Source organism: Schistocerca gregaria, chromosome X, assembly GCF_023897955.1.
Source record: "Schistocerca gregaria isolate iqSchGreg1 chromosome X, iqSchGreg1.2, whole genome shotgun sequence".
Lineage (NCBI taxonomy): Eukaryota > Metazoa > Arthropoda > Insecta > Orthoptera > Acrididae > Schistocerca > Schistocerca gregaria.
In genome coordinates this window covers 658,497,670-659,014,724 of record NC_064931.1, presented here as the reverse complement: position 1 = coordinate 659,014,724, position 517,055 = coordinate 658,497,670, and the positions used below count along the sequence as shown (strand labels likewise).

The 517,055-nt window shown below is 43.2% G+C and overlaps 1 protein-coding gene and 1 pseudogene across 1 annotated transcript; one reads left to right on the top strand and one right to left on the bottom strand.

Annotated features, from left to right (window-relative positions):
* Positions 1-61,856: 61,856 nt before the first annotated feature.
* On the bottom strand, positions 61,857-471,450 carry LOC126298260 (protein artichoke-like). Its single transcript, XM_049989562.1, has 3 exons — positions 468,192-471,450; positions 201,520-201,812; positions 61,857-64,654 (listed from the first exon to the last, which is right to left on the bottom strand). Exons 1-3 carry the CDS (start codon positions 471,448-471,450, stop codon positions 64,217-64,219), a joined length of 3,990 nt encoding a protein of 1,329 aa, XP_049845519.1. The 3' UTR covers positions 61,857-64,216.
* Positions 260,068-260,184, top strand: LOC126299926 (5S ribosomal RNA; annotated as a pseudogene).
* Positions 471,451-517,055: the final 45,605 nt, after the last annotated feature.

Genomic DNA, 517,055 nt, shown 5'->3' with positions numbered 1-517,055 from the left:
TTGCTACACAATGAAGCTGATGTGCTACAAATGTGAAATTTGACCGAAAGTAAGAAGATGCTGTGATATGCAAATGATTAGCTTTTCAGAGCATTCACAATGGGTTGGCGCCAGTGGCGACACGTACAACATGCTGATATGAGGAAACTTTCAAACCAATTTCTCATACACAAACAGCAGTTGACCGACGTTGCCTGGTGAACCGTTGTTGTGATGCCTCGGGTAAGGAGCAGAAATGTGTACCATCACTTTTCCGACTTTGATAAAGGTTGGATTGTAGCCTATCGCAACTGTGGTTTATCATATTGCGACACTGCTGCTTGCGTTGGTCAAGATCCAGTGACTGTTAGCAGAATATTGAATTGATGGATTCAGGAGGGTAATACAGATCGCCGTGCTGGATCCCAACGGCCTCGTATCACTAGCAGTCGATATGACAGGCATCTTATCCCCATGGCTGTAATGGATCGTGCAGCCATGTCTCGATCCGTGAGTCAACAGATCGGGACGTTTGCAAGACAACAGCCATCTGCACGAACAGTTGACGACGGTTGCAGCAGCATGGACTATCAGCTCGGAGATCATGGCTGTGGTTACCCTTGACGCTGCATCACAGACAGGAGTGCCTGCGATGGTGTATTGAACGACGAACCTGGGTGCACGAATGGCAAAACGTCATTTTTTTTATGAATCCAGGTTCTGTTTACAGCATCGTGATGGTTGCAACCATGTTTGGCGACATCATGGTGAACACACATTGGAAGCCTGTGTTCATCATCGCCATACTGATGTATCACCCGGCGTGATGGTGTGGGGTGCCACTGGTTTCACGTCTCAGTCACTTCTTGTTCGCATTACCGCCACTTTGAACAGTGGATGTTACATTTCAGATGTGTTATGACCTATGGCTCTACCCTTCATTCGACCCCTGTGAATCCCTACATTTAAGCAGGATAATGCACGACCGAATGTTGCAGGTCCTGTACAGGCCTTTCTGGATACAGAAAATGTTTGAATGCTGCCCTGGCCAACACATTCCACAGATCCCTCACCAACTGAAAACATCTGGTCAATGGTGGCTGATGAACTGGCTAGTCACAATACGCAAGGCACTCCTCTTGTTGAACTGTCGTATTGTGTTGAAGCTGCATGAGCAGCTGTACCTGTACACGCCAACCACACTCTGTTTGACTCAATGCCCAGGTGTATCAAGGCCGTTATTATGGCCAGAGATGGTTGTTCTGGGTACTGATTACTCAGGATCTATGTACCCAAATTATAATCACATGTCAGTTATAGTGTAACATATTTGTCCAATGAATACCCGTTTATCATCTGCATTTCTTCTTGGTGTAGCAATTTTAATGGCCAGTAGTGTACATATTTTTAAAAATTGTAACTTGGCATAGATGGCAGAGAATCAAGTACAGCTCATACCATGTGATACAATCAGTATCTGGAGTAAGAAACGAGTGCCGATGTTGCAGAAGGCAGGACACCACTCATAACATATTGCCATACCAAGCTGACCTATAATAAAATTGTGCTAACTGCATGATATAGCAGCACCCAATATGTCACTGTGTGAGCCTTGCAGTACAGAGTAATAACATAACACATCCAAGCTCTGCTGTTCCATGGCATCCTTGCACAGACACAAAGGGTAAAGGCGAGGGAAGCTGACAATAGTTGAGACACCATGGAGGCGGCAAGCCTGCTGACACCTCCATGTAATGAGTACAAATGAATGCATCAACAGCCAAGATGATGTTATGTCCAGCTTATATACTACCATTTCAGGAACCTCAGCCTCACTGTCTGGTCATCCCATCTACATCTCTGATTCTGATGGAATGACAGTCGCTTGTTACAGGATAATTTGGTGGGGGAATTGTGATGTGCTACTTGCTGCCAGAGCAAACACTTCACCTCTGAGATGATGGCCAGCTGGCTGAAGTTGGACTTTGCAGCCACAAGCTGTCACTGCTGTTAGATCACCTCTGTGCCTGATGGAAAATATGGATGAACCTGGAGCTTCCCTTGGTGAACACCCTACCAAGTGATTGAAAACTACCACCTTCAACCTGTTGGGTAAGACACCTAAGTACTACCTTCCTCACTGTATGTCGTACTTCCTCCCTGTTTGTATGCTATGTTGCTGGGTCCTGGGCTTACACTTTCATGACACCCATTGTCTGCAATATGCTATTAGCATATGCCAAAGTGCACCTCTGTCTTTAAGAGCACTGAGGTGGGTCACATGAGTTGCTGGTGAGCTATGATAAGCTTACACCTGCAGACACTTTCATGACATTTCTGTGGGGTCCCGACCTGCCAAATGCCAGTGTGCTGCATCCAGATTCCTTGTCCCACTCGAGTGTGAGATTCAATGTGCAGCTGATAGCCAGAGAAGACAATCCATACTGTAAAATCGTGAGCAATAAATGTGTTTCCAGGCAATGCTGTTTAACTGAAGCCTTCAGGCATGTGACAACTACCCTCACCAGCTTCCAAGCTTGGCGTCTTCCACCTGTAGTGCCACCACCTCACCTGTTCAGCCTCAATTCCCACTACATATCCTGGCCTGAGGAGTGATCACTACAATTTGCATCCAGAAGTGAGACTTACACAGGTACTCCTACAACGGGTCATCAGAAGTGTGCCTCACAATCGTGCGGCTACAGCTGGCGTCAAAAGTGGCTGACTGCTGCCACACCCAGTTTCAGGTGTCATGGTCATCAACACAACAGCTTCATTCTTTGTTCAGTCAGTGCTTCACACAATGCATGACGGTGAGTGAGAAGTGTTTAGTTTATCTTGTAGGTGGCCATTTCCATTGTGTATTTCATTGGCCATGGTGGATGATAGAGACATTCATTTTAATTAGAGGGTAACTCTTGTACAACCTCCCTCAGACATGGGTGTGTGTGTGTGTTGTCCTTAGCGTAAGTTCGTTTAAGTTAGATCAAGTAATGTGTAAGCTTAGGGACCGATAACTTTAGCAGTTTGGTCCAATAAGACATTACGATCAATTTCTTGTACAACCATGTGAATCTCCTGAACTGTATAGTTTGGAGGATAATGGTCATGAGTCATATTTAACACCTGTCAGGTGTCCTTTTTGCAGTTTTCCTGGGTACGATCTGGCATGCACAGAGGCTGCGCCAGCCACATGTTTCACTTGTTGATGCTGGGGTCATTTTGCACGAGATTGTAGTGAATGCAGATGCGCTATGATATGCCATAAGAACCAGAGTAACTTGTGTATTGTAGCATAACAACCATATATGGGTATAGTAGTGTGAGCGATGTATTGCAGTAACGTTGACATCAGACGAGTGCGGGATGTTGTCATTGTAATAATTCAACAAGGTCAATGTAGTGTTGCAAGGCTGAAACAACAAACTCAGTGATATTGCACAGAGCAGTGCAGCAAGGTGTAAGACAGGCCCTACCAGGATGCAGGGCTGTGAGAGACCAGGATGCCCCATGGAGCTGCCTGTAAAAGTCATAGTTTTGAGGCCATGGCAAGGCAACAGCTCTGTGCACTAAGCTTGCCATCTCAGGTCATCTCTCAGCAGCATGTGTGACTTCTGCTCAGGGAGCAGCAGGTCGCACCACATGCCCACCAACTGTCACCTGCCATTGCTGGACAGACATCTCAATGCAATGGGTACCCGCTGCTGTGCCAAAGCTGGGCATTATCCAGGGCTATAGCAGATAAGCCATTGTTGAGTAACCGTATCGGTATTGTGGGGTGCGCAAGCAACCAGTCCAGCAGAATTCAGCAGCCACCCAGCCACTGACCTGGTGTACCAAGCAGTTACAGTCTCTGGAGCCTCCTGGGCTCCCACTTTGCCCCCACTCACTGACTCACACCATCCTGGCTCATGGCCACCCCATCGAGCACTGGGGATGCTGCAGTTTTGTGTCAGAATTTGCGCCGGCATCTTTACTCTACATGGCATTTGGACTGTGACCTACAACATCAACACTGTGGTGAGTGTTGAACCATTTGGTTATATTTTGAGTGGTCTAATAGACATGGAATAGAGGCGTGACTGTCATTGTAACTTTAAGATTACTTTATTTTTGCCAGAGGAGTGAACTAACTTACCTGAATTTAAGGGTAATTGGTGTCTGTAAAGTAACTTACTTGCGCATACTGATCCATGCATGGAGTTAGCGTCTCTAAGCTGTTATACAGGTCATCAATATTGTCATACTGCAAGGCTGTGTAGATAGTCCAGAATGCTCGTGATACAATGTGAAGACTATTTTGTGATGAACTTTTGGATCTGAAGTTTGTTTTTGTATTGTTGTGTAATGGAGAGTGTGTTGCAATGGTGGAGACAAAGAGACTAGATGTTTCAGAATCGGAAGTGGTACAGGTGTTGTTAGAAACAGTAGCGCAGCTGACAGCAAATACAATGCAACTACGTGGGCAGCTGACAGTTAAGGACGAACAGTTAGCATTGCTTCATTTATTGCAGCATCAGATGGATCCAGCTGCTGCAGGATACATTGTTCCCTTTTCTGAAAAATCATTTGAGGTTGTGCAGTCATTGTTAGAGGACCTTAAGACACTGGTAGTTGGACCGAGACTCAACTGTTGCGTGTAGGAAAAAGCAAAAATGTACTTCATGTGTACGAAAGCATTATAGAATGCAGCAACCTTTGAACAGTTTGTGAATGGGTTTTTGCAAAGATACAAAAAACAATAGTGCAAGGAATTTTTGGGAGCAGCTGAGCACTATTGTGAAGAGGCATGGAAAACTGACCAAAGTTTTGAGGACGAGATAAGGAAATGTAATGAACAAGTGTACGAATTGAAGCAAAGTGATGCAGCAAATGCAGTTTTGCTTTTCTGAGAGAGGATTGCTGTCAGACATGCCAATAAAGATGCATACAGTTGCACCAAAGGATTTGTATTCTGCTAGTAGGTTAGTGATGGAATGCAAAGAAATTGACATATCAACAGGTGTACGAGAGAGACATGGGATATTTTCTGTGAACATTGTTACAGGTATGGACAGAAGGAGCATTTACAGAATTGGTGTCACCAGCCACAGAAAAATGGAGGAGTGAAAGGTATCGGCGGCAGAATTTTGGTAATGGATGTACTGGTGTAGGAGGTAGTGGTAAGAAGCTATTAAACATAAGGGGTAACCCAAAGGCTACCTAAAGGCATATCCGTTGAAATTACACTGTAGAGCTAAAGAAAACTGGTACTCCTGCCTAATGTCGTGTAAGGCCCACACGAGAATGCAGAAGTGCCGCAACACGATATGGCTTGGACTTGACTAATGTCTGAAGTAGTGCCGGAGGGAATTGACATCATGAATCCTGCAGGGCTGTCCATAAATCCATAAGAGTACGAGAGGATGGCGATCTCTTCGGAACAGCGCCATCCCAGATATGCTCAATAATGTTCATGTCTGGCGAGTTTGGTGGCTAGCGGAAGTGTTTAAATTCAAAAAAGTGTTCCTGGAGCCATTCTGTAGCAATTATGGACCTGTAGGGTATTGCATTGTCATGCTGGAATTGCCCAAGTTCTTCGAAACGCACAATGGACATGAATGGATACAGGTGATCAGACAGGATTCTTATGTACGTGTCACCTGCCGAAGTCGTATCTAGACGTACCAGGGGTCCCATGTCACTCCAACTGCACACGCTCCACCTCATTACAGAGCCTCTGCCAGCATGAACAGTCCCCGACTGACATGCAGGGTCCATGGATTCATGAGGTTGTCTCCATATCTGCACACGTCCATACCCTCGATACAATTTGAAATGAGACTCGTCGGACCAGATAACGTGTTTGCAGTCATCAACAGTCCGATGTCGGTGTTGGCGGGCCCAGGCAAGGTGTGAAGCTTTTTGTCGTGCAGTCATGAATAGTACGTGAGCGGACCTTCGTCTCTGAATCCCCATATCAGTGATGTTTCGTTGAATGTTTCGCACACTGACACAAGTTGATGGTCTAACATTGAAATCTGCAGCAAATCGCGAAGGGCTGCGCTTCTGTCACGTTGAACGATTCTCTTCAGTCGTCTTTGGTCCCATTCTTGCAGGATCTTTTTTCGGTCCCAGCGATGTTAGAGATCTGATGTTTTACCGGATTCCTGATATTCACGGTACACTCGTGAAATGGTCGTCCGGGAAAATCCGCACTTCATCGCTGCCTCGGAGATGCTGTGCCCCATTGCTCGTGCGCCGACTATAATACCACGTTCAAACTCACTTCAATCATGATAACCTGCCATTGTAGCCTCAGCAACCGATCTAACAACTGCGGCTGACAGTTTGTGGCTTGTATAGGCGTTGCCGACCGCAGGGCCGTATTCTGGCTGTTTACATATCTGTGTATCTGAATACGCATGCCTATACCAGTTTCTTTGGCGCTTCGGTGTAGATGCAACGAATATGCATGCAGAGGTGGAGTGTGCAGTAATAGGTGTCGTATGAGGTAAAGAGCACAGGTTTTTGTTGGACATGAGGACACATGTGTGGGTTGCCAGTAGAAACTTAGTAGGTTGAACACAATGGAACTCGACACTCCATGGGTTAAGTGTGGTCAGGGATGAAGGTGTGAAATTGTTGGGGTCAGCGGACATAGATTTTTGTGTAAGGGCTGTTCGATTTAAGCCATGTGTAGAGGTAGTACCGCTTATAAGCCAGAACTACGGCATGTGCCGGAACTGGACTATTTTTATCAATATCAAAATTGAGTTTTGGCAACATAAAGTAGAACTTTGTGGAATTACATTCGAGCTAGGGGAAGGTGTTAACAGTGTGGAACTATCGTAAGGAGCATCTAACACTTTGGACAAACAAGTTGAACTGCATATAACTGCACTAAGGCTTCACTCACATGATTGTGTGCCAGGTGGCAGTGGAAACCTGCTTTGGCTAAATGTGGATCCTGATCTATCTGTGGGTATGTTGTGTGTTCTGGAGCCTCTGGAGCAGAATGGTGTACTGGATCCAGCAAATGGTTTTAGCAAGAGAACTGTTGTATGCTTGCTTGAGAGGTATGATAGGAAAGCACTCTATCATATGGAGGGAGTGAAATTAAGGAAGAGGATATAGATAGTTCAGACGTTCTGGAAGAGGAAGAACTGTGTGTGAGGAGTGTGAACTATAAGCAGCTGTGATATACCATTAAGATTACATTACATAGGAAAGTGGAGCATCTAAAGGGAGTAGAGAGAGATCAGATGGAAGAAATGCTGTTCGAATTTGATGATTTATTTTCCCCCCCAGGATCCACTACTAGAAACACCAATGACTCAACATCGAATAACGGCAGGGAACGAAGCACTGGTGTATCAGAAACCATATCGCATTCCTAGATATTTAAGATGATTATGGAAGATTTTATTAATCAGAAGTTAGTTGGTGGGGTGACAGAAGGGAGTAGTAATCCATGGGTTGCAGGTAGTATCGGAAGTTCCATGCGGCTTTTCGCGGATGATGCTGTAGTATACAGAGAAGTTGCAGCTTTAGAAAACTGCAGCGAAATGCAGGAAGATCTGCAGTGGAGAGGCACTTGGTGCAGGGAGTTGCAACTGATAATTAACATAGACATATGTAATGTATTGCGAATACACAGAAAGAAGGATCCTTTATTGTATGATTATATGATAGCGGAACAAACACTGGTAGCAGACACTTCTGTAAAATATCTGGGAGTACGCGTAATGAACGATTTAAAGTGGAATGATCATATAAAATTAATTGTTGATAAGGCGGGTGCCAAGTTGAGATTAATTGGGAGAGTCCTTAGAAAATGTAGTCCATCAACAAAGGAGGTGGCTTACAAACGATTCGTTAGACCTATACTTGAGTATTGCTCATCAGTGTGGGATCCGTACCAGGTTGGGTTGACTGCGTTTCGTCACAGGGTTATTTGGTCAGCGTGATAGCGTTACAGAGATGTTTAGCAAACTCAAGTGGCAGACTCTGCAAGAGAGGCGCTCTGCATCGCGGTGTAGCTTGCTGTCCAGGTTTCGAGAGGGTGCGTTTCTGGATGAGGTATCGAATATATTGCTTCCCTCTACTCGTACCTCCCGAGGAGATCACGAGTGTAAAATTAGAGAGATTCGAGCGCGTACGGAGGCTTTCCGGCAGTCGTTCTTCCCGCGAACCATACGCGATTGGAACAGGAAAGGGAGGTAATGACAGTGACACGTAAAGTGCCCTCCGCCACACACCGTTGGGTGGCTTGCGGAGTATAAATGTAGATGTAGACTCATCTCATGGTGGTACCAAAAATGTCCGTGGATGATTCTAGACAATTTGGGTTCTGCTGTGATTACTATCACCTTAACAGCAGGAATGTAATGAATGCATAACCCATCCCCACGAATAATAAATATGTTTTCAGGCAATGTTGTTTAACTGAGAACTTTAGGTGTATGACAACTACCTTCACAAGCTTCCATGCATGGCCTCTTCCGCCTGTAGTGCCAACATCTCACCTGCTCAGCCTACACGTCCGCTACAAACACCACAAATCCTGGTGTAAGGAGTGACCCTTACAATTGGAGTCCAGAAGTGGGACTTGTGCTGGCACTGCTACAACTGATGTTCAGAAATGGGCATCAACATCACGCGGCTATAAATAGCGTCAGAAGTGGTTGACGATTGATGAAGCTGGTGGTTAGGAATGGACCTCACATTGAAGCTGCTACAACCGGCATCAGAAGTGGCTGACCACTGCTACGACCAGTTCCTGACGTCGCCGTTATCACCACAGCAGCTTCACTAGTCATGCAGTCAGTGCTTCACACAATGCATGGTGGTGAATGAGAAGCATTTTGCGTTTTGCTTATCTCGTAACTGCCCATTTTCACTGCGTAATTCGATGACCATGGTGGATCACAGGAACGTTCATTTTAATCTGAGGATAACTCCTGTAGAGCCCTGTGAACCTCTTGATCTGTCTGGTTTTGAGGATAATCGTCGTGAATCGTATTTAACACCTATCAAGTGTACATTTTGCAGTCTTTCTAGGTACGAGCTGGCGTGCACAGAGGCTGCGCCAGCCTTGCGTTTCACTTGCCAACGTTGGCGTCATTTAGCACGAGATTGTAGTGAATGTAGATTGGGTATGATATACCACAAGAACCAGAATAACTTGTGTATTGTAGCGTAACAACCATACATAGATATAATAGTGTGAGCGATGTATTGCACCAATGTTGACATCAGGCGAGTGCGGGATGAATTCAACAAGGTCAATGCAGTGTTGCGAGGCAGGTTAGCTGGCTGAAACAACGAATTCAGCGATATACTGCACAGACTATTGCAGCATGTCATTCTCAATGGAGAGAAGTCTTCCGAAGTAAGAGTGATTTCAGGTGTGCCGCAGGGGAGTGTCATAGGACCGTTGCTATTCACAATATACATAAATGACCTGGTGGATGACATCGGAAGTTCACTGAGGCTTTTTGCAGATGATGCTGTGGTGTATCGAGAGGTTGCAACAATGGAAAATTGTACTGAAATGCAGGAGGATCTGCAGCGAATTGACGCATGGTGCACGGAATGGCAATTGAATCTCAATGTAGACAAGTGTAATGTGATGCGAATACATAGAAAGATAGGTCCCTTATCATTTAGCTACAAAATAGCAGCTCAGCAACTGCAAGCAGTTAATTCCATAAATTATCTGGGAGTACTCATTAGGAGTGATTTAAAATGGAATGATCATATAAAGTTGATCGTCGGTAAAGCAGATGCCAGACTGAGATTCATTGGAAGAATCCTAAGGAAATGCAATCTGATAACAAAGGAAGTAGGTTACAGTACGCTTGTTCGCCCAATGCTTGAATACTGCTCAGCAGTGTGGGATCCGCACCAGGTAGGGTTGATATAAGAGATAGAGAAGATCCAACGGAGAGCAGCGCGCTTCGTTACAGGATCATTTAGTAATTGCGAAAGCGTTACGGAGATGATAGATAAACTCCAGTGGAAGACTCTGCAGGAGAGACGCTCAGTAGCTCGGTACGGGCTTTTGTTAAAGTTTCGAGAACATACCTTCACCGAAGAGTCAAGCAGTATATTGCTCCCTCCTACGTATATCTCGTGAAGAGACCATGAGGATAAAATCAGAGAGATTAGAGCCCACACAGAAGCATACCGACAATCCTTGTTTCCACATACAATACGAGACTGGAATAGAAGGGAGAACCGATAGGGGTACCAAGGGTACCCTCCGCCACACACCGTCAGGTGGCTTGCGGAGTATGGATGTAGATGTAGATGTAGATGTAGATGTAGATGTAGAAGACAGGCTTCCACACTGACAGTGGCAATTGTGCTTTAGAATATGCCAGTGGTAGTGGCGTATGTCCACAACGACAGTGCGCCTGCCGATTATAAGTACTGGACATTTTTGTAATTGAGTTATTCTTAGTCTTGCAGGCCTACCAGGAAGCAGGGTTGTGCAAGCCTAGGACGCCACATGGACCTGCTAGCAGAAGTAATCGATTCGAAGCCACGGCAGGCAACAGCTCCATGCACTAACTCCCTCCCCGAACTTACTGCCATGACACAGCTAGCCATCCCAGGTCATCTCCTGCAGCACAGTCAACTGCTGCCCAGGATGCACTGTGTGCACACAGTCCGTCGTCTGCCATCGCTAGATGGGCGTGTCAGCGTGGTGGGCATCCACAGTCATGACGCAGATAAGCATCGCCGAGGGCGGAAGCTCTATGCCATCGTGGAGTACACACCGCTGCCGTGGGGACGAAGCGACCAGATCACGTAACGAGACGAATCGTGAGATAGTGGATCTCGGTGCAGTAACAGTATCAGCATCATAGGGTATGTAGGAAACCAATCCAGCAGTATCCAGAGACTATACGGCCATTGACCTGGTGTATCAAGCAGCATACATGCATCTATAAAGAACATGTTACATTTGCAGCTGCTTTTCTCTGAAGCCTTTCTTCCATCGCCCGCCTCCACTATCCTCGCTCATAGCCACCCCTCTCTGCACTGGAGGCTCTATAGTGCGGTGTACTCTGAAGTGTGAACTTGGTATTCATTTCCTTTTGTACTGTACATTCCTTTATTGTTTGGGCAGAAGCAGAATACACAAGATGCCGGTAGAAACATGCACCGTTAATATGGGTGATTCTTTTGCTGCTATGATACAGCAGATTGTTAACTTACTCGCGGTGCTTGAAGAGAAAACTGAGGAACTAGAACATTACAAGAACCATTTATAGGTACTAGCGAACAATGCGAATATGCTGAAAGTGGTACAGGCTACGAGGACACATAACGCACCTCTAGAGGAGATTAACAGGGTAAAAAACGAGACGAAATTTGATTGGGATTCTGCTACTCCAGAGGAAGAAATAGAGGAGACACAGCTGGGAGCAAAATGATGATAGGGTCAGCCCAGTAGTAGAAAACGCTGTCATTGTGAGCTAGTAAGAGGAATTACGATTGACGGTTCTTGTGCGAGACTAGACAGTATGAACAGTTGCGACGGGTCAGGCTCTTATCGCGCAGTTTCCTTTCCCTGAAAGAAAATCCACCTACCTCGTTTCTTAGGTAGTTGCTGCACTCGCCTCTCCTGATAGCAGCTACTGGAAAAATTGCAGAAAAGCAGTGTTGAAGAAACTGCAATTTAATAGCCGCTCACCGGAGGCCGCGATACATGTTTGCTGAAATACAATCTATGAGCAATCTTCCTAAATAAATTGAGTTATTGGAATGGTAGTAATTGTTTACTCAAACGAGAACGCGAAGTTGGTAATTCTATTTAAGCTCTTTATTGTCTTTAAGCCTGATCATCAGCCCGCTAATCTACGTTTGAAGAAAGTTCAGTTCACAATTCTATCCACACTCAAACCCCGCCAGAATTAGCTTTCAAAGTTACGGAATTTACTTAACTGCAACACAGACGATTTTCTAACATACACGTTTGCAGTCGATGTTCAATAATAGTTCGTTTTTTAACGTTAATGCTCGCCATAAGCACTTAGTAAAAGTTTACGAAGTACCGCCACGCTTTTAATTATTAAAGTTACTCGCGTCTTTCGCGGAACGAAAAGTCACAACTCGCTCAAACTCACACTACGCGTTACTGGACTCTTCCAGTCTCAAATCGCACAGTACCGAACCGATGAAGCCGTTTTATGACTTCATTTTACACATTATTCGCGAGGACACATCAAGCATGTCTCTTCTCGATCACAGTTCCTTCGCGACTCCCATCCACTCGCGACTCACTCTCCTAGTCTGCTAACCGTCCTCGCATCTCATTGGCTCACACATCACACAGCCAATCAGAATTAACTCTTTGGGTGCGCCTCGCGCCAAAATCTAGCACGCACCAGTCATGACTTCTGAATCATTTACGTCATGATTTCTTGTTACACAAAATTTACTGTATAATTTAACAAACCGAAAGGAAAACTAGACTTTACTTTATTTCCAGAAATTATTTAAATACTCGCGAACGTTCTGGCTGCTTGTACAATACCATACACTCTTGGACATCCGACATTCACTAAGATGGGGAACCACTGGCGACTCTGTTCCCACGGTTACATCGTCTGAACACTTGCGAGTTCCAACCTAGATTTTATACACTTGCAAAGAATGGCGAATGTCCCTCTTTCATTCACTCAGGCACACTCATTCACTCTCACCTACTCATATAAAATAACTGTTCACAAAAATTCAAAACATTTATGGTTTTAACAAAGTTATAGGTGAATTTCTAAAAGTAAAATTCTCAAAATAAATACAAAAGCACGGAAGGTGATTTTGTTTCATAGTTGGATGGTCACTGAAGGTGATCTATACATAATGGTATTTATTTAGACTCGAAAATTGTAGAAATTTGCGTTTTCTGTAAGATTTTTCTAATTTCCAAAATATGCAGGTTTCAAAGCTCAAATTTGGATGACTTATTTTTATTCATAACAGAAACTAGTATATTAACTTTTAATTTCCTCAGGTTCCTCAGTTAGAAGTTATTAAAGATGAAAGTTCCACGTTATACACGCGGCTAGTTAGCGCACAGGTCTTACATTCTCACGGTACAGACATGCCATATGGTCGTGACGTCAGACGAACGGACACCGGTAATCTGCCCGCTACAGCACATATGCTAATCTGATGGCTACTTTACAGTCTGTCTACATTTCACAGTAAATATTTGATAGAAAACTGTGCGCTCGCACTAGTTGCGACGCCACACACCTCCTGAGGAAACTAAATTTTTTCATTCATGACAAACTTTTAGTTTTCTAAAAAAATTTCTATTAAAGATTTACTCAAACAGCTATTTAACATTTATAGTTCCTGTACATCAATCATCCACTTATACCTAGGGCTGACGACCTACAAAACATCTTATATCTAAACATGCACTTTTATCATCATTAAAAAAAAAATTTTTCAGATTACAAAATTCTATTTACAAATTCCTGAAAGAGAAAACAAACCTAAATACTATCTTGATGTACGTCACACGCACACTAACACTACTATCGCTATGGTGAGCGTCACTTTTTTACCACTTACACTTAAGATTTTGATAGCACTCGTAGTTCGACCGGGTCCTGCTTGGGAGGTCCATTTCAAGTCTCGTGCTACCACCTCTGTTTACTTCGGCGCACCTGAAACATCAGCTGGCCTCAGTTCCCTTTCTAACTGCTACGTCTTAACCTACAGCAGCGATAAATGGCGCTATCTGCTTGACTCTAAAGTCTCATATTTTTGATAAAATTTACTTTACAGTATGTACAATTTTCAATTTTTTTTTTTTTTTTTTTTTTTTAAGTGAAAAGTGAATTGACTTTCCTAATGCAGTACCGAAGTGGCACATTTACTCTTTAATTACTTCTTCATCTCATAATCAAACAAGTTATGGTTACATAAGAAATACTAAGAAAAACAATTCCTACAAATAGTTCACAAATACATAATAAATCTCCGCCAGCACTGGTGACTCTCCAGTTCCTGTACAATACACAACAATATAAAATATACACAAAATTATCAATATTACAATTCTGTCTCCAGGCAATCTCCTGTAGTCCTGTATCATAAATTAAACACTGAAAAATACATATTTACTTATTCATTTATCAACACTACAATCCTTATACTAATCTCTACGACAAACTTGGGGAGCTTTGTGTGTCTCTGGTCAAAAATGGAATCGATGTCATGGGTACTTTCCTCATCTCACATATCTGGAGTTACTTCAATTTCTTGTCAACATCAGGTTTTCTCTAGTCACATTCGGGTTTAATTTACAACTCTCATACTCATACTTCACACACTCAGGTTAGTATTTGTTAAAGCGTTTCCTACTAATCTGCGAAACCTCGTTACCCATACTTTCTAACATACATCCACCTCCTGAGTTACCAACGTCGCCTCAGCTCTGTTTACATTCGTAGCCTCACTTCCTTTTGTTTACAAACATCTCCTCTGTTTACCAACAAACGCCACCTCTGGTTACCAACATTAAGCTTTTTATTTACTCACCTTCGTAGCCTCACTTTTTCCTAATATCGAGCTAGCCAAACACTATGCTCATTCTTTCTCCTTTTCTCACATATTTCTCTTCATTTGACAGTCAGTCCTGCTGCACTGTCCCTTTAACTTAACTTCCTTTACCCCTTTGACAGTCAACCTTGTTGCACTGTACCTTTACTCATTTTACCACTAAATCACCTCCTGAGGCTCTGACTTCATTGAACAGACAGTTTTGCTGTACTGCTCCATTTCCTTTCCTAAACATTAGCTTAATGCTACGTCTTAACATATCGTTCTGTTACTTAACAAACAGCTTCAATGTTCGTCACCATATTTTCTGAGGCTCTTACATTTCTTAGTTATTTTACCTTTCTAAGGGCATTACTCACACCTTAGGCCAAACATTTACTTTACTGAGACTTATTACTTATCTGAGGTATCTTAATCCTTTTTGATTTTCTCTTACACTCATTCCTTACGCTTAACCTATACTGCACTGAGGTTCTTTCCTACTCATTACTTAAACACTTTATCACTTAAAAACTACGATAGAGAAGAAGGAAAGACGATAGAATTTTAGTTCTGAATGAAAGAAGAGGTAGGTTGACAATACGGAAAAGAAAGTGGAAGAAATATTGTCAAACGACTCGAGACCTAGTGCTCGTCACGCACTTAGCTCTGCAAAGAGTGCAAAGCTCTCTGAGGTATCTTAATCCTTTTTGATTTTCTCTTACACTCATTCCTTACGCTTAACCTATACTGCACTGAGGTTCTTTCCTCATCTCCTTCTTTTTCCAACTGAAATAGTTCAACTCCTAACCCGTAACCACAAGCATCAGATCCCAGACAAAATGGTTTCGAAAAATCGGGATGGTTCAAAATCTTACTATTAATAAGAGCTTCTTTCAATTCTTCAAACGCCTTCTGACACTCAGAAGTCCATTTATAAACTACATTTTTCTTTAAGAGTTCTCGCAGGCACGGTGCATTGAATAATTGTCCAGACACAAATTTTCTATAAAACCCAAACAAACCAAACATCCCCTTTAATGCTTTACGTGTTGTAGGTGCAGCATAATCCCTTATTGCTCTAATCTTTTCTGGATCCGGCATGATACCATCGCCACTCACTATGTGCCCCAAGAATTTAATTTCTTTCTTCACAAATTCAGTTTTGTCTAGCTTCAATTTCATACCCCCCAATTTTATGGCCCTCAATACTTCATCCAATAACATACAGTGTTCCTCCCACGTTGGTGTCGATATCAAAACGTCGTCTACATACACTGTAATTCTTCTTAGTAGATGGTCCCCTAATACCTGCGACATAGCTCTTACAAAGGCACATACACTTATATTTAAACCAAACGGCACCACCTTATACTGATAACATCTACCTTCGAATAAGAATGCCGTGTACTTTCTTGATTCCTTTGCTAACGGTAGGTTCCAATATCCACAGGTCACATCCATGGATGTAAAGAACTTAGCACCTTTAAACTTTTGTAGCAGTTCTTCAATATTCTCCGGACGGTCACTCTCAGGTAGTACTATTTTGTTTAATGTTCGAGCATCCAACACTAGTCTAATTGAGCCATCCTTCTTAGGAACTATGACTAGCGGGTTATTGTACACACTAACAGCCCTTTCAATAATTCCCCACTCTAACATATTTTGAATTAAGTCACGTACTGCCTCCTTATGTACTTCTGGGATTGCAAATGGTTTTTTGAAGAAATGAGCGTCTTTCTGCACTGTCAAAAAACACTCATAATCCTTTACTAGCCCTGGTTGATCTGAGAAAACCTCGGCATGTTTGACTAGTATTTGTCTTAAATCGTTTTTCCTTGCTTCATCAATATCAATTAATTCTAGTAATTTCTCCTCGATCCTATTTCTGACACTCACAAGCTCAGACGGATCCTCTACTTTTTTGCCACCGTACTCATTATAGCCCTCCAAGAATTTCTCTGTTTTACAAATACATATAGGAAAATCATTCTGCTCAGGATCCTCACATAGCTGCTTACCGATGAAAGGTATAGTAATTAGTTTACCCTTAATTTTTACCATAACATCATTGGTAGAAAAATTCACCCATCCTTCATATTTATTCAAAAAGTCAGCCCCCACCAATATGTCTACACTCAGTCCATTTATAACTAAGAAGTTCTGTCTTATTTCTACTTCCTTAAATGCTATGGGTAGAAACACTTCCTGTTTTACTGTCTTCTTAGTCTTACCGGTTGCTACTACAATGTTCAAGCCACTTACTGGCATCTTAACAATCTGTTTACTGTTAGGGAGTTCATTTACCAAGTTCTGGGATACTGCACAGACTTCCGATCCAGTATCTATCAAACATTTAACTGGTTCATTTAATACTCTTAGCTCTACTATCGGTTGCCCTAAGTACTCTTTATTTATTTTGGGTTCTGCTTCCTCCAATAAATCTTGCACAATTTCTCTCCTTTCGAAGCCTGTCTTTTGGGTGGCAATCACATTCACACTTACAGGGTTTATTTCATGCTTATTATCACCCTCAATTCTAGTGGCAGCTCCTATTAGCCTATCCACTATTGCTAAGTCAAAACATTTTTCCAATGTTTCCCCCTCTTTCTCATTAACCTCCTTTTCTACGACCCTATCCAAGGCGTCGTCATTAACCTCTACCTCCTCCTCTAATCTATCCTCTTCTTCGTAACTATCTACAACATCAATTATCTTATCAAGCACAGTCACAACCCTGCCATTATTACTGTTCTCACCCCTATCCGACAGCTCTTCATTAGTTTTACTGTGCTTAATGTCTTTCTGATTATTACCCTTATAACTAGTACTTAGTTCTTCAATAAGTGGCTTCTTATGATTATTCTTACAGTTAATTGGTTCATTAACCTCCACTTGACTTAAAGCTACTATCTCTGTCTGTTTTACGTTATCCTCCCTAAATTTTGTAGCAACAACATTTATGTTAGGTGGTCGTTCAGGCTGCTTTCTTATGAATGGTTTTGCCAGCGGATTTAACTTTAAACGCTGTTGCCTACGATCGCCAGCACACTCGTAGACAATTAATGGTTTTCCGAGCGCGGTGCGTCATCACTATGCCTCCAGCTGACCGCCTCACCTCCTGACATCTGTCGGCCGCTGTCATACTGCTCGCGTTCATTGAACCTGTTAACATATGTTCTTCCTCTACCACGTGAACTGCCACGGTATCCGCCGCCTCTCTGAACACCCATCCTATTAATGTTTACATCCGCGCGATTGTCATTCTGCCTAGCAGGCGGGCGATGCTCCCTCCTCATGTTTTCTTCTTCTTTTTGGACGGATTCAACCCTTTCTAAATACTGTACGAACTTGTCAATGTTATCTCGGGGCGCAGATATGATTTTAGTTTTCCAGTTCCACGGTAGCTTATTTTCTACCCCTAATATGATCTGTTCTGTTTCTAACTTATTACTAAGGTAGGACATAGTTGTTACCCACCTTTGAACAAATCGTTTGATGCCCTCTCTTTTGGGGTCATACTTCTCTCCCGACCAGAACCGATTAAGAACATCCATCTGCTTTCTCTTTCCCCAGTATTCCTCAAAGAACGCTAATTTAAATTCTGACAATTTCGCGTATTTTTCAGAGGCTAAATTCCCCCATACTCTGGCCTCTCCCATCAAATTTGAAGTGATAAAGCCTATCTTTTGTTTATCGCTCCATACTTTCGGCAAAACGTCTTCAAAATCGTTCCAAAATTCTCTGGGGTGCATGTTCTTACTTGGGTCAAATTTTAAAAACTGTCTGTGGGTAACATACGCAACCTCGGTAGATTCAATTATTCCACTGGAAATTATACTACCACTATGGTTAGAAACACACTGTTCTACTTTGGTTAGTCTGCATTCATGCCCACAAAGTTGCTCATTCACACTTTCACTGATATGGCTTATGTGAGTCTCTAAATTATTGACCTTATTTACAACTTGCTCTCCAAGTTTCTCACACCGAATTTTGGTATCATTTACTTTACATTCTAAGGCGGCATGATTAATTTCATTGGAATTCTCTACCACTTTTATGTGCTCACATACTTTATCTAATTCTGCATCAACATGGGATTTAAATTGCTGTTGATCCTCAGTAACCTGTTCGATTCGTGTCGTCAATTCACTTTGCACTTGAACAATATTTTCTGTACATTCTAGTTTAACCTGCTGTATTTCAACATTTACTTTACTACTGAGCACTGCTAAATCTTGCTTCCAACAGTCTCTGAGATCGGATATTTTGGAATCTAAATCAGCGCCCATTTTAGTCATCTCATTACTTAAATCAGATCCTAATTTAGACATTTTTGAATCCATTTTACTTGACATATTAGTTTCCATTTGTGACATATTAGTTTCCAATTTTGATATACTGGAATCCATTTTTGACATACTGGAATCCATCTTACTTGACATATTGGAATCCAACGCGTTCATCTTAGTTAATAGATTCATCAGCATACTGGCGACATTATCCTTCGCCCCCTCATTTGCTGATACAATGTCCCTATTAACATTAACTACCGGCATGGGTAACTGTAACTCACTGGGCACTGACATATTTGGATCTGACTCCAAACTATAATTAACATAGGATGAATCAGTCAAACTACTACTGAAATTGGGTTGAGACACGTCTAAACTAAAATTCATGGGGTCATTTTCCCCTGTCTCCATCCCACTATCACAACTTAGTTCCGCCTTTTTGTCACTTGGTTGAAACTCAGCCATTTTTCTCAGTTTGACTCCACAAACACACAAAGTTTTCAAAAGCACTGTACTTAACTTTGTGCTTCGGCGTGCTGCGTTGCTGCTAGATGAAACTGCGGGTCCGTTCACCATACACTGCAATGCTGTACCAGTTTCCGGGCCCCCGCTCGAATCAGCGCTGCCAACTGCCACTGCTGTCGTCGCCTCTGCGTAGTCTCCGTAGCTCGTCGTCTGCCAGACGCCGTCGTAGACTGCTATTCCAATCGGCGCGTAGTCACCGAAAAATTCTTCCGTTCCGTACAACACATTACAGTTCACGGACACTTTCACTGTCCTTCCTATTCACGTGGCGATATCAATTTGTACGCTACACAGTTCCTACACATAGCGAGCACTTCTGTATTGTCCGGTAATTGTCACTACTGCTTTTTTTTGAAATTCACTGGAATTTACTATTTTTATTTCCCGGCCGATGCACCACTTGCGACGGGTCAGGCTCTTATCGCGCAGTTTCCTTTCCCTGAAAGAAAATCCACCTACCTCGTTTCTTAGGTAGTTGCTGCACTCGCCTCTCCTGATAGCAGCTACTGGAAAAATTGCAGAAAAGCAGTGTTGAAGAAACTGCAATTTAATAGCCGCTCACCGGAGGCCGCGATACATGTTTGCTGAAATACAATCTATGAGCAATCTTCCTAAATAAATTGAGTTATTGGAATGGTAGTAATTGTTTACTCAAACGAGAACGCGAAGTTGGTAATTCTATTTAAGCTCTTTATTGTCTTTAAGCCTGATCATCAGCCCGCTAATCTACGTTTGAAGAAAGTTCAGTTCACAATTCTATCCACACTCAAACCCCGCCAGAATTAGCTTTCAAAGTTACGGAATTTACTTAACTGCAACACAGACGATTTTCTAACATACACGTTTGCAGTCGATGTTCAATAATAGTTCGTTTTTTAACGTTAATGCTCGCCATAAGCACTTAGTAAAAGTTTACGAAGTACCGCCACGCTTTTAATTATTAAAGTTACTCGCGTCTTTCGCGGAACGAAAAGTCACAACTCGCTCAAACTCACACTACGCGTTACTGGACTCTTCCAGTCTCAAATCGCACAGTACCGAACCGATGAAGCCGTTTTATGACTTCATTTTACACATTATTCGCGAGGACACATCAAGCATGTCTCTTCTCGATCACAGTTCCTTCGCGACTCCCATCCACTCGCGACTCACTCTCCTAGTCTGCTAACCGTCCTCGCATCTCATTGGCTCACACATCACACAGCCAATCAGAATTAACTCTTTGGGTGCGCCTCGCGCCAAAATCTAGCACGCACCAGTCATGACTTCTGAATCATTTACGTCATGATTTCTTGTTACACAAAATTTACTGTATAATTTAACAAACCGAAAGGAAAACTAGACTTTACTTTATTTCCAGAAATTATTTAAATACTCGCGAACGTTCTGGCTGCTTGTACAATACCATACACTCTTGGACATCCGACATTCACTAAGATGGGGAACCACTGGCGACTCTGTTCCCACGGTTACATCGTCTGAACACTTGCGAGTTCCAACCTAGATTTTATACACTTGCAAAGAATGGCGAATGTCCCTCTTTCATTCACTCAGGCACACTCATTCACTCTCACCTACTCATATAAAATAACTGTTCACAAAAATTCAAAACATTTATGGTTTTAACAAAGTTATAGGTGAATTTCTAAAAGTAAAATTCTCAAAATAAATACAAAAGCACGGAAGGTGATTTTGTTTCATAGTTGGATGGTCACTGAAGGTGATCTATACATAATGGTATTTATTTAGACTCGAAAATTGTAGAAATTTGCGTTTTCTGTAAGATTTTTCTAATTTCCAAAATATGCAGGTTTCAAAGCTCAAATTTGGATGACTTATTTTTATTCATAACAGAAACTAGTATATTAACTTTTAATTTCCTCAGGTTCCTCAGTTAGAAGTTATTAAAGATGAAAGTTCCACGTTATACACGCGGCTAGTTAGCGCACAGGTCTTACATTCTCACGGTACAGACATGCCATATGGTCGTGACGTCAGACGAACGGACACCGGTAATCTGCCCGCTACAGCACATATGCTAATCTGATGGCTACTTTACAGTCTGTCTACATTTCACAGTAAATATTTGATAGAAAACTGTGCGCTCGCACTAGTTGCGACGCCACACACCTCCTGAGGAAACTAAATTTTTTCATTCATGACAAACTTTTAGTTTTCTAAAAAAATTTCTATTAAAGATTTACTCAAACAGCTATTTAACATTTATAGTTCCTGTACATCAATCATCCACTTATACCTAGGGCTGACGACCTACAAAACATCTTATATCTAAACATGCACTTTTATCATCATTAAAAAAAAAATTTTTCAGATTACAAAATTCTATTTACAAATTCCTGAAAGAGAAAACAAACCTAAATACTATCTTGATGTACGTCACACGCACACTAACACTACTATCGCTATGGTGAGCGTCACTTTTTTACCACTTACACTTAAGATTTTGATAGCACTCGTAGTTCGACCGGGTCCTGCTTGGGAGGTCCATTTCAAGTCTCGTGCTACCACCTCTGTTTACTTCGGCGCACCTGAAACATCAGCTGGCCTCAGTTCCCTTTCTAACTGCTACGTCTTAACCTACAGCAGCGATAAATGGCGCTATCTGCTTGACTCTAAAGTCTCATATTTTTGATAAAATTTACTTTACAGTATGTACAATTTTCAATTTTTTTTTTTTTTTTTTTTTTTTAAGTGAAAAGTGAATTGACTTTCCTAATGCAGTACCGAAGTGGCACATTTACTCTTTAATTACTTCTTCATCTCATAATCAAACAAGTTATGGTTACATAAGAAATACTAAGAAAAACAATTCCTACAAATAGTTCACAAATACATAATAAATCTCCGCCAGCACTGGTGACTCTCCAGTTCCTGTACAATACACAACAATATAAAATATACACAAAATTATCAATATTACAATTCTGTCTCCAGGCAATCTCCTGTAGTCCTGTATCATAAATTAAACACTGAAAAATACATATTTACTTATTCATTTATCAACACTACAATCCTTATACTAATCTCTACGACAAACTTGGGGAGCTTTGTGTGTCTCTGGTCAAAAATGGAATCGATGTCATGGGTACTTTCCTCATCTCACATATCTGGAGTTACTTCAATTTCTTGTCAACATCAGGTTTTCTCTAGTCACATTCGGGTTTAATTTACAACTCTCATACTCATACTTCACACACTCAGGTTAGTATTTGTTAAAGCGTTTCCTACTAATCTGCGAAACCTCGTTACCCATACTTTCTAACATACATCCACCTCCTGAGTTACCAACGTCGCCTCAGCTCTGTTTACATTCGTAGCCTCACTTCCTTTTGTTTACAAACATCTCCTCTGTTTACCAACAAACGCCACCTCTGGTTACCAACATTAAGCTTTTTATTTACTCACCTTCGTAGCCTCACTTTTTCCTAATATCGAGCTAGCCAAACACTATGCTCATTCTTTCTCCTTTTCTCACATATTTCTCTTCATTTGACAGTCAGTCCTGCTGCACTGTCCCTTTAACTTAACTTCCTTTACCCCTTTGACAGTCAACCTTGTTGCACTGTACCTTTACTCATTTTACCACTAAATCACCTCCTGAGGCTCTGACTTCATTGAACAGACAGTTTTGCTGTACTGCTCCATTTCCTTTCCTAAACATTAGCTTAATGCTACGTCTTAACATATCGTTCTGTTACTTAACAAACAGCTTCAATGTTCGTCACCATATTTTCTGAGGCTCTTACATTTCTTAGTTATTTTACCTTTCTAAGGGCATTACTCACACCTTAGGCCAAACATTTACTTTACTGAGACTTATTACTTATCTGAGGTATCTTAATCCTTTTTGATTTTCTCTTACACTCATTCCTTACGCTTAACCTATACTGCACTGAGGTTCTTTCCTACTCATTACTTAAACACTTTATCACTTAAAAACTACGATAGAGAAGAAGGAAAGACGATAGAATTTTAGTTCTGAATGAAAGAAGAGGTAGGTTGACAATACGGAAAAGAAAGTGGAAGAAATATTGTCAAACGACTCGAGACCTAGTGCTCGTCACGCACTTAGCTCTGCAAAGAGTGCAAAGCTCTCTGAGGTATCTTAATCCTTTTTGATTTTCTCTTACACTCATTCCTTACGCTTAACCTATACTGCACTGAGGTTCTTTCCTCATCTCCTTCTTTTTCCAACTGAAATAGTTCAACTCCTAACCCGTAACCACAAGCATCAGATCCCAGACAAAATGGTTTCGAAAAATCGGGATGGTTCAAAATCTTACTATTAATAAGAGCTTCTTTCAATTCTTCAAACGCCTTCTGACACTCAGAAGTCCATTTATAAACTACATTTTTCTTTAAGAGTTCTCGCAGGCACGGTGCATTGAATAATTGTCCAGACACAAATTTTCTATAAAACCCAAACAAACCAAACATCCCCTTTAATGCTTTACGTGTTGTAGGTGCAGCATAATCCCTTATTGCTCTAATCTTTTCTGGATCCGGCATGATACCATCGCCACTCACTATGTGCCCCAAGAATTTAATTTCTTTCTTCACAAATTCAGTTTTGTCTAGCTTCAATTTCATACCCCCCAATTTTATGGCCCTCAATACTTCATCCAATAACATACAGTGTTCCTCCCACGTTGGTGTCGATATCAAAACGTCGTCTACATACACTGTAATTCTTCTTAGTAGATGGTCCCCTAATACCTGCGACATAGCTCTTACAAAGGCACATACACTTATATTTAAACCAAACGGCACCACCTTATACTGATAACATCTACCTTCGAATAAGAATGCCGTGTACTTTCTTGATTCCTTTGCTAACGGTAGGTTCCAATATCCACAGGTCACATCCATGGATGTAAAGAACTTAGCACCTTTAAACTTTTGTAGCAGTTCTTCAATATTCTCCGGACGGTCACTCTCAGGTAGTACTATTTTGTTTAATGTTCGAGCATCCAACACTAGTCTAATTGAGCCATCCTTCTTAGGAACTATGACTAGCGGGTTATTGTACACACTAACAGCCCTTTCAATAATTCCCCACTCTAACATATTTTGAATTAAGTCACGTACTGCCTCCTTATGTACTTCTGGGATTGCAAATGGTTTTTTGAAGAAATGAGCGTCTTTCTGCACTGTCAAAAAACACTCATAATCCTTTACTAGCCCTGGTTGATCTGAGAAAACCTCGGCATGTTTGACTAGTATTTGTCTTAAATCGTTTTTCCTTGCTTCATCAATATCAATTAATTCTAGTAATTTCTCCTCGATCCTATTTCTGACACTCACAAGCTCAGACGGATCCTCTACTTTTTTGCCACCGTACTCATTATAGCCCTCCAAGAATTTCTCTGTTTTACAAATACATATAGGAAAATCATTCTGCTCAGGATCCTCACATAGCTGCTTACCGATGAAAGGTATAGTAATTAGTTTACCCTTAATTTTTACCATAACATCATTGGTAGAAAAATTCACCCATCCTTCATATTTATTCAAAAAGTCAGCCCCCACCAATATGTCTACACTCAGTCCATTTATAACTAAGAAGTTCTGTCTTATTTCTACTTCCTTAAATGCTATGGGTAGAAACACTTCCTGTTTTACTGTCTTCTTAGTCTTACCGGTTGCTACTACAATGTTCAAGCCACTTACTGGCATCTTAACAATCTGTTTACTGTTAGGGAGTTCATTTACCAAGTTCTGGGATACTGCACAGACTTCCGATCCAGTATCTATCAAACATTTAACTGGTTCATTTAATACTCTTAGCTCTACTATCGGTTGCCCTAAGTACTCTTTATTTATTTTGGGTTCTGCTTCCTCCAATAAATCTTGCACAATTTCTCTCCTTTCGAAGCCTGTCTTTTGGGTGGCAATCACATTCACACTTACAGGGTTTATTTCATGCTTATTATCACCCTCAATTCTAGTGGCAGCTCCTATTAGCCTATCCACTATTGCTAAGTCAAAACATTTTTCCAATGTTTCCCCCTCTTTCTCATTAACCTCCTTTTCTACGACCCTATCCAAGGCGTCGTCATTAACCTCTACCTCCTCCTCTAATCTATCCTCTTCTTCGTAACTATCTACAACATCAATTATCTTATCAAGCACAGTCACAACCCTGCCATTATTACTGTTCTCACCCCTATCCGACAGCTCTTCATTAGTTTTACTGTGCTTAATGTCTTTCTGATTATTACCCTTATAACTAGTACTTAGTTCTTCAATAAGTGGCTTCTTATGATTATTCTTACAGTTAATTGGTTCATTAACCTCCACTTGACTTAAAGCTACTATCTCTGTCTGTTTTACGTTATCCTCCCTAAATTTTGTAGCAACAACATTTATGTTAGGTGGTCGTTCAGGCTGCTTTCTTATGAATGGTTTTGCCAGCGGATTTAACTTTAAACGCTGTTGCCTACGATCGCCAGCACACTCGTAGACAATTAATGGTTTTCCGAGCGCGGTGCGTCATCACTATGCCTCCAGCTGACCGCCTCACCTCCTGACATCTGTCGGCCGCTGTCATACTGCTCGCGTTCATTGAACCTGTTAACATATGTTCTTCCTCTACCACGTGAACTGCCACGGTATCCGCCGCCTCTCTGAACACCCATCCTATTAATGTTTACATCCGCGCGATTGTCATTCTGCCTAGCAGGCGGGCGATGCTCCCTCCTCATGTTTTCTTCTTCTTTTTGGACGGATTCAACCCTTTCTAAATACTGTACGAACTTGTCAATGTTATCTCGGGGCGCAGATATGATTTTAGTTTTCCAGTTCCACGGTAGCTTATTTTCTACCCCTAATATGATCTGTTCTGTTTCTAACTTATTACTAAGGTAGGACATAGTTGTTACCCACCTTTGAACAAATCGTTTGATGCCCTCTCTTTTGGGGTCATACTTCTCTCCCGACCAGAACCGATTAAGAACATCCATCTGCTTTCTCTTTCCCCAGTATTCCTCAAAGAACGCTAATTTAAATTCTGACAATTTCGCGTATTTTTCAGAGGCTAAATTCCCCCATACTCTGGCCTCTCCCATCAAATTTGAAGTGATAAAGCCTATCTTTTGTTTATCGCTCCATACTTTCGGCAAAACGTCTTCAAAATCGTTCCAAAATTCTCTGGGGTGCATGTTCTTACTTGGGTCAAATTTTAAAAACTGTCTGTGGGTAACATACGCAACCTCGGTAGATTCAATTATTCCACTGGAAATTATACTACCACTATGGTTAGAAACACACTGTTCTACTTTGGTTAGTCTGCATTCATGCCCACAAAGTTGCTCATTCACACTTTCACTGATATGGCTTATGTGAGTCTCTAAATTATTGACCTTATTTACAACTTGCTCTCCAAGTTTCTCACACCGAATTTTGGTATCATTTACTTTACATTCTAAGGCGGCATGATTAATTTCATTGGAATTCTCTACCACTTTTATGTGCTCACATACTTTATCTAATTCTGCATCAACATGGGATTTAAATTGCTGTTGATCCTCAGTAACCTGTTCGATTCGTGTCGTCAATTCACTTTGCACTTGAACAATATTTTCTGTACATTCTAGTTTAACCTGCTGTATTTCAACATTTACTTTACTACTGAGCACTGCTAAATCTTGCTTCCAACAGTCTCTGAGATCGGATATTTTGGAATCTAAATCAGCGCCCATTTTAGTCATCTCATTACTTAAATCAGATCCTAATTTAGACATTTTTGAATCCATTTTACTTGACATATTAGTTTCCATTTGTGACATATTAGTTTCCAATTTTGATATACTGGAATCCATTTTTGACATACTGGAATCCATCTTACTTGACATATTGGAATCCAACGCGTTCATCTTAGTTAATAGATTCATCAGCATACTGGCGACATTATCCTTCGCCCCCTCATTTGCTGATACAATGTCCCTATTAACATTAACTACCGGCATGGGTAACTGTAACTCACTGGGCACTGACATATTTGGATCTGACTCCAAACTATAATTAACATAGGATGAATCAGTCAAACTACTACTGAAATTGGGTTGAGACACGTCTAAACTAAAATTCATGGGGTCATTTTCCCCTGTCTCCATCCCACTATCACAACTTAGTTCCGCCTTTTTGTCACTTGGTTGAAACTCAGCCATTTTTCTCAGTTTGACTCCACAAACACACAAAGTTTTCAAAAGCACTGTACTTAACTTTGTGCTTCGGCGTGCTGCGTTGCTGCTAGATGAAACTGCGGGTCCGTTCACCATACACTGCAATGCTGTACCAGTTTCCGGGCCCCCGCTCGAATCAGCGCTGCCAACTGCCACTGCTGTCGTCGCCTCTGCGTAGTCTCCGTAGCTCGTCGTCTGCCAGACGCCGTCGTAGACTGCTATTCCAATCGGCGCGTAGTCACCGAAAAATTCTTCCGTTCCGTACAACACATTACAGTTCACGGACACTTTCACTGTCCTTCCTATTCACGTGGCGATATCAATTTGTACGCTACACAGTTCCTACACATAGCGAGCACTTCTGTATTGTCCGGTAATTGTCACTACTGCTTTTTTTTGAAATTCACTGGAATTTACTATTTTTATTTCCCGGCCGATGCACCACTTGCGACGGGTCAGGCTCTTATCGCGCAGTTTCCTTTCCCTGAAAGAAAATCCACCTACCTCGTTTCTTAGGTAGTTGCTGCACTCGCCTCTCCTGATAGCAGCTACTGGAAAAATTGCAGAAAAGCAGTGTTGAAGAAACTGCAATTTAATAGCCGCTCACCGGAGGCCGCGATACATGTTTGCTGAAATACAATCTATGAGCAATCTTCCTAAATAAATTGAGTTATTGGAATGGTAGTAATTGTTTACTCAAACGAGAACGCGAAGTTGGTAATTCTATTTAAGCTCTTTATTGTCTTTAAGCCTGATCATCAGCCCGCTAATCTACGTTTGAAGAAAGTTCAGTTCACAATTCTATCCACACTCAAACCCCGCCAGAATTAGCTTTCAAAGTTACGGAATTTACTTAACTGCAACACAGACGATTTTCTAACATACACGTTTGCAGTCGATGTTCAATAATAGTTCGTTTTTTAACGTTAATGCTCGCCATAAGCACTTAGTAAAAGTTTACGAAGTACCGCCACGCTTTTAATTATTAAAGTTACTCGCGTCTTTCGCGGAACGAAAAGTCACAACTCGCTCAAACTCACACTACGCGTTACTGGACTCTTCCAGTCTCAAATCGCACAGTACCGAACCGATGAAGCCGTTTTATGACTTCATTTTACACATTATTCGCGAGGACACATCAAGCATGTCTCTTCTCGATCACAGTTCCTTCGCGACTCCCATCCACTCGCGACTCACTCTCCTAGTCTGCTAACCGTCCTCGCATCTCATTGGCTCACACATCACACAGCCAATCAGAATTAACTCTTTGGGTGCGCCTCGCGCCAAAATCTAGCACGCACCAGTCATGACTTCTGAATCATTTACGTCATGATTTCTTGTTACACAAAATTTACTGTATAATTTAACAAACCGAAAGGAAAACTAGACTTTACTTTATTTCCAGAAATTATTTAAATACTCGCGAACGTTCTGGCTGCTTGTACAATACCATACACTCTTGGACATCCGACATTCACTAAGATGGGGAACCACTGGCGACTCTGTTCCCACGGTTACATCGTCTGAACACTTGCGAGTTCCAACCTAGATTTTATACACTTGCAAAGAATGGCGAATGTCCCTCTTTCATTCACTCAGGCACACTCATTCACTCTCACCTACTCATATAAAATAACTGTTCACAAAAATTCAAAACATTTATGGTTTTAACAAAGTTATAGGTGAATTTCTAAAAGTAAAATTCTCAAAATAAATACAAAAGCACGGAAGGTGATTTTGTTTCATAGTTGGATGGTCACTGAAGGTGATCTATACATAATGGTATTTATTTAGACTCGAAAATTGTAGAAATTTGCGTTTTCTGTAAGATTTTTCTAATTTCCAAAATATGCAGGTTTCAAAGCTCAAATTTGGATGACTTATTTTTATTCATAACAGAAACTAGTATATTAACTTTTAATTTCCTCAGGTTCCTCAGTTAGAAGTTATTAAAGATGAAAGTTCCACGTTATACACGCGGCTAGTTAGCGCACAGGTCTTACATTCTCACGGTACAGACATGCCATATGGTCGTGACGTCAGACGAACGGACACCGGTAATCTGCCCGCTACAGCACATATGCTAATCTGATGGCTACTTTACAGTCTGTCTACATTTCACAGTAAATATTTGATAGAAAACTGTGCGCTCGCACTAGTTGCGACGCCACACAGTTGTCAAGAATCGAAGGTTGTGGAAATTCCTGAAAGTTTACTTGATACGCAAAATACTGGCCTTGTGGAAGTAACGGAAAATAATGTAAAGATATGAGTTCCAATATCTTGTGAAAATGCGGAATCTGAAGTATGTGAAGTTCTAAACGAAGTAAGTGTTTGCTGTACAGAAGCAAATTGGTGTTTGGGTAGCACCACGGTTGCTATTAAATTGCAGTAGTATCTACGCCATTGGGTAATAATGATTGTTGTCTTGAGGCCGTGGGCAAGGTGTACAGGGAAGTACATATGCCACTGATTTTTGCGACATGCGGAGTGTAACTGAAGATGGTACTTTGAAAGTAGATACTACGAAGAATGCACAGGAAGTTGTTAGTGATGTTAGTGTATTGCGAATGATCTGGGTAAGGTAGCAGTACAGATATTTATTTCCGAAGGATGCAGATTCGTCACCGCTTGGGCTCGCAACAACTTCTCAAAAGGAAGGAAGGACGAAGAGGAGGAGGAAAAATGCTTGGAAGGCTAAAGATAGAGCTGACAAAACTGAATCTGCTCTATGTGTGTGAGGTTCAGGGAAAATTTGACGATACTTGTAATGTTACAGGTAATGAGGATAAGAAAGAACGTCGCGTGATACTTCTTAAAAGGACAGTCAAACTTGGGAGACATTGTTTCAGCCGAAGCAGACGGAGGCAAGTGTTACATCGTCGGATGGGTTCGTTATCACGAAAGCAGAATCACCTAACCTGTACGGCATCACTAAGATCAAGGCGCACGGGAAAGATATAAGAAAGTATGTCATTGCAAGGTGCAGTCGACCTGTAAGTAACTGTGGAAGAAAAGAGTGAACTAGAGCTACCGAGCAGTATACTGTATATCGTGATACCGTGAGTAGTCTTAGTGTAAGCACAGTTTTAAGGATGTGTTTTTGAGAAAACTTAGGGGAAACTTCTGTTTCGAAGACAACGTTCCCGATTATGTATTAGATCAGTGGATAAAAAAACCACATGGCAGAATAAGGAAGAAAAATGTAAATTCGTAATAGTTTACAAAGAGAAAAACACAGATAGCGTAACCAGATTTCTTATAGCAAGTTTTATACTCTACTTGTGCCCGAGGCGTAAAGCAGACAATCCGCCGTTTGCACTATGCAAGCAGAACGAGAAAGATCTCGACCATATTAGAAAGTAAAACTTAGATTTAAGTGGGAATAAGTAATGTAACTTACTCTTGTGAGATGTTGACCAAGATCGTACTATAATTTATGTAAAATGGTGTTCTAGGGTGACACCAAATTAAAGGTCGGGACAAATTTTTTTGGAGAAGGGATGATTGTTATGCAGCAGAGCCATTTTCCAGGAGCATATATAAATTATTTAAATTGTTGCTTGGCGTAGACGACAGAGAACCAGATCCGGCTCATACCGGGTGTCAGAATCAGTATCTGAAGCACGCAAAACATGGTTCAAATGGCACTGAGCACTATGGGACTTAACATCTAAGGTCATCAGTCCCCTAGAACTTAGAACTACTGAAACCTAACTAACCTAAGGACATCACACACATCCATGCCCGAGGCAGGATTCGAACTTGCGACCGTAGCACTCTCGCGGTTCCGGACTGAAGCGCCTAGAACCGCTTGGTCACCGCGGGCGGCCGAAGCACGCAAAGAGTGCCAATGTTGCAGAAGGCAGGACGCCACTCGTAACACATTGCCACACCGAGCCGAGTGCAAACGGTGCAGTATGACTGCACCCAGTATATCATTCTGTGAGCCTTACAATACGAAGCAACAACATGCATCATCCGAGCTCAGTCGCTCCAGATGTTCTAGCACTGACGCAAATAGCAAAAGTGATGGGGACAACCCTACTGATACCTGCAGGTAATGAGGGCAAATGACCGCATCGCCGGCCATGATGACGGGATGTCCAACTTAAATATCCCATTACATTAGTCTCAGGCTCAGTGTCTAGTCATTCCCGTCTGCATCTCTGATTCCGACTCAATGACAGTCTTGTTACTTACAGGATAACTTGGTTGGTGAATCGTGATGTGCTGCATGCTACCTGAGTGAAGACACCACCTCTGAGACCACTGCAATCTGCCACTGTTGATTGGTGACCTCCGTGACTAACAGAAGGTGCAGATAAGCATGGAGCATTTCATAGTGAAGGACTGAAAATACCACCTTCAAACACTTGGGCGAAGCACCTGAGTCCCGCCTCCCTGGCTATAGGTGGAACTGCCTTTCTGGCTATACGCTTTATTATTGATTTGGGTCCTGGGCTTCTACCTCCATGATAGGCACAGACCGTGATATGCTGTTGGCAAACGCCTAAGCGCACGCCCGTCTTAGAGTGGGTTGAGAAGGGCCACGCGAGTTGATTGTGAACCGTGGTAGGCTCGCGCCTGCAGACTCCTGATCCAGATACCTGGAAGACATTGCTGTTGGATTCTGATTTGCGCAAGACCAGCATGATGCGTTCACTTTCCTCTCACTCGAGTGTGCCTTCTGCCACGCAGGAGAAGACATTCTGTACCGTAAAATCATGAGTAATAAATATGTTTGCGCACAACGCTGTTCAACTGACGCCTTCTGACATACGACAGCTACTCTCACCAGCTCCCAAGTTTGACCTCCTGCACCTGCAGCGCCACAACCTCTCCCGCTCGGCCTCCACGCCCACTACGAAACATGACGTAAGGCGTGACCGCTCCAGTACATAATCCAGACAATGCAAAAGTGGCGGTGTGAAAGATGTGAGTAGCAGCTGTTACTAGAGAATAGGCAAATAGCAAGGGACTGCATTATACGTTCAGAAGGACAACTTACACAGAATATACAGGATGTTTCACTAAAAGTGTTTGCCTCTATAAGTTGCAAAGTAATAGGCGACGGAAATATTTATTGCGGTAGGTCACCGTAAGAGACGTTACACTGTCTGCGGAGCTATGAACATAGTTTATTGTGTTATTATTCAAAGAGTTACAGCAAAACTATACAATTTCTTAAATGGAACAATAGTTGTCACATTCCATTCACTTTTAGTTTGGGAGCTACAACCCTTCAAAGTTTCAGGGGCAGATGCGACACACGCTGCGCTTAACGCAATGCGCCTTCTAAATGAGGTGCGGCTGAGTTGTAACGTCGCCGGTGTCACGGAGCGGGAAGCTTCCTCGATGCGCTGTTCGACTACCGACTGTCGCTGCCCACGGCCGTATACCCGACAGTTCGAGCCACACAAACAAACGGGGCTCAATATACCACACTTACTGACATCGGATTTTTTATTAATTTAACGTAAGGCTAATACAGACATATCATAAAATTACATATACATATGTACATATTGACACACAAGAAACTTAAGTTTGTCTTTACAACTGAATATCCAGTCCTTCAATCCAGCGCACTGCATCTGGAGTTGCTAGCAGGAAGTCCTCTTTGACGCCGTGATAGGCTAGAATCCTGCATTCACCGACAATGTGGTGAACAGTCTGATATGGAGCCCCGCAGTCAGAAGCTGGATCAGGTAGCTTCTTCCACTTAAAGAGAGCATCCCTGCATCGCCCATGGCTGGTACGGATTCTGTTGAGAGTAGACCAGGTCTTGCGTAGTAAGTCGAATCCACTTGGAAGTTTAGCACCTGAAAGATGTTATGCAGGTGCACATCTGTCACTGCTTCCCACCGACCTTTCCATTCTTGAAGAGTTTTGACATCGGATGAAGATGGCATACACGAACAACGAGTACGTTGCCATGTTACTGATGCTCGGCGAGTGCCGACACGATGCCACTGAAGCAGCCATTGCGTACGCCGTGGGATATCCTAGGTGAAGAGCTCCGGCAGCCATTACGTTCTTAAGTGCCGAACAACGACTTCGGGAAACAGGCAGCTTGGTAATGGGCCGCAGTAACAGACGAAGAACTGCAAGAAGTGAGGAGACGGAGGTGTTTGTTTTAGCTCAGTACACCACGATCCTCACGTCAGCTTACCAGCCGTTGCTGCAATCGCCGGTGTCAGTCACCCATCGGTGTGGCGTATAGTACACGGCTACAGGTTCCACCCGTACCGCCTGTCACTGACCCAGGAGCTGCATGGGAACGATTTCTGTGCGGGAGCTGCATTCTGTGAATGGGGCATGCGTAATTTAATGCTAGAGTCTTTACAAGGTGTTATGTTCTCTGATGAGTCCACGTTCACAAATTATGGTGCAGTGAATCGCAATAACGTGCACCACAGGGCCGCAGACAATACTCGGTGCGCACAACCTGTCGACCGCCAACGTAGGTGGGTTATTAATGTATGGTGTGGAATCCTTGGGGGTGAAATCATCGGTCCACACTACTTCCGAGGTACACTGACAGGTGAGTTGTATAGCGCGTTTATAGTCGGCAGTTTGGGTGGTTTCCTTGAACACACGAGAGTCGAGCACGATGGTCACCCAGCCCATTCTGCGGGTGCTGTTGCGGAAGAACTAAACAACAGGTTTGCAGGTGGTTGGAGCACCATGGTCCTCATTCATGGCCCGTAAGTACGCCCGATTTAACACCATCAGATTTATTTTTGTGGGGATATCTAAAGGATCGTGTTTATGTCACTGAGCCCACATCCCCAGATGATCTGAAACGACGCATCGAGAACGCATGTTGCTCCGTGACACCAGCGATGTTACATCTCGTCCGCAGATCCTTTAGAAGGCGCATTGCATTGTGCATCCAGGAACATGGACACACATTTGAACATCTCATTTAAATCAACTTTCCACCGCCAGAACATCCATCACCCACCACACAGCAGTGTATTATGTACAGCGCCTGGTATCTGCCCCCGAAGCATTGAAGGGTTGTAGCTCCCATACTAAAAGTGATATGAATGTAATTTAAATTGATGTATACAGATGTAGTGTTACTGATTCCAGTGAAAGATAGAAACAACTATTGTTCCATTTAAAAATTGTATCTTTTTGCTCTAACTCTTTGGATAACAACAATATTAACTATGTTCATAGCTCCGCAGACAGTGTAACGTTTCTTATGGTGACCTACTGCATTAAATATTTCCATCGCCAATTACTTCGTAACTTACAGAGGCAAACACATTTAGTGAAACACCCTGTATGTGCACCATTTCACCTAAAGGACTTCATCAATTAACAGAAAATGTTAAAAACACAAATTTATGTTGTGCCATAAGAACCAAGCGCAAAGGAAGTCACCACAGCAATAATGAAAGTTTCCGTCTGGAGAATTAAATATGAACCCCTTGGAAGATGAGAACAATGGTGGTGAGCAACAAAATGTTTATTAAACGGAATAAATTAAAGATCTGTAGCTACTAGCCTTGAAAAAAATTTCTTATTTGATACCACTCACCTAAAAGACTGTGGTTTTACCATTTTCTGTATCACCACCAGTGTAATAATCTTAATTTGTAAACATCCTGTCGTTTCTTGCTTCCTAACAGTTCTTCCATGTTAGCCTATATCGTATTTTGAGCCATATTACGAGGATATGCTGAAAAGTAAGCCCTCCGATTTTTTTAATGCGACAACTCATAAAGATTTGTAAATAAAACAAACTTTATTAACATTCTATATTTTTATTCTACATGTCTACATAACCAGTTTGTTGATGCCGCCACTTTAAAATGTTTGAGTTTGTTGATGGAGTCACAACCTCACATCTGTTTGTACCACTTCATCATTATCAAAGTGAAGTCGTCGAATGTGTTCTTTAAGCTTTGGAGACAGATACAAATCGAATAGGGCCAAGTCATAAATGTATGTAGCATGATGGACGACAGTGAAGCTAAGACTTCAGATTGGTGCAGATGTCGCAGTGTTCGTGTGTAGAATGGCAACGTCACACTGAAGAAGAGTGTGCTCTATGCGTGGAGAGTTAGAAACTCTATTACAGTACGGTGTTTTTCACGGAAAGACACAGTTACATTACACACTGCTGTGTTACAAGCTACAATACGCAACCCTTCAGCGGCAAAGGGTTGCAACTTGTCAGAAAGTGGGACAGTCGGCCGAATAAAACGCATGACATAAAATACCTCAACCGATTTTGAGAAGAAAAAAAAATTGAGCCATTAATTTTCAGCATGCTCTCGTAGATATTAGAATCCTTCAAGTATGGATCTACTTGGGATTTTACTGCAGGCGGTTTGTCCTAGCATAAGTACTGAAGCAGTCTTTGAATTTCCGTCTGCTTTGAGTTCAGGTTACTTGAAGAAGCTAGTCCTAATATAATATTCAAAGATGAATGGTCTATCCACAGCAGCATCCATTACATGAAATTGTGGAGCCATGCCACAAGTGTTGATTACCAGGTCTATGTCGCTCTTTGACTCGAGATACTGGTACAAAATCCATAGTGACATGATGACTGAAATAGTCGAGCACCAACATCTTCCTCCTATTAAGCAAACAGTTCTGTTTCAGCCAGCCGTCGACCAATTCAGCAAAAAAAAAATGGTTCAAATGGCTCTGAGCACTATGGGACTTAACATCTTAGGTCATTAGTCCCCTAGAACTTAGAACTACTTAAACCTAACTAACCTAAGGACATCACACAACAGCCAGCCATCACGAGGCAGAGAAAATCCCTGACCCCGCCGGGAATCGAACCCGGGAACCCGGGCGTGGGAAGCGGGAACGCTACCGCACGACCACGAGATGCTGGCCCAATTCAGCATCAGATCGTTTTTGCTCACATCTCTTTTTAGCGTCTAGTGATAATTCTGGCGAGCAGTTTCTCATTTTGCACAATTTTCCTATTGTTAAAAACATTTTAATTAGATTCATGTTAACCTTAATACTTGATGTCATATCAAAGTAAACAGGTGTTCTGTTATTGTTTCCCAGGTAGTCTAGAAAATAGTCATGTTGTTTCCTTAAATTAATTAATTAATGCTGAAATGAAAATAATTTTGTATCAAGTACAATAGGAAGTCACTGAGCTAGATATTTTCTATACCATAATACACTGAAGCGCCAAAGAAACTGGCATAGGCATCCGTATTCAAATACGGAGATATGTAAACAGGCAGAATACGGCGCTGCTTTCGGCAACGTCTATATTAGACAGAAAGTGTCAGGCGCAGTTATTAGATCGGTTACTGCTACTACAATGGAAGGTTATCAAGATTTAAGTGGTTTTAACGTGATGTTCTAGTAGGCGCACGGGCGATGGGACACAGCATCTCCGCGGTAGCGATGAAGTGCGGATTTTCCCGGACGACCATTTCACGAGTGTACCGTGAATATCAGGAATCCGGTAAAACATAAAATATCCAACATCGCTGCGGCCGGAAAAGATCCTGCAAGAAAGGGACCAACGACTACTGAGGAGAATCTTTCAGCGTGACAGAATTGCAACCCTACCGCAAATTGTTGCAGATTTCAATGCCAGGCCATCAACACGTGTCAGTGTGTGAACCATTCAACGAAATATCATTGATATGGGGATTCGGAGGCGAAGGTCCGTCCATTTATTGTTGATGACTGCACGACACAAAGCTTTACGCCTGTTGATGACCGCAAAAGTTTTACCCGGTCGGACGAGTCACGTTTAAAATTGTGTCGAACAGATGGACGTGAACGGGTATGGAGACAACCTCATGAATCTATGGACCCTACATGTCAGCTGGGGACTGTTCATACTGGTGGAGGCTCTGTAATGGTGTGGGGCGTTTTCAGTTGGAGTGATACGACTATGGCAGGAGACCCGTACATAAGCATCATGTCGTATTACCTCCATCCATTCACGTCCACTGTGCATTCCGACGTATTTAAACAATTTCAACAGGAGAATGCAACCCTACACGTCCACAATTGCTACAGAGTGGCTCCAGGATCACTCATCTGAGTTTAAACACTTCCGCTGGCCAGCAAACTCCCCAGACACGAATATTATTGAGCACATCTGGGGTGGCTTGCAACTTGCTGTCCAGAAGATACCTCTACTCTCTTTACTCTTACGGATTTATGGGCAGCCCTGCAGAATTCATGCTGGCAGTTCCCTCCGGCACTACTTCAGACATTAGACGAGTCCAAGCCACGTCGTGTTGCGGCACTTCTGCGTGCTCGCGGGGGCTGTACACGATATTAGGCAGGTGTACCAGTTTCTTTGGCTCTTCAGTGTATAAACGTGTTGCTCTTTGTAATCTTCAAGCACCAGCCCATATTTACTTTTAATAATATGCTATGTATTGATGGTATAATTCCTCTTTTCCGACAGTAGCTACGTTTTAATAACTTCTTGAGAGATGCAAAAGTCTTATTAGCGTTTCTCTGGCTCCTTTAATTTATCAGAGATTTCCTGGTGAAGTTTTCTGAGATCTTTGGCTGTATATTTTATGTTCTGTAATGTTTTCATCTGAAGCCGCCTAAGAATATTCAGATCTGTCGTACTAATTTTCTTGACATTGCACTGTTATTTAAATCCTATGCTTTGTTAATGACCATTTACTTGAAGTTAACATGATGTTGTCTTCGAGCCAAGCAAGATCACATAAAAGTATGACATTACACCTGTATTCAGATGGGTATTGGTTCAAATGTTGGGCAAGTCATCCGGAATTAGATTTCCTGTTGCTTCCCTTCCTAGATCACGTAAGATGATGCTGAGATGGTTGGTTTGAAAGGGACACTGCGTCATTAACGGGATGTCTTCGGTTATTCATTTCTTATATTGTCTTTGTAAACCAGTTATGAATCATGAATTATACATCCATGGATCTTAACCAGGTCTCATTGCAGTTACTTGAAAGAGCCTTTTCGCCATAAAATCCAAATGCTAACACACCAATGACAGAAAACGCAATTACAGTTAAAATCGAAATCATAGTCAATAATACGTTCAAAATTCGGCATACACCGTTATAAAATATAAAACAAACAACGGAAAGTCCAGATTGGAATATAAACGATTGTGGAAAGTATAGACTGCTACTCATCGTAAAGAAGACACACTGAGAAGGAGACAGTCACAACGAAAATATTTGCATGGTGTCTGTTCTTTCGGACATCTCCGAAAGATCAGACATGATGGTGGATTGTGACAGCCGAAAAAACGAAATTTCAGTAAATTACAAACATCAGCTGTGTACGAGACGTTGATAGAATCAATGGGGAGAGTTGAAAATGTGTGCCCGACCGGGATTCGAGCCCGGGATCTGCTGCTTACTAGGCAGGCGCTCTACCCCCCCCCCCCCCCCCTTTTTCCTTTTTTTTGCGTTTTGGCCGTTATTGTTCATTGAGTTTGGTCGTAGTGGACGTCACATGACATCCGTTGAAGTTCGTTGTTGATCCCTTCAGTTCGTCTGTTTTACACAGAGCAGCCACATCTCTGACCGAACACGCTGAGCTACCGTGCTGGCGGACCCCTAAACCACCGAGGACAGGAATCAGCGCGGCTGCGCGGACTTATCCCAAGCCCCCCCCCCCCCCCCCCCCCCAGCTGACTTAAATGCGCAACTTACTCCACACACTAAGAAAGTAATGTACCCTACCCATTAATCTCAATGCTCGTGGCAAGTCCTGAGTTCGAGCGTATATGTACATCCGCACAGAAATGTCACTTTGCTTGTGATTGCCGTAATTACGAGTGTATGGTGCCCGAAAGAATTTCGAAAATTGGATGTTGAAGGTTCCATCATGGACGACACGGTGGTCAAAATATGGCTATGAAATTGAAAATTTGTAATTTTTCAAGTTTATTAGTATTAGTGTGTTATTGTAAGGGAATTAGAATTAATGGAAGAAGGCTTACCAACTTGAGATTTGCTGATGATATTGCCTTACTGGCCAAAGACTTCGCAGAGCTCCAAAACTTTGTTACAGATCTTGAGATCTTGCACCGGAATGTTAGCAGGTTGGCTTGAACATGAACCTTTCCAAAACAAAAGTATTGCCCAACAAATGGATCCCAGCTGGAGATGTGAAAGTCAAGGACAGTCTACTAGAAGAGGTCAGTGAATATGTTTACCTAGGCCAGATTATAAATATGAAGGGCGACATAAGGCCAGAAATCTATCGACGCATCAAGCTTGGCTGGCAAGCATTTGGGAAGAATTCAGAAGTATTCAAATCAAAAATGCCAGTAAATCTGAAGAAAGCAGTATTTGATCAATGCATTCTTCCTGTGATGACGTATGGTTGAGAGACATGGACACTGAACTCATTTACAAAAGGGAAACTTAGGACAGCACAGAGAGCTATGGAGAGATCAATGCTGGGCTATACAAGAAAGGATAGGAAAAGGGCAGATGACATCCGGTCTGTGACGGAGGTTAATCACGTCTTAGAGACAGTAGGTTCCTTGAAAAGGCAGTGGGCTGGCCACGCCGCAAGAAGAAAAGACAACAGTTGGATGAAGCTAGTACTGGAGTGGAGTCTGAGAGAGCACCGGAGGCCTAGAGGAAGACCACAAGACAGATGGGACAAAGACATCAAGAAGATCGCTGGTAACACCTGGCACAGAACTGCCCAAGACCGTCCCACTTGGAGAAGACTGCTGAAAGCCTACCTGAATCGACGAGTCGAAGAGGCCACATCATTTAATGATTGAATTGGCTGATGATGATGATGATTAGTAAATGCTATTCAATAAAAATATGATTTACTTTCTTGTGAATGGAATGGAATGTAAAATACTTCTAAATAATACCAAGCCATATTGTAAAATATGCTAATGAACAGTTTTGTGTTATCACTTATTAATGCACTGGATGTGCTGTGCCTCGTTGCAGTAGCATTAGTCATAGTAGAAGGGTAAAGCTACCTAATCAATAATTTTTATATATAATTTGCTGGTTAGTTATACATACCTGCGGAAAATGCTTATGCAACTTAGGTGTACATGTGTAAAATATAATTATAGCGCTTTTGTAGCATTAGGATTCGTTTTGGTGGATTTAAGAATATTTAAATTAAAATACAACAATGGTACCTAAGTTGGTGATAAGTGTATCTAATTTGATGATACAGATTCTTAATTTGGTGATACATTAACATAGCTTTTAAATACGATGAAATTATTTATATATCTTTCAATCTTTTTTTACACATTCAAAAAGAACTCACGGAACTAAGGTGGTTAGCAAAAATTACATATTTGTATTAAAAATAACCTTTATAAATATAAATTCAGTTCAAATACCATGTAAATTGTTCAGGTTCAAAGTTACAGTGATTAAAAAAGAACTGAATGTCATTAATTGAACAGCACATTTTAAAAGACAATTTCTTTCTGTCTAAACAATACCACCTCACTCATAGGCGAAACTGCAGAAATCCCAAATGTAAGTATGTCCAGCAGCAGATTCGCTTTTGCAGATTTCATAATAGGCAATGTGGCAGAATTTAGCATTGTACCCATTTCTTCCCACTTTTTCTCTTTCGTCCGTTGAATATTGGCCTCCACATGTGCCACAAGTTCAGTGGTCATCACTGGAAATGTTTTTTTTTAACATTTATACCTTTTTCTTTTCTAGTTCCTGAAGCTGAATCCGGAGTGTGCTTCCTTTTCCTTCCACAGTACGTGGACTATTTAGTGCCAGAGCTAGAGATACATACCACCTGTGAACCTAGCCTTTGCGTCAACAGTCATTGCTCTTATGGTCTCCCTTCTATATTACCTGACGGTGTTCTTAGGATACTATTAACCTGAGATAATGAAGTTGCTGGAATATGTGCATTACAATAGCCGGCCGCGGTGGTCTCGCGGTTCTAGGCGCTCAGTCTGGAACCGCGCGACTGCTACGGTCGCAGGTTCGAATCCTGCCTCGGGCATGGATGTGTGTAATGTCCTTAGGTTAGTTAGGTTTAAGTAGTTCTAAGTTCTAGGGGACTTATGACCACAGATGTTGAGTCCAATAGTGCTCAGAGCCATTTGAACCATTTTTTTGGCATTACAATAGCATCTTTCTTCGAACTTTCATTTGACGATCTGCTGGCATAACGAACTGCTAAGCCCCCCTTTTGGATCAGGACGCTCAGTGAGTTTGGATGGAGCCAGCTTTACTTGGATAATGCCACTTCGATCCAAAGGTATTATTGCACAAGACTTGAAGGCGCTGTTTATGTTTTTCTCCGACAAAGCTTTTGAAATGGGCATCCTCGAGATAATGTGGAAGTTTCTTTTATTTGGTTTCTCTATAAGGTTTTTTGCCAAATAATCATGCAGTCCATCTCTTCAAGCACTCTTAAGTGCCTTGTGAATGCCAACATCCAGAGGCCGGAGCGCTTTTATAGTCTGAGAAGCGATTATAAGTAAATAGAGATAATTTTGAATAGCACGCTCAAGCACTTATGGAAAAATATGTATTCCATTCGAATCCATCAGTAACAGCGCAGGCCTTGCTCTATAAGATTCAAGAAAAAATTGAACCCGTTCTGAAGATAGTTCTTTAGTAATCCACTCCTTTTCATACAGACGTATGTGGGTGTTCTGTGGACAGACCATCTTGTAATCTTCCTTACACCAAGAAACTTTGAAAATTACAAATGAGAGTATCCAACTGACAAAACAGCCTACAAAGGCACAGTGTTTCACAGTTGTTCTGGGTAGGTTCGTCTACATACGAACTTCTTCCCAGTCTTAGTTACAATGTTATTGAGCCGGACGACAAACATCAAGCCGGTTTCCTCAACATCCCGCAAATGACCTTCCAACTCAACTTGCTTAGAGGAGACTAGCCTAGTTTCTTTATGGCATCTGAAAGTTTGTCAAAATAATTTTCGACCATAATAGGATTAGCCACTAAAGCCCGGTATGTAGATAACTTTTCCGGAATTCCCAATGTCAGCCCATATCGACGTTTATAACTGAACCACTATTTCTTAATTGCAGTTTGGTTTCCAATATTTAAAAAATTCTCACGATGCATTGCACCTGCCAGTTTACACGCATCAATCTCACTTATTTGGCAGTAAGCCAGAATCCCATCTCTTACATTATATGTACTTCAATGATTTCTGTTCCAATTCTGACTAATTTCTTGAAACTCAAACCCCCCCCCCCCCCCCCCCCTAGTATCGTGATTTACTGTCAGGAATCTTTCTAAAAGGCTCCAAGGCACTTCCTTGTCTTTTGCGGCCTAGTAAACGTTAATATGATTTTGATGAAGCATTCTTCCCGTCCCTATAACTGCTCCAGAGCAATAGATACGATAGATTCTGTTTCCTTCCGGCGATACCGCGTTTTTACGTTTACTATCCCTCGTTTCCACCTTAAAGTAAAAGATAAAATAAATCAGTCATCCCTAAGTTGGTTATAGACTGCAAGAAAATATTTTTAATAAAAAAAATCCTAGTTTTATGCACGTATTAACATATGACAGCTTGGAAACTGTAGATAATGATTATGATTTTTTGAATTTATGCCCGTACGATCACTTCATAAACAAGCTTAGAAGCCCTTTTTTCGTGAAATTGCTAGGTCGTTATATGTATATACCACCAAAAAAAGTTTTGCATCACCTCGGTTCGGAGAGTTCCTGAACCTGTACAGAAAACTGGAATACAGATCAACATAAACGTCATTTCCGTCCTTTTTATTGCTCATGAAAACCACACATTGCATGCTGTACCACAATACGGCGAGATCTTCAGAGGTGGTGGTCCAGACTGATGTACACACCGGTACCTCTAATAACCAGTAGAACGTCCCCTTGCATTGATGCATGCCTATATTCGTCGTGGCATATTATCCACAAGTTCATTAAGGCACTGTTGGTCCAGATTGTCCCACTCCTCAACGACGATTCGCCATACATCCCTCAGAGTGGTTGGTGGGTCACGTCGTCCATAAATAGCTCTTTTCAGTCTATCCCAGTCATGTTCGATATGGTTCATGTCTGTAGAACATGTTGGCCACTCTAGTCGAGCGATTTCGTTATCCTGAGGGAAGTCATTCGATGTATACGATGGCGCCGCGATATTTCGTCCATGAAGACGAATTCCTCACCAGTATGCTGCCGATATGGTTGCACTATCGGTCGGAGGATGTCATTCACGTATCTTACAGCGGTTACGGCACCTTCCATGACCACCCATGGCGTACGTCTGGCCCACATAATGCCATCCCAAAACAACAGGGAACTTTTACCATGCTACACTTGCTGGACAGTGTGTCTAAGGCGTTCAGCCTGACGGGGTTGCCTCCAAACACGTCTCCGGCGGTTGTCTGGTTCAAGGCATATGCGACACACATGAGTGAAGAGAACATAATGCCAATCCTGAACGGTCCATTCGGCATGTCATTAGGCCCATCTGTAAAGCGCTGCAAGATGTCGTGGTTGCAAAGATGGACCTCGCTATGGGCGTCGGAAGTGAAGTGGCGTATCATGCAGCCTATTGCGCACAGTTTCAGTCGTAACACGACCTCCTGCGGCTGCACGAAAAGCATTATTCGACATGGTGGCGTTGCTGTCAAGGTTCCTCAGAGCCATAATCCGTAGGAAACGGTCATCCACTGCAGTAGTAGCTCTTGAGCGACGCAAGTCATCGACGGTTCTTGCCTTTTAGTATCTCCTCCATGTCCGAACAACATCGCTTTGATTCACTCCGAGACACCTGGACACTTCCGTGGTTGAGAGCCCTTCCTGACACAAAGTCACAATACGGACGCAATCTAACCGCGGAATTGATCATCTAGGTATGGTTGAACTACAGACAACACTAGCCATGTACCTCCTGCCTGATGAAATGACTGGAACTGATCGGCTGTCGAACCCCCTCCGTCTAATAGGCACTGCTCATGCATGGTTGTTTACGTCTTTGGGAGGGTTTAGTAACATATATGAACAGTAGAAGGGACTGTGTATGTGATACAATATCCACAGTCAACGTTTATCTTCAGGAGTTCTGGGAACTGGGGTGATGGAGAAAATTTTTTGATGTGTGTGTATATACAGGGTGTTACAAAAAGGTATGGCCAAACTTTCAGGAAACATTCCTCACACACAAATAAAGAAAAGATGTTATGGGGACATGTGTCCGGATATGCTTAATTTCCATGTTAGAGCTCATTTTAGTTTCGTCAGTATGTACTGCACTTCCTCGATTCACTGCCAGTTGAGCCAATTGAAGGAAGGTAATGTTGACTTCGGTGCTTGTGTTCACATGCGACTCACTGCTCTACAGTACTAGCATCAAGCACATCAGTACGTAGCATCAACAGGTTAGTGTTCGTCACGAACGTGGTTTTGCAGTCAGTGCAATGTTTACAAATGCAGAGTTGGCAGATGCCCATTTGATGTATGGATTAGCACGAGGTAATAGCCGTGGCGCGGTACGTTTCTATCGAGACAGATTTCCAGAACGAAGGTGTCCCGACAGGAAGACGTTCGCAGCAATTGATCGGCGTCTTAGGGAGCACGTAACATTCCAGCCTATGACTCGAGACTGGGGAAGACCTGGAACGACGAGGACACCTGCAATGGACGAGGCAATTCTTCGTGCAGTTGACGGTAACCCTAATGTCAGCGTCAGAGAAGTTGCTGCTGTACAAGGTAACGTTGACCACGTCACTGTATGGAGAGTGCTACGGGAGAACCAGTTGTTTCCGTACCGTGTACAGCGTGTGCAGGCACTATCAGCAGCTGATTGTCCTCCACGGGTACACTTCTGCTAATGGTTCATCCCACAATGTGTCAATCCTCATTTCAGTGCAAATGTTCTCTTTAAGGATGAGGCTTCATTCCAACGTGATCAAATTGTAAAGTTTCACAATCAACATGTGTGGGCTGACAAGAATCCGCACGCAATTGTGCAATCACGTCGTCAACACAGATTTTCTGTGAACGTTTGGGCAGGCATTGTTGGTGATGTCTTGATTGGGCCCATGTTCTTCCACCTACGCTCAATGGAGCACGTTATCATGAGTTCATACGAGATACTCTACCTGTGCTGCTAGAACATGTGCCTTTACAAGTACGACACAATATGTGGTTCATGCTCGATGGAGCTCCTGCACATTTCAGTCGAAGTGTTCGTACGATTCTCAACGACAGATTCGGTGACCCATGGATTGGTAGAGGCGGACCAATTCCATGGCCTCCGCGCTCTCCTCACCTCAACCCTCTTGACTTTCATTTATGGGGGCATTTGAAAGCTCTTGTCTACGCAACCCCGGTAACAAATGTAAAGACTCTTCGTGCTCGTATTGTGGACTGCTGTGATACAATACGCCATTCTCCAGGGCTGCATCAGCGCATCAGGGATTCCATGCGACGGAGGGTGGATGCATGTATCCTCGCTAACGGAGGACATTTTGAACATTTCCTGTAATAAAGTGTTTGAAGTCACGCTGGTACGTTCTGTTGCTGTGTGTTTCCTTTCCATGATTAATGTGATTTGAAGAGAAGTAATAAAATGAGCTCTAACATGGAAAGTAAGCGTTTCCGGACACATGATCACATAACTTATTTTATTTCTCTGTGTGTGAGGAATGTTTCCTGAAAGTTTGGCCGTACCTTTTTGTAACACCCTGTATATTATGCGGTTTCTGTAAGATTTTGAGGAGAGAATGCACTTGACCGATTCTCTTTACATCAACATGTACTTAAGATATAATATAAAGCACCAGTTTAGTCCCAGACAAAGTAAAATTGTTACTGCGATAACTGTACGGTGCCGTTTCACATCTGCTACAATACTACAACAATGATAAAGCAGTGGTACTGTGTTGGCAGCACACACAAGACATTCTGCGCTATCCATGATGGGTGTCTCGAAGTATTTGGCCACTATTAAGTTCACGATAGACGAAATGCAATGTATCCTAAAGTCCAGTGTATCACCAGATACGGTTTCCTCTCGCTAGTTGTAGTAGTGTTACGAAGAAGAGGCGGAGGAGGCAGTCAATACAGGAAGCTCAGTATATGAATGACGTATATATTAATAAGATTGATTGTATTCTTAATGAAATCTACAGCATTATTTCAGGAAGAAATAGCCCTCTCAAAAAAAAAAAAAAAAAAAAAAAAAAAAAAAAAAAAAAAAAAAAAACTGTCTAAAAATTGATAATTTGTAGCAATGTAAAATCCGCCCAGAAGAACTGAGGAGAAAGAATATTTCATGAGATTACTCATAATGTTTTGAAAGGCATTGAAGAAAATAGAGGAGTTGAAACGCAAATTGGCCGAGCGCTTCAGTCCGTAACCGGGCTGCTGATACGGTCGCAGGTTCGAATCCTGCCTCGGGAATGGATGTGAGCGATGTCCTTAGGTTACATAGGTTTAATTAGTTCTAAGTCTAGGGGCTTATGACCTGAGATGTCAAGTCCCATAGTGCTCCGAGCCATTTGAACCATTTTGAAAGGCAAATGGCTTCTTATTCTCATTATCAGTTAGAAGAGTTTATTTTATATACCACCAATTAAACAATATGAAAGCCCACAGAGTCACTATACTTTAAGTGAATCAGAAATAGAAGATTTATTAATGAATTATGGAGAAGAGAGGGGAAAGAAAAAAGGAGAAGAATGTTAAAAAATAAATGTAAGTGAAAGAATGTTAGAATATATTAATCACAGTGAAGATAAAGTTTTTGGATTGAGACCTGTTAGTTCATTTAAATTCGTTGGTAAATTACTAGTAAAATTTGATGGAGATAAATTACCTATTAGTGATAGGACATATGAAGGTACAGACGAATTAATGAATCTTTTAACTAAAAAACAGAAAACTATGGAAGACATGAATACATTATTTACAGGTACTGATTTATCAAATTATGCATATATATTATACAATTCAGGAGCATTATATTCTGATAATAATCCAAATAAAATAAAATCGAGCAGAGGAAATAAATACAAATGTTTGACAAAGGAAATTGTTGACGACTTTTTTCCAGCACCGAGACAAAAAAAATTAGATGATTCATTACACAGTCAAGGAGAAAAAGTTGGTGAAGGGTTAGTAAAAAAATATTCAGAAAACCCAATCGAATACGTCTAGATTTGCATCAGCTGAGATCTTCATAGGGGAGAGAAAACTGAAGATTGTAACAGACTTCAAGTACATAGGTGTCACAACACAAAGAACTGCAAAATGTAACAAGAGAAAGCAATGCACGCAATAATGGTAGTCCATGAAATACAATCTACATCTACATCTACATTTATACTCCGCAAGCCACCCAACGGTGTGTGGCGGAGGGCACTTTACGTGACACTGTCATTACCTCCCTTTCCTGTTCCACTCGCGTATGGTTCGCGGGAAGAGCGACTGCCGGAAAGCCTCCGTGCGCTCTCGAATCTCTCTAATTTTACTTTCGTGATCTCCTCAGGAGGTATAAGTAGGGGGAAGCAATATATTCGATACCTCATCCAGAAACGCACCCTCTCTAAACCTGGACAGCAAGCTACACAGCGATGCAGAACGCCTCTCTTGCAGAGTCTGCCACTTGAGTTTGCTAAACGTCTCCGTGACGCTATCACGTTTTCCAAATAACCCTGTGACGAAACGCACCGCTCTTCTTTGGATCTTCTCTATCTCCTCTGTCAACCCGACCTGGTACGGATCCCACACTGATGAGCAATACTCAAGTATAGATCGAAAGAGTGTTTTGTAAGCCATCTCCTTTTTTGATGGACTACATTTTCTAAGGACTCTCCCAATGAATCTCAACATGGCACCCGCATTACCAACAATTAATTTTATATGATCATTTCACTTCAAAACTTTCCGTACGCATACTCCCAGATATTTTACAGAAGTAACTGCTACCAGTGTTTGTTCCGCTATCATATAATCATACAATAAAGATCCTTTTTGTATGTATTCGCAATACATTACATTTGTCTATGTTAAGGGTCAGTTGCCACTCCCTGCACCAAGTGCCTATCCGGTGCAGATCTTCCTGCATTTCGCTGCAATTTTCTAATGCTGCAACTTCTCTGTATACTACAGCATCATCCGTGAAAAGCCACATGGAACTTCCAACACTATCTACTAGCTGCTGTGGTCTTCAGTCCTGAGACTGGTTTGATGCAGCTCTCCATGCTACTCTATCCTGCACAAGCTTCTTCATCTCCCAGTATTTATTGCAACCTACATCCTTCTGAATCTGCGTAGTGTAGTCATCTCTTGGTCTCCCTCTACGATTTTTACCCTCCACGCTGCCCTAGGTCATTTATATATATATATATATATTGTGGAAAGCATGGGTCCATAACACTCCCCTGTGGCGCGCCAGAGGTTATTTTACTTCTATAGACGTCTCTCCATTGAGAACAACATGCTGTGTTCTGTTTGCTAAAAATTCTTCAATCCTGCCACACAGCTGGTCTGATATTCCGTAGGCTCTTACTTTGTTTATCAGGCGACAGTGCGGAAGTGTATCGAACGCCTTCCGGAAGTCAAGGAAAATAGCATCTACCTGGGAGCCTGTATCTAATATTTTCTGCGTCTCATGATCAAATGAAGCGAGTTGGGTCCCACACTATCGCTGTTTCCGGATTCCATGTTGATTCCTACAGAGTAGATTCTGGGTTTCCAGAAATGACGTGATACGCTAGCAAAAAACATGTTCTAAAATTCTACAAGAGATCGATGTCAGAGATATAGGCCTATAGTATTACTCATCTGCTCGACGACCCTTCTTGAAAACTGGGACTACCTGTGCTCTTTTCCAATTATTTGGAACCTTCCGTTCCTCTAGAGACTTGCGGTACACGGCTGTTAGAAGGGGGGGGGCAAGTTTTTTCACGTACTCTGTGTAGAATCGAATTGGTATCCCGTCAGGTCCAGTGGACTTCCCTCTGTCGAGTGATTTCATTTGCTTATCTGTTCCTTGGACACTTATTTCGATGTCAGCCACTTTTCGTTCACACGATGGTGCACCTGTTCATAATACACGGCCTGTAGCGGAGAGGTTACACGACAATAACATCCCTGTAATGGACTGGCCTGCACACAGTCCTGACCTGAATCCTATAGAACACGTCTGGGATGTTATGGAACGCTGACTTTATGCCAGGCCTCACCGACCGACATCGAAGCCTGCGATTGTGGAAGCTGTCATCGAGGCTAAGTGTGGGCCAGCGCCATATTGAATTCCAACTTTACCGATGGAGGGCGCGACGAACTTGTAAGTAATTTTCAGCCAGGTGTTCGGGTACTTTTGATCACAGTGTAATATTATGGTTTGTTTTTGTGCTAATGGAATCGGATATTTGATATGCTGTAAAGCCCATTGCAGCCTTGAGTTATAAACATCTCTGGTGTGTTCTTCCCACATCAAGAAGCACTTGTTAACATATGATGGTTATTGTGGAGACTCTAGTCTGACAATTCTATGTTTTGTCTATAAAATCATGATTCTTTAATACAGTTTCGAAGATGCTCAGATCACAGTGCAATCATAGCCATATAAATATTCCACTTATCTAGGCATTATCTGTCTCAATATAGAATATTGATGAGTTATGTCTCGGTAAAAAAAAAAAAAAAAGAAAAAGACAGCTGCATCCTTTGGTTGCATATAATTTTACAGCATAACTTCACCTTGGAGTTCCTATCTACATATCTTTAATTTAATGTATACTACGTAGAATATCCAAAACGACTACTTGTCTTATTTGTCTCACGACCTGTTTATGATATAAAGTAATGTACATGTAGTAAACACCCTCGAATTTATCATTTTTCTCCAAGCATGCCAATATGAAACCACGATCCAGAAGTATTTAGAGTAAACTGAGATATCCCGCTTCCTCCATTTGTATCCAGATAATTTCCATATTCTGTGTATGTGTAAATTGATATGCAATGATTAATAAAGATTTTTGTACAACATATTTTTTTCTCATTTACCACCGTATCAGGCACGATATCTACAAAGAGCTTGCAGGAGCACTTCCTCCTTTTCTTCTTTCAAATATTTATCAAGAAAAACTGCTGTGAACAAACACTATGCTAACTGTCAAAGTTGGCTGCACTAAAATACATGGACTGGTGGAGATCGTTACAGTGTTTAGTAGCTATCTTCAATATAACTTTACGCTTAATGATTCCTACAAAAATATCACTTCATAACCCTGCACACCCCCCCCCCCCCCCCATCAACTAAGGACAACACCCAGTCTCATTTTCTTGTTTGTTAATAACACTGAATACCGATCAACTGTAGCTGTTAAAACTTCGTAGATAATCTAGATATCAAAGATGTACGTAACAGAATGTTCGATGAACTGTCTGTCCAATTTTAAACACCTAGCTCAGTAGCACTATTTTTTGTATGTGCTGCTCACCTCACGTGCACGGCTCATTACCCTGAAGAAGACAGACGAATCACTCTGCTAAATCCTCATCAAAGTGGATCCGTGCGACGGTAAGTTCTCATTTGAGCTTAGAAATGGGTATGCTAAATGCGACCAACAACATTAACGACTTCAGTGAAGTTGTGGCTGTTTGTAACAGACAGAAATAACCCCTCCCTTCCTTCCTAGATTAGACTAAGCAATTGATAAGCAGTAGTCAAGATAATCTACAAAAATACGAAACGAATTGTTTAGAAGTTAAGACAAAACATATCGAGGAGACGAATTATTGGAACTTAATAGAGGAAGATGAAATGGGACATATGACACTGCGTGAAGAATTTGAGAGAGCACTGGAAGACCGAAGACATAACTCTTCCATCTGCTGAGCAAGATGTATGAGACAGGCGAAATACTCTCAGACTTCAATAAGAATATAATAATTTCAAATCCAAAGAAAGCAGGTGTTTACAGTTATGAAAATTACCGAACTATCAGTTTAATAAGTCATGGATGAAAAATACTAACCCGAATTCTTTACAGACGAATGGAAAAACTGAAAGAAACCGATCTCGGGGAAGATCAATTTGGATCCCGAAGAAATGCTGAAACATGCGAGGCGATACTGACCGTACGACTTATTTTATAATGTAGGTTATGGGAAGGTGAACCTAGGTTTCTAGCATTTGTAGACTTAAAGGAAGCTTTTGACAATGTTGACTGGAATATTATCTTTCAAATTCTGAAGGTGGCAGGGAGAAAATACAGGAACCGAAAGGCTATTTACAGTTTGTACAGAAACCAGATGGCTGTTGTAAGAGTCGAGAGGCACGAAAGACAAGCAGTGGTTGACGAGGGAGTGAGACACGGTTAATGTAACCTAACCCCGATGTTGTTCAATCCGTATATTGAGCAAGCAGTGAAGGAAACCAAAGAAAAATTTGGAGCAGAAATAAGAATTTTTGAGATTTGGAGACGACATTGTAATGGTACAGAGAGAGCAAAGGACCTGGAAGAGCAGTTGAACGGAATGCCCAATGTCTTGGAAGGGGGATATAAGATGAATATCAACAAAAGCAAGACTAGGATGATGGAATGTAGGAGAATTAGATCAGGTGACCGTGAGGGAATTAGATTAGGGAATGAGACACTTACAGTAGTAGATCACTTTTGCTGTTTGGGGAGCAAAATAACTGATGATGGTCGAAATAGAGAGGATATAAAATGTAGTCTGGCAATGGCAAGGAAAGCATTTGTGAAGAAGAGAAGCTTATTAACATCGGGTATAGATTTAAGTGTCAGGAAGCCGTTTCTGAAAGTATTTGTATGGAGTGTAGCCATGTATGGAAGTGAAACGTGAACGATAAATAGTTTAGACAAGAAGAGAATAGAAGCTTTCGAAATGTGGTGCTACAGAAGAATGCTGAATATTAGATGGGTACATCACCTAACTAATGAAAAGGTACTGAATAGAATTGGGGAGAAGAGGAGTTTGTGGCACAACTTGACTAGTAAAAGGGATCGATTGATGGGACACGTTCTGAGGCACCAAGGGATCACCAATATGGTATTGGAGGGAAGTGTGGAGGGTAAAAATCGTAGAGGGAGACCAAGAGGTGAATACACTAACCTGATTCAGAAGGATGTAGGCTTCAGTAGTTACTCGGTGAAGAATAGGCTTGCACAGAATAGAGTACCGTGGAGAGCTGCATCAAACAAGTCTCTGAATTCAGGATCACAGCGGCAAGCCATATTTAGTTTGTTATATATATAGTGTCTAGTGAGTCATCATGATGTTCTTTCCCTCGTAGTGATTGTGAGTGTATGATCACAATTATATGACTTCAATTCATTGTCTGTGAAAGACCATTTAGTTAAATGCAATGTCTTGTACCCGTTAAATTTAGTTGCAGTGAAAGTTTCTTTGTCATGATACATTACATCAGCCGAGAAGAGAGTTGGCTTCTAGGCAGACAAGAAGGAGGAAGAAAACTTTTTCCTCACTGATGTTCACTAAATGCAGTATCAGGTTCACTTTCTCTATGAAGTTTGAGGTAACTGGTATCCAGACACAAGTAGCAAATAGCGATTGAAGACAGTGGAGATTTCATTGAATTCGCGAGCTGCTTAGCGCTGAGTTTGAAAACAACTGCGTATTCAGGAGAAGGAAAATTCAAATACCCGTCCCGATTTATATTTTCTGTGGTACCTTTGAATTACCTCCAATTACTGCGAGGCAATTCAACAAAGCTGTGATCGATTCCTTCGAGTGATTAACGAGTAAAATGTAAAACCTAAATAAAGATGGACAGACAATTGTTTTGAGAATTTGCTGAATGAAGAAAATGTAAGAGTGAAAACTGAGGAAGGAGGGCCAAACGAAGGATTAACGATGGATATAAGTAGAGATGAAGTCGAACGGGCAGTTGAAAAGATGAAAAATCTGAAGGCAGTTGGTCCAGACCAGATCTCCGTTGAGGTATGGTAGTGTCTCGGTAAAAAATGAATTGAGCTCATTTGGGATTTAATGCAGAAGATTTGGCGGCAGGAGGAGTGCCAGACGAGAGGAGAACTAGTGTACGAATCCCAATATTTAAGGAGAAAGGTGATGTGCAGGACTGCAATAACTATAGAGGCACACACAATGAAAATTTGGGAAGAGTTATAGAAGTAAGATTACGCAAGGATACAATGGTGTGTGAAGAACAGATTGGGTTCATGCCTGGAAGAGGAACGACTGATGCAATACATGCTTTAAGGCGGATAGTGGAGAGACACGGGGAGCTACAAGCCGATCTACATATGGCTTTCATTGATTTGGAGAAAGCATATGACAGAGTCCCAAGGGAAGAAATATGGAGAAGCATGAGAGAGCAGTGCGTGCCAGAGAAGTATGTGAGGTTAATGAAGGAAATGTACAGAGGAGCAATGACACGGGTGAGAAGTAGTGTGGGCAGGACAAAGGAGTTGCCAGTTTAAAAAAAAAAATGTAAATGTCGTGTGACTAGGGCCTCCCGTCGGGTAGACCGTTCGTCGGGTGCAAGTCTTTCGATCTGATGCCACTTCGGCGACTTGCGCCTCGATGGGGATGAAATGATTAGGACACCTCAACATCCAGCCGGGAGTCGAACTCGGGCCCTTAGGATTGACGTTCTGTCGCTCGGACCACTCAGCTACCGGGGGCGGACACATTAGGGTTACATCAAGGGTCTGCGCTTAGTCCCTACCTCTTTGACCTGATTATGGATGTGCTGGTGAAAGATGTGAAGAAGGAAGCGCCGTGGAATATGATGTTTGCGGATGATGTGGTTCTTTGTGAGCAGAGCATCGACAGACTTGAGGAAAAGCTGAAGGATTGGAGGAAGGCACTAGAAGAAAGAGGGATGAAAATTAGCGGGACAAAGTCAGAATATTTAGCACTGAAGGATGTGCAGATGAGGTCTTGCAAGATCCGGGATGATGAGCTGAAATCGGTCTGCAAATTTAAATACCTGGGGCCGTACATACAGAGGGAAGGAGGACTGGAAAGCGAGATACAGTACCGAATAAATTGCGGTTGGAACAACTGGAGGAAAGTGAGTGGAGGGTTGTGTGACAAGAAGGTGAGCATAGGGTTGAAAGGAAAAGTGTACAAGTCGGTGGTAAGGCCTGCTATGATATACGGGGCAGAGACATGGCCAATCAAAGTAGCCCAGGAAAGGAAGATGGAAGTGGAGGAAACTAGGATGCTGAGGTGGTTGTATGGAGTAACAAGGAAGGACAAAATTAGAAATAAATTTGTTAGAGGAGCTGTGAAGGTGGGATCCATGGGGAAAAAGATGCAAGAGAGCAGACTAAGGTGGTACGGACACTTACAGAGAAAAGGGGAAGAGTACATCGGAAACAGAGTTGAGGATATAAAGATTGAAGGAGCGAGAAGGAGAGGAAGACCGAAGATGAGGTGGAAGGAGAAGATATCCAGGGACCTAAGGGAGAAATGATGGAAGAAGGAAGAGGCAATGGGTAGAGTACTATGGAGGAGAAGGATCCAGAAGAGCAACGCCGACCCTACGTGGGACAAGGCGACGATAAAGAAAAAGAAAGAGGAAGAAGGACGGACAGACAAGTATACTTGCTGCTCTCTACTACACGTCCAGTGCCTTAACTAGTGCACCATCTCTATCGGTTTCGCGAACTCAAATTATAGCGATAGTTCTTCCGTTAGGGATGTAAGGAATTGTAGATCTACATACACAGGGCAGACATGTAGACGGATCTGAGCACACAACATGTGGAATAGAAAACTTTGTTCAGAAATGTACCGTTTCCCTTCCACTATCATTCCAAACCATGCGTTTAAATTGTCCACTTATGTTCATGGAAAGAGCGATGTCTCGGACTTGTCTACTTCTACCTTGTTGCATACCGTAACAGGCAAATCTTAGACACTGCTCTTTTTCTCAGAAAAAGTGTAGTCGCTAAAGAGATTGCCGAAACCAACAGCTCAGTGCTTGAATGTCAATATCTTCCTGTTACTCGGGATGGAACCGCAATGTCAAGCTTCGACGGTGTAAGGTTCATACTAGGTTTGAAAACGGGCTGCCTGTGAAAGTGAGAGCTAATATGCCATGAATTAATAAACTGACGTCTCATATACAATGTTTAGACGCATTAAACAAATTAGTAACGCTACTGCACAAATGCTACAAAATATTACGGAGACGGAGAACATCTACTTCGAGCAACTATTTTAGTGGTCAGGAAAAGAAAATTGAATTTATGTGAATCTGTGTAAACGTAGAAAATCCAACCAAGCATAAAAGGATGTAATGCAACGTGGCTTTTAGCGCCTTGCAATGCTGTGGGCATGTGGACCCAGACTGTTAGAACAAATTCAAGGTATCGACTAAACACACTGCGGCTCTGCCTACTGGAGCAATGCCGACACTTACCTTTTACGGTGATAAATCTTGCAAGGAACGTGAAGTGTACTACTCACCGTAATTGATGTTAGTTTTGATGTTAATTGTAGTAAGAAATCTAAAGAATGTTACCCACTGTTGAAGGCTAGTAGCGCGTTTCACATTGAGTGATCGTATGCTGACTGTTGAGTGCAAGTCGGCACAAACTCATCTCTCTTGGAAACTGAATGACAAGGAAAAACTGATTTAAAGAATACTTGAGTGTAAATTTATATAATTGTCTCCAGAAAAGTAAATCACTCTAGGACGTGTAGTATTAGTGCCCAGCAAATAATTGACAATTTTTTACTGAAAGGGTTATGACGAAATTAACTACTGGATTTCCACATGTGAAATACGAGTCCAGATCATGAAAGTTTCAGTATCTTCGCCATGCGAATCGAGACGATTAGTAAGCGTGAGTAATATGTTCGCCGTGAATGATTCAGAAAAGCGTATTAGAGCATGTTCTTCCTAAATGTCCTACCACCACACCTTATAGTAACTCACACCACCAGGTGCCAGACCAGGTCTTACTCCAAGCACGCCAGATCACAAAATGCTTATTCATACTCGAGACCTATAATTACCATCGAGACTGGTCGTGAACTGATAGATCGGCTTAGCCAGATCTCAAAGAGTACTTCCTGAACATCTCATAGACTAATGCAAAGATAACTAAGTTGTTAGCAGTCGATAAACTTATTATGGAATTAAGTCTTTGTAGTAAGCCTGCCGTAAATAATAGCTGAAAATTCTGAACTGTGAAAGTAGCAAATAATCGGAACCAATGAGCGTAAACCGTCTGATGATATGGTAGTCTCCGCTGCATCGGAATGAAAGTCTAAAATTGTGAACAGGGATGAAAGAGATTTCTTCTTACCATAAATGTTTTGTTCGTAAAGTAGAAGCACGTTCAGAATTAGATTTAAATGAAATAGAGTGAGAGTAATGTTCTATAGACGTTATTTGAGTTGAATAAATTGTGATGTTGTTTGTGACGTCACTATTTCTGTCTTTCGATGTCGAAGATGAGAAGTTTTATTGAGTGAGTTCATGGATTATGCAAGAAAGGCGGGAATAGTGAGAGCCCTGTGCCTACAGCTGTTGTAGCAGCGGAGTTTATCTTCATTTGTGAAGCCATGCACATTTGGCCTGTGGATGATGCAAGCGTAAAATACTGTATATACTAAACTTCCTTGCAGATTGAAACTGTGCGCGGGACCGAGCCTCGAAGTCGGGACCTTTGCCTTGCGCGGACAAGTGTTCTACCGTCTTTTTTCTGATCTCATTTTGTTCGTAATTGTTCGTTGGATATGTTCGGGGCGGACGTCCCATGACACCTGTTACAGTTCATCGTTGATTCGTTAGCTCAGTTTTTTATTACAGAGGGCAGCTAACCCTCTGACCGAACACGCTGAGCTACCGTGCCGGCATCTGAGCTACCCAAGTACGACTACTCCCTGTACTCACAGCTTTACTCCCGCCGGTACGTCGGCAAAGGTCCCGAGTTCGAGTCTCGATCTGGCACACAGTTTTGATCTTCCAGGAAGTTTCATATGAGCACACAGTCCGTTGCAGAGTGAAAATCTCATTCTACTGTATATATTATTTGAAATAATGTTGCCAGACTTTAGACAGTTACATTACAGGATGTTTGATTTCTTGATATGTTGCCTAGTAGCGTAAATATGTTTTATCTATGTATGAACATCTGATAAAGTCAGATTAGTTAATTTTATCTCATTTTGTCATACATGGAAATTTTTCTGATTTCGTGTTTTCACAAACTAAACATGTGTAGGCACTATATTGTTTGGTTTTTATACTTCGTCTCCCGTTATTTGCATCACCATAAGTTGCAGTAAAATTTAGATAGACCTAAGATGTACCAGCGGAGGTTAAAAAGAGTTTACCAATAAAAAGTTTAACGATTTGGCGACATACATATTATTAGCTGACTTCAAGTCTTATGAAAGTATTGGTACTTTTCTTTGTGCTATAGAACGGCGTATTCCAGATGTGCAAGTTATTTCTTTGTAACTTGCTGATTGAATGGGTGCAGCTGTCCCATTTTAACAAGTGTATATTGTTAGCAGCAAATGTCAAGAGAGAACACATGTCTTGTGATTATACTACACAAAATTCCAACCCTTGAAATAGTGACCTACATGATATTTGCGAATAAACGCCACGTACTGCTGACATTAGTTGCTTTGAGACTAAAAATGTTCCTATGTCTGAAAGTATTGCCACAAATAACTCAAGAAAAGGAGATACGAAAAGTGAACCAACTTACAGTGTACTACATTCGATTGGAAGGGTAGCTGTAGTCAGTTTATGCCTTCCATGCTGCCACTGTAAGTACAATGTCACGTATCTCAGAATTATATGTATGTATTTCGTCAACGAAGGATTACGTTTTGAGAACTGTGACAAATGATTACATATGTTGTTGACGTAGTCTTCAGTCCAGAGACTGGTTTGATGCAGCTCTCCATGCTACTATATCCTGTACAAGATTCTTCATCTCCCAGTACTTAACGCAACCTACATTTTTCTGAATATGCTTAGTGTATTCATCTCTTGGTCTCCCTCTACGATTTTTACCCTCCACGCTGCCCTCCGATACTAAATTGGTGATCCCTTGGTGCCTCAGAACGTGTCCTACCAACCGATCCCTTCTTTTACTCAAGTTATGCCACAGATTTCTCTTCTCTCCAATTCTATTCAGTACCTCCTCATTAGTTAGGTGAACTAACCATCTAATCTACAGCATTCTTCTGTAGCACATTTCGAAAGCTTCTATTCTCTTCTTGTCTAAACTATTTATCGTCCATGTTTCACTTCCATACATGGCCACACTCCATACAAATACTTTCAAAAACGACTTCCTGACACTTAAATCTATACTCGATGGTAACAAATTTCTCTTCTTCAGAAACGCTTTCCTTGCCATTGCCAGTCTACATTTTATATCCTGTCTACTTCGACCATCATCAGTTATTTTGCTCCCCAAATAGTAAAACTCATCTACTACTTTAAGTGTCTTATTCCCTAACCTAATTCCCTCAGTATCACCCGATTTAATTCGACAAATTCCATTATCCTCGTTTTGCTTTTGTTGATATTCATATTATATTCTCTTTTCAAGACGCTTTCCATTTCGTTCAACTGCCCTTCCAGGTCCTTTGCTGTTTCTGACAGAATGACGATGTCATCGGCAAACCTCAAAGTTTTTATTTTTTCTCCATGGATTTTAAATCCTACTCCGAATTTTCTTTTGTTTCCTTTACTGGTTGCTCAATATACAGATTGAATAACATCGGCGATAGGCTACAACCCCGTCTCACTTCCTTCCCAACCACTGCTTCCCTTCCATGCCCCTCGACTCTTATAACTGGCATCTGGTTTCTGTACAAAATCTAAATAGCCTTTCGCTCGCTGTATTTGATCCCTGCCACCATCAGACTCCGAAAGAGAGTATTCCAATTAACATTGACAAAAGCTTTCTCTAAGTCTACCAATACTAGGAACGTAGGTTTCACATTCATTATTATTATAATACCAAAAAAAAGAAAGACCTACACTATCCTTTACTCAACCTATCTTTGGCACAGAAAGGGGTAAAATATGCTGCTATAAAAATTTTCAACGATTTACCAGATGAAATAAAACGTCTGACAGACAGTAGTAATAGCTTCAAAAATAAACTGAAATCATGTCTCCTTAACAACTCCTTATATATCTATCTTCTAAGATATGTCGTAGGGTGGTATTGCCTCACGTGTTCCATCATTTCTACGGAATCCAAAATGATCTTCCCAGAGGTCGGCTTCTATCACTTTTTCCATTCGCCTGAACAGGAGGGCGGTTTAGTTCACATATTTTTAGAATATTGCTCATTTTCTTTTGCTGTACTTGTATCGGTTTTAGAAAAAGAGCAAAACTCAGACATTAATAACTCAGCCTATACATACATACCAATACTCAGCTAGTGTCAGATGCACAAGGATGAGATATCTTCTCAGCCAGTTGTATTCCTTTATTTCTATAGTTTGCCCTCCTATTTGCATTCACATGAAATGGGTTGGTCAAACAGTTTAATCCGTTGGTAACACGCTTTATTGTTAAACAGTGTTATATTCTAACTAGACATAATTTTATTTATTTTTTCTATTGGGCTTGTGGACCATACAGTCATCAGCAGGAATAACTTGATCCGTTGGTATACAGACAGAGGAGAGACTTCGGCGCAACCACTGGGGTGTCACTCGTCCTAGTACCGGTATGATAGCATACTTCCACCTGATTCTGTGGTACATCTGTACCACTGACCGGCTAGGTCTATTATAATTCCCTATATACCATCTATTGCTGGAGAAGGAAGTCTTCCTTTCGTCTGTTTCAGTTTCCTCGATAACGTTGTCGAGGCACTGCTGCGTGTATTTCACATAGGTAGTTGCCTCTGAATTATGTGATCAAGTTAAGTTCATCAGAAGTCTACAATCATGGGCACCTTCTGCAGATTTCCACTCAGCTTCTGTAACTTCTCACCGAAATAACAGCAACCGAATTATTCAATGCTGAAGGCATATCGCCCATTCACAACCATGAACGTTTGTGGACATACTTGTGAATTTGAGTACTATTCGGTAACAGGCAATCAGCTGTGACCAAAATGGAATGAAAGAATGTTGATGCAAGTCTATAAATCCGGAAGGCTAAATGTGTTCAGTCTTTTCAGAAGTATAGGGAAAAATTCTGGACTATTTCGTGGGTCAGGGCGCAATAACGGAGTCGTAATGATATACTGACATCTTTAACAGGCTTACAGATCGTGCGTTATCAGTCCGCGATAGGAGAAACTGATTTTCCTTTTGTGCGTGACAAATGTTGAAGAGCTGTTTCATTGAGCCGCACAGAGCTAAATTTCAGTGACAGAACTGTCATCCAACCCACATTTCAGACGTAGACTCAACCTATCCAACTCCTCCCCAACCCATCCCCTTCTCTCCCACCTTTATGACACCTTAAGGCAGCCTGCCTGGAAAATCAGTTTCAGAATTACATGAACTGAGAGATGTTGATTGCCAATGCTCTACAGAGTGGGACCTGACTTTTTTTAGCGAAAGGGAATACGTAACCTAGTTCAAAACCTGTACAAAAACGAAATAACAGTGATTGCTGATTACTTTGAAGTATTACGCATTAAAGGGCAAGGTTACTACCGTATTCTGAGTAAATTTGGTCTAGTTTCCGGGTAATAAATGATACGAAAAATAAAAATACTTACTTTCTGACTGACAGCAGAATAATGTGAGGTTTGCCCGCGTCAGATAATCGGCACATTTATAAACGCAGAAATAAAATGAGAAGAAAAGCATTGGCGTAGAGTGTATTATAGATATTACAGACTACGTGAGGTTCGTCTAGAGGTTGTGAAATGGCGCGCTATGGATTTTTATGTCAAAAGAGTCCACCGACCTCAGTCGAACCCCACCGCACGAACGAGAGGCTGGCACGCCAACCACTCGTCTATCGGCGGAGTCATTAGAAGAAAGTAATTACGTAACTCTGCCGTATTGCTCAAAAGAAAAATCATCATCTTCTTGAGAATAAGGAAGAGCACGTTCACAAAAAATGTAGTTCTGGATAGCTCGAAGACAGTTACAGACAGGGTAATCATCTTTATTAATTTAGTGTCCTGACGCGAGTCACTCACACTCGTCAGAGTCATGATGATTCTATGGCTGTGTACAGGAAAACTAAACCAAGAAAACTAAAAAGGAAATGAGGCTGGTGCAAATCATGGCTTTATTACGCTTTTAAGCAAACGTTTAGCCAGTGAACAAATTTTGCAGCAAAGGAAAGTTTGAACAAAAACAAGTGCTTTTAATTAAATGCGTTTATTAGAAAAGACAACAATAAATACACTAATACCGTTTCCTTTAATTTTTTATCAATAATTTAGACTGAATTTAGACTGAATTGACATAACATAATATGAACAATGTATTCTGCATGTGATAGGGTTATGGATATTTCTTTATAAAATAAACCTTATATCCGACTATGTCAATTGTGGTGTTGGTTACATTAGGGTATATACATTTAGCACATAACGGTGTTTGCAATGGTTTCATTTTGGATTATCTCTACTATAACAGACATAAAGTTATGATGGTATATATATTTATATATATAACGGCATATTATGTAGTTTTCTCGTTTAACATAGCATTATAGGAAGGGGAAAAGCTTTCTAACATCTTAAAAAAGAGTTGGTGTGCACTCAGCTACATGGCAGCAACAAATAAATTCATGAGAGTCAACCTCGAAATCATTTTACTCGTTTTCTGTAGTTTCACTGCGTTTTAACGGAAAAGGTATTACAATGACGGTACCTGGTATGAAAAATTGCCTTTCGGAGGAAAAGTTAACAAATCAACTGATAATTAATTCGAGGTCTCATATCTACAAGGCAAATAAGTATTCCTCAACACTAATGCAAAAGGAAGTATTGGGAAAAAAGTGCTTTCGTTATATAAGATAATCTACATTTTGGCGGGAAATATTTCTTGTTCGATTAGGACGTATTCCGACACATGCGAACAGCATATCGATACACGAAGAACTTCCTTGTTGTATAGCGCATAAGAACAGTTTTGTCAGACATTCGTATTCAGAGCAATAAATGATTTTACACAGTACAAGAAGAAATGAGACCGGGTTCTCTACAGTAAATGGCTACATGTCTACTTAAGGTTGTACTACACGACGAATTCTCTCTACGTTCTTACCGTGACAAATTTTGGTTATTTGAAATAGGTACTGACATAATATTGCTTCTCCTTAACGCGTTAGCATAATCCGCGTTTTCTGAGCAATATTTCTTTCCCGCTCACTACTTTTGTGAACGTAAATATCTTAAACGTTCTCTATTTCGTGAAACGACCGCCATGTGGAAAGTTGTTTGTTTATGAATGCGGCCATCACGTTCTTAAGGGGTTATCCTGGTCTACAACTTCGCACAAGAGAACAGGGTAGGGTGCAATAATGAAATTCCATGAATCCGACGTAACACTTACGTTGATACGCAGAAGCGAATCTTGGGTAGTAACAAAGTAGTACCAAAGAGTGATACAGCTTCATCAGCAATTCTGCGATTGACTGCATTATCGTTACCTGTATGGACAACTAACATTGTCTCGTAACATGCCCGACCTAATCTGTCACAGTTCTTGTCAAAAATAACACGCAGGTTAAACACATGTTAAAAAATCTCATGTATTCATGGGAATTGAATAACGAGCGACACTTCCTTATCGCGTCGTTTATTTCGGATAAATTTTATCTCTTCTCAGTAGGTCGTGAATTTTGTTTACAAGACTGGTACCACAAATGTTAATCTCTAATTGGGTGCAAGTGTGTTTTCACTCTCTCGATGGTGGTGAAATTCATTTCCTCCTGCCTATATTGAATGGCTTTTTGACCAGCGGACCTCACGAAAAACGTCCCCTCAAAATGTGACTCGATTTACACAGTGCCATACTGTAATTCCAACAATTTACGTTCTCTAGCTACTTTCCAGAGGTTTCTCATATTGTTGATACGCTCATCTCTGGCCGCTACGTCGTATATTCGACTTTGGATGACGTCCCTTTTGCTCAAGGGAACTTCCGAAAGGCGAATTTACTATTATGGGTCTGATTAATGTTTCGTTACTTCATTAATGGAGTGAATGATAGGTGAATAGACAGGGGATTTCAATTAAGTACGTATTTTATTCAGAATCATAAGTCACTGGCAGTCTTTGGAAGATATTGGTTGGTTTTGGCTCGAAACCTTTTTGAAATCATCACACTAGGCTGGTTTCGACGCTGTGTTCTACGCTGAAATAGGGTGTAAAAATGTCTATTTATTCATCTCTTCTTGATTACTAGTGTCGAATCACGTTTAATATTTTACTCGGCATTCATCTTCCCGACGCCTGTAAGAACACGCATACGGACCTGCGACACAAATCCTCTACGTGAGTCTCGCCGGAACCGAACTTTTGCATTTCTTTTTCCGTACGGAATAAGCGCCTTCGCTCCTTTTGCCTATGGAACGCAATAAATTTCCCGCCCTAGTCGATAACTTTGTGGGAAGTGCAGGTGTATTTGGAGCTACGGGTAAAGTTCGAGTTACCAATGTTAACTGGAAGTACACGAGAATTTGTATTACGAGGTTCGAAAAGAATGCCGAGGTATTCGGGTGTCAGAGTCGCGAGCTGAGCGAGGCGTGCCCTAAGGACACGGTGCTCGGCAGCAGCTCGCCGCTGTGGATGGAGAAGTTGCGGTAGCCCACGTAGTCCTGTGGCGCGGCGTCGGCCGTGGCCTGCGCGCGCTGCTTCTTCAGCTTGAGGTAGCCCAGCACGAGCGTCAGCGTCAGGAAGACGACGCAGCCGGTGCACGTGCCGATGATGAGCCCGAGACGGCGCGTCAGCAGCGGCCACGGCAGCCCGCCGGCCGCCGCCGGCTCCCCGGCCCGCGAAGACGACGTGCGCGCCGATATGCAGCGCCGCGCCGCCTCCGTATCCTCGTCTGGCTCCGGCGGCGTCCGCAGCGCCAGCACACAGACCAGGTAGCGCGAGCCCGCCCACAGCCGCGACACCTGCAGCGACCGCGCCGCCGCCCCCACCTCCAGGCTGCGCTCCTGTCGGGACAACACACCGTCTCACTCACAGCTACATGCAACCAGTTTGTTTCATTGCTTTCACCATCTGCATTGCACCTGCAACACCAAGAAAGATTATGAATGTGCCTGTTTTATTCTGATGACGATGCACTGGGCCGACCACAGTCGTTATGACACACATCAGATAAATTCGCGAATGGAATAATGACTACCATCAACTATTGAATGGAATAACGACAATGAAAATTTGTGCCGGACTGGGACTCGAACCTGTATTTCCCGCTTATCGCGAGCGGTGGCCTTAACATTTGGCTATCCGTGCACAACTCACGGCCATCTGTATGGCCAGATCCAAACTTCCATATGTCGTCAACTATGCGTCAACGATCTGTACTTCCAAATGTCGTCAACCATGCGTCTACGATCTGTACTTACAATTGTCGTCAACAATGTGTCTACGACCTGTACTTCCATTTGTCGTCAAACATGTGTCTACGATCTGTACTTCCATATGTTGTCAAACATGCGTCAACGATCTGTACTTGCAAATGTCGTCAACCATGCATCTACGATCTGTACTTCAGTATGTCGTCAACCATGTGTCTACGATCTCTACTTTGATATGTTGTCAACCATGAGTCTACGATTGTACTTCCATATGTTGTCAACCATGCATCTACGATCTCTACTTACATATGTCGTCAACCATGTGTCTACGATCTGTACATACATATGTTGTCAAACATGCGTCTACGATCTGTACTTCCATATGTCGTCAACCATGTGTCTGCGATCTATACATCCATATGTTGTCAAACATGCGTCAATGATCTGTACTTCAAAAAAACGTCAACCATGCGTCTACGATCTGTACTTCGATATGTCGTCAACCACGTGTCTACGATTTGTACTTCCATATGTCGTCAACCATGTGTCTACGATCTGTACTTCCATATGTCGTCAACCATGCGTCTACGATCTGTACTTCCGTATGTCGTCAACCATGTGTCTACGATCTGTACTTCCGAAATTCCTTCACCAGGGAAGACGAATGGAATATTCCAGAATTTGAAACACGAACATCTGCTGGCATGAGTTTCTTAGAAGTAGATACCTTAGGGGTTGCGAAGCAACTCAAATCGCTTGATACGGGCAAGTCTTCAGGTCCAGATTGTATACCGATTAGGTTCCTTTCAGATTACGCTGATACTATAGCTCCCTACTTAGCACTCATATACAACCGCTCGCTCACCGATAGATCTGTACCTACAGATTGGAAAATTGCGCAGGTCGCACCAGTGTTCAAGAAGGGTAGTAGGAGTAATCCATTTAACTACAGACCTATATCATTGACGTCGGTTTGCAGTAGGGTTTTGGAGCATATACTGTATTCAAACATTATGAATCACCTCGAAGAGAACGATCTATTGACACGTAATCAGCATGGCTTCAGAAAACATCGCTCTTGTGCAACGCAGCTAGCTCTTTATTCGCACGAAGTAATGGCCGCTATCGACAGGGGATCTCAAGTTGATTCCGTATTTCTAGATTTCCGGAAAGCTTTTGACACCGTTCCTCACAAGCGACTTCTAAACAAGCTGCGGAGCTATGGGGTATCGTCTCAGTTGTGCGACTGGATTCGTGATTTCCTGTCAGGAAGGTCGCAGTTCGTAGTAATAGACGGCAAATCATCGAGTAAAACTGAAGTGATATCAGGTGTTCCCCAGGGAAGCGTCCTGGGACCTCTATTGTTCCTGATCTATATAAATGACCTGGGTGACAATCTGAGCAGTTCTCTTAGACTGTTCGCAGATGATGCTGTAATTTACCGTCTAGTAAGGTCATCCGAAGACCAGTATCAGCTGCAAAGCGATTTAGAAAAGATTGCTGTATGGTGTGTCAGGTGGCAGTTGACGCTAAATAACGAAAAGTGTGAGATGATCCACATGAGTTCCAAAAGAACTCCGTTGGAATTCGATTACTCGATAAATAGTACAATTCTCAAGGCTGTCAATTCAACTAAGTACCTGGGTGTTAAAATTACGAACAACTTCAGTTGGAAGGACCACATAGATAATATTGTCGGGAAGGCGAGCCAAAGGTTGCGTTTCATTGGCAGGACACTTAGAAGATGCAACAAGTCCACTAAAGAGACAGCTTACACTACACTCGTTCGTCCTCTGTTAGAATATTGCTGCGCGGTGTGGGATCCTTACCAGGTGGGATTGACGGAGGACATCGAGAGGGTGCAAAGAAGGGCAGCTCGTTTTGTATTATCGCGTTATAGAGGAGAGAGTGTGGCAGATATGATACACGAGTTGGGATGGAAGTCATTACAGCATAGACGTTTTTCGTCGCGGCGAGAGCTTTTTACGAAATTTCAGTCACCAACTTTCTCTTCCGAATGCGAAAATATTTTGTTGAGCCCAACCTACATAGGTAGGAATGATCATCAAAATAAAATAAGAGAAATCAGAGCTCGAACAGAAAGGTTTAGGTGTTCGTTTTTCCCGCTCGCTGTTCGGGAGTGGAATAGTAGAGAGATAGTATGATTGTGGTTCGATGAACCCTCTGCCAAGCACTTAAATGTGAATTGCAGAGTAGTCATGTAGATGTAGATATGTCGTCAACCATGTGCCTACGATCTGTACTTCCATATGTCGCCAACCATGCATATATGATCTGTACTTCCATATGTTGTCAACCATGCGTCTACGATCTGTACTTCCATACGGCGTCAACCATGCGACTACGAACTGTACTTCCATATGTGTTCGACCATGCGTCTACGATCTGTATCATGGTTAACGACATGTGAAAGTTTGGGTCTGGTCGTGGGTCGTGCACGGATAGCCAAAAGTAGGGCGACCACTCGCGCTAAGTGCGAAATCCGGTTTCGAGTCCCGGTCCGACATAAATTTCCATTGTCGTCATTTCATTCTACAGCTGATGGCAGTCATCATTTGCAATGCCGAATTCATCCGATGAGATTATGAATGTGTGGCGTCTATTCTTTCGGGAATGTCCGAAAGAGGCACACACCAACCGGAATCCGCAGCTGAGATAAATATTAAGTAAACTGAATTTGGAGGGGGAAAAGGAAGGAACTGCTGAAGTCAGGTGCATCGAGACATTATGCGGAATGGTGCAGTAGTTAACGCAACTGCGTAGTAAGCAGGATTTCCTGGGTTTGAATTCCACTCCGTACAATATTTCACTCGTCGCTGCTGATTCCGCATAAAGTCTCTATGCAGCTGACATCAATAGTTCCTTCGTTTTGCTTTCTGCCGGCCGCTGTGGCCTAGGGGTTCTAGGCGCTTCAGTCCGGAACCGCGCTGCTGCTACAGTCGCAGGTTCCAATCCTACCTCGGGCATGGATATATGTGATGTTCTTAGGTTAGTTAGGTTTAAGTAGTTCTAAGTCTAGGGGACTGATGACCTCAGATGTTAAGTCCCATAGTGCTTAGAGCCATTTGAACCTTTGCCTTCTTTTCTCCCTCCTCCACCTTCAATTTACATAACCAAGCAACATACTGCTACCAATATACTCCTAAACGCATAGAAACGGAATCTTTTCAGGGCTCATACCTCGGGTACTCTTGGTGATACAAAGGTGGGGATCAAGTGTGTTGGTTAGCCCTTAGACTAGGAACCGTATGTACACCCAACAGCAGGATAGTCTTACTGTAACTATCCTACAGTACAGGGTGAAAATTTGAATGTTACACCCTTGCTCGAGCTTAGGTGAATGGAGCTAATCCATTGGTTCTTTTTACAGTAGTTGTGGTCTACGGTGCACCTTAAGAGGCTCGTGGAGGCGCCATTACGTTCACTGCCGGCTCCTGACAAAACTAGAGAAAAGCGTTTTTAAGCATTTTTTTCGCACTCAACAGCCGATATTTAAATAACTGACGCAGCAAATTGCTCAAATTCTAACAGTTTACTTTTTAGGCATTTATATAGAAGTTCCGTCGTCCCATTTTCAAAACTACGTATCCATTATCGAGAAACACTCCAGAAAAATGGTTTTTGGGTACCAAAACCGAGCCGTGGACACTAAGACGGCTATGTACAGCAAATAGCTGAAATATTTACGATGTACAGTCTGTTAAGTAAGAGCGTGGATGGCATTACATACAGATGGAAGAAGATATCGCCTTAATTTTTTCATAGCTCAATAGAGGGAACCTTTTCCTGCATGCAGTGCCCATGAAGCATTAGTTTACTTTGAATTCTTGACTCACATACACGAGAAGAGACGTGAGTGCAGCACACTGTCAAAGTCATCCACGTTTTCAACCAGTTTATACTGTGTTACACACTTTTGTGCAAATGACTTTGATTTCCTCATGTATTTAGACTCCGCAGCATGACTCATTTCCGGACCCGTGGGGTGACTATGAGAAACACAGCCTCAAAACGCGACGCGTAAGCTGCACTCAAGTTTCTTCTTATATATCTCCGTCAACAATTCAAAGCAAACTAATGCATTATGGACACTGCATAAACGAGAAAGGTTCCCTTTATTAGGCCGTGAAAGAACTAAGGCGGTGTCTTTTACCATCGGTGTGTAATCCAGACCACAATTTGGAAAAATCTTGAAAATTTTCTTGATATATTTATCCGTTTCTGAGATACAGATAATCAAAATTACCATACATTTACACGTAAAATACGCACATAAAATCCGTTGTGAGACAAAATCGTAGTTTATAAAGTGATGTAGCACAGAAAAGTATGCTGTAAAATATCTCCGTTACCATCAAAAGGGTTCCGGGAACTCCTTGTTGTAGTACTGAAGCACATGCAAAATTTTGTGGACGTAAAATCCTCTCTTATCTGTAAAATCACATATTTTTCCGTTATTTCAATTTCACATAAGTAAACTATCAACATTTTACTGACCCATAAAGTTCTTTTCGTGTGAGTGAGGAGTGAACCAGCGGAATAATGATCCTATAGGAGCAGAAAAAGTCTAATGTGGTACCGTTTAAAAGGCTGAAAAGTTGGGTACCAGCTGCTTCATTCCACCTTCCTCAGCATCTTTAAAACTTTTCCCAAAAATTTTGGCGTGCGGACATATTCCACTTTCTTATGCTGAGAGGGAAGTATACAGTGCCAGTGGGAGAGAAATAAAGAGAATAAGGGAGTGAAAGTAGGAGAGAGCAAGTGATACAGAGACAGAGTCTGTGACAATGACGAGGAAGAGAGAGATAGTGACAGTGAGAAGAAACAGTAGAGTGGGAAGGAGTGAATGAGATAAATGCAGTAAGACAGAGCAAAATGGAGACAGTGACAGAGAGAGAAGACTGTAGTAGCAGGACAGAAAGAAGGAGACTGGCTGTGACGCAGTAGACAGTGAGAGTTAGATAGACACTATGAGATAATGACAGGTTGGGCTGAATGAGTGAGTGCGAATGGGCAGGTGGGCTTGGATGGGTATGGACGACATACAGCGATGGACTAGTAAGTGTGAGCGAGTTACTGTTAGGAGAGGTTGCGGAATTGACAGGTAAGTTGCATGTTAAAAAGAGCGCAAGTATATTCGCATGCCAAATTCTTGGGAAAATTTTTATAGGTGCTGAGGTGTCTCAAAAGATAGTTTATATTTGATGTGTCAAAATAAAATAGAGGTTGAAGTCTATCTACAAAATTTTTATTTATTGTTGAAATGTGCAGTTTAGGAACTTAATTCTTAAAAATAATATCATTTAAATGAATCCAGCATGCATACGGCATTCGTTTGAAGATGAACAAAATTTTGCATGACGGCTCGGCATGTAGACACTGGGATGGCTGGCACTTCGCTACGAATATTTTTCTTTCAATTGCTCCAGAGAAGTCAGGTTATTGACAAACGCTTTAGATTGGGCATATCCCACAAGAAAAAATCTATGGGGCTCAAATTTGGAATATGATTGGTCCAATATATGTCACCCCTCCTGGAAATCAATTTGCAAGGGAAAATTTCAGGAACTCGCAGTATAGACTGATTGGACGTGTGTGTTGTGACTCCAGACAGCTCTCGTCCTCGAGCCGAAATCACAGCCCATAGAGAAGCTTCTGGCGATTGAAAGTGTTTCTAATGCATCTGCTTAGAATTCATTGCACTCCTGCAGCAGCAAGTTTGCTGATTGATGTGACCATTCAGGTGAAGATTAGTCTCGTCAGAAAACGAGATGTTGTTAAATGGAGATCGCTCAGCCCCATCGTTAACGAACCACAATATTTGTCTGGCATCCTGAGGTTTTAATTCTTTAACCAATTGGATTTTTTAAAGATGCAGTTTAAGGTTTTTTTCGCAGGATTCGGTGCAATGGTGATCTATGCACATAGAAAGAACTTTCGAGCTTACAAATTGAGACGTTAGGATCGTCACTTCGCTGTGGCAGCGTGGTTATAGGCGCTTCAGTCTGGAACCGCTGCGCTGCTGCTACGGTCGCAGGTTCGAATCCTGCCTCGGTATGGATGTGTGTAATGTCCTTAGGTTATTTAGGTTTAAGTACTTATAAGTCTAGGGGACTGATGACCTCAGATGTTAAGTCCCATAGTGCCTAGAGCCATTTGAACTTTTTTGATCGTCACTTGAATGGGTGACCATTCTGTCTGCCGAGCGGTGTTGGCAAGCGGGGTGCACTCAGCCCTTGTGAGGCAAACTGAGTAGCTACTTGATTGAGAAGTAACGGCTCCGGTCTCGTAAACTGACATACGGCCGGGAGAGCAGTGTGCAGCCCGCATGCCCCTCCATATCCGTATCCAGTGACGCCTATTGGCTGAGGATGACACGACGGCCGGTCGGTACCATTCGGCCTTAATGGCCTGTTCGGGCTGAGTGTAATTTAAGTTTAGGATCGTCATGAATAGACCGATTTACACTCTCCACAGATGTGCTCGTTCTTGATGACTTTGGTAGCACGGATTTCTCTTTGGCCAGCTTTGAACCGGTCTCCTCAAACGGTTTTGATCCACTTCCGGATAAGAGGACCACTCTGAGCATCATTTACATCATGCAGTTCACGATCGCCGAATCACCGTTTTTATAAAATTCTAGCGCACAAAATGCACGGTCAGCTTCCGAGACGCGCTCCCTATAGACTGAATTCCTAAAGGCCAAGAAAGCGGTGAACGTACCCCTCGCTCTCCTCCAATTTATTCCACATGCCAGAGAGCTCTTCAAACTTCCTTTTGAGACACCCTGTAGAATGAGGCAGCAGGTTCACTACATTTCAGTCAGAGTCTTTTAGACAGTGACATATTGAACTTCTTTGTGCTGGTGAAATTTTACTTATTGTGAGTATACAGTACACTACACAACTGGCAATTAAAATTGCTACACCACGAAGATGACGTGCTACAGACGCGAAATTTAACCGACAGGAAGATGCTGTGATATGCAAATGATTAGCTTTTCAGAGCATTCACACAAGGTTGGCGCAGGTGGCGACACCTAGAACGTGCGGACATGAGGAAAGTTTCCAACCGATTTCTCATACACCAACAGCGATTGACCGCCGTGGTCTGTTGAAATGTTGTTGTGACGCCTCGCGTAAGGAGGAGAAATGCGTACCATAACGTTTCCGACTTTCATAAAGGTCGGATTGTAGCCTATAGCGATTGCGGTTTATGGCATCAGGACATTGCTGCTCGCGTTGGTCGAGATCAAATGACTTTTAGCAGAATATGGAATCGGTGGGTAAAGAGGGTAATACAGAACGCCGTGCTGTATCCCAACGGCTTCGTGTCATTAGCAGTCGAGATGACGGGCATCTTATCCGCATGGCTGTAACCGATCGTGAAGCCACGTCTCGATCACTGAGTCAGTAGATGGGGACGTTTGCAAGACAACAACCATCTGCACGAACAGTTCGACGACGTTTGCAACAGCATGGACTATGAGCTCGGAGACCATGGCTGCGGTTACCCTTGACGGTGCATCGCAGACAGGAGCGCCTGCGATGGTGTACTCAACGACGAACCTGGGATCGCAAATGGCAAAACGTCATTTTTTCGGAAGAATCGAGGTTCTGTTTACAGAATCATGATGGTCGCATCCGTGTTTGGCAACATCGCGGTGAAAGCACATTGGAAGGCTGTATTCGTCATCGCCACACTGGCGTATCACCCGGCGTGATGGTATGGGGTGCCATTCGTTACACGTTTCGGTCACCTCTTGTTCGCATTGACGGCACTTTGAACAGTGGACGTTACATTTCAGATGTGTTACGACCAGTGGCTCCACCCTTCATTCGATCCCTGCGAAACCCTACATTTTAACAGGATAATGCACAACCGCATGTTGAAGGTCCTGTACGGGCCTTTCTGGATACAGAAGATGTTCAACTGCTGCCCTGGCCAGCACATTCTCCAGATCTCTCATTAACTGAAAACGTCTGGTGGCCGAGAAACTGGCTCGTTCACAATACGCCAGTCACTGCTCTTGATTAACTGTGATATCGTGTTGAAGCTGCACGGGCAGCTGTATCTATACACGCCATCCAAGCTCTGTTTGACTCAATGCCCAGGCGTATCAAGGCCGTTATTACGGCCAGAGGTGGTTGTTCTGATTACTGATTTCTCAGGATCTATGCACCCAAATTGCGTGAAAATGTAACCACATGTCAGTTCTAGTATAATTGTCCAGTGAATACCCGTTTATCATCTGCGTTTCTTCTTGGTGTTGCAGTTTTAATGGCTAGTAGTGTATAATGAAACGTGATTAAATTTATGAATGCATGTTTTCTCGGCAGAATATACCGATAAAGTTCTCTCGGGCTTGCAGGAACGTCAAGTGGTTTAAAAACCATGAGGTTTCAACCGAGTACTCCTCGAGCATTGACAAGTGGGGACTGTCGTGTGATTGTTGCTGCCGTCCTTATATAGCGACGTTAACACTTGTAACGTCACTGGAGCCCAGTGGGGCCACGAAAAATTCGGGACTCGCAACGAACTTCTGACGTCACACTAGTCGGCTTGTCCGCCACATTTCGCGAACGCTCGGCTCCGATCAGGGCCCACGGAAAATCAATATTTGATAAAATGGTAACTTTGTCGTGTGCTATTGTCATCTTGCATGAATTTAAACGTTCAGTCAAGAATTATTAAACTCGTCTGAAGTAGTTATTCGCTCTCCGCCGGAGACGGCTGCTGGAACTCACGAGACCTGAAGTGTCACGTGCTGTGACATACGCGCATGGCCTGCGAGAAAGACAGGCCGCGGCGCGTACGTCACGAAGGTAGTCCTGAACTCGCTCGTTCGCTCAACTCAGCAGACAAAAGGCGTTTCTAAACCTGTGAACTCGCAGCCAGGCGTGTAAGTACTAATAACGAGAAGTGCATCTTCCACTGGAATCTGCTGTTATGAAGTCTTACTGATTAACAGTACTACAGCAAAACTTTAAGATCAATACTCTATATAAATGGTACTTCGACTTGTTTGTAGCATTTAGTCTCTTCTTTTTAACAGTACTCATTACATGCTGGAAGTGGTGCCTTATGCAACTGGTAATCATTTTGGCATGATTTTATTTTATTGTGCTCTAGTACAGCCATAACAAATAATAAGTGGGCCCATGGACTTCCCATAATTATAGGACTAATAACAGTAAGATTGCATAACAGAGGATTCCTGTAGAAGATTCAGTTTTCGTTTGTACGGACACGCCTAGTTACGAGTTAACAGGTGTAGAAACGTAGTTTGCTGATTTGAGTGAGCGAGCGCAGGACTACCTTCGTGGCGTACGTGCCGCTGCCTGTCTTTCTCGTAGGACTCGCATGGCCTGCCTCCATTGTGGTCCTCGTGGCCAGTCCAGCGCCATACAATCTAATGCTTTGGTTACAAGATCGTAGCGCCCACTTTAACCTTCCGGTGGACAGGTCCCAAGCTGAACTTAACTGCAGACCGCCATCTGTATTGTAAGTGTTCTTACAAGGGAACCTCCCCATCGCACCCCCCTCAGATTATAAGTTGGCACAGTGGATAGGCCTTGAAAAACTGAACACAGATCAATCGAGAAAACAGGAAGAAGTTGTGTGGAACTATGAAAAAAATAAGCAAAATATACTAACTGAGTAGTCCATGCGAAAGATATGAAACATCAAGGATAATGTCAGATCATGAGTCCCGTGGTCCCGTGGTTAGCGTGATCAGCTGCGAAACGAAAGGTCCTCGGTTCAGGTCTTCTCTTGAGTGAAAAGTTTACTTACTTTATTTTCGCAAAGTTATGATCTGTCCGTTCGTTCACTGACGTCTTTGTTCTCTGTAATAAGTTTAGTGTCTGTGTTTTGCGACCGCACCGCAAAACCGTACGATTAGTAGACGAAAGGACGTGCCTCTCCAATGGGAACCGAAAACATTTGCTCGAAAGGTCATAGGTCAACCGATTCCTCCACAGGAAAACACGTCTGATATATTCTATACGACACTGGTGACGGCATGTGCGTCACATGAAAGGAATATGTTGTCGACCTACCTAACTTGTACACTTGGCGAATGGATAAAAAGATTCTTCTAGCTTTCCCGATTTAGGGTTTCTTGTGGATATGATAATCACTCCGAAAAAGTGATGAAAACATAAGAGTTCGACACATAAACTCCAACAAATGAGTGCAACAGTTTCACAGTCGCACAGTTTTCCCTGTGCTCTGTCAAAACATATGTTTTAACGATTTCAAATTTTTTCCGTGTGTAGACCGTCAAACCCTGCATATGTTCAAGCAAATCTGAACCTGTCCTGCAATTTTGGAGAGCGAAGTAGATTATGTGTGAGTGCCTGTACTTTGATAATTGACACACGATCACGTAAACAATACTGCTCTATGTACCTATGCAGCTTCGCAAAATCATAGAATCTTTTCACAAAGTATTTCACTTGTCGTCCCCATACTACGGCGCAGTTACCTCTCATCGGACGGACAGATAACAATTGTCTGAAAATAAAAATTTAAACTTTTCACTCGAGGGAAGACTTGAACCAAGGACCTCTCACGCTAACCACGGGACCACGGCGCTCCTGAGCTCACATTATTTTCCGCATGGACAACTCTGTTTGTATATTTTGCTTATTTTTTTCATAGTTCCACACAATTTCTTCCTGTTTTCTCGATTGATCTGTGTTCAGTTTTTCAAGGCCTATCCACTGTGCCAACTTATAACTAAATCTGAGGGGGGTGAGATGGGGAGGTTCCCTTGTTAGAATTGTGCCGGCCGCGGTGGTCTAGCTGTTCTAGGCGCTCAGTCCGGAACCGCGCGACTGCTACGGTCACAGGTTCGAATCCTGCCTCGGGCATGGATGTGTGTGATGTCCTTAGGTTAGTTAGGTGTACGTAGTTCTAAGTTTTAGGGGACTGATGACCGCAGATGTTAAGCCCCATAGTGCTCAGAGCCATTAGAACCATTTGAGTCCTTGTTACAAATTATTACCTCGATCGCTTCTTTTATGATGACTGAGCGAGGTGGAGCAGTGGTTAGACACTGGACTCGCATTCGGGAGGACGACGGTTCAAACCGCGTCCGGCCATCCTGATTTAGGTTTCCGTGATTTCCCTAAATCACTCCAGTCAAATGCCGTGATGGTTCCTCTGAAAGGGCACGACCGACTTCCTACCCCATCCTTCCCTAATCCAATTAAAACGATGACCACGCTCTCTGGTCTCCTTCCCCAGACAACTAACCAATCTTTTATGATGCTATCTCACAAACCATTTGCCCATTTCACAAGAGATGATTCGTCGAACACAATTCGGTGTCCGTTTTCCACAGGATTCTCTACTACCGCCGATTTCTGAGGATACTGTACGCGGAAACATCTTTCATATTATATACAGTATATTTCAACAGTGCACGTAGTCTGATCAACATAAAACAGTCTACCCCAGCAATATATGGGACGCTTTGTGGGTGTGGATAGTTTTACGTGGGACAGACTGTGCGCACTAATAAACAGCTCACATATAACATGAGAGGTGTTTCCGACGACAGTATCCTGACAAATCAGCTGTAGCAAAGAATGCTCTGGAAAACGAACACCGAATCACATTCGACGAATCATCTATGAAACGGACAGATGGTTTCTGGGATAACATCGTAAAAGAAGATATCGAGGTGAAAATTTCTGAAAACACTATCAATGAAGACAGTGGTCTGCAGTTAAGCTTCGATCCTGGCCATGGGAGGTTTGAATCAGGTCCAGCAGACTTGAAACTAAAGCTTACCTTAGAAGGCGGTGGATTCGGCACCATCTACATCTACATCTACATTTATACTCCGCAAGCCACCCAACGGTGGGTCTCCCTTTCCTGTTCCAGTTGCGTATGGTTCGCGGGAAGAACGGCTGCCGGAAAGCCTCCGTGCGCGCCCGAATCTCTCTAATTTTACATTCGTGATCTCTCGAAACCTGGACAGCAAGCTACACCGCGATGCAGAGCGCCTCTCTTGCAGAGTCTGCCACTTGAGTTTGCTAAACAACTCCGTAACGCTATCACGCTTACCAAATGACCCTGTGACGAAACGCGCAGCTCTTCTTTGGATCTTCTCTATCTCCTCCGTCAACCCGATCTGGAACGGATCCCACACTGATGAGCCATACTAAAGTATAGGTCCAACGAGCGATTTGTAAGCCACCTCCTTTGTTGATGGACTACGAATTCTAAGGACTCTCCCAATGAATCTCAACCTTGCACCCGCCTTACCAACAATTAATTTTATATGATTATTCCACTTCAAGTCGTTCCGTACGCATACTCCCAGATATTTTACCGAAGTAACTGCTACCAGTGTTTGTTCCGCTATGATATAATCATACAATAAAGGATCCCTCTTTCTATGTATTCGCAATACATTACATTTGTCTATGATAAGGGTCAGTTGCCACTCCCTGCACTAAGTGCCCATCCGCTGCATTTCGCTGCAATTTTCTAATGCTGCAACTTCTCTGTATACTTCAGCATCATTCGAGAAAAGCCGCATGGAACTTCCGACACTATCTACTAGGTCATTTATATATATTGTGAAAAGCAATGGTCCCATAACACTCCCCTGTGGCACGCCAGAGGTTACTTTAACGTCTGTAGACGTCTCCCCATTGAGAACAACATGCTGTGTTCTGTTTGCTAAAAACTCTTCAATCCAGCCACACAGCTGGTCTGATATTCCGTAGGCTCTTACATTGTTTATCAGGCGCCAGTAAGGAACTGTATGGAACGCCTTCCGGAAGTCAAGGAAAATAGCATCTACCTGGTAGCCTGTTTCTAATATTTTCTGGGTCTCATGAACAAATAAAGCGAGTTGGGTCTCACACGATCGCTGTTTCCGGAATCCATGTTGATACCTACAGAGTAGATTCTGGGTTTCCAGAAATGACATGATACGCGTGACGACACAAGCGCTAGCGCGGCTGTATAAGGACGACAGCAGCATCTAGTCGGCGTTATCACATGACAACGGCCAAGGATAACTCGGTCGGAAGTTTTCGGGTATTAAACCTCTTGATGAGGCTGGAAGAACGAGAGAATTTTATCTTGACTAAATTTGTAGGAAATCTGGGGATCAAAGGGGGTTAGATATTTAGTGCACGGAGCTGCTGCATTTGGCAACTATAATGGCTCTATCACGGATGGCCTTCGAGCCAAACTGAGCTTCGATGACATATAAGCGTACATCATTGCGTGTTGTTTCCATTCTACCCCACAGACTATCAATGGCAGTGGCTGGAGAGTGCGGGCGCGGCGGACTCTCGGTAACTAGTGACCAGATGCTTTTATTGTATGAGAGAGTTGGAGAGCGTCCTTAGCAGGGCAACAGTCCAACACCCGCTGTATCGAGGTAGGTCAGGCCAACACGGGACACAAGCGGTCTTGCGTGTGCTGAAAGACGACGTCACGGAGACCTCGAAGATGGGGCACACGCCAGAAATGTAACGGCTGCAGCCCTAATTACCGGCTATGCAAACTAGACGTTATAACCGTACGTATCCAATGGCGCCCGTACCATCATGCAAGGTACTGGCCCGTCTGACGATGACAAATCCTATCAGGCCAAGTGCACTGTTCTTGGAGTCTGTGCACCATCGTGATGCTATACACAGCACTGGAACTCGCCTCAAAAGTCGACGTGGGACCACTTCTGTGTCCGGTGTTGTTGTTGAGCGAATCACTGTCAGTGCGCCTGTCTCTGCTGTCGAGTTAAGGGAAGCCACAACTAACATCATCGTACTGACCTTGCGCGGTGCTCCAAACGTCGTCGCCTTGTTCATGTGGACACTTCTCTTGATGCAAACAAGACCACTCACCGAATCAAGATAAGTTAGGTGAGTGTACCGTCCTGTACGGGCGAGCAAACACTATACCTGTCCTCTCAGGAACTAGTTACTGGGGCCGCTGAGATGCTGCATGACGTTGTCTATAGGCCTTTTGAACCAACGATTTTTTAATGTGTTTGTGTACATTCTCTCAGTTACACTGTAATTAATTTTTTGACGTAATTTCAAACTTGTATTATTTAGTTGTTCCATTTGTCACTTAAGCTTATCTGCTCTAGACGCAAACAATATATTGTTGCCAGCAAAATGTAGACGGTTCAGATATATTCCATGCATAGGAATTTCCCGTAATCTAATGGTGGCTGTGACATTGCCACATTTATTACTAAGTATACGAACGTAAGTCGAATTAATTCCATTTTCTGAAAGGTGTTGCAATTTGTGCTCACAGCAATTCTAAAACCATCTTGTTGCTTTTTATTTAAAATGGAATTATGAAGGTAAGAAAATAACAATTATTTCAGATCCTAGAAATGAAATTATATTTAAGATCTAAAATTATTTAGATTGGTTTTGTATCGTTATTTATACTTTAATGTGAACATTCTCCAAATGAGAAACAGCTCTGTTTCATACAAAGCAGAAACACGGGAGAAACATCTTCCCGCACGCAGGTAAGTGTTACGAGGCAACAAGAAAAAATAGAATTGCGTAAAACGATGTCAGCACTCTGAAAACTTTTCTCGAACGAAGCCAGCTCTCAGATTTATGGTCTTGTTTTCGCAACAGTTAAGCTCCGAGTCTCGCGTGGGCGGCCGCACACACAATCGTCTTTCGAGAGTTTCAGTGGGTTTGCAACTATTTCGCAAACACAGTGTAGCTACAGTCAAAGCTCTGATAATTTCGCGTGCCAAGTTTTCTACTATAACTGTACTTCATGAGCTTATCGATATTGAAAGTGTCTGTTGTCAAATACAGTTTTTCTCACCAAAAGTCGACTGATAACTGCGGTATGCGCAGAAGCTGAAGTATACAAACAGTCATCCTACTGTCTACCCTAAACTCATAATCATTATATTTAAAAAAAGGCGTGTGACAAGGGCTTCACATCGGTTGCAAGTCTTTCAATCTGACGCCGCTTCGACGACTTGCGAGTCGATGGGGATGAAATGATTATGATTAGGACAACACAACACACAGTCCCTGAGCGGAGAAAATCTCCGACATTCAGTGGCGCTGTCCACTCAGCTACCGGGGACGGATATCATTATATGCGGAATGGTAGAAAAAAAGCATTATTAGTTCAAAACAAGATTGTCGTACAGAATTATAGAAAATGCTTGGACATATAAAATTTCGCTGAATGATAACAAAGAAGTAAGAAAATGTAAGATAGAAATAAAATACATATGTAAATAATCATCTACCTTACGCAACAGAATTTGCGCAAAATAAGTATAGCTACTGTAAATTGTGCTTTACTAGACTCCACTGATGCACTCATATACGTGTTTTCATACATCTATAAACATCTGATACGTGCAATTACGCGCTGTAGCCGCAGTTTTTGTCTATTCTAATTTCGATCGAAATATGAATTTGGTGATGTTTTGTAGGAAAGGTTTCAACGAGCTCTTCATTAGTCCCCCACCTTATTTTCTACTGCCCGTTAGTCAATTTGTGATGTACAAATCACTAAAATACCATCCATAGGTGAAGTCTCTCTGAGTTACGGCGTTAAAACTGCCCTCGATAATTTCCATTACTCTTACATGAATTTCAGATGGTTGTCGACTTTTTTTATGTTTTCATTACGTTGGTTGGTGGACAAAACCGCGGTATCTCAATAATAAGCTCATTTTTCTTCCCAAAAGTCTTTGGGCCAGTCGCAAACACTTGTGGTCACAGCTTAAGTTCCGTACACTTGCATCAACATGAAATGTGGTCCCCTAGCCACTGCTCACAGTCTGTGTTAAAACTTGCTCAAGCGTTTATCCGTTTCACCATGAAACTGAATTTCATCTTCACTGGATAGAGCATCATGTATACTTCAGTGCAGTGTTCAGCGCTACACAGTGCCTGTCGGCAAATCTCTTCATTTACATGTGCATGGAAATATTTTTATCACATGGTTTCCATTTAGATAGCAGTCCCTGTATCGAACATGTTAGTATGCATTCGTGTAATGAATCAAAATACTGATATTTTTTAAGAAAGAATACTTAATCCATCAGTAAAATAGATATTTTTTCCAGTAATGAAGCGAAATCGTCACACAGTATTGCTGTATTAGCTGATAACAGCTAGTTTGAAAGCTTGAGACTGCGTGGCGAAACGTGACTTTTATCCAGATTTTTAGCTTTCTATCGAAGTGCTTTATTAACTGAGCTCCCAGACATAACTAGTAACAGAAATATAGATTTCTCATTACTTCCGTAAATCACTTCAGTGAACGCTAGGACAGTCCCATAAAATGATATTTTTCAGTTCCTCTTTTTTTTCAATTTCAATTTCTTGCCAAAATTTTTTATCTGTTATCTGGAAATTATAAACAGGTCGTACATATTCAATAATCATGGTGACATACAATGCATACAATGATTTATATAGTAATATATTATGTTAACAGCAACCATTGGTAATATTTTTGTAGAAATATGCACAAAACTGAAAACAAAAAATATAAAAATCTTAAGAAATCGACGGAATTAACTTAAGTTTCAAGCGAATAACTTCCAATATGTTACTGGCAGAGATTAGCCGATCTTCTGCCCCATCCTTCTTCTCACTAGGCTTGTGTTCTGTGTCTAAGGCTCGCGACGTCGATGAGACTTTAAAGCACAGCCCACACTGAAGTAGGCCGTATCATATCGTTTGATGTTTTCAGAATCTTTAAGAAATAAATGAGACACAATTGTTTTAGATGATGGTATTTGATGTGCATCAATCCAGATATAAACAATGTGTTGATCCGTACCGCAATATGTTAACATGCGTATGTTCTGTGCGGAACAGAATCAACGAATAGATTTAAAATTTAGGTTCAGGAATTCGAGATCAAACATAAAAAGCACTATAGTATCAACTCAGCGCCCCTACGTGCCACGACAATCCGATGGCATCAGGCGTTTGTACATTAACTTCTGTTTTATATGAGCAAAGGTTTTTTCAATGAATATGTGATTTAAATTCTTCCAATGTGTTCTGCCTGGTTGAAGCAATGACTGTGCACCTAGAATAAAGAAAAAAATGTACTTAATGCTGGCATAGCTTGATCAAACGTTTGTACATTAACTTCTGTTTCATACGAGCAAAGGTTTTTTCAATGAATACATGATTTAAATTCTTCCAACGTGTTCTGCCTGGTTGAAGCAATGGCTGCGCACCTCTAAAAAGGATTTAAAAAATTATGTACTTTATGTGCAGCTGTACATTAACTTCTGTTTCATACGAGCAAAGGTTTTTTCAATGAATACATGATTTAAATTCTTCCAATGTGTTCTGCCTGGTTGAAGCAATGACTGCGCACCTCTAAAAAGGATAAAAAAATTATGTACTTAATGTGCAGCTGCGTCATATCAGAGGCCAATAGTGAAACCTTTAACAACTGTGGCTACGGCTCCAACAGAGAACGTTAGAAATAGTGTTTCTGAGTCGCATGTGGCGCATGTGACTGCAGGTGAAAGGATGCAACAAATACCCAAATATTCCGAGTATAAATGTAGGTTTATCAGTCACACACTTCATTCACTTTCCCTGATGTCTAATGTTGGTACATACGAGGTGCGACAATAAAGTAATGAGACTTATTTTCTTTGCAAGATGTGGCAACCCTCCAGGCTTGAGTAGACACAATACCTTTGACCTTGGTCTATAAGCTGCTTCTAGTCCAAGCGCCACATCGATGCAACTGCTCAGTCGTGAGTGGTGCTGTAATAAGTTAAAATGTGCTTGTGTCTCTCACCACGGAAATGGAACAGCATAGTATTGCGCAATGGTATGCCATTTCTTTTTGCGTTAAATTGGGTGAAAATGCGACGACAACTATTGATAAGCTTCAGAAGGCTTTTGGAGAGCAGGTTATTGAAAGCGCTCAAGTTTTTCGTTGGCTTAAAATGTTTAGTGAAGGCAGAACGAATGTTGGTGATGAAGACCGCAGTGGACGACCATCCACCTCACGAGCGGATGTCAACTTGGCCAGGGTGTGTGAACTCATACGATCTGATCGACGATTATCCTTGAAAATGATTGCAGAAGAACTGAACATCAATCGAGAAACGGTTCATCTAATAATAACTGAACATCTTGGTATGATAAAGATTTGTGCTAAAATGGTCCCCAAAAATCTCACACCACAACAGCGAGAAACACAGAAAAATGTGGCAGCCGATCTGTTAGAGCAAACGGAAATCAAAACAGAATTGTTTAGTGTTATCGTTGGTGATGAAAGTTGGTTTTTACAGTACGATCCAGAGACAAAACGCCGAAGTTAGCAATGGCGCTCGAAGGGATCACCCAGACCAAAAAAAGCTCGCGTGTTGAAGTCAAAAGTGAAATGCATGCTTGTGTGCTTCTTTGATTCCAAGGGAATTGTTCATAAAGGGGGGTGCCTCCTGGACAAATAGTTAACCAATATAACTTTTTAGAAATTTTAGAAAGACTTCGTAAAAGAGTTCTTTGCAGATAATTGGATTCTGCATCACGATAATGCGCCTTCCAATACTGCTCTGTCAGTACAGCAATTTTTAACCTCAAAACTAATTTCAGTACTACCACAGCCACCTTATTGACCAGATATCGCTCCGTGCGACTTTTTTCTATTTCCAAGAGCCAAAACGGTGGTCAAGGGACACCATTTTCAAACAACACAAGCTGTTCAAAATGCTGTGACGAGGTTCTTGGAGAATATTACAGAAGATGAGTTCCGGAAATGTTACCATCAATGGCAGAAGCGCTGGAAAAAGTGTGCAATCAGAAGGGAACTACTTTGAAGGAGACAACACTAAACTTTACTGTCGCACCTCGTAGTCATACAGTCAGAGCGTATTTTTCCCTGTTGCTGATATCACTATATGGGACAGCACATAAGGGAACGACACAGTCTTACAGCACATTTTACTTTGTCACCATTAATGTCAGCCAAAATATCTAACTACACTGCCATAAATAAAAAGTGCATCACCCCTATGGACTGTGTTCAACGGCCACATGGTATAATACAGGGCGTTAAAAAGGAATTTACAGCTTTGAAAATTCATATAAATTAATTCATAGGCCTACAGATGTGACAGTAGTGTCAATTTGTAGGGAAATACGTCACATTTTGTGTCGCGTAGTTCGCTAGTACCGAATCGCACCGTAAGGAGCGCTAGCGGCAGTTGCGTTAAAGACTCACTCGACCTGAGCGTGATGTTGACTGACCGTGCTAGCTGTGCGTTTTGGATTGAAGAATCGAAGTCGGCGACACAGTTCAGCGTATAGGCCTACAATTTATGAGTGGCATAAATGTTTTGTAGAAATAGGGTGCTCGGTAAGACGTGGGAAATCATCAGCTACTCTAAGCACATCTGACGACGTTGAGCGAAGGAGAAAGCGTTCTGTCAAGAGGCCTATGAAATCGATTCGGCCTGCATCTCGCGAACTGCAAATGCCACTTACGACTGTTTGGCGTGTGTTGAAAAACAGTCTGCATTTGAAAATGTACCTACTGCCGATCGTACAAGCAATAAAAGACACTGATAAAATCGCTCTCAAGAACTACAGTGATGATATGTTGAATCGCTTACATGAGGATGAACATTTTTGGACAAAATCATCTTTTCTGACGCGTTGACTTTTCACTTAAGTGGCAAGGTTAACACACATGACTGTAGGATTCGGGGAAGGGAAAACCCACATCAAACATTGCAACATGTTTGTGATGGCCCTAAATTGAACATTTATTGTGCATTCGACAAGAGCAAAGTATAGTCTCTTTTGCCATGAGAGAACCATCAATGGGGTAGTGTACAGGGACATGGATTTTCTCAGTGACTGCTTTTCAGGTCAATGGATTGGCTGTGATGTGCTGAAGGCATGGGCCCCTCGTTCTCCAGACCTGACACAACTCGATTTTTTTTAAAATGGAGATTCATTAAGGATTGGGTCCCCTTCTGTTCTTAATATATGTGAATGACCTCCCTTCCTGTCTGAAACAGGAAGCTGAACTGACACTGTTTGCTGATGATACAAGCATCATTCTCAATCCAATAAAAGAAACTCCTATTGAAACTGATACAAGTAAGGTCTTTGGAAAAGTCATTAATTGGTTTTCTGCAAATGGGCTTGCTCTAAACTTTGAAAAAAAACACAGTAAATCTAATTTTCTGCTGCAAAAAGTACAATTCCATCAATAAATATAATACATCAACAGAGGTCAGTAGACAGGGTAGAGCGTATTAATTTTTTGGGTGTACAAATAGATGAGAATCTTAATAGCAAAATTCATATTTTGGATATTCTAAAGCGACTAGTTTCAGAAAGTTTTGCAATCAAAATAATTGCCAATTTTGAGGATATAGAAATTAGTAAACTAACATACTTTGCATACTTTCACTCTCTGAAGTCATACGGAATAATATTTTGGGGTAACGCAACATTTAGACAAAAAGTATTCACTGCTCAAAAGAAAGTCGTCAGAATAATGTGTGGGTTTCAAGTTGCACATCTTGTAGGCATCTTTTTAAAAGATTGACAATTCTTACAACAGCCTCACAGTACCTTTACTCACTAATCAAACTTGTTCTCAACAACATGGACCAGTTTAAAAACAACAGTGACATTCGTTATTATAATACCAGAAAAAAGAAAGACCTACACTATCCTTTACTCAACCTATCTTTGGCACAGAAAGGGGTAAAATATGCTGCTATAAAAATTTTCAATGAATTACCAGATGAAATAAAATGTCTGACAGACAGTAATAATAGCTTCAAAAATAAATTGAAATCATGTCTCCTTAACATCTCCTTCTATAGCATAGATGAATTGTGGAATAAGAATACATAAATCTATAAATATAGTATATGCATTGGGGTAAATAATAGAAATATTAATCTTTAACTCTGTATTGTAATATATAGGGTGGTCCATTGATAGTGACAGGGTCAAATATCTCACGATATAAGCATCAAACGAAAAAACTACAAAGAACGAAACTTGTCTAGCTTGAAGGGGGAAACCAGATGGCACTATGGTTGGCCCGCTAGATGTCGCTGCCATGGGTCAAACGGATATCAACTGTTTTTTTTTAAAAAGGAACCCTCATTTTTTATTACATACTAGTGTAGTACGTAAAGAAATATGAATCTTTTAGTTGGACCACTTTTTTCGCTTTGTGACAGATAACGCTGTAATATATATATACTACTGGCCACTAAAATTGCTACACCACGAAGATGACGTGCTACAGACGCGAAATTTAACCGACAGGAAGAAGATGGGGCAATATGCAAATGATTAGGTTTTCAGAGCATTCCCACACGGTTGGCGTCGGTGGCGACACCTACAACGTGCTGACGTAAGGAAAGTTTCCAACCGATTTCTCATACACAAAGAGCAGTTGAGCGGCGTTGCCTGGTGAAACGTTGTTGTGATGCCTCGTGTAACGAGGATTGTAGCCTATCGCAATTGCGGTTTTTCGTATCGCGACATTGCTCACGCTTTGGCCGAAATCCAGTGACTGTTAGCAGAATATGGAATCGGTGGGTTCAGGAGGGTAATACGGAACGCCGTGCTGGATCCCAACGGCCTCGTATCACTAACAGTCGAGATGACAGGTATCTTATCCGCATGGCTGTAACGGATCGTGCAGCCACATCTCGATCCCTGAGTCAACAGATGGGGACGTTTACAAGACAACAACCTTCTTCACGAACAGTTCGACGACGTTTGCAGCAGCATGGACTATCAGCTCGGAGACCATGACTGCGGTTACCCTTGACGCTGTATCACAGACAGGAGCGCCTGCGATGGTGTAATCAACGACGAACCTGGGTGCACAACGGGAAAACGGTATTTTTTCGGATGAATCCAGCTTCTGTTTACAGCATCATGAATCACATCTTTGTTTGGCGACATCGCGGTGAACGCACATTGGAAACGTGTATTCGTCATCGCCATACTGGGGTATCACCCGGCGTGATAGTATGCGGTGCCATTGGTTACACGTCTCGGTCATCTCTTGTTCGCACTGAAGACACTTTGAACAGTGGACGTTACATTTCAGATGTGTTACGACCCGTGGCTCTACCCTTCATTCGATCCCTGCGAAACCCTACATTTCAGCAGGATAATGCACGACCACATGTTGCAGGTCCCGTCACTATTCTTGATGAACTGTGGTATCGTGTTGAAGCTACATGGGCTGCTGTACCTGTACGCGTCACTCAAGCTCTGTTTGACTCAATGCCCAGGCGTAAAAAGACCGTTATTACGGCCAGAGGTGGTTGTTCTGGGTACTGGATTCTCAGGATCTATGCACCCAAATTGCGTGAAAATGTAATCACATGTCAGATCTAGTATAACATATTTGTCCAATGAATACCCGTTTATCATCTGCATTTCTTCTTGGTGTAGCAGTTTTAATGGACAGTAGTGTATACATATTAAAAAATCTTGTTTCATATGTGCATCTCTTGTGCACTTGACACGTTACACATGATAGCGGCTACCGTACCGTGCGATTGATCAATGGAACACACAATCTACAAAAAAAAAAAAAAAAAAAAAAAACCAGACATCAAGAAAGTTTTGCATCACGTCGGTTCCGAGAGCCGAGAGTTACGGAACCTGTACAGAAACTTGGAATAGAGATCAACATAAACATCATTGCCGCCCCTTTTACTGCTCGTGAAAACCACACATTGCATGTCGCACCACCATACAGTGAGATCTTCAGAGGTGGTGGTCCAGATTATTGTACACACTGGTACCTCTAATTCCGAGTAGCACGTCCTCTTGCATTGATGCATGACTGTATTCGTTGCGGCATACTATCCAGAAATTCTTCAAGGTACTGTTTGTCCTGATTGTCCCACTCCTCAACGGCAATTCGGCGTAGATCTCTCAAGGTAGTTGGTGGGTCAGGTCGTCCACAAACAGCCCTTTTCTATCTATTCCAGGCATGTTCGATAGGGTTCATGTCTGGAGAACATGCTGGTCACTCTAGCCGAGCGATAGTGTTATCCTGAAGGAAGTCATTCACAAGGTGTTCACGATGGTGGCATGGTTGAACTACAAACAATGCGAGACCTGTAGCTCCTTCCTGGTGGAATGACTGGAACTGATTGGCTGTCAGTCTCCCTCCGTCTAACAGGCGCTGCTCATGGATGGTTGTTTACATTTTTGGGCGGGTTTAGTGACATCTCTGAACAGTCAAATGGACTGTGCCTGTGATGCAATATCCACAGTCAACGTCTATCTTTAGGAGTTCTGGGAACTGGTGTGATGCAAAACTTTTTTTTTTAAGTGTGTATTTGTGGCTCCTGTGCTGGCTTCTCTACCCAGACTTAAAACAAGAATCTAGGTCGTCACTGAGCAAGTTACTCCTGCAATTCTTCAGCGAATTGGGAAAGAAACTGACTTCCGGTGGAATGTGTGCAGGAGAACCATCGGAAGCCATATACAACGTCTTTTGTTCAAGAAAAAAAAAAAAAAAAATGGTGAGTTTTCCTATAAAATAACACTGCACCTTATTTCTATAAATTTATATGAATTTTTAAAGTTGTTAAGTCCTTTTTTAAACACCCTGTGTATGCATACTGAAGGGTTGTAGAAGCAGTGATTCATTTGGCATAATTGGCTCCTTCTACCGACCCCCTGACTCCGATGATATAGTTGCTGAACAGTTCAGAGAAAATTTGAGTCTCGTAACAAATAAATACCCCACTCATACGATTATAGTTGGTGGGGACTTCAACCTTCCCTCGATATGTTAGCAAAAATACTTGTTCAAAACAGGTGGTAGGCAGAAAACATCTTCCGAGATTGTCCTAAATGCTTTCTCCGAAAATTATTTCGAGCAGTTAGTCCACGAACCCACGCGAATTGTAAATGGTTGCGAAAACACACTTGACCCCTTAACCACAAACAATCCAGTGCTGATAGAGAGCATCATGATTGATACAGGGATTAGTGATCACAAGTTCGTTGTAGCTAGGCTCAATACCGTTTCTTCCAAATCCACCAGAAACAAACGCAAAATAATTTTATTTAAAAAAGTGGATAAAGTGTCACTAGAAGCATTCCTAAGAGACAATCCCCATTCCTTCCGAACTGACTATGCAAATGTAGACGAGATGTGGCTCAAATTCAAAGATATAGTTGCAACAGCAATTGAAAGATTCATACCTCATAAATCGGTAAGAGATGGAACTGATCCCCCGTGGTACACAAAACAGGTCCGAACGCTGTTGCAGAGGCAACGGAAAAAGCATGCGAAGTTCAGAAGAACGCGAAATCCCGAAGATTGGCTAAAATTTACTGACGCGCGAAATTTGGCACGGACTTCAATGCGAGATGCCTTTAATAGGTTCCACAACGAAACATCGTCTCGAAATTTGGTAGAAAACCCTAAGAAATTCTGGTAGTATGTAAAGTACACAAGCAGCAAGACGCAGTCAATACCCTCCCTGCACAGTCCCGATGGTACTGTTACCGACGACTGTGCCGCTAAAGCGGAGTTATTGAACGCAGTTTTCCGAAATTCCTTCACCAGCGAAGACGAATGTAATGTTCCAGAATTTGAAACAAGAGCATCTGCTAGCATGCTTTTCGTAGAAGTAGATACCTTAGGGATTGGGAAGCAACTCAAATCGCTTGATACGGGCAAGTCTTCAGGTCCAGATTGTATACCGATTAGGTGCCTTTCAGATTACGCTGATACAATAGCTCCCTACTTGGCAATCATATACAACCGCTCGCTCACCGATAGATCTGTACCTACAGATTGGAAAATTGCGCAGGTCTCACCAGTGTTTAAAGAAGGGTAGTAGGAATAATCCATCGAACTACAGACCTATATCATTGACGTCGTTTTGCAGTAGGGTTTTGGAACATATACTGTATTCAAACATTATGAATCACCTCGACGGGAACGATCTATTGATACGTAATCAGCATGGTTTCAGAAAACATCGTTCTTGTGCGACGCAGCTAGCTCTTTATTCGCACGAAGTAATGACCGCTATCGACATGGGATCTCAAGTTGATTCCGTATTTCTAGATTTCCGGAAAGCTTTTAACACCGTTCCTCACAAGCGACTTCTAATCAAGCTGCGCGCCTATGGGATATCGTCTCAGTTGTGCGACTGGATTCATGATTTCCTGTCAGGAAGGTCGCAGTTCGTAGTAGTAGACGGCAAATCATCGAGTAAAACTGCAGTGATATCAGGTGTTCCCCAGGGAAGCGTCTTGGGAGATCTGCTGTTCCTGATCTATATAAATGACCTGGGTGACAATCTGAGCAGTTCTCTTAGGTTGTTCGCAGATGATGCTGTAATGTACCGTCTACTAAGGTCATCCGTAGACCAGTATCAGTTGCAAAGCGATTTAGAAAAGATTGCTGTATGGTGTGGCAGGTGGCAGTTGACGCTAAATAACGAAATGTGTGAGGTGATCCACATGAGTTCAAAAAGAAATCCGTTGGAATTCGATTACTCGACAAATAGTACAATTCTCAAGGCTGTCAGTTCAACTAAGTACCTGGATGTAAAATATACGAACAACTTCAGTTGGAAAGACCACATAGATAATATTGTGCGGAAGGCAAGCCAAAGGTTGGGTTTCATTGGCAGGACACTTAGGAGATTCAGCAAGTCCACTAAAGAGACAGCTTACACTACACTCGTTCGTCCTCTGTTAGAATACTGCTGCGCGGTGTGGGATCCTTACCAGGTGGGATTGACGGAGGACATCAAAAGGGTGCAAAAAAGGGCAGCTCGTTTTGTATTATCACGTAATAGGGGAGAGAGTGTGTCAGATATGATACGCGAGTTGGGATGGAAGTCATTAAAGCAAAGACGTTTTTCGTCGCGGCGAGATCTATTTACGAAATTTTAGTCATCAACTTTCTCTTCCGAATGCGAAAATATTTTGTTGAACCCAACCTACATAGGTAGGAATGATCATCAAAATAAAATAAGAGAAATCAGAGCTCGAACAGAAAGGTTTAGGTGTTAGTTTTTCCCGCACGCTGTTCGGGAGTGGAATGGTAGAGAGATAGTATGATTTTGGTTCGATGAACCCTCTGCCAAGCACTTAAATGCGAATTGCAGAGTAGTCATGTAGATATAGATGTAGATGTCATCGGCGATCAGATGGCGCTTAGGATGCCTTTTTGTTTCGACTCTGCAGGCAGTAACTGTGTAAAGTCTATGGGTGAACAGTGTTTGCAACATTCATTCTAGGGTACAGTTATGTCCAGCCGACGAGTACGTACTCCTATTGAACAACTTAACCCATTTGAAAGGAATCGCATTGTGGGCCCATCAGGAAGCCGGACGGACGTATCTACGGACTGCTGCACGTATTGAGGACAATGTATCGGTAGTGTGTCACTGCTTTCGGAAGTGGTCTGTGTAGCAATCCCACATGCGTAGACCAGGTTCTGTACGTCGGCGTAGTACAGATACATGTCTAGGTCGACGCATTTTGCGAGCAGTGGTGGTTGACCGAACATCATCCGTGGAAGAAATAGGGGCATATGCTAGATATTCTGTGTAACCGAGTAACATGGGAACCGTCTCCTTGCAGCAAAACTAGGATCACGTGGCCCTCTGGCCAGGCTACCACTGACATCACGACACCGGCTACTCTGCTGTCGTGGAAGAGTCGACTAGAGAATGGAATAGTGCTGCCTTGTCTTCAGGAATGAGAGTAGAACCTACTCTCATCACTGAAGACAAGAGAACGACAGTCTATTCTCTAGTCAACTCCTGTATGCGGGTGATGGATGTAAGCGTGTAAGGCGTAGGCGTGATGAGCGGCCTATTCCAGAGCGCATTCGCCCACCAAACACATGTCCGTCCCCAGGTTTCATGCTGGTTCAAATGGCTGTAAGCACCACCGGTATGGGACTTAACATGTGACGTCATCAGTCCCCTAGACTTAGAACTAAACCTAACAAACCTAAGGAGATCACACACATCCATGCCCGAAGCAGGATTCGAACCTGCGACAGTAGCAGCCGCGTGGTTCCGAACTGAAGCACCTAGTACCTCTCGGCCACAGCGGCCGCCCGCTTCATGCTGTTGGGGCCAACAGTTACAACTCGTAGTCATATTTGGTGTTTATTCAGGGCAAAATAACTCGAGCCAGCTGAGTTGCCCTGGTTGATATCCTCGTGCTACTGCCATTTCTTCAACAGAAAGCTGATGTGCTTTTTGAGTAGGACAATGCTCGTCCACATACTGCTACTGTTACGCTGCATGCTCTTCGTGGTGTTCAAGTACCGTGACCAGTAAGACTACTGGATATCTTGTCAATTGAACCCGTATGAGACATGATGAAGCAGGAACTTACTCGCTCTCCAGAGACAGCAAGAACCATTTCCGAATTGCAACAAAGGGGCAAGAGGCTTGGGACAATCTATCGCAGTATAGAATTTGGCACCTTTATGATCGTTTGCTTGTGGGAATAAACTTCTGCGTTGCCACCAGAGGGATAACACTGGGTGTTGATGCAACTGTTTGGTCACCCTTTGTTGTGACATGTGTGTTTCATTTGGCCTTACTTTGTTGGCGGCCTACTCCTACAAGAAGTCACTTGTCAACAAAATGACATTGTCTTTGAGGGTGCTGCATTTTTTTCTGGCAGTGTATATGTTCGCTGCACGATACCTCTCCAGAAATTTGTACAAATCATTTCCGTGGACTTCTTCTTGGAATATATGGGTTAATTGTTGTCCTAAGCCCAAATTTCGCCTCCAATTTCGGCAATACGTGAACCTCTAAATAACTTCTTGTGTCAAACTGGGTACAAACTACAGAGTATTACTCATTTTTTAACAATGGTGTCTCCATTATCAGCTACTGTGGGAGAAATTGAGGCTGGGATCAGTTGTCACTGACATTCTATTAAAAATGGCACAGTAACTGATACGCGTAAATTTTAAATATTCAGCGTACGGCAGATAAACTCTTGAAAGCCTTCGTTTTCCGGAGGGTTGCCGCATTACTAGGTTTCAGGCGCACTGATTCAGTCCCGTAAGCTGCTTTGCGAATGAAATGCAGCGACAGACGGAGCACAAATCTTAGTGGAATGAAAGCCATTGTTTACGTTAATTGGATTTTCGGCCAAGCGAATCTCGTGTGATGCTTATGCGGAAAACCAGAAAATGAGGTGATGGGCCAGAAGCTTGAATTTCTGGTACTTTATGGTGTGTTTAGTGTAAATTCAGTGATAGCCTACATGAGACGTGTATAATATTGTTAATCAACGTCAAGGTCTGCAACTATGCTTACCACAACTTCTGCAAAAATCAGGCCACATTCGAATGAGAACTTGTGTCTGCCCACACTACATAGACCATCATCGAGTTTTTCCATACTTCTTAGTTCTTGTATTGGAAAAAATGATTATTCTAAGCACAATAATGAAATTCACATAAAGAAAGTAAGTAAAGAGGTAGACGACATATTAGCGCTGTTTCTAAGTTACATGACACACCTTCATGTTGGAACAGGGAAAAACTACTAAAAATTAATGAGAGGAAGTAAACGGAATATTTTTTATTTCAATGTCTAACGAAATTTGAAAATATACACGGTTCATTGTATTAGGGGTTCGTCAGTTTTCACCAGAGTATCTAATAATTTTATGTAATTTCTGACCGAGTATGAACGACTTGAAATCACAGACGCAGCTTAATGTGTCTCAGTTAGCAGCGTGTGAACTTATAATTTTCATCCTTCTTAGTGCTAATGAATCAGAAAATCTGTAATGAGTAAGAACTCTCAGTTCTAATAAATGTAAGTGTGATATGGGGCTTAAATGCTCAATTAAACGAAAACCATCAAAAGTGAAAGTTACCAAACGGCCAATATTAATCAGTAAAAATATTACGTCACAAAGCAAATATATTGGGTGTGACATTTATGTTACAAATGAAAACAGAGAGATTGAAGCAATTCGGGAAAACTGTATACAAACGTAGGAGAAGAAGCTGAGAAGCGAACATACATTACCAGCTGGATGTGGTTAAACGAGACAAGAAATACACTGAGGTGACAAAAGTCGCGGGATATTTCCTAATATCGGGTCGGATTTCATTTCACATGGCGTAGTGCACCTACTCGACGTAGCATGGAGTCAACAATTCGTTGGAAGCCCCTGCACAAATACTGAGCCATGCTGCCTCCACAGCCGTCCATAACTGCGAAAGTGTTGACGGTGCAGTATTTTGAGCAGAAACTGACCTCTCTAATATGATCCATAAATGTTTGATGGGATTCATATCAGTTGATCTGGGTGGCCAAATCAGTCGCTCGAATTATACAGAATTTCATTATGGTGACACCACGAGCTTGGGTCCATGGATTCGTGGGGTCTGCGTCTCACTCGAAACCTACCATAAGCACTTATCAACTTAAATCTGAACTCGTCTGATCAGGTCACGGTTTACCAGACGTCTGGGGTGCAACCGATGTGGTCACGAGCCCAGGAGAGGCGCTGCAGGCGATGTCGTGCTGTTGGCAAGGCCACTCGAGTCGGTTCGTCTGCTGCTATAGCCCACTAACGCCAAATTTCAAAAATGTGTGTGAAATCTTATGAGACTTAACTGCTAAGGTCATCAGTCCCTAAGCTTACACACTACTTAACCTAAATTATCCTAAGGACAAACACACACACCCATGTCCGAGGGAGGACTCGAACCTCCGCCGGGACCCGCCAAATTTCGCCACACTGTCCCAACGGATACGTTCATCGTGCGTCCCACGTTGATTTCTGATGTTATTTCACACAGTGTTGCTAGGCTGTTAGCACTCACAACTCTACATAAACGTCGCTGCTGCCGGTCGTTAAGTGAAGGCCTTCGGCAACTGCGTTGTCCGTGGTGAGAGGTAACGCCTGAAATATGGTATTCTTGGCACACTCTTGATACTGTGGATCTCAGAATATTGAATTCCTTAATGATTTCAGAAATGGTATATCCCATGCGTCTAGCTCCAACTTCCATTCCGTGTCTAAAGTGTATTAATTCCCATCGTACGGCCATCACGCCGCGACCTTTGCACATGAATTACCTGAGTAAAAATGACAGATCCACCAATGTACTGCATTTTTATATCTTCTGTAGATGTTTCTACCGCCATCTGTATATATGCATATCGCTTACTCGCGACTTTTGTCACCTCAGTATAGACTAGTAGATGTGGTACACCGATAAAACTGCCGATATAACTTAATCTGAAAGCGACATAAAAATTCAAGGACAACCTTTTCAACGTATTTCCTTCATGAAAGCGTATGTAATTACCCAATAACTGTTAACAGTCGTGCAGTAGGTATTCTATATATGCCAAGTGGAAAGCGGAAACGTCGAAATTTCATACAGAATTGCAGTCGACTATCAGAACCCATTACGCCCTCAAAATCGATTAAAATAATTTATGCCTACGTGACACAGGACAGCAAAAGTTCCACTCTCCAAGTTGCATTTGTTACGTTGGTAATATCGACATAATCACTGTTCTGGTATTATTGACTATTACACTGCAAAACCAAGATCTCCATCTAGACTTCGAGATTGTGGAATTATAGTAGAGAGGAAGATCTGATAATGTTAATAATTGTCTAGTATACTCGTTCACACGCTAATGTGGTATGGTGTTTTCATATGCACTGAAGTCATAGCTCGCCCCAATTAATTAAGTCGGAAGTTCTAGCAAAAACTTCGCCAGTCTGTACTATACCAGGAAAAATATGACAAAGTAACAGCTCGCAGGATTGTAGCTGCACTGCATTGATGGAATACAACATTTCTCTGTATTTTTGTTTTCTCTGCGGTTTAAGTCTTCAGGAAAATCCATACAATGAAGGAACGTAATAACAGTATGCATTTAAGTAAATCTTAGCAGAGCTTCACTGTTCAGTCTTTTAAACTTCGATATTAGGGGCAATGATACGGTAGATGTGGACCTTTACTTTGCACTAGAAAATAGTAATTCCTACTTAACTATAACTGACACGGCCAAGCAAATTCGAGCAGGGAATTGCTAAGGTAGAGAGTGCAGAGGAATATACTAAATACACTTCTGGCCATTAAAACTGCTACACTACGAAGATGACGGGCTACAGACGCCAAATTTAACCGAAAGGAAGAAGATACTGTGATATATAAATGATTAGCTTTTCAGAGCATTCACACAAGGTTGGCGCCGGCGGCCACACCTACAACGTGCTGACATGAGGAAAGTTTCCAACCGATTTCTCAGACACAAACAGCAGTTGACCGGCGTTGCCTGGTAAAACGTTGTTGTGATGCCTCGTGTAAGGAGGAGAAATGCGTACCATCACGTTTCCGGCTTTGATAAAAGTCGGATTGCAGCCTATCGTGATTGCGGATTATTGTATCGCGTCATTGCTGCTCGAGTTGGTCGAGATCCAATGACTGTTAGAATATGGAATCGGTGGGTTCAGGAGCGTATTACGGACCGCCGTGCTGGCTCCCAACGGCCTCGCATCACTAGCAGTCGAGATGACAGACATCCGCATGGCTGTAACGGATCGTGCAGCCACGTCTCGATCCCTGAGTCAACAGATGGGGACGTTTGCAAGACAACAACTATCTGCACGAACAGTTCGACGACGTTTGCAACAGCATGGACTATCAGCTCGGAGACCACGGCTGCGGTTACCTTCGATTCTGTATCACAGACAGGAGCGCCTGCGATGGTGTACTCAACGACGAACCTGGGTGCTCAAATGGCAAAACGTCATTTTTTCGGATGAATCTAGGTTATGTTGACAGCATCATGATGGTCGCATCCGTGTTTGGCAACATCGCGGTGAACGCACATTGGAAGCGTGTATTCGTCATCGCCATACTGGCGTATCACCCGGCGTGATGGTATGGGGTGCCATTGCTTACACGTCTCGGTCACCTCTTGTTCGCATTGACGGCACTTTGAACAGTGGACGTTAAATTCCAGATGTTTTACGACCCGTGGCTTTTCCCTTCATTCGATTCCTGCGAAACCCTACATTTCAGCAGGATAATGCACGACCGCATGTTGAAGGTCCTGTACGGGCCTTTCTGGATACAGAACATGTTCGACTGCTGTCCTGGCCGGCACATTCTCCAGATCTCTCACCAACTGAAAACGTCTGGTGGCCGTGCAACTGGCTCGTTCACAATACGCCAGTCACTACTCTTGATGAACTGTAGTATCGTGTTTAAGCTGCATGACCAGCTGTATCTGTACACGTCATCCAAACTCTGGTTGACTCAATGCCCAGGCGTATCAAGGCCGTTATTACGGCCAGAGGGGTTGTTCTGGGTACAGATTTCTCAGGATCTGTGCACCCAAATTGCGTGAAAATGTAATCACATGTCAGTTCTAGTGTAATGTATTTGTCCAATGAATACCCTTTTATCATCTGCGTTTCTTCTTGGTGCATCAGTTTTAATGGCCAGTAGTGTAGTTGAAGCATCAAGCTCTTATCAGATAACCTCAGTGTTATTTTCAAACATCAGTACAGTGTTGTAACGTGGCAGTATTTTGGCACCTTACAAATATTACGCCCCACTGCTATACATGAGGTTAAATAGTGAATAGACGTGTTCTGGTAGGCCCGGAACCGATTATTAAAGTTAAAGAGTGTGAGTAACTTCGTCAAATACATCTATATACTGATACTTGTAGTTCACTTGCTTGTTGGGTGATGGGCTTATGAGACGGCTGCGTAAACTTCGTGGAACCGTGGGCCCGACGCCACACACTGCGGCTGAGACAAGGTAAGAGGTCCAGTGAGGTGTCTCAGAGCGGCAGTACTGCGAAAGCAAAGAGAGCTTCACTCCAAGTTTAAACGCAGCTAAAACCTCTCAGACAAACAGAAGCTAAACGATGTCAAAGTTAGCGTAAGGAGGGCTATGCGTGAAGCGTTCACTTAATTCGAAAGTAAAATTCGATGTATCGACTTCACAGAAAATCCTAGGATGTTCTGGTCTTACGTTAAAGCAGTAAATGGCTCGAAACAGCATATCCAGACACTCCGGGATGATCATGGCGTAGAAACAGAGGATGACACGCGTAAAGCTGAAATACTAAACACCTTTTTCCAAAACTGTTTCACAGAGGAAGACCGCACTGCAGTTCCTTCTCTAAATCCCCGCACAAACGAAAAAATGGCTGACATCGAAGTACGTGTCTAAGGAATGGAAAAGTAACTTGAATCACTCAACAGAGAAAAGTCCACTGGACCTGACGGGATACCGATTCTATTCTACACAGAGTACTCGAAAGAACTTGCCCCCCCTCTAACAGCCGTGTACCGCAAGTCTCTAGAGGAACGGAAGTTTCCAAATGATTGGAAAAGAGCACAGGTAGTCCCAGTCTTCAAGAAGGGTCGTCGAGCAGATGCGCAAAACTATAGGCCTATATCTCTGACGTCGATCTGTTGTAGAATTTATGAATGATTTTTGCTCGCGTATCATGTCATTTCTGGAAACCCAGAATCTACTCTGTAGGAATCCACATGGATTCCGGAAACAGCGATCGTGTGAGACCCAACTCGCTTTGTTTGTTCATGTGACCCAGAAAATATTAGATACAGGCTCCCAGGTAGATGCTATTTTCCTTGACTTCCGGAAGGCGTTCGATACATTTCCGCACTGGCGCCTGATAAACAAAGTAAGAGCCTACGGAATATCAGACCAGCTGTGTGGCTGGATTGAAGAGTTTTTAGCGAACAGAACACAGCATGTTATCAATGGAGAGACGTCTACAGACGTTAAAGTAACCTCTGGCGTGCCACAGGAGTGTTATGGGACCATTGCTTTTCACAATATATATATAAATCACCTAGTAGATAGTGTCGGGAGTTCCATTCGGATTTTCGCGGATGATGCTGTAGTATACAGAGAAGTTGCAGCATTAGAAAATTGCAGCGAAATGCAGGAGATCTGCAGCGGAGAGGCACTTGGTGCAGGGAGTTGCAACTAATAATTAACACAGACAAATGTAATGTATTGCGAATACACAGAAAGAAGGATCCTTTATTATGTGATTATGTGATTGCGAAACAAACACAGGTAGCAGTTACTTCTGTAAAATATCTGGGAGTATGAGTACGGAACGATTTGAAGTGGAATGATCATATAAAATTAATTGTTGGTAAGGCGGGTACCAGGTTGAGATTCATTGGGAGAGTCCTTAGAAAATATAGTCCATCAACAATGGAGGTGGCTTACAAAACACTCGTTCGACCTATACTTGAGTATTGCTCATCAGTGTGGGATCCGTACCAGATCGGGTTGACGGAGGAGATAGAGAAGATCCAATGAAGAGCGGCGCGTTTCGTCACAGAGTTATTTGGTAAGCGTGATAGCGTTACGGAGATGTTTAGCAAACTCAAGTGGCAGACTCTGCAAGAGGCGCTCTGCATCGCGGTGTAGCTTACTCGCCAGGTTTCGAGAGGGTTCCTTTTCTGGTTGAGGTATCGAATATATTGCTTCCCCCAACTTATACCTCCCGAGGAGATCATGAATGAGAATTAGAGAGATTCGAGCTCGCACCGAGACTTTCCGACAGTCGTTCTTCCCACGAACCATACGCGACTGGAACAGAAAAGGGAGGTAATGACAGTGGCACGTAAAGTGCCCTCCGCCACACACCGTTGGGTGGCTTGCGGAGTATAAATGTAGCTGTAGATGTAGCTGTTTCATGGAAGGACACTCGTTTTAGGCCATCGCCGAAACGCGAAATAATGTATAAATGCCCCCACCGTTCCGATTGAGGGCCTAGGCGCCGAGTTTTAAGTGGACAGGAGTTGTATGAATGGCGAAAACTGTTCCACAATGACCGGTGCCGGCTGACTGGCGTCGTGTAGTCGCGGACGCGAATCCTTTCAAACAATACTGTGGCGATTTCGAAGTGGTCTGGTGCCAGGTGGGCGCCTCGAGAAGTTAGTTGTTTTGGTACGTACCCTTGTTCCCGGGAATTTTTGAGTCGGACGGTCCGGATTGGCGCATTTGCTTAAAGCGTTGGTTGGTGGGTTGCCTTCTGGAAAATTCAATGAAAACTTGAGTGTGATTGGCCGGAGCCATTTAGTATGAGGAGAGAGGGAGTATGCACTGTGGTTTCTATGCCGGCAGTTTAGGCCGAGCGGTTCTAGGCGCTTCAGTCCGGAAGCGCGCTGCTGCTACGGTCGCAGGTTCGAATCCTGCCTCGGGCATGGATGTGTGTGATGTCCATAGGTTAGTTAGGTTTAAGTAGTTCTAAGTCTAGGGGACTGATGACTTCAGATGTTAAGTCCCATAGTGCTCAGAGCCATTTGAACAATTTGTGGTTTCTAAGCTATGATTCTCTAGCCTGTACCTGCGGGGGAGGTAAAGAGACTCGAGCGGGTGAGCCGGCAGTTTTAGCTGCGGCATTCCTTTGCGAACTCTGGAAGGAGCAGGACCTACTTCAGACCTCGAAAGCGCACAGTAGAATTCTATTTTAACCTCAGTGCGACGCAGAACTACTGTCTTAGAGATCAGTTAGAGTATTGTGTTTTACTGTACCTTTAAAGACGATAACGTACTCCGTCTTGTGTTGGGAGTCCTCGTCTTGCGTCTGGCATACAGTTATTGGTAGGGCATTGCTGTTATTCACTTGCGCTTAAGACGTTACTGAATTCCGCCTTGTGCTGGGAGTTCACATCTTACGTTTGTTGCTGGCACTAAAGTGACAAGATTCAGCTTTGCTTTAGCGGTTATAGACAACAGTATGCTGCCTAAGGTCTCAGGTTTCAGCTCTCATCACATTTGCGGGTCTGCAGCTTTGTCGCCAACGGCAGTTACATCGAGTATCTACATTGCATTCAACCAACACGCTTTTGCTACGGTGATATAGCCAACGGCACCGAATTCTTAGAGCAGATAGAAATTAAATTGTTGGGCTAACGTATAATTGTTACTCCACTGAGGTTACACGACAGTCACTCGATTCCAGTAGCTGGTACGACAGACGAAGTCAGTCATGTTGTATAGTATTTCTCAGATCGAGTTATCCACTTTGGGCAGAAGCAGGCTGAAATTTCCCAATATTAGTTAAGTCCATTTAGTTTACCATTGTTTGAGTCCACAAGACACGTATTGTTTCTTATTTTTGTCGGTAAATTTCTGGGCTTTTTAAAAAATAAATTGTATAGTGAACACTAACATTTGTTCTTCCAGTGGCGTTATAGTCTATCCTTGATCCTTCTTTTATTGACATGATTATTTATTTATTTTGTGCTCTAACATTAGCAACAGGGGATATTTATGAGTGACAGGGCCAGATTTCAAGATCGCCTTCATTTAAAGTTGCCGTTGCGCACATTAACACGGATAGGTCTCCCTTCCCGCTTACTTCGAAACTCTACAGCTGAGACGTAGGAAAGTACTCGCGAAAATCACACTTGCACAAAACACACACAATAAATGAGCGGGGCCGCGTTAGAGTTTTACTGCCTATAATTGAAACACATATGTTGGTTACTATTACTATAGGCAGATTAACTTGGTACCCAATAAGTTGTGGGCGTTTCAGAGCTTTCGTTGTTACTGTATATCATAAAACTTAACAACTGACTACCCTCTAGGGACACAGCATCTCGAATTCTGCTGAGCCCCACAAAATCACTGCGCTTCATTTAGGAAGTAGGAAATACAAATAAGCAGTATAGAGAGTGATGTTACTCGAGTTTTATTGAGGCTGGCGAAGAGAAAACAAGTGAAAGTGTATAGATAAATTACATGTTTATTTTTTGGTATTTAATTTTTTACTTCTAATCATCATCGTAATAGCTTCGAACCCAGTGTCACATTTTGCAGAAAACAAACCTGGGCTGTCAAAAAACGAGAAATTCTTAGAAAACTTCACACATGCGCAACGAAAAACGTGAAACTGAAATCCAGTTTTTGAGGAATACAGTCAGAATCTTCAACAATGCCATCAGCACGGAATTTGGCTAAGAGAAGATTGCTACACTGGCACTAAAGAAGGGCAGAATATCGGAAACTTTAAGGACGGTAATGCGAAATCGATAAGCAATTACGTGCCACAAGCCAGAAGCCTACAAATACATATGAATTTTTCAGTTTGAACCACCAAGAATGAGCATATAAAACGTGTTGGCAGTGAAGACTACACCCAAAGGGTTAGAAAAATTTTGAAAACTAAACTGAATGGCGGCAATAGCATTGATGCAGTCAATACATGGACCATATCTGTCATCAGATACACTGCAGACATCATGAACTGATCACATGTAGGATTGGATAATCAGGACGGGAAGAAAAGAAAACTATGAACGTCTTCGCACTGAGGCCGACAGGTCTGTACTTGTCCAGAAAAACAGGCGGTTGAGGATTCTTGCAAGTGAGGTTGCCAGTGGTAGAAAATAAATATGAATTGGCAGATTATGTGAAAGAGAGGCAGAATCAGTTGTGATTAAAGTAAAGAAAATGCTTCTCAAAGTACAGCGAACCAAAAACCGATAGCGCAGAGCTGCACTCCAGTGCTGGAATAACGGCTCGTAGAATAAAGAATTGCATGGACAATATTTTTGGAGAAGACTGAAGGCAAAATAGCTAATGAAAAGACCCTGTTTTGGCTGACCTCCGGATTTCTAAAGAAGGAAACTGGAGGAGTGATTTTTGCTGCACAGGATCAGAACATCAGTGCCAACGCGCCACCAAGGCCAGAATCGAGAAATCAACAGAAGACTCAAAACTCTGCAAAGTAGCTGAGGAAACAGTCGATCATATCTTGAGATGTTACAAAGAGATCGCTCACTCAGGCTGATTAGAAACAGAGGCACACTGCTGTGGCTCAAATGATCCACTGGAACCTATACCAAAATTACCATCTGCCGGTGGCAAAGAACTGGTGGGAAAACAATCCAGAAAAACTGTCGAAAACCAACATACCAAATTACTGCAACACTTACGAGTTCAGACAGATCGAACGTTGGAACAGAATACAACAGACATCACATTGGTGGAGAAAAAGTACGTGCGGATCTTTGATACTGCCATCGAAGGTGACTATGAAACCGACGAGAAACAACTGAAAAAAACATATCAGATACGGCTACCTGAAAGTAGAAGTACAGCGACTCTGGCGTAAACCAGTGAGACACTACAAACCGTTTATATTTACAAAACATGCATCTGCCAGCTACAAAACGCTGCATTACTGAGATATAAACAAGTTATCTGCCGATACATCACGAAGTTATAGACGTTTGGAAGTGTCCGACTCGTGGTGAAACACGAAATCTTGCATATTGATCTCATTTTCTGTGTTTCATCTACACTAATAATAAATCTATAAGACTGTCGAGTCTGTCTGTTTGTTTGAACACGCTTCTCCAAAACTACTAGATGAATTTTAGTGGGGTTTTCGCAGGTAGCTTCAGCGTAGCTTGGTGGACGGAATAGGATTTATTTAATTAAAATCGGATCACGGAAAAACTATAGTGAAACAGAAAGTTTTATCGATACTAATATTATAAATGTGAAAGTAAATCTGTTACGTTTTCACGACTTGCTGAACTGATTTCGATGAAAACTAATTTGGAGGCAGCTTGGACCCTGAGGAAAAGCACAGGCTAATCTAGAAAGTGTATAGTTCAAGATATTTATTGATTTGAAGAATGTTATGTGAATTAAGGAACATGTTTAGTTATTGAAAAAGTTATTTATTCTTCGACTTTTTAGCTTTGTCACACTCTGAAAATGCTTTTATTGGTTGATATGTGTTACGTGGTAGGATTCAAAGTAACGTATAAAATACTTATACAATCTTCAGTGAATTTAATCCATACTTCCACACTAGCTGCTGCATAATGTATGCGTTGTACAATGTAGGCCTATAGCACGAAGCGTGCATGTGCGCTCCTGCCCATGCCCCTCTGTATGCACAGCTTGGCAGCGACACACTGCGCATGCTGACGCTTCGTGCGTTGGGACAGTTTGGGAGGGGGGAGAGCAAGGTGCACATTACGAGCTATGCTTGCCTGAACAGGCAGGCACGTGAAGGGAGCTGATGTTATTGCACGTATAGTAGCGGCCTGTTTATTAATGTCCCACACATTACTGAGGGTAATCAATGAGTTCTGTACGCAAAGCAATTAGCAGGACTACGAGAGCTGAGGGCAAACATTTGTAAGCTGTCACAGTCATCTGAAGCTAAGCTTTTTCTAGAAAATCCCGCAGCTGAAGGGAACAGAGATGCGAAGGATCCACAGAGCAAACAGGAAAATGGATGTCCTAGTAAAGGAATTAGTAATGCAGAGAAATACTGAGATATATTCACCATACTTTTTCTGAATCACTACTGGCTATTTTAAGTGTGAGCTGTTCCACCGTAATGCGTTCAGCTAGTGATAAAATACGAAATCCAGCATACTGATTTCATTTTCCGTGTTTAATATAGTAATAATAATAATACTAATTATTATTATTATTAATGTGCGATAATTTTTAGATGTACAAGACTCATTATTACCACCACACTCATTACAGAGTGTAACAATTGAGTTCTGTACGTAAAGTTGTTAGGAGGGCTACGAGAGACGAAGTAGAACGTTTGTAATTTATCACGTGCTCCACGGGGCAATGAGGAAATTTGACGTCATTAGAGACGGAGTACAAGTTAGGATTAGGGAAGGATGGAGAAGGAAATCGGTCGTGCCCTTTCACAGGAACCATCCCGGCATTTGCCTGAAGCGGTTTACGGAAATCACGGAAAACCTAAATCAGGATGGCCGGACTTGAGTTTGAACAGTCGTCCTCCAGAATGCGAGTCCAATGTGCTAATTCCCTAAGAAGAACTAAGATCTATTCACCATGTTTTTTTTCTGAACCATTATTGGCTATTTTGAGGGTGTACTATCCCACTGTACGGTGTCAGACTAGTAATAAAATACGAAATCCAGCATAGTGATATCATTTCCTGTGTTTACTACAAATGGTTAAAATCGCTCTGAGCACTATGGGACTTAACATCTTTGGTCATCAGTCCCCTAGAACTTAGAACTACTTAAACCTAACTAACCTAAGGACATTACACAACACCCAGTCATTAAGAGGCAGAGAAAATCCCTGACCCCGCTGGGAATCGAACCCGGGAACCCGGGCGCGTTACTACAATAATAATAATAATAATAAAGTAGATACTCTGCAGTTCAAACGTCGGTTTTCCACAATGGTGCCTCTCATGATTACAGCACAGCAACACACAAAAGAACAAACACTGCATTGTTCAAAACATACAGAAACCAACAATTAATCCTTTCTGGATTTCCGAGATGACTTTTTTTGAACTGCAATCTGTAACGTAAACGGAAGTATCTTATCGCGGTTGTTAAATGAAGTGTCAAGGTTCATTTGCTGCGTTTCGAAACTGACAGACTAGATAAAAATATAAACTACTTCAAAATATATTAAATGCGTCATATTTCTTCTGCAGATTCTTGAAAGAAAGGATTCCTAACCTGAACATCTTCAAGGTGTGGGACTTCAAAACTCCGTACGCAGTTTTTGAGGGACGGCAAAAATCACAATTTGTGTGGCCACAAATTATGGCTTGGAGTTATGATAATGGTTGGTTGGGTGATTTGGGGAAGAGGACGAAACAGTTACGTACATCCGATTAGGGAAGAATGGGGAAGAAAATCAGCCGTACCTTTTCAAAGGAACCATCTCGGCATTTGCCTAAAGCGACTGAGGGAAATCACGGGAAACCTAAATCAGGAGGGCCGGACGTGAGCTTGAACCGTCGTCCTCACGAATGCGAGGGCAGTGTGCTAACCACTGCACCACCTCCCTCGGTAATTATGATTGTTTTATACGAATTGTCGACATATATCCTGGTAGCAGAAGAAGAAGTGATCGGATGTCTTATGCATTTAGACGCCCGTGTTATGAAACATTTAAATATTTTACACTGTAGTTCGATTAGCCAAGGAGAGTCAGTGCGACGGCCACAACGTTATCCTGACCTAAGAGCTATAGATTTCTGTGTTTTGGAGGACATGAGCCGCTGCGATGTACAAGACACTGAATACCACGTTGTTGAAACTACGGTAATTATTCAGAGGACTTCTGGTCGCTTTCAACATGTTAAAAAAATCATTAGACAGTTGTCACTTATGCATTTCCATGCACGGAAGACACTTTATACGACAGAACCAAAATGAAGATATTTTCAATAGTATCTCAGATACAGCTTACCTATCTCACAAGTAACGACTGCGATATATATGTCAAATGTAAAAGAGTATCTAGCTATCTAATCTACCAATCCCGAACCGTTCTACAGAAAATTTCTTGGCTTTTTTGCACTCGCAAGTACATTTTGGGATACGTAATGCACTGCATAACGAACTATTTGACGAAACCAAATATAAGTGGTGTTGATAATAATACGATTCAGTTGTGTAAATAGCAGTTCAGCGCAGCAATTACTGAAATGGCACTATCGAGGTGGTATAGTGGCTGAGTCAATAGCCTGTGTGCCGGATAACAAACCACGACTCGGCCACCCTGATTTTAGTTTCCCGTGACACCGGAAAATCGTTTCAGGCCTAGAATTTCTTCAACAGGGTGATTTCTTCCTCATTCTTTGTCTAACTAAGTGCTCCGAACTCTTATGGCCTCGACATAGTGAGAGTATTCATCTATAAAACGACTCGCAAACTAGCGCGCTGTCTTCTCCGTCCTTCATGACTAAGCAAGGCAACAGCCACATGCTGGTATTCGACCGTCTACGGCGTAGTGCCAGGCCATGTAGTGTCCGCGGCAACACGTGAAGTGTGTCTACTCCGATAGACAGCTCAGGCACTGCACGGTTCCTCTTAGTGCCGCGGCTACTCCATTATTACTCGGCAAAGCGAACTGAAAATTTTCGCGGCAACACCGTCGTATTTCCGCTCGATAAATATAAAGAGCAGGTAGCAATAGCGCTATAGTCTAGTATTTGCAAGTGATGTCCTGCCTTGAACGTGATTTTGGTTTGAAAATTGGACGCTGCCAACCTACCATCGTTAATTCACTATATAACACGAACGAATGTTTCGTCGGAATATATCACCAGTCACCTTGATTCGGATACTTAAATCTTTCGTAAAAATTGAATGTAATTTGATTTTTGCAAACTACATTGCTTCGTATACACACTATAACTCATTTGTTGTTCTTGCATTTTCTAAAACCATATCCCACAGACGAACAATGTTTCTCAGAGTCTCTTTGCTAGCCTCGAAGTCCACTTCCGCGAAACTAAGGCTGTGACTCTGGACGAAGGAGCCCAGAACCCAACTATCAGTATCATATGTTAACACCCTGGAATATTCAGTAGCCCAACATTAACATAAGTATTGGAGAGGATATGTGGTGTCTACATCTACATCTATATACATACTCCGCAAGCCACCATACGGTGCGAGGCGGAGGGTACCTCGTACCACAACTAGCATCTTCTCTCCCTGTTCCACTCCCAAACAGAACGAATGAAAAATGACTGCCGATATGCCTCTGTACGAGCCCTAATCTCTATTATCTTATCTTTGTGGTCTTTCCGCGAAATGTAAGTTGGCGGCAGTAAAATTGTACTGCAATCAGCCTCAAATACTGGTTCTCTAAATTTCCTTAGTACCGATTCACGAAAAGAACGCCTCCTTTCCTCTAGAGACTCCCACCCGAGTTCCTGAAGCATTTCCGTAACACTCGTGTGATGATCAAACCTACCAGTAACGAATCTGGCTGCCCGCCTCTGAATTGATTCTATGCTCTCCCTCAATCCGACCTGATAGGGATCCCAAACGCTCGAGCAGTACTCAAGAATAGGTCGTATTAGTGTTTTATAAGCGGTCTCTTTTACAGATGAACCACATCTTCCCAAAATTCTACCAATGAACCGAAGACGACTATCCGCCTTCCTCACAACTGCCATTACATGCTTGTCCGACACTGGACTCGCATTCAGGAGGACGACGGTTCAATCCCGCGTTCGGCCATCCTGATTTAGGTTTTCTTCGATTTCCCTAAATCGCTCCAGGCAAATCCTGGGATGCTTCCTTTCAAAGGGCACGGCCGACTTCCTTCCCCGTCCATCCCTAATCCGATGAGACCGATGACCTAGCTGTCTGGTCTCCTTCCCCAAACAACCCAACCCCCCCCCCCCCCCCCATGCTTGTCCTATTTCATGTCGCTCATCAATGTTACGCACAAATATTTAATCGACGTGACTGTGTCAAGCGCTACACTACTAATGAAGTCTTAAAACATTACAGGCTTCTACCAAACGAGATCTCTGAAAAAATTCACTGTGATGTATATGATACTCTCATGACTAAAGATTTCGTATCCTGGAGTGAGACGAGAACCTCTACACTGTCAAAATTGGAACACAGACAGGAAATGCTTTATTTGTGAGCAGACAGGTTTGCGACAATCCTCCTTGTTACTTCCAGAAGCGTCAGTATTAAGCGCGGTGTTGTTTGCCATTCATTTGGCCATTCTTTACATAATCGATGTACGAGTCGACAAAATCCTAACGTGTGGTGTGACTCGACGAGTCCCCAACAGTCTTTTACAAGGATAGCTGAAGAAAAAATTGTAACTCCACTGGAACACGATATACTAAGGAGTCCTAAGACAGCAATGGAGCTGTTTCCAGTGATTAATCTACAGTGGGTACGGGGATGTGTTCCCACCGATGTACCCCTACCACACAGTGATTCTCATAGTACACTCGCCAACCAAACAAAACCGGAATAGGCAATGTTAGTGGACATGGACAATAATATCAAAGGCATATAGTACGGGGCGATTCAGCAACAGATTTCACGTCAACCTTAGTTTCTCAATTCGGTGTTACATGAATACTAATAAAAACAAACATTTGTTAAAATTAATATCCTCTCCAAGGTTTGATTCCTGTCTCATTGAAGACGACATTGTACATATACTAATATAATGTGATAAATGGAATCTAATGGTTCAAATGGCTCTGAGCACTATGGGACTTAACATCTGAGGTCATCAGTCCCCTAGGCTTAGAACTACTTATACCTAAATAACTTAAGGACATCACACACATCCACGCCCGAGGCAGGATTCGAACCTGCGAATGGAACAGCAGCGTGGTTCCGGACTGACGCGCCTAGAACCGCTCGGGAACCGCGGCCCGCAAATGGAATCATCCAAGAATAATTACGCCATAAAGTATGTTAATAATTAAGGATTATTTTTATTTTAGAATAGCTCTTAGTTCTACGAACATGTTTGCCTTTTCATCCGTATTTGTGAAAGGGAGCTATAAAATTTGACGAGCTTCCCTGATGTTTTATTATGAATACTTTAGTGCATATACCGTCCGCCCCCGGTAGCTGAGTGGTTAGCCGGCACGGTACCTCAACGTGTTCGGTCAGAGGGTTAGCAGCCCTCTGTAATAATAATAAAAAAACTGAGCTAATAGATCAACGACGAACTTGAACGGATTTCTTACGACATCCGCCCCGAGCAGATGCAACGAACAAAAGCGAACAAAATGAGATTAAAAAGAAAAAGAAAAAAAGAAAAGTTGTCAGCGCGACAGACTGCCAATCCTAAGGACCCGGGTTCGATTACCGGCTTGGTCGGTGCTTTTCCTCCGCTCAGGATCTGGGTGTTGTGTTGTCCTAATCACCATCATTTCATCCACATCGACGCGCAAGTGGCCGAAGTGGCGTCAAATCGAAAGACTTGTACCAGGCGAACGGTCTGCCCGCCGGGAGGCCGTCGTCACACGACATTTAGTGTATATACCAAGTCAGATTTTATATTAAAGACTTGTATGGTGCAGTCAGACTAAAGCTATGTCTCTATTTTTTGTACAATTCGATTATGTAATACATTGTCAAATATGTTTTGTATTGAGGTCAGACAATTGTTCTGTTTGTATCATTGACATCACTGTAGCTTGTGAAGAGGCTTTGCCTGAAACCAATAAAAAACGCTGTGCAGTTTTCGCTAAGTTCGTACAGAAGATGGCCAAAAATATGGAAACACGGAGAAAAATGCATGCTTGAACATAAATGCAGATGCTCGCCAAGCCGGCTTGTTTCGCTGCTGCATTTGACAACGAACGTCATCTGTGTCAGGTCCTCAGTACGTTACTAGTGTTAGTAGTGGGCAGAACAGGGTTCTGTCTAGTTGTGAGTGCATCATGTCGTAGCTCAGTGAATTGGAACAAGGGCAAATTGTTGGTGGTCGTACGGTGGGTGCTTTAGTAACCAAGGCAACTGAAGTGTTCGGTGTTTCAAGAGGCACCGTATCGAAGGTTTATGCCGCATACAGGTAAAGTGGAAAACATCATCCGCTATGTCACAACGCGCATGAGAGTATGTTTGGGTGATTGTGAAGGGTGAAACATGGCGGTCGTTCGGTGATTGTTTGGGCAGCCTTAACGTGGCGTTCCATGTACCCCATGGTTACCCTGCAAGTTCGCATTACTGTCAAGCATTATGTGATCATTTTTAATGAACGGGTCAATCCGATGGTACAATGTTTGTTCCCGAATAGTGATACTGTGTTCCAAGACGACACAGTTCGTATCAACCAGGACTGCTCTTATGAACACGAGGACGAATTGTCCCACCTCCAATGGCCACCACAGTCACTAGACCACAATAAAGTTGAGCCCTTGTGGTTTACTTCGGAGAGAAACTTGTGTGATAGCTATCCTCTTCCATCATCGTTACCTGAACTTGCCACTAGTTTGCAGGAAGAATGATGTACCCTTATGTGACAAAAGTCATGGGATACATCGTAATATCGTGTTGGACCTCTTTTGCCCAGCAACTCGACGTGGCACGGTAGCTGCAGAAATATCGTGCCATATTGCGTCAATAGCCGTCCATAATTGCGGAAGTGTTTCCGGTGCAGGATTTTGTGCACGAATTGACCTCTCGGTTATGGCCCATAAATGTTCTATGGGCTTCATGTCAGGCTATCTAGGTGACTAAATCAGTCGCTGGAATTGTCCAGAATGTTCTCGAAACCAACTGCGAACAACTGTGGTCCGGTGACATGGCGCACTGTCATCGAGAAAAATTCCATTGCTGTTTGGGAACATGAAGTCCATGAGTGGATTCAAATGGACTCCAGGTAGCCAAACATAACCATTTCCAGCCAATGACCGGTTGAGTTGGACCAGAGGACCCAGTCCATTCGAAGTAAACACAGCCCACACCCTTATGAAGCCGCCACCAGCTTGCACAGTGCATTGTTAACAACTTGGGTCCTTGGTATCGTGGGGTCTGCGTCGTACTCGAACCCTACCATAAGCTCTTATCAACTTAAATTTGGACTCGTCTGATCAGGCCACGGTTTTCCACTCGTCTGGGGTCCAACGGATGAGGCATTTCCAGTCAATGATCGGTTCAGTTGGACCAGACGACCCAGTACATTCCATGTGAACATGTTCCATACCGTTATGGAGCCACCACCAGCTTGCACAGTGCCTTGTTGATAACTTGGGTTCTTGGCTTCGTGGGGTCTGCGTCGTACTCGAACCCTACCATAAGCTCTTATCAACTTAAGTCTGGACTCGTCTGATCAGGCCACGGTTTCCAGTCGTCTGTGGTACAACGGCTATGGTCACGAGCCCAAGAGAGGCGTTGCAGGCGATGTCATGCTGTTAGCAAAGACACTCGCTTCGTTCGGAAGCTGCCATAGCCCATTAACGCCAAATCTCGCCACACTGCCCTAACAGATACTTTTATCGTATGTCCCACATTATTTTATGATATTATTTCACGCAATGTTACGCCGCTGCTCTCGATAGTGGTGAGAGGTAATGCACACAGTTTGGTACTCTCGGCACACTGTTGACACTGTGGATCTCGGAATACAGAATTCCACAAAGATTATCGAAATGGAATGTCCCATGCGTCTAGCTCAAACTACCATTCCGCGTTCAAAGTCTATTAATTCTCGTCGTACAACCATAATCACGTTTGAAACCTTCTCACTTGAATCACCTGAGTAAAAATAACAGTTCCTCCATTACGGTGCTATTTTATACCTTGTGTACGCAATAGTGCTGCTATCTGTATATGCGCATATCGCTATACCACGACTTTTGTCACCTCAGATTCACTTGAAAACCGTACAGGAAATGTATTTATCCCTTCCGAGAGGACGGGAAATGTTTTGAAGGACAACGTGTTTCCTACGCCTTATTAGCCATTTCAATGTGTTGTGTTTTTGATCTTCCTATATTTTTATCCACCCCACCGAAGTTAAGCGACGTCGGGCGTGGCCGGCACTTGAATGGCTGACCATCCGGGCCGTCATACGCTGTTGCCATTTTTCGTGGTGCACTCAGCCTCGTGATGCCAATTGACGAGCTACTCGACCGAATAGTAGCGCCCCGGGTCAAAGAAAACCATCATAACGACCGGGAGAGCGGTGTGCTGACCACACGTCCCTCCTATCTGCATCCTCGGCTGAGGATGCTACGGCGGTCGGATGGTCCCGATGGGCCAGTTGTGGCCTGAAGACGGAGTGCTGTATTTCTTTGTGTTGTTCAAAATAGCGCAGAAAATTCTGTCTAATAACACATTTATCCATCTCGTCGATGTGACACTTATTAAGGGCACCTTGCTTCTTGTTCTTTGGGGGCACATACTTGAATTCCACTCCCCATGGTATCGTGTACCTCATTTCGTAATTTGCACACTACTGACTAGCTCAACATTAACTTATTGCTTGCTCGTTGCGTTACCTATTCTTCCTTCTTTCTCCATCTAGTCGGAAGTAAATGTAGTGACGTTAACAGCAAACCGCCGAGGCTGACCGCGAAGGCATGTTCCTCGATCATTTCCAGTGGCTACACTGCGAGGTTATAGAGCGCACTACTTGGATCTAGACCTTGGCATCTACTCATGCTTCCAAGTTAGCTCCTGATATGGAATGGTCCTCGGTTCGCTTTGTCTATCAATAACAGCCCGATAGTGTCACGTCATGTACGCAGAAATGCTAAGTACTTGCTGCTGGAAGGATTTCACGTGCAGCCACCTGAGAGGCGAGCAGCCGCCATCTCCTTAAAGTTGTTGTAAATCTGAACGGTTTCATCACAAGAAAATATGCCAGCATCCATACGAGTTATGGTGCTGGTGAACTCTAGAAATTGCTTTAATTTTCTAAAGTAAACAGTCACTTTAAACTGAATGCATGATGTTTCAGAGGAGGAACTGGGCTGAGAAATGGCATCCTGTAACAAAAAATCAAATCTACAGATTTTCATGTGTCGTGCTTTATTCGCTTGCTTGAATTTTTCTTCAGTACATTTCACCGTTTTCTGCCTTTTGCACGACGGAATTTCTACTCTCTTTGTTTCCATATCGGTTGCCACCACCGTTTTTTTCCGAGTGCTGAGTTCCTAACAAAACCACAAAAAACACAGTTAAAAAAATGTGTGTGAAATCTTATGGGACTTAACTGCGAAGGTCATCAGTCCCTAAGCTTACACACTACTTAACCTAAATTATCCTAAGGACAAACACACAGACATGCCCGAGGGAAGACTCGAACCTCCACCGGGACCAGCCGCACCGTCCATGTCTGCAGCGCCTTAGACCGCTTGGCTAATCCCGCGACTCAAAAAAGGTCACCTAGAGCAGGTGCGTAGAGGAAGTCAAGTAGTAATGACGGCAATCTACAGAGGCGGCCGTAGGGAAATGTGCATATGCACAGGAAAGATTTATTTTTTTATATGTTCGTGCGGCAAATATTCGAAAATGTGTCGCGAGATGCCTTCTTTTTATGTAGTGTGCATAGTACAAAAACAGGTCCTGTAACTACCATGACGTCGCATTATTGTGGTAAAATATTTACTACGAGGGTAACGAGGACCTTGCAACATGACAAGGTACAGATGAATATATATATATAGTTACAATTTTTTCGTTATACAGTCCTGTCACATTAATGTGACCACCTGCCAGAAGCCGGAATAACCATCTTTTGCACTGCGGTCGTTCAGAAAGAGAATCAGTGAGATTCACGAAAGTGCCGACAGGTATGTCGAGCCATGCTAACTCCACTAGTGCGAGCAGCTGCGTTAGGCTTCACGGTTACAGATCCATGGCATGAACAGCCCGCTCGAAGTGGTCCCACAGATTTTCGATTGGCTTTAAATCTAAGGATTATATTAGAACAAATAAGCTCTCGGTCACTAAAATTAAGTCAAAATTGACCAGGTTTCGACGCTGCTATGAGCGTCGTCTTCAGAATTTTACTAACTGTTCTAAAACATACTAGGTATATAAGACATTAATAAACTAACGTGTGTACTGACTGGAAACAGATGAAGTACGTACAAGTCACATTCTAAAAAAATCCAAGCCGGAAAGGCGACGTCATGAAAAGTTGTAAATAAGAAGAGATGGCGAGCCGCTAAGGGCTGCTCGTACCCGAGTGAACAAGGGTTGCCACAAAATAATAACACAGGGCATTTCGAAAATCATGAAAGAAATTGGCAAGGTGCACCGAATTTTGAGATGGAACCGCCGACACGAAGTAACAATGACCGATATGCTACTCGCCGACACGATGATTTTGACTATAAGCTGTTCATTACTGCACGTAAATTCAAAACATTTAAGAATTCTGGCAACGACATTCATCCACAAGCGTGGCTCCATCAATTCTCTCATTGTTTTCCTCCCAACTGGTCATTAGAGCACAGATTAGAAGACTTGGAGAATGAACCAGCTGTAAGAATGCGATCGGTCATTCACGATTGTCACAGTGAAGGAGAATTTTATCTTGCCTTCCTCTCAGCATATTGGTCTCAAGCTACACAAGACCGAGTAAAACATAGCATCATGATGATGAAACACTTTGAACAATCTGAATTTTCCAGTCTCGTCAAATATTTAGAAGATATGTTACATAAGAATCAATATCTTTCAAACCCATATAGCCCTTCAGAACTCATCCGTATTTGCATAATGAAATTGCCTGAACATTTAAGGAATATTATTTTGGCAGGGCGTTTCAAAGACGACATTGAAGCATTTCAGGGACTCTTACAAGAATTAGAAATTGACACAGACAGTCGTGGGATGCGAAAACAGGAAAACAATCACTACAGTTCACATCCGTCACAATTCCGTGACGACAGAAACAATAATTGGATTCGACAAGGCTATTCTCACAACACAAATCGTGACCAAAACAGACACCAGCCGTAGGACAACCGTTGGAATAATAATAATAACAGAGAAAGATCGTTTTTCCAAAGTAATGAATGTAACAGAGACAACCATAGAAACAAGCAATATGGAAACCAATATAATTATTATCAAGGGAGACAGAATAACTTAAGACGCAACGGTCCAGCGCGCAGTTACTATTCAGGGAGAAATTGTCCACCACTTAACCGACAAGAAAGAAACTACAGGAACTACCGACATGACGACAGACGATATAATCATAACGACCGACAGGAATTTCATCAGAACTGGCGGGATTCAAACAGAGCTGGGCCGTCTCGGCAAGGTGAATTTGTAGATGTTAGGTCTCCTAATCCCAATAACGGCGCGCGCCAACAAAGAGACAGACAATGACTCGCACCGCAGGCAGCCGCGTGCGCCGGCTGGCTCAGAGAAAAATAACATAGACGCTAACATCTACATCTACATCTACATGACTACACTGCAATTCACATTTAAGTGCTTGTCAGAGGATTCATCGAACCACAATCATACTTCTCTCTACAATTCCACTCCCGAACAGCGAGCGGGAAAAACGAACACCTAAACCTTTCTGTTCGAGCTCTGATTTCTCTTATTTTATTTTGATGATCATTCCTACCTATGTAGGTTGGGCTCAACAAAATATTTTCGCATTCGGAAGAGAAAGTTGGTGACTGAAATTTCGTAAAAAGGTCTCGCCGCGACGAAAAACGTCTATGCTGTAATGACTTCCATCCCAACTCGTGTATCATATCTGCCACACTCTCTCCCCTGTAACGCGATAATACAAAACGAGCTGCCCTTTTTGCACCCTTTCGATGTCCTCCGTCAATCCCACCTGGTAAGGATCCCACACCGCGCAGCAGTATTCTAACAGAGGACGAACGAGTGTAGTGTAAGCTGTCTCTTTAGTGGACTTGTTGCATCTTCTAAGTGTCCTGCCAATGAAACGCAACCTTTGGCTCGCCTTCCCGACAATATTATCTATGTGGTCCTTCCAACTGAAGTTGTTCGTAATTTTAACACCCAGGTACTTAGTTGAATTGATAGCCTTGAGAATTGTACTATTTATCGAGTAATCGAATTCCAACGGATTTCTTTTGGAACTCATGTGGATCATCTCACACTTTTCGTTATTTAGCGTCAGCTGCCACCTGACACACCATATAGCACTCTTTTCTAAATCGCTTTGCAGCTGATACTGGTCTTCGGATGACCTTACTAGACGGTAAATTACAGCATCATCTGCGAGGTCTAAGAGAACTGCTCAGATTGTCACCCAGGTCATTTATATAGATCAGGAACAGTAGAGGTCCCAGGACGCTTCCCTGGGGAACACCTGATATCACTTCAGTTTTACTCGATGATTTGCCGTCTATTATTACGAACTGCGACCTTCCTGACAGGAAATCACGAATCCAGTCGCACAACTGAGACGTTACCCCATAGCTCCGCAGCTTGATTAGAAGTCGCTTGTGAGGAACGGTGTCAAAAGCTTTCCGGAAATCTAGAAATACGGAATCAACTTGAGATCCCTTGAGAAAAATTTGAGCATTCCTTACCGATGTATACCACATGATAATTGCGTTGAAGTTGAAACTCTGCGTACTAGGAAGAGTAAAGGTTTACACCACATTTCACATGTAAAACCGTTTATTGAACGATAATCTGCTTTTTAACTTTGTCTTTGCCATAAAATTTTTCACTTCACGCTACTAGTACAATTTGTCAGACTTAGAATCTGTTAACATGCAACCATGTTTGAAGTTAAATATCCAGTCAAGAACCAAAAGAACTTATTTAAACAGAAATTACGAATGCATTGTTATAGTGAACAGACGTCACAGTGTTATTGTGCGTGTACATTCTTGCTTGTTAGTTGCACGATTACGTAACGACTATAAGGCTGACATACTTAGAACAGTTACCAGTAGTGCTAATGAGATTTTAATGCAACATTTTCGTTTACTTGAAAATAAATTCTGGATTTAAAGTACTTTCTGTGAGATACCAGATGACTCAGTGGTTAGTTTATGTGACAGCTACACGATTTTATCACGACGCTACTAATGAGTGACAATTTACAATGTTGCTTTTGCACTGTATCTGTTTTATATCTGCACATTTTTTCTGTATTATTCTGGAAAGTAAAACATGTTTTAGTAGTAACTCTGTGGTATATCTACAATGAGACAGCCTTTTCTGTAGCACAACAATACGTTACAGTACAGTACTTACTTCATCACGGCAATAAGCGTAGTAACTATGATATCTATACGCAAAGCATTTCACTTTTGTTTATCATGAGGTAAATACATTGACTTCTGTATAATTTAGCTTTCGGAGGACGATAACTACGACACTTCCACAGAGATTATCTTACAACACGACGCACAGTTTAGCGCAACAGTACGCGTATTTGAGTGACTAATTTTGTACTTAAAACATTTATTTTTAAAGATATTTGAAGAACAATGTTACAAAGAAAGTTTGCCGTGATACATTTCATTCCATTGCTGTAATCTGTAACATCTGAGGATATAATTACATTAATCCCCAGCGGGGTACACGCTTACTTTGTGTACCATGTGTATGGCAAGCACAAGGAGCCCTAGCTAATATGGTATTTGCTTATACAATTTTACACATCGGTACCATATTTCTCTAACACAGAATTACATGGCTATCTGATTATTTGACAGAGAAACAAACATCTTTTTACTACGCCAGTGACACATGTTTAAGCAATTACGCAGGTGGGATAACTTCACACTTATGAAATTGTATTTTGTCTGTAGTTTGTGAAATGTTCATATTTTGGAACCATTGTGATACTATGAGAGGTTTGAATGACGTATTTGGTATGGGATCATGATTTTTAAAGTACGTTTGAGGCAGATGACACATTTGACATGAGCAGAGAATTTTTTCGGGTTTTGAAATTATTGGAAGAAGCTACGACGATTTTGATATTTGACTGAGGTTTTATGATGTTATGATGACGATGTGTATTACGCTGTTGCGGTATGTTTATGATCAATAAGCTGATGCTATATGAGTTATTTGATTATGCTACACATCTGTTGTAATGAAATATTAAAGAAGTGTCGACGAATAAGGTAAGGAATAATGAGTAGTGGTTAGGGACTCTGGTTTGTGAAAAAGGTGGCTGGAAACCAAGAATCGTACTTTAAGAGCTATGAAATGTATGTAAATGCGTGAATGTATTACAATGCCGACGAAAATTTTTTGGACACTGTTATATCAATAGGATTTTGTTTCTACAGATGTGTAACGCAAATTCTTGACCTGTGAAATTTTTTATATGAGACTGCCACTGTAGCGGAAACTGGTGTCGTAAATATTTCGGTAAGACAGTTAAGTGACCACCTGCACGTAATACGTCGTGGGCACCCAGCTGCGCGACAGCCACCTGACAAAAAAAAGCCATTAGGTTAAAAAAAAGAGGCCATTATCCTCGCTATTGACAGTCCTTTGTAGAAAGCATCGCAAATACGACACGCTCATTACTTGGAAAGATACTTACATCTGCACTCTTGATTATGACAAGCGTCTTTCTACGAGAGTTAAGAGAATTTCTACTAACTTATGAAATGTCACATGACTATTGAATGATATTTTGCTATATTATCCCCAAGACTCTTCAATGGTGATTGTGCGCCTGCACAGTCAAACAGATGGCTGCTGGCCATCTCTACAAGGACTACAGTGGGTCTACACCTTGGATGACCCACCAATACCATTATTTCTACAAGGACTGCAGTGGTTCTGCACCTCTGGTGGCCCACCAATACCGTAATCTCTACCAGGACTACAATGGGCCTACTCTGTGACGACCTACCAACAAATATTCTTTAAAACTTCGACTGACTCTGCTGTGGGTTTGCTATGTTGTGGCCCATTACCTGTCTGCATGTCAAGAGTCAGCACTGTCTTTCCGTTGGAAGGACAACACTACTTCGTCAAGACTGCATGGAAATCCACTACTTCCGTGTGCATTTTCTTTTACTACTCAGACTTTGAGAAAAACACTGCAATTATAGTTTGATGAATGATCAGGACTGTCTTTATGGACTGTGAGAAGATTTTAGCTTTTGACCAACATTGTATCGATAAGTGTGTGCATTTCATTTCTTTGTTATTGTAATTATGAAAAAAATTTTCAAATCTGTATTGGCCACTGCCCAAAACAATTTGTAATTTTTTGTGGGGAGCATGGGGGCTATGTAAGTAGGCTGTTTAGGTTTTTTTATTGGTAACGCCGCCGCCACGTAGCGCTCTGTATGAAAATCACTGGCTGTGCCGTGGGCAGTCTGTGGGTGGCTGGCATTGTTGTAATACTCGCCATTGTAGTGTTGGGCAGCGGCAGCTGGATGCTAACAGCGCGTAGCGTTGCGCAGTTGGAGGTGAGTCGCCAACAGTGGTGGACGTGGCGAGAGAGATGGCGGAGTTTTGAAATTTGTAAGACTGGATGTCATGAACTGCTATATATATTATGACTATTAAGGAAAATACATTGTTTGTTCTCTATTAAAATCTTTCATTCGCTAACTATGCCTATCAGTAGTTAGTGCCTTCCGTAGTTTGAATCTTTTATGTAGCTGGCAGTGGCGGCGCTCGCTGTATTGCAGTAGTTCGAGTAACGAAGATTTTTGTGAGGTAAGTGATTTGTGAAACATATAGGTTAATGTTAGTCAGGGACATTCTCTTGTAGGGATTACTGAAAGTCAGATTGCGTTGCGCTAAAAACTATTGTGTGTCAGTTTAAGCACAGTCTTGTATAAATTTTTCTAAGGGGACGTTTCATATATAAAGCGTATCCCTTCAGTAACAGTTTTAATTTTAAAGTCATTGTGGTCTGTTGAGCTTCTAATGAACCGTGGAGCATTTAGTATTATTCAAAATGTCTTATTTTGGACAACTTCGTGTTCGTTGATATGAGTAGACCCATCTTTCCATATGGGGCAGGTGCATATGATTACTCGTTGTGTTTTTTCCTTGCTTTATTTAGTACGTCTGTGACACGTTTCTTGAAGATAAAGCGTTTGTCCAAGTGAACTACAAGATATTGGGTGGATTACTATTCACTGAATAACAGCAGTTTGTTTTGTAAATACTGTCTTTTTCTTGTACAAAAGGTTGCTTAAATTTCGCTCACAGTTCTTTTGACTCGCCATTCTGTAAACCATTTTTCAACCTGTAGCAGAGATCAATGGAGTTAGTCGTGAATGTGTGAATGTTCGTTTCGTTGTTGTCGGTGCAATATATCGCTGTATCATCAGCGAATGAAGCTATCTTGACTGGATGCAAGTTGGTATGTTAGATAGCGGGATGCCTACGACACGATATTTACGGAATGTACCTGGTGATTATAATTAACGCGCAGCTACACACAGCTAGTAATTATCGTTTAGTAGCGAATTTTGGTAAATATTCTAATGCGTTAATGCGGAACTGATTTAGTAAACTGGGAAAAAAATTAGTTCCATTTTGCCCACAAGATGCATGTCTGGCGCTGTTAATGCAAGAAAAACGTTTAGAGATGTTGTCATATGTAATGGATTAGGAACGGGACGTGGGCAGAAAAGGTCAAATAAGTACGAAAGACATAATATTGATTTTATTATTAACTGCCGCTTTCACAATTTGTTCAAGACTAGCGCCAGAGACGTCGACGAGATCTGCGTCCGTAAAATGACGTGATCGACGGTTGCTCGCAGCCGTTACTGTGGAATCTGGGCAATGTGTTCCTGTATACTGGCCTTCAGACCAGGGAAATGCCGAAAGTGTCACGGGTAAAGGTGTTGTTTTAGATATCCCCAAAGCCAAAAATCACATGAATTCAGATCAGGTGGGCTTGCAGGTCGCGCACCTGGAAAACCTCTGGGGTCAACACGTCCGTAGAAGGTTGCATTAAGCAGATATTTTACTGTGCGAGCGACATGAGGTGTTGCCTCGTCTTACATAAAAACAATTTTTTCCACACAGCTGCGCTCTTCCAAACCAGGAAACACCTGCTGTACGAGGGGGTCTCCGATAATAAAGGTGCTTGTAAATCCACACTACACAGTTACATACGGCGAGTGAAGTTGCTCTTCTTGCACAACAGTAGCCCAAATTCGGCAGTTCTGTGTATTCACTGCACCCTGTAGTGTAAAATGTGTCTTGTCATTCCACATAATGCCGCCCGACCACATGTCTTCAACTTCGATCAGTATCAGAAACCGAAGACCATCTTCAGAACATTGCTGCGGATCATGGAGTTCCAATTGCTGCACCTTCTGGATCTTTTACAAGTTCCAGTGTACAATAGACCTCAAAATTTCCCGTACGACGGCCGCGGTGGTCTAGCGGTTCTAGGCGCTCAGTCCGGAACCGCGCGACTGCTACGGTCGCAGGTTCGAATCCTGCCTCGGGCATGGATGTGTGTGATGTCCTTAGGTCAGTTAGGTTTAAGTAGTTCTAAGTTCTAGGGGACTGATGACCACAGCTGTTGAGTCCCACAGTGCTCAGAGCCATTTGAACCATTTTGAACTTCCCGTACTGTTGACCATGGGATGAACAATTCTCTTGACAGTGCACGAGTACAAGCACTACCCGTGGCACGTGCTGCATGGACGGTTATAGCAGCAGCAACTTTCAATAACTTCCATCGGGATAGGACGCCTTCCTCTTCCAGGTGTCACACCAAATTCTCCCATGTTTTAGAATTTCATTGTCTTCTTCTTAATGACATCGGGTCCCTCCTCAGACCTTTCAATCGGCGGTACTCTTTCAATGCAGCACTGTAATTGTTGCCGTTCATGTAAAACAGTTTCACAAACAGCGCACTTTTCTCTTCTCAACACCCGTACTGTTCATTCACATTATGGCTTGTCAAGTGAATGCGTGGATATCATACCTTCATAAAAACAGCGTACAGCGCCAGATTTGTACCTGATGGCCAAAACTGGAACTAATGTGTTCCAGCTTAAATCGGTTCCGCATTAACGCATCAGCATATCAAGATTCGTTCCCATACGGTAATTACAGCCCACACTGGACCTCCGTGAGTAGCTACACTTTAACTTCAGTCACCCGGTACTTCGTGAACACTGATGTGTGATTTCCGTGCCCCAAGCATTAACCATGTCGCCAATGTGCACTGGCCCACAGCATAAAAGAAGTAAAAATTGTCGTAAGACACATAAAAACGAGCTGCGAATGAAAGCATGGTTCAACAAAAAAATCAAAATTTTTTTTCACATCATTGAGTGAAACGAAACAATCATGTGAGAGCTGGTACTGAAGAAGGCAAGTTAATCGCAACAGGATACTTTCGAGATACAGGTAGAAGGTATAAATAACGTGCAATTGATCAAACTGATTCAACTGCAGTCTCCAGTCCTTGAATTTCCCTAAATTGAATTTCTCTTCTCAGGGCAGTTACTTTAGGCCCTCTATCCACTTTATTTCCCACAAACTCCCATAACTTTCTATCACAATCACACTATACTCTTGTCATCTTCAGAGCAGCCGTGGGTTCTCAGAGCGAGCAAGGAGTTCAACGCCAGGTTTAAACGATTCCGCAGGATGTAATAAATGTTTGTAAAACGGTGGAAAGCTAGTTATGTTGGGAACGTCTGTGAGTCATTTTCCGAAGAATTGAAAACTGGCATATTATTTTTGAACTGCTACGCTCGTGAGGGGCTTCTGGTCCCTCATCGAGCGCCTCCCCAGGTGGCGGATAGGGGAAAGCTCAGCCATACAGATGTCTGGTGGGTACCAGGGAAATTAAATAGTACGGGTGGATCAAAACCAGTGAAGAGGATGTCAATGGCTCGGGCGACGGAAGAGAATTCTTATGACGTTCCAATGGCAGAAGAAACGGACGACTTCTCTACAGGGCAGGCAGAGCTCGGAGCCAGGGAAAGGCAATCTGGATAAGAAATGGTAATCCAAAATATTACTCAGCAAGCTTGGAAGCTGTGAGATGGCAGCTCCATCACCAAGATTAACCTGTGCAGTTATCGTAACTGGCTCACATCAGAAATATGCCTCGGATAATGGATTTAAAGGAAACAGACCTAGGCTACGGAACAGGAATTCACGAGATGGAAACAAGAAACGGGATATCACATTCGGCGGATGAAACGTTCGTAGTTTTAATAAATCATCTGCGGCAGCGACTGTGATATCTGAGTTAAGAACATACGAGACAGACATTGTAGCTCTACAGGAAATTAGGTGTCTTGGAGAAGGGATACACACGGAGGATGATTGTGTCATAGTTTATGGCGGAGATGAAAAAAAACAGCACGAATTTGGTACTGGGTTTTTTGCTATGAACTAGGTTGTTAATATGGTTAAAAGATTCCATCCCATTAACAAAAGAATGTAATACATCACAATCAAACACGAGTGGTACGATATAACATTCATAAATGTTCATGAGAAATCTGGGTGCTATAAAGAATTAGATAGGGCAGCTGAAAGTTTTCCAACAAGAAATATGAGAATTATCCTAGGAGATTTTAATGCAAAAAGAGGATATGTTCACCCCCATAACAGGAAAACATCGTAAGCACTCCACCACAAACGAATATGGATTAAAAATGATCAACTTCGAATTGTCAAAGAATATGAGAATTTGTTCCAGGATGTTCCATCACAAAGAAATTCACAAAGGTACATGGTGCTCTCCAGATGGCAAAACTGTAAATCAGATTAACCATGTTATGACAGACCAAAAATGCAGTTCATTCATAAGCGTTATCAGAAATTAAAGAGGAGCAGATTGTAGCACAGATCACTTCGTAGTGGGAGGAAAGACGAAAATCAAGATGATTTGGAATCAACAACCAAAATTCATTCAAAAACCTAAGATCGATGTAGAAGTACTGAAGAAATTGCCTCTTGAAGAAACCTGTGTGATTGAAATTAATAATCTGTTTACAGCATTGCAAGAAGTTGAGGAGGAAAATAATGTTGGGAAGGCTTGGGGAAGGATAAAGATAGTAGTAACAAATCAGCAGAGAAAACATTGGACAAGATAAAGAAACTGAAGAAAAGGAAATGGTTCAACGAAAAGTGTCAGGGAGCAGCGGTAAAGAGGAAACAGTGAGGAGAGAGAAATTCAAAACAGTGAGAAGAGAGACAGAAAAAGTTCTGTGATCAGAGAAAAGGACACACGTAACTGGAGTTTTGGAATCTACAGGAGTGGAAAGCAGGATTGCAGACTTAACGAAGCTGTTTCTGTGTACAAAGAATAGTTAGAGAAGTTACCAAAGTTAAAATCTATTCATAAAAGATAAAAATCAAAACATACTAACACAGCTAGAAGATATTCAAGCAAGATGGAGACAGTATTTCTCAGACATGCTAAATAGCACTGACTCTCGCATAACAGCAGTAATACTGACGAATACAGCATCACAGAACAGAGAGTGGTACACATCATTCAAAAGCAGAAAAACAACAAGACTGCAGGCGGGGACCAGATATCAGTAGAGATGTTGAAAGAGAATGGAAACAAACTACACAAAGAAATTTATAACCTTATCACAATGATCTGGAAAATTGAAACACTACCAGAAGACTGGAAAACTGCAATAATTAGCCCCATACACAAGAAAGGGAACAAAATGGAATGTGAAAATTACAGTGGAATCAGTTTGCTGAACATAACATACAAAGTTCTGTCAATGATCATTCTCGATACAGAAAACATTATTCAAGACTACCAGGCTGATTTCGACCAAGCTGTTTCACAAATGATAATCTGTTTACTCTACGGTACATCTTTGAGAAATACAGGGCATTTAACAAAAACATCCACTGTGTGTAAATTGATTTTCGACGAGCATATGACAGCACCCACAATAGTAGCTTGTACAACGTACGAAGAGATGTTAGAATACTTAATAAAATCATTGTGATGATGCAACTGTGCATGGACGGCTCAAAGGCAGTAGTGAATTCAGAGGATCTCTATTCCCCAACTTCCCAACCAAAACTGGCTTACGACAGGGACATGCTCTTTCATGTGTTCTCTTCAACCTTGCATTAGGGAAAGTGGTCAGAGAGAGTAATTTACAGCTGTACAATGGTCTCCGATTCGAAAAAAGTGAAGTAAAGTTCCTGGTACACGCAGATGATATAGTGTTATTCAGTGAAACAGAAGATGAGCTGAACATTCAAAATGGTTCAAATGGCTCTGAGCACTATGGGACTTGACTTCTGATGTGATCAGTCCCCTAGAACTTAGAACTACTTAAACCTAACTAATCTAAGGACATCACACACATCCATGCCCGATGCAGGATTCGAACCTGCAACCGCAGCGGTTCCAGACTGTAGCGCCTACAGCCACTCGGCCACTCCGGCCGACTGAGCTGAAGGAAATGCACAGATATCTCAGGCACAGCGCCAGCAAAATGGGACTTTTGATAAACAAAAAAAAAAAAAAAAAAAAAAAAAAAAAAAAAAAAAAAAAAAAAATTGAATATGTGGAAATATGTCGAGTCATAAACCCAAACCCACACTTTGAAATTGACTACCATTCTATATTCAGAAAAATTCATCAGTTTAAACTCCTTGGATCGCGCTTCAGCAGTGAAAATATCATAGCTCTAGACATAACTGAGAGAACAGCCTCAGGATCAAGATGTCTGTACGCTCTAAGCAGCCCACTCAAAAGTAAAGCTTTGTCAGTGACCACTAAAATGAAGATATATAATCAAATGTGTGTGCATTCCTAAAGGACCATACTGCTCAGGTCATCGGTCCCTAGACTTACACACTACTTAAACTAACTTATGTTAAGAACAACACACAAACCCATGCCCGAGGGAGGACTCGAATCTCCGGCGGGAGGGACCGTGCAATCTGTGACATGGCGCCTCAAACATAGCTGCCACTCCGCGTGGCATTGAGATATATAACACCGTCATCTGGCCAGTAGTACTGTATGGTTCGGAAAGCTGGACGCTTACCACAAAGCAAGAGAAAAACTGAATGTATTCGAAAGAGAAGTGATGAGAAAAATCTGGAGACCTGCGTTGGAGAATGACAGATGGAGAGTTAGAAAGAATACAGAAATTTATCAGTTAACGAAGCAACCCACTACTATCCACAAATTAAAAAGTAGGAGACTGCAATCGGCTGGGCATGTGGCTTGAATGGAAACCAACAGAATTCCTAAGAACGCATTTGAGGGCACTGTCCAAGCAACAAAACTATTGGGCCGACCTCACGCACGGTGGGAAGATGGTATAGAGAAGAAAGTCGCAGCATTAGGAATCCCCACAGGGTGGAGAGAGACAGAGAGAGATAGAAGAAGATGGAAGCAGATTGTTGAATCAGCGCGCTGTCTACAGGGCCTGTGACCGCTGAAAAGAAAGAAAGTAAGTAGCTATGATACAAGTAGAGGTGTTCCACAGAGAAGTTAGGAACTGAAGAATGCAGCAAGTACAGTATGGCAGGAAATAGCTTTCCGGTTCGCAGGTGATAGGCTAACGTTCAATTACAAGAAACCCAATATCTTGTATCTCACATGTAATTATGGGAAGCTCTCTTCGAACACATAATCACAACCTAAAGTAAGAGACGATCAGAATATTATTTGCCATTCCCTCATTTGATACTGCTTTACTCTGATTTACTTCACGTCTTCCATTTCTGGTTGTTATATAGGGTGATAATGAGTTCACATGGTTATCTCTAACATTTGGAATCAACACCGTACGTTGTTTAGAAAGGTACAAGGCTTTGCTACGAGGCCACAGCAGCAGTCGTGTAGATTGATATAGGCATACCCATTAACTGTGTTCACTCGAACAATGATATTTAATGAGCAGTGCAGCGGGCTAGCGAGCTGTTAGCCAGGACACACGTGCAGCGACGGGATGACAGGCGAGAATACTGGAATTGTCGCACGACGGCCTCATGCAGCTGGCGTTGGAAGTTCACGTCCGTCTGACCGTGAAATAGCTTTAGACTTGTCAGCGGCCCTAAATCCGAGCCAGCGCAGTGGCAGTGTGTCCACATTTTTTTCGGTTTCCTTTTTTTCGGGGGGTGGGGGCGACTTTAATAGCCGTCAGTTGTGGCACTTTTCCCGATGCTGAGATGCTGCGCTGGCCACGCCACTGTTCCTGCGCTCCGTTATTGCCTCTTTTCTTGTGTGTCCCCCTCTCGTATGTTTCTCGCCTTCTTTTGTTATCAACTGTTTTCACTTAGAGGGTATTGTGCCTGCAGAGCCGTTTGTTCCTTGCATTACTCGTTATGTGCTTTAAGGTAAAGCACGTCACAATTCCTGAAACAAGAAACGAGTTTCTGTACTGGAGGCAATTCTGCTAGCAATAAAGTCATTTTCAGAGCTGTTAACCAGTTCGATATATCTTTAACTATTTGTAGAAGTTGCAGTTTTTCTACAAGTGTGAATTTCAATATATTTGTTCATTGAAAACTGTGAGAGTTTTCCTCCACCGTTCATTGTCTAGCAAGGTAAGGTTTAGTGTTTCATCAACATCAAGCTTTTCCGAAATGGAGCACAATCTGACATGGAGAAGGACAGAACAGGTATCAGCCACATCCTATTTGACAAACATATAATTATTTGCTAATACTCTGAAGCACCACAGAAACTGGTACAGGCATGCGTATTAAAATACAAAGATATGTAAACAACTAGTATACGGCGCTGCGGTCGGAAACGCCTATGTAAGGCAAGTGGTTTATTAGATCAGTTACTGCTGCTACTATGGTAGTTTATCAAGATTTAAGTGAGTCTGGGCGTGGTGTTACAGTCGGGGCACGAGCGATGGGACACAGTATCTCCGAGGTAGCGATGAAGTGGGGATTTTCCCATACGACCATTTCACGAGTGCACCCTGAATATCAGGAATCCGGTAAAACATCAAATCTTCGACATCGCTGCCGCCGGAAAAAGATCCTGCAACAGAGGTACCAACGACGACTAAAGAGAATCATTCAACGTGCCATAAGTGCAACCCTCCCACAAATTTCTGCAGATTTTAATACTGGGCCATCAACAAGTGTCAGCGTGCGAACCATTCAACGAACCACCATCGATTTGGGCTTTCGGAGCCGAAGTCCCACTTGTGTACCTTTGATGAATGTACGACACGAGTCTCATTTCAAATTGTATCGAGCGGATGGACTTGTACGGGTATGGAGACAACCTCATGAACCCATGTACCCTGCATGTCAGCAGGGGAATGTTGAAGCTGGTGGAGGCGCTGTAATGGTGTGAGGCGTACGCAGTTGGGGTGATATGGGACCCCTGAAATGTCTAGATATGGCTCTCACAGATGACACGAACGTAAACATCCTGTCTGATCACATGCATCCATTCATGTCCATTTTGCATTCCGACGGACTTGGGCAATTCCAACAGGACAATGCGACAGTCCATAATTGCTACACAGTGGCTAAAGGAACACTCTTCTGAGTTTAAATACTTCAACTGACATCAGAACTCCCCAGAAATGAACATTATTGAGCATATCTGGGACGCCTTGCAACGTGATGTTAAGAAGAGATCCCCACCCTCTCTTTCTCTTACGAATTAATGGACAGCTCTGCAAGAGTCATGGTGTAAATTCCCTCCAGCACTACTTCAGACATTAGTTGAGTCCATGGCACGTCGTGGTGCTGTACTTCTGCGTGCTCCAGGGGGCCCTATATGATATTAGGCAGGTGTACAGGTTCTTTCGCTCATGAGTGTATTATCTAGGGAAAATCTGAAAGTCCTTCTTACCGTTGCTATTACGATAGCCAGTACGAAGACTGGTTTGATGCAGCTGTCCTTGCTACTCTCTCCTGTGCAAGAGCTTTCATCTCTTAATAACTACTACAACCTACCTCTTTCTGATCCTTCTTACGTTACTGTACTGATCTCTTGGTCTGCCTCTACGATTCTTATCCCCCACACTTTCCTTCAGTACTAAACTGGTGGTCCCTTGATATCCCACATTGTGACGTATTAACCGATCTCTTCAATTATTCAAGTTATGTCACAAAATTCTCTTATTCCTGGTTCAATTCAGCAACTCCTTATTAGTTACGCTATCTACCCATCTAATCTTCAGAATTCTCCTGTAACACCACATTTTAAAAGCTTCGATTCTCTTCTCGTCCATTGGTATGCTCCATACAAATACTTTCAGAAGAGATTTCCTAATAGTTAAATCTAAATTCGATGTTAACAAATTTCTCTTCTTCAGAAACATTTTCCTTACCATAGCCAGTCTACATTTTATATACGCTCTGCTTCGTCCACCATCAGTTATTTTGCTGCCCAATTAGTTAAACTCATCTACTATTTTAAGTTTCTGGTTTCCCAATCGAATTCCTTCAGTATCATCTGATTTAATTCTATAACACTGCATTATGCTTGTTTTGCATTTGTTGATATTCATCTTACATCCTCCTTTCAAGACACTGTTCATTCCGTTCAACTGCTCTTCCAAATCCTTTACAGTCTCTGACAGAATTAAAATGTAATCGGCAAACCTCGTAGTTGTTTCGGTACCGTTATCAATAAGCTTACAAAGAATCGATATTAGCTGGTAATTTCTGGCGGCTGTGATATCGTTGATGCTCTATAAGGCTCTGGACGTTAGAGCTTCGCGCCAATGGTCGGGTATTCTCTAGTAAACGATACACGCTATTAATCGGTGGAGAGAGTCAGTCGTGGCCAGTGGTTAAGTGTGACGGTCGGGCTGCAGTATAGATGAAATGTTAATTTTGTTAAAGGAATAGTTTAAAGAAAATAAGAAGTGTTTCCAGTCGTGGAGATAGTAGAGACTTCGTGGAAAACATTTGTTTGAAAATAATTGAGAAGACTCGTGAGTTATTGTCAGTTGAAGACAGCTGAGTGATGTGTTTATGGCAGCCATTTGCAGTACATGGAAAATTAATTTCTTCATAGGCGACCTTGCATAAAATCTTTGACACGGGAAGAAGCCTTAAACAAATTAGTGTGAGTCAAAAGAATAATTAATATTTTCCCAATGCAAACTTACTTAAAGATACTGATTTAAGTGGCTGCGGTAATCAGCACCCGTACAAATTCCCAACCTTTGCTCAGTCCAAAGTTGCCACTTCCATGAATGATGATGAAATGTTGTGGCCAACACAAACACCCAGTCATCTCGAGGAAGGAGAGAATCCCTAACCCCGCGGGAATGGAACCCGGAACTCCACGCTCGGGAAGCGAGAACGCGACCGTTAGACCACGAACTGCGACAAGTGGCTAAGAGGCAAGTGTGTTGTTGAACTGAGTGAGATCATTTAGGGCACACTTAAATTGCTCTAAGTGAAATAAACAGCGTTTACTTTGAAATACTTCTATTATTAATGAATAGTCTTTAAAAATATGTCCCTATAAATATAGGATTTAAAATTCAGGATGGTTGTAGGAACACGTTTTTACACGATTGGAGCAGACCCCCTTCGCTCGCTCGTCCAATTACCGTAAGTTTAAGTAAACATTCATGAACTGAATTTATACAAATATAAGGAGCGGTCAAAAAGTCCCCGTTTGGGGCCTTGCTGCAGAATATACACTCCTGGAAATTGAAATAAGAACACCGTGAATTCATTGTCCCAGGAAGGGGAAACTTTATTGACACATTCCTGGGGTCAGATACATCACATAATCACACTGACAGAACCACAGGCACATTGACACAGGCAACAGAGCATGCACAATGTCGGCACTAGTACAGTGTATATCCACCTTTCGCAGCAATGCAGGCTGCTATTCTCCAATGGAGACGATCGTAGAGATGCTGGATATAGTCCTGTGGAACGGCTTGCCATACCATTTCCACCTGGCGCCTCAGTTGGACCAGCGTTCGTGCTGGACGTGCAGACCGCGTGAGACGACGCTTCATCCAATCCCAAACATGCTCAATGGGGGACAGATCCGGAGATCTTGCTGGCCAGGGTAGTTGACTTACACCTTCTAGAGCACGTTGGGTGGCACGGGATACATGATGACGTGCACTGTCCTGTTGGAACAGCAAGTTCCCTTGCCGGTCTAGGAATGGTAGAACGATGAGTTCGATGACGGGTTGGATGTACCGTGCACTGTTCAGTGTCCCCTCGACGATCACCAGAGGTGTACGGCCAGTGTAGAAGATCGCTCCCCACACCATGATGCCAGGTGTTGGCCCTGTGTGCCTCGGTCGTATGCAGTCCTGATTGTGGCGCTCACCTGCACGGCGCCAAACACGCATACGACCATCATTGGCACCAAGGCACAAGCGACTCTCATCGCTGAAGACGACACGTCTCCATTCGTCCCTCCATTCACGCCTGTCGCGACACCACTGGAGGTGGGCTGCACGATGTTGGGGCGTGAGCGGAAGACGGCCTAACGGTGTGCGGGACCGTAGCCCAGCTTCGTGGAGACGGTTGCGAATGGTCCTCACCGATACCCCAGGGGCAACAGTGTCCCTAATTTGCTGGGAAGTGGCGGTGCGGTCCCCTACGGCACTGCGTAGGATCCTACGTGCATCCGTGCGTCGCTGTGGTCCGGTCCCAGGTCGACGGGCACGTGCACCTTTCGCCGACCACTGGCGACAACATCGATGTACTGTGGAGACCTCACGCCCCACGTGTTGAGTAATTCGGCGGTACGTCCACCCGGCCTCCCGCATGCCCACTATACGCCCTCGCTCAAAGTCCGTCAACTGCACATACGGTTCACGTCCAAGCTGTCGCGGCATGCTACCAGTGTTAAAGACTGCGATGGAGCTCAGTATGCCACGGCAAACTGGCTGACACTGACGGCGGCGGTGCACAAATGCTGCGCAGCTAGCGCCATTCGACGCCCAACACCGCGGTTCCTGGTGTGTCCGCTGTGCCGTGCGTGTGATCATTGCTTGTACAGCCCTCTCGCAGTGTCCGGAGCAAGTATGGTGGGTCTGACACACCGGTGTCAATGTGTTCTTTTTCCATTTCCAGGAGTGTATTCACTATAACGTGGGTCCAATGCCGTTATACAAGCCTAGACACATAGACAAGGGATTAGTGCTGCATTCAGATCTCTCCGACATGCGTGCAGTGAATGCGGAAGCGTGAACTATGACGACGCTATTACCAAATGCGTGAAAACAGGAACAACGCACTGTTATGCTTTCCTTGGCCGCCGAAGGACAAACAACAGTCAACATCCATCGGAGAGTTAAGAATGTGTGTGGGGTAGCATGTCTATCGTAAACCATTGTTACTCAGTAGTGCACCAAGGGGTACTGCAGCTTCACGATAACACACGTTCTTACATCGCAAATGTCGTAACGCAGAAGTACGCAACATCAAGTGGAAGGCGCTCTAGTACCCGCTCTATAGTCCTGATCTTAACTCACACGGCTTCGGTCTCTTAAAAAAGGCCTTGAACAGTCGACGATTGCTGTCGGACGAGGATGTGCAGCTGGCAGTTATGGACTCCATCACTCAGCAGGACATGGTGTTTTGCCAAACGTGTATCCTGACCCTCATGTGTCGGTGAATGATTACCTCAGTATTTTCGGCGGTATTTCCTGATTCACGTACGGACTATGGACTATACGGCTTTCGAACGTAAACTTTTTGATCGCCTCTTATAGACTCAGACTAAAAAAATAAAAGAAAGCACAACATCTAACCACCACGAACGAGTTATCCGATGAGACGGAAATCGGTATTTGTGATGTACATGTAAAGATTTCAGAACAACAGTTAGGTTTCGTCAAGAGAAACTGCTTCACATAATGAGAAAGAGGCTAGTAACGCATTCGTCCATCTCTCGTCTGATGCAAGCAGTCATTCGGCTTGACATTGATTGATGGAGTGATTGGATGCCCTCCTGAGGGATATCGTACCAAATTCTGCCCGATTGTCGCGTTAGATCATCAAAATCTCGATGTGGTTGGAGGGCTTTGGCAAGCACGAAGACAAGCAGTAGAAACTTCCGCCGTGTGCGGGCGGGCATTATCTTGCTGAAATGTAAGCCCAGGATGCCTTCCCATGAGGGGCATCGAAACGGGGCACAGAATACAGTCCACGTACTGCTGTGCCGTCAGGGGCCCACGGACGACAAACAAATGGTCTGCCATGAACAGACTGTCACTGATGGTTGTCGGGCCATATAGCGGGCGAGAGGTAGATTGGTATCCCACCCTGTGTTTGCTGGTCATCGGGGCTCAGTTCGAAGCGGGACTCAGCACTGAAGACAATTCTAGTACGACAATGAGATTACAGGCCGAAGACGAGTCTGGAGTCGCCCCAGACAGCGGTGGGATACCAAACTGACCATACGGCCAGAAAACCGGGAGTGATGGTCTGGAGTGTCATTTCATCTTATAGCAGGACGTCGACGATATTCTTAGCCCCGCTCACACATGGCGAGGATTTCTACAGCTTGTCTTCGTGATTGCCAAACCCTACCTTGGTCAGCAAGGTCGCCGGCTTCCTTACCAATGGAGAACGTTTGGAGCATTACGCGCAGGGCCCTCAAACCAGCTCGGTATTTTGACGATATAATGTGCCAATTGGACAGGTATTGGTACAATATCCCTCAGGAGGACATCAAACCACTGCATCAATCAATGCCAAGCCGAACAACCATTTGTATAAGAGCCAGAGGTGGACCAACAAGTTACTGACTTGCTCAATTTGTCAAGCTCTTTATCTTGAATAAACCATCCAGTTTTCTTTTCTTTTCTTTTTTTTTTTTTTTTTTTGAGACTTTAATCATTTGTTTGTCTGTCTTAGGGTATATATATACTCGATCGAGGGGTGGGGGGCTGCTTACAACCTAAATCGGAACTGCGGATGGGAATATGGAATACGAGGTTTAACTACTGATCCTCTTCACTCAGTAACTGAACAGTTGCTTTCAGCACAGATTGTTATGTTCGTTTCTGGGTTAAGAGAATTAAAAATGTGGTTAAGACACTCTGTTCAAACACAGGGGAAGCAATATCAGAATCTCTGCCCGACAATAATTATTAGTCTTTTTCCAGTCCAACTTAGTTCTCTATCTGTAATGAAGACAACGTTGACGTGACGTTGTACTCTAAACAAATACTTTAATTCTTTGCAAACACTATTCCGGAAGGGGGAACTAGAAACGGAGAACATCTTAGCGCCACTTGATTGTGCTTCGTGTCATATTTTGTTCATATGGTGCAAATGGCTCTAAGCACTATGGAACTTAACATCTGAGGTCATCAGTTCCCTAGACTTCGGACTACTTAAACCTAACTAACCTAAGGATATCACACACATCCATGCCCGAGGCAGGATTCGAACCTGTGACCGTAGCAGCAGCGCGATTCCGGACTGAAGCACATAGAACCGCTCGACCACTGCGGCCGGCTCACATTTTGTGTTAAACCCTTCATCGACAGCGAAAAAATCAGATATGACAAACGTTCTTCTGTCCGAAAGACGTCGAGGAAGCAACAATTTGTATAATGTGCTGTCAGAAGGCGTTAGAATCTTGATCCTAGGCTACAATAGTTTGTTCTGCTGATTGCTCAGCACGGGTGACTTTCATTGTCAAAGATTCACTCACCATTACGGTGTTGGCGTTGGATCTTCATGACGAGTTACAAATGGTTTCCACTTGCTGTAGCTGATTTTAGCAAGGGAGTTTGTCATTAGACAGTTAGTTCCCTTTACTGTAACTGTAGCTAATTTAGCATTTTTATTTGTCATAATATGTATGTAGTTATTTGTTTCTTTTCGCTGGTTATTTACCGGTAGGCTGAGCAGTTTTACGGTTTTACACCTAGTATGTTGATAAGATCACTACTAAATATTTTAGCCGAGTCAGATTAACTACATTTAAAGACTACTCATTAATAATAAAAGTCATTCAACTTAAACACTTTCTATTAGACTTAAAACAATTACGAGAGCCCCAATTAGCCTCACTTAGGTCAATACCAGGCTTGCCGCTTAGCCACACAGGCCATACCTTCATTAAGAAGTGATAAGACTAATATTAAATCTCTCAGATGACTCAGCTTAACTGAGTCGGCATACAGTTTCTTGAACTAAGTGATCCTGTGTCGGTGAAAGTGTGGAGTTTCGTCGCTGGATATAACAAAGCGATGTGTAGAGCTCTTCTGAAAGATATGACGTGCATGATTTGTTGCCTTTGTATCGTATAGTTGGCTTCGTAACTCAATAGGGGGCTCGCGTATACCAGGATCGCGTGAATCGGGCTGTCACATAATACACCACCTGCCTTGGCGTTTAACGTCATTGTGTTGCAGCTTTTCGCTATCATTCCTCGAGACGATGATTTTGGGGTAGGCGACCAAACAGCGAGGTGATCGGTCGCATCGGATGAGGGAGGCATGGGAAAGGAAATCGGCGGTGCCCTTTCAAAGGAACGATTCCGGAATTTGCCTGAAGCAATTTAGGGAAATCAGGGAAAACCTAAATCAGGATGGCCGGACGCGGGTTCGAAATGTTGTCCTCCCGATTGCGAGTCCAGTGTGCTAACCACTGCGCCACCTCGTATGGTGTATAGTTCCTCGAAGTAAGTCTTCCAAGTTAAGGGGTTGTCGAAAATTGCACGCTGTGATTCCATCATATATTCCCAACTTTGAGGCTTAACCTCAAGCGGGCACGCCCATGTATATGGTGCGCCAACCACAAATAAAATTGTTTTGCATCGTTACATTGTTGTTTCACAATTGCGAGCCCACACCTATTCCTTCAATACTGTTTCAGCCAACACACTGATAAATTTTGCTTCCACGCGTGCAAGGGAGCAGCAGCAATATAAAACAAACAGCAAGCTAGATGAGAAAAAAAATTATGGTCCGTGCAAGGAAATGGCCCAGATTACGACCTAGCAGCACAATCCCGCAATGAGGCAGTTGTCTGTGTGATAATTAGTAATAAAATAAACGGCTGGCTGGGATCTGATGCAACAGTGCTGTTTAATGCTTCGAGTGGGTCAAGTGTGGTTAACACATGTCCGAGGCAACAGAGTGATAATGCAAGTTATTTATTGTTTAATTAAACAATGCTCTACCTCATATAATGTAAGTCTAGTTTACCGTTGTTTCATTAAACCGAGATGAATTTGTGATTTTGCTCATATTTGTGTACCTTGAAAACATAAAGACAGCTATTACCTACATGTGTACAAAATACGCCAGGCGCCCACTCGTGTTATGAAAAACGGCGCGCCTGCTCGAGGGTTAAATGAGGTGTCAGAGTTAATGGAAGCAAGGGATCTCATTTCGCCAGGCGTATACTGAGCACGATTATTTGCTTCTTCTTGTTAAGAGTAATGCGCCATTTCTGTTCCCATTTACCTGTTTTACCCAATACATTGTTGAGACACCTCTAATTAGCGTGCTGTTCTTCAAACAGAAGAAATACATGTTAATGAGTAAAGCACTGTTTCCATGTAGTGTCCAGCATAGATGTCAACTGTGTACATCTTACGAAGTATCAGACTTAGGTTCAACCGTTGGGGACTTCTTGCTCCAAGCGTCTTTGTTGAGAGAACCTTTGTTCCTGTGAAAATACCTTCAGAACAGCTCAGCAGTTCATCGTTGTGCCGCTGTTCTACAGCAGTGAGTGAACCACACACGAGGCACATATCGCCCAAATCTTCATCAGTAAGCCAATCATTACTGCTGTGTATCACTGTTAACATACAATAAGCACTGCCAGAGAAATAAGCCTGATGCAAGAACAAGCAGTACTGAGCGCAAGATTGGGCTCGAAGAGTGATTTAAACAAATTGTTTTCCAAACAAGACGCAGTGCATACCGTCGAAATTTGAAAAGTTGTGCGTGTATTTTTAATGCAATACATATTCAAAGTTAAATGGGGCAAAGAGATCAAAAGAAACGCAATTGCTATGAAACGAGGCAAGGGTGACCAGGGCCGCTCATATCAAAATACTCAGAAAATATTCCCGTCAAACATCCAGACATTTTCTTGACAAAAAAAAAACACCTACAGCCGTTCCTATGATTTTATTTTATTTTGTCGCTACCCGTTTCGACGCTCCATTGCGTCATCTTCAGGCTGTTTCGATATGGTACAGGTGGATACTATCCCCATACATAACCCATCAGTTGCCAGCCTTACTGGATTCGCAGATAATCTGAAACTCTCGTGTCAGCACTCCAAACATCAACTGTATCTGCGAATCCAGTAAGGCTGGCAACTGATGGGTTATGTATGGGGATAGTATCCACCTGTACCGTATCAAAACAGCCTGAAGATGACGCAATGGAGCGTCGAAATGGGTAGCGACAAAATAAAATAAAATCATAAGGACCGCTGTAGGTGTTTTTATTTTTTGTCAAGATACACTCCTGGAAATGGAAAAAAGAACACATTGACACCGGTGTGTCAGACACACCATACGTGCTCCGGACACTGTGAGAGGGCTGTACAAGCAATGATTACACGCACGGCACAGCAGACACACCAGGAACCGCGGTGTTGGCCGTCGAATGGCGCTAGCTGCGCAGCATTTGTGCACCGCCGCCGTCAGTGTCAGCCAGTTTGCCGTGGCATACGGAGCTTCATCGCAGTCTTTAACACTGGTAGCATGCCGCGACAGCGTGGACGTGAACCGTATGTGCAGTTGACGGACTTTGAGCGAGGGCGTATAGTGGGCATGCGGGAGGCCGGGTGGACGTACCGCCGAATTGCTCAACACGTGGGGCGTGAGGTCTCCACAGTACATCGATGTTGTCGCCAGTGGTCGGCGGAAGGTGCACGTGCCCGTCGACCTGGGACCGGACCGCAGCGACGCACGGATGCACGCCAAGACCGTAGGATCCTACGCAGTGCCGTAGGGGACCGCACCGCCACTTCCCAGCAAATTAGGGACACTGTTGCTCCTGGGGTATCGGCGAGGACCATTCGCAACCGTCTCCATGAAGCTGGGCTACGGTCCCGCACACCGTTAGGCCGTCTTCCGCTCACGCCCCAACATCGTGCAGCCCACCTCCAGTGGTGTCGCGACAGGCGTGAATGGAGGGACGAATGGAGACGTGTCGTCTTCAGCGATGAGAGTGGCTTCCGCCTTAGTGCCAATGATGGTCGTATGCGTGTTTGGCGCCGTGCAGGTGAGCGCCACAATCAGGACTGCATACGACCGAGGCACACAGGGCCAACACTCGGCATCATGGTGTGGGGAGCGATCTCCTACACTGGCCGTACACCTCTGGTGATCGTCGAGGGGACACTGAATAGTGCACGGTACATCCAACCCGTCATCGAACCCATCGTTCTACCATTCCTAGACCGGCAAGGGAACTTGCTGTTCCAACAGGATAATGCACGTCCGCATGTATCCCGTGCCACCCAACGTGCTCTAGAAGGTGTAAGTCAACTACCCTGGCCAGCAAGATCTCCGGATCTGTCCCCCATTGAGCATGTTTGGGATTGGATGAAGCGTCGTCTCACGCGGTCTGCACGTCCAGCACGAACGCTGGTCCAACTGAGGCGCCAGGTGGAAATGGTATGGCAAGCCGTTCCACAGGACTATATCCAGCATCTCTACGATCGTCTCCATTGGAGAATAGCAGCCTGCATTGCTGCGAAAGGTGGATATACACTGTACTAGTGCCGACATTGTGCATGCTCTGTTGCCTGTGTCAATGTGCCTGTGGTTCTGTCAGTGTGATTATGTGATGTATCTGACCCCAGGAATGTGTTAATAAAGTTTCCCCTTCCTGAGACAATGAATTCACGGTGTTCTTATTTCAATTTCCAGGAGTGTAGTAAACGGCCGTCGTCCCAGAGACGACCAGGTAAAAGGATGGACATACAAAATCTAAACAGTTTGTCTGCGGATAAAATACCAGGTGTCTTTCTACACTGCGTAACAAAATTAAGGGATCACTTTTTTGGAACCCTGTAATTCCCACCCATTGTCACGGTGAAATTTGAATTTTTCCCAAACGCGCGTACAAACCTTCGTCTGTAATCCTGCAAAAGCGCGGCACACTGCGACTTCACCCTCGGGCTCGACGATACTTCAAACACCAAGGTGTGGTCACTTGCGAAAATGGGTTACAGCTCAGAAGTTCATGTGACGTGTAAGGTGGGTTAATGATGTCACATTGGCATCAAATTAGACCAGAATTCTGCTCAATGCCATCGTGGACTTGTCGCACTATGGAGAGGTCGTCACATACCCTCTTACCCACATTTCACTCCTTCTTTTGACCCCTATACGACGGAGGTCAGAACAGCGACACCGAGCGTTGAAGTCACGCGGTTTTCTAGCGAGTGGCAGAAGACAACATTATAGACATACCGCAGATAATAATGAGCACGAAAAGGTCGCAGGGGGTGGCATAATAGGACGTCAATGAAATCACACCTTTCCCTGAGGCGTTGATTCTCACACATTTCGCGGTCGAGAACGACAGTTCGTGTTGTGTTGAACAACAGGACGACGTCCTTCACAATCTTTGGCTCTCCTACCATCCTTTGGCGTTTCAACCCATCTCTGAGAATACTGTGGGGCTGAATCCCCATTGAACGTGATTACACGTTTTTAGGGCTCAGCGCGACCGCAATTTTTGCATTTTTGCTCTCGTGTACAAGCTGGAACCATTAGGCGTCGTTCAAAGCCATTCGACGAAATTTGAACGTGATCCGAAGAAGCAAAGGGTGCTTAGGCCTTTTCATCCCTCCTCTTTCGCTTTTTCCTGTGGCGTGATCATGGAAGGGGGTGTGACATTGACACACGAGTGAATAAAACGGCAAAACCCTTGAAGCCACCCACCCACCTTTTTGGAGCACGTTAAAAGTGTTCCTGTACAGACAGAACCCACGACCACAATACAACGCGCCTACAGGCAGGCTATGCCGTTGCTCTTTCACTGCTACACTACTGCTCTCGCCCCTGATAATAGGCCATCCAGAATCACAGAGTGTCGATGAGGTTGCTAGCGCCTAGGCCTTGGTCACGGGTTCTGTCTGTACAATTACATTTTTAAAACTCTCAATAAACGTGGGCATGTGCCACCAAGAGTTTTGCTGAACTGAGGGGTCTTAGAGGACCCCTTTGCAATTTTATTCACACCTGTGTCAGTGTCGCATTCCCTTACGATCACGTCTCTAGGCGCTATAGTCTGGAACCGCGCGACCGCTGCGGTCGCAGATTCGAATCCTGCCTCGGGCATGGATGTGTGTGATGTGCATAGGTTAGGTAGGTTTAAGTAGTTCTAAGTTATAGGGGAATGATGACCTCAGAAGTTAAGTCCCATATTGCTCAGAGCCCTACGATCACGTCACCGGAGGAAACAAAATAGGAGAACTGAGAAAGCATAAGCAACCTCTGCTGCTTCGGATCACGTTCAGAGTTCGTCGAATGGTTTTGAAAGGTCTCTAGCTGTTCCAGCAAAAACTGCGATCGCGCTGGGCTCCAAATGGGTGCGACCACTTTCGATGGGGTGCAGCCCACAATTTCCTTAGAGAAGAGTTGAAATGCCCGAAGGTGTCAGCAGCGGCAAAGTTTGTGAACAGCGCCTTTCTGGTGCTAATCGCTATACGAACTGTAATTATCGATCGCGAAACGTGTGGGAATCAACGCCTGAGGGAAACGGGTGGTTTCATTCACGTCTTTTATGCCAACCTGTGATACCTTTTCGTGCCGAGTATTACCTGCGGTGTGTCTGAAATAATATCCTCGATCATTCATAAGAGTAACGTGTGATTTCAATTCTGGGTGTCAAGGTTGTGACCTCCATCGAAGACGCGTCAAAAGCAGGGGTGAAATGTGGGTGAAAAGGGTGTGACGACATTATAATCATGTGACACTTCCACGGTGGCACTGGGCAGAATGTGAAATTTAGTGCCAATGCGACGTCACTTATGCGCCTTACACGTCACATGAATTTCTGAGCTATGGCGTTGTTTGTGCATGTGTCGACACCTAGCGGTCTGAATGTCGTCGAACCCGAAGGAGACGTCGTAGGGCACCATGCTTTTGAACCATTACAGTGGAAGATTGTACATATCTTTGAGCCAAATTTCAAACTTAAGCGTCGCAGTGGGTCGGAGTTTCTGGGTTTAGAAAAAGTGACCCTTTAATTCTGTTGCGTAGTGTAGTTTCATGATTGACATTACTTCAGCGTTGTCATCTTCGTGTTGTAGCAATTTTAATGGCCAGTAGTGTATACACGCTCGTATTACAGATATAGCATTATGACTTTTCGTAAGCCGTTACATTCTAAATTCCGAACTGAGAGGCGTGCTGAGCATTTTTGGTTGCTGCTTTCAGCTACTCTCGGAGTCGGTCTACGAAACTCTTTGTTTAGTGATTTCTTGTTGGTTTACACTATTTAGTGACGTCGGGCCTTCTGGTGGTGGTTAGTGTTTAACGTCCCGTCGACAACGAGGTCATTAGGGACGGAGCGCAAGCTCGGGTTAGGGAAGGATTGGGAAGGAAATCGACCGTGCCCTTTAAAAGGAACCATCCCGGCATTTGTCTGAAACGATTTAGGGAAATCACGGAAAACCTAAAGCAGGATGGCTGGAGACGGGATTGAACCGTCGTCCTCCCGAATGCGAGTCCAGTGTGCTAACCACTGCGCCACCTCGCTCGGTAGGACCTTCTGGCCTAGCGGTAAGGCGCGTGCTGGAAACCAAGAGGTCGCGGGATCGAATCCCTGTCGGCAAACGAAAATTTTCAGTCTGTCTTAAATATAGCCTTCACGTCTCAACGATCTGATGAGTTGCCAAGAAGAACACTTGGTTCAAATAACAAATTAAACTTTCCTTTTCGCGGTTGGATAACTGGGGGGAGATGGAGAGTAGCGACACGCAAGTCACCGAAGTGGCATCGAATTAAAACACTCACACCCGGACACTTAGCCACATGAAATTATTATTATTTTTATTATTTAGTGATCTTTTCTGATTCCGATGGAGTGGTAGTTACCTGGTAAGCCGGGGACTGTTTGGGAACCTTTGAGGGTCTTTCTTGATGCTCGCAAGATCTTTCACGTGAGATCTTTAGTGTCTTCCCTGCAGTGTCTGTCGTTAGAGGTGAGGCGTGTGAAGTTTCAGGTGCCAGACCTTAACAGTATTGATACCAGTTTGTTTCCATGCAGTATATCTGACGCTGAGAGAGTGGTAATAACTTCTCCATCTAGAACTCCATGAGCAGATTCAGCGAATTAGTGGACACGAATCCTATAATATGTTCTGTGAGAGCTATGATGGGGAGGCCCTACCTTCCCCCGAATTCTGAGCAAGTGAGCGGTCTCCGTCGGGCAGCAGATATGAACTTTTTTGATGCGTGCGAGGCGTTATAGTTTCTGATCAGCTTTGTTCGCTTGCCAGAATGCCACTAGTTTACGCGTTTGGAATTAATAGAATCCAATTCATGGTTGCGAGGTACGTGCATCCACAACGGAATTGTTAACGATCAATCCGTGCCTGTTCCTTGCGTGGCTTCTTAGTTCAAAGTAATGGTGACAGAGGAGGTGGGGGAAGGGGAAGTGAAATGGAGGAGAGAGGCGCTTAGTAAACGGAATTATAGATCGTGGCGTGACAATCAAAAGCATTATTCCGTATGTTCTGCTTGTCGCGTGCGTCTCGAAGATTGCGATGAAACTTCAATAAATATCTCCGTGTTAGTGCACGTTTGGTGGCAGCTGTTTGTTGCCATAATAACCGTTATATCCGACGATATGAATACTACTTGAGAGTTTACTTATAACACCATGGCTTCCTGTTGCTTCTGTATCAATTTTTCGGGATAGCATCGTAAGTAGAAACACCTGTAGTATGCCTCAGAGTTGTCAGGTGCCAAGAGAGGAGAGACAAAGTATGTGGTGTGGAAGAAAGAGAGGAAGAGTGAAAGTGAGAAGGATTCGGACGTCGCAATGTGTTACTTGTCTCTCTCTCTCTCTCTCTCTTTCTCTGTCTAAACAGAACACGTATCTTTCTCGTTTCACACTCATTTTTGTCGTAGCTGTTTTCATGCATGCCTATTTCAATGGTTTCTCTGAACAACACGCAGCAAAGACATCTTATGCCTCGGGAATCATAAAGCGAATTTCTCTTTGTGCCCGATTTTAGAGATAGAACTGAATAAAGTTGCACAACCAGCTACTTTTCGGGCTTTCGCAGTCTCAGATTTATTGGGATCGTGTAACAGCGTTTGGGTGTCTGACTTGTTTTTATCGATTGCTTGTTACGTGAGGTGGTGGCCGAGCGGTTCTAGGCGCTTCAGTCTGGAACCTGCCTGTATCTCTAAGTTTCGTATTACCTCATCAGCAATGTTAGATGTCTTAGTTTGTGTACGCTTAAGACTGCTATTAAAGCCGGTGGTGTTATCTAGAGCCAAGACATCTGTTCGTATTCCTGTTCCACTTGATGTTTCCTGATCTGCACATGTTTGTACATACCTAAGTTTCTTCACTGAATTTCTCCTATCTTCGGTAACATCGACTTAATTTGTGGGCTTTCTGCTTTAAGAGTGACTGCAGATCCGAGAACTGCGCGTGTACACGATTTTCCCTCACAGACCCTCATTTATTTAAAGAGTAATACCGCAACGTAGCAGGGAATGGGTAGTTTTTATCCAATCTTAAAATTATGAATGCTACCTGCCTCCGTAGCCGAGCACGCTGTAACACACCAGTGCAGTGGCACTCGACACGAAGGTGAGACGGTTCGAATCCTGTTGGTGGAAGTTTTCACTGCCAGTATCTGTCCGGCAAGGGGAGCAATGGTGTTCGCGTAAAGTCCTTCATCTCTAGTCTTTGCGCCAGTGTTCTGGACTAAATTCCAAGTCTCTCGGTAGTGAGGGCATGTGATATTGTTGATGGTGTTCCGTCATCGTATGGGGTCGTTAAGCTCTGCGTCCGCCTTCATTCTATTCGAGAGGAGTAGGCTATATATTAGCTCCAGGCTTTTTTACCCTCTCTTTGTCTCATCGTCACATAATTCATACATGTCACCATGCTATACACACACTCGTTACAATCGTCTACATTCTACAAATGTCATACGACAACACTTTGACATATTCGCCAGAAAATCAGACAATGCGAGAGGAAAAAAGCCGCTGTTTCCGACAGGCTGCTGAATCCATTCATTGGGATATTTGAGTCGACAATGGCTTACGCTATGTATATTTTCTGTTACTGCTATTCTCAACCTTGAAATTCTTATTCTCAGATTTTTCTTTGGGAAGTTCTGAAAAACCTGTACCTAGTATTCTAGGGCAGATGCCATTTTTTCCCTTCAAAATTGATATTAAATATTTTTACTGCTCTATGAGCTCAACAGTCATAAGTAATAATTCTTCCCTAGAATACATTAAGTTCGCGAATCAACCAGCTTGATTGAATGATATCTAACAGTCAATTAAATGAGTAAAGTGCAGAAACAGGTACATTCAAGGCTTTCGTCGTCTCATGTTATTAGGGTAGCTATTCTGAGCTCGAGCATATGACTCGTATGAATCGGTTGGTTATTACTGTGTCATCTTCACACAATTTTAAGTCTGATGCCTTAGCGGAGAGTAGTGCTGCAACCCGCTCACTTCTTTATCTACAGGTCTATTTTTTCGTATAACCAATCGTCGATTTCTGTCACCATAGGTTTCTCGAATCCTTATATAAATCCGAAACGTAATTTCTTTTTCCTGACCAGAGTTTTGGTTATTGATTTGTTTAATCTGCTCGCAAAGTTCAGACTCTTTCCTGTTTCCGACATCGCACACATCATATCGTGTGCTTACTTTACAATGCTCAGACACTGCCGCGACGTGAATTACAGCTTTCAGCACACTACTTAACACAGGAGTCAAAATTTTATTGAATACTTCGTGATAAATTGAAATTTATTCCAGACCGACATTCGAATACGGATTTTCTACTTTCTGCAAACAGTCGTCTTAACCATTAGGTTATGTGAGCAGCCTTCAGGCCTGAACAAGATTCTTGTTGTGCTGTGACCGCAAGTCGCTTGAGAGGAACTCCATTGCAAGCAAGACTTCCCTCTAGTAACACAGGTTGCACGGGTGAGCTTATTTGCTAGTGTGTGTATGTGTGTGTGTATGTGTGTGTGTGTGTGTGTGTGTGTGAGAGAGAGAGAGAGAGAGAGAGAGAGAGAGAGAGAGATATAGAGAGACAGAGGGAGACGAGTAGTCATTCATTTGAGCGACCTACAACAAAGGTCGTTAGCACACTAGGAAGTATGTGGCAAGTTATCAATCACATAAAACAAGGGAATAAGTCGAAGACGACGAATGGAAGCTTGTCGAAACGTTACCGCAGAACGACTCCTTGACTCGGCTGACAACACGAGAAGACATCATCAAGTAGGACGCAGTTCCATATCATTGCACGAGTCAGGATATATACCGTATTCAGCGAGTCACTAAGCACTTACAGCCTCAGTTCCCCCACAGATCACCTACCGATAAACATCTCCTTGTTCGCCGAACGCTCAAATGCCTCTGAGAACTATGGGACTTAACATCTGAGGTCATCAGTCCCCTAGACTTAGAACTACTTAAATCTAACTAACCTAAGGACATCACACACAGTCATGCCCGAGGCAGGATTCGAACCAGCGACCGTAGCAGCGGCGAGGTTCCGGACTGAAGCGCCTAGAACAGCTCGGCCACAGCGGCCGGCTTCGCCGAAGGAATAACCACGCTCGCCAACAGCGATTCCTACATGAAGTTAGCAGCCCAGCGACGGCGCAAGACATGCCACAGAGCGGTGTCTAAGTCGGGATGAGTGCAGTCATACTCACCGATTTGGACGGGGGAGTGTCAAAGGCTAGGTCTATTTGTACAAGTGACACATGAATGTCGAGTATTCATGTCACTGAATAAATCAGTGTTTTGGTCATAGATTCTGTATTTATTTCCGCTGTAATATTTACGTATATGCTTGCCTAACACTGTTAGCTGAGAGTAGCTACCCTGTTCAGACAGACATCTCGTAGGCCGTTGTCAGCATTCAGAGGCCTCCGTAGCCATAGATATTGGCGACGAACTGTCGTTACAACACAGTGTCATTGATGTTCCCTTCTGTAACTTCCGAACACAATAACCAAATATTTATCCATGGAGTACGTATGAATAGCATTACTGGGAGAAAGGATTTGATGAGGAACTGTGGGTTACCCTACCATATGGATATACAGGTTGTACCATAATTAATAGAGAAAACTGGCATGCGTGAAAATACATGGTCCAGTGACCACCATCTATGATCGACGTCAACTTGCAATGGTAAATGGAAATGAGCTTTTGGCGTCATTGGCCGGGAGGCCCCTTTCTGGGCAGGTCCGGCCGCCTTGGTGCACGTCTTATTACATTCGACGCCACATTGAACGACCTGCGCGCAAGATGGGGATGACATGATGGTGAAAACAATATAACACCCAGTCCCCGAGCGGATAAAATCTCCGACCCAGCCGGGAATCCAACCCAGGCCCGTAGGACGGTAATCCGTCACGCTGACAACCCAGCTATCTTTTTTCTTTTTTTTCTTTTTTTTAAATATTTAATTTCCCGCTTATCGGAAGCGTTCGCCTTATCATTTTTTTAAAGGGGGGGAGGTGGCGGCAGAGTGAGCAGGGGTCTTAACCCGAGGCCCGGCCACAGTGTCCGCCTCCCCTTTCATGGTATCAGGGATGGTAAGGTGAATTCTTTTGTGGTAATTTTTATTTATTTATTTATTTATATATTTTTATGTACTGATGTTAATATATTCTTCATTTAGATCTACTTTAAACCACAACAAAAATAAATGTACCTAGCACCGCATCGTGCTCTGAGTAAACAAAACAATATCTCGGCACGTTTCTATACCGAGGTAATATATATGGAGAAAACGAAAGAAAAGTGCTGCGTACATGATGCAGAAGGGTGTGTCGCTACTCTCCTTACGCTACATCATCCAGCTACATCTTCACGTATGTCTTATGTTATTCCACCGAGAATCGGACTTAGTCTTGTCAGCGCAGTCAATGGGTGTCTTCTCCTACCTGTTGACGATCCAGCTGCGTGGAGGGTCGCGTAGGGCACTCCCTAAGTAATTAGAAAAATACTGTCAATATTTTGGGTTCCGTACGATCTTGCAATGACGTTCTTGTAGGTAGTTCCAAAAGTCGAACACATCTGTAGGTCCATCGTGTAATAAATATTATACCGCATGCCCACGGATCCACGTGACTGCGTTGGTTTTGGTGCGCTGGAAACATTGTTTATCCGGAAATAGTAGAAACCGAGGTGTAATGTGTTCCGGAGTCAGTCGTAGAAAATACGACAAAATTTGTCGCACCAAGCGCCATAGTCTTCTGCCGCGCCACCTACGAGGCGGTGTTCGTCCGTGTCTGGCATTCCGCAGTCCACACATAGAGGCAATTCCTTCATATTTATCTTATGGAGGCGTGATCGGGTGATGTGTTTACCATTGACTGTGATGTACCATGTGGAACGGACGTCTGTATCCAGTCTAACAGCGTGTATCGTCCGCCACACCACCTTTCAATTAACCTGAGGGCTTTTGGTCTCCGCGATATTTGGTGGGCGCCTCTGCTGTAGGACATGATATACTCGTATATTCCGCGCCGACGCCTGTTTCGTGGGTGGTACTGCGTTGCGGACATAGCTGTATTCAATGTAAAAGAGCCCAAAGTAGTAGAAGGGTGGGGGTATGTCTTGCGTCGTCAGTGGGGGCATAAGGGAGGGGGGAGCTAAGGACTCCAGCAGCAAACCTGTCAAACTTTCCGGGTGGTGGCGCCACAACTTGATGTTCGAGCTGACATACAGGACCACAGCTCTGTCGTGGACATGGACTAGACCAAGACCTCTCCACTCTGGGGGAAGGGTCAGCGACTCGTAACTGACTTTGATGAGCATGCCTGTACTGACGTAGGCTCCGAATGCCGCTAATAGACGTCGAACCATCAGTATCGGTATTGGAAGGGCACGCGCTGTGTGTGGAAGGCGCCATGAGAGGTAAACATTGAAAAAGTGTGTCCTTTGAAGAATGTCTTGGGTCCGCAGACGAAGGTTGAAGATCTCGAACCGAATTTGTTGTAATAAGCGGCTGTAGTTAAGGGCTGCAGTGCGATCGGGGTAGATGTAGATGTAGATGTAGACAACTTGCAATAACCACTCACAGACGGCACATGCAGCACTAACAATGGAAGATACATGAAGCCTGTCGGGAGGTATGTGGAAAACGGTGCAACTGTTGTAATGCGGAAACGGAACTAATTATTTGACGTCCAGAAGGGCATGATCATTGGTTTTCGGGCCAAGGGTGGAAGCATTTCCGGAACGGCTAAGGTTGTAAACTGTTCGCATGCCGACTTTGTTAACGTATACGAGTACAGAGCATGGCAAAATGGCACTATCCAATACAGGCGCCGAGGCAACTGTGTTCCACCAAGGGCCATAGATGACAGGGGTGAATGACGGCTGATGATGGCAGATGAACCAAGGGGCTACCAAAAGTGTATGCTCAACGACCGTTCAGCGAACGCTCCTGCGTATGGCCCTCTGCAGCAGGCGCGTGTTTTATACACACATCTGACTGCTATTAATCGGTGACGAAGGCTGTAATTTGCGTGCCTACGCCGCTACTGGACGTCCACTGAGTTGCGCAGGTGGCATTTGACATGAAGCACCTTTTATGCAGCACCGGACAGATGACCGTTGGCGTGTACGGTGTGAAAAATGTGAAAGCAAATACCCTGCAACAATCGTCGGAAGGCTCCAGGCCACAATAGGGAGCGTCATTGTGTGGGGAATATTTTCGTGGCATTCCCTGGGTGATCTCGTCAGTCTGAAAGGCAAAATGGATCAACACAAGTTTGCAACTATCCTTGGAGACCACGTCAACCCCTACATGCTATTTGTTTTTCTTCGGTACGATGACACCTACCAGCAGGACATTGCAACGTGTCACACAGCTCACCGTGTATGTGTGGGATTCGAAGAGCATAAGGATTGGTCTACCGTGTTTCCCTGGCCACCAGACTACACGGAATTGAGCCCAATCGAGAATCTGTAGGACCACGGGCCGTTCGCGCCACGCATCCTCAACCGAGGAACCTAGCGCAGCTCGCTACGGCACAGGTGTCGGCATTACTCCACATCCCTGTCGATACCTTGCAGAAACTCACTGACTCTTCCTACACGTCTCCCAGCGGACAGGCTTTTGACAGGTGGTCAAATTAATGTGACTGGACTCTGTATGTCCCAGAAAAACTGAGTCTGCAAACGAATTGTTTGCGAGATAACTGAGAGTATGTTCCTCAAGAGCAACCACCGACTTCAGGAAACGTAGTCCTATGTTCATCAGAATGAAACAGACGAGTCTCAGAAGAACGTAAAAAATCTTTGTGCTTAAACAATCAAAACACACGACAAGGAGAGGGATTATAGGAACTATAATGAAACAGCTAACCTAAACGAACACACACATATTCACACACACACACACACACACACACACACACACAAACACACACACACACACACACAAAGGGCTACGTATGAGGATGAGGATTTTAGTGTAGTATAACGTATCCTGACATGAAATCTAAGATGTCAGTATGGAGGTGGATAGCAGGATTGTTAAGACAGTGGAAGACGAGAATCGTATGCTTCGGACATTTGATGTGACAGTACCATGAAGATAATTGTAAACATAAAGACTATCTAAAACAAATACGAATACGATATGAAGTACAGATGCCGGCCGCGGTGGTCTCGCGGTTCTAGGCGCGCAGTCCGGAACCGTGCGACTGCTACGGTCGCAGGTTCGAATCCTGCCTCGGGCATGGATGTGTGTGATGTCCTTAGGTTAGTTAGGTTTAAGTAGTTCTAAGTTCTAGGGGACTAATGACCACAGCAGTTGAGTCCCATAGTGCTCAGAGCCATTTGAACCATTTGAAGTACAGATACAACAGTTCAAAGACAATATATATGTAATACTACAAGAAGTAGCGACGTCCGATGTTGCGAATATAACTGGGTGTGGTGCAACCCTTAACATTAGGAAAGAGACGGGTACCGCAATTTTATACAGGGTGGTCCATTGATAGTGACCGGGCCCAATATCTCACGAAATAAGCGTCAAACGAAAAAACTACAAAGAACGAAACTCGTCTAGCTTGAAGGGGGAAACCAGATGGCGCTATGGTTAGGCCGCTAGATGTCGGTGCCATAGGTCAAACGGATATCAACTGCTTTTTTTAAAAATAGGATCCCCCATTTCTTATTACATATTCGTGTAGTACGTAAAGAAATATGAGTGTTTTAGTTGGACCATTTTTTTCGCTTTGTGATAGATGGCGCTGTAATAGTCGCAAACGTATAAGTACGTGGTATCACATAAAATTCCGCCAGTGTGGACGGTATTTGCCTCGTGATACATTACCCATGTTAAAATGGACTGTTTACCAATTGCGGAAAAGGTCGATATCGTGTTGATGTATGGCCATTGTGATCAAAATGCCCAACGGGCGTGTGCTATGTATGCTGCTCAGTATCCTGGGCGACTTCATCCAAGTGTCCGGACCGTTCGAAGGATAGTTACGTCACTTAAGGAAACAGGAAGTGTTCAGCCACATGTGAAACGTCAGCCACGGCGTGCAACAAACGATGATGCCCAAGTAGGTGTTTTAGCTGCTGTAGCGGCTAATACGCACATCAGTAGCAGACGAATTGCGCGAGAAACGGGAATCTCAAAAACGTCGGTGTTGAGAATGCTACATCAACATCGATTGCACCCACACCATGTTTCTATGCACCAGGGATTGCATGGTGACGACTTTGAACATCGTGTACAGTTCTGCCACTGGGCACAAGAGAAAGTACGGGACGATAACAGAGTTTTTGCACGCGTTCTACTTAGCGACGAAGCGTCATTCACCAACAGCGGTAATGTAAACCGGCATTATATGCACTATTGGGCAACGGAAAATCCACGATGGCTGCGACAAGTGGAACATCAGCGATCTTGGCGGGTTAATGTATGGTGCGGCATTATGGGAGGAAGGATAATTGGCCCCCATTTTATCGATGGAAATCTAAATGGTGCAATGTATGCTGGTTTCCTACGTAATGTTCTACCGATATTACTACAAGATATTTCACTGCATGACAGAATGGCGATGTTCTTCCAACATGATGGATGTCCGGCACATAGCTCGCGTGCGGTTGAAGCGGTATTGAATAACATATTTCATGACAGGTGGATTGGTCGTCGAAGCACCATACCATGGCCCGTACGTTCACCGGATCTGACGTCCCCGGATTTCTTTCTGTGGGGAAAGTTGAAGGACATTTGCTTTCGTGATCCACCGAAAACGCCTGACAACATGCGTGATCACATTGTCAATGCATTTGCGAACATTACGGAAGGCGCTGTTGAGAGGAATGTCGTTACACGCATTGCCAAATGCATTGAGGTTGACAGACATCACTTTGAGCATTTATTGCATTAATGTGGTATTTACAGGTAATCACGCTGTAACACCATGCATTCTCAGAAATGATAAGTTCACAAAGGTACATGTATCACATTGGAACAACCGAAATAAAATGTTCAAACGTACCTACGTTCTGTATTTTAATTTAAAAAAACCTACCTGTTACCAACTGTTCGTCTGAAATTGTGAGCCATTTGTTTGTGACTATTACAGCGCCATCTATCACAAAGCGAAAAAAGTGGTCCAACTAAAACATTCATATATCTTTACATACTACACGAATATGTAATAAAAATGGGGGTTCCTGTTTTAAAAAAAACGCAGTTGATATCCGTTTGACCTACGCTAGCGCCATCTAGCTGGCCAACCATAGCGCCATCTGGTTTCCCCCTTCAATCTAGACAAGTTTTGTTCTTTGTAGTTTTTTCATTTGACGCTTATTTCGTGAGATATTTGGCCCGGTCACGATCAATGGACCACCCTGTATAAAGAGGGAACACCATGCAAAGCGCAGGCCATTTTAAAATGTGTTGGAAGTGTTGTGGTTGGCAGGAGAGCCAACACCGTTTTACTACAGTAGGCCGAAATGCACGAGTTTAGCTCACGCAGGCTGGCGTGAGGTCTGGAAAATGACAAGGGAATTAGAATTGAGAAAAACGAACGTAGCTGGTGAAGTACTTAACTTTTATCAATTAATGGTGAACGTCGCTCTTGACATTACATGATGCACAATATCAATAGTAACTGGTAATGGCGCGTTGCTAGGTCGTAGTAAATAACGTAGCTGAAGGCTATGCTAACTATCGTCTCGGCAAATGAGAGCGTAGAAGTCAGTGAACCATCGCTAGCAAAGTCGGCTGTACAATTGGGGCGAGTGCTAGGAAGTCTCTGTAGACCGGCCGTGTGGCGGCGCTTGGTCTGCAATCACTGATAGTGGCGACACGCGGGTCCGACGTATACTACCGGACCGCGGCCGATTTAAAGGCTACCACCTAGTAAGTGTGGTGTCTGGTGGTGACACCACAGGAAGAATAACGACACGAATAAATGAGTTCCCTTTAATCATCGTACTCACGTATATTCACCCAAGTTATTCGTGAGAGTGCTTACGTGGTTCGTCCAAGCCTCACGCCTCAGTAGTGTGTTTAAATTTTTCGGCGTGCAGTCGCTGCTGTAGCGCTTATAAAAGTAAGTACTGACAAAGTTATTTGTGCACTGTTAAACAGTTATTAAATTTAATAGTTTTCAGTCGTGTTTCTGTAGTAGTATGAATACCGGTAGTTGCTTTCTTAGTAGACAGAGAATTTCAAGACCGCTATTGTTAGTTCTATAAATAGTTCTACTGGTGTAACTGAACTTAGGTAACGTAGAACTATAGTTTTTTTTTCAGTAACTGTAAAATTTTACCATGAGTGAGAAATGTGGGCTCTGTCATAGGGTTGTGAGTAGTGGGTTATGGTGTGGGAGTTTATCAAAGTATTTTCATTGGGTGGAATGCAGTGGAGAAGCCATTGGGCATTCTAGCGAGATACTGTACTGGGAATGCAGAATCTGTAGTAGAAATAAATTGACAGAGGAGCAGGAGCGTAAGATCTGTGTCCTTCAGGTGCAGTTACAACGCGCAAAGGAGGAACTAGGTAAGTTGAGGAGGGTGAAGGGTGGTGGGGAATGGGAATTGGCAGTTGGCAAGAAGGCAGCTAGGAGGAGGAGGTATTCCGACAGTATATGCAATAGATTTGGCCAACTGTCAGAGTTGAGTGGAGAGAAGCCTCTTGTAGCTGTATAGGAAGGGAAGATGCAGCAATTATCAGCAGTTAGGAAGCCTAGGTCAGTTGCAAAGTCTAACAGAAAGAAGAAGGTTCTGTTGAAACGTCCCCTTAGAAAAATTTATACACGACTGTGGTTAAACTGACACACAAGAGTTTTTAGCGCAACGCAATCTGACTTTCAATAATCCCTATAAGAGAATGGCCCTGACTAACATTAACCTATACGTTTCACAAATCACTTACCTCACAAAAATCTTCGTTACTCAAGCTACTGCAATACAGCGAGCGCCACTACTGCCAGCTACATAAAAGATTCCAACTACTGAAGGCACTAACTACTAATAGGCATAGTTAGCAAATGAAAGATTTTAATAGAGAACAAACAATGTATTTACCTCACTAGTCATAATATATATATATAAGTTCATGACACCAATTCTTACAAATTTCAAAACTCCGCCATGTCTCTCCCCACGTCCACCACTGCTGGCGGCTCACCTCCAACTGAGCAACGCTACGCGCTGTTAGCATCCAGCTGCCGCTGCCCAACACTACAATGGCGAGTATTACAACAATGCCAACCAGCCACAGACTGCACACGGCACAGCCAGGGATTTTCACACAGAGCGCTACGTGGCGGCGGCGTTACCAATAAAAAACTTAAACAGCCTACTTACATAATATGTAAGTAGCGTTGCTCAGTTGGAGGTGAGCCGCCAGCAGTGGTGGACGTGGGGAGAGAGATGGCGGAGTTTTGAAATTTGTAAGAATTGGTGTCATGAACTTATATATATATTATAACTAGTGAGGTAAATACATTGTTTGTTCTCTATTAAAATCTTTCATTTGCTAACTATGCCCATCAGTAGTTAGTGCCTTCAGTAGTTTGAATCTTTTATGTAGCTGGCAGTAGTGGCGCTCGCTGTATTGCAGTAGCTTGAGTAACGAAGATTTTTGTGAGGTAAGTGATTTGTGAAACGTATAGGTTAATGTTAGTCAGGGCCATTCTCTTATAGGGATTATTGAAAGTCAGATTGCGTTGCGCTAAAAACTCTTGTGTGTCAGTTTAACCACAGTCGTGTATAAATTTTTCTAAGGTGACGTTTCACATAGACCAGTCGTGTACAATTGTTCTAAGGGGACGTTTCACTGTTGCTAGGCCGGCCGAAGTGGCCTTGCGGTTCTAGGCGCTGCAGTCTGGAACCGCGAGAATGGCTCGGGCATGGATGTGTGTGGTGACCTTAGGTTAGTTAGTTTTAACTAGTTCCAGGTTCTATGGGACTAATGACCTCAGAAGTTGAGTCCCATAGTGCTCAGAGCCATTTGAACCATTTTTTCTGTTGCTAGTTAGTTGTTCGCACGTTAGAAGTGTGGGCCAGCAATTGCAGGAAGTCTTGTGCCAGCAATTGCAGGAAATGTTCGGGGGGGGGGGGGGGGGGGGGTGAGTACCAGGTCACCAGCATTGTGAAGGCTAATGAAGGGTTATCTCAGGTGACTGACAGCATAGGGGACTAATGTAGGAATTTTACGAAGGAGGATCAGGTAGTGATAGTGGGTGGAGCATGGAACAGTCTTGACAGGCATGGGAAATATGATGTAGGTGGTGACTTCGTAAAGATGGCTACTCAAACTGGGGGCACTAATGTGCATTTCTTGCAACTGTCAGCGTCATGATAGGTCTCATCTTAATGCGGTTGTTAGGAGCGTTAACATGGGGCTGGAGGGGGCGCTGATGGCAGAGGGCATGGGTCACATTTCAGTGATGCCAGTTGGGTCTATCAGCAGATCAGGTTTCACCAGGCATGGCCTGTACCTCAACAGCTATGGAAAGGGGAGGCTGGCAAAGCTTATAGGTGACAGTGTAGTGCGTGGTGGTGGGATCACTTACAGAGAAATTCCTGTAGTAGCTGGTGTCAAAGGTGCACTTTTTAGAGTAAAGTCAGCTGATCGGTACACCTGCTTAAAGGCAGTCCCTCGAACTAAGGGGTCACCTTCAGAGGCTGTCATGTTTCCAAGTAAAGAAGGAATTGGCATATTTCATCAAAATATAAGAGGTATTAGAGATAAAGTTAGTGAACTGCTTATAGATGTTGACTCTGAAATTATTGGTATATCGGAGCACCACTTAAATAATTTGACAATCCAGAGCCTTCCTTTACCACGATACAGAATATCTGGCTGTTTTTCAAGGAGTTCCTTGTGGGGTGGGGGAGTGGCTATGTACCTAAAAGACAGTATTCCACTTGAGTCCGTAGAAGTATCACAGCACTGCACTGAACAGGTATTTCAATGTTGTGCAGGGACAGCTGAATTTAGTGAAACTAAACTTCTAATTGTTGTTGTTTATAGGTCCCCTAACTCTGACTTCAGAGCATTTCTGCTCAAGCTAGAGAGGGTTCTTGCTCCACTTTGTAGGAAGTACCAGTAATTAAATATATGTGATGACTTCAATATAAATTTCGTATATATGGTGCAAGAAAAAGGATGTTGGTAGATCTCCTAAACTCATATGATTTGATGCATACTGTGTTTTTTCCAATTAGGGTTCAGGGGAACGGTAGCACAGCCATAGACAATATTTGTATTCACTCTTCAATACTAGTAGGGCATTCTGTTAGTAAAAGGGTGAATGGCCTTTCAGACCATGATGCACAAATTTTAACACTAAAAGGCTTTTGTACTCAAACAAATGTCACATATAATTACCAATTACGAGGGAAGTTAATCGAACAGCGTTAGAGAGTTTTTTAAACTTTGTCAAGGAACAAGAGTGGCAGGATGTTTATAGTGCCGATAACATACATGACAAATATAATTCTTTCCTTAACACATTTCTCATGCTCTTTGAGAGTTGTTTCCCTTTTAGAACGTTCTAAACGGGGTACTAGCAGTAATATGCAGCCCGGGTGGCTGACTAGTGGGATAAGGATCTCATGTAGAACAAAGCGGGAATAATATCAACATATTAGAAGTAGTCACAATCAAGCAACAGTAGCCCATTACAAACAGTATTGTAAGGTGCTTAAAAATATTATTAGGAAGGCAAAGAGTATGTGGTATGCAAATAGAATGTCTAATTCAGAGGGTAAGTTTAAAACCATATAGTCAGTTGTGAAGAAAGTATCTGGTCAGCAGCACAAGGTCGACGATATAAAATCAGTTCGTGGTAAAAATATAATCAGATATATAAACAGTATTAAACAATAATTTTCTGAGCGTTTCTGGTGAATTAAATTAAAATTTAGTTTCTACAGGGAATCATATAACTTTCTTGCCAAATACCTTTCCTAGATTGATAACTGAAATTCTCATCTGTGACCGACAAGGGGGAGATTGAGTCAATAATTAAACCACTGAAGACTAAGGACCCTCATGGATATGATGGAGTTCTTAGCAGAAAATTAAAGTACTGTGATGCACTGTTAGCCCTGTATTTAGCTATATTTGTAATTTTTCCTTTAGGAACGATCAGTTTCCTGAACGATTAAAGCACTCGGTGGAAAATCCGCTTTACCAAAAGGCAGCTAAGGATAATGTAGACAATTTTTGTCCTATTTCTATGCCATCAGTGTTTGATAAAGTTATTGAAAAGGGTGTGTAAGTAAGGATAATTGATCATTTTATGTCACACGATTTGCTATCACATGTACAGTTCGGCGTTAGAAGTCGTTTATCAACTGAAAATGCTATATTCTCTTTTCTCTGTGAGGTACTGCAAGGGTTAAACAAAAGGTTTCGAACGCTAGGCACATTTTTGATTTAACTAAGGCGTTTGATTTTGTTGACCACAAAACATTGCTCCAGAAGTAGGACTATTACAGAATACAGGGAGTAGCTCACAATTGGTTCACCTCTTACTTCAGAAACAGACAGCAAAAGGTCATTATTCTCAAGGTTGAGAATAGCTGTGATGTGGGGTCTGAGTGGGGTACAGTCAAGTGGGAGGTGCCCCAGGGATCGGCGCTGGTGTCACTCCTGTTCCGTATTTATATAAATGATGTGCTCTCTAGTATTATGAGTAACTAAGTTATTTATGTTTTCTGATGACACTAGTTTGGTAGTAAAGGATGTTGTGTGCAACATTGGCCAGCTTCAAATAGTGCAATTCATGACCTAAGTTCATGGCTTGTAGAAAATAAACTAACGCAGTTTTTACTGTTTCTAAAACACAATTCACAGAATGGGCATATTATTAGTGAAACTGAACAGTTAAAATTTCTATGTGTTCAGCTAGATAGTAAACTGTCATGGAAAGCCTATGTTCAGGAACTTGTTCGAAGGCTTAATGCTGCCATTTTTACTATTCGAACGGTATCTGAAGTGAGTGATCGTTCGACACAAAAATTAGTCTACTTTGCTTATTTTCATCCGCTATTGTCGTATGGTATTATATTTTGGAGTAACTCTTCCCGTTCTAAAAGGATATTTTTGTCTTAGGAACGGGCGGTTTGGGCAATAAGTGGTGTAAGTTCACTAACCTCTTGTCGTCCCCTGTTCACGAGTCTGGGTATTTTGACATTGGCCTCTCAATACATGTATCCCTTACTGTCATTTCTTGTTAACTATATTAGCTTATTCCCAAGAATAAGAAGCTTCCACTCAGTTAATATACGGCAGAAATCAAAAGGGCATTTGGATCGGACTTTCTTAACTTATGCGCAGAAAGGTGTGCAGTGTACTGCTGCATCCATTTTCAATATACTACCGATCGAAATAAAAAATCTTAGCAGTATCCACGCGCTTTCAATCCGAAACTGTAGAGTTTCCTCATGGGTCACTCCTATCCTTCAAAAATTAAGTTGATTCTTGTTGTATTGTTGGCTGCGTTTACTTAAACATATGGACTGACTTTCTTCGGGTTCATAAACATTTTATTTTTATCTGTTATTGTTTGTATGTTGCAATTTCGTCTACTGATATGTTCCATGACCTTGGAGATTTGCTCCTCAATTTTTTCCCACGCAACGTGACGTGTAAATAAAATAAAATACAATACGAAAAAATATTTCTTTCGTGAGAGAGTTATAACCCTATTAATAAACATCGAGGCTGATATAATAATAACTGCAGAATTTCATTTTGCCCTCAGTGACACATTCAGTCACACAATTTTAATTACTGCGAACAGCTTGTAACACTTATATAGATTAGAAGTAGGTTTATATTATGCAACTGTGTATCTGCAATTATGGAGTATGCATTCTTTGTTATTTAAAGTTCATGATTTGTGACAGGAAAATTAGCGTTTTGTAATGTATATATGGAAAAAGCAAAATGATTTGTTAAAACGATAAATTATTATAATATCTGTATGTTCATAAAAAGAAAATGTTTATTGAATGCTGGTTCATGCTTAGGGAACTTGTATTTGTGATATATAAAATATGTAAGAAAGTCCCTCCGCAACGGAAGTGGCATGGCGTGATGTAAAAGGTGGTTTTGGAGGTCGAACTGAGCGGCTCCTTGATGTGAACGGTAAGCAGTATGTGGCTAGCCGTAGCATGGCACACTTAGACGGTGCTAAGAGAGGCAATTGAGAGCTGTTTTACAATGGATTTGCCTTGGATGTGGATCTGGCTATTGTATGGTATTCTCGGCAAAAAGGAATGGCAATAATATGGTGAAAATCCGACACCAAGAAGAGATTTTATGGAGCATTCGAACATCAAGAGCCGTGAGTACAGTTAGCTGCCATGTCACTAGCCACCAATTTTGGCCACCGCTTCACTAACTTCATACATTCAGTATATATGGGCGTGGACCAGTGTGTGGTTTGAGTAATAATGACCAAAACAAATTTGTGTCGAGTACCATATTTTCTATCCTGATCACGAACCTATGCAGGGTCCCCACCTAAGTGCTACTAAAGCCTAGTATCCTGATTTAAATGAACAATTATTGCGTTCAAGTGTTTTAAAGTGATTATTTGCCTAATGTAAAAGGAGTAGTAAAAGTTAAAACTACAAAAGTGAAGTTAGATGGGATTTGCTAAAGTATCTTCTGTTTATTACAAAGCATAGTTTTTTAGGTATACTGTGCAAGATTGTGTAAATATTATTGTCTAAAATACCTGTTTCACAGGTGATAAAACAGTTTAAGCAGTGTATTTATGAGATTATTGGTCTTTATTGATTTTTTATGTCAGTTGAAAAAGCCCCTCATATCCAAATTTAGTTCTGCATTTCATGCAGTAACATTTCATTATTTGATTAAGTAATGCTCTTGAGTGAAGCTGTCATTAGTATCAGCTTGGTGCAAAATTACTTCTTCTAATTTACTGATGTGTGTGTTATTGGTAACTGCTGCTACACACAGTTTAGAGTGCACTGTGTTAGTTTGTATCCTGTTTTTGCTATTTAAAGGGAAATCTCAACGAGAGTAACTTCAATAACCAATATTCAGTTTTCTTAAACGTATATCAATTAATGTGTCTAATTGGGCTGGCGACCGTTTATTTTTTTCACTCACTTATGATTTTATCACTTCCATTAACTCCCAAAGTTAAAGTCCGTTTGGTTTTTTCTGTTAATTTCGCTAAATTCGAAATTATAATCCTATACCTTTGTCCATAGACACACGCGCGGTCAATCTTAAAAATCCTCCCAGAGGGTAACATTAGCGTGTTTCACGGCAAGTTAGTGTTATAAGCTCCAGACATAATTGAACCATTAAGAAAAAGATTTTCCCTTATCAGCATGTAATAAAACTGGACATCAATAACGTGCTAAGTTCAAAACTTAGACAAAAAAATCGAACAAGTGCGAGTAGCACCCGCGATCTAAGCATTCCGTAAAAACTAAATTCTGTATACAGATAATAATAGTAATTCGTGTTTCTCATTGGCCTGGTTGAAACTTTCTACTGGACGCCACTTCGGCAGCTTCTAAGTCCCAAACCTAACCCATTCATCGAACTGGGGAAAGTGGACCTACAGTTTAACGTGAAATCCGTTTCACGTGTTGTTTCTGGCGACTCCCCACATCGTATAGAGGTGAATGCTAGGTTAAAGCGAAGACTGAAAAATTCGTGGTTCGACGGAGTTTCGATCTCGCGACCTAGTGGTCTGCAGACGCGCGGTTCACCGCTTTTTTTCTTTAAGTTAAATTTCTTCTTCATTGTAAAGTATATGATACGGAATATTTTTCCTGTCGTGAAATTAAGAAAGTGAAGTCCCTTTTCACGGGTGTATATTTCTTCATCCTTAAAAGGTAAAGTAATTTCTCCTTCTGAAATCCCTTATACCTCTCAACTACCTAAAATATAAAGAATGCTTCTTCATAAATGGAAAGAATTACCATATTTTTTATAAATTTCTTCTTCATTGTAAAGTATATGATACGGAATATTTTTCCTGTCGTGAAATTAAGAACGTGAAGTCCCTTTTCACGGGTGTATATTTCTTCATCCTTAAAAGGTAAAGTAATTTCTCCTTCTGAAATCCCTTATACCTCTCAATTACCTAAAATATAAAGAATGCTTCTTCATAAATGGAAAGAATTCTCATATTTTGCCTAAATTCAATCACTTGTCGTCAATAGTAACTGAAGTTCTTGTTTCTTTTTCAGGGAAATCAGTGAAATAAAAAAAGATATTTCTTCTCCTTCGTTGTAGCATATTTTCTTTGTACTACCTGTATCCTATGGTAAGATACATTTAAAATGCAAGTAACATAAGGACAAAAAGTATTTAACTTAATTACAAAGTAAAATGAGAAATTTCAGCAATTTATACACTCCTCTTAATATATCAGGTGCGTGGATACTACACTCTATCACAGCTGGCAATTTTTTAAAATAATTTCGTTTGTTCCGCAGTTTATGGTGTAATGTTGTTACTTTAAACCTGCATTCCGTTAAACACGTCATTTCTGGTGTTATCAGGAAATGTACGAATTGCCCCAATAGCTAGTTTAGCATTTTCTTTGTCTGGCCGGGGTATCGTTTTTGCTTCTGTGTCACAACATTTGTATTTTGACATACTTCGGTGCCGTCCGCAAAAATGATGCAAGTTTTCGTTGTGTTCGGTCCCAGATTCCGCACGCGTGGTGACACGTGGCCCTCTGCATAAGTGTATCCTCTTCATTATACTTGTCGCGATGCGGTGAATTCCCAAGATGGTTGGAGTATATCTTCGTGGGTACTGGAATCATTTCATTGAAAACTTTGTACTATTCTGTACTAAAAACTGACGTAAGCTGTTTGTTATGAATGTTCTTCCACACCTCAGGTCAGTTTGATATGAGGGTATTTAGTTCTCGTTCTGTTAAGAACTGAACATTTCTTAATATGGGGGTGCCTTTCTCTGACCGCACATTTCGTCTTCCTTTCCTAATAAGATCAAGCTTGTGAGTGAGCTGTTAAGTTTCCGAAGGTCAGGTTTGACCGCGATTTAATATAGGGCCATCGATAGTGGGAAAACCAGACAGACCTACTGTTTTATATCGAATGGCGTACTTAGTTGCCCATAGATCATGAGTTTGGACTCAGCACCTTACAAAATGCTTCTGACAAGTTGGGAGAATTTGTTGCAGATACCAAATTTCCTCAATGCTTTTTGTAGAAAACTGTGGGAGTTCCGGTCTAAAGCTTTCGAAAAATCAGTAGATATTGCGGAGCACCTTGTTTTACAGATATTCGTGATGGCTAGTACGTCACGGTAGTCACTCAGGATGTCGGTTATACTGCTTCCAGGGACCGTGCACGTTTGATAATGTCATATCATGTCCTTTTTTTATTTTTTCACAACGTCCCTAAATTTTGGATTAACTGTTCAAGATAGCATTTTGAAGTCGGCGTTCATCAAGGTTATCGGCCTAAGGGATTCGATGTTTGTTGGCGGGTATTTCCTGAGTATCAGTACGATGACACCCTCCCCCCCCCCCCTCTCCCCTACGCCGCTCACCATCCGCACCTCCCGCCGTGGAAACTAACAGGAGCTGCTGGACATTCCATGCGCCAGTGAATTTATTAATTAACTCTTCTTTCAATATATCCCAATAAGTGAGGTAGAATTCAGCTGGTATGTCACCTATCCCTGGTGACCTTTCCTTCAGGCTTCACATTAGCGCTACATATATTTCCTCTTCTGTAAATTCTTCGCTGAGAGAATTGCTGTCTGCTTGTGTCAGCACGTCGTCAGCATCGTTCAGAAAAACTACGTCTACTACAGCATACAACTCACGAAAATGTTGCACCATTCCACTTTTGATATGAGCCTGCAGCATTTCTGTCTCTTTTCCTATCTACAGTTTAGCCGCACAGGATTAGCCGAGTAGTCTGAGGCGCTGCAGTCATGGACTATGCGGTTGGTCCCGCCGGAGGTTCGAGTCCTCCCTCGGGCATGGGTGTGTGTGTTTGTCCTTAGGATAATTTAGATTAAGCAGTGTGTAAGCTTAGGGACTGATGACCTTAGCAGTTAAGTCTCATAAGATTTCACACACACCTATCTAGAGTTTATCGTTTACTTTGTGTTTGTACTTTTCGATTTGCCGATTAGATGGAAGAGTCACTTATTCTTCTTTTGGATAATATTGTCACCTTTCAGACCCTCTAGTTTTCTTCTCTGCATCGACAATGTCTTGGCTTCCATCTGTCTTGACTGTGAATTTTAGTAGTTATCTCTCGCGTAAATTGGTGCAGTTCGCAGAGACACATGAAACAGATTTCCCTTGTATTTTGCTCCCACACACTTTTATTGTACCCACATTGCATAAGCAATCTCCTCAGCTTGGGTTTCGCATATTCCATCCACCAATTGAATCTGTTGAGGTATTTCGTTATGTTAGTGATACAGGCCTTCTATGTCTCCAGCACCGTAATTCTGCACTCTTCACCTCTCTTTAAGATAGTACTGAATTTCCACTATCTTTTTCCTCGGAAAGTTGTTTGTTTCTGGAAACTGATTCTGGTAATATAAGAACAACGATCGGAGAAATTTTCAGGGTAGATTTTTTACGTAGCGACGTTACATATTAAGTCTTGCGAGATGTAAATCCGATCGTTCTGCTATCTGAATGACTAGTGACGTAAGTGTACATGAATGAATCTGCGGTTTTTACCTCCCACATGTCAATCACACTTATATTTCAAACCATGTATTCGGATTACACACATCTGTTGAATTTTTTTTTCAATGATATCGTTGAAACCACCATCTCATACAACTCTGCTCCATCATCATCATCATCATCATCATTTAAGACTGACTATGCCTTTCAGCGTTCAGTCTGGAGCATAGCCCTGTTATAAAATTCCTCCATGATCCCCTATTGGTGCCTCTTCTGATGTTAAACCTATTTCTTCAAAATCATTCTTAACCGAATCCAGGTACCTTCTCCTTGGTCTGCCCCGACTCCTCCTACCCTCTACTGCTGAATCCATGAGTCTCTTGGGTAACCTTGCTTCTCCCATGCGTGTAACATGACCCCACCATCTAAGCCTGTTCATCCTGACTGCTACATCTACAGAGTTCATTCCCAGTTTTTCTTTGATTTCCTCATTGTGGACACCCTCATGCCATTGTTCCCATCTACTAGTACCTGCAATCATCCTAGCTACTTTCATATCTGTAACCTCAACCTTGTTGATAAGGTAACCTGAATCCACCCAGCTTTCTCTCCCATACAACAAAGTTGGTCGAAAGATTGAACGGTGCACAGATAATTAGTCTTGGTACTGACTTCCTTCTTGCAGAAGAGAGTAGATCGTAGCTGAGCGCTCACTGCATTAGCTTTGCTACACCTCGCCTCCAGTTCTTTCACTATGTTGCCATCCTGTGAGAATATGCATCTTAAGTATTTGAAATCGTCCACCTGTTCTAACGTTGTTCCTCCTATTTGGCACTAATCCGTTTATATTTCTTTCCCACTGACATTACTTTCAGTTTGGAGATGCTAATCTTCATACCACAGTCCTTACATTTCTGATCTAGCTCTGAAATATTACTTTGCAAACCTTCAATCGAATGTGCCATCACAACTAAGTCATCCGCATATGCAAGACTGCTTATTTTGTGTTCACATATCTTGATCTCACCCAGCCAGTCCATTGTTTTCAACATATGATCCATAAATAATATGAACAACAGTGGAGACAGGTTGCAGCCTTGTCTTACCCCTGAAACTACTGTGAACCATGAACTCAATTTACCGTCAACTCTAACTGCTGCCTGACTATCCATGTAAAGACCTTTAATTGCTTGCAAAAGTTTGCCTCCTATTCCATAATCTCGTAGAACAGACAATAACGTCCTCCTAGGAACCCGGTCATATGCCTTTTCTAGATCTATAAAGCATAGATACAGTTCCCTGTTCCACTCATAACACTTCTCCATTATTTGCTGTAAGCTAAATATCTGGTCCTGACAACCTCTAAGAAGCCTAAACCCACACTGATTTTCATCCAATTGGTCCTCAGCTAATACTCGCACTTTCCTTTCAACAATACCTGAGAAGATTTTACCCACAACGCTGATTAAAGCGATACCTCTGTAGTTGTTACAATCTTTTCTGTTTCCATGTTAAAAGATTGGTGTGATTACTGCTTTTGTCCAGTCTGATGGAACCTGTCCCGACTCCCAGGCCATTTCAATTATCCTGTGTAGCCATTTTAGACCTGACGTTCCACTGTATTTGATGAGTTCCGACTTAATTTCATACACCCCAGCTGCTTTATTGCACTGCAATCTATTGACCATTTTCTCCACTTCCTCAAATGTGATCCTATTTCCATCATCATTCCTATCCCATTCTACCTCGAAATCTGAAACATTACTGATCGCATTTTCACCTACATTGAGCAACTCTTCAAAATATTCCCTCCATCTGCCCAAGGCATCCATAGGATTCACCAGCAGTTTTCCTGACCTGTCCCAAATACTAGTCATTTCCTTCTTATCTCCCTTTCGAAGACTGCTAATTACACTCCAGAATGGTTTTCCAGAAGCTTGACCCATAGTCTCCAACCTGTTTCCAAAGTCTTCCCAAGATTTCTTCTTGGATGCTACAATTATCTGTTTGGCTTTGTTTCTTTCTTCAACATAACTTTCTCTATCTACCTGAGTTCTAGTATTTAGCCATTTTTGATACGCCTTCTTTTTCCTTTTACAGGCTGCCTTGACTTTGTCATTCCACCAAGCTGTTTGCTTCATCCTACTTTTACACACTACTGTTCCAAGACATTCTTTAGCCACTTCCAGTACTGTGTCCCTGCACCTTGTCCATTCCTTTTCCAATGACTGTAATTCACTACATTCAACTAACTGGTACGTTTCTGAGATCGCTGTTGTGTACTTGTGCCTGATTTCCTTATCCTGAAGTTTCTCCACTCTTATCCTCCTACATATGGACCTGACCTCCTGCACTTTCGGCCTCACAATCCCAATTTCACTGCAGATTAAATAATGATCAGTGTCATCAAAGAATCCCCTGAATAAACGTGTGTCCCTCACAGCCTTCCTGAATTCCTGATCTGTTATTATATAGTCAATGACAGATCTGGTTCCCCTGCCTTCCCAAGTATACCGGTGAATGTTCTTATGTTTAAAAAAGGAGTTTGTGATTACTAAGCCCATACTGGCACAGAAATCTAAGAGTTGTTTCCCGTTTTGTTGGCCTCCATATCCTCTCCACATTTACCCATAACCTTTTTATACCCTTCTGTTCGATTTCCAATGCTGGCATTAAAATCACCCATGAGCAGAACACTGTCCTTGTCCTTTTTTCTAACAACTACATCACTGAGTGCCTCATAAAAACTATCCATCTTATCTTGATCTGTCCCTGCACAATGCGAATACACTGACACAATCCTAATTTTCTTGCTAGACACTGTCAAATCTATCCACATCAGTCGTTCGTTTACATATCTTACTGCAACTACGCTGGGTTCCATTTCTTTCCTGATGTAAGGCCCTACACCCCATTGTACTATTCCTGCTTTGACTCCTAACAGGTAAACCTTGTATTCTCCCACTTCCCCTTCTTTCTCACCCCTTACCCGAATGTCATTAACAGTTAAATCGTCCAGCCCCATCTTACTTGCAGCCTCTGCCAGCTCTGCCTTCTTCCCAGAGTAGCCCCCATTGATATTAATAGCTCTGCTCCAATTCGTTTGTAAAACGGACATAACTTCCGTTGTGAAAAACTTCACCGTCGCCTCTCTACGACTGTTAACAGATGGAGCATACACATTTAGAAGGACTGTACCTTGTATTTGCGCCTATATTTCTTTACTGCTTAGTAATCCCCCAGTTTCTGCCACTTGAATGCCGTCTTTTGTTAATATCGCCGTATCTGTACTTTCAGATCCGTTGAGAATTATGTTGCATCCTGTAAATTTATTTAGATTGTTAGTTTTGGCTTCCTGTAGTAATGCTACATCAATTTCAGCCGCTTATAAGAGAACCATTGAAGGAAGATCAGGTTGAATGTAGCTAATATTCTGTTGATATCTATGTACAAATTTATAACTTTAATAGGATGTAAATGTCTTTTGGGTTTTGAATTACTTTTTTCTCAGTTAGGTTTTCTGTATTTGACATTCCTGATATTATAACTGGTTTTAAATTTTGGTCTGAGAGTAGGCTTCGTATCTCTTCTCCTACATTTCCCTTGGTTGTACTTGACCATGTAATCCCCAGCATCTGTACTTCCTTTCCTCTCTTAACGACTGACCGCAGACAAATTGATGTTCGGTACGGGAGATAGCTTCTGAGTCAGACATTGTTATTTATATGTTCAATCTCGCTTCCCCTCGATCGCTAATGGAAGTTGTTGCGGACGTTACCGCCGCTCACAGAGACTTTTCTCTTACCTCTTACAAGGGGAGGCCACGACGTTCGGATCACGGACTTACTCCAAACGTTGTACATTTTTAATGGTCCTTTGCGACAACATATTGCGCAAGTAATAAGGCGTACTACTTAGGCAATTTCAAGAAAATCGCAATAGAAATTTAACGCGTCTGTGATATATCAGAGCGTTGCAAACCGGAGCACGAGCTGGCAGTAGTCATGTGGTTAACGTTCAAGCTTCGTAACCGGTGGATCGCTGGCTCGAATCCCACTTTTTTTAAAATTTATATTTCTTCAACACTGGCCATATTATTTCATACACACTACGTTTCAAAGGTAACATGACGAAAAGATATCATGAACTTTTTTTGACTTTCCAATGTTATTTCGTTGTTTACTAGCTTCTGTTGTTACGACAAATCTTATGTGACTTTTATTTCTGTAGGCAATATCAAGCACCTTCAGACGTGTTCCAATTTGACGTCTTCTCGTGAAGATGCTATTAAAATACATTCAATCGCACATCGCCAATCTTCGGCACCGGTATTTACGGAAAAGTTGCTTTACGTATGGTTTGCATCAAAATTGTCGGAAGAAAGACATTTTTCAAAATGTTAACGAGATTTGTTTTTCCCTAAAAACTTTTAAGATTCCTTGTGCATATAGGAAAACTGCATTCATTCGATGTAGCAGCTGCCATTTTAATTTGTGTTTTCAGTATACCATCGTGCAACTTGTAACGTAGAAAGTGCATCCGACGATTAATCGTACATTAGCCTCGTGTTCTGGCATATTGTATGTAATTCATTGTATTATTGAATAATGTTATTTACACCATTGTTTCTCAATGACTGTCTTTGGCTTTCCATGTCTGTCGCACATTCTTGAAACCTGCGACTGCAGATGGAAGCGTCCCGGTACAAAGCAGTTCCCGGTACCTTACCCGAATACATGTGTAAAGGATTTCTGAAATCACAAGTATGAATTTTCAGGGAAATGTCGTTTACTTGCCGATAAATATAAATATAATATTTATTGTGATAATAAAAATTAGCAAACAACAAAATAACATGAGTGGTATTCCACCCAGCAATTAAGTAGTCTCTTCTTTGGCACAGTCTTGTGTATTCTCATATTTTGGAAAAAGTAAACATAGGGAGACGTTATACAGAGTATATGATCTTCGTTGATATCCTTTCTTTTTTTTACATGATTAGCAAATGGCTACAATAGCAGACCACATGAAAAAGAAAAAGGCTGCAGATGCAAAGCCATCCGTGAGTGAACTTGTGTAAGGAAAAATGTTTATGAGATGTAGAGGAAAAGGAAGTTAAGGACACTAAGAAGACTTGCTGAGTCAAGCACCGCGTTGTCTCGCCGTCAGAACAACGTCCGTTCTATCGTTGGACAGGGGTCGTCCTATGTTGGTTGGCGCGTTTCGTCGAGATTTCAGGTCCTGTGCGGGTTGGCGAAAACACTGTGTAAATAGTCCGCGAAAGTTATCCGATACTATCGATGTCGGCGCAGGGTATGGTGTTGTGCTTGGAGAGTTGTCTAGAAGCCTGCCGACTCGATGATGTCGTCCCGGAAGAGGTACGAGTAGTTATAGCCATGTGCTGTGTGCCTCTAATGTGATGGAAAGTAGTTCGCATCTGGATATATCAGCACGGTAGTAGAGACGTGATTTGGGGGTACTCGGAGGTAGAAAGCCACGATCTTCTTCCAGGCAGCTATTGTTGCTGTCCCACACTCCAAACTGTGTAAATCTGTATCTTCGAGATTGCACTTGAGGCATAGGGGTGATTCCACAAGCGCGGTGCGGAGGAGTTTCTGTCTTGTAGTATAATTTCCGTTGACGAGAAAGTACCACGGTGGTATCAGTGCTATGGCATAGTTAATGGATCGTTTTCGAAACTATGGACAATGAAACCTGGGGGGGGGGGGGGGGGTGATGTGAATCGACGGGGTTTTGTTTGGCGTCGGGACGGTCGGAGAACGTGTTAGATATCGCGAATGTTCGTCTTCCTGGTCCTGGGGAGCTCGGTGCATATTTAGCTGTATTCCAAAAAGAACCTGCCAATGTGGGATATTTACCGATGACGTCAGTGGGGGTCTCGTAGTAGGTGTGGACTCGGCGGTCAACACTCCAGTGAAACTCATGTCGTGTCCTTTCCACAAACGGATCATAGTATTGGTGTAAAGTGCAGTGGGGCCTAACTCTCACGTTAACCAGAGCGAGGTTACCATCAGGCATCGGGAAGGTGAGGGCATCATGCTAGACTTTGAAGATATGTCCCGAACATATAAAATACACGAAGGCCGCCACTTTCGCAGTAATGCACAAGATCTGCACGATGTGGGACATCTGCGCTACCAGATGTGTGTTAACAAAGCTGACGCTCTGGCAAATATTCAGCAGGTGTAGTAGTTGCTCCAGTACGTTTTTCCGGATGCGTTGCGGTAGCGCCGGAAACCTGGTCGCCGAGGTACGGCGAAAGACTCGCGCGGACTCCACTATGAGACAGCGGAAGGTGTCCAACAGTTGAAAGGGAACTACACTAAAACTTCCTGGCAGATTCAGACTGTGTGCCGGACCGAGACTCGAACTCGGGGCTTTGCCTTTCGCTGGCAAGTGCTCTATCGACTAAGCTACCCAAGCACGACTCACGCCCCGTCCTCACAGCTTTACTCCTGCCAATACCTCCTCTCCTACCTTCCAAACTTAACAGAAGCAGAACTAGCACTCCTGAAGAAAAGGAGGTTCTCAGGAGAGCTTCTGTTAAGTTTGGAAGGTAGGAGATGAGGTATTGGCAGGAGTAAAGCTGTGAGGACGGGGTATGAGTCGTGCTTGGGTAGCTCCCGCGAAAGGCAAAGGTCCCGAGTTCGAGTCTCGGTCCGGCACACAGTTTTAATCTGCCAGGAAATTTCATATCAGCGCACACTCCGCTGCAGAGTGAAAATCTCATTCAGGGAACTACACTGTCTGTGGGAAGGCCACAGCGTATCTTCATGGAGTATGGTTTTGCGCCGTTCATAGCACTCCCTGCCCCTGCACTGTAACGCGTAGTCCATTGCACCGTGCCTTGTATTTCGGCCGCTGAACGTGCGACGAGGGCCCAGCCGTCCGCGTAGGCACTGCAGCAGAACACGTGTTCCCGGAATGAAATACCTGGCAAGCGTCGCCGTAAGCTGCATGTGCGTGGTTCCATCGCAATGGTGTAAATCACGGTACAACCCACCCAAGGAGATCTTTCCATGGGACACAACTTGTCGTAACACATGTTCGAGTCGCATAGCTAGAAGGCACGTGAAAATCTTGAAATTGGAATTTAGTAACGTGATCGGCCGGTAACTATTAATCCGTGTCCCTCCTGCTGGTTTTGACGCTGGTATAAGTAAGCCTTCCATGGACATTGGTGACGGGAATGCCGCACCGGACGAAAGTCGCAGTACACGCTTGCTCTATGTTATTCCATGCATGTTCGGTATGGTGTAAGTCCAGTCACGCCAGGAACGTAGACGTGGCTCTAAATGAGCTTTGCCGGATTATCACTGGTTGCCTAAGACCTACTCCTGTGGACAAACTCCATCACCTCGCTGGCATAGCTCCCTCTACAATCAGACTTGAGGTAGCTGCGAGGTATGAGAAAATTAAGGCCAGAACGAAGGAAGCCCATTTACTACAGGGTCGTCAGCCCGCACATGCTAGGCTTCAATCAAGAAAGAGCTTCTTGACAGCTACTGAGGCTCTCATCGAGAATACACATACGGAAAGGATCTCGCGATGGCGTGAGAAATGTCGGTATTTGGGAGAATGGGTGGCTCCAAAGGAATAACGTCCCCCTGGATATTCGGAGAACTGGTCAATATGGAGGTCTCAAAGTATATTACGATCAAACACGACGAGATGCAAGACCAATGTGCGGACTTGGAGTTTCTCTGATCTTTGCCAGTGTGGCGTTGAGCACACTAACAGCCATTTCCTTCAGTGTTCCTCATCACCAACCACCTGCACCACGCAAGATCTTATGAGAGCTACACCAAATGCACTTGAAGTGTCCAACTTTTGATCTTATTTTGTCAACACTTTTAACACGATAAATAAATAAATAAGCGTTCGCGAGACGTGGTGGCGCTGGCCGACTCGGCTAAATCACTTCAGCGGCGATGGGTGTGAAATTTTCTATGGCTTCCGTGCGTGGTTCTTGCTCACAATCTCTGGTGGACGACTCACGATCTTGTGGAGAACATTTGTCCTTGGCAGCGGAGAAAGATTTATCATGTGTGCCGTCGGATTTTGCGCCACCCCTTCGTCCTGTGAAGGTGGTTCAGTGGTCGATTCTGATATCTTGCAATGTGTGTCGGTGTCTGAGGAAGGGAGAGAGCTGCGTCATTCCGGTACAAAAGCCGCGGCTGGTATGACGCAGTCTTCAGTTTCCATAAGAATCTTGGAGCTATCCTTGTTAATTTGGAGCATGGACGTGTCCGGTTGGAAATAATTTTCGCGGGTGGCACTGCCAGTGGCAAGGTGCTGTGACACCTCCACTTGTGTTAGTCCTGGGAGTGCAGTGCCACGGCATAGGCGAGTGGAAAGGCGGCTGAGGTTAGGTCGGTGTTCGTGTCGTCGTGTTGTAGCTGTGTGATGCATTCGTTACGGATTTGGTCTTCTTTTCCACAAGCGGAACATGTTCGAGGCTGTCCATCGTAAGTCACCACTGATCGTAAATCACCATTGCTGGGACGTGGCGTTTGAGATCTGTTCAGACTTGTTTCACACCAAGAGAACTGGATACGTCGTGAATTATGCCCATGTTTCGGCTACACCACTGTGGACTTTTCCATACGGTCTTAGAGCCGCGAGGACTTCGTCTTCCTGTACCTCAAAATGCAGTTCTAAAACACGGATTGTCCGACGGCCAAATCTGGCGCGATCCACCTCCACATGCCCGATGTTGCCGCCGGAGTGAAGAAATGTGCAATGTCGCGTCCATTGGATAATCAAGTTACAGACAGCGTCAGAAGTCATCTTAAGATAAACTAGGCTGCTGACGATCGATAGCCGGCCGGAGTGACCGAGCGGTTCTAGGCGCTACAGTCTGGAACCGCGCGACCGCTACGGTCGCAGGTTCGAATCCTGCCTCGGACATGGATGTGTGTGATGTCCTTAGGTTAGTTAGGTTTAAGTAGTTCTAAATTCTAGGGGACTGATGACCTCAGAAGTTAAGTCCCATAGTGCTCAGAGCCATTTGAACCATTTTTTTGACGATCGATAGGTTAACGCCGATGAGAATGTCACGGGGAATTTTGACACACAAGAATTGCTCGAGTGCCAAGTTGAACATAAAAGCGTTATTCCTGTAAGAACTGATCATGATAATTTGTTCGACTTAGAAGCGCGGTGACGCGAAAGTTGATAAACGATACACATGCGTAACGGCGGGGATGGCTGAGCGCGGTCTCCATTGCGGAACTACCAAAGGAATACTGTGCTTGAAGGCTAACCACACGATCGCCGCCGTCTCGTGCTCAGGGTCGCACCGCTTCGGAACATCACCGTCGCGTATAACTTATCTTGCGTTTTTCTCGAAATCGCCAAAGGAGTACGCCTTATTACTTGCACATTATGTTTTCCTAATGAACAACTAAAAGAGTATAAAGTTTGAAGTAAATCCGTGATCCGAACGTCGTGGCCTGCCCTCGTTAGACTTTTCAGTCGAAAATAGACTCAAATTTTCTGTACCAGAAGACTCAGTTGTGTCCATATGTGATTGTTCTCTTGTTTCTGACGGTGATTCCACAGATTCTTCCCTTGCATATATTATCGATTTAATTTCAAGACTTGGCTGTTGAGCAACGCCCATCGCATCACCATGAACGACCTCCATCGCAGACATTTCTGATTTGGTTTTTGTAAACTGTCCGACTGCGACCGTAACGTCTCTTTGAAGCTCGGATTGTTAACCATTTGTTGCCTCGACTTTGCTAACATCAGTTTCGTTATAATCTTCGCTATACTACTGGCATGGGTGTGACAGTCAGGTAATGGATCATTATTATCACTCCTAAATTGGTCTGCCTGTTTCCAAGTACTCCTAAAGGCGAAGATACTCATTCGATTGAAAATCTGGAACATACTATTGTCTTCAGGATAAGTGTTTACAGTTTCGGGAACATTATTAGCAACTGGATTACTTTGACCTGATGTGGCAGTACTTGCTACCGGTTCACTATTTATTCCTGCTAGGAGGTCAGAAAATAAAGGTTTGCGTTTAGCTACGTTGTGATAAAGGCGGAATTTTCGTCTGGGACGGTGTTGTTTAACGTGATCTGTTTCATTACATATGAAGTATCCTGGTAATTGGCCCATGTATGTGATGTATCCTTGATAGTCAAATGGCTCTGAGCACTATGGGACTTAACTTATAAGGTCATCAGTCCCCTAGAATTTAGAACTACTTAAACCTAACTAACCTAAGGACATCACACACATCCATGCCCGAGGCAGGATTCAAACCTGCGACCGGAGCGGTGGTGCGTTTCCAGACTGTAGCGCCTAGAACCGCTCGGCCCTTGATAGTCGTCAATACTCATTACAGATGGGATCGGTCTTTTAATTTCCATCCATTTTGAGAGCTCTTATTTCATTTGGGAAGGAGAACTTATAAATATCAGCCCAGACATCGTTCCCAATTGCACGAATGTTTCCATAAGGCTGCAACTGGATTATATTACTTTGTTTGGAACCCCCATGGCGATGTATAAAGACACATTCGGCAAGTTGCATCAGAGTGGACTAACGTTAAACTTTGCGATAGAACCTGTTGTTAATGTTAGCTCAAAGTGGCCAGTACGTTTATGAAATACTCGCTCGTACACTATGTTAGAGCAAATTTTGAAACAGTGGATCGACTCATTAGTATTCACTTGTGCACTGTTTACTTGATCTTTTGTTAATTTCATGTAGGTAGTTACTCTTCTCTGAATTTTGAGAGTTGCTGGCCACTCGTCGCCGTTTTCGAATTTCAGTTTCATTGTATTTTTGCGGGGGAAGATGTCCAGTGTTGTTTATACTTTATTACACACTAAGGAAAGAGTAAAGACTACCACTCTCCGCGTAATGCAGCTGTGTTGTAGACCCTACGCAAGGGGGCACCCGATTACACGTGACTTGTAGACATTGGCTGCAGCGCACACAAGTAAACAGCACGTGACCGACCGCTGCGATCGCTGGAGCGGAACTGCCCGCTGGACCATCAGGCCGAACACCTATACAGATCTATTGGTGTTGAAGAGTGAGTTTGCAAGTATCAAAATCTGTGATATATATGGCCGTATCTTTTGACTGCATTGGCTTTGAAGCTGAAACTATTTACACTGCCAAGGGACCGTAGACCTTACTATTTGACACAAAATTTCTTCTTGATACGTCTATCCCTTCCTCAGACAAAGGGGTCTTAAGAGACAGCTCTGCAGACACACGGACAACAAATAGAAAATACACAATTTTAAACATGGCTCACAGCAGCAACCATAAATAAATGTTAAGTGTATAAAGTAGACAGCCAATTGGTTGTATAATGTAAGAACCTTTACTAGGTTTCGATACTACTAAGCATATCTTCTTCATAAGGAAGTCACCTATAATGTTTAAGCATATTACAAGATAAACTTCTAAAAAACTTAATGCCGGACCACACTACAAAGAAGAAAATGTAATAAAATTGGTACTTATATAGATTACATGGCGTTATAATTGTAAACATGCATGATGAGCTAAAGTCAAATAGCAGGAAGTATGAAATAAAGTCCTACATGCAAACAATAAAAATGTTTACAACAGGTACAGCTTGTCAAAAGAGCAGAGACTGGGACTAAACTGTACTGTTTGAAACTAGTTGCGATGCCAGGTAAACGATGTGTAGAGCGCGCTACTGTGCCCTAGCAGCGTGGTAAACGCTCAACTATATGAAATACGTGCCTGTTACAGTAACACATCAGAATGATACACATTTAGATGTTTGAACAAAGTAATTGTGTGTTGCATAAAAACAGGATGAATAAAAGATACAAAAGAAATAAAATAACTTTAATAAAAATGACTACAATAATGAGTATTAAAAATTGGTTCGTTGGTTTGGGGGAGGGAAGCAAACAGCGAGGTCATCGGTCGCATCGGATTAGTGAAGGATGGGGAAGGAAGTCGGGAATGCCTTTCAAAGAAACCATCTCGGCATTTGCGTGAAGCGATTTAGGGAAATCACGGAAATTATAATGAAATGAACACCCTTAGCTGCTTACAGGCGTTGACATACTCAACGGGGACAGATGAAAATGTGTGCCCCGACCGGGACTCGAACCAGGGATCTCCTGATTACATGGCAGACGCTCTATCTATCTTTTTTTCTTATTTTGTTCGATATAGTTCGCTGCGTTTGGTAGGGGCGGATGTCACCAGACATCCGTTCAAATTGATCGTTGGTTCCCTGACTCATCTTCTTTATTACAGAGAGCACGCAGCCGCCTGACCGAACACGCTGAGCTACCGTGCCGGCTGCCTATCTGAGCCACCGAGGACACAGAGAATAGCGCGACTGCAGGGATTTATCTCTGGCACGTCTCCCGCGAAACTCACATTCTCAACGTATTGTCCCGCACTACATTCGTAGTGCCCCCGCCCATTATACTCATTACTCGCGGCACGTTGCCGATTCCCGTAAGAGTTCGTGCACTGTTGGTGCATTTGCACAGATCAAGAAGATTGTCAAGTGGCCGGTGAGCCTTAACTATTTATATACTAAGATGGTATCTGTTCTTTCGGACATGTCCGAAAGAACAAATACCATCTTAGTATATATAAATCACGGAAAACCTAAATATGGAGGGCCGGACCCGGGTTTGAACCGTCACCCTGCTGAATGCGAGTCCAATGTGTTAACTACTGCGCCACCTCACTCGGTTTAAAAATTAGTAAAATGATTTAATTACAAATACGTGCTGAGAGAAAAGAACGTACTGTGACAGGATTTTTTTTTGTCAAGACGTTACAACAAGCAAAAAAGGAAAATACGCTTTACATAAACTCTTCAAAACAGCATGTGGTGCACAGTGCCTTCTGGCGTACAACCAGTAAGCAAGTACAGAGTCCACAAAAGAAATTGGAGCAATAACGGTTCCGAAATGGAAGTGAACGGACATGAACCAAAGAACCATAAGGTTGCGAGGAGTGCCCTAAAGGCGTTGAACAAACTATTGTTTCGTAACTGTAGTTGTTCGTTTAAGATGAGTCCTCCTTTTCTGACTATATCTCTAAACATCTAAAAATGGTTCAAATGGCTCTGAGCACTATGGGACTCAACTGCTGTGGTCATTAGTCCCCTAGAACTTAGAACTACTTAAACCTAACTAACCTAAGTACATCACACACATCCATGCCCGAGGCAGGATTCGAACCTGCGACCGTAGCAGTCGCACGGTTCCGGACTGCGCGCCTAGAACCGCGAGACCACCGCGGCCGGCTTCTAAACATCTAAAGCTCTTCTAAGACACAAAGTTTCCACTCTGTCTTCTCTCTATGTAGAACTGTTATTTCGTCTATTTTTTTTTTTGTTTTGATTGTGCCCCGATATTAGCAAACATTCTGCGAAAATGGAATTATGGACATAAGTACCTTTCTTTCCTTGAAAGTGTAACTTACCTCTTATCATAAGAGTCCTGCCTCTTTGCCCGACACAAAACACTAGGCAAATGTCGCAAGTGACTTTGTAAAGTCATAAGATACGTAAAGGGTTATTGACGTTTTTAAATTATTGATTAATTTCTTTGTAAACTGCTTTTAGTGAAGAAAGCAATCTTGCAGTCATATTTTTTAAGTAATAGACGCTGAATCCTATATGATACATTACCTAAGTAAGGTATCGAAATACATTTTCCTTTATCAATGTCCTCATTCAGATTGTTGCCTAAAGTAGTGATTCTGTTATTTGTATTCTCTTCGAAATTTTTTTCCACTAACGAGGTTTCATAATTGTTATTAAAGGCCACCGTTTTAATTAAATTAATTTCTTTCTTTAGTTTAGTTGGTGATAGTGGTGTGACTATAGCGCAATGAATAGCTGAATGAAAGAAAGCTTTCTTATGGAACTGAGGCTGTGTTGAAACCGAAGGCACAACCTGATCAGTATTCGTTGCCTTACAGCAGATATCAAAAGTTATTTTATCAGCTGGTATGGCCAAATTCAGATCCAAATAATTTATCTCTCGTTTTTCATTTCTTAACTCACAAGTGAAACTAATTTTCTCATGAAGTATTAATTATTTCGAGGAACTGGTTAACACCTTCATTAGTTCCATTATATTTAATCAAAATATCAACTACGTACCTAGAACAGGACTGAACGCTTAATTCTGTAGCTTGAAATGGGTAAGCCGTTAGCGGTCCTTCTAGCAGACATGTTTATAAATTCAATATAAGAAAAATTTTTCAGAAGCTACGCCCAGTAGGTGACGCGATCTACACCATATTTACCTGGCATCGTAACTGGTTGCCAAACGTTTAGTTTAATGTCTGCTCTTTTAACAAACTGTGCCTGTTGCAACGATTTGTACTGTTTCCATGGAGGACTTTATTTCACATTTTATGCTTTTTGACTTGAGCTAAGAAGCTCATCAGGTATTCTTACAATTTTAACGCCATGGAATTTGTGTAAATACCAGCTGTATTCCTTGTTCTCCTTTTCATTGTTGTCAAGTATTAAGTTAAACTTGTAATATGTTTGAACATTATAGTTGACTTCCTTCTGAAGAAGATACCCTTAGTTGTATCGAACCTGGTCAAGGTTTTTACATTAGACTAGTACAGCCCAATACTTTATATATTAAAAAAACAAAAAGGTAAACGAACTTTTTGTGACATCGTTACGACTTAACAATATTTGGAGTTCTTCCTTTACTTGTACTGTGAAATCTTGCTCCTTGCCAAATGTTATGAGTCTAGGTCAACGGGAAGTACCCTACAGATTTTAATGTGTGAGTTTTCGAGTATCGAAATAAGTGACACAAACGGCCGTATCTTTGGATTAGATTGCTTAGAAGCTTAAATTTGTCACACTGCCAAGTATTGTCGACGTTAGTATGTGACATAAATATCAACTTGATACCTCTACCCGTTCCTGAGAAAAAGAAATCTTCATGGTCGGACGGACAGACAGACAGACAAACGGACTTCAAAGTGAACCTATAACAGTTCCGGTTTTACCAATTGAGATACGGAACCCTAAAAATGAGTTAGACTCAAAAAACAAACCTAAATGTCATCGCCAACAACCTCCAAGGCGGAATGCCATTACCATTGATAGTGGTGCACAAAGGAATAAGACTGAGAAAATGGCAGTCGAAGTGTATGCAGGCCAATAGTGAAACTAAATGTCAGTTCATTGCAAGTGTTGTCTACGACAGAAACAACATTGTGAACTGTAACCTTACGCCTTGGACAAAATCTGTTGCTTGTATCTGAAATTTTTTGTTTCCAGCTTTTGACAATATGTTTTAAGAACAATGGACCTAAACAGTGACATGAGCAAAAAAGGAAGAGTGGAAAGAGTAGACAAACAATTCGGGATGAAAGAAACGTGGTAGGAATGAAGATAAATCTTAGGTGCACCGTTAAAACGTGTGGCGGTAGGAGAAACTGAACGTGAAGAATAGGTATGTACAAAATATTTATTACTACCCAACATTTGACATTGTACGTGATCTTTACAAAGGAATGACTAATCAATTTGTTTTTTATTCTGTATAATACAAATTTATGCCTTGCTTTGTTTTTGTTAAGCTGCAGGTATAAGCTTTGTTGCGACTGCGTTCCACTTCAGGAAAGAGGTGTTCATTTTCACAACTTCTATTCCCTCAAAGTCCGCTACCGGTAGCTGAGTCATCAGCGCGACAGAATGTCTGTCCTAAGGCCCCAGGTTCGATTCCCGGCTGGGTCGGAAATTTTCTCCGCTCAGGGACTGGGTGTTATGTTGTCCTAATCATCATCAATTAATCCCCATCGACGCGCAAGTCGCCGCAGTAGTGTCAAATCGAAAGACTTGCACCCGGCGAACGGTCTACACGACGGGAGGCCCTAGTCATACGACAATAAAAAAAAAATCCATCAAAGACAGTGTGAAGCAGAACTCCTTTTTTTTACGGGGCCGATGGTCAACACTCTCGTCTTTTACAAGAGGTATCATGCATTGAATGATGGTCCAAACGACAGCTATAGTTTATTATTCTTTGCCAGATGGGAAGTGTGACGTCGAACAGTTCTGCAGCAACACTGTTATTCAGATTTTAACAGTAACCAAACCAGAATCGAGAAAGAACAACTTGAAGGACGGAGCACCTCCAAGGTTCACAAGAATGCACTTACCAATAATACACTACTGCCCATTAAAATTGCTACACCAAGAAGAAATGCAGATGATAAACGGGTATTCATTGGACATATATATTATACTAGAATTGACATGTGATTACATGTTCACGCAATTTGGGTGCTTAGATCCTGAGAAATCAGTACCCAGAAGAACCACCTCTGGCCGTAATAACGGCCTTGATACGCCTGGGCATTGAGTCAAACAGAGCTTGGATGGCGTGTACAGGTACAGCTGCCCATGCAGTTTCAACACGATAACACAGTTCATCAGGAGTAGTGACTGGCGTATTGTGACGAGTCGGTTGCTTGGCCACCATTGACCAGACGTTTTCAAATGTTGAGAGATGTGGAGAATGTGTTGGCCCTGGAGAATGTGCTGGCCGGGGCAGCTTCGAACATTTTCTGTATCCAGAAAGGCCCGTACAGGACCTTCAACATGCGGTCGTGCATTATCCTGCTGAAATGTAGCGTTTTGAAGGGATCGAACGAAGGGTAGAGCTACGGGTCCTAACACATCTGTAACGCCCACTGTTTAAAGTGGCGGCAATGCGAACAAGAGGTGACCGAGACGTGTAACCAATGCCACCCCATACCATCACGCCGGGTGATACGGCAGTATAGCGATGACGAATATACGCTTCCAATGTGCGTTCACCGCGATGTCGCCAAACACGGATGCGACCATCATAATGCTGTAAACAGACGTTTTGCCATTTGTGCACACAGGTTCATAGTTGAGTACACCATCACAGGCGCTCCTGTCTGTGATGCAGCGTCGCAAACGTCGCCGAGCTGTTCGTGCAGATGGTTGTTATCTCGCAGACGTCGCCATCTGTTGACTCAGGTATCTAGACGTGGATGCACGATCCGTTACAGCCATGCGGATAAGATGCCTGTCATCTCGACTGCTAGTGAAACGAGGCCGTTGGGATCCAGCACGGCGTTCCGTATTACCCTCCTGAACCCACCGATTCCATATTCTGCTAACACTTATTGGATCTCGACCAACGCGAGCAGCAATGTCACGATACTATAAACCGCAATCGCGATAGGCTACAATCCGACCTTTATCAAAGTCGGAAACGTGATGGTACGCAATTCTCCTCTTTACACGGGGCATCACAACAAGGTTTCAGCGGGCAACGCCGGTCAACTGCTGTTTGTGTATGAGAAACCGGTTGGCAACTTTCCTCATGTCACCACGTTGTAGGTGTCCCCACCGGCGCCAACCTTGTGTGAATGCTCTGAAAAGCTAATCATTTGCATATCACAGCATCTTCTTCCTGTCGGTTAAATTTCGCGTCTGTAGCACGACATCTTCGTGGTGTAGCAATTTTAATGGCCAGTAGTGTATAAACAAGAATTTGGTTTCACCATCACTACCACATGTAAACAACTCTTTAGCTGAAGGGAGAGGGATCTGCAATATGTGCTGCGATATTTGAAGGAAGATAATGGAGAATTCTTCGCCGAATTAATCAATAAAAATTTCTTTATGTCCTTTAAACATTAGAATAAGGGTAAAAAATCACGTGATAATGTACTTAGTCGAAGTTATTATTAAAAAAATCTCCAGATATACTTGAGATGTATTTCATAGGCATTTACCTCATTTTTAACGATAAAAGTATGACACTTAGAACGTTCAAAATTATTCCATGTAAAATATTAGGTTTAATTCGTAAGTGGATGAAATGAGAAAAAAAATATCTGTTGTAGAACGAATCTCTCCAGATTATAAAAACGAGGGTCATTCAATAAGAAATCCAACACTTTTTTACTGAAAGCTGGTTAACTTTATTCAGGAAATAAACACACCGTATTATTCCCCACTCTTTTAGCTATAAATCTCTATATTTTAACATAATCTTCGTTCAATGGACGGCCTTACGCTAACTTACTGGGAAAGTTTTAATGGCCGCATGGTATCATTCTACTGACCGACGTCGGAGCCAAAGTGTTGCTACATCAATAATCTAACCTTAATCCACGTACTGCTTCCCGCGGACTGCATTCTTGATTGGGCCAAATAGGCGGATGTTGGAAGGTGCGAGATATGGGCTGTAGAGTGGATGAGGAAGAATGGTCCAGTGGAGTTTTGTGAGCTGCTCCCAGGTGTGCAGACTTGTGTGAGGCCTTGCGCTTTCATGGAAAAGAAATTCGTTTGCATTCTTGTAGCGACGGAGATACTGAAGTCGTTTCTTCAATTTCCTGAGAGTAGCACAATACACTTCAGAGTCGATTGTTGCACCATGAGGGAGGACATCAAACAGAATGATACTTTTAGAGACCCATAAGACGATCGCCATGACTTTACCGGCTGAGGGTGCGGTTTTTTAAACCTTTTCTTTGGAGGCGTCACTTCCGGTTCAGAGTGATGAATACATGTTTCATCGCCTGTGACGATGTTAAAAAAAGTGTCACGATCAGCCTCGTGAAGCGCAAGCAATTTCGCACACACATGGTCCTTCGTTGGTCTTTACGGTTTTCTGTTAGGCAGCGAGGCACCCAGCGGGCAGACACCTTTGAGTACCGCAACTGGTGGACAAGTGTGTCAGAACCTCAGCAGAGACGTCCAGTTGAGAAGCGAGGTGTTTGATTGCTGACCGGCACACGGGAGATGGGACGGGCTTCTCTACCTTGTTGCGATGATAACAGAGTCCTTGCCCAATGACTCACAGTCCTTTTACTCACTGCCAGGTCTCCGTAGATATTTTGCAAGCGCCTATAAATGTCTGCAAGCGCCTATAAATATCTGCGATGTTCTGGTTCTCCGTCAAAAGAAATTCAGTGACAGCTATCTGCTTTGAACGCAACTTTATTACAGACTGAGATTCAAGTTTTTGGCTGTTAGTCCATTTTGGATGTCTAGTTTCCATGTTTGAGTGGGTGTGGGTCTTGATTGAAGGTGAGGAACAATTCAAAGAATAAACATTATGAAACAGAAAATTATCTTTACTGTGAAATAAAATCGTAACACTATCTAACTAAAAGGCAATCGGCTGGAAAGTGCATATCTTAAGATTAAAATGTGCTTCCGGGTAACAATGAGACCGTACTAATCCATCTTGTGTACTGTTGTACGTTTGGAACGTACTTTCCATCTTTTCCACTAAGTGGTCGAGGCGGTATCGCGCAAGCCTGTCCTACTCTTTGATGGCGGCTGTCCTGAGGTCATCGAATATGTGTCGAGGGTTGCTGCGGCGACGCACTGAAGTTTGAACTAATCTCAAGCATGCTCAGTTGGACTCACGGCAGCAGTACCGCAGGCCATTTGGCTGATACCTGCCGGTTGGAGGAAGGTGTTGTCGCGTATTATCGCCTCAGCTGAAGAACTCGTTGCGGAAGTTTTGATTGTAGGGCTGAGAAATAGCTTGGAGGATCCTTCATCGATACCGCGCTGCCTTCAAATTACCGTCGATAGCTATGAGAGGTATCAGTTACAGGAACATGGTAACGGCTCGGAACATGACTGATCTCACTGACTGCTGAAGCTGTCAAACCGTATACTACCTGATCAGAAGTATCCGGGAATCGCTGTGCATTGTGAAACTGACCAATAGATGCCTCCAGAGGCAGGCTCGTCAGTATAAACGGAGGTGGGGAAGACTGTGTTATCTTTAGAGAAACAGTAACAGAGGTCGGTCAGGAGTGCTCAATGACTTCGAACGTGGACTAATCATTTGTCGTCACACGAATAACAAATCCATTAGGGTGTAAGCAGGCTCTTTAGGTTTTTATATTGGTAACGGCACGTAGCGCTCTGTATGAAAATCACTGATTGTGCTGTGTGCAGTCTGTGGCTGGTTTGCATTGTTGGAATTTGCTATTGTTGTGTTGGGCAGTTGGCTGTTAACAGCGTGTAGCGTTGGGCAGTTGGAGGTGAGCCGCCAGCAGTGGTGGATGTGGGGATAGAAATGGCGGACTTTTTAGAGCGGATGATCTGGACGTGTGTCCATCAGAGACAGTAAATTTGTAAGACTGGATGTCATGAACTGCTATATATATATTATGACTTTTGAACACTATTAAGGTAAATACATTGTCTGTTCTCGATCAAAATCTTTCATTTGCTAACTATGCCTATCAGTAGTTAGTGCCTTCAGTAGTTTGAATCTTTTATTTAGCTGGCAGTAGTTGCGCTCGCTGTATTGCAGTAGTTCGAGTAACGAAGATTTTTGTGAGGTAAGTGATTCGTGAAAGGTAATAGGTTAATGTTAGTCAGGGGCATTCTTTTATAGGGATTATTGAAAGTCAGATTGCGTTGCGCTAAAAATATTGTGTGTCAGTTTAGTGTTGATCAGAATAGGTAAAGAGCGAAATGTCTGAGTACGTTCAGTTCTGCTCAGCTGTTTGAAAATCAAATAATGTAAGAGGTTTATCAGCACAGTAATTCATTAATTTTTCTACGGGGACGTTTCAAAGGACATTTTACCTCTTCTGAAGCTGCCCAAGTCGACTGTTGGTGACGTGTCTGTCAAATGGGAATGCGAAAGAAAACTTCAGCTATACGCAGACTAGGCAGACCTGATGTACTGACGGACTTTATAAATAACTGCTTAAAATCAGCGAAAGGAAACGCTCATGATCTCCAGATAGCTACCAGAAGTCCAGCTAGCACAATTAATTTGAGGAGAGAGTTAAGAAGTTCGTCATATGCAACAAATTTCTATACTCAATGATCAACGACACTTGAGGTGGTGTAAAGAACGACATCTACATCCACACCACACTACACAAGCCATACGACGCTATGTGGCGGAGGCTACTTCTGGTGCTGCCTCTGGACCATGGGGTCCTGGCTTCGATTCCCGGCCGGGTTGGGGATTTTCTCCTCTCGGGGACTGGGTGTTTGTGTTGTCCGCATCATTTCATCATCATTTCGTCATCATCATTCCGTCATCATCATTTCGTCATCATTCCCAAAAGTGGTGAGTCTGAACTGTGCAAAGATTGAGACTTTGTAGGGGTGCTGGTAAAGGCGCAGTGGCGAGCTCCACAAACCAGATATCATTACCATCATCAGCTACTTCTGATAGCAGTGATTGATTCCCCCTTCCCTGTTCACTCGCGAATGGTGCGTGGGAAGAATGACTATCGGTAACCCTGTCTATTAGCTCCGATTTCTCGAATTTTGTCCACGTGGTTATTTCGTGAGATATATATGGGAGGTAATAAGATATTTGACCTTTCGCGCAAAGTACTCCCCCGTAATTGCATTAGGAAACTTCTCCGTGACGCACAAAGCCTCTCTCGTAGCGTCTACTATTGAGGTTTGTTGAGCATGTGTCTCGTGTAGCCCAAGCGATCTTGTGACGTAACCCACCGTTCTTTGTTGGCAGTCCACTGCTGGCCATTCCGCAAACCTGTTTCGTTTTCTGGCGTTGCTACTTTCTTATAGACAAACGTATCATCTGCGAACAGCCTTAAAGAGCTTCCGAACCTTTTTACTAGACTATTTATATATCTTGTAAACAATAACGGTCCTATGATACTTACCTGGGGTACTCCGGAAATTTACAACTGCCGATTTTGTTTCGTTTCTTGAATCGGGTAGCAAATCTGGTCCTATTCTCGTTAAGCTCGTAATTTTTTCACCAAACGGCAGTACGGAACGGTGTCAAATGTCTTCCTGAAGTCAACGTACACGGTATCAACCCGAGCACATTTGTCCACAGGGCTAAGGATCTCATGGAGCACCAGAGCGAGCTGAGTTTTGCATGATCTCTGCTTGCGGAATACATATTGATTTTTATAGAGGAGATTTTCGTTCTCCAAAAACGTCATAATTCGTTCTTAGAGAAAAAAAGCAACCACGCGCCTCGAAATCATTATCGGAATGGGACGGAAATAGGTAGATGTGATGTACATGTATAGACAAACAAGTGATTACAATTTCAGAAAAATTGGGTGATTTATTCAAGAGAAAGAACTTCACAAATTGAGTAAGTCAGTGACACGATGGTCCACCTCTGACCCTTATGGAAGCAATTATTCAGGTTCTAACTGATTGACTGTTGCTGATGGATACCGTGCCAAATTCTGCCCAACGGGCACGTTAGATCGTCAAACTCCCGAGCTGATTGGAAGCACCTGCAAATTGCTCCAAACGTTCTCAAATGGGAAAAGATCCGGTGACCTTGCTGGCCAAGGTACGGTTTGGCAAGCACGAAGACAAGCGGTAGAAACTCTCACCTTTTGCTGGCAGGCATTAGCTTGCCGAAATTTAAGCCCAGGATGGCTTGCCATGAATTGCAACAAAACGGAGCGTACAATATCGTCGACGTACCACTGTGCTGTAAGTATGCCACAGTTGACAAGAAAAGGGGTCCTGCTATGAAGCGAAATGGCAACTCAGACCATCGCTCTTGGCTGTCGGGTGACAAACAGGTTGGTATCCCACCACAGGCTGGAGCGTTTCCAGACACGTCTTCAGTCTGGAATCTCATCGACTGGAGTAAAATTATATGAGAATACAAGCTTTCTCGGCGAATCTCGATGATAAAATCTTCTCGGGTTGACAGACGAGTCAATGTGTTGCTCTCCAGCAACGTTTCAGCAAGTTTCTTACTTGCCCTCTTCAGGCGAAGTGTCGGGTTCTCTCTCTCACCTTTTAACTTTCCCCTCCTTGGGGAAGTGCTTTGAGGAATGTATAACTTGTTGGCTTTTACTCCACTGTGTGCGTTTTTAGTGTGTGATTGTCTTTGACTGTTTTATCTGTTTGTGTGTCGTGTTGATGTTCTGGTGGTGTCTAGTACTTGTCTGAGGTTGGCGAGATGTTTGGTGGTTTAAGGGTTTGGATTAGGATTTGGGGATTTTTGGGATTTTCTCTTCGACTCAGTCGTCGAAGATCGTCATGGGGCATTTGTGCTTGTCGCGGGACATGTCATACTTACCTAGGGATTGGATAAGGTTATTTCTAGATCTGGAATAGCTCTCATAGGAAGCCCTTGCCAGATCCTGGAATCTTTCTTTGAGGAGTGGGATTTCAGCAGCGGCGCGCAGATCGTCAGTGGAGAATCCCATGGGTAGTTGCAGTGCCCTCCTGAGGGCGCGGTTCTGCAGCCTCTGGAGTTTTTCCAGGTGCTGCTTCGCCGCGTATCCCCAGACAGGGCACGCATACTCCATTACTGGCCGTATGAGGGCCTGGTAAACGTTTAGTCCTACAGAGCAGGGAAGGGAGCTGGTTGCGTTGAGGATTGGGTATAGGATGGACATACTGGCGCAGACCTTCCTGTGGATCTCGTCTACATGGGGTTTCCACGTTTCCAAGATTAGGTTGTCCGCCTTAGAAAAATCCGTGGTAGCGGAGCACAGCCTCAGTGAAGAACACACATTTCAGTTTGAAGAAACCAAGAGACTGTAGACCGAAAGGTTTCTGGGACTCTATTATTAAAGAGGCAGTGGAGATACGGGTCAGTGATAACCTAGTCAATCGGGATAGAACACAACATTATCAAGAATGAGACGAGAGTGCACCGACTAAGGCAGGTCGGTGGCGGCGGATGGAATAAACAGGCCGCACCGAGACGAGACGGCAGGACCCGGCGCCCGCGGCTCCCCAGCGTCGATTCCGCTCGCTCCTGATTGGCGCGACCGGCGCCGAGGATGCAGAGAAGCCTGTGGTTCAGCGGCTATAAAGATTCGGACGAGACGAGAACCTGACACTTCGCCTGAGGATGGTAAGTACGAAACTTGCTGAAACGGTGATGGAAAACAACACATTGACTCGGTTGTCAACCCGAGAAGATTTTATCATGGAGTAAGACTGTCTTCCTTATTAATGAGTTCCGCTTCGGAATGAACTCCAGTGAGCAGAGAAGACTTGCCTGCAGGCGCCCCAGACGGTGGCGTGATAGCAATCTGACTGTCACCCGCTACACGGCCCGACAGTCTGGCGTAATTGTCTTTGTTGTCATTTCATTTCATAACAGGACCATTTGGTTGTCAACCGGTGTACCCTTAAAGCATAGCGATACGTGGACGATATTGTACGCCCAGTTTTGTTGTCTTTCGTGGCAAGCCATTGTTGGCTTACATCTCAAGAAGATACTGTGCCCCCATCCATCCGCACACGTCGAGAGTTTCTGCTGCTTGCCTTCGTGCTTGCCAAACCCTCTCTTTGCCAGAGAGGTCACCGGTTCTCTCCCCAATTAAGAACGTTTCTGTGCCCTCCATTCAGCTCGGGATTTTGACAAGTTAACGCGCCAGTTGTACAGAATTTTGCACGATATCCCTCTGGAGGACATCAACAATTGTATCAATCAATGCCAAACCGAATAATTGCTTACGTAAGGGCCAGAGCTGGATCAATGCCTTAGTGCTTGCTGAATTTGTGAAGCTCTTTCTCTTGAATAAATCATCTAATTTTTTCTGGAATTGTAATCATTTGTTTGTCTGTACTTGTTCATTATATATACCGATTCCTGATCCAGGCGGTCTATAAAACCATCCGATTACCATATTTGACCGACCTTTCACCACGATTAATTCACATTCGGAATCCGTTATAACGTCGCTACATATTATCAAATATTTTACTGCAATAAGTACGTCACCACCATCGGCGACTAATCTATCCTTACAATAAATATTTCAATCTGAACTTAAGCTTTCGTTGTTATTCATTCCTGTTTTCAACCAACTGACGCTGAATTAGCGAAACTAATTTTGGGATATGTCACTGGATGCTCCTGCAGTTTACTAATAACATATTAATCTTTTCAGTATCCGATCTGCGAAGACGAGCATTCTCTGAGATCATTGTAACTGACGTAACTTCGATTTTGGGAGGCAATTCGTCTCTTTTAGCAAGGGGGTGGGAGGGTGGTTCTCTAAATCAAAAAAATCCCCATGTGCACAACACACGTACTACGCTACGCTAGTAGTCAGTTCGTGCTTGTAGTATACCACTAACCTACTATGGGAAACCCTAAAATTCTGCATCCGATAGTGGAGGACGAGAAATTCGTATCTGATATGATCACAAAGTCTTCTGAGCCTTTCGTTTCGACCTTCGACTCTGCCCCAAAATAAAAGACCTCGATCGACCATAGGTACTATGCTACAAATAGTCAGCTATGCCTGCGCCCAGCGTGCCGGTAGAATCTTTCCATGCCATGCACTAGACCCCTCCCCCCCTCCCGGCAAACATACTGATGTGGCAATTAAATAGTAGGGTTTTGGTTTGGTGAATGCCCGAGGAACCTTAACTAGCGCCAACAATGAAGCACGGAGGGATGGTATTAGGGTATGGGGCTTTTTTTCGTGGTCGGGATGTACTCCCTATATCGCGCTTAAGAAATCGATAAATGTGGAATGATAAGAACATATTTTACAGTATGATGTACTTCGTACAGTAGAGGAACAGTTCTGAGATGATGTCTGATCAGCATGAGAGTGCACCCTGTCATAAAGCACCATCAGTGTGGAATCAATGGGCAGTAGAGAGTGATACTGTAACGGAAAACAGTGATGCGAACTGTGGTGAATTTAGCAGAGTAAACTTTAGAAGGAAATGTAACTAGAAATAAAGACACCTGTCGGCGCAACAGATGAATGAATATAAACTAAGTGGAGTACTACATCTAAAAAAATTGTAAGAGGCGATCAAAAAGTTTCCGTTGGAGGGTGTTACTGCAACATAGTGCGACTCTGATGCGGGTACATATTTCACAAAGATATAGACCGGGATTACTGTGGCATTCACGTCTTTTCGACATGCATACGTAAATGTGGACACATGAACTATGGCGACGTTATTACCAAATGCGTCGAAATAGGATCAACGTGCTGTTATTCCTTTTGTCTGCCGAAGACCAATACTGGTAGGCATCTACCGGAGAATGAAGAATGTGTATGTGGCAGAATGTCTGCGGAAACCACCGTTGAGAAACAGTGCGACAAGGGGTGCTGCTTCTTCATGACAACGCATGTCCCCATATCGCTGACGTCGTCACACAGAAGTTACGCCAATTCAAGTGGGAGCGTCCGCCCTATAGACCTGATCTCTCTCCTTGTGACGGAGTAGCTATAACAAAATGTCATAGATCCCTGATAATGTGGAGTACTGTTCGCTAATTCGTTTACTGCATCAGGAGAGGAGGGTCGCACAGACGCTTCCAGTGTGGACAAACAAGTCTGCATTATTAAGAAGAAAGTGGCAGACTATTGTATGTGAACCGGGAATGCTAAGAGAGATCGATGCCCTCGTGCTCGAAGGCCGGCTATCACAATAGAGACGACAGCGGGAAAAGTGAAATATCAGTCGTGGATCAGTTTCAAACATTTTGCACGACATTATGAAAATGAAAAATATCGCCGCGTGCTGGGTTTCGCGACTGCTTATGCCACAGCTCATTGTGCACAGGGTACAGCTACACATGCTGCTTCTTTGGCTATCAAGTTTCGTCTGAACCCTCTATCCCTTCCTCCCCCCCCCCCCCCCCTTTCATTCTAGCGATTACTTCCCTTTCCTTGGACGAATAAACATTGTGTGAGTGTGGCAGGCATTTCCAGAATGACAAGATAATTTTCGGGGTGGGATGTTTCCAGAACAGCCAAAATGCAGACTTCTACAACCAGGATCTGCAAAGGTCACCTATTGTTTGAAATAAGAAGTGTTGCACTGAATGGTGGGTATGTAGAGGTCTAACTAACAATTTCATGGTCGCAATAAGTTTTTCTTCATTTCGGGTGCCACAATCACAAATTTATTAAAAAACAGTTCCACTTTCCACATTGGCAGTTACACACTCACTGTCATCTACATATATTACACGATCAGCTAATCTCGGCGATTTGCCATATTCAGGTGTTACTCCTATCGTCGTAGTTTTACTCTGTCACTCTGTCCAGCCGTGCGGTTCTAGACGCTTCAGTCTGGAACCGCGTGACCGTTACGGTCGCAGGTTCGAATCCTACCTCCATAGTGCACAGAGCCATTTTTAACTCTGTCCAAGTTCTAGTGCTGCTATCCAGTCTTTGAGCAAAAGTTATAAGTCTTTGGCAAAAGTGATAAGAAATAGTGAGAAAGCTGACGTGGAGCGTTGCATTAGCAGCCACAAGTTGGTAGCCGCCAGTGTGGCTACATGTGAGTCACAGCAACAGACACACAAGTTGATTGTGAGGCGAGGATAGCCGAGGGCAGCAGTAAAGTGCATCACACAGCAGTGACCAGAGCGATGTCACCAGACCACAGCAAGTGTCTTATTTTGAGTGACGTGACTAGACGCCTGGTTTTAGAGAAACAAATGCGTGCCAGAGTCATATAAATAAGCTGAATTTTGAGGCAGGGAGCGCTTCTTATCGGCGGACACCATCAGCATCATTACGACGCCAGAACTGCGGGACAGCGAGATGACTGTGCATCGCCAGCAACAGCCAAGGGTTCTAGACTGATCTGCACCTGAAGCCAGCACTAAGTCAACTGAATTGGTGCCACGACACAGCAAACCTGTTGCCGCTGACGCTGAGTTCCTAGTGGGACTTTGCGCCTCAGCTCCACCAGTGCTATCTCCACGTGCTGTCACGGTGACGCGAGCTAAGCGAGGGGTCGCCGGGGCTACACGATGCCGGAGGAAGAGGCACACCGATGACGTCAATGGCCGTAGCCTCTGAAGGCTGGCGGCTACCACGGACCTGCCGCCAGCATCGCATTAAGCCAGCTCAGGATCCAGGACCTCCCATACGTCAGTGCGAGCCTCGCATCGTTGGAGCTAAATAAAGTCTTATTTACTGTCAACAGTGTTTCCACTGAACCTCACCAGCTCACCACTCACCCCACGGACTCTTCAGGGCATATACAAATATTTATCTGGCATTTAAAAAATGGCTCTGAGCAATATGGAACTTAACTTCTGAGGCCATCAGTCCCCTAGAATTTAGAACTACTTAAACCTAACTAACCTATGGACATCACACACATCCATGCCCGAGGCAGGATTCGAACCTGCGACCGTAGCGGTAGCGCGGTTCTAGACTGTAGCGCCTAGAACCGCCCGGCCACCCCGGTTGGCTACCTGACATTTAAATACAGGGGATCACATATTCGTACAGGAGATAGCACTGGCCAAAACTAGAAGAAAATATAATGACGTTTCAGGTAATTAATACGTACATACACTGTCTAGATAGATCTTGAAGGTCCAATGGTAACTACAGACCAGTGTGTCATTCTGAGTTAATAGGTGTCAATGGATGCGGATGTGGAGAGTAATATGGTCAGCACACCACTCTTCCGGTCTTTGTCAGCTTTGGTGACTATAGCCATTACTAATCAATCAGTAACTCCTCAACTGGTTTCAAAGTTTCTGAATGATCCTGGGTTCCAAAAAGTGCCTGGTCACCAATCCATGTGCTAGTCAAACCTGACAGCGCTTAACTTCGGTGGTTTGACGAGAACGAGTATTACCACTGCGGAAAGGCCACTAGCCCAACAAGTAATACCTATTGAAACAGGTGCCAATCTGTCCTGTCATCCTCATCTGTCTGCTACGTAAAAGCAGACACTGTAGGTAGTGCTGCACGTCATTACCATTCATCCTACCATGTACTTCAGCCTTCCTTCACAGTTAGTGATGCACTCTTTCAGATACACCTGGCTCTATTCCGATTGTGTCAATTGCAGTGGTCACACATTCCTGTAATGTCTGAGCGATAGGCTGGGCATACACTAATTCCTTTAAATGTCCTAATAGCCTTATGTTCAACGGATTAAGGTTCTGTAAATAGGAGGCCATGCTACCAGTCCTCCTTGTCCAATCCATCGCCAATGAAACGTTACGGTACTGTCGCGTGATCCACAGAAGTGTGGTGGTACCTCGTCGTACCTAAACCACAGTCGTTCTCTTTTTGCAAAAGGAGCGAAAGAGACAGTTCCAAAAAATGGTTCAAATGGTTCTGAGCACTATGGGACTTAACAGCTGAGGTCATCAGACCCCTATAATTTAGACCTACTTAAACCTAACTAACCTAACGACATCACACACATCCATGACCGAGGCAGGATTCGAACTTGCGACTGTAGCGGTCGCGCGGTTCCAGACTGAAGCGCCTAGAACCGCTCGGCCACTGCGGCCGGTGAGACAGTTCCAATGGGAGAGGAATAAAGAGAAGGAGAAAGCGGACGTGGGTGAGAGCCAGATATGAGGACAGGTGGAATGTATAACAGTGACAATGAAGAAGAGAGAGATAGTGACAGTGAGAAGAGGCATCAGCAGTGGGAGGAATGAATGAGGCAGTGGCGGTAAGAGAAACAGTGACAATGAGACGAGACGGTAATAGTAGGGCAGAACAGAAAAGACCATGGCTGTTCTCTTTTTTCACTAGTAACTCATCTTGCAGAAACCGGTGATACCTCTTAATCGGTTTGGTAAAGCAAATGGCCCTGTGAGTCTGTCACCGACAATTCTTTCCCATACACTGACACTTAAAGTGATCTTGATGCCTCAGCACCATGATTGCTTGACGATCTGCATCTGTCCGCAAGTGCATACTGTGGTAATTTACTCTACCATCTCTTGTGAATTCTGCCCATCTGCAAGTAAAATCTAGGTTGTGAACTCCGAACCTTAAACGGCCCATATCTCAAAAGGTTTTGGTTTCTGGACATATCATCATTGGAACTTTTCTCCTGGTTTCGAACAAAACTATCTCCTGTGGAAATATGTGACACTTTATTTTAACATACTGTGTATAACCACCCTTGTAGTAGACTCGAGTGAAAGCAACATTTCATACTCGGCAGCGATGTTACTGCTCTAGTACCTTCTGTACTTAAACATAAAACCTCATAACATGTCGCACAGAACATTTCTCTACACAGACTATTGGTTCGACACTATTTCAATCGAATCAACTCATGTAGAACAATGCTCTGTGAGATTTACGAGAAACTTATTTTATTTCACATCTTTAATGAGTATGGAACATTATTCGTGCTTGAGTCTTCTACGACAGCGGTTGTCTTCAATGACTGAAGCACATTTGTATAGACCCTTACAGGGTGACGGTATAGAATTACGTAGACAAGAGTATCACTTCAAAATGTCCCATCGCCTAATCAGCTGACAGTCTATCTATATCTGCAGGCAGGAGTGGCCCTGCGATTCTAGGCGCTACAGTCTGGAACCGAACGAACGCTACGGTCGCAGGTTCGAATCCTGCCTCGGGCATGGATGTATGTGATGTCCTTAGGTTAGTTCGGTTTAATTAGTTCTAAGTTCTAGGCGACTGATGACCACAGAAGTTAAGTCGCATAGTGCTCAGAGCCATTTTTATCTATATCTACCCAACTATAAATTAAGGTAACTGGTGCCGTTTTTCTGTCTGTATGTGAATGCTAATCTCAGTGGTTTTGATACGGCTATCAATAATAGGTAGACCACCGACGAAGAGCAGGAAAAGAAACTTGCTTTGCTGCCATTCTGTGGCTCTGTGTCGGGCAAGATAAGCCGCCTGTTGAAAACACACAATATCAAATCAATCTTCAGGCCTCCAACGAAAATCCGTCAATTACTGAGACCAGTTACAGACGCAGTAGGTGTCATAACACTTGGAGTCTACGAAATACCTTGTGAGTGTAGCCAGAAGTGCATCGGACAAACAGTGCTCACTGTGGAACAAAAAATGGCTCTGATTACTACGGGACTTAACGTATAAGGTCATCAGTCCCTTAGAACTTAGAACTACTTAAACCTACCTAAGCTAAGGACATCACACACATCCATGCCCGAGGCAGGATTCGAACCTGCGACCGTAGCGGTCGCGCGGTTCCAGACTGTAGTGCCTGCCGGCCGGCGCACGGTGGAACAACGCAGGAAAGAACATGAGAGGTATTATCGCCTACGCTATCCAGAGAAATCTGAGTTAGCTGAGCATGCGTTAGAAAACGGTCACCACATAAAATTTGACGATACCTCTGTCATGGCTTGCACTAACGGCTTCTGGGACAGTTTAATAAAGGAAGCTATTGAAATAAAAATCACGCAAACACCCTGAATAGAGACGGTGGCTTGCAGCTCAGCGTTGCGTGGGATGCAGCGATCGCGAGGTTGAAGAGGGCACATCGAACGCCGACTCAAAACATGCCCATATATGGCAATGTCACGGGCGCTAGTGACGTCACAGCCTGCAGCTAGAGTATATAAGGGCGCACCAAGAGCCCACTGGAAGTTATGACACTTGACAATGGCCAAGCAGTACTTGGCCGAAAGCTGTAGGTAGACGGATTCACGAAGGAGGTTTGTGAATATAATTTATTACTGCTATGTTAGACAAGTCTCCCGGCTGTATACACAGTGATACCCATGCGAAGCCTGGATGGGTCGCTAATGCGATAGAAATTTTTGTGGTAAGTTCCAATGGAACCACACTGCTTAGGTCATCGGTCCCTAGGCTTTCACAGTACTTTTACTAATTAACGCTAAGGACAGCACTCACAAACACGCCCGAGGGAGGATTCCAACCTCCGACGAGGGGAGCCACGCGAACTGTAAGAAGTCGCCCTTGACCTCGCTGCTACCCCGCGCGGGGATGCGACAGGAATGACAGTGATTATATAACAGTCAAAGTTGGAAGTACGAGGGTAATCCCAAGATTAAGGTCTCCTATCTTTTTATAACTACATAGACCTGTTTATCTCTACAATGGTTTACATCAGTTTACAGCTGGAACGTTTAGATATTTTTCGACATAATCAACATTTCTGTTGGTGCATTTTTGTAGACGCTGTAGCAGTTTATGTATGCCCATGTCATACCAGCTCGCCGCCATGCTGTTCAGAAAGTTATGAACCTCTTCTTTCACCTCGTCGTCGGAGCTGAATCGCTTTCCGGCCAAATGCTCTTTTAACCTAAGGAACAGGTGATAGTCACTGGGTGCCAAGTCAGGACTATAGGGTGGGTGGGTGATTGTGTTCCACTGAAACTGTTGCAGGAGAGCAACGGTTTGCCGAGCAATGTGTGGGCGAGCGTTGTCATGGAGAATGTATACGCCCTTGCTCAACATTCCTCTTCTCCGGTTCTGAATTCCCCGTTGGAGTTTTTTTAGAATCTCACAGTACCTGTCAGCGTTAATTGTGGTCCCAGCGATTCAGCTCCGACGACGAGGTGAAAGAAGAGATTCATAACTTTCTGAACAGCATGGCGGCGAGCTGGTATGACAAGGGCATACAAAAACTTCCACAGTGTCTACAAAAATGCATCGAGAGAAATGTTGATTATGTCGAAAAATAGCTAAATGTTCAAGCTGTAAACTAATGTAAACCATTGTAGAAATAAACAGGTCTATGTACTTATACCCCCTCCACCCCCCCCCCCCCCCACCCCCCCCATGAACCATGGACCTAACCGTTGGTAGGGAGGCTTGCGTGCCTCAGCGATACAGATAGCCGAACCGTAGGTACAACCACAGCGGAGGGGTATCTGTTGAGAGGCCAGAGAAACGTGTGGTTCCTGAAGAGGGGCAGCAGCCTTTTCAGTAGTTGCAAGGGCAACAGTCTGGATGATTGACTGATATGGCCCTGTAACAATAACCAAAACGGCCTTTCTGTTTGCCGGCCGCGGTGGTCTCGCGGTTCTAGGCGCGCAGTCCGGAACCGTGCGACTGCTACGCTCGCAGGTTCGAATCCTGCCTCGGGCATGGATGTGTGTGATGTCTTTAGGTTAGTTAGGTTTAAGTAGTTCTAAGTTCTAGGGGACTAATGACCACAACAGTTGAGTCCCATAGTGCTCAGAGCCATTTGAAGGCCTTTCTGTGCTGGTACTGCGAACGGTTGAAAGCAAGGGGAAACTACGGCACTGGCTCCCGAGTGCATGCAGCTTTACTGTATGATTAAATGATGATGGCGTCCTCTTGGGTAAAATATTCCCGAGGTAAAATAGACCCACATTCGGATCTGCGGGCGGGGACTACTCAAGAGGATGTCGTTATCAGGAGAAAGAAAACTGGCGTTCTACGGATCGGAGCGTGGAATGTCAGATCCCTTAATCGGGCAGGTAGGTTAGAAAATTTAAAAAGGGAAATGGACAGGTTAAAGTTAGATATAGTGGGAATTAGTGAAGTTCGGTGGCAGGAGGAACAAGACTTCTGGTCAGGTGACTACAGGGTTATAAACACAAAATCAAATAGGGGTAATGCAGGAGTAGGTTTAATAACGAATAGGGAAATAGGAATGTGGGTAAGCTATTACAAACAGCATAGTGAACGCATTATTGTGGCCAAGATAGATAGGAAGCCCACACCTACTACAGTAGTACAAGTTTATATGCCAACTGGCTCTGAAGATGACGAAGAAATTGAAGAAATGTATGATGAAATAAAAGAAATTATTCAGACAGTGAAGGGAGATTAAAATTTAATAGTCATGGGTGACTGGAATTCGTCAGTAGGAAAAGGGAGAGAAGGAAACGTAGTAGGTGGATATGGATTGGGGCTAAGAAATGAAAGAGGAAGCCGCCTGGTAGAATTTTGCACAGAGCAAAAATTAATCATAGCTAACACTTGGTTTAAGAATCAGGAAAGAAAGTTGTATACATGGAAGAACCCTGGAAAAACTGAATGGTATCAGATAGATTATATAATGGTAAGACAGAGATTTAGGAACCAGGTTTTAAAATGTAAGACATTTCCAGGGGCAGATGTGGACTCTGACCACAATCTATTGGTTATGACCTGTAGATTAAAACTGAAGAAACTGCAAAAAAGGTGGGAATTTAAGGAGATGGGACCTGGATAAACTGAAAGAACCAGAGGTTCTACAGAGTTTCAGGGAGAGCATAAGGGAACAATTGACAGGAATGGGGGGAAGAAATACAGTAGAAGAAGAATGGGTAGCTTTGAGGGATGAAGTAGTGAAGGCAGCAGAGGATCAAGTAGGTAAAAAGACGAGGGCTAGTAGAAACCCTTGTTTAACACAAGAAATATTGAATTTAATTGATTAGAGGAGAAAATATAAAAATGCAATAAATGAAACAGGCAAAAAGGAATACAAACGTCTCAAAAATGAGATCGACAGGAAGTGAAATATGGCTAAGCAGGGATGGCTAGAGGACAAATGTAAGGATGTAGAGGCTTATCTCACTAGGGGTAAGATAGATCCTGCCTACAGGAAAATTAAAGAGACCTTTGGAGATAAGAGAACCACTTGTATGAACATCAAAAGCTCAGATGGTAACCCAGTTCTAAGCAAAGAAGTGAAAGCAGAAAGGTGGAAGGAGTATATAGAGCGTCTATATAAGGGCGATGTACTTGAGGACAATATTATGGAAATGGAAGAGGATGTAGATGAAGATGAAATGGGAGATACGATACTGCGTGAAGAGTTTGACAGAGCACTGAAAGACCTGAGTCGAAACAAGGCCCCCGGAGTAGGCAACATTCCATTGGAACTACTGACGGCCTTGGGAGAGTCAGTCCTGACAAAACTCTACCATGTGGTGAGCAAGATGTATGAAACAGGCGAAATGCCCTCAGACTTTAAGTAGAAAATACTAATTCCAATCCCAAAGAAAGCAGGTGTTGACAGATGTAAAAATTACCGAACAATCAGTTTAATAAGCCACAGCTGCAAAATATTAACACGAATTCATTACAGACGGATGGAAAAACTAGTAGAAGCCGACCTCGGGGAAGATCAGTTTGGATTCCGTAGAAATAATGGAACACGTGAGGCAATACTGACCTTACAACGTATCTTAGAAAATAGATTAAGGAAAGGCAAACCTACGTTTCTAGCATTTGTAGACTTAGAGAAAGCTTTTGACAATGTTGACTGGAATACTCTCTTTCAAATTCTAAAGGTTGTAGGGGTAAAATACAGGGAGCGAAAGGCTATTTACAATTTGTACAGAAACCAGATGGCAGTTATAAGAGTCGAGGGACATGAAAGGGAAGCAGTGGTTGGGAAGGGAGTAAGACAGGGTTGTAGCCTTTCCCCGATGTTATTCAATCTGTATATTGAGCACGCAGTAAAGGAAACAGAAGAAAAATTCGGAGTAGGTGTTAAAATCCATGGAGAAGAAATAAAAACTTTGAGGTTCGCCGATGACATTTCATTTCTCTCAGAGACAGCAAAGGTCTTGGAAGAGCAGTTGAACGGAATGGACAGTGTCTTGAAAGGAGGAAGACGAACATCAACTAAAGCAAAACGAGGATAATGGAATGTCGTCGAATTAAGTCGGGTGATGCTGAGGGAATTAGATTAGGAAATGAGACACTTAAAATAGTAAAGGAGTTTTGCTATTTGGGGAGCAAAATAACTGATGATGGTCGAAGTAGAGAGGATATAAATTGTAGACTGGCAATGGCCATGAAAGCGTTGCTGAAGAAGAGAAATTTGTTAACATCGAGTATAGATTTAAGTGTCAGGAAGTCTTTTCTGAAAGTGTTTATATGGAGTGTAGTCATGTATGGAAGTGAAATATGGACAATCAATAGTTTGGACAAGAAGAGAATAGAAGCTTTCGAAATGTGGTGCTACAGAAGAATGCTGAAGATTAGATGGGTAGATCACATAACTAATGAGGAAGTATTTAATAGGATTGGGGAGAAGAGAAGTTTGTGGCACAACTTGACCAGAAGAAGGGATCGGTTGGTAGGACATGTTCTGAGGCATCAAGGGATCACCAATTTAGTATTGGAGGGCAGTGTGGAGGGTAAAAATCGTAGAGGGAGACCAAGAGATGAATACACTAAGCAGATTTAGAAGGATGTAGGTTGCAGTAGGCACTGGAAGATGAAGAACCTTGCACAGGATAGAGTAGCATGGAGAGCTGCATCAAACCAGTGTCAGGACTGAAAACCACAACAACAAACATGTACTTATAAAAAAATAGGAGACCTTACTTTTGGGGTTGTAAGACCCCACTCGTCACTTTTCTGGTTTTGGCGTGTGTTCACCCCAGCTCAACAGAGAGTGCAAAACTGCCGCAATATCGGACAACGCAAAACGTAATAAGGCCCTGTGACTTCTGACTGAACTGCGGTGGCAGTGTTGACGTTAATTGGTTAAGAATTGATCACTTTTAATTAAAAAGGGTTGCACATTGATGTTATATTGAGCTATTGACCACCAGATGCATATGTTGAACATAAAATTAAGAAAGTGACTTGGGATTGCAACTACTTGATTGAAAACAGATGCAGTCGATTAGCACAAATTTATTTTAACTCCCGACCTTCAGTTAGCACATTACAAGAATCTCCTCTCAGGCAGTGGTAATAAGGTAATAAATTGCGTTTACGTGGAGTAAAGCGTGATAAATCAAAATTAATTCCTATCGACTGACCCAGGCGTAATGCGAAGTGCGAGAAGGATTCCCCAATACACGGCCCATGAAACCGTCGTGGAAACTTTGCCGACGTGATCCAACAAATTAATCAACCGGAACAGGTGCAATATCACCGAATTCAGCGTGGCGGGGCGGCGTTGTTGTGAGGACGTTGGCCGAACTCGTGGTGCTGCAAGGCTGCGCTCGTCTATTCACTCCAAGCTATCTTGCTCAGTACATAGCTGAACCAAAACTTTCTATCTCCAAGCTCAATCGTTCCATTTGCTACGTCCTAATCTGCAGAGATGCTCACTCTTTCTCAGGCAAGCTGAGTAAAGGCAAGCTGGGAACGGAAGACCTCTACGGGGACTTCTTTCAGCCCGCTCTTCGCCTCGGATTCCCCTGCAGCAAAGTCACTTACACCAATTGCAGCGCAAGTCACGTTGATTATGCGTTGCTTCCCAGCGCCGACCAATGCCTGCTCTGAGAAGTGAACGAATTCCCACAAAATTTCCTCTCAACTTCTGCTATTTAGCTCCTCCCAGGCCACCCATCAAGGTTAGTGTGTGCACAAAACACCAATTTTTCCGGAATTCTGACTCCCAGGAGAGTACTTCAAATTCCTCGGTCCTACTTTCCCATCAGAGGCTGGCGTACTTCATTTTGTCGGTCTTCACCTGATGTACTTCAGACTCTGTTGACCGTGAACTCAGTGTGAAGTTGCTATAGTCACGAACACGCATATTTTGGCCTCTGTTGACCATTCCACATTAGCTTTGTGCGGCTTACTCGCATGTTTCACTGAAAACCTGACGACGGACATTGATCAACAGGCGTACAAGTTCTCCGTCTGCTTCCCGGTACACCAGCATGGGGTCAACCACCCACTCACTGTCATTCATCTTAATGCAGCTGGAGGCCGCGCCCCGTTACCGCTTTCTCAGAGCTCGAGCCGCCCTAAGCTGCCTATTGTCGCTTCCCTTCGCCGTTCCCCAGCCGGACACAGTCAACTCGAATACTTCCCTGGGATAAACTAGCCTCCAGTAAATCGACGCGTTTCCACAAAGTTATCATGTCGTGTGAACTACTTTAAAACGATCACCCGACATTAATTATTCCAATACGTCCATACTATACCCTGTACAAGATGCGTTGTGCCTTGTCAGTCATTTTTATTCCGCCCTACTGTTCGCTCAACGTGAGTTAGGTGATCTTTAATGACTTCACGTAAGGGGCATAGTTCTTGCCATCTTACAGGATTACCCCCGTAGAATCGTCTTTTACAGTCGCAGTTCGAACTTTCCAAGGCTGTAGTTCAGATTTTATGAGTTCGTCTCGTATCTGAGCAGGCTGGCATGCAGTAAAGCTAGGTAGATTTAGGTATAGTAGGGAGTGCTCTTACGGTATCCTTGCGGTCGAGGGGGCGCAGCGTGACGCGGAAGCCGGCGGAGCGCGACGAGTTGTCGCTGTGCCAAGTGACGAGCAGCGAGGTGGCGGTGACGGAGCGCGCCCACACGTGGCGCACGGTGGGAGCCACGCAGCGCCGCCGCAGCTCCGGGTGGGCCAGAGACAGGCCGGACACTTCTGCGGGCGCCGAGCACTCGTGCTCCGCCGCCAGCGCCATCTCCAGCTTGGGGTGCTCGTCCAGCCACAGCAGCAGCTCGCGCGACTCGCAGCCGCAGTCCAGCGGGTTCCCTGCAACACGCCGACAGCCCTGTCAGACCCGCGATGTCGGTCGGCATTAAGCCTTCAATTATAGAGCACGTGACGGTACAAACCCCGTTACTAGATGAATATTTCTAGTATGCGAGGATTGCTTTGTGGAAAGCGAACGCGCTACACGGTGCGCGATTCGCGGAAGCGCATGACGCGTCCGCGCAAGATTTTGCAACGGTTGCCGGGCGGCCACGTGGCCTGCAGCTTGGGGTATTGTTTGGTTTTCCGCGCATTACGGGAAAACTATGTAACTTACGGTGAAGGGCGATGTGGCAGTGGATCGAGGTCAGCAATACAGGGTGTTACAAAAAGGTACGACCAAACTTACAGGAAACATTTCTCACACGCAAAGAAAGAAAATAAGTTATGTGGCCATGTGTCCGGAAACGCTTACTTTCCATGTTCCAGCTCATTTTATTACTTCTCTTCAAATCACATTAATCATGGAATGGAAACACACAGCAACAGAACGTACCAGCGTGACTTCAAACACTTTGTTACAGGAAATGTTCAAAATGTCCTCCGTTAGCGAGGATACATGCATCCACCCTCCGTCGCATGGAATCCCTGATGCGCTCATGCAGCTCTGGAGATTGGCGTATTGTATCACAGCCGTCCACAATACGAGCCCGAAGAGTCTCTACATTTGGTACCGGTTTTGCGTAGACAAGAGCTTTCAAATGCCCCATAAATGAAAGTCAAGAGGGTTGAGGTCAGGAGAGCGTGGAGGCCATGGAATTGGACCGCCTCTACCAATCCATCGGTCACCGAATCTGTTGTTGAGAAGCGTACGAACACTTCGACTGAAATGTGCAGGAGCTCCATCGTGCATGAACCACATGTTGTGTCGTACTTGTAAAGGCACATGTTCTAGCAACACAGGTAGAGTATCCCGTATGAAATCATGATAACGTGCTTCATTGAGAGTAGGTGGAAGAACATAGGGCCCAATCAACACATCACCAACAATGCCTGCCCAAACGTGCGGATTCTCATCAGCCCACACATGTTGATTGTGAAAATTTACAATTTGATCACGTTGGAATGAAGCCTCATCCGTAAAGAGAACATTTGCACTGAAATGAGGATTGACACATTGTTGGATGAACCATTCGCAAAAGTGTACCCGTGGAGCCCAAGCAGCTGCTGATAGTTCCTGCACACGCTGTACATGGTACGGAAACAACTGGTTCTCCCGTAGCACTCTCCATACACTGACTTGGTCAACGTTACCTTGTACAGCAGCAACTTCTCTGACGCTGACATTAGGGTTATCGTCAACTGCACGAAGAATTGCCTCATCCATTGCAGGTGTCCTCGTCGTTCTAGGTCTTCCCCAGTCGCGAGTCATAGGCTGGAATGTTCCGTGCTCCCTAAGACGCCGATCAATTGCTTCGAACGTCTTCCTGTCGGGACACCTTCGTTCTGGAAATCTGTCTCGGTACAAACGAACCGCCCCACGGCTATTGCCCCGTGCTAATCCATACATCAAATGGGCATCTGTCAACTCTGCATTTGTAAACATTGCACTGACTACAAAACCACGTTCGTGATGTACACTAAACTGTTGATTCTATGTACTGATGTTCTTGATGCTAGTACTGTAGAGCAATGAGTCGCATGTCAACATAAGCACCGAACTCAACATTACCTTCCTTCAATTGGGCCAACTGGAGGTGAATCGAGGTAGTACAGTACATACAGACGAAACTAAAATGAGCTCTATCATGGAAATTAAGCGTTTCCGGACACATGTCCACATAAAATCTTTTCTTTATTTGTGTGTGAGGAATGTTTCCTGAAAGTTTGGCCGTACCGTTTTGTAACACCCTGTATGCACCTTGTTAAAGATCGATCTTTATTTCAAGTCACGAGACGGAAAAGTTATAGTAACCTCAAAATCCGTAAATATCACGAATACTGAAAGATCAATATAAATAGTAAATAACAACTTACAGGGATGAGCGAGCGCTCATTAAAAACGTTTCGTCATAGCGGATCGAGTGCCGTAGTCATATGCTAAGATTCATAAATAATTAAGCCCGTAAAGAGCAATAAACAAAGTTTAAGGGGGAATTGTTTATAAAATTCAATAGAAAATTCATGACGTAAAGAACGGCAGTGTATAATATTTTGGGGGCATAACACGTATTTTGAACTAGTTAAGTTATACTATACACTTAACTTGCAATAGTTTTCATTGTTTGCAAATTATTATTAACGTTTATCGCCCATAATTAATTAATTATTATAGATATGATTATTTTGATCAGCGCATTGTGTAGATCCCTATAGATTACGTCTAAAAACGGAGCTACATGCAGTTCTATGTTAAAACTTTGCACCACATATGTCAAAAACAAATTTGCGCCAAGTGGCGAAATTTTGCAAAAACTAAAACTTGATTTACGGGCGATAGAATAACCCTAAAAGTTAATGTAAAATAGTCAATGAGATGTACATTTTAGCGCGGTTCTGATGGTGCACTTATTTCTGTCGAGGGATACATGTATCACAATTTGTAACCCTGACTGGTGAGATTGGTACTTGCATAAGAAGGGGGTTGACGTCCGAGCCTATATAAGCGAGCGGCCATCTTGGCCAGGGGTCAGTCGTTGGGCAGTCGTTTTGGAGGGTGGGTGGCGAGCAAGGCCCACTTGAGGGTGGCCCATGTGGTCCTTTGAGAATTCTTTGTCGCGCCGATTTATTTCGAAAAACAGTATTGTTTAATGGTGCAATAGTGCAAACATATATATGGTGAACTGGAAGTGCTACGACTATTTGTGTGAGTACGATTTTACGAGGTATACATCGTCGTAAGTAAACTTGTGGCTAACTGTGATTTCGCGCCAAAACTGCTAGAACAAAGAGGACAGTGGGACTTGTGGTTCTGTTGGAATTATTTGAATAATTTTCCTTTATAGCAGCCTACATTACTGCCATTGGGGGCTCGGAGTCAAATTATTATTAAATTAAAACTGTAAACCGTCTCACCAGTGCTAATTTCATTGTGTGAAAGAAAAGAACAATGCCAGTAAATAGTGATTGAACTGTGTCGTGAAAAACTGATTTTAGTATAATAATCGCGTAATTCTTGTTCCCTAGCATAAATTGTACTTATTTCTGAGTGAATAATTAATTAAAAAACTATAACAAATGCGCGGGTGTACAAGTGTACTAATGTGTGGAAATCATCCCCTGAGACTTACGTGAGAGCCAAAAATTAGAAATAACATTTTTAAACCAACATTTGTATATGCATATTCGCGTGAACGCTCCAACCGTACCTCTTTATTATTTTACCGCCCTGTCGCAAGCAGTAAATAACAGCGGAAAACTGCTCCTGTAGGAACCCAAAAAAGGAAAATATGATTCTGTTTAAAAACCTCTGAATGAAAGGTGAGATATGACCTGGCTCATTTTACCTTCCACAACACTTAAAAAAGTTCTGAAACATTTTGGCTTGCTAACGTATTCGTTCTGCTTTTAACGTGCAACTGAGCTCTCACTCCCCTAACTGCAACTCTCTCACGACCACTAGTCCACCGCTGTAAGTCGCTCATACCCGTCCACTCTCACTTCCCCATTCTCTCACTCATCCGACCCAACTCATTGTCATGATGTCTTTGTCTCTAACTGTCACTGCCTCCTTTCTCACGGACACTGTCTTTTTCGTTCTCTCCTACTACTACTGTCTCTTCTCACTGTCAATGTCTCCCGCTTACTCAGCCTTTCTGTTAATGTCTCATTCATTCCTTCTCACTTCTGCTGCCTCTTCTCTCTGTCGCTATCTCTCTCTTATTTGTTTCCATTGTCATACACTCTGTCTGTCCTTATCTCTAGCTCTCACAAGTGTCCACGTTCTCCTTCTCTTTATTCCTCTCCCACTCGAACTGTCTCTTTCCCTCTTTTCCTAAAAGTGTTCTGTCGCTCTCAAATATGTTCCACTGCCAGTCTGTTCCTTTCCTCTCTCACACTGCCAGTGTCTCCTTCGCTCTTGCTATGCCACAACCGCTGTCTACTGTCGTCCAGTATTTATTACTTTTCTTTTTTCCCACACTATGTCCTCCTCTCTCAGCATAAAAAAGCGCGAGTACGTTTACACGCCAAAATTCTGGAATTTTTTAAAGATACAGTTGAAGATAGAATGGGGCAGCTGGTATCACTCTTTTCAGTCAGTCTTTTAACAATAAGTAGGAACAAATTTGCGCCTTGTATGGTCCAATAGGAGCATTTTTCCACTGGTTCCCTTCCTTTCCCTGCCACAACAGTCCATGTCACTCATATGAAATGAATTTTATAGGTCAATAAAATTTTGGTAGTTTACTTATGTGAAACAGAAATAATGCAAAACTAATTTCAAACGTCAGACCGGACTTTTACTTGCACAAATATTTTGCATGTGCTTCAGTACTACAACAAATGGTTCGCAGAAGCCTTCTGATCATAATGGAGACACTTTGCAACATATTTCTCTGTGATAGCACACTTTGCAGAGGTGTCAAAAAATGGCTCTGAGCACTATGGGACTCAACTGCTGTGGTCATTAGTCCCCTAGAACTTAAAACTACTTAAACCTAACTAACCTAAGGACATCACACACATCCATGCCCGAGGCAGGATTCGAACCTGCGACCGTAGCACGGTTTCGGACTGCGCGCCTAGAACCGCGAGACCACCGCGGCCGGCTGCAGAGGTGTCGGTTAGACCATCAGTAACAGAGCTGTTCGAGCTCCTGCTGCTAATAAGGTGAGTACACCGTTCGTTTATTATATACTTTCACGACCTTCAAACAGGAACGACTTATTTTTGGTTACCTGTGTAGTTACTTGTATATTTTTGTAATTTCTTGCGTGTTTGAGTGCTTACTAGGAACAACATTTTATTTAAATAAGTGTAGCGTAGAGCACCGCCGTTGCTATCGACATTTGCATCGACCCTCGTATCGCAAAAGCTTTTGTTTGTTTTGCTCAGTGTCGGTTAGACCGTTAGTGACAGAGCCGCTTGAATTCCTGCTGCTAAAAATACAAGTAACTACACAGGTAACCCAAAATAAGTCGTTCCTGTTTGAAGGTTGTGAAAGTATATAATAAACGAACGGTGTACTCCCTTATTAGCAGCAGGAGCTCGAACAGCTCTGTCACTGATGGTCTAACCGACACCTCTGCAGCCGGCCGCGGTGGTCTCGCGGTTCTAGGCGCGCAGTCTGGAACCGTGCGACTGCTACGGTCGCAGGTTCGAATCCTGCCTCTGGCATGGATGTGTGTGATGTCCTTAGGTTAGTTATGTTTAAGTAGTACACTGTTCGTTTATAACATGTTTTTACGAGTTTCAAACAGGAGCGACTTCAGAAATGGATATGCACTGTGATTGATGTGTACAGATGCGAGCTGAGTTGGTGACCCTTCGCTCACAGCTCCAGGCAGTGTTGGCTTCCGACACACAGCTTGAGCCTGATGCCAAGGGGCATCACTGTGGGGTGTAGGACGCGGGGATGCGAGGGACGTCGAGCTCGACCCACGTGTCCCCCGATCGGTCCACTGCTGTGGCCGCCCCGGGTACTTCCTGCACTGAGATTGACCCCTCACCGGTAGTCGAGAAGGAGAACATTCCAAAGTCTGGCAGGGAGCGAAAGACTTTCCGAGGGGCCGATCATATGGCCTCCCCGATGAGTTTGCCGAACAGGTTTCGGGCGTTATATGTGGCTAACGAAGTCTCTGAGCCAGATGCAGTCATCCACCCTGTTCCAGAGGAAGCTTCTCAGCCCACAAGGTTTGGGCATTCACAGAATGGGGGGTGGGGGGGAAGGGTTGGTTTGCTGGTAGTTGGGAGTTCCAAAGTTAGGAGCATAATGGGACCCCTTAGGAACATGGCTGCCAAGGAGGGGAAAGAATCCAGTGTGCACTCCTTGTGTATACCGGGGGTATTTCGGATGTGGAAATGGTGCTTCCGGGTGCCATGAAGAGTACAGGGTGCAGCACAGCACGTGGTGGCCCACATCGGTACCAATTACGTGTGTCGCTTTGGATTGGAGGAGATTCCCTCTTGTTCCGGGCGGCTAGCGGTAATGGTAAAGACTCCCAGTCTTGCTTGCGAGATTAAGGTAGAGCTCACCATCTGTGGCATCGTCGACAGAATCGACTGTGGTCCTTTGGTGCAGAGCCGAGTGGAGGGTCTCAATAAGAGGCTCAGGCAGTTCTGAGACCGTGTAGGATGCAGATTCCTAGACTTGCGCCATCGGATGGTGGGTTTCCGGGTTACGCTTAATGTGTCAGGAGTCCATCACACACAGGAAGCGGCTACACGGGTAGCGAGGGCTGTGTGGAAGGGACTGTGAGGTTTTTTTAAGTTGGAGGGTCTCACAAAACCACAGACACGGCGTCCGTATAAAAGTGGGCAGGTAAAACACAGTAAGGTACTTGTAGAAACGATCAGTATTGTAGTTGTAAATTGTCTTAGCTGTGTTGGGAAGGAATCAGAGCTCTAAGCCCTAATAGAAAGCACTGAAGCTCAAATAGCTATAGGCGCGGAAAGCTGGCTAAAGTCGGAAATAAATTCAACCGAAATTTTTTCAATCGTCCTAACAGTGTTCAGAAAAGATAGATTAAATACAGTTGGTGGTGTAGTATTTATTGCTGTCAGAAGTAGTTTACCTTGTAGTGAAATTGTATTAGATATTTCCTGCGAAATAAAATGGGTAGAGGCTATACTTGACAATCGGACTATTAATTGGCTCGTTTTACCGACCCCTCGACTCAGAAGATATAGTTGCTGACAGTTCAAAGAAAACTTGAGTTTCATTTCAAATAAGTACCCCGATCATACAATTATAGTCGGTGGTGACTTTAATCTACCCTCGATATGCTGGAAAAATTATACGTTTAAAGCCGGCGGCAGGCATAAAACGTCATCCGAAATTGTACTGAATGCTTTCTCAGAAAATTATTTTGAACAATTAGTTCATGAGCCCACTCGAAGCATAAATGGTTGCGAAAGCATACTTGACCTCTTAGCAGCAAATAATCCTGAACAACTAGGGAGTATCATGACGAATACAGGGAATAGCGACCACAAGGCAGTTGCTGCTAGGCTGAATACCGTAACACCCACAACCATCAAAAAGAAACGCAAAGTACATCTATTTAAAAAAGCTGATAAAATGCTCTTAACGCCTTTTTAAGAGACAGTCTCCACTCCTTCCGATCTGATCACGTAAGATGTGGAATGATTTCAAAGAGATAGTTGCGACGGCAGTTGAGATATATACTACATAAATTAATAAGTGATGGTACTTATCCCCCATGGTACAGATAACGGGTCATATCGCTGTTGCAGAAGCATCGAAAAAAGCATGTCAAATTTAAAAGAACGCAAAATCCCCAAGATTGACGAAGTTTTACAGAAGTTCGAAATATAGCGCTTACTTCAATGCGAGATGCTTTTAATAATTTCCACAACGAAATTCTGTTTCGAAATCTGGCAGAAAACCCAAAGAGATTCTGGTCATACATAAAGCATACCAGTCGCAAGACGCAATCAATAGCTTTACTGCGCGATAACAACGGTGAAGTCACTTATGTCAGTGCCACTAAAGCAGAGTTATTAAACACGGTTTTCCGAAAGTCCTACACGAAAGAAGACGAAGTAAATATTCCAGAATTCCTATCAAGAATAACTGCCAAGATGAGAAACATAGAAGTGGACATCCTCGGTGTAGCATAGCAGCTTAAATCACTTAATAAAGGCAAAGCCTCCGGTCCAGATTGTATACCAGTCAGGTTCCTTTCAGAGTGTGCTGATACAATAGCTCAATATTTAGCAGTTATTTACAACCTCTCGCACACAGAAAGATATGTACCTAAAGACTGGAAAATTGCTCAACTCACGCCAATACCCAAAAAGGGAAGTAGGAGTTATCCGCTGTATTACAGGCCCATTTCACTAACGTCGATTTGCGGTTGGGTTTTGGAACATATGCTGTATTCGAACATTATGAGGTACCTCGAGGAAAACGATTTATTGACATATACTCAGCACGGATTCAGAAAATATCGTTCTTGCAAAACACAGCTAGCTCTTTATACTCATGAAGTAATGAGAGCTATCGACAGGGGATGTCAAATTGATTCCATATTTTTAGAGTTCCAGAAGGCTTTCGACACCGTTGCTCATACGTGTCTTCTAACCAAACTGCGTGTCTATGGAATATCACTTCTGCTGTGCGACTGGATTCGTGATTTCCTGTCAGAAAGGTCACAGTTCGTAGTAATAGACGGAAAGTCATCAAGTAAAACAGAAGTTAATATCCAAGGAAGTGTTACAGCACTTTCCATTTTCGCAATAGTTGCAGTGTAAATTTTAGATGAGTTACCCCGTATATGTATACATTTGCTGCTGAACAACTGGACCCATTTCCACAGAGGTTGTTGCACATATCACTGTCTGAAGAGAATCGCTGCGGGTGTAAGAACTACGTACCTACCAAAGAGGCGGGTGTGGAGTGAATTCGCAAACTTTATGCATCCAGTATTTGAGAATGAGAGCACTCAGTGACTTGAAACAAACTTTGCACATAATCTGAAACTTTTAAGAAATTTTTTTCTCGCTGACAACCCCTACAAAATGATGAAAGGACAAAGTTTATCACTCACGGTATTTTCGCTGTTCATACAGTAAAACAGCCGCATCAGGCATGACGTTTTCATTCATTACTTCTTTGCTACTATCTCTACTGACGACACACTGTGCAGATAGTATTCACATACACCACTGAAAGTACGTGCAAAATTATATAATTGTAGAACACATAGTTCGGGAGATATGACACCAAATACTGATAAGCGGGAAAAACTGATACGTGACGTTTTAAATTATTACTTCTTTATTATAAACTCTACTGACAACACATTTTGCAGGTAGCTGCCATGTACACTACCGGATGCACCTGCAAAATTATATCATTGTACAATGTACAGTTCAGGAGATACGACGTCGTAAACACTGAGGTGCGTGAAAGTGTAATTACAGAGCGAAATTCGGTAGAGATACAGGTGAAATATGTGTACAAATACGTGTGGAAAATGGTAAATAGACTTGAAATATATTTGATAGGTACGTACGCGGACAATGCCACGTGTAAAAAGCTCATCCTAAACCTCTGGAAGGATTTCAATCAAATTTTGTACACGTACTAGTTATGATCTGGAAAGAAATATTGTGGGGTTAGAACTATCAGAACGTTATTGGGGCGAGAGCGAGATCGCGGAGATAGAAGGGGGAAGGAGGAGCTAGCCATAATGAGGAAAGAGGGGGAAATGGACAGAGGAAGGAAAGAGGAGGAGATGGACAAGGAGAGTGGAGGAGGAAACGACAGACGGGGGGGAGGAAGAGATGGACAAAGAGAGGGGAGGAGGAGGAGATGGAATTAGAGGGGGAAGGAGCAGATAGAGAGAGGGGAAAGGATTCGAACAGAGAGAGGGAAGAGGAGATGGGTGGTGGAGATGGACGGAAAGGGAGCGAAGGTGGAAGTGGACAGAGAGAGAGGGCAACAGGAGACGGAATAGTAGCAGATTAGAATAAGAGAATACGCCGGCAACGCCAGGTTCTCATCTAGTGGTATCATATTTTAGCTTTGTAATGATCACTATGGTATTTTCTGTTATTGAACAAAGAGCTTTTTTCTTTACATGTATATTATTACACAGTGGAAACCGCTAATGTCAGAATACAATTTTGCGAGATTTCGGATGGAATAAGCTTTCCAGTAATTTCTCATCCAGCGGCAGACTATTAATATTCCGAGAGTGTAGAGGTAAGCAACGTATTACATTTTCCCACATACATATCGTAAAATGACCACAACAGGAACATCAGAGAGATGACTGAATGTTGGTACGCACCAGTTGCGAATGGAACATGTAATATTATTGGGATTTCCGTAGTATGAAAGCTGTGAGTACCCTTGGAAAGGCATTCACCTATCTGTATATTAAATGATCAACCTAAGAGATGAGATCTATTCTTTGAAAGACATTAGTTTTATATAATTTACGTAACTGTAAAGAAGCGCATCTAGCGCGGACGCTAATACATCGATTGCGCAGTCAAAGAAACATTTTAACAGAAGCTGAACTGACGTTCCGCTTCGATCTAAATAAAAGATGACAGTAAAAAAAAAAACTTTTGTAGATCTTCAGATTTTAATGTACTAATTCTGCTTATAATGTGAAAACGTAAAGAAGGTCGACTTTAAGTTAGAAAAGTGAGCGGTCTTGCCAGCGTGCAGACAGCAATATTAATTAATAAAATTCAAGTAATTTATGTTCGAAACTGTAAATCGGCAAGTTGATGTTATGAAGGTGTTGAACAGTGCAAGAATTGTCTTGAAGGAAGGAGAAAAGTAATGACTGTAATTTGTGACAAAAACGTAAACCAAGGAGACAGCACAGGGCAGGCTGAAATCTGATCGCACTATACAGTTACAAAAGTACTTATGTAAGTTATATTGTTTATAAATAAGCCCTAATTTGCTAGTGAGAATTGTTTGCATATATTTAGTGTTTACCAGATTTCTTATTGTGTTCTTTTCTCTTATACTTTTTTAACCTCCATGCCATATTATTTTTATAAATGTCAAACAGCCTTTACTACAGCAAAGAATACTGCGGCATCCTGTTCGTGTACAGAAGGCCGACCCTTGTCTTCTATATAACTCATAGCTGCCCATTTATTAATGATTTCATTTGCAAATGCATTTTTTTACTGTTCATTGTTAAAGGTCCCTTAGGTAATTATAAAATTCATAGTTATTACATAAAGAAATCCGGGTTGTTCTTTTCCAAATAAGAGAAATCTTTGCGTAATCAAAAACTAATCTCCTTCTGACAACGATCAGGAGCCGACCAGAAGGCGGACGTCTTCGACCGCTTTCGTGTCTCCTATGGCAAAGCTGTGCCAAACTGGGAACACGACATTCTAGTATGAAACACAGATTTAAATTGAAAGAACTGAAATATATTTAACCTAACAATTTTTTTTATCATACTAGAAACCGCAAAGTGATGCTTGTGGTACTACAAGTGCTCTCTACCACAGCCGTGAGGTAGCTTGCGGAGTGTGGATGTAGAAATGGATGTTGATGATGATATAGAGGGAAAACCATGGTGCACATAAACTTTCTTGAGAAACTGCAAATGTGCGCAAGAACATGGTCGGAACATTCCTTTTTCTACATCATAGGCAATGTTCGGTCACCTGAGCACGCGTCACGTGTGGCTCTAAATATCCCTCTATGTTGTTGTTGTTGTTGTTGTCTTCAGTCCTGAGACTGGTTTGATGCAGCTCTCCATGCTACTCTATCCTGTGCAAGCTTCTTCATCTCCCAGTACCTACTGCAACCTACATCCTTCTGAATCTGCTTAGTGTATTCATCTCTTGGTCTCCCTCTACGATTTTTACCCTCCACGCTGCCCTCCAATACTAAATTGGTGATCCCTTGATGCATCAGAACATGTCCTACCAATCGATCCCTTCTTCTGGTCAAGTTGTGCCACAAACTTCTCTTCTCCCCAATCCTATTCAATGCTTCCTCATTAGTTATGTGATCTACCCATCTAATCTTCAGCATTCTTCTGTAGCACCACATTTCGAAAGCTTCTATTCTCTTCTTGTCCAAACTATTTATCGTCCATGTTTCACTTCCATACATGGCTACACTCCATACAAATACTTTCAGAAATGACTTCCTGACACTTAAATCTATACTCGATGTTAACAAATTTCTCTTCTTCAGAAACGTTTTCCTTGCCATATAACCCTGTAGTCACCTGACCAGAAGTCTTGTTCCTTCTGCCACCGAACTTCACTAATTCCCACTATATCTAACTTTAACCTATCCATTTCCCTTTTTAAATTTTCTAACCTACCTGCCCTATTAAGGGATCTGACATTCCACGCTCTGATCCGTAGAACGCCAGTTTTCTTTCTCCTGATAACGACATCCTCTTGAGTAATCCCCGCCCGTAGATCCGAATGGGGGACTATTTTACCTCCGGAATATTTTACCCAAGAGGACGCCATCATCATTTAATCATACAGTAAAGCTGCATGCCCTCGGGAAAAATTACGGCTGTAGTTTCCCGTTGCTTTCAGCCGTTCGCAGTACCAGCACAGCAAGGCCGTTTTGGTTATTGTTACAAGGCCATATCAGGCAATCATCCAGACTGTTGCCCTTGCAACTGGTGAAAAGGCTGCTGCCCCTCTTCAGGAACCACACGTTTGTCTGGCCTCTCAACAGATACCCCTCCGTTGTGGTTGTACCTACGGTACGGCTATCTGTATGGCTGAGGCACGCAAGCCTCCCCAGCAATGTGGTAAACTAAGAGTGCGGTACTGCCATGCGATCCGTGAGGCGTGCTTTAATACCCCAGAGGTTAGAAGCTGCTCGCCACAGGCAGCACAGATTTTTCAGAATGCAGTTTTAATCTAATATGTAAGTTCATATTAGCCAAGTGAAAGTTTCATTTTATAATGACATTCGAAGTTCACATACCGTATACAACCCTCTATATGTGGGCGTAACACGAGGTTCAGAAAACTACTCAGCTGTAGGTCGAACTTCTGTTGTATATTTACAGTCACTGAAGACATACGCAGCTCAGTACCGTCCTTGTGTTTCTTACGATTTGCATGTTTGCTTCATGATGTTACAGTTCTGAAAAATGATAGTAGATACTGAGTTCTAATTTAACTACTTATCAGGAAGGAATTGACTTTCTCCATTACAACCACCTTATATTCCGATACCTCCTCATACAAAACTGAACTCGTGTTGTTAACGCAAGTAATCTTTTTTTCTTTATTTTCTAAAACCCTTAATTGCGATTTCGAACCGAGACTCATATTTATTGGTGAACATGCGTCGGGCAGAATGTACTACGCACTGTTTGGGCAAAAAACTTACACTAGTGAATCTACAGCTATGTATCTCTCAGGAATGAATTTTTGTTAAGATCATATCTGTGGGGAACCGAATCGTCAATATCCTCGAAAGGTTTCACCAGCGTTTTCTTTATTTTAATAATTACGTTATGTAACACTTTTATGAAAATTACTACTAATCAGTGACGGCAGCTAGATTAAAATGAAAATGAACCTCCATAATTGTAAGTAGTGGGCGGTCTATTAAACAATTCAGATTCTCGTTCTCTGCCGCGAATGAATGTCTGTCTCGTCGCTTCCAGATAACATCAGTGCAAACCTCGATGGAAAAACGCATCGCTTTGCTTTCATTTCTTGTTTGCAACACCAGTGCGTATATTGAAAGCGTAGTCTGCCCATGAGAGCAATTTTCGATGTTTGCTCACCCCTGCCTTAGTAAACGCCGTACTGTGTGGAGCGCCGGCGTTTAACCTAGGCTGTTTATAAGCAATCTGGTAATTAGCACCGGCACGCAAACACCTCTTCCACGCTAGTGGCCAGATAGGATGATGAAAGTGCCCTCCTAGAATCGGTTGCTTCGGTCGAACGCTAATAAGCATCAGCTTCTAATGGTTTCATGTGCTGGCTTGGCTCTTTGTACAAGATAAAAGGCAATACAAGCTTACATGTGCCTAGGAAAAAAAGGCCGGTAAGAAGTAATTAAGTACATGCATTGCTGCATTAAATATGACAGAAATGCAACCTTCGAAGCGCTAGCTACTCATGTGACTGAATGTAATACTACATTCGCAAAATACATGCTATTGTCATTATAGTGCCATACATAATACTAAAAGAACCTCTCATCGGTAGAGCCTCATTTTCTGAACATCTTCTGTTCAGCACTAAAGACACCACTAAATAAAACTACTCATTACTATTAACCCCATCAGAGGAAGTATTTTGCCCTAGTTACCATAGCACAAATCTGAATATTTTGGCTGACCCTGAATAATCTATTTGTTAAGTATCTTCCTGAGTTAACAATTGTGTTCTATTAATAAATGGCTCAGTCACAGTAATGCGACCACTTGTCAAAAGCTTGAGTAACGCCTTTTGCAGCGCGGAGTTGCAGGAAGAAAATCAGTGAAGTTCTGGGAGGTACAGACAGAGATGTGGAGCCATGCTGCCTGCAGTGCCGTGGCAAGATGTGCTAGGTTTCTCGGTTGAGGATCTATAGTGAGGACAGACGGATCGAGATGATCCCATAGATTCTCAGCTGGTTTTAAATCCCGATAGGTTGGTTCCCAGGGGAGTAGGTAAACTCATCCTGATGCCCTTCAAAATATCTACGTTAACTGCGAGCTATTTGAAATGTTGCATTGTTCTGGTGGTAGATTCCATCGTGCCGAGGAAAAAACAAGCTGCATGTAGGGATGGAAATGGTACCCAAGGATAGATGCCTACTTTTTGGGATCCCCTGGGCCTTCCAAATTGATGAGACCATTCAGGGAATGCACTCCGGCCTGGACCCTTTCGACGATTGTGACGCCGTGTGCGCCAACGAACATCTGGCTAATGGAGCATAAAACGTGAGTCATCTCGAAATTTGGTAGAAAATCCGAAGAAATTCTGGTCGTATATAAAGTACACAAGCGGCAAGACGCAGTTAATACCTTCGCTGCGCAGAGCCGATGGTACTGTTACCGACGACTGTGCCGCTAGAGCGGAGTTATTGAACGCAGTTTTCCGAAATTCCTTCACCAGGGAAGCCGAATGGAATATTCCAGGATTTGAAACACGAATAGCTGCTAGCATGAGTTTCTTAGAAGTAGATACCTTAGGCGTTGCGAAGCAACTCAAATCGCTCGATACGGGCAAGTCTTCAGGTCGAGATTGTATACCGATTAGGTTCAATTCAGATTACGCAGATACAATAGCTCCCTACTGAGCAATCATATACAACCGCTCGCTCACCGAAAGATCTGTACCTACAGATTGGAAAATTGCGCAGGAAGCACCAGTGTTTAAGAAGGGTAGCAGGAATAATCCATCGAACTATAGACCTATATCACTGACGTCGGTTTGCAGTAGGGTTTTGGAGCATATACTGAATCCAAACATTATGAATCACCTCGAAGGGAACGATCTACTGATACGTAATCTGCATGGTTTCAGAAAACATCGTTCTTGTGCAACGCAGCTAGCTCTTTATTCGCACGAAGTAATGGCCGCTATCGACAGGGGATCTCAAGTTGATTCCGTAATTCTGGATTTCCGGAAAGCTTTTGGCACCGTTCCTCACAAGTGACTTCTCATCAAGCTGCGGGCCTATGTGGTATTGTCTCAGTTGAGCGACTGGATTCGTGGTTTCCTGTGAGGATGGTCGCAGTTCTTAGTAATAGATAGCACATCATCGAGTAAAACTGAAGTGATATCAGGTATTCCCCAGGGAAGCGTCCTGGGACCTCTGCTGTTCCTGATCTATATAAATGACCTGGGTGACAATCTGAGCAGTTCTCTTAGGTTGTTCGCAGATGATGCTGTAATTTATCGTCTAGTAAGGTCAGCCGAAGACCAGTATCAGTTGCAATGCGATTTAGAAAAGATTACTGTATGGTGTGGCAGGTAGCAGTTGACGCTAAATAACGATAAGTGTGAGGTAATCCACATGAGTTCCAAAAGAAATCCGTTGGAATTCGATTACTCGATAAATAGTACAATTCTCAAGGCTGTCAATTCAACTAAGTACCTGGGTGTAAAAATTACGAACAACTTCAGTTGGAAAGGCCACATAGACAATATTGTGAGGAAGGCGAGCCAAAGGTTGCGTTTCATTGGCAGGACACTTAGAAGATGCCACAAGTCCACTAAAGAGACAGCTTACACTACACTCGCTCGTCCTCTGTTAGAATATTGCTGCGCGGTGTGGGATCCTTACCAGGTGGGATTAACGGAGGACATCGAAAGGGTGCAAAAAAGGGCAGCTCGTTTTGTATTATCACGTAATAGGGGAGAGAGTGTGGCAGATATGATACGCGAGTTGGGATGGAAGTCATTAAAGCAAAGACGTTTTTCGTCGCGGACAGATCTATTTACGAAATTTCAGTCACCAACTTTCTCTTCCGAATGCGAAAATATTTTGTTGAGCCCAACCTACATAGGTAGGAATGGTCATCAAAATAAAATAAGAGAAATTAGAGCTCGAACAGAAAGGTTTAGGTGTTCGTTTTTCCCGCGCGCTGTTCGGGAGTGGAATGGTAGGTAGATAGTATGATTGTGGTTCGTTGAACCCTCTGCCAAGCGCTTAAATGTGAATTTCAGGGTAATCATGTAGATGGAGATGTAGATCTGAAATGACCACCTGTCACCACTCTCTTGACGTCCAGTTGGGGTATTGGCGTGCAAATTCCAACCTCCGTCGTCGATGAAAAGCAATCAGCATCAGTATATGTACCAGGCACTGATTGCGGAGGCCCATATGCAGCAATGTTCGCTGAATAATCGTTGACGAGACATGGTTGGTAGCCCCTAGGTCAATCTAGGTGGTCAGGTGCTCAGCCGTTGCCCGTCTGTTCGCCCGTGTACATCTACGCAGCCGTCGTTCATTCCTTTCATCTATGGTCCGTGGTGCACCACACTTGCCTCAGCGCTGATTTTACATAGACTTTTTTTTTTTGCGTCCCACGACAAGCGTTTTACACCCTCCAGTGTTAGTGCTGCCCTCTGCCGTCAATGAGTAGTTACTGTTAAAATGCCTGCCGTGTAGTATGATGATATTTACGTGCCAGCTGAACCAATACTGTATCTTCATTGCGCGTGACTGAAATCCGCCAATGTTTCTACGATGAAAATAACTAAACTGAAATTATGATTCACATGCAGTTGCTCGTATCGGTTGCATTACTTTCATTAAACATGTCAATAGCCATCAGGATCAGAAAGTCGATGTTTTAAATGCGATAGAATGAGGAAACTTGGCCCAGTCACTCTGAAGAAAGAAATCTTGAGTAGTATACTACCACGGATCTCCTAGACGGCCTTGAGAGGGCTTGCAGTGTGATACGAGAAAGTTAAAACGGAAATGGGTAAATTTTATCCTTTTTTGTGTCAATCGCGTACACTGTAGACAATAAAAAGTAACCTTGCGACTAGATATTGCTACAACGGTCATCTTCAGTAAGGTGTAATGAGAGATTTGACCACTTACGCACGTCGCTGTACCCTCTTAACTGCCGATATTATCATAAAAATGGTCCATAGACACAGTCCTCAGGCTGATGTACGGGCTTGCCTTGTTCATGAGGCAGCAGACAGAAAGCTTAAACTAGGTATTTATTTATATAACACTCATTCTGCCTCTTAAAAAAAATGGTTCAAATGGCTCTGAGCAGTATGGGACTTAACTTCTAAGGTCATCAGTCCCCTAGAACTTAGAACTACTTAAACCTAACTAACCTAAGGACATCACACACATCCATGCCCGAGGCAGGATTCGAACCTGCGACCGTATCGGTCGCGCGGTTCCAGACTGTAGCGCCTAGAACCGCTTGGCCACCCTGGCCGGCCTGCCTCTTTCATTTTTGTGTATTTTGTAACAGCAGTAGCACTCTTTAATTTACGTTAAGGAGCTATACAACTATTTTAAACATTAGTTAATTCACTAGTCTTAATTTTTTTCATTCTCAGTTTAATTATCACCAGAGTATATTTCTTACGTAGATTTTCTGTTTGGTATGTCCTGTATTTACAGTTACAGCATTAGACTGCTAAGTAATGTACGTGAAATTATGATAAAGACCTGTGTTAACCGATAGATGGTAGGTTCTTTGTAGAGAACAACAAATAAATTATGTATTGTGAAGCTATTGTACAACTGTGTCATGAGTCGGTACTGAGAAAGTTACATACCAGTAGTCTGGCGTGTAATATTTCTACCGCACCATTTTCGGGACTACGTTATTCCATTATCTAGTGCTCTGTATGTCCTCATATTTCTTTGTCGGCGGTAATAATTTTCATCCCTTGTAGTCGCTCCACTTTGAATTTCCTAGTGTGCTGGTACACATGGAGTGTGCCTGGCTCGGCACGTTCCAGGTCGTCCGTCATGAAGTTGTCTTACATCTGTCTCATGTCTCATGAATCGGTAAGTACGATTGATTCCTATGCAGGTGATTTTTATAGCTGATGAATATCGGCACGGACGTGCCTGTCGCTTGTCCCTTCACCCCAGAATATTGGCGCTATGCGATGGGCATTGGCGTCAATATCGTGCGCTTAGGATAAGAAACTGCTCACAGCACCGGTGGCCACATTGACGCTTCGGTGACTAAACACGCTGGATAACTAGGCTGAGTGTCCTAAATATCGTCTATCCTAAATGTTTATTTTTCTCTCTATCCTGTCACTACAGATGGATCTGAAAACTCAGTACACACTGGAAGTAACTATCCTGCTTTAGTTTTCTGGAATCAATTCCCTTCTAACCATGTCTTGGCTTGAAATTACTCAGCTGAGTTCGTAAAAACTGAAAGTGGAAACACCCGGGAACGTTATCCTATCACTGCCTGTTGCTGTTCCTTATACCGCCCATCAGATTAAAGTACGGGCGTTTGTTGTAGAAGTCGCCAGTTGTTCACAAACGGCAATTGTAAAATGAAAGTTTTTTCAACTTACATGACGTGAAGTGGATTTAAAGCCCAACACAAGGGTGCTTTCACGATTTTAGTGAAGACAAAAACAACTTCGTCAAACTGAGATTTATTTTCTCAATTTAATTGTCAAGACTGAGAAGACATTAATTTGTCTTCTCAGTCTTGAAAACAAAATATTGATTTAATTTGTTTAGTGAACCATTAGATCGTCGGTCTTGAACGAATTTGTGTAGCTACGACTGCAAACGTTGGATTCAAAAATAAAGCCACATGCTGTTATTCAGCGTCGTCTTCTCTGTTTATTATAGCTTTCTGGAAAGTCAACCACTTGATATCATTCTGAAAAAGGCCGAATGAAAACTTTTCTATATCGATATAGTAACTCAAAAGCTGTGTTCCTAAATCTCATGTCGGCTCTGGTTATGTCTCGGTCTTCTTAAATTTTACGTTAGTTTACTAAATATTCTCCTTCGTTACTGCCCGGCTGCCGTGACCGAGCGGTTCTAGGCGCATCAGTCCGGAACTCCGCGACTGCTACGGATGCAGGTTCGAACCCTGCCTCGGGCATGGATGTGTGTCATGTCCTTAGGGTAGTTAGGTTTAAGTAATTCTAAGTTATAGGGGACTGATGACCTCAGATGTTAAGTCCTATAGTGCTCAGAGCCATTTTGAACCAAATGAACCATTTGAACCTTCCTTAGTGTTTCTAATGTAATCTCGAATAGCTGACACCAAGGTTTTCTTAGCTTTCAATGTTTGCATTTCTTTGTTATGAATAACACGACATGCAAGCTGAAGACTTGCTGAGGTCTATGATCGCCTTCTCTTCTTTTAGGCAACATATTAACCTTACCTATTTATGAATGGTGATGAAGTTTTAACTGATGAAACTGAGATGTACCAACTGGAAAATAAAATGGTAAATAGTCACACGGTACACAGTACGAAAGTCTCTAATATCACAAAGAGGAGATATTGAGCGCATGTTATTAGATGATATTAAGCACAATGCTCGATTGGTACACGGGAGCGCAAAAGAAATGTCGTGGCATTTCAAACCTCGAAGTTTGTTGGCATCTGGCGTTCATATTGTCTACAGGACAAGTGTAGGTGATGTTAGGCACAGAGGTTATACAAAGAGGTGACAAAAGTGAAGGGATAGTGATATGCACTAATACATATGGTGGTAGTATCACAGACACAAGGTATAAAAGGACAGTGCATTTGCGTAGCTGTCATTTATACTCAGGTGGTTTCTGATGTGATTATGGCCGTACGTTGGGAATCAACAGATTTTGAACGCGGAATGGTAGTTGGAGTTAGACGCATCCTGTTTCGGAAATCGTTAGAGAATTCAATATTCCGAGATCCACAGCGTCAAGCGAGTGTCGAGAATACCAAACTTCAGGCATTACCTCTCACCATGGACAATGCAGTGGCCAACGGCATTTACATAACGACTGAAAGCAGCGGCGTTTGCATAGATTTTGAGTGCTAACAGATACGCAACACTGCGTGAAATAACAGCAGAAATCAATGAACTTATCCGTCACGACGGTGCGGCTAAATCTGGCGTTAATGGGCTATGGCAGCAGACGACCGTCACGAGTGGCCTTGATAACAGAACTACATCGACTGCAGCTCCTCTCTTGGGTTCGGTTGGACGCTATACCATGGGCTGGTCAGATGAGTCCCGATTTCAGTTTTGTAAGAGCCGGTGATAGGGATCGAGGTGACGCAAATCCCACACAGTAAGCGAGAAATGGACTGGGTCCTCTGGTTCAACTGAACCGAACATTGACTGGAAATGGTTATGTTCGGCTACTTGGAGACCATTTGCAGCTATTCATGCACTTCAGTTATGGATGACAATGTGCCATGACATCGGGCCACAATTGTTCGCAGCTGGTTTGAAGAACATTCTGGAAAATTCTAGCGATTGATTTGGTGACACAGATCGGGCGAGAAGAATCCCATCAAACGTTCATGGGAGATCATCGAGATGTCAGTTCGTACACAAAATCCTGCACCGGCAACACTCACAATTAGTGACGACTACAGATGCACCATGGATCCACATTTATACATGTAACTTCCAGCGACGTGTTGAGTGTATACAACTTCGAGTTGCTGTACTGCGCCGAACAAGAAATAGTTTTTTTTTTACTTTATATGGACAACCCTTACAGCACAAACCGCGACAACTGTTCAAGTTTTTCATGTGCTACCTGCTGTTAACTTGTCATGCAGCTGCGCAGGCGTAGCGTCTGTTTCCAAGATGGCGTCGCAGAAGGAATAGGCTATCTGTGTGTTCCGTTTTGAGGCCTCCATGTCTGTGGCTACATTACACCATGGGTTTCGTGTGTGATTTAGGTAAGACCCGCCATACAAGAATAACATAGGTATTTGATACTGACAATTGTTGGAAATTGAATGCTTTTGTAAGGAGAAGAGTCCAGGTCGACCTCGTGTGTCTGATGTTAACGCCGAAAGAGTGCTCAAGGCGTTTCACTGAAATCCTCGCAAGTCACTTAGTAAAACGAGCAGGGAACTGTTCACGACAAAGATTTTGATGTCGAACATGTGCAAGCCGCTATGGTTCAAACAGTATAAAGTGGGATTAGTGCAGGCCGTACACCTTGCAGACTAAGTGAAAAGGCGCGACTTTTGGTGAAGAGCTGCAGTTAAAAATGGAGGACGTGGATTTTGTAGAAATACTCATCTTCTGGAGTGAAGCCAGTTTCCATGTAAACGGCAAGGTGAACACACACAATGTCCGTACCTGAGGAAGCGAGAAATCAACTACGGTGATAATGCATCGGCGTGACTTTCCAAAAATGAGTGTGTTTCTAGGTAGTGTTACGCGGGAAAGTGCACGGATCATTTTCCTTCGAACAGCAAACGGTGACGGGTAACTTATTTCGAGCTATGCTAGAAACCTGGTTGTTACTCTAGATGAACACCAGTTATGATTATTACATTTTGCAACTGGATTGTGCTCCACTCCATTTTCACAGGACTGTATGAGAGCTTGTTAATGGTGCTCTTCACTGACACTGGTTAGAACGTACTGCAACAGCAGACAAAAACCTTCTCCCCCGGCGACCCTTTTCGCCAGATATGCAATTTTCTTGTGGAAGTTTGTAAAAGACTGGGTTGTGTACCACCAATGTCCGTGTGTCCCCCGAGGAAATGTGTGATCGGATAAAGCATGCACTGCACACTTGTTCTTTCCAAGTCAGACCGTGGGTAGTTGTCACAAGGATAGGGACAGCATAGTGCTGTGTTCTCAGCACCTCGAGCAATGTTCACGCACAATATAGCTGCGACTAGTGCCGGAGAACCTGGTACTATCCAGACTCTAGGTAAAATCTGTGGCGTAAGCCCGTGACAGGGCTATTGTCCTGACTTTAGGTACAGTACAGCTTTTCATAGGCCCGGTACTAGGAGGGGGCGGGTGATGAGCCCATCGCCACGGCCGCCCTGTACCCCTGAGAAGCTCCCCGGTAATCACGAGACAGCGGGCTGAGTGGAGCTGGGGCGATCATGGAGGGACTGTGAGCCGTGTCACGGCTCAGCATTTTTGATTTACCCGCGAGATTACTTCACTCGTTTTCGCCGCAGCGATAGGGGGCATGAGCGCTGAGCGCAGTTGGCGCTGGTGCGCGAAGCAACAGTTTTGGGAGGACGGCTCGGTCGGTACATGGCGACCGGACGGAAGCGGGGGGGAGTCAACTGGTGCCTGCCGATTAAGGACTGCGATGAGTGTGGCTGTTTGCGAGCATGTGGGGAGGAAGGAATGCTCGCTTGCTTAGAGTGGGTCTCCATGACCAGCTGTTGTTTGTTGGGACTAGCACTCGAGTGTAACAGGAAACTGCGTTGGTGTGGTTCTCGCCACCTGGCTAAGGCCGAAATTTTCATATACTTTTATTATATTTAATGATCATTACCTTATTATGGGGTTGGTACTTGTAGCCAACTATTTGTGATTTGAAATACTTCTGAGAATATCATCATGTGCCAGGTGTCTACTGTGAATAATTCTTAGTTTGATTCCTAGTGTATGCCACGGTATCCACTATCATCGATCGTTTTATAAAAGTTCTGTCCAAATTATTATTACATTAGACTTTAATTGGTGCGTTTAAATTGCAAATTTCCCAATCCTACAAATATTGCTTGGGATAAATCCATCTATTTCTTGATATTGCCATATTTGTGTATTAAGTTGTTTTTCTTCTCGAGACTGACTGAATTGATTTTGGAACACAAGGGGGGGGGGGGTGAGTATTTAAATGAAAATTTGCTAGGTAACACAACCGCTGTGAAATTGAAAACTTGACAGTGTTTACTCATGTCACCAGTCGTTAATGTTATTTCTGTCTTGTAGCTTACTTAACTGATATAAAATAATTTAGAAATTTTGCCATTTGTGTAGGGTTTACGTAAGCTTAAGTGAAATCAGGAGGTAAAAAAAAAATATCATTGCCTTTTTTTTTTTTTTTGGCAGGCAGTAGGGAATTTGTTGCACTCTTGCCAAATTGGACTTTTTTAAGGTTTGATTTACATGTAGTACAAATCACAAGTTCAATATTTTTCTGGTGTAATTGTTAATATTTGTACATCTTGCACTATTGTACGATATAATATACCTTTTACTAACAGTACCTGTATATAATGTTACAGAGTGGGGCTGCATGTTCTTCTAGAGAATGTTTAAAAAAAATTTATTGCTAAAATTTCCTTTTAAACTGTTAATTGTATTAACTTGGATGTATAACCAATTATTGTTAAATAATAAATTTATGTTAACAAGGCTTGGACCAAATAAATGTGTCTACACCTTCCCCATCCTCGCTATGCTACCATCTGTACACCACAGACTGGAACGGGGAAAAATTCCCACTCCAATCTGGGAGTGAAGCCTGGACATCCAGGACTGGAGTCTAGTACTTTACCCGCTAGACCAACAGAGCTGCTCTAGGCTCTAGAGGTAGTGGTAAATCGGGTAGGCTACAAGGCTGAGCATTTCCAGCCGGAGGGGTAGAGGAGAAACCTACTGGGCGTGAGGCTTCGATCTCTTTAAAAGGATCGTTCGAGGAATGTCTGCGGACTCACACGAGCTACGAAGCTGATATAGTCCAAAAATAGTTTAGTTTGCCCAAAAAAGGAAGTCGTTTGGAACTAAGTAGAAGATGCTTCATTGGAGAAAATCGTGGATAGAGATAAAATGGAACGTTTGCATTTTAATTCGGCAATTAAATTCATATACATTGTTTGTCTGTTTTCTTTTTTAAGAAATAAATTATAAGAATGAAAGCGAAATAAAGTATTAATTCTCCTAACGTGCTACAAGTTAATAAGTTAGCTATTAGATTATTCCATATGATATTTTGTAACATAATCGTATACCTTCTTACATAAGTTCCACAGAGTTACATATTGTGCTTCATTCTCTTCGCTGTAGACTGTTTTCAGTACGCAAGCACTGGTTTATATATGTTCCACGATGGAATTACTACTTCCTTTAACTGTTAATATTGGTAATCTACGGATGCGACAGCCGTCAGTTCCAGCTATACGCAGGAACTGAAACGTTCCTACCGTTCGAGCCTCAGAACTTCCGTAGCGTGGCGCGAAAGCATTTACATCTACATCCATACTCCACAAGCCATCTTACGGTGTGTGGCGGAGGGTACTTGAGTACCTGTGTCACTTTCCCGTTTTCCTTCTCCATTCGCGCATGGTTCGCGGGAAGAAAGATTGATAGTAAGCCTTCTTATGGTCTCGAATCAATTTAATTTTATCTTCGTGACCTTTTAGTGAAATGCGTGTAGGAGGGAGCAATATATTTTTTGACCGTTCTAGAAATGTACGCTCACGAAATTTTAACAATAGACCATAACGAAATGCAGAACGCCTCTAAAAATGATTCAAACTGCTCTGAGCACTATGGGACTTAACTTCTGAGGTCTTCAGTCCCTTAGAACTTAGAACTACTTAAACCTAACTAACCTAAGGACCTCACACACATCCATGCCCGAGGCAGGATTCGAACCCGCTTCCAAACTGAAGCGCTTAGAACCGCACGGCTACACTGGCCGGCAGAACGCCTCTTCTGACGCGTCGCTGAGCATTCCGGCAACGGTTTTGCGTTTACTAAATGAACCTATAGCGAAACGTGCTGCTCTTCTTTTGCTGTTCTTTATTTCCACTATGAGTCCTATCTGGTTCTGATTCCTTACGACGAACGGTATTCAAGCATTGGTGGAACGAGTGTTCTGTAAGTTACTTCTTTTGTTGATGGAGGATTCTTCTAATTAATCTCAGTCAGCATCTGCCTTACTCGCGGTAAGTTTCATGTGATCGTTCCATTTCAAATCGCCTCTTGCGCATACTCCTACATATGAACATTTTAGGGAGTAAGTGCTTCCAGTGACTGTTCTGCTGTCTTGGAATCATACAGTGAAGGGTCTCTCTGTCTATATATTCACAGAACGTCACATTGCTTTATGATGTCAACTGCCATTCCAAGCATCAATGTTCGATCCTGTGCAGGTCTTCCTGCATTTCGCTACGGTTTTCTAGCGTCGTGACTTCTCCTTGAACTTCTGACATTTATCTTCTAAGTCACTTACACCGGATCTCTCTCATATGGGTCGCCAGGAGCATTTTCTCAGGTGGTGTAGCAGACATTTCCAATTTAGTTTTTGCAACGTCTAGCTGGAATTAGCCCAATCAAAACCTGCTCATAACGTCTCACGTACGACGCCCAGCAGCGAGTGAAAGCGTTGGTTTGTTTCTCATTAGAAATCAAATAATTTTTAAATCGCAGTTTTACGAGCCCGTTAGATAGAACGGTCCCAAATTAGCGTAGTACGTAATTCGTTTTACCGGTATGTACTGACAGGAACAGTAAAATACGAAGAATAAATTGTTTTCCTGCAGCGACTGCCCAGCGCTTCAACATGGCGGTAACATTCAGCATCGGCCAAGGCGGTGCCGTCTTCGCTGGAGTACTGCTTTTTGTAAGTGTTTGACTGTCCCTGCTAAGACACGTCGATAAAACAAACATCGCACGAGACTAATGTGGTGTCGCCCACGTAAAATTCTACTTTAAAAATCATTTTGTATGAAACAAACCGACGCTTTCTACCGACGCTCGGCGTCGAATGGAGGACGTGATGAACAGTGGTGTTGGAATGACCCCAACTACACGTCGCAAAAACGAAATTGGAAATATCTGCTGAAACACCAGAGAAAATGGGCCTGACGACACTTAGGAGAAACACCGTGCATATATCATGAAAAGTAATTTTCCTGTAAAAATCCCTTGCGCACGACCGAAGTTACTTTTACGTCTGAAGACTTTTATCCGTTTAGAATGACAAGCTATGTTCTCTTTGCTAGGAATTCTCCAGTCCAATCACATAGTGGGTCTCATGTTCCAAACGCTCGCATTGTTGGTCTCATGTTTCATACGCTCGTATTTTGTGCAGTAAGCTGCAGTGCGGAACTGTAACGAATGCCTTTCGGAAGTCGAAGAACATTGCATCTGACTGGGACCCTGTATCTACTGTTTCTGTGTCTCGTGGACGAACAGAGTCAGCTGGGTTTCACACGATCGTTGTTTTTTGAACCCTTGGTGGTTCATACAAAGAGATATTCAATCTCCAGAAAGGCCACAATCGCGATCGTGGCCAGAATCCACACACTCCTGGCTATGTGCGGCGCTCGATATAAAATTCTCGACGTAATGCTCCGCCGATTTAATCGGAATCGTTTATTGGTGGACTCGGACAATTTTCTGCACTACAAAACATGTAAAATCATTCTAAATAAGGGTCATCAGCTTCGCTTCAATCCAGCCTCTTATAGAAAGAGTTCTACGTCCCACCGCTTGACTGGCGTGTGCAAACCACTTACAGTTTACACATCACCTCCAGTTGAATCCTAGCAGCTTCCACAGATGATCTCCACGGCATCAAAACAGGTTGGTTAGTTGGCTGGTCTGGGGGAGGGGACCAAATAGCAAGGTCATCGGGCCCATCGGATTAGGGAAAGATGATGTAGGAAGTCGGTCGTGTCCTTTCAAACGAACCATCCCGGCATTTGCCTGAAACGATTTAGGGAAATCACTGAAAACCAAAATCAGGATGTCCGAGCGCGGGTTTGAATCTGTCTTCTTCCCATATGCGAGTCCACTGTGCTAACCACTCCACCACATCGTTGGGTATCGAAATGGAATAGCTGCGCGGAGCGGCCGCGCGGTTTGAGGCTCCGTGTCACGGAATGCGCGGACTTTCCCTCGGGCATGGGTGTGTGTATTGTTATTAGCAAAGTTAGCTTAAGTAGTGTGTAATTCTAGGGACCGATGACCTTAGCAGTTTAGTCCCTTAGGAATTCACACACATCTGAAGTAGGAATACCGTTTTAAGTCAATAGAGAAGAAGTCATACAAAATCACCAGACCCAGATTTTCACCGAGTCAAATCATCAGTTAATACTAGCCACTCTCATCCAGCCATACCTCCAGCTTGCTAATATTTCCATGTTGTGGTCTGAGGCCTGCTTCTACCGAACAAGTCCACTTCCACTTCTCCGTAACACTCACCGAGAGAAACAGGAACGGGTCTAAGCAGAACTCCACGTCCTCGTGCGACAATGCATTTTCAGATGCTTCTGTAGGCATTTCCTAACGGAAAAGCATTCTTGTCGATCACGATGCGTCACGAACTTCCGACTGCCGAAATGATATCCTCTTAAGAACACAACCCCCGCCCAAGGAGGCTCACGACTTTCCATCTCAAGTCCACGAGGGCTGCTGGTCGACTTCCGGATTTCGAGGGCTTCAGACTGCTCCTCGAAATTATTCATCACTTAGTACTTCCAACCAATCACAATCAGATGCAGAATGTATGCATTTTTATTTGCCGTTTCCTGCTCCTACTAATAGTGCTTCTGTAAGGTGTTGGTTCCTGTTAGGACTTCCAGAAGTTCGCAACAAGCCTTTGAAAACAGATGCCTTAATGGGAAAATTACTCCCCTTCAAAATAAACCTAGACGACTTCAACCAACACACATTTTGGAAAATTAGGGACATACTGATTCATCGTCTTCAGCCAAAACAAAGGTCCCCTTCATACTGCAACCGGAATCTGACCCTTGCGAGTAGGGAATAGAACTATAGCAGAGGCTTGGCCAGGAAATGATACTGTAACATTTCCTTGATATACATTTGTGCCCTTTCTTTGTTCTACGACAGTATCGAGTCCTGCGGGAAGAAGGCTTTTCCAGCCTGGAGCTGATAGACCAATATTCCCATAACCTTCTTAAATGGGTTGCGGCCGAAGCCTAGATGACAGTCTTCTAGAGCTACAGATTTCGCTATGATGGCTGGTGTAGCCAACATCTGTTGCTGAAAATCCTGTCAGGAAAGGGAGAAGCCTTCCAAGCAAGAGAAGATAGATAGACAATGAGAAGGCCAACATTCTCTCCTGATCCTAACTGACTGGAATGCCTAAAGGTTAAATAATTTTATGGAGTTGTTTGGAGCTCATGAAATCAAGGAGTCGGCCGGGGACGCTAATGTCGTTGAGTTAGCAAGTCATGAACTCTCTGGGACGGAGATAGTATTTTTAAGTGCTTATCATTTCGATAAGCTGGAGTTACTGAGCCTCCGTGATAAAATAAGTTACTCTGCGGTGCAGAAAGCCTACAAAACATTCGAAAGTGTGTTCCTGTGCGTGCGCATCGATTTCTGGTTAGGCATATTCCTGTTCTTCTCTGCACGTGTTACGAATTCATGAGCGAGGATTTGTTTGGTAAAAGGAGTCCTTGCGGCAGAGCGTGGAGACGTAAGTGAGATGGAGGAGACATATATATATTAGCAGAGTGTATTTATTTATGTTCCGGATTTTCTACCAAAGCCCTGAATCAAGTCTAGCCAAATTTGGCACACACACAGCAGGTCTCACGCGTATTAGAATTGTCGAGTTTATAACTTTCTAGCTCCAATAGTTGAGTGGAAACGGCAAAAAAGTGTTTTTCAGCCCCTAGCAGATATGCGTATAGGCTGCCCTGCACTTATTCTTTGGGAGTATTATCGGACTACTTTATTGACCTCGTTTGCAGAGGCTACGTGCATAGATGGGCACAGCTCAGCAGAGAGATGGGGGAGGAGATGGCGGATTAGGCAGACAGAGAAAAGGGGAGGAGGAGGTGGACAGAGGGGAGGTGGAAGGGAGGCGGTGGATTAGCGGATAGAAAGTACAGGGAGGAGGAGATAGACACAGAGAGAGGTGAGGAGTAGCACTGCGAGGGTAGCATCGGGATGCTTTGCTGGAGCTACACCTATGAATGTGCACCGTTGAGCAGAGAGGGAGAAGGAGGTGATGAATAGTGAGAGAGGGGGAGAAGGAGCTGGTCAGAGAAATGAGAGAAGAGGAGATGGGCAGAGAGAGGGAGGAGGAGGAGGTAGAGAGACAGAGTGGAAAGTAGGAGATGGACATACAAAGTTGAGAGTGGACAGTGAGATGGGAAGGAGGAAGAGTTGAATACAGAGAGGGAGGAGAAGGAGGAGATGTCTGCAGTATGCGTGTCGAGTGTGTATGCGAGCGAAGCTGCGCGGAAAAGGCTGGCTGCTACCAATAAATTTAATTTGTTTTCTTGTAAATTTGAGCGTGGGGTTTTTGAGTGGCTTTTTCCTTATTGACTTCGACCTGTGTTCCTGTTTTATTTTTGTGGTGATTATCCGTGTGGGTTTGCTATTTAACAGTTGGCGGTGATGCGTGGAATACCAGCGGTGGTCACACTTCATTCCAGTGGTCGGGTCTAGGAATCTTTCTTGTAAGTAATTAGACAGCTACAGGCTTTTTAATTATGGAAGTTGGAGCTTGAAAGATTAACCCTGTCTCAGGGGTTAAAGCGAGGCTGGCGACCCTTACTTTTACATGTGTGACAGAGGAGCGAATTGATCCGAGTCTGACAATAAACGTTTCCCATTCAATCTGTGGAGCAGTACGTCGAATAACTTGCTTGCCACATACGGCCACGAGTGCTTCGATTCTGCCAGTGGCCACCAGTGCTATATCACGCGACGCTATGGAAGCTTGGAGGACAGACGAAAGGAACGTTTCACTACGTAACAGCAAGTCTCATTTTTTGTAGTTTTCGCTCAGGTACGTGTCACAGAAGTGTAGCGGGATACCTTATCTTTTAAGATCTTCGCTATTTTACTTTTAATCCTTTAGTAAGTTCAAGTTTGCTTTACCGAGAAAAGATGGCGAAGTGGTCGTACACTGGACTCGAATTGGGAAGATGGTGGTTCAAATCCTTATCCCGTTATCTGGATTTCGGTTTCCCTTTGTTCCCCTAAGTCGTTCAGCATGTGCTCCGTCTCTAATAATTTTGTTATCGATGGGGCTTCAAATCTTAATCTTCCAGTTTTTCATTCTGCTGTTTGTAACATACTAGTCAGCAGGGATTATTTAAAGTGCTGCATCTCGACGAGAGTTGTAGCACTGCTATAGAATGTACACTGAAGATCCAAAGAAACTGGTGCGCCTGCCTACTATCGTGTAGGGACCCCTGCTATCACGCAAAAGTGCCGCAACACGAAGTGGCATGGACTCAACTAATGTCTGAGGTATTGACACCATTAATCCTGCAGGACTGTCCATAAATCCACAAGAGTACAAAAAGCACGTTGCAAGGCATCCCAGATATACCCAATAATTTTCATGCGTGGGGTGTTTGGTGGCCAGCGCAAGTGTTTAAACTCAGAAGAGTGTTACTAGGACCACTCTGTAGCAGTTCTGGACCTGCGCGGTGTCGCATTGTCCCGCTGGAAATGCCCAACTCCGTCGGAATGCAGAATGGGCATGAATGGATGCAAGTGACCAGAGAGGACGCTTACGTACGTGTCACCTGTCAAAGTCGTACCTAGACGTATCACTCCAACTACACGCGCCCCACATCACAGGGTCCATGGATTCATGAGGTTGTCTCCATACCCGAACACGGCCATTCGCTCTATATAGTTTGAAACGAGATTCGTCCGACCAGGCAGCATGTTTCCAGTCATCAACAGTCCAGTGTCAGTGCTGATGGACCTAGGCGAGGCGTAAAGTTTTGTGTCAAAAAAATGGCTCTGAGCACTATGGGACGTAACTTCTGAGGTCATCAGTCCCCTAGAATGTAGAACTACTTAACCCTAACTAACCTAAGGACATGCCAGAGGCAGGATTCGAGTCTGCGACCGTATCGGTCGCGCGGTTCCAGACTAGCGCGTAGAACCGCTCGGCCACCCCGGCCGGCAGTTTTGTGTCGTGCAGTCATCAAGGGTACACGAGTGGGACTTCGGCTCCGAAAGCCCGTATCGATAATGTTTCGTTGAATGGTTCGCATGCTGACAATTGTTGATGACCTAGCATAGAAATCTGCAGCAATTTTCGGAAGGATTGCACTTCTGTCACACTGAACAATTCTCTTCAGTTTTCGTTGGTCCCGTTCTTGCATGATCTTTTTCCGGCCGCAGCGATGTCAGAGATTTGATGTTTTACCAAATTCCTGATATTCACGGTGCACTTGTGAAATGGTCGTATGGGAAAATCCCGACTTCATCTCTACCTCGGAGATGTTGTGTGTCCCATCGCTCGAGCGCCATTTTAGCAGCAGTAACCGATCTAACAACTACGCCAGATACTTGTAGTCTTATATAAGCGCTATCGACCACAGCACCGTCTTCTGCCTGTTTACATATCTCTGTGTTTGAATACGCATGCCTATACCAGTTTCCTTGGCGCTTCAGTGTATATACGATATGCTATCATTACCAAGAGTAAATTTCGGAAGTTTCAGACATGAAGTTTACATCAACACACACACACACACACACACACACACACACACACACACAAATCGGCAGGAACAGCGTAGAGTGATAGGCATATTCATCAGGCATTCAAGAGTGTGAGTATGAATGTTACAGTATGAAAGCCCGTCGACACTGAAGGCATTTGCATGGTTGAACCAGGAGGAAGCAGGCTGCAGAAAGTGCCTTTTTTTTAATGAACTATTCTGGAATACCTCTCCAGTTGTTTAAGAAAACTATAGGAAATCTGAATTTGGTCGCCGTCGTCTCAAAGCCGCCTACTGATAGATTGGAAGAGACTGACGCGTGTCACCTTGTACGCTGTTTCCAACAACGGTTGAAAATACTATATGGCAGACGCCGGAATAATCTTGTAACTTGGATTTTCTAGTTTCCGACATCGCAGTTACGTTGTATTACGTTGTACTAGCTGTCACACTGCATGAATAACCAATGTATATGTATTATGTGCATACTGTAGGCGTCGTCTTCCAGGATGAAAACGAACGAATCCACACTGCTAGATCCGATCAGTTGCTGAGAGAATTAATTTTATTATGAATGTTACCAAATTCCTCTGCAAGCATTCTTAATTTGTGTGCATAAATTCTGTGATTAACTGCAGTTTTGGAAACAAGCTAAAAGGCCTGAACATTGTATTAACCATAGTCATTCAGATGTTTTCATTATTTTTAAAGTGCCCTGTATCTGATTGACTCCTAGTCTGAATGGCAACGATAGAGATGCCGTAATCTTCGTAAGATGAGAAAAAATAAACTAACAACTTTACCTACAGAGATAAACAATCTTCTGAGCATGATATTTTCCGCTAACCTCTACAGGAAGGAACAAATTACGACGATCGACAACTTTTCTCTGCGTATTAGCTAGGACACAAATAAGTATCAAACATTGCATTATTGTGCTAGATGCACACAAATTATGAATGTTTACAGAGGAACTTAGTACAACTCATCATTCAACTTGCCAGTTACAAACTGAGAGGGTCACATGGTAAAAATGGCTACTAAGGACAGGCGATTCGCGCCAGATTGTTCTCAACGTACTCGTATTTTTTGAAAATTACCTTCAGCAATTTATTAACCGACTCACGAGAGAAAGCTCTACTGGTAACTGACATACTGGAGCTTATAGATTGTGTTAAAGAAGAGAAGACAGTCAGGAACAAGAAGAAAATAATAGCACGAATGGGTGGTTTGAAAGGTAGGAAAGATTATCAGCTTTCCAAATGTTACAGGAAACAGGTTGTACATTATCTGAGCAATCAACAAAAATCATATATATTTCTGGGGACGATGATGTGGAGCAACAATGGACAAGGTTTACAAGTAGTTTGCAATATTCTATGTATATGCGTGTCGAGAAAAGTTGTGAAGGGTGTGAAAGACCCATCGTGGTTCAATAACCGTTGGCGAAAGTTGTTTCGTGACAAATTCGAACCAAATCAAAGCATTGTTTGAACGAAAAAACTTAACCAAATGAAATGAACGCAAAGAAAACATTGTCTACCGGTCTGCCAAAAAATCGTAAAAAGTTTAGGTCTCATGTGAAGACAGTAAGCGGATCAAAACCATTTACTCATTTATACAGTGATCATATTGGCACCAAAACAGATGCTGGTAGGGAGAAAGCCCGAAAGACTGTGGTTTGTCATTCTAAATTGTTTCACTCTAGAAGATCGTAATATGGTTACTACCCTCAATTATCGCACGGATATCAAAATGACAGACATCTAAATAAGTAACTGTGCCACAGAAAATCAATTATAATCTCCCAAAAGTGGAAATGCAGCTGGGCCCAGTGAGATACATATACGATTATTCGTTGCAGCAGCAATTAATAGTGCGCCTGTAGATTGCTGGAACAACGAAACATTCCAGATGATAGTAAGAAGAAGCAACTCTCTTCGTTTTTGAGAAGGTTCAAGAGACATAACTGCATAACTGTAGACTTACTCACATATTGTTGCCGTATATCGGTCGTAGAATTATTGAATACGTTTTGTGCTCGAGTATTATTCAGTTCGTTCAGTTTTGATAGGCACACTACCCCATAACTCTTGCAAAGTGGCAAAGTGGCAGTTTGAAATGTGTGTCTGTATATGCATGAAGAGAGTCTATAGTATTGTCTACCGCCAGAAAATGGTGTTGCTGCTTCCCATAGGTGGCAAATTGCAGCAGCTCTTGTTCCAGCTTGCGACTACAGTATTGGACAACATGAAAGCAGAAGAGCAAGGGCAACGGGGGACATTGTGGTTTCTCTTCAGGGGAGGAGCAACTGCTTAAGACGTCCACAAAAGGTTAGCAGCCACATGTGGGGAACAGGACCAGCTCACAGATCCGTGTTTCGTTGAGTGTCGGAGTGGAGTGATGACAGGATCACTGGCGAGAAGCGCAAAACCTCTGCGAGTCCAGCAACTGCACGCAGTTCAAACAACGTCCATCGTGTTAATGAGATAACAGGGACAGGCGAATCACTTTTGATGAACTAGAGAAGGCAACTGGCGTACCACAGGAAATCCCCTACACCTTCAGCCATGAGGATTTGAAGATCAACATCGCGCGGAAACAGAAGCGTGTAGAGATATGCCAACGGTTGGCGCAACAGCGCACAACAGATCCAGTGGAGTTTATTAAGCGTCTTGTCACCTCCGACGAATTATGGTTCTTCCATGGTGCATTGCCTCCCTCCCAATACGACCCTCAACAGTGATCAGTACCGCAGTTCACTGCACCAGCTCAGCCGACGCATCCAACAACACTGCTGCGGAAAGTGGAGCCGTGATATTCGGCTCAATCACGACAGTGCGCCGTCACATGCCAGTCGCCAGTACATTGCCACTGTGTCTGAAAGAGCGTTTACTGTGCTGCCTGTAATGGTACTCGAATTACCTCATCATTACGGCACCTCAACTCAACCTCTAGATGTTCTACTGTGTTTCTGTTAACTACTTAACATATTTCTGAGACAACATTCAGATTTGATTTCATGTATGATACATCGATATGTTTATGTTGCAATGATATTATTCTTATGTGTATTCTTTCTTTTGTCACTATTATCTTTGACGTACTCGTAACTCTGATTTTTGGGCGCGTAAGCGATTATTAGTTACTAGTTACTTGTTAGAGAGTCGGACCTTGAGAAAGTCAAGTTTTGGACGTCATGTTGGAAAGACGCATAACGTAGTCAGCTTATAAAATGTGAACTTTAATAGTGAGGAAGAAGTTTTCAAGTATGTTTTGTATTGTGGAGTGATGTTTTGTGTGTTACGTGATATTGCAATAAAAACAATTAAAAGGAAATGTTACTTCAATTCGGAGTGCTGATTATTTTTTTTTTATCGCTATTATGCTAACTTTGAAAGGTTTAATCTTCAAGAATGGTTTGTGAAGCGCATCTACAAAACTTTTGAATATAGCAGAACAAAACTTAGGCCTTTTCGCATCCGAGCTTGGAATCATCACCACCTAGATTTTCGGCGATTGAGCCATGATTTTACAACGAGACCAGCGTGGGAAACACGAAAAGATGAGTGCCTAGTTTATTCATTATTACATGAAATGACTTTATTAACTGTGCTCTAATGACACCTGCCACATAATAACTTTGTTGTTGCCCGAAAATGCAGTATTAAGCAGCGTGAGCAACACCACAATCATTAAATTTTGACCTTTGTTGTGGTAGGGTTGTTGGATGCCACAACGATCATATTCGCAAGATCTGTCTTCTAATGACTATGCCCAATTCGACACAACGAAAAAGTTCATGTGTGGTATTAAGTTTACCACGAATGACGAACTTCATGCAGTTATCCACTAGTAGCGCCAGGATACACCCAGAGGGTGCTTCGCTACGCTAATACGGAAGGTGCCTGAACGACGCAAAAGTGCACAAACATTGGCGGGCAATACCTGTGATACACTCCTGGAAATTGAAATAAGAACACCGTGAATTCATTGTCCCAGGAAGGGGAAACTTTATTGACACATTCCTGGGGTCATATACATCACATGATCACACTGACAGATCCACAGGCACATAGACACAGGCAACAGAGCATGCACAATTTCGGCACTAGTAAAGTGTATATCCACCTTTCGCAGCAATGCAGGCTGCTATTCTCCCATGGAGACGATCGTAGAGATGCTGGATGTAGTCCTGTGGAACGGCTTGACATGCCATTTCCACCTGGCGCCTCAGTTGGACCAGCGTTCGTGCTGGACGTGCAGACCGCGTGAGACGACGCTTCATCCAGTCCCAAACATGCTCATTTGGGGACAGATCCGGAGATCTTGCTGGCCAGGGTAGTTGACTTACACCTTCTAGAGCACGTTGGGTGGCACGGGATACATGCGGACGTGCATTTTCCTGTTGGAACAGCAAGTTCCCTTGCCGGTCTAGGAATGGTCGAACGATGGGTTTGATGACGGTTTGGATGTACCGTGCACTGTTCAGTGTCCCCTCGACGATCACCAGAGGTGTACGGCCAGTGTAGGAGATCGCTCCCCACACCATGATGCCGGGTGTTGGCCCTGTGTGCCTCGGTCGTATGCAGTCCTGATTGTGGCGCTCACCTGCACGGCGCCAAACACGCATACGACCATCATTGGCACCAAGGCAGAAGCGATTCTCATCGCTGAAGACGACACGTCTCCATTCGTCCCTCCATTCACGCCTGTCGCGACACCACTGGAGGCGGGCTGCACGATGTTGGGGCGTGAGTGGAAGACGGCCTAACGGTGTGCGGGACCGTAGCCCAGCTTCATGGAGACGGTTGCGAATGGTCCTCGCCGATACCCCAGGAGCAACAGTGTCCCTAATTTGCTGGGAAGTGGCGGTGCGGTCCCCTATGGCACTGCGTAGGATCCTACGGTCTTGGCGTGCATCCGTGCGTCGCTGCGGTCCGGTCCCAGGTCGACGGGCACGTGCACCTTCCGCCAACCACTGGCGACAACATCGATGTACTGTGGAGACCTCACGCCCCACGTGTTGAGCAATTCGGCGTTACGTCCACCCGGCCTCCCGCATGCCCACTATACGCCCTCGCTCAAAGTCCGTCAACTGCACATACGGTTCACGTCCACGCTGTCGCGGCATGCTACCAGTGTTAAAGACTGCGATGGAGCTCCGTATGCCACGGCAAACTGGCTGAGACTGACGGCGGCGGTGCACAAATGCTGCGCAGCTAGCGCCATTCGACGGCCAACACCGCGGTTCCTGGTGTGTCCGCTGTGCCGTGCGTGTGATCATTGCTTGTACAGCCCTCTCGCAGTGTCCGGAACAAGTATGGTGGGTCTGACACACCGGTGTCAATGTGTTCTTTTTTCCATTTCCAGGAGTGTATAAGCCGTATTGGTCTGTACAGTAAATGGTTCCTGTCAACAATCAAAAGTTGAAGATGAAACATTTTTGGACGCCCCAAGTGTGACATTATTGGAGAATGAAAATCTATTCCTTAGGAATCAACATGAAATCGACAAGCAGCAATATTGTGAAACTTAGCTCTCTCTGTTCATGAATGAGATCTACTAAGTAATAGATAACGGAGCTCAGATCTATACTGTATTCCTTGACTTCTGTGAGGCATTCGTTACAGTTCAGAAATGTCTTCTATAATAAATATGTGATTATGGAATATCGGATCATTTTTGTGATTATATTTAGCATTTTCTAGGAGCCAGAGCTTAACCCGTTGCTCTTAAAGGGGAGGATGTACTCAGATGTAAAAGTGATTTCGGACTCTATTCAACGGATATTTTGTGACCCTTACAGTTTACGAATGTAAGTAAATGAACTGGTGGATAACTATGGAAGTTTCGTGAGATTGTTCGCTGTTGTACACTAGAAAAGCACAACGCCAGAAGACTGCAGCGAAAGAGCTGTAGAGGATGTACGCTTATAGCAGGGATTGGCACGTGACCCTCATAACAGTGACCTTAATATATTGTACATATATATTCGGAAAGATGCATTATTGCTCGATTTCTGATCTGAGAAGAATCACTGGAAAAAACAATAGTTAAATATATAGAAGTGGGTGTCCAGAGCGAGATAAAGTTAAAAGCTCACATACAACAAGTTGTAGGAAAAGCTGATGACATCGGAAGACATATATGCCAGGACTTAACAAAGATTCAAAAGCACTGCTGAAACAATGTAAACAACTATTCAATGAGGATCCCTTTCCTGAGCCGTCCGCTGTGGCCGAGTGCTTCTAGGTGCTTCAGTCCGGAACCGCGCCGCTGCAAGTTCGAATCATGCCTCGGCCATGGATGTGTGTGATGTCCTTAGGTTAGTTAGGTTTAAGTATTAAGTTCTAGTGGACTGATGACCTCAGGTGTTAAGTCCCATAGCGCTTAAAGCCACTTGAACTCTTTCCTGAAGAAAAAATTGAAACAGGTGAACAGCTTCTGTCTGGCATATCTGCCTCCAGAAGGGAAAAGTGACACAGTCACTCATTGAAGCATGGCAATCATAAAGCTTGGAAACTCATGAAAATCCTCAACGGTGACCACATTAAAGCTCCTGCTGAAATGGCTTATGTAACTCCTGACCAAGTAATTCATCATCTGCTTTTAAATGGCAAAACGAAAAGAAGATATGTCAAGATTAAACTACAAAGATATGCTGAAGGAAATGACTTTATTGCCTGCCCTTTCACATTAGTAGAACTAGAGGACGCTATGCGTTGCAAGAAGAACAACAAAGCTCCAGGATTAGATGATCTACGAGAAGGACAAATACAGAGATTTGAACCAGGCACTAAAAGGTGGATTTTAAATCCAATTAACAACTGCATTTCTAAACTACAGATACCCAAAACCTGGTGTAAAGCGAAAGTGGCAGCGTTACTGAAACCTGGGAAAGATCGGACAGATCCCAAGAACTTTAGACCAGTCTATCTTCCCTGTCATCTATACAAACTGTTGGAAAGAATGATATTGAACCGCATATTGGGTTACGTAGACCGGAGCCTAATCAAACAACAGGCAAGATTTCGGCCAGGAAAATCATGTAGTGGTGAGATCCTCAACCTAACTCAGCACATAGAGAACGGATACCAGAGGGAATATTACAGGTGTGGCATTCGAGGACCTAACAGCAGTGTACGATACAGTAAATCACAACCAACTCATAAGAAAGATTTATACAATCACTATCGATTAATACAGTTCACCCAATGCTTACTTCAAAACAGGCAGTTCTTCGTCATCCTGAACAACAAGAGAAATCAACGGAGAATACAGAAAAACGGTCTCCCCCAGGCAGTGCGCTGGGACCGCTGCTATACAGTATTTACACCAATGACCAACCAGTCGGGACAGATACAAGATCTTTCATGTATGCCGACGATACAGCAGCTGAAGCTCAAGAACGTGTGTTTGAAGCGATGGAAATGAAAATTCAAACGGTTCGAACGGCTCTGAGGACTATGGGACTTAATATCTGAGGTCATCAGCCCCCTACATTTAGAACTACTTAAACCCATCTAACCTAAGGACATCACACACATCCATGCCCGAGGCAGGATTCGAACCTGCGACCGTAGCGGTCACACTGTTCCAGACTGAAGCGCCTAGAACCGCACGGTCATACCGGCCGGCCGATTTCTGGAGATGCAGCCTGGGAATGGGGAGAATCTGAAGATGATGCACACCTCTTGGTCTGCCCCAAGTTGCCTGAATCCTGCACACTTTATGACCTAGTCGCAGCAAATGTTCCAGCAATCAAGACTGCCAATTTCTGGGCCTCAAAACCAATTTGACTTGTATAAAATCCTGTGTATATATCGTAGGTATGTTTGATTTGTTAAATAATTTTATTATAGTGTCCTGGATACGAAAATAATAGATAATAATCGGAAGACGCCAAACGAAATGTATTTCATCCGCGAAATAGGCTGCTTCAATATTTTCTCGATATTTTTCGTCCGTCTGGGCCTCTCATCAGTTACGACTGATACACGAAAGAGAAAAAAATCAAAAGAAGAGCGGCGCGAATCCTTTCAGGACCGGCTAGTAAACGTGACCAGAGGCAAATGTTACATGAGAAGCGTTATGCATAATGGACAGGTTTACTACAAGCATTCCAGAAAGCGATCAGGCAACATGATAATTCCTCCCAAATACGCATCGATTACCGACAATCGTTATTCCCAAGCATTATTTACGGATGGAATAGGGTGTAATGAGTGTTTTCGACTGGTTTAACTGGGAATTAACGCTGCTGAATCGGAGCTGATGAACTTAAGCGCCTGATCACTTCCTCTTTTCCTCTGCCACCCTCATAAATGTACAATGTTCTGTATCAAATACAGTGCACTCATTGTGCAGCTGAATGCTGTAGACATAGTTAGGAAATGAAAAGTGGAACGGGTAACTCGTCTCGTTGTTTAGACCTACTGCTGTAGATCATTTTAAAATTACAATGTTCACGCAAAACTCACAAAATTCAAACTCAAATATAAATTCAGCAAGTGAATTTTATCATCCTGAGTCCCGATCTTGTATTTTATTAGTGATAATTTTATATTGGTGGTCATTGCATTGTTTTGGTACAAAATAAAACTAACATACTAAATTGAAAAATAGATCTGATACACTAAAATTTTAGAACATGCTCAAGGTAGACAGTATTTATATTAGAAAATAACTGAAATAAGTGCACTACTCAGAAAACTCGATATTAGAAACTTAATGCCACTGGAATGTGAAAGTGTAGATGGTTGGCGAATGTAATCATTGTGCTACAGCGAAAAATAGTATATGTCGCTGCATTGTTGCCATGAAATAAAGACTTATTCGATACTTTAGAGTGTATTAGCATATTGCAGTATGTTCTAAACAAATTCTACTCGAAAATTACTAAAAACAAACACAAATTACCTTTGAATTTCGAAGACATGATGCAACTGCGATAAACAGCTTTCTTTTTTAAGCAGGTGCTGCCACTTACTGGGAACATGCAGAAACGAAAACAAGTGATGCACTGAAAGTGCGTAGTGTAAAATATATGTTACAATGAGGAACAGTGAAATTAGTTCATCCCCTGAGCTAGAAACAAATATTTGAATGCAGCGTATATGGGAAGTAAGAACTGAGGAGGATTATCAAGATAAATAGCTGCTCAAACGTTGAGTTAGGTTTCCATCAGATCAGCGAAGTTAAGCGCTGTTGAGCTTGGCTAGCACTTGAATTGGTTACGGTCCGTGTCTGCCGATCGCTGTTGGCAAAGAAGGTGCACTCAGCCCTTATGATACCAAATGAGGAGCTACTTGATTGAGAAGTAGCGGCTCCGATCCCGAAAACTGACGACAGCCAGGAGAGCGGTGTGCTGACCACATGACCCTCCATACCCGCATACAGTGACGCCTATCGACTGAGGATGACAGGGCGGTCGGTCGGTACGGTTGCGCCTTCCGAGGCCTGTTCTGACACAGTTTAGATTTTTGTTTCGAGTTAGGATAGTCCTTTTCCCTAGCCTCAGAACCTCCGTTAGATTAGATGCTGTTTTATTGTCACCGTCACTGCCATTAATATTCAGTCTCTAAGCTCAACAAGTGCATTAACGGTAGTTGTGAAAACAGGTGACTGGTTTTGGTTAAAGCATGTCGTTATTATACCATCGATTGTTAACACTGGATCGCTAGTGGTAGCAACAGAGCGTATGCACATGGACAGCGTGTGTGGCCGGTACTATGAGGCTCAATAGTGAGTCTGAAGCCCATGTGAGTCGACCGTTTTACGATACGAAGACTACGCTGAAGCATATACACTATCTGATCAAGAGAATCCGGACAACTATTATTGGACATTAATTTCGTGTGTGTCACTTCTTCGCCTTCATGACAAATGGCTCTAAGCACTATGGGCCTTAACATCGCAGATCATCAGTCCCCTATACATAGAACTACTTAAACCTAACTAACCTAAGGACATCACACACATCCATGCCCGAGGCAGGATTCGAACCTGCGACCGTAGCAGCCGCGTGGTTCCGGACTGAAGCGCCTCGAACTGCTCGGCCCTTCATGTCACTTTCAAATCTGCTGGACATACTTTTAATGGGACGTCTGAATGTCTGTGGAAGAATGGTGGCCCATTCTTCCTCATGAGGAGAAACCGGAGAAAAAAGTGAAGTTGGATGATGGTGTCTGTAGAGAAGTCGACGTTCTAACCCAACCCAAATGTGTTCCGTTGGTTTCAAGCCAGAACTGTGTGCAAGCTAGTCCATTCCAGGAATGTTATTGTCCACAAACCATTGCCTCATAGATGCTGTTTATGCTTTATGATAGGGTGTAATGTCAAGCTGATACAAACAGTCATCGTCTTCTAAATGTTCCTCTACCTTCCACAGTCCACAAAGTCATAAAATGTGTTCATGTCATTCCGCATTTAGCGTTTTCTTCAGCGCAGTAAGAGGATCACACCCTAACTACGAAATACAACCCTACATAGTAACAACACCCCTTCCGTACTTCAATGTTGGCAGTACCCACGAGCCAGCCTTGTGGCCGAGCGGTTCTAGGCACTTCAATTTGGAACTGCGCTGCTGCTACGGTCGCAGGTTCGAATACTGCTTCCGGCATGGATGTGTGTAATGTCCTTAGGTTATTTAGGTTTCAGTAGTTTTAAGTCTAGGGGACTGATGTCCTCAGATGTTAAGTCCCATAGTGCTTAGAACCATTTGAACCATTATGCAGTACCCATGATGGCAGATAACGTTCTCAAGGCATTCGTCAAACCTAAGCCCTTCCATCGGATTGCCACGAGGTAAGGCATGATTCATCACTCCAAATCACCTGTTTCCAGTCATCCATTGTACAGTGGCTGCGTTCTTTGCACTACCACAAGCGTTGCTTAACATTACCTATAGAAATATGTGGCCTCTGAGCAGCTGCACGAAATTGTACACCATTCTTTGTAGCTCCTTACTCACAGTCATTGTGGTAACTGGACTGCTGGTAGCACTTTGGAACCCATGAGTGCTTCCTTTCATTGATTTCATGCGACTTTTTACAACCACCGAGCGAGGTGGCGCAGTGGTTAGCACACTCGACTCGCATTCGGGAGGACGACTGTTCAATACCGTCTCCAGCCATCCTGCTTTAGGTTTTCCGTGATTTCCCTAAAATTGTTTCAGGGAAATGCTGAGATGGTGCCTGTGAAAGGGCACGGCCCATTTCCTTCCCAATCCTTCCCTAACCCGAGCTTGCGCTCCGTCTCTAATGACCTCGTTGTCGACGGGACGTTAAACACTAACCACCACCACCACCACTTTTCACAACCACCCATTGCAGTGCTCAACAGTCCCTATCCGGCTGCTGATCTTGGTTTATCTGTCGCTGTTCCCTCGCGTTTCCACTTGATAATCACTTCACCAACAGTCGATTTGGGTAGCTATAGAAGGGTTCAAATGTCCTGTATGTATTTGTTACTCAGGTGACATCCAGTGATTAGTCCACGTTCGAAGTCAATGACCTCTCCTGACCGACCTATTCTACTGTTACTGTTCCTCTACTAACAACACAATACTGCCCACTTCCTTTCATACTGGCGGGTCCACATCTAGTAACATCTAGCGGCCAATTCCGCATTACTTAAGGGTGGTCCGGCTACTTTTGATTCGATAGAATCTAATACAGACGTAATCCATCCGAAATCGGGCGCAGCTTCTGAAAAATTATAATGAGGATCTGTCTGCTCTAGATGTCTTTCTGTTAAAAGAAAATTAAAATATCTATACCTTTAAAACAGTATACCCTCAAACGACCTGTTGATGGAAAGTGTATGGACAATCGACACCTACATTTTTAATATATCGTACCGTACTATGTATAGTACATCTTTCATAGTGTACTACTCATGCTTAGTATAGAGGAAGATATTCAGAGCAATAACCATCCCTACTACATTCACATATGGTGTGCTTGACAAATGCATGTCTGCAAAAACTCGACATGACTCATCGGACCATATTAACGGCTTTCAGTAATTTTTGGCCAATGTTGCATGACCTTACCATTATTTGTGTTGCTGTTACAGGTTCTTGATGATAATCAGTGATTCGGAGTTCGCCATCCGGCCGCAGTGTTCCATATGTGTAGCTCAAGTCGGGTTATGATTTGTATAAACGAGTGGTTCGTTTTTCCGATTGGGTTCTGGTATCATTTGTATCATTTTCGTCTACTCTTCTTTATGAGACTAGCATTAAGTGTCTGGCTATCGCTGTCGCTGAGGGTTGTTTGTAGAACGCTGTTACTTTTCTTTGATAATCCCTGAAAGGAGTTGGGTATGTCGTCGAAACGTTGGATATTGTTGCTTTTGAAACACCTACACCGCAGGTTAGATACGATATACTCAGTCTGTCTAGCTCCCGCTTCCATCAGTATGCTCTAGTTTCGTGTAAGTGTGATCTTACAATTTGCATCTGTTACATCTGGTTTGTTGCATGGACGAACACTTAACTCAGTATAACCATAACTGAGGCAAACTTGCTTCACGTCGGTAACAAATGACAGTTGCAACGCATGAATGGTCTTTGTTACCACTTGTTGATGTCCAGATATGAGGTGTTTCCATGGTTTTGTTAAAAATATTGACGCAGATAAGTGCATTCAGAACATAGAACTATCTTTATTGAATAAAAAATTATCGCAGCAATCACTTGTTACTAGTATTTTATTAACATGCTGCGTTTTGGAAGCATGTTGCCATCATCAGGTGAATCTACAGTTACTTTTACATTGTAATTAATATGAAATTAGTTTCGTTTACTGTGTATGTCTGTGAGGTTATGTGCCGAAAAAAAAGCCTGTTCAGGAAGATAAATATGTTGTAGTGTATAAATTATGTGATAAGTGTAAATAGCCATTTTGTTAGTGCATTTACTTATATTTTTGTTGGTAATTTCGTTGTCTGGCACACAGTGCACAGTAACAAGTACATCACAGCTTAACACTCTCACGGGCCGATCATTTGTTTACATCAGTCCAAAGAATCTTAAAAGCTAAGATAAACTACTTTCTACCACTGGAACAGGACTATACGTTGAAGATGAAACATTTAAATTCGGGGGTGTACATGACGTGGAAAATATAAGGTGAGTAGTTGGTAAACATAGTTGTTATCAATGAGATAGGCATTCAACATTGGAGAGGTTTTTAAACAAGTTAATATTATTACTTTCAAGTTTATCATTTAATAATACGTCTCCAAGTACTGTGCCATGAATGACTATTTCCATTTCTTCATATAAGTCTGTTGGGTGTCTCTTGGCTATTTTATCTAATATATGAAGATCGTGTGCAATATCATAGAAAAGGCGGCCTATGTTCTTTATGTGGACGGTTATTGCTGATTTATTGCAGTTGTCAGTGTGGTAGACATCTATATGTTCGTTGTACCTTTTTAGAAAGTGTCGCCTGGTTTGGCTTACATAGAAGGCTTTGCAGGTACTACTATTTTATAAATACCTGACTGTGAGTGTGTCTGTATGTGTGTCAATATTGTGTCTCAGTGTGTATTACAGTTTGTTATGTGTAATGAAGGCAATGTTAATTTTGTGTGGTCTGAAAATGTTTGCTATTTTGTAGGAAAGTTTACCTGTGAAAGGAATGCAAGCAGTGAGTTTCTTTTTCATTTTCTGCTTGGAAGTTGATTTAATACAGATTTTTCTTTTTTATGTGAAGCTGTCAATTAGTGTGTCATCGTACCCATTTGCTGTAGCTGTTTGTTTGATTGTACTGAGCTCATTAAGCTTTGCATATTTATCCACTAAAATGCTGCTGGCAGTGTTAACTAATGCTCTGTATGCACCGTGCTTGTGTGTCACTTGTGTTCGACACTTAACCTCACGGGCACACACAGCAAAGAAACCTAAACTTACTTAATATTAATTACAGTACAGAAGTGACTGTAAATGCACCTGATGATGACAGGATGCTGCCGAAACGCGTCGTACTAATAAAATATTAGTAACTAGTGACTGTTGCATTATATATCATTTCATAAAAATCTTATAATACAGTCGCTGCCCTCAAATAAGTCCATAGAACTTCGATAAATTGAACTTTAAAAGTAGTGCCAGTCTGTTCAACTATTGTAGCAAAAATATAATCGCTGGTACTACATATATATCTATTATTTTAACAGCTATTTTCTATAACCTTTTAACTCGAACACTGCGTAGCTTTGATTTTATGATAACGATTTCTTTTCGGTTCGTCGTTTACTCTGCATCTCGTTATTTCGATTAAATTAAGTACATCTACATCGACAACTACATCCATACTCAGAAAGCCACCTGACGGTGTGTAGCGGAGGGTACCCTGAGTACCTCTATCGGTTCTCCCTTTTATTCCAGTCTCGTATTGTTCGTGGAAAGAAGGATTGTCGGTATGCTTTTGTGTGGGCTCTAATCTCTCTGATTTTATCCTCATGGTCTCTTCGCGAGATATGCGTAGGAGGGAGCAATATACTGCTTGACTCTTCGGTGAAGTTATTTTCTTGAAACTTTAACAAAAGCCCGTACCGAGCTACTGAGCGTCCCTCCTGCGGAGTCTTCCACTGGAGTTTATCTATCATCTCCGTAACGCTTTCGCGGTTACTAAATGATCCTGTAACGAAGCGCGCTGCTCTCCGTTGGATTTTCTCTATCTCTTCTATCAATCCTATCTGGTACGGATCACACACTGTTGTGCAGTATTCAAGCAGTGGGCGAACAAGCGTACTGTAACCTACTTCCTTTGTTTTTGGATTGCATTTCCTTAGGATTCTTCCAATGAATCTCAGTCTGGCATCTGCTTTACCGACGATCAACTTTATATGATCATTCCATTTTAAATCACACCTAATGCGTACTCGCAGATAATTTATGGAATTAACTGCTTCCAGTTGCTGACCTGCTATTTTGTAGCTAAATGATAAGGAATCTATCTTTCTATGTATTCGCAACACATTACACTTGTCTACATTGTGATTCAATTGCCATTCCATGCACAACGCGTCAATGCGCTGCAGATCCTCCTGAATTTCAGTACAATTTTCCATTGTTACAACCTCTCGATACACCACAGCATCATCTGCAAAAAGCCTCAGTGAACTTCCGATGTCAGCTACCAGGTCATTTATGTATATTGTAAATAGCAACGGTCCTATGACACTCCCCTGCGGCACACCTGAAATCACTCTTACTTCGGAAGACTTCTCTCCATTGAGAATGACATGCTGCGTTCTGTTATCTAGGAACTCCTCAATCCAATCACACAATTGGTCTGATAGTCCGTATGCTCTTACTTTGTTCATTAAACGACTGTGGGGAACTGTATCAAACGCCTTGCGGAAGTCAAGAAAGACGGCATCTACCTGTGAACCCGTGTCTATGGCCCTCTAAGTCTCGTGGACGAATAGCGCGAGCTGGGTTTCACACGACCGTCTTTTTCGAAACCCATGCTGATTCCTTCAGAGTAGATTTCTAGTCTCCAGAAAAGTCATTATACTCGAACATAATGCGTGTTCCAAAATTGTACAACTAATCGACGTTAGAGATATAGGTCTACAGTTCTGCACATCTGTTCGACGCCCCTTCTTGAAAACGGGGATGACCTGTGTCCTTTTCCAATCCTTTGGAACGCTTCGCTCTTCTAGAGACCTACGGTACACCGCTGCAAGAAGGGGGGCAAGTTCCTTCGCGTACTCTGTGTAAAATCGAACTGGTATCCCATCAGGTCCAGCGGCCTTTCCTCTTTTGAGCGATTTTAATTGTTTCTCTATCCCTCTGTCGTCTATTTCGACATCTACGATTTTGTCATCTGTGCGACAATCGAGAGAAGGAACTACAATGCAGTCTTTATCTGTGAAACAGCTTAGGAAAAATACGTTAAGTATTTCGGCCTTTAGTCTGTCATCCTCTGTTTCAGTACCATTTTGGTCACAGAGTGTCTGGACATTTTGTTTTGATCCACCTAACGCTTTGACATAAGACCAAAATTTCTTAGGATTTTCTGCCAAGTCAGTATATAGAACTTTACTTTCGAATTCATTGAACGCCTCTCGCGTAGCCCTCCACACACATTTCGCTTCGCGTAATTTTTGTTTGTCTGCAAGGCTTTGGCTATGTTTATGCTTGTTGTGAAGTTCCCTTTGTTTCCGCAGCAGTTTCCTAACTCGCTTGTTGTACAACGGTGGCTCTTTTCCATCTCTTACGATCTTGCTTGGCACATACTCATCTAAAGCATATTGCACGATGGTTTTGAACTTTGTCCACTGATCCTCAGCGCTATCTGTACATAAGACAAAGCTTATAACAGAACGATACAAAATCAACCATTAATAAGAGACTTGTCACATGACAATGATCTTAAATATTACGCTGTGACTATTCATGCGCCTAACTGAGAATAACAGCCCAGCATTGTGCGTCCTGACTCTTTCACAGCACTAATAAGAAACGGTCACAGGGTACAAAGATGCTATTTGCCGCAATGTTTTTTTTCTTTATTTTGATAATCACAATTCACTGGTAAAATATTTACATAATTTAACTGCTATTGTTCTTGGACAATGTAAATTAAGCATAGGTACGATAATTATTGGAAAATATTCTGAGATCTCTCTCAGGCCTAGCAAGAAGTCTACAGTATAAGAGAAGTTTAAAGAAAGGCGATTGAGCAATATACTGTGAAGGCAACGAATAAAATTTGAGTGCTTGTATTCAAGAATATATTTGAAAACGTAGTCAATTTAGAGATAAAAATCTAATTATAAGTCCCGTATTTTACTTGTACAATGACCAATATAATTTGTGACCAGAAATAACAGACACAAATCTCGGAAATCGATGCTTTACTTGTGAACGTTGAATGAAAAACGTGATTGGTGCTCTTAGTAGATTTACACAGGTTTCCCGAATGAATATGTCAAGAAGACTACAACAGAACAATCTCGACACAATGACATCCAGGTTTATATCTTTCTCGGCTTTGCTGGCCCTACGTGATACCGCTTCTTTTATAGCCAATACCGGAGCTGTGGAAACGGCTCGTAAAATTCTCACTAAGCCGGTCTTTTGGAGGAGGGGAACAGCTTTTATGAGTAATCTCTTTTCGAGAAATTTTCGCACCTGTGAAGAACAGAAACTTTTATTTTTATTTTTGGCTGTTCTTGACGATTTTTCTTTTGATTTATTGTCCATGGTTTTATGGCATAGATAAATGTTCGAAGTGCAAGCATGGAATGATAGCTACTCTCCAAATGCACAAATGTATCTTTTACTGAATACTGTGAATTAGCGATTATTAGGGTTTTGAGCACCAGCGTAAGCAAACTGGGGACTGGTTATCCATTCACACCTCATATGCATAATGTCTAAACTACAGGAACACATGCACGTAAAAAGTAGAGTTTACTCAGTCTGCAAACGGATAGCTCATCATATTTTTTGGGAGACTGTTGTCTTGGCTCTGTCACGGCCTGTCTCTTCATAATATTTTCCGATAAAACAGGCATTGCGCAACAAAGTATGTTTCCTCAACACACCCATTCATGTGGAGTAGATATTCATCTGACATTACATAACAAATCGGAAGAGAGGAACAGACGACCCACCTTATAAATCTTGCAGAGGACATTAATGGAATTTCCCTTTCAATCCTCAGCCTTCTTTGGCGAGAATATGACAGGCATTGGCTTTCTCCTGCCTATGTGGCGGGCGTATTTTATCTCTTTCTTGCGACAAATGTTAAGCAGTTCACGCAGAATAGGTCACTACCAGAGTTTTAATGTGACTGTATGTTTAAAAGCTTGCCACATTATCTGTTACGTAAGGCAGCACAGTATGTAAAGACATGGCGCGTACAGACTCAAGACAAAGCAGCAGTAGCTACGAAGCGTACTGGTCGGTAGGAATTCTTCTCGGACAGCGGTCGCCAAATACTGATGAGGACTGTCGGGAAGAACGTATCACAGCACAGGTGATAGTAAAGTTTAAGGGATATTCTGAAAAAGCTGTACTCGGAAGATCCCGTAGAGATGTACGTAGTGTTAAGCGAATTTGTACACCTTCTTTTCACTTTCGGTTATCGTGGTGTAGGAACGTGTTTTTCAGTGAACTTTCTCGGTTTTAATTTAATATTTCATAACGGAAAAGTGTGACAATAAGTTTCACTAAGTATACATGTTGCCTTCTTTCTTTTTCGGCCTCTTCTTTCTGCAACTGCAGATACTCAAGTTGTATAGGTTAAGTACCGCCTTTTGCAACTGTAATGAAAGTCTTTCACTTTATTGTAAAGCTTCTTTATTGCTCACTACAACAACATGGATTTTTATATTACAATTTTGTTTGTTAGGATCATGAACAGTTCGCATGCCTTAACTTGGCACTATAAACAGTATTAATTACTATCGTTACTCAAGTTTTTTTGTTTACGTCATTCTTTCCTGATCCTCCAATATATGTGCCAGATTTTAGCAAACTGCCCTTTCACTAGCACTAAATGTTTTCACGTTTTTGTGTTGTGAAGTACCACTGCCATCTCGCCGTTTCGCTTGTTTTGTTTCGCTACTGCAGGATGCGTCCGTCCTTTGTTATGGTAGTGGTGGGAGCGTCTGCTACTGCGCGCTCTCTTTCTCTCCCTCTCGCTCCCTGTGTGTCTGTCTGTCTGTCTCTCTAACATGTCGTAACTGCTGTGTGTATTTGTCTCCTTAGCTGCGTGGACGCCGGCACGATAGCTCAGCGAGTTCGGTCAGAGAACTGGGTGCCTTCTGTAATAAACTGAGTGAAATAGTCAGCGACGAACGGGTGTCATTTGACATCCCCTCCCCACCCAAGACAAAATGCCGAGAACAATGACGAACAAATTAAAAAAAAAAAAAAACGTGGTCAGCACGTGTGACTACCATGCAGCGGGCCCGGTTTGTTCCCGGCCGGGTCGCAGATTTTCTCCGCTCGGGGGCTGAGTGTTGTCCTCATCATCATTTCGTTCTCATTGAGACGCAAGTCGCCCAGTGTGGCGTCACCTGAAAGGACTTGCAACTCGGAGGCTGAACTTTCTCATGTGGGGACTCCCGGCCGTTAATGCCATACGATCATTTCATTTCATCGGTTTACTATCGTACAGCGGTGGCTGATGCAGGGTGGCGATACTGCCTAGTTTGTGACATTATTTGGTGATGTCTAGGGGGTTTGTTCTTTCTCTGCTATTTGTTTTAGTGGTTTAAATAGCGTACGGTTGCTGACGTTTGTCTGGTCATTTATTATGTGTTTCTTCTCTATTACTGCTTTTTAAATTTGAAAGTTCTCTTGTAGGTCTAGAAGATCTTTCTTGTTTCTGACTCCGACTGTTTTCAAGTCCTTTTCTATTGTGGTAGGGTGATGATTTTCATAGCAGAGGTGTTCTGCAAATGATGGCTGGTGTCATATTTCCATGATCGTTTTGTGTATCTTATTTCAAAAGTTCTGCATGTTTTGCTTTAAGTATAGATCATCACAGCTGTTACACTGGAGTGGGTAAACGCCAGATTTTACTTTGGTATACTATTTTGATTCTTTGCTTTTTGAGGGTGTTACCGATTCTGTGTGTCTGTTTCCGTATGCGAGTGTGTAGCAGATTGTGTGCTTAGTTTCTGCGTCGCACCTTTGCTGTGTAGTTTTTGCTGTATGTTTTTCCCGATTTTCTTATTCGGTTTTGTTAATACGGATTTTTGGTATCCTTTACTTTTTCATAACTGAATAATTATGTCCAGCTCCTTATTATAGTTCTGTTTGTCAAGTGGTACTGTGTTTATTTAGTCATTGATGCATATATGTGAGTGCAGGTTCGTTTTTGGACATGTGAGTGATTAAATGATTGATGTAATATTGTGTCCGTTGTGGTCTTTTCCCATCTAAATGTTAAGTGAAGGTTGGCTATTTTTCTTTGTGATGGATGTATCCAGGGAGCTTATTTGATTTGCTTGTTTTGTCTCTAAGTTGAACTTTACACAAAAAGTAACGTGTTTACCTCCGCATGTAGTTGTTTTATTCTATTTTCTGCATCAATAATGTACACTGTATTTTACTGGTACTATTTTTTTGTAAATTCTTTCTTATATTTTGTTCATGAATATAATTGCTAACTTACGTGAAATTGTGTATGCCATTTGCAATCCTTCTTATAGATAGAACTCTTCACTAAATTACCAACCAAATTCACTTTGAATTCAATAAAGAATTCTACCTACAAGAAGAAGCATTGCCAATGGTATTTCCAGGTTCAGGAAAGGTAGTAAATATCTGCCTGAACAAAACAGAAGAAAGAATTTTCCAGAAAACAGTACCAGGAATATACAATATACTGTGTTGTTCGAGATACATGGATGACATCTTCGCCTTGGTAGATGAACCAATAAATAAAGTATGACAATTACATTACACAAAACATAAAGTTCACCTTAGAGACAGAACAAGAAGGTCAATAAACGTGCTGGATATATTCACCACAAACGAAAATAGCCAACACTCATTTGGAAGAATGATGAAACAACAACAAAAAACTGTGAGTAACAATAAGATTTAATACTGTTTATATCAGTAAGTTAAACATGTGAATTGTTCATGATTCGGGAGGACGACGGTCCAATCCCGCGTCAGGCCATCCTGATTTAGGTTTTCCGTGATTTTCGTAAATCGCTCCAGGCAAATGCCGGGATGGTTCCTTTGAAAGGGCACGGCCGACTTCCTTCCCCATCCTTCCCTATTCCGATGAGACCGATGACCTCACTGTTTGGCCTCAAAAAAAAAAAAAAAATAAATAAATAAATAAAAAGTTCAATTTTCATTACTGTTGCAGAAGACGGTATGAAACCTACATAACTTGTTCAGAAAATATGGTTAACAGTTTTAACCCTCTCCAGCGCCAACCACCGACTTACAAATGGAGCTTTCGGTCCTCCCAATGACAATCATCGCGAGACTGTGTGATAAGCAGAGTACCAAAGTAAATGGTGGAAAGTACAGCATTTTGCAATTACTCGCGACTTTTAAAACAATGTTTATCAAATGATGGAATGCGAGAGTAATATTTAAAACGATAACGTTCTATACACACACTGTGAGGCCTTGATGGCTTTGTGTGATGCTGCACTTGTGTTACACTTGCTGTACATTACCTGCGACGTGATATCAGGTAAGTCTAAGGCCTGTTCCTGCTGTAGTGGATGTTACTGTCCCTGCCGAGTGCATGTGTCCTATTGCTTATTTAGCAAAAACCTTCTAATCGCATGCGGTTCAGTAAATTATAATTAATTAAGTGATGCAGATTTATCAAAATTTCTATAATTATTCTTAGTGAACGAACTAATGGTAATTCCGGCGAAAGTGTATAAAAGGTTCAGATGCACCTTGCTCTACACAGTCTGTTCGTTTACTTCAATGCAGCAGTTTTCAATACTAGTGCACTAATACAAATAACAAAAACTGCTGTCAGCATAGTTGTCCCAGTTTGGGATTACAGAGCCACAATAGCGGCTAAATGAGGAACAACTGATCTCTTCATTAGTTGGTTCTGCAACTGAATTATATAATACTGATTATGAACTTACAATTAAGAATTCACAATTCTCAAAAATGATAGAAGCAATTATGAAACACAGATTAATGAGTTACCTGAATATATACAATCTTTCAAGCGAATCACAGTTTGGCTTCAGCCATAGTAGAATTTACAAAAGTTGTACTTCATGCTCTTCACAAAGATGAGTCTGTCACAAGCATATTTTTGGATCTTTCTAAGGCATTTTACACAGTCGGTCACAAGATCGTATTAAATAAATTAGAAGCATTCAGAATAAGAGGGGTAGCTAATGACTGGTTCCGATCATGCCTAGCAGATAGGGTACAAAGGGTATAGATAACTCATACTTCGAATAGATCTAAACATTTAGTAAAACACTTATCAGAACCAAAATATATTAATATAGGGGTTCCGCAAGGTAGCGTATTAGGACCAATACTATTCCTGATATACATCAATGACTTTCCCAGTAGTGTTACTCACAGTGAAAAATTGCTCTTCGCTGATGACAACAATATTATAGTCACTGAGAAATCAAGAGAACTCTTTGCAGAGAAAGCAAATGAAACTCTCAAGGAAGTTTACGATTGGTCAATAAATAATAAAGTGACACTGAACATAAATAAAGCTAATGCCATGAATTTCAGTTGGAAGAGGGAAAATGACAATGTTAAATTAAATGTAGATGGCACCTCTACAGACTGTGTAACAAATGAAAATTTCTAGGAATGAATATTGATTCTCAGCTGAAGTGGTGTGAACACACTAAGGTACCTGCAAACAGAATTTCATCAGCATGTTATGCCCTTAGAATCCTATCATCAGTGTGTAACATATATTGTCTTTTAACTACATGCTATTCATATGTACGCTCAATCCTTAGCTATGGAATTCTTTTTTGGGGAACAAATGCACAAAATATGAACAAAAGTTTCAAACTCCTGAAAAAAGGAACAAGAATAATAACCAAAAATAGTAGTCAAGTTCATTGTAAAGATCTGTTCAAAACACTGGGGATTTTAACTGCTCCGTGTGAATACATTTTCCAGTCAGTTGTACACATCAAAAATAATATTGGTAATTACTTCACAAACAGATCTGTCCATAACTATGTAACAAGAGCTAGATTCAACTTACATTTACCAAGAAAAAATAAACACAAAACTCAAAACAGCATTTTCTACCAGGGAATAAAACTGTATAATAAATTACCAAAAGAGATTAAAGAAACTGCAAAAATACACTTATTTAAAAAGGCAGCTATAAAGTACCTGTTATGCAATTCGTTTTATACATTGAAGGATTACTTAGATAAAACAGAGTAGGGGTTTGGTAAAAAAAAAAGGTACACAAATAAATAAATAAATAATAATAATGATTATAAAGCATCCAACTTTCCTCATAACACCTCCACACTATGTTTTTCCCTTCTGTTTTCTTTTTCTAGAAACACTTACCCCCAATCTATGTATAGCACAATGCTAACACCCATTCCGCTTTCTGAGCTCAACACCTCACTCATTATAGAGGGATGCTGACTCAGTTTCTGAGGATAGCAAATGGGAAGTTGTGGTACAGAAAATGGCCCAGAGATCACCAGTGTGTGTGTGTGTATGTGTGTGTGTGTGTGTGTGTGAAGTGTTATGAAACAATGTGTGTAGTGCAGTGACTGATAGTGAGATATGAGTGAACAGTGTGGCATTACATTATTTAATAAGTTATTTGTAAAAAAGTATTGTATACCAGGAATAAATCTAATGTGTGTGTGTATACGATTTAAAGCACTGTGTCTTCAGGCCACAAGTGGCCCATCGGGACCATCCGACCGCCGTGTCATCCTCAGCTGCGGATGCAGATATGAGAGGCGTGTGGTCAGCACACCTCTCTCCCAGTCGTTATGATGGTTTTCTTTGACCGGCGCCGCTGCTGTTCGGTAGAGTAGCTCCTCAATTGGCATAGCGAGGCTGAGTGCACCCCGAAAAATTGGCAACAGCGCATGGCGGCCCAGACAGTCACCCATCCAAATGCCGGCCACGCCCGACAGCGTTTAAATGCGGTGATCTGACGGGAACCGGTGTATCCACTACTGCAAGGCCGTTGCCTCTATGCTATTTAGCTTATTTTAAATTGGTCTAAACTTGTAAATACTTTGATATGCCCTATATCCTTGTAAAAAGAGATCTACAGATGAATAAATTTACTAATACTGCTACTATGTTCTGGAGTAATAATTTGTTCCAAAATGAATGTACTCTAATAAATTCGAAAACAGACTCACAGATCATTTTTTTAAAATTCGTATTGGTTTAAAATATTATTATATTTGCCTCCCTGCCGAATGTTCCAAATGTAATTCGTTTTTCGAGGCAATAAATCTAAAACGAATGGAACGAAAATAAAAGTTTTCTGGCATTCGTAACGAACGCACTGGTATAATCAGAGCAAGCAGCTAACAGTAAATAATGGTGCTATGGCTGTGTGCCTCTGTTTATATCTCGTCGTATTATATTTACTGCTGCTCTCGCTGGTACTCCACGTGAAACACTGCCTAATAACGTGTACCGGTCTCGCTGAAGCAGTAACGACTATTAGAGGAACACATAAACCGCTCTCCGCGAGTACACCGTCACGAAAGTAGCTGTTGCATATGTATGGGACTATTTCAGATTATTATGAAGACGCGCTGATAGATATCTTTAATTTCCCGGCAGTGTACCCCCTCCAACAGCGTATCTATCGACTGCCTCAGCTCTTTCGTCAGGTGTCAGGTATTTCCCGTGCGCAGCTTGATGCTCTGTTAGCATGAAAGGGAATAAACTTCAACACGTACTACTTGCCCATTCCACTTACAATGAGGCAGATGCAACAGGTGTAATCGCAGAAATCCCTGCTACCTACCTTGAAAGTGTTGGTTTTTCAATAAATTAAAACATTCGTGATTAATCAATAATTGCAGCATTCACGAGAAAAAACTACAGAGACACAAGTCCAAGCGACAACAGTTGTATAAATTGTTCAGAAATTTGGGTGCTTTATGGGTTTTCAAAAACTATGTTAGTGACGCTACGTACGACAACGAAATGCAGTTTGGTTTCAGCTGGCTTTCATTACTTCAGTGTGGTGACTGACGTTGGTCAGATAATGAATAGACTCATTTGCGCTGATTGTGTATGATATGCCGGCAAATCTTCAGTGGATTAGTCCCGTCAAAAAGTCTGCTGAGACTGTCCCCTATACATTATTAAAAATATACTTCGCGCAGTGAACGGTGCAGTTAGGTGGGTAGAGTGCAAGCAATAAACAAAGGTGGCTCAAAATTTGTACCTGAACTTTGATCCATGCAAAATTCGGTCCTCGGAAAAAGAGTGTGGCTCTATCAATAGTGGAATTTCTCTTGCGATATTCATTATGATCTCAAGTTTGTAACATTGCATACTAGCTGACTCCGGTGGTTCGAACTGTCCTGAATTTTATATCTGCCGATGGCCTAATTCGGCTGAAATTACGGTTGAATAAAAAAAAATATCTTGACTGGTTTTTTCCTGAAAACAACGAGTGTGATTTATCTACAGTGGGTCCTCACGTAATTTTATACACAACCAAATCCGAGGGGAGTCAGATGCGTTTGCGCGCGTTTATGATGCATCGAAAAGGTAAAAGGTGTGTGTAAGGAATGGCATCATGTTGAGGACTTAATGTAGTGTCAAAAGATTGCTGATGTCATAGAACAGGATGGCCAATATCTCAACTAGTATTTCTCTCCGAAACTTATGTTCATGGGAAATTTCGTTCTAGAAATATCTCCTGTAAGATGGCTAAAATGGCACTGAACACTATGGGAGTTAACTTCTGTAGTCATCAGTGCCCTAGAACTTAGAACTGCTTAAACCTAACTAACCTAAGGACATCACACACATCCATGCCCGAGGCGGGATTCGAACCTGCGACCGTAGCGGTTGCACGGTTCCAGACTGAAGCGCCTAGAACCGCTTGGCCACACCGGCCGGCTATCTCCTGTAAGAATACAAACTGGTGTGCAAAGCTTAAAGACGAAAGCAACTTTCGCATGACGTGTCGCTCCCAGGAAACATACTCAGCTCAACGAAAATAGGGCCATACATAGAAATAATTGCGACAGTATAGTAAAAAACGTAACTGAAAGAAATGCGCAATGAGACGAGCAGAAATTACACTTTCATCGAAAGACAGTAATTACACTGAAATCACCGCAATTCGTTATGGTCCCCTGGACATTACAAGAGGCGGGATATGGTTCTTAACAGAGGGTGTGATCGCCAAGAACGGCAATGCATGCTTTGCAACATTCTCCCATGCTGGGGCTGAGTTTGGTAAGGAATACCTTCCTGGAAAAATATTTGTGATTGCCTATGGAACTATGATTGTACCCAAGAGTGCACCTCTTCGTTCGAAGCAAATTGACGAATTGTTGTGGTAGGGCATTACATTCCCCTACCAGCACGGTTGACGAATGCTGAATGTTCGTTGGTGTATGTGGACGTGCTGCAATACATCTGTTCAAAGCATCCCACATGTGCTCGATGGGATTTAAGTCTGAAGAACGACCAGGGCAGCCCATTTGCAGAATATCTTCTCGTAGCAAGAGCTCCGCCACCAGCGCTGTTCGACGCGGTAGCACATTGTATTTCATAAAAATAAAGTGTGTGTGATATTCCATACAAAACCATGACTTTCGATGCGTCAGCTGAATTCGATGGATGGATCTAGTGAAGGCTAACTTGCAGCCAGTGACCGTGATTCTGTTTATTTATCTCTCTGTTTACAGAGAAATTAAGTCCATCTGTAAAGAGCACGTCACTGGGTAAACGACGACCACAAATGTGTTCCTCCAAGGTTGCAAAAGCATGAAAGTCGCTTGGGAGAGATCAGAATTGTGGGGATGCTATGAAATGTCGAGTCCACCTGTTGTCTAGGTATGCTGCAGAAGAAAACACGACGGAATATAGAAACAAAAAAAAGCCAGAACAGAAGAAAAAAAAGCATACAAAGCACTTACTCATCCTCCATGTAGTCACAAGCTCTCCCCATACGATTTCCAGTATTCCATCTTTCTCGTTTTCATTTGACTGTCCCTAATAGAATGGTACAGCTTCCGTATGCTTGCACGTACAACAATGGAATACCATGTACAATTGCATTTAGAACAAAATTTTCATTAACCATTCATAAACGTTAGGTAACGGCCTTGCCACAGTGGATACACAGGTTCCCATCAGATCATCGAAGTTAAGCACTGTCGGCGTGGCCGGCACTTGGATGGGTGACCATCTGGGCCGCCATGCGCTGTTGCCAATTTTCTGCGTGCATTCAGCCTCGTGATGCCATTGAGGAGCTACTCGACCGAATAGTAGCGGCTCCGGTCACAGAAAACCATCATAACGACAGGAAGAGCAGTGTGTTGACCACACGCCCCTCCTATCCGCATCCTCAGATGAGGATGATACGGCCGTCGGATGGTCCCGATGGGCCACATGTGGCCTGATGACGGAGTGCTTAGCTTATTCATAAACGTTCCATGTTCCCGTCAACAGACGCACAAAAAGCGCACAGTATGGTTTAAAAACACTAACATAGCAAAAAAAAAAAAACCATCAGTCAGACATGCTGCAATGCACATTGAGTATTAAACAAACAAGATAGGTGCATCAGCAGGATCTCTTGCCTGTAGCCTCATGAACTGGCTACTATTTTTTTCCTTTATTGTAATTTCCATTGCCCATCAGGAGTGGGCTGGCAGCAGCGTTAGTGCTGCTCTTCAACCAAGAGACATAAATAGACAGGAAGACATTTAAAACAATATAAAGAAGAAAACATGACGGAATATAGAAAGAAAAAAAGCCAGAACAGAAGAAAAGAAAGCATAGAAAGCGGTGACTGTAAAACAGATAAAAATCTAAAAAAGTATTTTACACAAAAAACACACTGGGTTAACAGGCACCAGGCAAAGTACAGCTGGAGCATAAAAAGTCGCAGAACGATTAAAACAGCCACGTGATGGACGGCGTAGCATGGAACAATCATTGACGATAAACAGGTCGAACACACAATTAAAACCGCATCACTAAATGACACTGTATAACGGCACCGAAACACTACACTATCGGAGGGCACTGAGAGTGAATAAAAACCTGAGAGGATCTGCTGGGGGGAGGGGGGACAAAAGAAAGGAGGCGACGAGGAGGGGAGAGAAAAGAGGACGATGTGGGGGGGGGGGGGGGCGCTGAAGGAGGGCTGGGGAAGGAAGAGGCAGGAGAGGAAAATAGTCAAGGAGGGGGTGCAGGGAAGAAGGGAAGCCAATCTGTGACGAGGAGGGAGGGGAGGAAAAGGGGGGGCTGTGGAGGGGGGAGTAACAAGGCCAGGTTACAGTTGGAAAGGAGGCTAGAGGTCATGGTGTAGTTCAACATCTGGGAGGGGGAGGTGCTGGAAATTGCCCTGATGAAGTAGATGGAGAGTGTGCAGGTAGAGAGAGGGAGGGACACAGAGATAGAGGTGTGGCAACTGGCAGGAGGTGGAGAGGAAGGAGGAAACCAAGGTATTGGGGGGGGGGGGGGGATCAAGCCTGCAGATAGTGTAAAAGATGCAGAAATGTAAGAGGAAAAGGAGGAGGTGGTGGAAGGATATGAGGTCATACAGGAGTTATTTGGGTGAAGGAAGGTGGATCCGGTAGGCAACGCGGGGCGCGTGCCGTTCGAGGATAGCATTGTAGAAATACGACTTTATAAACATTGAGATGCGTGAAAAACAATCTTGCGCTTGAAACGAAGCTCAGATTACCCATACCATACTCATCCCGTGTTTAATGACGATAGCACGTGGCGATTTCCAAGAAACATCAAACATGGTTGTAATCGAAGCTTTTCTAATCTTCTTCTTGCTTCCATGATTACATCAGATATTTAACACATTAACTCACTTGTAAAAAATCAGACGTTTGAATCAGTTTTACAGATGTTCGATTCTTTAACGAATATGCGGTTTACTGGAAATAACGGAAAAGCAAAACACCATAGAGGTGTTCTCAGTCGCTGAAGAAGCATGTTTATCTTACCAGCATGCAAACTGCAGTTTCCTTTGTCAAGTCATCTAGTACTGTGTGGACATTTGTGATACCAGAGAGTGTCTACAGATCGTGCCATTAAGTTTAAGTTATTGTATTATTGATATTGAGGAAATATAGACGATAAAACATGTAACCAAGACAGCCTATTTCTAGTCAGAAGCTTATCTTCTCACACACTGTTACAAAAGAGTTAAAATTATTTAATGACGTCAGATTGCTTTCATAAGAATTTATCTAACTAAAACTGCACTCTTTATTATCAGAAGACTTTAAAATTAAGAAAGGGAATGATTTTGCGTAAAGTGTGATAAAAAAAGAAAAACTTAGAGCGAACCCTCGGAGACACTAAGTGTTTGGAATCGCACGCTACCTTAATATTATGACTTTAGGATAACTCATTCGTCGGGTAATCCAAAAAGCTGTACATACAGCAAGGCCACAAAATAAGCCATTAGCCACGCGACATTTCTCCCTGCATTCTGCACCGCGCAGGGGCGAAATCGGTTTCCACCTTCATTAAGGAAATGTCCGAGCCCCGAGCGATTTAGTGAAACTGGGTGAAATTAATTTTCGTCGCGAAGTACAACGCCCGCTTAATTGTTTTTCCGCGTAAGATGGTTACATTCGCCGAGAAATTAATTACGTAATGCTGCAGAGTTATTCGGATAATACGGTTCACTCTGTACGTAATTAATGTTGTACTGTTAGTCTTCAAAGAACATTACGTGAAGTGAAGCGAACAGATTTAAACAATTCCTGCGATACGTAAATTTTACAGTAGCTAAAACAGTTTAACCTCATTGCATTTACCGTGTTCTGTGTTTCTTAGAGAGCCTGCAACTGTGCCATTTATGATTTCAATAATAAAACACTGAAGCATTTATGTATTTTTTCGTGTACCGTACGACGCATTTCGAGAATGTATCCTTTTTATGTATAGCAGAGAAATTTGACGTAAATGGGCTATGACAGCAGACGACCGACGCGAGTGCCTTTGCTAAACGCACATCACCTGCAGCGCCTTTCCTGGGGTCGCGACCATATAGGTTGGACCCGAGACGACTGCAAAATCGTGGCCCGATCAGATGAATCATGATTTCAGTTGGTAAGAGCTGATGGTAGGGTTTGAGTGTGTTTCAGACCCCACGAAGCTATTTACCCAAGTTGTCGACAAGGCATTATGAAAACTGGTTGTGACTCCATCATGGTATGAGTTGTGTTTAGATGGAAAGGACTGGGTCCTCTAATCCAAATAAACGGATTACTGACTGGGCATGGTTATGTTCGTCTACTTAGAGAGCATTTACAGTCATTCATGGAATTCACTTTCCCAAACACCGACAGAATTTTTATAGATGACAATACGCCAAGTCACCGGTCCACAATTGTTCGCGACTGGTTTGAAGAACATTCTGGACAGTTCCAACGAATGATCTGGCCACCCAGGTCGTTCAACATGAGTCTCATCGAATACTTACGGGACATAGCTGAGAGGTCAGCTCTTGCACAAAATCCTACACTGACAACACTGTATCAATTATCGATGGCTCTAGAGACAGTATGGCTCGATATTTCTGCAACGGTTTTCCAACCGCTTGTTGAGAGCATGCCACGTCGAGTTTCTGGGCTACGCCGAGCAAAAGAAGGTCTGACCTGCTATTATGAGATATCCCATGACTTATCACCTCAGTGTATATACTGCATACAGCGAAAGCGGTAAAACGCCATCCGCTAAGTCAGAACACGGACGGAAGTGTGTCTTGAACTGGCTCTTACTGAAGAGGGTTGTCACGAAAAATAAGAGGACAACAGCTGCAATAATTACTGCAGAACTGAATGTCACACTCGCATACCCTGTCACCAACAAAACAACACGAAGGGAACTCCGTAAGCTGGTAACTGCAGGGCAGGCTGGGATTTCAAGACCAGCCATCAGTGATGCAAATGCCCGTTTAGGAAAATGTCGTGCCAAAGCCATAAAACCTGGACTGTCAACAATGGAAGCATGTCATTTGGTCGAATAAGTCTTGCTCCATACTGTTTCCGTCTTCTTTCCGAGTTTACGTCCTAAGAGTGAAACGTAGAGGGGATTCGGTGATGATTTGGATAGCCATATCGTGGTCTTCCATGGACACCATCGTTGCTCTGCGAGATCGAGTTAATTCAAAGGATTATGTGACTAGTTTGGCTGACCAGATCCATCTCATGCTACAATATTTGTTCCGTTCCGACGGTCATACCGCGTTCCAAAGCGACAGGGCACCTGTTTACTCACCTCGCATAGTCCAGGACTGATTTTAGCAGCATTAAGGTGAATTTTAGCATATAACTTGGCCACCACATTCACCAGATCTCAGTATCGTTGAGCCTTTGTGGTGTACTTTGGACCAACAGTGTGTGTGATGGTTTGAGTATGAGCGGATTTCTGCGCGCACAAGGAGGCACAATACTCTAAAGAGACAGAAAAAAATAGTATGTCATAACATTGAAACGTAAAAAATTACAAGATTTATATTTTTTCAATCATCTAACTGCAGTATAACCACAAAAGGACGACTGCAGGGTAAGAGAGGCAGGAAAACACACACGCAAATATCATATGAAACATCAAAATAAGGATTTGCACTTGACAATGAGAATAAATTCCCGAAACGTGTCCTGATATGCACGAAAAAATACGTAACAGGTGCAGTGTTCATTATTTAGACAAGAAGGAGTTTATTCAGACAGATTCTGATCGTCTCTGGTGAATACTGAACTACAAACACATAATAAGCCATTCGTGATTAATATATCTCTCGTTAGGCCAAGGCCTTATCTAATTCACGAACTGTAAATAAAATGTGACTGATATTGATATTCAATCTTAGAGACCTACTTTAATCTACCTCTATCCCTATGGGCCGTGGTGTATGGCGGAGGGTATTTCGTGTACCAGGTAACTTCCCCCCTTTACTGTTCCAGCCGCGAATGCTGGACGGGAAGAACGGATTGTTTGTAAGCCTCTGTCTGAACTCGAAACTCTCTAGTTTTCATATTCATTGTTCCTTCTCGAGGTATACTTAGGAGAAGGAATACGTTGGCTATATCTACCAGCAACGCACGCTCTCGGAATGTGACAGTGTACCATATTATGGTGCACAATGCTTCTCTTATAGCCTCTGCCACTAGAATTCGACGAGCATTTCAATAGGGTTTTTCGTGCTTACTACACAAGCCTATTACCAAACTCGCTGCTCGTCTTTGGATCATCTATGCTACTTCTGTCTACAGGGTGTCCCAAGAGGAATGTTTAGTATTCAGGGATATGACACTAACAATTATTAAAAGCAAAAGAGTCTTACAAACATGGGCTTTCAACTCCATACCTAAAGTGCTACGAACACTTCTTCAGAAGAAGGGATGTTTCACAGTTGCGAAGACGAACAAGTCTCATAGCCCTAACGTATGCACTTTAGAGACTATGTTCAGCGGCCATTTTTTTCTTAGTGTGGTCTATACATTACCTCTCAAAATAAGGAAAGGAAAGACCCTGCAATAGAAGAGATTTGTTTCACAGAATAGAAGATGAAGAAGTGCTCATAGGTCTTAAAGTAAGTATTTTAGGGCCCATATTTATTAGACTTTTTGCTTCGAATGATCACACCTGTCATATCTTTGAATGTTGACCATTCCTCCCCGTACAACCTGCATACTGTCTGGTAATGGTCCCAGACTTCCGAACAGTAATCAAATATCGGTCGAACGAGAGTTTTATTAGCTATCACCTTCGTGAGTGGATTGCACATTCTGTGAATTCTTCCTGTGGCATCGTCCGAAGAACAAGTTGCCATGTTAAAGTTGATACATCGCGACGGAACGACGGGGATTCAAATAAGCTCAGTCGCTGCAAGAGGCAACGACGAATAAGAGACAGCGTAGACACACCCTCAAAAGTTCTATAGGCCACCGCTGCAGCCTTAGAGACCTCCTTTAATCTACGTCTACCCCAGTGCGCCGTGGTGTATGGCGGAGGGAGTGCCGCTCAGCCCACTCTGCAGTCATCTCCGAAGACGACAGCGACTTCTCATTACAGCCAGCAGTGTGAAAGTTGTATGACACAGAACCAATGAGCACAGTTCATTGTCAGTTTCAGTTTGAGAGAAGAGACTATTATTTTGTACTGTATCAAGAGATAAGTTCACTGATAGTTACAAACATTCATGACATTTCTGTGGGCGTGGATTTATAATAAATCGATTTAATATTTTGTATATATTGTAATGTCAACTCGGCCTCTTCCAGAAGTAATCCATGAACTCGCCATAGTGCCGACTAGTGTTTTTTGTCCAGCACAACACTTCCAATGAATCTCTGTCCGCCGTATGCCTGTGTCATGATTAGTTTTATCTGTTTACTCTATTATAAATCGCTTCACAGAACTGCAATCCAAACCGCTTCTCAAAAGATCCCACATATGAATGCGTATGGTGTTAAATTTTCTAATTAGTACATTCTCTTCTACACTGAAGAGCCAAAGAAACAGGTACACCTGCCTAATATCGTGTGGGGCCACTGCGAGCACGCAGAAGCGCCGCACTGAATATCTGAAGTAGTGCTGGAGGGAACTGACACCTTGAATCCTACAGAGTTGTCCATAAATACATAAGAGTTCGAGGGGGTGGAGATCTCTTCAGAAGAGCATGTTGCAAGGCTCCCCTGCTGCAGTACACAATGCTGCAAAGCGTGTACATATCCTTCTTTCGCGTTTACACCCCACAATAGCACCACCAACAGTCGAGCTTTAGAGGGGTTGAAATGTTCGTGATGTTTTTGGGACTAAAGTGATATCCAGTGACTAGTAAAGAGTCAAAGGCACTGAGCTGTCCAAACCGACACATTCTGCTGTCACTGCTTCTCTGCTGATAACTTAATCCTCTACATCTACATCTACATCGATACTCTGCAAATCACATTTAAGTGCCTGCCAGAGGGCTCATCGAACCATCTTCACAATTCTCTATTATTTCAAGCTCGTACAGCGGTAGGAAAGAACGAACACCTATATCTTTAAGTATGATCTCTGATTTCCCTTGTTTTATCTTGGTGATCTTTTCGCCCTATGTAGGTCAGTGTCAACAAAATATTTTCGCATTCGGAGGAGAAAGTTGGTGATTGGAATTTAGTGAGAAGATTCTGTCGCAAGGAAAAACGCCTTTCTTTTAATGATGTCCAGCCCAAATCCTGCATCATTTCTGCGACACTCTCCCATATTTCGCGATAATACAAAACGTGCTTATCTTCTTTGAACTTTTTCGATGTACTCCGTCAGTCCTATCTGGTAAGGATCCCACACCGCGCAGCAGTATTCTAAAAGAGGACGGACAAGCGCAGTGTAGGCAGTCTCCTTAGCAGATCTGTTACATTTTCCAAGTGTCCTGCCAATAAAACGCAGTCTTTGGTTAGCCATCCCCACAAAATGTTCTGTGTGTTCCTTCCAATTTAAGTTGTTCGTAATTGAAATACCTAGGTATTTAGTTGAATTTAGGCTTTTACATTGGACTGATTTATCGTGTAACCGAAGTTTAACGAATTCCTTTTAGCACTCATGTGGATGACCACACGCTTTTCGTTAGTTAGGGTCAACTGTTAATTTTCACACTATTCAGATATCTTTTCTAAATCGTTTTTCAATTTGTTTTGATCTTCTGATGACTTTATTAGACGCTAAACGACAGCGTCATCTGCAAACAACTTAAGACGGCTGCTCACATTGTCTCCCAGATCGTTTATATAGATAAGGATCATTACAGGGACTGTAACACTACTTTGGGGAACGCCAGAAATCAGTTCTGTTTTACGCGATGGCTTTCCGTCAATTACTACGAACTGTGACCTCTCTGACAGGAAATCAAAATTCCTGTCACATAACTGAGACGATATTCCATAAGCACGCTGTTTCACTACAAGCCGCATGTGTGGTACAGCGTCACCTTATGTAATACTGGTGGGCATGGTTCTCGCGACATTTAGTGGTCAATTTCGCGTTACATGGGAGTATCCGGATACTTTTGATCAAGTAGTGTACATTGCTCATGCGACTGCACAGTGCAATGTGGAGGTTATTTCGTACCAACGCTCTATTTTAGTCCTAATCCATTATCGTATGAAGCGAGGAAAAAATAGAGATCCTGTTCTCCGGAATGAAGTCTAATTTTTCTTATCATTTTCTCCGGCTCTGTACGCGAGATGGTTACAGTGGAACTGTCACATAATTTTTCTCAAGTACCCTGTCTTAATTTGCACACAAGGTTTCGAGAGAGTAACGTTTCCATTCTTCCATGTATTCCCATTCCAGCTCCCTGAGGATTTATTTTACAGCGTCACATGGATTATATCAATCTGTTTATTCTACATTTATCTATATTTATCGAGAGATTCCATTCTTTCCACCAAGTCAAATAATGTCAAAGTCGATATGCGTTTCCTTAAGTTCATCCAGCGACTTTAATGTAGCAACAGCATCGGAGGTGAATAATCAGAATTTGTTGCTGACTATATCTAATACATAATTTATTTATACTGAATAAATTAGCCGTACTATTACGCTTCCGATGATACATTTATTTGTATTTGACATACACCATCCAGAATGAGGTGCTGTCTTACACTAGTAAAAATTCTTCGAGACAACCACACGTTTGGAGAGATACTTCGTATGATCGTATCATAGTTTCTAATCGAAAATGTGGGTTGCTGGCGAATGTATTTCGGCCGTTCTAGGAAAAGAGAATCGTCGTCTTCGTCTGCATCTACTATTTGCAAGATATCATGTATGAATTAAGTCAGCTGTTATTACCTGACTCAGTGCAATTTTTAAGAAAGTCTCTCCCTGCAGGTGCGTCGAAATGTTGAAGCTTATAACATTCATTTCCTGCAACACATCGACACTGGCCTTTAATTCTCAGCCTGCGTTTCTTGTGTTCTTTTTCTCAGACGGGAGCCACACACACCCTTCACGTAGTACAATACGCTGTGTGAGAGATTGTGAATAATTATGAGCTAGAAAGAAGACACCATATTTAATGTAAAATCCAAGAGGAATTCCATCAGGAATTGGACCCTTATTCGTTTTGAGTTGCCTCAGTTATTTTCCGATATCGGGCGTGCATACCTCCATATTTCTTATTTGCATTGTATGTGTCGGCCAAACATTGCAATAACATTATTATTATGCACGAATACATTTTCAGATATGAAAGGAAATGCAATATTTCTGGATAGTATGACAGTGAAATTTATTTTAGGGATTACGCATAGTCAATCTACGGATGCAAGACTTGCCATTAACTTTTCTCGTACAGGTTTCCTACAATCCCGTTTGTAGCAATAGTGTAGTCGTACTTACTTTCACAATAATTTCAGAATATTAGCATTAAATCATGCTGGATCTTTGCTGCCTTTTGTGACTTAGGTTGGCACAAATTTATTTAGGAGAAGAGTTAGGACGTATTTGAACTTTAACTGCACCTAAACTGTGTTTACCATTTCTGTTAAACGCAAGTATCGCAGCAAATGCATATCGACATCATGTCACAGGCAAATCTGCTCTTTAACAGATGTAATACTCTCTCTGCCCGGAAACAGCGCTGCGAACACGTGTCACGGCCGCGATAGTTACTCACACTGCTGCTCTATACGCATAAATCTCGCGACCGCACAACAACAGACCAGTTGCTGTAAACCAGTGAAGCTGATCGCCACGTGCCATAAGATTAACAATGTGCCGACCGTTATTTAGCACGGACTTTTCCGGATCAATGATTCGGATTTGTGTGTTTACGGTTCTCGGCAACTTTTGCTGCTTTAACGGTTTTCGCTTCGCAGCGGAATTCACATTGTGAACCCCATGTTACCCGTTTCAGTCACTGGGGTGCATCGACCACGTTAACAGACAAGTATTTCCGTATCAGAGTACCACACCAAAACAGTATTTCTCTCATCATAGTCCTTAATCGACTATGGTGACACTCTCCAATAGATCGGCTTTGTTTTTGATAAGGGGCCTAAAACATTTCTTTTTCGTGTAACTTGTCGGCAAGATGTAATTGAAATATAATGTTTTTAATATTAATTCAGTTATTATTGGTTTTTCCGGTCTTAAGCTTACACAGACATAGAGCATTTTTCATCAGAGGAGTTCCCCATTTGTTTATTAGGATGGTGCATGAAATTCGTAGCGTTTTTGTTTAGCATGTTGGTATTCCGGTTGCTATGGGTTCATTTATCGATTGTCATTTTTATTTGTGATTCACTGTTTTTATTTCAATTTATATGCTTTCATTATGTAATTTGGAGGTAGTGAGTGGAACTGTAGAAGCTAGAAAATTGAGTGCCAAGTAGAGAAATCGGGACACTTCGACATATTATTCTGTTAGAGGTCAGTAGACGGCTGACAGCAGCGGAGCGAGCCAGAAACATTTGCGCCGTGTATGGGGATAATGCCATTGGACAGAGAACCTTAAGAAAATAGTTATCTGGTTTCAAAGAGGTTCATTTTGGCATTAGTGACTCTCGACGTTCAGAAAGACTTTCGGGGTTTGGTGAAGATCATTTAAAAGCAATAATCCACAAGGATCCACGTCAGTGCACTCGACAACTGGTAAATTTGATGAACAGTCATCATTCCAGGATCACCTGAATAACACCTATCATTCCTATCATTTATCCTTACTGGTGACGATAAATGGTGTGTTTATGCTAACATAAGGAAACGAAAAGAATGGTTGATCCCAAGAAATCAGCAGTGCCCCGTACAAAGACTTGCACCCATCCACAAAAGTTAATGTCATGCATCTGGTGGAACAGTGACGGTGTGGTGTACTTCGAATTGCTACCCCGAGGTGTAACCATCACTGGTGGCATTTACTGTCAACAAATGAGACGTATTGCAGACGCAGTCCAAGAACAACGATCAGGAATATTGCGTGAAATGATACTACTTCAAGTTAACGCCCGTCTGCTTTCCGCTAGACTGGTAGAAAACATTATACGAGAGTTGGGTTGTGAGGCCATTCCACTCCCACCTTATTCACCTGATCTTGCGCCCTCAGATTTTCATATTTTCCGCTCTCTGTCGAAGAAGCTTCAAGGGACTTCCTTTCCGGATGAAAATTCACTCCGAACATGGCTTGAAGAGTTCGCCTCAAAACCACGTGATTTCTACAGTCGCGGAATCGTAAAGTTACCCCAGCCTGGCAGACTGTTGTAAATAGAAAATGACAATGTATTATTCATGACTAAAGTTAGTGTATCTTTTATGTTTATTAAACTTATGGAAAAGTGCTACGAACATATGTACCAACGTAATACAAATTATCTTCAGTGGCATTTCCAGACTGTTGTAAATAGTGAAGGAGAATCTATTATTGATGACTAAAATCCGTGCTATGTGTACCTGTTGTGTTTATTAAACTAATCTAAAAGCATATGCACCTACCTATTACAAATGATCTTCAATGGTCATTCTAGAGATAAGGTGTACATAGTACACAGCCTGACAAAAGAAGTGAGGAGGAAAAGAATTGAAACTTCACAATTTGAAACGGTGCAGTGATCGAAAAATCGAGTCAGATTTACAGAGAACTAGGCAGTATAAGCCCAATTACCAGTATGACGATGCACCCTCTCTGGCATGGATGGATGTACTGATTCAGTTGGGAAGGATACCATAAAGCAGTTGCACCCTCTCTTGAGGCAAAGTGGCCTAAAACTGTTTTAACCTGTCCTTGATATCCTATATATCGGCGCTGGGACAACGTGAAAGTCAGACCTGATCCCTCACATATTCTATCGGGAACATACACTACTGGCCATTAAAATTGCTACACCACGAAGATGACGTGCTACAGACGCGAAGTTTAACAGACAGGAAGAAGATGCTGTGATATGCAGATGATTAGCTTTTCAGGGCATTCACACAGGGTTGCCGCCGGTGGCGACACCTACAACCGATTTCTCACACACAAACAGCAGTTGACCGGTGTTGCCTTGTGAAACGTTGTTGTGATGCCTCGTGTAAGGAGAAGTAATGCTTACCATCACCTTTCCGACTTTGATAAAGGTCGGATTGTAGCCTATCGCGATTGCGGTTTATCGTATCGCGACATTGCTCCTCGCATTCATCGAGATCCAATGACTGCTAGCAGAATATGGAATCGGTGGGTTCACGAGGGTAATACGGAACGCCGTACTGGATCCTAACGGCCTCGTATCACTAGCAGTCGAGATGACAGGCATCTTATTCGCATGGCTGTAACGGATCGTGCAGCCACGTCTCGATCCCTGACTCAACAGATGGGGACGTTTGCAAGACAACAACCATCTGCACGAACAGTTCGACGACGTTTGCAGCAGCATGGACTATCAGCTCGTAGACCGTGGCTGCGATTACCCTTGACGCTGTATCACAGACAGGTACGGCTGAGGTGGTTTACTCAACGATGAACCTGGGTGAACGAATGGCAAAACGTTATTTTTTCGGGTGAATCCATGTTTTGTTTACAGCATCATGATGGTCGCTTCCGTATTTGGCGTCATCGCCGTTAACGCACATTGGGAGCGTGTATTCTTCATCGCCATACTGGCGTATCACCCTGCGTGATGGTATGGGGTGCCATTGGTTACACGTCTCGGTCACCTCTTGTTCGCATTGACGGCACAGTGCACTTTACATTTCAGATGTGTTGCGACCCGTGGCTCTGCCCTTCATTCGATCCCTGCGAAACCATACATTTCAGCAGGATAATGCTCTACCGCATGTTGCAGGTCCTGTAAGGGCCTTTCTGGATACAGAAAACGTTCGACTGCTGCCCTGGCCAGTACATCCTCCAGATCGGTCATAACTGAAAACGTCTGGTCAATGGTCGCCGAACAACTGGCTCGTCACAATACGCGAGTCACTACTCTTTATGAAGTGTGGTATCGTGCTGAAGCTGCATGGGCAGCTGTACCTGTACACGCCATCCAAGCTCTGTTTGACTCAATGACCAGGCATATCAAGGCCGTTATTACGGCCAGAGGTGGTAGTTCTGGGTACTGATTTCTCCCGATCTATTCACCTGAACTGCGTGAAAATGTAATCACATGTCAGTTCTAGTATAATATATTTGTCCAATGAATACCCGTTTATCATCTGCGTTTCTTCTTGGTGTAGCAATTGTAATGGCGAGTAGTGTATCTGGTGATCGTGCTAGCCGCGGGAGTACTTCAACTTCACGGAACAGTTTATACAGACACTTTTTATGTGTAGCTGAGCATTGTTTTGTTGAAAAATAGCACCAAGGTACTGTCGCATGAGAGGTAAAAGAGAGGGCACAGGAGGTGATGTACCATTCTGCCGTCAGTGTTCCATCTATCGTTACGAGTATAGACCGCAATTCATACCTGATGGTTCCCTACACCACGATGACAGAAGTAACACCTCCATGACTTTCCAAAAAATTTTAAGAATGGGACCTACCCCGAGACCGCCACCACACTTGCCGATGGGGACGTGCAGGACGGTGCACAACCGCGATTCATCACCGAACACAATGCGACGCCAATGATCAACAGTCCGTGCTTACCGGTGACGGCACCACTCCTAACGTAACCATTTTCTAAAATAACTCTCCCCTTTTCAGTTATTTTAGTTATTCTTGCGGCTGTACTAATCGATTATGGGAACTTTAAATAAGGACATCACACACATCCATGCCCGCGGCAGGATTCGAACCTGCGACCGTAGCAGTCGCGCGGTTTCGGACTGAGCGCCTAGAACCGCTAGACTACCGCGACCGGCGATTACGTTTTTAATACCAACAATAGTCTCTTATACTTTTCAAATATTAAAGTTGTTCTGTTAAATATTGAAAATTTCAGTTTGAAATAATAACAGTATAAGTCAAATTACTTTGTTTTATTTTACAGGGATAGTCAAACTTTCTAACCTACCGCTTACTTTTGTATCCCTTTTAGTAGTAAATTTTCTAACCGCTTAGCAGTTTTAAAGTAATGGTGATTTCTAAAGCATGGATGTAATTTTACGTTATAAAGTTTATAAAGCGGAGTTAAAGTATGTAATAATTATTACTTACCAAATACTTTGTTCAAGTGGTTCAAATGGCTCTGAGCACTATGGGACTTAACATCTAAGGTCATCAGTCCCCTAGAACTTAGAACCACTTAAACCTAACTTACCTAAGGACATCACACACATCCATACCCGAGGCAGGATTCGAACCTGCGACCTTAGCGGCCACGTGGTTCCAGACTGAAGCGTTTAGATCCGCTCGGCCACGCCGGCCGGCAAATACTTTGTCAAAGTTTTATGGTTAATTAATGAAAATGTATTTAACTATCAACCGCCTACCACACGCCATGGGAGCCGGAACGCGCACTAGAGAGCAGTAGGGACCAGATGTACTGCTTTAGCATGTAACACACTTCCCTGACACTGCATAAACTCATCGAGTATTGTGCTAGCAGCTAAGCTACGTAGTTCCATATTCATATCGAAGTAACGAGTGCTACGTTACGTTTCTAAATAACTGAATTACTCAAACGCTTTTCTCCGACGAACCGACGCAGCACTTTCCATTCTTAATTATACATTCTAGCAAATTCTTCATTCAATTTATCCGCGACGCCCTTTCGAGGGACCGCTCCGTGCTGAAGCCCAACAACGACTCTACTCGCACGTTAACTCGGCGCGTGCCAGTAGCACTAGGCAGTTGTTGACATTGTTCAGAAGGACTATTCTCCCTCCAGAGAAAAGGAGTGCTCAGCTTCGAAAATGTCAGAATCCAGCCATAGGTAAGGAGTACAATATCGCTACGTCATAACATTCAAGGTAGCAGTACTCCTTAGAGTTTGTGTTGTGGTATTAACGGCAGGCTCCGCATGGGATGGTAATTCCCTAGTCCGGCTGCTGCTAGTAGCCGACCAATGATGCAGACTGAACACAGTGTATCAGGTAGTCCATTACTCGTTCTCGGATGTCAGGCGCAGATATGAAGTGGTTACGGTGTGCTTGGTGCACTATACAGTGATCCTTCCTTCTGGTATTCAAACGTGGTCGACCGGTACCTTGAAGAAGAGTTTGCCTGGCAACACGTTCCCATGTCATCTTACATCGGGCCACAGTTTCATCCGAATGTTCCACTAATCTGGGTGTTGCACGATGGACCAGTAAGCCAACTGGAGACTCACAATGAGGCCTCGTTCAAACTCTACCAGTTGATGATAATGCTATCTCATACAAGTACCGGTACATGGAGGACGTGGCATACCACATCCTTAACAGTGTCCGTTCGACATCGGTCTCTGACAATTCTCTCCCCCCTATCTTCAAGTGCAGTTGGAACGTCTTTATAAACAATGTTTTTCACCAATCCCCACACGAAAAAATCCAGAGACGTCAAGTCTGGCTAGCGAGCCGGCAACGACACATCTCCTCCGCGTCCAATCCAACGATTTGGGAATTGTCTCAGCACCTACTTTCTAGCCATCAGCGAAAAATATGCCGGACACCCATCGGGTTGATACCACATTCTGTTCCCTGTTCCTAAAGGTATTTCTTCCAATAACAGACTCAATGTTTGTTGAAGGAATGTGGTGTACTTCCTACCATTAAGATTTACTTCGATGAAACAGGAGCCAACAGTTCTGTCCTCCAGAATCCCACACCATACATTCACCGACCACGGTTTTTGGTGTGCAATTTACCGCAGCCAACACGGATTTTTAGTTACCCAATATCGCATGTTATGCAAATTAACATTTCTATGCTTCGTGTATTTAGCGTCATCACTAAATAAAATAAAATTAATAAATGTTGCCGGCCGGAGTGGCCGTGCGGTTCTGGCGCTGCAGTCCGGAACCGCGGGGCTGCTACGGTCGCAGGTTCGAATCCTGCCTCGGGCCTGGATGTGTGTGATGTCCTTAGATTAGTTAGGTTTAGTAGTTTTAAGTTCTAGGGGACTGATAACCAAGGAAGTTAAGCCCCATAGTGCTCAGAGCCATTTGAACCACTTTTTTTTAAATATTTGTGTCATCCTTCTGAATCTGAAGTTGACCCCATCGGCAGAATTCATTGCGACGCATACAATCCGTACCAGTTAATTCTTGATGGAGACTGATATGATAAGGATGATTTTTATGGCGATGCAGAACACCAACAACACTACTCTGGCTCATGCCAGATCCCATTGCGATTTGACGCGGACTAACACAATGACCTCGAACCACAGTGACAAGAGTACCAATTTCCGTTTCCTCGTTAGTAACTTTCCTTTGCCGGTTGTTTCCGATGTGTTAAAGATCCAATTGTTCTCAATTTATCATACACATATTTAAAAGCACAACGTGTAGGGTGAGTACGTTGAGGATATTTTTCAGCGTATAAGTCTCTGGTTCTCACTGAATTTCGTTGGCATTCTCCGTAAATGAGAATCGTATCGACTTGTTCTTCGAATGACTACATCATTCCATCATTGAAATTCACCTGATTCGACGATACTAGTCTTACCGTTCCTATTAGTGTTGTATTGTGAAACCGTCGAATGGTGTGTAGGTGTCAATGGCACGTTAGTTGAATACGCCGTATTCTGCGAATATTTACTATTTGTACGATATACGAGAGAGAATTGTTACAGCATGTCCTTTGATAGGTGTCGAAGTAATAAGGAATACCACTCAATCCATGAAAAGAAATAAGAAGATTGCAACACTGCATAGATACCAATGGTCATCACTTCGAACACCTTCTGTAAATGGACGTTCGTGCCACCTTTTTGACCTTCGTTGACCTTCAAAGACCTTAGTGTTACACGTCGTTGGATTTGTCTCGATAGCCGCTATCAGAAGATAAATATCAAACTACAGCATCCCATTTAAAAACAAATTGACCTTCATATCTCTGACACGACCCCACCTACCAGCAAAAAAGTAACGTCATATTATGGTCCCCATTGTCCCATGCAACATTTGTCTTACAAACTTTTCAGCTACTATCATACTTCCGGAGTTATTCTCGTTGGCAATAGTTAGTGATTCATCCAGTATATCCTGCCAGGCCTGGTGACAACATTATACACGAACAACACTAATGTACTTTGGTGGCCGTGTCGTCACAGAGAACTGCAACTCCATTCATTTTCCTACTTGCCGCTGGCGTTTACGTGTACGAAGCTACTGACATTTCATCATGTCTTCTGGCTTCTGGGTTCTTCTCTCTTTCTGAGGCAGTGTACCTTTTTAATTTTGCCATTTGTAGACTAAAAACCAGTTTTTCATTATAACTTTGGCGTTTAGTTTAGTTATGGTATTTTTTCCTTTTATTTACTTATTCTGAAGCCCAAGATTTTTTCCCTCGTTGTTAGCGGCTGTTTAGGTCGAAATAAACCTGGTAGGACGTTTACTTTTAGCAAATTTCCTTTGCTGCTGTTTGTGTTGTTTGTTCAAAAATGGCTCTGAGCACTATGGGATTCAACTGCTGAGGTCATAAGTCCCCTAGAACTTAGAACTACTTAAACCTCACTAACCTAAGGACAACACACACATCCATGCCCGAGGCAGGATTCGAACCTGCGACCGTAGCGGTCGCGCGGTTCCAGACTGTAGCGCCAGAACCGCTCGGCCACCAGCGGCCGGCAGTGTGTTGTTTGTACTTTGCTGCTGTAAACTAAACATAAGTTTTGCATCTTAATGTTTTCAAATGAAAACTTTAGTGTTTATCTCCCGTGGACATAGAGTTCATTAGAGATAGAGCACAAGCTCGGAATGTTGCAAGGATGGGGAAGAACCAACCTGGAATTTTACTGAGGCGATTTAGGGAAATCACGTGAAACCTGAATCTGGATGGCCAGAACCGTATTTGTACCATAGTCCTCACGAAAGCGAATCTAGTATAGTAACCACTGCACCGCTTCGTTCGGTTTAAATGTTTTTGAGCGTAATAATTCAGCCATAGAATTTCGGGAATGGAGATGCATAAACTTCATTCCATCTTTCTTTTCTAATATTTTGGCTGTCTATCTTCCAGCCATCTTTAGAATGAGCCGACTGAATACAAAGTACACTACGGTACGTGTTCCGTCGTTTTTAATTACTGGAAACACATTCGCACGAGACTTTGACCGACCACTCGTATATCAGGAAAGATGCATGGAACACCGCAGTTGCACTTTACTCTTACACCACACTAAATCGGATGTGGCAGAGTACTCTATCGATACCAGTCAATCTACTCGACGGTCGGCCTCGACTTGCCAAACCGCTCGTTAGTCCGATTTGCGGGCCGCGTGTAAGTAGTCGTTCTCGAAAGCATCCTGTACAGCGTGACATTTCATTTAGTATTGAGATGTGACATTGTTCGGTCGGCATAACTCTCTTCATTTCAGGAGCATCGTGATGTCATTGCTGTTTACTTTTCGCTATTTTTTCGTGGTATGAGGGACGTTCACAGGTTCAGTGGCTGTTAGCACAAAAAGAGGAAGTCTAGCAATCTGTCTTCAGAAGCCTCCAAAGCAGAATGGGAATGAGGGACGAGAATTCTCAACATCTATTACGCAGTCGCTTAATCCACGGGTATAGAAAATTTGCAGTGAAACGCCATTATAATAGCACGCAGAAATAATTTAAAGATTTAGTTGACAATGAAAGAGGAAAAAATTACAACGATCGACAAACGGGGTCCATTATTCTGTACGTCAAGAAGCACTTTACCCTAAATTTACAGGCATGGAGCACTCGAAGAAATTTTTGAAGTTGTAGGCATTATTCCACTGTCAGTTGGAATAGACTTCGATGGAAGCGAACGAAGAGTTTGTTGACTTTATATCTTACAGCAAAGTACGTTAGCTATGTAAGGGGCATGGCTGGAACGATTTTTGAATTAAAACCCACTATTTTTCAATTTACGATGGAAAAGAGTACAGGAAAGAAAATTGAAACACGCGGAACGATTTGCAGACCTCACATTTTAACTGGACTTGAATGGACACTGTCCACACTAAGACACTATAAGTGAGAAGCAACTTATTTCTGATTTGATGGTAATGCATTTAGAAAGAAAATCGCACTGAAGGAGGGAGAAATTCTGAGAAAAACAGTCAGTCCCCTAACGTTAAAGACAGTGCGAGGTCTGAAGAATTCATTGTGGCCTTGAACGAGTTACAAGGGTCGGTTTCTAAACATCTTAAGGACACTGCCAATCTTAGATATGTTTTCGAACTGTTTTCGAGACCGTTTGCTGTTTCAGTTGTAAAGGCCCGTGTGCATGTGCAGATGTAACTGATAGGTCTGCGAGGTAATACCGTTTTAAAGTCAAGTCCTTCTACAGTAAAACTGTCCAACACACCTAAGTTGTTTTCCTCAGGTAGAGTTTCATGTCTCCCTAGCGAGGTTGCAAAAGTAGTATAATATTTTGATCGACATGTATGAGTGAAACACCTTTTCTCGATTATGAATCTAAACAAGCCACGATTACGTGGCAGCCTGAGTGCAAAAATCTGTGAAATTGTCTGCGTTTGTCAGTATGCCAATAGTTAGTAGCAAATAAAAATTACGCTAAGTCTTCAGCGCACCAAAATTGATTAAACAATACTGAAAATTGGTTTCTTTGTGATCTGTATTGTTGAGAAATGTGAAATATGAAACCAAGTCGAACTCCGTGCAACAGCATTACTATTCAAATGCGGTGTTATTGCACTTTCCCCTCTTCCCCCACCTCACACTCAGACAGCCTGTTGTGGCTGTGAGGGAAATGTGCAGCCAGGCTGAGGGTTATGGCACTCTACCAGGACATGACTCTCAAGTTGAATTGTTAGCTGCCCCTGCTCTATACGGTACGAAAATGCTGAAATACTAGCGTTGGCTTAATGTTATCGGGACTCGGTGGTGAAAGAAACAGTCGAAATTCGTTTAGTGAAAAACTTAATTAACAACACAGACAAATCATGGAATCCAGTGCTTTCTTTAATAAACTCGCAAAGACCTTGTTACAGCGCATCTAATAATGAATCATCTACATCCTAGCAGGAATGTTTAGCAAAAGTGACAAGAAGCAGATTTCAGAGTACTTGATGGCTCAACACAAAAGTTTTGTCTCAAGTACAGGTAGTGTTGAGGATCAGTGAACAAAGTTCAAAACCATCGTGCAATATGCGTTAGATGAGTATGTGCCAAGCAAGATCGTAAGAGATGGAAAAGAGCCACCGTGGTGCAACAACCGAGTTAGAAAACTGCTGCGGAAGCAAAGGGAACTTCACAGCAAACATAAACATAGCCAAAGCCTTGCAGACAAACAAAGATTACGCGAAGCGAAATGTAGTGTGAGGAGGGCTATGCGAGAGGCATTCAATGAATTCGAAAGTAAAGTTCTATGTACTGACTTGGCAGAAAATCCTAAGAAATTTTGGTCTTATGTCAAAGCGGTAGGTGGATCAAAACAAAATGTCCAGACACTCTGTGACCAAAATGGTAGTGAAACAGAGGATGACAGACTAAAGGCCAAAATACTAAATGTCTTCTTCCAAAGCTGTTTCACAGAGGAAGACTGCACTGTAGTTCCTTCTCTCGATTGTCGCATAGATGACAAAATGGTAGATATCGAAATAGACGACAGAGGGATAGAGAAACAATTAAAATCGCTCAAAAGAGGAAAGGCCGCTGGACCTGATGGGATACCAGTTCGATTTTACACAGAGTACGCGAAGGAACTTGCTCCCCTTCTTGCAGCGGTGTACCGTAGGTCTCTAGAAGAGCGAAGCGTTCCAAAGGATTGGAAAAGGACACAGGTCATCCCCGTTTTCAAGAAGGGATATCGAACAAATGTGCAGAACTATAGACCTATATCTCTAACGTCGATCAGTTGTAGAATTTTGGAACACGTATTATGTTCGAGTATAATGACTTTTCTGGAGACTAGAAATCTACTCTGAAGGAATCAGCATGGGTTTCGAAAAAGACGGTCGTGTGAAACCCAGCTCGCTCTATTCGTCCACGAGACTTAGAGGGCCATAGACACGGGTTCACAGGTAGATGCCGTGTTTCTTGACTTCCGCATGGCGTTTGACACAGTTCCCCAGAGTCGTTTAATGAACAAAGTAAGAACATACGGACTATCAGACTAATTGTGTGATTGGATTGAGGAGTTCCTAGATAACAGAACGCAGTATGTCATTCTCAATGGAGAGAAGTCTTCCGAAGTAAGAGTGATTTCAGGTGTGCCGCAGGGGAGTGTCATAGGACCGTTGCTATTCACAATATACATAAATGTCCTGGTGGATGACATCGGAAGTTCACCGAGGCTTTTTGCAGATGATGCTGTAGTGTATCGAGAGGTTGCAACAATGGAAAATTGTACTGAAATGCAGGAGAATCTGCAGCTAATTGACGCATGATGCAGGGTATGGCAATTGAATCTCAATGTAGACAAGTGTAATGTGCTGCGAATACATAGAAAGATAGATCCCTTATCATTTAGCTACAAAATAGCAGGTCAGCAACTGGAAGCAGTTAATTCCATAAATTATCTGCGAGTACGCATTAGGTGTGATTTAAAATGGAATGATCATATGAAGTTGATCGTCGGTAAAGCAGATGCCAGACTGAGATTCATTGGAAGAATCCTAAGGAAATGCAATCCAAAAACAAAGGAAGTAGGTTACAGTACGCTTGTTCGCCCACTGCTTGAATACTGCACAACAGTGTGGGATCCGTACCAGATAGGATTGATAGAAGAGATAGATAAGATCCAACGGAGAGCAGCGCGCTTCGTTAGAGGATCATTTAGTAATCGCGAAAGCGTTACGGAGATGATAGATAAACTCCAGTGGAAGACTCCGCAGGAGAGACGCTCAGTAGCTCGGTACGGGCTTTTGTTAAAGTTTCGAGAACATACCTTCACCGAAGAGTCAAGCAGTATATTGCTCCCTAGTACGTATATCTCGCGAAGAGACCATTAGGATGAAATCAGAGAGATTAGAGCCCACACAGAAGCATACCGACAATCCTTCTTTCCACGAAGAATACAAGACTGTAATAGTAGGGAGAACCGATAGAGGTACTCAGGGTACCCTCCGCCACACACCGTCAGATGGCTTGCGGAGTATGGATGTAGATGTAGATGTAGTATCGAACACTTACGTTCAGATTCAGTTTATGCATATTCCTGAGCGCCGATTAACGTCTCTAGCGCTTGTCGTTTCTGCGATTTAAAACAATGGAACACGTACTGTAGTGTATTGTGGATTCTATCTCTGAAGAGCGGTGGAAGATATACAGACGAAACATTAGAAAAAGAAGAAACAAAGGTTCTGCAACTGCTTTCCCGAAATTTTGTGAGTTAATTCACAAAAATTGTTTTCATTGAAATAGTACTGTGGTTTCACCTATTCCGTACTTAGTGCAGTGTTTTCATTTCTTCCGTTGTTTTTCATGTAGATTGTGAGTGTTACCGAAAGACGAAATTTTTTAAATACAGTTTCGTAATCGTGTGAGCGTGAGTGTGAGTGTGTGTGTGAAAGAAAGAAAGAGAGAGAGAGAGAGAGAGAGAGAGAGAGAGAGAGAGAGAGAGAGAGTTAGTGATTAAGTAGGATGTTTAGGTTTTTTAGGTTAATGTTAGTCGGGGCCATTCTTTTGTAGGGATTTTTGAAAGTCAGATTGCGTTGCGCTAAAAATATTGTGTGTCAGTTTAAGCACAGTTTTGTATAATTTTTCCAAGGGGACGTTTCAATATATACATGTATTATTAACATTGGAATAATGACAGAGTTTCTCACAAGCACAGTCTTCTTTGAATCGCAGAAAACACGATAGGAATTGTCATCGTTTAGTAAAGGAGATATCTGGGGGATTAGAGCTGTTGCGTGTATTTCGCAAACAGTCCTACGTTTTGTGTACTTTGTACATATTGGAGAGATAGGCGTTAGCATGGAGATATGGTGGACTGTGGTACCGTTTTACACAGGAGGGCGCCCATATGCCAGATACGGAAAGTAGCACTTTCCAACGAATTAGCACTTTCCAAAGCACACAACACTATGAGTAACATTTTACTGACTTGCTCAAACAGTTAACTACAACTAGTTTTGTTCGTCGTATAATTGCTAGTCCTAGAAAGAAAAGAATCGTGATCCTGGTATATTTCTCGTATTTTTATTTAATAATGTTCTATGGAATAATTTTATGTGGGAATTCATCACTTAGAAAGACAGTATTGATTCTATAAAAGCGAGAAATAAGAGTAATATGTGATGTTTACCTGCAGAAATTGAGTAGACACCTATTCAAGAAATTAGGCATTTTAATAGTACAATTACAATGCACATATTCGCTAATAGAATTCGTCATAAATAATTCATTCTTTGAGAAGACTAGTGGTGTCTATACCAACTACATTAGATGAAAAAATGACATTTACCATTCATTGTTAAAGGTATTAGTGGTTGAGAAAGGAGTTCAATATGCAGCAACGAAAATTTTTGATCATTTGCCCAATAACACATGTGTCTGATTGGTAGCAAAGCAAGTTATAAATCAAACCTAAAACTATTTCTTCTAACAGCTGTTTCTATTGCATGGACGAATTTTTATTTAAAAATTGTATCATGTAAAAAGACAAACATAAACCTAAGTGTTTAAGCGTAGTTGCATAAGTAGGGCAAAAAATAGTATGTTCATTAATTCTAACTCTAATCTCGTATACAAATCCTGTAAACTGATTCATTCTACATCACTTCAAGAAAATAATCGTTCAAACGATCTATGGAACAAGTAAATAACAACGAGGAAGTGCTGAAAGATAATGCCTCTGAATTACTTACGTGAAAATTTTTACAGTTTTTTAATAAAACAAACGTTATTAACATTCTGTATCTTTATTGTTCATGTCCACATCTTTATTTCTCAACAGTCACCCCAGCGACGAACACATTTCTCCCAACGAGAGCTCAGTTTGTTGGTACCGTCACTGGCTTTGTTGACTGAGTCACAGGCTCATCTCTGCTGGGACCTGTTCATCAGTATCAATGTGATGTCTTCGAAGATGCTCTTTTAAGTTTTGGAAAGAGATGAAAATCAGATGGGGCCAAGTCGGGACTGTATGGAGGATGATCGATGACAGTGAACTCAAGGCGTCGGATTATTACAGATGACGCGGCGCTCGTGTGTGCTCTGGCAATGTCACTCTGAGGAAGACGACGCTCCATCTGTGGACGAACTCTTCGAATTTATGCTTTCAGTTTTCGGAGGAATTACAGAACACTGTTTCTCATGCACTGACATATTAACGTAATATACCACCATGTTACATGTTACAGTTTGGAGCCCTCTAGCGGTAGAGGGTTGCAACTTGTGTCAGGGAAAGTCGACCAAGTAATATGCACGACGTGTAATACCTCAACCGATATTGCGAACAGAATACAAAATTCTGAGGCATTACTTTTCGTCACACCTTCGTAATCGGGAAAGCACAACCCATCTTATGCATATGCTGCACCCTGCGCAGAAAAAGATTGTGCCGCAATTATTACTTTCGCATTTAATAGAAATTACGAAATAAATACGAGAAGGCAGAAATGGAGGAATATGGACATCCCCTGTCTCTGAAACTGGCGACAACCAGCCACCTATCTGATATGGAGTGATGTTCGCTGCAGATAATGGTAGTAGGAATGAGTCGGTGCAATACAAATTTCTAGAAATGAGATTTCGTGCCGTACCGTGCAGACACATTATGTGACTGAGATGTCAGTTCAGACCTGTATCACAAGTGAAACCAAACGTGTGATCCCAAAACAATTTTAATGGATAACAGCAAGGTTACGATGAGAGTCAACTTTTAGAAAATGTTATCTCACTATTGCTGCACATGGAAATATAATGAAACACCATAAAAACTAGGTGTTCTTTTCCTCTGATGAGATTTATCACATTAATTTTCTCATCTAATCTGTTATTTACCTAGCTGAGTACATGCGCGACTCCGACAAGTCAGACATCACTAGCACTCATTCTTAAGGTTCTAGAGAAAATTGGGAGAAGGTGAAGAACAAATACATAAGGAGGATTAATGAGTTCATTCGCGGGAAGCAGATGTAATATTTTCGAGCTTTAGAAATATAACGTACTGTTGTACTCCTCATTTTTCAAGTCACTCTTTGAACTTACTAGATCTTCATTTAGCAAAACGTTTTTGATGTTGTTGAGTCACAGTCATACAGTACTTTTTAAAAGAGTAACCCACCATTTTACTGTGTGTTACTATATTTATCTTCACATATTTCGGCTTTATGGTATTATCAAGTACATTGTTAAACGTTGTTAGACCGCTATTAAGTGATATCTGTTAAGGCAGTCCAAAGCAGCCTGCCGGAGCGGCCGAGGGGTTCTAGGCGCAACAGTCTGGAACCGCGCGACCGCTACGGTCGCAGGTTCGAATCGTGACTCGGGCATGGATGTGTATGATGTCTTTAGGTTAGTTAGGTTTAAGTAGTTCTAAGTTCTAGGAGATTGATGATCTCAGAAGTTAAGTCCCATAGTGCTCAGAGCCATTTCCACCAAGTCCAAAACAGGTAAACAGTACTGACACATATGTTTAAGACAGTTACATCTTACACATTCAAACCGTGGTTTATTCTTTTCAAAATCATTTAGCAGTTGGACACTTGTGTATTAATGTGATTGATTGAAACATTTCATTTTACGGAATAGCTGGGCTCCAGCTTTGGTATTATTCATTTTTTAACAAATGGTATTATTTTATGAAACGTTGAAGGAAGATTATTATATGCCATGAGCCAGCACAAATTAATGAATTGCATGTATGTAGAAGTAGGAAGTAAGAATGTAAGAATTAGAAGAAATAAGCATTAATTAACAACCAGCCAACTCGTCCAAGAGTTTGATGTAGCAATAGGGCGAAGTGATGCTTGGGCGTCAATGTTAACCCTCACATTGAAAGCACTCCTAGCTCTTTTCGTGAAACGTTTTACTGCTAACATTATCACACTCATGTGGATCATTCGACTCTTGCGTCTAGTGGAACCATTATCAAACCGAAATTCTCGAAGTTGTATCCTTTCCTGCTGCTTCATTAGATAACAGCGGAGGGGTCAGAAAATCCTAAGCAAACCCTAGTGACAGCATTTACAAGAAAGGAGTCGTACATCACTTGAGTAGTTAACCCGTTTCTGAATCATTCTCAAGATATGGACTGGACAACGAAAACAAAGAGCTAGAGCTACTCAACGGAAATTTTGTTGACAGGAATAATAAAAATGTAGTATATAGCAGAATATGTAACTTATTGGCAGGATATATTTTCCATCTGTAAGTGACACCTTAGCGATTACGAAGCTACTACTTATTGGTAGCCGGCCGCGGTGGTCTCGCGGTTCTAGGCGCGCAGTCCGGAACCCTGCGACTGCTACGGTCTCAGGTTCGAATACTGCCTCGGGCATGGATGTGTGTGATGTGCTTAGGTTAGTTATGTTTAAGTAATTCTAATTTCTAGGGGACTAATGATCACAGCAGTTGAGTCCCATAGTGCTCAGAGCCATTTTTTGAACTTATTGTTATGTAAAGGACCTTCTGGTTCATACATATGGAAAATAATCCAAACCCGGAGTTACACTTCCTGTTGACAAGCGAGAAGCATTTTTCACATAATTGATGCGTAAATGGGTGCCAGTATCCAAAATTCTGACTAAACGAAAGGGCCATTTTAAAGTGAAGTATTGATGCCTCAGCAATTTATTACTACTGCGAGCTATCAAAGGTCTTTCTGTGAAATACTCTATAAGAATACCATTCACTGCTTCAGACTACACGTTTTGACTATACTCAAATTCGAAATAATGAATCACACCTTCTTCCTAAAAATTAAGCTACAATTAATCAACTATCTGTAGTTAATAACGATTTTTTGATAAAAATGCTGAAAGTAATATCGTTTACGGTAAAAAATCCTTTACTGGTGATTGCGAGATGGACATCAGTGGAACAGTACCGTGTCTTATTGCTTCTGTGACCGAATAACAACGCTGTGTTAATTTCTAGATAATTTTCAAATTACTTTTTTAATATAAGGATTCATATTTTATAGTTTTACCCTCGAAAATAGCGGTGTGTACCAAACCACTGCTTCCACGTCGAGGAGATATGGTGGCACCGGATGGAATCCACCCTGCGGATTAAAGGCGAGTTTCGGTATGCCGGCCAGTCTGGATGTGGTTTTTAGGCGGGTTTTCACATCCCACTGGGCATATACCGGGCTGGTACTCAAGTCCAGACTCTGTTACACGATTCGCAAACTTTTAGAAAACTTTCGCTCACTTTCACACGAATAACATTACCCCCAGGCAGCTGAGGTACACATACGTGTATTCCGTCCCCGGGGCTAACGGGGTGGCAACAGGAAGTGCATCTGTCCACCTCTTAAATTACCCATGCTAAATCCGTTGATTACCAAGCCTATCCTGCGCTGATGAGGGACAAAGGTGCAAGAAAAAGAAGATTCATACTTTATAGTTTTACTTTATAACGAGCACTCATACACAGATTTGATATTGCCACTGAATAAGGAACACCTTCTCGTAGGTGCATAACCTTTGTGCACTGTCCGAAAATTACGTTTCCTCTACTAGTATTTGCCCTTAAATAACTGAAAAAATTTCCGCAGTGACATAACAGAACGCTGATTGTGTATTTACGAGATCCATCATGTGGCGTGAATTCATCAAATGTTTAGAAACATTGCTATCAAGACATAAATCACCTCGGTACGGGATGTAATGCTGCTATCTTCATCAAACTTAGCCTGATATGTCTCTAACTTACTATCTCTCTATGACATTAAAATATAGCAAATAAAGAAATATACGTTCCATAAAATGTTACATGGCTGCACTGTGGAACTCACTTTTCTGATCTAGCATTTCGTTGTAAATGTGTAATGTGTAATCACGGTACCTGCATATCAGTACGAAAAGCCATTCACGTTGGTCGCTGCGGAAGGGGATAGACACAGTTCTCGTTTGAAAGCTCGTTCTCATTTACGCCAAAAAAGAGCTAGAACAATAAATACCGACATTCGAAACGAATAATAGCAGCAAACAATATAACCGCCGGTTCATGTAATTACTGTCAATTAGCAACTGGCCCACCGACGGGGGTTGTCTACCGTAATTAAACTTCTGTTCCGCGTCGATTGGGATTTGGAGAGAGTCAGATGGCTTTACCAAACCGCAAAATGACGAAAATAATACACGCGGGATATCAGATTGCGAAAATCTTTCCGGTAATTGTACCACGTATCAATATGATTCCTCACTAGCGCATCAAGTTCTCCGCCTCAGGTGAAAATCCCAGTAATTTGTGGGCGCAGTCTTACAATTGATGTACCCGATAATCCAAGTAGTTACTGTTGCATTCACCTTTTTTAGTGGGCGGAGATTGGTGAGCTATGCGGTAACGTGTTACAGAAGTGGCAGATAATGTATTTTGATCTGTGATCAGTATCACGCATGAAATGTGAAGAATAATTGTCTTTGTCAAGCCGTTACATGCGTTTGCAGTCCATCCCAGTTAGGATATTATTACCACCATTGCTGTGCCGTCTTGTTACATGGCTACTGGTGGTATTCCGCGCCTGGTAGATAAGTTATGCAGTCCGTACGCATTGTTACATGTTCATGGGCACGTCCAAGGTTACAGTACGTTTCGGGCATTCTGTAACGTTCCCACGTCGACCCATCGTACTGCGCTGGTTCCATAGAACCGACTAGTACATATACAGGGTGTTACAAAAAATTACGGCCAAACTTTCAGGAAACATTCCTCACTCACAAAGAAAGAAAATATGTTATGTGGACATGTGTCCGGAAACGCTTACTTTCCATGTTAGAGCTCATTTTATTACTTCTCTTAAAATCACATTAATCATGGAATGGAAACACACAGCAACAGAACGTACCAGCGTGACTTCAAACACTTTGTTACAGGAAATGTTCAAAATGTCCTCCGTTAGCGAGGATACATGCATCCACCCTCCGTCGCATGGAATCCCTGATGTGCTGATGCAGCTCTGGAGAATGGCGTATTGTATCACAGTCATCCACAATACGAGCAAGAAGAGTCTCTACGTTTGGTACCGGGGTTGCGTAGACAAGAGCTTTCAAATGCCCCCATAAATGAAAGTCAAGAGGGTTGAGGTCAGGAGAGCGTGGAGGCCATGGAATTGGTCCGCCTCTACCAATCCATTGGTTACCGAATCTGCTGTTGAGAAGCGTACGAACACTTAGACTGAAATGCGCAGGAGCTCCATCGTGCATGAACCACATGTTGTGTCGTACTTGTAAAGGCACATGTGCTAGCAGCACAGGTAGAGTATCCCGTATGAAATCATGATAACGTGCTCCATTGAACGTAGGTGGAAGAACATGGGGCCCAATCAAGACATCACCAAGAATGCCTGCTCAAACGTTCACAGAAAATCTGTGTTGATGACGTGATTGCACAACTGCGTGCGGATTCTCGACAGCCCACACATGTTGATTGTGAAAATTTACAATTTGATCACGTTGGAATGAAGCCTCATCCGTAAAGAGAGCATTTGCACTGAAATGAGGATTGACACATTGTTGGATGAACCATTCGCAGAAGTGTAGCCGTGGAGGCGAATCAATTGCTCATAGTGCCTGCACACCCTGTACATGGTACGGAAACAACTGGTTCTCCCGTAGCACTCTCCATACAGTGACGTGGTCAACGTTAACTTGTACAGGAGTAACTTCTCTGACGCTGACATTAGGGTTATCGTCAACTGCACGAAAAATTGCCTCGTCCATTGCAGGTATCCTCGTCGTTCTAGGTCATCCCCAGTCGCGAGTCATAGGCTGGAATGTTCCGTGCTCCCTAAGACGCCGATCAATGGCTTCGAATGTCTTCCTGTCGGGACACCTTCGTTCTGGAAATCTGTCTCGATACAAAAGTACCGCGCCACGGCTATTGCCCCGTGCTAGTCCATACATCAAATGGGCATCTGCGAACTCCGCATTTGTAAACATTGCACTGACTGCAAAACCACGTTCGTAATGAACACTAACCTGTTGATGCTACGTACCAATGTGCTTGATGCTAGTATTGTAGAGCAATGAGTCGCATGTGAACTCAAGCACCGAAGTCAACATTACCTTCCTTCAATTGGGCCAACTGGCGGTGAATCGAGGAAGTACAGTATATTCTGGTGAAACTAAAATGAACTCTAACATGGAAATTAAGCGTTTCCGGACACATGTCCACATAACATCTTTTCTTTATTTGTGAGTGAGGAATGTTTCCTGAAAGTTTGGCGCCCACATCTCGTGGTCGTGCGGTAGCGTTCTCGCTTCCCGCGCCCGGGTTCGATTCCCGGCGGGGTCAGGGATTTTCTCTGCCTCGTGATGGCTGGGTGTTGTGTGCTGTCCTTAGGTTAGTTAGGTTTAAGTAGTTCTAAGTTCTAGGGGACTGATGACTATAGATGTTAAGTCCCATAGTGCTCAGAGCCATTTGAACCATTTTTTTGAAAGTTTGGCCGTACCTTTTTGTAACACCCTGTATATGTACTAGTCGGTTCTATGGAACCAGCGCAGTACGATGGGCCGACGTGGGAACGTTACAGAATGCCCGAAACGTACTGTAACCTTGGACGTGCCCATGAACATGTAACAATGCGTACGGAGTGCATAACTTATCTACCAGGCGCGGAATACCACCAGTAGCCATGTAACAAGATGTAACAACAATGGAATGTTTCCTGAAAGTTTGGCCGTACCTTTTGGTAACACCCTGTATATGCATGCACTTCTTAACGGCCGTGACTTACGACAGGAGTAAAGGGCCATATGATCGTCTGATATCAGTCGACCATCATCTACGGCGTTCCAACACGACCTGCGTGCTCTTTAAAGGCCGTATTTAATATTTCACCTAGTAAGCTTATATCGCAGCTTTCATTACTTTTACATACACGCTAACAAATGTTAATGTTTAAGATGTAAATACAATGGGTTTTCGGCGATTGTAATTTATTGTAACTTGTAAATATGCAAAAAATGGATAAGATAGTAAAAATTAATGTAATATGCTTAAACTTTATGCATAAACTAAGGGACAGATGTCATGTTCCTTTATAATTTTATGAGTCTTTTTCGTGTAAAGCATAAAGACAACTTGAGGGAGCTGTGAAGCTTATAGACAATCTCATGTTTGTATCATCAGTTAATCATACATCTAAATGCTTTAGTTAAATGCATGTGATACACGGCCCACGAGATATGGTAATTCAATGAAGTTGCAAGTATTGCTATTGTTATATTTTAATGTATATTCCGCTTTTTGACATATTTGAGGTATGTAAATTTCTCAAACTTTTTGTACTGTAGTTGTGATAAAGAGTTTCGAAGAAAGGCACAACCATGTACAACCAGAGGACCTGTGCGCAACTTTCTCACTCTAATAGTTTTAAATAACGCCAGTATTTGGAATAAACGGAATCGTTAGAACATGGGTAGTTGTGGGAATGAAGATAAAAAATTTTAAAATGTGAACCGAACGACCTCAAATATTACCTATGAATTTGTGATACTTCCTTGAATATATATTTCCATACACATAATTTTGAACAAAGTTCTTTGGTTCAAATAGTTCAAATGGCTCTGAGCACTATGGGACTTAACATCCCAGGTCATCAGTCCCCTAGAACTTAGAACTACTTAAACCCAACTAACCTAAGGACATCACACACATCCATGCCTGAGGCAGGATTCGAACCTACGACCGCAGCGGTCGCACGGTTCCAGACTGAAGCGCCTAGAACCGCTCGGCCACCAACGACCGGCGAACAAAGTTCTTTATAGAGCATTGCAGTACCACGGCGTAAACGGCATTTGACAAAAATGTTAGTTGATTTATGTACCATTGAAAATGCTACGTACAATTGTCAATGTGTAAATTTGGTAAATACAGTCCTGCACTTTGAAACGTTTGTCCCTGGGATTTGACTACAAATGTAATTTTAATAGGTAACCGTCTTCTTGTCTATTGAAAAGGCATGCTTGGATAAAATTGTGTTAAGTTTATCCGTGGTATTACAACCGTTTTCACGGTGTCAATCAGCTGAGCGTTAATTGTAAATTCATTGAGTTTTATGCATGCTCCGCTGACAAAGACCTGTTAAGCTTTCAGCTTCTTTATCAACACGAAAATAGTGTTTTCCTCTAGTATAAATTTATATGGCGGTAATTCTGACAAATCTAATGAACGTAAGAATTCCACATGTTGTTTATCTTTTCGGAAAGTATATTAGTTTAGAAAAGTCAACTTATACAGTAGGCAGAGATAACGGACTATTGTAATGGTCAGGCTTATTATGTGTGACAATGCTGTATAGAAACCACCCAGTTAATAAGTACTTTAAAAGAAATAAAATAGTACTTGTAATTAGATACAGGAGGGCTAGATATGGGATTGCTGGTTCAAAAAATGGCTCTGAGCACTATGGGACTTAACCTCTGTGGTAATCAGTCCCCTAGAACTTACAACTACTTAAACCTAACTAACCTAAGGACATCACACACATCTATGCCCGAGGCAGGATTCGAACCTGCGACCGTAGCAGTCGCGCGATTCCGGACTGAGCGCCTAGAACCGCTAGACTACCGAGGCCGGCGGGATTGCTGGAAAAGTGTAAACACGTTTTGCTTCGGATCGCTTTCCAATTTTTTCGAAAGGTTTTGAACGGTACCTACTGTATACCAGAGCAAAAATGTCACATTCACTGTGGTTGCAGCCCCACAATGGCCTTATAGAAGGGTTGAATCGCTCAGAGGGTGCCAGCAGTGGCAACCTTTATATTGAACGTCGTTGTGTAGTCCATCGCACTGCAAGCTATCTTTTTCGACCCAAAAAAGTGTGTAAGTGAACGTCCCAAGTGAAGGGGTGTTTCAGTGACGCATTTCATGCCACCTTCTGAGGCCTCTTGTATCAATTCAGAGTGGCGGTCTATCTGAAATGGTTTCCTCGGCCATCCATACGAAAACTGCGTGCTTTCAACGCTGAGCGTCACAGTTCTGACTTCCATTGCGGGGGCGTCAAGAGTGGGGGTGAGATTTTGGGTAAGCGGAGATTGTAACGGCCTGCACATCGTTTGACATGTCCACGGTACCTTTGGGTAGCACTGTGGTGAAATATGGTGCCAATTTCACATCATTAACGAAACTTACATTTCACATAAACTTCTGAAATCTGGTTATATTCTCGCATAAAGCGACTCACTGTCTGAAGCGTTGCCGAGCCCGAGGGTACGTTCCAGCGCGCCAAGCTTTTGCACCATAACAGAGGAAGATTGAAATCTTCTTTCCAAGTGTCACACTTCTTTGTCACAATATGGAGATTGACGGGGTTTCGAAAAAGTGACCCTTCAATTCTTTTGTGCATTGTGTATCACCGTCCACACTTTTGTTATTGGGTACAGGACATATAGGACTTTTAGTTTTCCCTTAGACCCACAGAGCATTCAACACCTACACAAAAACAACAAAACAACAAAAACAGAAAACGTAATGGTGAACAAAAAATGAGGGGTCCCTAAAATGACCAGTCGCCTGTGAAATACACTACTGGCCATTAAAATTACTATACCACGAAGATGACGTGCTACAGACGCGAAATTGAAGAAGATGCTGTGATATGCAAATGATTACCTTTTTAGAGCTTTCACACAAGGTTGGCGCCGGTGGCGACACCTACAACGTGCTGATATGAGGAAAGTTTCCAACCGATTTCTCATACTCAAACAGCAGTTGACCGGCGATGCCTGGTGAAACATTGTTGTGGTGCCTCGTGTAAGGAGGAGAAATGCGTACCATCACGTTTCCGACTTTGATAAAGGTCGGATTGTAGCCTATCGAGATTGCGATTGTCGTATGGCGACAGTGCTGCTCGCGTTGGTCGAGATCCAATGACTGTTAGCAGAATATGGAATCGGTGGGTTCAAGGAGGGTAATACAGAACGCCCCTCGTATCACTAGCAGTCGAGATGACAGGCCTCTTATCCGCATGGCTGTAACGGATCGTGCAGCCACGTCTCGGTCACTGAGTCAACAGATGTGAACGTTTGCAAGACAACAACCATCTGCACGAACAGTTCGACGACGTTTGCAGCAGCATGGACTATCAGCTCGGGGACCATGGCTGCGGTTACCCTTGACGCTGCATCACAGACAGGAGCGCCTGCGATGGTGTACTCAACGACGAATCTGGGTTCAGGAATGGCAAAACGTCATTTTTTCGGATGAATCCAGGTTCTGTTTACAGCATCATGATGGTCACATCCGTGTTCGGTGACATCGCGGTGAACGGACATTTGAAGCGTGTGTTCGTCATCGCCGTACTGGAGTATCACCCGGCGTGATGGTATGGGGTGCCACTGGTTACACGTCTCGGTCACCTCTTGTTCGCATTGACGGCACTTTGAACAGTGGACGTTATATTTCAGATGTGTTACGACCCGTGGCTCTACCCTTCATTCGATCCCTGCGAAACCCTACATTTCAGCAGGATAATGCACGACCGCATGTTGTAGGTCCTGTACGGGCCTTTCTGGATACAGAAAATGTTCGACTGCTGTCCTGGCCAGCACATTCACCAGATCTCTCAGCAACCGAAAACGTCTGGTCAATGGTCGCCGAGCAACTCGTCACAATACGCCAGTCACTACTGTTTATGAGCTGTGGTATCGTGTTGAAGCTGCATGGGCAGCTGTACCTGTACACGCCATCTAAGCTCTGTTTGACTCAATGTCCAGGCGTATCAAGGCCGTTATTACGGCCAGTGTTGATTGTTCTGGGTACTGATTTCTCCCGATCTATTCACCCAAATTGCGTGAAAATGTATTCACATATCAGTTCTAGTATAATATATTTGCCCAATGAATACCCATTTATCATCTGCATTTCTTCTTGGTGTAACAATTTTAATGGCCAGTCGTGTAGTTTCTTGAGATGAACTAGTTTGAGTACCTAGAATCATTTCTCAGATTTAATTTGAATATTGAAGAGACCTTGCAGAAAGTAAAGGACTATCTCGATTCATGATTAATTTTTTCATGAAGATAAAATCAGCGTGTTATAGTCTACTGGTGACATAGCAGTAATCACTGTAAGTAATCGGTTGCTCGTCCGCCCCCGGTAGCTGAATAGTCAGCGTGACAGATTGTCAGTCCTCTGGGGCTGTGTTCGATTCCCGCCTGGGTCGAGGAATTTTCTCCGCCCAGGGTCTGGGTGTAGTACTGTCCTCATCATCATCCTAACATCCTCATCGTCTGTAGGTCGCCGAAGTTGTGTCAAACTGAAAGACCGTCACCCGGCGAACGGCCTGCCCGACGGGGGGCCCTAGCCATACGATTAAATAAAAATAAAACCGTCTGCTTCATGTAAAGGGTCTTCTGCTAACTGATGAATGTAATATGTACATAAAGAGAGAACTAAGCTAATGGTGTGTACTATTTGCTCCAGAAGATAAGGGCCACAACCTATTTAGACAAGCACTGTGCTGCCTAACAGTCAGGCCCAACGTAGTGTGGCTAAGCTAGAAAAGAGGACGCACTCGACAAGGCGTATGTTACACCTCCACCTTACGTTACACAGTTAATCACCAAGTGCTCATCTATCCACCAAACGTGGATATAGGCAGGAAAACGGATCCACTCAGCACTTAGTTACTACCTCAACACAGCATCAGTGCTCATCTACAGTCGCCATCAATAAGAACTAGCTGGACATTATTCAAGTGATGTTCCTCATCGTTCATTGAATATAGGGCTATACCAGCCCTTAAAGACAGATCACAGCAATTGAGGGTCGATTTATACTGAAGCGCCAAAGGAACTGGTATAGGCATGCGTATTCAAATACAGAGATATGTAAACAGGCAGAATACGGCGCTGCGGTCGGCAACGTCTATATAAGACGACAAGTGTCTGGCGCAGTTGTGAGATCGGTTACCGCTGCTATAATGACAGGTTATCAAGATTTAAGTGAGTCTGAATGTGATGGTATAGTCGGTGCACGAGCAATTGGACACAGCATCTCCGAGGTACGATGAAGTGAGGATTTTCCGGTACGACCATCTCACGAGTGTACCGTGAATATCAGGAATCCGGTAAAACATCAAATTTCCGACATCGCTGCGGCCGGAAAAAGATCCTGCAAGAACGGGACCAACGATGACTGACGAGAATCGTTGAACGTGACAGAAGTGCACCCCTTTCTGCAAACTGCTGCAGATTTCAAAAAATGGTTCAAATGGCTCTGAGCACTATGGGACTCAACATCTTAGGTCATAAGTCCCCTAGAACTTAGAACTACTTAAACCTAACTAACCTAAGGACATCACACACACCCATGCCCGAGGCAGGATTCGAACCTGCGACCGTATCAGCCCCGCGGTTCCGGACTGCAGCGCCAGAACCGCACGGCGCTGCAGATTTCAATGCTGGGCCACCAACAAATGTCAGAGTGCGAATCATTCAACGAAACATAATCGATATGGGCTTTCGGGCCGAAGGCCCACTCTTGTATCCTTGATGATTGCGCGACACAAAGTTTTACACCTCACCTGGGACCGTCAACACTGACATTCGACTTTTGATGACTGGAAACATGTTGTGTGGTCGGACGAGTCTCGTCTCAGATTGTATCAAGGATGGACTTGTAGGCTATGGAGACAACATGAAGAATCCACGGACCCCGCATGTCAGCATGGGACTCTTCAAGCTGGTGGAGGCTCTGTAATGGCGTGGGGCGTGTTCAGTTGGAGTGATATGGGACCTCTGATACGTCTAGATACGACTCTGACAGGTGACATGTACGTAAGCATCCTGTCTGACCACCCGCAACCGTTCATGTCCATTGTGCATTCTGACAGACTTGAGCAATTCCAGCAGGACAGTGAGACACCTCACACGTCCAGAATAGCTACAGAGTGATTCCAGAAACATTTTTCTGAGTTTAAACACTTCGCTGGCCACCAAACTCCCCAAACATTAACATTATTGAGCACATCTGGGATGCCTTGCAACGTGCTGTTTAGAAGAGATCTCCACTCCCTAATACTCTTACGGGTTTATGGACAGCCCTGCAGGATTCGTGGTGTCAATTCCCTCCAGCACTACTTCAGACATTAGTTGAGTCCATGCCACGTCGTGTTACAGCACTTCTGCGTGCTCGCTGGGGCCGTACGCGATATTAGGCAGCAGTACCAGTTTCTTTGGCTCTTCAGTGTATATCGCGATACACAATCTCCATACTCTTATTGGAAAACTTATTTCAGTAAATCATTATAAGTTGTTGCTGATCTGTGTTCCTATCTATTTCTGCTATGCTTTTGCCTAAACCTATCTGGCCCTGTGACGAAGCTGTACAGTTACTGCCGGCCGGAGTGGCCTTGCGGTTCTAGGCGCTACAGTCTGGAACCGCGAGACCGTTACGGTCGCAGGTTCGAATCCTGCCTCAGCCATGGATGTGTGTGATATCCTTAGGTTAGTTAGGTTTAAGTAGTTCCAAGTTCTAGGGGACTGATGACCTCTGATGTTGAGTCCCATAGTGCTCAGAGCCATTTGAAGTTTTGTACAGTTACTGCGTGCAAGCTAGCCAACTCGTAACAGCAACCACTTTCGGTTGTTGTGGGTTCGCTTTCCTGCCACTTTTATATGTTTGTCGTGAAGTGCATTTGGTGTATACGACAGTGTGTGTTGTAGGATGACATGCTGGAAGGCTAAATGTTGAATTTGGACAAGACAGCTTTTGAATAGGAGGCCGAATTTTCGTATATAAGAAAGACATAGTGGTAAGAAGTGCAAAGGGTTTTCTATAAAAAGAAACGGTTACTAGCACCCAGAAACATAAGCCTTGCGACCAGAGAAAGATTCGTGTAAGTCTATGAGTCGAGCACAGCGCTGAGTGTGAACCATGGACAGGGGGACGACAGAAATAAAACGGTTAGAAGCCTTTGAAAAGGGATTGTGCTGGAAATTATTGAAGGTCAGATAGCTTGATTGAGTAATGAGTGGAGACGTTTTGCTATGAGTCAACGAGTAACACTCTATAATAAAGAAAACATGAAACGAAGAGATAAATAATTGGGCACATCTTAAGGTATGAGTGATTGGTGTATGCAGTAGTTGAAGGCATGTTGGAGGGAAGAGTCAGATGGCAGTTCCTGATATATGAGGTGGATGACTTGGAGTGTAACAGTTTTGATGGACCGAAGATTGGGCTGGCAAGGGACAGGAATGGAATGCTGCAAACTGATTTCAAAGACAACAGTTTAGACAAACAAACACACCAACTCAAATGACTTACCTTGGTTCTGCATCCGTGTAGATCCAGGGTTCGATAAACATGTATCATATTTCCACCCAACGTCGTTGAAGAAGCAATTTTTTTTCGTGAGTGAGCAGATTTAGTCTAGGTCGCACATTCAGTGAAACATACTTCGTTGAAACGGTTACTCAAGTTTTCCAGTCCTAAGATGGATACTTACTTTCCTATACACCACTTCATATCCATCGCTCTAGACGTTTTGATGTCGAGCACGGATCAAATTGAGCACTGGGTGGTGGTTGTAATGTCTGAGACTCATTTATTAACGTCATTGAAAAGTACTGCACGTTTAAGACTTGGCTCGTCGCCACGTTTAATGGCCTGAAGGCCAGACCTACTATACATTAAAGGATTATCTGTCCGTATGTTATGCCTAATCTCAGGAACTGCTCTAGAGATTTTAATGAATTTTTCACTAATAGATAGACTGATTGACAAGGAAGGTTTGTGTATAAAATTTATTGTTTGTAATAATGATGAGTACGTAATATGTGTGTTATTATGTATACCATATTGAATTGGCGTTTGGAGTTACATCTCGTGCTAAGGATGGGAGTTACGAGCTGGAAAGCTAGAGAGGAGGCGACATCTGAAGGGAAATAAGTAACAGCCGCCGCAACTCCAGGGAGAAACGAATACTGACTGGGATCTATACACATTGTAAATGAAATTCCCTCGCCTGTTTGCAGTCTATGTGTAAAGGCTAATCTCACTAGCTAATGTTGGGATTCTGGAAAGCTTTTCACTAGTAGACACTCTGATTCTCGAGGAACGTTTCTGTATATCGTACATATTATATACAAATCGGCCGGCAGTGGCCATTTAGTGCAACTCGTGCGAAGTTGGGGCGGGTTGCTAGTTCGTAACAACATTGAGAGGTTGTATCGTATGTGAGACAGATGCGTGCGGCAGCAAGGAACCGCTCTTACAGTGTCTTTAAAATGAACAGACATGGATGGTCCCTAGCGGCGTCCTCATCTGGATTTACCTGTCTCCTTCTCAAGCAATAGTCACTGCACATAATTCTTCGAAATTAATATTTTCTATTCACGTGCGTATGTCCAACGTTGAAGACACGGTTTCAGCTTTGTGAAAAGCATCTGCTATTCAGGTGTTACCACACACAACAGTATCGGAATATGGCCCGCAATTCACAAATGTAGTCCGTAAACAATTTGTGTAGATCACAGCTTTATAAAATATTATCGGTTTCTGATTGTACCATCAGCCAGCTTCAGACCGCAAAATATCATTACAGAGTGTGAGAAGTCACATGTTGTACATTAAAATGCTGAGTCGTGATGTACTTTAATGTACAGCATGTGATGTGTTATACTCCGTAATGGTATTTTCTTATTTGAAGATGATTGCTAGAAGAATCTAAGTCGCTTATATTTTATAAACTAGCTAGCTAGACAAATCAGAGCAATATTAAGAATAATTAGGACGCAGTACTTGGGGGTAACCCTTGATAGAACTCTATCTTTCAGGGAGATTCTAACAAACAAGGCCGAAAAATTGAAAATGAGAAACATAATAATTCAAAAGCTATGTGGTACAATCTGGGCAGCATCGGCTTTCATCCTACGTTCTTCTGCTCTGGACCTTGCCTTCTCAGCCGCTGAATATTGTGCTTCAATTCAGCTACCTAACGCATATACCGAGCGAGGTGGCGCAGAGGTTAGCACACTGGACTCGCATTCGGTAGGACGAAGGTTCAATCCCGTCTCCGGCCATCCTGATTTAGGTTTTCCGTGATTTCCCTAAATCGTTTCAGGCAAATGCCGGGATGGTTCCTTTGAAAGGGCACGGCCGATTTCCTTCCCAATCCTTCCCTAACCCGAGCTTGCGCTGCCTCTCTAATGACCTCGTTGTCGACGGGACGTTAAACACTAACCACCACCACCACCACCTAACGCATATGCAGATAAGATAGATGTACAACTAAAAAACACTACCAAAATGATAGCTGGTGTTATCAAATCAACACCTACGGCGTGGCTGGCAGTACTAAGCCAAATTCCACCCTCTCAACTACGACGCATAAATTCTCTCACCAACGAGAGCAAATAGGTCATGGACAATAAAAATCTACCAATCGATCAACATATCGATGATATAAACCCTAACAGACTCCGCTTTTGACGACCACCAACAATAACAGTGAGAGTCGCTGTGGAAGATGATCACGGACAATAAAAATCTACCAATCCATCAATATAGCGATGACGTAAACCATAACAGACTCCGCTCTGGAAACCACCAACGATAACAGCGAGAGTCACTGAGGAAGATGAGTTCAACATTGCTAATGCAGGGAATCAAGAACTGACTGGACAACAAAATGATAATTTGCTATGTATCACCCAAAAACCACCGTGATTCAACTTGGAACTCAAAACATAGTCAATGTTAAACAGAAAGGAGACCCAACTTAGGAGACGTGGAAATTTTTTTTACACAAAATTGGGTTGGGTTGTGTTGTTTGGGGAAGAGACCAAACAGCGAGGTCATAGGTCTCACTGGATTAGGGAAGGATGGGGAAGGAAGTCGGCCGTGCCCTTTCAAAGGTACCATCCCGGAATTTACCTAAAGTGATTCAGGGAAATTATGGAAAACCTAAATCAGGATGGCTGGACGCGGGATTGAACCGTCGTCCTCCCGAATCACAAAATTGGGTAAGAAACCATCCCCACTTTGCGTTTGCGGCGAACTACAGATTATCAGACTACAGATTGACGTTTTTGGAAAAATAAAAATTAACACGGATTCCGCAAACAGAGATCTCGTGAAAATCAGCTCGCTTTGTTCATTCAGGAGATCCGTAGCATCTTAGACAAAGACGCTCATGTTGATTCCGTGTTCCTTGAATTCAGGAAGGCATTTGACAACATCCCACGCGGCCGTTTAGTGAAAAAAATACTAGGTTATCCTGTACCGGAACACATTTGCGACGGGATTTATGACTTCCTTGCAGATAGAACTCAACATACCACTCCTAACGGAACAAAATGACAGAAGATTGATAAACGGTACAGGCTCTGAAGTATGATCCTGAACATAAATAAATGCAACATATTGCGCATACATGCGAAACTTCTGGAGCAAGTGTATACCGTAAAATATCTTGGAGTACCTATCCAGGGCTACCTTAGGTGGAATGACCACAGCCGGCCGGAGTGGCCGTGCGGTACAGTCTGGAACCGAGCGACCGCTCCGGCCGCGGGTTCGAGTCCTGCCTCGGGCATGTATGTGTATGATGTCCTTAGGTTAGTTAGGTTTAATTAGTTCTCAGTTCTAGGCGACTGATGACCTCAGACATTAAGTCGCATAGTGCTCAGAGCCATTTGAACCATTTGGAATGATCACATAAAACAAATAGTACGAAAAGCAGATGCCACACTGGGATTCACAAGAAGAATCTTAAAGAAATCCAACTCGTCCTGGAAGGAAGTGGTCTAAAATGCGCTAGGTCGGCCGATTCTTGAATACTGTTTACCAGCCTGGAATCCTTACCAGGTACCGTAAAATATCTTGGAGTACCTATCCAGAGCTACCTTAGGTGGAATGACCACAAAAAACAAGTAGTACGAAAAGCAGATGCCACACTGGGATTCATAAGAAGAATCTTAAGGAAATGCAATTCGTCCTCGAAGGAAGTGGCCTATAATGCGCTAGGTCGACCGATTCTTGAATAGTGTTTATCAGCCTGGAATCCTTACCAGGTACCGTAAAATATCTTGGAGCACCTATCCAGAGCTACCTTAGGTGGAATGACCACAAAAAACAAATAGTACGAAAAGCGGATGCCACACTAAGATACATAGGAAGAATCTTAAGGAAATGCAACTCGTCCTCGAAGGAAGTGGGTTATAATGCGCTACGTCGACCGATTCTTGAATAGTGTTTATCAGCCTGGGATCCTTACCAGGTGGAACTGATAGAAGAAATAGAGAAGATCCTACGAAGAGGGGCTCGTTTCGTACAAGATGGTTTAGTCTGAGCGAGTACGTTACAGAGATACTGATTAAACTCCATTGGCAGACGTTACAAGAAAGGCGTTGCGCATCATTGAGAGGTTCACTATTCAATTTTCTTGACAATATATCACTTCTTCCCACATACCTCTAGCATAATGACCACGACGAGCAAATTCGAGAAATTAGAGATAGTACAGAGGCTTACCGACAATCATTCTTCCCACGCGTCATTCGCAAGTGGAACGGGGTAGGGGGTATCAGTTAATGGTACCAGAAGTACCCTCCGCCACACACCATTAGGTGGCCTACGGGGTATGATGTAGATGTAGATCACAGAAGAACACTCAAAAAAGTCATACGATGGTAGTTGAGAAGACTTCCTGCTGACCACTCCAAAGTCGACAGATCACATAAATGCTCTAGACGTTTGTTTATAAGATTTTATGTTGTATGTAATGTGCTCTACATTCTGTGTATTTTTTCCAAAATAAATAACATAGGTAAAGAGGATGCCTACACTACCGTTCTCAGCAGACATAAGTCAACTCGAAGAGGCAAAGAATTTGTGCAGAGCTGTTGAACGACAAGCCATCCTACAGCCTGCTCTCCATCCCGCAGCCATTCTAGGTAACAAAAGAGTCCAGAGGGTTATCGCATCTAGGTCCGCTCTTTGAAGCATCACCCAGGACGGACAGAGGGCGACGCCTGTGGGTCCCATGGGGCCTCCTGTATTGTGAGCAGGTCTAGAGACGCACCCTTTGATGCTACCAAAATCAGTTACGCCGCCGCCGCTGGCGCCTCTACCACTGACCTCGCAGGCCGTGCCGTCATTGTTTGGCCAGACGCATTACTGGTTGCGGTCGCCACAGGCAAGACAGCATCCGGCACCGCCGCGTCAACATGATACATCTGAAGAGCCCGTGTAACTCAGTCATCTGAGTTTACACCTCTTACTTACTGATCTTTCTTCGCCATCCTCATCGCAAGAGGCGACACAAAGTCGTGTGCTGCCAACAGTATGCGCCCCCTTTGAGGAAAAAATTTACAGTCGATTTTTTCAGCGTCGCTGAATTGGAAGAAATGTCGATTCTTCACTCAGAAGAGTTTCTCTGCTTGGCACGTTAGTCGAAAAACACAGAGCCTACGCCTCCCGCAGCAGTAAAGCTTCAAAATGTCACCCAGCCGCATCTGATACCTGGCCTCTGTCATCACGCCGAAGCACTGCTGCTTTCGCTGCATGTCTTCAGTGTTCGTCATCCACCGTAAAAGGTCGAACAGCACTTTGATTTATGGACTTGGCCTATATTCTATACTTGCGTTTTAGATTCTGTTCATTCTTTACAGTCTACTCAGCTCTTATAAGACGTAAAGTCGTATGGCATTGATGGCTGAGAGACTCTCAAGGATAGTATAGATCTTAATTTTTAATTTTCTGTGAGACATTTAACTGTAATTTATCTACGATAGCTTTGGATGCTGAAGAAGTGAATTAAAATTTGTGTTATAGCCAGGACTCGAACCCATGTCTCCTTGGTCAAGGCAGATATGCTGACCAATACACTACCACAGCACTATAGTCAACACAGCTGCACAAACTACCCAAGTCATATACCATCCCCAACAGTAACTCCAATTCACATCTCCCCTTACATTGTCACTATTACCAGGGATCTCCTACATTGGAATAGCACCTCAGCATTCGACGTAATGGGGAAGTGCTGTACTAAATCCCGGCCGCAGCACAAATTTTAATTCACTTCTTCAGCTTCCAACGTTATCGTCGATAAATTAGAGACTTCAATGTCTCAGGGAAAATTTAATTTAAGATCTATACGATCACATTTAGTACAGCACTTCCCCGTTACGTCCAATGCTGGGGTGCTATTCCAATGTCGGAGAGCCCTCGTAATATTGACAATATAAGGGGAGCTGTGAATTGGACTTTGTGTTGGGGAGGGTATTTGACTTGGGTAGTTCGTGCAGCACTGTTGACTGTAATGCTGCGGTGGTGTAATGGTCAGCATATCTGTCTAGTAAGCAGGAACACCCGGGTCCGAATCGCGCCCGCAGCACAAATTTTAATTCACTTCTTCAAAAAATAGTTAGAATGGCTACGAGCACTATGGGACTTAACATCGGAGGTCATCAGTCCCCTAGAACTTAGAGCTACTTAAACCTAACTAACCTAAGGACATCACACACATCCGCAGGATTCGTCCCTGCGACCGTAGCAGTCGCGCGGTTCCTGACTGAAGTGCCTAGAACGGCTCGCCCAACGAGGCCGGCTCACTTCTTTAGCTTCAAACGTTATCCGAAGAGTAGGTTCTGCCGTCTAACTGGAAGGTTTTTCCTACCCTTGGCATACAGTAGCACTTTTGCGAAGAGGTAGGTGTCTTTAAGTGTACCTAGTAAGACTACACGACTGTAATACCTTTGGGTGACGTGTGGTGTCATGTTAGTGCTGGATGATGATGGGAGAGGGTGAAACCCGCTGCCGACACAAAGACTACTCCTCTCGAATAGCACAAAGATGCACGCCGAGCTTAACGTCCCCATCAGCCGGACGGATCATCAGCAACAGCGTCACACGCCCTCACTCTATGTGACACTGATGGAGGTATGGAATTTAATCTTGGACATTGGCACAAAATCTAGCTGTCAGGAGCTTCACGACATCATCTCTCCTCCCATCTGACGTAAAGGCAAAGCAAAAGCAGCCAGCAGGCTGCGTGGTGATGTAACCAGGCAGTTATCCACCTTAGTACTGACTACGCCGAACTTTGCTTAAAATCGGCAAGAGTACAAGAAGCAGCGTGCTCTGTTGGGTTTCAAATATAAATGAAACGATGTGATGTGGTTGCCCTTAACGACGTACCCTGTGACTCAGAGTTGAAATACAAAAAGTTTTTGCTGGTTTCGTTGTCTAGGGGCTGGGATACGTAGTTGCCGCATTACAAGCCAAATACTACTGAGTCTGCAGTATACAATATGAATATACACATGAATCGAATGGTCGAAAGTTCCTATCATTCGGCAATTGCGAATTATGAATGTTATATAGAAACTTATAAATGGAATATTGCAATTTTAAAAAAATCTGCAGGTTCTATTTTAACGACTTTAAAATGAGGAGTACGATAGCAGAAGTACCTTTAAGAATGTCCTTTATTACTGTAAAACACTTATTGGTGTCGATGGTCCAGCAATTAAATAAAACATAGTCTGAATAACACGGAAACAGTAGATTCATACTTCACGTAATTAGTTATGAAGAACAACATAGCTCGTGAGATATTCACTTCTAAACGCATACACATCTTCACTGCAGATGCCGTAGAAGTCTCACAAGTGCACAAGTCGGCACCACGAAATATTTCTACCTCCCACAAACTGCTCCACTCTCCAAGCCTTTCCCGCGACTGTGCGTCCGTCGCGCCGTACTGTCCAGGACTCTCTCGTGTCCTCTCCCGTACTATCCCTCACGCTGCACTGTTCAGAAGTGTCCCCTCCCTCACTTCGATACAGTCTCTCCACGTGTCCTTTTTCCTACGGCTGGACCATAAACACGCTCTAACACACATTATTAAATACATAAACAAATTAAATAAACATATATCAAAGGAATAGAACAGAAGTAAGCAATTAGCCTAATTTCTCTGTGCTTTCTAAAACACAGTAAATATTTAACCAATTTCTTCATGAATAGAATATATCGGACATAAACAAAGACATAGATGAATAAATATATTTATAAGCATGCTGCTACCGTTTTTTCGTGTTACTGTGGAGTACTTATGGCCTGACGCGATCGATAGTAATCGGCCACTTTGACTTCCAATAACTCATGTACTATTCAAGTTACATGCCTGTAATTTATACCAATGTAGATTTACACTAATAGCTTTCTAAAGACACGTCGATCGACAAAATCGGACGAACCGTTTAGATTTTGGAAATTCGTTGCTGGGTGTTACTTGTATAATTTATCGTCAGATACTAAACTTTAAACTAATAAAGATATTGAAAATATGACTACACCATCAGAATCGTCGTGGAAATAATGGTAATGTACTTTTCTTTTTGAGGTACTGGTAATTTCTATACTAACTGTGAAATGTCTGCCATTAAAGTTTCACAAAGTCCACCATCCTTGGCACTCCCGGCATTTCTCCTTCATCGGCACAGCATCACCACACAATTCCCAGCCACGTGTGGGCTGGACCACGCGCTGGGGCTTCCCCTCTTGCTCAGTTAACTTTGCTCTCGGGCCCCGGCTTGCCGAGCGGCCCGTGTGGCCACGCCAACTCCGCACTTCAAATATTTTCAGGGTGCCACAACTCGCCCATTACCTCACAGCTCATTGAGGCAAGGCCGATGAATGTCAGCTCTTGTGTTCTTGTGCCTTAGCAGCATTACACATACAGAGGATTTAAAGTTGTGTTCGTCTATTGTACTGGCATTCAGTTAACGGAGTGTAGTACAGCGAATGTAACACAGTGGATGAGAAGTAAGTGATTCAGAATTCAGTGAGGTGGCATATACGTATAAGCAACAGTGCCGCTTCTTGTGTGACTGGAAAGGACAATGCTTCCCCCACATCAGTCAATTAAGAGCCGTCAAGCTCAAACGTGAAAGCAAATGGCCTGATCTCTCGTCGATGACAAATATTGTAGTTTCATAGTGTGAGTTTTGATGAGGCACATACTTTGGGTCGGCTGCTGTGGCCGAGCGGTTATAGGTGCTTCAGTCCGGGACCACGCAGCTGCTACGGTCCCAGGTTCGAATCCTGCCTCGGACGTGGATGTGTGTGACGTCTTAGCTGAGTTAGATTTAAGTAGTTTTAAGTTCAAGGGACTGATTACCTCAAATGTTAAGTCCCATAGCGCTTAGAGCCATTTGACCCATTTGAGCCACATACTTTGATTTCTGAGAAAGAAGATGTTGGTTGCTTCCATTTAGATTCCTCTTCGGAACTGCTGGGTAGGGAAGGATTGTACGCAGCAGCTACTGAGAACCAGTCTGCACAGTGTGAAAACAGCACGGGATAACCACCAACTTGTTCATTTGTTCATAACAGAGAATGGAGTTACATCAATGATACTGGCCTGACACTTGAGCATTGATATGAGGTCGACCTACCGCGTCGACAGTTCGGCGGTATCTGCTGTCATCTGGGCAGGAGCTTACCGAAATAGCCCACCAACTGCGATAAACAGTGTCCTGGTGGCGAAGTGGCTAACGTAACTGCCTAGTAAGTAGGAGATCCCGGGTTCGAATGCCGGCGCGGCACGCATTTTCACTCGTCGCCGTAGTTCCGCATAAAGTTCCCGATGCAGCCGACATCAATAGTTCCTTCCCTTGCCTTTCCTTTCTCCCCGTCCTCCGTCTATTTACATAATAAATGTAGAGTTTTCTCTACGACAGAATTTTCTCTTTGCTCACTGCCCTCAGTGCGGGCTGCATCCGTGCAAGACGCGAAGATGGTAACTGTAATATAGCAGCTCGAACTGCTAAATGGTGATGAATGACAACTGGATGCCACATACGATTCAGATTTCTACGAATTCTGGAGAAGCTGCTGTATCAGTTATCAATTAGATGTGGAGGCACTGCACTCGTCTCAGGAAATTCCACATAATGCTGGACAATGCCCTACCATTTGTGACGAGGAATGTGCAAGCTTTCTTCGGATAGCCTCGGTCGTTAACGTGTTCAACAACTATCCTTCAGCAACCAATGTTAATGTCTTGTGGACTCGCATGAAAAATGTGTGAACGAGATAACCTACGAACTTACCTTGCTTCTCATTCATTTGTGTGTGTGTGTTTGGAGAGGGTGTTAAGACCATACTGAATTTTCAAAGCCAAAGATCATATACTATAGTCGTAATAATATGTGGGTTCTTTAAAGTTCATTTTAGGACCGCATGTCTTTGGAGTAGCAACTTTCACATACATTAGTGAATTTTTCTGTATATAGACTGAACAAAATTAAAACCAAACAAAACAAAGCGGAGAGGAGTATGCACTACGACACTGAGGGAGAGAAAGAAACGGAATTTCCATCTTAGAGTCTGTCGTCACGCTTCATTAGGAAAATTTATGTTAAGTTTGTAGACAGAGGAAACGGGAATGTGCTTCACGCAAGCGATTATTAACAATGGAAGTACGTTAGAAGTATTTCTCTTCCGATTTTTATTGAGTGGAATTAAATACACTGACTGGTCAGAACGTTATGACCGTTGACCTAATATCGATATAAGCCTGTCCAGGTGATAGCAACATCACCTGATGAGGAATGACTGGTAGTCAGACACACACACGATGCATGTACACTGAAGCGCCAAAGAAACTGGTATAGGCATGCGTATTCAAACACAGAGATATGTAAACAGACACAATACGGCGCTGCGGTCGGCAACGCCTTTATAAGACAACAAGTGTCTGGCGCAGTTATTAGATCGGTTACTGCTGCTACAATGGCAGGTTATCAAGATTTAAGTGAGTTTGAACATGGTGTTATAGTCGGCGTACGAACGATGGGCACAGCATATCTGAGGTACAATGAAGTGGTGGGGATTTCCCCGTACAACCAGTTCACGAGTATACTGCGAATATCAATAATCCGGTAAAACATCGAATGTCCGACATCACTGCGGCCGGCAAAAGATCGTGCAAGAACGGAATCAACGACCACTGAAGAGAATCGTTAACGTGACAGAAGTGCAACCCTTCCGCAAATTGCAGCACATTTCAATACTGGGCAATCAGCAAATGCCAGTGCGAACCATTCAACTAAACATCATCGCCGGCCGGTGTAGCCGTCCAGTTCTAGGCGCTTTAGTCTGGAACTGCGTGACCGCTACGGTCGCAGTTTCGAATCCTGCCTCGGGCATGGATGTGTGTGATGTCCTTAGGTTGGTTAAGTTTAATTAGTTCTAAGTTCTAGGCGACTGATGACCTCAGAAGTTAAGTCCCATAGTGCTCAGAGCCATTTGAACCATTTGAAACATCATCGACATGGGCTTTCGGAGCCAAAGGCTCACTCGTGTATCGTTGATGACTGCACGATACAAAGCTTTACGCCTCGGCTGGGCCCATCAACACTGACATTAGACTGTTGATGACTGAAAACATGTTGCTTGGTCAGACGAGTCTCGTTTCAAATTGTATAGAGCGGATGGACGTGTGCAGGGGTGGAGACAACCCCATGAATCCATGGACTCTGCATGTCACCTGGGAACTGTTCAAGCTGGGGGAGGATCTGTAATGGTGTGGGGCGTGAGCAGTTGGAGTGACATGGGAACCTTGATACGTCTAGATACGGCTTTGACAGGTGACACGTACGTAAGCACCCTGTCTGATCACCTGCGTCCATTCATGTCCACTGTGCATCCCGACGGACTTCGGTAATTCCAGTAGGACAATGCGACACCCCAGACGTCCAGAGTCACTACAGAGTTGTCCCAGGAACCACTCATACTCTTAAGAATTTCTGGACAGCCCTGGAGGTTTGATGGTGTCAGTTCCCTGCAGCACTACTTCAGACATTAGTCGAGTCCATGCCACGTTGTGTTGCGGCACATTCACGTGAGCTTACATGGATCCAGTGCAGCTCTTGAAAGCGTCATAACTCCAAGGAATATCGTACACTGCTTTCATACCACGTACACCTCTTCATGATGATGATGTTTCCCGACATCAGTGACATTTTTCAACAAGATAATGCACCCTGTCACAAGGCCACGATTGCGATGGAGTGGTTCGAAGAACACAAAGGCGAATTCCAAATGATGTGTTGGCCCCCCGGTTGCCAGATCTGAACCCAATCGAACACGTCTGTGGCATCATTGAACATGGCGTCAAAGCTCATCGCACCACGCCCGCGATTTATGGGAATTAGGTGACCTTTGTGTGCAGAAGTAGTGCCAACTCCTTCCAGCGGCCTACCAGTGTCTTATTGCTTCCACGCCACGATGCGTCGCAGCTGTTACGTGTGCCACAGGTAGACATACCGGCTATTAGGTAGGTGGTCATAATGTTCTGGATGATTAATGAACACTTCCCTTGTTGCGTGCCGCTTCACCATTGGCAGTCATAACGGCAGCAGTGAATTGATTGGCCTCAAGAAGAGTGGCTTGCGTAGCGACGCTGATCTGAGCTCGGTCATGCAGCACACGGAAATAAGGCAGCACAAGACCAATGCTGTCTGTCGACAGCATATCAGATGTTGTCAGGAGGGCTGAGTTTAGAAACGACGGAAGGAAGACCAGAGTTTAACGTCCCATCGACTGCACGGTCATTACAAATGGAGCGCTAACTCAGGTCGAAGTCTGCCTAGCCTTTTTCTAAGGAACAGTCCCGACTGAGATTAGACAGGCGATTACCTCCTTGTCTTCAGAGTATTCCCAGAACAACTCTGCTAGTTCGGCGGCAATATATTCATTCACTATCTGATCAGAAGTATTCGAAATCCCTATCCAATGCGGAACTGACCACTAGATGTTACAAGAGGTAAACCCACCAGTATACAACGAGGCGTGGAGTATTGGGTTATACGTAGAGACGTGGTGACAGCAGAAGCTCGGTAATTTCGCCAGATGTCACCAGAGTAACAAATCCATCAGGAACATTTTAAACCTTCTAAGGTTGCCCAACTCGACGGTGTTTTAGGTTTAGAAAAAGCCTGTTGAATGTTACCTACCGTCATGTGTAATGATAACAGTGAAAAGCGGAAGAGGTGGTGTTACGGAATAGGGACGTCTTTACTTGTTAGGGATTGGTCACCTTATTGTACTTAAGAAAACGCTAAATGAGGAAATATATATATAAAAAATTAAAGCATTTTATACTGTGTACAATAGGAAAACACTTCTACGTCACTGATCCTTTGTATCATCATGACAGTGCACCTTGTCATAAAGCAGCATTAGTGAGGCAGTAGTTTGTGGAAAATAACATGCCTGAAGTGGATTGGACTGGCCACAGTCCCGACCATAACCCAGTGGAGCACCTTTAATTGGAACGTCGACTTCGCTACAGACCCTTGCGTACATCTTACCTTCTCTGGTTTCGGCTCTTGAGGAAGAACTGACTCCAATTCCTCAACAGACATTCAGAAGCCTCATTGAAACAGTCCTCAGCAGATTTCAAGTTGTCATAGGGACGAACGATGGACACACTCTATTTTAATGTCCACTAATAGGTGTCTGGGTACTTTTGATCACGTAGTGTACACTCTCCAGCTGACCGAACTAGTCTTAAGCAAAATATAAGTCAATAACATGTTGATACATACCCTGGGCCATATCCAAGCGCTCAATCGGCTTGGCACTGATTGGTAGAGTTGTTGGATGTCCTACTGAGGGATATCGTACAAAATTATGTCCAAGTGGCGCGTTAGATCGTCGAAACCCGAGATGGTTGGAGGACCCTTCTCATAATGCTCCAAACGTTCTGACTTGGGGGGAGATCCGGACAACTTTCTGGCCAAGGTAGGGTTCGGCAAAAACGAAGACAAGCAGTAGAATCTCTCGCTTTGTGTGTGTGGGGGGGGGGGGGGGGTCGTTATCTAGCTGAAATGTAAACCCAGGATGGTTTGCCGTGAAGGGCAACAAGGCGGGGCGTAGAATATCATTGCCGTACTAATGTGCTGTAAGGGTGCAGCGTATGACAACGAAATTGGTCTTGCTATCAAAAGAAGTGGCATCGGAGACCATCACTCCTGGTATCGAGAGGCGATCTGTATGGCAGCGAACAGTCAGGCTGGTTCCCCATCGCTGTCCGAGGCGTCTCGAGAAAGGTCTTCGCTTGTCATCGTGGTTCATCACTGAAGATAATTCTACTCCCGTTAAGGAGATTTATGGCCGAAGACGTGTCTGCAGGCGCCCTGGCCAGCGGTGTGATACCAACGTGAATGTCGCTCACCATACGGCCTCACAACCAAAAGTCTGAGGCGCCATTTCCTCTCATGGCAGAACCGATTTTGGGTGTCATCCGCGGCACCCTTACAGCACAGCGGTACGACGACTGTATATTGCCCCCTGTTTTGTTGCCCTTCATGGCAAGCCATCCTGGGCTTACATTTCAGGAAGATAATGCCTGCCCGCACACGGCGAGAGTGTCTACTGCTTGTCTTCGTGCTCGTTAAATCCCATTGTGGCCAGCAAGGTCGCCGAACCACTCCCCATATGAGAACGTTTGGAACATTTCGGGCAGGGCTCTTCAACTATAACGCACCAACTGGGCAGAATTTGCATGGTATCCCTCAGGAGGACATTCAACAACTCTATCAATCAATGCCAAGCCGAATGACAGCTTGGGTAAGGGTCACAGTTGGACCAACGCTTATTTTGTGAAGCTCTTTCACCTGAATAAGTCATCCAAATTTTCTGAAATTGTAATAATTTATTTTGTCTGTACATGTACATCATATCTATCGATTTCCGTCCCATTCGTGTAATTCCCTCGTGGTGCTCCGTTTCGTCTTAGAATGACACTTACGCCACCGCACATTATATTAAACTACACTGGTGTACAAAATTTAATGACTGATGGTAACTCTCGGATGATGTGTCACTACCAATTAACACAGACCGATGAAACATTGACCATGAAAAGAGATCTACTACGGTATAGTATTGGGAAGCTAACTAAAAGAAGGGTGCAATGAGACGAACAGAAATGTCACATTTATTGAAAGAAAAAAATTACACATAAGTCACCGCGATTGATGTTGGCCTCCTGGACATCACAAAAGCCAAGCCATGTTCTTAATAGGGATGCTATGCAATGTGCCCCCATGCTGGCCACAAGGTTGTTAAGGAGTTCTTGTGGTAGGGCATCCAGTTCCTCCACCAGCGTGGATGACAAACTGCTGGTTGGTCGTTATTACACGTGGGGCTGTATGTCTCCCCACGGCATTCTACACGTGCTGGACAGGAGGAACGGGCAGGCTTGTCCATTCCCTTTCGATGCTGTCGCGCATTTTCATCCATAAAAATTAACTCAGGGCCGAACGAGCCCCTGAAAAGATGCAAGTGGGAAAGGAGTAAAGAGTCACAATGACGTTGACCGGTGAGAACAGTGTTCAAAGATTTGGAGGTCAGTACGATCGTTCACGATTATGTCTTCTACACTATAACACTTGGATCACCAAACTATCATGTTAGACCACGCTCCTGTATGAACTACGTGTTACCACCCCTCGAACATCCAGAATCACTTCTCAGACTGAATCTACTCTCATCGGAGAAAAGCACGTGACCCCACATTTCGCTAGTCCACTCCCTACGATCTTGGCAGCATCGAAAACTGTTCCGCCGGTGTTCGGGTGCCACCGAACACAACGTATGGTTGTCGGGCAAAGAAACCGCAAGCATATACTCGCCGTGTCACTGTGTAACACGAATTTTGTGCCTTGCAGTCCTGATAAATGTGAACGAATCTGCACCCGCTGTTTGACGTGGCCGCCTTCTATCCTGTTGCAAAACGAAGCGTCTTCTCCTGCTGTGGTTGACCGTGTTAGACCCCTCGTGCTTCGGGCTGCAGTGCCTGTAGTTCAAAACGCTCCCCATGCCAGTGAAGTAATGCTGTGTGCAGTAACAAACTTCTGGGCTACACTCGTCACGTGTCGACCTTCTTCCGATTTCCCGATTGTTCTCCACCGTGTGAAGTCATCCACATGTCTCAGGGCCATGTTGCAACGAAGAACAACACCACAGTGTACCGTTACTGGTCGCTGATCTACACACATTGTCTTTTCCCGTTCCTTCAAATGCCTCGTGTTGCGGGGCCAACCAAATGTTCAAATGTGTGTGAATTCCTAAGGGACCAAACTGCAGAGGTCATCGGTCCCTAGACTTACACACTAGTTAGACTAACTTAAACTGACTTGTGCTAAGAACAACACACACCCATACCCGAGGGAGGACTCGAAGCCGGCCAGAGTGGCCGAGCGGTTCTAGGCGCTACAGTCTGGAACCGCGAGACCGCTACGGTCGCAGGTTCGAATCCTGTCTTGGGCATGGGTGTGTGTGGTATCCTTAGGTTAGTTAGGTTTAAGTAGTTCTAAGTTCTAGGGGACTGATGACCTCAGAAGTTAAGTCCCATAGTGCTCAGAGCCATTTGAACTATTTTTGACGACTCGAACCTCCGGCGGGAGGGGCTGCGCAATCGGTGACATGACTCCTCAAACCACTGGGCCACTCCGCGCGGCCGGGGCCAACCCATTTAGCGCTACCACCACGCTAACCTCACGTCACGTGTTGTCCAGCTTTCTGTGCGAGACTGGATCGCCCTTGGCTATATCTTACCGCACTTTTATTCGTTTTCACCGAGTAATTAGTATGTTATGTTACTTTATCTATCCCTTTCTTAAGTTTTGGAGAGAAGTGTATTATGATTTAGTTCTCATCTTACGAGGTGGTGGTATGACTGGCTGAAATTAAGATTACTTGCAATTTCTGTGTACTCTAGAAATTGTGGTGCGTACGCAGATCGTCTTTAAAGGAGACGTTCAGATATACCGTTGTTTCTATTTTATCCTATGTCGGAATCGCTGAAGAATACTAATAGCTGTAACTATAATCGGTTGGCAAGGCGGATTCGCTACCTAATTTGCTTTTACATACCGTTTTACCACAATTCATCTATGAAATTCACACGTTAATGTCAGTGACTTATCGAAGCAAATGTCTATTCCATAAGAATCAGTAGACATGTTATACTAGAAATTTTGTGATATTTTTGAGAGGGCCTTGTTTCTACAATCAATCTGCAGTTGTGGCTTCCCCAACAGGCGTTTCTTTATTTTCTGTAAAAGTATTGATACACAAATTTTGTCTCTTTGAACTGCGTGAACAGTTAGTTATTGATGCAATTTACATTACTTTGATGCCTAAATGTATAGAGTCTTTACATCATTGTTTTTTACTTTCCTGTGGCCGCTTAGCCATTTCAATAACAGATCTGTAGCTTATGCATCCTGCCATGTAGCGCAGGCATTCTCAGTAATGCTTCTGTCGGCAAATTAGCCCCAAAATTGTGACGTCATGAAAAGAAATATTTAGGCAAGAAACGTTAGACTACATCAGTTGTGACAATTTTAGTATATTGGGCCTGTTGTGAGCCTCGTGAAATGTGATTTTTAGTCTTTTCGTTAGTCACATTATACTTTTTATACCGTCAGTTATCGAGTATCAGTTGCGTATTTCCTGATAAATTCATGACCTATACACAGAAGTAATGTATGAAACGGGTGTAGAATTCGTAATAGAATGTATTTTATCTAGTGAGAATATTCGTTTATTAATCTAGGATGCACCCAAATACCTGGTTAGTTATGAGGAGAAAACGGAAGGGGATGTGCTCATCATTCATCGAAATTATTTTTTTCACAGAACACGACAATGAGATGAATGAAAACACACAGAAAAATAGATACATAGATCGACTGCTACGTAAGTAGGTAGGTATGTACATGGATAGATACAGAGAGAGAGAGAGAGCCGCAAAGAGAGAGAGAGAGAGAGAGAGAGAGAGAGAGACGAAAGAAACAAAGACGTCGTAATAATTTTATCTAAAATCTCAGTTCGCCTCTCAGACGGGAAATATAAAGTAATAAAGGCGTGAAAATTAATCATAAACAACTTTCCCAATAGTGTAAGAAAAAACACATCGCTTAGAACTCCTTATCTTAGTCAAGGGGCACATCGACAGCGTTACGGCACGAGCCTGGTACATGTGAAGTAAAACGACATGATGAGGCTCCATTTCGCGAAATAAATTGGTAGCGAAGCGTTGTCCTTACAGGTGTTATCATTTCGCAGTGGCAGCACATGTTCTTCGTATTAGCCATGAGAAGTTTCCCCACAAGAGCAATCATTTCACCTTGGCTGTGTAAGAGTAATAAGCAGCAATGAAGTGTCAGAGGGCGCCATATCAAGTAACAGTTTGTACACGGTGTTTTATTCCTACAGAAGGTAGAACTGATCAAAAGTAGTAGAAAAATTCTTGTAATTACATGTGCGGAAGCCAGTACGTGTTTAGATGCGGGCCGTTTTACTTAACACGAGTAAATGTGTAGTATTCAGCATGAGGCAGGATTCACAAGAGATGTCATAGTAAATTATAATAATAAGCACTGTTGGAAAATGTGTCTCTTCGAGCAATCATGGAAATGAGGCATCAGGATTGCTTTAGTATCAACTTATGGACAGGATTTGCCAGCGACAGATCCATAGCGAAAGAGGGAGGAAAGAAAGAAAAAAAAGAGTAGGGTTTAATGTCCCGTCGACATCGAGTTCATTAGAGACAGAGCACAAGCTCGGAATAATTCGAGGATGGGTAAAGAATTTGGCTGTGCCCTTTCAATGGAATCACCCCGACATTCGTCTGGAGCGATTTAGGGAAATGGCGGACAACGTAAGTCTGAATGCCTGGACGCGTGTTTGTGTTCTCCCGAATGCGAGTCCAATGAATTAACCACTGCGCCCCCTCGCTCTGTGGCACATAGGGACATGCACTTGACCAAACAGTTTAGCAGGTGTTATGTCTCACCGATTTGTGCGCTATGAATTACCAGCACTACTGGAGAACATTAAACTTACAGAAAGACGACGCAGATCCCTCCCCCAGTGCCAACCTACTTTCTTTTGATGTTAGCAACTAGTTCACTAATATAGCTGTTTAGGAGTGCCTAACCATTCTCACAGACTTACTAGATAAATCGGTTGCCACAGATGACTTAAGTATAGCTACAGAAACTTGCCTAGAACACAAAATTATTTCCCTTTCAATGGCAGGATATAGAATAAGTTGGATGCTCTAGCCATGGGATCCACCCTAAATCCAGCCCTTGCTGAAATCTTCATGGACAATTCTGAAAAACAGTTTTTGGAAAGCCGTCAACTCTCCTCTAATGTCGGATACTGGTTTAGGTGTGTTGATGATGTGTTGTACTTATGGACTCCTCCTACCTCGAAGCACTCCATGATACTCAAAAAGAATAGGATACAATCTTCCTTACCCGGTTCTTGACCCACCACCTCAAGAACGCAATAAATGGTACATAATTCCATATTTAGGAAAAGTCTCGCTGGATGTAGCCACATAGCTAAAATCCGGGAAGGTAAAAACATCTTTTAATGTGAACAGCACTGATGGACACTTTTCGCCCACTGGTAGAGACAGCACTTCAACATTGGAAAATAGTGGAATATATAAAATCACTTGCAATTGCGGCAAACTGTATATAGATCTGTCTGGCATGGCAATATGCACCCTCTTGAAGGAACACCAAAGACATTGAAAATTTAGAAAATGAGTTTTTACCTTTGTAGACCACTTGCTTAAAGAAGGCCATAGTCACAAGGGGAGACACGAAGTATTACATCCCATACATAAGGGAAGGAAGACGAACTATCTAGGAATAATGGAAGTTAATAAACATACGTCCATCAGACCAAGCTTAATACTCAACGATCGAACACAGTTTTCTTAGTCGCCACATCTAACTACCGTTATTGCTCAGAATCATAGACATGCCTTGTTGTAAATTACCCCTCTTACTCACATGCCCCATTTTCCTTTGTTTCGGTTACTATAATTTCTCTTGTTGTGCTAAACATTTTTAATTTGTATAGTCACAGCTGCTTCACTTACCTGCTTAATTTCACTAGTATATCTTATCTGTCTGTAATTTAGGGCCTACTAAAGACAATATTATTTTGTTCAGCCTCACCCATGGAATATGCCAGTAAAGTTTATTGTTCAATTTATTTTCTTCTATGAGCAACTGTTGTAAATTGTATACAGGGTGAGTCACCTAACATTACCGCTGGATATATTTCGTAAATCACATCAAATACTGACGAATCGATTCCACAGACCGAACGTGAGGAGAGGGGCTAGTGTAACAGGTTAATACAAACCACAAAAAAATGCACGGAGGTATGTTTTTTAACACAAACCTAGTTTTTTTTAAATGGAACCCCGTTAGTTTTGTTAGCACATCTGAACATATAAACAAATACGTAATCAGTGCCGTTTGTTGCATTGAAAAAAGGTTAATTACATCCAGAGATATTGTAACCTAAAGTTGACGATTGAGTACCACTCCTCCGCTGTTCGATCGTGTGTATCGGAGAGCACCGAATTACGTAGGGATCCAAAGGGAACGGTGATGGACCTTAGGTACAGAAGAGATTGGAACAGCACATTACGTCCACATGCTAACACCTTTTTATTGGTCTTTTTCACTGACGCACATGTACATTACCATGAGGGGTGAGGTAAACGTACACACGTGGTTTCCGCTTTCAAGTACGAGGTGGAATAGAGTGTGTCCCACTGGAAACGCGTCGACGTATGTGGTATCAGCATGATGGTGCACCTGCACTTTCCGCAATTAACATTAGGCTGACCCTTGACAGGATGTTCGACGGGCGTTTCATAGGACATGGAGGACGCATAAATTGGCCAGCCCGTTCTCCTGATCTTACACCTCTGGACTTCTTTCTGTGGGGTACGTTAAAGGAGAATGTGTACCGTGATGTGCCTACAACCGCAGAGGATATGAAACAACGTATTGTGGCAGCCTGCGGCGACATTAAACCAGATGTACTGCAGCATGTACGACATTCATTACGCCAGAGATTGCAATTGTGTGCAGCAAATGATGGCCACCACACTGAACATCTATAGGCCTGACATGTCGGGACACACTCTATTCCACTCCGTAATTGAAAACGGAAACGACGTGTGTATGTGTACCTCACCCCTCATGGTAATGTACATGTGCGTCAGTGAAAAAGACCAATAAAAAGGTGTTAGCATGTGGACGTAATGTGCTGTTCCAGTCTCTTCTGTACCTAAGGTCCATCACCGTTCCCTTTGGATCCCTACGTAATTTGGTGCTCTCCGATACACACGACCGAACAGCGGAGGAGTGGTACTCAAGCGTCAACTTTAGGTTACAATATCTCCGGATGTAATTAACATTTTACAATGCAACAAACGGCAATGATTACGTATTTGTTTATATGTTCAGATGTGCTAACAAAACTAACGGGATTCCATTTAAAAAAACCTAGATTTGTGTTAAAATACATACTTCCGTGCATTTTTTTATGGTTTGTATTAACCAATTACACTAGCCCCTCTCCTCACATTCGGTCTGTGGAATCGATTCGTCAGTATTTGGTGTGGTTTTCGAAATATATCCAGCGGTAATGTTAGGTGACTCACACTGTATAGTCCATCAGTTAATTTGTCACATATTTTATCTTACTTAAATAACCTTACATCGCATTTGCATTTATTCGTAAATCTAACATTAATATTTTTCATCTTTGGAAATGAAGATGCTCTATAGGTGCACTAGTTTAAAATCTTTGATCCTACAAAATTTCAATGCACCACATACTTGTCTTCGTAACTTATGATGGTGTAACAGCCGAAAACCGGTTTGTGAAATAAATAATAAATGTTGTAGACTATTACACCAGCGTTGTGTATGTTTTAATTCATAATGTATATAACAGTCTACCAAGAACCGATGGAACAGTCAATCAATACTACGATTGTTGTCTATGCAAGACGGCGCACAACCCCATTTTCCACGAACTGTGCGGCAGTGCTTCACCGCAACGTTTCATGGACAATTTGTGTCGTGGATGCCCGGTAGCATGGCCACCCAGTTACCCAGACACGAATCTCTTTTCTGACTAAAACCAACTAGATGGCGTACTAAAATTTCTTTACTTATTATGGTAAAGTTGTGTTAGTCGTACTAAAGATTAAGTCCTACTCCAGTAATACCTGATCTCACGTTCATAAAACGCAACATCAAGTGGTGTAAAACTGAACTAAATAGTTGTCCGAGCGGGCATATACAAGAGAGGGGACCGCTGGGTGCCGTGACAAACAAATAATTAACAACTAAGTTTGTTTGACTGTTTTTATTACACGCTCTCGCTCATTTGTAAGCAACTTCAGAGACGAATGTTATGATCAACTAATTGTTTTGCATCATGTGTATTTTCATGGTACTCTGCCTTCCATTTAAGCATAATCAGACTGTAAGTAACTTTGAGGCTATGCCTGTAGTTCTGGTGTGAAACGGTAGAGGTCTCAATACTTAAGTTGTATTTGTGGAGAATTCGTTAATCGTAATTGTTTCAGCTGATCAGTATGACGAAGGGGGAGTACAATAGGTGGAAGCACGACGATATGGAGGAAACTTTACTGAAACATAGAAATGGTGAAATTCTATTTAATGAAGCCAACTCCTACACTGCGTCATCATTTGAAGCGTTTACATGAAATATCAAAATTTGGAAGTACTGATGATTGTGACCGTAGAGATAGAAGATAAATTATTAGAGCATATACTTAACGCAGAGTCTAGTTTCTTCGGAGTAACTATAAATAAACTAAGGAAACATGCGTACCAACTTTCTGAGAAATATCATCTACCGCATCGCTTCAATAAGAAAAAAAGATAGACGATGAAAATTGTATACCAGGTTTATGAAATGTCATCGCATTTTTTTCTTGCGAGTTCCAGAAGCAATATCGAATGGCGCGAAGGAAGGGATTGAATAAAACAGATGTTTATGAGTTTTTTTGTTAAATGTGAGGAAATACGAGATGAACATAAGTTTACTGCTGACCAAATGTGTATAACGTGGATGAAATTGCATTATCCACAGTTCAAGAATCGTCTAAAGTAACTGCGCTAAAAGACAAACACGAGGAGGGCGCTATCACAAGCGGAGAAAGGGGTCTTACAACGACATGTGTATGTGCAATTAATGCATGTCACCGATGTTAATATTTAAGCCGAGCTGACTGCATATCTTAAAAAGGGGCGCTCCACCAAACACAGCATTTGGATGCTCGACAAATCGATGGATAACATCGGAACTGATTGTCCTATGGCTAGAAAATTTCATAAAATGTTCAAAAGTAGAAACAAGGGACCAGAAAAAAAATTTACTGGATGAATATAACACACACACCAAAAATTTGGGGAATTTCATTTGGCTTGTGATTGTGTTATAATCATGCTATCATTTCCTGCTCATATGACTCATCGTCTACATTCATTCACAGATTGTTCTTTAAAAGATTAAAAAACAGCTACAATGAAGCGGCATTTTCGTGGTTCAGTTCAAATCCTGGCAATGTCACAAAACACGCTAACATTGCAGAAATCCTGGGCTATGCATAGCCTTGATCAGTTTATTTGGACATAGCACTAAAAGATTTTAAGACAACAGACTTGTGGCTGTGTAACAGAAATGTCATCAAAGAAGAGGACTTTGTAACTATTTCTGTGCATATTGATGTGAATCAGACCAAGAATCGGCTGATGGAACTGAAGCAACAAAGCGGAAATCTGAAAGGCCGCCTAACGCTGCAGCACCACTTAATGATTGCTGTGGGCCTTCTACAATATCTCAAGAATGTGGAACACAAAACAATACTGTGACAGTTGCTGAAATGAACAGTCAACAAATAAAGTTTAACTTGAACACTTTATCTCCTATGCCGTGTATAAAAACAGTTATCAAGAAAAATAAGGTATGACCTAAACCAACAATGGAAATAATGTCAAGTTCTCACAGAAACTAAATAGAAGCAAAAAAAAAGGCAGATAAAAAGATAAATTCTGTATAAGGAAGATCGAGAAGTAATCATGATTCAGGGTGTGGAGTTGTAAAGGATAGGTACACGACCCATGCGCTGGCGTGTAGAGAAAAATTAAGAAATATTTGCGTGGTATATGTGTTCATACCAATTGATTTCAGGTATGTCATTTCAAGCAATTTATTTTGTTTGCTATGCTTAATTTCACCTCGTGTGAATATGGAAGTAACGTTACGTTTATAGTTTGTAATTTGTTATTGCGACATTTTTTAACACTGTTCCATGCATTTATTATGCCGCCGCTGATTTCCTATCCTAAGTACGACTTAGGCTATAAGGGGCAAGGATTAGAAAACCAGGAGCCTTAACGGCTACGACGTTTCGGCTACGGCCATAATCAACTATAAATGAACTTGGAACTTGTAAAAGAAAGTCTGTGTCAGTACTAAAAACTAGGCCTAATATTTAGCCACAAAATATTCACAATGAATATTAAAACACAGGAAATTAATTTCTTTTATTAATAAGGACATGAATCCGTTGGATTTCTGGCTTTGGTGACATTTAAAGGCATTGATGTGTGCTCAGCCCCTCCACAATGTGCAGACGTTGCAGAAGCGTGTGACCAAATGCATGTGACACAGCCCTTATGGAACTAAGTGTATTTGAAAGAGTGGGTGATTCGCTGTGAAGAAGGGCTGAAGGATGCGTCGGGATGCGTAGTAACTACATGCAACGCTGCCTGTAGTATAACCTTCTACGTAACAGATAGACGGGGCTAAGAAGACAGATTGTCTAGTACCTCAACAGGTATTAGTTTCTCGACATATCACTATAGGAACTTTTCTTATATTTTTGATCAATGCTACACACTGTAGGAATACGTGACACTTTTCTCAAACACCTTGTACAAATGCATATTATGCTGTCTTTCAAGCAAAGCCATTATGTTACTGTGACGACGGAAGAAACAACTTACCGTTTTTTTGGATATCAGCAACCGAAAGTGAGAAACTCTGAAAAGTGTACTATTATCCACTAGCGACAGCAGTGATAGCAATGTGAAAGGAAGGAAGATTGGATTTAACCTCCCACCGACTTCGAGGTCGTTAGAGACACAGCACAAGCTCGTATTTTGTGTCAAGGATAGGGAAGGAAATCAACAGTGCCCTTTGAAAGCAATCATCTGGGCATTTGCCTGGAGTGATTTAGGGAAATCACGGAAAACTTAAATATGGCGGCCGGACGTGGGTTTGACAGGGGCTTGACTCCCGATTGCGAGTTCAGTGTCCTAACCACTATGTCACCACATTCGTTGTGAAGCAAAGTGCGCTACTTCACATTACCATGCCATGGTTTTCATCGTCGAACGCTGTCTCTTCAATTCTGTGAAGCATTTTACCCAGCCAGTGAATTGGGAGTACGCATTATGTGTATAATACGCGTAGCTATGACAAGAATTATCTAGAACACCTAATGTTATTTTATATTCAACCCTCAGATCTTGGGATTACGAGGCAAATTCCAGAGCAGTCTGAGTCACCAAATCCACGGAGGTCAGTAAACGTTTGCTCCAAAGCCACCAAATCCACGGAGGTCAGTAAACGTTTGCATAGCAACGGTGTCAGAGGCAGACGGCGTTACTGGAAGTACAATTTGCAGAAGAGCGTACTGCAGAAGTTCTAAGTGGTTGCCAAGCCGACGGCGTAAGTTGTGTACGATAATATATGAGCTTAGGCGAGAAACCGTTAAGCACGCCAGTTACATTCGCTCGGAAGTTTCTGCTAAGGCAAACTTGCAGCTCCACCCTCCCCGTAGTCAGAGCTGCTAAACGCACACCTTGCAGCAGCATTCGCGGGCAGGCATCCGATTCTAAACCTGGCGGCTGTAGAAATTTTCATCGACATTTATTCAACGGTTAGGGGAGAGGCGGCGGTTGCATAAAGTCACTGATCATCAGACTATCAAGGCAAGTCCTAGGTTAAATCCGAGTATGCTCCGCAGTCACACACTACGTTTACATGGGCTCCGAAACTGGTTTCTCGTAAACTGCTGTCGAAATACTGATTCCGGTTGGCCACGTAAACACTCGAATATCGATTTTGGAAATGCAGTTTTGGTTGCCGGATTTCAATTTCCACACTCAATGTCTGCTGCATCTGAAGACGGTACCACATTTAATTCGATTGTCACGTTGCTGCTTGCTTTTTAAAAAGATTATTTTTTCAGGTTTATTGAATGACTGAGTATTTGAAGTCGTTAAGTGAGCTTTTATATAATATGCAATCCTGTGTGTTTAATTTGTAAGTGTGATGCTTTCAGTGGCCTGTGTATGTTGGTGGGAAAGGGACTGATTTGTTATAAATGGCACCTGACTGCTGTCTCTTGGTTGATTTGGGGGAAGGGACCAAAATGCGAGGTCATCGGGGAAGAAATTCGGCCGTGCTATTTCGAAGCAACGAGGCCGGCATTTGCCTGGAGCGATTTGAGGGAAATCACGGAAAAGCTGTCGGCCCAGGTGGTCTCGCGGTTCTAAGCGCGCAGTCCGGAACCGTGCGACTGCTACGGTCGCTGGTTCGAATCCTGCCTCGGGCATGGATGTGTGTGATGTCCTTAGGTTAGTTAGGTTTAAGTAGTTCTAAGTTCTAGGGGACTGATGACCACAGCAGTTGAGTCCCATAGTGCTCAGAGCCATTTGAACCATTTTGAAAGGTAAAGCTAAATCAGAATGGCTGGCGCTGGTTTGAACCGACCTCCTCCCGAATGCGAGTCCAGTGTGCTAACCCATGCGCCACCTCACCCGGTCTGCTGTCTGTCGCTGATAACGTATTGCAAAGCTGTGGGACAGTGCTGTAGCCACTTGATGGTAAATTGATGAATGACACAAAAGTTACTGCACTTATTACACCATTAATTGTGTCACTGGTAGATTTCATAAATCGTGTCCATTCAGGAATTGCTGGCACTAGTTCAAATGGCTCTGAGCACTATGCGACTTTACTTCTGAGGTCATCAGCCCCCTAGAACTTAGAACTAATTAAATCTAACTAACCTAAGGACATCACACACATCCATGCCCGAGGCAGGATTCGAACCTGCGACCGTAGCGGTCGCCCGGTTCCAGACTGTAGTGTCTAGAACCGCTAGGCCACTCCGGCCGGCTGGCACTAGTAGACTGGGCTGCAATGAGTGGAGCCACCTATCACACATCCACAGTATATCTTCGAAGGTGGATGTGAATATCTCTGATGAAATACGACAGATCACGCTGAAGTCTAGAACAGTAATCTGCTGTAATGCATTGGTTAAATTGCGTTAAAATATCTGATGTTGCATAATAACCAGATCTGGGTATTATGCAACATCAGAAATTTTAACGCAACTTCTGTAGCAGTCGGAGACAGTTAATCACTGGGCCTCTTCAGGTATTGAGAGAGCTAATGCTGGGGTGATGGACTTGATATCCCTCATACTCTGAAAAGTATTCCACCCAGTGATATGGAAACAGTGAAATGGACGTTCTCGAATACGTATTGACAGCAGCGTTTCCAGTGTGTTACAAAACTGACAGCTCTGGCTGTGGAGATTTTTCACATAATAGCTCACTTAACAACTTCGAGAAAGTACCCATATAATAACCTGAAAATAACTACGCTTTATAACAAGCGCTAAGTGAAGCTATTTTTTATATTCACTTAGGAGAACGGGACAGGAAATGCTGGGGAGTCATAGCCTGTCTATAAACTTAAAAGCGAGCAGCGTTCATGGTGGGAGAAACTGTCTTTCCTGGGAGAACTCTATAGATGCCGTACAAAATGGTCAAGAATCCGTTTCACCTCCAGCAGTGTAGAACAGTGAGCAGATATTTACTTATATTCTGTCCATATGCATTATTTGCGTTAGTGATATCAGTAACTTATATCTGCATTCTACCGTAGTGTGGACGCATTTTGGTCAAAATAAACACTCTTCGCCGGCCGCGGTGGTCTAGCGGTTCTAGGCGCTCAGTCCGGAACCGCGCGGCTGCTACGGTCGCAGGTTCGAATCCTGCCTCGGGCATGGATGTGTGTGATGTCCTTAGGTTAGTTAGGTTTAAGTAGTTCTAAGTTCTAGGGGACTGATGACCACAGATGTTAAGTCCCATAGTACTCAGAGCCATTTGAACCATTTTTTTAAACACTATTCGGTCATCTCTGCGCATTGGCGACGCACGCGGTGGAGGGCCGTATAACGTTTGGAAACACCCTGTAATTGTTTCTTGTAACATGTTGGGGTGGATGTAATGGGGAATCATCTGCTCAACCTTTATTTTACTAGACCTATGAAGGAGGGAAATGGCGGCCCAACTTCTCTCACGCTTCTACCACACACATTTGCCCCCTCCACCCTGTTACACCCCCAGAACACAATTTAGAATTTATCTTTTAAGACGGCTCTGCAGCAGTTAGATGTGGTGCTTACATTTAATATTTGTTTTTAAGTCACTTCGCTGAAAGATAAACTATTACTCGTAGCGAAAAAATAAATAGGAAAGTTTTTTGTAAACATTTAATGTAGTATAATTTCGTACAAAATTTTCGCTAGGAGCCATGATTTTAGAGTTTTTCGAGAAAAACATAAAAAACTGATATTTATACGCCCTCCCCACCATCCAAACGCTCACACCCCACCGGTCAGCATATTTAGTATGTTGTTCAGGAGACTCTCTCCTGGCACTGTGCAAGAATTTGCGACTGCACTATTTTTTCTCCTAATGGATCTTTTTCGATCTTTGTTGTTTTGACTAACTTACAGATTTGCTTAGTGGAAAATAAATGTTGCTGGGAAAACTAATATTTGATCGGCCTAGCTGTATCGATTCAGGTATATAATTTAAACGCGACAGTGGAAAACCGTTTTCATAATTCAGTCTCTGTCTTCCGGAAGTCGTACGGCATGTAACCGTGGTGAAACAGTGATGACATTTCATTATCTGAGGGACGTTTAGCTCGGCGATCCTCTAGACGTTACTCGACAAGTGTGGACTATATTCCAGTACTTTCTGTCTCTTTGATCAACAACAGCACAACGGTGACGCTATACACTCACTGTCACCAACAAAATATAGTTTCACATTAGACACAGCGGACACGTTAACGACGAAACTGTGTTCCACTGAAAGGCTTCCACCAGACAAGGAGCCACTCGGATATCGGCACCATTTGAAAGGAGAAATGTCTAATTTACGTTACGTTTCATGGGATTTGACTCCGAGTAAGACGCAGAAATGGGTTACACTTCTCCGTGAACAATCCCTGCAGTATTCACTCTTCTACGTGCCATTTAAGAAAGCAAACACTTTGACGGGGGAACGTAGGCCAGAATACTAGAAGCGAAAGCCAGATATGAGTATGCGAGTTTCATTGTAGCACAAGGTTGTAATCTGATACTAGTTTACAACACTGAATTTCCTGTCATTCAGAAATCTGAGCACTTCGGTGGCCGTTACTCACAGACAGTAGATTCTTCTCAAGGGACGGATTAACGAACCGGATATAGAGGAACCACTCAATTAAAACCGTCACTTTCTTTTTCATGCATCTACAATGAAGCGACAAAGAAACTAGTATATGCATGCGTATTCAAATACAAAGATATTTAACAGGCAGCATACGGCGCTCGGCCGCAACGTCTATATAAGACAACAAGTGTCTGGCGCAGTTCTTAGATCGGTTGTTGCTGCAACAATGGCAGCTTTTCAAGATGTAAATGAGTTTCAACGTGGTGTTATAGTCGGCGCACGAGTGATGAAGTGGGGATTCTCCCGTACGACGATTTCACGAGTGCACCATGAATATAAGGAATTCGGTAAAACATCAAATCTCCGATTTCGCTGAAGCAGGAAAAAGATCCTGCAAGAACGGAATCAACGATGACTGAAGAGAATCGTTCAATGTTACAGAAGTGCAACTCTTCAGCGAATTGCTGCAGATTTAAATGCTGGGCCATCTACAAGTGTCAGCGTGCGAACCATTCAACGAAACATTATCGTTATGGGCTTTCGGAACCGAAAGCTCACTCGTCTACCCTTGATGACTGCACGAAACAAAGCTTTACGCCTCACCTGGCCCCGTCAACACCGCCATTAGGCTGCTGATGACTGGAAACATGTTTCCTGGTCGGGCGAGACACGTTTCAAATTGTATCGAAGGGTTGGATGTGCACGGGTATCGAGATAGCCTCAGGATTCCATGGACCCTGCATGTCAGCAGGGGATTGTTCAAGCTGATGGCGGCTCCGTAATGGTGTAGGGCATGTTCAGTTGGAGTGATATGGGATCCCTGATACGCCTAGATACGACTCTGACAGGTGACACGTACGTAAGTGCCCTGTGTGATCACCTGCGTCCATTCACGTCCATTGTGAATTCTGACGGGCTTGAGAAATTCCATCAGTACAATGCGGCACTCCACAAGTCCAGAATTGCTACAGAGTGTCTCCAGGAACACTCTCCTGAGTTTAAACACTTCCGCTTGGCATTCCTGTCCAAGACAAAATAATGTAAGTTAAACATAAAGCAGTTTAATCATATAGTAATCATGTGAATGAGTGTGGTTTGCTAAACACAACTGACTACAATTTTATGTATGTGCATACGGTATTGCGAAGTATGAAAATGCAGACTGTAAACTTGGTTCAACCAATGGATATTTTTCCCAAGGACCAAGCTAGGTAACACAGTGGTTAATACACTGGAGTAGCATTCGGGAGGACGACAGTTAAAACCTGCACCAGGTCATCCAGATTTAGGTTTCCTGTGATTTCCCTATATCGCTACAGGAAAATCGTGGGATGGTTCCCTTTAAAGGGCACAGTCGATTTTCGTCCTCATTCCTGAACCATCCTGATCTTGTGTTCCGTCGCTAATGACCTCAATGTCGACGGGATGCTAAATCTTTCTCTTCTTCCCTTTTTCCCAAACTTGAGTAAATGGAGCATTCAACTATAGACATCTAAATAAGTTGAGAATAATGCCAGACATAATTGAGGTTGGGGTGGAGTGTGTGGAAATAGTGATTTCATTGTCTATGTGGACAGTGTTCTTACTGGTTATTTTCGTTTTTAAATAAGAGCCGTTTTTCAATTCGCAAACGCTATATTAACGAAGGTTATTTAAATTTTTTATGAAACATTTCGGTAACAATTTAGTACTACAAATTGCAATTGTTCGAAGCTACGAGGCGCAACCAGAATCTTTTAATGAATTTGTCTATCTGGGAACACTGGTAATATTACAGAATGATATTAGTATGGAAATAAAGCGAAGGATCCTCCAGGCTCCATAACTCAAGCCCAGAAATCTGTCCAGAAGAATAAAGTGTCAACTATAAAACTTTAATACGTCCAGTATGGACATATGGCTTATAAAGCTGGACACTGACATAGCACTGTAAAGAGCTAATATGACATTCTGAACGAAAGATGTTAAGCGTAGTCCGTGGGGCAACTAATGAAGATGGGGCATGGCTTAGAAGATATACACCGACATAGCAAATGCCATAGGACAGTGGGGCACAGATGGCACAGGTGTGTTGTATGCGTACCACACTCCCCCTATGGCAACTGCAGTTGTGTAGAATATCTTCTGAGAAGTAATTGTGCAAGAAATGTGTGTACCATGCAACGTGGTTGTGAGCTGACGCCGTTCGAACGGGGTAAGATGGTCAGTGCCCGACGCATGGGAATTTCGATTTTGGTAGCGGTGCAGAAATTCGGCTTCAGACGTTCAACCGCATCCAGACTGTATTGTGAATGGCTGAATGCGGGTGCCACAGTCCACAACAGACGAACTACCGGCTTTCAAGGTACCCTCGATGACCGCGACATTTGAGACGGATCGTCAATTGTGACAGAAGGTCAACATTGCAAAAATTCACGGCTCAATTTAACACAGGACGCTCTAGACACGTCTCCCAGTGGACAGTCCGTATGAACAAGGGTTCCATGGGTATGAGAGCCGGTGCCGCACACGGGTGCCACTGTTAACACAGCATCCATCGGACACAACGGCTTGCATTTATCGCCAGTCAACAGGGGTAGATGGTGGAGCAATGGCGTAACGTGATAGTGTCGGACGAAACACGATTTCAACTGCACCATGCCGATGTGGTACCACATGAATAGATGCATTCCACCTGCCAAGAAGGTAAGACCGAAGGCCATGGAGTCTCTGTTACGGTTTGGGGTGCATTTTTCTGGTATGGATCAAGTCCCGATCAGCAACGTGTTGATCTACTCCAGGACCATCTCCACCCACTTTCGGCCTTCCAACACCCTGACGGTACTTTTGTGTTTCAAGATGATAACGTGCCGTCACATCGTACTTGTATCTTTCGGGGTTGGTTACAGGAACATAGAGGGGAGTTCCAAAGACAGAGGTGGCCCCCCTGAGGCCCAGATTTGAGCCCCATTGAAGATATATGGGATGACTTGGAACGCAGGCTCCATGCCATGGATCTTGCACTCAAGAAGAGACCACAATTGTCTGCCGGTCTGCAAAACGATTTGGTGTCAGTAGCTTCCAGAGGAATACCAAGGATTTGTAGATTCATGTCCACAGCGCCTCTCTGCAGACCGCAGGGCCAGACGAGGTCCTACACGATGTTAGCTGCCCATCCCATAAAATTTGGTAAGTTAGAGTAATTCTGAACTTTATAAATTATGTAAAGATATTGAAATCATAAAGTTCATTAAAGTAAACCGCCTGAAGTGGGTCGGCAACGTTTTCACATGGAACATGATAACCCAACAAAAACAGCACTGCTGCGAAACCCAGAGGGACGAAGAAGCAGGGGAAGAGCAAGACTTCGATATTTGGATGACATGTCTCCATCCTCTGACACCGATAATTTTTATTAACTGGAATGATGGCCTAGAGCAAGCCATCAAGGGCTGTAGAGTCAGGAAGAAGAAGAGAGAAGTTACGTGGTATTTCTCCTCTGTAGCAAATTCTCAGTTTCATAAGGATGTCTGTCGAATTCTGTTTTCCTCAATGTTTACAGTGTACAGAAGAGAATGATTAAGTCCAGAATGTAAGTGTGAAGAACTATGTTCTCAGAGAAATAATTTTTGTCCCATTATGAGCAGGTACAGCATTAATGGGCAGTGAAAATGTACCCACAGAAATGAATCATATGCCTGAGACTAGAATTTATTTTTCATCCGTGTCTATTCTTTCATTCAGTTTCAGTAACATTATCAACTGCAATATTTTTAGAGTCCAATAAAAAGCTACGGAAATCTGCAGTAATGGCGATAAAATCTTTTGTACTTTTAAGCGTTCAAATGACGAACACACATGTTCGGGAGTAGGAAAAATGGTGTGCGTGCTAGCGTATCAGATGCAACAAATAGATATCATATGTTAGCCTCATGACTCGAGATGTATACATTTCACTGCAGCTATGCCCAAATTAGTGTATGCTTTCAACGCCAGCTGCAGTGAAATGGTGGGAGCCAGCTGCTGCGGAATGGATACATCTCGACGTAGTCGTACGAAAATGCATGATTCTGAGAAAGTTATCCCAAATATTTTATGTTGCGTGCAAAAAGTCCTCATGTAGACAGTAACTGAGACCGAGGGCTTATATTCTCTTTCTGTGAGTTAGCAAGCAATAATAATTTCTCAGTAAATCACAATTTGATTTAATGTTCAACAGAGAATGCCATTTACACGTTCACTCACGAAATTTTACAAGCATTAACTAATAAAATAGCTCAGGTTGGTATATTCTGTGACCTGAGTAATGCATTTGACTGAGTTAATCACGATATTCTTCTAGATAGACTGAAGTTTTATGAAATTACTACTATAGGTAGCAAATGGATAATGCCATATCAAAACAAAAGAATGCAGAAAGTTGTATTTAATAATTCAAGAATTGTAAGTAGTGCAAATTCTTCTGACTGGGGTTAAATCAGTTATGGAATTCGACATAAGTTAGTCTTAGGTCTACTATTGTTTCTGATGTATGTAAACGACCTTCTGCCTAGCATGCAGTACAACAAGCTGAATAAGTTCTTTTTGCGAATGACTCTAGTATTGAAATCAATCCAAACATACACACAGCGGCAGAAGAAATGGTAAATAATATTCTTAAGATTTTATTGAGTATTTTTCTGTGACTCATCTCACACTTAGTTTCAAAAAGGCACAACACATGCAGTTCTGCACGTCCAGACGAACTACGCCAATGATAAGTGTAACGTAATGTGAGAGTATCGCTGAAATGATGAAATCAAGGAAAGCAACATTTGTATTTTACTGGACATAAATCAGGTTTAATACAATTGCCACTTAGACTGAGCATAACCCAGAACAAAAAGAAGTTATTCTATTCGTTAATGCGTATTATGTGAACAATATGCAACATTCATTTTTACGTTTCAAGAATATATATGAACATATATTAATATTCTAAACTGAAAATATTTAAACTAAAATATTTCTGATCATACCCTTGTAAACTAGTAGTTGGGTTTCAAACGTTAGAAGAGGGAGAAAAGAGATAGCGATGCAACGACCTACCCTTCCTCCTGAGGATTCCGGAATGGCATATGGGTCTTGGTAAGTTCAGAGTCTATCTTCTGAAACAGTGGCTGTATGTAAGTAACCGGCTGTACTATGAGAAGGATGATGTCATCTACCACATGGAACGTACGAACAGTGTCCTGAAATGCAACAACGCAGCCCGACAGACGAGAATAGGCCGCTGTGTGCACTTAATAGCCTTTCAATATTATCAGATCTTTGGGTGGTTCTGATATAACAACACAATGGGGAACGTTTGACTTCTCTTATCGACATATTGATGAGATATCCTGCGTTGTTGAGCAGAAACAGAACATGAACAATTATTTTGTTAAGGTAAGTGCACTGAAGCCGTTGTGTAAAACTGTGAGTTAACTTGTTGTCAAGCTGTGTAGGTGCCACGAATATTATTTATAACGACAATAAATCAAAAGTTAAATGTGTCAGCGCGCGTCGGCGTTGTACCAAAGGCATGAGACATTGCTTATGTCTGAAATTACACTAAAAATCCTAACAAAGTATAAGGGAAGACAGTTTTTGGACTACAAATCCTTAAAAATCGTTATTTAGTACTTAATGGTTTTGACGGGACTGCTTACAAGACAAAAAAATCGAATCTGTTAACAAATTATTTGCTCTAAATCCTTGTTTGAATTCGACTGAGCATTTCCAGTAGGTATTGCAAGCTGACTATGCGTCAGGCGTACATTGATAGCTGCACCTGTGGCAGCGCATCCAACACTGGGCTCCCCTCCTCCAGAAAACGCTTCGCCACGTAATCGTCAGCGCGCTTGTGGGAATGGGAGCTGTGATAAAGACTAAGAATTGTCATTGTCGTAATAGCTGCCGTTACGTTAAATGGCCGCAAGTACGAACTTCGGCGTCAATTTGAGATGCGTCCCCGGAAAGTTTTGATGTTATGCGAAAAGGTCTCATAATGCCGTAGGAGATTTCTTTACTGTAGACCTCTCTCTGCAGTAGCTGCTCTTTTATCTTTAGGGGGAAACAAATTTCAGCGTACAGTAGAAACGAACGAAAAGTGGTTTACTTCGCCTTTCTCGGGGGTCATCAATTACTTCTAAAAAGAATCTACAAATGAGACTGCCTACAACACACTTGTCCGTCCTCTTCTGGAATATTACTGCGCGGCAAGGAATACTTATTAGATACGATTCACGGAAATTATCGCAGAAGTTCAAGGAAGGGCGGCTCGCTTTGTATTACCTAGAAATGTGGCAGAGATATGCGAGTTGTGGTGACACTCATTAAAACAAAGGCATTTCTCACTGCAGCGAGTTCTGCTCACGAAATTATATTCACCAATTTTCTTTTCCAAGTGCAAAAAAATGTTTATTTCCCCATACGTATGGAGAAATGATCATCGTGATAAAATAAGAGAACTCAGAGCTCGCACAGAAAGATTAATTTTTCCCACGAATTATTCGAGGGTGGGATGGTCGCCTCTGGAAGTAGTTCTATAAACACCCTGCCAAACACGTAAGTGTAATTTATGAGTCTCTGGCATGGTGCAGGGAAACAGGTCAGCAACTCATTTTTATTAAAACTACTATTTGTATTTCTGTTGAAGTTGCAATTAGAAATTTTCTTTATTTGCGGTGGCTAGTATCGGACACGACGTCCATTACCAAACCATTGCCTATAAATAAATTAGAGCGTTTATTACAAATTTTCTTTTAAATGAAAAATTTCACATGCAGAGAACACAGTTTTTGCTTTTATAAAGAAACACTTACGTACGTCCATGATAAGTATTGAAACGTAATACAACCAGTACATTTAAATAACCACAATCCGCAATCCTGATTATTATGTACAAAATCATATACAAAATCACTTGTCCTGATGCTGTGTGGAAAGAAGCACTGATAATACGTTGTAAATGATTTTGTACATGGTATTGATGGTTGCCTAGTGTGGTATCGATAGCTAGGATGCCACGGCGTAGCTGCCAGTTAAGTTGGCACTAGGATATACAACGACGACAGCGCCCTCTGGCAGGCGCAGTTCAGCTCTACGAGCACCACGGTAGATTCTGCCCCACTTGATCAACACCAGACGTTGACTCTCTTCTTGCCGAATTACAAAGGTTAGCGGTAGCATTGCACGGTATAAGCGTCATGTCTCTCACGGCAGCGGGAGGTGGGGGCTATTATCAGTCCCCTATACTTTTCAGAGTGATCAGAAAAAGTTCCATGTTTAGTAACAATTTATTTGCCTACCAGTTGGCACATAAATGACAAGAAATTTTGAACTGCTGTAACGGATCACTTTGTGTTGGCCACACCTCTGAAGATTATCGAATACACCGAAACTATTTGTCTAATGATTGATTTACAAAAGTGACTTGGAAACTGTTCTCCAACTGTGAGCAGTTGCAAGCTACCACTCGATAAGCAAAGATGGAGGAGTATTGTGGTTGGGAAATAATACATAGAAATTAAGAGAAAAGCCCTATGTACTTTAAAGTACTTGAAGCCGGCGGTAAATGAGGCAGAATTTGGTAACAAAGACTGTTACCATTATGGTCTGGCTGGTTACAAAGTGAATTAAGTTTTGCCGTTACCCATCACTCAAGAAAACCTCATCTTTCCCATATCTGGTTGTGGCAAAACATGTAAGTGTGCGCTGAAGTTTTCTGCACATTATTATACTGTTGAGGAGAATTGAAAAATAAGTAGCCTCCGGTACAGTTTATGGCATTCGGCGGCTGCACAACAGCCACGTTCTGAGCAACAAATTATTAGCAGCATGGTTTTGCCATGTCTTATGTTCATGCGGAAAATATTGCAATCCTGAAATCCTGGGACGGTAGACCCTATTTATCGCCGAATTACACAACATAAACTCCTGGAAATTGAAATAAGAACACCGTGAATTCATTGTCCCAGGAAGGGGAAACTTTATTGACACATTCCTGGGGTCAGATACATCACATGATCACACTGACAGAACCACAGGCACATAGACACAGGCAACATCTAGGCGCGCAGTCCGGAACCGTGCGACTGCTACGGTCGCAGGTTCGAATCCTGCCTCGGGCATGGATGTGTGTGATGTCCTTAGGTTAGTTAGGTTTAAGTAGTTCTAAGTTCTAGGGGGACTAATGACCACAGCAGTTGAGTCCCATAGTGCTCAGAGCCATTTGAGCCATTTGAACAGGCAACAGAGCATGCACAATGTCGGCACTAGTACAGTGTATATCCACCTTTCGCAGCAATGCAGGCTGCTATTCTCCCATGCAGACGATCGTAGAGATGCTGGATGTAGTCCTGTGGAACGGCTTGCCATGCCATTTCCACCTGGCGCCTCAGTTGGACCAGCGTTCGTGCTGGACGTGCAGACCGCGTGAGACGATGCTTCATCCAGTCCCAAACATGCTCAATGGGGGACAGATCCGGAGATCTTGCTGGCCAGGGTAGTTGACTTACACCTTCTAGAGCACGTTGTTGGCACGGGATACATGCGGACGTGCATTGTCCTGTTGGAAGAGCAAGTTCCCTTTCCGGTCTAGGAATGGTAGAACGATGGGTTCGATGACGGTTTGGATGTACCGTGCACTATTCAGTGTCCCCTCGACGATCACCAGAGGTGTACGGCCAGTGTAGGAGATCGCTCCCCACACCATGATGCCAGGTGTTGGCCCTGTGTGCCTCGGTCGTATGCAGTCCTGATTGTGGCGCTCACCTGCACGGCGCCAAAACGCATACGACCATCATTGGCACCAAGGCAGAAGCGACTCTCATCGCTGAAGACGACACGTCTCCATTCGTCCCTCCATTCACGCCTGTCGCGACACCACTGGAGGCGGGCTGCACGATGTTGGGGCGTGAGCGGAAGACGGCCTAACGGTGTGCGGGACCGTAGCCCAGCTTCATGGAGACGGTTGCGAATGGTCCTCGCCGATACCCCAGGAGCAACAGTGTCCCTAATTTGCTGGGAAGTGGCGGTGCGGTCCCCTACGGCACTGCGTAGGATCCTACGGTCTTGGCGTGCATCCGTGCGTCGCTGCGGTCCGGTCCCAGGTCGACGGGCACGTGCACCTTCCGCCGACCACTGGCGACAACATCGATGTACTGTGGAGACCTCACGCCCCACGTGTTGAGTAATTCGGCGGTACGTCCACCCGGCCTCCCGCATGCCCACTATACGCCCTCGCTCAAAGTCCGTCAACTGCACATACGGTTCACGTCCACGCTGTCGCGGCATGCTACCAGTGTTAAAGACTGCGATGGAGCTCCGTATGCCACGGCAAACTGGCTGACACTGACGGCGGCGGTGCACAAATGCTGCGCAGCTAGCGCCATTCGACGGCCAACACCGCGGTTCCTGGTGTGTCCGCTGTGCCGTGCGTGTGATCATTGCTTGTACAGCCCTCTCGCAGTGTCCGGAGCAAGTATGGTGGGTCTGACACACCGGTGTCAATGTGTTCTTTTTTCCATTTCCAGGAGTGTATATATGACGTTACTATTGATGTTGTGATTCGTACAAATTCCTGTGGTGGTGGATCGCTGCAAAAACCTGGAAATCCAATAGACTCAAATTAACAAACGATAAGAACTAAATTTATTGTCAGTAGGGCAATATTTGCATTTCGCGTGCTACGAGGTTGCAGCATATGGAATGGCACCGCAGCGGTGCCTCGCTTTCACATGCTGTTGGCTGTCGGCAAGCGGTTATCCACGACGTGGTCCTTCGTGTGCCATTGTTTGAATCATGTACTTTATCGATACGAGTATAATTATACAGTTGATTTTAATATGCATACCTGAAGTATTAGTGACTTCACAGCCGTAGTTCACTTCTCATTTGTAGAGCCAATTTACAGATGACATACACACAAATGCACATCATGCACACAGTGCATCCCCTTGTCCCTCTCTCAGTAAGACAAACACTAGATTATAAGCACTTCGATTTAGGTGCACGAGATGGAGGAATAGAAATGAAGTTGCGATTCCGAACACGGCGACAGCGACCGACCGCGGCTGCAGAAGACAGATGGCAACGCTGCCGCCTGCAGTCGATGCGTTGCGGAACGCAGCGACAGACATGCTATGCAGTTGCCGGGAGCAACTGCGCGAGGCGAGATGTCTGTTTACACCACCACTGTTATTGGAAGAGGAAGACGATGACATTTTATTGTTGCATATAAAAGTACAACTGCAGAAGGTGATTTGTTAGGTGATGAAAATATCTCCAGGACCTACTGTCCTTTAAATAAAAGACAGTTTAATTTCGGGCTCAGTTTTATTAAAGATGACATAAAACCACAGTGCGTAATAAATGCAATAAGTGCAGAAGAAAAATTATATTTAACGCTGAGGTAAGTTCACAAAATGGTATACATTATTAGATTGTGCTGCTGTTCCAAGACTTTGTGAGAGAGTTGTGGAGGTTAAAAGGCTGCTTTTATCACCTGGATGACGTGTGCAGCCATTATTTCATAATCAGAAGCGATGGTACTAATTTTTCTTTTGGCTTCTGCCTTATAAACTGGAGGTAAACTCCTTACAACTGCGCTAATGTGACGGAAAAATAAGTCCATGTCATCATCTTTGTGTTCCATAAACGTAAATTTTGCTTAATTTCGTCCCTTTCTTTCCACATTTTTAAAAAGGTATCATCATTACTACGTTTTCTTTTCCGTGCTGGCACATAACGTTCATCGTTTGTTACCACAGACGTTTCACCACTATTTTCTACTGTATGTGTTTCTGCCGTATCTTCTTCCTGTGATGCCGAAAAGTCCAGTTGAAAAGTTCGATCTCCACTGTCTTCTAGGCTTTCTCGTATTGGTTCAAACGGCTCTGAACTCTATGGAACTTGACATCTGAGGTCATCAGTCCCCAAGAACTTAGAACTACTTAAACCTAACTAACCTGAGGACATCACACACATCCATGCCCGAGACAGGTTCGAACTTGCGACTGTAGCGGTGGCGCGGTTCCAGACTGAAGCGCCTACAACCGCTCGGCCATAACGGCCGGATTTCTTGTATTGTTGTCTGTGATGATGTCAATGTAATATTTGTTCCTCAAGATCTGTCTTGTGGAACACTGTCAAGGAACGATAACTGTTCGTGTCTTTTTGTTTTTGAATTTTTTGAGGCAGCAGAGCCCGTTCGTAATTTGCTTTTCTTCTTGAACCTCTGGTAACCGTCCCTTAATAATTTCCACTTCTTCTTACTGGCATCACCTGTGAATGGAAATTATATTAGCTGTATGCTTTCGTTTGTTTCAGATTCTTGGTCGCAGGCGAAAGTTACCGGTCTTTATCATTTGCCCATTATATATCATCATCTTACATATCAAGAGTTGTTAAAAATGTTTTGAAGATATTAAGAATAAAGTTGCTGCCCATGTTGATGCCACCTTCTACTGAGTCAGATTTCAGATGTATTGAAGAATAATTTTGGGCGAAATGGAATTTACCTAGTTGTGTAGACTCTATAGATGGAAAACATGTTCGCAAAAGGGCATGAGAAAAAAGTGGATCTCTCTTTTTTAGTTACAAAGATTTTTTTTCAATTGTTCTGTTGGCTATTGTGGACGCAAATTATAAATGTATTAGCGTTGAAAGGTGTCTGATAACGGTATATTTCAGAAATCGGCTATGGGCAAGAAAACAGTCACAAAGGAGTTTAATATACCTCCACCAAAATGTTCGCAGACACAACTGTGATATTACCACATTTTCTAATAGGAGACGAAGCGTTTGCTCTCAGTGATTGTATGATGAAACCTTATTCCAGAGGAGTAGCTACATCACATCGAAACAAACAGATCTATAATTATAGATTATGCCGTGCTCGTTGAGTGTCAGAAAACGCCTTTGGGCTCTTAAGCCTAGTATTTAGGGTATTTTATAGTCCTATTGGTGTGGCGCCTGACGTGGTTGACGATCTCGTTTTGTCGGCATGTTGTTTACACAATTTGTTACGAGGCAGTTATCTTGAAGAAAATGGTATTCCATTTCATAGCTATAGTGTTAAAGAAGCAACTAGCCAAAACAACATGCATAGATTTTCTCGTTTTGGAGGATTTCAAAACAGCAGTGGTTTTGAAATTAGAGACAAACTTAAATATTTTTTCTCCAGTGGATACAGTTCTGTGTCGTGGCAAGAGGCAGCAGTTAACAATGAGTTGTGAATAGCAATGGATTGTATGATTTATGTAAGACGAAACATATACAGGATGTTACAAAAAGGTACGGCCAAACTTTCAGGAAACATTCCTCACACACAAAGAAAGAAAAGATGTTATGTGGACATGTGTCAGGAAACGCTTAATTTCCATGTTAGAGCTCATTTTAGTTTCGTCAGTATGTACTGTACTTCCTCGATTCACCGCCAGTTGGCCCAATTGAAGGAAGGTAATGTTGACTTCGGTGCTTGTGTTGACATGCGCCGGACGCGGTGGTCTCGCGGTTCTAGGCGCTCAGTCCGGAACCGCGGGACTTCTACGGTCGCAGGTTCGAATCCTGCGTCGGACATGGATGTGTGTGATGTCCTTAGCTTAGTTAGGTTTAAGTAGTTCTAAGTTCTTGGGGACTGATGACCTAAGATGTTAAGTCCCATAGTGCTCATAGCCATTTGAACCATTTTTGTTGACATGCGACTCATTGCTCTACAGTACTAGCATCAAGCACATCAGTACGTAGCATCAACAGGTTAGTGTTCATCACGAACGTGGGTTTGCAGTCAGTGCAATGTTTACAAATGCGGAGTTGGCAGATGCCCATTTGATGTATGGATTAGCACGGGGCAATAGCCGTGGCGCGGTACATTTGTATCGAGACAGATTTCCAGAACGAAGGTGTCCCGACAGGAAGACGTTCGAAGCAATTGATCGTCATCTTAGGGAGCACGGAACATTCCAGCCTATGCCTCGCGACTGAGGAAGACCTAGAACGACGAGGACACTTGCAATGGACGAGGCAGTTCTTCGTGCAGTTGACGATAACCCTAATGTCAGAGTCAGAGAAGATGCTGCTTTATAAGGTAACGTTGACCAATGGATTGGTAGAGGCGGACCAATTCCATGGCCTCCACACTCTCCTGACCTCAACCCTCTTGACTTTCATTTATAGGGTATTTGAAAGGTCTTGTCTACGCAACCTCGGTACCAAATGTACAGACTCTTCGTGCTCGTATTGTGGACTGCTGTGATACAATACGCCATTCTCCAGGACTGCATCAGGGATTCCATGCGACGGAGGGTGGATGCATGTATCCTCGCAAACGGAGGACATTTTGAACATTTTCTGTAACAAAGTGTTTGAAGTCACGCTGGTACGTTCTGTTGCTGTGTGTTTCCATTCCATGATTAATGTGATTTGAAGAGAAGTAATAATATGAGCTCTAACATGGAAAGTAAGCCTTTCCGGACACATGGCCACATAACTTATTTTCTTTCTTTGTGTGTGAGGAATGTTTCCTGAAAGTTTGGCCGTACCTTTTTGTAACACCCTGCACACTGTTGCCTTTTTAACATATCCAATAATAATTGTTAATGCACATATGGATATATTTGTTAGTAAATAATTGATTGAATATACGTACTTGTTTTACTTAACTCTTTTACAACAGCTTTAGAGACGTTATCTTTCGCTAAAACATTTCTGTGTTCTTCATGTCCTGCGTCATAAATTACAGAATATTTCGCTACACTGTTAATTAACTTTTCTTCATCGGAGTCCGAGAAACTCATTTTCACTGAATTGGGTATGTTCGGCCTGTAAAAGCAGTCTCTGATCGCTATGCGGCTCGGCGGCAGCGGCATTACAGAGTGTGCGGTGTGCCGTCAAAGCAGGTATACTCCGGCAGGCGACACTGCCGCCGCGTTCCGCACGCCTCACACTGCACACAATGGCAACCAGTGTTGACGCCTGCAGCCGGTCGGTGCAGTCTGCAGTGTGCAGTCGTGTTCGGAATCGCACCTATAGTGTGACTGTCCAGCACGCCCTGACTTCAGTTCCGTAAGACATAGAACAGAATTCGTACAAAACTCTACCATCCATCTTCTACCAGCCAACGTGGAAAGACTGCTGTTTCAACCTAAAACGTATAAGCTTCTTTACTGCTGCACCAGTTATTGTGTACATGCAGCCTCTATCATCACCTGAAGATGACGACTGTTTCGTAGTCGAAATATCGTTTACGTTTGTTAACGACATTTAGCAATGTAACCAAGAAGGCTTCAATGGACGTTGGTAATGACAGAGAAGGACACCTGGTCTATGCATGACGCCTAGAATTGCCTACTGCCCAACTTTACTTTACAACGGAACTGCGTGGGCACTTTTAAAGATTAAACAAGCGAGTGAATAGAATCCATGCAGAAACTACACAGCTATTCGGTCATAATCACAACCTTGCACCTGTCGATAGCACTGCAAACGATTTTAGGTAGTTTCTGAATACAATCTTCACAAATACTATGCGTGTTCACCTGTTAAGTTAGCCGGCCGTTGTGGCCGAGCGTTTCTAGGCGCTTCAGTCTGGAACCGCGCGACCGCAACGCTCGTAGGTTCGAATCCTGCCTTGGGCATGGATGTGTGTGCTGTCCTTAGGTTACTTAGGTTTAAGAAGTTCTAAGTTCTAGGGGACTGATGACCTCAGATGTTAAGACCCATAGTGCTCAAAGCCACCACTTGTTAAGTTTAGTATAAGGTACTGATAACAATATGTGGGTGGCTATATTACTTTAAATAAGCATACACTGATTTTCAGTTGCAGGAAAATCGTTTTTCCTATGTCAAATAGTACAGTAGTTCATCATGTTTATTCCCGGCGGGGTTAGGGATTTTCACTGCCTCGTGATGACTGGGTGTTGTGTGATGTCCTTAGGTTAGTTAGGTGTAAGTGGTTCTGAGTTCTAGGGGACTGAAGACCATAGATATTAAGTCCCATAGTGCTCAGAGCCATTTGAACCATCATCATGTTTAAACGAGAGACACTTAGGCTCTGGTGGGACGGAGGGGGAGGTATCTTGCCCGGATATAGCTACGTGGATTCCGCTGAGAAAAATATCGATGTTATCGAGGCAAAGAGATTGCGGGACGTGCAGCTCACGCCATACGACGCTCCCGGGGACACACATGGGCCTGCCATCGATAGTAGGCCAAAACGTCCTTATAAACTGCGGCCGGAAGTTCTACAGTAACAGCAGACAGAATACCACGTTCCAGTGTCATTCGACCTTTTAATGTCGAACGCAGCGAGTGCTAATAGTGCGATTGCGGATTTGTCTTCAGCCGAGGACGCTCGCGGTTCCGCAGGTTGGTAACCGTCGGGCTCTTGGTCCTGCGAAAGTGCAACCGATCACCCTACTACATCGACCCACGCTATGACGAAGATTCCGATTTGATTTGACCTCGATACGAATAATGGAAGACGAAATACATAAAGCTTAGAACACTGTCCAGTGGGGGCTTGGTACCTTGCTGTTTCTCATAAATCAAAACAACACCAGAAAACCAGTGATGCGACAGCAGCACAAGTGAGTTGCCTTACCAACGCTGTGCAAAATTCATCGAAGAATCTCTCTAACTTATGAAGAAAACTGTACCTATAGCAACAAATGCAGCCATTAGTAGGTGAAAGAATGATGAAATTTCACACGTAAAGAAATTTATCTTGTTATGTTTTCGATCTTCCACTGCAATGAGTGTGAATCCTGAATCCTTCCTGGTGATGCTGACAAAGTTTTATGAATTTATTTGTAAAAGTATAGACAGTGGAAATTAAAATGTCCTGTGATGCCTCTCCTGCTCCAAGTCGGCCCGTTTGACGTCCTATCCCCCTTAAATGCTCTGATATCGTAGTCAAAGACTGCGAGAAAGAAGTCCAAGTGGCCGGTCGGTGAGGCCGAGCGGTTCTAGGCGCTTCAGTCTGGAACCGCGTGACCGCTACGGTCGTAGGTTCGAATCCTGCCTCGAGCATGGTTGTGTGTTAGGTTTAAGTAGTTCTAAGTTCTAGGGGACTGATGACCTCAGATGTTAAGTCCCATAGTGCTGAGAGCCATTATTGAAGCCCAAGCACTCATTTTCACAGTACAGCACAGAATTTTTTTTCTCGCATGTTTTATTAGAAAAATTGCGCAGTGTTGTTTAAATAAATAATAACAGTCTGATTGTATATTAGGGTACTCAGCAAAAATTTGAAGAAAATATAACAAAACTTTTCGAGATTTTTGCCAAAAACTTTTGCATAAGTTTTCTTGCATGTATTTTATATACTACACATATTTAAAAATTATAGAGTTTATTGTTGTTGGGCCGCCAGGAATTATGATTCAGTGTCGCAGATAAATGGCTCAAATGGCTCTGAGCACTATGGGACTTAACATATCCCAGATAACACTCAGTTCTATGGACACAGGTACTTCCTTTTTAGGCCATACCACCCTGATCATGACGGTCAATACAATGATAACCACGCTCCTAGACATAGTCCTGGAGGTGAAACAACACTCGCAGAAAATCAGTGCTGCAGTACAGCAAAACATAGAGGCAGCCATCAGGACATGGCAGCAACCTGCCCATGGCTGTTTACCGCCGAGGCCGTGTGGCCTTTGTGTGTAATGTCAACAGCATTCGTACTCAACTAGATGAATTTTGGCAGTTTCTCCGAGAGGAAGCAATTGATATCTGTATGGTAATAGGAAAGTATTCAAAAGGGGGAATCAATGTGTATGTTATCAGTTACTGCGGTTATCGAACTGACAGACAGACACCAGGCGGCGGCAAGGCGATTTACGTGCACACAACACTTCGACAGCATCTGGAGCAGTTACCACCACTTCAGGCAATGGGGGCTACGGGGTTAGTGGTTGACACAGCCGACGATCGGATCAACTTTGGATTTGCCTGTTGGCCTCCACGAGGAACTCTTGAGCTAGCTGGCCTCACCATCGTACTGCTCCTCGACGGCTGGATTTTATTTGAGGGAGATTTTAACGCCAAGCGCATAGGGTAGTACTCCAACGGTACACGCTTGTTAGAGGTAGTTTAGCCAGACGTGGCTGTGTCCGTAGGACCACATACACTAACCACCTTCCCTCCAGCACCAAAACTGCTGCTGAAGGTCTCCCATACATGGTGTCTACAAACACAATGAATGTGTTGCCTTCAGAACACATTCCCGTTGTATAAGATCTCGCCCCCAACGCCATTCCCATCTACCAGCGTGATTTGACACCCGCAGCGTCAGCTGGGATGTTTATCATGCTTGATAGGCAGCCACATTGCCACAGACGCCGGATTCTGTGGTGCTCGGCGTAGAAGCGGCTCTACATCATATTACGACTGGTATCATCCAAACAGTAAACGATTTGGCACCTGGAGGAGATGACGAGTTTTCATGGGACAAGACGTGGATGCTACCAGAACATTTCCTGCAAGCCATCACTGAACAAAGTCGTTTCTGGCAGCGCACGTGATATTAGGAGACGAAGCACCTATTCAACGGCCTTCGGCGGGAGACGAAAGCAGCCGTGGAACACTACCGAAATCAATCATCGGCTGACTGGAGTGCCACACTTCGCATTGATGATAGAACAGCGTGGAAACAGAGAAGAAGCTTTCCACGTAAGACCCATCGCCGGCCGCGGTGGCCGAGCGGTCGCAGGTTCCAATCCTGCCTCGGGCATGGATGTGTGTTATGCCCCTAGGTAAGTTAGGTTTAAGTAGTTCTAAGTTCTAGGGGACTGATGACCTCAAATGTTAAGTCCCATAGCGCTCAGAGCTATTTGAACCATTTGAACCCAGACCCACCGCATAGCATCACTGCAGACAGACAATGTCATCAGCGAGGTTGATGCGAAGGCAGAAGATCAGTCTGCGGTGTTCGCCACCAGTTTCCTCACATAGAGCATCCAAATGGTCGTGTACACGTTATGGTTAACGAACGGCTCCCATTCTATCTGGCGATGCGTGAAGCTGACGACCACATCAAACCCATAACGGCATCTGTGGCCAAAGATCAGCTGCAGCAGCTAATGCAAGGAAGGCTGGGGGAGCCAATCTCATAACCAGCCAGAATAAGCATGCTGACACAGTGGCTGTTGTCATGTCATAGAAGGACTCGCGATCTCTTAGGAGTTATCCTTCAATCAGTCATCTTCCGACGCTCTCCAAAATATTTGAGAGGGTATACTTGAAGAAGAACACCTCCTTCCCTATGACCAATTTGAATTCTGGTGAGGGCATTAAAATACCCACAAACTGAGTCGACTGACGGGAAACGCTATGGATGCTAAGGAATGTCGACAATATTTCGGGATAGTTCTATTTGACGTTTTCCAACCCACTGATTCCACTGGCACGAGGGCTTTCTGCTTAAACAACTGGTGCTTGGAGTCCCCGTGTCAAACGCCAGGCTTCTTCATTCCTATCTCCAGGATCGGCCTTTCCATGTACCTGCCGGATCGAAAGAATCGTACCGCCACCATATCCACGCCCGAGTCCCATAAGGATCCATCCTGGTGACCGTTTCGTATGTTATCTTTAAGAGTGACATGCCTAGGACGAGGAACGCCTAACTGGCGTTAAATGTGGCCGACACTGGGCTCGTAAACAAGAGTAGGAGCTCACTTACGCTACAGTGCCAACCTCAACGTCACCTTGATTAACGCATTACCTGGTGCCACTACAAATCGCCTCGCCTCCAATTCTCAGAAGACTCTAGCTGCCATCCTTGCTCGGCGAACTGTTGTAAACACTCACCAAGCTGCTGAGGTCCAGAGAAATGCCTGTAACGTAGGTGAAACACGTGAAGTACTTGGGCATGACGTCCTTTAAGCAACTAACGCGACGCCTCCATATTGAGGATGTCCACTGCCTATCAATGGACCGCTTCCGCCAGTTCGACCAGCTCCTCAACCCGCACTCGACACTAACGCCGGATGTCGAACTGACCATCTATCGGTCGCTTGTACGACCGCTCATGGAGTATGCGGAGGTCGTATGGAGCATTGCGGCTGAACAGCACATAGGACGACGTTAGCGTGTTTAGTACCGGACTTTAAGGCTGGCTCTACGTATTTCCCCAGATTAGCCGACGGAACTGGTACAGGAGGTAGTGTACGTTACGTATCTGAGAGAACATTTACGGAAGATGTCTCATACTTTCTTAGCTGAGGTGGAAAGCTCGCGCGACAGACATATTGTGGCGTTGGGGCGCAAAGATCACTAGTGCACCAGTACTCGCTGGTACGTCTTGGTATTCACATAGTATGGTAACAAGTAAGTACAGTCCGCACTGAATCAACGGAAGGGAAGTGAAGTTACCGCCGTACGAAATTGTACCAAGAAACCAACTCCAAGGTTGGAGGAATAATCAAACGGTTCAGCCTCTTGTAAACTCTGGGCCAATGAATAAAAGCTCGATCTCACCGTACCACCCACAGTCACATTGTTCACTGAATGAAGAGTGTGCACAGCATACTGGACATGCGCTGTTGAGTCTGGCTGCCTGCTACTGAATGGGTTTTGGATTTTGTCTATGGACTGTTCATTGCTGTGCTTAGAACAACTTTGCGAGGACTTAGGACTCTCTGGTATCATTCTTTCTGCATCAAGTTTACTCGCTTCCGCCGATCCAGTTCGTTCAAATTTTTGTGAACTGTAAGTGGTTCTGTTGTTTAATTTTAAATTAATAAAAGCTCTGCATGTTGGTCGCAGGAACCCAAAAAAGCGTGTTCAAAATCTTTGCTTCATAAATTACTGTTATCAGCTGTGAAAAATGACTATAGAGCATTATTCGCCCACGCATTTTAATCTTTTGAAATGATGAAACGTAAACACGTCTTGATACACATCGCCATTAGTTCATAGTTACGGGGAAGATGTTTTTAAATAAAAATATGGCATTTCAGTCGTTGATCGCTATTTTTTATTTTCAATGACCGGTTTCAGGCTAGCTGCCCATCTTCAGATAATATATTGCACTTACAGAGTAACTTGTCAGTACAGAACTATCGGTTCACTGCCATAACTTATGTTATGACAGTGAACTGATAGTTCTGTACTGACAAGTTACTCTGTAAGTGCAATATATTATCTGAAGATGGGCAGCTAGCCTGAAACCGGTCATTGAAAATAAAAAATAGCGATCAACGACTGAAATGCCATATTTTTATTTAAATAATGATCGCGGAAATCCCATTAAGACAATCATGTCTAGTTTTGATGACGATGTATTTACTAGAGAAAGTGTTATTCTGAATATGACATACATAACTTACACAAAAGCAACAAACCTGTCATCCAAGACCCTTACTTTTAGCAACGGAAAGCTTTCTTACAGAACTGCTAGACGCAAGAAATCCCACAAAACTGAATAAACATTCACCGTTCTTAAAATGACTGACATGATTGCATAACTTTAGGTAAAACTTCTGCTCAACAGTTAAAGAACATATCTCTCTTCACTGACAATGTTTGTAGAATTACTTCCGAACTCTCGAGATTTTTAGCCAGAAATCATTTGAGAAGTCACAAAAAACTGTCTTCCCTTCAGAAACGCGGGAGAAGGAAGATAAGTGTTTCAGGTACTGTCGAAAGCGAGATCATTAGAGTCTGAAAATAGCTCAGAGTAGGGAAGGCTCGCGAAGGAAATCCAACATGACGTTTTTTCAAAGGCTTCATCCAGACATTTGCCTTAGACGGTATAAGGATGCCTACATAAGAGTGTACAGGTGGAGTTTGAACCACCGTCCTCCTGGATGCGTGTCCAGTGTCTTAACCATGGAGCATCCTCGCGTCATCGATGATCACTTTTCCGATGAGAGTAGCGCGGGAGAAAATGCTTCGTTTTCTGAGGTTATTCTGGGAACAATTAATTAAAGTGCTCTGGTGTTATCAAGAAGTTTCTTAATATGCATTTCCGCTGGATGCAATCGTTGTATTATCCACAGTTTGGTCTCGTGTAGTAACTGAAGTACGTGCTGGATTACAACAACAAGTCAAAGTTGTCAGGTCATTAGTTTTACGGTACCTAGCTTTAAGTGGTTCTCCAGAACATAATCAAAATGAATCGTCGGAAGTGTAGTATTTTTAAATTACTTCTTGGGCAAGTGGTTGCTAAACACAGCCTTATCATTTTTCATTTTTGATGAAAGGCTTTCAAGAGGCACAGTATTACAGAAAGTGCTTGTCTTCAGGCAAGAGCTGATATATTGCATAGCTAGAGTAGACACCCTCTCGCATAAAGAATGAACGCATTGCACTGAACAGACGCCGGAGAGCCCTCTCCACACCTCATTTCAAAAAGCCAGGTAATATACCGAATGGACACTCTTTACCCGGGGGCGCCCATTAAATCTGTACAACCCAAGCAATGAGGATAGCTGAAGATTACAGTGAGAGACCTGCAGCAAGAGCTAAAAAGCTGCAGGCGCAGAAAAATTTCGCTACCAAAACTAAAAACTGTAAAGAATGAAAATAAGACAAAGAAACGAATTCTGGCCGTTTGGGTATGCACTGAACATCGACAACGTGCACAACTGCACTGCATACATTTCTTTTCTTGGCTTAAACACTAGTAGACAGACTGAGGCAGATATTGCAATACGAAGTCTGTCTGTACTCATCGAACTTTCGTGTTTCCATCTTTCATTAGTATGACCCATGAAAGCTGTAGGATGGCGCTGCCCTCTCTGGTCAGAAAATCGCGAATGTTTGCACTTTCTGGTGTCAGACTACAGCTGAGGCAGTTGCTTTTGCTGTCTTCAGTGTGAGCGTCCGGTTTCAGATTACAGCTGAGGCTACTGCACGAGCTATAATTAAGGTCAACCCCTTCACTTGCCTCCTCCTATACCTCTCGTCTCCCCATCTCTTCTCACCCCTCCCCTTCCCCCATTCCCATCTCTCATTCCGCTCTCGGCCTCGTGCATCAACGTCACTATGATCTCAGGCAATAGCTGTGGGGCTCCACCGGTCTCATACAATTCGCTCTTGACCAATAGGAATCCAGTCCCCCTCCTATCCCCTTTTACGTTATAAAAATCCCATTGAAACTCATTTGAGGTATGTGCGTCATAATTCAAGGATCATCATGAAATCCTCTGAGCAGGCACCAGACACTGACACCAGCCAGAACAAAATGCAGTATAAGACAGATTTTAAAGTAAATATTTGCCCATAAATTATTAAGAACAGTATTATTAATTTATTGACATACTTGTTTACACTCATGTTTTATTTTTCCCAGCAGCGCATCATGCCCTTCAGCTGATACTAGCAGAACTGCAGGATCAGGACACATAGATGTTCAACATTTCATGAGAAGATCCCGTCGCAACGAAAATCGTCTTTGTTTTAATGATTGCCACTCCAATTCACGTATCATGTCTGTGACACTGTCTACCCTATTTCGCAGATGAAGAGCGCCTGAAACTTCTACGTGTTTTGAATGCAGGAGTCCAGCTGTCATTAATTTTCCGTCATGGGAAGTTTACGCGTATCCAATCCGTCCAGAGTCCCCCAGAAAAACGTGGGTGAGTAAGATGTCAATTAGAATAGACACGCCTTGATTTATTGTTCTGGTACTGCAAGCACACAATATGGGGAACGCGAAAATGGAGTCTAGCGTATTTGACAACTGTAAATTACTTAAATTCTGAGTTTGCAGCTTGACTGCGATAGAAACATGTGTAACCTATGTTATGTTATGTTAACAGGAGACCTAGAAACGACAGAGAGGCTCTGTCCCCGCCACAGCCGCAATGGTCCGCAGTCCCACGACGACTACCGCAGTCCACTTCACCCCTCCGCCGCCCCACACCGAACCCAGGGTTATTGTGCGGTTCGGACCCCGGTGGACCCCCCAGGGAACGTCTCACACCAGGCGAGTGTAACCCCTATGTTTGCGTGGTAGAGTAATGGTGGTGCACGTGTACGTGGAGAACTTGTTTGCGCAGAAATCGCCGACATAGTGTAGCTGAGGCGGAATAAGGGGAACCAGCCCACATGCGCCGAGGCAGATGGAAAACCGCCTAAAACCATCCACAGACTGGCCGGCTCACCGGACCTCGACCCAAATCCGCAGGGCGGATTCGTGCCGGGGCCGGCGCTCCTTCCCGCCTGGAAAGCCGTATGTATGACATACGCGCGAGGTTTTACCCTTCTTACTATGAGGTTGAAGACTGATTTGGATGCATGTTCAGCCAACAGAAATTTAAATAATTAGCGCCCATAGTGGTGATAGATTTTTCAAAACAAAACGAGACAGTGAAAACTGGAACTATGGACATATGTATTGCATCTGAATCATTATGAAACTTCCCTTCAGGCACTGCAGCATACATATTATTGCTACATGATCGTTTCATAAACTATTCACCTCTCACAGGTATTATACAAGATGTAGTATAAACTTAAAGTATTTTGTCATATGTGAGGCATTTCACGACGACGCCTCAGAGTGTTAACAACACTGCGGATACATAGGGTTTTACAATGATTGTGGACAACTTGCGTTGAAGGATGTTGCATTCATTGCATTCTCGAATGCAGGACGGGCATGAATCAAGTTTTCCAAAACTGTCATTTCACCCAAACCGTTTAGTGGAGTAGAGTGTACCAAGAATGAAAGGAACACTGCATGATTGATGCAATTTCATAACAGAAAACGCCGGAGTGATGCTCGAATTTCGCATAAAAATGTGGCGGCATCACTCCAAAACTATGATGACGGTTTACATAAAGGGCCGTCAAAAAGTGTCGTAATTGTGCTACATCTTCATGGTGCTTCACTTCAAAATCTGAAAGAGTACAACGGGTCGTCAATTTGAAGACTAAAGCAACTGTTGCCCTGAACGTGTGCAATACATGCACCAGTTAGCGTCTTTCAGGCACCACAGCAGCCCCTCAAGTCACATACGATATCTAAAAATGACAAACCTAGTGGCACGGCCGTCCAAAGAGGAAATCGCCAGACTGGAGACAAAGATCCAACATGAGGTTGCAGATTCTGGCGAAGGATACATGTTGGAGGAAGACATAGCATATCTACTGATTTACATGATGGATTTACATGATGTGCACAGCGGCCCGCCACTGTGTCCAGAGCACCTAGTACTATGCAGTGTTTGCAGCCCAAAGTTGATGACATTGTGGGGGAATAATCACACATACATTCTGCACTACAGAAATCTCCAGCAACGTTTCACTTTGGGGATAACTCTTATTAGGGTCACCTGCGCTATCTTCTTCATCTAGTCAAGCTGGTAGAAGGAGTAAATTGATATAAATAGCGAAAAAGGGGCATTCACAATGAATGGTTCTGAAAAGGATTCTTTAAAGAAATGAATAATTCTGTTTTCGGTAAAACAATGAAAAAATGTTACAAAACCAACCTGAAAACCATTAATTTTACCGCTGGGAAAGCATTATGGCGCAAAATATTTCATTGCTGGCCATATTTTAAGTGGGTCAGAATCGTCAATGAAGGACTAGTCGCTGTGGAAGTGGCTAAGATTTCAGTGGAGTTCACAAAGCCTGTCTATATCAGTCTGTGCAGTATGTGTATTATGGACCTCTCCAAACTCCACAGATACCGATTTTACAATGAGTTTGCAAAACCTAACTTTACGGACCCTAAGTTATTATATAGGGTGTTTCAAAAATGACCGTTATATTTGAAACGGCAATAAAAACTAAACGAGCAGCGATAGAAATACACCGTTTGTTGCAATATTCTTTGGACAACAGTACATTTTCAGGCGGACAAACTTTCGAAATTACAGTAGTTACAATTTTCAACAACAGATGGCGCTGCAAGTGATGTGAAAGATATAGAAGACAACGCAGTCTGTGGGTGCGCCATTCTGTACGTCGTCTTTCTGCTGTAAGCGTGTGCTGTTCACAACGTGCAAGTGTGCTGTGGACAACATGGTTTATTCCTTAGAACAGAGGATTTTTCTGGTGTTGGAGTTCCACCGCCTAGAACACAGCGTTGTTGCAACAAGACGAAGTTTCCAACGGAGGTTTAATGTATCCAAAAGACCAAAAAGCGATACAATGAAGGATTTGCTTAAAAAATTTCAACGGACAGGGAACGTGACGGATGAACGTGCTGGAAAGGTAGGGCGACCGCGTACGGCAACCACAGAGGGCAATGCACAGCTAGTGCAGCAGGTGATCCAACAGCGGCCTCGGGTTTCCGTTCGCCGTGTTGCAGCTGCGGTCCAAATGACGTCAACGTCCACGTATCGTCTCATGCGGCAGAGTTTACACCTCTATCCATACAAAATTCAAACGCGGCAACCCCCCAGCGCCGCTACCATTGCTGCACGAGAGACATTCACTAACGATATAGTGCACAGGATTGATGACGGCGATATGCATGTGGGCAGCATTTGGTTTACTGACGAAGCTTATTTTTACCTGGACGGCTTCGTCAATAAACAGAACTGGCGCATATGGGGAACCGAAAATCCCCATGTTGCAGTCCCATCGTCCCTGCATCCTCAAAAAGTACTGGTCTGGGCCGCCATTTCTTCCAAAGGAATCACTGGCCCATTTTTCAGATCCGAAACGATTACTGCATCACGCTATCTGGACATTCTTCGTGAATTTGTGGCGGTACAAACTGCCTTAGACGACACTGCGAACACCTCGTGGTTTATGCAAGATGGTGCCCGGCCACATCGCACGGCCGACGTATTTAATTTCCTGAATGAATATTTCGATGATCGTGTGATTGCTTTGGGCTATTCGAAACATACAGGAGGCGGCGTGGATTGGCCTCCCTATTCGGCAGACATGAACTCCTGTGACTTCTTTCTGTGGGGACACTTGAAAGACCAGGTGTACCGCCAGAATCCAGAAACAATTGAACAGCTGAAGCAGTACATGTCATCTGCATGTGAAGCCATTCCGCCAGACACATTGTCAAAGGTTTCGGGTAATTTCATTCAGAGACTACGCCATATTATTGCTACGCATGGTGGATATGTGGAAAATACCGTACTATAGAGTTTCCCAGACCGCAGCGCCATCTGTTGTTGACAATTGTAACTACTGTAATTTCGAAAGTTTGTCTGCCTGAAAATGTACTGTTGTCCCAAGCATATTGCAACAAACGGTGTAATTTTATCGCTGCCCGTTTAGTTTGTATTGCCGTTTCAAATATACTGGTCATTTTTGAAACACCCTAGACAACCTCCAAACACTGCCTGTACATCACAGGTAAAGTTCAGATGCAGTCCACGAAACACATTGGGGCCTCCAATTAACTGCTGTTTATTAAATTGACCAGCAAGGTCAATATCAATAGCCTTCAAGCTGCGATACACAGGTACAATGCGCCGCCAGCGACGACGCCATGCACGTCGCAGAGGCATTGGTGTGGCACGTTAACACAAGTGAACGTAGCAAGCCAACGCCCAGCGAGACACCCAGATTTAATAAACAGCAGTTAATTTGAGGCCCGAATGTGTTTCGTGGACTGCATCTGAACTTTACCTGTGATGTACAGGCAGTGTTTGGAGGTAGTACTTGGCTCACACTTGCTGTTGTGTGGGGCAATCAAGCAGATTATGGTGGCATTGAAGCTTTTCCAGATGCTAATATTCTGACTTGGAAGACAACGATATATATATATATATATATATATATATATATATATATATATATATATATCGTTTCATCTACTGGGTAAAAGGTTGCAATCCCTATGAAGTAATTAGGTACACTCCTGAGGAATTCGACATTTCTGGATATGCTGCGGATAATCCTTAAACCATACCACCTCAGAACAAGAAAGTTCAGTCTGATGAAAAACGAGTCAAATGGCTTACAGACTGTGGAGCTTGTGAGCCTCAGATTCAAAATAAATGCATACCATATAGATGCAGGTGCCATGCAAAGATAGACTAAGTGTGTCCATCATGCAACCTTACAGAGTCTTTTGATTGCATACTACGAGAAGCGTTTGTACAGTGGTAATGCGTTTCCACATATGGTATCCCAAGTAGTATTCCGGTTGTGATGTCATCAGGTGCATGCTGAAGTGCAAAAGTCAGCCTGTTGTACTATGACAAACGGTTCACCTGTAGGGATGGCATTGGCACTCAGTCGTTCTCACACTACTCACTTGGGCGACTGGATGGATGGATGGATGGTTATTAATTTGTAAATATTGGATGTATGCATTGAATACATGGATGAACCGTTTGCCATAGGTTTGTGTATGCATATGCATGATTGATTGCACTCTACATGTATGTATATATTGTGTGTCTTATGTACATGACTCCACACTATGTGGGCCACTAAGAGTATTGCTCATCAGTGTGGGATCCGTACCAGGCCGAGTTGACGGAGAAGATAGAGAAGATCCAAAGAAGAGCGGCGCGTTTCGTCACAGGGTTATTTGGTAAGCGACATAGTGTTACGGAGATTTTTAGCAAACTCAAATGGCAGACAATGAAAGAGAGGCGCTCTGCATCGTGGTGTAGCTTGCTGTCTAGGTTTCGAGAGGGTGCGTTTCTGGATGAGGTATCGAATATATTGCTTCCCCCTACTTATACCTCTAGAGGAGATCACGAATGTAAGATTAGAGAGATTCGAGCGCGCACGGAGGATTTCCGGCAGTCGTTCTTCCCTTCCCGCGAACCATACACGAGTGGAACAGGAAAGGGAGGTAATGACAGTGGCACGTAAAGTGCCCTCCGCTGCACACTGTTGGGTGGCTTGCGGAGTATGAAAGTAGATGTAGATGTAAGAGCCACACATATACTCCTGGAAATTGAAATAAGAACACCGTGAATTTATTGTCCCAGGAAGGGGAAACTTTATTGACACATTCCTGGGGTCAGATACATCACATGATCACACTGACAGAACCACAGGCACATAGACACACGCAACAGAGCATGCACAATGTCGGCACTAGTACAGTGTATATCCACCTTTCGCAGCAATGCAGGCTGCTATTCTCCCATGGAGACCATCGTAGAGATGCTGGATGTAGTCCTGTGGAACGGCTTGCCATGCCATTTCCACCTGGCGCCTCAGTTGGACCAGCGTTCGTGCTGGACGTGCAGACCGCGTGAGACGACGCTTCATCCAGTCCCAAACATGCTCAATGGGGGACAGATCCGGAGATCTTGCTGGCCAGGGTAGTTGACTTACACCTTCTAGAGCACGTTGGGTGGCACGGCATACATGCGGACGTGCATTGTCCTGTTGGAACAGCAAGTTCCCTTGCCGGTCTAGGAATGGTAGAACGATGGGTTCGATGACGGTTTGGATGTACCGTGCACTATTCAGTGTCCCCTCGACGATCACCAGAGGTGTACGGCCAGTGTAGGAGATCGCTCCCCACACCATGATGCCGGGTGTTGGCCCTGTGTGCCTTGGTCGTATGCAGTCCTGATTGTGGCGCTCACCTGCACGGCGCCAAACACGCATACGACCATCATTGGCACCAAGGCAGAAGCGACTCTCATCGCTGAAAACGACACGTCTCCAATCGTCCCTCCATTCACGCCTGTCGCGACACCACTGGAGGCGGGCTGCACGATGTTGGGGCGTGAGCGGAAGACGGCCTAACGGTGTGCGGGACCGTAGCCCAGCTTCATGGAGACGGTTGCGAATGGTCCTCGCCGATACCCCAGGAGCAACAGTGTCCCTAATTTGCTGGGAAGTGGCGGTGCGGTCCCCTACGTCACTGCGTAGGATCCTACGGTCTTGGCGTACATCCGTGCGTCGCTGCGGTCCGGTCCCAGGTCGACGGGCACGTGCACCTTCCGCCGACCACTGGCGACAACATCGATGTACTGTGGAGACCTCACGCCCCGCGTGTTGAGCAATTCGGCGGTACGTCCACCCGGCCTCCCGCATGCCCACTATACGCCCTCGCTCAAAGTCCGTCAACTGCACATACGGTTCACGTCCACGCTGTCGCGGCATACTACCAGTGTTAAAGACTGCGATGGAGCTTCGTATGCCACGGCAAACTGGCTGACACTGACGGCGGCGGTGCACAAATGCTGCGCAGCTAGCGCCATTCGACGGCCAACACCGCGGTTCCTGGTGTGTCCGCTGTGGCGTGCGTGTGATCATTGCTTGTACAGCCCTCTCGCAGTGTCTGGAGCAAGTATGGTGGGTCTGACACACCGGTGTCAATGTGTTCTTTTTTCCATTTCCAGGAGTGTATATTGTTAAACTACTGCGGCTGCTACGGTCGCAGGTTCGAATTCTGCCTCGGGCATGGATGTGTGTGATGTCCTTAGGTTACTTAGGTTTAAGTAGTTCTAAGTTCTAGGGGACTGATGACCACAGATATTAAGTCCCATAGTGCTCAGAGCCATTTGAACAAAAAGGTACGGCCACACTTTCAGGAAACATTCCTCACACACAAAGAAAGAAAATATGTTATGTGGACATGTGTCCAGAAACGCTTACTTTCCATGTTAGAGCTCATTTTATTGCTTCTCTTCAAATCACATTAATCATGGAATGGAAACACACAGCAACAGAACGTACCAGCGTGACTTCAAACACTTTGTTACAGGAAAAGCTCAAGATAAATGCATCCACCCTCCGTCGCATGAAATCCCTGATGCGCTGATGCAGCTCTGGAGAAAGGCGTATTGTTTCACAGCCGTCCACAATACGAGCACGAAGAGTCTCTACATTTGGTACTAGGGTTGCGTAGACAAGAGCTTTCAAATGCCCCCATAAATGAAAGTCAAGAGGGTTGAGGTCAGGAGAGCGTGGAGACCATGGAATTGGTCCGTCTCTACCAATCCATCGGTCACCGAATCTGTTGTTGAGAAGGGTACGAACACTTCGACTGAAATGTGCAGGAGCTCCATCGTGCATGAACCACATGCTGTGTCGTACTTGTAAAGGCACATGTTCTAGCAGTACAGGTACAGTATCCCGTATGAAATCATGATATCGTTCTCCATTGAGCGTAGGTGGAAGAACATGGGGCCCAATCAAGACTTCACCAACAATGCCTGCCCAAACGTTCACGGAAAATCTGTGTTGATGACGTGATTGCACAATTGCGTGCGGATTCTCGACAGCCCACACTTGTTGATTGTGAAAATTTACAATTTGATCACGTTGGAATGAAGCTTCATCCGTAAAGAGAACATTGGAATGAAATGAGGATTGACACATTGTTGGATGAACGATTCGCAGAAGTGTACCCGTGGAGGCCAATCAGCTGCTGATAGTGCCTGCACACGCTGTACATGGTACGGAAACAACTGGTTCTCCCATAGCACTCTCCATACAGTGACGTGGTCAACGTTACCTTGTACAGCAGCAACTTCTCTGACGCTGACATTAGGGTTATCGTCAACTACACGAAGAATTGCCTCGGCCATTGCAGGTGTCCTCGTCGTTCTAGGTCTTCCCCAGTCGCGGGTCATAGGCTGGAATGCTTCGCGCTCCCTAAGACGCCGATCAATTGCTTGGAACGTCTTCCTGTCGGGACACCTTCGTTCTGGGAATCTGTCTCGATACAAACGTACCGCGCCACGGTTATTGCCCCGCATCTGTAAACATTGCACTGACTGCGAAACCACGTTCGTGATAAACGTTAACCTGTTGATGCTCGTACTGATGTGCTTGATGCTAGTACGGTACAGCAATGAGTAGCATGTCAACACCAGCACCGAAGTCAACATTACCTTCCTTCAATTGGGGCAACTGGCGGTGAATCGAGGAAGTACAGTACATACTGGTGAAAATAAAATGAGCTCTAACCTGGAAATTAAGCGTTTCCGGACACATGTCCACATAACATCTTTTCTTTATTTGTGTGTGAGGAATGTTTCCTGTAAGTTTGGCCGTTAGTTTTTGTAACACCCTGTATACAATCCGAGTGAAACGAATATTGTGTTACTCTCGCGGTTCTAGGCGCGCAGTCCGGAACCGTGCGACTGCTACGGTCGCAGGTTCGAATCCTGCCTCGGGCATGGATGTGTGTGATGTCCCTAGGTTACTTAGGTTTAAGTAGTTCTAAGTTCTAGGGGACTAATGACCACAGCAGTTGAGTCCCATAGTGCTCAAAGCCATTTGAACCATTTTTGAATATTGTGTTACATGCGTCTGCAGAATTATCCCATCGTATATGCTGAAGAGAATTGTAGGAAGGGGGTATGTCAGGGAACAATTTAAGTTTAAATGAGAGAGAATAAGAATCCAAATATACTGTGCAGTGGAAAGATAGTCAACTGAATACGCAGAAGCTGAGGCTGCTAAATTTATATGCCTAGCAAACGTTGCCAGAGTACTGCACACTGCAGTAAATGTTCAGAGAAAGGAAAGTAAAACGATGTACGTTAACACAAAGTCTTAGTAGATGTCAGCTCTATACCAGCGAGTGGAAATTATAGACTCAGTGAATTTAGCCGCCTACATCGAAAAGCCAAATACGTATTGAAAATTAATAGTCTGGTAGTGACGTGGAGGGCATAATATTGAATTACCACGAAACAATCGCTCTCTATGGGAGTGACATGTATTGATGGAAGCTTTAGTTTTCAGCGCGCATTGAAAAGCGCAGCTGGGAGGCTGTCTATTTCGCGTTGACGAGCGCAGACCGCTGCACACGTTTAAGCCCTCGTGTATTACCGCAAAAAATGTTACACAGGAGATACCTTGGTGTCCCACCGCAGACTTAGTCGAATGCTATAGCTGTGAATTTCCCCACAGAGACACTTTCTATAGACGTAAATGCAGCTCGTTATTACTTATTGTGTGTTCTTCGAGCAACATTCGTATTGTGTTTTTTGCTTCGTAATAAAATTTTAAAACAATGTAAGTCCACTGTTCAATAACTGACAGTCGTCACATTTTACTGTATCTGTATCTTAGAATATACTTGTGCGTTTGAATAAAGACATTAATCACTGTCATTTGGGTCCTAATATAAAGCAATAAATGTAAACGAATTATTAATAAAGGTGCTAAAAACGTACATAAAATATTGTTATTCGTTTTGGTTCTACCATTTAAGATCACAAGTGGCTTGTCCAGTACACTTACTTTCTTCCCAACACTTCTTCATTTTCTTACTTCTCCTTGTTCTCTCTGCTTCCCACATCTTAATTTTGATGCTGGGAACAGTCAAAATATGATATTCCCCTCGTTTTCCTACAGCTGCACCTCCCCTGCACTACAGTGTATGGGTTTCTTTCTCTTATTTCAGCTGTTTTCAGATACACCTAGGTTGTGGCACCAGGCATCGCCCCTATAGGAGTCTTGACGACTTGAAGTAGCTTCATACATGTAGTGATGAGTCACGGCTCCATTGTGACATCTTCTGATTACCCAGCTATAGTTCAGGCTCCGGCCGAGAAACGTCGCTATCATACAGTCTATGAAAAATTAAGCAGTCAAAGGAATGTATTTTTTCGATAGTTACGGCTCCGGCCGAGAAACGTCGCTATCATACAGTCTATGAAAAATTAAGCAGTCAAAGGAATGTATTTTTTCGTAAATAACTTTATGTTATGAATATTATTTCTTCTGTTAACTATTGCTAATTTTATGTGTTTAATTATTATAGATAAAGAATATACAAATGAAAAGTAATGTAGTTGTATGTGGGTACCTTGATGGAGTCCTACCTCATTTTGATTCCATTCTCTCCCTGAGTCCTTTTACTTTACCCTCCTCTACCTTCCCCACTCCTCCTCGCGTTCGCTCTGCCACACCCCTCCGTTATGTGTCCTCTCCCTCAATCAGCTCTCCCACTTTGCTTCTTCCTCCCATCCCCCCTTTTCCCCCCTCATCTGTCTTGGTTTGTTGTTTTGTAAACATTTTTAATCATTTTACATCAGTTGTTAGATTAATTTTATTTATACTGTAGATAAGATTAAGTATTAATCGGATTTTTTAGATGAATTTCGTTTTGATTCCTAAACAATCATGTTTCACCTAACTAATGTAGACATATTTCGTAGTTTTTATGACTTACAGAAAACTTTTTAGGTTAAGTGCAAAAAGAGCAGTGTACTATAATGCAGTGTAACAGAAACTCTTGTATGAAGAAGATTCAGTTCGAAAATGATACCAGAAGAGCAAATGGGCATACGTTAAATACACTATATATAAAAACCAATGAAGATGTTGAAAAAATTACGTAAACATGTTTGGCTGAGGAAAATACAAAAAAAGACAGACTATAGTTACCTGATATTCAATACAAGCAGGAAACAGGTTTAAATTAAAGTTTTTCGCACCTCCTATGAATGAAAAAAAAGGAGCTGACTAGAAAGATTTTGGCCTTTTTCGATGCAAAACCAAAAACCGGAATGCCCTAATCTACGAACACAAATGAAAACCTTCAGATATGGTAGATCAAGCCAGCAGACGTTTTCAGCTAACATACCAATAAACAGAATAAATCGAGAAGAATGATTTAAAACAAGAAACAGACCACTCGCAACGGAGAAGCGCAAAGGAGCTCACTCACTAAGAACGAACGAATTTTGGACGAAGAAAAAAGCGACGCTCACTGTCAAATGGAAAAAAGATCAAGAGAGAGAGAGAGAGAGAGAGAGAGAGAGAGAGAGAGAGAGAGAGAGAGAGAGAGAGAGGGAGAGAGAGTCAGACCTAGTGAAAAAAATGAGTAAGTAGTACTAGCATTTTCCCCGTGCCTTCGTCAGCGTACATCTATATTACATACACTCAAAGACAAAAAAAGTCCCTCAATGAAAGATTATCCGAATGGGATGGAAATCGGTACATGTTGCGTACGTGTACAGACAAACCAATGATTCCAATCTGAGAAAAATTTGATGATTTATTGAATAGAAAGAGCTTTACAAATAGACCAAGTCAAGAACGTGTTGTACCACCCCTTGCCTTTATGCAACCAATTTTTCGGCTTGGCATTGTTTATAGAGTGGTTGATGTCCGCGAGAGACGTCGTGCCAAATTCTGTTGAAGTGGCTCGTGACATCGTAAAAATTCCGAGCTGGTTGGAGGGCCCTGCCCAAAATGCTCCAAATGTTCCCAGCTAGGGAGAGATCCGACAAGTTCCTGGCTAAGGTAGTGTTTTACAAGCATGAAGACAAGTATTAGAAACACTCATCGTGTTCAGGCTGGCTTTATCTTGCTGAAATGTAAGTGCAGGACAGTTTTCCATGTAGGTCAACCCAGCGAGGCGCACGTACCTCTGTGTTCCAAGGGTGCCATGAATTACAACCAAAGAAAAGAAATCGCAACTCAGACCATCACTCCTAGAAGTCGGGCTCTACGGGGAGCGACAGTCAGGTTGGTATCTCACCACTCTCCGAGGCACATCTAGACACTTCTTCGGCTTGGAATCTCGGTGACTGGAGAAGAATTGCCTTCATTAATGAATCCCACTTGGAACTGAGCCGCGTTGACGTGTGACGACGTGTCTGTAGACACCCCAGATAGCAGCAGGACCTGACTGGCACCCATGATACGGTCTGACAGCCACGGGTGAGAGTCGTGGGTGTCATTTCATTTCATAGTTGGACGTCATGGTTATCATCCGTAGCACCCTTTATAGCATACGGTACGTCGATGATATTCCATTCCCCGTTTAGTTGCCCTTCTTGGCAAGTCAGGCTGGGCATGCATTTCAACAAGATACTACCCTCCTGCACACGACGAGACTTTCTACGGCTTGTTTTCATGCTTGCTAGACCCTACCTTGAACAGCAAGGTCGCCTTATGTCCCCCAACTGAGAACGTTTGGAGCATTATTGGCAGGACCCTAACCAGCTCAGGATTTTGACAATCTAAAGAGCCAATTGGATAGAATTTGGCGAGATATCCCTCAGGAAGACATCCAGCAATGCCAAGCCAAATAACTATTTTCGTAAGGACCAAAGTGACATCAATGCATCATTGCCTTGCTCAATTTAAGAAGCTCTTTCTGTTGAATAAATCACCAATTTCTTTTAATGAAACTTAGTCGCTTTCTTGTGTGTACATGTAGCAGCACATCTACCAATTTCCACTCCATTCACAAAATTCCTTCCTGGTGCGTTGTGTTTTCTTTTCGAAAGTGTATACTGCACACATTTCTAAACCCATCTCCTCCTCTCGTCTCTCTCTCTCTGCCCATCACCTCCTCGCCTCCATATTTGTTCATCAGAATCTCACACCTGCGTCTGTCCGTCCCCTCCTTCCACCTGAGGTTATTATTTCCTCCTGTCCCCTCTCTCCTTGCCCATCCCCTTTTGCACCCTCACTCCCTGTCCTTCCCCTCCTTCCCACATCTCACTATCTTATGTCCTCCTTATTCTTCCCTGGGCATGTCCATCCGCACATATAGCTCGTGCAAAGAAGGTCGACGAGGCAGGCTGCTACTACACCCACAATTTGCCTCTCATGCAGCACAACCAAAATGACATGATGTGTAGGCTTTCGTGCAAAGCAGACTGACAAAGCAACCCGATACTACTCCAACAAAACATGCTGTTGTGCTGGCAGCCTATATGGCAGGGGGTTAAAGAGAAGGATATTTCTGTCTTTGTGAATACACACTAAGAGAAATGGAAAAAAAGTATACAGACGCATCATCAATGAATAATCTGAATGGGACTGAAACTGGTACAGTGACGTACATGTACAGACAAAAAAAGAAAAAAGAAAGATTACAATTTCAGGAAAAAAAGGACGATTTACTCAAGAGAAAGATCTCCACAAACTGAGCAACTTAATAAAGCACTGGTCTACTTCTGGCTATGATGTAAGTAGTTATCGGCTTGAAATTGATTGAACAAGATGTTAGATGTCTTCCTGAGGGATATCGTGTCAAATTCTGTCTGATTGGCGTGTTAAATCGTCAGTACTGAGTTAGTTGTAAGGCCCTGGCCATGATGCTCCATACGTTCCCAGTTGGGCATAAATTTTAGTTTGGAAGAGATCCGGCGATATTGCTGACCAACGTAGAGTTTCACAAGCATGAAGACAAGCAGTAGAAACTATCATCATGTGGTTGCAGATATTATATTGCTCAAATTTAAGCCCATAACTGCTCGCCATGAAGGGTAGCAAATCGAGATGTAGAATATCGTAGATGTACTGCTGTGCTGTAAGGTTGCTGTGGATGAAGATCGAAATGGTTTTGCTAAGAAAAGAAATGGCGTCCTGAACCATCACTCCCAGTTGTCAGGCTGTATCCCGTCTCTGTACTGGCTATCTACAGACACGTCTTCACTGCTTGTTGGGGCCCAGTTCGAAGAGGGGCTCATCACTGAAGATAATTCTATTCCATTCAATGACATTCCATCCCAAGAACCTTTCTGGAGACCCCTTGGACAGCTGTGGATACCAACCTGATTGTCGCCCGCCACACGGCCCAGAAACCTGCAGTGATGATCTGGGGTGCCATTGCCCTTCATAGCAGGACCCCTTTTGTTATCATCCGTGGCACCCTTATAGCACAGCCGTACGTCGACGATATTCTTCACCACGTCTTGTTGTCCTACATGGAACGCCATTCTGGGCCTAAATTTCAACGAAATAGTACCAGCCGGTACACGACGAAAGTTTCTACTTTTTCTCTTCGTGTTTCCCAAATCCTAGCTTGCCCAGCTAGACAGATCTCTACCCCTCTCCCCAATTGAGTACGTTTGGAGTATTATGGGCAGGACCTTCCACCAGCTAGTGATTTTGACAATCTAACACGCCAATTGGACAGAATTTGGCACGGTGTCCCTCAGGAGGACATCCAGTGACACTTATTTCTGTCCATCTCCTAATCCCATGCCTCTCTGTATTTACATCTGCCCCTCTCCCCTCTCTCTTTACCCATTCCCTCCTGCCCCTTCTATCCTTTTCTCTGTGCATCTTCCTCTTTATCCTCGCCAACCTTTTTACAGGTATGCCCCTCCACATGTGTAGCCCCTGAAAAGGAGGTCGGTGGAACTGTCTGGTACTAGACCTCTTGTGCGGCACAACCTAAATGCCACGGCCTTGGAAACATTTTTTCCCCATGACATGTAGGCTGCCATGCATAATATGTTGAGAAAGCAGGGTGATACTGCTCCAATACAACATGGCTGTTGTGCTGGGCAGCCTACATGTTGGAGGTTGGAAAACCATTTCTTCTCCGTAACGTGTAGGCTCCCCTGTAAAGCACTAGGATGTGGCAAGTGGATGCTATTTCCACATAACACTCCTGTCAAGAAGGGCAGCCTGTATGGCAGGGACTTAAAATTATGCATATCTGTATCTCTGTGAATACACTTTAAATCAAATAGAACGACACATGAAGGAGGTATTATCTAAACGAGACTGAAAACAGTAGATGTGATATACATTTGAGGTCAAATAAATGATTACAGTTTTACAAAAATTTGATGATTTTTTTCAACAGAAAGAGCTTCACAAGTTGAGCAGGTCCATCACTCTTGGTTGTGGGCCTGTATGGCGGTCAATAGTCAGACTGGTATCTCATCTCTGTCTGTGGAATCTCCAAACACGTCTTCGCTGGTCATCAGGACTCATTTCGATGTGGGACTCATCACTGAAAACAGTTCAACTTCAATCAAGAGATTCCAGGCCAAAGTCATGTCTGGAGACGCCGCAGATAGCGGTGTGATACCTACCTGACTCTCGGTCGTTATACGGCCTGGCACCCAGCGGTAATACGTGACCCTAGTTGTTCAGTAGATGAATAAGAAAAAATAGTTTCTATCACAGTGTTTAGTGTACGCGAAAGATAAAACGGATGTTATTATTCTAAAATCATTTTTTCAATTGTGAAAGAATCAGCAAGTACCTTGATGGTGCTGGAATAACGTCAAGATAGCATACATCGTTATAGAACTACTACTAATCATAGAAAAGTATAGCAGAGCCTAAAGTGTTTGGTGTTAAATAGACATACAGCATCGCCTTAAAAATTTTCTTAGCGATAACGTCAGATTTAGTAGGAATTTATATAGGGAAACGGGAAGATGTTAGGCGACCATATGATAATAAAATCAGCGAAAAGCGTGACGGGTGTCGACAAATAGGGAATTGGGCAATCGATTGTGTTTTTATATACAACATAACTAGAAAGCTGAAACAATGTTAATTCCAAACACCATGATACAAATTACATGTCGACTTCACGAGCACTTGATAAAATAGAGGTAATGTATAAGAAATCGTTAAAATGTGTGAAATAAGTGGTAAATATTAGCGTCTTGTGCTCTAAGACGGCTGCTCCAGGGAAAAAGATGAGAAATGCCAGACAATTTGATTGGGAGAAAAGAAGTGAGAGAGAAAACAGTTTTTTTTTTTAATTTTGCAGGAGGTTTTAATCAGTTGTATCCTCTTTTTTCATCAAAGAAGAGAGTAGGAGAAACGCGTGGAAATCAGTTGGGCTCAATATTTTTAAAATCAAGGTTAGAAACCAAATACACTGGACTGCAAAGCAAACAGAGGTGTAATTGTGATTTTCAATCTTAATAAATGCGGCAAACCGTAATTACTGAAGAGTAATTATCTTACTTTAATTTTTTCATTAACAACGAAGTTATTTATCTAAAAAGGTCAATTTTGATTGATAAAAATGGAATTCAATAATTTAATACACCTGGAGTCAGAAGTAATTACTTTGGTTGATTAAGATGTATAAGAATAATCACTAACAGACAATAATCATACATTTTAAAAGAGTTTCTGTTATCGCAATCAATATGAAACTTTATCATGGTACAAGTACGTAGAGACTAGGATCGCAGGACTGCATGTTTCACACACTCTAGTTCTCTCATAGTTTCTAGGAGACATTCTCTAGAAGGGGAAAATGTTCAACCACATTTTTACTTGAAAGACTTCGACTTTGTGTGTGAATCAAATTTTCACATTTTTGGTGGACCTTTTGTCTTGTCCTCTCTTGTTGGCGGGAGACGTGTCAGTTCCTGGTCGATTTCCCCAGTGTATCTCCCCCACCCCCTTCCTCCAACATTCTTCCCACCTCCTTCTACGGCGGTTACACATGCACTGGAGTCCTCATCACATCTATTATGTGAGCGTGGAGAATGAAATCTATAAATCAAATGAAGCCCGTGGCAGAATTGATAACTCTGAGTTCTTCCAAGCCACTCCTTTTTACAGAATTCACACACCATCATCCACCAGATTAATTGAATACCCTACGTTATCTATGTGATGTCAGACACAACTATTGCCTGTAATACCAATTATTTATAACAGATTCAGATTTCAAAGAGTAAAGAAAAGGAAGAGGCATATTAGAAAGTAAGATATTTAAAAATAAGACAGTGTGATAAGAAGTGATGAAACGGCCTCATTAAAACCTCTGAAGCTGATTAAGTAGAAGCATAACAGCATGTAATAAAGAAAAAAAGAGATAAGGATAGAGAGACAGTCATATGCAGAAAAGGCTGAATCTAAAGAAAAGAATACATGGCATCTTGTTGTAAATAACCACCAAATACTACTAGAAATTTTTTATGGAAGCTATTCAGCAACTAGTTTCAACCTTGAGCTCACAAATTCACAGATCCTTTACAATTTTTCATCGTGAATATCCCATGGTTGCAATTTTAGAATATATGAAGCTTTCCAGCGGTGGAAGAAGGATGTACGGGAATTCAAAGTATGAGACAAAAAGCCTTCAGTATAGTGTACACTGCTTAAAAATTAAATAAAAAGACGTATGGCGAAAAAAGTCAAAACTGATGAGAGAGAAATATGTACAGAAAGTGAAAATGATATGGTCATAGCATAAATAAACGTGTCAGCTTACAAACTGTCAAGTACATGAAGATGGGGAGACAGATTACAGCGGTTCTGCGAAAGCATGAGTAATGCAGAAAAATTGTACCCTTTTTGCGAAAGAGAAAGTGAGTCATTTGATCACAAGAAATAAATAACCCAGTAATGTGATCAGAATTTGATAGAGCACCGAAAGATTTTATCTCAGTGAACAGGAGTCGATGACACAACTCTGTGGCTACTGAAGTAAGTGGACGGTACTGGACTTTCAGGATTATTTGGGTCGGCGTCCAATGGTCCAATGACCATGAAACTGGATGCCGACAATATATTACCAAAGAACCATTGTCATTACATTAGTGAAGAGGACAAGCGTAGATTAGACATTTCACGCTTCTAAATTCTTGACTGTAATAATACGGATAACAGCAGAAACAAAATTTGAATACACAGTGTACGATTATTTGTTTGACATCAAAAGAAGTAAAGGTATCAGAAAAGCAACTATGATCTTGCAGAGAACAGTAACGAAAACAAGAATGTCTTCATAACATTACTGGACCTAGAAAAATCACTTGGAGAGAATAAACTGGGCTGGTCCTGGCGGAGGTTCGAGTCCTCCCTCGGGCGTGGGTGTGTGTGTTTGTCCTTAGGATAATTTAGGTTAAGTAGTGTGTAAGCTTAGGGACTGATGACCTTAGCAGTTAAGTCCCATAAAATTTCACACACTTTTTTTTAGAGTAAACTGGAATAACATGACTGAAATTGGAATCAAGTATAAATACAGGAAAATAATAGTATGTATCGACTGCAAGTCATTCAAGAATCAGTAAAACTTCGAAATGGGAAAAATTAAAATAAAATAAGTCCATGTTAAGAAAGGCTTGAGGAAGAACTGCAGCTTATTGCCTCTATAAGTTATCTTTTGTATCAAAGAAGCAATGAACAAAAGTGAGAAAGACTTGAGAGAATGGCCTTGGATAGACTAATTAGAACAGAATTTTAGTCAAGGTAAAAGTAATAGAAATATGTGGCTGATAAATCATCTTGCTACAGTTAGAATCTTCTGTTGACAAGTATAACTAAAAAAGGAGGAAACAACCAAAAAACATTGTGTTTGCGGAAGGCAGAGCTGTTTAAAGCCAAGCGAAAGTGATGAAGTAAAGGAAAAAGGGAAGTTACTTGTTGAACATATTGAAAGACAGTGCAATAAGAAAGAAAAGTTTAAAGTTACAAGACGCCAGGAACATATCGATGGAATTAAATACTGAAACAAAATTTTCTAAAAAAATTATAGAATTTCATCGTGCTGTATAGAAGTCAAATATGAAATTCGAGGAAATCAGGGACGAATCTAAAATATGGTACCACAGATGGACGATAAAATTAATGGCACAGATAAGTTTCGAAATCAAAATGTTGTAAACAAAAGGTGAGTAATGAAGTCCACAGGAATCCTTGCGGAAAAGATACTTTTTAGTGTATAGTGGTTTGCAGCATCCATGATTATTGAAATTAACAATTGAAGGACCTTCTATAGGGGCAATGCAAAAAAAAAAAACAGAACGTGTAAACAACATGTCAAGGACGTTTGGTGAAATAGGTAATTAGATATGAAAAGTCCAAGGAGTTCTAAGTAGGAATTTTACTTCGATTCTGAGTCAGTCTGCAGGTGAAAAAGTTGTCAGTCTGGCACTACCCAAGTATGTAGCATTTCGATTTTCCTTCGAGGTTACATTTCAGTCTCAAATATAGTGTTGATTGCACAGCATCTTTCGATAATATCATCTATTATTGAAAGTATCTTGCTAATATTCAAGAAAATTCTTTTAAAGTAATGCAGTAGTCACCCTAAATTAAAATACTGTACCTTCCTCCTCCAGTTCTCCTACAGTTTCTTCAGACTATCTTCCACATGTGATTACATCCAAGCGTCGTGGAATAGAGCCTCAGAGGCGGTCTTTAAGTTTTGTGGGCATAAACGACACCAGTCTATATTTCCTTTCTGTGCTGCTTGAGCTCTTAGATGACATTTTTTTCACTTTTCAATAATTTAGAATTTTTCAAATTAAGATAGGCGATAAATTGTAAGTTACTACTTTAAACAGACATAGTTTTCGTTATTTTTCTTGACAATAATGGTAATGTGATATTTTCTGTTTGCCATTTGGTAATACGTGTTTCATATTGCATCCCGAGATCTATTTGTGCGCATTTTCGACATATTTGTTCCGACAACAGTCATGAATAACATTTGCGCCGGAGCCTTCCCTCTCCATCGCAGCTGGCCGTTGTTGCCGCGTGGTTTGAGGCGCTGCAGTGTGGATCCGCGCGACCACTACGGTCGCAGGTTCGAATTCTGCCTCAGGCATGGATGTGTGTGATGTCTTTAGGTTAGTTAGGTTTAAGTAGTTCTAAGTTCTAGGGGATTGATGACCTCGGGTGTTACGTCCCATAGTGCTCAGAGCCATTTGAACCTCCATCGCAACCCTTCATGCACTGGTCTGTTTACATGTTACGAAGCCCCTTCCCAGCGTTAACGATGCGAATACCAGGTAGTTGTCGACAGCTAGATGGTGTAATTAGACGGCTTGTGCCTCGTATTTCTGAAGATACGCTATGTAATCAGAAGTAACAGGACACCTGGCTGAAAATTACACATTCGTGGCGCCCTCCATTGGTAATGCTGGAATTCAATATGGTGTTGACCCACCCTTAGCCTTGATGACAGCTTCCACTGTTACAGGCATACGTTCAATCAGGTGCTGGAAGGTTTCTTGCGGAATGGCAGCCCATTCTTCATGTAGTGCTACACTCAGGAGAGGTATCGATATCGTTCGGTAACCCTGGTACGACCCCGGGGTTCCGAAACATCCCAGGTGTTCTATAGGTTTCAGATCAGGATTCTGCGCAGGCCAGTCCATTACAGGGATGTTATTGTCATGTAACACTCCACCACAGGCTGTGCATTATGAACAAGTGCTCGATCGTGGTGAAAGATGCAATTGCCATTCCCAAATTGCTCTTCCAAAAGTGGGAAGCAATAAGGTGCTTAAAACATCAATGTAGGCCTGTGCTGTGATAGTGCCACGCAAAATAACAAGGGGTGCAAGCCCCCTACGTGAAAAACATGAACGCACCATAACACCACCACCTACGAATTTTACTGATGGCACTACACACGCTGGCAGATGAAGTTCACCGGGCATTCGCCATACCCATACCCTGCTATCGAATCGCCACATTGTGTACGGCGATTCGTCACTTCACACACACTAAGCGAGGCGTCGTTTCGCATTTACCATCGTGATGTGTGGCTTATGAGCAGCCGCTCGAACCTGAAATACAAGTTTTCTCACCTCCCGCCTAACTCTCATAGCACTTGCAGTGGATATTGATGCAGTTTGGAATTCTTGTGTGATGGTCTGGATAGATGTGTGCCTATTACACATTACGACCCTCTTCAGCTGTCCGTGGTCTCTGTCGGTCAATAGACGAGGTCGGCCTGTACCCTTTTGTGCTGTACGTGTCCCTTCACTATCACATCGGAAACAGTGAAACTAGGGATGTTTAAGAGTGTGGAAATCTCGCGTAGAGACGTATGACACAAGTGACACCCAATCATCTGACCACGTTAGGAGTTCCTGAGTTCCGCGGAGCGCCCGATTCTGTTCTCCCACGATGTCTAATGACTACTGAGGTGGCTGATATGAAGTCCCTAGCAGTAGGTGGCAGCACAATGCACCTAATATGAAAAACGTGTTTTGTAGGTGTCCGGATACTTTTGATCACATAGTGTATCTTTGGTGTACACATCGGCGGAGGATAATGTTTCACTAAAGAGGCGAATACTAAGAAACTAGTCATCATTTACCGCTAATCTGCGTTCATGTCATGCAGTTCACACAGAGGACAGAACTGAATTATAAAATGCAGAAAAAAATGTCTCATTCGCATGGCACATCCATGCAGAGATAACTTTTCTTAGATTCAGCACGAGAGCTCAACGTTTACACTTACTAGTATATATGTACATAGTGCTGACATATAGTGATTATGCGATGAAAATTGTGAAATAATGCTGTCATTTAAACTCAAAACATGCGACCATAGGCATCAGCAGGTGTGAGACGAAAGTTTGAAAAATACCATTGTGTAGACTCGAACACTCCTGATTGTTAGGCAGCATGGCGGTCGTCAGTGAGGTTGGTATCCAACCGCTGTACTGTGCGACTCCAGGTACGTCTTCGCTGGTTGTCGGAGGTCTTCACTGAAGACAATTCTCCTCCAGTCAATGATATCGTAGGCCAAAGACGTGTCTGGAGACGCCCCAGACACCGGTGGCATTTCAACCTGTCACACACCATGCGGCGATAGACTGAGGTGACATGCCCGCAGCGGTGGTCTCGCGGTTCTAGGCGCGCAGTCCGGAACCGTGCGACTGCTACGGTCGCAGGTTCGAATCCTGCCTCGGGCATGGACGCGTGTGATGTCCCTAGGTTAGTTAGATTTAAGTAGTTCTAAGTTCTAGGGGACTAATGACCACAGCAGTTGAGTCCCATAGTGCTCAGAGCCATTTGAACCATTTTTTTAAGGTGACATGTCTGTAAACAGCAGGAACCATTTGGTTGTCGTCCGCGGCACCCTTACAGAACTGCGGTACGTCGGCGTTTTGTTGCCCTTCATGGCAAGCCATGCATTTCAGCAAGACGATGCCTGCCCGCAAACGGTGAGATTTTCTACTGCTTGTTTTCGTGATTGCCAAACGTTACCTTGGCCAGCAAGGTCATTTGATATCTTCCCAATTGGGAACAAATGGAGCATTGGGACAGGGCCCTCCACAGGCCGGGTGGCCGAGCGGTTCTAGGCGCTTCAGTCTGGAACCGCGCGGCCGCTACGGTCGCAGGTTCGAATCGTGCCTCGGGCATGGATGTGTGTGATGTGCTTAGGTTAGTTAGGTTTAAGTAGTTCTGAGTTCTCGGGGACTGATGACCTCAGAAGTTAATTCCCATAGTGCTCAGAGCCATTTGAACCATTTCAACCAACAGGGCCCTCCAACCAGTTGGGGATTCTGAAGATCTATGGCGACAATTGGACAGAATTTGGCACGGTGTGCTTCAGGAGGACACCCAACTACTCTGTCAATCAATACCAAGCCGAACAATAGCTTGCATTAGGGCCAGAGGTTGACAAACGCGTTATTGACCTGCTCAATTTGTGAAGCCCTTTCTCTTTACTAAATCATACAATTTTTCTGGAATTATAATCATTTGTTTGTCTTTACATGTATATTACATCTATCGAATCCCGTCCCATTAGAATAATACCTTCGTGGTGTGTCGTTTTTTATTGTCTTAGAGTGTCGACTACATCGTAAGTAAGAGAAGACCTGCGTCCCTGCTACAGATATTTGCGAGAACACCGTTAGTTTGCAAATAATATTTAAGAATAATCTGAGTTGACACAGGTTCTCAAAAAAAGCGACTTATTTTACATTTCGTCGGTGTTCTTTAGCTTCATCTCTTATATTTCGTGTGTGTCTGTGTATTTATCAGACCGTCTTTGCTATGGAGAGGAAGTGTGATTGCTGCATTTAGATGCAAGACAAGTTGGTGATCCATCGCTCACAGCTCCACGTAGTGTTGGCTTCAGTCACGCAGTCTGAGGCTGTTGCTAATTGGCAATCACTGTGGGGGGCCACGCCGGGTGGCGCAAGGGAAGTCCAGCACGCCGCATGTGTCCCGCCGGTCGGTCCACTGCTGCGGCCGCTAGGGGTACTGCCCGCACTGACGTTTATCTCTCACCCATGGTTGAGTGGGAGGTTGTTCCGAGATGTGACCGGCAGCGAAAGACCTACCGCGGGACCAATGAGAGAACCTCCTCGGTTCGTCTGACGGACAGGTTTCAGACGCTATGTGTGGCCGACGAAGTCTGTGAGGCAGATGAAGTCGCTCGGCCCGTATCAGGTGGAGACCCTCGGCCTGCAAGGCCTGCAAGGTCTCCTTAGGGATATGGCTGCGAAGGAGGGGAATAAATCCAGTGTGGATTCTGTGTGCATACTGAGAGGAGTCATTCCAAATGTGGAATGGTGGAATGGATGCTTCCGGATGCCACAAAGAGCACACGGTGCCGCCAACTGCTGGTGGTGGCTCATGTTGGTACCAATGATGTGTGTCGCTTTGAATCAGAAGAGATCCTCTCCTGTTTTGGGTGCCATGCTGAAGTAGTAAAGACTGCCAGTTTTCTTTGCAAGATGAAGGTGGAGCTCACCATCTATAGTATAATCGGCAGAACAGATTGTGGTCTTTTGATGTAGGGCCGAGTGGAGGGTCTGAAGCAGAGACTCAGACTATTCTGCGAACGTGTAGGTTGCAGACTCCTCGACTTGGGTTTCCGGGTTCCGCTAAATAGGTGAGGACTCCATTACACGCAGTTAGCGGCTACATGGGTAACAGAGGCTGTGCCGAGGGGACTGGATGTTTTTTTGAGATTAGAGGGACTCGGGAAAGTGCAGAAAGGGCTTCACTTTCAAAGGGTTCAAGACGGACATAGGAGTGCAGACATAGGAACTATTAATTTTGTGGTTTTGAACTGTCGTAGCTGTGTTGGGGGAGAACAGGGCTCCAAACCCTATAATAGTAGGCACTGACTGTCAAATCATTATAGGTATGGAAAGCTGGCTAAAGACGGAAATACGTTCAAAGGAAAGTTTTGCAAAGGATCTAACTGTGTTCAGAAAGGATGGTTAAATATGCTTGGTGGTGGAGAGTTTATTGCTCTCAGAAGTAGTTTACCTGATAGTGAAACTGAAGAAGATAGTTCCTGTGAAATAGTACAGGTAGTAAATTGATAATCAATTCCTTTTACCGACTCCCGGTTCATTCGATACAGTTGCTGAACAGTTCAGAGAAAACTTGAGTGTCATTTCAAACAGGTACCTCACTCATACAATTATAGTTGGTGATGACTTCAATCTGCCCTCTTCATGTTGGTGGAAATACATGTTTAAAGTTCGTAGTAAGCATAAAACGTCGGTCGAAATCGTACTGCTGCCTTCTCCGAAAATTATTTTGAACAACTAGTTCAGGAGCCCGCTTAAAGTGTAAATGGTTGCAAAAACTTACTTGACCTCTTAGACACAAATACTCCAGACCAAATAAGTAGTATCATGAGAGATACGGTGATTAATGACCATAATGTTGCTGTAGGTAGACTGAATACCATAACATCCAAACCCACTATAAACAAATGCAAACGCAAAATTCATATGTTTAAAAAACCAGATAAGTATTCGTTTGGCACCTTTCTAAGACTGTGTCCGCTCTTTCCAATCTGACTATGTAAACGTAGACCAGATGTGGTTTAGATTCAGAGTACTATCGACGGCAGTTGAGAAATATGTACTAAATAAATTAATAAGAGACGGTACTGTTATCCCACGGTACACAAAACATGTCAGAACACTATTGTAGAAGCAACGAAAAAACCATGCCAAATTTGAAAGAACGCAAATTCCGCAAGGTTGGAGAAGTTATACAAAAACTTGAAATTTTTCGCGAATTTCAATGCGACACGCTTTTAATAGCATCCACAACGAAACTTTCTCTCGAAATCTGGGAGAAAGAGATTCTGGTCGTATGTAAAGTACACCAGTGATTAGACACAATCAATGCCTTCACTGCGCGATAACAATATTGATGTTACTGATAACAGCGCCACTAATGCAGAGTTACTAAACACGCCTTTTCCAGAATTCCTTCATAAAAGAAGACGAAGTAAACGTTCCGTTCCTGTGAAACACAAGGATCTCTATTCTCACGAAGTAATGATTGCTACCGACTCGGGACGTCAAATAAATTCCATATTTTTAGATTTCCAGAAGGCTTCTGACACCGTTCCTCACAAGCGACATCTAATTAAGTGGAATATCGTCTCGGTTGTGTGACTGGACTCGTAATTTCCTGTCAGAAAGGTCACAGTACACAAAAACTGACGGAAAGTGATAGAGTAAAACAGAACTAATATCTGGCGTTCCCCAAGGAACCCTTATAGGCCCTCTGCTGTTCTTGATCTGTATAAATGATTTAGGAGACAATCAGGGCAGTCCTCGTAGATTGTTTGCAGATAATGATGTCATTTACGTCATGTAATGGCATCAGATGATCAAAACGGATATTAAAATGATTTAGGAAAGATAACTGTATGGTGCAAAAAGTGGCAATTGACTCTAAATCACGAAAAGTGTGAAGTCATCCACATGAGCACTAAAAATAAACCGCTGATTTTAGTTACTCGATAAATCACACGTAACTAAGGGCTGTAAACTAAGCAAAGTATTTCGGTATTACAACTACGAATAAGTTAAATTTGAACTGTCGCATAGATAATTTCATGGGGAAAGCGAACGAAAGACTGCGGTTTATTGGCAGAAGACTCAGAAAATTTAGTAGGTTTACTAAAGAGTCTGCTTACACTACGCTTGTCCTCCCTCTTCTGGAATATTACTGTGCCGTGTGGGATCCACATCAGACTGGATTGACGGAAGGCCTCGAAAAAGTTCAAAGTAGGGCAGCTCGTTTTGTATTATAGCGACATAGGGGAGAGAGTGCCAAGCGTATGGTACACGAACAGGAGTGGCAGTCATTAAAGCAAAACCGTTTGTCGCTGTGGCAGGACCCTTTCATGAAATTTCGATCACCAAATTTTTTCTCAGAACGTGTAAATATTTTGTTGGCGCCCACCTGCAGAGGGAGAAATGATCATTATAATAAAATAAGAGAAATCAGAACTTGCATGGAAAGATTTAAGTGTCCGTTTTTCCGCTGTTCCAGAGTGGAACGGCAGAGAAGTAGCTTAAATGTGGTTTGATGAACCCTCTGCCTGGCACTTAATTGTGAATTGCAAAGTAATCATGTATATATAGACGTAGATATATGTCAGAGGGGAGTGGTAAGACACTTGGGATTATATTCCACCTAGAATAAATTGGCTTTCGTCATTTATAACTAGAAACCTAAAATATCGCCTCTGAGAGGTGTCTCTTAATCCATGGGACATAACCGTAATATGATGAATGAACAAAACACTGCATCAGGCTACGCCTTGGCAGCTTACGCTGTAATGTCATTACAGGCCGAGAACTTTGCTCATGAAGTCTGGTTCCCAATCAATGTACAACCTTTACTCTCGTACCCATTAAAAATAGGAATTCCATGATTTTGGACTGATCTAAGTTACATAGCCACTTCAGAGTTTTTTATTTGGTTTTTCGCTGTTTCTTTAAATCACTCAGTGCAAATCAGCAATGATTCGACAGATTACGTAGCAACTTGTAGAACCAACTGGGATGTGAACTTTGATAAGTGTGTATACGATATTGCAGTGCCTGTGTTGTTAAGAAGAACAATGCATGCACGTTCGAAGGAACATTGCATTGTTCTTCTTAACAACACAGGAGCTGAAATATCGTAGATATCTGCCGATACAAGGCAGTGACCTTAATTTAAGAAAAAAAAATCCTTCCTTATACGGGACTTACATCACGTGTATACGAGTACAGGTTGTGGCAGAGGAACGATGACGTATGGGAGTTTGGGCCTGGCCGTGAATCGTGCACAGATCGCCAAATCAGTTAAGGTGAGCGCTCGCGTAAAGTGGCTGGTCCGGGTTCGAGTCCGGATGCAGCACAAATTTTCATTGCTGCCATTCCATTGTACATACAGCTGATGGATGCTCGTATTCACAATTGCGAACACATTTCATCTATATGATTAGTGTGGTTTATTTCGCGATTGTGATAACTGCAAACTCCTGGATGTAGTTACTCCCTGAAATAGCCAAGTGTAGTCATCGACTGAGTTTCCGCCGCAGTGTCTCTTACTTGCCGGACTGGTTACACGGGTCTATGCTCTGAACCACTGAGATGACGTAAAGCGAATATCTCCATATTTATTTCCTTCTGTTGTCGTCCATGCAGGATGATGTGATAATCTGATTTCTTATAAAGTAGTGGGTAGCTTTTCTGATATGGAATGTGTATCAGTAATTATGAAATTATGATGACAGAATGCCTTAATGCACTGCCTCACAAAAGAAGTGAGGCTCCTAGAACGGGAGGAGGAAACGAAATGAAACTTAACGGGTTGAGAGGGTAAGTTATGTAATGTTAGTGATTACAATGTCGAGTCAAATTTACAAAGACCTTAACAGTATGAGCACGAATATTAGTGTGATGCTGTAGCCCTCTGAACTGGATGCATGCACTCATTCGGTTGGGAAGATATCATCAAGCCACTGTATTCTTCCCTGAGACAAGCCGGCCCACAGATGTTATAACTGGTTCTTGATATTTTGGAGATTGGCGCTGGGTCGAAGTTGTCTCCCGAGCTGATCTCACATACGTTATACCGGCGACAGATATGCGGATCTTGTTGGCCACAGCAGTACCTCACATCGCGCACACAGTTAACAGCTACACGTGCTACGTGCGGATGAACATCGTCCAATCGAAAAATGTCGCATGAGAGCTAACACATAAGGACGCAGATGTCCATGACGTACCGCTGTGTCATCATAATTCCCTCAGTCACTGGCTGCTGTGAACTGAAGTCGTACTCGATGGCTCCCCACACAACGACGCGAGGAGTAACTCTGTTGTACCTCTCCCAAACATTCGAAGAATGGTACATTTAACCAGGTCGCCGTCATACTCGCCGATGATGGTCACCGGGGTAGTGCAGAATTGCGATGCATCGCTGAACGCAGTACGAAGCCACCGTAAGAAGCGCATGCTTCCCGGTCAAGGTACCACTTCAAATACACCTGTCTGTGTTGTAGTCTTAATGGCTGCATGCACATGGTACAATAGTTCGCCTGTCCAGCTGTTGCTAGTCTCCAACCAATGGTGCAGGATGACAAAAGGTTGCAGGGAATTCATTATCCGATACTGTATGGTACCTGCAGATCTGGAGGGGCTAACGATGTGCTTGGTGCGCAGTGCAGCGACTCTCTCTTGTGGTGGTAGTCGATCGAAACCTTGACAAATGTGCCTGCCCTCACGTTACCATGTAGTCTAATAGAGAGCCACTGTCACACTGGAATGACCCACAGATGTGTATGTTGCACGATCCCACCAGGTGTCCAAATTGAGGTCCACAATGAGACCACTGTAAAACTATATCAGGTACAGATAACGCTGTCTCACAAGAGTGCGCGGCATCTTAGTGTCTTTCACAGTGATCACTCAACATCTGATGCTATTCGCACCTGTTATATACCCTACCAGGAATTGTAGCAATACTAACCACTAACATCGCTAATGCACCTTTATAGCCATTGTACCTGTCACAGAGAATTTCAGGTATAATTATTTTTGTGTGGTGTGCACGTGTGCGAAGTTACATTGACATCTTACCATGTTTTCTAGGTGCTTCTTTATGAAAGACCACAAGAAATATGGGAATCTGTAGCTTGTAGGATAATTCATTTCGCTGTATAGTGCAGATTTATGCAGTCTGTAGTGCAGTTGTCGTTTATTTTGCTCAGCTAGTGCCCGCTGGAGACAGCTCAATCAGCTGCTAGCCTTGGTTTGTGACACACTATGAAGGTAGCAAGTTATATATTAAGCTCTTTCTGTGTCCTTTCATTGTTTAATTCTTAAATTAGTAGTAGTAAGACGGATAGGGTTTGTGCTTGCTGTGTGGAGACGTAGAGGGAGCTGGCCGCAGCTCGCGAGCAGTGTTGGTTGGTATCAGCCGTCTGCAGGTTTCTGCCTGAGAGTGCAGTGGTGGCGAGAATCTGACGCGTCGGATGGTACGCCTCAGGTGTCGCTTGTTTCTCCAACGGCTTTGCTACCTAGACACGCTACAGCTTACTCAATGCACAGGATCCGCGCTCACTGCAGTGTGAATGGCGGGTTGCAAAGCGTTCGCGTCGCCAGAGGCGGAGAGTCAACGTGGGGCTGGACGTCTGTCCTCGCCTATTCACCCTATTAGAGGACAAGTGTCCACTCCTTCAGCAGGTTTCGCGCAGGCAACCGAGGAAAGCGGGTTGCTAGTTATCGGGAGCTCCAATGTTAGCCCCGTTATGTAGCTCCTTTGGGAAACAGCGTCTTGGACTGAAAATAAGTCCGATAGGCGGCCAGTGTGTCTTCCGGGGAGCATCATCTATGATATGGAACAAGCCCTGTCGGGTGCTTTCTAAGGTGCTGAATGCAGCCATCTTCAAGTTGTGTCTTGTCAGCATCAGCTCGGCCTGTCGCTTGGGTTCTGAGGCCACCCACAGTTGATACAGTGGGTTAGCGAAAGTAGGGAAGGCTGCTGGCCCCACTCGCGGAGTGTAAGCAGAACCCACAATTTTCAATATCATGCCATAACTAAAGGGAGTCTTTTGGTTTAGAACTGAATGGAGGGTCTCAACCAAAGTCTACGTCGGTTTTGTCACTGTCTTGGCTGCTGATATCTGTACCTGTGTTACGGGGTAGAGAGCTGTAGCGCTCCCCTTGATAGGTCAGGGGTGCACTATATACAGGAAGGAGCTACTCATGTAGCAGATTAATTGTGGTGTGCACATGGCTCTTTTTCTCTTTTTTAGGTTATCCGATAGTTTAAGGTCTTCTGATAAATATGAACAGAGTGAAATATGATCGCGTGCAAAGTAAAGACACTTTGTCTGCAAAAAATTTCACAGTAAATTACAGGAGCATTCGTAACGAATTTTGTGGATTTACTCCCTCCAGGAAAGTTGTCACGCTCATATTGTTCTGAGGACCGAGAGCTGGAAGAAACCCGAAGTAGAGAGGTCTGAAATATTTAATGAGGCGTGGAACATATACCAAAAAGACAGATTAGAAGCCATAGGAGAGGTAGTGTTCATTGCAGTCGATACAAGTATCATCTGTCGACCTCTACATTGAATCTGACTGTTAATTTACCTGACTCGAGTGACTGCACTTGGGGAACTCAAGTTAATCAGCTGATGCTTTCACCTGGTACCCGATCCCATCACAACAGTTGTAGAATAGTTCATGGAAAGTCTGTGCCCAGTAGCGCGGATGTACCCCGACCATGCAGTATTAGTTGGATGCGACATTGACCTAGCGAATATACATTGGGACTCAGAGTCTTGTGAAGCAGTTCTGAAAACGTTTTCTAAAAGCTGTCTTGAGCAGCTAATTCAACAACGCACACGGAGTGGAAATATTTTAGACCTTGTAGCTACAAACATGCCTGAGCGTATCGACAGTGTCAGTATACGAACAGGAGTTAGTGATTATGATGTCATCATAGCGACGATGGTTACTAAACTTGATAAATCCATTAAGAAGTCTAGGGCAGTGTTTACGCTGAAAAGAGCAGATAAGCAGTTATTAGGATCCTACTTCGACAGTGAATGGACATCTTTTAGTTCCAATACGATTCACGTAGAAAAATTATGGGCAGAGTTTAAGCTGACTGTAAATGTAAGAAGTCAGTGCCGAGTACGTGGATTAAGGATCGTGGCTTAATAACAAAATTCGGAAAGTGCCGAGGAAGCACAGACTGTTGTTCCCTCGGTTCAAAAAGAAACGTAGAAATGTCAACAGACAAAATATAGTAGAAATTCGAGAGTCTATGAAAAGATCGATGCGTGAAGCATAAAGATCTTGACGACACCTGAGTAAATTCTGGTACTACGCAGAATAACTAAGCGGGTCGAAACCTGCTGTTCAGTCACTCGTTGACCAGGCTGGCGTGGCAATAGAAAACAGCAAAAGGAAAGCTCCAGTTTTAAGTTTTGGGTGAGAGAAATTATTCACGCTTTAAATTGTGTAAACTCTGGATAATGGTTTGGATTTTGTCTAAGAATCTTCTTTAAATCATTCTCTTTTTCGCCTTTTTCCTAGCAAGACGACTATTATCAGGTGATAAAATTGTAGTTTTGTTTTTGTTAGATTAATAGTACAGTACTACGAGAAATCATGAATTATTCAATATTATTATAATTCATTGTTCTAAAATTGGCTTTTAAATATTTCTACAGCTTTTTTGAAGGTTAGTGATGATTTAAGCTGGACGGTGCTAATACGGTGATGCCACTGACTGGCCACCATTACGCATACCAAATGATGGATAGCACCTGCATTCATTCTAAATTTATCACACGGAGTCCAGTGTTTTATAAAGGATCATTGAATTACAAGCCCATACAGGCACTAAAATACCGGTCACACATTAGCCTGTTAGCAGCGAATCAGCGACTGCTGATTATGTTATTATTTTCCTAGTTCACGTTATTAAGATTATTTCGCTTTCTCTTCTTGCTTGTGATCAAATAATTAACAAGCAATCTTTTATTTGAAGGAAAGAGGATTTATATGACATACAAGGGTTTGACCATGACAAAGACTTCTCTCTGGAGGACATTGTAATAGGCGTCCCTGGCGTACAGAAGTAGCTGGAGGAGTAGAAAGCAAATAACTCGACAGGTCCCGACTGAATCCCACTTCGGTTTGAAAGAGAGAGTGCTCTGCTGCATTGACCTCTTACTTAGCTTGCATTTATCGTGAATCTCTCACCCACCGCAAAGTCCCATGCAACTGAAAACAAGCATAGGTGACTCCTATATAATAAGAATGGTAAAAAAACGGCACCACAAAATTACATTCCCATATTCTTAACATCGGTTTACTGCAGAAATCCTGAACATATTCTTAGTTTGAATATAATAAATTTCTATGAAATAGTGAATGGAGAAAGAAAGGGAACGAACTGGAGGGAATTCGATATTTCCAGATGCACAGGGCCTTGTCATAATGCATTGGCGGGACTCGAAATCGTATTTTCCGTTTCTCATGAGCGGTTGCCTTAACCGCTTCTTTTTCTTTTCATTTTGTTCGTCACTGTTCTGATTATTTGGTGTGAGCAGAAATCGTATGAGACCCCTTCAGGTTCACTGTTTAACACTTCACTCAGTTCTTTTATTACAAAGGGCAGCGAGCTCTCTGACCGAACACGCTGAGGTACCGCGGCGGCTTCCACTTTGGCCGTCCCTACATGATCCCTGATCAGTTCAAAATTCCCAACTTACCGCTCACTGCAATGCAGTGTCCCTCGTCCATTAAACCATTACTCGCAAATAATTGATTCCCGTAGGACGTCGGACTATATTAGTGAGAATTGGCAAATCCTGGTTCGAGACCCGGTCCGGCACAAATTTTCAATTTCCGCCGTTGCATTACCACACTGCCCTGTGCGGCTAGAAGCCACGAATTCCCATCTATTCCATCCATTCCTTTCCCCGTACTCTATTTCATATACTATTAAATGTATGCAGCAGTCGCGTCATAACGGGTGGTGTCTGTTCCGTCTGTTTCTTGAGACAGAAAAACTTCTGTCAACAAACCAACTCTGATTTAGAAAGTATTGCTCGTGCGAAACTGAGTTTGCCCTTTTCTCGCAAAATACTCTGCCAGCCATGGATGGAGGTAACAGATAGACTCAATATTCCTAAATTTCCGAAAAGCATTTGATGCGGTGCCCCACTGCAGTCTGTTAATAAAAGGACGAGAGTAAGGTTCAAAATGGTTCAAATGGCTCTAAGCGCTATGGGACTTAACATCTGAGGTCATCAGTCTCCTAGACTTAGAACTACGTAAACCTAACTAACCTCAGGACATCACACACATCCATGCTAGAGGCAGGATTCGAACCTGCGACCGTAGCAGCAGCGCTGTTCCGGTATGAAGCGCCTAGAACTGCTCGGACACAGCTGCTGGCGGAGTGTAAGTAATAGGTTCACAGAAATGTGAGTGGTTCGAAGACTTTTTAAGTAAAAGAACCAAGAATTTTATCCTCAGTGTTCATCAGAGGCAGGGATATCGTCAGGAGTGCCTCAAGGAAGTGTGATACGACTGGTCGTTTTCTCTGCGTACAATAATTCTGACGAACAGGATGACCAGTACTGTTCGGCTGTATGCTGATGACGCTGTAATATATGAGGGGGGGGGGGGGTGTCTTTGAATGACTATAGGAGTATACAAGATGACTTAGATAACATTTTTAGCTGGTGTGATGAATGGCAGCTAGCTTTAAATGTAGAAAATGTAAGTTAATGCAGATGAGGAGGAAAAAGAATTCCTTAATGTTAGAGTACACCATTATTAGTGTGCTGCTTGACACAGTCACGTCGGTTAAATACCTAGCTGTAACGTTGAAAAAGCGATATGAAATGAAATGAGCACGTAAGAACGGAAGTAGGGAAGGCGAATGGTCGACTACTGTTTATTGGGTGAATTTTTAGAAAGTGTCGTTCATCTGTAAAGCAGACCGCGCATAGAAAGACAGTGAAACCCATTCTCAAGCGTTCAGGATCCCTACCAGGTAGGATTAAAGGTAAACAACCAAGCAGTTCAGAAGTGGGCTGCTGCAATTGTTACCTGTAAGTTCGATCAGCAGTTGAGTGTTACGGAGGTGCAGCCTGAACTCAAATGGGAATCCTGGAGGGAAGACGACGTTCTTCCCATGAAAATTTGAAGAATAGCCATTTGCTGCTGATTACAGAACGATTCTACTGCGTATATTTCGCGTAAGCCCCACGAAGATAAGATCTGAGAAATTAGACATATTTTATTTTTATTTATTTGTGGCTTTGGGCAGCAAAGATCCTACAGCCAGTAGTTGTTAAAAAGTGTTATGTTAGCATAATTGCAATTGCCACAGTAGAACAATAAAAAGAGTTCGATGTGCAAACATAATTTCTTAATGTAAAATAAAAAAACCTAAAATATGAACACCAAACAGACAGTAGTAGTTCTACGGAGACATACAATCATTTCTCCCTCGCTACATTTGCGAGTGGAACAGGAAAGGAAACGACTACCAGTGGCACAAGGTAGCTTCCGGCATGTGGAGTGTGTGTGTAGATGTAGATGAAGTTGCTGTCGACGTAAAATTAATTTACCAACTGTGACAGTAATAAATCTACAAAGAATTTATTTTGTGTTACTGACTGCAGCGCAAAAGCACTGGCTGTCTCTGTTGATGGCATTCAGTAGTAAATACCTTCTTCAAGCATAAACTCAGCATTGGTATGAGGCTCGGGAGATCAACGGCGCAAATGTAAGTAATTTATTTATTGAAGGTTTCATTTTAGAGCGTCTGAAGACATTGGGGTACAGAGTCTCATGCCATTCTCCCCGATGTGTGCTTACGTTGATTTCCCTCCTTCGCTGGGGAAAAAAAAAATCGTGGAAATAGGTTGGGAAGATAAAAGGTTAAAGATCACATTAACAGCGTGAAAATGTGTCAAACGAGACATCCATCCTGCCTTAGTATACATGGAGCTGACCACAAATTAATTTATCGAATACTTCGTTTATTTACACTCCATTTAGTTTTCCTTTCCTCGATGGACTCACTGAATCTGGAATGAGGAAATGTCACGTCCATTCTGTTAACAAAATGTCTCTCTCTTCTTGGGTCTCAGTGTTGATAATAATCTTACAATTATCACATAATTTTCGTGTATGAGTGAGGGAAAGTGCGTGAAAGTTGCAGTCGGACTACCATGGCGACCATCTTGCGATTCTAAGGGATTCACAGCCTGACTTCCTCATATGAGAAAAGTTTCGCCGTACCGACCTCGTGGGACATTGTCAGGCTACTTTTATTACATGGCTTGTTCTTTCTTCTTAGAGCAGGTACACTCCAGGGTCGGAAAACAACTTTCTTGTCCTGAACTCATTGCGTAATGCGTTTCCCTAAGTAAGTTAAGTACGCTACTTTTCGCCCTCAGCTGAAGGGCACTCACGGGGAGGACATGGCAAGCGCCATAACCCGATTTCCTAGAAACGTAGCTCAGTAGAAGAGGAGTCAGAGTCAAAATAAGCGAACACATGTCTCGGCTCATCCACAGATACTCGGCCGTTTCTGAGAAAATAAAAGTCCAAGTTTTCGACGTACTTTGGTGCGTTTTAGCGGACAGTCTAAGCAAACATGGTGGCACATTGGCTAGCGTCGCGCTCTCGCACTTTTGCACCTCGTGTCCGAAACACAGTTATTATTTTTATTCATTTGCATGTTTATTTATTTACTTTTGATAATCTACCTATGTCCGTAGAAGCTTTGCACGCAAAGATGGAGTACCAAGAGTAGTAGGGAGGTGACATTGCTGGGACACTTCTGATTTCAAATTGATATAGAAGTTAATTAAATAATCAATTAATTACCCTCTCCCAACCACGCCTGCCCCCAGTGACGTCATGTGTTTTTTCTCAGCCTGCACATGGGTCCCAGCATCCTCCCCCCTCCACACCTCTACGACTCCGCCATTTATCTTATTAGCAGGAATATCGAATTTTGGTTGGAATTTCTTTGTCCCAGGGCTGTACTGATGTCCCACCCCACCCCCTACCGGGAATTGGCGGCAAATTAAAAATGGCGGTGCTCTTTCTGGGACTAAACCCCAGATCCTCCTGGATGGAAAGCCCATGTGCACCCCCCCCCCCCCCCCCCCCCCCGCCCCAACACAATCATACCGCCTGAGGCGCTTGGAATTGAAGGGAAATTAAAAACAGGGGTGCCCTTTCCCGGACTGACATCACGATCCTTCTACATCTACGTGAGTACTCTGCTATTCACAGCAAAGTGCCTGACAGAGGGTTCAATGAACCACCTTCAAGCTGTCTCTCTACCGTTCCGCTTCTAGACAGAAAGCCCAAGTACTCGTACATCACTCAACACATGAAAACTACCGAGATGCAGGAGAGGAAGGTTAGGATAAGGTACTTCGTTTATTTTGGTTGTGGAGATGAAGTAAAGATCAGTCCTAATTATGTAATTAATCATACAGGTCGGAACAAATTACGCAACTACTGTATATGCATAGCGCTACACAAGGACAGCCTAAAATCGCAATACAGCTAAAAATTGACGATGCCATACAACTGGTGTTATCCAGCTGGGAAAAAAATTTCACGATACCTCTGGAAACTAGTGGCACGAGCCTCAAACTCTACCCTTCACCCACAAGTAGGTGGGAAAAAGGCTGGGGTGTAAGATATTATCTTCTTTCTGTTTGGGAATATATTCAACTGAGGAGATGCTGGTGTTATATAGAGTGGAATTTAATAAATTTACTGCCGGTAAACACACAGCTTAGGACTGTATCTATTGTTGTTTGCCTGCCAGTGTGGCTGAGCGGTTCTAGGCGCTACAGTCTGGAACCGCGCGACCGCTACGGTCGCAGGTTCGAACCCTGCCTCGGGCATGGATGTGTGTGATGTTCTTAGGTTGGTTAGGTTTAAGTAGTTCTAAGTTCTAGGGGACTGATGACCTCAGTAGTTAAGTCCCATAATGCTCAGTGCCATTTTGTTGTTGTTTGACGTCAGAATTTGCTACAGACGCCTGCTCGACAATCACCCTGTAGCCCATGTAATCGAAGGCAGTACGCGCTACCACAATTGATGAAAAAATGCACCACTGTTCTAGGTACTCTTTAGAATTGTCGTGAGATAACTAGCACTCATAAAGAATGGGTCATAACGCAACACATGTATTTGGGAAAATCGTCGTCTCAAAGATTACAGAAGATGAACTTCTATTCTCATAGACCTATAATTACAAACTGCCGAAATTCGAGGCCCTCTTACCTCCCTTATCCCTCCCCCCTCACACCTTCCCCCCTCCTGCCCTTTCTCCCTCCCTTCCCCCCTCTACCCACATAAAGGACGGGCTTTATCAAATGGTCAACTGCTATCGCCGAGCGTCATATGGTTTTCAGCGGCCAACAGCCACCCCTCGCGGTCTCTGGCCACACCCGGCCTTCTTCTATACCCCCTTGGATGTTGGTAGCACCGATGTGACATCCCTTCGGCATTTCAAAAGAGGAATGTAGCGGCACTGCCCCCCCCCCCCTCCCCCGCATCTGTATTAGGAGACCACACACACTGAAAAGTTACCCACACCGACATTCTGCGTTGGAGAACAGGTGTATTTAACGTCAACACATCTCTTCTAATTGAACATCTATTAAAAAATCCTTGATGATAGTAAATATCCTCATTCCACGAAAATAGGCACAGTCCATTTCCTTTTAGTTTTATGAGCAAAATTAGTATAGTTTTTATGTTCGACTGCTGTATACAATTCGACCTACAGATATCCATCCTGCATAAAATTAGGGAAGAAACTTCCGCTATTTTAATCGAAAAATACCAATCACCGCAGAATGTCCTCGTTATTTCAAAACGTTCAAAATGGTTCAAATGACTCTGAGCACTGTGGGACTTAACTTCTGAGGTCATCAGTCTCCTAGAACTTAGAACTACTTAAACCTAACTAACCTAAGAACATCACACACATCCATGCCCGAGGCAGGATTCGAACCTGCGACCGTAGCGCCTAGAACCGCTCGGCCACAAACCGTCATCGAAGTAAAGAACAAGTGAGGATGTAAACGCCGAAGAAAAAAATCTGTCTTAAGCAATTTCTTTCAGCTTGATGGACAAATTACACGACCGGAGAGCGTCTCTCATGTTCAAACAAATGCCTGTAAATAAACTACCATGCACATGTGTATTACAAACATTTCAGACACATTAAATTAGAGAATACAATCAGCCACACCATTGGCTCATGTCGTAAAAAAATCTTTTTACATTCGACAACAACATGGAATAATTCAAGAGAACGTTACTGTTTTGTACACTATGGCATGTCCCGTTTTACCAATGGGAAGCTATTCACACCAGAGTTTACAAAACAAACTGTAGGAGCCTGTCTTGCTACAGCACCTCCTTTAAGATTTTACTGCCTCTCTCTCTCTTCCGCTACATCAAAACCAGTTACCGTATGCTTGCTTACATTTGACATTTTTGCTCCATAACTTCCCTCTACCAACATGTCTGCAAAATTTCTAATCATACAGCAGATTCCTGTGTTCTAGTTTTGGAAGCAATTTGATAATCGCAGCCTGTTTCACGTAATCCAGTAACATTTCAGGGGGGAAAAAGGAACACTATTATTTCTAGGTTCCACACGATCTCTAATTCAAGTGGTGTCTACTTTATAACACAGGACTTGTGGTAACACCTGTTCTTTTACACGCTATCGTGGTGATAATAATAGAAACAGCCATGATTTCGTGAGAACAGATACAGCGGATTTCTATTAGTTCTATGAGTAAAATCAGTGTAGTTATGAGAGAACTATCTTCATTCAACTTTTAGCCAGTTATACCACTTCTTATAACAGGACCTCCTATAAGATTTTACCGCGTCTCTCTCTTCTAATATATCGAAAAAATAAACAAATACCGTCTCCGTTTGACATCGAGGATATTACATATGCACATATCGCCCCATTGGAGCACGTGGTCTGTGCTCGAAGTCACATGCACAGATCTGTGTAAAGTATTGTTGATTGTACTGGAGGAAGACCTTATCCAGCAAATTATCAATCACAAGAGAGGGTTCCTGCATTGGTCTGTGATAAGCAGTTTAATACATTGTTTCTTCAGCTGTAGCACATCCAAGCAGTATACTTACACAGTTTTGTACATAACCATATACTTTGATTTTCTACCATGACTCCGAGGTCTGTGTCAGGTGCTAAAACAATATTAATACGCTTCGATCCTTGGGCTGTCACAGAAAGCTGAACATTGTATGGTGAAAACACACAGGTCAGTATAATTCTTCAGAATCGATTGATTTACACGAAATGTTTCAAACTCCATCTGCCTGGAGCTCCATCATGTATAAACTTTATGTTTCTTTTTAACCGTCTGTTATATCATGGCAACACTTTCATGTCTACTATACACCGATAAGAGGTGCTGCTCTACTCGACACGCACGATTGTGGAGAAATCTTGTGCTTTGGGATGGGTGCTGTAGGGAGGATTGGTCAAGGATAATATGGGAGGGCTCTCTCATTCCCCGACTTTATCCTACGAAGGCAAGGATACTCTGTGACGCCCATCCACAAAGGGAAAGATGGCCAATTGTAATCCTAAATTCTGCACTATGAACGATGCGCTGGAAATATGTAGACAATCTGATTGCATCGGTATAGGACTCTGTCTGGTGTACTTTGGATGTATGTGATCGAATGGACGTACTGCACAGTCATCTAGCTACAGTCTCAAATTAATACATTGTAGCTGCAAAGAAGTGGAGTGGTGATTTGGTTACGATACAGAAATTGGAGAGCATTATGCTGTGTAATTAGCTTGTGTTGAAATTACGGAACAACTGATGTAGTTTGATGTGTATGACCGAATGGATGGTTCAAATGGTTCTGAGCACTATGGGACTTAACATCTGTGGTCATCAGTCCCCTAGAACTTAGAACTACTTAAACCTAACTAACCTAAGGACATCACACACATCCATGCCCGAGGCAGGATTCGAACCTGCGACCGTAGGAGTCGCGCGGTTCCGGACTGAGTGCCTAGAACCGTGAGACCACCGCGGCCGGCCGAATGAATGGGCAGAATGGATGTACTGCATTTGCAATCTAGTATAAGGTGGTGGTCTGGTGATTTAGCTATGATGCAGAAATTGGAGAGCATTCTGCTGTATCAGTGGTTGGTATTGCAATTACGGAACAACTCGTAAAATTGCTAAAACTGATTGCACTATCAACTGCTGTATGTATTAAAGCACATTGTCCCATATCAACAGTGCCTTTCCCATCCCATCCGTCCACTGGTAGGTTGTTGATTACCGCATAATTATTGACTAACACCACTTGGTCAAGATGGTGGGAACCCTGGCAGAATCTGCTACTTGTCACTGTGGAGCATGGGATTAAATGTAGAGGTCATCACCTTCAGACAGTTATTTGGAAGCGTTCCTCAATTCAGCAGACTCGTCCTACGTCCACATGCTGCGATGCCCTCCACATCCTTTTATTTTGTTTTTCACCAATATCATAACACTACCTCTTCTTATTTATATCTCGTGCGTGTTGTGATTGGCACCTGCCGGCGATCGTCAACACTGGACCAGTAATGATGTACATGCCTGTAAAATGAGAAAACAGTGCTAGTCGAAATGTTACACCAAGATATCCGCTACCCCGTCGCTGTAGACGACGAGATTAACTTTATAGATCATCACCATCTGATAGCCTCCAAAACGATCTAAAATGACGCAAACTATTCCACTTTCCGTATTTTGCAATGTCTTCCACATTTTTGTCAGTGAGAAACATCGCCTCTGTGTTTTATATCTACCAATCTGTGTGTTGTGAAAGCTGTATACTTTACACAATGCGTTGTTCAGTTTTCTGTGAGAGCCAAAGGACTGAAACCCGTTTTAGCACCTGGCACAGACCTTGGAGTCGCGGTAGAAAAGTAAAGTGTTTTGCGGTGTACAAAACGGTAGTCATGTATTGCTTGGATGTGTTACAGCAGAATAACAATATATTAAACTGCTTATGACGGACCAATACAGGAACCCTCTATTGTGATTGATAGTCTGCTGGATATGCTATTCCTCCAGTACTGTCGACAAAACGTTATACAGATCTGTGCACGTGACTTCGAGCACTGGCCGTGTGCTCCAATGGGCGATATGTGCATGTACAGGGTGTTACAAAAAGGTATGGCCAAACTTTCAGGAAACATTCCTCACACACAAAGAAAGAAAATATGTTATGTGGACATGTGTCCGGAAACGCTTATTTTCCATGTTAGAGCTCATTTTATTACTTCTCTTCAAATCACATTAATCATGGAATGGAAACACACAGCAACAGAATGTACCAGCGCGACTTCAAACACTTTGTTACAGGAAATGTTCAAAATGTCCTCCGTTAGTGAGGATACATGCATCCACCCTCCGTCGCATGGAATCCCTGATGGGCTGATGCAGCCCTGGAGAATGGCGTATTGTATCATAGCCATTCACAATACGAGCACAAAGAGTCTCTACATTTGGTACCGGGGTTGAGTAGAGAAGAGCTTTCAAATGCCCCCATAAGTGAAAGTCAAGAGGATTGAGGTCAGGAGAGCATGGAGGCCATGGGATTGGTCCACCTCTACCAATTCATCGGTCAATGAATCTGTTGTTGAGAAGCATACGAACACTTCAACTGAAATGTGCAGGAGCTCCATCGTGCATGAACCACATGTTGTGTCGTACTTGTAAACGCACATGTTCTAGCAGCACAGGTAGAGTATCCCATATGAAATCATGATAAAGTGCTCCATTCAGCGTAGGTGGACGAAACTGAAATGAGCTCTAACATGGAAATTAAGCGTTTCCGGACGCATGTCCACATAACATCTTTTTTTTATTTGTGTGTGCGGAATGTTTCCTGAAAGTTTGGCCGTACCTTTTTGTAACACCCTGTATAATATTCTCGGTGTCAATACGCAGACTGTATTTGTTTTTTCGATATATCGGAAGAGAGGGACATAGTCAAGTCTTATAGGAGGTTCTTTTACAAGTAGTGGTGTAACTGGTTAAACTACACTGCTTTTGCTCATAAAACTGATAGAAATCGGCTGTAACTATTCTTGTGGAATCATGAATGTTTATATTATTATGGCCACGACTGCGTGTAAAAAGCGGGAGTTACTTCATGTCCTGTGTTATTACATACTTCATACTTGAATTATAGCTCATTGTGGAACCAAGAAATAATAGTGTTTCTTTCCCCTGATATGTTAGTACATTGCGTGAAACAGGCTATGATGATCGAACTGCTTACGAAACTAGAACACAGGAATATGCTGTATGATTAGAAATTTTACAGACATGTTGGTGGAAAGGAGCCATGGCACAAAAATGACAAATATAAGCACATATACGGTAATTTGTTTCGGCGTAGCAGAATTGAGAGAGCGAGATGCGGTAAAATCTTATAGGAGGTTCTATTATAAGACAGGCTCTCATGATTTGCTTTTCTAAACTCCGGTAAGATACAGTTTGCATTGGTAAATCGGGACTTGTCATAGTGTACAATACAGCAACGTCCTCTTGAATGTTGTTTTCAACCTAAGATCATAGATGAATGTGAGAGACGCTATCAGGTAGGGTAATTTGTCCATCAGTCTGAAAGAAACTGTTTAACATAGATTTTTTTTCTTCAGAGTTTAAATCCTGGCTTTTTCTTTACTCTGATGACGATTTAGAAATAACGAGGACATTCTGCGGTGATCGGTAGTTTTCGCTAAAAACATTGTGGAAGTTTCTTCCCCCCAAATTTAAGCAGGGTGGAGATGTGTAGGTCGAATCGTATACAGCACTCGAACATAAAAACTATACCGACTTTACTCTTAAAACTATAAGAAAATGGGCTGTGCATATTTTTGTGGAAAGAGGACGTTTATTATCGTCTCTATTGGGTTCTCCTTTTCAACAGATTTTTGAATATAAGAGATGTGTTGACGTTAAATACAAATGTTCTTCATAGTAGAATAGCAGTGTGGGAGACAGTCCAGTGTGTGTGGTCTCCTGACACAGATCCAGTGGCAGGCCAGTGCCGCTAAATTCCCCTTTCGTGTTGGCGAAGGTTGTTGCCCCAAGGCAGACTATGTGCCGCCAGCATGCGTGGGGATATGGCGGAAGGCCGGGTGCAGCCAGGGACCGTGAGGGGACAGCTGGTGCCTGCAGTTTGGAAAAGCGTGTGCCCACCACCACCCCCCCCCCCTCCCCCCGCCCAATCCCTATGAGGGGACGTAAGGGGACTTCGATTTTCGGCTTTTTGTGATTTTACGTCAAGGAGATTGCACATTCAACTACCACCCGCTCTTCAAACTTTTGGGACGACGTCTTTTCGAAGTACATGTGTTGCATTATGACCCATTCTTTATGAGTGCTGCTTTTCTCACGACAGTTTCGAAGTGTAATTAGAACAGTGATGAATTTCTTCCATCAGTTGTGGTAGTGTGTATTGGCTTCGATTACCTGAGGTGCAGGGTGATTGTCGAGCAGGCGTCTGTAGCAAAATCTGACATCAAACAGATATAGACACAGTCCTCAGCTGTATGCTTACAGTTATTAAACAACCATATATCCAACACCAGCGTCTCGCTGGTTGAATATATTTCCCACCAAACTAAATAAATAAAGATAGTATCTTGCATCCCACCTTTTTTCCCGTCACCTTGTAGGTGAAAGGTAGAGTTTAAGTGTGCCTGCCACTAGTTTTGAGTGGTATTGTGAAATTTTTTCCCAGCAGGATATCACCAGTTTTATGACATCAATTTTTGAGCTGTATTGCGATTTTAGGCAGTTTCCTGTGTAGTGCTATGCATATAGTTGTGTAGTTAGTAGTATGATTAATTTCGTAATTAGGGCCGATCCTTACTTCAGTTTTCCAACTAAAATAAATAATGTACACTAACACTAACTTTCTCTCCTGCATGTGTTTGGAGGTGCACTTGGGCTTTGTGTCAAGAAGGACCAGGGTTCGAGTCCCAGTTTGGGCACAACCGTGTTTAATTTCCTGCCAATTTCCGGGCAGGGGTGGGATGGGACGCCAGGCCACACCAGGGACAAAGAATTTCCACCAAAATTCGAAATTCCTACCAATAGGGTAGGTGGGGGAGGGGCAGGGGAAGAGGTGTGGATGGGGGAAGACGCTAGGAGCTGGGACCCACGTGCAGACTGAGGAAAACACATGACGTCAAATTGTGATGGGGGTGGGTGTCGTTGGGGGTAATTAATTGATCAATATAATCAATTTGCAAGTTGTGCCACAAACTTCTCTTCTCCCCAATCCTATTCAATACTTCCTCGTTAGTTATGTGATCTAACCATCTAATCTTCAGCATTCTTCTGTAGCACCACATTTCAAAAGCTCTATTCAGTCTCAGGACTGAAGACCACAACAACAACACTAATAATAATCAATTTGCATATCAATTTGATATCAAAAGTGTCCAAGCACCACCATCTCTATACTATATCAAGTTAAAGGATACAATGACGTTACATTAATTGTAAAATTGCAATTGGGTTTATCTTTAAGTGTCACACGTTTATAATATATGTGTGTATGACATTTTCAGGGTTACAATTTTTCTAAATTCTCGTATTCCTATATTTTATTCTTATATCGATTGCCATATTAATTCTTATACTTTATTCTTACGTTTATTCTTCAGGAAGATTTGGTGCACAGAATTGGATGATACCGATTGTAGAAACATTTGAAACATAGACATTTCGATCGGCACGAGCATTGCACGAAGCCAGGTATGCCACAATGACATTTCTTCACATGAATGTCAGTTTGGAATGAAAGGTCGTTAATATTGCTGAAGACTTCATGCGTTGGCAATAATTTTGCAGCAAACCACGCATAACGAATCACTTCACTGAAAACTGGTGCCTGCAGCTGATTTTGAATCAAGATACACTGTATCATTCTGAGTCATATAATTTTTATTAAATTCATTCACCTAACAAACAATTAGTAGACGTATAAGGACAACGTTATTTAAAGAAATATAGGAAAAACATCCTTATAGCAATCTCCTGCGGACGTGGCTAGACAAATGAAAAACAAAAATATGAACAATAATCGGGTTTCGAAGACGAGGCGCAGAACTGCAAAGCCACGACACGCCACTAGCCAAAATGCGAGCGTTTCGGTTAAACTGTCTACTCGCTAAAAAGCTCATAAAGTACCTTGAAAACTTTGACCCTCCGTTTTCTCAGGAACGGTCGAGTATTTACGGAGATGCCGAGACACTTGTTCGGTTATTTTCACTCCTCTTGCTCTGAGAAAAGTTTCTGGGAAATCGGGTAATAGCAGTTGCCGTGTTCTCGTCATCAATGTGAAATAGGAGGACTCGCCCTGTAAGTGTTTAAACTCTATAGAATTTTTCTTCGGTTTAAATATTTGAACGAAAAATGCATTGTTTAATATACCTCAAGGTTTATTTTTTTCTTTATCTGTTACTGAACCATCTGTCGCTGTCTTTAATAACTTCAATGTTGACAGGAATCAAAACTCGAATAATCTTTCCTTGCGTTACCTGGGGGGAGGCACACTGACTGAAGTTGCTTTTGACTTAAATGCATAAAGCTGTCCTTCAGTTGTTATATGTTCGATGCTTTGTCATTGGTTCGATGAAGTTATTGGTTATAAGGTTATCCCAAATGTCTGACACGTGTTCTTACAGTTCAATGTTTTCATTATTCAACGAACTAAATAATTCGCTAGTCTCATTTCCTATATATTGAATAACATTCATAACAAAGGATTCCATCTATGATGACGCCATCTATGACTCGAGCAATTAGATTTTGCTGTTACGACAGATGATGTGGAACACATGCTCAGTGATTTCGTGTTGAAGTTTTCTTTCTCTCATCATTCTATATGATATTATTGAATGAAAATACTGTATGCAAAATATGTCAACTTGCTGATTTGTCTCTTTCCAATATTTGCATTGATTCTAAGTGCAAACTGGGTGAACTAATTTGTTTTAGGAGTTCCCAAATGTACTTTTTTCCAGTTTAAATTCTTATCAATATGGATACCCGAAAATGTAAAAGTTTTCATTCTATTTATTGTGACATCACTTGTAATTTGGTGCCGCGCCCGTAGATGTGCAGAAATTAATAGGTTGTGTCTTTTTGAAATTGGGGGTGAGATCATTCACAGAAAACCAGAGAGTGATACTTTTGACAACGTTGTTTACCATTTCTTCTGTTGATTGGATTGATTACAATACTAGTGTTATCTGAAAAACGAACTAATTCTGATTGTTGTGTGTTAGATAAAACATCGTTTACATGAATGTGGGACAACAGCGGACTTAAGACCGATCCTTTGGGAACCCTGTATGTGACTTCTCCACAGTGAGAAGGATGTTCCCGGACAATCTTGGCTGAATTACTAAATACAACTTTCTAAATTGTTGTAGTTCTGTATGACATTATCCATTGGCAGGCCTTATCATCAATTCCACCAGTTCCTCAGTTTATATAGGAGAGTATTATGGTTCACTTGGTCAGATGCCTTATATCTGTCGAGGAAAATGCCAACTGGCGCTATTGTGTTATGTAATGCTTGTAAAATCTAGTCAATGAATATGTAAATGGTATTCTCAGTAGAGCAACTTTTCTGAAATCCAAACTGTGATTTACTGACGATATCAGTGTTGCTCAGGTGAGATACTATTCTAACTTACATCATCTTCTCAAAAAGTTTGGAAAATGGTCTCAGTAGTGAAACAGGTAGGTAGTAATTAACATCTTCCGTATCATCTTTCTTAAGGAGGGGTTTAACAGCGACATATTTCAGTCTCTCTGGAAAAATGCCTTGAGTACGTGATGCATTAGATATTTCAGATGAGACAGGGCTTGTACAATAGGGTTACAATAACTGAAATGCGAAACATCTTTCCAACAATAACGAACGCTTTCTGGAAAATGACATCGATGTATCACATATTACTTGTAAAAATAACTTGGAGGCTGTGATGGATAATTATAGCTCATAACACGGTATAGTCCAATTAAGTGTACTACATCTGGTGTCCTCTTCAAAAACTCGACGTGAAAGCCACGTAACCAAACATGTCTCTTTGGTTTTTTTGTACTCTATGCCGCTGATATTTGCTCTGTTACTGAGATAGTATTGGCCACGTATACGCTTAATACATGTAAACAAAAAGAATGCTGTTCCGTGTAAAGCCAATAAGTAGGTATAATCTGAAACGATTATTCTAAATAATTGAAAATTGCACTACATTATTTAAGAATGCAACTGACCAAAAATGGTTTAAATGGCTCTGAGCACTATGGGACTCAACTGCTGTGGTCATCAGTCCCCTAGAACTTAGAACTACTTAAACCTAACTAACCTAAGGACATCACACACATCCATGCCCGAGGCAGGATTCGAACCTGCGACCGTAGCAGTCGCACGGTTCCGGACTGCGCGCCTAGAACCGCGAGACCACCGCGGCCGGCTGCAACTGACCATATTTAACATTTGTACAAGGGAAAACCAAACTTATCGTTTCATTTTATCTTATCCGGTTTTTTTTGTTTACTCTACGATTTTTACAAACTAGTTCTTCTAAATCTACCTAAAATACTTGGCTACTTTCAGTGTGTTTAGGTGAGAGTGAGACGAATAAGCGCGTCGAGCTGAACTAGGCCAAAATCTGCTAATGGTATGCAAACTCTCAGCAGGAGCTGAGCAAACGGAACAGCATTGCCACACAACTTTCTCGTAGAAACCTCACCTTCCGCTTCCAACTCGTGAAGGAGTCAAGAAGCTACCACAGAAGCTGTTTGTGTGTGTGTGTGTGTGTGTGTGTGTGTGTGTGTGTGTGTGTGTGTGAGTGCAAGATGCATTGCTTTTAAGTCTGATGAACATTATAATAACGGCTCTTTAAGATATGTGGTAGTTCACTGTTATATGTGGTCCGGAAGCTCGTTTTCTTGTGTTATTTATGGAACTGAAAGATAGAAATCGGTAATAAATAACTTACTAACCTTATTAATCCTCCTGTTCCTACCAATTTCTAAACGTAAAAATATATAAATTAAAAAACTACATAATGAATTTGCGAATCGAACACAGCCAGATGCCTTGGTCGCTACGTCATCATCGGCGTTTCCGTTGAATAGCATTTACCTTTTGAGAACATAAGCGGCAATCGTTAAAGTTTCTTTCCACGATTTCTAGAATAATATGTGCTTGCGGAGACCATATACACAATGTGATCAAAAGTATCCGGACACCTGGCTCAAATTGACTTACAAGTTCGTGGCGCCCTCCATCGGTAATGCTGATATTCAGTATGGTGTTGGCCCACCCTTAGCCTTGATAACAGCTTCCACTCTCGTAGGCCTACATTCAGTCAGGTGCTGGAAGGTCTGTTGGAGAATGGTAGCCCATTCTTCGCGGAGTTCTGTAGTGAGGAGAGTTATCGATGTCGGTCGGTAGGCCTAGCACGAATACGGCGTTCCAAAACATCCCAAAGGTTTTCTATAGGATTCAGGTCAGGACCTTATGTAGGCCAGTCCATTACAGGGATGTTGTTGTCGTGTAACCACTCCACCACTGGCCGTGCATTATGAACAGGTGCTCGGTGGTGTTGTAAGATGCAATCGCCATCCCCGAATTGCTCTTCAACAGTAGGAAGTAAGAAGAAGCTTAAAACATCAACGTAGGCCTGTGCTGTGATAATGACACGCAAAACAACAAGAGGTGGAAGTCTCCTCCATCAAAAACACGACCACACCATAACACCACCGCCTACGAATGTTACTGTTGGCACTACACACGCTGGCAGATGACGTTCACCGGGCATACGCCATACCCACACACTGCCATCGAATCGCCATGTTGTGTACCGTGATCGTTACTCCACACAAAGTTTTTCCACTATTCAATCGTCCAATGTCCACGCTCCTTACACCAAGCGAGGCGTCGTTTGGCATTTACCGTCGTGTTGTGTGGCATATGAGCAACCGCTCGACCATGAAATCCAAGTTTAATCACCTCCCACCTAACTGTCACAGTAATTGAAATTGATCCTGATGCAGTTTGGAATTCCTGTGTGATGGTCTGTATAGACGTCTGCCTGTTACACATTACAACCGTCTTCTACTGTCGGTGGTCTCTGTCAGTCAACAAACGAGGTCGACCAGGTACGCTTTTGTGCTGTACGTGTCCCTTCACGCTTCCACTTCACTACCACATTGGAAACAGTGGACCTAGAGATGTTCAGGAGTGTGGAAATCTCGCGTAGAAACGTATGACACAAGTGACACCCAATCGGCTGACAACGTTAGAAGTCCGTGAGTTCTTCGGAGCACCCCATTCTGCTCTCTCACGAGGTCTAATGACTACTGAGGTCGCTGATATGGAGTACTTGGAAGTAGGTGGTAGCACAATGCACCTAACATGAAAAACGTATGTTTCTGGGGGTGTCCGGATACTTTTGATCACATAGTGTACGATGATGATAAATGTCCAACATTAAATTATCTATGCATCGAGTCAATTTTGAGTCGATTCTGTGACATGAACTTAGGTAGTTTTCTCGAATACGGTGTGGGAAGTGTGGTGGTGGTGGGGGGGGGGGGGGGGGGGGAGGGGGAGAATTTTGAGCTAAAATATCTGAGCGTTTTCCATTTTAGGTTTTACGCAAGCGACCGCCAAATATGTGCCGAATCGATTGGCTGTGTCTCAGACCTTCCCCTTGTTAGGGACACTTATGTTTAAGGTTTTCTTGCAGAAAATCACTGTATCAGTTTCCTGGGGTAGAAAGCTGCAGCACACCTGGTTACTAGACCCCGATAATTTGGTGAAATCTTGTTGTCCCAGGCCCGGTAATTACTAAAGGACGCCAGCGAACATTTTGTTCCTATTAAAAGCTGTTCCTTATGATGTGATATGTCACCTCTTGACGTTTGATGGGAAGACTTCAGAAAATCCGGTGTTTAATAATAGATGACCATTACCAACCATAGTACAAACCTCTCACAAACATGCTGCATGATGTAAGGGGGCAAGGAAGGACGTGGAATGGAATTTATATCAATGGTGTCGGGTTCTCTACGCTAACGAGTGAAGGTTTGTCTGACGCTTGATGCTTGTCGTAGAAGAGTGAAGACGACCCACGTACCATTACACGTTTCAAGCAAGCATTCTCACGGGTTCATCAATCAGATTGGTCAGTAATGATTTGATATGCTAGCACGTATGGATGTCTGTTGCCTCTTATGGCTATCGAGAGAAGCTGGAGGACTGTGCAGTACTTGGACAGAATCCTTCTACATAATGTCGAGGTCTATAGTCAAAATTTCCGTCATGGTTTCATGTTTTAAGACGATAATACATTGACACCGCACACATCACGTGACTACAACCTTGCCCCAGGAGAAACGAAATGGAATGGCTTGAGGTATTTGCTGACATGAAATCACTTTAGCAGGCTTGCTACCGATTGTATCATGCCAAGCGGGGTCATAGAAACCTTCTCACCCACTAGATTATTTCAGGAAGACCGCAGTACAAGAATGCTTTGAGGAGAAACAACACGATTTGGCCCTCAACAGCAACCAGAAACACGTACTGGTCTCTTGCTTTCTAAAATTATATTTTCATTTTTAAAAGTAAAAGACATGATTTATAGTACCACCGGCGTCAGCTAGTACAGGGAGGTCTACAAAAATATATAAATACCAAAAACAGAACACGTTACCAATACTAATATGGATTACGAATCACACTAGCATTCAAAACAGCTTCCAATCGTCTCGGAGTGAACAAAAAAAAAAAAAAAAAAAAAAAAAAAGTTCAAATGGCTCTAAGCACTATGGGACTCAACTGCTGTGGTCATTAGTCCCCAAGAACTTAGAATTACTTAAACCTAACTAACCTAAGGACATCACACACATCCATGCCCGAGGCTGGATTCGAACCTGCGACCGTAGCAGTCGCACGGTTCCGGACTGCGCGCCTAGAACCGCGAGACTACTGCGGCCGGCTCGGAGTGAACAATACAGGTGCTGTATTGCTTTCAAGGGAATCGTATACCATTATTCCTGCAAACTAATGGCAAGTTAAAGTAACAATAATGGAGGTGGATAGCTATGATGCAATCTTCTCTCCAAAATAGACCACAAAGGGCCAATAATACCGAAATCGGATGAGTGTGGTGGCCATGGGAGGTTCGACACTTCATTCTCTTACTCACAAAACCAATCCTGGGCGATGTGAGCTGTGTGAACAGGGGACCTGTAGTCTCAGAAAGCAGCATCAACTCTGGGGAAAACATTGTAGCGTTGGATGGACCAGAATGGTCATATAATCATTGACAGTAATGCCCACATCGTCACCGATCCCCCACCATGTTTCATTCTTGGGACGTAAACCCGACCAGAAGTTGTAAATACTGTGTAACAAGACTCATCCGAACAAATGACTTTCATTGCTCCATAGTTCAGATTTTATGGCTTTGGCACCACCCTTCCCTGTTGTGGGCGTATGCATCACTAAGGAGTGGGTTTGGGAATCCACGTCTGCTATTCTAAACTTATGGAACTCCCTTCGTGATATTTTGGTAGCTGCAGGATTCACGATGGTGACATTCAGTTCTGCAGCGTCTTTTGCAGCTGTGGCCTCTAATTTTTCATCACAATCCTCTTCAATGGCCGTCTGTCACGATTACTCAACATACACTTTCGTCCGCGTTGTGACTTAGCGGATGGCATTTTTCCGCTTTCCCTGCATGCTGTATAAATCTTCGATACGGTGCCTCTTTAAACACCAAACCTTTCGCCTACCGTGGTTACGGCAACACCAACCATTTTTCCACTTTCGAGTGCCCTGAGCTACGACATAATGCTGTAGACTGTTCAGGACGTTGCACAGGTGTTGTTCATCGTGAAATACAACAGCATTCGCATTTATCTTCAAATACGCATTTAGCGCGGTGTTTCCAAGTGTCTGCCGGCAAGCTGTCGCAGTTTCTCTCCAAATAAGCTGCTAAAAAATGTTTCGCACCAACTGCATAGCCGGCTGCTATGGATGAACGGTTCTAGGCGCTTCTGTCCGGAGCCGCGCTCCTGCTACGGTCGCAGGTTCGAATCCTGCCTCGGGCATGGATGTGCGTAATGTCTTTAGGTTAGTTTGGTTTAAGTAGTTCCAAGTCTAGGGGAATGATGACCTCAGATGTTAAGTCCCATAGTCATTAGAGCCATTTGAACCAACTGGATATCTGCGATCTGGTGTGGGCTTCGATTAAAGAGCAACTGAGAGTGAATTAATGAACTTCACGAAACTGAAACGAACTTGATTATGAAATGAAAACAAAATAGTTACCAAAATAAAATCAGTGTTTTATAATTTTGACATCTTTCCACATTTCTGAAGTTAAAATATGCAGCTGGGTAATTATCAATACCGTATTACTATGCCTCATGTATTTTAAAATGTTGGGATGGTCTTTGGTGTACTGTCCACTACGTAGTCATTTTACTGCTCGAACTTGCCCAAATTTTGGCTGCGGTACCCCTGAGGTAATCCAGTGTGTGATGAGCATTCCTGCGACTACACTTAGAATGTGTAGTCGCAGGAATGCTCATCACACACTTTGCATGTTTCAAACTGTCGCGAGCGTGCACAGTCGGGTTCGTGTCAGCTGATACCACACACCATGCCATTCGGGTCATTCAAACCTCCTGGAGGAAGGTCTTCACGAGATAGATATGCTGTGCTCGTGCATTATCATCTTGAAACACGAACATATCGCCGGAAAGTTGGCTGCAGGGCTGAACAACAGGTAATAGGATTCTGTACAAATACAGCAAATAGTTTTAAAAAAATGTTCAAATGGCTCTGAGCACTATGGGACTTAACTTCTGAGGTCAGCAGTCCCCTACAACTTAGAACTACTTAAACCTAACTAACCTAAGGACATCACACACATCCATGCCCGAGGCAGGATTCGAACCTGCGACCGTAGCGGTCGCGCGTTTCCAGACTGTAGCGCAGACTGTAGCGTCTAGAACCACTCGGCATCCCCGGTTTGCCCAAATACTTAACATTAACCTCGATTTAGATGCCACCACAAAATAAGGCTGCATACCTGAGACGTATACTGGCGCCGGAGGGCCTGCACAATCTGCTACGACGATCACCAGGAGTCAGCAAGTCAGGCACTTGTCGATGAAAACAACTCGACGCCGTTGAGCCTGATTTCATTACAAATGTTCTCTTATCCACATTCTTCGCACACCATGCTACTATGTTTTTGTACTGTAATCTGTAATGGATGCCTAAATGCCAAATTGATCATATGGAGACGGTTGCGTACAGTGTTGGTCGACAAGCGCTTACAGAGCTTTTAAAACGTCAGCATGCACTTCTATTGCGTTCAACTCGTGGCACCCACAACTCATAGTTTACACGTTATGGTCATCAGGCGGTTTTGTGGAACACGGGCGACATCTACGAGGATGGTATCCAATGCTTTGTGACTCTCGAGTAGCGGTACAGTGTTCGAATGACGTCGGTGAGGTTTATGCCGTTTGTGGTGTTTTCTAAATTCGAGGTCTATAAACAACTAAATTCTGAGCCCCTGTTCTGTTACACCACGAATCAATCCTACGGATTTCAACAACAATCAGTGATATATTAAACTGTCTGCAGCCCATTATAGGAGTTTGGTCTCACAGTTCACTTGTGATAGGAAAATTTTAGTGAGTCCAAACCATGTATCCATACTGTCACGTTTGTTACGTATACACTGTTCACAATAACAGTAACCATCGACCATGTTTTCCCACTTCTGCCAATATACTTTTGAAAGGCTTCAATAAAAATATAGTTATTGTCACTGACCTACCTCACCTCAAGTCACACTGAATTACTTTGTAGTATCTCTTAAAAAATCTATGTATAAACATGCCTCGGCCCACCGGTTGGTGTGAGGCGACAAAAACGAAATATAAACATGCACTTAGGGCAGAATTAAGCTGCCTGAAGGCTAGCAGTAATTTTATATTAGTCTTAACGCAAAACAGTTTTTCCGTTGTATTGTAAATTATTCATAATGCGTACAAAGCTTGTAGCAACAATTTTTGAGTCAGCTATCCCTTCCTCAACTCGTTCTACCATCTTAGAAAAATAACATAATTCACAAACAACTATAAACGTAATTTGTTTCGAAATTTAAGTAGAAGGTCCAATGATGCGTAAAATGTCTCATCATAAAAGAATTTTTGTGTTGATTCCAAAACTGGTCTTACATTTTGCGAGTCTGTAATATTTCCAAAGATATAGAGAATTTAATATTACGATTAATTTTAGGTTGGTGCATAAGTTCACAGCTTTTTAGTTTTGTATTCCGGTTGGTATGGGTTTATTTATTGATTGTCATTTTTTTTCGGATTCACTGCTGCTATCTGAGTTTACATTATCTCATTTTTTTTTAATATGAAGGTAGTGAGTGGAGCTGTGAACTCTAGAAAATTGAGTACCAAGTAGAGAAATCGGAACGTTTCTGACATATTCTTCTGTTTAAAATCAGTAGAGGGGTGACAGTGGCGGAAGCAGCCAGAAACATTTGGTCCCTGTATAGTGATAATGTCATTGGACAGAGCACGGTAAGAAAATGGCTTTCTCGTTTTAAGGACGATCGTTTTGACATTAGTGACTCTCGATGTTCATGAAAACCTTCGGGGTTTGATTGAGATCGTTTAAATACGTTAATCCTCAATGACCCAAGTCAGTGTACACGAGAACTGGCAAATATGATGAACTGTGATCATTTCACCATCCTGCGACATTTGACTGCAATGGGGAAGGTTCAAAAATCGGGTTTATGGATACCGCATGCTCTAAACCAAAATCACAAAAATCAGCGGGTGGCGATATTTGCATCTCTTCCTGCTCGTCATCAACTGGCTCGTGAACAACGCCGACCATTCCTATACTACATCGTTACTGGTGACGAGAAATGGTGGATTTATGCTAACATAAGGGAAAGAAGGAAATGGCTGAGCCCAAAATAGCAGCAACTCCCAGTACAAAAACCTACGCACATCCGCAAAAGGTAATGTTACGCATCTGCTGGAACAGCGACGGTGTGGTATACTGCGAATTCAATCCCGGGGTGTAATCATCAGTGTTGACATTAATTGACAACAACTGATACGTCCTTCAGACGCAATTCAAGAACAACGACCAGGAAGATTGCATAAAGTGATGCTATTCCCTGATAACGTCCGGTTGCATTCTGCTAGACTGACTAGAAACACTATACAGGAGATGAGTGGGAAGGCACTTGACACTCACATTATTCAACTGATCTTACGCTCTCAGATTTTCCACTCTCTATCGACCAACCTTCAAGGAACTTCTTCCCGGAAGAAAATGAGCTCCAGACATGGCTCTACGAGTTCTTCACCTCAAAACTACGTGATTTGTACAGTCGCGAAACTGTAAAGTTACCCCAGTGTTGGTAGACTGTTGTAAACAGTGAACGAGTATATATTACTGATCAATAGTCTCTGTTATATGTGTCTGTTGTGTTTATTAAACTTATGGGAAAACGAGACGAACTTATGCACCAGCTTAATATTTTATTAATATTACTTCATCCCCTGCATCTGCGTTGCATTTATATGATTAAAACACGAAATTTTATACTCTAGCATCGGTTCGAAGAGCTTTACTTTTGAAAACAGTCGTTTGATTGCATTTCAATATTTCATCATAACTTCCGTAGCTAATAGCTGACACAATTTTCGAATTAGCCAATCGATTAAGCCCCCATGAAAGCCATAATCCTATTATGGTTTTTAGTTTTTATATATCAATTCATGGCAGCAAAATATGGGGTTATGAACTGAATTGGTTTCAGAATTTGAAATAAGATTGTTTGACAGGAATCCTAAAATACAATTTTAGAATGCTTGTGTGCAACTATGGAATAAACGATGTTGCACTATTGGTATAAACATGTCTCGTGTATAAAGAAATACAAGTTATATAATATCAGTTTCGATTAGAGCCAAAGAGTCTGTTGCTAGGTATCGTGATCGACTTTTCTTCAGTAATCGATAATCGCTAATGAAGTTACGTCACACATTTGGGCTGGCAGCTTCCCGTGCTGTCAACCCGTCTTGCCGTAAAGTGACAGCGCGCACATAGTCAAAGCTTGAAGCGACCATTCAAAGAGTACACAAGTTTCAATGTCCCTCTTACGAGTGCCGATATAACGTGCTCTACTGGACTATGTTGAGGTAGCAGGTTTCTTTCACTTCCATTACACAGATAGCTGTACGTTATAATTTCTTGTGGTCAAAAGAGTATTGCGAAAGAGGTTTTAGACCGAAAAACACGAGCTATGCAAGTTAAGTGAGTGGCGGTGAGTGGTGTAAAACGTTTTCGAGCAGTTCAGTGGGTCTCTAGGAACCATTGTGACGATTTATAACGTGGAAATGTACTTATCTTCAAAGTTTAACGTCACCGTTCTCAATCATCGGCGTCGCACAGAGCCCAAAAGGTGCATATCTAGACAGGGACTTAAAAAAAAAATTGCGGGGGTAACGATGGCCTCAATTCGTGATCAGACTGCAGTGTGATCCGTAATGAATGGTCGTCTCATGTGGTGGTCTATAATACTTATCAAGCCAGGACGGAGCTCGAAACAATTGATCACTCTTTCAGCAAGATAATATTTTGATAGCGTGTGTAATAATGTATACTTTAATTCACAAATTGCAAATTAAATATGAATGTGATGTATGTTCAAATATGCTCAAATGTGTGTGAAATCTTATGGGACTTAACTGCTAAGGTCATCAGTCCCTAAGCTTACACACTACTTAACCTAAATTATCCTAAGGACAAACACACACACACATGCCCGAGGGAGGGCTCGAACCTTCCCCGGGACCAGCCGCACAGTCCATGACTGCAGCACCTGAGACTGCTTGGCACACGGGCTCCCCCTTGAATAATGATCATTTTGTCATCACATATTAAGCGGTGTTGGCGTTTTCTTTTTCAGCTCATCCTAGATATAGAGGGCGTTTGACAATTATATGTACAAACGAAAGGGGCGAACAAATACACTAAGGTAAAAAAATTTCATTGGATAGGGATATGCACATATACAGATGACGGTAGTATCACTTGCTCAAGGTATGAAAGGGCAGTGCGCTGGCAGAGTCGTCATTCGCACTCAGGTGATTCATGTGAAAAGGCTTCCGACGTGATTCTGGCAACACAGAAGGAATTAACAAATTTTGAACGCAGAATGGTACTTGGAGCTGGACGCATGGGACATTCTATTTTGTAAATCGTTGGAGAATTCAGTATTCCGAGATGTACAGCGTCAAGAGTGTGCTGAGAATATCAAATTTCAGGCATTACCTCTCAAAAAATACAACGCAGTTGCCAACGGCCTCTGTGCGACCGAGAGCAGCGGCGTTTGCGTAGAGTTGCTGGAGCTAAGAGACAAGCAACATTGCGTGAAATAACCGCGGAAACCAATGTGGGACGTACGACGAACGTATCCGTTGGGACAGTGAGGCGAAATTCGGCTTTAATGGGCTATGGCAGCAGACGACCGACGCGAGTCTTTGCTAACAGCACGACATCGACTGCAACGCCTCTGTTGTACTCATCACCTTTCGCGATTATAGACTTCTATAGAGACAGTATGGCTCAATATTTCGGCAGGAGACTTCGAACGCCTAGTTCAGTCTGTGTCACGTCGAGCTACTGCAACTACAAAAGGCAAAAGGAGGTGCGATACGATGTTAGGAGATACCCCATGACGGCCTTCACCTCAGTGTAATCCTAATGAACATAGGCCGGGAAACCAACGGTTTTATTGACTTCTTATAACAGAATCCCCGAGGATCCAAACTGCAGATATGTTCTTGAGGGCAAGCAGATTGCAACCAGTGTTTCTCATGGTCACCGGCCATGCGAAGACAGGCTCCAGCATTTCTCCTCATCGATTTCCATACATGTTCAAAAATTCCAGGCTTGTTCCAAGTGCTTTGACAACCATCCAAAATGCGTACCCAGAGTTCATCGTCGCTACCAATGGGGCTTGAACATACCAAAGCTTTCAAATAATCCCCATCCAAAGAAATCCAACATGTTCAAGCCGAGAGACTTTGGAGGCCATTATATTGGCTAGTCCTGACCGATAAACTTGTTGCGCTATTTGACAGAACTTAGGTATGTTGAATCATAGTGCGTGGTGGAGGGTATCCTGTACCTTTACAAGTAGTTTCCTTTCCTGCTCACTCGCAAGTAGAGGGAAAGCGACTGTCTATATGCCTCCGTATAATCCCTAATTTCTGGTGTTTTATCTTCATGGTCCTTACGCGAAATATATGTTGACGGCGTTAGTATGAAGGCAATTTGGATGTTTTTAATTTGCGCGTCACTTGCGAAGTATAGAAACAAGCATAGTCCTCAGATATGTGACTGGATTCCTGATTTCCCGTCGGAAAGGTCATAATATGTAGTAATCGACGGAAAATCATCGAGTAAAACAGAAGTGATATCCGAATCCCCCCAAGGAAGCGTCATAAGCGTTCTGGTGTTCCTGAATATACGTAGACGATTTAGGAGACAATCTGAGCATCCGTCTTGGATTGGTTACAGATGTTATTTAATGTCTTGTAAGTCATCAGATAGTGAAAACCACTTGCAAAATGAGTTATACAAGATCTCTGAATGGTGCGAGAAGCCGTAATTAACTGTAAATAATGGAAAGTGTGAAGTTGTCCACATGAATACTAAATGGAATCCTCTAAATTTCGGTTACAGCATGAAACACTGAATACTTACTGATTACGATTACGAATTACTTAAACAGGAACGACCAAAGACTGTGTTTATTTGCAAAACACTTAGAAATCGTAACAAGTCTACTAAGGAGATCGTTTAGGCTCCGCTCGTCCGCCCTCTTGAGGAGTACTGCTGTGCGCTGCGGGATCCGCATCACATAGGATTAACGGAGGACATCGAAAAAATTCAGTTTCGTATTATCGCGAAATATGGGAGAGTGGTGCGGATATACTACGCTAATTGTGCTAGGAAACATTAAAACAAATGCGTTTCTTGTTGCGGCAGGATTTTCTCATGAAATTTCAATCAACAAATTTCTCCTCGGAGTACACTCATGTTCAGAAAAAAAAACACATTGAACGACTGGAGATAGGATGATCACATTCACAGGTCATGTAGATTAGTATGTTCTGCTGAAACGATTGGCATTTTAGTCATCTCGGTTCAGCATGTGTTCTGTTGCCTAGGATGCACAGGGTCCACCATAGGCTCTGTTAACTTGTTCCACGCGTGATGGCATGAACACGTACAAGGTGCGAATGGCGTCCTGTGGTATAGCCATCCATGCTGCTTTCTCCTGATTCCAAAATTCATCTGTGGTGGTTGACATTGTTCACAGCGCTGGCGAGCCAGGGCAAAAGGCTGACATCCTGTGCCACCAAAAAGACACATGTTCCTGCACAAACATGTGGTCGTGCATTGTCTTGCTGAAAAATGGCATCTGGGGTGCTGTGCAGAAAGGGTACGGCTACGGGTCGCAGGATGTCATTCACGTAGGTCATACTGGTCACAGTGCCCAGCACACACACCAACTGTGATTTGTGGTTGTACCCACTAGCCCCCACACCATAAGGCCTGGAGTTGGTTCTGTATGTCTTGTGCGAATGCATCCACTCTGATGCCGCTCCCCCTGTCTGCGAAGAGCAAATATGAAGCCACCATTTTCAAACAAACAGAACTTCGTTTGAAAACACTATCTGATGTTGTTCCAACTGTGATTTGTGGTTGTACCCACAAGCTCCCACACCATAAGGCCTGGAGTTGGTTCTGTATGTTTTGTGCGAATGCATCCACTCTGATGCCGCTCCCCCTGTCTGCGAAGAGCAAATATGAGGCCATCATTTTCAAACAAACAGAACTTCGTTTGAAGTTCCGTTTGTTTCCATACACCATTACGTCTTCCATACAACATTGCGTCTAGTGTGTTTCTGCACATTCGTCAAACGTGGGCGGATAAGTGGACGACATGCACGTAACCCATGCCGTAATGAATGACGAAGGACTGTCACTTATGATACTATTCCACTGTTCCAGCGTTGCGCCAGAGCCAAGGAGGACACAGATCTGACCTGCAACGCCATTCTGATGAGGTGTCGATCTTCTCTGACCAATTTCGTCGTGTTCTACGGCCTTCCGGAACCATTCTGGACACGCCCGTTGCACTGCCGAAAGTCTTCGTCCCACACGAGCAACAATTTCCCGGATGGGCGCAACACATTCTCTCAAGCTAATTAAGCAGTCTCATTCAAACTCGCTAATTTGACGTTACGGTTCGCGCATATGTCTGCGAGGTATCCTGCATATCTTCTCAAGTCACACTGATCCATTACCTTCGGTCTGTAGCGAGAACGTGGGCCGCAGGCACATCTTACCGGTAGGCGGTGTTGTCCTTGAACCTGCGAGTCGACATTGAACTCAATTGCTAAACATTTCTGCAAAACATACCACTGTACATGTCCTGTGAATATGAACGTGCTAGCTGTAGTAGTTCAAGGTGTTCTTTTTTTCTGAACATGAGTGTAATTTGATGGCCCCCACCTACATAGGGAATGATAATCACAATAGGAGAAATCAGAGCTTGCACGGCAAGATCTGAGTGTTTGTTTTTCCTGCACGCTCTTCCATAATGGAACGGTAGACAAAGAGCTTGATGGTGATTCTATGAAACCTCTGCCAGGTACTTAATTGTGAATTGCAGAGTAAGCATGCAGATGTAGATGTGGATGTAGGTGCCTTGGACATTAAGAGTGTTGTAATACTAGCATGACTGCACTTGTTCATATATCGTATCGAGGAAACAATTGGTTCTTGGATCTATGTTTCTTAGGATTGTTTGCTTGTCTCATTGGCCTCTGCTCGCCCCTTTCTGCATGCACTGAAATTTTGCTGTTAGATCTCTACTTTCAATGCTCAATTTTACTTTCTCTATATTTTAATTGTTCGTGAAATACTAATTATCGCAGCGTGAATGCTAAGCAGATTCTATACCAGTATGGACTACAGAAATTCTCTATCTTTGAAGTTTTCCTCTCCTTCAGGCAGTCGTGAACCAATAAACGCTTAGTGTGGTATTAGGTGAGGCTGTAACGTGGCCTTTCAAATACCTGTTTCTTACTTCTTCTGCGGGACATGTAGTGTGGTGAGCGGAAGACTGGGTGGGTGTTTAATGCGGCGGTTTCTGAGTTGCTGTTTTCGTGCGATGATTCCCGTTATTGGAGGTAGCATTGCTTATCGGCAACATTATTGCGTTAAATCATTCCTGACTTACTTATAGTTACTGGCAAAGTTTTCTCTAATTCATTTAGCGAAAATGCTAAAAACAGCACTGGTCGTCATACGTTCCACGCGTCGATACGAACACTTTGTTTCCTTGTAAAGTCAGTAGGTAATAGTCTAGGTACAAAATACGGGTTTAGTCAATTAATATGAAGAGCTACACTGTCAGTTCAGTCACTCATCCCTTCAGTTTTGCGAGTTAAATGCTCTGTGTTGTGTGTGGAAATACTGTTCAGGTAATAGGAACGTATCTATAGTTTATTTAAAAGGCGTTGTTGCGCTCCGAGAATGCATGTATTATTCTGCACATTTGATTTTAGAAGTTAATTACACAAAAGAGTTTTCAAATATTCTTGCTTATTTCGATTTCCTTGGTCACTTGTTTACTGTTTAACTGCATTAACGTAACTGATATTCTTCAGTACAGCCGTTATGTAATAGCACAATGCAATACGCAACCTTAGGCTGTGTCCCTTGATACATTCATATCTCATTTCACACCAATGTTATGTTTCCAGGTGATGACTATTAAGGGTCCCTTTCTATGCATGAATTATGCAATAATGAAGGTAAGTGTGACGCATATATGACATGGACAGACGCCGTATTTGATTCTACAAAAGAGCATACGGTCGATGTTGCATATTTGACTCTGAAAATTACAAAAGCGAGGTTGACATCCCCAATGCGCCGTGACCGACTAGAAGTCGAATAATTAAAACGCTCTCACTATTTCAGGAGTCTTACAGATGATTTTCTATATTCGCTTGTATTAACTAAAGTGAAAGCGCTGCTGTTTACCGTTGCGCGATTAATCTATGTGTGACTTTCGTGTCTTTCTGGAGGGCGTGCAGTAAATGCGGAAACATGAACTATGGCGACGTTATTCAAATGGTTCAAATGGCTCTGAGCACTATGGGGTTAACATCTTAGGTCATCAGTCCCCTAGAACTTAGAACTACTTAAACCTAACCAACCTAAGGACATCACACACATCCATTCCCGAGGCAGGATTCGAACCTGCGACCGTAGCAGTCCCGCGGTTCCGGACTGCAGCTCCTAGAACCGCATGATCACCGCGGCCGGCGGCGACGTTATTACCAAATGCATCCAATCAGAATCATTGTGCTGTTGTTATTTAATTGGCTGCCGAAGGACAAAGACTTACATTTTTTTCCTCTACTCAGACTGCGTACGTAAACTTATTTCATGGGTGACAACTTTGTGCCCGCATCTCGTGGTCGTGCGGTAGCGTTCTCGATTCCCGGCGGGGTCAGGGATTTTCTCTGCCTCGTGATGGCTGGGTGTTGTGTGTTATCCTTAGGCTACTTAGGTTTAAGTAGTTCTAAGTTCTAGGGGACTGATGACCATAGATGTTAAGTCCCCTAGTGCTCAGATCCATTTTGATAACTGTTTATAAGAGGGCATAGCTTGTTTGGATCAGGACATTTTCGGATTCACTTAAACGAATAATCCAAAATTCAAATTGTGCAGTCACATTACGACTTCCTGTAATTTGTTTACGATGAGTTTTCTTCAAGCTATCCCATTGGAAACTATTTTAAATTTTATTTTACAGCTGACCGGTTGTATACGTAGTATCTGCTTGTTAATGTTGTTTTCTACATCTGTAATCTGCAGACAACTGTGAAGCCGCGCGGGAATAGCCGAGCGGTCTAAAGCGCAGCAGTCATGGACTGTGCGGCTAGTCCCGGCGGAGGTTCGAGTCCTCCCTCGGGCACGGGTGTGTGTGTTTGTCCTTAGGATAATTTAGGTTAAGTAGTGTGTAAGCTTAGGGACTGATGACCGTAGCAGTTAAGTCCCATAAGATTTCACACAAATCTGAACATTTTTGAACAACTGTGAAGTGTATGGAAAAGGGTACGCCCCATTCTACCAGTTGTTAGGGCTTTCCCCGTTTCCATCTACACATGAAGCGTCCTGTAATTAGTCTAATCTTGTCTCCGCGATCCCTACGGGGCTGTAATATAAGGGGCAATCAAAACGTTTCTATTCAAAGGCCGTGCAGTCCAGAATCGATATGCCAACCGGGCACAATCACCTTGAGCACTGAGGCAATCATCCCATAGATGCACCAGGTTGAAGATATCCGTTTGTTAAAACAGCGTGCCCTGCTGCGTGAAGTCCGTAACTGTCTGTTGCACATCCTCGTCCGACAGGAATCATCGACCCTTCAAGGCCTTTTTTAAGGAACCGAAGCACTAATGATCATGTGGGGAGAGATCAGGACTACAGGGCAACTCTGTCCTGTTTGGGTGCATTTGGTAATAACGGGACCACACTTTACGTTCTCATATTTACTTGACACACGCCGGAAAGACACGAATGCCACACTGATCCCTTGCCTACACGTCGGTGTTTATATATCCGCTGCAGCAACGTCATCTAATGGAAACTCTCGCCGTGTGCAGGCAGTCACGTTGGTATCCCACTGCTGTCGAGGGTGTTTCTAGACAATCTTTCGCTGGTCATCCGGGTTCAGTTCAAAGGAGTACTCATCAATGAAGACACTTCAACTCCATGTAACGAGATTTCAGGACGAAGACGTGCCTGAGACATCGGTGGGATACCAACCTGACTGTTGCCCGGCAACCAGGAGTGATGGTCTGGCGTGACATTGCTTTTCATAGCAAGACACATTTTGTTGTCATCCGTGGCACCCTTTCAGCACAGCAGTACGGCGACGAGATTCTACGCCCTGTTTTGTTGCTCTTCATGGCAAGCCATCCTGGATTTACATTTCAGCAAGATAATACCCGGGCGCACACTGTGAGAGTTTTTACTGCTTGTCTTCGTCCTTGCCAAACCCTACCTTGGCCGAGAACGTTTGGAGCATTGTGGGCAGGGCTCTCCAACCGGCTGGAGATAACGCGCCAACGGGACGGAATTTGTCACAGTATACCTCAGGAGGCCATCCAACAACTCTACCAATCAGTGCCAAGCCGAATATCTTCTTGCATAAGGGCCAGAGATGGACCAACGCGTTACTGACTTGTTCAATTTGTGAAGCTCTTTCTCTTGAATAAATCATCCGATTTTTCTGTAATTATGGTCATTTGCTCGTCTGTGCATGTACATCACATCTAACAATTTCCGTCCCATTCAGATAACTCCTTCGTGGTGCGTCTTTGTTTTTTTCTGTTTCTTGGTGTCTATATTCCCAGAGTCATTACTAAAGTTGGTTCTAGAAACTTTATAAGTAGGTTTTCCAGGGATAGTTCGCGTAACCTTTTTTCTTTTTTTTTACGGCTTACTCTCACTCTCTCTCTCTCTCTCTCTCTCTCTCTCTCTCTCTCTCCTCTCTCTCTCTCTCTCTCCAAGAAAGCAGTTTCTCTTCCATAATGTACATGACATAAATCTGAATCAATGCAAAGGTTTAAGAGAGGAAAATTTCGAAAACAAGTGGAACTTACAACAGAAAGATGGTTCTGTATAAATATAAAAAGTCTTGCAAAGTAACACTGAACGTGTTACCATGTAACTGTTTCGAATTGCTCTGCCAGATCAGATGTGAAAAAAGTCTCTTGGAAAGACAGGAATGTCACAATGGATCCGATCTTATCCACACTGAAATGAAATGTCGTGTGGCGAGGGCCTCCCGGCAGGTAGATCTGATCGCCTGGTGCAAGTCTTTTGAGGTGACTCCACTTCGGCGAATTGCGCGTCGATGAGGATGGAATGATGGTGATGAAGGCGACACAAACAACCAGTCCTCGAGCGGAGAAAATCTCCTACCCAGCCGAGATTCGAACTCTGGCCAACCTGTAAGACAAGCCGGCGCAATGTCCACTCAGATATGGTGGCGGACTTACAAACACTCTCACCAAACGACAGATTTTCTGCTATGGTGCTATTACAGCAGTTTTGATTGCGATGAGAACTAGATGATCAAATTCCTGTAAATTACTGTTCCCAACATTCTTAAATGCTTAGTACGAGTGCAGCGAGCATTCTGGTGCATAGAAAATTGTCATATATTAAGACTAATTCGAAGTGGTCACCAAGGAAATCAGAGTCACATGGTATGTAGTAAACTATATCAACAGCCAATTAGAGAGCTTCCTATTACTGCAATGCGGGGGAAGATGGAGACAGAAGGAGGGGGGGGGGGGGGGGGGGTGAACGAGAGAATTACGGGAAACCAAAGAATTAAAACACGTGAAATAGAATGACATCGAATCATAAGACGAGTGCAGTAATTCACTCCGGCCACTGAGGAAATCACATTGTCCACGAATATAAGTGAGGAGCGTCATGTATAAATGGTATCCCAGAAGGAATGGTCACTGTTATAGGATATCACTGGAACGCTCATTCGAAGCAAAAAAGCTTAGTAAACACGTTATGAGCGCCTATTCATCTTGGATAGTGTCAAACAAATCTTTTCTAATGCAAGCTCTTTGCTTTCCATATTTTGAGAGGCGGTAGGATAGACCAAAGCAACAAAAAATGTTTAGCAAACTGGGATACTGAAATGCATACCTCCAGAGCTATGAGGATTTGTTAAGCTAAACAGACGTGTCTCACAGCAGCGAAGATAATTACTCACGGCGATACCTCGCATGAACGATGAACCTTGACGATGTAGGGCGCCTTGCGTGCTTCAATGATAGAGATATCCTTACCGTAGGTGCAATCACAACGTACTGGTATCTGTGGAGAAGCAAACCGATTCTGGTCCCTGAGGAGGGGGAGCAACCTTTTCAGTAGTTGCAGGGGAAACAGTTTGAATGACTGACTGGTCTGGCCTTGTAACATTAGCCAACATGACATTGCTCTGTAGTTACTGTAAACAGCTGAAATCAAGGAGAAACTGAAATCATTGCTTTTCTCTAAGACTTGCAAAAACTAAAACAATGGTAATGGAGTGTAATTGCAGTAAGTCAGGTGATTGTGAAAGGAGAAGGTCAAGAAAAGAAGAAAGTTGGAAGTCTATGATTCTGCTGTGTGATACACCGACTCTGAGATATTATTATCGCGAGGAGTAGCGAGCGAGAGTTGTCGACGGTAGTCGGAAGTGGTCGGACGCAGCGTGCGGTGGAGAGAAGCTGCGGGACATGAGGTGCCGTGATCGTGCTAGTAGCTCCGGAGGAGACTGGTATTAATCGAGGTTTTTTGGTAATTTGCTTTTTTGCTGCACGTAGCTGTTGGTTGCTTGCGCACTGTAGAGATTTTGTCAGATTTGTGTTTGCATACATTGAGAGTAGTATTCGTATCCTTCTTGAAGCCAGAAAGGTGTTTATTGAGTTTAGACATTGTGGACTAATTAAAAGGCCGTGTAAAGTTTGCCAGTGTTTAAATTATTTATTACAATTACACTACTGGCCATTAAAATTGCTACACCAAGAAGAAATGCTGATGGTAACGGGTATTCATTGGACAAATATATTATGCTAGAACTGACATGTGATTACATTTTCACGCAATTTGGGTGTGTAGATCCTGAGAAATCAGTACCGAGAACAACCACCTCCGGCCGTAATAACGGACTTTATACGCCTGGGCATAGAGTCAAACTGAACTTGGATGGCGTGTACAGGTACAGCCGCCCTTGCAGTTTCAACGCGATACCACAGTTCATCAATAGTAGTGACTGGCGTATTGTGACGAGCCAGTTGCTCGGCCACCAGACGTTTTCACTTGGTGAGAGATCTGGAGAATGTGCTGGCCAGGGCAGCAGTCGAACATTTTCTGTATCGAGAATGGAGCGTACAGGACCTGCAACATGCGGTCGTGCATTATCCTGCTGAAATGTAGGGTTTCACAGGGATCGAATGAAGGGAAGAGCCACGGGTCGTAACACATCTGAAATGTAACGTCCACTGTTTAAAGCGCCGACAATGCGAACAAGAGGTGACCGAGACGTGTAACCAATGGCACCCCATACCATCACGCCGGGTGATACACCAGTATGGCGATGACGAATACACGCTTCCAATGTGCTTTCACCGCGATGTCGCCAAACACGGATGAGACCATCATGATGCAGTAAACAGAACCAGGATTCATCCGAAAAAATGACGTTTTGCCTATTTTGCATCCAAGTTCGTCGTTGATACACCATCGCAGGCGCTCCTGTCTGTCATGCAGCGTCAAGGGTAACGGTAGCCATGGTCTCCGAGCTGATGGTCCATGCTGCTGCAAAAGTCGTCGAACTGTTCGTGTAGATGGTTGCTGTCTTGCAAACGTGCCGAGCTGTTAACTCAGGGATCGAGGCGTGGCTGCACGATCCGTTACAGCCATGCGGATAAGATGTCTGTCATCTCGAGTGCTAGTAATACGAGGTCGTTGGGATCCAGCACGCCGTTCCGTATTACCCTCCTGAAAGCACCGATTCCATATTCTGTTAACAGTCATTGGATCTCTACCAACTCTAGCAACAATGTCGCAATACGATAAACCGCAATCGCAATAGGCTATAATATGACCTTTATCAAAGTCTGAACCGTGATGGTACGCATTTCCCCTCCTTACACGAGGTATCACAACAACGTTTCACCAGGCAACGCTGGTCAACTGCTGTTTTTGTATGAGAAATCGGTTGGAAATTTTCCTCATGTTAGCACGTCGTTGGTGTCACCACGGCGCCAACCTTGTGTGAATGCTCTGAAAAGCTAATCATTTGTATATCACAGCATCTTCTTCCTGTCGATTAAATTTCACGTCTGTAAGACGTCATCTTCGTGGTGTAACAATTTTAATGGCCAGTAGTGTATAATAGGGTATAGATTTTATTGGTTTCTCTCATTTTTCTTTACTTCGTTTAAGGCTAATCGATCAAACCCTTTCTAATCATTCAATATCTATGTATAGAGGCATGGCAAAAGTTGTTGAAATTAGACTATGCGTTGCACTCTGCATGGATCACAATACTGCTTCTGAAATATTTTAGGATGTTGCTGATCATGCAGTTGCAGCGGCAAGACGAGAAAAGGTGTCCGTTGCGTACAGGACGATCGTGGGACATTTGTTTGTAGACGTTAGAGAATAGTTTTTTAACTCGCAATCAGATAGTTGAGAACTGATTCCTTTATAATACGTAGGAGGAGTAATTAATTTTCTGTTCGTATTTCTGTTCTTTTTTTCTCAATCAGAATTCCATTATTGTCAGAGATGGAACGTCACACACATTTCCATACGTTTTTTAAAAATAATTCCGAACTCTTTTCACCTGTCGACCTGTCTGCCAGGATTTCGTTTCGTTGGACGATTTCGCAGTTAGAGGTGCTTCGTCGTGCTACTGAATTTGCAAAATTTTATACAGTAGTACCTAGTAGTTGTTGCATAGCATTTTTCGTTGCTTGGGCGCTGCTTTGCATTAATTCAAAACTTTTTTTTCAGCAATTTATCTAGTTCAGTATTTATTTTGTAACAGTGAAGTTAACAGCTTTGTGTTAAGATAATTTTTTTGCTTTTTGCCATTTTTCTCATTGCAACAGCGACAATGAAAACTAGACCACAGGCGGGAATGGGCAAGACAGAAGAAGTAACTCCTAACGAGGTTTCGGAAAATTTGAGATATGATGTAGAAAATTCTTCTCAGGATAATAAACTCAGTGAACTTTTGAACAATACTGTGAATAATCAGAGTATGTGCCATTATTTCCCGATCATGCGTGCTGAATTGCAGGGAACTGCACGCAGTTCAGGCGATCAAAATACCGTAATGCAGTCCAATTTTTTTAATGAGAGATTCAGTTATTGTTTCTACTTTTACAAAGCAATATAATTTTGTCTTCACCTCCTTCAGTAATAATGTTACACAATTATTACTAGCTCAACATGGTGAAATTAAAAACCTAATGACGAGATAAATGACAAGATCAACGAATCAAGCAGTAAATAGGAACAAAATTTCAAGTTGAAGGAAGAGATCTTAAAATTCTTTCGGGATGAGACTAATAAGAATTTAAATCGTAAATTCGAGGAAATGTCTGAACTGTTCAAAATTCAGGTACATGAGGAACTCAAGTCAGATGTTATTAATATTGAGTCCAGACTTTATCATGTACAGTCGTTGATTATGCTGAGTTCAGACAACAGACATCACGACAAGAATTGCTAATAGAGGAATTATCACAAAATTTCGAGTCATTAAAGTTACAGACTAACACTGAATTTCCGAAGGCGCCAAGTCAGTTGATGACTGTTGCAAAACGAGTTGAAGAATTATCAGGGAGAACGAGGCAAATTGACAGTGATTCAGGTATAATTTCAGCTGGCTCTTTTCACTGATGCCGAGGAATTTCAGTCTCTTTAACGTTTTAAAGAAGGGCAGATGACAATCAGCAAAATAAACATGACGTACGAAAGATACAGGAAAAGCTTGCCAGTATCGAAAAAAAACATTGGTTGCGATAACGATAGCAGTAGGTTCAATCGTTATCACGAGGGAAATACCAATGAACGCATTGACTTTGGAAATGCTGATCACTTCCCTTTTGAATGAGATATGTATGCAGGACACAATGATTGCTATCGGAGTGACGGTATGAGAGAAAACTCATCCGTTCAGAAAAGTGATGGTTTCGATCACAAACATTTTCTCGCAGGTAAGTTACGGGATACATGTTACGTCAGCAATATAAAAAAGGGAATTCGTGCCATCTTGGGAAAATTCGAACTGCGCCAAAAAGGTAAAACCACCCACCCTTACAAACAAAACGCTATACTTCTGATCATTGCTGGCCGGAGAGCCCAAGCGGTTCTAGGCGCTTCAGTCGCAGTTTCGAATCCCGCTTCGGGCATGGATGTGTGTGATGTCCTTAAGTTAGTTAGGTTTAAGTAGTTCTAAGTTCTAGGGGACTGATGAACTCAGAAGTTCATAGTGCTCAGAGCCATTTGAACCATTTTTAAACCGATCATTCTTGTCAAACAAAGAGAATTAGCTGCTACTGACATTTTCGGTCATGTTTTGGAATCTAAATATGGTCATCCATTTGTTTTAGTAGCTGTTGAGCTTACCTCCAAATTTTTGTCATTCACACTTTTACGGAAAGCTACTGCAAAATCTATTTCCATAGCATTCGTAAAAATCTTTTTGAAATAAGTAGGGCATGTTGGCAAAGTAATTTCTGATAATGGCTCACAATTTCATTCTAATATATGGCTAAAAAATTTGAGACGTAGAAGAATTAGACCAAGATTTGTATCACGTTGTATGCCATCTTGCATCCTCTCGTAACGGATTGTGAAAGAATTAGGTAAACTTTTCAGATTGTACTTCTAGCGTCAACACAGAAATCTGGATACACACCTAAATGATTTTGAAAATATCTTTAACGAACTACCGAATTGTTCTACAACTTTACCTCCACTCCTTATACTAAAAATAAACAACCGCCAGACCGTATAAAACACAACGACGTTTAAGACACTGCACAATAATTAATTTAACATCAAGAAATCGGCAGAGAAAAGGAAGACGATACAGTATGCACAAGTGAACAGCAAGAGTTTACAGGTAGGTCAGAAAGTGTTCCTCAAATAGAATCGTTTATCTCGTAAAGAAAAATCTTTAAGCAGCAAGTTTTCTTGGCGTATTAAGGTCCTTTTCGCATACGGCGAATCGCACATGTAAATACTGTGGAACCTGAAAGCATAAGCACACATGAATCACGAGGTCTTCATCATGTAATGAACATCAAAGTGTACAAAGAATAGTGCCCTAGGGGGCTTACTGTATTTTGGTAAAATATGCAGCGGCGAGCATAGGTGCCCCAGTTGTTGCAGTGCATTTGATTTCTTTAGCTCTCAGCACTGTTTCATACTCTTCAACGAATCTGTGTATCTGTTAACGTACACTACTGGCCATTAAAATTGCTACACCACGAAGATGACGTGCTACAGACGCGAATTTTAACCGACAGGAAGAACATGCTGTGATATGCAAATGATTAGCTTTTCAGAGCATTCACACAAGGATGGCGCCGGTGGCGACACCTACAACGTGCTGACATGAGGAAAGTTATCAACCGATTTCTCATACACAAACAGCAGTTGACCGGCGTTGCCTGGTGAAACGTCGTTGTGATGCCTCGTGTAAGGAGGAGAAATGCGTACCATCGCTGTTCCGACTTTGATAAAGGTCGGAATGTAGCGTATCGCGATTGCGGTTTATCGTATCGCGACATTGCTGCTCGCGTTGGTCGAGATACAATGACTGTTAGCAGAATATGGAATCGGTGCGTTCAGGAGGGTAACACTGAACGCCGTGCTCGATGACAGGCATCTTATCCGCATGTAAAGCATCTTGCAGCCACGTCTCGATTCCTGAGTCAACAGATGTGGACGTTTGCAAGACAGCAACCATCTGCACGAACAGTTCAAAGACGTTTCCATCAGCATGGACTATCAGCTCGGAGACCATGGGTGCAGTTACCCTTGACGCTGCATCACAGACAGGAGCGCCTGCGATGGTGTACTCAACGACGAATCTGGGTGCACGACTGGCAAATCGTCATTTTTCGGATGAATTCAGATTCTGTTTATAGCATCATGATGGTCTCATCCGTGTTTGGTGACATTGCGATGAACGCACATTGGAAGCGTGTATTCGTCATCTCCATACTGGCGTATCACCCGGCGTGATGGTATGGGGTGCCATTTGTTACACGTCTCGGTCACCTCTTGTTCGCATTGACGGCGCTTTAAACAGTGGACGTTACATTTCAGATGTGTTACGACCCGTGGTTCTTCCCTTCATTCGATCCCTGCGAAACCCTACATTTCAGCAGGATAATGCACGACCGCATGTTGCAGGTTCTGTACGCTCCATTCTCGATACAGAAAATGTTCGACTGCTGTCCTGGCCAGCACATTCTCCAGATCTCTCACAAACTGAAAACGACTGGTGGCCGAGCAACTGGCTCGTCACAATACGCCAGTCACTACTATTGATGAACTGTGGTATCGTGTTGAAACTGCATGGGCGGCTGTACCTGTACACGCCATCCAAGCTCAGTTTGACTCTATGCCCATGCGTATGAAGTCCGTTATTACGGCCGGAGGTGGTTGTTCTCGGTACTGATTTCTCAGGATCTGTGCACCCAAATTGCGTGAAAATGTAATCACATGTCAGTTCTAGCATAATATATTTGTCCAATGATTACCCGTTTATCATCTGCATTTCCTCTTCGTATAGCAATTTTAGTGGTCAGTAGTGTATTTTAGGGAATAGTGATCATCTATGATTTGTGTTATGTGAAGGAAAGTACATTGAATTTGCTAAGTATAGTCTGGCAGGCTGATATTACAATGGAAACAGACAATTTTTTGCATCTGTATTTGCACTATGACAATATGGAATGGTAAGCCATTTGTGAACAATCTGAATTCAGCTGGTATTATTCCGAGTTTACTGTCGAAGTATCTGATTGAAATGTAATACCGTTATCTTATTTAATTAAGGAGTTTGGAATTTTTCTTTGCAAATCTTGGTATTGTAGCGTAAACTTGGTTTTATTTTTCTGATATACTAATTTTCTTTTTCTTCAGGAACATATTTTGCACATAAAATGCAGTTTCTTGTGTTTTGTGGTCTTGTGGTAACTTGTGAGGTGCATTTACTTTACCTTTAGCAGACAGAATACTGTGTTACTATTGAGCAAAGTGTATTAGATGGATTTTTCTGCAGTTAACTATTTTATTAAGTAGTTCATGAATTGTAGAGGTATAACTGCTGACTTTATTTTGAATGGGAGACTGTGTATGAGTCGTTCTGAATTGGGAAAGGTATTCCCGATGGGCAGTAGTTTAACTAGGAACATTTATGATTGGTGATTGTTCTCCTATTTATGAAGTATTTTGAGGAGTTATAATTTGCTAATTTGCATGCCTACACATGATGAATATAGGGAATACTGTACGATATAGATAAAGAATGTGATGAGGAATTTTGCTTTAGGATTACCACGTGTGGGTTATGTTGTTATTATGGGTTATTATGGTGCAACTATTGTATATTATGGTGCAATTATGGCATATTCCGCGAAGTGGACTATGATTATTAGGATATTATACTGAAGGTTAATGAAATATGCTGTTCTGAGGAAGACAGATGAGGCCCTATATACGATTTAGTAAGGAAGCATTTCCAGCATCTATTTATGGGACACGACAAGGTAAGGAATGTACATTCCTTAAACGAAGCAACCCACACCTGTACCGGATACATCGAAGTTTTGTTTGGCACACTTTATTCCAAGCTAGAGTCACAGTGATAGTTTCAAAAAGGTTCATTTTGTAATGAAAGGACTTCTGAGCGGACAGTGCTAATGAAGTTTTTTGCTCTTAACGACATTTACTGTGACGCTAAGAGTTATCGATTATGGAGAGAAAACTAATTACAGTTTGAGATACTAATCATACATGCTATAAACATTGTAAATTCTTGTAAACAGGAAACTTTTACCTGTATTAAACACCGGCGCTTAGCAGAGGACGCATTTTCTTTTCACCTTTTGGGAGATAAGACTGCATATGTGGGTGTATCTTTCAAGTGATGAGCGTGGATAGTTTTACAAAGACTTTTTCTCTACTGCTGAATTATATGAGGTATACGTGAAATGAATTTTCTAGCTGTGCGAAGTTGTGGAATGAAATTGTCTCAGGAAAAAATAAAATAAAATTGTTTTTCTGCTTTTTACGGTTTACATTTACTGCATTTTATTTTTTGTGTGTGTGACATGATCGTAATTGAATTTTTCTCTATTACAGAAGTCATAAAAAGAACACAGAACTCTCTGCATTTGTAGAAAATAAAAAATATTTTTCAGGTCAGAGTATAACGTACGTAGAGAGCGAGTCACATTCTAACATTACGAATGTTGCAGTGGTCTGTTTTGGTGAAGCACACACTCCGGAAGTACCCAGTCGTGTTAGAAACATTGACCCACGACGTGTATACAAATATTTTATGCATTTTGACAACCTTTTCTTTTCAGCGTGTAGCGTTGTTACGCCTTGATGGAAGTCCAAATGGCTCTGATCACTATGGGACTTAACTTCTGAGGTCATCAGTCGCCTAGAACTTAGAACTAATTAAACCTAACTAACCTAAGGACATCACACACATCCATGCCCGAGGCAGAATTAGAATCTGCGACCGTAGCGGTCGCTCGGTTCCAGACTGTAGCGCCTAGAACCACTCGAACACTTCGGCCGGCACAGATGGAAGTTGATCGGCTACATTTTTATGCATGTTCTACGTAATTGCGTAAAATAAGTTACTTCAACACTTTAATGTCTTTATATTTAAACGATTTTATTTCAGACTTTCTCTTGTGGGTCTACTACAGCAGTGATCCTGTGCCGATTCTACGACTACCTGCTATTTTCTGTTCGATGATCATTATGTAAACATTGGTATGATTTTTGAGAAATGAAATATTCGTGTTGTAATAACAAGAAAATACTTGTGATAATCACAGACCATTTACTCTATGTTTGAATGTGTAATAAGTTATGAGAACTATGTTGAATATGCAGTCATAAGAAATGAAATTCTTTACTATATCATGTTGACTGCACATATACTGTATAAGAAGGTATTGCAAGTATACTCATATGTATTTTTTTCTTAAATATCTCTCACAGAAATTTGATTATAACAATCTCATATTTTGATTGTTTACCTGCAATTTTTTGTGCACGTAAGTATAATTTTGAGCAATGGTAATTTACTATTGTATGATAGTTTAAATAACATCAACTCTGGGATCTGCGATTAATTGTAACACAGCGTACTTTATAGGACGCTGTGTAGTGTACCATCAGAAAATGAATTTGTACAGAACAAGTTTGCCACTATGCGATTGGCCTAGATTTCATATTTACGACTGTACTTCAAGGAAATTGGAACACTTATGTAATTATCTGCTGTCATACATATTTTGAATCATTTACTGAGCACTGAGCTTATATGCCTATTCACATAATGTTGACTTTTATATTCAAGTGCATATAACTTACTATTATTCATATATTCACTATGATTTCTTTTTGTTGCTGTGTCATACATAGGACTTTTGATACCTATGTCAGTTATGAAAACCTGTTTTCTCAAAGAGATATGACGTCAATGCTTTTATGATTATCGTGAATTCTTTGGTACTCATCGAGGTATACTTGTGCCTTATACTATTATTACTGATTCTATAGGACCTGAATATGAAAAGCAGTGAAACACTAAAACATTTTGGTGCGGTTGTCAGTTGATATAATGTATGTAATGAGTCCCTGAATCTGCTTACACCTCAAACTTGTGTGTCATCAAATGAATATATTAACATTTTGTTGTGGTTATCAGTGGACATAGTGCGAGTTGCCACGAGTCTGCTGCTCCTAAAACATATATTTCTTTACCTGGTTCTCTGTTACCAGATGATTTTTACTCTGTTTAAGAACTGTAAATAACATTTTGTTATCTTGCCATGCAGATATGACCGTTTATCTGCACAATGATACATGTATATATATTTTATCTCTCTTTGTACTATTTGCAAATCTATGTAATATTTGTATCTGCACAAGTGAAAGACATTTTTTTACTCTCTTGGAGAACTATAAATAAAATTTTGTTATTCTGACAAATGAAGTGCTATCAATGACAGGTAGTTATGAGTGCTTACATTCAAAAGCTAATATTTGTATCTTATTTTTTCTTGACTATATTGCACAGCTTATGAATTTCTTGTTATGTACATAACTTATGTAATTTTATGCTATGGTTTATGAATTCTGACACTTTTGTAAAATATATTATGCCATTCTCAATTTTGTTATGCAAGAATTTTGCCTTTGCTACTTGCCAACATGTTAGGCAAGAATCATGCCACAAAATTCTTAAAAGTGAGGGTGGGGATTATGAAAGTTGGACGTCTGTGAGTCTGCTTTGTGCATACGCAAACTCTGGATCTGAGATATTATTATCGTGAGGGGTAGCGAGCGAGAGTTGTCGAGGGGAGTCGGAAGTGGTCGGACACAGTATGCGGTGGAGAGAAGCCGCGCGACATACGATGCCGTGATCGTCCTAGTAGCGCCGGAGCAGACTGGTATTAATCGAGGATTTCTGATAATTTGCCTTTTGGTTGCACGTAGTTACTGGCTGCTTGCGCGCTGGAGGGATTTTGTCAGATTTGTGTATGAATACATTGAGAGTAATATTCGTATCTTGGTTGTGGCCAGAAACGTGTTTATTGAGTATAGACACTGTTGAGTAATTAAAAGTCCGTGTAAAGTTTGTCAGTGTTTAAACTATGTATTGCAAATGTAATAGACTATAGATTTTATTGGTTTGTTTCTTTTTTCTTTGCACCGTTTTAGGCTAGTCGACCAAACCCCTCCTAATCATTAAATTTCTGTGTATAAAAGTGTGACAGTGGCTGTTGCAATTAGTCTATGCGCTGCATTCTGCAAGAATCACAGTATTGTTTCTGAAATATTTTAGCATGTTGTTGATCACGCAGATACTGTACATCACACACACATTTCCGTACCTCTTTTAAAAATAATTAGGGACACGTTTCAAGTAGACAATATGAGTAGTAGAGGAGTTTTGCGATTTGGGCAGCAAAATAACGGATAATGATCGAAACAGAGAGGATATATAACGCAGACTGGCAATAATAAGAAAAGCGTTTCTGAAAAAGAGAAATTTGTTGTTATCGAATATTAATTTCAGTGTTAGGAAGTCTTTTCTAAAGATATTTCTCTGGAGTGTAGCACTGAACGAAAGTGAAACGTGGGCGACAAGCTGTTCAGAGAAAATACTACAAGCTTTTGAAATGTAACGCTTCACGAGAGGCTGGAGATTAGTTGGTAAATAATATAATTAATGAGGAGGCACTGAATTGAAGTGAGCAGAAAATGAGGAGGTACTGAATTGAAGTGAGCAGAAAAGAAATTGATGGAAAGACCAGACTAGAAGATGGGAGGCTTCAAGAAATTGTCAAGCTTGGTAACGGTGGAACGGTGGAGGGGGGGGGGGAGGGGGGGGGGTAGAAAATGTAGAACGAAACTTAGGCTCGAATACAGTAAGCCGGTTCAAATGGAAGTAGGTTGTAGTAGTTCGGCAGAGATGAAGATATCTTTATCTGTATTTTAAAATGAGAATGCGGTTACTTCGGTTTTACATTATACAGGGCAAGTCACTAACTATTCCCACCAAGAATAACTCCGATAGTATGATAGGAGCTGAAATGTTTGTGGGACAAAAGTTGCATGGGACAACGGGGGCCATAATATGACGTTGGGTTTTTGTTGCTAGGTGGGGTCGCTTCGGGGATATGAAGGACAACTTTTTTTTTAATGGGATGCTATAGTTTGGTATTTATTTTCTGATAGTGGCTATCGAGACGAGTCCAATGACGTGTAACAGTAAGGTCTTTGAAGGTCAACGAAGGTCACAAAGGTGGCATGAATGTCGATTTACAGAAGGTATTCGAAGTGATGAGCATTGGTACCAGTGCAGTGCTGCAATTTTCTTATCATGGATTGAGTGGAATTCCTTATCACATCGGCACTTACCGAAGCACATGCTCTGACAATTCTCTCTCACATATCTTCAGGTGTAGTTGGAACGTCTTTATAAACAATATCTTTTATGAGTCCCGGCAATAACAATTCCAGAGGTGTCACGTCTGGCGAACGAGCCGGCCACGTCACATCTCCACCGCGTCCCATCCAACGATTTGGAAATTGTCTCTGAAACTCATTTCTAGCCATCAGAGAAAAATGCGCCGGACATCCATCATGTTGATACCACATTGTGTTCCTTGTTCCTAAAGATATTACTTCCAATAACACACCTAATGTTTCTTGCAGGAATGTGGCGTACTTCCTAGAAATAAAGATTTCCTTCGATGAAATAGGGGCCTATAATTCTTTCCTCTGGAATGGCACACCATACATTCACCGACCACGGTTTTTGGCGTGCAACTTGCCGTAGTCAACATGGATTTTCAGTTGCCCAATAATGCACGCTATGCAAATTAATATTTCCATGGCTCGTGATTGTAGCCTCGTCAGTAAATAAAATCAGATTAATAAATGTATCATCCCACTGAATCTGAAGCTGAAGCCATCGGCAGAATTCAGTGCGACGCATACAATCCGTACCAGTTAATTCTTGGGTGAGATTGATGTGGTATGGATGATATTTGTGGCGATACAGAACACGAAAACACTACTCTGGCTCATGCCAGATTCCCTTGCGATTTGACGCGAACTAACACAAGGATCTCGGGCCACAGTGGCAGGAGTACCAATTTCTGTTTCCTCGTTAGTAACTTTCCTTTGCAGGATATGTTTCCGATGCGTTAAAGATCCAGTTGTTCCCAATTTATCATACACATATCTACATGTACAACGTGTAGGATGAGTACATTGAAGATATCTTTCAGTGTGTAAGTCTCTAGCTCTCACTGAATTTCCTTGGCCTTCTCCGTAAATGCAAAGCATATCGACCTTTTCTTCAATGGAATACATCAGTTATATTCGCTTGATTCGACGATACTAGTCTTACCGTTCATATTAGTGTTGTATTGTGAAACCGTCTAATGGTGTTTACATGTCAACAGCACGTTAGATGGATAGGCCGTATTCGGCGAATATTTACTACTTGCACGATATACGAGAGAGAATTTTCAGAGAATGTGCTTCGACAAATACCGAAGTAATAAGCAATACCACTCAATCTATAAGAAGAAGATTGCAGCACTGCATTGTTACCAATACTCATTACTTCGAATACCTTCTTTTAATGGATGCTCATGCCTCCTTTTTGACCTTCTTTGACATTCGAAGACATTACTGTTAACATCATTGACTTCGCCTCGATAGCCGCTATCTGAAAACAAAGCTGAATTTCATATCTCTGTCGCGAAACCACCTAGCAACAAAAAACTAACGTCATATTATGGCCCCCGTTGTCCCATGCAACATTTGTCCCACAAACTTTTCAGCTACTATCATACTTTCGGAGTTATTCTAGGTGGCAATAGTTAGTGACTCGCCCTGTATAATGGCAATGAAAACAGGCCGCGAAGGTAAATAATTAGGAGAGAAAATGAATGAATGTGTGGAAGTAGGCAAAAAAAGGATGAAAAAATTATTGACGTTCCAGACTGGAGATCTCAAGCTCTGGGGGTTCGATTCTCGAACAGTCCGAATATTTTTATCTGTCACTTACCACTCCTTTCACCTTTGGCACTTTTTAACCAGGCACGTGCCGAGTTCCACAGTGACCAGGAATTCGCGGTTATCTTCAAGCCATTGCTATAACTTTCTGGGTAAATTAGTTTAAACATCGCAGGAAGGCAAGGGAGTACTACCCCTAATTGAGCCATGCCACATAAATCACTGTGCTTTCAAACTAACCCTCGAGTTGATGACATATCTATCTTTTTCTTACGACGCCTTAAGTGTACTATAATTTTAGTTCCGCCTCAGCACCTACTAAGAGAATGTAAGTGTACAATTCTGTTCACAAAAGTTTCCGATAGAAGTTCGCATAGGAGTGAGTGCGGGCACGCAGAACGCGAATCTGCAGTCGGCGCTGAGGGAGCGCAGCGGCAGTGCTCCCCGGCGCTGCACAGAAGAGCCTGAATCCGCTTACCCCAGCCCTGAGCTCTCAGCGCTCAACCCCAGCCCTCCACACGCTCAAGTGGTACGGCTCACTCGCCCACAGCCCCTGCTATGCCACAGCCTCTTCGGAGATCGAGTAAGGCCTTGCTTTGCGTCGTAACATTTCATGTCAAACCTGAACTCACTGCGTGAGATAGCGGCTTAAGATAACGTCAGGAGGCAGAGAAGCCTGCGATACGCCATCCAGACAGGGTCGATCGGAGATCACAATCACTGCTTTATGGTAGTGAGTGGTTCACATCTAAAACAGTGCCAGGTAAGACACAAATAGGAGATGTCTGATGTGTGAGAGAAGACTTGGTCATTCTAAAGAAGAGCATACATTAACTGCATTTCTTCTTTTAATAGCCTATCATGTAGGTAAAGCTACTTTTTTTTAGTACTGACGCTGTACTACAAATGTGCAAATTATAAAACCCTTGTTTCCAGAAATATCCGGACTTATTTCACATAATCCTTCTATTTATTCACTGGTCAGTCTATACATCAGATTCGCGACCGACTGAGAATGAATAGAATACTGTCAGCTGTGATCTGACCATACACAGGGTGCCCAAAAACCACAGACAAACTTCAGGGACAGGTTACTTATACAAAAAATAAGTGAAAAATATCTAGTAAACATACCCTCTAAAGTGCATGTCTTAAGAGATATGAGGACTTCTTAATATTGGATACTTTGAGACGAATATCTTCTTCTGCAACGTCTTTGCTTTCCATATTTTGGGAGGAAGAAGTATCGGCCAAAACAAGAAAAAATGTCTAGTTAAAAATTGGGTCTAAAATGCATTCTTCAAGGGCTACGAACATCTGTTCGTCTTCGCTAGTGTGAAACATATCTCTTCTAATGAACAAGTGCCCATACCTCGAGAGGCATGCATTTTACAGCCCATGTTTACTAGACATTTCTTCTTCTTTTGGTCCATACTACCTCCTCGGAAAATGTGAGAAGCATAGAGCTCACAGTAGAAGAGATGTGCTCATATCTCTTAAGGTACTCGCTTTAGAACCTATGTTTACTGGATATTTTTTCTTGCTTTGGTGTAACATACCTGTCACTAAAGTTAGCAAGTTTTTTTGTGGGGGGGGTGGTGTTGGGGGGGGGGGGGGGGTGCTCCACCAGTTAATAACGAAGTACTGTGATCATGATTCTAGGCTACATCTCAACTCCAAATCAAATAAAATTGATTTCTCTAACAGTTAACTTCTTCCCAATACTTCCAGTACGTACTTTTACCATTGTGAATATACACAACTTAAGCCTAAAATCTTCACTTGTCCACTTGGAAAACATTTTCCACACGTTTAAATCTAACGATACGAGACCCCGACATGACTTTATTATCATCAGATTTCCAGACCAAAAACTGTGCGAGAGGTCGCTACACCATCCTTCAATTTCCTAATGAAGCCTCCTCTCAAACGTATACAAACTTCATTGTTGAACCTGATCTCCCAAAGTCTGATCAATCAAAAGTAATCAGAAAGGAATCTTAGAGTTTTACGCCCTGTCATTCTGTGGTGATTAGAGGCAGAAAACTATGAAAACTGTTGATCTTGAAAGGAATCGGTTTTTCGCGTCGCGAGATAATCCGCTGTTTCTTGCCAAAGCATCGTAGTTTAGCTAGGCTGCATTACTTTTATCTGCTTCCACAATGTCGCTGGGCAGCAGAGCACGAAAGAGAGAAGCTGGTATCTGTCAAAGCTTACTGGGAACTGAGGTCAAAATGACGTTTCCATAATACTCGATGCGACCACGAAACTTGATAGCAGACAACAAATGAAGAACTTTGGACTCGCCATAATGAATATAACGCATTTTGACGAATTTACTCACGTCCTACGAATTCATGCTGTCAGAAACATGCCACTATTTGTACGATTTATTATAATTAAATGTCAGTTAAAAACCTTTAAAAGATTAGTTAGTTATTTTGTTTCATGTTCCGTGGATCATTTTACTCGATAAACCATAATGATATGTTACGGATCACATTACATTGGCATCGTAAACTAATTTGTAAATATGGCTATATGCTGAAGATTTATGATGTTTTTTATGCTTAATACTCAGATGTGAGTTAGTAATACGTACGCACCATCTTTTACACATTAAAATAACAAAAATTGTTCTTCGGAATACATCTACATCTACATGACTACTCTGCAATTCACATTTAAGTGCTTGGCAGAGGGTTCGTCGAACCACAATCATACTATCTCTCTACCATTCCACTCCCTAACAGCTCGCGGGAAAAACGAACACCTAAACCTTTCTGTTCGAGCTCTGATTTCTCGTATTTTATTTTGATGATCATTCCTACCTATGTAGGTTGGGCTCAACAAAATATTTTCGCATTCGGAAGAGAAAGTTGGTGACTGAAATTTCGTAAAAAGATCTCGCCGTGACGAAAAACATCTTTGCTGTAATGACTTCCATCCCAATTCGCGTATCATATCTGCCACACTCTCTCCCCTATTACGTGATAATACAAAACGAGCTGCCATTTTTTGCACCCTTTCGATTTCCTCCGTCAATCCCACCTGGTAAGGATCCCACACCGCGCAGCAATATTCTAACAGAGGACGAACAAGTGTAGTGTAAGCTGTCTCTTTAGTGGACTTGTTGCATCTTCTAAGTGTCCAGCCAATGAAACGCAACCTTTGGCTCGCCTTCCCCACAATATTATCTATGTTGTCTTTCCAACTGAAGTTATTCGTAATTTTAACACCCAGGTACTTAGTTGAATTGACAGCATTGAGAATTGTACTATTTATCGAGAAATCGAATTCCAACGGATTTCTTTTGGAACTCATGTAGATCACCTCACACTTTTCGTTATTTAGCGTCAACTGCCACCTGCCACACCATACAGCAATCTTTTCTAAATGGCTTTGCAACTGATACTGGTCTTCGGATGACCTTACTAGACGGTAAATTACAGCATCATCTGCGAACAACCTAAGAGAACTGCTCAGATTGTCATCCAGGTCATTTATATAGATCAGGAACAGCAGAGGTCCCAGGACGGTTCCTGGGGAACACCTGATATCACTTCAGTTTTACTCGATGATTTGCCGTCTATTACTACGAACTGCGACCTTCCCGACAGGAAATCACGAATCCAGTCGCACAACTGAGACGATACCCCATAGGCCCGCAGCTTGATTAGAAGTCTCTTGTGAGGAACGGTGTCAAAAGCTTTCCGGAAATCTAGAAATACGGAATCAACTTGAGATCCCCTATCGATAGTGACCATTACTTCGTGCGAATAAAAAGCTAGCTGCGTTGCACAAGAGCGATGTTTTCTGAAACCATGCTGATTACGTATCAATAGATCGTTTCCTTCGAGGTGATTCATAATGTTTGAATACAGTATATGCTCCAAAACCCTACTGCAAACTGACGTCAAAGATATAGGTCTGTAGTTAGATGGATTACTCCTACTACCCTTCTTAAACACTGGTGTGACCTGCGCAATTTTCCAATCTGTAGGTACAGATCTATCGGTGAGAGAGCAGTTGTATATGATTGCCAAGTAGAGAGCTATTGTATCAGCGTAATCTGAAAGGCACCTAATCGGTATACAATCTGGACCTGAAGACTTGCCCGTATCAAGCGATTTGAGTTGCTTCGCAACCCCTAAGGTATCTACTTCTAAGAAACTCATGCTAGCAGCTGTTCGTGTTTCAAATTCTGGAATATTCCATTCGTCTTCCTTGGTGAAGGAATTTCGGAAAACTGCGTTCAATAACTCCGCTTTAGCGGCACAGTCATCGGTAACAGTTCCATCGGTACTGCTCAGCGAAGGTATTGACTGCGTCTTGCCGCTTGTGTACTTTACATACGACCAGAATTTCTTCGGATTTTTTATAAATTTCGAGACAATGCTTCGTTGTGGAACCTATTAAAGTCATCTCGCATTGAAGTCCGTGCTAAATTTCGCGCTTCTGTAAATTTTAGCCAATATTCGGGATTTCGCGTTCTTCTGAACTTCGCATGCTTTTTCCGTTGCCTCTGTAACAGCGTTCGGATCTGTTTTGTGTACCACGGGGGATACGTTACATCTCTTACCAACTTATGAGGTATGAATCTCTCAATTGCTGTTGCTACTATATCTTTGAATTTGAGCCACATCTCGTCTACATTTGCATAGTCAGTTCGGAAGGAATGGAGATTGTCTCTTAGGAAGGCTTCTAGTGACATTTTATCCGCTTTTTTAAATAAAATTATTTTGCGTTTGTTTCTGGTGGATTTGGAAGAAACGGTATTGAGCCTAGCTACAACGACCTTGTGATCACTAATCCCTGTATCAGTCATGATGCTCTCTATCAGCTCTGGATTGTTTGTGGCTAAGAGGTCAAGTATGTTTTCGCAACCATTTACAATTCGCGTGGGTTCGTGGACTAACTGCTCGAAATAATTTTCGAAGAAAGCATTTAGGACAATCTCGGAAGATGTTTTCTGCCTACTACCGGTACACGTCCTTTTGATGTCACTTCAATAGAAGACATTGTTAAGAACAAACTCGTCCAGTTTGTTTACAAATTTTACTTTACTGTATTTGCTGTCTAAGATGAAAATATAAAATGAAATCCTAAGACGAACGTCTGAAGTTGCAGGAGTTCACTGTAGTGTGGCGGGTAGAGACGTGCAGTCATCAAGTCAAAGGAACGGAGACGTGAAGCTACGAAGTCAGAAGGAATGGCTTCGCATCCTCGCTTATTGAAATAGTTTATTTTAAACACCTTAGCATCTGTGAAAGGTTCTTGCACTTTCTAATTACATTAATAGAAGTATATCCTGAAATATTCGGTGTTATATACATATAAGAAATCTATCTCTCAGGGGTGATTTATTCGATTTCGTGAACATGCCAGGACATATGGACAAACAAATTACAACAATTTTATTCTAACCCATATCCCTATTAAAAGCGAATCTGCGGAGATAACGTGATAATGTTATAAATGACTGATATACGTAATTTCATATATTCGCTATCAAAAATATATAACATGCTAGAGTTTTGTGATAAATTTTGTCACTTAGTCGGACTGAAGTGCATACTTTGTAACAAAAGGCCTTATTTTTTCTTCGGACAAAGCAATTACACGCCCTTTTGGATTCTACTGGCAAGTGTACTAATACCGAATTTCCTTGCTCAGGTATGGAGGGCAGGTAAAGTTATATAATTGTAGCTGGAAGAAATTTACAAAATGGATTTTGTGCCATGTGTGAATCAGCAGGTACAGAACAATTAATTCTATTAACTATAATACTACAGCACAAGACTTTGATTTAACTATTTTTTCCCTCTCTGAACAGGAGTCAAAATAAAACGAATGAACTCATATAGCTTCTGATATTTGCCTTTCATCTTAAGATATCCTGATGGCTTTTATTGCCAATGTGCCTTTAAATAATATTTAATTGTAAGCTTCAAGTGATACTAGCATGTTCCCTACAAGAACGTTCCCTACATGCTGGCGTTGTCTAAACACGAGTACAGTGCCTTTATCGCTGGAGTGGAGACCTCTTTACAACCGAGTCAGCTTTGAGTGAAACCCTCCTACCCTCAACCAACGGTACTTCACCATTCACACAACTTACTTCTGTAAAACTCGATGTGACCACGAAACGCCATAGCAGTAGATGAATTTGCTATAGAAGTACACGTCCTTTTGATGTCACTTCCCAGTAAGCTTCGAGCGAAACTAGCTTTCCACGGGAAGGAACATCTCGCGGAGACTTTGAACTGTGGGATCCAGATAGGTGATTCCCGAGAAAATTTCAGTTCGAGGCAACGTGGTCACACAGGAAGCTACTCTTGGAACGGCTTTTATGTGGTGTGGACGCTTTCGTGCTAGTTTTCGGCCGAAAGACGCAGATCGGCGGTTTCAACATGCCGTATCATGTACTTGGATGAGCATGTATTTGCCTTAATCTGTGCATTCCGCGAGTATCACTTTCGTTTCTTGCAGATCGTGTTACTTTTGAGTCATGTTTATACAGAGCGTATTTTCGCGTCGCGGTTCTTTTTTTAATCATATAGAAAATCAGGGTTGCTTTATGATCAGTTAGGACCCATGTGGGCGAAATGGGTGGCGATATTCAGAGCCTATTATCACATCCGTAAACACAAGTGGCAATCAAACTCTCCGCCCCCGCCACGATCCCCCCCCCCCCCCCCCCTCTCTGAATTAAAAACAGGAAGAACGATTTCATTGTATTATTTTCTGGTCAATATATAAGCAGACATTATTAATAGTTATTGCTAGGTATTTTAAAAAATCCTAATCGTTCACATTGTCTTATTTATCCTGTAACAGATCTTTTGTAACATTATAATATCTTTCTGGTACAGACTGCGTCTATTTTCTCATTGCATTAGAAGGTTTGCTTTGTCTAAACTTACCACGTGGCTTTACACTGTCACGTTTAACCACATTAAAATCCAATCAAGAGCGGAGAGTGCAGGAATTTACACAAACAATAAATATTTCGGAAAGCTGTTATTTACACAGACATCAAATATTCCAGAACATTCAAACATTCTAAGCACACGGTATTTCAAGAACCTTCCAGAAACTATAAACACCAAATAATAAATAATCACTGATTGTCGAGTTCGAAGTGGCGGCACGTTTGGAAAAGTCACATTCACTACTAAAACTTAATTTTCCGAATCTAGCATAAGAATTCATTAAAAATAATAAATGTGTCTTTCAGAATTTTAAAGATTGTGTTTAACCCTCGAAATAGCAAGCAGGGGTACTTCATGCCTCACTTTTTAAAATATTGTAATCTTGTCCGCTCAAGGACCGGGTGTTGTGTTGTCCTAATCATCATCATTTCATCCCCATCGACGCGCAAGTCGCCGAAGTGGCGTCAAATCGAGAGACTTGCACCCGGCGAGCGGTCTACCCGGCGGGAGGCCCTAGTCACACGTTTATTTAACAATGTAGTATTGCGCAAAACATTCTGCATGTAGGACTGTATAGTTTTTCCATGACGTTGAGCCCTGTTCTTCACTTGTTCTTCCGCTAAGAGCGCTTACTGCGGACAGTAGACAAACGTTTTCGTCAGTTCGGCCTGGAATTTACTTAAGCCATTAGGATTTTCGCCGTTGTTCTCATACCACTGCTGAGCTGTGCAGTCCAAGCAAACGCACACAATTGCCAAAAACATCATGTCATCCCACTTGCTATATTTGACGTCTCTGTAAAATGTTTTCAACCATTTCTTGATGCCCTGACCAGTGTCTCTTAAGAACAGAGAAGGATGCCTCATATTCGGCTCACTTACTTCTGTCTTGGGTTCCATCGGTCTCCAGAATATACGGACCGTGGGTACGATGTACTTCTCTGTGGTTTCTGTCCATTTAGGCGAGGCTTTTACGTTGCCTAATAGGAGCCACAATGATGTAGCTATTTTGAGGTATCTGGAATCTCCACTAAACAATTTCACGTCGTAACAGAATGAAGTTCAAATGTGAAAGAGGGTTGTCAGTGAAATACAACTATTGGCATTGAAAGCACTTTTATTATGAACACCAACTTACACCCAGAACAGAACTGACCTCCTGGACTGAGAGTGGAGCTATTTACACATACATCGAACATTCCAGATTCTACAAACATTAAATTTACAAGATATTTCAAGAAGCTTCCCGATATGAGAAAAAATAACTAATCGTTAACAGTCGTATTTGAACAGACAACGCACAGCACACCAGCCACCGACTTTACCTACTACGTCACGCTGTAAGCACCACAGTTCGTGACTATTTGTTTACTTCAGTACACTGTTTTCTCGAGGCAACTGGCCCCTTTCATTGTTTTGCTTCACTAGGTAGTGCACTTGCTTTGGTTCACCACGCACTATTCCACTGTCTTTCAGGTACGTTGACGTGATCGCAGACTGGAGTAACATTTCCAACACAAATTTCGTCGTTGTTTCTTAAGATTTAAAAGTTTTTGTTCTGAATCCTTAGTTTCAGAGCATACAGATGGCAAATATATTGTCTTTCGCGGGTTTTGTCTACAGGACGTCTTTGTTCAAAACATTCGAAAAAGTAATGTACTCAAGATTAGTTACACATTTAAGTAGAAACAGTTTACGTAGCATATCACAGTTTGGATTCCAGAATGGTTGCTCGACTGAGAATGCTATTTATACATTCACTCACCAAATATTACTAGCCTTAAATAACAAAATATCACCAGTTGGTCTTTACAAGGCGTTTGACTGCGTAGATAATGTTACTCTCTTAGAAAAAGTTACGTTTCGTGGAACTTGTGGTTCACAGACAACTGGTTTGAAGCATATTTAACAAACGAAAAGTAAAAAAAAAAAAAAAAAAAAAAAAAAAAAAAAAAAAAAAAAAAAGCCCTGAATAATTCAAACGATGTTGAAAGAATAGAAAATTTTAATGACTGGGCAGAAATAACGAATGGAGTCCCAAAAGGTTCACTTTTGGGTCAACTGCTTGTATATGTAAATGACATTCATCAAGCACAATTGGTAATTTTTTGCACATAATAATAGTCTTATACTAAATAGCGTTAGAACTAAAGCAACAGATAAGATTATTAATGGTTTATTTCAAAGAATTAGTAAGTGGTTCTCTCAAAATGCACTGTCCCTTAATTTTTAGAAAACACGCTAAATTCAGTTATGTACAACAAATAGAGTCATAACAACGATCGATGCAGTACGTCCATAGGAGCTAGTAAACAGGGTAGAATGCCTCTCATTTTTGAGTGTGTATCTCGAAGGAAACTCGAACTGAAAGCAGCATATTACGAAGCTGTCGAAACAATTAAGCTCAGACACCTTTGCTCTTCGTACAATTGCTAGTCTTGGAAACAAACGAATCAACGGCCAAACATATTTTGCATGTTTCCGTTCAATAATGTCTTACGGAATAATTAATTATCTTGGGCACCGCAACTCATCACTTACAAAGTATTGTCCACTCATAGGCGAGCAAAATGGCTCCGAGTACTATGCGACTTAACTTCTGAGGTCATCAGTCGCCTAGAACTCAGAACCAATTAAACATAACTAACCTAAGGACATCACACACATCCATGCCCGAGGCAGAATTCGAACCTGCGATTGCAGCGGTCACGCGGTTCCAGACTGAAGCGCCTAGAACTGCAAGGCCACACTCGCCAGCATATGCGAGTAGTAAGAATAATCTGTGGTGTTCACCATCGATCGTCATGTAGACAAGACGTTAGGCATCTTAACTTCACCATCACAATACTTATGTTCCCAAATGACATTCGTCATAAATAAACTACTATAATCAGAGAAGAAGAGTGATGTACGTACCTACAACAATAGAGGATAAGACGACATTTATTACCCCTTATTAAAGTAGTCAGTGGCTATACAGTACCAAAAATTTTTGATTATCTGCCGAATAACGTAAGATGTCTCACAGGTAGCAAGGGATATTATAATGTAACCTAAAATCTGGACGAATTTTTATTTAAAACTGGTATCCTGCAAAGAGAATACGTTGTTTTTAAGTTTAGTTGCATGACTACGAGTAATAAATGAAAAGCACTAGTTTGCTTTTGTTAACCAACGGAAGATTCAGTTAACATGAGTACGACTAGATAAATCGCAGGTTCATTAATGTTAACACTAATAACGTGTACCAGGTGAACATCAATAAAGCCGACAAACTACAGGGACGGATTCCTAACTGGAAAATTGGAAACAAATGTCCTATGAGCATGTGTCCGGAAATGGACGGTGTACGTGCAAGTGATAGGGAGATTAGCATAGCGGTTATCATGCAGGGTACAAATAACCGTACTTTGGTTTGCACCATGTTGGCGAGCCACTTGGCTGTAGCTGGTACTAGGGTTCGTGCCAATATCCTGTAGAAACCGGTTCTTCAAATCTGGTGTACGCACATCCCGCCGCGTCCCTGCACGTTCGTCTGCATGAAAAGGACCCATTGTCACACATTCGCCCAAAAAGGGCTTTAAATGTTGTGTTATGTCGTTAGTGTCTGTGAGGACAATTGTTTTGGTGTAGCCGTACTGTCTCTGGACCGTTTCAGTCTGTTTGGCCGTCCACGAACACCATCTCGGCTTCTTCCCGGCATGAATATGGCACCATTCTGCTGCTTACAGTACGCTGCCTCAGTCACACAGCCTGCAATACATAAGGAACACACGTCACGTTGTTAGAGGAACTGTCATTCGTCAGCGCCATCTAACGTGGTAACGATGCATTTCCGGACACATGTTCATAGAACCTAGTTTTCTCCATTTATGGTCAGGAATCTGTTCCTGCAGTTAGTAGGTTTTATTACTGCTCACCCTGTACATTTCCTCAGAACTGATTTGTTCCACATCTTTTCGATAAAACATTCGTTCAAATGATATGTGTATCATTAACTAAGTAACTAAGAACATGAACCTCATTACAGTTATGTATTAGTGCAATAACATTCTTGGTCAGAACTTATCAATCTCTTTCTTTCAAAAACTGGGTTGGGTTGTTTGGAGGAGGAGACCAGACAGCGACGTCATCGGTCTAATCGGATTAGGGAAGGATGGGGAAGGATGTCGGCCGTGCCCTTTCAAAGGAACCATCCTGGCATTTGCCAGGAGCGATTTAGGGAAAGCACGGAAAACCTAAATCAGGATGGCAGGACGCGGGATTGAACCGTCGTCCTCCCGAATGCGAGTCCAATGTGTTAACCAGTGCGCCACCTCTCTCGGGTTTCAAAAACTTCTTCAATAGAACTTCCATTGCGCTTGCGAAACTACTACCATTGTCGTTAGAATTTCCGAGTCAGTTTGCGTTATCAGGGAATCATGGCTGGAAATCAGGATAAAATGTGTTTTAAAATGATCATTGTCATTAATAACACCTTTCAAACTTTCAATCTCGGTATCGTTTCACGAGAAAACGTGTTACTGATGGCTTAGCTGAATAATACGGAAAAATTTAGAAACTAATAACACAGCTGGAATTTATGTTAACAAGCGCAAAGTCTTATTCACTAGCTCTCTCTCGAAACATGCTTAAACGTTATTGCTAGAGCCGACAGTGACGCCGATATGGAGAGTGTGGGTAGCATGCTCAGTGTTGTGCCCTGCTTGAGTTCAAATATGGCGTCCGTCAAAGACACCACACGTGTAGGTTGCCTCAGGATATAGCGACAAGCAGAAAACTTTCTTGCCCGACACAATTAGTCGCTGAAATGAGCACGTTACAATTGGCGTTCGGCTGAAATCGGTCGATTTGTTTGTGGTGAACTACTGATATGTAGTGTAGCCAGAGGTGTTGGTTAGATTGAAAGGTGATAACTTGGTCGTGACACGGCGAAGACAACGAATGTGAATGCCAAGTAGAGGTTGCAAAAACAGACTGATCAGTAGCATAACCCAATGTTTACATTCGCGCGATATATGATCAATCGATCAATCGATTTCAGCCAAACACCAGCTGCACTGTTCTGATTTTAGTTGGTCGTTCCGACACTGGCGACATGCTCAACGGTCCCTTTATTATCTTTGAGATACAGCCGGCCAATCACTGCCTGACCGCCAGTCTTAAATAGCACCGCTCCGAGATTTCTCGGATACCGGTATTTTATTTAAGATGGCTTTGGCAATGTTTATGGATTTTGGTTTTGGACACGTTTTGGCCGGTTGTGTATTGAACTGTGTGCCACGACGTGGCAGGGTTTCATACGAACTGCTCTACATAGCTGTGTTCATGTGTTCAGTAATAAAGATACTTAATCATAAGGACTTCGCAGCTCGTAACAATTAGCACCGATAGTTTTCGAACCTTAATTCTGCCACTATGGAGAAGCTTCTCCTTACATCGAAATCCTTCAGCAAGACAAGGTAGAGCTGTCTGCAATGCAGAAACAATATATCTACTCTGAAAGTCACTATGCCGACGACCCCGACATTCTCTTCATTTGAAGAGGACGCCGAATAGCAAATACTGTATCCTCACCGACAGCACTAAGAATTCATTGCTTCGAAAACAGTGGATTCGTCTCGCCAGTCATTTATTCTTGTCATGGCCTTCTTAGGAGACGGTTCACTTGCTTCAAAAGTTGTGTCGCGTAGATAGGCTTGAAGGTTGCACTTTTCTCGCAACTGCAAGGAGTTGGCGGAACATTATGCCCAGAAAAACGGTATACTCGTTGTATTGGTTAGACTAGAACTTAACCAGGGTCACAAGGAGTCCAATCAATCTTGATAGGAGTGGGTGACAGATTTGCAGGCTTTAGGTCATTGTTGTAAATTCCGCTGTGACAATCTCTCCTGGAAACAAAATTACGCTGATTCTATGATACGTGATCTAGTAATTAGATTTGCACCGGATTAAACGGTGTGACCATAAACTCTGCGGGTGGAAGATCTCTCCTTAGCAGACGTTCTGTGAGTAGCACGCAGCTTTTAATACACAAAGGTGACTCAGCAGTGAAAAAGTTCGTATTTGACACCCAGTTTCCAGACTATTTCTATTTTTGTCACCCTGCTATCAGTGGAAGTGTGACTGACATTGGTGTGCTCTGTGGGTGCAAAAGTTGGCTATCTTACTCCGGATGCAAGTGTCGGAACATGATCAAACAGCTTGTGATGATGGTTCATAGCAAAAATTGATTCCAGTTACACTATTCAGCAAAATTATCAGTAATTACTATTCGTGTTATTTTCTGATGCCCAGTCGATTTACGCTCCACACAAGAAGGAAAGAAGGAAGACTAGAGTTTAACGTCCCGTCGACAACGAGGTCATTAGAGACAGAGTAGAAGCTCGGATTATTGCAAGAACGTTGAATGAATTCAAAGGAACCATCCAATCATATTCCCGGAGCGATGTAGGGAACTCACGGAAAACCTGAAACAAGATGGTCGTACGCAGATTCAAATCATCGTCCTTCCGAATGAGCGTGCCACGTGCCAACCTCTGTGTCATCTCGCTCCCTACGACACAAAAAAAAGAATATAACTTCAGTCGACTTGAATCTCTGTGAATGATACTGCCACGACTGTCGTTTCTGTTGCTCAGTTCCTCCAACACCAATGTCGGAGACTTTGACATCAACAAGCCTTTCACTTCTTTGGTGTTGTCTGTGGATACAGTTGATGACGATCGACCATAAAGTGGCGCTTTATCAACGTTCCCCTCAAATTTATCTGTGCTGTATGTAATTGGTTGAGGTCAGCTATTGTATCATAAATTATGAAGTAATTTTTTTCTGATTCAGTCACTTTTTAATAATATTTAGTAGCACGATGCGTTATCTGGTGCTTTGCATTTGAATGTAAATTAATCTGAAATGTAATGAAACCTACCTGCTAAGTGTGCCACTGAGGTTATGTATAGAAAGTTAAACATTAATGAGAATTTTATGATGAAACTTCCTGGCAGATTAAAACTGTGTGCCGGACCGAGACTCGAACTCGGGACCTTTGCCTTTCGCGGGCAAGTGCTCTACCGACCTTTTTTTTAAAAAAATCTCATTTTGTTTTTTTTTGTTCGTTTCGTCTGCTCGGGGCGGACGTCGTAAGACATCCTTTTAAGTTCGTTGATGATCAATTAACTCAGTTTTTTTTATTACAGAGGGCACGTAACCCTCTGACATCGACTGTGCTACCCAAGCACGACTCACGCCCCGTCCTCACAGCTGTACTTCTGCCAGTACCTCGTCACCTACCTTCCAAACTTTACAGAAGCTCTCCTGCGAGCTTTGCAGAACTGGCACTCCTGAAGGAAAGGATATTGCGGAGACATGGCTTAGCCACAGCCTAGGCGATGTTTCTAGAATGAAATTTTCACTCTACAGCGGAGTGTGCGTTGATATGAAACTTCCTGGCAGATTAAAACTGTGTGCCGGACCGAGACTCGAACTCGGGACCTTTGCCTTTCGCGGGCATGTGCTCTACCAGTAACGCTGTGAGGACAGGGCGTGAGTCGTGCTCGGGTAGCTCAGTCGGTGGCAGTCGGCTTTCGGCCGTGGTCGCGTGCGGACCGGCTCCGCGCGCCGGACAGCGCACCGTAGTTTGTTTACTTCCGCGTCGCGGTATTTCGTGTTGTGTAGCGTCCATTTCTATTGCACCTCATGGCGCACTGTTACCGCCGAGCGACAGTTAAAGTAACATTCCAAGCCGAACATGCTAGACCACGCGCTTTTGAAATTGAGCAATTCATTCGCGAAGAGCTACGTCTGGACCCTCAGGAAGTGATAGGTATTCATTTCTCTATCACTAGCAGCATCGTCTATATTAAGATGACGACGGAGGAAGCGTGTGCTAACGTAGTTCGACAACACGCACGCGGACTCAAGTTCAAACATTCTGACGGGCATATTGGAGAGGTGACGGTCGATCACGCTGGTTTCGGACTTCGAACAATCCGGGTTTTTGAGCTCCCTTTCTAAGTGCCGCAAGATGTGGTCGTCGAAGCTTTCCGACCCTATGGCAATGTTGTGGGGCACATCGCGGAGAAATGGCAGACATTCACGACATACAACGTGTTGAATGGTGTCCGCCAAATCAAAATCGAACTCTCCAAACATGTACCATCCTATCTGCTGATAGGTGGCGTGCGAGCCATCGTTATGTATGATGGCCAGCCGCGGACGTGTGCCGGTTGCGGACAGGAGGGCCATGTTCGGTCAGAATGTCTCCGCCGACGTTTGCTCCAGGTCCCGATCAGTGACTCAGCTCCCAAAGTGACGGCCGCTTCTTTACCAGATAGCTACGCCACAGCCGTACGCAGCCCCGATGCGTCACTTCAGGAAGCACCTCTTCTCCACCCGGTACTCCCCACTGGAAATGACGGTGCTGCCATGGCCTCACCGGCACCATCTCCTCTGACGGCTACGACACCACCAACTCTCCAGAGCTCGATGGACATCGACGCGAATGCGGTGCCTACCTCTGCCTTTCTTCAGACTGGCGCGACCTCGGACATCGAACATCCACATTCTGATTCAGAACAGCACCTCCGAAAGCAACGGTCGCCCAGAAAACGGAAGAAGAGGAGTCAAACGCCATCTGACGACACACTTCTTCATGTGGCATCACAGGCAGTGGAGCTGATACACGACAGTGATCTCCCTTCGAGCGTTCTGACGACAGGAGAGGCTGCTCCTGATGTCCCATCTGAAGAACGATCTCACACGAATATGACGGACTCCAAGGAGGGTGCCTCCCTGGACCCCACTACAGCAGCGTCGCTACAACTCGCCCTCGAGGAGTGTGACAGTCGCTCACCGTCTGTTCCAGTCTCCTGGGCTGATGATATCGACGAAGGAGCAGTTCGAGATGGTGGTCCTCCCATCAGGCAGTGCCCCATGGAGGTGCCTGACCCACCTTCCAGCCAGTGATTACGACAACGGTGACTACGTCAGATGTTACACGCCAGCCAGACATCTCTGCCGGAACATCTGTGCCAATGGTGGGAGCACGCCCCCAACATTACCGCATAGCGACGATGAATCTGGCCACCATTCGGGCCCCCCATAAACTGGCAATGTTCCGTGAGACCATTTATGCTGCTGATGTCGACATTGCCCTCCTCCAAGAAGTGTTTGTCGCCGATTTCCATGCCCCCACTGGCTACGTGGCACACATCTCCCATGCTTCTGACAACGGTAGTGGAGTTGCCATCCTCCTCCGTTCTGGACTCCCTGCTGAAGATGTAGTGTACCTTGCTAATGCTAGGGGTATGGCTCTCACGCTGTTCGGCGTCCGTATCCTCAATGTATATGCGCCGTCCGGCTCCAGTCGACGTCGTGATCGACACACTTTCTTTGCTGACGAGGTAACGCCGCTGTTTGAGGGTCCCCTAGATGATATGGTCCTCGGTGGCGATTTCAACTCCACGCAAAGGCCTGAAGATCAATTACCGCATCATTCCCCTTGTGCGGCCCTCTCCGTCATCATCGACAGACTCCAGCTTGTTGACACATGGACAAAGGTGCATGGCACCCGTGCAGGTTTCACATATTATACGGCGCATTCATCTAGTCGTCTCGATCGTATATACCTCACACGTTCCCTTGCTGCCGACACTCGACATGCCGAAGTATGGCCTCTGGCTTTCTCTGACCATGACGCCTACATCTGCGATGTCGTCCTCGCCCGCCAACAAGTGTGGCACAGCCGCGGCTTGTGGAAATTCAACGTTTCCCACCTGACTGTCCCTGACTGCCGACGAATCGTTGAGGATGCGTGGGCCCTCTGTCATCGTCGTCGCCCCGCCTACGCATCCACCTTCTCGTGGTGGGTATCATGAGCGAAACCAGCTCTGCGCAGGGCGCTGATAGGATATGGCAAAGACTTCAAAGCCTGGCAAGCGAGCACCATGGACTTTTATTATGCAGTCCTTCGTGACTGCACTTCGATGGCCTTCTCTCCTGATCGTCAGATGATGGTGCATCGTGCTAAAGCGCAGATCACTTCCCTCACGCGACGGCGCTTAGAAGGGACTCTTGTCAGATCCTGCACCCGTGACCATATGCCTCATGAAACGCCATCGATGTACCACCTTCTCAGGGAACGCCGACGTCGTCGTCGAACCCTCATCCACGATCTCACAGATGCGGAAGGACGACGACACACTACGCAATGAGACATTGGTCACGCTTTCTATTCTCATTTCCGTCAACTGTTCGCTGCCGTCCCTCATCCCCCGACCTTAATTAAGGAGGTGGCAGCAATGACTGTCAACACCATGCCAGAGGATGTGGCTCAAGAACTTCAGGAACAAGTGACCTCTGATGAAGTCCTAGATGCAATCAAGGTGGGGGCTGCCAACAAGTCCCCTGGACCTGACGGCCTCCCCCTCGACTTTTACAAGTATTTTAGCTACCTTTTGTTACCTGCTTGGACGTCCATCTGTCGTGAATTGATGTCACCCACAACGATGATCCCAGCCACCTTCCTTGATGGGGTCATCATCCTGGTCCCTAAGCCACATGGGCGATCACGGATCTGTGATTACCGGCCCATCACTCTACTCAACAGTGACATGAAAATTTTCACCCGTTTGTTGGCCTCACGCCTCAAGAAGGCAGCAAGATCCGTCACCTCCCTTGATCAGACTTCGTTGGGCGGTGACAACAACATCCATACGGCCCTTTGCCGTTATAGGGACATGATTGCGCTCGCGCGCTCGCGACATTTACCTGGCGCATTGGCATCGCTTGACTTCCGTCAAGCTTTCGACCGTGTCGACCATACTTTTCTGAAATCGGTCCTCCAACACATGGGTTTTCCGGTTCGTACAATCACCGTGGTAATGCGGCTCTTGGGCGGCGCAACTTCAAGAATACTCTGTAATGGTCGCCTCACCGCGCCTCTAGCGATCGAGCGCTCTGTCCGACAGGGATGCCCACTTTCCACGATACTGTATGCTTTGGCATTAGAGCCCCTCCTACAGGGGCTTCGCCAACGCCTGGTGGGCCTGACATTGCATGGGCACCGCTTCTGTTGTACAGCCTATGCTGACGATCTAGTCCTCTACCTCCGCAATGAAGACGATGTTCGCGCTGCTCTGACTTGGGTGACGACTTATGGGGAGGCATCGGGCAGTTCTCTTAACATTTCCAAATCGAAGGTTCTGCTCATTGGTGAGGGTCTACCAGAAAGATCTGTCGCTCCTCTAAGTGTGGCCACCAGTGTCCGCTGTTTGGGCATTGATTTTATGAATGACCTCCGTCGCTCAGCGGCAACCAACGGTCGACGTCTCCTACAAACGATCAGGGCTGGCCTTGTGGACCACCGGCTTCGATCCCTCGACATTATACAGCGCGCGCAATACGTGAATGTTTATCACGCCTCACGCATCCCCCATGTGGCACAAGTGTTCCCGGTTCCGATTACCCTCGCACGTCGTATGTTGATGGCGATGGGATCCTTTGTCTGTGCCGGGATGTTATTTAAAGTTCAATATTCCTCCCTTGCCCTCCCGCGGGAGCGTGGTGGAGTGGGCTTATTCCATGTGCCAGACAGAGTTACCGCACTTTTTGTTAGCTCCCAACTGAAAGTCTGGCGTCGCTGCCCGACGAGCCTGACCGGACTGCTTTTGCGTGAATACGCACCAGTCTCCATGTCAGCCCCGGTCATGTTATCCGACATTCCACCCCCCTTTTATCACTTTCGGTACTTCTTCTTTGAAATCAGTTACATTCTGCACTCCTTACCCCTTCTCCGTATACTCCAGACAAAGACTGTATACGACACCTTACAAATGTGTCAAACCCCCAACCCCATTGAACACAAGTTTCCCCAGATCATATGGCGCCGTGTGTGGAAAGCAGTGCATGCTGGTTACCTCGACACCAGCGTTCAGTCCACCTGGTATATCACCGTCAATGGCAAACAGGTCAACCAGTCTCGTTTGCACCGCATCCGCCTTGCTGACACACCACTCTGTGTTCACTGTGGTGTAGAGGACACGGACGCTCATCGGTTCTCATGTGGTCCGTCTGCTGACGTCTGGAGGCTCGCGGAGCGTATCCTGGCTTTCCTCACCCGACAGCCGCCTGCTCAGATTATTTTCCTGACGCTTCTATTCCCGGATGTGATTCATTACCCCACAACAAAAACTAATGCCGTGAATTGGATACGCGGTCATACAGTCCGCTACCTTTTTGGGCCCGATGAGAAATCAGAACTAGGTTATTGGACGTACCTTAACGATCGACATTGTGCACTTGTTCGCAACCCCAGATACAAGCAGTTCTTTTCCAATTTTCTACGGAGCGCCTTTCATGACCCGCCTTCCAGCTGGAACGTCCAAGCCATGAGATGCTGATGCTTTTTTGCCGATATGATGTTCTGAACGTACTACACACGGAATCCCCACTAAAATTTCGAGAAGACACGTTTGGATGTTCCGCCAATCAGACGGCGCAAGCTACTCCTAGAATTCTGGTGCAACGACTGCCATAATACAAAAAAATGAATAAATAAAAACATACATACAAAAAAAACAAAGAAAAATAAAGAAAACAAAAATGCAATACAATAAACTAAAAAAAAAACAAAAAAGTTCCTGTTCACAAATTTCATTTTTTTATCGCTACTCTCTATGTTTCTTCCCCCCTACTTTCTTCCTTTCCTACACCTTTGCAGTAATAGGTTAGTTGTTTTGGAATAGGTGTAGATAGGTGCCAACGCCTGAAGAGGTGCATTTAATTTTATTTTTTTGTTAGAATACAAGTGGCGGTGGCAAATAGATATTTTTTTTGTAGTTTTTCCTTTCCTGTCCAGATAAAAAAAAGGGGTAGCGTCTTATATAAAAAAAAAAGTCGGTAGAGCACGTGCCCGCGAAAGGCAAAGGTCCTGAGTTCGAGTCTCGGTCCGGCACACAGTTTTAATCTGCCAGGAAGTTTCATATCAGCGCACTCTCCGCTGTAGAGTGAAAATTTCATTCTAAAATTTTATGATGCATAATGGCACGCGTTGTAAGGAATGAAAAACACTCAAGATCCGGATGTCTCAGTACCGCTTTATCTAGAAACAATACACAGAACTGCACACATATATGTTAGCTTGCAAAGGTGTAACTCATGCACAGCACAAAAGATTACGAGCAGCATACTTTTTTATGATATGGGACCACGAGCTATTGCACTTGCACAGTTAGCTGACACTGCAGCTTTGTCAGACTGTTATGCAGGTTTACCTTAACAAGGGCAAAGTTTGCTGGCGTTTGAACCCGTTTTGGATTGTTTTATAAGGATTTCCTTTTCTGTTTCGTTTCAATTCTCATAACTCCGAAAGCAATTTTCAGGTCAGTTTTATTTTGACTATATTGTACAATGTCAAGTGACATCAGTGCTTTGAGTAATTCCAAAAGAAGCCTTCGTTGACAGTTTCCATCGACATTATAAAAATTCTCATAAGCTTGTGGACCTTGGATGTTACTCCGAAAGGGAATAACGGTATTTTGTTTCTATCTTCTCATTTCTTTGTTTCTGATATGCTTGCAAAATTGCTCACGTTTAACAAACATTTCTAATTCTAAAAAAAAAAAAAAATAGTGCAATTAAAAATGGTTAAAAATTATGTAAAATAAAGAGACGTAGAAAATAAAAGAAATATAGGAAAATGGAAGGTACATAAAACTATGCAATACCACATTTTTTCTTTAAGAGTGGCAAATCAACTTGTGCCTGAGGAATTCGGAAGAGAACATGTGGAAACGAGATGGCAACGGGTATTTTCCGTAGGGCGCTCCCTTGTAAGAGTGCCCACAAGAATTTGCAAATAAGCTAGGTGAGAGGTCTTGCAAATGTTCGAGGCGGCTTAATCTGGCGGCTTGGCAAGTCTTAGAGGCTCTAACTCGACACCACGTAGTTTAGATAACACACTTACCATAGCAAGTAAATTTTCTCGCCACTGTGAAAATCCCACGGTTGCTGTCGGGAGGACCTACACAAGCAAATGTTTCGAGCGTGGCTCAAGGACGCTGCCTCCAAAGTTTTGTAGAGAAGGGCAGCAGTCGAACATTTTCTGTATCCAGAAAGGCCCGTACAGGACCTGCAACATGCGGTCGTGCATTATCGTGCTGAAATGTAGGTTTTCGCAGGGATCGAATGAAGGATAGTGTCACGAGTCGTAACACATCTGAATTGTAACGTTCACTGCTCAAAGTGCCGTCAATGCGAACAAGAGGCGACCGAGACGTGTAACCAATGGCACCCTATACCATCACGCCGGGTGATACGCCAGTATGGCGACGACGAATACACGCTTCCAATATGCGTTCACCGCGATGTCGCCAAACACGGATGCGACCATCATGATGCTGTAAGCAGAAGCTGGATTCATCTGAAAAAATGACGATTTGCCATTCGTGCACCCAGGTTCGTCGTTGAATGCACCGTCGCAGGCGCTTCTGTCTGTGATGCAGCGTCAAAGGTACCCGCAGCCATGGTCTCTGAGCTGATATTCCATGCTGCTGTAAACGTCGTCGAACTATTCGTACGATCCGTTACAGCTATGGGGATAAGATGCCTGTCATCTCGACTGCTAGTGATACGAGTCCGTTGGGGTCCAGCACAGCGTTCCGTATTACCCTTCTGGACCCACCTATTCCATATTCTGCTAAGAGGCATTGAATCTCGACCAACAAGATCAGCAATGTCGCGATATGATAAACCGCAGTCGCCATAGGCTACAAACCGACTCTTATCAAAGTCGGAAACGTGATGGTACGCATTTCTCCTCCCTACACGAGCACCACAACAATGTTTCACCAGGCATCGCCGGTCAATTGCTGTTGGTGTATGAGAAATCGGTTGGAAACTTTCCTCATGTCAGCACGTTGTAGGTGTCGTCACCGGCGCCGATCTTGTGTGAATGCTCTGAAAAGTTAATCATTTGCACATCACAGCATCTTCTTCTTGTCGGTTAAATTTCGCGTCTGTAGCACGTCATGTTCGTGGTGTAGCAGTTTTAATGGCCAGTAGTGCAATCCGATTCCTTGGGTTCACTGTTATCGTTAAGGCTCCTTACGGTTCTGAATTGGCCCAACCCGATTTTCCAAGACCTAAAGAACACCTTCGACGATTTCATTTTAATAGTGATGAAGCGGTGCAAGCGGAGGTGAGATCTTAGCTCCGCCAACAAATACAAACATACTACAGTGACAGGATCAATATACTGGTTTCTCGTTGGAAGGATTGGGTATATCGCCAGGGTAGCTACGCAGAGAAATAAATATGTAGACATGAGTCTAAAGATGTAGAATACTAGTGGAGTTTGTTTAATTTAAAAAGCTTTATAAGATTTCACATAAAAAATTCGGAGGCATTAGTTTTCAGCAACGATGTCGTGGATGTAGGATGAGGGCACGCTTGAACAGCGAGCAGCCATATGATCATAACGAAGGTAAGACTCTGGTCCATATCATCCGTTTTAAACGGGTTTGAATTGGCGGTAAATACTGCGTCATTCTGACACTGGGATGTGTAGCGCCTCCTTTTTTTTTCTCCCAGTAACTCACAGAAAAATCTTAACACAAACTTCAATAAAAAATTTAATTCTAACATTACTGAGGATGAGGAACTGGAGAATATGAATCACCCACATGCTTCACTTTAAGTTTGCATTTATTGCAAAACAACCAGTTAAAACACCAACAATTACGTGTTGCAATTGTTTAGGCAGGTCACAGCTATACTGACATTAATTTACACAAAACAGATTAAGGCTTGCACATTTAGAAATTTTAAATTCCACTAAAATTAGAGAATAAACAGGTAAACTGGAGAACAACTTGGTTCACATTTGACTTGTTTACATTATATCACTGAAACACTTTTCGACGAGATAAATCGTAGAACACGGAGAACTAAGCAAATTCACGTGTTACACGAAACCGGATCAGTTAGTTTAATTTGAGAGTGATATTTTAGTGGGATTACTTAAACACTAAATAAGACAGGATAAATCTAGCGCCCATTAAAAGGGGCGTATATATTAAATCATGGAAATAGCACAATAAACTTAAAGATATCATAAATGTATATAAACACAACTCTGTTTCACCCTGATCAATTAGGCACATAAAAGAGGTTACAAATTATTCTTAAAACCATCACTTTGAGATTAAATTGGCCGTGTAAAATCAACTTAATAAACTTGTCCACAATAACTTACTCCCTAAAGCTATATAAAACTATCATAAGATGAAAGAAATCCTAATGGACCGGCGCTGGCCTAAAGCTAGCTTGAGGAATTAAAGCCCTCCGTAAGGCTGAGGAAGGTAAAAAGGGGTAAGATTGCCCTCCACAAGGTGCTAAACTCATTAATTGAAGAGATTGGCTGAAGAACAAACAAGTCATGACAGAAATCGTAACAGCCACCAGGAGCCGAGCAACTGTAACGGCATATAGGAAGAGACCAGCCAATAAATCTTTGCAGATTATGGGTATTCACACTTCCAGAATAAGAATAGAATATTTTCTATCGCCGGCCGGTGTGGCCGTGCGGTTTCTAGGCGCTTCAGTCTGGAACCGCGTGACCGCTACGGTCGCTGGTTCGAATCCTGCCTCGGGCATGGATGTGTGTGCTGTTCTTAGGTTAGTTAGGTTTAAGTAGTTCTAAGTTCTAGGGGACTGATGACCACAGATGATAAGTTCCATAGTGCTCAGAGCCAATATTTTCTATCCTTCTGGTGACTCAAAAAATGAGAGGACTCGAATGAACCGAATAAAATTACTATTAATTAACCTAAGTAATAAATTAGATACACCCCAATATGAGTGTTGCGAGTGCTGGGGCACGTAAAGAACCATTTACATGACATAACGTGGGCTTGACCAGAACCCAAAAAAAGAGAACATCGAATGTCGATACCCCATTTCAAGGCGGGACAAGTTTTACATAATTTAAAGTATAAATAGTTATTTGACTAATTAAATAAGATCTCATATAAAAACTAGAGTTACACAAATGGAAATTTAAGTCACATTTACCTTGGTTGCTTGACGTGCGTCAAGAGTGGTATGGGACGTCCCGGTTATCGATTCAAACAGACCCACAACTCAACCACAAGACAATAAGAATTCATTTCTAATACATTGGGCTGAATATTAACACTGAAATGAACCCAACAGCACACTGCGGAAGAAACGGAAGAGAATACTAAAGCATCTGATAGGAACGGTCAACAATAGTCACGACGAATAACTTCGGCAATATGGCTGGGTTACTGAATCACCGTTTTAGCGGAATGTGAATGTCAACCACCGCTAAACAAAGGTGTATGATAGGTCTTAGTGTGATTGATGCTCACTCCGACGAATAACTACCAGTACCAGGACACAGTATTGCTTCCACAACGGCAACATAGAGGAAACCGAAGTGATTGAATTTCCATAACGTCTTGAATCAGACACCACTATTACGTCCCGATGCCAGCAATCTCATCGAGGCCACATCTACACTAGCCATAGAGCGTCGACAACGGCCACGTTACTCACGTCCAGTCCCCACTGCTGGTATTCCCCTTCACCCCCTGTTTCGCGTGCAACGAGAAACCGCTCCACGCAGAGAACACAGCGCTCCCTTGAAATTGCTAATAAACAAAAAAATGGCGCTTGGCGGGAATTGAAATTAACGCTGCAAACGACATTAAGAGGAAGAGGAATCGAACTGTGAAGAAGACACAGTTCAACCTCTCCCTCCAAAGCAAAATTCGCCAGAAGAGAGAGGTCGCTAATCATCATGAAGCTTAATCTGAGTAACGTGAACCTTCGTAATCCTGCAGTGTCGGGATGTTTAATTAATAAATTAACTGGTTCCAACACTTCCTGTATGAGATAAGGTCCAAGAAAACGCGGAGCCAATTTACCACTCCCCTCACCACTGGATTGCTTACCGGGATTTAAGTTCCAGAGAAAAACTCTGTCGCCAACCTTCCCCTGGAAGGGGCGCCTGCCGCGATTATAACGAAGCGCCTCTCGTTGGTGTGCTCACCGAATATTTGCCCTAGCTCTATCCCAGTTTCTTTTAATAAATGGGTGTCTATTCCTTCAGGTAACAAATCGTTGATGCCTCAAATTACTCAGGGGACAATTCAACGTATAAGCCAGCATTCAGGACGCCAGCGTAGCTCCAGATGCCTCATGACGGGCAGAATTAAAGGCGAAACTCAACCACGGGAGAGAATGGTCCCACTTGGATGGCGAATGTGTATGATAAATTATTGAAGAGGCGCTCAAATTGCGGTTAAATCGTTCTGCAAATGATGGTTGCGGATAATACGGAGTGTTGGGAATATGACGGAAACCATTATTTAAACAGAAACGCTTAAATTGACGAGATGTGAACGCTGGTGCATTATCACTAATTAAGGTTTTGTGGGGTCCAAAGACACCGAAAATCCTGGTAAGATGTTGTATCGTTAGACTAGCGGTGACCCCGCGACAAGGAACAAGCCAAACAAACCGACTAAAGCCGTCAACAACCACCAAGATACATTTACAACCACTAGAGGTCCGGGTAAGAGGCCCTACATAGTCAATAAATAACATCCATGTGATTTTGCTCCCTCGCAAACTGTAAAAATCCCATGCGCTTGCCGCCACTAGGTTTACCCATCTTACACAAACGGCAGCTATTGGCCAACCTCTTCACGTTACGTCTCATGGATGGCCAAGCCAATTGTTGGTCAATCTTAGCAAGGTTACTGGCAACATCCAAGTGACCTGCAACAACGGAGTCATGAATATAATGAAAAACAGGGCTAACCAACTGTTGGGGCAGATAGATTTTAGGCTATCTATCTCTGCCAACTTGCTTACATAGTACACCTCTAATTACAGAGTAACCCGGAATGTGTTTGCTCGAATGCATATTTTCCCTGATGGCTCCCCACCTCGGTTCCTCTTGCTATTTGTCAGCAATGTTCACAAACAATTCATGAATCTCACCAAAGACCCCAGCTACAAGTACGTGATACACGTCTTGGGAATCTTGTTCTTGCTCAGCAAACATACGGCTTAAGGTATCGGCAACAAGGTTTTCGGCACCACGAATGTATCTGACCTTAAACCAAAAGGCGGACATTCGAACAGCCCAACGAGCAATTCTCCCAGTTTTTTGGGGACGGGCCAACACACAACTTTCAGTTTCCAATGAAAATTCCCGATGCTCAACGTAAAACCTAAACTTCTCAAGGGCAAAGAGCACGGCCAGTGGTCCCAACTCATAAACAGAACAGTTGGATTCAGCTCCTGACAAACATTTCGAAGCATAAGCGCCAGGACGTCTGTCGCCATCGACTTCTTGCATAAGAACAGCCACATGACCACCCCTCGAGGCGTCCGTTTGAAGAATAAAGGTTTTACTGAAGTCAGGTACTACTAAATCGGGAGGATTAGTAAGGGCAGTTTTAAGTGCCTCAAAAGTCGATTGATGGCTCTCTCGCCACTGAAACTCGATGTTCTTACTATGCAAACTATACGGAGGAGCGGCTAACTGAGCGATATTGGAAACAAACTTGCGAAAATAGATGACCATGCCTATAAATCTGGCTATCTCCTCCTTATGAGGAGGACGGAACCGCCTTGAAATGATAATACGTTCTTGATCAACCCTGATTCCGTCGGCCGAAGCCTAGTGTCCCAAAAAAGAAATTTCGCCGCGACATAACTTAATTTTCTTAGGTTTAACAGTTGGCCGGCCGGAATGGCTGAGCGGTTCTAGGCGCTACAGTCCGAAACCGCGCGACCACTGCGGTTTCAGGTTCGAATCCTGCCTCGGGAATGGATGTGTGTGATGTCCTTAGGTTAGTTAGGATTAAGTAGTTCTAAGTTCTAGGGGACTGATGACCTCCGAAGTTGAGTCTCATAGTGCTCAGAGCCATTTTGAACAGTTAACCCAGGCTGTCCCAAGCGATCCAAAACCAACCTCGAATGCTGAAGATGTTCATCAAAACTGGCACTATAGACTAAAACATCATTTAAATAATTGTAGACACAGTTAAACTTAAGATCACCCAAAACGTTATCTAATAGGCGTGAGAGAACCGATGCCCCGGTAGCAAGCCCGAAAGGAACACGATTGAATTCAAATAAATTCCAATCGGGTACAAAAGCGGTAGCGGGCTTAGAATCCTCGGTAAGTAGTATCTGATAATAAGCCTGATTAAAATCGAGCACAGGAAACCAACGTGCTCCAACAAACCACGTAAAGCAGTTATGAAGATCAGGCATGGGGACGGACTCTAAAATAATCTTTTGATTGAGCTGATGACAATCGACTACCGGGCGATACCATGATCCTTAGACGCCAAAAATATCGGCGACGCATAACGAGATTTAGATGGCCTAATGACGCCATTGGTTAGCATATCATCGATCTTCCGGCATAACACCCGCGTCTTCGGGGGTGACAAACGATAAGGAGCCTGACGTACAGCGGTATCATCAACCAGGCGGGTTTTATAATGAATACGATCGGTGACCCCCAACCGATTAATAAGAACCTGAGGATAAAGTTGTAATAACTGAAGCAAACGGGATCCATCAAGCCGAGAGAGATGACCAGCATCGAACTGGGAAACCACGTTATTGACGATTTTTAACCTAAGAGACCCTTGAAAAGAACAAAAGGCAAATTTCTCGCTCGGGCGAAAGGCAAAACTAAAGGTACAACCAGCAAAATCAAAAATCAACCCTATCTTGCGAATGAAATAACATCCCAACAACAGATTAACGGACAAACTCTTAACGACCAACAGATAGACCTGCCAGGAAAAGCCGTCTATCGCAATCTTTCCCCTTATCTCACCTACTAATGGCAACGTCTGGCCATTTACCGACCGACATCCCTACATGGAGGGAGACAAAGAAGGAAATTTGCATAAGGCACGAAACTCCAAGTACGACGCATAATCGAGTATAGAAACTGCACTACCCGAATCTAGCAGGGCGCAAACAGGTTCATGATTAATCGGGGAGCAGATGCAGGGAAGCCAAGCCCCTGACACTAATTTAACATGGGCGCATCCTTTAGGAGGACGAAATTGAAAACCCCGCCCGCTCCTCTTCTAGCGTAACTTGCTCGCACGAGCCGTTCGTTGAAGTTGGCAATCGCGAACTAAATGATCAACAGCCCCACACCTAAAACATCTGTGCTGTATCCGTGACGAGAGAAGCGGTCCCTTAGGCTGTTTGACAAGCGACATTTGATCTTGACCGGCGGATGTTTCCTGACGACGTACATCGGCAAAACTAAACGTTTCAATAGAATCAAAGAGACTCGTCAAATCGGTGTACGAAAGCGGCTCCCGCACAAACTCGGTCTGCGACCGGTCCTCGGGTCACATACCCTGCACTATAACTAGAACAGCGTCGCGTTCACCGCGCGACTGCTACGGTCGCAGGTTCGAATCCTGTCTCGCGCATGGATGTGTGATGCCCTTAGGTTAGTTAGGTCTAAGTAGTTCTAAGTTCTAGGGAACTGATGACCAAAGATGTTAAGTCCCATAGTGCTCAGAGCCATTTGAACCATTTTTTTGAAGCGTCGCGTTCACTTAGAGACATATTAAGCGCGCGAACGGCCATTCGAACCCGCTTAACATACTGGGACAAGCCCTCAATATTGGCCCTCCAAGTACTGCTGAACCCTAGGTGAAAATTTACGTCTGATAATGGCATCTCTCAACTCACACAAGGTAGCCTGCCAGTGCAAGACTTCCGAAAAAAATTGAATAAGAACACCGTTGGATAACGGATATAAAAGACGCAAAATTATGAACTGGAAAAAATTTGAATAAGAACACCGTCGGATAACGGATAAAAAAGACGCAAAATTATTATCTGGGAAATCTGTAAGGCATCTGCGTGTATCTCAAGATTAACGGTTAACCATAACGCCTTCTGAACTTGATCTAAATTACCGATCATTAACTGGGAAATCCCCTGCAGAAGGTACATAATGGGAATAGGCAATTTGGAAACACATTTCCGACACTTCCCCTTAAACTCTTGACCCTGCAAACTTTGATTATTATAGGCTAAGGAACTCAAACTTTCTTCATCATCATCACGAATATGCTCCGACCCCAACACACTGGCCTTAAAATGCAAGCCACTTACTTTCTGGAGAAGTTGGCCTACCAAGTCGTGCTGTTCTCTATTTAACGACAACAATTCCAGATCGCAAATGTACGCGTACCAATGACATAACTGGGTTTGTAATCTCCCCCTCTATTTGGAGGTGACACGTATGCCGTAGAGAAATGCAATATTCTGGGCCAACCCCTCAACGGCACTACCAACCAAGCGTAAAGCATCACTGATATGTCCAACAAGTTTGCCCAAATGACGACAGGACTAGTCAAGGCCCCACGCAATCTAGCGACAAATTCGACCAACCCCCCCCCCCCCCCACCCCCTTGCGTGTGCTGTTGCCGAACACTCGACTCGCAGACAAATTGTTCCTTCTTTAAAAGGGCGGGCGAGACTGGGACAGTCCCGCTGCCCCATCACGCACGCTCTGCTACCATTTGTAGCGCCTCCTTTTCTTTTCTCCCAGCCACTCACTCAAAAATCTTAACAAAAGCTTTTAATACTAAAATTTAATTCTAACTTTAGTGAGGATGAGGAACCGGGGAATATGAATCACCCACAAGCTTCACATTAAGTTTGCTTTTATTGCAACACAACCAGTTAAAATACCAACAATTACGTTTTGCAGTTAATTAGGTACGTCACAGCTATACTGACAAAAATTTACACAAAACAGATTAAGACTTGCAAATTTAGAAATTTATATTCCACGAAAATTGGTCTACATTTGACTGGTATACATTATAGCACTGAAAACTTTGCGACGAGATAAGTAGTAAAACACGGAGAACTAAGCACATTCACGTGTTACAGGAAACCAGATCAGTGGGCTTACTTAAACACTAAATAAGACAGGATACTGGCTCAAATGGCCCTGAGCACTATGGGACTTAATATCTGAGGTCATCAGTCCCCTAGAACTTAGAACTACTTAAACCTAACTAACCTAAGGACAACACACACATCCTTGCCCGAGGCAGGATTTGAAGCTGCCACCGTAGCGGTAGCGTGGTTCAAGACTGAAGAGCCTAGAACCGCTCGGCCGCACCGGTCGGCTAAGGCAGGGTAACTCTAGCACCCATTAAAAGGGGCATATACATTAAACCATGGAAACAGCACAATAAATTTAAAGTTATCATAAATATATAGCCACACTCTTCTATCACAACTCTGTTTCAGCCTGCACAATTCAGCATATAAAAGGGGTTACAAACTATTCTTAAAACCAGGAATTTGAGATCACATTGGTTGTGTTATATCAACTTAATAAACTCGACCACGCCGCACGGGATTAGCCGAGCGGTCTAGGGCGCTGCAGTCATGGACTGTGTTGCTGGTCCCGGTGGAGGTTCGAGTCCTCCTTCGGGCATGTGTGTGTGTGTTTGTCCTTAGGATAATTTAGGTTAAGTAGTGTGTAAGCTTAGGGACTGTTGACCATAGCAGTTAAGTCCCATAAGATTAAAAAAAAACTCGACCACAATAAGTTACTCTCTAGGGCTATATAAAACTACCATAAGATGAAAGGAATCCTAATGGACCAGCGCTGATCTAAGGCTAGCTTGAGGAATTAAAGCCCTTCCTAAGGCTGAGGTGGGTAAAGAAGGGGTAAGATTGACCTCCACAAGGTGTTAAATTCATTAATTAAAGCGATTGGGCGAAGAAGAAACAAGTGATGATAGAAATCGTAACAGCCACCAGGAGCCGGGCAACTATGACGGCATATAGGAAGAGACCCGCCAATAAATATTTAATATCGCCGGCCGGTGTGGCCGTGCGGTTCCTAGGCGCTTCAGTCTGGAACCGCGTGACCGCTACGGTCGCAGGTTCGAATCCTTCCTCGGACATGGATGTGTGTGCTGTCCTTAGGTTAGTTAGGTTTAAGTAGTTCTAAGTTCTAGGGGACTGATGACCACAGATGTTAAGTTCCATAGTGCTCAGAGCCAATATTTTCTATCCTTATGGTGACTCAAGAAATGAGAGGACTGGAATGAACCGAATAAAATAACTATTAATTAACCTAAGTAATAAATTAGATACACCCCATATGACTGTTGCGAGTGCTGAGGCACTAACAGACCATTTAGATGACACAACGTGGACCTGACAAGAACCCAAAAAAAGAGAACATCGAATGTCAAAACCCCATTTCACGGGCGAAACAAGTTTTATATAATTTAAGGTATAAAATAATTATTTGTCTAACTGAATAAGATCTCATAGAAAACTAGAGTTACACAAATGGAAATTTAAGTCACATTTATCTTGGTTGCTTGACGTGCGTCGTGAGTGGTATAGGACGTCCTGGTTATCGATTCAAACAAACTCACGACTCAACTACAAGACAACAAGAATTCATTTCTTACACATTGGGCAGAATATTAACACTGAAATGAACCCAACAGCACACTGCGGAAGAAACGGAAGAGAATACTAAAGCATCTGATAGGAACGGTCAACAGTAGTCACGACGAATAACTTCGGCAATATGGCTGGGTTACTGAATCACCGTTTTAGCGGAATGTGAATGTCAACCACCGCTAAACAAAGGTGTTTGATCGGTCTTAGTTTGATTGATGCTCACTCCGACGAATAACTACCATTACCAGGACACAGTCTTGCTTCCACACCGGCAACATAGAGGAAACAGAAGTGATAGAATTTCCATAACGTCTTGAATTAGAGACCACTATTACGTCCCAATGCTATTAGCCTTATCGAGCCTACATCCACACTAGGCATAGATTGTCGACAACGGTCGCACTACTCGCGACCACTCGCCGCTGTCGGCCTTTCCGTCACCCCCTGCTGCGCTTGAAACGAGGAACTGCACCGCGCACAGCACTCAGCACCCCCTTGGAATTGCTAGTAAACAAAAAATGGCGCTTGGTGGGAATTGAAATTAACGCCGCAAGCGGCATTAAAAGGGAGAGGTATCGAACTGTAGTAAAGACACAGTTCAGGATGTATATAGCGACAATCGTCATCAGTGTTCTGGCCTAGGGCAAGTCGTCACACGTAGCTCTGCATGTAGTCCAGTCATCTGCTACCCTCTTTGTTTTCTCATAATTGTTTTCTGTGCTTATACTATCCGCCATCTGGTATACTCTTCTTCTTCTTCTTCTTCTTCTTCTATTCATCGTTCCTTCCACAGCATTCATCCGTGAAAAATTTCTTCATATCCAGAGTCCAAGTCAGTTGTGTTTCCTTGTCCTGAGTACCTTTAAAAATTCTCTGTCTTCTTCCACCCTTCTCAACACCGCCTCATTTCTCACTTTGTGTACCTATTTTATCCGTTCCAACATCCTCCAACCCACATGTGAAATGCTTCTATTCTTCTTTTTTCCTCTTTCCTCAGTGTCCTTGTCTCAACTCTGTATAACGCCTTGTTCCATGTAAAGCACTTCGCCGGTCTCTTCCTCACGTCCCTGTACATCCACCCACACACTAGCCTCCTGTTTTTATTAAATGCATCCTTAGCAATTGCTGTACGCGTTTCCACTTCCTTATTCACCGATAATCCATCAGTTCCACTTGTTTTATGACTCCTCATCTCTCTTAATGGTTTTACTATTTCACCTTTCAACATGCAATATTGTTTGCCCTTTGATATAACTTTCATCTCCGCTTCTAATTCAATATCGCTTGGCTTTTGATCAGCCGCATATAGGCATTCTACATACTCCTTCCACCTTCCCAACATTTCCTCCAGTTTATGAACTTCTTTCTATTCCCACACCTGTCCTGCTTTCCTTTGCTTGAAAGACTACATCAGGAGCTAATCTATACAAAATTTCATACTGTTCTTCCTTTCCAAGTTTATATATTTCTTTACAGCTCTCTTTCATCTATGTCTTCCTTGCCTGCTCTGCTTCTCTACTTATTTCAATTTTCAGCCTTCTGTGTTTTCTTTTCCCTTCCTCACTTCCTACTGTCTTCCATTTCCTTCTTCACTCCATCTTAGGCAGCATTGTCTTTGTTTTCATTCTTTCCTTATTCTGCCCGTTTTTCTACTTCCTCGCCCCTACAACTTCTTCTGCACGTTCCTTGATGTTTTGGCTCATCCTCTTTCATTACTCGTTTGTACTATATCAAATGGTTCAAATGGCTCTGATCACTATGGGACTTAACATCTATGGTCATCAGTCCCCTAGAACTTAGAATTACTTAAACCTAACTAAACTAAGGACATCACACAACACCCAGCCATCACGAGGCAGAGAAAATCCCTGACCCCGCCGGGAATCGAACCCGGGAACCCGCGCGTGCGAAGCGAGAAGGCTACCGCACGACCACGACATGCGGGCATGTACTCTATTATTGGGTTCTCTATCCTATTTTGACATAAAACTGTTTTTCAACTCAGCATTTTTAGCTTAGTTCTTTAATATTTCTAGGTCACATTTATCTCTTTGTGTTCCTTCTCTCACTCTCTTCAACCTTATTTGAAAGTCTGCCACCATCAAGTTTTGGTCCGGATCTATGTCTGCTCCAAGGTATGCTCTGGCATTCTTTAGGCAGTGTTTTTACCTATTCTGAGTTACGCTGTTGACTCATTCAAGATATGCATATTTATCTTCGTCTTCTGTTAGAACACTGTGTTTCCAGTCACAAGAGAATTTTTTCTGCAGAAATTAACCAGTGTTTCATCCCTGTCGTTCAAATTTGCCAATCCAAATCTTCCAACCATTATCCCTTCTTTTCCCTCTCCTGCCGCTCTACTGAAATCTCCCATTACAATGATGCAGGCGTTTCGTTTTTATTTATCCATAATTTCTTCCGTCTTTTCATAATATTACTCTACTTTCTCATCAGCGAACTGACTTGTTGGCATGTAAATATGTATTAAAACGACGTCCTCCTTGTCACATCTTAACCTCATCATCATCAGTCTTTCATCTATTTACTCTACTTTCAGTACGTTTTTTATCAGCCGTTTTTGTATCATAATTACCACACTATAACTGCCACTCTTTTCCTTGCGTGAGTAAAACTGTTTGTACTCTCCACTATCCAACTCTTCCTTACTCCCCCATCTGACTTCACACTTTTCTAATACATCCTGTCCATTCTTCATCATTTCCTGTTTGACATTTTCCAGCTTGCCAGCTTGCAACAGTGTGAACACATACCAATCTTTAACTTCCGTTCCCTCTTCCTACTCCGGTTCATCTTTCCTCCTTCGTCCTCCTCCAACGCTTCTGTATTTGACCTCTATATAATCACCTCCTGTAGATCTGAGTGAGGTGCAGTTTTTTCCTCAGATTCTTTTACAAAGAGAGTCAGATACGTGTTTACAGGGAAAAATAATGTGGTATGCCGTTCCTTTCCACATGGGCAGATGGTTATCCAGCCGAACTGAGCCGCTCAGTACGAGTCAGAAGTTGTATTTACCCGCCTCTATGCGAACAGACGCTACAATTTCCCTCTTCTGCCATCGACCCCGTATCGAATTCCATCTTCTCCGCCACCTCCGGCATTAGAGGTGGAAAATGAAAGACACCGTCAGGCGTCGAGAAAACAAAAGGTGGCCAAGAGAGGCTGACAGAACGGGAAACAGAAGAAGCCTGACACAAGTAAGTGGAAGTAATGTCAGACTAAGCTAAGGGTTCACGTGGTTGCCACCCACATACTGCGGACTAGGAAGCCCCCTAGGACGTTTCTGATATCAGCCTGATTTGTGGCGCTGTACTACTTAGATACTTTTACAGTACTGATTGCAGACCGAACGTAATTACGGGAAATAATAAATTACACTTGTATTTCTAGTCATATTTTTTCTTCGTAGTGGTTTGTGTCTCCTTTTATTTATCAAATGTGGATTTATTGTTGACGATCTTGTTAAATCGATAAGCTTGCTGCATTTCTCTGATCCAGTAAACACGCCCTAGATTTTCGATATTCAAGAAGTCAGAGAACGTAATAACTCTCACCTACTCGTACAGCGTAACGCGTAACGCCCCAGCTCGCGTAGGTTAACGAACGTGGGCTGATACACTGGCCAGGTTGGGCGCTGTTTTCTAGGCGGTCTCCCCCCTCCCCCAACGTTCATTCAGATCAAGGCTGAGCTGGTTCCCAAATTCCACCTCTGTCAATACGATACACAAACAATCAAAATGCTATAACACACAAACAAAGGTTACTCGATTCACCGACAGATGGCGTACATGACTTTTCTAACTTACGCCACCCCGACGACTGTGGCGTCAGGAATGGCATCCAACCGCAAAGTTAAATAATAAAATAAATTTTGGAAAATAAAAATGAATAATTCTGTAGAAGAGTACCCCCTACTAAATGAAATAAACAGTAGTGAAAAGAAGAAGTGGACACAACAATTCTATTAGGTCGATAGCCGTCGTTTGGAGTAGCCTGTCGCTGCTAAGATACAATCTATGAAGTATCGAGAGAGCCAAAAAGTAGGAGAGGTTGGTAATTCCTGTAATTGGTCTCTCAAGTGAGTGTGTTAGTTGAGAAACAATACATCCTCGAATAAAACAGGAACACTACAAGTAAACTGAAAATTGGACGCGTTTACGACATATATCACTGTATCCTTGAGATTGTGTACTTAACATGCATGATGTTTAGAACATTTCTTAGGTGTTGCGTAACATGTTGATCAACGCGCACCAGCTGTATCCATCTTCGAAGTGAAAAACATTTGCACACTTGACTTCTGTCCTGATAACGTTATACCGCTAATGCGATCAAAATGCTCCGAGACAGAAGCAACATGACCCACTGAATCATCCTTCATACTGTTTTCGACAACACAAAACATATTTCTCTGCACAGTTGCGAGCAACATTTTCATTAATTTTGACTGTATTTGATAATCGGGTTCTTTAATCAGTTCAAATCGAGATTTACTGAATTTGGTAATCGGATTCAGCTATGAAACCATCTTGGGACCAGTGTAATATATTATGGTTAATAAATTCGCCTGAAGATGCTGGTATAAGTGAAACTGATACCAAGTAAAATAAATCGCAATTTACAATTTGTTCAAAATGGTTCAAATGGCTCTGAGCACTATGGGACTTAACATCTATGGTCATCAGTCCCCTAGAACTTCTTAAACCTAACTAACCTAAGGACATCCCACACATCCATGCCCGAGGCAGGATTCGAACCTGCGACCGTAGCAGTCGCGCGGCTCCGGACTGAGCGGCTAGAACCGCTAGACCACCGCGGCCGGCTTTACAATTTGTAAAATGGTTTACTGCATGTCCATTGTTTTCTATTGCTTTTATTGTAAACCTCAACGGATGAAGGATGCCCCGAAGATTATTTGGATATGTTGTGTGATCAAATGCATCTTACGTGCACATGTTTCATTGCCAAGGAAATTGTCTTATAATGTGACAGTGAACATCAAAATAACCCCTGGACCACCCTATCATCATATCTATGTATTGTCGATCATCCGTGTTAGACTGTATAACGGACACAATGTATTATATTTCAATGAAAGTAACCAATAGCAGAATTAAACCGATCTCTGCCGGACAAATAATACACAATAACTTTATAAATAATTAGCTAGTAGCATTTTTCCACTACACAATGAATTTCCGTTGTATGACTGATCAAATGTTCAAGGGAAGACATTATATTTTCTAACAGGCTTTTACAGAAATCATACTGATACTTTTTGAATTTGCCGAGGGTGTGGCGCCCACTAAGAAGAAATAAATTAATAAAGGTTGACGAAAGGCTTCTTATTCACGTTCGTTCACGAATTTACGTCATTTTACTGACAATTTGATTATGATCTGTGCTGTTGGCAATAATCAAGACGAAAGAAGACTGAATAGATACATACATCAACACAAAGCGAATTTTATGAGTAGTAATTCAGGTCTTATAGACATTAATAGCATTAGTCACTGAGCACTTTCTGAAAATTCATATTGCAGGAAAGAAATTAATTGCAACGTTTCACAAAGAGCCATTCTTGTATTCCATGACAAAGATTTCAGTATTTGTTAAATACTGAAATCACGATAGCTGGTGAAAGTTTATTCTCTGTGTCACTGTTGGTTTACTGAAACGATGTGAAGAATTATTTAAGAAGATTCCAGAAACTAATTCGCTAACCATGGATGACACGGTTCACATATGTGGTGAAACTGTTGAAAACAAGAAGACATGCTCGATGGTGAGCGAAGTGATATAGTGATAAACCGCTATATTGCTTCTATGTGAAAAATTAAAAGTATGTGGAGAAATGTGATTCGAAATTTATATATGACTATAACAACAAGTGCACTACCAACTGTTCTATGCGAACACGAGTCAACGACTAATTCTATGCTTCATCTTGCTACATCTTTCTCGTCATTGCTTCCTACTTGTCACAGGTAATGAACGCAATATATATTCCACAAGGGGAAAAATCCATCTCAGTAATGACTACGCATTCTCATTTAGAGTTTGTTGTGACCCACCACACTTAGATTTGTTGTTGTTCTCTTTCATAGCCTAACAAGCTCTACGAGACGAATCTTCCAAAACCGAGCACTTATCCAGCTTCGTAAAATGGAGTTAGTACTCTCTTTCTAGGTAGTTACCTTTAAAAACGGCTACGAGTGGAGTAAGGGTTAGCAAGAGACGTCTCATTTAAATAAAACCAGTACGGTAGGCAAAAATATCGAATTTTCACAGTGGTTTCCATTTAGCGACCGATCGGAACTTACTTGGTGAGTAGCCCTCGTATGTTACTGTGAGTACACCCGTAAAAAAGAATAGTTTACTTATTTTATTTATTTATTTATTGTTCCGTAGGACCAAATTAAGTATAAGTCCCCATGGTCATGGAACGAGTCAATACATGAAATTATAACACGATAGTAGAAACAGATAAAATGAAATATAAAAAACACATTCAGGCGACAAGTCGTAAGTTTAAATAAAGAAAATCAACAATGTCACACTGGAATTTGCTTAATTTTTTAACTCTTCTAGGAGCTCCTCGACAGAATAGAAGGAGTGATCCATGAGGAAACTCTTCAGTTTAGACTTAAAAGCGTTTGGGCTACTCCTAAGATTTTTGAGTTCTTGTGGTAGCTTATTGAAAATGGATGCAGCAGAATACTGCACTCCTTTCTGCAGAAGAGTCAAGGAAGTGCATTCCACATGCAGATTTGATTTCTGCCTAATATTAACTGAGTGAAAGCCGCTAACTCTTGGGAATAGGCTAATGTTGCTAACAACAAACGACATTAAAGGAAATATATACTGTGAGGGCAATGTCATAATTCGCACACTATTGAATAGTGGTCGACAAGAGGTTCTCTAACGTACACCACATATAGCTCGAACACCCCGTTTTTGAGCCAAAAATACACTTTTTGAATCAGAAGAATTACCCCAAAAAATAATACCATACGACATAGGCGTATGAAAATATGCGAAGTAGACTACTTTTTGTGTTGAACTGTCACTTATTTCAGATACTGTTCTAATGCTAGATAAAGCAGCATTTAGTTTCTGAACAATATCCTGGACATGGGCTTTCCACAACAGCTTACTGTCTATCCGAATGCCTTGGAACTTGAACTGTTCCGTCTCGCTTAAAATATGCCCATTCTGTCTGATCAAAATATCGGTTCTTGTTGAATTGTGAGTTAGGAACGCACCTCAAAGGTATTTATTTGCACTGTGGAGCTCTTCTGGAGGGTTTCCAATCTTACTGTAAAGGAACTTTAGGAATCTTGTATGTATTGAAGAGATAGTGTGCAGAAAGTAGTGCGTTACCTACCTGCTATGGACATGTGCTTCACGTGCCTCTCGACTGAATGCAGGACCGCCACGGGGACTGTCTTCAGCAAGTTCTCACTGATGTCGAGAAAACGCACACTCCTCAACGTCCGAAATGCGTCATCAACTATGGTCGAAATTTTGTTGCCGTTGAGGCGAAGTTCAGTCAGTCTCTGCAGATGGCGGAATGTCTTCTTACCGACGTAAGTAATTTGGTTGAAGGAGAAATCTAACACTTTGATATTTTTACTTTCTAAGAACACGTCCTCTATGAACTTCAGGTGGTTGCCGGAAAGATTGAGCATCTCGATATAAACGAGTCCCTGCAGAATTTCTTGGCTCCATTTGCTGATATGATTCTCGCTGAGGTCGAGCTTCCGCAGGTCAGTGAGGTTCCTGAAAGCTCCCACTGCGATGTCCGTAATGTTGTTCCTATTCAGGTACAGGTTGAGCAACTTTCCGAATCTGCTGAGCTCGTGGTTTCTGACAACACTCAGATTTGTGCCTGTGATGTGTATTTCTTGGAGGTTGGACTTATCGTGCACCACAGACATGTTTCCTACCCAGTAAAGCGGATTTCCGGTGAAGTTGAGCCAACCGAGAGACGGCAAGTTCTTGTCGGAGAGGGCGAGAGTGGGCAGCTGCTTGAATCTGTTGTAAGACAGGTCGAGCCTCCTCAGGGAAGTGGACAGCAGGAAGAAATTACTGGGCAGCGACAGGAGCGAGTTTCTTGCGAGGTCTATAGAGATGAGGTGGGGAAATTTGGTGTACTTGAAGCCACCGAAAGACGAAATGAAGTTCTTACTGAAATCTAAGTGTTTCAACATGTACAGGTTATTTAATCTTCTCATGTCCACGTTCGAGAGACGGTTTTCCGATATTATTAGCACCTCGAGACTCGAAATGATTGCGAGAGCTTCGTAAGGAATTTCTGTGAAAGAGTTCTTGTGCAGGCGGATTTCTTTCAGGCGTTTTAAGCCTTTAAACAGGTCTTTGTTGAGTTTGTGCAGTCCGTTCCCACTGAGTTCGAGGCGCACGAGGTCGGCGTTGGTGGCGAGTAGGTGCCTGGGCACGTCGCCGATCTGCGCCCTGGCCAGCGAGAGGACTTGCAGCGACGGCAGGCTGGAAAGAGCGCCCGACCGGATGCCCGCTAGGCTGTTGGCAGACGCATGCAGAACCCGCAGTCCCGGAACATCCAGCTGTCCCACGGCTGCCGCTGACAGGTTGTTGCCTTCCAGGTTCAGCTCGTTCAGATTGTTCAGACCGCGGAACGCACCGCTCTCTATTTTCACTATGCCGCACTTTTTCAGGCTGAGGATTCGTATTGGAAGACCTTGCTGCAGCATATTTTCGTGGAGGACGGCAATTGAGTTGCCAGTAAGATCGAGAACGCGTAGTTGGTTGAGGAATGTCAGTGCGAACGAATCAACCTTCGTTATGGCGTTCCCCGACAGGTACAGGTCGACGAGCCCGTGCAGTCCGAGGAAGGTGTTTTTCGTTATGTACTGCAGCTTGTTGAAACTGAGGTCCAGAGTCTTGAGACGCGACATTTGGATGAACGCTCTGTCTTCTATGACGGATATACTGTTGTTTGTCAGGTACAGCTTCTCGGTAACTATAAGGTCACTGAACAGGAATCTGCCGATTCTGTTGATGTTGTTGTGGCTAAGCGACACGATCTGGGTATTAGACTGGCCGCGGAGACTGCTGTTGTGAAGGAAAGCCAGTCTGTTGTAGCCGAGTCTGATGGATATAAGGGACGAAGACTGGTGGGGAAAAATATCGCTCAGGGATTCTACATAATTCTTCTCGAGGTTTATGTGTTGCAGATATCTCTGGTTCCTGAATGCGGCCGTTTCGATAACGGAGATTTCGTTATTCTGCAGCTCTAGTTCGAATAGGGAAACGGCACTTTTGAAGAGGTCTTTAGACACTTTATCAATTTTATTATTGTGCAGTCTCAATACGGTGAGGTTTTTGAGCGTGCTCAGCGTTTTCCGTTGCAGTTCGGATATCCTGTTGCCGTCCAGGGAAAGCTTGGTGAGGTTTTCGCAGCTGACGAGGAGGTCGTGTGGAATGGTCTGTAGAAAGTTGTCACTCAAGCGTAACTGCAGTAAGTGGCGCAACTCTCGCATCGAGTCCGCGCCGATGTGGCGTATCGCGTTTCGCTGGAGGTGTATTACTTCTAAACTCACGGAACCCTTGAAAGCACCGCCAGGAATCTTCAGTATGTTGTTCTCAGACAGGTACAGTTCCTTGAGTTCTGGAAGACTCGCAAACATGTCGCCGATGTGGTGCAGGTGGTTGTAGCTGAGGTCGACAGTGCGCAGCTGTCGGTTGTCTCGGAAGGTGTCCTCGGAAAGGGAAACGAGACGGTTGTGGCTCAGGTCGACGGATTCGAGGTCGAGCAGCGGCGCGAAAGCCTCCTCGTGCACGCCGTCGACGACGTTGTGCCGCAGCGAGAGCTGGCGCAGCGCCGGCGTCGCGACGAAGGCGTGCGCTTCGACGGTAGACAGCTCGTTGTGCGCCACGTCGAGCAGCAGCAGCGCGCCGAGGCGCGTCGCGTCGGGCTGCGGTACGGACGAGATCTCGTTGCGTGCCAGGCGCAGCGTGCGCAGCGCGCGCAGCCCGCCCAGCTCGGCCAACGGCAGCGCCCGCAGCCGGTTGCTCGACAGGTCCAGCTCGGCGAGCGACTCCTCGAGGCCGGCGAAGGCGTGCTCGGACAGAGCGCGCACCCTGTTGGCGCGCAGGCTGAGCGCGGCGAGCGGCAGCCCCCGGAAGGCGTGCGCGGGCACGGCCGACACGAGGTTGGCGTCGAGCGAGAGGGAGCGCAGGGCGGCGAGCCCGCGCAGCGCCGCCACGGGCACGGCGGCCAGCCCCGCGCCGCTGACGCCGAGCGCCGTCAGGCAGCGGCGCAGCCCGCGCAGGCTGTCGTCGCGCAGCGCGCCCGGCCCGGCGCCCGCGATGTGCAGCTGGCGCAGCGGCGGCGACGGCGCGAAGGCGGGCGCGCTGCCCTCCAGCTGCTGCACCGTCAGCGACGCGACGGGCAGCCGCAGCGGCGCCAGCACTGCGGCCAGCGCGTCGCCCGCCACGTGCGCGCAGCTCACCACCAGCCCCGCCTCCGAGTGGCGGCACGCGCACGGCGAGCAGTCCTCCGCCTCCGCCCCCGGCGCCGACACGGCCGCCGCAGCCGCCGCCGCCGCCACCGCCACAGCCGCCGCCGCCAGCGCTAGTGCCACCACTAGCACTGCGCTCCTCATCCGGCAGCATCTGTTAGCAGCGCGAGAAAAGCGACCTTACCTCACAGAAACACTGTCGCGCCGTAATCGTTATTGGTGTGCCGCAGGGGAATGTCGTACTACCGTTGCTGTTCACAGTATACATAAATGACCTTGTGGATCACATCGGAAGTTCACTGAGGCTTTTTCCGGACGATGCTGTGGTATATCCAGAGGTTGTAAAAACCGAAAATTGTACTGAAATGCAGGAGTACATCTACATCTACAGCTATATGATTACTCGGCAATTCACATTTAAGTGCTTGGCAGAGGGTTCATCGAACAACAATCATTCTATCTCTCTACCATTCCACTCCAGAACAGCTCGCGGGAAAAACGAAAACCTAAACCTTTCTGTTCGAGCTCTGATTTCTCTTATTTTATTTTGATCATCATTCCCACCTATGTAGGTTGGGCTCAACAAAATATTTTCGCATTCGGAAGAGAAAGTTGGTGACTGAAATTTGGTAAATAGACCTCGCCGCAACGATAAACGCCTTTGCTTTAATGACTTCCATCCCAACTCGCGTATCATATCTGCCACACTCTCTCCCCTATTACGTGATAATACAAAACGAGCTGTCCTCCGTCAATCCCACCTGGTAAGGATCCCACACCGCGCAGCAATATTCTAACAGAGGACGAACGATTGTAGTGTAAGCTGTCTCTTTAGTGGACTTGTTGCATCTTGTAAGTGTCCTGCGAATGAAACGCAACCTTTGGCTCGCCTTCCCCACAATATTATCTATGTGGTCTTTCCAACTGAAGATGTTCGTAATTTTAACACCCAGGTACTTAGTTGAATTGACAGCCTTGAGAATTGTACTATTTATCGAGTAATTACAACGGATTTCTTTTGGAACTCATGTGGATCACCTCACACCTCGTTATTTAGCGTCAACTGCCACCTGCCACACCATACAGCAATCTTTTCTAAATCGCTTTGCAACTGATACTGGTCTTCGGATGACCTTACTAGACGGTAAATTACAGCATCATCTCGCCGCCACGAAAAACGTCTTTGCTTTAATGACTTTCATCCTAACTCTCGTATCATATCTGCCACACTCTCTGCCCTATTACGTAATAATACAGAACGAGCTTAAGAGAACTGCTCAGATTGTTACCAAGGTCGTTTATATAGATCAGGAACAGCAGAGGTCCAAGGACGCTTCCCTGGGAAACACCTGATACCACTTCAGTTTTACTCGATGATTTGCCGTATATTACTACGAACTGCGATCTTCCTGACAGGAAATCACGAATCCAGTCGCACAATTGAGACGATACCCCATAGCTTTTCGGAAATCTAGAAATACGGAATCAACTTGAGATCCCCTGTCGATAGCGGCAATTACTTCGTGTGAATAAAGAGCTAGCTGCGTTGCACAAGAACGATGTTTTTTGAATCCATGCTGATTACGTATCAATAGATCGTTCCCTTCGAGGTAATTCATAATGTTTGAATACATTATACGCTCCAAACCCTACTGCAAACCGACGTCAATGATATAGGTCTGTAGTTCGATGGATTACTCCTACTACCCTTCTTAAACACTGGTGCGACCTGCGCAATTTTCCAATCTGTAGGTACAGATCTATCGGTGAGCGAGCGGTTGTATATGATTGCTAAGAAGGGAGCTAATGTATCAGCGCATTGACGCATGGTGCAGATAATGGCAATTGAATCTCAGTGTAGACAAGTGTAATCTGCTGCGAATACATAGAAAGAAAGATCCTTTATCATTTAGCTACAATATAGCAGGTCAGCAAAAAGAAAGCAGTTGTATGTTAACCGGGTACTTAGAAACGATAGAGAGTCTCCGTTCCCGCCGTATCCGCAGTGGTCTACAACCCCACGGCGACCACCGCAGTCCACTTCGCCCCTCCGCCGCCCCACACGGAACACAGGGTTATTGTGCGGTTTGGCGCCCGGTGCCCCCCCCCCCCCCCCACGGAACGTCTCACACTAGACGAGTGTAACCCCTATGTTTGCATGGTAGAGTAATGATTGTGTACGCGTAAGTGGAGAACTTGTTTGCGCAGCAATCGCCGACATAGTGTAACTGAGGTGGAATAAGGGTAACCAGCCCGCATTCGCCGAGGCAGACGGAAAACCGCCTAAAAACCATCGACAGACGGGCCGGTTCAGCGGACCTCGACACAAATCCGCAGGGCGGATTCGTGCCGTTGACCAGGCGCTCCTTTCAGCCCGGAAAGCCGTGCATTAGACCGCACGGCCAACCGGGCGGGCACTGGAAGCACTTAATTCCATAAATTATCTGGGAGTAAGCATTAGAAGTCATTTAAAATACACTCCTGGAAATGGAAAAAAGAACACATTGACACCGGTGTGTCAGACCCACCATACTTGCTCCGGACACTGCGAGAGGGCTGTACAAGCAATGATCACACACACGGCACAACGGACACACCAGGAACCGCGGCGTTGGCCGTCGAATGGCGCTAGCTGCGCAGAATTTATGCACCGCCGCCGTCAGTGTCAACCAGTTTGCCGTGGCATACGGAGCTCCATCGCAGTCTTTAACACTGGTAGCATGCAGCGACAGCGTGGACGTGAAACGTATGTGCAGTTGACGGACTTTGAGCGAGGGCGTATAGTGGGCATGCGGGAGGCCGGCTGGACGTACCGCCGAATTGCTCAACACGTGGGGCGTGAGGTCTCCACAGTACATCGATGTTGTCGCCAGTGGTCGGCGGAAGGTGCACGTGCCCGTCGACCTGGGACCGGACCGCAGCGACGCACGGATGCACGCCAAGACCGTAGGATCCTACGCAGTGCCGTAGGGGACCGCACCGCCACTTCCCAGCAAATCAGGGACACTGTTGCTCCTGGGGTATCGGCGAGGACAATTCGCAACCGTCTCCATGAAGCTGGGCTACGGTCCCGCACACCGTTAGGCCGTCTTCCGCTCACGCCCCAACATCGTGCAGCCCGCCTCCAGTGGTGTCGCGACAGGCATGAATGGAGGGACGAATGGAGACGTGTCGTCTTCAGCGATGAGAGTCGCTTCTACCTTGGTGCCAATGATGGTCGTATGCGTGTTTGGCGCCGTGCAGGTGAGCGCCACAATCAGGACTGCATACGACCGAGGCACACAGGGCCAACACCCGGCATCATGGTGTGGGGAGCGATCTCCTACACTGGCCGTACACCTCTGGTGATCGTCGAGGGGACACTGAATAGTGCACGGTACATCGAAACCGTCATCGAACCCATCGTTCTACCATTCCTAGACCGGCAAGGGAACTTGCTGTTCCAACAGGACAATGCACGTCCGCATGTATCCCGTGCCACCCAACGTGCTCTAGAAGGTGTAAGTCAACTACCCTGGCCAGCAAGATCTCCGGATCTGTCTCCCATTGAGCATGTTTGGGACTGGATGAAGCGTCGTCTCACGCGGTCTGCACGTCCAGCACAAACGCTGGTCCAACTGAGGCGCCAGGTGGAAATGGCATGGCAGGCCGTTCCACAGGACTACATCCAGCATCTCTACGATCGTCTCCATGGGAGAATAGCAGCCTGCATTGCTGCGAAAGGTGGATATACACTGTACTAGTGCCGACATTGTGCATGCTCTGTTGCGTGTGTCTATGTGCCTGTGGTTCTGTCAGTGTGATCATGTGATGTATCTGACCCCAGGAATGTGTCAATAAAGTTTTCCCTGCCTGGGACAATGAATTCACGGTGTTCTTATTTCAATTTCCAGGAGTGTAGAATGATCATATATAGTTGATCGTCGGTAAAGCAACTGCCAGACTGAGATTCATTGGAAGAATCCTAAGGAAATGCAATCCGAAAACAAAGGAAGTAGGTTACAGTACTCTTGTTCGCCCACTGCTTGAATACTGCTCACCAGTGTGGGTCCGTAACAGATAGGGTTTATAGAAGAGATACAGAAGATCCAACGGAGAGAAGGGCGCTTCGTTACAGGATCGTTCAGTAGTCGCGAAAGCGTTACGCAGGTGATAGATAAACTTCAGTGGAAGACTCTGCAGGAGAGAAGCTCAGTAACTCGGTAGGGGCGATTGTTGAAGTTTCTAGAACATTCCGGGTGATCAAAAAGTCAGTATAAATTTGAAAACTGAATAAAGCACGGAATAATGTAGATAGAGAGGTACAAATTGACACACATGCTTGGAATGACATGGAGTTTTATTAGAACCAAAAAAAAAAAAAAATACAGAAGTTCAAAAAATGTCCGACAGATGATGCTTCATCTGATCATAATAGCAATAATTAGCATTACAAAGTAAAACAAAGCAAAGATGATGATCTTTACAGTAAATGCTCAATATGTCCACCATCATTCCTCAACAATAGCTGTAGTCGAGGAATAATGTTGTGCACAGCACTGTGAAGGATGTCCGGAGTTATGGTGAGGCATCGGCGTCGGACGTTGTCTTTCAGCATCCCTAGAGATGTCAGTTGATCACGATACACTTGCGACTTCAGGTAACCCCAAAGCCAATAATCGCACGGACTGAGGTCTGGGGACTTGGGAGGCCAAGCACGACGAAAGTGGCGGCTGAGCACACGATCATCACCAAACGACGCACGCAAGAGATCTTCCACGCGTCTAGCAATATGGGGTGGAGCGCCATCCTGCATAAACATCGTACGTTCCAGCAGGTGTTCATCAGCCAGGCTGGGGATGATCCGATTCTGTAGCAAATGTGTGTGTGAAATCTTATGGGCCTTAACTGCTAAGGTCATCAGTCAATAAGCTTACACACTACTTAACCTAAATTATCCGAAGGACAAACACACACACCCATGCCCGAGGGAGGACTAAAACCTTGGCCAGGATCAGCCTCACAGTCCATGACTGCAGCGCCTTAGACCGCTCGGCTAATCCAGCGCGGCAATTCTTTAACGTATCAGCGTACCTCTCACCCGTCACGGTAGCAGTTACAAAACCAGAATCACAGATTTTCTCGAAGAAAAAAGGCCCGACAACGGTAGATGTGGTAAATCCAACCCATACTGTGACTTTCTCGTCGTGCAATGGAGTTTCCACGACAGTTCTAGGGTTTTCGGTAGCCCAAATTCTGCTGTTGTGGGCGTTGACAGACCCTCGGAGCGTGAAATGAGCTTCGTCTGTCCACAACACGTTACTCAAACAATCGTCATCTTCCGCCATCTTTTGAAACGCCCACACCGCAAATGCCCTCCGCTTCACTAAATTGACGGGTAAAAGTTCATGATGCCGATGGATGTTGTACGGATAGCATCGGAGGGTACGCCTAAATGCCAACCAAACAGTAGTGTATGGAATGCCGGTGCGACATGCTACTGCACGAGCGCTGACTTCCCCGTGCATAGACGAACCCGCTACAGCCTCCATTTCTTCCTGAACTGTCTCAGCAGCATTACGCTTTATGCTCGGTCGGCCACTACGGGGTCTATCTTCTAATCAACCCGTGGCTTCGAATTTTGAAATCATTCTTGCCACAGTTGCATTTGTCAACGGACCACTACCCGTTCGAATCCCCTTCCTATGGCGATAGGATCGTAACGCTGCACTAGCACATTTCCCATTCTGATAATACAGCTTCACTAAAAGCGCCTTTTCAGGTAAAGTCAACATGTTGCGACTGCTGGCGCATCTGATTCTTTCTCTCACTACAGATCCTTTAATACAAAAAAAGGTTCAAATGGCTCTCAGCACTATGTGACTTAACATCTATGGTCCTCACTCCCCTAGAGCTTAGAACTACTTAAACCTAACTAATCTGAGGACAGCACACAACTCCCAGGCATCACGAGGGAGAGAAAATCACTGACCCCGCCGGGAATCGAACCAGGGAACCCGGTCGCAGGAAGCGAGAACGCTACCGGCGGACCACGAGCTGCGGACTTTTGTACACCACTATCATGCGCAGTCACTGACGTTTTGCTGTCCAGCGCCATCTGTCGGACATTTTGTCAACTCTTTTTTTTTTAGTTCTAATAAAACCCCATGTCATTCCAAGAATGCGTGTCAATTTTTACCTCTCTATCTATATTATTCCGTGGTTTATTAAGTATTCAAATTTATACTGACTTTTTGATCACCCAGTACATAGATGACCTTGTGGATAACATCGGAAGTTCGCTGAGGCTTTTTGCGGATGATGCTGTGGTATATCGAGAGGTTGTAACCATGGAAAATTGTACTGAAATGCAAGAGGATCTTCAACGAACTGACGCATGGTGCAGGTAATAGCAATTCAGTCTCAATGTAGACAAGTGTAATGTGCTGCGAATACATAGAAAGAAAGATCCTTTGTCATTTAGCTACAATATAGCCGGTCAGCAACTGGAAGCCGTTAATTCCATAAATTATCTGGGAGTAGGCATTGGGAGTGATTTAAAATGGAATGATCATTTAAAGTTGATCGCCGGTAAAGCAGATGCCAGACTGAGTTTCATTGGAAGAATCCTAAGGAAATGCAATCCGAAAACAAAGGAAGTAGGTTACAGTACACTTGTTCGCCCACTGCTTGAATATTGCTCACCAGTGCGGGATCCGTACCAGATAGGGTTGATAGAAGAGATAGAGAAGATCCAACGGAGAGCAGCTCGCTTTAGTAATCGCGAAAGGGTTACGGAGATGATAGATAAACTCCAGTGGAAGACTCTGCAGGAGAGACACTGAGTAACTCGATACGGGCTTTTGTTAAAGTTTCGAGAACATACCTTCACCGAGGAGTCAAGCAGTATATTGCTCCCTCCTACGTTTATCTCTCGAAGAAACCATGAGGATAAAATCACAGAGATTAGAGCCCACACAGAGGCATACCGACAATCTTTCTTTCCAAGTACAATACGAGATTGGAATACAAGGGAGAACCGATAGAGGTACTCAAAGTACCCTCCGCCACACACCGTCGGGTGGCTTGCGGAGTATGGATGTAGATGTAGATGAACTAACAAGGAAAATGCCTCAAACACGGAGAACACTTTCGGTTCATATTTTTGAAGCCCTTTGTGTACATTCTAAAATGAAAGAGATTCTACGCTATTTTTTAAGAAAACCCCTTCAAAAGTTCATAAGGAGTAATTGATTCAAAATTGATGAGCTCGATAGATAATTGAAAAGTGTGCATTTTTCATCGTCATGTATGGTGGTCTGCAAACGCGTATTTTCCTATGAGGGGCTGTCAAAAAGTTTCCATTCGAGGTCATTGTTGCACTGTATATTCAATGTAGCGCTCCTCAAATGCGGGTGTATAGACAGTTCGGAAATTCCCGTTGCAAACATCTAGGACATGTTGAGGGAAGTGAGTACGTAATACACTCCTGGAAATGGAAAAAAGAACACATTGACACCGGTGTGTCAGACCCACCATACTTGCTCCGGACACTGCGAGAGGGCTGTACGAGCAATGATCACACGCACGGCACAGCGGACACACCAGGAACCGCGGTGTTGGCCGTCGAATGGCGCTAGCTGCGCAGCATTTGTGCACCGCCGCCGTCAGTGTCAGCCAGTTTGCCGTGGCATACGGAGCTCCATCGCAGTCTTTAACACTGGTAGCATGCCGCGACAGCGTGGACGTGAAACGTATGTGCAGTTGACGGACTTTGAGCGAGGGCGTATAGTGGGCATGCGGGAGGCCGGGTGGACGTACCGCCGAATTGCTCAACACGTGGGGCGTGAGGTCTCCACAGTACATCGATGTTGTCGCCAGTGGTCGGCGGAAGGTGCACGTGCCCGTCGACCTGGGACCGGACCGCAGCGACGCACGGATGCACGCCAAGACCGTAAGGGTCCTACGCAGTGCCGTAGGGGACCGCACCGCCACTTCCCAGCAAATTAGGGACACTGTCTCCATGAAGCTGGGCTACGGTCCCCACACCGTTAGGCCGTCTTCCGCTCACGCCCCAACATCGTGCAGCCCGCCTCCAGTGGTGTCGCGACAGGCGTGAATCGAGGGACGAATGGAGACGTGTCGTCTTCAGCGATGAGAGTCGCTTCTACCTTGGTGCCAATGATGGTCGTATGCGTGTTTGGCGCCGTGCAGGTGAGCGCCACAATCAGGACTGCATACGACCGAGGCACACAGGGCCAACACCCGGCATCATGGTGTGGGGAGCGATCTCCTACACTGGCCGTACACCTCTGGTGATCGTCGAGGGGACACTGAATAGTGCACGGTACATCGAAACCGTCATCGAACCCATCGTTCTACCATTCCTAGACCGGCAAGGGAACTTGCTGTTCCAACAGGACAATGCACGTCCGCATGTATCCCGTGCCACCCAACGTGCTCTAGAAGGTGTAAGTCAACTACCCTGGCCAGCAAGATCTCCGGATCTGTCCCCCATTGTGGATGTTTGGGACTGGATGAAGCGTCGTCTCACGCGGTCTGCACGTCCAGCACGAACGCTGGTCCAACTGAGGCGCCAGGTGGAAATGGCATGGCAAGCCGTTCCACAGGACTACATCCAGCATCTCTACGATCGTCTCCATGGGAGAATAGCAGCCTGCATTGCTGCGAAAGGTGGATATACACTGTGCTAGTGCCGACATTGTGCATGCTCTGTTGCGTGTGTCTATGTGCCTGTGGTTCTGTCAGTGTGATCATGTGATGTATCTGACCCCAGGAATGTGTCAATAAAGTTTCCCCTGCCTGGGACAATGAATTCACGGTGTTCTTATTTCAATTTCCAGGAGTGTATATTGAATAGGAATCTTCTCCGAAAAAGTGCCGTTTCCGTGTTACAGGCTTTTGAAAACATGTTTGCTAGGTGGGTATGCAGGAGGGTATTCATTGTGGGGTGTGGTAGTGTCGGATGGGCTGATGTCATTTGAAGTCTATCCTACCTCTGCAAACTGGTTCTAGCCTCATTCTGGTATCTATGAGTGTTAGAGAAATATAGCTGATTACACGTTTGCAGAATGCACCGACATGATCCTCCCGAATGGAGGAGATCTCCGTCGTAGCCGGCCGTTGTGGTCGAGCGGTTCTAGGCGCTACTGCTACGCTCGCAGGTTCGGATCCTGCCTCGGGCATGGATGTGTGTGATGTCCTTATGTTAGTTAGGTTTAAGTAGTTCTAAGTTCTAGGGGACTGATGACCTCAGATGTTAAGTCTCATAATGATTAGAGCAATTTGAACCATTTTTGATCTCTGTCGTGTACCCTTTTGGTCACAATTGCGCAACGCATTCGAGAAAGGGCATCTTCATTGTAAGCAGGCGCGACTGTGGTCTTCCAAGGAAACGCCAGACACCCGAACTGGGTGAGACCGGACTCTATCACGCTGAAGAGAACCCGTCAGCGACTATACGAGTAATTTCTTACCCTGTTAAAGAGTGGAACTGTAAAACAAGTGATGTAGTGGGTCACCCCTAATCAGTTACTTGTGAAAGTAGTCGCTTTACCAACATATTTTCAAATGGTTGGAGCACGGAAAATTGTACTTTTCCGGATATTGGTTCCAATTCAAAATATTATCACTCACACCTCTCTACATGTTCTAAAAGTCTGTAACGGGAATTTCCGAACACCCTGTACAAAAACCGACATTTAGGTAAGCTATTAGTGTGGTATTCGTTGTCTTTCCGACGGGCGTGAGTAAACGCGAAACGTAAACTATGGCGACTATATTACCAAACGCATCCAAACAGGACATATGTGCTGTTATTGATTTCTTGGTTGCCGTTGGGCACCACCGGTGGACATCCTTTGGAGAATAAAGAATATGAGGGGGGGCAGCATGTGTGTCGCAAATAACCGTTGTGAAATGGTGCGAGAAAGGGTGCTCCTACTCCATGATAAAGCATATCCCCATATCGCAAATCGTAAAGCAGAAGTTACGCCAACCCAAGTGCCAGACACTCAAACACCCGATCCATAGTCCATGTGGCCGTCACGCCTTCGGTCCCTTCCAAAAGGCCTTCAAGGGTCGGCGATTCCTGATCACCGAAGATGTGTAGCAAGTATAAAGTTAATCGTCGGTAAAGTAGATGCCAGACTGAGATTCATTGGAAGAATCCTAAGGAAATGCAATCCGAAAAAAAAAGGAAGTAGGTTACAGTACGCTTGTTCGCCCACTGCTTGAATACTACTCAGCAGTGTGGGATCCGTACCAGATAGGGTTGATAGAAGAGATAGAGAAGATCCAACGGAGAGCAGCGCGCTTCGTTACAGGATCATTTAGTAATCGCGAAAGCGTTACGGAGATGATAGATAAACTCCAGTGGAAGACTCTGCAGGAGAGACGCTCAGTAGCTCGTTACGGGCTTTTGTTAAAGTTTCGAGAACATACCGTCACCGAAGAGTCAAGCACTATATTGCTCCCTCCTACGTATATCTCGCGAAGAGACCACGAGGATAAAATCAGAGAGATTAGAGCCCACACAGAAGCATACCGACAATCTTTCTTTCCACGAACAATACGAGACTGGAATAGAAGGGAGTACCGATAGGGGTACTCAAGTTACTCTCCGCCACACACCGTCGGGTGGCTTGCGGAGTATGGATGTAGATGTATATTGCCTCACTGCTCACGGCGCGCGCGCGAAGCAGTCTGATGGCTGGAAATTCCTGGTTTCCTGCTGTGATCGAAGTATTAGCCTGTTGGCTTCGCCTTCCAGCTTGTCTTCTATCTTAAAGTTTTGTAATGCATATCTGTTAGGGTTGTCATGTCTATTAACTGCGGCAATATCTTTTTTTTTAGGAACTATTGTTGGAGATGAGATAGAATGATTATGATGTGCATGAGTGTGAGTTGTTGTTTGATGAGGTGTGGGGATGCTTGAGATGATTATGGAGATAGAGAGAGAGAGAGACAACATTTACAAGTTTATTACGCATGTGTGCAAGTTCCCCCCAAAAGTGCTATATCTCTTCATAGGTGTTACATTTATTTGTTGTTATAGTGATTAAGTAGGTAGAGAGACTAATACAAGGGTGCTCTGAGTTAATATTGTACAGTTTCGTAAATATTTCTTATAAATCTAGTTCCCCAAAAGTGCTAAGCCTATTCTTAGTGTTACATTTCTGTGCTATATCTAATAGCTGATTTGTTATATATATATATATATATATATATATATATATATATATATATATATATATATATAGTGCTAATGTTTTTTTGTTTATTTTTTTTTAATTGCAGACCTATTTTTAGGTTAGTTGACAGGTAGGGGGTGTTGTCTTTTTCAGTTTCTAAGTAGATCTGGCCATCTTGTAGTGGACAGTCTGTGTAGTCTGTGGCCTAGGTTTCTTATTAGTGTATGTTGTGAGTTCTGTGTATTTTCGTAGAACATCCGTGCTGACTGGCGGATTCTCTCTTGTAGCGGCTGGATTTGCGCGAGGTGGTGCAGCTCGGCTGTCGGGAAGTCCGCTGGCAGGTGTAGGGCTCGTCGGAGAGTGCGGTTTTGCACCCGTTGAAGTCTTCTTGTGTGAGTGATGGCCGCATTAGCTCACACGATCGCGGCGTACTCCAGGACTGGTCTCACCAGGGTGAGGTAGAGCACGACCCCCAGCCGTGGTGGTAGAGATGAATTCTGGTTCAGGACTAGGTAGATTTGCCTTAGTCTTCCCAGTGCTTTGGAGCGTATTGCCTCGATGTGGGATTTCCATGCCAGAATTTTATCCAGTGTCAGACCCAGGTATTTAGCTGTTTTCGTCCATTGTACCGGTGTGCCTGTGATGGTTATTTGCCGATACCTGGCTGGTAGCCTTCGTCGGCAGATAACAATAGCCTGGGTCTTGGTTGGATTAAAAGACAGTCGCCGTTTCTTTGCCCATTCCGTTAGTGTGTCGCAGGCTCTCTGTAGTCGCTCTTGTAGGTGGTTGGCACTTCTGCTCCGCGAGTACACGACGGTATCGTCCGCGTATAGGGCGAACTGTACTCTATTTACTGTCGGGAGGTCTGCAGTGTACAAGATGTAGAGCAGGGGGGCGAGTACACTACCCTGTAGTACCTCTGCTTGAATTCTTCTTACTCCGGATGTGCCGTCCTGTGCCCTCACATGAAAAGTGCGTCCTTCCAGGTAGTTACGGATCAGCCGTACGTGCGGCACTGGTACCCCCTGCACGAGTAGTTTGTACAGGAGGCCCTTGTGCCAGACACAGTCGAATGCGCGGGAGACATATAGTAGTACTGCTCCAAAGTACTCCTTGCGCTCGATGGCGTCCAGGGCCTCTTCGACGACCCTCAGCAGTTGATGTGTAGTAGCGTGCCCGCGTCGGAAGCCAAACTGTTCTTCTGGCAGCACTCGTTCAACTTCTATATGTCGGAGGAGGCGTTTAGCGTATATCCGTTCGAATATTTTTGAGACCGCTGGCAGGAGACTTATCGGGCAGTAGCTGTTTGGTGACCTGGGGTCTTTTCCAGGTTTGGGCAATGCTATTATTTCTGCATGTTCCCACGCCAGTGGGTACTGGGCAGAAGTTAGGATGTTATTGAATGCTGCGGTGAGTAGTGAGCTTGCAATTGGTGGCATTTGTTGTATTAATTTTTTCCTTACTTGGTCTGGACCTCCTGCCTTTCTTGGGTTGAGGGCTTTAATTTCTAGCTCCACTTCTTCGATTAATATGGGTTCTATGATATCGTCTGCTTGTTGCTGTAGGAACATTGTTAGTCGTTCTTCAACAAGCTGTATATGGGCATCGTCTACCGGGTCTTCGATCTGTTTGAAATTTTCTGCGAACACGTCCGACAGGGCATTTGCCTTTGCGTCCGGTTGGCAGATGAATTCGTTGTTCACTTCTATCGGTGGTATTCTGCTTCCTTTTTGTAGCAGGCTCTTCGTGAGTTTCCAAACTGATTGGTCGCGTGTGTCCAGTTGCGCTACGTTTTCTTCCCATTCTTGGTATCTGTGGGCTTGTATATCTGCTTTTATCTGTCTCTGGAGTCTGTTGATCGTTCGTTTGGTGGCTCGCAGACTGGTGTTTAGCCATTCCCGGTTAAGGTGGTTCTTCTCCGCGATCATGGCGAGGATTGTGGGTGGCAGTTGCCTTGAGTTGTCTCTCTGATGCTGCGGTCTGTGTCGGGCCGCTGCTGTTGCTGCGTCCAGTGCTTTTGAAGTAAAGTGTAGCAGTTTGGCGTCCACCCCTGCTTCTGTGGAATCTGGGAATGCCATTAGTTCATGTTCCAAGTTGCGATGGTACATTTCCCAGTTAATCCCACGTGTGTTTATTTCTAGGTGTGCAGGTGCTTGGACTCCATCTAGGTCTATGTCAATGATGACAGGGAGATGATCCGAGGACAGAGCCTTTCGTGTGCTGGCGCCAATGGCATGTGGCACTCCTTTGACGACTGCAATATCTAGCACGTCGTGGCGTCCTCTGGATGGGATTCTGGTAGGATCAAGTGGCCCAATGACTATGGCATCATGTCTGTCTGCTGCGCGTAGGAGTCGTCGTCCGCTATTGTTCGTGATCCTGCTATCCCAGGCAGTATTCTTGGCGTTAAAGTCTCCGCCTAGGAAGGTGTTCCCTCTCATTGTAAGCAGTGCGTCAAAGTCTGCTTCCTCAAGGATGCCTCTAGGTGGCCTGTATACTGCCACGAATTGAATGCGTCCCCTCGGTGTATCTATTGCCACTCCTGTTGCTTCTGTTGTGGCGAGTGGTGGTAGTTGTATTGGGTGATGTCGAAGAGACTTGCGGACGTAAACTGCTGTACGTCCTCCAGCTGTTGGTCTGTCCGTTCTGAAGCAGGTGTAATTAGGGACCTTCACATTTACCTCCGTTTTCAGATGTGTCTCAACAACTAGACACACGTCAATTCCCTCTTCTTTTAGGAAGTGGCGGAATTCGCCTTCCTGTCTTGTTATGCCATTGGTATTCCATATACATATGGTCAAGCCGTAATGTCTAATGGCCATATTTTTGTTGGCTGCTGGCTAACGGTGTTGCCGCGAGGGCGGCTTGGACTGCTGCGGCTATTTGTTCAGGGATAGCCGTGGCAATAGTCTCCATTGCTGTTGCGATGGCGGCGGTCACTGCTTTCAGGAGAGGTGCCATCACCTCATTTAGCTGTGGTGTATGTTGTTGGGTATTGGCGTCTGCCTTGGCTGTGCTGTAGGTGCTTGTTGCGGGGAGACTCGCGTTGTCATTATGGTGATTGTGTCGCGTCCCTTGGCCGCTTCCTCTTCTGACGACTGCCGATGCGTAGCTGGCACCTGGGCGTGCTGCCGATGCGGTTCGTTGCCTGGCAACATGGTCTCTTATCACCTTGCAGCCCATATAGCTGCCAGGGTGTGCCTCTGAGCAACGGGCGCATTTTGGTGCTTCGTCTGTCGGTTTTTGACATTTGTCACTTGGGTGGTCACCGGCACATCTAACGCACTTCGGCTGGATCATGCAGTGTCGGGCTACATGATCGAGTCCCTGGCATCTGAAGCAAAGCCGCGGTCCGCGTTTTCGGCGTGGCTTTTCCATAGTCACGCTCGTACTGGCGATGCATGTGAGATTACGGAGTTGGCGGTTGTCTGCTGTGTCAGGTGCTATAATCATAAACAGGGGTGTCTCTTTGCCCGTTTTAGGTGACTTTATCTTCGTCACCGAGCTCGGGACAATCTTCAGCATAAGCAACTCCTTCTGCAGGTCTTGTATACTGAACTTATAAGGAAGTCCCCTCATTACTAAGCTGATGGGTTTTTCGTGATCTGTGGCATAGGTGTAGTAGCCCCAGTTTTTGCTTGTCAACTCCTTGGTTACGTTCTCAAAGTCTGACACTGACCTCGTGTGCAGTCTGTATAAATCCTTTCCAGCAGGTTTGAACTGAAACGGATCCTTGGCTACGCTCCTGTCTGCTTCGAGAAGTGTCATATATGTTTCTTCGAAGCAGATTATGATCGGAGGAGGCGTCTTTGCTTTGGGAGGGGGCGGCTGAGGGGGCGATTTTGCCTGATTCGCTTTCCGGATCTTGACTGTACGGCGTTCGAAGGAAAACTTTTTGGTCGCTCCCTTACAGAAATAGAGTAAAGAAACTGTTACGACTGGCGTATATGTACCCATATGCTTAACGCTGTTCAAAGAAAGCGCCGCTGGCGTAGTGGCCAAGGTATCTAGCTAACGAGCAGAAAAAATGATTCCAGCTGTTATCTTATTTGTATTTTTTCCTTGCCGAAACTGGTAGGAATAGGCAATCAATAAGTAATGATAACAAGACAGGCAAATCAATTTCAGGAACGACTTGGATTACTAAACAATTAAAGATTCAGTCCTGACTGCCTCACAATAGCCCTTTCAATCTGTCTGTTACATATCCTCACTTTCCTTCGAACAGGTACATGGAGGGTGTATGTGATATAAACATTCAAAACAAATGTACCCGCGGCGCGAAAAAAGTCTAATGAAATTCAGTCTTCGTCCAACTACATCGTTCCACCTGAAGATTTGGCAGAAAACAGACTTCGTTTACGTTTAAAAATATTTATTTTCCTGGAATTAATTTTAATGCATACCACGCATACTATATCATCGCCTAAAAATTGGTGCTGAAAAGTAATCATGAACTATACTGTGAATCGTTGTTGTAATAGTACGGTTTTGCAGTTCCCGGCCGGCCTCGGAGGTCTCGCGGTTCTAGGCGCGCAGTCCGGAACCGTGCGACTGCTACGGTCGCAGGTTCGAATCCTGCCTCGGGCATGGATGTGTGTTATGTCCTTAGGTTAGTTAGGTTTAAGTAGTTCTAAGTTCTAGGCGACTGATGACCACAGCAGTTGAGTCCCATAGTGCTCAGAGCCATTTGAACAATTTTTTTTGCAGTTCCCTCTGCGTTTGCATAAGCACAGTGCAATTCTGAAACCTTCAAATAAAGTTCTGTGCTACGCCTCGCTGTTAACAAGCATTGAGCGGACGGTGGCCCAAGTGACAACTTGACAGCAGTACTACTCGGAACTGTTTTCATACAGGGAGTCTTAAAAGTTTAATTCCTTATTAATCCAAATCGTTTCGAAATTTATTGACCTACCTTACTATTATTCGTTATTGATTACCGTATTAACCCTTCTAGTGATACGAATTTAGATACGGAGAAAATAAAAATATTAAAAAAATACAGAATGCATGTCGGAAACGAGCAGAGGTTTTCTGCTCCACAGCAAGATGCCTTTGTCGTCACACCAGCGGTGCTTTCTTTTAACGGTGTTTAAGCTATTGATACACAAGCGGCAGCTGTAACAGTTTTTGGCACAACCCACATATGATGATGACCAAGTGTACAATTTTCGATTATCTATCGATCCCGTAAATTTTGAGTCGGTTACGCGTCATATACAGTTGGGATGGTTTTTTTCAAAAAAAGGGTGGGGGTGGTGTTGAGCGAAAATATCTTACAGTCCTTCATTTTGGGCTGTACGCAAACGACCTCCCAATTTTGAGCCGAATCAGTTAGCCGTATCTGAAGCTTTCTCCATGTAAGCATTTTAAATTAAATGGTGATAGAGGCGAGATCATAGTTGTGTTAAAATTTGGAGTTTAAAATGTTGATTCTACCACTCACGACGGGAAAGTGGCTATTTTCACGCATTCTGTAGGTACGTGGATGCATACAGACGTATGTCTGGTAGTCTGTTTCAGTTATAAATAAAAACTGCAGTGTGAAAGATGATATTTACTCTGTGTTCACTCTTGATGTGTAGCACCTTTTTCAGTGTTGTCACGAATATTGTATCTTTTTTGACGACGATAATCAATTAAAGTTTCGTGATGGTCTTTTAAACAGAAAATTGGTAACCAAAATAAATGAATACTGTAGAACGTACGAATATTGTGTTCTTCATCAGTAATTAGGAAGTTGTTCTATCAAGAAACGACGGAAGAAATAAGTTAACATGAAAATATTAAGAGGAGACTTATACGAAAGTGATCAAAATAGTAAAAAAAAATTATTGGGTCTTCCCTTAATACATGGTATTGAGTATTATATTCCAATTTCGGTTCTAAGTGTGATAAAAATAATAATTAACAAAAGCTTGCACAGGGCCACACCGCTTTGTTGTTCTGCATTTCTTCATGTTATTTATTCCTGCAGTGTTTCCTTGCAGTTTTACACAGTCACAATGTGGGGAATATTTTGGTGTTCAACAGATCCATAACTTCCACAAACTTGTGTTCATGGAAAAGCTCCTAATGAAAGTTACAGCTCTCTGATAGGAAAACCCTGCACCAAGACAACATTTGTTTCCACAACTGCTGATGAAGTTACAACGTATGATGCTTGTTTAGTTTTAAACTGTGTTGATCCTGGAAGACTACAGACTCTACAGAGGATAAGATTTGATGCACGAGCTTTCACACCCTCGACATTGAAGGAAATAGATAACATCAGGATTGAGGCAGCTGACATTATCGTTACTCAGTTTGAAAATCAGGTTAACCTAGGGGGACACGGAAAGCAAAGACTTTTTGAAAACGAAGAAGAGAATAGATATGGTTTGCACTAGTTCACCCACATAAGGTAAGACCTAATACGAACACTATCAAACCTTTGATCCAGGTTTCCCGTAACGAACATTTTGGCAACTTTATGTGTCTTTCCTTCACAAATCACTCACATCATAGTACTTAAATTTCCCTTGCAATTAGTCATTAGCGTAGTGAAACATTCTGTTGAAGGAATTTTCATTTACTACAATAATAAGGCATTTATGTAAAAGAAAAGCCCTAAGGTTTGGTATACTTTTTTTCCCGAAACTGGGAAGCTGTAAAAATCTAGCAAAAGAAGAATCAATATTCTTTTCCACAGATATCTGTAATTATGGTATAGCAAATACTGTACAAAAATATATTAATTTAGTTTTGATAGATTTTTCAAAAAAGGAACATTTGTGCTCACCTTGTTGTAAAAAATTAGAATTGTTTATAATTAAAAACACGTAACTTCAATAAGAATGAAAGGTATGAGCCTATTCGTATAACATTCCTTAACAACTGTGCCAAAATTAGTTACTTTATCTTGAAAACTTTGGATTTATAAGTTCTTTTTTTCAAAGTATTGCAACTTCGCATATGTCCCCTTTAAGCTTTTTGTGATATTTAAGTTTCTCTCGACTTATAAATATTCAAATAAATTGCAGCCGTGTTACGTCCTAGACAACCGTCAATATTTCGACAGGCGAATTACCCCGTCGCTTCCAGCACACAAATGCAGTGGTAGAGTGATCCACAAGAAAACACAAGAAAATTTAGACCCTTGGTCGGTGGGGTTAATTCTACGAAGAACCACAGTACGGCATATGCAAAAAGACGACACACAATCTATGAACAACCAGCGCACCGCACAACCAAAGATGACAACGTCAGAACTTATCGACAGTGCACATTTATTAACAACGGATGAGCAAGCAGCATTAACTATTTCTCTCTGTTGTTTGAACAGAGAGAGAGAGAGAGAGAGAGAGAGAGCACGATTCCAGCAGAATATAAGTGAAAAGTTCCGTCTCCGTTTCTAAGGTTACTTACTGATTTTAGGGTCTCTAGATAATGATCTTGACTTACGTAAGGCGGGTGTCTACAGTATCCCATGTTGTTGTTGCGTATCATGGTCAGACCATCAGAATCGTGAAATATCGGTGTGTAGAGCGTAAGAAGTACACAAGATTACAACAGCAGAAAAGATCTGCAATTCTAGAACATTGTCTTGGTACCAGTCATCCTATGGAAGACAACGCTATATGATTCGGGAGTACAGTTCCAGCTATTGGGTCAGCGTTATTAAAGAAGCAGTTGAAATCAATTTAGGAAGTGAACTTACATATTTTTGCCTGGATTCTGCTCTCTCTCTAGTCAAGCAACAGAGGTACCGAGTTATAGCTACTTACTCACCCGCTGGTAGTTAATAGTCATTATAGATAACTTCTAACGTGGGTCATCTTTAATTGTGTGGTGGCTGTAGCTGTTAACGGTGTGTGTGTGTTACCTTCTCGCATAGCCCTATTATTCTTCCTTGACTGGCTTATCCACGCCTACCGAGGGTTTCAATTTCCCTGCACAGTACTCTGTGCCTGAAAGTGGCTTTATCGAACTATCACCCACTGACGACCTCACCCGCCTGCATTTCTGTAAGTTATTTGAACACTAGAACTTTCTTCAAAATTTACCATGCGCTTCTGAGGTTTTTCTTCATCACGAGGTGGCAGTTCCAGAGCTTAGCAAGTGATACACTTCAGAAATTCTAGATATTCAGACATTGTTGCCTTCTCAGCAACTAAACACCGCAACTGTCATCCGATGAAGGAGCAATGCTTCCTAATCGTGTCTTATACAGGAAATTTTAAAAATAAATTACTGGTTACGCTGTTATTTTATTTATATATACCCGCATCATCCATATTGTCTTAACGCAATAATCTGAACTGCGCGGAAGCCGTTGACAAAAGTAATTTTGCATGGTCTATGTTTTGGGTTGCATTCTAACTTTAAAAAAAGAGGCAACTACGTATGGCTATGAGCACTACGGGACTTAATTTCTGAGGTCATCAGTCCCCTAGAACTTAGAACTACTTAAACCTGACTAACCTAAGGACAGCACACACACCCATGCCCGAGCCAGGATTCGAACCTGCGGCCGTAGTGGTCGCGCGGTTCCAGACTGTAGCGTCTAGAACCGCTCGACCAGCCCGGCCGGTGGCAACTATGTAGTTACATTAACGTGAACATTCCTAAAATCTGAAATATGCAAGACATACAGCATCACTTGATGTACAGTACATAAAGTTTCTATCGGTACGTATAGAGTTACTGTCAGGCGTAAGGGAAACTGATCATGAACTTTTCAAACTGGCTTCCAAGGAGTAGGGGGGGGGGGGGGGGGAGAATTGAGGATAGTAGTCCCGAAATGTCGAGGTGTTCTACAGAAGTGTTGGCACATGACACTATTGATGTGAACCGTTCGTTCGAATCAATAGTGTCATATGACACCTCTCCATGAAACACCGCGGAGGGGTCTCTAATTTTCCGCTAGACTTAGGCATATAGCCTGGTAACGGGAATTTTGCACTATAATATCGCCTCTCCTTCCAAATCAATTCAAACTGACGTAAAGCCTTTCCATCGTTTTCGAATAGGCTGCATTCTGAGCGAACATCTCAGAATTAGCTTGCGATAGCGACTTCGAATGCAAAAATGGGATTCGAGTCGATAAACATCGAAAGCAAATATGGAACTATAAACTGTTTAATTATGCTGATAAGTACCAGCTATAATCTAGAGTGATCGCCGTCTAAGTTACATAAATCCGTTAGACTAGTGGAAGTAGATCAACAAGTGTCGGAAGACCTCAACGAGTACGTGGAGTCATGCTGTTCACAGTGTTAGCCATATATTTTACTTTCTCGCTTCTTTTCACTTTTATAATTAATCTTAACAACGAAAATACAACAGCAATGCACAGACACTTATCACTGGCATCCTCGCGACACAGACACAGTACTGTCTGTAAAGACGCTACATTAACATTTCATCCCATCCTGCGAACAATATTGAGAATACCTGCAGTATTCAGACGGAACTAATAGCTAGGTAGTGAAGTTGAATAGCAACACAGTATAATTGAAAGCCATGCTGCTTGTCATCAGCGCACTTTCAGAAAGAAAGATATTTAGGACTATCTTCGTTCTCATTTTTCTCATGAAACTTCTAACATTTCCTAATAGGGAATAAACACCAGAAGTTCAATATAGCGGATATGACGTCACAGTGGTTATAGGCGCAGTCGCAGGAGACCAGTTACTTGCAGTACACTTCCTCATACTGGAAGATTATTTCTGCGTCTAGAGGAAATTTATACAACTTTCAAATATCTGTTGCAGTGATAGAGTGGATTTTGAAGCAATGTCCATTTATATGATAGAATACTTTGGTTTTTATTACTGTTGTAATAAATACCTCTGGAAATTGTGTTATGTTATGTTCTGTGTACGGGCAATTGTAGGAAATAACGTTCCATAATTCCACTCTCAACGGATTAAGTTCCTTCTCTCTTTTTGGTACATCAGTTAAATACATTATAACGGATATATAGCTGATAAATTGAGAAACTTATGAATCGATGTTAACTAATAAATATGGCTGCAATGGTGCTGATGAGAAGGTACAAAAGCTATAATAGTGATAGCAGCTGGAGGTGTTGAAGGGAGACTGAATTGCTGGTTACAGAAGTACATGCACTTAATGAATGAAATTTACTGATTGCTCTTATTATCACTGGAAAAAGAGTTGCGGAGTTATAACAGATTCATATATAATTTACTCATTAATGGACACAGGTGCGAGATGCACTACCAATGAAGAAAGTAGAAACAATACGCAACTCGTCGTCGCTTATTCTTTTGTTGCGGTGATCAAGTCATAGTCATCAGATCTTCCTAGTTTACATCCTGAGAGGTAACTGGTGGTGTGCACTAACACCTTACTGTCAGAGTGTAAAACTACCTTAAGCTACCGTAGACTATCATAAATAAGCGTAGAATACTGTAGTTTTCAATGTAATCATGGTTAAGTAAGATGGTAACCGCGTCACCTGAACATCAGGTTTGTTGCGTACCCATTGGGCGTTATCTCGCTCCTGTCGCGGTTTATACGAAAATTGTTGATCTTTAAAGTGAAATAGTGAAACAGAGGGATGCTGTAGTAAAAATTAAAAAATTGCAGATTTATCATATAGCGTCAGAAAACGCAACTTCCTCAAAAAATAAATAAAATTAAAAACTCTGCAAAAAAATACATATCAAACATCGTTTCAGTACTTCATCGGCTCTGTGAAACACGTTTCTGTAATTCATAAACAACTTTCGCACTTATTAATAATAACAGGGAACTCTTGTCTTTAATCACGATGAATAACGTTCTACTGAGTACAAAATAACAACAATAAATATGTAGCTTTCTTTATGTCTGTGCATGTAAATTGTACTTGCATCAAAAGTATTAGCTTTGGTTACATAAAAGCACAGTAGTTACACGATAAACAAACTTTTATTAAACTTTTTATTACTTGTAAACATTTTATTACTTGTAAACTTTTTATTACTTGTAAAAGGCAATTTGTATTCCGTAAAGATCTAAAATACACAACGGATTAACACTGAACGATTTTCGATTTCAATTATGTGCAAAACAAAGAAAAAATAAAGAGAAGTCGTCGGTTCACAATTTCACCAATACTACCGGCAATAATACAATTTACTACGTCATTTACATGCTGTAAAAAAACTACGGAACCATAGTTTTGGTAGCATGCAACTCTCCTTGCTGTGTATCATAGAAGTTATAAACTGTCGCAGAGGCACAGTGCCCACTAAATCCTATAACGGCACATCAAACGTTTTCGCTAATACCCACGCCGTTCAGAGTGAGTGCCACGCACGCACGCTCTCTCTCTCTCTCTCTCTCTCTCTCTCTCTCCTTCTCCCCGTCTCTGCACATTTAACACAATCATAATGAGCGAAGTGCCCTCAGAATTCAAGAAGTAATAATTGCTGCAGCAAAGAAGGCAGGTGCTTACAGATACGAATATTATCGAACTATCAGTTTAATAAGTCATGCTTGCAAATACTGACACGAATTATTTACTGAAGAGTGGAAAAGATGCTAGAGGCGGTGCTCGTGGCGGATTGTTTTGGATTCCAGAGAAACGTAGGAACCCGCAAGATAATGTTGACGCTACAACGTATCTTAGATTGAAGAAAGTCAAACTAAATTTTATAGCATTTGTAGACATAGACAGAGCATTAGACAATGTTCACTCAGATATATTATTTGAAATTCTGAAAGTAGCAGAGGTAAAATACAGGGAGCGAAAAGTTATCTACAACTTGTATGCAAACCATACTGAAGTTGTAAGAGGCGATGGACACGAAGGGGAAGCCGTAGATGACATGCGTGTGAGACAGGGTTTGTCAATCAATACATCGAGCAAACTGTGAACCCAAGAGAAATTAGGAAAGGGAATTAGGGACGGGAATTGAAATACTGGGAGAAGAAATAATATCTTTGAGGTTTGCTGACGACATATTAATTCTGTTAGAGACAGACAACAACTTGGAAGAGCAGTTGAACGAAATGAATAGTTTCTCGAAACAAGTCGTAAATCAATATAAAAAAGGTAAAAAAAAGGTAAAAGACTGCAGTGAATTAAATCAGGCGATTCTGAGGGAATTAGATTACGAAATGAGGCACTAAAAGTAATAGATGAATTTTGTTGTTTGGGCACCAAATTAACTGGTGATGGCTGGAGAACAGAGGATGAAAAATGTAAACTGGCGCTACCAAGGGAAACTTTGTGGTAAAGATAATTTTGTTAACATCAAACATAAATTTAAATATTAGGAAATTCTTTACTGAAAGTATTTGTCACATATGTACCCTTGAACGGAAATATAATGAAGACGATAAACGGTTAAGGCAAGAAGAGAATAGAAGCTTTTGAAATGTGCTGTTAGAATAAAACATTGAAAAGTACATGAATAGATCGTATAAGCAATGGGAAAATGCTAACTAACTGGAGAGAAAAGTAATTTACGCCACAATTTGACTAAAAGAAGGGATAGGTTGATATGATGCATCTTGAGGCGGCAAGGAATTTTCAGTTTTGTGATCGAGGGAAGCTAAAATACAGTCAACAGGTCCAAATAGAACTAGGTTGCAGCAGCATAGCGGGCAGAGCTGCATCAAACCAGTCTTCAGATTGAAGACAACAACACTGCATTACAGCTAGAGTTGTAAGACTACTGTAGGCTACTGTAGACTATCATAAATATGTATAGACTACAGGAGTTTTCTCAGTAACAATGTACTGTTGTCATCTTTACGTACGCGATCAGTGACTTACTAGGTTCCCCTACAAAAGTGGAAGCGGTGAGCTCTCTAGACCATTAGTTAGGATACATAGAGAGCAGGGTAACCTATGGAACACTTTTGTTCTACATAGTTATCCTCCTGTCTGTTAGTTAAAAGTAAACAGTATTTATAGCAAAATTGAAATTGTCAATATTCAATTCAGGTTTTATTCGAAAATTGTTGATTTGTAACTTGAAGCAGAGTGATGTTATAGTAAATTAAAAAAATCGGATTTATTGTACAGCAGTAGAAAACGCAATATCCTCACCAACAAGGTAAAATTAAAAAAAAGCCGCATTGCAAAAATATATCAATCATAGCCTCAATATTTAGTAGAACTTGTATAAACATATTTCCGTTATTCATAAACAACTGTCGCATTTATAAATAATAACAGGAAACTCTTGGCTTTGATTAAGAACGTTTTACTGAATACAAAATTATATATGTATCACGAAATAAAAGGTGTCTTACGTGATCTTACGTGAGTCAATATATATATAGGGTGACTCACGTAAGATCACGTAAGACATAACACTCCTTTTATTTCGTGATCGGTTACACAAATGTTAGAATATCAAGGGGCACCCACTTTTTGTCTGTTTTTTTTTTTTTAAGTGCTGGTATCAACGGAAGTATTGAACCACGTACGCTTTTTTAAATGGAACTGTATACTTTTTATAACTGCATTCGATAGCTCTTGAGAAGACAAATACAGTGATATAGCGTTTGTTAATGTTGACGTTGAAATCGGTCGTAAAAAATTCTAATAATGTCCTAGAATGTGAGAAAACGGTGGCCGGATACAGCATTTGCGGTGTAAACACTGCCAAGCAGGTGTCTCTCACCAGGCAGCGTAGCTGTATACCATAAGGTAGGCCTCTGATGCGAGAATAGAACTTTATTTTCCCTTGAACCAACTTACGACCCAGATGTAGGTTAACCTATGGATGTTGTGGATGGAAGTACGACATAGGCAAGAATCTAGCGTATCGAAACTATTTCACATCTGTGTATCCTCCAAGATTTACGTGAGCTGAAACGGAGGAATCAACTGTTCATTCTTTAAAAAAAATTGTTCAAATGGTTCTATCACCATGGGACTCAACATCTGAGGTCATCAGACTTAGAACTACTTAAACCTAACTAACCTAAGGACATCCACACAACCTATGACCGTAGCAGCAGCGCGGTTCCGGACTGAAGCGCCTACAACCGCTCGGTCACAGCGGTCGGCCATTCTTCAAAAATAAAGAGATTTTATTCGCTGCGAAAAGCAACTACTGTATTAAATATCTAATGTTAGAAGGAAGATTTGACCTATCTTTTCCTGTACGTGTCTATGTGCTTCTTAGAGGTAAAATATATGCTGTTGAACAACTCTCTCTACATGCACAGGCCTAAATTATATCACATGGAGTACATTCGTTGAACTAAACATGTTATTAAAAATACTTTGGTCACCACCTGTACACCGAGAAATAAATATTCTTCTTAACGAAACGTAATTTAATGCTGAACGTAAGCGCGTAATGACAGTATTACCAGCTACTTGCAGTACACGCTGTCGACTTACTTGACATTGCAATGCAATTTCGTACACCCGTTAATAAAATAAACAATTTACTGAGACTGATTTGGTAACCTCCCACATCACATTATATAAATCTCTTTTTCCAAAAAAAAAAAAAAAAAAAGACACCACGTATCCCTTATTTAAGCACGTGTTCAAACTGTTGACCATGGTCTGAAAGGAACATTTGCAATCACCGTTAGAAAGAACGATGAACAGATGCAATCACAGCGGATGATATGGTAGAGCATGCACTGGCGATTCGACGACACATTTCGTCTGGTGTAGTTGGAGCTTCATCACACACTGCATATTTGAGTGCTCCTCAAAGAAAGAAATCAAGAGGAGTCACACGGGACGAGTGAGCTGGCCAACCGTCGTGTTGGAGCCACATACACTGTCGAATATCCAGTGGTGCCTGTTCTGAAGAACCGGCACAAAGTTCGTCAGAAAGCGTGCGTACGAATGTCCATTTAGAACGCCTATGATTAAACAAGATCCCACTATGTGATTTCCTATGTTGCTGCACCATACGTTTACGCTCCACGGTCGTTGATGTTGCACCTGACAAAGACATTTGAGATTTTCGCTTGCCCAGTAGTGCATGTTATGCAAATTTACATATGTGTGGTTTGCTTCATCGGTAAAGAGCGTGAAACGTAAAAAAAACGTAAACTTCGTCCACAGGCCTTGGTGGACCCAACGGTACCGACAGGCCGGCGTGTCATCCTCAGCCCACAGGCGTCACCGGAAGCGGTTATGGAGGCGAATGTGGTCAGCACACCGCTCTCCCGAACGTATGTCAGTTTCCGAGACCGGAGCCTCTACTTCTCGGTCAAGTAGCTCTTCAGTTTGGGTCACAAGGGCTGAATGCACCCCGCTTGCCAACAGCTCTCGCAGACCGGATAGTCAAGTGCTAGCCCTGGCCGACAACGCTTAACTTCGGTGATCTGACGGGAACGGGTCAGATGCCAAGGCCGTTGGCATCGGTAAAGAGCACACGTTGGAAAAACGTAGGGTTGTGTCTCAGTTGCTGAAGGGCAAACCGACAAAATTCTGTATGACGTTCGGAAACACGGTCGTCGAGTGCCTGATGTAAATTCTGGCGGTGCACGATGGGAATGATACTCGTCTGGCTGCTAAAACATTCCTTGGCGATATGCCTCGTGGCACTGTTCGGATTCATAAGCTTCTCCATGTTCTCTGTCAATTGCAATCTTCTTCCTTGGCCTCTTTTCGACGTTAAAGTAGCCTGCCCACGCTAGCGTCTTAATAGTTCGTGCAATTTCCTGGCGCGCCGGTCATTGGTGATCTGGATAGATGGCTGTACACCGCTGTGCTGTTTTTACGCAATTTCTTTGACATTCACCATATAAAAGTGGCATATCCAACTTCTTCTCATTCGTGGACATGTCTGTATGCAACGAATGTTGGAGCAGAAATGAGTGGCCTGCAGTGCAGACAACAGGCAAGTAAATAGCAAATTGTAGGACATTTCTAATTTTTTTAACGATAGGTTTCAACGTCGCCATTAACAAACGTTGTGTTACTGTAACTGTCTTCTCAAGGCCTATCGAATGCAGTTATAAAAAATATACGGTTGCATTAAAAGAAAAAGAAAAGGGACTTGCTTCAATATTCCCGTTAGTACCATTGTTAAAAGCATTAGCCAAATAAAAATACATGCTCCTCCACGCTCTACTGTTTGCCGAAAACTGCGTTTCGATATCTGCAACACTTCACGAAATAAAAGGGGCGTTACGTCTTACGTGACTCTCACTAAATTTACATGCATAGAAAATAATAGCTTTGGTTACATAAAAGCGTAGACGTTACGCGATTAACCAATTTTTAATTCTTGTAAAGGCCAATTTATATTCTATAGTTATATAAAACACACAATGGGATAACACGGAATATGTGCACACGGAACATGTGCTGTTCGTATTATGCGAAAAAGAGAGAGAGAGAGAGAGAAGTCGTCGGCTCGCGGTTTCTCTGTTACACATTTATTTTTGCTTTTTTCCTACCAATCCTACCATTACTACCAGTAATCCTACTATTACTACGTAATTTATGTAGTGCACCAAAACTGCCGAACCGCAGGTTTGGGAGCGCAGAGCTCTAATTACAACCCTTTCTCACGCCGCTGGCTCTCAGATTACATCAGGTGTGTAGCCCCCTAACACAATTCAAGATGTAGGCAAGAAAATAGTTAAATTATGACCACCTAAACTTTTGTGGGATTAAGCGTAAAGGTAAGTGGGAAGGAATATTTCTTAAGAAATTTAAATATTCTAAATAGTTTCACGTCTCATTCAGCTACGTGTCATTGCTATAAAAACAGTAGATCATTAATGTATGTTGTAGATGATGCTGAAGTTTCAGTTTAATCTGGATTATTATAAAGCTACTTCTCAGATAGATATCTAATTGCCTTTCGGTCTACTTAATATTCACCATCAGCATAATTATCATCACAATTAGCATTATAATTATTATTATTTTCGGGTAGTGGCGATTTCAGTGGTTGGCGTTGCACATAAATCAAAGAAGTAAGTTCTTTTGTGGTTGCTTGGAGTTCATCGCCTGACGGCAGGTACGGTCATGACGCTAATGTTAACTTTTAGGCTGATGTAAAAAAGTATGGATAACCATGAATACATCCTCCATATCTGGTAGTTTTCAAAACTGTTTCAGTTTGACATGCTAGCTACCTGTGTTTATCATGGACACTGTACATTTAATTTTTTTTTGTTTTACCCGTTTTCTGAATAACTTTTAGGAGTTTTAAAATGAACATGATACTGATTTTGTCTCACCACGAGCTCTTATAGAAGCAAGCGGAACATCTGCAGCCCCCAATTATAGAAAATAAGCTGATACTGGTATATTGGTAATCATAAATGTTGTAACAATAAGTCATGTAGCTGTTCACCTTCATCGAGTCATCTGAGAGGAAAGAAACTAACGGTATGTTCAGAAAGTATTATAACGTTTTAAGTGAACAGTGGTACCTCTCGTTTGTGTGACAGCACGAAAAGACGTTATTAGACGCGAGATGCCGTGAAATTTGTAGAATACACAGCAACTTGTAAAACAGTATGTGCAGTGAAAAGGTAGCATAAAACTGATATATGTGCGATCTTTCCATACAGCCGTGAAGTATAGCAGTGAAGCTCCTCGTATATCTCCATACAGGGGCATCTATATAGACGACATAACTTCAGAACTGCAATAAAACTTATCGAGATTTGAGCCCGTAAACCCGAAGGTTTTCAACGACGTGTCGGGTTACGTACTCACGTTCTCTGTCGAAGAGGAGAAAGACGATATGTTTCACACACTCTATAGACTAACATGTCAGCGTATCGAGAAACTATTAGTGCATCGACACACTGTGGAAACCGTCACTTAAACATTAGCTATTTCAATCAAATACACTTCGCCGTGTTTTTAAACCTGATTTGTGTAGTTTATAAGTTACATACTTTCATATGTACTATTTCACATGCCAACGTAGCCCAAAATGAAGTTTCTCGGAAGGAGTAGCAGCGATGAATCATTTAACCTTTTAAACATGTTATAGAGTTAACCTTTCAAGCATGTTATCATGATAGTACAAACTTGTAATATGCTATGAAGGCTACGAATGAAATACGCTTTTTAAAGAGAAAACAGCTAATAAAATCTCGATCTCTTAGTGTCGCCATAAATGAGGTGATACCGACTAAGAAACACGCTACACCGAGAATGATGAAAGTTTGAAGAAGTTAGGGAAAGATATTCTCTATGCGTTCCGCTTCAAATACCACATCGCGTTCAAGCTTCGATAATTTTTGTAGTGTATGTATAATAATGTTAAATCATACAGCATTACACATGAAAAGGTAGAACTGTGAGCAATAATGTCATTATATCGGTCTATGCTTCTTTAATAGAATTCTAGACTATCTGGAAATTACTGGTTCAAAAAATGGTTCAAATGGCTCTGAGCACTATGCGACTTAACTTCTGAGGTCATCAGTCGCCTAGAACTTAGAACTAATTAAACCTAACTAACCTAAGGGCATCACACACATCCATGCCCGAGGCAGGATTCGAACCTGCGACCGTAGCGGTCGCTGGGTTCCAGACTGTAGCGCCTAGAACCGCACGACCACTCCAGCCGGCGGAAATTACTGGCCTTGCCTCTTTAGCACAACTTTTCGTTAAAAACTCTGTTTATTTTGTGAGGGGGAATGTGATCATGTTATTAGCATACTTAACAGCATATAAATCTCGCTATATGAAGAGGAGCTTCAGTCTGAAATCAGTCATGGGAAAACAAAACCTACTTTCATGAAATTGTGGCCAGATACCGTATTTTAATTCTTGTCGCAATCTTCTTGTGCTATCACGGATAACAAATAGTTTCCGTATAAGAAATAACTGATGAAAGGGAAACTATTAGATATATTCTCAGATTTAAAGACGTTGATGTTATCACGTGAGGCCTAGGCAGAAATTATAGTATGGAACAATGCGGCAGAAACATCAAACGCCTAAAAGTAGACAAACGATTGCGCGTATAGTAGAACCTGGCAGCCGAAGGAAAAGGGGCGTCTTGTGCTTTGCAAGAGACCCATTAGAACCACATTATGCAACACAACTGAAGGAGTACTTTCTTGAAACCTCGTAATTGTTTCCCACTGTGACCTAGCAGTTTGAAATTTGACGCAAAGGTGCCTACGATCTTCCTCTGTAATGGTGCAAAAGCTGGCACACTGCGATGTCGGGCCCGGCCACGGTTCAAACCGTAGGGTGTCGACACATACGAAAAATACGCCAGAGCTCAGAAGTTCGTGTAAGGTGGGTAAATGATGGTGTGTTACAACACAAGTCTGCTCAATTCTACTGTGGCCGTCTAACACAATGGAAAGATCTTATCCACAAATCACCCCTTCTTCTGATACCTATGCGATGGAGGTCAGAGCCGCCAAGCCCAGTGTTGAAATCGCGTGGTTTTCTAATGGGAGGCCGAGGAGAAGATTTCAACACACCGCCGCCCAGAACCGACACGAAAAGGCCTCTGGAGGCGGCATAAGCGCGTCAGCGTCAGTGAAATTACCCCTTCTCTTGTGTTTGAACGGTCACTAGTGGGTTCATCATGTACAGCAGAGAAAACAGTTGCAGTCGTGCTGCACCTAAAGTGTTGATATCACGTTCAGAGGGGATGCAGCCACTCACTGTCCTTAGAGAACGGTTGATACATCCAGACAGGTCAGCAAAGTAAAAGGTTGTCAAGAACGTCGTATTGTTGCTCATCGCACTGCTCTGCGGACTGTCGCTCTCGACCACGAAATGCGTGGGAGTCAACACCCCAAGAAAGGGGCAGTTACCTGATGACTTTTACGCCACTCCTAAGGTATTTTGTGTCGATTCTATGCGGCGGTATGTCTGAAAAGTTTTACTCGGTGACCAACAAAGGCCGGGCGGTGTGGCCGAGCGGTTCTAGGCGCTTCAGTCTGGAACCGCGTGACCGCTACGATAGCAGGTTCGAATCCTGCATCGAGCATGGATGTGTGTGATGTCCTTAGGGTAGTTAGGTTTAAGTAGTTCTAAGTTCTAGGGGACTGATGACCTCAGACGTTAAGTCCCATGGTGCTCAAAGCAATTGGAATCATTTTACCAAGGAAATGGCGTAATTTCAACGCTAGGCGTCGCAGTTTTGACCCCCATCGCAAAGGCGTTAAAAGAAGGAGTCAGATGTGGGTAAGAGGAAGTGTAACCACTTTTCCGTCATGTGATACATTATGTGATCAAAAGTATCCGGTCACCTGGCTGAAAATGACCTACAAGTTCGTGGCGTTCTCCATCGGTAATGCTGGAATTCAGTACGGTGTAGGCTGACAATTAGTCTTGATGACAGCTTCCACTCTCGCGGGCATACGTTCAATCAGGTGCTGGAAGGTTTCTTGTGGAATGGCAACCCATCCTTCATGGAGTACAGCACTGAGGAGAGGTAGTGATGTCGGTCCGTGAGGCCTGGCACGAAGTCGGCGTTCCAAAACATCACAAAGGTGTTCTATAGTTCTCAAGTCAGGGCTCTGTACGGGCCACTCTATTACAGGGATGTTATTGTCTTGTAACCACTACGCCACAGGCCGTGAATTATGAACAGGTGCTCGATCGTGGTGAAAGACGCAATCGCCATCTCAGAATTGCTCTTCAACAGTGGGAAGCAAGAAGGTGCTTAAAACATCAATGTAGGCTTTTGCTGTGATAGTGCCACGCAAAACAACAAAGGGTGCAAGCTATCTGCATGAAAAACACGACCACACCATAACACCACCGCCTCCGAATTTTACTGTTGGCACTGCAAACACTGACAGATGGCGTTCACTGGGCATTCGCCATACCCACACCCTGCGATCGGATTGCCGCATTGTATACCGTGATTCTTCACTCCACACAACGTTTTTCCACTGTTCAGTCATCCAATGTTTACGCTCCTTACGCCAAGCGAGGTGTCGATTGGCATTTACCGGTGTGATGTGTGGCTTATGAGCAGCCGCTCGACCACGAAATCCAAGTTTTCTCACCTCCCACCGAACTGTCATAGTACTTGCAGTGGATCCTGGTGCAGTTTGGAATTCCTGTGTGATGTTCTGGATAGATGTCTGTCTATTACACATTACGTTCCTCTTCAATTGTCGGCAGTGTCTGTCACTCAACAGAAGAGGACGGCCTGTACGTTTTTGTGTTGTACGTGTCCGTTCACGTTTGCACTTCACTATCACATCGGAAACAGTGGACCTATGCATGTTTAGGAGCGCGGAAATCTCGCTTACAGGCCTGTGACAGAAGTTACACCCTAGCACCAGACCACTTTCGAAGTCCGTTGAGTTCCGCGGAGCACCCCATTCTGCTCCTTCACGATGTCTAATGACTACTGAGGTCACTGATATGGAGTTCCTGGCAGATGGTGGCAGCACTTGCACCTAATATGAAAAACGGAGGTTTTTGGGTGTGTCCGTATGCCTTTGATCACATGCGGTACGTCCAAAATGGCGTTAGGAAGAATTGTGGTGAAATTTGGTGCCACTGTGACATTATCCCACATTACACTTCACATGTGGTCTTTTTTTTTTTTTTTCGAATTGGTCGACGTCTTACTGTCGGAACCGTCACCGACCCGAGGTTGATGTCGCAGGGCATAATGCTTTTGGAGCATACGTAGAAAGGTTTTAGGCAATTTCAAACTTCTATAAACTCATGGGAGACAATTACAGGGCTTAGAATAAGTAATCATTTTATTGTGTTGCGCAGTGTACATTCTAACTGGAGGAAGTATACAGAGGGCACTCTAGAACAAAGATTAAGTTCTTGTTCCCTTGCTGGTACATACGGTACCGTTGATAAACCGTTGATAAACCGTTGAAGGTAAACATCGGATGGATTCTGAGTGATCAAGGGTCTCATCCGGTGTATGACTGTGGCTTGAAATAGTAGCGCGAAGTTCACACAAAAACGTCAGTTGTAGGCAATGGAGTGAAAGAACCCTAACGAACGAGAGTCTACAGCAAAACCAGCGGGTTTCCGAAACGCTTTCGAGGATACCAAATTAGTCGGAATGCCGGCCTATATTCATCGGATCAGACACTACTTTTACATACCACACAGCTTCCCGAAGAAACCAATTTAATTTCGTAAACTTTTCTTCACTGATGTGTTTTCGTGTTGGGCACGACTCAATTTTAATAGCCTGATCAGTCTTCACTTAAAACTTCCGGGCTGATAGGCCGTGGTCAAAGTATAAAACTGTCTCCTGACGTTTCGTCTCCGACTGCGGGAGACATCCTCGGAGGTAAAGCGGCGAACTGCGAAGAGAGCTCGAGGAAGCGCTGATTATATAGGCAGTACAGAGGGCGCCACTGTTGATCACGTGGCGTCGGCTATGAGATTGTCTCTGGTAACGCCAACATTCTCGATTGAAAGTAATCGATCGTCACTCTTGCGGTGCAACGCTGGCATCCAAATTTTATCCAGTTTAACACCTTCGTCTTTCCTGTTAAAATTATTACGATGTTTATCAATCTCGATAGCCTTTCTATACAAGCGTGCATAATAATGCGAGGTTTTTGATATGACGCCCGTCTCGCTGAATTTTATTTCATGATCACCTTCCTGGTAAACATGTTCCTCTACGGCCGATTTATCCGTGTGACCCAGGCGGCAATTCCTCTTATGTTCAACAAGACGGGTGTTCACACGTCTCTTTGTGGTACCGATGTAAACCTGTCCACAACTACAAGGAATTTTATATACCCCCGGTGTAGCCAAAGGGTGTCGTGCATCTTTTGCCGACCTTAAAAATTCTTTTATTTTCCTCGTGGGTCTGAAAATAGTTTCCAGCCCATTCTTGCCTAAAACTTTCCCAATGCGGTCTGTGGCCATTCTAATGAACGGAAGAGAAACTTTGCCCTTGGACCACTGTTGTTTGTCGTTACTCCTTATTCTCTGCCTAGAGCGAAGTGCTCGATCTATATCCTTGTTAGAATAGCCATTCTTCACGAAAGTTGAGCGTAGATGTTCAATATCATCTTTTAAATAAACAGGTTCACAAAGTTTGTACGCCCTGTCTACCAAAGTTTTCATTACACCTATTTTTTTTGTCTATGGTGGTGGTTTGATTCTTTGTGTAGATAACGATCAGTATGTGTGGACTTTCTATGTACCTTATGGCCCAACTTTCCGTCCCGTCGTTTAACCACAGACACATCCAGGAAGTTCAACTGCCCATTCCTTTCCGTCTCCGTGGCGAATTGGACTTTCGGATTAATGCTGCTTAAATGTGTCAGGAAGGCATCCAACGCCTCTGCTCCGTGTGTCCATACTACGAACGTGTCATCGACATAGCGATACCATCTGGCTGGTCTCTTACTTAGTAATACTATGCAGTGTGGGGACTGGAATAAAATTGACGGTCTAACATTCAAAACTATGGAAGTTAGTGCAGAAATATCAGCAAGTAGGCAGAAGAAGAAGTTCAATAACTTACAGAACAACGTTTCTGGAGGTTCAATTGAGGACAATTCTCGAACTGTTATTAACCTATCTGATAAAGATTTGTCGAAAGTTGAAATTTCTGTACTAGCGAAAGGAGGCAATTTTGCTGTGACACCCCAAAACGTACCCACAGAGGATATTGTAGCAAATATTGAGGCCGGTATCCGTCAGCTGCCACAGCAGTCCGCTGACGTAATTAGGATCGAAACGGCTAGGATTTTACGTACATGTAAGCCACCTAAATGTAATTTGTCGCAGGCTCAAAGGAAGGCGTTGAGGGATATAAATGGAGATAAAAACATTATTGTTCTTAATACAGATAAGGGTAATGCCACCGTCATACTAAACACTGAGGACTATCATGGAAGAAATAATGATATTTTGGTTCCCTCCAATTACAGAAAACTCCAGAAAGATCCGACTAGTAAGATTTTAAGAATGACAAATCAACTGGTGAAAGCGTCTTCATTGGGCTCCGACGATAAGAAGCTGCTTTGTAAAACAGAAGCGTACCCACCTAGACTTTATGGCTTACCCAAAGTTCATAAACCTGGGATTCCGTTGAGGCCAATTGTCAGCGCTATAGGCGGCCAACACACGAGTTAGCTAGACACCTTGCCTCAACGCTGCAGCCTTATGTTGGTAGGACGGACAGTCATATTAAAAATCAGCTCATTTCATTGACAAGTTAAAGGAAACGAGCGTGGGCCCGGATGATATTCTCGTCAGTTTTGACGTTGTGTCGTTATTTACCATGATCCCGGTAAACGAAGCTATCTTACGCATAGCCGATATTTTTCCTACCGATATTGTGGCACTATAGACCGGCAGTACACCCGTGGATATTTTGATTATCAAATACGCCGGGAGAAACTCAAGAATCACATCTACGCTCAACTTTCGTGGATAATAGCTATTATAACAAGGATATAGATTGAGCACTTCGCTCTAGGCAGAGAATAAGGAGTAACGGCGAACAACTGTGGTCCAAGGGCAAAGTTTTTCTTCCGTTCATTAGTAAGGTCCCAGACCGCATTGGGAAAGTTTTAGGCAAGAATGGGCTGGAAACTATTTTCAGACCCACGAGGAAAATAAAAGAATTTTTAAGGTCGGCAAAAGATGCACGACACCCTTTGGCTACACCGGGGGTATATAAAATTCCTTGTAGTTGTGGACAGGTTTACATCGGTACCACAAAGAGACGTGTGAACACCCGTCTTGTTGAACATAAGAGGAAATGCCGCCTGGGTCACACAGATAAATCGGCCGTAGCGGAACATGTTTACCAGGAAGGTGATCATGAAATAAAATTCAGCGAGACGAGCGTCATATCAAACACCTCGCAGTATTATGCATGCATGTATAGAGAGGCTATCGAGATTGATAAACATCGTAATAATTTTAACAGGAAAGACGAAGGTGTTAAACTGGATAAAATTTGGATGCCAGCGTTGCACCGCAAGAGTGACGATCGATTACTTTCAATAGAGAATGTTGGCGTTACCAGAGACAATCTCATAGCCGACGCCACGTGATCAACAGTGGCGCCCTCTGTACTGCCTATATAATCAGCGCTTCCTCGAGTTCTCTTCGCAGTTCACCGCTTTACCTCCGAGGATGTCTCCAGCAGTCGGAGACGAAACGTCAGGAGGGAGTTTTATACTTCGACCACGGCCTATCAACCCGGAAGTTTTAAGTGAAGACAATACCGGCCGTGAAAGCTTACATTGTACTAGCCTGATCAGTATTTGTATTCTAAGGGTTAGTTGTTTTAGACGAATGATTGTAAATAAGCTGTTCCACGTTCTTCAGCATAAATAAGTGAAGTTATCATTCATTTCGTAATATTTTTAAGAAAGAAAGTCTACAGTTTTCTTTCCGGTGTCAGTGAACTCATAAAGAATGGGAGAAGGTGACTGTACAAGAAGAATTGTTTAAAAATCTTACCCACGCAAGTTAATGCTATAGAAACTAGTTGATTGCACCTACCCAGATCACGCGCATTGTGGAAAAAAGCGTGACGTGCTGGATAATTGTATTTCATTGCCTTGGAGACTTGAAGGCGTAGGTAAACTTCACAGTAGGTAAGGGCCCTTTCCTGTCTCTGCGCACAAGTAAATGAAATACTTTTATAATCAGCCATGTTTGTAAACGAGAGGTTTCGCAACTAACAGAGAGAGTGGTTGAACAATGCAGAATGTAAAGTTGCTGCCAATCAGTTATTTTTTTGTAATTCAGGAAATATAACATTTATGTACCACTTTTCATCCGATAAAATTACGAGGGCGAGTTAATAATTAATGCAACACATTTTACTTTCTCGGAAAATTTCGTTTATAAAAATGCGGAATTTGTTGTGGGACATCATAGAATACTCCCGCTTCAGCTCCTATAGTTACCTGTAGTGTCAAATAGGTGGCGGCACTGTACGCGGCCTTCAAAATGACGGCGGTGCTTTCCAGGCAGAGAATTGTCGCTGAGATTCTTTTGGCGGAAAACCATATCACCGCAGATATTCATAGGCGCTTGCAGAATATCTACGGAGACCTGGCGGTAAACAAAAGCACGGTGAGCTGTTGAGCGAGGCGTCTGTGATGATCGGAATAAGATCTCTCTCGTTCCGGCCGGTCGCACGCTGCTCTGACTCCTGCAATGTTGTTAAGTGCGGACACTCTCATACGAGATGATCGACGGATCACAATCAAACACCTCGCTGCTCAACTACTATTGGTAGCGCTGATACACTCGTCCACCAGGTACGTCCCCGCTGGTATCCTCGCCGCCGAATGGAAGACCATAAAGAGCAAAAGGATCATCTGTGCGCAATTGCTGACTCGTAGTGAGGCTGGTAGAGACAATTTTCTGTAGAACTTTGTCACAGGCGACGGAACTTCGAATCGGAAAGAAAACGGCGGTTTATGGAGTAGGATCAAACCACCTCTGCCCCAAAGAAAAATTTCAGAACCACACCCTCAGCCAGTAAATTCACGGCGACGGTCTACTGGGACTCTGAAGGGATTATTCTGTATGATTTACTCTGTCATGGTGCGACGATCGTCTCTGAAGTGTACTGGGATACCCTCAGAAAATTGAAAAAAAAGAAAAGGTTCAAGTGGCTCTTAGCACTATGGGACTTAACATCTGAGGTCATCAGTCCCCTAGAATTTAGAACTACTTAAATCTAACTAACCTAAGGACATCACGCACATCCATGCCCAAGGCAGGATTCAAACCTGCGACCGTAGCGGTCCCGCGGTTGCAGACTGAAGCGCTCAGAAAACTGAAGAAACGAGTTCAGCGGCATTACGCCTCACCACGGACAACGCAGTGGGCGACGGCCTTCACTTAACAACCGAGGACAGTTTTCAGTGCTAAGACACAAGCAACATTGTGTGAAATAACCACAAAAATAAAAGGGAAATGTACGACGAGTGTATCTGTTAGGACAGTGCGGTGAAATCTGGCGTTAATGGGCTATGCCAGCAGACGAAAGATGTTAGTGCCTTAGCTAAGAGTACGACATTGTCTGCAGCACCTCTCCTGGGCTTGTGACCATACCTGTTGGAATCTAGACGACTGGAAAATCGTGGCCTGGTTCGATGAGGCTCCATGACTCAATTTTCTGCAGGAGATTTCCAACGACTCGTTGAGCCCATGCCACATCGAGCTCCCGCACTACACCTTTCAAGAGGAGGTCCGACATGATATTAGGAGGTATTCCATGACTTTTGTCATCTCAGTGTATAGTCGCTTCGTTCACGTCAAGCAACGTTTTAAATAACGTGTAGCAGCTTGGCAACTCAAGCAAGTACCAAATACGGCAAAGTGTTTACGTGTAACGAATACCATTTGTGGAAGATGAAATCCAGCAACCAAAACCACGTATCCAAAATCGGTAGAGGAGTGTTTACAGAACCAGTCAGAAGCACCTGAAATTCGGCAACCAAAAGCACGTATCCAAAATCGATACTGGAGTGTGATTACAATCAACCAGGGGAGCTTGAAATCTGTCAACCAAAACCACTTTTCCAAAATATATATTGGAGTATTTAAATAACCAGTTGGTTTGTAGCAATCAGGGTTTGGAGCCGGTATGTCTGTATTTAGAGATCAACGATGGCATTCGAGAAAATGGAAGTAGACCAAACATTCTCGTTAATATTTGTCTACCTTGAAGACATGATGATGCATGAAAATACTTCGAGTGTCATCTGAGGATTAGTCGCGTAAAACATGCAGTGCCGAATGTGTAGACAACGGCGAAAAATTAATAGTTAGAGTCAAATAATTACAGTTACATCACGAATGTTTGACTGAAGGATGGCAACTCTTGTGTTTATCCGCTAAAACGACGGCAAGCGATAGTGCGTAAGATTTGTCACTTGTTCTAGTTCATCACTATTCCTGGTGTAGTGCCAGCCCTTAACATATAATTAACACAAAGGGATTATCATGTTGCACAGGCACTCTCTAATGCCAAACCTTTGCGTATATTAAAGAATATACTTCCGATATCTTACTGTAGATTATGTGGGGGAGCATGTGCTACGCACGATTGTCCCGAGTTAGCGACAATTTGCATTAAGTGCAAGGGTTAATGTGATTTCAAGTAATCTGCAGCTGAAGCGCCGGAGCAAGGCGTAAACATTTTTACAATTTCAGAGAAGTATCGAGAGCATAGGAGTTTGTGGCCAGGGCGGTTACTTCACTATTTTCTAAATAATTTAGTACCATCGGCAAAATGTTACGTTAATACTCTCAATACTAATTCTGAAACTGTTCACAGATGGCTGGTAGCAAGTAAAGGTCAAGATAATCCCAACTTCCACCTGCCAAATTATCGGGTATAGCAACAAAAATTCCAAAGAAGCGGGGCAGGCTACACTGCAACTTATTCAACAACAAAGTTCACTGTAGGAATTACACACAGCTACCGTTAACCAGGATTTCGCGAAATCTGTATAATGACTTTGGTGATACACTACGAAACACAACTGTCAAAAACGTGTTTCAGTATTACGCAGTTCTTTGGCGTCGCTGTGCGCACTATGCGAGGAAGCCTCTGGCATTTGTCAATATTGTGTGGGCCTGAGTGACAGCTGAATTGTTTCGCAATGGAAACCATGTTTCGGATTCGTTTTAGCGGGCAAATGGTGAAAAGGTGGGCAGAGGGGAGGGGGAGGGGACACGACAGAACCGTGTGATTTGTGAGAACGACTTTCTCGTGCCGCTACCGCCTCTAAATCAAAATGTATGGTCTGCTTGATTATATCTGTGCTGCTCCTTGCCTATAGAATGGTAAATTGTTGACCAAAGTACACGTGCGAGACAGGAAATTTTTAAATCCACTGATATCACTCTGCAGGTTGATTGTGATGGATGTCGAATAATTGCTCAGAACTGTCAAATGCAATCTCTGGCACTGTATTATTCGTTTTGCGATCTTAATCACTTTTTGTAGTCTGTTTCGCGTCGTCGTTGTGTCTAAAAGTCTTTTCTAGGTTGATAGTCGGATGAATTTTGAACATATTGTACTCTCGAATCCTTAATCTGTCTTGAACTGTGATCATGTAGGCTGCAGATTCCTTGACTTAAGCCGTCGGATGGTGGGTTTCCGGTTTCCGCTTAAGTCCACTACACAAAGGAAGCAGCTACACGGGTAGCGGGGGCTGTGTGGAAGAGACTGGGTACTTTCTTAGTTTAGAGGGTCTCAAGAAACCACAGAAAGGGCGTCTAAAACGGGGCAGGTAAAGCACAGTAAGGTAGTTGTAGATAAGATCGGTATTGTAGTTCTAAATTGTCGTAGCTGTGTTGGGAAAGAACCAAATCTCCAAGCCCTAACAGAAAGCACTGGAGCTGAAATAGTTATAGGTACGGCAAGCTGGCTAAAGACGGAAATAAGTTCATCCGAAATTTTTTCGAACGACATAACAATGTTCAGAAAGGATAGATTAAATACAGTTGGTGGAGGATTATTTATTGCTGCCAGAAGTAGTTTTCCTTGTACTAGATTTGAAGTAGATCGTTCCTGCAAAATAATATTGGTAGAGGTTGTACTTGACAATCGGACTAAACTATTAATTGGATCGTTGGTGGAGGATTATTTATTGCTGCCAGAAGTAGTTTTCCTTGTACTAGATTTGAAGTAGATCGTTCCTGCAAAATAATATTGGTAGAGGTTGTACTTGACAGTCGGACTAAACTATTAATAGGATCGTTTTACCGATCCCCCGACTCAGAAGATATAGTCGTTGAACAGTTCAGAGAAAACTTGAGTCTCATTTCAAATAGGTACCCCAATCATAAATTATCGTCGGCGGTGACTTTAGTTTCCCCTCGATATGCTGGAAAAATTATACGTTTAAAGCTGGCGGCAGCCATAAAATGTCATCCGAAAGTGTACTGAATGCTTTCTCAGAAAATTATTTTGAACTATTAGTACATGAGCGCACTCGAAGCGTAAATGGTGGCGAAAGCTTATCGACCTCTTAGTAACAAATAATCCTGAACAAATAGGGAGTATCATGGCGAATACAGGGATTAGCGACCACAAGGCAGTTGCTGCTAGGCTGAATACCGTAACACCCTCAACCATCAAAAGAAACACAAAGTACATATATTTAAAAAAGCTGATAAAATGCTGTTGACGCATTTTTAAGAGATAGTCTCCACTCCTTCCGTTCTGATCATGTAAGCGTAGAAAAGATGTGTAATGAATTGAAAGAGATAGTGTCGACGGCAAATGAGAGAAATATACCACATAAATTAATAAGTGATGGTATTGATACCCCATAGTGCACAAAACGAGTGATATCGCTGTTGTAGAAGCAACGAAAAAGCATGCCAAATTTAAAAGGACGCAAATCCCGACGACTGGTAAAGTTTTGCGGAAGTTCGAAACATAGGACGTACTTCAATGCGAGATGCTTATACACTCCTGGAAATTGAAATAAGAACACCGTGAATTCATTGTCCCAGGAAGGGGAAACTTTATTGACACATTCCTGGGGTCAGATACATCATTTGATCACACTGACAGAACCACAGGCACATAGACACACGCAACAGAGCATGCACAATGTCGGCACTAGTACAGCAATGCAGGCTGCTATTCTCCCATGGAGACGATCGTAGAGATGCTGGATGTAGTCCTGTGGAACGGCTTGCCATGCCATTTCCACCTGGCGCCTCAGTTGGACCAGCGTTTGTGCTGGACGTGCAGACCGCGTGAGACGACGCTTCATCCAGTCCCAAACATGCTCAATGGGGGACAGATCCGGAGATCTTGCTGGCCAGGGTAGTTGACTTACACCTTCTAGAGCACGTTGGGTGGCACGGGATACATGCGGACGTGCATTGTCCAGTTGGAACAGCAAGTTCCCTTGCCGGTCTAGGAATGGTAGAACGATGGGTTCGATGACGGTTTGGATGTACCGTGCACTATTCAGTGTCCCCTCGACGATCACCAGAGGTGTACGGCCAGTGTAGGAGATCGCTCCCCACACCGTGATGCCGGGTGTTGGCCCTGTGTGCCTCGGTCGTATGCAGTCCTGATTGTGGCGCTCACATGCACGGCGCCAAACACGCATACGATCATCATTGGCACCAAGGCAGAAGCGACTCTCATCGCTGAAGACGACACGTCTCCATTCGTTCCTCCATTCACGCCTGTCGCGACACCACTGGAGGCGGGCTGCACGATGTTGGGGCGTGAGCGGAAGACGGCCTAACGGTGTGCGGGACCGTAGCCCAGCTTCATGGAGACGGTTGCGAATGGTCCTCGCCGATACCCCAGTAGCAACAGTGTCCCTAATTTGCTGGGAAGTGGCGGTGCGGTCCCCTACGGCACTGCGTAGGATCCTACGGTCTTGGCGTGCATCCGTGCGTCGCTGCGGTCCGGTCCCAGATCGACGGGCACGTGCACCTTCCGCCGACCACTGGCGACAACATCGATGTACTGTGGAGACCTCACGCCCCAAGTGTTGAGCAATTCGGTGGTACGTCCAGCCGGCCTCCCGCATGCCCACTATACGCCCTCGCTCAAAGTCCGTCAGCTGCACATACGGTTCACGTCCACGCTGTCGCGGCATGCTACCAGTGTTAAAGACTGCGATGGAGCTCCGTATGCCACGGCAAACTGGCTGACACTGACGGCGGCGGTGCACAAACGCTGCGCAGCTAGCGCCATTCGACGGCCAACACCGCGGTTCCTGGTGTGTCCGCTGTGCCGTGCGTGTGATCATTGCTTGTACAGCCCTCTCGCAGTGTCTGGAGCAAGTATGGTGGGTCTGACACACCGGTGTCAATGTGCTCTTTTTTCCATTTCCAGGAGTGTAATTTCCACAATGAAACTCACATTCACTGCGCGATAACAACGGTGAAGTCACTGATGACAGTGCCACTAAAGCAGAGTTATTAAACACGACTTTTCCGAAACTCCTTTACCAAAGAAGACGAAGTAAATATTCCTAAATTCCAATCAAGAACAACTTCAAAGTTGAGAAGCATATTAGTAGATATCCTCGGTGCAGCAAAGCAGCTTAAATCATTTAACAAAAGCAAGGCCTTCGGTCCAGATTGAATACCAGTCAGGTTCCTTTCAGGGTATGCTGATACGATAGCTCCATATTTAGCAATTGTATATAACCGCTGGCTCACAGAGAGATCTGCACCTGAAGACTGGAAAATTGCTCAAGTCACACCAATACCCAGAAAGGGGCATAGGAGTAATCTACCAGCCGGGGTGGCCAAGTGGTTGTAGGGGCTACAGTCTGGAACCGCGCGACCGCTACCGTCGCAGGTTCGAATCCTGCCTCCGGCATAGATGTGTGTGATGCCCTTAGGTTAGCTAATAGTCAGGCACTACATTACAAACAACCTAAATTGGAATGATCACTTAGATAGTGTTGTGGGTAGAGCAAACCAAAGACTGCAATTCACTGGCAGACCACTTAGAAGGTGCAAGAGGTCTACTAAAGAGACTGATTACTCTACACTTGTCCGTCCTATTCTGTAGTACTGCTGAGCGGTGTGGGATCCACCTCTGGTGGGACTAAGGATAACATTGATAACGTTCAAAGAACGGCAACTCGTTTAGCATTATCGGGAAATAGGGGAGATAGTGCCACAGACATGATACGTGGCCTGGCAATCATTAAAACAAACGCGCTTTTCGTTGCGAAGGGATCTTCTCATGATATATCCATCACCAGTTTTCTCCATCGATTGCGAAAACATTCTGTTGGCACCCACCTACATAGGGAGAAATGATCATCACGATAAAATAAGAGAAATCAAGGCTCTCACAAAAAAACTTAAGTGTTCGTTTTCCCCGCGCGCCGTTCGAGAGTGGAACAGTAGAGAGACAGCTTGAAGGTGTTTTACTGAACCCCTGCCAGGCACTTTATTTTGAATAGCAGAGTAATCACGTAGATGTAGAAGTAGATGAACTACACTTAAAAACCACGAATCCTTAACGCTTTTGTGTCGTGAAAGCAATATTTGTTTCCTGAAAAAAATGTGGTGCTATGTCGGAGCATATCTGTGTTCATGACAATGTCGTCAATGCAGTCAGCGTGCGTAGTTTGAAGCATTCTGCGGTATGGAGGGTGTCTTTGTCTATAGCACACGGCGCGCCGTGTCAGTCGCAACTCTCGGGAGAAAATATACAGAGTGACCCAAAAGTTCTCTAACAGTTGAAAACTCAATACTTCACGGAATAATTTAGTAGAGAGGTAAAAACTGAGACACAGGCTCGAAATGACATGGGTTTTTACTGAAACCAAAGAAGTGCGCAAAACGACCAACAGGTGGCACTTCATATCTACATCTACATGGTTACTCTGCAATTCATACTTAAGTGCCAGGCAGAGGGTTCATCGAACCATTTTCATACTACTTCTCTGCCATTTTACTCTCGAATGGCGCGTGGGATAAAGGAACACCTAAATCTTTCCGTTCGAGCCCTAATTTCTCTTATTTTATTATGATGATCAACAAAATATTTTCGCATTCGGAAGAGAAAGTTGGTGATTCAAATTTCATAAATAGATCTCGCCGCAAAGAAAACCACCTTTGTTTCAGTGACTGCCACCTCAACTCGCGTATCATATCAGTAACATTCTCACCCCTATTGCGCGATAACACGAAACGAGCTGCCATTCGTTGCACTTTTTCGATGTCCTCCGTTAGTCCTACCTGGTAAGGATTCTATACCGCGCAGCAATATTCCAGCAGAGGACGGACAAGTGTAATGTAGGCTGTCTCTTTAGTGGGTTTGTCGCATCTTCTAAGTGTTCTGCCATCATAGCGCAGTCCTTGTATCGCCTTCCCTACAATATTATCGATATGGTCTTCCAATTTAAGTTGCACGTAATTGTAATTCCTAGGTATTTAGTCGAATTGACACCCCTTAAAATTGTGCGATTTATCGTATACCCAAAACTTATCTGATTTCTTTTAGTACCCATGTGGATGTCCTCGCACTTTTCTTTGGTTAGTGCCAATTGCCACTTTTCGCACCATACAGGAATTCTCTCTAGATCATTTTGTTTCTGGAATTGATCGTCTGATGATTTTACTAGACGGTAAATCACAGCGTCATCTGCAAATAATCTAAGGGTTCTGCTCAGATTATCGCCTAGATCATTTACGTAAATCAATAAAAGCAGAGGGCCTATGACACTACCTTGGGGAACGCCAGATATGACTTCTGATCTACTCGATGCTTTACCGTCTATCACTACGAAATGTAACCTCTCTGAGAGGAAATCACGAATCCAGTCACACAACTGAGACGATACTCCATTTGGACGCAATTTGATTAATAGTCTCTTGTGAGGAACGGTATCAAAAGCCTTCTGGAAATCTAGGAATATGGAATCGATCTGAGATCCCTTGTCGACAGCATTCATCACTTCAGGGGAATAAAGAGCTAGATGTGTTGCACAAGAACGATATTTTCTGAATCCGTGTTGTTTATATATCAATAAGTCGTTTTCTTCAAGGTGATTCATAAAGTTCGAGCACAGTATATGCTCCAAAATCCTACTGCAAATTGAGGTCAGTGATATGGTTGTGTTCAAAAATGGTTCAAATGGCTCTGAGCACTATGGGACTCAACTGCTGTGGTCATTAGTCCCCTAGAACTT

What these genes read in the sequence shown, in the direction of transcription:
- LOC126298260 (XM_049989562.1), bottom strand. Translation starts at nt 471,450, where the DNA reads ATGAGGAGCGCAGTGCTAGTGGTGGCACTAGCGCTGGCGGCGGCGGCT. An exon ending in GAAGCACATGTCCATAGCAG is followed by an intron (nt 201,813 to 468,191) that starts GTAGGTAACGCA and finishes GGCGTGTTGCAG; the next exon opens with GGAACCCGCTGGACTGCGGC. An exon ending in CCCTCGACCGCAAGGATACC is followed by an intron (nt 64,655 to 201,519) that starts GTAAGAGCACTC and finishes TTGTCCCGACAG; the next exon opens with GAGCGCAGCCTGGAGGTGGG.